Source organism: Homo sapiens, chromosome 10 (genome assembly GCF_000001405.40).
Source record: "Homo sapiens chromosome 10, GRCh38.p14 Primary Assembly".
NCBI lineage: Eukaryota > Metazoa > Chordata > Mammalia > Primates > Hominidae > Homo > Homo sapiens.
This window is the reverse complement of record NC_000010.11, coordinates 52,445,362-52,945,973: the sequence shown is the minus strand read 5'-3', so window position 1 is coordinate 52,945,973 and position 500,612 is coordinate 52,445,362. Positions and strand designations below refer to the sequence as shown.

Below are 500,612 nucleotides of genomic sequence, written 5' to 3'. Positions count from 1 at the left end.
CACTCGCAAGCAGTTTTGCCACAAAGGTACACCGAACAAAGGAGACAGGGTCATTTATAACCTGATGCGTCCACCCTACTGCTGTGTCTGGTTTCCATTGGCTGGAACGGGACCTCACATTCTGTATTTGTCCCGATTGGCTAGCCACTTAGAACTTTTTAAAAGAGGCAAAGGTAGAGGGAACAAAGGAAGGAGGAAGTAACTTGTAGAATGCTGAAGAAAGTAAAAACACTTTTAAATAAGGAAGAGGAACAAGCTATGACCTAATGCTTGCTTGGACCAGTTTAAACATGCAAGGGTAAATATTTAGGCTAAATTGTGGGAGCTAAGAACATAAAGTACATTGATTTTTTTATTACGGCTAGCAAATATTTAAGAATGTTAGCACAGGTCTTTGAATAAATTTTGCTTCTAAGAGAAGTTACTATTTATTCCTAATTAGATGGGGAGGAAAGTCTTTGAAGAGGAACCTCTACTTTACTTTTTACATTGAGTTATAAGATAATTAACTTGTCTTGTTATGAACTATTAAGTCTACAGTGATTTGTTTCAGCAGTCACAGGAAACTAAAACTTAAGTGCAAACCTGAAATTCATAATTATTGTGTGATATATTAATACTCTTTCATTGGTAACCAATAGAGCTAACCAACAAGTATACGTGGAATAATTTTTAAAACCAGCATATTCTAGGCAAGTCTCAAAAAGTTTTAATAGACTGATATCCTATGCTTTAAACTTGCTGATCACAGGGCAGATATGCTAGATATCCATAGATATTTGGAAACTTAACAACTACCAAAAAAACTAATAGGTCAAAAAAGAAATTAAATTAAAATTATGAACATTTTTAAACAAAATATTACATATAAAATGATTTAGAAAGTAGAAAAAGTTTTGTTTAGAAGGGAACTTAATAGCTTTAAATATATATGTTAGAAAATAAGATAAGCTGAATACCAATTATTTAAATATTTCAAAAAGTTAGAAAACAGTGTATTAAGTCTAAAAGTATTAGAAGAAATTAAAGAACATGAATTAAGGAAATATAAAATGAACATGGCGATTGTGTGGTTTCACTTGTTCAGAAACCAAATGCAATAAGAATGTGATAAAAAGTAACTGGGAAATTTCCTACTTATACCTCTCTATTTCTATTTCTATCAATCACGACGAGAATATTTGCTATTTTACTGCATAGAAGATAGATTTTTTTTCAGCTAACGTATTTCTGTTCTAACAAGTCAATTGTAAAAAATCCTTTTTTCTTTAAATTATGAGTCTGCATTAGGTAGAAGACAAGATATATGTGTTGGTATTGGGGAACTCCTGGGTTCAAAATGTTTCTGCTACATGATGGTGGTATGACCTTAGTCAAGTTATTTATTATCCTTAAGTATCATTTTTTCTTCACCTATACAATGAGGAGGATACTTAAAACTAACTCTTGGGTGTTTTATGAGGAATAAATGGAAAGCTGCATAGTGCCTGGAACATAATAAGTACTTAGCACATGATAACTATTATTTTTGTGACAGGACTGTTTTCTTTTGAACTTAAAAGTCCTGCAGCACAGAACAATGCAGCTAAAGGATGTTGTGTGGCCTTATTTATCTAAGCCACAAATCACAATATATTCCTTCAAATTTTTTTAAAAACCTTTTTATAAAATGTAATTTTATTAGAACTAGCTAAGATGTATTCTCATATTTTTGTGGAGAAGAATCAAGGAGAACTAAGCACTACATATTTTTTCTTTTTATGCAGAGTACAAAAATGCCGATTATCTCTCATATTAACATTAAATGTTTTCATGCAACAAAGAAGTACTTAAATCTCATCTATTTGTTTTCCTTCTTTCTTCACATATTTTGAAAGTTCTACCAAAGTAACAGATAAAATTTGAGTCCACAAATTAACACTTCACAGTCTCATCATTGGAAGAAACCAGAAATATACTTCCAGTGCTTTGGTGTCATCAAGAATATACTGAAGAGGAAATAGAACTCAGATATGGGAAGAAAGTACTTATGTGATCCAGCAGCGGTTATGCCTGGTGTAGAGACAAAATATATGTGCTGCTTTCCAATGAGCCAGTTTAAATTCACCGCTCATGATGGAGGTAAATGGGCTCTGAAAAATATTTTCTTATACTCTGTCTCCTTATATAGTTTGTTGCTACTTTCTTTTCTGACTGTACACTTTCCAAGTGCAAATTCAGGAGTGGGAGTTTCAAACATTCTATAAATATGATGTATAATCGTCAGACTTTAGGAGACGTTACTTAGGTTCCTTAGGTGAATGGGAAAATACGGTTTATCTCAAACCAAACAGCCAATGTATCAAGAGATAAACTAATCTCTTTAGAAACTAATCGGTTCAGCAACTAGGCCATTGGGTAAAATAACATGTTTGAGGAAACTGACATTTCTTTTAGATAAAAAGAATTTTTCCATAACATGCAATATTCTATCATGCTTAATGGTTATATAGGAAACAGGAATTTATTATTTCTATTTTTTAGATGATGAGTCCCAGAGATATGACGTCTTACATAAATGTTTATACTTTAGACTCTAGAATATAATGTATTTTTCTCAGTTTCGAGCCCTCTAACATTCACTAGCGAACCGTGCAATCTCCAAAGTCCAAGATTTTCATTTTCAAGGTATGGCCTAATGAATTTTAAGGAGAAATAAAACAGAAGTCACATATACATTAGTTGGATTTTGTTGAGTTCCAACACAATTGACTTTTGCTATGAAAATTAGATCATGATTAGGACCATTTTCTACAGCAACAAGGTTTGGTATTTGGATATAAACTCTTCTTCTTGTTTACACAATGGTCCTGGATTTTTTCTAGGAAGAAAGTTCGTAGAAATGGCACTTTTTAAAACACACACTGAAAAACGCAAAATTCGCAGTTGCTGTACACAGCTAGGCCTGTACTCAGGTCTGAGATGTGACCCTTGTTCCTCTATTCAGAAAGAATTATAAACAAGAAAGTGACTAACTCACAGCAAAAAAAAAAAAAAATTTTTTTTTTTTTTGAGATGGAGTCTTGCCGTGTAACCCAGGCTGGAGTGCAGTGGTGCAATTTCGGTTCACTACAACCTCCGCCTGCTGGTTCAAGCAATTCTCCTGCCTCAGCCTCCCGAGTAGCTGGGATTACAGGCACCTGCCACCACGTCCAGCCAAGCCCATTTTTTGTATTTTTAGTAGAGACGGGGTTTCACCATGTTGGCCGTGCTTGTCTCAAACTCCTGACCTCAGGTGATCCAACCACCTCGGCCTCCCAAAATGCTACAGGTGTAGCATTACAGGTGTGAGCCACCGTGCCTGGCCCAAAATTTTAAATATAATTTTGACTGATGATTTCACCTGTGAGTTACTCTTAACTTTTCCCACCCAGTATGTTACTCCCAAAGAACCCAATGTCTTCAAACTGACTCTTGCTGTTAGATTTCTCATTGACAGTCCCCTAAACTTGACCTATCTCAAAATATCATATGCTACAAAGTTACATCTTTTCTTAAAGCTACTCATTCCACAAACAAATCTAAATTAGATGAGAAAGAAAAACAGATTAAATGAAGTTACTCTTACTAATGATTTCTTATAAAACAACTCCTGTTTGTCTAAATTTCTTAATCTTTCCAAATACATATTTTTAAAATTGTAATGATTCTTAGATTATATCAAGCACAATAATAAAATATTTAAAAATAAATTCTATTTTTAAATCAGGGAGTCATGGCTCTTGCATAGGACTGGGAGATGCTCAAGTCACAAAATACAAGGTCAATAAAAATTGTCTTTTGACACACTGGCAACACAACTGTAAAATAAAAATTAAAACAATAGGTATACAGTAACAACAAAAACCTTAGTTAAAACTAAATTGGCTGAAATCTTTATAAGACCTTGATATTGGAAAAACTACAAAATATTGTTAGAAGAAAATCAAGAAGACTTTAATACGTGGAGAGATAAACCGCAATCATATTAGAGGACGCTTTTATAAGATGTAAATTTTCATCAAGTTTATCTATGAATTCGACATAATGCTGATCAAAAACTCAGACTTGTTTTTAAATTGACCAGCCAATTGGAAATGTAGTTGGAAATATCATGTATATGGAAATGTATATGAAAATTCAATGGATATAAAAGATCCTAAAGATACTGAAAACCAAATTGAAGCAAAACACTGTAGACTGACTTAGATTGACTTAGATTTCTTAATTAATCATGACAGTGTATTGTGAGCATAAATATACACAACTAGTTCAATTGAGCAGAATAGACTGTCCTGAAATTAACCCACAGTTACAACGGTGAATTGATTTTTGCCCAAGGTGCCAAAAAAATTTAATGGAGAAAGGATAGTCTCCTCAACAAATGGTGTGAAACAACTAGCCACTCTTAAGGAAAAAAAAAAAGGAAACTTAGATCATATTTATCAAACACAAAAATTAATCTCAATGAACCATAGAAATGGAGACTATCTTTGCAAACTGGTAGAACTGGTATGAAAAGACTTTGAACAGGAAAAAGAAAGCACCAATCTTGCATGAATAACAATAGACTTGTCTTCATCAAAATTACAATTTTGATTCATCAAAGAGCCCCCAGTTGAAACGGGGAAGGTTCCCTTTTCCCCCTTCGCAGGGCGTGCGATGGGGGTGTGTTTCGCTTCTTCAGTCCCCCTAGTTGCTGTTGGGCTCAGCCTTTGCCTGCTGCGGACACACCTAGGCGTCCAGACTGGGAGGGGAAAGGGTAACAGGAGGTGCCCTGAGCCGTGCATGCCTGCGGCTGTTGGGGTAGAGAAATAAATGGCATCTCTAGGAACAGCTGGTCTGATTTGCGCATTTGGCAGCTGAGCCTAATGCTCATTTTACTTAGTAACATTGCCATAGCCTGTAGCAAAACATTCTTAAGAGAAGAGCTATTTTAAACCCTGTGAGAGAGAAATCTGTGGGTTTCGACTTGCCTGGTTAGGGCAGTTTTTTTGTTGTTGTTTTTTGTTTTGAGACGGTCTCATTCTGTCGCCAGGCTGGTGTGCAGTGGTGTGATCTCGGCTCACTGCAACCTCTGCCTGCTGGGTTCAAGCGATTCTCCTGCCTCAGCCTCCCGAGTAGCGGAATTACAGGCGCCCGCCACCACGCCCAGCTAATTTTTGTATTTTTAGTAGAGACGGGGTTTTGCCATGTTGGCCAGCATGGTCTCCATCTCCTGACCTTGTGATCTGCCCACCTAGGCCTCCCAAAGTGCTGAGATTACAGGTGTGAGCCACCGCGCCCGGCCAGGGCAGTTTTTCAAACTCCGTGAAGGAAGACAGAGCCTCTCACCCGCAGGAAAGACAGATGAGGGTTTTGGGAGAGGGTCCGACCTGACAGTTTCGCATTGGTTCACACTTACCTTCCAAGATCCCAGGAGAGGTCCCCAGTTGAAATGGGAAAGGTTCCCTTGTACCCCTCGCTGGGCGTGCGATGGGGATGTGGCTCACTTCTTCAGTGCCCTGCTGCTCAGACCTCTAGGGGAGCATACAGAAGGGCAGGCTGTGGGGCTCCGACCCCAAGGCAGTGTCGAGGGTAAATGTTTACAGCTGAAGCCCTAGTGGGTGTTACAAGGTGCTCTTTTAGTTTACCGTCTATAAGTGTCTTGTGTTAACCAGCTCAATTAGACCCTCTACCTTGTTGTAAGGACAGAGGGCTTTCTGTATCCCGGGTTCTTGCCTTGGTGTACCGGAAGAATAGGAACACAAGTGGGCTTGCAGAATGAATGTAAAGTTTTACTGAGTGGAAGTAGCTCTCAGCCGATGGGGGAGCCGGAAGGGAGATGGTCTTCCCCTGGACTTGGGTCGCCTGGCGGCCCCAGCTCTCCTCGGACTGCTGCAGCCACACTCCGCGTCTTCCCTTCAGTCAGTCAGTCAATGGCTTGCAAGCCTGCTGGCCTCCTATGGCGTGCTCCCTCGACTTCCTCTCAATGTTCAGCCGCTTGTCTTCTTTGGCTGATGTGTTCCTCTCACTGTTCAGTAGCTTCTGTCTCTGCCTTGCTGGGTCTCAAGTTTTTACAGGCCCAGGATGGGGTCGTGGTGGGCCATGGTGGTCTTGGAACACGCAACATTTGGGGCGAAGCAGAAGTGCCTGTCATTATCTAAGTCCCTGGGGGTAGAGCCCTAGCCAGGGACCACACCCTCCTCTACCCAGCACTTCCCTGTTGCCTCTTCCTTATCATTTAAAGGGACCACGTTCTTCCCTTCCCAGCACTCCCCTATCAAAAAGACAATGTTAAGACAATGAATAGGCAAGTCAAGTCACTGATTGTGGGAGAATATTGTCATTACATGTATCTGACAAAGGCCTTGAATCCAGAATATATGTAAATATCTCCTACAATTCATTATAAATTAGACAAACAATAAAAATTTTAAGTTAACCTAATATCTTGAATTGGCCTCTCAGAAAACAAGATATAAAAGTGGCCTACATGCACAAGAAAACGTAGTTAACATCAGTAGCCATCAGAAAACTGCTAATACCACAATATTTACCAGAAGGTCTAATATAAAAACAAATGACAGGCCAGGCATGGTGGCTCACGCCCATAATCCCAGCACTTTGGGAGGCCAAGGTGGGTGGATCATTTGAGGTCAGGAGTTCGAGACCAGCCTGGCCAAAATGGTGAAACCCCGTCTCTACTAAAAATACAAAAATTAGCCAGGTGTGGTAGCAGGCGCCTGTAGTTCCAGCTACTCGGGAGGCTGAGGCAGGAGAATCACCTGAACCCAGGAGGCAGAGGTTGCCGTGAGCTGAGATCACGCCACTGCACTCCAGCCTGGGCGACAGAGCAAGACCCTGTCTCAGAAAAAAAAAAAAAAGACAACACCCCATCTTGGCAAGTGTGTGGAGCAATTGTAATTTTTGTACAGTGTTTGTGGAAGTATAAACCAATAAAGCCAGTTTGAAAGTCAGTTTAGTCATTTCTCATGAAGGTAAGTATACAACTACCCCATGATCTGTCAATGCCTCTCCTAGTTATTTATTTACATGAAATAAAAACACATGTAAATAAAGAGAATCGTACAAATATATTTGTAGCAGATTTATTTGTATTAACCCCAAACTGGAAAGCAACCAAAATGTCCATCAACAAGAAAACAGACAAAATTTTGTGTAGGCTTAAAACAAACAAATAAAACCTTTATAATAATGAGAAACTGATCCACCAAAAATATATGGATCAACTACAAAAATATTATGCAAAATTTAAGAAGCCAGACACAAAAGAATGAATATTGTATGATTCCACCTATATGCGTTCTTACACAGGCAAAATTAATATGTGATCAAGTAAATTAGAGCAGTGATTCCTGAGGATGGTGGTTATGGATTGCCTGAGATCAGCACGACAGATTTTTCTAAGGTGATGGAAGTATTTTAGATCTTGAAAGGCTGCAGACATATTAATGTATGCCTCTATCAAAATGCATGGACTGTACTTCTAAAAACTGCACATTTCAATGTAAGCAAATTATTTCTTAATTAAAAAATGTAAATAATTACATTTGCTCAGGATCTAACTATATTAGGTATCATCACAAAGACTGATGAATGGTAGAATACATTAATTTCATTGAAAAATAGTTGCAGGTGATAGATACCCCACTTTCCATGATGTGATTATTAAACATTGCATGCGTGAATCAAAACATCTCATCTACTTCATAAATATATACACCTACTATGTACCCATAAAAATTAAAATTAAAAATTATTTTTACAAAAGTTGTAACATACTAGAAACTCCCCCATGGAGTGGGGTGGATCAGTTTCTTTTTATTATAAAGGTTTTGTTTGTTTGTTTTAAGCCTACACCAAATTTTATCTGTTTTCTTGTTGATGGACATTTTGGTGCTTTCCAGTTTGGGGTTAATACAAATACATCTGCTACAAATATATTTCTACAATTCTCTTTGTTGAATTAAAAACCTGAATAGATCTTTCACTCCTCTTTCTTAATTCACATCCAATTTTCAGCAAATACTGTTGTTTATTTTTTTAAAATATATTCTGAATCTCTCTACATCTCTCCCTATATATGATATACCCCTGTTCCAAGCCATCATATTATGTTGCCCTGGCTTGTTTTAATATCTTTCCAAATCATCTTTCTACTTCTCCTCCCTGCTCTTTTATTCTGCATAAAGCCATCACAGTGATTATTTTAAAACATAAGTCAGATTATGTCACTATTCTACCCAAATCCTCAAAGATAACCCCCGCTCAGTCAAAGAAAAGGACAAAGTTCATACAATGTCACACAAGTCTGTGCATGATTCTAACGTCCCATTATTCCTCTAACTCCTACTTTTTCTCCTGTGCTCACTTCTTTCCAGCTCTGCTAGCCTCCTTGCTGTTTATGAAATTTTTCAGGCACATTCTGCCTCATGGTCTTTGGTTTGTGCCCCCTTTACTTGGAACTCTCATCTTGCAGATGTCAGAGCTCATTCTCTCTTCTCCTTCAGGTGTTTGCTCAAATATCACCTTCTTAGGGACCAACCTCTGTTTTAACACTTAAAAATTTTTTTTGTTACAGGTTCTTCCTCTATTGCTCAGGCTTCAGTGCAGTGGCAGGAACAAGGACATCTCAGGCTCAAGTCATCCACCTGCCTCAGCCTCCCAAGTAGCTGGGACTCTAGCCCCACACCACCATGCCCAGCTAATTAAAAAAATACATTTTATTTTATTTTTATTGTTCCATCCCTCATAGAACATTTTTAAAAATATATTAAGGGTCTGGCAGTGTTGCCCAGGCTGGTATTGAACTCCTGGGCTCAAGTGATCCTCCCTCCTCAGCCTCCCAAAGTGCTGAGATTACAGGTGTAAGCCACCACGCCCAGCCCAACCTCTTTAAGATCTTCTCTTTTTTTTTGGTAGAGACAAGGCCTTGCTGTGTTGCCCAGTCTGGTATTGCACTCCTGGTTCAAGCAATTCTCCCGTCTTGGCCTCCCAATGTGATGGGATTACAGCTGTGAGCCACTGTGCTCAACCCTCTTTCAAATCTTTACATCCACTCCTCACCAGGCTATCCCTTTCCCCCTTTCCTGCTTTTCCCTCATAGCACTTATGACAATTAGACTATTATTATTATTTCTTTATTTTGTTTCTTGTCTGCCTTTCCTCTGTATAACGTCAGCTCGATGAAGACAGTGATCTTTGTCTATTTTACTCACTACAGTGGATAATTCCAGAGCCCAAAACTCAATAGTAAGTGGTTGAATAAGTGAACAAATGAGCAAGTCAGTACATTATCTGGAAACAAGCACATCTTTCCTTGGATACCATGATCCTCTTAGAACACCAGATGATTAAAATCTATTGTTAGAGGACAAGAAAATCCAGCCTCCTGTGTTTCCATGGAACAACTCCCTGTTTTGTCCAGTTGCTTGTTCCTTCCACAGGGCCAAGAAATACTGTCCCTTTCTCCAGCCCATATTCCTCCGCTGCAGGACCAGATCTAGCTTCCTTATTATGAGATGATTTTCGATATTAATTTTACGATTACTGGTTGGTCATAGTTTTGAAGATTCTACTTCAAGTTATTCCAGTTCTGGAAAAGAATTCTCTAGCCTCAGCCCACTCTGAGGACCCCTTGAGAGGAGTTAGCCATTTTACCCTCTAGAAGCTAGGGTAAGATGAAATTATATGTGCTACTGACTGAAGTGTGGATTATTATTTTATTATTTTAATTCTAACCTTTCTCCTTGTGTATGTCTACTTGCTATGCAGCATATTAATGACTATTCGGGTCTTTATTTATTCATGGGTCAGTTGTAGGACATATCAGTAATCATCAGCTTCCATTTTCTTTAAATCAAAGAGAGGCTCTGACTCCAAGGAGTGGAAAGGGACAGCAAGTGTGTCCCTAGATTTCAATAAAAGTGGACATTAAGGACTAATGTAAATTTTTATGATTCCTGTGGGCAATAGAGAAAAAATGGAAAAGAAATTAAAAGCCCCTCAGAGCAACATTGGGGAACAAGGTACTCCAAGGGCAGGGCAGAAACGTTGTTAATGTAGGAAATATTATTTCTAAATATGAACTAAAGGCACACTGTCTCTTCAAATATTAATGCTTGTCCTTGGAAAAGAGGTATGTATTAAATAGGTCACCATTTATTGTGTAATAGTAGAGGGTCAGCAGGCCTGCAGCTCCCACTGAAAGTAATATTGAAAAGGAAATTTAAATGGAAAGAAAAGTGTTTCTCTGACCCGAAGGAGGCATACGAGCCTATCTACAGCACATCCCCTGCACTTACCCTCCTCCCAGATACTTGTGAAACATTAGTGCTGGGTGCAGCTTGAGATGGTGTCATCCAGGGTGGAGGTGGGCACAGGGGTAAGGTGGAGGAAGCCAGAGCAAGTTTGCTCATTGTGGAAAAAGATTTGAGTTTTGCATGTCAACCTGAAGTCAAGAAATTCAGATAAAGAGTGAAGGGAGATGTCCACTGGGGACTCTCTTTCTGAGTCCAAGAAAAGACCAAGTTTGCTGGAATTTTAACCTTTAACTTCTTACAATGTAATTTCCTTCATTGTCCTGAGCCTTCAGAAAAAAAAAAAAAAAAAGGTTTTATTGAAAATGGAATTGGCCGGGCACCGTGGCTCACGTGTGTAATCCCAGCACTTTGGGAGACCAAGGCAGGCAGATCACTTGAGTTCAGAAGTTTGAGATCTACCTAGGCAATATAATGAGACCTCATCACTACTAAAATAATAATAATAATAATAATAATAAAACTTAGTCAGATATGGTGGTGCCTGCCTGTAGTCCCAGCTTCTCAGGGGACTGAGGTGGGAGGATTGCTTGAGCCCCGGAGGTTGAGACTGCAGTGAGTCCTGACTGTGCCACTGCACTGCAGCCTGGGCGACAGAGCAAGATCCTGTGCCGCCCACCCCCAACCCCACCCCCAGCCACAAAAAAGTGGAACTTTTGGCTAACTACTAAATAGTTGAGTGTTGAAATCACAATTTATTCCTAACCAAGATGGAACTTAAATAATATCATAAAGATTTAAGATATACAAATGAAGTTAAAACACTTCATAAGGCTGTGATATAACTATTATTTTAAAATAATAGTATCAAGTTCCTTTTTGTTATTATTCTGACATTACAGAAAACTACTTCTCAGTATTATCACTTGTTAATTCCTTCTGAAGATACTGCATTAAATATTTGTAGTACTAAATGTATGCTCACTTTTAATTGTGATTAGTGGAGGGGTAAGATATGTTTTGGTCCAGATAAACCTGAATAGATTACAGTCAAGGATCTTGTCGCCACAAATTCTTGCTTTCTTTTATCTTTAATAATAACTATTTAAAGACAGCTCTTCTTTAACTCCTAGACTAACAGATTTCACCTATGGTGATGTTGTAATTTCACTGAAGCAATCTTAGAAACTGAAGCTTTGTGCACAGCTTAAGGAAGATGCTTTCTGAGTATTTGCAGAAGCAGACTTACTGCCCTCACTCTAACTTTTATTTCTAATTTTTCATTTACATTTAGGCTATATAACACAATCACTTGAGGAAACGCCCTTAAATCTCCAGTCTATAAAAGTTGCGTTGAATGTGTATGATTGACTTTTCTGATAATAAAATTGCCTCCAAATTCCCAATTGCATCTCAGTTTTATTGCACATGTACCAACTTGAGCAATTATTTCCAGGAACAGGACACAGTCATCATGTAAGAAACATCTGAATGCAGGAGATATCAGTTTGGTTGTGTGATTAATTTTTAGTGAATGATTTCTTCTTTCTAAAGCAATCATTGATTGTTAGTAAGTCCACTTTGGTATTAGTATGCCATTCGTTACATATTTACTTCAGTATTTGTATCAGCAAAGTATAATATTACAACTTTTTTCAGGAAATGTTTTTAAACATGCAGTCATTGTTCTTTCAGATAATTTAAATATATAATTGCATGAAAAAAATTCCACTCTTTTTTTGCTTATTATGCAGATTTCCAAACCTGAAGAAAAATGATGAAAGAGGCCCATTTTTATTTTGCTAACTGAGTAACTTTGTGACATAGCCTGTGAATTTTGAATTCTGCATACAAAATGTACTTTTTGGAATAAAACATTGTATGCTTCCAAAACTGTTGATAGCACTTCCATGTTTGTTCTGTTCTTAATGATATTTGGATAACATTAAAGTAGATATTGCTCATTCAGCTAACAAAGACCAAAAGCTAAATGATGACAAGTAACCAATTTTGGCCTTATATCATGGCTGAAGCCAAAATTTGATGCATCTCTACTGGAAACTTATGCAGACTTGGATGTTAGCCTTGTAGGGACTAAAGACTAAAGAAGCAAAAAAAAAAAAAAAAAGAAGCATACTCCACCCCATCTTTTTGACTACAGTAGAGAGTAGACATGTGCATAGTAAGTAAATAAATGATCAGAGTTTCAGGTGATCATCATTGTTACCAGAGAATGACCCATGACAAGCTAAAAGCAACACTGAACCAGAGGGGTGTTCCAGGCAGAATGTGTATAAACTTGAATGCATAAAACTTTCTGTTAGACTCAGTTTAGAGAAAGTGCTTCCTTTAAAGGGGAAAGAAAAAGGACAGCAAGTCATTGTATTAAAGATCAGATTATTTTGGTTATATTTTAACCGAATTCCTAATTGTTGAATATATTGCATATGGACAAAAACTCATGAATTGATATAAAAAAAGACAATTTGATGCTGATATTAAGCCTTTATGTTTATCTTCTTTATTTTGGTTTGGAAAGGAAAAAATAATGCTATTTAATAGAAATCTGAAATTCTCTTGAAAAAGGAATCAAGTTTTCTGATAGTAAAACATTGCTGCCTTGTATAACGTGGCTGGAGTACTGAATAAGCAAATCTTCAACATCAGGACACATACATAAACAGAATGAAAACGTTTAAGCAACTACATCATATAGATAATAAATAAAGACTCATTTTCAAATGTTTCACTCATTTTAGATATTCACTTTATGTTTTTATGCTTTCATGGGTTTTGTGATAAGACTTTTTATGTGAATTTGTTACAACATGCAACTATTCTAATAATAGCACCGTTTTTATATTACTTAGAGAGAACCACAAGTCACAACTAGTGGTTTTTTTCAAGTTAACATAAAATATTAAGTTGTTAAGTCAGACTCATGCAGAGTAGAGATTCTATCCAGTATCAAGTTTTATTAGTAATTTAAGAATATAAGAAAGAATGGCACAAAAATAGCAAGGAGATGTCTATTACATCTTGCATGGCTCCCAGCTTCTCCTTCCTTCATCAGGCATGTGCTTTCTAGACAGAATAAAAGTTAAGATCTCAAAGTTAGGGTTGTGGATTGTCTCACCATGCAGGGAGAGGTTTAAGTTATGAAACAGCTCCATTTTATATCCGTAACACTTGTACAGCTTATGTGATATTCACCAGGGAGCTATGCTTCATGAACCTATACATCTACATCGCAGGTTAGTTTACCAAAAGTAGATACAAAAAAGAGGCAACTCATTCAAAGTATTTTATAGATTTAAAACACTCCTCTTAGGAAATACCATTAGTCTGTTTACCTAGAGGTCTAGTTATATATACAAGAAAAGTAGACCAGTTATCTGTCTTTTTTTATTTTCTCTTGTAACATTTTCTTGTCACAGACTGAAAGTTTATGTCCTCTAAAACTCATATGTTAAAGCTATAACCCCCAAGGTGACAGTATTTGGAGATGGAGCAATTAGATCTTGAGGGTGGGGTACTGTTCTGATGGGATTAGTGCTCTTATAAGGAGGCACCAGGGTGTGTCATATGCTGTCACTCTTTTACCCTTTTTTCTCCATTCCCACCTCCCACACCCAATATGCCATATGGTGGCATAGGGAGAAGGACAAAGCAAGAATACTGTCTACAAGACAGGAAGAGAGCCCTTACCAGAACCCAACCATACAGGCACCCTGATCTCAGACTTCCAGCCTGAAGAATTCTGAGAAAATGCATTTCTATTTCAGCACCCAGTCAGCCTATGGTATTTTGTTATGACAGCCTGAACTGACCAAAAAATTATCATATTAATCATGGGAGAAACAGAGGATCACAGCCAGCTCTTTTAACACCTTCCTTCCCACATTCTTTCATCCAAGTTTTCTGCTTTGGGATTTGAAAAGCCTATCTGAAGCTTTTAGATAAAGAAATTAGTAATTCTAGCAGTACCATAGCTGAAGTAGAATAAACTTGAATTTAATTCCCCTGTGATCATTTCAAAATCCTCAAATTTTGTTTTTACATAAAATTTGAGTTACTTTTACTTATTTATAGGATAAATGCATGTTCATTGGTAAAATCAGAAAATATAACTAGCTAAGAAACTTCAGCAATGACTGCTACTAACATATTCATGTATATTATTCCAACATTTCCTATATATAGATACTAGATTTATTTACAAAAATTGGATTTGTTGTTTCATAACAGTATTTTAAATTAACAGTTTACTGTGAACTCATTTCCAATCTATTAAACATAATTTTAAGAAAATATTAATAGCTACACTGTATATTATATGTTTATACTGTATCATGATTATATTAAAGTATATATTTATGATATGATCATAGATGAATCAAAAGTATACAATACTTCATCAGATAACGCATATTGAATACACTGGCCATTTATCTTTTGATTAAAAAAAAGTCTTATAGTCACCTTCAGTGGTAGAGATTTCTTTTTTGTGTTTTGTTTTTTGGGGTTTTTTTTGGTAAAGAAAGTTTTCCTTGTTGCCCAGGCTGGTCTCAAACTCCTAGGCTCAACAGATCCATCTCCTTCGGCCTCTCAAAGTGCTAGGATTACAGGTGTGAGCCACTGTGCCTGGCAGAGACTTCTATATGTTCACTAAAATCTATTCTCTTTTTCTTCCTGGACATATAGCAAAAAATATATGCTTTGATTTAAAATGTGTTCATTTAACTAAGTTCTCATTAAAAAAAAAAAAACAACTAAAACAGTGAGAAGAAATGATGTCTGTTACCTTCATTACACACGTGCTCCTGTATAATCATTCTTCTTCTCTACCAGCTGGAAACCAGATGTTGTAGTAACCCAGTTTTGACCACACAGATGAATACGATGCCCTAAATACGATGGTAACTTACAAGAAACATAGGTTCTTGAATGGCTGAGTGGAGCAGAGCTGCCCCATGGACCTATGCCATTGACTTTCAGCAATTGTATTATTGGGTCAGTATTGCCTTGCCCTAACTAATACATCTTCTTGTTAGTGAAATGAGGATTATCTGTAGCAAAATTGTAACTCCCACACAGCTTCGGTTCTGTAATGCAAATTTGAACTTCTTTCTGTTATCATTAAATTCATGCTTCACGAACAAATCTATTTTATTTTTCATTTCTGCATCTCTAGGAATCATGTAGGCATATGAGCATTCCTCATTTTCCATAGGGTCAGGAGAGCTCTCAAATTTTTCCTGCTTCTGAGGTTACTGAAGCACGACAAAACAAGACAATACCCACTCGCTTCCCAATAGGAGTGTCCCTCATCCTGGCCAGCTAATTGCTCAGGCCGGTCATCAACGTCAAGGAAATTTTCATATCATCGTAACTTTGTTACTCAAAGGACCTTGGAAATAATGGAGTTAAGCATCTTTGTACAATTAGAAATGAATGTTTAAAATAGTTAGAAAACTTCTCTAATGTCACAAAGATAACTGTTTGCAAAACCAGGATCAGAACTTAGAAATTTTAATTCTTTGTAAAGCATGCTGTCATTTGCTCTAAAATACAAGCACAGAAAAGAAGAAAAAAAATCCATTCCAACAATTCTGACCTTGAATTTATGACCTTTCCCCACCATCTTTAATGCTAACCTACTATATTCCAATGTACATAGTTTATTCCATTCACTCAGGGTGAATTTTAATTATTCATTGATTTAAACATTTATTACCCACCAAAAAAGCCCCAGTTACTTTGCTGGGTGCTAGGGATGAATAGTTAGCCTTTTACATGTCACAGGCTGGGCTAAGTGCTTTCTAGGCACTATCTTCACAACCACTTTACAAGTAGATCTCTGTATCTTCATTTTATAGATCAGTTCTTGTCCTAAAAGAGGTGACCTCTAGTAAACATTCAATTACAATACAGTGTTCAAAGTGGAATGTACTTTGTATGATAGAAATAAGGACAGGATGTATAGGTTTATATAATTCCAGTGTTTTACACAGCCTTAATGAACAGAATAACTTCTTAAAAAATGAAACCAAAGGTAAGGTAGTCAGATAAAAGGAGATGAGGAGGATGGGGCAAATCATAACCATCCAATTTAATAAAACTTTGAGGAAATCCTAGTCTATCACCTGTACCTAACTTCTTTAGGTCTATTGTTTACTAGCACATTCCTCATATGTATCCCCCTAATCTAATACCTGTTTTCAGCAACATAATGCTTGTTATAGCAATTACAAACCTCAAAATTCCATCTAATCAAGGAAAGTAACTAGGAAATCTTTGTTTTACTCTTTATATCTCTGCCTTACCATAGAATTATTTTCTACAAAATGTTAATTGTCTGATGCTTGAAATATATAGGCTCCTCATGCGTGAAAGACCGTGGTTTGGAAATATTTCTGGGTAGATTTTTAACGATCGATGAAGCATTCAGTTGTTTGTATAAATGTAAGTGTGAGAAGGTTGAGAAAGTAAATAGGCCTACAGTGTGATCTCTAGGTTATGAATAATTTTTCTCTTCTAGTGTCGACTGTTAAATAAGATATGTCTCTGATTGACAGCATAAGAACAAATTATTTCACATACTGCTGGCCTTTGGGCGGAAAAACTCTTAAATATAGATATAAAGGTTTATTGCATTTTATTAAATGTTTAAATAATGACTTAAAAGATTTATGTTCCATAGTTTATGAATAATGAATAGCAAACTTACATTTTATGTGCCTTGAAAGATTTCCATAAATGTTAAAATTTTATATAAATTAGAAATTGATATGGAATATATATCTCAAATTAATATGTTGTGAACATAAAATGACCTTTAATTTTATCATATTTAGGATATTCATTGTTAAAATAAAAATTATGAAATGCCATTAAGAAATGCTTTGTGCTTAAAATCCAATATGTAATAAACACAATGAAATATATACTCATCTTTTAAATACAACTTATGTTTTATGCATAAAAATGAGTTTAAAGATTATTATTAATAAGACTTCTTAAATGATCAAAGACTTCTCTCATGAGCAGCAAAAGCTCTAATGATTTGTTTTGATTGTTATGAAACATGAAGTCATGTTACGGTACACAAGAGGCAGTTTAAGTTTTCCACTGGTCTCTGCTTTTCTCTCAGCTTAGTGTCCCCACCAAATTAATAGACATTTAGATTGATAACTTAGTAAATATATCTGTTAAGAATAGAAAGTTAACAGCAATAATACACTTAATATTCTTAGTGTGTTTCATACAATGCCATAGAATATCAGTTAAACTAAGTACTTAATTCATTTCAAAATACAACATTATAAAATAAAGAGTAAGAAAAAAATGAAAACATCTAATTATAAACTGTGGACTGTAAGCTGTTTTACATGGACTAAAATACCTACTGTTCTCCCATTAAAAAGTATTCCCATTATAGAATCCAATTTTAAGAGTTCTGATCTAATATTAATATGATACTTCTCTCAGATAAAAAATGTTCACTCAATGCCCAGTCTCGCCCAACTATATCTCTCAACTTTACCTAGTGATGTGCTTCATTGGATGCATGTGATCTTTATAACCTGACACTATTCTCAATTATTAAAGGAATCATCACATCTAGCATATATCAGCGTATGTTGAAGTGAATATATCAATTCTCAAAAAATGTTGGCACATATATTTTAACTTCTGACATGGATGATAGATGTAGCATTATCCAGCAATGACCTAGGGCCAATACTCAGCATGTATTATCGTAAATTACATTTACTAAATACTCAGGTTCCATGCCTTCTAGGCAAGTGTATAGTTGACACATCTAACAACAATAACCAGCATACCGTGAGAATGATGCATCTGACAGCAATAACTTATGACCGTTACCATGTGGAGGTTGCTAGCGGAAGGGCACTAAGTGAAGGCGCTTTGTAAACTGCATGCCTTTTATAAGTGATTGCAGTTCTCCTGTCCAGCCTCCTGCCACTGGACCATCCCTGTATGTAAGTTCCCACTAATAAACCATATGTCTTGTTTGCTGGTTCTGGGTCTTTGCTTTGGTCTCTTGAACCTGGTACCATCACTACTGAAGTTAATAGCAGTCTGGCATACCAATGCATGATGAGATTTCATGCTTCCAAATCTCCAAAATCAGGCAAAGACATGTGACCTTTATTTGGCCAGTAAAGTGTTAACAAAAATGTTAATTACAGGCAATAGCAGCCAGTGCTAGATTCAGCACTCTCTCTTCTTGTTTCCAAGTGACCATGAAACCAGGGCTTATGATTCCCTATTTTTTTTTTTTTTTTTGAGGTGGAGTCTCACTCTGTCCACCAGGCTGGAGTGCAATAGTGCAGTCTTGGCTCACTGCAACCTCCGCCTCCCAGGTTCAAGCAATTCTCCTGCCTCAGCCTCCTGAGTAGCTGGCATTACAGGTGTGCGCCACCATGCCCAGCTAATTTTTGTATTTTTAGTAGAGACAGGGTTTCACCATGTTGGTCAGACTGGTCTCGAACTCCTGACCTCGTGATCAGCCTGCCTCGGCCTCCCAAAGTGTTGGAATTCCAGGCGTGAGCCACTGTGCCTGGCCAAGATTCCCTCTTAATCTGAGTGGAAGGTAAAAGAAACTCCCTGCTGACCCACGTTAAATATATAGCCTGAGTCAGAAATAATTCTTCATTGAATTAAACCACTGGAATTTTCAGGGCTAACAGTAAAGCATTAACTGCCAATTTTGACTAATACAACCACTGAAGAGAGCCTGAATGTGTTAGTCACATGTGTATGTTTGATAGGCTTTATAACCTAATCAATACCTACCTATATATTACTTTTAGCATGAAGCAATGAGACAAAATTCAAAGTTGTCATCTATTTAAATTTTATGTAGAACTGAGCATTTTCTTCTACTTTTTTTCTGAAAGTATATAAACTTACTCTACACAACATTTTCTTCTCTCCTAAAATAATGATGGAGAAGATCAAAGCCAGCCTTTTCAATTCATGACGTTCATAAAATCTGCAACTAAGTTAGTTCAACAACTGTGAAAAGCAGTGTGGTGATTTGTGTGGTGATTCCTCAAAGAACTACAAATAGAATGACCATTCAACTCAGCAATCCAATACTGGGTATATACTCAAAGGCATATTAATTGTTCTACCATAAGGACACATGCACTGGTATGTTCACTATAATAGCAAAGAAATGGAATCAACCTAAAAGCCCATCAACGGTAGACTCATTCAAGAAAATGTGGTACACATACACCTTGGAATACTATGCAGCCATAAAAAAAACCACAGGACCATGTCCTTTGTAGGAACATGGATGGAGCTGATGGCCATTATACTTAGCACACTAATGCAGGAACAGAAAACCAAATACTGCATGTTTTCACTTATAAGTGGGAGCCAAAGAATGAGAACATATAGAAAAAGGGGAACAACAGATAATGGGGTCTACCTGAGGAAAGAGGATAGGAGGAGAGGTTCAGAAAAAAGAACTTTTGAGTACTATGCTTAGTACCCTGGTGATTTCCTGAGTCACAAGTTTACCTAAGGACAAACCTACACATGTACCCTTGAACCTAAAACGAAAGTTAAAATATTTTAAAAAGCTAGAACGCTCACTGGACAAAATTAACATTAAAAATATTACTCAAATTAGACCTCTCATCATCCAAGTCATAGCATTTATTCACTTTTGGTAAATTGATTCATTTGTAGATCAATTAACTATTGTTAATTTGAAGATTATATTTTACCATATTTATTAAATTAGAAGCATTTTGCTTCTACATATACTTACACTCAAGTAACTTGGCATTTAAATGCTCATAATAATTATTAATAAAATGCAAACACATTTCATTTATTTATATATTTCATGTTAAGCAATTAACAAGCAAACAAACTATGCAGTGTTCAAATTTCTTGTAATGACACACTGTCCATGGAAAATGGTCTTATGTAAATCCCTTCAAAATTAAATTTACATTAAATCTGAACTCATGATTTGTTAATGGTATAAAAAGTCTTAACATAGGAAACTATCACCTTCTGAATATAAAAATCATATTTTTCTAGCTGCAAAGAGAGGAATGCAAGTATAAGGAGTATATTCAAATGAATGGCTATCTTCCTAGTTATAACACATTATTTTCTGTTATATTTTTCTAATTTCTTTACTTGTATGTATTAATTTGCTTTACTTGTATGTATTAATCTGTTTTCACATTGCTATAAATAACTGAGAGACTGAGTAATTTATAAAGGAAAAAGGTTTAATTGACTCACAGTTCAGCATGGCTGGGGAGGCCTCAGGAAGCTTATAATCGTGACAGAAGGCAAAGGGGAAGCAAGACAACCTCTTCACAAGGTGGCAGGAAGGAGAAGTGCCAAGCCAAGGGGGAAGAGCACCTTATAAAACCATCAGATCTCATGAGAACTCAATCACCATCACAAGAACAGCCTGAGGAACCACCCCCATGATTCAATTACCTCCACCTGGTCTCTCCCTTGATACATGGGATTACAGGGATTATGGAGATTACAATTTAAGATTAGATTTGAATGTGGACATGAAGCCTAACCATATCATTATGTTTAAAGCTGTGAAGTCCATTAAGGGGATCTCGTCTACAATGTCAGCCCCTTTATAACATAAGCTGATCAATGATGTCATATTGTAACTGCAGGACAAATTTTAAGAAATAGAAAACATTTATTGAAGAAATACAAAGCTTAAAAACCCCTAATTACAGCAGGATGAAAAACTTTTTTCCATGCCTGTAACAGATCTTCTTCTTAATGACATACATTTTTATTAGACTCTTGGCTGAATTGTGGTGCATTTTGTCAGGCTGGCGCACAAAGCGATTGCGGTTTTTGCCATTAAAAGCAATGGCAAAAACCGCAATTAGTTTTGCACCACCCTAATGGAACAGGATTCACATACAAAACAAATTTTGAGAATCGCTTGTTGAAATATCTTTTATAATATATGTGCCCTAAAAATCTGTTGTAAAAAACTATTACTGAAAATTTGCTTCTTGTTCTTGAATATGTACAGAGGTCCCATTTTCTATTATAGTATTTTAATGAGATTTAAGTAAAGCTAATTCTAAATGACGGAAGATATTAACAGTAAAATTTATTACTTTGAGCAGAACATTGAATATTTTAAAGGCATAAGTAAAAATGCATACATAGAGAAAAAGTTTCTGGCATTTTACGTAATTAGGTGTATCTCAAAAATTGTGATTTTACTAAAAGAAAAATAGATGAGCTTTTTAGAATCACAATTAAAATTCTGAGTTTCTCACATCCCTTTATTTTACCAAAATTGATGACCTGGTTGTCAAAATTTATTATTTTCTAGTCACATTCTAATTCTCTTAAATAGAGTTTATACCTATATTCTGATTAAAGGCTATATTATCCAGACTTCTCTCTATTTATTCTGCTTATCTTGTGCTGCTTCATGGACATTTAGTTCATAGAACTTTTTTTGTAGAGATATTCCCTTATCTTCTTTGATTTTTTTTTTAAATGCATGAAAGTATGCTTGACCTTGTAATCTAGGTCTGAAACTTATAAACAGACATATATTCTTTTGTTTTTATTTGTGTTACTATTCATTTTTGTTGCTTCAGGAAACTCCTGATATTTGGTGTAGTCAAATAATTTGAGAAACACTGTGCTCGTAACACTCTATTGTATATCTTTCCCTTTGCTGCTGATATGGCAAGGAAAGGCTTACATTTCGAAATGTCTCAATGTCTTGAACTATATGAAGTTAAGCTTTAATGAAGCAAGTATACATCTAACTAAAGAGGCGAAGATACAAATATATGCGTGTCTAAACATTCCCTTTTATCACACCTATGGCCCATTAGACTATAAATGAAAAGGAATGAGAGTCATTAACTGTGAATCAGGTGAACTCTGTTGGTCTACAGCATGCTGTGCTTAATTGCATACATTCCTGGATCCTTCGCCACAGCTTTTACCATTATGTTCGGTGCTAGCTTACCTCTCTCCATTCTGTCTGCTACTGTCCCCTTCAGACAAGCATCCTCTCTCACCTTGATTAATACAGTAGCCTCCCGCTGGCCTCTGTGAAATGTAAACTTTTCTATGTTCATTTTTGCCTGATGATCTATCACTGCAGACATCTCCTTTAGCATTCCCTTAAAACATGACTCCGCTTTGCCAATACATTTCCAAAGGGAGTTCAGGGCCACATATTTGCCTGTCATTTATTTTTTACTCAACTAAATTTGTTCAAAAATTTAGTAAAATCTTCCTCCTAGTAATTCTGTGTATAAAATTTAGTTCTGCTCTGTGGAGCTATCCAGATTAAAGCTGTCTTCATCATTTTACATCTGTGGAAACATTGCTTCCTGGCATCTCTTCATCTATTACTTCCACTTATTACAAATATGGCCTGGTTTTCAGAAACATTCACACTGCTTTATCCTCTTCTAAGCACAGTTTCACTTGCCAATACCTCAATTAACAGATGACAACTAAATAGAAAACTCCCAGAATGGCTGTGTGAATTCTATCTCCAGTGAAATAACCATAACTGGGGAAAATTATTAAAACAACACTTACAACTATTTAAAGTCTCTGTTAATTGTCCTAAGGGCACACAGAAAATGAAGATACATTTATTCAAGAAAATCTACTAACTCTTAGAATACCAAGCAGCCTGTGTCATTTAATACGGGATCGATGCCCTCTCCATCTCTCTAGTTCAACACAAAAGAAACTCTACCACTAACAGAGCTACTGAGAACAGAGGGTTCCCTCTGTTCCCAGCTCCCAGTCAGGGCTGAAGTTTCTTCCTGGAAGTTGCAGGCCACCAAGATTTATCACATACACCCAGCTCTGTGTTGAAGGAGATCTATTCAAGGCAAGAGCAGCCAAAAGGCCTTGGACTATCTTTCTTCATCCAGTTCCCACTCCTGAGGCAGATCTATGCCAAATGTGATAGACCAAAAATACTAGGGTCCCCATTGCCCTGCGCAGCACCCTCGTTGTAAGGTCAAGGTGTTATCCTGAGAGAAGCAGGTCATTGTCCTTCTGGTATTTCCTTGAAAATTCATGGCTATTATTAGTACCCTGTGATATGATTCACCAGAATCTATTGATAAAAACTCATTTAACAAAGTAGTTAAAATAAAAAAAATATTATTGTGCTTTAAATGCCTCTTAAATATTTCTTTTGCCTTTTCTAGTTTAAACATTTTTTTCCACATAAACAAGTAACCATTGACTCTGCTGCTCCTATATCCTTTCATGACCATTATGAAAAATAGTATGGAGATTCTGCAAGAAACTAAAAATACAACTATCATATGATTCAGCAATCCCACTTCTGGGTATAGACCCAAAGGATGTGAAATCAGTATGTTGAAGAGGTGTCTGTACTTCCATTTTCATTTCAGCATTATTCACAATAGCCAAGGTATAAAATCAACCTAAGTGTCCATCAAAGAATGAATGGATAAAGTGTGGTACCTATACACAACAGAATACTACTCAGTCTTAAAAAGGAAGAAAATCCTGTCATTTGCAACAACATGGGTGAACCTTAAGGCAGTAAATGAAAGAAGCCAGGCACAGCAAGACAAACACTGCATGATCTCACTTAGGAAGAATCTTAAAAGGTTGACATCATAAAAAGAGAGAGTAAAATGATGTTACTAGAGGCTGGGGGGCTAGGAGAATTAGGGCAATGTTGGTTAAAGGACATAAAATTTTAATTAGGCAGGAGTAAGTTCAAGAAATCTATTGTTCATCATGATGATCATAGTTAATAATGATATATTATATCCTTGAAAAATGCTAAAACAGTAGATTTTTTAATGTTCTCACCACAAAATATGGTCAAGTATGTGAAGTCATGCAGATATTAGACAGCTTTTGTCTGAGCCACTTCACAATACGAACATAAATCAAAACATTATTGTACAACACAATTAATTTTTAAAAAGTGCTGAAGGGAAATTTTATTTTATTTGTTTTTGCTTAAAAGCATTTAGTAAATACTGAGGACATTTAACAACATATCCCTAAAAACATTTCCCATATAGCGATGTTTATTAAATCCCTTTTTTTACACTGCATTTTGTTACATATTGGAAACTATTTGAGAAACGAGAGGTAATTGCAAACATGACTTGACCTGGTTCAAACCCTAAGAGCTTTTAAAACTCCAATGTTTAAATGGAGAAAATTGTAGTTTTCTGGTACAATAAAAATATTCTCAGTCATAAAAGATCACTACCAAAAAATGGTTATTTTTATATTGAGGATAGTCCCTTAAAAGTGTAAAGAAACAATTACAGGTTAGCTCAACAGACCTGTCCCTAGACTGATACCCAGCATCCCATTAATTCAAAAATTATGTGAAAATTCGAGTCATAATCATACTGTTATTATAAACAAAAACCAAATAAGTTATAATAAGCTAATTTAGTTTAAAAAATGAAGGTGAAATTAAAATAAAACAAACTGAGCTCATTCAAAATAAATAACCTGTTGTAATTTCAGAGCCTTTGTTTCTTCTCTTTAGCATAAGTGTAGATCATAAAAATTGCAAAAGTCCCTTAAGTTATTCATCTTACAGAATAGTTGTCAGATCAAATGAAGTAATAAAAATAATAGCAACTGTAGCATTATTAACAGCTAACATGTATTGACTCCTAAAACATGCCAAGGGCTACTCCAAAGGCTGTATATGCAGTATCTCGTTTAATCCTCCCAACAAACATATAAGGTAGGTATTTTTATTTCCATTTCATCATATAAGGAGGAAAAAGGCACAGAAAGTTTATGTAGCTTATTCAAGTTCAAAGACCAAGGGCTAGTGCCAGGTCCCAAACAGTCCAGTGAAGGAACTCAGGCTCCTGAGCAACAGGCTTTGCTTCTTCCTGAAGGTGTCACGCTTGCAAAGTCCTTGTAAGTCTATGCAAGCAGTTACCCTTACATAGACTCTTACATGGGACATTGTGATGCTCCATGAAAGAGTAAAGGTCGTCTGTTCTGCTTAATAAGGCAACCATATGGTGACATGGAAAGTGCATGGACAGAAAAACAGGTTTGATTCCAAGTTCTGCCATTTATCAACCATGTGTGATCTTTGGCCAGTTAACTAACCTCTCTGAGTCACATTTTCTAAATCAAAAACTGAGAATAATAATGCTGTATCAGTTTTCTAGGGATGTCATAACAAAATACAATAGACAGGGTGATGGCTTAAATATGTATTTTCTCACAGTTCCGGAAGTTAGGAGTCCAAGATCCAGGTGTCAACAGATTCTTCTGAGTCCTCTCTTCTTGGCTTGCAGACAGACTCCTTTTCTCTGTATCCTCACATGAGCATGTTAGTCTGTGTTTTCTGTGTCCTAATCTCCTCTTCTTATAAGAACACCAGTCATACTAGATTAGGGTTCCCCCATGACCTCATTTTACTTTAACCACCTCTTTCACAGCCCTATCTCCAAATACCTACAGTCACATTTTGAGATACTAGGGGTTAGAACTTCAATATCTGAGCGGAGGGGCGTGCACAATTCAGCTCATTGTAGTTATCTTTCAGAGTTAAGGTAAGGTTATGAAAAGGTAAGCCAATTGCCTAGAAATTAGGAAGCCTCTAAACTTTAATATCTGTATCGTACACCAGTAAAGTCAGTATTATTTGGCGGTCTGTTACCTTTTCTTAGCTGTATACATTGACAGGAATATGCATACAGTGTAAAGGCTAATGTGACAATAAAGGGTTAACACATGGACAAGTTTTGATTTTTAGAAAGATGAATACTATTTTTATTCAACAATTTAAGGTCATCTTTCATTGTGTTAGAAGGCCATCTAAGGAAACAGGTATAAAATAAACATCCTTACTGATAGCAAATCATTAATTCTGCATACACTTCAAATCATGGTATATGTAGTTCAATGGGACATTAGAAACTGCTTGATCAAACACGCAACCACATTTACTTCTCAAACGCAGAACGTGAGCTTGACACTAGTTAAGTAACTTGTCCTAAGACACACATACAGTTAGTTACTGGCATAGCAGTTTCTCATTCCTAGTTCATTGTTCTTCCTTCTATGCTCTACTGTCTCCTAAGATTTTCCTGGGATCATGGTCTTTACAATTTCCTGGAGTGATTATTTGTTTTAGAAATAACACTTAATATCTAGAGAGCTTCACAAGTAGCTGCCTTCCAAATTGGCTTCTTCAACCTCAGTCAAATATAAGCTAAAACCTCCTTAAAAAAATCTGTGACTTCATCTTTCAATAGATTACCAAAAAACATCCTCACTAGTACCTGCTGACAAAAATATCACCCCTCAAATAAGGCACATTTTTCTAGTTGACACACATAATATGATTAATCTAATAATCAAGATTCATTATATCTCAAATGATGTAGAACATGCACACATTTTCCTAATAGTGTTTCTCAAATGTTGCTTGAACAAACAGCAGGACTCAAATAACCTTCCAAAATGCCTCAGTGTTATTTGCATACCTGGCTTAACAGTGATGAGTAAAAGGAAGAGCAACTCAATTACAACTCCTTTGGGGACTCCTTGGGGCTGCCTTCACTTAAGAAAAACACCTTCAAAGAGACAAGCACTGTAATAATTTTCTTCCATAGTTCCTTCAATAAGGAATTAGCCCAGAAGTAATGTCACCCTTCAGGAGAAGCTATTGATAGGATCTAGTCTCACTTCCTCTCTTACAGGCTCTCCTCCAACAAAGTCAGGTTTTGAAATGAGAAAGCAAGATTAAACTTTGATCTAATCTGATGGGGAAGAAGCAGGAACAACAGAAAGCACAGACCTTGGATTTAAAGAGAGCAGCACTCAAATAGAGACATCCTCTTCACAAGCCTTGTGACTTTACCAGTAAAAATAGAGATAATGGGACCTACCTGTTGGTTTGTTGTAAAGATATAATAAGATAATGTATTAAAAACATGAAACCCTGTGCCTGGCATGGAATAAGCATTTCTTCATGAAATAAATTATTGAAAAGATTATAAGAAGAATGAGGATGATGACGAGTCATTGTTTTTCAAACAGATCGAACTGACTGGTGGCCCAGAGGGAATTTTTATCTCTGAATTTAGAAAAACAATTACTGAAGCCCCACTTGCAGCCTTAACAATTTATTTACAAAGTTATCTTTAGACAGGTAATAGAACACAATGCCCAGTCCACATTTCACCTACCCACTCTCGGATCTGAAGCTGGTCAAAGAGGTTTCAGTAAGTTCAAGATGATTCTCCCATTAAAAATAGTGTTCTCAAAGTGTTCAGTAAGAGATAGAGAGCCAGCAGTGTGTGAAATAGGAGGATGGAAAGGAGATCTGCTGGCAGGGCATTCAGTAAAAGGGGCACTGTCTATAACCAAGGGAAGAAAATACTCTGAATCACTTGACATCCATAATGTGTAGTTTTCAGTATTTATCATTAATAAGATATTTGTAGTAAGATATTTTGTCAATCATGATGCTGTCTTACATAAATTCAAAGAAATTTTTAACTTGAAAATGTTGGGGGTTCTTGCAGCTAGAGAAAAACAAAATACAAACAAGTGTCTTAAATTTAACTCAAAGAGATAAGGGATTGGTGATCACCACACAATTCGTTAGCAGAAAAACAAGGACTAGAAGCCAAGGTTGCTGGTGTACAGTCTCCTACTATTTCCACCAGCATAGTCCTTCTCTAAGCTAGATAGACATCCTTACCTATATCAAGAGAATTCATTACAGTAGGAGTTAACAGTAACAATAAAAATAGTAACAAACACTTACTATATACTAAACAACCTGTTATATGTTTTGCATGTATTACTTTGTCATTTAATATGTACAAAAACAGTACAATTTAGATACAATTATCTCTGTTGTACTGAGGAGGAAACTTAGGCTGAGATAAGTTAAGATATTGAATCTGTAAGAATTATAAGAAGAAAAAAGAAAAAATATTCAAGAGTACACTTTGAGAAAATTAACTGTCTTTGGAGAACAATCTGTGCTTACAACCATTATATGATCATTGCCATTTCTTTCTTGAAAACATTGTCTCCTTATCTTTCATTTACAGTAGCTTATACATCTACTAATAGAATATGTTCTAATTACTTCTCAGGAATTGTGCTATCTCAATCAGCAAGTGATATTCTGATTCCCTTGGAATCACTTCCAGATATAAACAACATAAAATTTAGAGTCAAATAAACCAATTTTGCTAAGGGTTTTGTTTGTATTTTTTTCTTTTCTTTTTTCATTTTTTAAAACATGAGCACACTGCTTACAAGTAGCAGACAAAGGAATTCAATACTGTGTGGCACAAGGTGTTTGACATAACAGCAAACAGCTACAAATTGTTTCATAAATCAATAATGCATGCTCCTATCTAAACCTGAAACAACAACAACAAAAAATCCCCTAAAAGTCATAACAATGGTGATAGCCAACATTCAGTAATGCTAAATTCACTTCCTCAGGAATGCCATTCAGTAGTGCAAGATTCATTTTCTTGGGTATGTTGATTCATATTTATTTTAAAAGACAAATAAAACAAGCCATAAAATGGTCAGAGGATACTGACCGGGGGTCAAAATGGAGGGGATGCTGTGAAATCACTTCTTGTTGCTAAGATTAAGTCATGAAGAATTATTCTTTTGAATGTCAAGAGACTTGGTCTAGTATCCTGGATATAAAAATGTTAAAAGATGCTGGCTCTTGAATTGGTACTGACTCCCACCACTTAAAAAAGGCTACCTGGCATTTTCTTGAATTTTTCAATTCCACTTTGCCTTTGCATAGACCGGTTATATGCAAATTTGGTTATTTTGTTGAAAATTTAGACTTTTACCCTTACAGCCTTGTATTATTAAAAAGTAGTGTCTTATAAAACATTCTGGAATTTCTCATAAACATTCATTTATATGCATTAGATAAAAATCTGTGCTGTCAATAGCTTGTGATAAAAAGTGCCTATGAAAACAGAAGAGACGGGAGATATTTAGGCAAATACAACCACAGACTCTCAGCTTTTGATTGTAGTTTAGAGGTCATCGAGTCCAAGCCCTTACCTGGTGCCAGGTGCCTTCTATACAGTCACTATTTGAATATTTGAACCAGGAGAAACCTGGTGGATCTAATTGTTCATCAGCCCTAATTATTAGCAACTCTTTTCTTATTATGATGGGGAATCCTTGGGAATATCTTCTTTATGACTCACCTGATAACAAGGAATAGAGTTAGTTTTAATGGAAATTAGACCAAGATTATTATGTTTGGGTTTAAAAAAAGACACATAAAAAAGTATGCACCCCTTTCCAGAGCATAAATCAGATATATACAACTAGGGAGAGGTAGGCAGAATGTTTGAAAAATTCATGCTTCAAACCTCTTTGTTTAGAGATCATGTGTGCTTTATTTTTAGATTTCAGCATCCCCAGTGATGAATTGGAGTTGGGCTTAAATATGGCCACATGGGCACAATTTCTACCCAGAGAGAAGTAATTCAAGGCTTCAGTGCCTTCCACTCCCACCCCTCCAGGAGTGATTGGCTGACTAATACTGTCAAAGGACTAGCTGTAATTAGTGATCCCAAAGTAAGTCATCTGTCTATACCTTGAGCTATGGCATCTCTGGGACCCAAGAAAGGTTAGACAGTTGGAGAATGTCACCTTCATGCAGTAGGCATGACAAGATTGGGTGATAGCTATTTTTTGCTAGCCATAATATTTGATTTTAAAAAGTAAACAATAAAATATTTTGCCCAATCTCTATTCTTACTGTCTTGAAATTTCATTACAATCAAAATAATAAAAATATTGTCTTTCCTAGAAAGTGAAAAGTTATCTAAATATGATAAATGATGCTGCAGTCCCCTAATCCCAGTTGCTTAATTCAGTGAAGATATTTCACTGTACATATATATCATGAGTTAGCATAGTTACTGAGAAACCTAAAGTGATGGAAAACTTCCCATCTTTAACTGCATTATCATGAATATGCTGCCTGCTTGATATACATTGCAGGGGGAATGATCGCTGGTATATCTCACAGCAGCAAATAGATGTCATAGCCCAGGAATAATGCACATCCTTCTCCTCATGCCACTGGTCAGAGGTAATCTCATGGAAATGTGCCAGGAAAAGAGGCCAACTTCATATTGATAAATACTGTAAGGCCTATCACATTACAACTCAGGTCCCATCAGACTTTTTATTCTCCAGTCTAAACACTCCTAATTCACATATTCTTCAAATGGTATGGTTTTAATTTCTCTTCTCCTGGCTTACTTCTACTTGCTGTTCTACTTTAAAGATTTTCAGCATTGATATGTGAACTCTTTGAATTCATTGGCAGGATATGGTAACCATATTTATTTCAGGAAAAAAAAAAGATCGAGCTTTCAATAGTTTCTTAAAGGAGTTCAGGGGCCATTACTCAGGTCTCTTGATTTTCTTTCAATATGATACCCAGTAGACACAACATTCTGGTTAAGATTTGAATAGCATTATTCTATCACCTATTCTGGATATATTTTTAAGACTATTATAAAATAATAAAAATGCGTATTCAATCTTTTGATATATTGTTGCCTTACACTGAGCTTATTGATCAAGCAAAGTGTATACTCCTTGCACTGCTGACAAATTTTGCTCTTTTTCAGTCAAACGATTTATGGTAGCTTTACTTTTTATTATATTTTTAAACAGCATTCAAAGCTATTCACTATTGTATTCAGGGGCTCAAGGTTTCCATATTTCTAATTCTCAACTCTAACAAAAAGCATATTAGCCAGCTTTTCCATTCAACTTTGGGTCTTCTGCATACCGTCTGTATTGTTATATCAATCATCTACACAAACATTCGAACAGTTCTGTGCTAAGGGACAAGCCCTAGAATATACAAATGAAAGTTCTCTCCAAAAAGATGTAACTGCATTCATCAGCATGCTTTGAGTATTCTTTTTTTTTTTTTGGCTCCATATTTGTAGTTTTTCTTGTTTACCTTCCTAACATGGTGCTGTTTTCCTCTCCTTCTATCAGTGGCTCTTTCTTTCAAATAACTCTTTAAAATCCATCCCCTCAAGTCACAGTGTTACCTCCAAAATCACTGGCTTCTTCCATGAAAATACATTATTGAGGTACTCATGACTTTTTTTCTAAATTCCTACTTTTAAAATTGATTTTTAATATTACTACTTTTACTACAAATCTATCATCATAAAGAGAACCTCTCCCAGACTCAATTTCTTCACCATTCTCCTCACACTCTTCCCCCCAAAAATGGTGTGATTTGCCAAGGGATCTTAAGGTTCCTTACAACTCTACGATTATATGATTCTTTCACTTTTGGTAGGCTTTTGCTCCCAAAAAACTCAACAAATTTTACTGATGAAATTGTAGTGATTTGCTGAAAAAAAAAAATTGAACCTGAAGAAAATTATGGGATTTTCTAGATTGATATCCATAGTGGAATGTAGACTAGGAAGATAACATCACACAATTCATGTTTCCTCTAGAGGCCCTTTGCCAGGCTTTTAAATGGCCAGTGTGCTACATATAGTAATAACTCTTTAACCTTGGCTAATGCCTCCTATTAATCCATTACATTGGCTGTTGGCTTCAGAAAGGCAAGTACATCCAAAAATATAACAAGGTTAACTGTGCAATTATTCAATACAATTTATTCTAATAAATATTATGAGACTATAGAACAACAACAACAAAAAAAACAGATGGCATACACTTGAGTATATTACAGATGTTTAGGCAGATTAAAAATAGCTGTAGCCTATAAGCTACCCATGTGTGAAATATTTGTCCCAGACAACCACTACCCTTATACTAAGCCCCCAAAAATGTCCATTTACTATTATAGAACAAAGTTTGCAGAGTCAACTTTAATGGTCATATCTAATCACACAATATAACAGAATTGTCTCCTATTTTTAAAATAAAAAATCATTAATTTAACTTTGCCTTATTAAAAAGCATAGGGTATACCATAAAAGGAAAAGGATCATGTGACTTTTTATATATATATATGTATTTCAAAATATGTTTCCTATTAAGAAATCTTCAAACCTATAAACCCAGTCCAATCCAGTAATTAGTGCCTCCAAATAAATATGACTCATTTTCAGAAGAAACTTTGGTTATTATGTTTATTCCTTCTTACTTTACCTTACACAAACATTCCTTGTAAAAATTAAGCAAATCTAATCATGTCATTGGTTTTCTTTTCATCTCTATTTCGTGGTTTTGTTTGTTTGTTTGTTTGTTTGTTTTTGAGACAGAGTCTCACTCTGTCACCCAGGCTGGAGCACAGTGGTGTAATCATGGCTCATGGCTCACCCTAGCCTCAACTTCCTGGGCTCAAGTGATCCTTTCACATTAGCCTCCTGAATAGCTGGGACTACAAGCATGCACCACCATGCATAGCTAATTTTAATTTTGTTGTTGTTGTTGTTGTTGTTGTTGCTGTTTTTTGTAGAGGCAAGGTCTCATTATGGTGCCCAGGATGGTCTTGAACTCTTGGGCTCAAGAAGTCCTCCCACCTCTGCCTCCCTGTGAACAACCTTACCTGGCCTATTTCCATTTCCACCTCCCAGCCCCTGACAACCACAATTATATTCCTTGCTTATATGAGTTTGACTGTGGCATTGATCTAGTCTTAAAGGGGGTTCTTTCCAAGAAGCAAGTATGAGTTAAGTTTTGCTTTTTGTTGTTGTGTGTTACTGGAGTTTTTTGGTATTTTTCTTAAACAGGTTTATTGGAGGACTCTCTGGTTTGGAAACATAAAACAATGTAGAGCAAGTCAATTAATGAACTTTACCAACCAGCAAATAATGTTTTTTTTTTGGTACCTGCTACTTCCTTCTAAATAAATGGGTACCTCTTTTTTTTTTTTTCCCAACACTGAGTATTTCTCTGTTGCCCAGGCTGGAGTGCAATGGCGCGATCTCAGCTCACTGCAACCTCTGCCTCCTGGGTTCAAGTGATTCTCCTGCCTCAGCATGCCGAGTAGTTGGGATTACAGCTACCACCACCACACCCGGCTAATTTTTGTATTTTTAGTAGAGACGGAGTTTCACCATGTTGGCTAGGCTGGTCTTGAACTCCTGACCTCATGCTCTGCCTGCCTTGGCCTCCCAAAGTGCTGGGATTACTCATTAAGAAGAAATAAACTATTTCATTGTCATTTTCACCAGTCAAGCAGGAATCAACGGCTTTCAAACATTATGTATCTTCAGAAATGGTTTTAAATACATTAAGGATATTTGGATAACAACCCTATGTTGTTATCCTCCAGCAGTGGAGACAATTACTTAAAAGTATATATATGTATCATGGGATATTAGAAAAAAAAAGCCAAACTCTCAGAAAGAACTGTGTTGGAACTATGAAAAATAGCCCAAAGTGTACAGTAACCAAGCTAATGCTGAATCAAGGGAAAAGTGACTTAATCGTGGCAGAACTTGGCTACATTTTCTTTGGCCAAGTTCCAGCACCCTCCATGGATTTGTGGTGGTCTTAAAACAAAAGCTTACATTCTCATTGTGGGTTCAAGACTCCAGCAGGAGCAGAGCAGAACTTTGTCTAATGTAATTATGTTTTTCTGTTTTGACCTGTCAGGGAGCTCCCTGAGGGACTAAGGTAAAACACTCTCTTTTGTTTTGCCTATTTCAGAACTTTCTCAAGGTAGAAAACTGGCTGTGCTGAGGGCATTTCTCAATAACACTGAAAGGCGAATAAACAAGCCACTGCTAACTTTGTAAACAGATTAGAGTTGGGGCAAAAAAGAGTTCTGTTAAGAAATGGGCAAAGAGGCCAGACGTGGTGGCTCATGCCTGTAATCCCAGCACTTTGGGAGGCCAGGTGGGTGGATTCCTTGAGCTCACGGGTTTGAGACCAGGCTGGGCAGCATAGCAAGACCCTCCTGTCTCTATAAAAATAATAATAAACTAATTAGATATGGGCAAAGAACTGGAATAGATATTTTCCTAGACATAAAAATGGCACACAAGCACATAAAAAGATGTTTAACCTTGTTAATTGTTAGAAAAGTGCAAACCAAAACCACAATGAGATGCTATATCACACCCACTGGAAAGCCTAGAATTAAAAAATAAAAGGTGAACAGTGAGTATTGGCAAGGATGCGGGGAAACTGGAACCTTCATACACTGTTGGTAGAAATGTAAAGTGGTACAACCATTGTGGAAGACAGTTACATGGTTTCTCAAAAAGCCACAGAATTGCCACATGACTCAGCAATTATATTCCCAGTTTATAATCAATAGAATAGAAAACAGGTTCTCACACATTTGTACACAAATGTTCATAGCAGCACTATTCACAGGAGGTAAAAGGTGAAAACAACCCAAATAAACAAAATAAGGTGTATCTATAAAATGGAGTATTATTCAGCAATAAAAAGAAAGTTCTGATGCATGCTACAATGTAGATGTATCTCAAAAACGTGCTACCTGAAAGAGGCCACAAACAAATCAAATATTGTACAATTGTATTTATATGACATCTAAAGAAGATAAAACCATAGAGACAGAAAGCAGATTAGTGGTTTCTAGGTGAAAGGGGGTAAGGGGGATAGGGCATTATTACCTAACGGATATGAGGTTTCCATTGGGAATGATGAGAATTCCCAATGGAAACTGGGACTAGAATTGATGAGAATTCTTTGGAGCTAGACAGAGGTAGTAGTTTCACAATATGGTTAATGTACTAAATACCACTGAATTGTACAGGGTAAATTGGTTAATTTTTCATGTAAGTTTTACTCCAATTTTTAAAAATGTATATGATATGGCATGAAGCTGTTTAACATACATCTTGAGAGAGGACCATGTAATACAGTTGGCAAACAACATAAGAAAATACATACTTTCAAATATATTAGAAATTTCAAACATTTGTACAGTTTGGAAAGGAGGACAGCCAAGTTAACTAGAGTTTATTCTGAGTATAGAGATAGTGAATATTGGTTTTCCATTAGCTGATACCAGGTTTTGCTCTGGTTAAAAAAAACAACAGCAATATTTCAGGCTTACAATGACAATATTTCTTGCTTACATATATGTCAGCTGATATTTGACTTCAGGTTGAATCTATGTCATTTATATTCTAGGGTTGAGGCTGAAGAGGCAACTTCTTTTTCTATCTTGTGGCAGAGGAAAAAAAAATGGCAAAACCAATCTAGGCTTTCAAACTTCTGCTCAGTTATGGCATATATCATATCCACTCACTTTCCATGGCCAAAGCAAATCATGTAGACAGGAGTGATGTCAATGGAGTGAGAAGTTTATGCTCCCTCTGTGAGAGGCACTGGAAAACACATGTCAATGAGTGAGGATGTACAATCCTATTACAAGGACAGATAAAACCTGGATATTACACGTAATCCACCATTTTAAAGGATGAGTTGTGGAAAGAACAAAGGAGAACTTACTGACAATATATACAGCAGGCATCTCTAGGTCCAAAGATATGAACGTTTTTCCCCTTAGCCTGGGAGATATTCCCAAATCGTCCTGTAAAAATGTAATAATTTACTTTCCCACCAGAAATGCATGTAAGACCTTTCCAACAATGACATTATCAAACTTCATAAATGTTGACAATCTGATTAATAAAAAAATTCATCATTCTTATTTTTCTTTTTTGATTAGGAGAGAAGTTGGACATTTTATGTTTATTGAACATTTCTTTTTCATAATTTATGTACTGCCTGTTCAGGTAGCTGACAAAGACTCATATTTTAAAATGATCTGAGAAGTGAGCCAAGCTGTTAAAATTCTCTTCTGTCTGATAAAAGTCAGATCTGAGGTTTAGCTAGTGTAGCTAAGGCCATAAGCTACGTAAAGTAAAAGGATTCTGAACATAGGGATTATGCTTGTACCAGAATTTATTCTGTCTCCTTAATTAAAATATTTTAAGTACTACCCCAACAAAGATTTATCTACCAGAAATGGGAAGAATTTATTTTGAAGGGAAGACTAGGTTCCATAGATTTTGAAATATTAAGTCACGGGCCTGTAGTATTTTGTCCAACCCCAAAGAGGGGGCAAAGATTCCCTGGTCTTGGGCTAGCGTAACACACATCTCTTATGTCTGAGAAAATGCAACCACTCTGCAGCATTCTTCCCAACATTCTTTCATATTTCCTCTGCTACAACATTTCCTAAACCATATCCCATAGAATATGAATTTCAATAGATATCATGAAGGAAAAATGGATGGAAGAAAAAAATGTGTTTTAATAAATGTGTGAAATACTGCATACTGAATCCCGCCCTCAAAGAACAACTGCTTAGCTGTGCGATATAGTCTGAATGTTGCTCTGCCAAAATCTCATGTTGAAATTTAATTCCCAGTGTTGGAGGTGGGGCCTGGTGGGAGTTGTTTGAATTATGGGGGCAGATTTCTCACGAATAGCCTAGCACCATCCCCCTTGGTACTGTCCTCTTGACAGTGAGTTCTCATGTGATGTGGTCTTTAAAAAGGGCCTAGCACCTCCTCGTCCTTCTTGCACCTGCTTTTGCCATAATTGTAAGCTTCCTGAAGCCTCCCTAGAAGCCAAGATTATGCTATCACATGCTTCCTGTAAAGCATACAGAACTGTGAGCCAATTAAATCTTTTTTCTTTATAAATTACCCAGTCTCAGGTATTTCTTTACGGCAATGAAAGAATGGCCTAATACACTCTGTAAGCTTCACAAGTTATCTGGCCTCCGTTTCCTCCTGTGGACAATGAGCGTAATATTAGTACGCCCCTGGCAGAGTTCCTCATGAGTGTTAAACAAGGCAACACAAGCTAAGCCCTGTACCTGAGGCACGGTAGGCACTCAGTGAATTTTCATTCTTATTTTGATGGCTGTTACATTAGCATCTAAAGGCTCTAAAAAACTCTGTAGTAGATAAACCTGTTTGGCTTTGTCCAGCCAGCTTTCCTCAAATAATCTGACACCTGAGGAATTGTTTTTCTCACTCAGCATCTTGCACTTTGGGAAATGCGATCTGTTTCCTTTTATCTAATGCCTGAATCAGCAAACGGAGAGAAGTAGGAATGGAGAGACAGAATGGTCATGCTTCAGATTGGTAAGGAAGTTGACTTGTTCTCTTATTTCAAGTTCTCCCACGAGTGTCAACCTGAAGAATTGCCCCGATTCTGTGCTACAGATCACCACAAACAGTTGACACAACTTGTCCAAAAGCAATGCCAAACTTTGTAATTATCTGTGTCTGCTATAAAGCAGTAGAAGAAAAAAATACTCTATTCCTTATTTTCCATATTCCTCCTATTATGCTAAGAGATCATTTTTCTGTGAATACTTTTGAATAACAAATAAACCTGCTGGAAGATTTCAAGAAAAGGAAGTCAGTTCTTTCTCCTGTTATAAATAAGGCACAAATTTCTATTCTCCAAGGATATAGTCCAATTTCTCTTTATTTAGAATTGAGGATAGTATTAAACATAATATATATTTCCTGATATTAATAGCTACTTTGTGGAAATTCTTGTGTAAAATACAGAATTGCTCTCCTTAGGTGCTGTTGCTGATATGGTTTAAAAGCATTAGTTTCCCTTAACGAGAACAGCATCCCCGAAACTCTGCAGCTGGAGCAGCTGTCAAAATCATAGTTCTTTCCGTCTAACAAAGCTAACCTGATACCTAAGAGCTTTCCCACCCCTTACCATAATGGAGCTATTTAGATACTTGGCACTTTGGAACAACCATTTACCCATAAAAAAGCTGCATTTTATATTGTATCAGAAAGTACATAAGGCCTGGCATGGTGGCTTACACCTGTAATCCCAGCACTTTGGGAGGCCGAGGAAGGCAGATCACCTGAAGTCAGGAATTTGAGACCAACCTGGCCAACATAGCAAAACCCCGTCTCTACTAAAAATACAAAAATTAGCCAGGGTGGTGGTGCATGCCTGTAATCCCAGCTACTTGGGAGGCGGAGGCAGGAGAATCGTTTGAACCCAGCAGGCAGATGTTGCAGTGAGCCGAGATCACACCACTGCACCCTAGACTGGGCGACAAAGTGAGACTCCGTCTCAAAAAAAAAGAAAAAAGGACGTAACTAAAATGTAAATGTAAATTAATTTAATGAGGATTTTAATCTACCCACACTATAGAAAGTATCTAGCAAGTAACTTTTTCATTCTGCATATTTAATAGTAAGTGAAAATTCAAGTTATATTAAGCATTGCAGCCCAGAAAACTATGTTTAACAGCTTTCAACATTCCTAAAAGGTAAAGATGCCCTGCTTATAACATATGAGGAAAGAAAAATAGCTGAGAGCATTCTGAGGTCTGTGAGGTATTCAAAATTTATCAGGCCCATAGAGGCTGGTCACGCCTGTAATCCCAGCACTTTAATAGAGGCTGAGGTGGGTGGATCACTAGAGGTCAGGAGTTCAAGACCAGCCTGGCCAACATGGTGAAACCCTGTCTCCACTAAAAAATACAAAAATTAGCCCAGCTTGATGGCGGGTACCTGTAATCCCAGCTACTCAGGAGGCTGAGGCAGGAAGAATTGCTTGAACCGGGGAGGCTGAGGTTGCAGTGAGCTGAGATCATGTCTCTGCACTCTAGCCTGCGCGACAGAGCGAGACTCTGTCTCAAAAAAAAAAAAAAAAAGAAAGAAAGAAAGAAAGAAAGAAAGAAAGAAAAAGAAAAGAAAAGAAAAATTAGGTGACACCACTTTTCCAAGAAACCCTAGTCTAGCTGAGAGCATTCTGAGCTCTGTGAGGTATTCAAAATTTATACGGCCCATAGAGGTATGAGTACAGAACTTTTAATTGTGCTAAGAAATCACCTTTTTTCAGGAATCATGATTATTCCACCTCTTTGTTAAAGAAACTCATAAAAGTAACATCCCCAAACCCCCTTGTGTGCAACTCTCTTGAGTATACCAACACTCCCCTTTCTTGAGTGTGTACTTTTCATTTCGCAAGAAATCTCTATACTTTCACTATTTTCTGAATCACTCATGAATTCCTGCTTGAGATGATGTCAAAAGCCTGGACACCCATTGGAATCAAGGTCCCACTGGTGTTTGGGAACTTTCCAGAGCCCACTGGTGTCAGTACAACAAACTGTTTTAAAACTCTCAGTATTTCATCATTACTTAACCAAGTAAAATTCAAACTCCTTATTTGCCATACGAGTTTTTTTGTGACTATTTGCCTCCATTGTACCTCCCAGAATCATCTTTCAGCACTTTCCTCTAGCATTCTCCTTTCCCTGCCTTTTGCTATGCCTGGAATATTCTCTATCCTACTTCTTCTCATGACTAATTCCTACTTACTAGCTAGGAACCACCTACTACCTCAGATCACTTCCTCCAGAATTATCTCTCTCACAACCACTCTAGGCTGGGTATCTATCCTTCCTGACTTGGCACTGAGTCAGCACTCAAATTCTATTTAATGAGTAAATCATTGTATGAACAAATGAGAATATGATTGTATTGAGTAGCTAAAATGTGAACTGGATAATAAAAGAGTAATGGAGAGCCCATGTTTTTATAGGAGACATTAAGTTTTACTAAGAAAAAACAGCAGGACTCAGACTGAACCCTCTAATTTGCCTCCTTTTAAAATAGCCTCCTAAGCCTTCTTGTTTTCAGAATTATTTCACAGAGTTTTATTCATGAACATTGATGCTATTGCAGCCAAAGTTCCTTGACTTCTCTGAAAATGCTTTTTATCTGGAACCAAAAAGCATCCAGGTAAATCCAAATCTCCAGAAGCTTCACCCAAATGTGCTTCTAGAGTGGAGCTGAGATCTGAGGCAAAATCACGGTCATCTTTGTACTAAGAGCCAACTGGGGCCCAAAGGTTTCTTTCCCAACATCCAACCACCCTGATCAAGTGAGAAGGGAGTGGCCATGAGAACAGGGATGAGTGCCTCCTCCCCTCGACCCACACACTCTCAGAACATTGCACAGCCTTTGGACATAGGGGCAATAGCTCTTTTAAAGCACAAAGTTTCAGGCTACCTTAGATTTGTCTATTAATATATTCTAGGCCAACTGTGAAGCCTTCTGCAAGCCACAAAATCCTCCCACTGTCAATATTTCCATACATAAAATAAAGGAGGCTGCTACCATACCTACCTCATTATATTGTTGAATGGTTTATAAAGATGCTCAGTGGGATTTCTTTAGTACAGTACTCCTACCACAAAATAAGTGCCCATTAACCAACAGCTAATATTTTTATTTAAATAATTTCAAATTTCTTTTGGAAGGAAGAAAATAAAGCAATAAAAGATAAAACCACTCTAATCATTTTTTATTTTTGCATAAGAAAATTATTATTTGTGTGTGTTTCTAGACTCAAATTGCCACCTTTTATAGAGACACCAGTAATCAGATTAGGGGCTCACTCCTCATATCAATGAATTATATCTGCTATAACCCTATTTCCAAATAGGGTCACATTTCCCATTAATCAGAATTAGTGACATTTTGCCATCAAATTTATATTTCCTGTTCAGAGTGGTGGCTATACGGCAGCATACTGATACCACTAGAAAAATAAATGCAATAATACTGTAATAATAGCCACTACCATTTATTAAGTACTAGCTTTGTGTCAGGAACCGAACACAGTTCGGACTGAAATAGAAATTTTTATCTTCACGTGAACTTTATATATAAACAGACTCCTGAGCCCCAGAGCAAGAGATGGGCTATACTAGCCTCTTTACTTCCTGCTCACACTAGTGAAGGAGGTGGCTTCCCTTTTGGTCCCTCACCTTTCCTGCCCATTCCCCTGCCCCAGTACTGCCTCCTCAAACTTCTCCTTAGCTCCTATTTTATTTCTCCTTTGCTTCTGCAAGAAGGAGCCAAGCCCTGCTGCTTACTTTAGGACAGCCCCTCCATCTTCTCAACGATATAGAACATTGACCAGACCTGTAAGAGTATTTATTTATTGTATTCAACACAGAGTAGGCTCTTCATAAAAATTTGCTATTTTGAATTGCCTTAATCAAATTGTTCCCATAGATAATTGGTTCCAGCTTCAACTTAAAGAGTTAGCTATAATAATAAGACACAACAAGTCTTTAAAAATTAGAAACAATAAGATCCTTTGAAATCTTGATCTGAAAGTGCACAGGATCATTTAATCCAGTTCATTTATTGTATAGATTTTTAATAAAAGAATGCCATTGAAGTTACATAAATGGCTTAATATTTAACAAATAGTTATTACCAAACCCACCAAAGGAAAATCTATTCACAAATATCTGTGAACTAATGAATGATTACTCATTAGACAATGTGATAAATTCTGTTCTGCATGGTGAAGTAATAGGCCACTTCCCATCTCTATCCCTGACCTAATATAATAATTCTTCATTAAACTGTTTTTCTAATAGGAAGCACTTTAATTTAAAATGTTGTTAGATTTCAAGGCCTATGGATGGGGCTTGTGAAATGCCAACATCAGACCAATTTCAGAACTCTCCAAATAACACTGAGAGTACAAGTCAATCTTGAGCAACCAAGGATCTTAAAAAAGAAGGAGTTATGCTGTGTTGTTACAATGAGTTTTAAAATGGCCCTAAAATTTGAAGGCGTTGCTTATAATCCCCAATATGTTTGTTGTAGTTAATGAGCCAAAATCTAATGAAATGCCTATGAATTATATTGGTATCCAAATTCCCAGTGAAATCTGAAATTTTCTTCAATTTCCCGAAAATGTTTGTTCCTCTTTTGTCCATTCCTCCAGGACACAGTTCAGTCAGCAGTAAAGCCGTGAACACAGAAAATACATAAATATTTTGGAAAACAAATGTGAACTGAGTTTCAGCAACAAGTTGTCTAATGCTGTCTCCCACCCGCAGGAGTGAGTGGGACAAAGAAACCACTTAGCAAAGAACTAAGATGTTTCACATGCTAATTAAGGGCTCTGTTAGTGGCTTGACATTCAGTGATGAGATGCATATTTAAACCCCTTTGGTTTCTGCTTCTAACTGTGACAAGATTAGATAAACATCTTACTTAAATGTTAATAAGAAATTATTTTAGTTCAGAGCTTTAATGTTTCATGTGTACTGTGTATATGAAATTTGAACTTAATACATAATTGACAGGTTGCTCCTCCACTCCAAGAAGTAGATTAAAACTTAAGAAAAAATTACCTTAGTAAAATTTTTGATCTTGGCTTTAAGCAGATTTAGCTCATTTTATTATTACTAAGTAGACTTTCATTTTTGCAAAAATGTAGGTAAACAGAATTATTAGGGTCTAAGCTGGATGATCCAAATACTTTTTTAAAAAGTATGACTGTAACAAAAACTACAAATGATTTGACCTGATTTAATGAAAGCATAAAAAGTTATTAAAGCTAGCAAATAACAAAAGTAAACATTAGCAAATATACAATAACTACTATGAAGTAATTAAGTGTAGGCATAGTGTTCTTCTATTAGATGTCTGAAAATTACCTACATCAGAATCACCTGTTTTGATTTTCTCAACTATAAATACCTGACCCCCACCTTCCATGTCTTACATCTCTGACTTTGTAATCTGCATTTTTAATAAATTCTCCTCAAATTAAAAACCACTGTTTTTTTATAACCACTTTAACAAAGGGACATAAATCATCATTTCCCTATTTACCCACGTACATTCAATCTTTTCCTGTCCTTTCCTTTCCTTTCTTTCTCTCTCTCTTTTTTTTTTTTTTTGCCTTGCTCTGTTGCCCAGGCCAGAGTGCCATGGCACCCTCTTGGCTCACTGCAACCTCTGCCTCCTGGGTTCAAGTGATTCTCCTGCCTCGGCTTCCCGAGTAGCCGGGATTAAAGGCATGCACCACCACACTTGGCTAATTTTTGTATTTTTAGTAGAGACAGGATTTCACCATGTTGTCCAGGCTGGTCTCAAATTCCTGACCTCAAGTGATCCACCCACCTTGGCCTCCCAGCATGCTGGGATTACACGCATGAGCCACTGCACCCAGCCAGTACATTCAATCTTAATGTCCAGTAAAAGATTTTACTTTTAAAGGAGAAAATTTATTTTATCCTATTGCTCTACAATACCTTCCTGTACAAAGTAAAGGAAAAACTAGTTTAAATAAGAAGGACATTTTAATATGTATTGTTGTACTTTCTAATGCATCAACTTGTTCATTTATTTACAAATATAGAATGGGGAAAGCAGAGAGGAAAAGAATGGGAGGCAGAAATACTTTTATTCAGATCTTTACCTATACCAAAGTTATTTGGCTCATAGAAGAGAGTCTGTAGATGATATCTTTGGAAGGGTATGTTCTATCACATAGGAAGAATGAGATGGATGGAATAAATGTTCTAAATATTTTGGAGCAATTGCAAACTACTTATCCTAATACTTAATATGATCAATGTTTATTACAAAAGAATGTGAAGTCATTAGTGGAATAAGTGGAAAAGTGCAATGGGTAGAACCCTGTTTCCCCTCTGGAATCCTACAGAACTCAAATACAGTACAGCAGTTCCTCAAATAATGTTGTCTCATTCAAGGTTGTTTTGATATAATAATGATGAGGAAAAAAATTGATTCCTAGCAGGAGCCACTGTCTGTGTGGAGTTTGCACATTCTCCTTACGTCTTCATGGGTTTTCTCTGAATACACCAGTTTCCTTCCACATTCCAAAGATGTGCCTGTTAGGTTCACTGACATGTCTATGTGGTCCCAGTCTGACTGAGTGTGTATGTGTATGTGAGTGCACCCTGTGATGGGATGGCATTCTGTCCAGGGTTTGTTCCTGCTTTGGCCCTGAGCTACCAGAGCCTCACGACCCTGAGCTGGAGTAAGCAGGTTGGAAAATGAATGAAGGAAGAAATGAATACAAATTATTGTCAAATCAAAATTCATTAAGACTTGATAATCATGCAAATGTGCAACAATAAATGATAAGGTATGAAAGTGCTCAGCTCACCCACTGAAGTAGTGAAGGACTTGCCATCCCAAAATATGCTGAATTGGTATATTGATTATTCTGATTTGAAAACATTGGAGAAATTATAGTTTCAGAAAGGGGAGGTAACCTGTCTCTTCCTGCATGTAGCAAGCCATAAAGAATCCTCTGGGAGAGATGCCCTTCCCCACCAGGGTGTAAAAATAGCCCTTACCAGGGTGTGAAAATAGCCCTACTAGAAACTGGGAATTGGAAGATGCAGTAGACCTGAATAAATATACTTAATAAAGTAACACTTACCTTCCACTACACCCCTCCCTCATGTATCTCCTAGTGATTTCCCTAAAAATGTACTGCTTCTAGACAGATCTCTTTTTTCCCTGTCATTTCTTCTCAAATTTATTGTTCTTTGTCTAAAAAGGATAAAAGCATCATCCTTTGGCCATCTTTGGACTTCACTCGTGAAGATCCCCATATACATGTAAAACTGATAAAATTTGTATGTTTTCCTCTTGTTAATCTGCCTGGTGTCAATTTGGTTTCTTGATTCAGCCAAACAGCCCACATAAGAGATAAAGAGAGGTGATCTCTGGGTCTCCTACAGCAGTATTTGTTCTTGTTTGCTTTTGAACTGCATAGTGGGAGGAGAATTTCCCTGCAATTTTCATTTTGCAAACATTTATTCTTTGATTTAACCCACCACCACTACGACCACCATCACTCACTGATTCACCAAAAGCTGGCAGCAAGTTAAATAATGATTGTGTTTGTTTTTATTAACCTTTCTTAAATGCATAGTGAAATGTATACTGAAACAGGCCCAATTGTCTCATAGAACGAATATTTATGGGTTTCTAAAAATAAACATAGAAACTGACCCTCCCTGACCCTAAAACATGAAACTTACATTTGTCTCACCTGAGTTTCTTCCTCAAAACTCACTCTCAGGCAAGAAATTGAAACTTATCAGATTACATTCAGTGAGCCACCAGACCCCTCATACATCAGGACTGCTTTCTTATCCCTCCTTAATTCTTGTTTTCCCACTTCCCCACTATATAAACCCCCCAAGTTGAGCTGGTTTGGGAGATGAATTTGAGACGTTATCTCCCTTTCTCCTCAGCTACGGCACCTGATTAAAGCCTTCCCTGGCAGTACTTGTCTCCGTAACTGTCATTCTGTGTGGTGAGCCTGATATTCTGATAACAATAACTCACGTCTATTTCAATATTTAATATTAGACGTGCTTTGGATCTTTATTTAGATATTTGGTGGTGTTTTTGTGACCAGGAATATGCCATAAGAAGTTAAATGTTGTTTATATCAATGAACCTATGGTAACATTGCTTTCATCATACATTATTTCATTTAAAGTCACATTTTCCAGGAACCTATGGATGATGTTAAGTGAGAACTTACTGTATTACAAAGTTTGTGCCTCGTAGGCTTCAGTGCCAAGTGACAATCTATTTCTTATATCCATTAAATACACAAGTACATTAGGCAAAATTAGGTGATCTTATAACAAACTGTTTTATTAAGTTTCACCAATAAATTAAATATTGAAGGATAACTGTTCTTCAAACACAATCTTAATTTAATAATTTACTATTTACTAATTTGGAAAGTGATACATAGCAAGGAGTTGCTGGCCTAAATGGATGATTCTTAATTCTTCACATTACCATAACTACAAATTATTGTGATTGATCATCATGGGAAGGCTTTTATGATAGGAAAGTCTTTATGTAGAGAAATTTGCTTCTCACGGAGGCTCTTTTTGTTGGGGGCTGGGGATGGGAATACATTAAGAATTTTAAGAAATAGAAAGAAAAAAGTCTATTGTTATGACATTGCTTGCCAAGATATCCTAATGGTGAAAAAAATTAGTCCTGTGAAATATCTGGCAGGCAGGGCAAACAGCAAAAACTCAGAATTCAAAATCAGTAATGACTACCTCCGCATGAATAGAGCTTTCTAAAAGACTGTTATTTTTCTGTGCAACTAGGAAAAAAATTGAGTTTCAATGAGTTATGCTCTGGTGTTCTGGTGTCTCAGCACAATTTTGCTAATAGTGCAAAACCTGATTTTTTCACTTTAACACTTTCTACTGTGGCATAATCCACTGGGCATTTGGAATCATCTTAATTGATTTTAGTAATTTCAGAGTTAACCTCTCAATTGTGGAGAAACCAGACATTAATGTATGTACAAAATTTTGCACCCCACTCTGAGGCCAGTCAGCTCATGACAAATGGGCATAGAAATCATATTTCTATAGGAAATTCACTTTGCTTCCATGGGACTTTATTTCAGCATCCAAAGTTGAATTCCTATCATTTAAAAATAAATAAATAAAGCACACATCATTTAATGTAGAGCAAGACTAGAAATGAAATGGTTCCAAAGACATCCAAAAGCTCAGTAACTCTATTCCTATTCAATCATTTCAGGATCTACATAGTGATACATGAAAAACATGAAGTGGTTTAACACTGAAAAACGTATCATACAAATAGCATAATAGATTACTTTATTAAGCAACCCTACACATTTGGTGTTAGATCAAAGATTATTATATCACTGCATTATATCAATTGTTTTATAAAATTAAACAAAAAGTAAAAGTTTATCTTCTGGAAGTTGATTAAAATTTTAAATGAGATTTAAGCCTTTTTTCAGAAAACTGAAGAAAAACACAAACTGGATATCTGATTTATTATAAATTCAAACTGGTCTACATTAAATAACCATATGAATAAACACTGTCAAATATAATCACTCTCAACCTTTTATCTTCTACTTTTGTGCAATTATTTTTCTCATGGTAATCTTTTGTTGAATGAGACTCAAATTGGGTCTTAAGATGAAACTCAGCAAAAAAAGACAGCCCACCGAAGCAAAAATGTAATCAAGTCTAATGAGAACCTGCAATTCACTGGCCTTTCTCCTCTTCAATTCTACCACTCTATTAGTTTTAGAATTGCCACATCCAAAAGGAGAGTTTGGGCAAATCTGCAGTGTTCTCCTGTGTGTCCAGCAAAATGTGACTGGACTGACATAAAGTCCTTATCCTACTCAATATGAACATTCTAAAATTTCCCTGAAATATTGATAAGTTTGATTGTGGGTTATTGCTCTAGACCCAGATAATGATGCTACAGAATATATTGTATAAGTACCATGACATCCCTATAATCCATTCACAGAAAGAGCTGCAGTCTCCTGTAAATAGACTGATCAGAGAAGGGCTCTCTGAAATAACATTTAAGGTGCGAGCTGAAATGAGAAGAAATTAAAACCCTTCTTTGCATACAATCAACAGAGGCACAAGCATTCCAAATAGAGAGGACAATAATGTATAGGGACAAAGATGGGAAGAAATTTGAAATGTGGAAGGACACAAAGAAGACCATGGGACATAGTGAGCATGGTGGTGGGGGGCAGGTAAGAGAAGAGTTCAGGAAGAGAGGCAGGGACAGTCCTGCACCCCTGAAATCCAAGATGAAAACTGTAGATTTTTATGCTAAGTGCACTGAAAAGTATTTGGAGGTATTTAAGCGGTGGGAGAATATGAGTTGATTTACAATTTTAAGAGATAACTTTGGCGATTTGTAGTGAATAGGCTGTAAGGCGGCAGAAGTAGACAGAGGCAGGCAAGTTTAGAGGCTTTTTCTCTAGGAAAGAAAGGATGGTACAGTAATTGTATCAGGACTGTAGTAAGGATGCAAGTTAATGACTTAAAAGTGCAATCAACAAAACTTCATGGATTACACAGGAGAAGGCAGGTGGTGAGGGATAGAGATGAATGGACGAATGCTTGGGGAGGAATCATGAATTCTACTTTGGCTATTAAAAGTTTGATTTGTCTCTATCAAAATAGACATGTCAGGCTAGGAAGGGTGGCTCATGCCTGTAATCCCAGCACTTTGGGAGGCCGAGGTGGGAGGATCACTTGAACCTTGGAGTTTGGGACCAGGCTGGGCAACATAGCGAGACTTAGTCCCGACAAAAATTTTAAAAAATTAGCCCAGCGTGGTGGCACATGGCTATAGTCGCAGCTACTTGGGAGGCTGAGGCAGGAGTATCACTTGAGCCTGGAAGGTCAAGGCTGCAGTGAGCCGTGATGCCACACTCAAGAGCCTGGGTGACAAAGTGAGATCCTGTTTTAAAAAAAGAGAGAGAGAGCAATCAGTAGGCATTTTAATACACAAATATGGAGCCAAAGAGAGATCAGGAAGGAAAGACAGATTTGGCAGTCATAAGCTTATGGATGGTGGGTGAAGCTGTAGCAGTGTGTGGAATTCACAAGATGCCTCAGGGAAGGAATATAAACACAGAAATGAGGTTGTCTGGGATCAAGTCCTGACAGGCTTTAAAATTTATAAGTCAAACAAAAGTTAATGAGAAAGAGTAGCCAATAAGATATGAGGAAAAAAAAATAGAGAATAGTGTTGTGGAAACAAAGAGAAAAAGTATTGCAAAATGGTCAACTCTGGTGCTGCTTAAATTATCCAGTAATGAGGACAGTAAGGTGCTTAAAGGTTTTAACAACATTTACTATCATCTTAGACTTGGTGGAAGATTCATGAAAAGGAGAAAATACAGTTCATTTTCACAATTATAGGCTGCATCACTTTAATTGGTGAGTAGTATAAAATTCACAGCAAACTCCTAGGACACTTGCTCTGTCTGCTCCTAACTCTTCTCCGCCTAATGAATCCCCACACTCCTCCTGTCACCCTCAGCTTAAGCAGCCTCTAAGAAGCCCATCCTGACCAGCCAGAGGCCATTAGGTCCTCTGTTAAATGGAGATTGTACCAAAGAAAGGGCCATTAGGTCCCCTTCTTTGGAGATTGTACCTCTCCATCCTATCATTTAATTTGTCGTTTCAATTAGCTGTCTTTTCCTTTTAGGTTTAAATTTAGTGTGGAGGGGGTGCGGGGAGTGGGGACAGCTACATCTCTGCATCCACTATCTCCAATACTAGAAGGATGATAGGTGTTCAACAAATGTCTATAGAAAGAATAAATCTTTCTTTTAATACATAAACACTCTGCTGTGGCTGAAGGTGGGTAGAACTTGTAAAACTCAGACTGAAATAATTTTGGCATCATTGACTGGCTTTATGCTGAAACAACTTTATATTTAGATTTAACATAATCCCTGTATCTAAACTATATGCAATATAATTTGAAAGTTGCTAACATCTCCTACATAAAAATATTTACCAAAGTTATCTTGATATAGGGCTAAGCATTTCTCTAATATTAACTCCTTTCGCTTTAAAATTCTTCAACTTTTACAAATATTCCTTCAGAGAGGTCATATATTTAGTCACCCCAACCATGCTCACCTTAGTTGAAATTCATCAGAATGGTTCACAGGTATCTAGCAGTCATGTGACAACATGACATGGGATGATAAGTTTTAAAATAAGGAGTTAAGTATTCTGGCTACTAGGCCCTCCCCTTCCTGAATCCGTGGCTTTAGAGTCCTGGGATATAATAAAAGATAGCATTAACAAAGGCCATTTTTCATCCTACACATTGAATCAAACAATGTATCAGAGACAGAAAAAAACTGTCTTAAATAGTTGAAAGCTCCAAACTTTACAACTTCTCCCATCTACTATGGACATAGAGCTGCACTAGTAAGTGGCACAGTCAGGATTCAAAACAAAGAATGACTGACATGAAAGGACATGCTCACTCCACTATTACAGGCTCCTTCCAACTTCTAGGAATCTACTCAGATAACTGACTATTGAGAAAACATTTATCTCTCGCTTTAAATCTATACCCCAGCTCAGTATCTCAGTATTAGTAAATTTAAAGCCCATATACAATGTAGCCAAAGGTCAATATTCTTATGATCTTAAATATTCAAACCAAACTTTGCACTGCCAAATGCCTCACCATTAACACACCATTCTGGACCTGGTCAGAAATTCACATATATATAATGCCCACTATTTGTCAGACACTCAGTTCTTACAGATATATTATTGCATTTATCCAACATAGCAAGCCAGAGAAGGTATCTTATCACTCTCCTTCTCTTTAGTGAGAATACTAAGGTTCAAAGAGAAATTATTTAGGTAAGGTTGAACATCTGGAAGGTAACTAACAGATTTTTTCTTCATGTAAGTAAAGCAATTCATGCAATTATTCCTAGTCATAGGCATTCTGATTCTAAACCTAAATTCAACAATTTTTAAAATGGGTTGGACTTCAATAGTTATATTTTTCCAGAATGATCTATTTAAATTGTCAAAGAAGTCAATACCTGCTCCCTGTGTCCACTCTCAGCTTGCATTTAGAAGTTCCAAGATCAATATTTCTTTAAGCATCAAAATGGCCCAGAGCCAACTGGTGAGACAACAATCTTTCTTTTCCAGATTCAGCTCATCAGCATTAAGCTATGCCAACAGAGCACAAATGTACCCTGGATGCAAAGCAAAACATTCAATCCAAAACCACAGGGTTTTCATCAACATGATACCAAGTAACCAGTGCAATTGTCTCCACACCAGCCTGCTAGTCCCCCATGGAATTTTCTAGCTGCTATGACTTAAGTAAATGCAGCCTTGTGAGCTTGGACATTCAGGTGCAAACAAGCTCTGTAAATCATAAAACATGTTGCCAGCCCTCTGTAGAATAAATGGCATACTAACAAATACCAAGAGAAATTATGATGTTCCCTTCCCCTCGTGTCACTTGTCGAATGAGCCACATTACTCCTTCTAACCTCCATTCTTGTCTGCCTATCTTTCTATGTAAATCTTCTCTCTCCTGCAAGATATGAGTTTCCCAGAGTCAGCAGGGAAGATAGTTTTGTTCTAGATCACTGACCTTTTCATCAGCCTCGAGCCAGTGATAGCAGAGTCAGTATATTGCTGATCCATTTAAAGCCTGAACTTAGACAATTTTTAAAACTCAGGGAAGCAAACCAGCCCCTGGCTCTCTTTACTTTTAATCCTTTCCATCTTTTAAATTTTAAAGACTTTTATGAAATTTATACTCTTCTATTTGTATAATTTAACTAGCATAGGTATTTCTTTTATGACTATGTCTTATCATTTCTCATGAGAGTCACATTTCATATCCACAGAAACTCAACATGAAGTGGCTTCCCCAGGTTCTCTCAGCTTGTAGGTGGCAATGTCAGGGCCTGCGCTAAATCTTCCATCATCAAATCTTTTGCTTTTCCTTCTGAGGCGCAGAGGCTCAGAGACTCCCAGCCTCACTGTGTTCACACTTTGGGAGGAAAGGAAAAGACCTCTGGACTCAGGAGATCTCACTTAGCTATTCTCTGACTCCCCGTCTATTCCACCAAAAATGAGAATGGCCAGAGGATGTTCCCCTGGAGCATGTCAGTGTCCTTCAACTTTCCTCCCTGTTTCCTGTCTTGTCACTGCAGTTCACTCTTCAAGGAGTGGCCAGGACAATATTTTTAAAACATAAATACCCTTTGCTCTCCTACTCACACCTTCCAGTACTTTCACTTTGTACCTCCAATTAAACAATGAAAAGGTTTTTATTACAATTTGCAAGACCCCACATGATTTAGGCTATGTTGCCTCTTTGATTTTTATCTCAAACCACTACCTATCAGTCCCTGTATGACAGCCACACTGGCCTTTTTCACTTTCCTCAAACAAACCAAGTTCAGTTTTGCTTCATGGCATTTCCTCTTGCTGCTCCCTCTGCCTGGAATGTTCTCCCCAGTTCCTGGCTTGCCCTTGGCATTATCCAGGTCTCAGTTTGAAAGTTACTTCCACAGAGAGGCCTTCCCTCTTCCCTTTTTCCAAAAGAGCTCTACCTGCGCCCTTTACCACCACATTGACCCATCACCTGGCTTCTTTATCTTCATAGTACTTATCTGCACCCAAGATTATTCTGTTTGTTTTCTTGCTTTTCATTGATTTTTCCTCTGCTCAGTCTTCACTCCTTAACCATGCTCCATGAAAGCAGATGGTAGCTGTCTTATTGACTACTCCATCTCTACTCCCCAATATGTCCCTAAAACCTAATAACAGTATCTGGCATATAGTAGAGGCTCAAAAACTCTTCTTTAAATGATAAATAAATAAGTCACCTGTAAAAAGTCATATAAATAAAATATAGCATCATTATAAGTTCAGAGCTCCAATTTGTGACTGTTTTCCTTAATGTGGCCAATGCTTATTTTTTCATTCTTTAAAAAAGTATTATTGTCAAGCAAATTGAAAAGGAAAAGATGACATTGTGGAAAAAAAAACTCTTTTTGGATATTAAAGCACCATCCAAGTTCAAATAAACCATCTATGGAAAACCAAGCCTTGACACTGAAGCAAATGTATAAGGACGCATCTTGGTCCCAGTGCTTAGTAAACAGAATTTTGTATTGAGTTTAAGGCAATGAAACAGTGTTTTCTTTTTCTTCTTATTCCTATAAGTCAGACTTGATTAATTTAGAGCACCAATAGGTACACAGAAATTCCCTACCACAACATCTCCATCTTCTCCTTTGCTTTCTTTTTCCCAAACTTTCCATGATTCTGAATAACTTACTCCCTTGCCCCAGTCAACAGAAAAAGAGGACTTAGCTCTAGAAAGGGAAAGGTTTCCTTTCCTTCTGGAAGTGTAAAAGAAACCACTCACATTGATGTACTGAGCCACTCAAGATGATTCTGATTCAAAAGATGTTTTCTCTGTTTTAATATCCACATAGATTTGCAGTCAGGGACAGCCAACTAGTTTTCAATGATTCCCTATATTCATTGACACTTAATTTTATAATCACAATTAGGTTGTAAGCATTTTTGAGCAAGGACTATTATATGCCCCAAAGCACAGGACTTAGTGGGTATCTAATAAATACCTATTAATTAATTCCCATCAATTAATATAAATTAAGAATATTTTATTGTATTCATTTCCTTTGAAATCTCTCAGGTCTCTTATGACTATTTCATTAGGTCTACAAAGAGAAAATGAAGTACTTGCCATAAAATACTAAAGTTCAGGAAAGTTTTCTTAAATTGAATACCAACTGCTCCATATATAGCCTTTAAAATCGAATATTAATTGATGTAAGTGTGCTGACACACATTTTAATGTTTTTATTTTCAAGTTCGTTTAACACATGTTCATCTCACTTTATTTTTTGGAAAATATATTTTCTTCATGCCTGAGTTAATCTGTTCACAATTTTAATATTTAGACTCACTTAATATTTTTTGATAAGGAGTTTCTGCCTTCACACCAAATAAGCAGCTCAGAGAGTAACTCTGTCAGAAAGAAAAGGTGTAAGAATAAAGCAATGGGTTAAAGAAAAGGAAGAAACTTTCATTGACACTACTTAGAAAATATGATGATTTGTGTTATCATGCTTTAAAAAGTAATTCCTTGGGGCTCTCCTTAATCAAATCATAGAAGTTTAAGCGATGATAACAAGAGATTATTTCAGCCATCCTCTGACTTCCCAGTACTAGTCACTGAGAAATGTGATTTATTTATTCCTTTTCATCTCCACCTACCAACTTCCCTGAGGAATTTCCCCAGGTAAGGAATTTTTTCTCACTTTAAAAACATTCCCTCTCTCACCTTACTTTGCATACTTAGGACAATTTTTGAGGAGATCATTCCTTTTAGCTTGAAAAAATGCTTTTGACCCCAAATGCTTTGCTTTCCTAGCATTGCCTTTGAGCTAAGAAATAGCAAGAAGCTAAAAAAATAGATCCCTTTAACAGTAGAAGGCAGAAATTCTTCATCATGCTTCACTGTTTTCATATCTACTTGTATTTCTACTGACAGACTGAGCTTTGAAATTAACAATAACTATAGACAGAAACCTTCAAAGCTGGCTTGGGGAAATTAAATCAAATATTATTTCAATACCAGGTTGGTCTTTTAAAAATAAAATATTTTAATTAACTTGAATTCAAAACATGCTCTTCAATGATGTTTTCTTTTTGAACATTGGTAGAAAAAAATATTTTTTCTCAACTAGGTGGCATATCCAACTATATTCAGAGAATAATTACCCATTATCTTTCAATAGTATCTTTTTTTATTTTCAACATTAAATAAAGTATTCCTTTGATATTTATCCTGAAGGACAACACATAAAGTTGCCCATGTGAGAAGCATCTCAATTGCAAATCATAATCATAACTTAATTAGCAATTTATGCCCTTGTGACTCTTGATTTGGGGCTTCGTACAAAGCCCATGTTCATTTTCACTGCCCAGGGTGTCTTATTAGGATAGACAGAATGCATTTCTCTTGCAGACTTCTAGCTGTCTCAGTTTCAGCTACTCCAGAGGATATCTGTTTAACTCCTTGACATATGTCCAAGGTCCTCTCAAGAATTTGGAGTGCTCCCTAGAATACATGTCAGAAGGTCTTAAACCATATTTGTTTTGTCTGGAAGCACAGAAAAAGAGATACTTAAACTTTGTTTTATTAAAATACGTCTCATACCAGTGTGTTAAACTGCTACCATTTGTTCACAACTTTTTCATTAATTGATTTTCTCATACTTTCAGATGTACCACAGGTATGATAAGCAACCAATTCATACCCTATCTTTTAGGTCATGAGAAAGAGGAATCACTGTTTAATTTGAGATTGCTAGAATTTAGACTTAGCAATGATGAAAAAAAGTGAGCGTCCAGCACATAAGTAAAACATGGTGGGCTATTAGGAATACCAAGACTTCAATCCCATCTTGTAGAGAGGCACAAAAGAATTTGTGTTAGAACAGGTGCATATACAGGCATGAAATTTGTCTCTGGGAAGTGCAATGATGATACTCTATTCCATTCAATAAGTACTTTGCTTTCATTTTCAGCAGATGTTTTGATTACTTCTTTCAAACTATAAATCTGCTTTATGTAGAGGACATTAATAGCTAATTAATTCATTACCAATAAGTTACCATTCCCTTTTCTGGGTTCAGGCTTTGTGACTGGTAAGCTACCTAGTATCAGGTTCTTCATTATGTCATGGAATCTTTGGAGTGTTGCTTTGCCATCCAGAAACCTCTGTAGCTGGTGGTGCCTTCTTCCTGAGTATTGCTTGCGCCCGCTGGGCTCATTCCACGCACTCGGCCTGGCAGACTGTGCTTGGCTTGCAATACCAGCCCAGATCCCACACCTGCCAAGGACGAGCCAGGCGCAGAGTGGTGAGGGATGTGCGAGCAAGCAAGCGCGGGGTCCAGCCACCGCGCACAGCCAGGTATGCCGGCTGCTGCGGAGGGGTGGGCAGCTCCAGACGCCCGCACAGATGCTGGTTATATGCGAGGCTGTGGCTGGACCAGATGTACCACACACGGCTTCCCCTGTGGGCACCCATGTCTGAAGGAGGAGAATGTGGTGGCTCCTGGAAGCTTGGAGACACCAGGAACTGCTGAGCCCCAAAGAGGCTGTCACAGCCCTGGCTTGGGGAGCCTCTAGGTCTGGGCTTCCCAAAGGGCCACAGCTGTTCTCTCCTTCTCATGGACGCAGTGTGGCAATTGGAGGGTGTGTGAGTCTGTGGGGGCATGTTTCAGCCCTGTTTGTGTTACAGCTCTTTCAGTCCTGCCATTCAGCGGGTCCCAAGTTCTTGTCCTGCGTCCAGGGAGAATGAGGTGTGTGGACAACTGGAGGGTGAGCAAGGCAGAAAGGAGGTTCCCTGAGCAACAAAACAGCTCTCAGGAGACCTGAAGTGGGTGGCTCCTTTCCACAGGCAGATCATCCGGACCAGTGTCCAGCTCGGGCTCTGTCGGAACCCAGCACTACTGAGACTGCAGGGTCCTGGGGGTGCTTCCGAAATCCCGGAGAGTGCAGGGATACTTGGGTCCATAGCTGAGGCTGGGTGGCTGCAGCAGCACCAGGGAGGACGGGGCTCCCTCCCCTCTAACTTAGAAGAGGGCGGGGCTTCCACCTGTTCCCGTCTCCCATGGGCACTGTGGAGGTCGCAGCCCTGACCACGCTCCCCTGCTGCAGCTGGCATCTTTGCCGCAGCACTGCCGATGGGCTGCCACTGCCACCAATTATAATTACATAAAGAATTAGTTCAGAAGCTTCTAGTGAAGAAGACAGGTTGGTTCGATCCCCAGTTCCCTGGTTCCAAACATTTTATAAATTATATGTGCAATTTAAAAATAAACCTTTCAAATTCATGTCAAGCTCAGAAGCAAGAAAGAGAACTTTTTGTGTGGCAGAAAACTGAGAACCACAACACTGAGAATCAGGTGAAGTTGCAGAAGTCCTTGGAGATACCTGAAACTAGTACAGATGTGAGGGAGTATGATTTTAGCACTCAATCTTCAACTAGTTTTGTGGCCATTCTTGGGGGAGAGCTGGAGTTACCCTTTCTGCAAAAAACCAAAAGCCAAAAATAGGGGATGATCCTGTCTAAATCAGAAACTTCAAACAAACAAACAAACAAACAAACAAACAAACAGAAACCTCTCCCCACTTGCTCCAGGGCTTACCTTGGAAATTGACTCCCCTCGCCTGTAGTCCCAGCTACCCGAGAGGCTGAGGCAGGAGAATGGTGTGAACCTGGGAGGCGGAGCTTGCAGTGAGCCGAGATCGCGCCACTGCACTCCAGCCTGGGCGACACAGCGAGACTCCATCTCAAAAAAAAAAAAAAAAAAAAAAAAAGAAAAGAAAATTGACTCCCCTCTTGAGCTTCAGGTAAATAACAGTGATTATTATGCATGCAGAACCCCAAGCCTGCCCTGTTTTTAAGTGTGAGACCCACATTCTGTGTATTCAAGTGGTATGAAAATCCAAGAGGAGAAGCTGGTATAAAAAATGTCAGTATTGGCTGGGCGCAGTGGCTCAAGCCTGTACTCCCAGCACTTTGGGAGGCTGAGGCGAGCGGATCACGAGGTCAGGAGATCGAGACCATCCTGGCTAACACGGTGAAACCCCGTCTCTACTAAAAATACAGAACAAGTTAGCTGGGCGTAGTGGCGGTGCCTGTAGTCCCAGCTACTCCGGAGGCTGAGGCAGGAGAATGGCGTGAACCCAGGAGGCGGAACCTGCAATGAGCGGAGATCGCGCCACTGCCTGGGTGACACAGCGAGACTCCGTCTCAAAATAATAATGATAATAATAAGTCAGTATTGAAATCCTGTCCAAAGGGGGTGGTGAAAGAAGACAACTCCCACTGAAGGTGGGCATAAAACAGACAGCACTGGAAGAAACCTACCAGTGTGAGAACTGACTGGGCAATGCAACCTAGGAGAGACTTCACACCCAAAGAAATATCAATAATACTAAACATGCCGAACATGTCTGAAGAGAGAGGAAGGGACAAAAGATAGGCAGAATGTTATGAAAAAAGGACAAGTAAACTTCGAAAAGAACGAAGGGAACTTCTAGAGATGAAAAACTGTTCATAAAATCGTCAAACAGTAAGTGAGACAATTCAAAAGAGATAATCTGTTATTTGAAAGACAGATGAGAAAATTACCTCCAGTGCAGCACAGAGAAACGGAGAAGCAATAAACTGAAATAGACTGGGGGGATTTAAGATCAAATATAGTGTGAAGACAAAAAGCTAGATCAAAATCAATCACGTGGGAAAAAGACAATGAAGTTAACCTGTTAATACAAACAATCCGTTGAGGCTGCTCACTGAGGGCTCCACTTGTAGTTGAACTTGGTGGTCTCTAAAGCTGGTCACATTATTCAAACTCCAAGATCCCTCCCTGCATTGTCACTTAGCTCCTCCTGTCTACTTGCTCCCACCTTGCTCTCTCTATTTAACATTTTAGGTTCCAAATCCATGAGTTTAATTTCTTTCTTTTAAAACACAGGTGCAAATTCACCTCCCTTTAATTTGTCTTAAAACAGACTTCCCCTGACAGTTTTAAGTGCATCCTAGAAAGCAGAACTTCAGGGCTGAATTAAATTAAATGCTTGCCCTGCAATTATAATTCTCATAATACTATGATTTTTTGATTTAAAGTTGGCAAATATCTATCTTCTGTAAAGAGACTTTTAATGTTTTCATTGTAATCTGAATCAGTTTCCAAATTTCTAACTATCCGATGCGTATATTTTTCTCTAGCTGGGGAGAATCAAAATGTCTACATATGCACTGTGCTTATTTCTCTCCAAAAAGTTTCTGCGTCTGAGACACAAAACATGGAACCACATGACCACACGAGGAAGGACCCAGGCCACAGGTGTGGAGGACAAATTGAAGGAAGCCAAGAGTCAGCATTTGGAGTTTGTCAGCTGGCTTGCCAGCAGGAGGCAAGGGGCCTACAAGGGGGATGCTGATATGCCAGGAAAATCTGCATTTGAACAAAGAGAGGTTTTGGATGCTTTATAGCAACTTTATATGATACTAGACTAGTAACAGAGCAAACATTGGTATTGGTCTTAATAAACGTTTGGGAAGAAAGGTCACCATCAAAAGTTATAAGGTGTTATGCTCTTGAAAAGAAGTTATTATGACTAATATTTACTTATTATTCTCCAAGTTCATTGAAGTCTTTACCCAAATGTTATCGCAGTAGAAACACCCTCACTGAAATGGCACTCAACTCTCATCTGCCTGTGTGTTCTTACTGTCTCTTCTTTTTCTTCATTGTCCTCATTATAACTTTCTGATGTATACATTTAACAATGGTTTATCCTCTGTCTTCCTCACTAGAATGTAAGCTGCATGAGCCCAGTGACGTCTGTGTTGTTTACTGTCGTCTCTAACACTTTGGAGACATGATGTGAGGTGAGTTAATATTTGTCAATTGTGAAACATTGACGAAGGGACAGATGAACCGAAGGTCTCTTATATGTTAGATATTTTACAGATCATCTTACTTATTGAAGCTAGATCTCTGAAATACAAATAAATGATGCTGGACTTAAGCTTTCTGTATATTACTTAATGGATTTTGGCTGATGAAGGAAGGTGCAGTGAGCATGTTTTTGGATTATTCAAGGTGGGCTCCTGTGTAGGAAACTGTTCTAAAAATGAAGCCAAAACTATTCCTATCTTTTGGGAATTCACAGTCTGTTTTCAAGAGGAAAGCAATGCTGACTAAATTTTATTTTAATATACCATAAAACCATTTTTTGGCTACAAAAGTACAGACTCTAATTTGTAAGGATTAACAGTCGAACTTTGATATCCCTATACCAAGAAATTATTTCTGGAAATGGCACCATGGTATGGTGGAGCAGGCATGAATATGGAATAAGGGGGTCTGCATGGACCTGAGTAAGTCCCCCACCTTATCCTAGCTGTGTGATCTTGGAGTCATTCACTTGATGCTTTTGAACCGCCATTTTTCCTCTGGAAAATGGCAATGAGAAGGTCTATTTACATGGATGCTGTAAGGACTAGTGAAATCTCACATGTGAAGGTGGTGTAATTACTAAAAATTGATCACATCAATGAAATTCATGCTTATCCATTTGTAGTCAAAGAATAATTGAATTAACTTATGGCAGAAAGTTAAGTGAATGTTGTCCAAAAGGAAGAAGGAAAACTTTGGACCAAGAAAAACAAAAATTACTTTTGAAACTTAACATCTTTTCCTTGCATTAAAAAAGAGCCAAACACCCACCCACACATTGTCACCAAAACAAGATTGCTTTTAGGCAGATAAAAAGCCTCTCTCTTCTTGGGTCTGAGTTCAACCATGGCCTCACCTGGGCCCTTCCAAATCGAGGATTCTCCTCCTTAGAAGCCTGTTTCAGAACAAAACAGAAGGCGTCTGTTCCTAGGCTTCAGAAACACCCAATTTTGAGGAAGCTCCTTTGAACAATATCAAGGCAGACATTAAATTAACATGAATAAAAAGAGGGGTTAGGAGCATGGTTTCTACAAAGCGAGCAGCTCCTTTCACAGGTTGTTGAGAAAACCTCTCCTGTAGGTCCAAGATACCACAATCAATGCTCCCTAAAGCTTAAGAAAGTGAGATACAGACAAGGCTAAATACAAGCATATCGCACTGAATATGGGGGAAAGGTGGATGCCCGGTGGCAGAGCTTTACGGGCTTTATGGGTGTGAACAGAGCGGTGGTCACATAGGGTCCTGTCCTTGGGAGGACCAATCTGGTTTAATGCTCTGCAGTCCCAGTATTAAAATTCTTTTTTTTGTTGTTTTTTTTTTGTTTTGTTTTTGTTTTTTGTTTTTGTTTTGCTTAGCACTTTCATTTTTCTCTAGGACCTGCAAATTATGTAGCCTAATGCCCACGGGAAGCTCAATGGAGCCTCTTGCCTCCACAAAAACCACTGATTGAAAGAAACGACAGCAACTAGGAGCTCCTGTGACTCTGTTTCCATTCCCATTCCCTGGGAAATGATCAACAGCTCCGGTGTGTTCTGTTCTCTGAACCAGCCACCCCACCCTCACTGCCAGCGCAAACCTGCTCTCCTGTGACCACCTATTCTCTGAATGTTTCTACATTTAGAGAAGTTCACCCTCAGAAGAAAGAAGGAAGCCGGGCGCGGTGGCTCACGCCTGTAATCCCAGCACTTTGGGAGGCCGAGGCGGGCGGATTGCCTGAGCTCAGGAGTTCGCGACCAGCCTGGGCAACACGGTGAAACCCCGTCTCTACTAAAATACAAAAAGTTAGCCGAGCGTGGTGGCGGGCGCCTGTAGTCCCAGCTACTCGGGAGGCTGAGGCAGGAGAATCGCTTGAACCCGGGAGGCGGAGGTTGCAGTGAGCCCAGATCGCGCCACTGCACTCCAGCCCGGGCCACAGAGCGAGACTCCGTCTCAAAAAAAAAAAAAAAAAAAAAGGAAAAAGAAAGAAAACAGCAGCATTTTGTAACAGTGATGAATTTGGATGAAATTTGCAAGACCTTGGACTGTTTTCCCAAATGTCCGGGCGTCTGCCAGGCAGCCCTCAACTGCAGACACAAGCCACTAAAGGGAGTCGTGGCTCCAGGGAGCTCGAATGCTTTCCCTGGAAGATCCCCTCCCTAAGCCCCCATCTCCTGGACGTGAAACCCTGTTTAGTCTACATTCAGGAACAGCAGACGTGCTTTTCTGAGAGAATCTAGCACCTTGAGAATTTTGCCATTTGGGATGCGTGTGTATGTGCGCGCGCGCACGTTTTCGAAGCTACAATTAGCACTCTTGAAAAAGGAGAAAGGGAGCGGGAAAAGGAAAGAAAGAAAAAAAGTAGGAACTCCTGTCGATTTTAGTTCAGGCTGCCTGAAGATTCAACTTAAAATAACTGCACCATCAATGCCCCATAGAAATCACAACGGAGGTAGAAGTTTGCGCGGTTCCACACTACCATCTAGGGGATAACAGGTGAAATGACAACCTTCTACTCCCATTTGTACTGACCTTTGTTATCTTGGACATAGGCATGTAGGTCACAGAACACATCCTACGCGCTCTTCTTCCATCGGGTGGTCTCAATATCTACCGTCACTGACGTACTAAGAGGAATGGGAAATCTTCGGAGGGTTTAGCATAGAATTATGTAATTCGGCATATTAAAAAGATGACTCTGTGTACTCTGTGGAAAGTAGCCTTACGGATGGAAGGTGGAAGCCACAGAGAAAGCAGGTAAGAAACCACAGCTATGCCTCGCTTGATGACGCATCCCCAGGAATTCGTCCGTAGGCGATTTTATCCTTGTGCAAACATTACAGAGTGTACTTACACAAACAAAGATGAAGGACCCTACTACATAACCTACGCTATATGGTATCGCCTATTGCTCCTAGGCTACAAACCTGTGCAGACTGTTACCAAATACTGGAGGGCAGCTATTTCCTTCCAAGAAAAGTGCTCCTCACTCCCAAGAGACTGGTTAATGTGTAGAACTTCAGGTATTCCTGAATCATATATATATTTATATTTATATTTATATTTATTTACATATATTTTGAGATGGAGTCTCACTGTGTTGCCCAGGCTGGAGTGCAGTGGCACTATCTCAGCTCACTGCAACCTCTGCCTCTTGGGTTCAAGCGATTCTCCTGCCTTAGCCAGGCCCCCTTCACAATGCCCAGCTAATTTTTGTGTTTTTAGTAGAGATGGGGATTTGCCATGTTGGCCAGGCTGGTCTCGAACTCTTGGCTTCCCAAAGTGCTTGGATTACAGGCGTGAGCCACCACACCTGGCCCTGAATCATATGTTAAACTTATTTAAGTTTAGCTCAAAGCACCTTCCATATTTGGTTAATAAAATTTGGGCCAAAGTTTCTCTCTATGTAGTGAACTGCAGCACAGCTTGGCGTGAAAGCAAGTTCTAACCTAACCTAAGAGTATGCCTTTGTAACCAAGCAATGGAGTCTCAATCCATAGTAGCCAATCCCAGGTTGAACGTTGCCAAATTCCTCACAAATAAGGCAAATGCAGAATTGCAACAATCAGGTAATCTCTGTAATAAGTAATTTCCTGTCTCTTTCTTTTTATAAATACAGCTCACCATTCTGAACCATCTTCCATCTGAAGTGCTGCCTGTTTTAGAGCCTTTTCATTGCTCAAATAAACTCTGTTAAATTTAACTTGCTTTAAGTTTTTCTTTAACACATGTCTCTTCCCAGACTTCCTGATAAACCTCCCATTTTAGTTCACTGGTTCTTGGAAGTTTATAGCAATTCAGTGTTTTAATCTTAAAGGTTTGGCACCAGTTAAAATACAAATGTCTCTGAACCTAAAGTATATTATATTGGAAAATATAATTAAAAACAAAATCTCATCCCAACCCAAAAAACTTCTTCACAAACTTAGAAGAGGAAGAAAACAATTTTGTTATTGAATAAGCATTAAACCAGAATGTGATGCGTATCACAAATAGTCTGCTAAGAATTTGCAAAGACAGAATGAAATCTTACGCTTTGATATAGCCAAGCCGATAAACCCATTCTACACGTGCCCTCAAGGTAAAAAATAACTAGTCCTCAAGTAAGAGGACTTGACGGCACCATTTTTCACACATAGTTCATCTTAAAATCCCCTGGTAATTGTGGTATCTACCTGTGTTAATTAATTGATTTGTACAAAAGAAAAAATAAGCTTCTCATATCTTTATGGAAGAAGATAGTTTTGTAACTTGAATTAAGGTGCTCACCAAAGTTGGGTTCCTACCCTCCCACGGAAACTGGGAGATATGGTGCTACCTACCTTCATTGATTACATTTGAAAGACACGGTTCCTAGGTCCTTGAGAAAGACTATTTTGCCAAGTGGCTTATTTTGCTTTTAAAAAGATTTACATACATTTCAAAAAGAGAAAGAACTTATACATACAGTATAAGTTTTCTAAAGTAAGTGGTCTAGGAAAAGGGAGGGAAGTCTCTTTATTTTCAACAGGGAGAATTAAGAATCTTACTTATAATTTGTATTTGCCCTTGCAACACATAGTCAGTTACACTTTAGCATTATAGAAATTTACAAGCAGTTTTCTGAGGGCGAGATCTCACTGAGAAAAAGAAAGGACTGTGAGAGTACCAAGGGGCTTCCTTGAGTACAAAAGGGCTTCGCTAAAGCTGATAAGCAATTAGAGAGGAAATAGGGGTCAGTGGCTGAACATAACTTCTCTTCTGTTCCATTGTTTTGCCTTGTTTTGTTAATTTATTTCTGGACTCATTTAAACTCCTTCCAACTCTAACCATCTCTATCTTTCCTCTAGTTCTGAATACTTAAGCCTCTTCCTCAAAAACAAACAAATTGTATTAACACATCTAAAAAGCTGCTCTGACTCAGTTTGCCCAGTGAGATCAGTTTGTAAGTGGTCAAAGACAAAACAACCCAAGGACACTACAAATCAAAGTAAGCATGACAATTTTTAGCACCTTCTCCTCAGTCTTTCTGAGGACTGTCCCATGACACGTTAGAAGAAATTTTTGGCTCAAAAAAGATGCCCTCGCATGCACATGCCATTACCTCACCAGGATGCCTTGGAATTAATTATATCTAGACAATTAGGTCTCTGAGATTTGCTGAAGGCCAGAATTGTTCATTTTACATTTTAAGATTCTCTACCACCAGGGAATTTGAAGTTGCCTTCCAGGGCCCACATCCAATGAATCTAATTGATTTCCAAAGTCCCCTTTATAGTCAAACACTGCCTGTACCCATTTGTTCATTCATTCAACGCTTCCTCAGCGCAAAGTATGAGCCAGGAAATGTCTTCCACCCTAGCGACAAGGAAATGGAGACATAGCCCCTGCCTTCTAGGAACTCAGACTGTTCTCATACCCAAAAACCCAAAGATGAACAGGGCTAAATGTGATCAGTTATGGGAATAATGCCAACTACTACAGGCGTGGTACAGGCAGAATTTTACAAAGGCAGGATGAACTGAAGTGGGGGACATGTGAAGAGTCCAAATTGTGAATGCTTTCTCCCAGGCCAAGGCATTTAAAGGGGAATAAAAATCAAAGTGAGGATTCATGAAGCGTTTCCAAAAGAGAAACCCAAGATTGGGAGATGTCTTTCTTCTACTGAAAACTTTCTTGAGTCTCAAGTGCACAGGGTTCGAAATTCAGCACAGCCACCTGTTAGCTGAGTGACCTTCAGAGAGTGGCTTAGCCTCTCTTGACCACGGTATCTTCATGCGTCGAGTGGGGGAGATAATAATATTCATCTCAGAGGGCAGTTGTAGGCACTGAGTAAGGTTCTGTCAGTTTGGAATTTAGCAGAGTTCTTGCTACACAGCAAAGACAGCTGTCATTATTCACATTATGATTACTATTATTTTCACTGGTAATGATACTAATGAGACAAAATTTTTCCTTAAGGAAAATTATCTTCTATTTGTATTCAAAAGATAATTCAAAATTGTAAGTGGGGGATTTAAGTAAATATATTTCACCATATGGGATATCTCTGAAAGATATCTAAGAGATGGAACCATGGTTATCTCTGGGAAGCCAAATGGGAGGCAAGAGGTAGAGATGAAAAAAGATGTACTTCTCATTGTATATATTTTATTTTTATGTGAGTTTTTACCATATGACTATCTTACCTGTTCAAGAAAAAGACAGAAAGAGCAATTTGTTAGCAATATAGGAAAAAATTATAGATGATAGCCAGATCTCTTCATGAGAGTGAAGATAACAATTATAATGATAAGAGTTTATATTTATTGAGAACTTCTTGTATGCCTGGCATGTTAAAAAAAAAACTATTTACATGTATTAACTTGTTCATTCCTCACATACAATGAGAGATGGTCAGTTTCTGCAAATTAAAGATGAGACTCGAGGAGGCTTAAAAACATACCCAAGATTACTTACCCGGCTGGTAAGTAGCAGAGCTGGAATTTGGGCCAGACAGTCTGGCCCTGTGTGGCTACACACACACACACACACACACACACACACACACACACACACACGTCTCTGTATGATCACAGTTGGATGTGCCTGCAGCAATGTGCCAGACAGACACTAAGTTGATGCTCTGTTCCCATGCTTCACTGGCCCAGCTCCATGGCCACATTTAGCAACCTATTGATATCCATGGCTTTTATATGGATTCCACAGATAGAAGTCATTTTACAGAAGAAAGAAGAATACCATTTAAAGAATTAAAAAATACATCCCTGGTGGCTGAACATGCTGGAACTAAAAACAATATTAAATGTTGAGATCCAAAAGGAACTAAAGAATTGGTGAGTCTTTTTCCTGGCTCTTCCAAGAATCTGCACATTTTTTTGAGATCTGTCTGCTTTGCACCTGCCAAATGAATTATTAAATTTATGAGGGTGAAGCTAAGCCAGAGCTACTGATCAGTGAAATTGTTTGCAACTGGGTAGAAGAGCTGCACTGCTGAGAACTCCAGAAAATGGCAACATCACTCAAAGCCTGCAGGATCCTGCTGTGAAAATATTACAAAGTTGCATGCACTTGAATGCCTGGATGCCAGAGGCTCAGGGAAGAGGTTATTTTATGAGCCTTGTGAAACTTCTGTATGATGCTGGGCCAATTGCTCCCCAAACTAATAAGATCAGAGTTTAGAAGTAGTCTGGCTCAACTCTGAGACTGGCATTTATTTATCAAGATATTAAAGCAAAATCTACTTTTTAGAAAACACCATGTTAAAATAGGTTTTATTTACCATTTAAGAGGCAATCTTCCCGTCTTAAGTTTAACTTAAATTTAAATTTATGACTCTTGAGTAGTTCACAGCTTACATGAGTCATTTTCATATTTTTCTATTTGTTGTCAGTGAATTCCAAGGCTAATAGGATAGTGGAACCAAAATGTACTTATAACAGATATGTAAGTGCTTGCAGAAAAATGGGCTTTGCAGAAGCCTGGAGAGCTGAAGACAAACACATTATTCACAGATACCTAGACATTGACTCTGCTTTCTCTCCCTGAGCTATAAGAATGTGATCACATTGATGTCCTGTTCAAGCACCAGGAATGTTATAAATAGTCTTCTAAACTAAACCACATGGATTGTCAGGAGTAGCTCTTTGAAATAGAGATAAAAACTCTAAGGATAAATGAGCAATGGTGTGATAGTAATTGAGTGTGTCCATCTGGCTAGCTCTACCTGCAGGGTGTTATCATCAGTGTTCAAACATGCCAGTGGTTTACCAGTTCATTGGCCTGGGACAAGTATGTCCCAAGTGAGACCCCGTGATAGACCAGCATCTCTTTGCTTCTGCTTCACTGACCACTCTGGAATCCATGCCCAGCCCTCCCAAGGTACATAACCATGCAGATATGCACACATGTACACATCAAAAAAAAATTTTTTTTAAACAATCCCTAAACAATTCATTAATAAAATAATACCTCTGTTGAGTTAGCTAGTCATAATTTACAATTAAGGGCATAATTCCTAAATTTATGAGGAAGGGAGACTTTTCTTAATTTTAGTTAAGTCCATGCCATTCCATTTCCATTATGAATATATTATCAACCTTCCTAAAAAAGGAAAGGTGGTCTGTAATTTGCTTTCCCTTAAGAATTTCAATAAGGGCTAACATTTTTCTGTTATGCTTGGAAGTTTTCGACTCATTCCTTCCCAAATTCGGCTATTTGATGTGAAACCTCCACAGTGCCAAGTGAAGTCTGGGATGTGTTTTTAGAAACAGAAACTTCTATTACCAAGGTCATCTTTGAGATTAGTATTCTAGAGTCACCAGTGTGTATAAATGGTTGGAATCTGCTCTCATTGATAAAACAACAGTAACCTGATAAATCACATAATTCCACCAGATCAGTGAAAGTAGAGTCTGGTTTTCAGACCATAATATCTGAAAATTGGTTTTGATCTGTAGAGCCCTGGCTTAACTTAAATTTAATTTTTTCCATAAAAAATTCCATTTACTTCCTCCTAAAAGAATATAAAATTCATTAGGTTAAGAAGGCTTTATGCCATTTATAGGAGTACAAATGTGAATGTAACCATGAAACAATGAGCACAATGGAATTGCTAAAATCATAGCTGACAAACAAAATTCTAGAAAGGGCGCCATTGCCTTAATTAGTTGATATTAATTTACAACTTCCAGTGAAACAAGCAGAGTTGACAACTACCTGCAACCCCTCTCTGGATTGACCTCCACTGAACTTTGCTCCCTAAATAAAATTAGGCTCTTAAAAATTTTAAATATATAATTCAAAGGAGTACATTAAAATTTTGATAGTATGATGAAAACACTACTGACTGAATTCTCATAAATAAATAAACATGACAGCTTAAGCCTACTACTCTGACTTCTAAGTTGGGCTCCAGCTGTTTCATTGGCCAAAACTCACAAGGATTAATTGGGCAGTATTCACTCACAGAATGAGAATTGTAACACATAAAAATAAAGTAGCCTCCTTGAAGAACTGCTCTGCATCCATAAACCAATTAATATATCTGATTGTAATTAAAATAATAATAATAATAACTTGTTATATATAGCTGAATTGAATCAGGGCCCCATCACGGGTATTAAATAGAGCACAGATAGCCTTTGGTATAAAGGAGCAGTTCAATTCTTAAAATATTTACAGGCACAAAAAACGTCTTTGGAAGATGTGCCAACTCATGCATTGCTGTGGGGCACTACGCAGACACTGAATAAAGAACGTGCCAAATAAAGAAGGGGAAGGTGCTTGTTACCACAGAAGCTACTTAAAGATATGGCCTGTGGCCCAGCCAAATAATTAATCTGCTGTGTGCTTTTAGTGCACTGCAGAGTGTGGGAGCTCTATGGATAAACCTCTTCCTATTTACTCCAGTTCTTGCAGATTTCCCTTAGAATTTGTCCCCATTATTGTATAAAGTCTCTAAGGAAAAGGTGGAAAAACACATGCCACAAGACTATTCTGGTTTGTATACTTTTTTAAAAAGTTGTTTATTGTTTAACTAAACATTTGATTTTGAATATCTTTAGGTGGAGCCAAACTTTCCGCAGTCACCATAGAATTCTCCCCATGCTCCTCCATTCTCTACCGTTTATGCTCATATTGTCTATGTTGATGTTACCTGCCTGGCCCCAGAAGTTTACGACTTACTCTAAAGGCAGAGATTATGCCTTCATCTATTTTATCTTTAATCAACAAAATCACTAACTGCCAGGCACTGGGCTGTTTCTTGGGGCAAAATGAGTTTTTTGTAATGTCTGTGCCCTCACTGGAGGTCATAGTCAATTAGAAAGACAAACATTATAACTGGAATTATACTTTTTTGAGTCACAGTTAGAAGAGTACATAAAGCACCTAAGAAAGACAGAGAGGGCTAAAGACATCAGCAGGTAAGAAAGAGGTGGTCAGGGAAGGCTTCTAAGATGATCTCCTGAATTCATTTAGAAAATAAATGCCTAGGCAACCACAGGAGAAGCAGGTGTTCCTGCTGGAACATCATTTTTAAAACCACAGAGGCATGAAATGCAAAGTGAGTTAACACAGGTAGCAGGTCAAGTGTGAGAGAATGACAGGCACTAAATCCCACAGCTCTATCATAAAGTAGAATGGGTAACCTTGGACAATTTGCTCAACCTCATGTGTGAAATGCAGATAATAATTTTTTCATGGTGCTCTAGTGAGAACTTAATCTGATAATATTTGTTAAAGTTCTCAACATAGCACCTAGCACATGGGATGCATTCAAATGTTCATTTGACCTAATTCACATGACAGCACCTTGGCATTCAGGTCCCTTTTGATGGATTTTCTGTGGATCTCCATTAGAGCGTTGCTACAGTGACCAGGAGTCCAAGCAATGATAGTGAGGGTACTGTGGTTTTGCACTTGTGAAAAATAATATCTTCAACCTGCTTTCTAGATGATGCAGGCATATCACATTTTTGTTCATTAGAACACATGGTAGCTAATCTTCAAAAATAGCCCTAATGAGCCCTACCTCCTGGTATTCATGCTGTTGTGAAAGTCTCTCTCCCAAAAATTTGGCTCTGGGGTACTTTTCCAAGGGTATGCAGCAGAAGTGGCATTCTGCCAGTTTTGGAGCTAAGACTTAAGAAGTCCATGTAGCTTTTATGCTCTTATGAGCCTTGAACTAGCATGTAATAAGCCAGGCTACTCTGCTGGAGAGACCACATGGAGAAACAACAGACAGAGGCTATGTAGAGAGAGAGAGGCCCTGAAATTTCATGGAGAGAGTGCCTCAGCCATCCTAACACCCCAGCTGAGCCTAGACTTCCAGCCATCTCCACCAAGGCACTAGAAATGTAAGTGAGGCAATATTGCACTTTCCAACCAATGCAGCCTCATACGAACCTCAAAGAAATTAATAGAAACATTATTCAGCTGAACTCTTATAAACCCATTGATGTATAAGTAATAACAATATTGTTATTATGTCATTTTGCTTTGGAGTAATTTATTCCACAGTAATAGTTAACGGAGATAAATAGAGCAAGACACAGGTTTGGCCCTTGCCAGAAGACTGAGAACATAGAAGTACCTATGCCTTTAGGTAAATACGAGCTAATCTTTTTTTTCCCTTTCTCTATATTTAAGTAATCTATCCAGTGCTGACTTAAATATCATTTGTGACAAAGTACTTTAGTTTATCTTCAATGGTAAGAAAGACCCCAAATTTTAGTTAGTATATGGATTTCCTGAATAAAGAGTGCACTTCTGTTGCATTTAGGTGTGTCCAAATAACTAAGTTCTGCCCAGTGGGCTGTAATCAGAAATGTCACATGCGGCTTTTAGATAGAGTTCTTAACAGGAGGGAACACATTCTCTTCGTTCTTTTCTCTGCCTGCTGGCATGAATGGAGACAGAATAGCTGGAGGTCAGGCAGCCACATTTTACCATAAGATCAAAGTCACATACTGATAGCAGAGCAATAAGGTAGAAAAAGTCTAGTTCCCTGATGATTGTGGAGTTATACTTGTGAACTGCTCACCTTCAGACTTTTTACATGAAAGAGATATAAATTCCTAGTTCATTTAAAACAATGGGAAGCCGAGGTGGGAGTATCACTTGAGGCCAAGAATTTGAGACCAGCCTGGGCAACATGGCAAAACCCCATCTCTACTAAAAGTACAAAAATTAGCCAGGCATGGTGGTACATGCCTGTAATCCCAGATACTCAGGTGGCTGAGGCATGAGAATCGCTTGAACCCAGGAGGCCGAGGTTACAGTGAGCCTAGATGGTGCCACTGCACTCCAGCCTGAATGACAGAGTGAGAATCTGTCTCAAAAAAAAACAAATGTAGTTTTGGTATTCTGGCATTTGCAACCAAATCCAGTCCTGACAGATACATCATTTTAAAGCCGACAATCCCCAAATTTATAACTCCTGTCCCAACCTCTCCCTTGAACTCAACTTCTTGTACCCATCTGCCTGTTTTTATCACCATTTAGATATCTAACAGGCATCTCAAATTTAATGCGTCTAAAATCGCACCCTTAATTTCACTTACATCCAAAAAGCTTCTTGCACTTTCTTACCCATTGCAGTAAGTGAGAACTCCACTGTCAGTTATGCAAGCCAAAAACCTCAGAGTCACATTCACTCCTCTTTTTCTGTCATACCTCATCTAGTCCTCAGCAAATCCTGTTGGCTCTACCATCAAAAGCTGACAATGTTTTTACCACCTCCGCTACTACTAACCGTATCCTAGCCACCTTTCTCCTCAGTGAGATATTTGCAACAGCCCCCACTCTTATTTCCTCCCAGTGTTCAGTGTGATCTTTTAAAAATATGTCAGATTATGTCACTATTTCTTCCAATCTCTTTCAATAGCTTCTTAGCTCAGACGTAATCCCACATTTTTACTTTGCCTACAAGTCTCTACATGATCTTGCCTATCCCCTGCACTATCTCTCTGACCTTATCTCCTGCCTCTGTGACTTTCATTATTGTGCCCCAGCCACTCTGGCCTCTTCTTTATCCATATATGATCCAAAGGGTTTTTAATCTATTGTGGCCTCAGCCTGGAACATTCTTTTCCCCAGACATATTCATGGCTTGCTCCCCGCTGCCTTAGATTCTCTGATGAAAGAGAAGCCTTCTCTATCCTTCCTATATGAAATAGCCATCCGCTACTTCTCAAGAGAACTTTCTCTTTCCACTCTATGCAAAATAGACACTTCATAAGCAGCTTAATTGTTTCTTATGGCATGAATTAATACCTGACATATTACATAGTCACTGCTTTATTTTCAGTCCCCTCCCACTAGATTGTAAAATCTACTAGATTGCTGGATCTTTGTATGTTTTATTCGTTCTTGAATCCCCAGAACCTCTAACAGTACCAGGGACATAATGAGTGTTCCATCAGTATTTGTGGAGTGGATGAATAAAGTGTGCACAATAGACTTGTATACAGAATTTTAAATAAGAAAAGAAGGACTCCAAAGTGAAGAGAAAAATCTTAGGGGACTTCAACTAAATTGTATTATCTGGTCTCTGAGTTCTAAGATCCCCTTGTGGGCAAAGGCCAGAGTGTCGGCCTGTTTCAAAGAGGAAGAAATTGAGAAAAGCCAAAATCAAAACCAGAACTAACTTAATGGTAAACTAAAACGAAGCCAAAAGATGTGTTCTAAGTGTTTTCAAATTTAAAAGAATTTAAAAAATCATGCTTCCAATTGAAGCAAGGGTGGAGTCAAGTTCAAACTATATAATGATATTTGAAGATTGCTATTAGATGTTTGATTAAGTGGCACACAGAATAGCCAACCTTAAAAATTAGGCATGGAGTGATTAAGTAAAATTATGGGCCAGGCCTTGTTCAACAAGATTGAAGTTAAACCTTCAAGATGTGAAACACTTATTTTCAAACATGCATGGTAGCTCCCTGCTGGCTTGAGGCATTAAGGAATGTGAGCAAAGTCAGCAGTTGGGGAAAAAGATAACTACGTCTTGTTTGTATGCCCGCTTTTATTTTACAACAAAACCCAAAACATTTCATTTGATTTAAAAACTGTTTTTCAGTATTAAATCTATTACTTGGCAACTGTGACAAAATCACCGTGGAGTTTCTTTGCAATACTACGATCTAGCCACCACTAAAACAATCTGAGGCAGTAAGTTTGAGGTAGAGCACAGGCGTAGGCATTTTGTTTATGTACTTATTTTTCATTCTACAGATATCACAGATGCTCCATCAAGGTTGAAACTGTGGGAGCTCAGAAACCATTATCCCAAAATCTAGCACTTTGACATGAGAACTGAAGAAGAAGGTTTTAGGTCTCTGACCTTGCCCTGCTCCTCCTGTCTATCAATCCTTTGTCATTTCCAAAGCACAGAATATAAGTTGTTCTCTGAAGTTTCTTCATCTGCCCAAATTTCAGACATGCCAAAGAAGAAAACAGTTACCTTGGGCTCCTTTTCTAAGCTTTTATTAACTGAACTCATCTTGCAGAAAGAAAGACTGAAATCTGTCAACACACTTGGACAGACTTTTGTCACAAATCACTGTCTGCTCTAAGGGCCCAACAGACTTTGTCCCAGGCCATTGTATGTTATTGAAGCCCATTGAATTCTCCTAAAGATAATTTATTATGCTCCGTCAAATCATCCATACTTCTCCATCTCCTTTTCCCCTAAGGAAAAGGATATATAATTATCTGTAATCCATTGGGATATATACTCTGTGCTCCTCCCCTGTGCATGCTAATAATTTTGTATGCCATTTCTGTCTTTTGTGAGTCGATGTTTGAGCAAACCTTCAGAGGGCAAAGGGGAAGTTTTCCCTTGGCCTCTAAAAAACCAATGACTTCATCTATGTGACGGCTCTGAACACTGTGAAAATTCAGAAGTAAACAATGTATGGTTCCTGCCACCAAAGAACATACAAATTACATTTTGGTTATCTCAGAACAGTAGGGTTATAATGATGTTTATTTGTCTTCAGTTTGTCTTTCTGTGTTTTCTAAGTTTTCGGTAAAAGATATAAATTAGTTTGTGATAAAATGAAACAAAAGTTATTTTTTAAAGTTCAAGAACCTAAAATCGTTTTGTCTTTCCCTATGTGTTTTGTATATAAATCAGAAAATGTATCCTGCTATACCAGTGACTAAACTTCAGGTAGGTATTATTGTATATGGTTGCTGTCAGTAATGGTGTGCTTTAAGAATCCATGGAAATCTCGAAGAAGTAAAGCTTAGTTTACAAAACCCCTGGAAAGTGTTAGGGGACTAAATGGGGGCACTTCTCTTTGCAATCACTGAGAAAGGAGATCGTAACAAAAACAAAAATCCTTTTATGCTGGTTCACAGTTGTTTTCATATACAGAAGTTGTATTAACATGTAGGGCTGTTTTATGTAACATGAAAGTCCAGCTCCCCAATAACCGCCTTGTTTCCCCCTCCCACCATAGCTCCGCTTTGCTGGGCTCTTGCCAAGGTCTGCTGACAACTAGTCCCCTTCTCTCTGCCAGGGCAGCTGTCTACAAAATCTTCATATTGCCTGGTGAGTTCTCTGAACCTTAGTTTTCAAGCCCTGAAAGTAAAATTTCTTCAGACCTGGAGCCAGGAACTATATTTGCAAGTGACCTTCACTGCTATAATCCTCAGGGCTGCCTTTAGCCAAAGCACAACACAATCGTTTGCAGAATCTTTGCTGCTCCGTCAGTGCATCACCCAGCCCTACAGCCTTGCGACCTCCAGAGGACAGAGGAGAAATGGGCGCCTCCCAGCGTTGCGCAGCAGGAGTGGGCATGCTCACGCCAGCGCGTGGGTATACGGAGGGCTTTGCGCTGCTTTAGGAAACCCGGGTTCCGAGGCAGTTCCTGCAGCGGGACTGCTCCCTTGCCCGCTCACGAGGCCCTTGTCGGGCTGGGCTGATCCCTGGGTTCCCGAGATAGGATTTCCTCTACCTTTCCCTTTGATACCGATTCGTCGCTGTGGTTCATTTGGCTGGCTCCAATCTTGGCTCCATTTGAAGGCAGCTGCCCCGAGTGGGGTTGAGACACAGATTTCTTCACAGATACATTCACCACACCCAGTGCAGCTGCAGTAACCACTACTAATATGACCTTAGAGTTGTCAGCTCTCATTAAAGCCAAGCCGAGTGGGCTAAAGACAAAATGAAGGTTGTTGAAAAAAAGAAAACGTCTAATTATGATAAACTTTTGGATCCAGTGCCAACATTAACCCAAAATGGTGAAAAAACTTTAACAAAATATTTTTGACTTTGAGCAAAGTCTTAGCTAAATATTTTGAACTGTTTCATTATATTATGTAAAATACATTACATTCAGTTTATCATACAAAATAGAATGACATAATGACATAATAATGGCAGATCATTTTAATTTGTCCATTTGAAACGGCTTATTTTAAAAATTAAGTTTTGAAGCTCCAAGAGTATTTACAAATCCCCAAGGACTGCCTTTGGGGAGTATTTTCATAAAGTAGAAAGGTAATGCCCTCATTTTCGGACTTGAACTATAAAAATGGTGACAAATATATTCTTGTGAATAGAACTGTCCAGAGAGAGAGACTTGACTGACCTTATCTACAAGATACCTAAACAACCAGTTATTCCAGTCATCCTGGAAGTCGGGGGAGCAGAACGAAATATTTATGAAGGGTGGACTTTGGAACTGTTGTATAGCACTGGTTGATTATTTTTATTTCTCACCTAATGGCCTTAGTCTATGTACTTATCTGAAATGATCTTCAAACTCTCCAATCACACTTGCTCACCTTCTTTAATTCCCTTGCTTAAAAGCCTTCAAAACAAATTACAAAAGCAATAACTAACCCTAAGTGTGGGCCCACTGTAGATGAGGAACAATTTTTTTTTTCAGATAATGGCTCACTTACTTCTACAACTCAATGAAGCAGGTGGCATTCTCAGTTATATGTCAGAAAACCAAGGCAAAGAAAGAAGTTACTTACTCAAAGATCATATTGGGATTTAAACCCAAGTAATTCGCACCCATGTTCTTAACCATTCTATTATTATTGTCCATAATTCTTCATTATTACAGAATAAAAGCCAAACTTTTTAGCATAGTATGTAAGACCTATTGTAAACTGACCTCATTTTTTCCATCAACTCCTATTTATCCTCCAAGCATCAAATCATCCCTACATACCTACATTCATCATCTTTCTTTATATTTCTGCCAAGCCCCCATTTCCACCACTGGTGACTCCTATTTATCTTTTGAGACTCAACCAATGTCACCTCTTATGTAGATTTACATTACTTGCATAAACAAAGTTTTCCCCATGCTAGAATATTCATGTTATGCATTCTTCTCTTAGCATCCATAATATTATATGGTAAGTATTCCTCTGCATGCCTATCTCCCTTTCTAGAACAGAGTTTTTCCAGCTGGGGGTTGTATCTATTAGTGGGTGGCGAAATCAACTTAGAGGGGTCAAAACCAGTCTTTACCATAGTAAAAGGGAGTAGAAAAATCACGCAGTTAAAAATGAATGATGATTCATGGAACTATTATTTCACTGTGCATACATGTTTGTGTGTTATTATGGGTTGGACTGTGTTTCCCCCAAAATATATATTAAATCCCATATTAGTCCATTCTCACACTGCTATGAAGAAATATCCAAGACTGGGTAATTTATAAAGGGAAGAGGTTTAGTTGACTCACAGTTCTGCATTGCTGGGGAGGCTTCAGGAAACTTACAATCATGGCAGAAGGCAAAGAAGAGGAGGAACTTTCTTCACGGCGCAGCAGAACGAAGTCAGTACAAGCAAGGGAAACGTCAGACACTTATAAAACCATCAGATCTTGTGAGACTCACTTACTATCACGAGAACAGCATGGTGGAACTGGCCCCATTATCTGATTACCTCCACTTGGTCCTGCTCTTGACATGTGGGGATTATGGGGATTACAATTCAAGGTGAGATTTTGGGTGAGGACACTGCCAAACCATATCATTCCACCCATCACCCCTCCCAAATCTCGTGTACTCACATTTTAAAACACAACCATCCTTTTCAACAGTCCTCCAAAGTCTTAGCTCATTCCAGAATTAACCTGAAAGTCCACGTCCAAAATTTCATCTGAGACAAGGCAAGTCTTTCTGCCTATGAGCCTGTAAAATCGAAAACAAGATAGTTACTTCACATATAGAATGGGGGTACAGGCATTGGGTAAATACACCTGTTCCAAATGGGAGAAACTGGCCAAAATAAAGAAGCTACAGGACCCATGCAAGTCCTAAATCCAATAGGGCAGTCATTAAACATTAAAGTTCCATAATGATGTCCTTTGACTCTTCATGTCTCACATCCAGGTCTTGCTGATGCAAGAGGTGGGTCCCCACAGTATTGGGCAGCTCTGCCCCTGTGGCTTTTCAGGGTACAGCCCCACTCCTGACTGCTTTCACAGGCTGGTATTGAGTGCCTGCATCTTTTCCAGGTGCATGTTGCAAGCTGTCAGATCCACCATTCTGGGGTCTGGAGGATGGTGTCCCTCTTCTCATAGCTCCACTAGGAAGTGCCACAATGGGGACTCTGTGTGGGGCTCCAACCCCACATTTCCCTTCTACATTGCCGTAGCAGACATCCTCCATGAGGGCTCCATCCCTGCAGCAAACTTCTGCCTGGAAATCCGGGCACTTCCATATATCTTCTGAAATCTGAGTGGAGGTTCTCAAACCTGAATTTCTGACTTCTGTGTACCTGCAGGCCCAGTACCACATGCAAACCACCAAGGCTTGGGGCTTACACCCTCTGAAGCAATGGCCCAAGCTGTCCATTGGCCTCTTTTAGCCACAGCTGGAATGCAGGGCACCAAGTCCTGAGGCTACACAGAGCAGCAGTGGGGGTCTTGGGCCCAGCCCACAAAACCATTTTTCCCTCTTAAGCCTCCAGGCCGGTGATGGGAGGGGCTGCTCTGAAGGTCTCTAACATGCCCTGGAGACATTTTCCCCATTGTCTTGGTGATTAATATTCGGCTCCTTGTTACTTATGCAAATTTCTGCAGCTGGCTTGAATTTCTCCCCAGAAAATGGGTTTTTCTTTTCTATCACATCGTCAGGCTGCAAATTTTCCAAACTTTTATGCTCTGCTTCCTCTTGAAGCCAGATACCCTAAATCAACTCTCTCAAGTTCAAAGTTCCACAGATCTCTAGGGCAAGGGCAAAATGCTGCCAGTCTCTTTGCTAAAGCATAGCAAGAGTGACTTTTACTCCAGTATCCAACAAGTTCCTCATCTCCATCTGACACACCTCAACCTGGAATTAATTGTCCACATTACTATCAGCATTTTGGTCAAAGCCATTAAGTCTCCAGGAAGTTCCACACTTTCCCACATATTTCTATCTTCTTCTGATCCCTCCAAACTGTTCCCAACCTCTACCTGTTAATAAGTTCCAAAGTCACTTCCACATTTTCAGGTATCTTTACAGCAGTGCCCCACTACCTTGGTACCAATTACTGTATTAATTCATTCTCATACTGCTATGAAGGAATAACTAATACTGGGTAATCTATAAAGGAAAGAGCTTTAATTGACTCACAGTTCTGTAGAGCTTGGGAGGCCTCAGGAAACTTACAATCATGGCAGAAGGCAAAGGAGAAGCAGGAACCTTGTTCACAGGGTGGCAGGAAGGAGTGAGTGCAAGCAGGGGAAATGGCAGACACTTATACAACCATCAGATCTCGTGATACTCACTATCACAAGAACAGCAAGGAGGAAAGCGCCCCTATGATTCCATTACCTCCATCTGGTCCCACCCTTGACACATGGGGATTATGGGGATTACAGTTCAAGATTAGATTTTGGGTGGGGACAGAGCCCAACCACATCAAATCCTTTACTCAGAATGTGCTCTTATTTGAAAATAGGATCATGACTGATGTGACTAGTGAAGTTAAAATGTGGTTATACTGGAGTAAGGTAGGCCTTTAATTTAATATGCCTGGTGCCCTTATAAAAAGAGACAAGGCACAGACACAGAAAGACACAGGAGGGGAGAATGCCATGTGATGACCAAGGCAGAGACTGAAATGCTATAGATGGAAGCCAAAGAATGACAAGGATAGGCAGCAAACCACCAGAAGCTGGGAAGATCCAAGGAAGGACTCTTCCCTAAAGGTTTCAGAAGGAGCATGGCATTGCCTACCAACACCTTGACTTTGAACTTCAAGCCTCCCAAACTGTGAGGCAGCAAATTTGTTTTAAGCCATCCCATTTGTGGAACTTTGTGATGGCAACCCTAGGAAACTAATACATGTGTGCAGGTGTGTACTGAATTGCAAGGTAAAATGTGTTCCTTACGATGGGCCCAGTCAAAGTTTGAAAACATTTTTTTACATTATGTACAATTCAAAGTCAGTGATAACATCTTATTTGTTCTTGTGTCTCTATAACCTGTTCCGTGTTTGCCACACAAGAGCTTAATATATGTTTGAGATCAAAAAGTGGGAAGTGAGAGGTGGGAAAAAAAGAAAAGCGTGGGAGGGAGAGAAGAAGAAAATCAGGAGATGCAAAGGGCAAGGGGACAAGGGAAGGGGAGAAGAAGAGAGGGAAGAGAGAAGAAAGGTTGGTTTTGTGCTGGCTTTAGAATGGAAAACTGCCCAAGTTTCAGATCACTGTGGGGCTGAAATAATAAGAATAAAAGCCTTATTTAAAAGAGACGCTAATGACAAAAATACTTTAGTGACTTCCTACCTCCTTTTTTTTTTTTTTTTTTTTGGGATGGAGTCTCGCTCTGTTGCCCAGGCTGGAGTGCAGCGGTGCGATCTCTGCTCTGCCTCCCGGGTTCATGCCATTCCCCTGCCTCAGCCTTCCAAGTAGCTGGGACTACAGGCACCCGCCACCACGCCTGGCTAATTTTTTCTATTTTTAGTAGAGACGGGGTTTCACTGTGTTAGCCAGGGTGGTCTTGATCTCCTGACCTCATGATCCGCCCACCTCGGCCTCCCAAAGTGCTGGGATTACAGATGTGAGCCACCGTGCCTGGCCCCACCTCTTTTTCAACATTAGAAACATTACAGTTGAGAATAAGCATAGGTTTTTATGAAAATAACAGAAACAGTTACAAATTATGTCCCATACAGAAATGATTCACTTCCATCCTGCAACCAATTCCAGAAAATGTTTATAAAATGAAGTAGTACTATCTCAAAGTACTCTGAAGTAGCTTCCTCATATTGGGACAGGCCTTAGAGCACACACATTTTCTGCTCTCCTGGCACACAGAAGTCAGCGTTCACACTTCGCGTCTCCACTACGGTGTTTCTCTCCTGTGTGGTCTGGGTAGAAGGTACCAGGAACACAATGCCCCAGCAATGTTGCTTCTCCTGGGGAGATAACAGATTTCCAGCCTGAAATGGAACGATGGTACAATGGTACAAATGGTACAACGAATGGGGAATTGCATTAGTGTTCTAGTTACTTGGAGATGAAGTTTTGTGTATTTTACTTGAAATATGTTATTTCTTCTCTATCATGTTTGCCTTTATTATAATTCTATTAAATAACAATTATTCATTGATTCAGAAAGTACATAGGTAGAAACAGTAATTTTTTTTTTTTTTCTGGAAAGCAATTGTGTGTTTACAAAACAGTGGGTGCCTTTTACGGTGCAGAGGGGTGGGTAAGAGCAGGATGGCTAGGAAGCTACAGCACCTATGCTGTTACAAATGCAGCACTTTCAGGTGGCTGGAGGAATAGATACCACTTTCCACTTAAGACACGTATTTTCTCAGTGGGAAACCAGGTAATAAGACAGCATATACTGAGCTTTAGAACAGAATCCTTCTCATTCCTGCAACCACCCCATAGTTGAAATCACAGTTCTGGAGCCCGACTGTTGCGTCCAAATCCCAGCTCTACTCTTTAGTCAGGAGGCCTTGTGCAAGTGATCCCTTGAGATCTGTCTCCCTGTGGCAGAACAAGGACAGCCACACCACAAGGCAGTCGCTGGGCCGGGACCCCTGTCCGAGGTGGCGCTGGGCTTGAGCTCCATCTCCCTGGCTCATGCGTGTCTGCATCACTGCCAGTGGTGACTGCGTGCTGCTTGGGAGACAGCGCTCAAGCTGTCTCAAAATACCATGGTGAGAAGTGGACATTCACAGGCAGAAGCAGGGCCAAGGCACCAGTCTGGTCCCTGTGAGACTTTGGATGCACTGTGAACTTTGAGAAGGGCAGTGGCACAGAGCTAGGCCTTTCTGCTCTCCTGGCACACAGAAGTCAGCGTTCACACTTTTCTTCTCCACCACGGTGTTTCTCTCCTGTGTGGTCTGGGTAGAAGATACCAGGAACACAATGCCCCAGCAATGTTGCTTCTCCTGTGGAGATAGCAGATTTCCAGCCTGGCTGTTGCCAGCGGGGCTCCTGCCCTTGCCTCGTTGATCAGCAGATACTTGCTCCTCAAGGGGAAGGGGCAGTTGGTCCTTCTGAGCCATGCTTCCGACCCATGTGGAGGGCTGATCTCCTGCCCGGCTCTCACCACAGCCCTGGGCCTGCTTTTCCTCTGGCCCTGCACAGAAGGGCTTGATCCACTGGCCTTACAGACACACCACCACATAAGGCTAGAGTCAGAATGAAAAGCCAAGTCTTTCAACAGCAAAAATGGAACTAAGATATCAAAGGTCGCCCATGCTGCTGACTTGCTCTTGCAGCAGGTCTGACCTTGGGAGGCGATGCCGTGTGACTTCCTTTCAGTCCACCACAGCTGCAGCCCGGCCCCTGAGGAGGAGCATGTTGTTGCAGGCCTTGTCTAGCTATTCAGGAATGTGAGCACAACCGCATGTGGTGCTTTGCCCCTGGGATCCACGCTAGTTGTGATTCCTGAAGTGAGTAAGCCCTAAGTCACTTAGCAAAGAAACAGTAAGCATTTAAAGATATTAACAAGCTGCCTGCATAATTCTTAGGTTTAAATGGCCAAGGGTGCATTGGAGAGCTCCTTCTGTAAACAACTCCAGCTTCTCACATTTTGGTAGCTACAGAATCACAGCTTCTGAGCCATTGAATTCACTTCCAGATAGCACTAGGGTGCCAGTGCATAAAAATGGAAGAAGAAGAAAATGAATAAAAATGAAATGTTTCACCAGATTGCAGCAAGTGAAAATAAGGCTAACTCCAAGCTTCATAGGATCTTAACCATCTCTTTTCCTTAGGCTGCTGAAATGAGAGCTGTGCATGAGCTTACAAACTATTGACATTACTCTCTAGCATGAACTTACAAATGCACATTAGCTGCTGCAATGACACTGTTTTTAAAATAAAAGTCAGGATAGACTGGTAAAGGATTTTTTCCCTTGATTTCTGAGTTTACTCATAGGAAAAGTGTTATATAGGCAAAAAAAAATCACATTTAACTCTGTACATTTAATGAATTTATTATGAAAATAGTGGCTATCTGGACAACCAGGATATGTGATGTCTATCGCCATACAGTGCCCTGTGGTGACTTCTCAGTCACCATTGAAGTAACCACTGGCCAACAGAAGATGAGAAATGTCATTACTACAGGCATGTACTTCTGTATGCCTTCAGTTGCAAGGCAAACCCAACTCAAAGAAATTGAGTTTCAAAGATTTCATAAACCTTGAAATTATAATGCTGAAAGTTATACAATACTGTAACTATTCACAATGAGGAAGATAGGTAATGTTTAAGGGAAAAGACAACTTACTGCTTATTTACTACTTTGTGTTTTAAAGTTGTTTCTCATGTCTATTAGTCCAAATAAGCCAGTCTCCTGGGCAACTAAACTTCAAAATTCCCAATGTCCTAGTAAACTGGGAAGATAATGTGATGCAGTATCCTGTGTTAGGTTCTTATTAAGGGTTGGACTAGAAGAGCGTTCAGTGCTTTGATATTGCTGGTAAAAGGCTCAGATATATTATTAAATCGTCTTTAGATGGAAAGACCAATGGTGAAACTATCAAGAGCCAACAAGAAAGCTTTGAAGTGACTGCTTTTTTTCTAGAGTTTCATTCAGCTTCAAAGAATGTCAAAAATCAGAAAGTGTGAAATTTATAAGAATTAAACTGATGATTAGCCCCAGAAGAATATCCCTCCAGTTAAAATGTCCTTCCAACCAAAAGGTTTTGCTGTCTTAGATTTTTCACTGTAACTGCCCCATCTGTTACCTACCTAATAAATGCTGATATAGTTTTCATTCATGTGATTCAGAAAATAAATATGAAAGTAAAATTTCTCCTAGTTTTTAGGAAAGAGCCAACAAACTAATAGAAAACTATTGCCTCTATCATTCAGACATTTCATTAGCTCTTTTTAGAAAGAAACTGGAGAATTACGAAAAAAAATTTGAACATGTGTAGTCACATGAATATTCTAAACAAGGTTTGGAATCTTGAAAAGAGCCAAGATACTCACCAAGTGATCTAGTACTGAAGTATGGTTCTTAGAACCTAAGCTAAAACAAGGCATTCTACCAGAGGCATGAGAAGAAGGAAAAGCTAGATGAACAGAACCTTCAGCGAAGAAGACTGAGAGCCAATACGAGGCCAAATGGTATCTATGGGAGACAAATATTATAACCAAGTGCCAGGCAGAAGAGAAAAATATTATAAGACTAGAGTTAGCAGAAAAGTAAGTGTCCTAGGAAACTGTTTTTAATGACATTGAAAGGTCTTGAATATAAATGAGTCAAGGTGCCTTTAAGTTGTGATTAGAACAAGTGATACTTTGCTCTTAAAAAATCACATAGATTTTTGACAAAGATCTGACAAAGGTCTAATATCCAGAATCTACAAGGAACTTAAACAAATTTACAAGAAAAAAACAACCTCATCAAAAAGTGGGCAAAGGATATGAAGAGATACTTCTCAAAAGAAGACATTTATGTGGCCAACAAACATAGGAAAAAAAGCTCATCATCACTGGTCATTAGAGAAATGCAAATCAAAACCACAATGAGATAACATCTCACGCCAGTTAGAATGGCAATCATTGAAAAGTCAGGAAACAACAGATGCTGGAGAGGATGTGGAGAAATAGGAACATTTTTATACTGTTGGTTGGAATGTAAATTAATTCAACCATTGTGGAAGACAGTGTGGTGATTCCTCAAGGATCTAGAACCAAAAATATCATTTGACCCAGCAATCCCCTTACGGGGTATATACCCAAAGGATTATAAATCATTCTACTATAAAGACACATGCACATGTATGTTTATTGCAGCACTATTTACAATAGCAAAGACTTGGAACCAACACAAATGCCTATCAATGATAGACTGGATAAAGAAAATGTGGCACATATACAACATGGAATACCATGCATCCATAAAAAAGGATGAGTTCATGTCCTTCGCAGGGACATGGATGAAGCTGGAAACCATAATTTCAGCAAACTAATACAAGAACAGAAAACCAAACACAGCATGTTCTCACTCATAAGTGGGAGTTGAACAATGAGAACACATGGACACAGGGAGGGGAACATCACACACCGGGGCCTGTCAGGGGGTGGGGGGCAATGGGAGGAATAGCATTAGGACAAATCCCCAATGCATGTGGGGCTTGCAACCTAGATGATGGGTTGATAGGTGCAGTAAACCACCATGGCACATGCATAACTGTGTAACAAACCTGCACGTTCTGCACATGTATCCCAGAACCTAAAGTATAATCTTAAAAAAAGAAAAGAAATCAGTGAATAATTTTGTTCCTCAATTTTTATAGGATTACAAAGTTTAAAAGAAAAAATATCTTCTGACTGAAAGAAAAATGTTTTTAATGATCTTTGGATGCAAAGCACAAAAAAATCACAAAAGGAGGAGAAGATCTACTTCATCAGAGAGCCATCTCCAGGTTCCATATAGAGGCCCAGCAATAAGCATTCAAATAAAGCCACATGTAAATGATGTACTTGACATCTGACAATCATTTGGGACTTTTCTTTCTTTCCAACAAAACAAACAGTAAGAATTCATTTTTCTGACTCAGTGGGAGAGAAATTTTTGGAAGAAAATGATGACCAAAAACCTAGTGGCAGCATTCTATATAGAAGAACAGCAGGCTAGCTATGTCATAGCTGATGTGTCACTGACCATGCCATCACAGTGATTTTAATAAAACCAGTTTTTTCTTTTCAGAGAACCCAGAGCACAAAGGACTATTCATATCAGTTTGAAAGAACCAGCAAAAAGAAAAGGACTGAAGATGTTAAATGTATTTTGACCTTAAAAGTCTTTTGCATTGCTTCAACAGAACAGATTTCTCAGTGGCTGAGTTTATATGCTTGCACTAGGAGGATTTTTGTGTGACTGAAGAGAGACTTTAAATTATGATATTAAATATGACAGGAGAAGCCTACTCAGATAGAATGAACTGTTCTTAACAGAAGTTTTTGTGAAGGAATGGTTTGTACTAAGTCTAAATACCAACATTTTAACCAAAATAGACAGAATGACTCCATTCAGTATGGATGTCTATTCATAACTATACCTGGATAGATAATTTTTAACCCTGAATTTTATGAAGTTTATTTTAACTCAGAATACTTTGGGAAGAGCTGAATCTAATGTGACATCAGAATTGTGTGTAATTAAACATAAATGTATATAATTGCAGGGAAATAATGAGTAGATGAGGATTAGATGGGTAATGCCACGTAGTGAGGAGATTAAGATAAATGAATTCAAACAGAGGTTCATTGAGTAACACACATTAGCATGAGCTTGAGCAAAGCAGTTTGCCTTCCCAATTTTCTCATCTATAGAATGGACATAACAGAACCTACCTCATACTCTTATTGGAAAAGCTAAGTAAAATAAATCAATTAGCATAGAACTAACTCACACTAAGCACTTAATACTGTAAAATGATGATAATGTGTGGTAATGAATATGACAATGACATCAACCTTGAGCTCCTTTTCAATGAAGATTATCAGTGTAGATCTTCTCCAATCTGGTCTGAATATTTGCTCTTTCCTATCTCACTCTAATTATCATTGTGTTCTATCGTTTCTTTTTTTTAGTGCTATTTGATATGTGGAGAATATTTGTTTGTTCAGTCCCTACTACTCTGTCTGTACACTACAGATACGTGAAGCCCTCTTTCACTTTAGTTCCTACAGTGATTTTTATCCCCCTACTATGCCTTTAAAAGTAAAACACCTACTTACTTGCTAGTACTGGAATGACATATTTTCTCTTGTTTGAAATTGCAGCCCTTTTCTGCCTATGTTTTCTGGTATGAGAGCACCCACTTTCTTTTTGGAATCCAACTGATAATGAATTACCCAATTATGTGAAAACATGATTTTTTCTGTGTTACACTTACCTCTAACAGCTAAATTACATCATGGCTATTATTCTGGATTAGCCAGCATTAGGCTCAGCATTAGGCTCAAATACTCTGCCCTATCATTGTTTGTTGAGCTACATTAAATTAGATCAGAAGATAGCATCTTACAGTGGTATATCAGGAAACCTTTGGATAGTCTTTCTTCAGCCCAATAATATCTTGGCCATTAATTGTGTGAAGAGGCTTCCTTCATCTAGGAATTCATGAACTTGATTTAATATTAGTAGGAGATCATGGTGCCACAAAGTTCAGGTATTCAATTTTCACAAGCCAATTTACATAAATTAAAATAATGGAAGGAAACAGAAACACAGGAGTCACTTCAGTCTATTCAGCTCTATTTGACATCATAAGGATTTTGCCTGCTTGCCACACTGGAATATTTTTATTTGTAAATATAACAAAAATGTTTCCACTTGATGCCATTATTTTCAACTAGATTGACTTCTCAAGAGGAGGTCATCTGGACATTGGGGAGTCATCTATGGCCATGCTCACAGGGGTGGACTATGAAGACCCGCAGACTATCTGTTCTTCCTAATTCAGGTGCATAGTCTCCCCTGCTCTGATGCTTAAAATATTTCAGTGAAAAGGACTTCAACAGCCAAAAGCTGAAAAAGCAATGAAGGTTATGGCGGATTATTAATTAATGTTATTGTTAAGTACAGAATAAAACAGATGGCTTTCAAACCTTTTGAATTATTCCTGTCTCAGAGTTTTGCACACTTTAATAACTACCTGCTTTTAAAATAATACTCTTAATACATTTAGGATCTGCCAAGGAATACAAAGATTTTCTCTGGTCTTCAGTCCTAATTCTCTAAAACATAAATAAAAAAGCAATGGGCTATAAGTCAGGAGATTTAATTTCTTGGTGCTAAAATTAGGGATACATAATGGATTTCATAAAACCATATAAATTAAAATTGTTAAATGGGGGAAGACAGATGAATATGACATAAATGAGTAAACTTTGCCACCAGAAAATCTGCACTGATTCTCTTCAACTCCACTCTTTCTCAGGTCTTTGGAGAAAAGGAAATCAACAGCAAGCAAATGGACAATGCTACCATAATTTGAGGTTCTTGTTCTGTACATGACTTAAGCCACAGGACATAGTCTGAACAAGCACAATGAGCACCTATAATTAGCTCTTAGGCCCAATGTGGCAGAAGTAGCCTGGAGCATTAAGCTGGAAGGACGATTAACTGGAAGGACAATTGTTTTCACCATGTTCCTCTCTTTCCAGGTAACTGAGGGAAGCCCAGCGACAGTACCTCATTCCATAGATTTACTGAGTACAAGATAACTTCTTATCTGAGCTAATACATAGATACAACCTGCTTACAGAAAATAAGCTCTTGAGAAGCTGAGAAAGCAAATACTGGCAAAGTATGGGTGTCCAGGAAGTGGAGGGAGTTGGACAATAAAGTAGAAGAAAAAAAAAATAAACTTCACAATTCTTAGTTACAGCCATAGCCCCATTTAAACATTTCAGATATTATGTTTTCTCCACTGTCTTTATTTCCCAGTTTTCTTTTTTCTTGATTAGGCTACACTGTTTTATTGGCTCTTTTATAAAACCAATGATCAATTTTAGTTTTCTATTTTTCAAGTAATTAATTTTCATGTTTATTGCTATTATTTCCTGATTTTTCTTGTAGTTATATGGAGAGCAGCTTTCATGAACACTAAAGAGGTGGCTCCAGGCCTATTATTAGACATGTTAATCAGGGATACTTAGATATGTACAGCTTTCTTTACCGATCAAGACATGACTGAGTTATCCCGATACTTTTAAACATTCCTCCAAGCAGAAGCACTTATACTGGTTGTACAAGCACTTCCAGGATGGATATGAAGACCTGAGGATATAAAGAAGGTAACTCAGCAAAAATTTAGCTGTTTTTCTCAACCCTTTAAAGGTGTTGACTGCATAAAAAGTATCACCAGTGTAAAAACCTTGTACAAAAAGTAGGGACAAGAAAAAAATGCATCAAAAAGTGCTGCTTTTCTTCTTGATCTATGTGCCCACCTCAAGTATGTTGCATTAGGTATAATTGACTACTCACACCAAATAAGTTAAACTGTATGCTTAAATGTGTGGTTGCTTACCGTCAACCCATTGCCCAGCTGAAATCTGTTATTCTTCTTTTTCCAACCTTCCGTTAGAATGTTTATTTTTTCCTCATTATTTATTATTTATCTTTATTTATTATTGTTAATGTTTAAAACTGAGTTTTCCTCTGAGTACAACTTTATCTCAAAAATGTTGCTATGTACTGTTTCACTATTTTTATTTCTAAATATTTTATAATTTCATTTTTTCAATGTGTAATTTTGAAAATTTTAAAATGATGATATTTTACTTGTTTTTATTCTCAACTTATAGTTTTATTACAATATTATCAGGAAAGACAGTATTATGGGGTTTCAATGTTAACATTTAGGAGACTATTTCTTGAGTGTTTGCAAAGAAAGCAAATTCCCTGTTATTGGGATATATGTCTGTTAATTTCACTTTATGAAGTATTTATCTATTAATTTCCCCATACTCCCTGAGATGAGAACTTAAGAAAAAAATCTGAATTCAGATGTGTCTAAATAGTCATAAAGAGTACAAGAATACAAGAGTACAAGTCATAAAGAGAACAAGTTCTATTTGATGAACTCTATTGCCTTTACTTCTCTCATTTTGTTCTGTGTCCCCAAGAGTTATCCTGTTCTGGGGGAGAATAAAGTATCGTTCAAGGAAGAGTTGTATTTTTTAGAATAGCTGTGTTGAGAAACAGAAAAGGAAACGGGTTACTGACAAAGAGATACCTTGGTAGCAGGGACGTCCTAAATGAGGTTGGAAGCCATTAATTTATCAGAACAGAAATCAACACAATTATGCAATTTTTACAAGCAGGTTTCATCACACTTAGTTTAGCAGTGGTGCTGGATTGATTTAAGATTGAGCTTTTATGGGAGTGGCATGCTGAAAGGGAACTGGGGCTTAAAAACTTACATACAGTGTCTACTCTGAATAGAAATAAAGGGACTGGGTAATAAAATTTCACAAAATTCGTAGATAAGATTTGTAATACAAATAATAATTGATACAATTAGTGAATTTTTTGCCATCAGGAGTGAGGAAAAGGAAAGAGTTCAGCTTGACTTCAAAAGTCTACATGACTCATGAGAATTCAGAGGGAGTGTGTTGGAGGAGATGATAATAAGTTTCAGATATGATGAGTTAGAGATTTATACTTTCTTCCACTAGACTGCAGTTCCATAGATAGGGTCTTTGTTTGTCTTGTTCTCCATGATTTCTCCATCATTATCCACAATGCCTGGAACATAATACATGCTCAATAAATAATTGTTGACAGAAAAAAATAAAGGGATGATATATGGGAAAATAGCAGAAAATTGAATGGTCAATAAGTACAAATATCTCAATATGTTTTGGTAGTCCCCCACAATGGAATACCTTGTAGCCAGTAATAGATCCAGGCATACCTCAGAAACACTATGGGTTCAATTCTAAACTATCACCATAAACTGAGTCACATTAATGTTTTTTGTTTCCCAGTATATATAAAAGTTATTTTTACACTATACTGTAATCTATTAAGTATGCAGTAGCATTGTATCTTAAAAAACAATGTATATACATAATTTTCAAATATTTTATTGCTAGAAAGTGCTAACAATTATGTGAACCTTCAGCAAATCATGATTTTTCTGCTGGTGGAGGGTCTTTTCTTGTTGAGGTTGGAGGCTATGAATTTGTCAGAACAGAAATCAACACAATTATGCAATTTTCACAAGCAGGATTCATCACACTTAGTTTAGTAATGGTGCTGGATTTATTTAAGATTGAGCTTTTATGAGACTGGCATGTTGAAAGGGAACTGAGACTTGATGTTGACAACTGCTGATTAATCAGGATGGTGGTTGCTGAAGGTTGGGGCAGCTGTGGCAATTTCTTTAAATAAAACACATAAAGTACAGCACATCCATTGACTCTTCCTTTTATGAAAGATTTCTTTGTAGCATGTGATGTGATGCTGTGGTTTTTATATTTATTTGTTTTGGTTTTTTTTTTTTTTTTTTTTTCGAGACAGGGTCTGGCTCTGTTACCCAGGCTAGAGTGCAGTGGCACAATGCAACCTCTGCCTCCTGGGCTCAAGCCATCCTCCCAACTCAACCTCCCAAGTAGCTGGGACTACAGGAGCACACCACCACACCTGGCTAATTTTTGTATTTTTTGTAGAGACAGGGTTTCTCTATGTTGCCCAGCTGGTCTCAAACTGCTGAGCTCAAGTTACCTAGCTGCCTTGGCCTCCCAAAGTGCTGGGATTACAGAAGTGAGCCACTGCACCTGGACATGTGATGCTGTTTGTTAGCATTTTACCCACAGTAGAACTTCTTTCAAAATTGGAGTCTATCCTCTGAAACCTGACAACTTTTATCAACTAAGTTTATGTAATATTCTAAATCCTTTGTTGTCATTTCAACAATATTTGCAGCCTCCTGCAAGACTTCAGTGCAGATATGGTAAAACTTGCATAGATTTGCTTTCCAGAAATTACTTTCTTTGTTCTTCTGCAAGAAGTAACTCTTCATTCATGCAAGTTTTGTTGTGAGACTGCAGCAAATCAGTCACATTTTCAGGTTGCACTTCTAATTGCGGTTCTCTTGCTATTTTCACCATATCTGCACTGAAGTCTTCACCCCTCAAAGTTATCCATTAAGGTTGGAATTAACATCCTCCAAACTCTGGTTATTGTTGATATTTTGACCTCCTTCAGTGCACCACAAATGCTCTTAAATGGTGTCTAGAAAGGTAAATCCTTTCCAGAAGGTTTTCAATTAACTTTGCCCAAATCAGTCACAATCTATGGTAACTATAGCCTTAAAAAATGTATTTCTTAAATAATAAGACTTGAAAGAAAGTTTGGCAGGACTCAGTGGCTCATGCCTGTAATCCCAGCACTTTGGGAAGCCCGGGCAGGTGGATCACTTAAGGCCAGGAGTTCCAGATCAGCCTGGCCATCATGGTGAATCCCCATCTCTACTAAAAATACAAAAATTAGGTCGGCATGGTGGCATATGCCTGTAATCCCAACTACTTGGGTGGCTGAGGCAGGAGAGTTGCTTGAATCCGGGAGGCAGAGGTTGCAGTGAGCCAATATCGCACCACTGCACTGCACTCCAGCCTGGGCGGCAGAGCGAGACTCTGTCTAAAAAATAAAAAAAGGCTTGAAACTTTGATTTGTGGGCTACAGAATGGATGCTGTGTTAGCAGGCATGAAAACACATTAATCTCCTTTTACATCTCTATCAGAATTCTTGGGTGATGAGGTGCATTGTCAGTGAGTACAATAGTTTGAAAGAAATCTTTTTTCCAAGCAGTAGATCTCAATAGTGAGCTTAAAATACACAGTAACCATGCTGCAAACAGATGTGGTATCATCTAGGCTTTGATGTTGTCTTAATACAGCACAGGCAAAGTTGATTTAGCATAATTTTCAAGGGCTTTAAGATTTTTCTAATGGTAAATGAGCATTGGCTTCAACTAAAGTCACCAGCTGCATTAGCCCCTAAAAAGAGAGTCAGGGTGTCCTTGAAGATTTGAAGCCAGGTATTGACTTCTTTCTAGTTGTGAAAAGTCCTAGACAGCATTTTCTTCCAAGAGAAGGCTGTCTCTTCTACACTGAAAATACATTGTTTAGTGTAGCAACCTTCATCAATTACATTAGCTAGATCTTCTGAATATCAGCATTTGCTGCCACTTTTTTGTTATGGGGATGGCTTCTTAAAAACCAATCTATGCTAGCTTCAAACTTTTCTTCTGCAGCTTCCTTACTTTTTTAGTCTTCATAGAATTGAAGAGAGTTAGGGCCTTGTTCTGGATTGGGCTTTGGCTTAAGAGAATGTTGTGGCTACTTTGATCTTCTATGATGACTACTCAAACTTTTTCCATATATCCAATAAGGCAGTTTCACTTTCTTATAATTCTATCATTTATGTCTTCACAGGAGTAGCACTTAATTTCCTTCAAGAACTCTCCCTTTGAATTCACAACTGGCTAACCATTTGGCTTAAGAAGCCTAGCTTTTGGCCTATCTTGGTTTTCAACGTGCCTTCCTCACTAAGCTTAATCATTTCTAGCTTTCGATTTCAAATGAGGAGGGTATGACTCTTCCTTTTATTTGAACACTTAGAGGTCACTGTAGGTTAATAATTGGTCTAATTTTGATATTTTTGTGCCTCGGGGAACAGGGAGCCTGAAGAGAGGGAGAGAAACTGAGAAATAGCCAGTCAGTGGAAAAGGCAGAGCACATATTGATTAAGTTCGCCATCTTAACATGGACACAATTTGTGGCATCCCAAAACAATTAAAATAATAACATCAAAGATCACTAATCACAGGTCACCATATCAGATATAGTAATGAAAAAGTTTGAAATATTACAAGGATTACCAAGATGTGACACAGAAACACAAAGTGAGCACATGCTGTTAAATAGAAAAATGATGTCAAGATTTGCTGGATGCAAGATTGCCACAAACCTTCAATTTGTAAAAAACACAGTATCTGCAAAGAGTGATAAAGCATTATTCTACTGTATAGTAGAATGATATTTGATGATATAAAAACATTTATGCTATAAGAAGTAGAAAAAAGTTATAAAACTGTGTCTATTTAAGTACAATAAAATTTGTTTTGTAAATAACAATTTACTAAATAGATATCTACATATAACATTGCTTACATTAGGGTGGTGTCATAATAAATAATTTTTTATTTTCTTGTCCTTGATCATTTCTATTTCTAAATTATGTTTAACAGTTTTCTTGTTTGCTTCTCTTTTGATTAAAGATGAACAGAAGCCAAATTAGGATCAAACAGAAACACCTCTGTTCTAGTTATAACTTGATGATGTTCTAAGCAGCAAGCAAAATATTTATTTCATTATTGTTGTCCCCAAGAATTGAATAAATTTACTTTCTAAAGTCAAGCCCCTTGCTTAGGGGGGGAAAATTAAGGAATGTGAGGTTTTTCATTTCTGTTGTTGCTTTGTTTGGTCAAATTTTGTTTTATTTGGGCAACAAAAGTTGGTCTTTTGTGTGTGTGTTTTTTCTTTTGCAAATTTGTTAGTTACAATAATAATAACCATCTGTGCCACAGATAGGCTCTTATTTTTACTTCTTCATTTTCCTCAGCAGCAGTCTTTGTGATAAATCTTTGTTGCAAAGGATTTTAAAAAGCAATAATTTTTTTTCCTTCTCCTATATCCAACTCACCAATTTTTCTTCCCATTCTTCAGGAACTTATTATTTAGACGATTTTATCATCTCTAAGTAATATCGTTTTTTTTTAAGCCAGACAAATTTAGCAGTGAAAGGGCTGTATACCAACTTTAGTGACACTAATGTTAGTAAGTTCTGATAACCCATTACCAATGAACCAGCCTCTAGGTGATATCCTTTTATGTACTTTTTTGTCATTGTTTGTGGGGACTAAAAATTATAGGAGATAAAAATGAGGTTGTCAAATTCCAAAATATAGAATTATAGAATAATTCAATTTATAGGGACCTTAAGACTATGTCAACTATGCACCTATTTTATGAATGAGGATAAGAGATTGATAATAAATTGCTAATTAGTGCCTACCTTGCTAGATAGTGCCTGCATTGCCAGTCAGTGCCTATCTTGCTATTTAGTGCCTTTTCACTTTTTGTTGCTGTGACTACCACCTTCAGGAAGAGGAAGTTACTCATTATAAAATATACATGCTAAATGTCAAGATCTCTAAGTTTTGATAATGTCAAAACTTAATATTATTGCTAAACTCATTTTTTATTCTTCTAAGTAATGTTTTCTAATATTATCAAATAATTTTCAGCAGCTCTTGTCATTAAGTGGTTTTTCTACCTCCAGCTGTTGCAGAGTCAAATGATTGTCACAGAGGTGAAATCATTTCGTGAAGACTCAGCATGCCTTCCCTTAAAATGCACTTAGAAGCGGGGCCAATATGGCTGACTAGAAGCAGTGGCATTCTGAGGCTTCCATCGAAAAAAATTATAAGTGGGTGAATCCATCACCAGCAACTGAGGTATCCAGGTTCTCTCATCAAAATTGACTAGAAGGCTGGCATGACCCTCAGAGAGAAGGAAGAACAGTGTGGTGCAGTGGCCCACCTGAGAGCCACATAAGGCAGGGGAACCCCCCTTCCCCCAAGCCAAGGGAGGTGGCAAGTGAGCATGCTACCCAGCTGAGGGAACTGTGCTTTTTCTGCAGAACTGTGCAACCCATGGACTGGAAGATCCCACTTGCAAACCCATGCCACCGGGGCCTAGTGTCCCAGACCCAGAATGCACAAATGCTTAGTGCCTCTTGGCTGGAATGTGCTTAAGCCTACCAAACTCCTGAGGTGAGGGGTGACCAGCACTGGCTGTGGCTGCCTACTGTCTAAGCCCTTTGAGCTCCTTGTGAGAGGAGCAGCAGCCAACACTGGGACTCGCAACTGCCTAATGCACTAAGCTCACTGGGTTGGGAAATGGTGGCACCCATCTCCATAGCTCCAGGCTGTGCTTTTTCCCTGCTAGAGCTGGGGGGGCTGGACGGCTTGGTCCCAAGACTTGTCCCCACAGCCCAACACACCAGCTGTGGTAGTCTGTGGCCAGAGTGCCTCTTCAGGCCTAAATTTCACTCATCCTTCTTCAGTGGGTGGGGTTTCCCTGCAGGAACTCCAATAACTCCACTCAGAGGCTCCATGACAAAATCCAGATCTCCCTGGGCCTGAGCCCCTAGGGGGAGGGGTGACCACAGTCTCTGTGGACCAGCAGACTTAGCTTCACCTCCTGGTAGTTCTGAGGAATCTGGTTAGCCCCGATGAGTGGGTTTTCCCCAGCAAAGCACACCCCTTCAACCAAGGAACAAAGTGCTTCATTTAATGCGTTCTGTTCCCCATGCCACCCAACTGGGTGGGACCCTCCAACAGGGGTTGTCAGACACCCTATACAGAAACAATCCTAGTGTCATCAGGTTTGTTCCCTTTGAGGTCAGAGGTCCCAGAAGAAGGTGGAGGCACCCATCTTTGCTGTTCTCCAGCCTCCTTGAGTGACATCTCCAGGCGCGGGAGCAAATCAGATGAATAGGCCCTGAAGTGAACCCCCAGCAAACTGCAGTGGCCCTACAGAAGAAGGACCTATTGAAAGAAAAACAAACAAGCATAAAGCAACAACAGCAGCATCAACAACAACAAAAAAGGTTCCCAAAAAAACCCCATCCAAGGGTCAGCAGCCTCAAAGACCAAAACTAGACAAACTCACAAAGATGAGAAAGAATTAATGAAAAAAATGCTGAAAACACAAAAGACCAGAGTGCCTCTTCTCCAATGATCGCAACGTCTCTCCATCAGGGGTGCAGAAATGTATGGAAGATCAGATGGATGAATTGACAGAAGTAGGCTTCAGGATATGGGTAATAAAAAACTATGTTGAGCAAAAGGAGCATGTTCTAAACCAATGCAAAGAAGTTAAGAACCTTGATAAAAAGTTATAGGAATTGCTAACTAGAATAACCAAATTAGAGAAGAATATAAGCGACCTAATGGAGCTGAAAAACATAGCATGATAACTTTGTGAAGCATACACAAGTATCAATAGCAGACCCGACCAAGAAGAAGAAAGAATAACAGAGTTTGAAGACCACCTTGCTGAAATAAGACATGCAGACAAGAAGAGAGAAAAAAGAATGAAAAGGAATGAAGAAAATCTCCAAGAAATATGGGACCTCATAAAAAGACCAAACCTATGATTGATTGGAGTACCAGAAGGAGACGGGGAGAATGGAAACAAGCTGGAATATGCACTTCAGGATATGATCCAGGAGAACTTCCCCAAGCTAGCCAGACAGGCCAACATGCAAATTCAGGAAATACAGAGAATACCATTAAGATACTCCATGAGAAGATCACCTCCAAGACACATAATCATCAGATTCTTCAAGGTTGAAAGCAAGGAAAAACTGTTAAGGGAAGCCAGAGAGAAAGGCCAGGTCACCTACTAAGGGAAGCCCATCAGACTAACAGCAGACCTCTCAGCAGAAATACTACAAGCCAGAAGAGACTGGGAGCTAATATTCAACATTCTTAAAGAAAAGACTTTTCAACCCAGAATTTCACATCCAGCCAAACTAAGCTTCATAAGTGAAGGATTAATAAAATTTTTTCCAGACAAGCAAATGCTGACGGATTTCATTACCACCAGCCTTGCCCTGCAAGAGCTCCTGAAAGAAGCACTAAATATGGAAAGGCAAAACCAGTACCAGCCACTGCAAAAACACACCAAAATATAAGGACCAATGACACTATGAAGAAACCGCATCAACTAGTTTGCAAAATAACCAAATAGCATCTTGATGACAGGATCAAATTCACACATAACAATACTAACCTTGGCCGGTCGCAGTGGCTCATGCCTATAATCCCAGCACTTTGGGAGGCTGAGGCGGGTGGATCATGAGATCAGGAGATCGAGACCATCCTGGCTAACATGGTGAAACCCCATCTCTACTAAAAATACAAAAAATTAGCCGGGCGCGGTGGCGGGCACCTGTAGTCCCACCTACTCAGGAGGCAGAGGCAGGAGAATGGTGTGAACCTGGGAGGTGGAGCTTGCAGTGAGCCGAGATTGCGCCACTGCACTCTGGCCTGGGCGAAAGAGCGAGAGTCTGTCTCAAACACACACACACACACACACACACACACACACACACACAAACACAAACAAACAGAAAACAATATTAACCTTAAATGTAAATGGGCTAAATGCCCCAATTAAAAGACACAGACTGGCAAATTGGATAACGAGTCAAGACCCACTGATGTGCTGTATTCAGGAGACCCACCTTACATGCAAAGACACACATAGGCTCGAAATAAAGGAATGGAGGAAAATTTACCAAGAAAATGGAGAGAGAGAAAAAAAAAAGCAGAGGTTGCAATCCTAGTCTCTGACAAAACAGACTTTAAACCAATAAAGATCAAAAAAGACAAAGAAAGGCATTACCTAATTGTAAAGGGAACAATTCAACATAAGGGGCTAACTATTCTAAATATATATGCACCCAATACAGGAGCACCCAGATTCATAAAACAAGTTCTTAGAGACCTACAAAGAGACTTAGACTCCCACACAATAATAGTGGGAGACTTTAACAACCCACTGTCAGTATTAGATCAACAAGACAGAAAATTAACAAGGATATTCAGGGCTTGAACTCAGCTCTGGATCAAGTGGACCTAGTAGACATCTACAGAACTCCCTACCCCAAATCAATAGAAAATACATTCTTCTCAGTGCCACATGGCACCTATTCTAAAATTGACCACATAATTGGAAGTAAAACCCTCCTCAGCAAATGCAAAAGAATGGAAATCATAACAAAGAGTCTCTCAGACCACAGTGCAATCAAATTAGAACTCAGGATTAAGAAACTCACTCAAAACCACACAATTACATGGAAATTGGACAACCTGCTCCTTAATGACACCTGGGTAAATAATGAAATTAAGGCATAAATCAAGAAGTGGTTTGAAACCAATAAGAACAAAGAGACAACATACCAGAATCTCTGGGACACAGCAAAAGCAGTGTTAAGAAGGAAATTTATAGCACTAAATTCCCACATCAGAACGCTAGAAAGATATCAAATTAACACCCTAATGTCACAATTAAAAGAGCTAGAGAGGCAAGAGCAAACTAATCCAAAAGCTAGCAGAAGACAAGAAATAACTAAGATCAGAGAATTGAAGGAGGTAGAGACATGAAAAGCACTAAAAAAAAAAAAGAGAATTAGGAGCTGTTTTTTTGAAAAAATTAACAGAATAGACAGCTAGCTAGACTAATAAAGAAGAAAAGAGAGAAGAATCAAATAGATACAATAAAAAATAATAAATTGGATATCACCACTGACCTTAAAGTAATATACACTACCACTAGAGAACACTATAAACAACTCTACACAAATAAACTAGAAAATCTAGAAGAAATGGATAAATTCCTGGACACATACACCCTTCAAAGACTAAACCAGGAAGAAGTCAAATCCCTAAATAGACCAATAACAAGTTCTGAAATTGAGGCAGTAATTAATAGCCTACCAACCAAAAAAACACCCAGGACCAGATGGATTCACAGCTGAATTTTACCAGAAATGCAAACAGGAGCTGGTACCATTCCTTCTGAAACTATTCTAAACAATTGAAAAGGAAAGACTCCTCCCTAACTCATTTTATGAAGCCAGCATCATCCTGATACCAAAACCAGGAAGAGACTCAACAAAAAAAGAAAACTTCAGACCGACATCCCTGATGAACATTGATGCAAAAATCCTCAATAAAATACTGGAAACCAAACCCAGCAGCACATCAAGAAGCTTACACACCATGATCAAGTTGGCTACATCCCTGGGATGCAAGGCTTGTTCAACATATGCAAATCCATAAAAATAATCCATCATATAAACAGAAGCAAAGACAAAAACCACATGATTTTCTCAATAGATGAAGAAAAGGCCTTTGATAAAATTCAACATCCTTTTATGTTAAAAACTCTCAATAAACTAGGTACTGATGGAATGTATCTCAAAATAATAAGTACTATTTATGACAAACCCACAGCCAATATCATATTGAATGGGCAAAAGTTGAAGCATTCCCTTTGAAAACTGGTACAAGACAAGGCTGCCCTCTCTCACACTACTAGTCATCATAGTATTGGAAGTTCTGACCAGGGCAGTCAGGCAAGAGAAAGAAATAAAAGTATTCCAATAGGAAGAGAGGAAGTAAAATAGTCTGTTTACAGACAACATGATTTTATATTTAGAAAACCCCATCATCTCAGCCCCAAAACTCCTTGAACTGATAAGCAACTTCAGCAAAGTCTCAGGATGCAAAATCAATGTGCAAAATTACAAGCATCCGTTTATACCCAAAATAGGCAAGCAGAGAGCCAAATCATGAATGAGCTTCCATTCACAATTGCTACAAAGAGAATAAAATACCTAGGAATGCAGCTAACAAGGGATATGAAGGACCTCTTCAAGGAGAACTACAAACCACTGCTGAAGGAAATAAGAGAGAGCACAAACAAATGGAAAAACGTTCCATCCTCATGGATAAGAGAATCAATATTGTAAAAATGGCTATAACACCCAAAGTAACTTGATATTCAATAGTATTCCCATCAAACTACCATTGACATTCTTCACAGAATTAGAAAAAACTATTTTAGGAGGTGCGTTCCAATATGGCCGAATGGGAACAGCTCCAGTCTGCAGCTCCCAGTGTGATCAATGCAGAATACAGGTGATTTCTGCATTTCCAACTGAGGTACCTGGTTCATCTCATTGGAACTGGTTGGACAATGGTTGCAGCCCACGGAGGGCAAGCCGAAGCAGGGCAGGGCATCACCTTACCCGGGAAGCGAAAGGGGTCAGGGGATTTCCCTTTCCTAGCCAAGGGACTCTGTGACAGACTCTACCTGGAAAAACAGGACACTCCCGCCCAAATAATGCACTGTTCCCAAGATCTTAGCAACCAGCAGACAAGGAGATTCTCTCCCATGCCTGGCTTGGTGGGCCCCACACCCACAGAGCCTTGCTCACTACAGACTGCCTCCTCAAGTGTGTCCCTGATGCCTGTGTAGCCTAATTGGGAGGCATCTCCCAGTAGGGGCCGACAGACCCCTCCTATAGGCGGGTGCCCCCTGGGATGAAGCTTCCAGAAGAAGGATCAGGCAGCCATATTGCTGTTCTGCAGCCTCCGCTGGTGATACCCAGGCAAACAGGGTCTGGAGTGGACCTCCAGCAAACTCCAACAGACCTGCAGCTGAGGGACCTGACTGTTAGAAGGAAAACTAACAAACAGAAAGGAATAGCATCAACATCAACAAAAAGGACATCTACACCAAAACCCCATCTGTAGGTCATGAACATCAAAAACCAAAGGTAGATAAAACCACAAAGATGAGGAGAATCCAGAGAAGAAAAGCTGAAAATTTTAAAAACCAGAGTGTCTCTTCTCCTTCAAAGGATCACAGCTCCTTGCCAGCAATGGAACAAAGCTGGATGGAGAATGACTTTGACAAGTTGAGAGAAGAAGGCTTCAGAAGGTTGGTAATAACAAACTTCTCTGAGCTAAAGAAGCATGTTCGAATCCATCGCAAGAAAGCTAACAACCTTGAAAAAAGGTTAGATGAATGGCTAACTAGAATAAACAGTGAAGAAAAGACCTTAAATGACATGATGGAGGTGAAAACCACGGCACAAGAACTTTGTGATGCATGCACAAGCTTCAATAGCTGATTCGATCAAGTGGAAGAAAGGGTATCAGTGATTGAAGATCAAATTAATGAAATAAAGCGAGAAGACAAGGTTAGAGAAAAAAAGAGTAAAAAGAAATGAACAAAGCCTCCAAGAAATATGGCACTATGTGAAAAGACCAAATCTACATTTGATATGTGTACCTGAAAGTGATGGGGAGAATGGAACCAAGCTGGAAAACACTCTTCAGGATATTATCCAGGAGAATTCCCCCAACCTAGCAAGGCAGGCCAACATTCAAATTCAGGAAATACAGAGAATACCACAAAGATACTCCTCGAGAAGATCAACCCCAAGACACATAATTGTCAGATTCACCAAAGTTGAAATGAAGGAAAAAATGTAAAGGGCAGCCAGAGAGAAAGGTTGGGTTACCCACAAAGGGAAGCCCATCAGATTAACAGCAGATCTCTCAGCAGAAACCCTACAAGCCACAAAAGAATGGGGCCAATATTCAACTTTCTTAAGGAAAAGAATTTTCAACCCAGAATTTCATATCCAGCCAAACTAAGCTTCATAAGTGAAGGAGAAATAAAATCCTTTACAGACAAGCAAATGCAGAGAGATTTTGTCATGCCCAGGCCTGCCTTACAAGAGCTCCTGAAGGAAGCACTAAATATGGAAAGAAACAACTGGTACCAGCCACTGCAAAAACATGCCAAATTGTAAAGACCATCGATGCTATAAAGAAACTGCATCAATTAACGGGCAAAACAACCAGCTAACATCATAATGACAGGATCAAATTCACACATAACAATATTAACCTTAAGTGTAAATGAGCTAAATGCCCCAATTAAAAGACACAGACTGGCAAATTGGATAAACAGCAAAGACCCATCAGTGTCCTGTATTCAGGAGACCCATCTCACTTGCAGAGACACACATAAGCTCAAAATAAAGGGATGCAGGAAGACCTACCAAGCAAATGGAAAGCAAAGAAAAAAATCAGGGGTTGCAATCCTAGTCTCTGATAAAACAGACTTTAAACCAACAAAGATCAAAAGAGACAAAGAAGGCCATTACATAATGGTAAAGGGATCAATTCAACAAGAAGAGCTAACTATCCTAAATATATATGCACCCAATACAGGAGCACCCAGATTCATAATGCAAGTCCTTAGAGACCTACAAAGAGACTTAGGATCCCACACAATAATGATGGGAGACTTTAACACCCCACTGTCAGTATTAGACAGATCAATGAGACAGAAGGTTAATAAGGATATCCAGGACTTAAACTCAGCTCTGCACCAAGTAGACCTAATAGACATCTACAGAACTCTCCACCCCAAATCAATAGAATATACATCCTTCTCAGCACCACATCACACTTATTCTAAAATTGACCACATAATTGGAAGTAAAGCACTCCTCAGCAAATGGAAAAGAACAGAAATCACAACAAACTGTCTCTTAGACCACAGTGCAATCAAATTAGAACTCAGGATTAAGAAACTCAATCAAAACTTCTCAACTACATGGAAACTGAACAACCTGCTCCTGAATGACTACTGGCTAAATAACAAAATGAAAGCAGAAATAAAGATGTTCTTTGAAACCAATGAGAACAAAGACACAACATACCAGAATCTCTGGGACACATTTAAAGCAGTGTGTAGAGGGAAATTTATAGCACCAAATGCCCCCAAGAGAAAGCAGGAAAGATCTAAAACCGACATCCTAACATCACAGTTAAAGAACTGGAGAAGCAAGAGCAAACAAATTCAAAAGGTAGCAGAAGGCAAGAAATAACTAAGATCAGAGCAGAATTGAAAGAGATAGAGACACAAAAATCCCCTCAAAAAAATCAGTGAATCCAGAAGCTGGTTTTTTGAAAAGATCATCAAAATTGATAGACTGCTAGCAAGACTAATAAAGAAGAAAAGAGAGAAGAATCAAATAGACACAATAAAAAGTGATAAAGGGAATATCACCACCGATCCCACAGAAATACAAACTACTATCAGAGAATACTATAAACAACTCTATGCAAATAAACTAGAAAATCTAGAAGAAGTGGATAAATTCCTGAACACATACATTGTCCCAAGACTAAACCAGGAAGAACTTGAATCTCTGAATAGACCAATAATAGGCTCTGAAATTGAGGCAATAATTAATAGGCTACAAACCAAAAAAAGTCTGGGACCAGATGGATTCACAGCTGAATTCTACCAGAGGTTCAAAGAGGAGCTGGTACCATTCCTTCTGAAACTATTCCAATCAATAGAAAAAGAGGGAATCCTCCCTAACTCATTTTATGAGGCCAGCATCATCCTGATACCAAAGGCTGGCAGAGACACAACAGAAAAACAGAATTTTAGACCAATATCCGTGATGAACATTGATGCAAAAATCCTCAATAAAATACTGGCACACCGAATCCAGCAGCACATCAAAAAGCTTATCCACCATGGTCAAGTCAGCTTCATCCCTGGGATGCAAGGCTGGTTCAACGTATGCAAATCAATAAATGAAATCCATCACGTAAACAGAAGCAATGACAAAAACCACATGATTATCTCAATAGATGCAGAAAAGGCCTTCAACAAAATTCAACAGCACTTCATGCTAAAAGCTCTCAATAAACTACGTATTGATGGGATGTATCTCAAAATAATAAGATCTATTTATGACAAACCCACAGCCAATATCATAGTGAATGGGCAAAAACTGGAAGCATTCCCTTTGAAAACTGGCACAAGACAAGGATGCCCTCACTCAGCACTCCTATACAACATAGTGTTGGAAGTTCTGGCCAGGCCAATCAGGCAAGACAAAGAAATAAAGGGTATTCAATTAGGAAAAGAGGAAATCAAATTGTCCCTGTTTGCAGATGACATGACTGTACATTTAGAAAACCCCATCGTCTCAGCCCAAAATCTCTTTAAGCTGATAAGCAACGTCAGCAAAGTCTCAGGATACAAAATCAATGTGCAAAAATTACAAGCCTTCCTATACACCAATAACAGACAAACAGAGAGCCAAATCATGAGTGAACTCCCATTCACAATTGCTTCAAAGAGAATAAAATACCTATAAACCCAACTTACAATGGATGTGAAGGACCTCTTCAAGGAGAACTACAAACCACTGCTCAATGAAATAAAAGAGGACACAAACAAATGGAAGAACATTCCATGCTCATGGATAGGAAGAATCAATATTGTGAAAATGGCCATACTGCCCAAGGTAATTTATAGATTCAGTGCCATCCCCATTAAGCTACCAATGACTATCTTCACAGAATTGGAAAAAAACTACTTTAAAGTTCATATGGAACCAAAAAAGAGCCCGCATTGCCAAGACAATCCTAAGCAAAAAGAACAAAGCCAGAGGCATCACACTACCTGACTTCAAACTATACTACAAGGGCACAGTAACCAAAACGGAATGGTACTGGTACCAAAACAGATATACAGACCAATAGAACAGAACAGAGGACTCAGAAATAACACCACACATCTGCAACCATCTGATCTTTGATAAATCTGACAAAAACAAGAAATGGGGAAAGGATTCCCTGTTTAATAAATGGTGCTGGGAAAACTGGCTAGCCATATGGAGAAAGCTGAAACTGGATCCCTTCCTTACACCTTATACAAAAATTAATTCAAGATTGATTAAAGACATAAACGTTAGACCTAAAACCATAAAAATCCTAGAAGAAAACCTAGGCAATACCATTCAGGACATAGGTACGGGCAAGGACTTCATGACTAAAACACCAAAAGCAATGGTAACAAAAGCCAAAATAGACAAATGGGATCTAATTAAACTAAAGAGCTCCTTCACGGCAAAAGAAACTACCATCAGAGTGAACAGGCAACCTACAGAATGGGAGAAAATTTTTGCAATCTAAACATCTGACAAATGGCTAATATCCAGAATCTACAAAGAACTCAAACAAATTTACCAGAAAAAAACAAACAACCCCATCAGAAAGTGGGCAAAGGATATGAACAGATACTTCTCAAAAGAAGACATTTATGCAACCATCAGACACATGAAAAAATGCTCGTCATCACTGGTCATCAGAGAAACGCAAATCAAAACCACAGTGAGATACTGTCTCACGCCAGTTAGAATGGCGATCATTAAAAAGTCAGAAAACAACAGATGTTGGAGAGGATGTGGAGAAATAGGAACACTTTTACACTGTTGCTGGGAATGTAAATTACTTCAACCATTTGAAAGACAGTGTGGCAATTCCTCAAGGATCTAGTACTAGAAATACCATTTGACCCAGCAATTCCATTACTGAGTATATACCCAAAGGATTATAAAATCATGCTGCTATAAAGACACATGCACACGTATGTTTATTGTGGCACTATTCACAATAGCAAAGGCTTGGAACCAACCCAAATGTACAACAATGATAGACTGGATTAAGAAAATGTGGCACATATACACCATGGAATACTATGCAGCAATAAAAAAGAATTAGTTAATGTTCTTTGCAGGGACATGGATGAAGCTGGAAACCATCATTCTCAGCAAACTTTCACAAAGACAAAACCAAACACTGCATGTTCTCACTCATAGGTGGGAACTGAACAATAAGAACACCTGGACACAGGGTGGGGAACATCACACACCAAGGCCTGTTGTGGGGTGGGGGGCTTGGGGAGGGATAGCATTAGGAGAAATACCTAATGTTAATGACGAGTTGATGGGTGCACCAAACCAACATGGCACATGTATACCTATGTATCAAAACTGCATGTTGTGCACTTGTACCCTAGAACTTAAAGTATAATAATAATAAGAAGAATAATAAAGAATTCTAGTTCAAGTGTTGAGGTGAGGGACAATTGGCCTTCAACAGAATCACAGCAGGCCTTAGGGCCAGAAAGCCTAAGTATTATGTAGAAATGGCAGGGGGGACTTGTGGGAAGGGAAGGTGACTTTCCCAAAAGAATGCTCCTCCAAGAAAGGTGAAGGAGACCAGCTGCGTTTCTGCCCTATTCCATCCTCGCATCTGGGTGGAGTTCTAGAGGCTCAGATGGGCAGGACCTATGACTTTCTGAGCCACGCTCAGGATAACCTGGAGAAGAGGACCCTCCTACAGTCCTTTTCCATCTGGTGGTCTCCCTTTCTATTCTTCCCACGGTTGTCCTATCTTGAGCTAGTCCTGCTGAACCATTCATAGAAATGAACCTGTCTGTCTGCTTCCTGCTTGACCATGAGATCCTCAAGGACAGAGAACAGTCTTAGCCATGTTGGTATCTTCAGCATGTCGAACCTTACCTTTATTCAGGCATCTAAGCATCTGAAAATTTGGGAAATGAAATGAAGATGGTTAAGGATTAAGAGAGTCTCACCCTCATGATTTAGCAGCCCAGAATATCTCTGCAAGTGTCCAGGCTGCCCACTTTCTTTGGGGCAACTAGGTACATGGAAGAAACCAAGAGCAGTCAGCCTGCAGTAACTGAGTAAGTCCCAGTCTCCATCTCCCTGAGCCATGTTCAATTTGAACAAATAAACACTAAGGAACTTAAAAAAACACCTATTTTAAATTTCATGTGGAATCAAAGAAGACCGCATATAACCAAGACAACTTCAAACTACACTACAAGACCATGTAACCAAAACAGCATGGTACTGGTACCAAAACAAACACATAGACCAATGGAGCAGAACAGGGACCTCAAAGGTAACACATCATATCTACGACCATATGGTCTTCAACAAACCTGACAAAAAGAAACAATGGGGAAAGGATTTCCTATTTAATAAATGGTGCTGAGAAAACTGGATAGCCATATGCAGAAAACTGAAACTGGACCCCTTCCTTACACCTTATGCAAAAATTAACTCAAGATGGTTTAAAGACTTAAATGTAAAATCCAAAAACCATAAAAACCCTAGAAGAAAACCTAGGCCATACCATTCATGACATAGGCATGGGCAAAGTCTTCATGACAAAAATGCTAAAATCAATTGAAACAAAAGCCAAAATTTACAAATGGGATCTAATTACACCAAAGAGCTTCTGCACAGCAAAAGAAGCTATCATCAGCGTGAACAGGCAACCTATAGAATGGGAGAAAATTTTTGCAATCTACCCATCTGACAAAGGTCTAATATCCAGAATTTACAAGTAACTTAAATATATTTACAAGAAAATGACAACCCCATCAAAAAGTGGGCAAAGGATATGAACAGACACTTCTCAAAAGAAGACATTTATGTGGCCAACAAACATAGGAAAAAAGTTCAACATCACTGATCATCAGAGAAATGCAAATAAAAACCACAATGAGATACCATCTCACACCAGTCAGAATGGCAATTATTAAAGTCAGGAAATAATAGATGTTGGTGAGGCTGTGGAGAAATAGGAACACTTTTACGCTGTTGGTGGGAGTGTAAATTAGTTCAACCATTGTGGGAGATAGTGTTGCAGTTCCTCAAGGATCTAGAACCAGAAATACCATTTGACCCAGCAATTCCATTACTGGGTATATATCCAAAGGAATATAAATCATTCTACTATAAAGACACATGCACATGTATGTTTACTGCAGCACTATTTACCATAAAAAAGACTAGGAACCAACCCAAATGCCCATCAGTGATAGACTGGATACGGTAAATGTGGTATATATACACCATGGAATACTATGCAGCCATTAAAAGGAATGAGATCATGTCCTTTGCAAGGACATGGATGCAGCTGGAAGCCATCATCCTCAACAAACTAAAACAGGAAAAGAAAACCAAACACTGCATGCTCTCACTCATAAGTGGGAGCTGAACAATGAGAACACATGGACACAGAGAGGGGAACATCGCACACCGGGGCCTGTTGGGGGATGGGGGTTTAGGGGTGGGAACTTAGAGGACGGGTCAATAGGTGCAGCAAACCACCATGGCACACATACACTTATGAAACAAACCTGCACGTTCTGTATATGTATCCCGTTTTTTTTTAAGAAGAAATAAAGAAAAAAATAAGTAAATAAAAAAGAAAGAAAAAAATGTACTTAGCTTTTCCCAGGAGTTCTACCAGAACAAAAAATGTTTATAAGCATGGTCTTGAATATTAAAATTCAGAATATAAACTAGCTCTGACTTTCTTTTTTGTTTCCTGTGGGAAAAGTTTGCCAAATGACAGACAACACAGACATACACAGATACGCCATTTTATTAGGAAATCCAAAAGAATGATTTTAAATCCCTCAAGGCTCTGGCTCCTCTCCTGGAAAAAAAGTAAATGAACGGAGATATTTAAAAATTCATCAGTATTTCTTCTTTGGATATTACTATTTTGAACACTTTTAAAAGACCTTGATCTTTTTCCAGGTAATAATAGCTTTAACTGGCATTAAAGAAATGGTGCTTACAAGAATAATTTATAATTGCATTAACTCTCTTTGAAATAAACTAATAGAGCTCCATCATAAAGGAGAATCCTATTCATAATTGATCTTTTGCATTAAACAGCAATAAACTTCCAGCAAATAAAGTAGCTGATTTTACTTTGAAGCTCATAAAATTATAAAGCTGCTTACAGAAATCAACCTCCTAATTTATGGCATGTTCATCAGTGAATTTGTTTAATACCTGAAATATCTGCCTTACTGGATAAGGCCTAAACTCTACCAAATAGCCCATCTTTGGCCACATTCTTTGCTACCATAATTTGTTAAATGTGCTACAAATGATTTTTAGAGAATTACCTAGACAGGTTTTTGGTACCTTCACTTAAAATGTATTGTGGTACCATAGCCCTCATGACAAAAGCAAAATAAGTTATTACTTGTTTCTAAATGTTAGTAAATGAAATGGAATACAGTGAAAAGGAAAGAGATTGCTTCTCTAGCTCCAATGTTGAGATATTGGGATTGTTAACAAACAAAATTTTTTTAAGGCAAATCGTGATTCTCATATAGATAAAAAATGAACACATGCCAGTGATTTTATTTAATTCATTATTAAATGAGAAAGCCAGTTCAAAGGTATATCCAAAGATAGGGACATTTATAAGCCAGGAATATTGGCATGCATTTACAGACAGATGCAAAATGTTCTCTTTCACAGAGGGAGTGAGGTTGTCCCTCCATTGAACCAGGTTATTTGCTTTACTATAGATAACAATTATTTACATTTCCATCTAAAACTTGAAGAGTTGTAAAATAGCTCACAACAATGAAAAAAATGCAGCCTCCATATAATCAGAATCACGTAACTGGAAAATGTGTACTATAAAAAGTGCATAGAATTCTTAAAAGCACACATTTTTCCCCGGAATCAAAGGCGAAACATGGACATATATATATATATGTATATTTCACTCAGCCAACAGGACAAGACAGTGGAATTTCTGAAATGCTAAGTTGAATATTCCTTTGAGGTATATAGTTTATACCATTGCTTCTAACTACATTAGAAAGCACCAGCCACATTCAGTGATAAGATTGCAATTAAATAAATATCCTGCTCTATGATCTCAATTTAACTGATATTTCCTTCTGATTGAAAGAAATCTGAAGGATTGAGTGAGAGGAGGTAAAAATACATCTCCTCCTAATACAAGGATAACATCAGGAAATCTGCATGGAGAAGAAGGTATTACATTACTTTCATGGTATATGAACATTATCGTCACTTCAATTCTGTCATAATATCTAAGAGACTTTTTTATCCCCTTACTTTTGACTCTAGCTCTTGGCTGATAATAGCTTGCAAAACACCAGCATGGATTTTACATAGAAAGATCACATCATCCTGGATGCTATAAGATAAAATTGAAAGGGTTTCACTTCTTAGCTACACTTAAATTACAACGTGTTAGAAAATTCTTCTCAAAGAGGAAAAAAGTAACTATGTTGTGGAATAAAAAAAGGATGCCTGAAATACAGTTATATTAAACAAGAAAGAAAGGGAAATAAATAGTCAAACAATGTAAATTCTGCAACTGATTTTCTTGATTTTTAATAATAAATCAGTAAACACACACATTATATTATTTTTAAAAAAAGAATGAAAGAGCGAAGAAGATATTCCTATGCCCTGGCATCTCACAATCAATTTTGAGAGAGACACAAAAAATGTAGCAATAAGAGTGGAAGAAAACCAGGACTCTATAGGAGGTATGCTGGTCACTCTCTAGTATCATTTATAACAGTGTCCTCACTCGATGATTATCTGCAAGGGTCAGTCCAGGATCCAAGAGGGTCACATTTCACTGGTCACATTTTTTTGCACATACAAGAGCAGAAAGAAAAAATAAGTAGGAAACAATGTCATGTCACAAAGTCAGAAATTCAAAATATTCTGGAAATCTCCTGCCTATGGCTAATTTTTATAAACAGCTTATTTCTATGTGAGCATGAAAATTCAAACTTAGAAAGACAAGAAAACTGACAAATTCACAGCAAGGCACAGCTATCTATACTACCTGAAGTGCTTATAAAGTTTCCTTTACAAAGCAATATTCATTCCTTACCTGGCTAATTGCTTCTCCCTTCTCTTCTCTTAAATCTTGAATGAATTTCCCTAAGAACAAACAGCTAGCACTAGTTTTCCCATTACATATTTTTCCTTAGTAACACTTGCCAGATAGAAATTGAAGAAGTCTCCGACACCCACCACCTCATCACAGTTCCCAACTCACTTACATGTCTCACTCACTTACACCACCAACCTCCCCGCACCTAACCCAAGGCCTATAAATATTTTCCTGAATCTTGAAAATCCTACACACAATCTTTCTTTAGGATTAGGCTATGTGCCTCTATTCATGTTCAAATGTGTTACATGACAGTTAGAAGATTCAGCACTGCTATTATGCTTTCTCTCCATATTCTTGTTTACAATAGTTGTTCATATTGATGGGGGTACATGTAACATTTTGATACAAGCATTCAATATATAATGATCAAATCTGGATAACTGAAATATTAATTACCCCAACTTGTATCATTTATTTGTGTTGGGAAAATTCCAAATCTCTTCTAGCTATTTTGAAATATACAACAAATTATTTTTTACTACAGCCTCCCTATTATGCTATCGATGCTGGACCTTGTTCCTTCTATCTAACTGTATTTTTATATCTATTAATAAATCCTTCTTTCTTTGCCCTCATCATTATCCTTCCCAGCCTCTGGCAACCACCATTCTATTCACAACCTCCATGATGTCAGTTTTTATAGCCCCCACATATAAGTGAGAACATGCAATATTTGTCTTTCTATGACTAGCTTATTTCGCTTAACATAATGACCTTTAGTTCCATCCATGTGGCTGCAATTTACATGATTTTAATCTTTTTATGGTCAAATAGGATTCATATATATGATATATATTATACATGATATATATGAATATATATGATATATATTAAACATGATATATATGAATATATGATATATATTATACATGATATATATGAACATATATGATATATATTATACATGATATATATGAACATATATGATATAAATTATACATGATATATATGAACATATATGATATAAATTATACATGATATATATGAACATATATGATATATATTATACATGATATATATGAACATATATGATATATATTATACATGATATATATGAACATATATGATATATATTATACATGATATATATGAACATATATGATATATATTATACATGATATATATGAACATATTTGATATATATTATACATGATATATATGAACATATTTGATATATATTATACATGATATATATGAACATATATGATATATATTATACATGATATGAACATATATGATATATAATATACATGATATATATGAACATATATGATATATTATATATGATATATATGAATATGATATATATTATATATGATATATATGAATATACATGATATATAATATATATATTATATGATATATTATATATCATATATGATATATATTATATGATATATATTATATGATATATTATATATCATATATGATTATGATATATGATATATGATATATATGATATATATGATAAATGATATATATTATATGACATATATGATATTACATGACATATATGCTATATATTACATGACATATGTGCTATATATTACATGACATATGTGCTATATATTACATGACATATATGATATATATGATATGACATATGATATATGATATGATATATATGATATATATGATATGATATATGATATATATGATATGATACATATGATATATATATGATATGATATATATGATATATATGATATGATATATATTATATATATGATATATATGACATATATGATATATATTATATGATATATGATATATATTATATGATATATGATATATATGACTATATATGATTTATATGAATATATATGATATGATATATATATGAATACATATGAATATATATGATATATATGAATACATATGAATATATATGATATATATGAATACATATGAATATATATGATATATATGAATACATATGAATATATATGATATATATGAATACATATTAATATATATTATATATATGAATATATATGATATGTATGAATATATATGATATATATGATATATATGAATATATATGATATGTATGAATATATATGATAATATGAATATGTATGATATATATGAATATATGATATATATGAATATATATGAATATATATGATACATATGAATGTACGTATATATGAATATATATGATATACATATGAATATATATATGATATATGTAAACATTTTCTTTACCCAGCCATGTTTTGATGAACCCTTAGGTTGATTCCATGTCTTAGCTATTATGAATAGTGCTGTGATAAACATGGGAGTGCAGATATGTCTTTAATACACCGATTTTCTTTCCTTTGCATATATACCTAGCAGTGGGATTGGTGAACCATATGGTAGTTCTAATTTTAGTATTTCTGAGGACACTCCATGCTGTTTTTCATAGTGTCTGTACTACTTTACATTTCCACTGACGGTGTACGACTTTTCCACTTTCTCCGCATCCTTGTCAGCATTCATTATTGTATGTCCTTTGAATAAAATTTATTTTACCTGTAGTGAGAGAATAGTTTATTGTGTTTTTGATTTGCATTCCCGTGATAATTAGTTATGTTGATTATTTTTTCATATACCCATGCACCATTTGTCTTGTTTTTAAAAATGTCTATTCAAATACTTTGCCAATTTTTAATTGAATTATTTGTTTTTGCTATTGAATTGTTTGAGTTTATTATATGTTCTGGTTACTAATCCCTTGTCAGATGGATAGTTTGCAAATATTTTCTCCCATTCTATATGTTGTCCCTTCACTGTGTTAATTTTTTCCTGTGCTCTGCAAAAGTTTTTTACCTTGAGGTAATCCTATTTGTCAATTTTTGCTTTGGTTACCTATGCTTTTGAAGACTTACTTAAGATCGTTTACCCAAACCAATGTCCTGAGGTGTTTCCCTAGTGTTTTCTTGTAGTAATTTCATAGTTTCAGGTGTTATATTTAAGTCTTTAATCCATTTCAACTTGATTTTAATATATGATGAGAGATAGGGATCTACTTTTACTGTTCTACCTATGGTTATCCTATTTTCCCAAGAACATTTAGTGAAGAGACTATCTTTTTCTTAATGTATGTTCTTTGCACTTTTGTTGAAAATGAGTCAGCTGAAAATGTATGAATTTATTTCTAGGTTCTCTATTCTGTTTAATTGGTCCATGTGTCTGTTTTTATGTCAGTACCATGCTGTTTTGGTTACTATAGCTTTGTAATATATTTTGGAGTCAGGTAATGTGATGCCTCCAGCTTTATTCTTTTTGCTCGGGATTGCTTTGGCTATTTGGAATCTTCTGTGGTTTCATACAAATTTTAGAATGTTTTTTCCTATTTCTGTGAAGAACATCATTAGTTGATAGGGATTTTTTTGAATCTGTAAATTCCTTCAAGCAGTATGGTCATGTTAGCAAAATTAATTCTTCCAATCCAGGAATACAGAAGATGTTTCCATTTTTTAAATGTCATCTTCAATTTATTTCATCGAAGTATTACAGTTTTCATTGTAGAGGTCTTTCACTTCTTTGGTTAAGTTTATTCTTAGATACTTTATTTTACTTTTTGTAGCTATTACAAATGGCATTTTTTTCTTGATTTCTCTTTCAGATTATTTGCTTTGGTATATAAAAATGCTACTGAATTTGCATGTTGATTTTATATTCTGTGACTTCACACTGAACTCATTTATCAGTTCTAACAGTTTTTTGACAGAGTTTTTAGGTGTTTCTCAATATAAGATCATGTCATCTTCAAACAAGAACAATTTGATTTCTTCCTTTCCAATTTAGATACCTTTCTTTCTTTCTCTTGCCTAATTGCTCTGGTTAGGATTCCAGTACTACATTGCATAAAATTGGTGAACGTGAGCATCTTTGTCTTGTTCAAGATCTTAGAGGAAAAGCTTTCCATTTTTCCCCTTTCAGTATGATATTGGCTGTGATTTTGTTATATATGGACTTTATTGTTTGGCAGTATGTTCCTTCTATATCTACCTTGTTGAGATTATTTATCATGAAAACGTGAAATTTTATTGAATGCTGCTGCTTCTGCTTCTCTGTCTCCTCTTTTTTTTTATTTTTATTATTATTATTATTTTTTTAACAGAGACTCACTCTGCTGTCCAGGCTGCAGTGCAGTGGCACAATCTCGACTCACTGTTACCTCCACCTCCCAGGTTCAAGTGATTCTCCTGCCTCAGCCTCCCAAGTAGTTGGGATTACAGGCGTGTGCCACTATGCCTGATTAATTTTTGTATTTTTTTAGTAGAGATGGGTTTTCACCATGTCGGCCAAGCTGGTCTCAGACTCCTGACCTCAAGTGTACCACCCACCTCAGCCTCCCAAAGTGCTGGGATTACAGGCATGAGCCACCGTGCCCAGCCCTTGAATGCTTTTTAGCATTTATTGAAATGATCATATGGTTTTTGTCCTTTATTCCATTAATGTGATATATTGATTGATTTGTGTATGTTGAACCATACTTGCATCCCAGAGATAAATCTCATTTGATCATTATAAATGACCTTTTTAAGTGCAGTTGAATTTGGCTTGCCAGTATTTTGTTGAGAATTTTTACATCTACGGTCATCAGGGATATTGTTCCATGGTTTTCTTTTTTGTGCGTGTCTTTGTCTGGTTTTGGCATTAGATTAATTATGACCTCACAGAATGCATTTGGAAGTATGCTCTACTTTTTAATTTTTAAAAAGAGTTTGAGTAGAATTACTATTAGTACTTCTTTAAATATTTTATATAATTCATCAGTAAAGCAATCAGGTCCTGAGCTTTTCTTTGATGACAGACTTTTTATTATTGCTTCTATCCCATTTGTCATTATTGTTCTGTTCAGGTTTTTTATTTTTCATGGTTCAACCATGGTAGGTTGTATGTGTCTAGGAACTTATTTATTTCTTCAAGGTTTTCCAGTTTACTGGCATACAATTGTTCATAATAGTCTACAAAAACCCTTCTCTGATTTTATTTATATGGGCTTTCTCGCCTTTTTTAAGTCTAGCTAAAGGATTATCACTTTTGTTTCTGTTTTCGAAAAAACAACTTTTAATTTTGTTGTTAATTTTGTATAATTTTAGTCTTAATTTCATGTATTTCCACTCTAATCTTTACTATTTCTTTCTTTCTACTATTTTGGGTTTGCTGTGTTCTTGCTTTTCTAGTTCTTTAAGGCTCAGTGTTAGGTTGTTTATTTGAAGTCTTTTTGGTTTTTTGATGTAGATGTTTACTGTTATAAACTTCCCTCTTAGTACTGCTTTTATTGTATCCCATAGGTTTTGATACGTTGTATTTCCATTTTCATTTGCTTCAAACAAGTTTTGTTTTCTTAATATTGACCCATATTTTTTTAAGAGAATGTTGTTTAATTTCCACATATTAGCATACCTTCCAAAGTGTCTCTTGTTATTGATTTCTAGTTTTATTCTATCATGCTCAGAAAAAAGAGCTGATATGATTTCATTTTTTAAATTTGTTGAAACTTGCTCTGTGGACTAAATAGACCGTAACCAGGATATGTTCTATCCCGGATAATATTCTACGTGCTGACGAGAAGACTGTGTATTCTGCAGCAGTTGGATAAAATGCTCTGTAAATACCAGCTAAGTCTATTTGGTCACATTAATTCCAATGTTTCTTTGTTGATTTTCTGTCTGAATGATCTGTCAGTTTTTGATAGTGGGGTGTTTTAGTCCCCTATTATTATTGTAGTCTAGCTCTCCCTTTATATCTTTTAATATTTGCTTTATATATTTGGGTACTCTATTGTGGGTTGCATATATATTTACAATTATATGCTCTTGTTGAAGTGATCACTTCATCATTATATAGTGACCTTCTTTGTCTCTTTTTACAGTTTTTGACTTGAAGTCTATTTTATCTGATTTAATTATAGCTACTCCTGCTCTTTTTTGATTTCCACTTGCATAGAATATATTTTACCATGTCTTCACTTTCAGTCTATGTGTGCATTTATAGGTGAAGTGAGCTTCTTGTGGCAGCATATAGATTTTATCTCATTTACAGTCAATGTTATTGATAGGTAAGAATTTGCAACTACTATTTTGTTACTTGTTTTCTGGCTGTTTTGTAAGTCTTCTCTTATTTTCTTCCTTTGTTACACTCTTCCTTTGTGGATAAGTGATTTTCTCTGAGAGCATGTTTAATTCCTTTCTTTTTCTTTTTCACATAGGTTTCTATTATAGGTTTTTGCTTTGCATTTATCATGAGTCTTACAAGAAATATTTTATAGATATAACAAATTAAATTAATGACAACTCAACTTTGATTACAAAGAAAAGAAGCAAAGAAAAAATTGTTAAAAAAATCCTGCATACTTTAACCCATCTTCCTAGGAAGTTCTAGGGTACATGTATACAACGTGCAGGTTTGTTACATATGTATACATGTGCCTGCCATGCTGGTGTGCTGCACCCGTTAGCTTGTCATTTACTTTAGGTATATCCAGCATTAGAGTATTCTTAATCTGTCTGTGTACTTACTTTTATCAATGAGCTTTATTCTTTCAGATGATTTCCTGTTGCATGTCAGCATTCTTTTATTTCAGATCAAAGAGTCCCCTGTAGTATTGTTTGTAAGACAAGTCTGGTAATGATGAATTCCATTCACTTTTGTTTGTCTGGGAAAGTCTTTATTTCTCCTATGTGTTTGAAGGATAGCTTTTTGGAGTACAGTATTTTAGGTTCAAAGTTATTTTTTTCTTTACCACTTTTAATGTGTCATTCCACTCCCTCCTGGCCTGTAAACTTTTGCCAAGAAATTTACTGCCAGATGTATCATAGCTTCATTATACGTTATTTACTTATTTTCTCTTGCTGCTTTTAGGGTACTTTCTTTGCCCTTGCCCTTTGAGAGTTAGATTATTACATTCCTTGTAGTATCTGATTTGGGTTGAGTCTTCTTGGTGTTTGTTGACCTTTTCACCTGGTTATTCTTACTTTCCTCTAGGTTTGACAAGTTATCTGTTATTATTTTTTGAATAAATTTTCTGTCTTAATTTATTCCTTTACTTCCTCTTTAAGGTCAATAATTCTTAGATTTGCCCTTATGTGGTTACTTTCTAGATCTTGAAAGTGTACCTTTTCGTTTTTCTCCTTTCTGTATTTTCAGCCTGTCTTCAAGCTAATTATTTCTTCTGCTTGATCAATTCTGCTTTTGAGACAATCTGATGCATTTTTCAGTTCATCATTTGAATTTTACAGCTCCAGAATTTTTGTTTTTTTAAATTACCTCAATATTTTTGTTGAATTTCTCTGATGCATTCCTTAATTTCTTCTCCGTGCTTGCTGAACATTTGTTAAATTTCCCTAAAATAATTATTTTCAATTGTCTGTCTGAGCATTCATATTTCTCCATTATTCCAGGATTGGTCACTGGTACCCTATCTAGTTCATTTTGTGAGGTCATATTTTCCTGAATATTCTTTATGCTTGTGAATATTTGTGGATGTCTGGGCATTTAGGAGTTAGGTATTTATTTCAGTCTTCACAGTCTGGTTTTGTGTGTATTCATACTTCTACAGAGGGCCTTCTAAGAAGTCATAGGAAGTTGAGTATTGAGTTACCTAAGCCCATGGTAACTGCACCCATTTCAGTACTAGAGGGCTCTCTAAGCCTACACTGTGATACTGGTTATTTCTAGATATCAGCACTGATGGACTTGGGAAAGGTAAGGGAGAATTATCTGTGTTCTCAGGCAAAGTCCTTTACTTTCTTCTCTTTCTCTCAAGTGAAAGGAGTCTCTCTCTCTGTGTGTGTGTGTGTGTGTGTGTGTGTGTGTGTGTGTGTGTGTATGCTATGTTTCCTGCAGTTGGAGGAGGGATGATGTAGGCACTGTCACAGGCACCGCAGCTGGCACTATGCTGGGTTGTACTCAAAGCCTATAGTCTCTCAGACCAGCACAATGCCAGGGCTCACCCAAAGCCCATGATTGTTTCTGCCTGACACTGATGTTTATTCAAGGCCTGAAGCCATTTTTAGTCAGAGACGTTGAAGCTTGCGGGATGGGGGGGCCTTGTGTCTGCTCCACCAGGGCAGAAGATTTCCTTTTGGCCCAGGGTACAACTAGAAGTGTTATCCTGGAGTAACAACCTGAAATCAGGGGCTTTGGGATCCTGCCTGATGCTTTGTTTTACTGTAGCTGGGCTGGTACCCACTTGCAAGACAAAGTCTCTACTCTTTTCTCTCCTTCCCTCTCCTTCCCTTAAGTGGAAGGAGTTTTTCTGCACTGTACTGTCTGGAGTTGGGGGAGGAGTGATGCAGGCACTCCTGTGGCTGCCACAGCTGATGTCACACTGGATCACACCCTAGGACCACAGCCTCCAAGACCAGTGCAGCACCAGGGCTTTCCTAAGAACAGCAGTTGCTATGCCTGGCTGCCATTAAAATTTATTCAGGTCCCAAGGCCACTTTAGTGAGCCAGTAGTTAAGAAGGCTGGAAATTGGGTTTCTCCTCCAGGAGTGGCAGACTCCCCTCTAGCCCAGGGGTGATCTAAATGCTTTCTCTATGGGCAATGGCAGGATTCTTTTCAGTGTTGTGTTCCACTGTGACAAGGTGGGACTGAGTTCTAATACAAAATCCCACAGTCACTTTGCTCTCCCTCTCTTGAGTGCACAGATTGCCTCTCTGGGCTGCACTGCCTGTTGGGGGAGGGGTGGTGTAGGCAACTGAAACTCTTTCCTACCCTCTTCCATGCATGTTTCCATCCTATTACATTACAACCAGAAACTGATCTCTTACCTGATTTTTTAGTTCTTGTAAAGGTGCTTTCTTGCATGGATGGTTATTCAATTTGATGTTCCTGCAGGAGGGATGATCACTAGAGGGTTATCTTTGACCATCTTCCTCTACCTCCAGCCTCTCTTCTTCATTCTTCTCTTTTCCTATGAACTTTCCTTTCCCCACTCCTTTCCATTTGTTCTTTTATTCTTTTTATAGAGTCGGGGTATATAAACAGGATAAATATTGACACAGTGAGATTTGGCTTTATTTATCACTCAACATTTCGTAGATGTCCATCTGCGCTTATTTCTTCTGGGATTTAGTTATCCTCTTCGCAGTTAAAGGTAATATTATCTATCCTAAAAAGTTGTGAGAATCAAATACTAGTAATGCATATAAGGACCTCACCAGTAATTACAATCTAGTAAATACTCCAACAATGGTTAGAATTATTGATTATTAGCATGAACAATAAAATTTCCTACATTTTCTGAGTATTCTCCCCCCACCCCAAACACACACACACAATACATTTCTTTCTTTGAATCCTCTTGCTTCCCACTACTTTGCCTCATGCAGAAATCATAATGCTGCTAAAGATGAAGACAAGAAAATAAATGTATACATGTGACAACAAAGACAAATATTATGAAGTAAGAGGAAAAGGAGAAGGGAAAGGAGATACACAGCATTCATCTAATTCCCCACTTTGGGCAGATACTATGCTAGGAGCTTCAGTATCATATTTCATTCCCATGGAAATGCTATGAGCTGGGTACATTTATTAACAAATATCTCTACTCTTCCCAAAAGGAAATGGAGGCTTGAACAAATTCGCATGGCTATTAAGTTGCAGAGCCAGATTATGAACAGAAAGTGTGTGCCTTTAATCACTACACTACTTTGGTTCACAAGATTGCAAGATAATCTGAGGCAAAGATGTGGTAGGGGCTAATTTTCCTTACTTTTAGAGAGAAGGTATTATTCTCTAGAGGTGGAGATGAGAAAGGGTATGCTCAAGAAGTGAGACATTAGGGAAACGGTTTATTGAAAGGTAGTGTGGGTGCTTGATTGATGTATGATTTTAATAACTGTGCTATCTAGTGTGAAAATCAAGGAAAGCTGATGGCTCCTCTCTGTCCTCCCCCCTTGGCTTTTCTTTGATCTCATATAATGGATAGGGCAGGTCATTGAATCATAGTTCCAGGAAGTGAAGATTTAACAGGAGTTATGTTTAAGTGCAAATGGACACATTCTCTCTTCAGGTGCACTTTCCAGAGGTTAAAGAGTTCAGAACAGTTCTGAAGACTTGCTCTCTCCTGAAAAAAAGATCTGCTTATAAATTTTATTGATTTTAAAGAACAGTGTTCACATGATCCAGGTTTTAAATAATGAAGATGTTTGCAGATCAGACGAAATCAAAGAAGGAACCAAGAATAGTGTTCTAAGTAAAGAAAATAGGAAAACAACTGGATCAGTTAAATATGTGGTAAGGGGTACTCCGTTAGAAATAAACCAAAGTCTTAAGTAATTCTACAGCGGGACTCAACACCAACAAAGCTTCTGAACTCTTTTTGAAGATGTGCCTATTAGAGATATAGAATTAAAGTTCATTCCTAGATGGAGGTCCTCTTAATACAGCACTGGAATGCCAGGAGGGGCTAAGAGGAAATTGAAAGGACATAGGTTTTACATATATTAATGAACATCACAAGGAAGAAGGCAACATGACGGAAATTCTGAGGATTTGCAATTGCACTATGGCAGATTTTTAAATATTAAAATGTTTTACATGTCATTTTTAGAGATGAGTTAATATGCATTGGTTGTGGTCCCCCAACTCTGTCCCAAGAATAAGGGCTACTATGTCATCATTAACTTCCTGAGGGAGGACTTCTCTCAGTTGAGATTTCACTCACAGGTCCTAGACTTAAGAAAATTGACAGATTTGGAAAGATCTATCTCTCTTATCTCTCTCTCTATCTATACACACACACACACACACACACACACATATACACATATATACATAATTATACACACAATTAAATACAGTCATCCCTTCCCACATCCTTCCACATACTTTAAATAATCTCTAGATTATTTATAATACTGAGTGCAATGTAAATGCTATGTAAATAGTTGTTATACTATATTGTTTAGGGAATACAAACAAGAAAAAGTCTATACATTTTCAATACAGATGCAATTTTTTTCCTCAACTATTTTGCATCCATAATTGAATTCATGGATGCAGAATCCAAAAATACAAAGGGCCGCCTACATATGTAAATATATATATGTGTGTGGTTGTGTATATATGTATATATGTGTATTTACATATACATACACATATATAACCACACACATATATACATATGTACATCCACACACATAGAGAAATTATATAGGTACACACATATATATTATATAAACTTTGCTTTCTTCTGATTTTTCTATATATTATTTTTCTCCAAGATAAAAGTTTGGCATGATCTATAGCAACAAGATCTAGAACGAAATATTTGCTATGTCCTGAGATTAATACTTTGGCTTGGGTATACTGTAACAAAATGGTTTCTTAAGTTGCAAATTACTGCAGCTAAAAAATAACTGGTGCTTTAATTCTTATGTGTTTTTATCTCCTGAGATTTTGGAAAAATGAAATATATAAGAAAGTTGGAGCCGAATTTTTTTCCAATTTCAGAGGTAATTAATGGTGCCAAGGAGCAATATCACTTTTAAAGGGAAACACACTTGGCTAAAGCTGTGAAGGAGGAAGCCAGAGTCCAGAGAGACCACCAATGGCCTGTGACTGAGCCGACTAAGAAAAAACAGGGGCAAAGAGTGTCTTCTGTGCATATCCTGGTACTTTTTGTGTGTGTGTGTCAATAAAGGAATAGGAGATTTATTTTATTATTTTAATTTCAATATTGGAACATAAACTTATTTTAAAAATTCATATTTTACAAATTCTTCAATATTATTTTATGTCATATCTTTATAAAACAGTTTCTAAGATTGTGGGTTACAAAATCAGAGGAGAGTTATTCTTCCATATTTTGACCATATGAATTTTAGAAATTTACTTAATATCTCTGCCCTCAATTTACCCACTTGTAGATTGATATACTGATAGTGCCTACCTCATAGCATTACTGTAAATATTAAAATAAATTACACGTGAGAAGTGACTAGCCTATGATAAGTGTTTAGTAAATATTAATAACTACTATTTTTCCTAACAGCTATGGTTTGAATGTCCCCTCCAAAACTCATTTTGAAATGTAATTGCTATTGTAACAGTATTGAGAGGTGGGATCTTTAAGAGGTGGTTAGGTTATAAGGACTCCACCCTCATGAATAAAAGCCAGGTGAATATTTCTTTATACACATGATATTTAACAACTTTGAAAGATGTACATCCCAGGGCATCAGTCTAATCCATAGACAAACTCCTCCCCTCTAGGAGGAGGAGCCACCATCTAGGGAATGAGTTTCTGATGAAAACACAAGTTTGGACTGATTGCCTCTCTCTGTCTCACCTTCCTCTTTGTCTTCCACCATGGGATAACACAGCATGAAGACCCTCACAAGATGCAGTACTCTTGGCCTTCCCAGTCTCCAAAACTGGGAGAAATAAATTTTCCTCGTTGTTATGTTACCCAGTCTGTGATATTCTGGTATAGCAGCAGCAAATAGACTAAGACACTGGCATGCTGGCTTTGCTTTTTCCTGGTGCATGTTTCATGATGCTGTTTGGTGAGCTGGTTTTGAGGACATGGGGAAAGAAGAGGAGGAATACTACCATTGAATAAGTACTTAGTATCTGCTAGGCTGTGTGCTGAGCACTGTCACACAGACTGTCATTTATTCCTGACTAGAACTGTAGATGTAAAAGATGTTAATACTGCATATTGAAGTTAAAAAACTTGTTATGTATGCAGCTTTTACATTATAAATAGTACAAAACATTGAGGATGTAGTTGTACTGTATTCACAAATTATATTTTGATTCATTCAGCAAAGCCACTCACTTCCATGAAACATTAGTGAAGTATGGGTATACATCCTTGTTGTTTCCTTTTCATCTTACTCATTAAGGTAAATAAGAGTTACAACCAGCATTTATGTCAGAACTATACTCATCCATCAATTACAACCATAGTTTCACTACAGATACAAGAGTTGGGCAAAAATCAATGAAAATGTTCCATAAGAATCAACTGGCAATGTGGAATTTATAATGGAGACTATCATATATTTTGTTATTATTTAGAAATTGAGTGTTATACATCCTTTATATCAATATAATTTATAATCAGTGTGTGTACACACACACACATACAAACACATGTTTAACTTAGGGTTGTTGTTGTTTTTGCAGAGGTTGCACTTAATTCATCCTCAGAGGGGAGGAGTTTGTCTGTGGATTAGACTGATGCCCTGGGATGCATATCTTTCAAAGTTGTTAAATATCATGTGTATAAAGATATATTCACCTGATACTTGCTCCATGAAGCCTGAGAAGTAAAGCAGAGACAGGCTAAAAACCTGGTCATCTGTTTCACTTAGCTGCCTTCTTCCTCTTATACCTGCTTTATTCCATTTCATTGGTGATGAAAAATGGACCTGAGAGTTGCTGATGCTGCTTCTCTAGTTATCTCTGACCTTGCCGTTAAAGCAGGAAGATCTAGAGTCAGTTATGGGGTTGGGAAGAAGGAAGTAGATGAGACTACATATATAAATGCTACGTTGGTAAGAGAGCCCCAAGCCTGTCCTTGGTGTAGACAGATAATTTCTGTGTATATATAATCAAGTTCTACACCGTGTTTTCAGGCCAAGTTCACTGCATAATGGAAAATGCCCTTACATTTATTATTTTTACTCTGGCAGTATATATTCTCTTTGGGAACTTGGACTATATTAACCAGATTTTTTTTCCTTTTTAAATAACATCTTAATCTCACTCCTTGCACTATTACAATTCTCACAAATAACAGAAGCAGCATTTCTCTCTGATTATAATTTTGTCCATCTTCCTTCTCTGAACTCAGGTCTTCAGCAACATTTGAACTAGAAGTCTACGTCTGATTGCTTCCAGAATCTATATGATCATAATACAGTTTCTAGAGAGTGACCAGGAATGATAGGTAAAGAATCATGAAATACTGTACACACACACACACACACACACACACAAAAGGATTGCCTATTATGTCTATCCGCTCTGTAATTTGTAAAACAAAATCAGGGTGTAAATTGTTCTATGCCAGGGTGAAAAATCACAGATTTTCTTTGAAAATATACAAAACTAAGCAAAAGAAAAACTAAGCATACTGGGAGAGCTTTGGCAGTTGTCATCAGTACTTCTTATAGTTAGAAAGAGCAATCGTGTCCCTGAGAGTCTATGAGGTATCAGTGCCACAAAGCAAGGTATCGGTGGTCTCCATACTAAACATGGGTGGAGGAAGAAGGTTTGAAACATGGAGCAAAGCCGCCTGGAGCAGGTTTTGAATGTGGACATTTTTGCCTCATAGATTAGTAGATGGAAGAAATCTAGAAAAAACAGATTTCACAAGAAAATCCCATGACTGTTTCTGAAAACATATGATCTTCTCCCTCTGGCTTTCATTTTCCCACTTCTGATAAGCAATTTTTATGGGAAATGTTTTATTTCCCTTTTAGCTCTACTATCACAAATACAACAATGCAAGCATGATAAGAAATGGAGGCTAGCAATCTCAGAGCAAAAATTAAGAAAGACAGGAGAATGTGGCAGACCGAAGAACTTTTCTTCTTCTGTCTAAATGTGGCAGCTGCTATGTAACTCCAATCTATGTTTGTATAAACACAGAGCCAGTGTTGTCATATTGTTCATTATTTTAAAGAAACCAAAAACATGGACTTGAAACCAAAAACATGGACTTAATTAAAAATGTATGAATTGTAAGTGTTGGGAATGACCAATAAATTTTTTTTAAAAATTGCAGACCAGAAGTATGCAGGGTAAACGAAACTTCCCTAACAGTAAATATTAAGACATCAATTTACAACTACTACCTGAAATTCATAAGGTAATTAAAAGGACATTAAGCCTATCTGACTTTACTGCAAAAACTGAACACAAAGTTGTTCCAAGGACATATAATGCTATGATTTAAGGATGACTGAAATGAGTGAGAGAGGTCTTCCTTACATAGAATCACTTTTCCACTTCCAAGTGGAATGATGTCAAATGATGTTAGTGATTTTCTCCTGTTTCAAAGTGTCCCTCGATCCAATCACTATAGCTCAAATCTAGCAAAATAATGATTCTATTACCTGCTACTACATGATGAGCTGAATATTTACACAGAGTTCATCCACTCCATTGACGTTTCAATTACACATTTGACAAAATGACTTATTGGCACACCTGATAAGAAGCATTCACACCTACCTGAAGAAACCATAGAGTAATGTAAATTCATCATGTGTTATTTCAGGCAGCCAGTCTTTGAAAGCACCTTTCATTTAGAAATCAAAGGTGAAGGTCTAAAGAAAAGAACTCTCTTATCCAATCAATCATTAGCATATATGAAATGTTGACCTGATGCCCCTTATTCATAACTGATTATTTAACAAAAATAAAAAACAAGAGAGAAATTTATTTCCTTCCTGAGTAAAGTAAATCTTTGTTTTTAGTACAAGCAGGCAAATCAGTAACCAAATAATAAATGGAGAGTTAAATAAGGGTTTATCATCTGCCTCACTTACCAATGGTTGCTTACTGTCTGATGATTCCATACTTTCAGTGACCATACTAATAAAAACAGCTCACCCGGACAAATTTACAAGCCAGTTTTCAAAAGCAACACATTGCCACTTCCACACTAGCCAATGAGCCTTCTTGCATTGCAATGCTCTTATTCAACAAGATTAAGAAGCACAAATGCAGAACAATGTTCTCTGTGACTGTGAGGGAGCATTATTCAACACTAATGGCAAATATGTTTACATATTGCCAGCAATTGCAACTCCAAGCTAAAGCTATAAATGTTGGACTAACTTCCAATGTAGTATTTATGACAGGTTCTCCTTGAGAAATAATTGCAGTCTTTATACATGCCTGCAATAAAAAAAATATAGCTTGGGAAATGTATGTTTCTTCAGGTTTCAGCAAAAGTTTCAAATCAGAGTATCAGTGAATGAGGAGGATTACTCACTCCAATTCTATGCCCTGCATAGTAGTAATCTGCAAAACTTAAAAAGTCAGGCTGCTGTGAAAACATGAATATCTTTTTCAGTGAGGAAACTTTCCTGTACATCTTATGCTCCCTTTTAGTGTTTCTGAAATCTAGCCATTATGTATGAACTGCATCAAGATCACTGTAAATATTGGAAAGTCGATCAAGTCTGTTTTCTAAAGCAGGTATTTAAGACGTTGATTAAGCTAAGAATACAAAATGTATTCTGGCATAGACATTTATTGTGTTTCTTGAATTCAGTGTTTATTTTTCATGAAGTTATAATAATGAATATGTTACTGCAGCTGTTAAGAGAAAAAGATTCTGGTAAAATTTAATGAATAAATAGAGGAGTAGTTTGCTAATTCATAGTTAATAAATATGTTTTTTTCTCCAAAATAGAAAATGGTATTTCTCTGGATATTTTTTCATAACAGATTAGCTAGGACTTCCTTGCTAACACAGTACTTAAGAATCAAAAGCTAAGTAAATCAGGGAAGTTTTTGGTATTTCATGGCATCAAATAATAAGTTCAACTGATTTTTTTTCACCGAAGTGACTAGTGTTAGACACAATCTACTTAAATTGAGTGGCAATTTAAACTGTGCCTTCATAACACTAAAATAGCAGATCAACTCAACAAGAAAAGTATAATCAAGCAGACTGGGCTCACACACATTTGACTGATTGATAGAACTTTTCACTTTTTAACCTTTCATTTCAATGTCTTAGAGTCTCGCCAACAACTCCTAAAACCCCAAAACCTGTACACAAAGAAAAGTGAATGTTCAACATGAGAAGATTTGACTTTTGTTCTGTGATCACCTAGAGATTAAATGTACCATTGAAACCACTGGATGCAGCTTCTCCATTCCTGTCCTTAAAATTATATCTTTTCAATGGGCTCTTTCATACTCAGCAGAGAGCCTGGCCAGCCCATGGTAGAGTCAGAAAACAGACAAAGACTTTTTTTAAGTATCCTCCAAATTCCTGATCAAGAGCCCATCACCTTCCTGATAACAACCCCAGTCCCTTCACATGTTGCCTTCCAGGTGACTAGTGGTATCAGTGCCATACTCTACTCAGCCCCGTATTTCTCAAAATTTAAGGTCAAAATCCTTTCTCAACCCTGAGAAATTCAGTGCTTTAAGTCAGTGCTTTACTTATCACTTTTGAAAAATCTATCAAATCATTTGAATCTATAAAGCTAAAGTCTGCTAATGACTTACATTCTATATAACTGTTACACTTTATCCCAGGAGTCTTTGATACAAACCAGTGGCCAGTGAGAAGACATCCACATTACAGTTAGGCTGAGAGAAAATTTTTTGTTGTGGAGACTGGGTCCTTCGAGTGCACTTAGCATACGGAGGGTTGACTCTGATTCTGGAATTAAAAATATTACTAAAGGATAAAAATTCTGCACTTCAGAATCATCCACATACCTTTTCAATATAGATATTCCAGGGATTCTGACTCTGTGTGGCTAGAGTAATAACGAGACACTTACTTTTTTTTTTTCAAAAAAGTGTCAGAGATAATATTGAGGCATGGTAACATAGCTGAGTACCACTTGGACAAGATTCTGGTTATTAGATCATTACTAAGGTCCATTCTTTAATTAGGTTTCTCTGCTGTGAAGCAAATCATTCCTCTCAACCATGAGAGAGAAAAAATTGCAGTAAGCTATTTCTCTCAGTCTTTTCTTGGGCACCAAAACTCATATGCAGAGATTTTCAGGAGCAAACACAATGATCTGTCAGGGCTTTTTCTCCTAACACTCCCCATTAATGAATGGGCAGCAAAGCCCTAGATGACTCCACTCCATTACTGAAATGAATAGGCAGGCCTCATAAAAAGCATCCTCGGCCAAACCATTCGTATTGTAAAAACTAGTTCCCTATGGACTGCAAAGTACATCTCCCTTTCGATTAGAGCATCCTGTGTGGCTTTCATGTGTATGGGTGACTAATTAAGAGAGCTCATCATTGCTGTCAATAAAACTGCTCTCCTTGACAACTTGGCAAATCTTAACAAGAGCATTTCTGCCATCTAGTGTTCAAAGCCAGCAAACAATACTCTTAGCACCTGTAAGGGCATAGCTCTTCTCTGTCAGGCCTAAATGAGGTTTTAGTTTCCATTGCCAAGGTCAATTCAGAACTGCTTGGGGGAGGTAAGGAAAAATAATATTTCTTGGGAAAAAAAACCTTGTACAACATTACTCTCACTCGCTCAATGAACAACTTGGACTCTAATGCAGTAGATCATTAACGTCATGATCCATTTTTGTCACCCACATTCTGATTAAATTTGGCTCCATAAAATAAGCTTCTAGAATACCAAATGTCCTTAGAGTCTCACCCATGCTGTCGGCAGCAGAATGTAATTAGCACATGAAGCTTGTAAACCTGAGAATCTTGGCTCTGCTTTGTAATGTAATGGAGTTTTCCCAGTAACAATAATTTGATTTAATGTTCAACAAGAGGTTAACTGTGAGGACTACAGTATTTTGGTGCTGAAATTCATATTTCACAAAATACAATTCACATCAAAATGCTCTTTCCATATAAAAAGCCTCTGGCTCACAGTTCAGGAGGCTGAACATCCCTATCTCTCCAAGAAATAATGACAAAAGCACTTAATCTCTCACCTTGGGATCCCAGGCTGGAAAAATGATCGGCCTGAAGTTACTCTCAAATTCAAGGAGGTGGTGAGAAATAGCTCCTACATACAGGTTTTGTATTAAAGAAGATATGCCTGTATTGTGGGTTGTACCAATGCCCTTTCCCCCAGCCAGAATAAGAGCCATAGAACTGTTAATGGGAAGAGAGATCACTAGGTAATGAATTCAAAGCCAAAGGAGTCTAAGGGTGACAACCAGGGCTTTTCTTGACCCATACAACTTCGCTTTTCTTTATTAGAGATTTGAAAAATAATAACTACAGCTAATGATTGTCATCATAAGAATTTGTTCAACCATTATTATGCGAGTATTCTATACCTGACCTTTGCACTTGATATCATCATTTACCAAAAACAACAATAAAACTAAATAACATCAGTTGAGCCTCTAGTATTTGCCACGCATTGTGGCATACATGTATATCTCATTTAATACAATGATCTTGAGAAGGAGGCATAATTTCTTTTCATTTACTAATGAGGAAATCAACATTGATAGAAGTAGCTACACCAAGACAGCACAGCCAAAAAATGATAGAGTCAAAATTAAAGTTAAGTTATGTTTGATGCCAAAGATCCTTCCAAAGTCATGTAGTTTTCCAATATTCATGAGGGATGAAAAGAGCATCCAAAATCCTAGCTCCTTCCTCTCCTCTTAAATTCCATTCATTTTTTGCTCTATGAGCCAATTGTCTCTTTAGTTCTAGTTGCCAGAAAAAATGGTCATGAAGATTTCAAAGTTAACCAATAAGTCTCAAATATCAGACGCTATTAAGTTTATGTTGACAAGAAACAATACTTTCCTGATTTATACATGACAAGAAAACATACACAATATTTTCAATTAATGCTAAGATTTTATCAGAAGATTTTCATACATTATAACTTTCATACATTGTCATTTTCATAGATTATAACTTAGGCCAAATCAATTCTGCCCAAGACTAATTTTTTAAAATACGTATTTTATCTATCACTTAAAATGCTCCAAGACCTTCAAATCCAAACTGATTAAGCACTTGAGGTAATCCTCGAACCAATTCTTATTTTTATTTTTTTTTGAGACAGAGTCTCACTCTGTCACCAGACTGGAGTTCAGTGGTGTGATCTCAGCTCACTGCAACCTCCAACTCCCTGATTCAAGCGATCTCCTGCCTCAGCCTCCCAAGTAGTTGAGATTATAGGCACGCCACCACACCCAGCTAATTTTTGTATTTTTAGTAGAGACAGGGTTTCACCATATTGGCCAGGATGGTCTCGTTCTCCTGACCTTGTGATCCGCCTGCCTCAGCCTTCCAAAGTGCTGGGATTACAGGTGTGAGCCACCACTCCTGGCCAAACCAATTCTTATTTACCAGGCAGCCATTCTTACTCTATTCCATGAACCTTCCTTTCAAGTCGGCCTCATTTATTAATTTGTCGAAACATACCTTGCTTACTCTTCTCTGCTACTTTGCTTAGGAAATTCCCCAGGTCTGGAATAACCTTCCCTATATGGTATGTGTGTCCAGATGCTTCCAATATTTCTAGAACCAGCTTTAGCCTCATCTCTTTTGTGAGGGCTTCACCATCTTGTTAGCTCTTGATACTCACCCTGTACTAGAATATCCCACAGCTCTTACTTTCTTCCTACTCATATGTAGAGTATATTTTTATGTGCCTATATGTTTATTCCATTTTACTACAAGCAAAAATCCTATGCTTTGGGGCAAAGATTCAATTCTGTTCAATACAGCATTATAGTTATGCAGCATCTACTCAGACATAGGCACAATTTAGAAGACTTCATGTTCTAATTTGAAGTATATTCTCTGAAAAAGGGCCTAAAGTAGGTGATTAGAAAATTTTGTCAGAAGAAAGAAAACTTTTTTGAAGACATGCTATGATCTAGGCACTGCAGTAGACATTTTTATATAATTTATCTTATTTAATCCTAACTACAGACCTAGAGGTAAAGTTGGGTTCTTTAAATTTTTGTAGATGATATTGACATTATAAAACTGTAAACAATTTTCCAAAGATTGCATGTATGCAGCAGTTAGTATCAAACCTATAGTTTCTATTTCCGAAATCTATGCTTTTTTTCTTCACTGTGGTAGAGTTTTCTTGTATTTAGCCTCAGAAAAACAATCTTTTGAGATTGTCATATGCCTGAAAAGGCCAGAAGAGAAATAATGTAGATTAGTAAGAGCTACCAAGAAAATCTCTTGTTGAGCAAAAGTCAAGCCGCTAAACACTCCCCTAAATTATCAACAACATTATAGTACTTTAATACAGTAATTTAAATTTAATTGCAAATTTTTTCTTTAAATTTTAAGGATATATTAAGTGCTTAACCAACCATTTCCCATGGATTTATTTATATCAGTTTTTTACCCATATGGATTGGACTGTTTCTGTGTAACAGACACACCTCCAATGTAACATTAGATTAAATTCCAGTTTGGCTAAGGATTTAAAGTAGGATAAATACACAGGGCAGGAACGGCTATACCTCAGCATAACGTAGCTTCCCTTAAATCCAAAGTCTCTATCTGAGGCACAAACAGGGGTCAATGATACTGCTAGTAGAATCTCAGAAGGATGAGAAGTTTATTTTTTGTTCATCTACCTGACTTGGTGCCCTATTTGGGCTGCTTCCTAACTCTCTGGCTTCTTGTTGGGTCAGTAATGGGAGGTGTTGGCAGGGAGTGGGTAATAAAGTAGAAGGAAAAAGAAGAAGGCAGTTTGGGTATCATCACCACTCTGCCATCTCCTCCCACACAACAGCACTCACTTCCTGCACACCTGCAGCTGGCAGCAGCTGCTGGGGGGTCGGCTTCCGTAGCTTTTTCTCTGTCTCTTTCAGCTTCCACCGTCTCTTTGCCCCTTCCTCCCTGGCTCCAGCAGCTGAGTGTCTCACTGTGCCTTGTTCATTCCTTGAACCGCGCTCACAGATCTGTAAATAGCTCCTCTTTAATAAACCATTGTTAATTTAAATCTTCTGAGTGAACCCTCTTGCTTCCTACCAGGCCATTGATTTGATATATGTAATTAGAGCAAATTATGAACTACTACCACTCTTTTTCACTTTTGGTTATTTCTATAGCTTCAAATTTATACCCAGAATCCGAAATGTAAACATTTATAATTCATGTTTTTAAAACCCAAATTTATTTCTCAAATGCCACAGACTAACTAGATTCTCAGTCCTGGCTCAGAATTATTTCTCAGAGAATAATACTTCAGTTCTTCATCAAAAATAGTTTCTTTCTTTCTACCTGTACATAAAGATCAACAAAACCCATCAAAATAAATATGTCTTAGAATTATAGATGCTCATATTTAACTCAATCATAAGAGAGATTTCTTGCATTTCCACTTTGTAAGAGAGACTAAAAGTATTACATGTTTTTTTTAGGAACGGAATATTTTCCTTTTGCCAGGTTTGTTCATTTTTGGCCCTCATCTTTATGGCTTCTTTGGAATTAGTTTCAAGTACACCTTGTATTGTATAGACTGGTTAGATTAATTAGTTTTTTCCTCTGGACCAAAATAGTTTGGAGAGGGAGGAGGAGTAAGGGAGGTTGTGGTTAAGGATGGGAGAGGCTGCATCAATAATTATTACAAAGCTAACACTTACTGAAGTAGCTATTACTGTGTAATTACTAAATAATTACCATTGCTTTCAAAACACTATATATTTTTAAGTCATATATTCCTGAAACAAACATGAGATCTTGTTGTTTGCATCTTGCATCTGAGGTGAGAAAGACAGGAAGAGGATAAAGAACTTTGTCCTAGGTCCCACAGCAATAAGTAACAATGCTAGGACTTGAATTACACAGCCTGCAGGCAGGTCTAAAATCAAGGCTCTTAATCACAGCACTTAACTGCTATTCAGATATTAATGCTTAGGTTCTCCCTTCTCTGTTTGCTCATTTCAGCATAGCAGAAAATAAAAATAAATACAGTCAGCCCTCCACATCTGAGGGTTCCCTGCCTGTGGATTCAACCAACCATGGATCAAAAATATTCAGAAAAAAAATTGCATCTGTACTGAACATGTACAAACTTTTTCCTTGTCATTATTCCCAAAACAATACAGTATAACAATGATTTGCCTAGGATTTACATTTTGTTAGGTATTATAAGTAATCTAGAGATAAGTTAAATTGTATCAGAGGATAGTGGTAGGTTATATGCAAATACCAGGCCATTTTATATCAGGAGCTTGAGAATTCCTGAATTTTGGTATTCAGGTGGGATCCTGGAATCAATCCTTCATGGATACCAAGGGACAATTGTAAATAAAAGTATCTCATCATACTACCATTTAAACTGAAACAAAATGAAGCAGAAATGTACCTCTGAAAAATAAAGTCATTTTAGAAATGTTTGACCTATTGTCAGTGGTGGCACAAATGCTCCTGAAACCTGGTTCCTGAAAGCGGGCTCTTTGCCATGATGAGAAAAAAAAGTCCCAAAATTATTTCTGGGCCACCATTGATGTTACAAGCCTAGGATGGCTGCCATGGCTCTAAGTGTGTATACACCATTGTCTCTCAGACACAATACTTTTCCTGGTTATAAGATATGACCTATATCATTGTATAATAGTTACATTTCCTTTCTACTAGTTTGGACAATATTTGTAACAATTTTTACAGTATTCCTATTTAGAGGTTGATTGCAACATTTATGTACATTATGTCATGCCAAGCAATTTAATGTAAAAGTTTAAAAAACAGTATGCACTAAGTGCTTAACCCAGTATTTTCTTTGGTTTCAATTCATTTATACTGTACTTTTTAACCCATGTGGTTTCCCAGCAGACAAAACATGTTCCTGCTACACGACACCCTTAATGGAGCTTGAGGGTAACCGAGGAGCTCCAGGGTGTGGGTCAGTGGTTCACACAACTGGCTAATCATCAGGACAATCTAGGCAGAGTTCCACAAATACAAGTTCCCAGGCTCTACCCTGGACCTTCTGATTCTAGTTCTAATGAAGCTCCAAAATTTGCATTTTTTATCTACCTAAACAATTATGATGGTTTGTCAGTATGAAGATTTCACCAGTTTGAATATTGTGAGAGGATATGAACAGTCTGTGAACTTCCAATTAGTTAGCCTAAAAAATATTTATTTTTATGAAGTTCATTGATCAGATCATTGAAAGGACTTCTAAGATCCCACAGAGTATTCAAGCCAAAGGATAGAGTGCAAGAGATAGAGTGCAAGATAATGCCAGCAAGTGTCAGAGCCCTTAGATTCTCCCAGACATAGCTCTTCAGGGTCATCCTTAGGCCCACAAAGAAATAGTTTGCCTTCAAATTAGATGACAAGGTTTGTACAGGAAACCTTGGTTTAGGGGGGAGCTCCCTAACAGTTTGATTATATAGACAACAAAGGCTTTCTAGCTAATTATGCTGGTGAAAACCATCAATAATTAAGCTGGGCCTGAGTGCCACCATAGGAGTTTCAAAGTTTAAATTGCACTCTATAAATGATTATTTATTCCACTACCCTTATCTTGGCCAAGAGTCAGCACTAGATTTCCATGTTCCCCAGAGATAAGCACAGGGCTGCTCTAGTCCAACTGCAAATTAACTATATCTTGTACAATTCTATAGACCCAAGTCTTGCTACACATGCAGCCCCAAAGTGCAGGATTGAGTGGAGTTAAAGGAGATCTGTACATGAGCCAGGGTCAATTTAGGGCTTTAGCAACAGGTGGACCCTAATATTTAATCCTAACTTGGTTCTTGTGTCTATTTTTCAATGTCAAATTTCTGCTTACATTATCTCTGTTTTTACATAATGTCTACTTTTTTTCCATTAGGACCCTTAAAATATGAACCATAGTTATTTTACATTCCATCTCTAAGTCCAACATTTCTGTCAAATCTGAGTCTTGGTTTAATGCTTGCTTTGTATTTTCTGTGTTTTTCCTACTTTTTAGCATACCTTGAGTTTTTTTGTTGTTATTGAAAGCTATATGCATATATTTGGAAAAGAGAATGAGACACATAGGCCTTTAGTGTGAGGTTGTATCTTAACCTGGCTAGGATTTGGGCTGTGTCCAATGTTTTCTGTAGCTGTATGTGTCAGAGTCTTTCAATTCTTTTAATGTCCTTGTTTTTTTCTCTGGTGTTGTCTTTAGGTTTCCCTAAGAGCTCATTCTTAAATAGAGTCTAAGTTTGCAGATCTTTTGGCTACAAATCCACTGTTATTATACTAGATGCCCATTGATTTGGTAGCAAGGAATGGGAGAAAAGAGAATTCTGTAATCTTGTGATTAAATTTCAGTTTTTTAGCAGGTCTTTCCATGTGGGCTGTGACTTTCACAAGAGCTTTCACCTTTTTTTTCATCCCCACTTAGGTAAGACAGAAAGGCTATGGGTGGCTGGAACTGGGTAACTGCCCTTCTGTCAACATAAGATAAGGCTCTGATAAAATATTTTTCAGTGGAGCATAGGACTTTGTTACAAGAAAAAAACTGTCATATTTCAAAGTGGTTACTTTTCTCCTCCCCCTGCCAAAGACACGAGATGATTTTTCTTGGCTCTTCATGATGAGAACTTGGTGGGGTTCTTGGAGGTAAAAACCTCTGAATATGCAGAACCCCTTCTAAGACTGTGACTCCAAGGAGTTTTTATTCTTGAGCTATGTCACACTCAACTTACAGCAATTTATCTGAATTACCATTCAGGTGATCCATCCACTTTTTAGTTCCGTGGTTCCTGCTCCAGGTAAGCTGATGTCAGTTGTACTCTGTATTCCTCTGTCTCCATATTTAAAAATGGTAGTTTACCTTGTGACTGCAGTTGTCCGAAGGGTCCCAGAAAAGTTGTTGATTTTCAGTGTCTTCAGCTTTATTCCTGTTGTAAGGATAAGGTTGATGATTTCAAAACTCTTTACATGTTAGAGTTGGAACCTAGAGTACAAAGATGTTTTTATAAAAAACTTGTGACTCTATTTTGGAGTAGAAATTAGAGGAAATAACAGCAAAATATTATACCAGCCATAAGCTACAATTCCTTTTGTATTATAGATGATACATTCAGAACTTAGTTCATTGTTTTCCTGTGTATGTAAAAGAAGGTTTATAAAAAAAAAACTAATAGTATTGACAAGGTTATATGGTAATATTTTCTAATTTAAAAAGTTTTAAAAAGACCATTTTAGAACATTTTTGTTAAAAAAATAAGATGTAACAATACTAATTTATGACATACTAATATTAATGTCCCGTCATTTTCTAGAAGACAAGGACAAACTGATACATCATCAAAAGAATTTATTTAGCCAGAGTGAATACATTCTTCTTTATCCTCATTGTCTTTATGGAAACCTCCAAATGAGCAGCAGTGCACATCTATAAAGGATACATGGATGATTCAGAGAAAAAAAAGTGACCATGATTTGGTAAGAATAGAGTACTATCCTAAAGTAAAGCAAATTTCTAAAATCTTTCACCTCTAACATTTTCCAAGTATTTATTTATATGAATTAAATGTGGACTGGTGTTTCCATGAACTTACCTCTTTCTTCAGTGTAAACCATTTAGAGTCTTTGGATGCAAGTAAACACTATGAAGCATATTATTTTATTCACTTTTGCTATAAATTTACATTAGCTATTCCATTCAGTTCATCCACATTATCTGAATTAATGGCATGAGGCTCTAGTTGTTGAAGTCTGAATACTGCATCCAAAATGTATTTTATAAAAGTTTTTTTGGCTGGGTGCGGTGACTCATGCCTGTAATCCCAGCACTTTGGGAGGCTGAGGTGGGAAGATCATGAGGTCAGGAGTTCGAGATCAGCCTGGCCAACATAGTGAAACCCCGTCTCTACTAAAAATACAAAAAGTAGCTGGGTGTGTTGGCAGGTGCCTGTAGCCCCAGCTACTTGGGAGGCTGAGGCAGAAGAATTGCTTGAACCCAGGAGCAGAGGTTGCAGTGAGACAAGACTACACCACTGCACTCTTGCCTAGGCGACACAGTGAGACTCTGTCTCAAAAAAAAAAAAAAGTTTTTTTAAAATAGTGGTATGAATTGTAACCATGTTCTTTTATATTTGTCTTTGACTAAGAGTGGTGATAAAGTCTCTACCTTGCTCCTAACATTTGAAAATAAATTACTACGATGCATTTGGCAATACACATGTACACACAGACATATGGAAATAATATTTGTTTAAGATCACAAAGGATTTTATACTGCCATTTTTCATATGCTTCACAACAAAGATATTGATATTTCTAAGTTTTCTGGCAGGATGATATGCCAAGCAAGGAATGATTTAATTACACATTCAGAAATCATTCAGTTTTACATATGTGTGACAGGGGAATACAGATCAGTTGGAAAAGAAAATGCATTGTCACCAAAAATAACATTTATTTTATCATACGGATGTTATTGCTGTAGTTATCTATCAGGAATACCATGTTTGGCCCTTTAGGATTTCTTTTGTACTATAATTTCAAGAATTTGAAAGTCGTGTTCTTTCTGCATGTTACAAAGTTATTCTTTTTCATATCAAAAATTGATTCTTTTATGTGAGTTTCCCACTTCAGCATAAATTGTTTATTACTAAATGGCTTTGTAAGGTTGCAGGAATTATGCTTACCTCTTTAATATCCTTTTAAACCAAAGTGGAATGGAATCCACAGGGACCATTTAGTTACATTAGGAGACTGGAAAATTTGACTAACTTGCTATTTTTTTTACAAAAGTGTCGATAAAGGAAATTTTCTAAGGTAGCTTTGATCTTTATTAAATCTGTTTTTCTACAAAGAGCCAATTTCTAAAACAATTGCCAATGTTACTTGAAAGTAACAAGGCAAATGTGTCCTCTATTTATACTTTCTCTACACAAAAGTAGAAAAAAATGAAAAGGAAAAGTTGAACTTTTTTCTCTCATTATATAAAACTGATCATTCAGTAGTGTTGTGTGCAGTGATCTCTCTAGGAATTTGTTGAAATAAATAATCATCCTTATCTGCTACTATGGATATAATTTTGATAAAGTACCTTACCAAAACAATGTAAAAATAATTGTGACACATGTACTATCTTAAATTGCAAAGTATGCTAATAGTTGTTATAAGTCTGGAAATGCGTCTTGGAAATTCTCCTTCTAAATCATTCCCACTTCCTCAATTTCATAGCTCAGGAAGGATGGCTCTGGAAGGATACAAAAATAATAAAATAGTGCCTACAAGTCCATGTTTCCTGAATTTCAACCCCAATGCTCTTTTCAAGTCAAATATCCGTTAGCTTATCTAACTAGCCTGAGCATGGGATGGTATCCAGTTAATAGTTATCGAGTGTTTGACATGTTCAAGAAAGAGAGGAAACCTGTCACAGAGAGGGAGACATTGCCCAGACAAGCTAAGGAGCAAGTCACCAAGAACCAAAGGCAGCAAAGAACATCTTATGCAGAAGTAGAAGAATTAGCTAACTACCCACAAGGTGCAGGCTTTGTGAGTAATAGATGGGTACAATTTGAGGGGTTTCAGTTTCACTGAGTGGAGTACTCACATGATAAGTGAGAAAGGAATTGGTCGGGCCCATGGAGTGCATTCTGATAGTCTCTGAGAGGAAATAACAAGGAAAGTGAAAAATAATTGGCTGGAAAGGCAAAATGATAGCATTCTAATGATAAGTTTGACTTAGTGTTAGCAAATTTGTGAATCCTTGCCCGTAACTCTTCAGACAGTTATTCATTCCTCATTAATCTAGGGGGAATTTGGGTCTGTTTGGGCTCTGCATATCAAATATTGCTTTGGTATGTGGGCTACAGGAGCCCTGCCACTCCTGCCACACATAAACCAGAGGTTCCCATGGACAGAGTCATACTGTCTCATGCATGCACTGAAATATGGATCCCTGTATGCCTCAGAGAACCTGAGTGGAACCTGAAGCACTTGAAGCTGGATTAGCAAACAAGAAATATGCTATGAGGGATAGGGTAGAAAATAGGAGGTAAGATGATAAAATAAAGGGAATATAAGGCAAACATGCATTCAAATTCTATAGTCACTTTAAGAAGCTACACATGCAGTAAGGATGCACAGACCCTCTGTAAACCAGTCTTGTTAGCATTCTTCCTCCACTCTGACGTGGTTGCGCAAAACTGAGGTGGCTCAGCTGAAGGGCAGCAAGCTGATCAGTGAGCACCAGTGCTGATTTGCAAATGCTCTAAGTAAATGACATTTGAATACCAGTCACTGGCTTTTTCAAACAAGGTCATTTCTCATAATTAAAAATCTCCCAGGAGGGGCACGGTGGCTCACGCCTGTAATTCCAACACTTTGGGAGGCCAAGGCGGTTGGATCACTTGAGGTCAGGAGTTCCAGACCAGCCTGGCCAACATGGTGAAACCCTATCTTTACAAAAAATACAAAAAATTAGCCAAACGTGGTGGCACATGCCTGCAATCCCAGCTACTTGGGAGGCTGAGGCAGCAGAATCACTCGAACCCGGGAGGCGGAGGTTGCAGTGAGCCGAGATCACACCACTGCACTCCAGCCTGGGTGACAGAGCGAGACTCTATCTCAAAAAAAAAAAAAAAAAAAAAAAAAATAATTCATAACAGATACTACAGCTAGCAAAAGGTAAAGGAATATTAGGAACAATTTTATGCCACTAAATTTGACTACTTAGATGAAATGGACAAACTGCTCTTTAAATTTTTGAAAAACACAACTTACCAATTTGGACCCAGAGAAATAGAAAATCTGTACAGTTCAAAATTCATTAAAGGAATTGTCATTAAACGTCATGTTATAAAGACATCTTCTAGTACACAAGATTTTGCTGGTGAATTTTAACATTTGAGGGAGAAATAATACCAATCTCACATGAACTCTTTCAGTAAGTAAGTGAAAAAAAAAAAAAGTGGGAGGGGGGACATTCCCAACTTGCTTTAAGGTAAGCATATCATCGATATCAAAATCTTAGGGCTTAGAGGAAATGCAGACTAATACTCCTGATGAAATGCAAAATAACTTAAAACATCAGCAAATGCAATCCAGTAGCAATCTCAAACTTACCAATATCGCCTTAAGAGAAGAAACACACCAAAAAGAAAATCTTCACATTGAGCATCCTGAGAAGATTATTGTTTCAGGACCTCAGTGAACTTAAAGAATGGTCTGTTTCCATTTCTGTGTCAATAAACCCTGGCCATCACCCAAGTCCCTGGAAAAAAGAAACTTGGTCTGTGATTTGAAGGCATTAAAGATTCTGGTGTGAGACACACACGTTCCTGGAGGTCTTGACTTTTTCCGCTCCCTTGGAGGATTCTTTCTCCTGGCAAAAGGTCACCTGGGAGCACAGGACAGTGGTTCTTTCCTGTGTGCCTGCCTGTCCCATCCCCGTGCGCCAGGTGATCCTATCCAGGCTCAGCTTCGGCCCTGGCAAAGAGGTCACCGGGTAGAAGCACTGCTGAGAGGCACAATGAGATACTGTATTTTTTCCCAGGAGAGAAGAAAACTTTAATGTTGCAAGCGCACACGTAAGTCTGTGAGGAAACCAGAACTACCATTTCAGAAAGTGGGGGCTTTGATGGCGCTTTCACCAGCAGTGAGAAACAATCACCTGTCAGCACTACCACCACATTCTAGGAAGAGCCTCCCTCTCCTGCAGCGAGCCTGGAGCTCGCATCACAGCCCCTGGTCTCCGAGTTCACCCGGAAAACACAGGGCATGGGGAGTACTGTAGGTTCACACCACCGAAGGGCAAAACTCTTGCCTCTTTGGACAAAGGGACTGTTTAAAAGTGCGTTCCTTCGAGGACAGAGTCACTTAAGGACTTAGGCGCAGGTCAACACCCGGGAAGCTCGCAGGCTTGGCGCCAGGACTTCCAGCCCGGGGGATTTGTAGCACGCAGAGGGTGAGTTGCTGCTCCAAGGCTGAGGGTGACTGACTCTCTCGGGAGGTGGTGACTGCTGACTCTTGCGTGGTGCTGAGGATAGTAGAGTCTGCCATGGGCTACAGTGTAATGCTGGCATTTCTGCCAGAGCCAGAGCTGCATTGACAGGGGTCTACCACTCTGCAGTAAATACCACCCGAGAATTCACAGCACTGTCATAAACATAATTTCACAGAGCGAGAATTATTAAGCTTCTGATAGATAACATAAATATGAAAATCAACTGAAAAAAAAAGGGCAAAGGGGGTTTGAGTATGGAGAGTATTTCATTTCTTTGTGGATCTGACTTGGGATGTGGGCACTTGTGAGTAACACCACGGCTGCATTTTAAATTCACAGTTCTTTTGTGTAAAAGACATGTGGGCAGAATTCCATTAATTTAGTGAATATGATTAAGGTAGATGCTCAAGCCAGAGAGAAAATCAGAAAGATATTTCTCTTTGCGTTGAATGCTCTGTAATCCAGTATTATTTGATAAAGGGAATAATATCAAAGTTGAGACTCAGGTGCACACTCCTAGAGCAATTTGACATTGCCAGGACCTCCAGGTGTGATCACTGGACCCCTGTGGTTGATCAGGGTAGAGACCTGCTCTCTAACAATTGATCAGCGTTTCCTGAGTCTGACCCCAGCATTAGTCATGCACAGTAGGACCACCTTACAGTATGGCATATTTTAAGATTGGTTCTGCAATTGTAACCTCAAAGTCTAGAAAATCCTTAGTGCATTTCCTTTGAAAGATGATTTCAATATAACTATAACTTAAGAAGCTAACTTGTTGGAACTGTCATTGATGGAACGTTGAAATAAATATCCAGAGCTTAATAAAATTGCTTTCAAAATCTCTGAGAGGTTTCTCTGCTGTGAGTATTATTAAAATAAATCATATAGACATATTACACATGCCCTGTGAGCCATTTCGTCACCCCCACTCAGTCCAGATCAGAAAAGTCCATAGGAAAGATGCAATTTTTTTGACACACTAAAATATTTAAATATTGATAAATACGGCATTTGTTGAAAGTGCTCTTAGAGGTATTCTAATATAGGAGATTGCTATTTTTCATAACTTATAACATTATGATTGCAGAATGACATAAGTTTAACAGAATTATCTATATTAATTGCAACTATGCTTATTTCAATGAATAATGTGTTCAGTTTGTGTAATTCTTTTATTCCTGTTATGTTACTTTGATTATATTTATTGAAATGAAATTTTAGGGTGTTAAAATACAATATTTGGGGCTTGACTTTTTATTTCTTTATTTTTAAAATTTTTTCTAATAAGGCATTTTACAAAACTGTCAGTCTGGAAATTAAACAAATTAATAAAAGATTCTTCACACATAAGATACGAGAAGCACTGCTCTAGATCTTATTATTCCTCCATAATTTTCTCTGAGCTGTGAGATTCTGACCAAACTTGATGGTGAAAAAAAAATTGTAGTAAGGACACTGGAAACTTTCTGGCAATGCAAATTCAACAACATAAATCGTATTTTATTTTCTTCAAATAAGTAGTTTTCTCTGAAGTTTCATAATAATTCAGGTAATAGTTATTTTCTGTTTGGTTGTTTTTGTTTTTGTTTTCCTCCTTCCAAGCCCAGAAAATCCACCAATTGGAAGGGGAGGACTCTTTTCTTCCCATCCCACTCATGAGAACAGTGAAGGTAATGTCCACAGGACATGTTCCTTACAGTCCCACCTTGTTGGACCCCACTCGGTAATTTGGAGTCTTGTGATCGTGATCTGGGAAGAAAGGGCAACAGCTTTCCAGGTGAAGGTGCAGGGAAGAGTTGTCTCCTTGGAGTCCAGGATGGGAGCCTACTGCTTGCTGGGAATCTCAGCTGGTGAAAAGGATGCAGGGCAAGTAGTGGTTAAGCATGGTCATTTGAGCATCAAGGTGAAAAGCTGCTTCTAAATTGTAGGGACCAGATCCACACAGCGATCTCTCCAACATGGGTGGAAAAGGATGTTCTTGGCCACATTAATCACACCTCTCTCCAGAAATCCAGGCACCAGGAATTAAGCCAAACACCAGATGAGGGCTCCCCATGTGCTGTTAAGAACTGCAGCCTTCCTGCAGGAGCATCAGTAGACCCAAAAGGCCAGAAAACATCTTCCTGAAGCCCCAAAAAACAGAAGCCTCAACTGTCTGCCCTTTCTATATTCCTGAACTGTAGAATCTTTGAGCATAATAAAATGGCTGTTGTTTTAGCCAATTCAAGATGATTTATTATGTAGCAATAGTAACTAGGACATACCGATGTTTGTGTTAAAGTCAGAGGAGCTTTTAAAATTTTTCAGACCATTGCAGATGTTATATTTATCAATTTGCAGTAAATATCAATATATCCAGATCCGTACACATTTTACTAAATCATAATCTTTATACTAACTTTCATTTATTTGAAATGTACATATCACTAACGACACATTCCACAATATATGAATGTTGTTGAAGATTGGAGCTTTTCCTCATCCATGTTTATTATTTTAAAATTTACTGTACATTTCAAAACTCTGTATTGTTGCTTATTACCAACTTACTAAGGATAATAATTGCAGACATTTTACTTTGTGAAATTTTAATGTTTTTATATTAAAATAATACGTTTGAACAACTGTAATAAGAACTCTAGTGAAAGCATTGGTTTAAATTACTATAATATATCATAACTATAAGTAAAATAGTTCTATTTTAATTATGTCAACTGTAATAAAGGAACTGTCAAGCAGTGCAACTGTAAAAAGAGTAAGAGTTCATTTGCAAATGGAAAGCAAATAAAATAGTGCATTGCATTCCAGAACTAAATTCACATTAGAAGTATGTTGTATACATATTTAAGTGACATACTTAAAGCCTTAACATCTAAGTAGAATAAAAAAGTACTTGACTTGACATCTTTGCTTACCATCCAAAGTAATGATTTTAATATTTACTTTTTTTCTTCAAAATTGGTAGATATACATCCAGGAGTAAGTGAATGTGGTAAGGCTACAGTATTCTATTAAACTGAGTCATGTAATTAAATGTATTTTATAATACTAATGAACATATATTCCATCTTTATATAGACATATACATATGTGCATGTCTATATGTGAGAGATATATTTGTTAATTATGTCACTTCACAATAAATGCTGGACAGTTTATTTGTTTAACTATGTCCATTTAGAAGATCCAAGAAAATTTTGTTGCTGACATTAATCTGTAGATTTCTTATTTTTTAATTTTTAAGTGAGAATTGTATGTGTTAATATCAAGAGGATATTGTATTCATTCATTTAAGCCTAAAAACACTTTGCACATATCTTCCCCTTTTTAGTTAACATTCACTCTGACAGGGAAATCTTTGGATTATGATTAATCTGCTCTGAATTCTTTAGGAGAGTAGTTTTACAATAATATCTCTGAGTCATTGCTTGGTGGGGAAAGTTACTTGGTTTATGAGTATTTCTTAGGAATACACATGTTTTCTGTTTTTCTGACCAATGGGATACGTTTTTCTATTGGGACACCAATTAAAACATTGTGCTTGTCAACAAAACTCAGATTATTCTTAAAAGAGAGAAAAAATATAAGTCCAAACAACTGAGATAGAAGCTAGGGTTATCATTAGTAAAGAAACTGTAGCCACTCAATTAGCCAGAAACTAAGGATGCTTGGTAATTTTTGTGGTTGCATAGTGTCCTTTTCCCGATATTTAGACATGATTGCAGAGTGGTGTTGTTTATATCTTGTTTGGCCACAGTCACTTGTGGCCTCTGATTATTGATAATATTCTGAGGAGTATTTCTGGTCTGTAAGAAGCAGTATAACATGTTGTCAGCTGTCAAGACTTTTTTTTTTTTTTTTAACTTCTCGAGTTTTATAATTCCAAGAACATAGGACTTCACTAGTATTCAGGTGTTATACATTCTTTCCCCACCTCACCCCCAGGCCACTGTTTATTATGGATTATTAGTCAGAGAGAGTTTCATCAGATTTCATTATCTATAATTTCCCAAGTCAATCTCTGAAATAAAAGCAATTACAGTTAGAAAGTTGAAAGCTCAGAAGCATTCAGGATGTATTTGAGGAACTCAGAGTGTTGGTTGGGGGATTGAAGCAGGAATATAATGGGTAGGAGGCAGGACTAAATTGCAGCTCCCAATCAGATGGACAGAGCAGCATGTGGAGACTCACATCGTGAACTTTCACTCCAGTAACTACTGCACAAACATACCGGGAAAGCTAAGAGAATCTAAAGACCCTTTGAAGGAAGTGGATTGCTCTTGCAGGCCACTGGAGACAGCCGGAAAAACTCAGAAAGCAAAGGATGTAATCTCTTTGGAGTTCTAGGGCCCCATCCACCACCTGATCCTCCCTATGCTACTGCAGTTGATGCTGTCTTGAAAGCACCACCTCCTGGCAGGAGGCCAACCAACACAAAACTAGTGCAAGAAACAAAACTACAACTAAGGACTCTCACAGAGTCCATTTTACTTCCTTGCCACCTCCACTAGAGCAGGTGCTGCTATCCATGACTGAGAGACCTGAAGATGGTTCAAATCACAGAACTCTGTGAAGACACCCAACGGTACCAGTCCAGAGGCTGGTAGCTCAGCTGGGTGGCTGGATCCAGAAGAGACATAACAAACACTACAATTTGGCTTTCAGGAACCCACATCCCTAGGAGAAGGGGGAGAGCAACACATCAAGGAAGCACCCCATGGGACAAAAGAATCTGAACAGTAGCCCTTGAGCCCCAGATCCTCTCTCTGACATAATCTACCCAAATGAGAAAGAACCAGAAAAACAATTCTGGTAATATGACAAAACAAGGTTGTTTAACACCCAGAAAAGATCACACAAGCTCACCAGCAATGGATCCAAACCAAGAGGAAATCTCTGAATTGACAGAAAAAGAATTCAGAAGGTCAATTATTAAGCTAATCAAGGAGGCACTGGAGAAATGTGAAGTCCAACTTAATGAAATCAAAAAAATGGTACAAGATATGAAGGGGAAAATCTTTAGTGAAATAGATAGCATAAGTTAAAACAAAACCACAACTTCTGGAAATGAAGGCGACACTTAGAGAAATACAAACTGCACTAGAAAGTCTCAGCAATAGAATCAAACAAGTAGAAGGAAGAACTTCATGGCTCAAAGACAAGGTTTTTGAATTAACCCATTCCAACAAAGACAAAGAAAAAAGAATAAAATAATGAACAAACCCTCCAAGAAGTTTGGGATTATATTAAATGACCAAGCCTAAGAATAATGGGTATCCCTGAGGAAGAAGAGAAATCTACAAGTTTGGAAAACATATTTGAGGGAATAAGCAAGGAAAACTTCCCCAGCATTGCTACAGACCTAGACATCTAAATACAAGAAGCTCAAAGAACACCTGGGAAATTTATCACAAAAACATCATTGCCTAGGCAGTCATCAGGTTATCTAAAGTCAAAACAAAGGAAAGAATCTTAAGAGCTGTGAGGGAAAAGCACCAGGTAACTTGTAAAGGAAAACCTATTAGATTAACAGTAGATTTCTCAGCAGAAACCCTACAAGCTAGATGGGATGAGGGCCCTATCTTCAGCCTCCTTAAACAAAACAATTATCAGCCAAGAATTTTGTATCCAGTAAAACTAAACTTCATAAATGAAAGAAAGATAGTCTTTTATAGACAAACAAATGCTGAGAGAATTCACCACTACCAAGCCAGCACTACAAGAACTGCTAAAAGCAGCTGTAAATCCTGAAACAAATCTTCAAAATACACCAAAATAGAATCCCCTTAAAGCATAAATCTCACAGGACCTATAAAACAACAAAACAAACAAACAAATAAATAAATAAACAAGGTGTTCAGAAAAACAAATAGCATGATGAATAGAATAGTACCTCACATCTCAATACCAACATTGAATGTAAATGCTCCACTTAAAAGATACAGAATGGCAGAATGGATAAGAATTCACCAATCACGTATCTGCTGTCTTCAAGAGACTTATTTCACACATAAGGACTCACATAAACTGAAGGTGAAGGGGTGAAAAAAGATATTCCATGCAAATGGACACCAAAAGCAAGCAGGAGTAGCTATTCTTATATCAGAACAAACAAACTTTAAAGCAGCAGCAGTTTAAAAAGACAAAGAAGGACATTATATAATGATAAAGAACTTGTTCAACAGGAAAATATCACAATCCTAAATATATATGCACCTAATGCTGGAGCTCCCAAATTTATAAAACAATTATGATTAGACCTAAGAAATGAGATACACAGCAATACAATAATAGTGGGGGACATTTCAATACAATACTGACAGCACTAGACAGGTTATCAAGACAGAAAGTCAACAAAGAAACAATGGATTTAAACTATACCCTAGAACAAATAGACTTAACAGATATTTACAGAACATTAAACCCAACAATGACAGAATATACATTCTATTCATCAGCACATGGAGCATTCTCTAAGATAGACCATATGATAAGCCACAGAACAATCTCAACAAATTTAAGAAAATTGAAGTTATATCAAGTACTCTTTCAGACCATAATGCAATAAAATTGGAAATCAACTCCAAAAGGAACCCTGAAAACTATGCAAATACATGGAAATTAAATAACCTGCTCCTGAATAACCACTGGGTCAACAATGAAATCAAGATGAAAATGTAAAAATTATTTGAACTGAATTATCATATTGATACAACCTATCAAAACCTCTGGGATACAGCAAAGGTGGTGTTAAGAAGAAAGTTCACAGCCTTAAATGCCTACATCCAAAAATCTGAAAGAGCACAAATAACACAAATAGACAATCACACCTCAAGGAACTAGAGAAACAAGAATAAACCAAACCCAAATCCAGCAGAAGGAAAGAAATAACAAGGATCAGAGCGGAACTAAATAAAATTGAAACAAACAAAAAAATATAAAAGATAAATGAAACAAAAAGCTGGTTCTTTGAAAAGATAAACAAAATTGATAGACCTTTAGTGAGATTAACCAAGAAAAGAAGAAAAAGGACTGAAATAAGCTCAACTAGAAATGAAACAGGAAATATTACAACTGATACCACAGAAATACAAAGGATGCTTCAAGGCTGCTACGAACACCTTTATGCACATAAACTAGAAAACCTAGAGGAGATAGATAAATTCCTGGAAATATACGACCCTCCTAGATTAAACCAGGAAGAAATAGAGACTCTGAACTGACCAATAACAAGGAACAAGATTGAAATTAAAAAAAAATTGCTAACCAAAAATCCTCTAGGACCAGACAAATTCACAGCTGAATTCTATCAGACATTCAAAGAATTGGCACCAATCCTGTTGACATTATTCAACAAGATAGAGACAGGGAACCCTCCCTAAACCATTCTATGAAGCCAGTATCACCTTAATACCAAACCAGGAAAGGACATAATCAAAAAATAAAACACAAACCAATATCCCTGATGAATATAGATGCAAAAATCCTTAACAAAATACTAGCTAACCGAATCCAACAGCATATTTAAAAGATAATCCACCATGATCAAGTGGGCCTCATATCAGGGACGCAGGGATGGTTTAATGTTCACAAGTCAATAAATGTGATATATCGCATAAACAGGATTAAAAACAAAAATCACATGATCATCTCGATAGATGCAGAAAAACATTTGACCAAATCCAGCATCCCTTTATGACTAAAACCCTCAGCAAAATCAGCATAGAAGGAACATACCATAATGTGATAATCTATGACAAACACACAGTAAACATAATACGGAATGGGGAAAAGCTGAAAGCATTCCCCCTGAGAACTGAGACAAGGCAAGGATGGCCACTCTCACCACTTCTATTTGACATAGTACTGGAAGTCCTAGCCAGAGCAAGCAGACAAAAGAAAGAAATAAAGGGCATCCAAATCAGCAAAGAGAAGGTCAAACTTTCACTGTTTTCTGATTATATGATCGTATACCTAGAAAACCCTAAAGACTCATCCAAAAAGCTCCTAGAACTCATAAATGCATTCAACAAAGTTTCAGGATACAATATTAATGTACACAAATCAGTAGCTCTGCTATATACCAACAGTGACCAAAGTGTATTAGTCTGTTTACATACTGCTATAACAAACTGCCTGAGACTGGGCAATTTATAAATGAAAGAGGTTTAATTGACTCACAGTTCAGCATGGTTGGGAATGCCTTAGGAAACTTACTATCATGGCAGAAGGCAAAGTGGAAGCAAGGCACCTTTTTCACAAGGTGGCAAGAAGAAGTGCCCAGCGAAGGGGGAAAATACCCCTTATAAAATGATCAGATCTCATGAGAACTCACTCACTATCATGAGAACAGCATTGGGGAAACTACCCTCATGATTCAATTACTTCCCTTAGCACATGGGGATTATGGGGATTACAAATCAAGATGAGATTTGAGTGGGGACACAAAGCCTAACCATATAACAAGCTGAGAATCAAATCAAGAACTCAACCCTTTTTACACTAGCTGCAAAAAAATTTAAATAAAATATTAGGAATATACCTAACTAAGGAAGTGAAAGGCCTCTACAAGGAAAAGTACAAAACACTGCTGAAAGAAATCATAGATGACACAAACAAATGGAAACACACATGGATGTGCAGAATCATGAATTTCAGAATTTCATCTCATGGATGAGTAGAATCAATATGGTGAAAATGACCATACTGCCAAAAGCAATCTACAAAACCAATGCAATTCCCATCAAAATACCATCATCATTCTTCACAGAACTAGAAAAAACAATCCTAAACATTCATATGGAACCAAAAAAAAGAGCCCACATAGCCAAAGCAAGACTAAGCAAAAAGAACAAATCTGGAGCCATCACATTACCTATACTATAATATAATACAGTATAGTATATTCAAACTATCCTATAAGGCCATGGTCACCAAAACAGCATGGTACTAGTATAAAAATAGGCACAGAGACAAATGGAAAATAATAGAGAACCCAGAAATAAAGCCAAATTCATACAGCCAACTGATCTTTGACAAAGCAAACAAAAACATAAAGCGGGGAAAGGACACCCTATTGAACATATGGTACTGGGATGATTGGCAAGCCACATGTAGGGGAATGAAACTGGATCCTCATCTCTCACCTTATACAAAAATCAACTCAGGATGGATCAAGGACTTAAATCTAAGACGTGAAACCATAAAAATTCTAGACGATAACATCGGAAAAACCCTTCTAAACATTGGCTTAGGCAAAGACTTCATGACTGAGAACCCAAAAGCAATGCAACAAAAACAAAGATAAATAGATGGGATTTAATTAAACTAAAAAGCCTCTGCACAGAAAAAGAAACATTCAGCAGAGTAAACAAACAATGCACAGAATGGGAGGAAATCTTTGCAATCTATACACCTGACAAAGGACTGCTATGCAGAATCTACAAGAAACTCAAACAAATCAGCAAGAAAAATACAAACAATCCTATCAAAAAGTGGGCTAAGGATATAAATAGGCAATTCTCCAAAGAAGATATACAAATGATCAACAAACATATGAAAAAATGCTCAACATCACTAATGATCAGGGAAATGCAAATCAAAACCACAACGCAATACCATCTTAGTCCTGCAAGAATGGCCATAATCAAAATATCAAAAAATAATAGACGTTGGTGAGGATGCAGTGAAAAGGGAACACTTTTACATTGCTGATAGGAATGTAAACTAGTACAACCACAATGCAAAACTATAGAGATTCCATAAAGAACTAAAAGTAGAACTACCATTTGATCCAGCAGTCCCCACAACTGGGTGTCTACCCAAAGGAAAAGAAGTCATTATATGAATAAGATCCTTGCACACTCATGTTTATGGCAACACAATTCATAATTGCAAAAATATGGAACCAGCCCAAGTGCCCAGTAATGAACAACTGGATAAAGAAACTGTGGCATATGTATATATACATACCATGGAATACTACTCAGCCATAAATAGGAATGAAATAATGGCATTTGCAACAGCCAGGATGGAACTGGAGATCATTATTCTAAGTGAAGTAACTCAGGAATGGAAAACCAAACATTGTGTGTTGTCACTTATAAACGAGAGCTAAGATATGAGGATACAAAGGCATAAGAAGGATACAATGGGCTTTGGGGACTTGGGGAAAATGGTGGGAGGGGGGTGAGGGATAAAATACTACACACTGGGTACAGTGTACACTGCTTAGAGGATGGGTGCACCAAAATCTCAGGAATCACCGCTAAAGAACTTACTCATGTAAGCAAACACCACTCTTCCCCAAAAACCTATTAAAATTTTTTTAAAAAACAAAAAAAGTATTTGCATAATTCATTTGCAATAGAAAGTGATAAGCCATGTAAGATCTATTTGCTGCAAATTGAAATACATATTGCTTCAGCAAAGTTACTTAACTGGGTAAAATACTACCTGCAAATCTAAAGACACGGAAAAGTGTTCTAATATATACTAGATATATTATATCTAGTATATATTTATCAAGTGATATTTGATGGGCCAATAAGCTAAAAAGTTGGAATTAGTTCCTAGATGAGAAATATAAATTTAGAAGCTTTTTAAACACAGCGTCTACATGTATTTCTCAGAATCTAATATCGTTAATTTATACTTGTTTTCTGGAAACTACCTACATATTGTAAGTGGCATTTAGTTTGTGATTATAATTTTTAAGATAATTTCACCCTACACTTTTTTTTTTGCTTAATTTGCTTTTCTGAAAGTTAATAATAAGAGCTTATATGTGTCAAGCACTTAAATATTACAAAAGTCATTTCATTTGAAACTCACAAATAATATGCAGAAGATATATTTACTATAGTCATTTTGATAAGGAGGAACAGAAAAAAAAATTGGTCGAGGTAGTACAATAGAAGGAGCTAAAGACTGGAAACTACCATGGATTTGCCATGTGGTTTATAATTATGTTATACTCCCTGCTAGAAGGCAGGAAAGAATTTGCAGAAGACAATATATGTAAAAGGAATTGGCAAACTGTGATTATTGTATTATTTTGAAACATTAAGGAAAATGATAAGCAGCAAGATCGCAAGTTTCCACAGGTCTTTTCTGTTTCTTACTCAGATTGTGTGACATAAGCACAGTGCCATATCAAGGGCCATATATATCAATCATGGCTCAAAGAATGAAATGAAATTCAAATGTACAGTAGAAAATTTTTAAAATGACTGTTACTTGACTGACTAGCTTCTTAATAAGTACTTGCCATTCTTCTGTAAAACACTGTGGCTGTTGCTCGTAACAAGCTCAGTACTAAAACTAGGTATGCATGTCCCTATGAACATCCACCCCATTACACAACCATCTTCCAGTTCATCTTTTGTCTGAGACTAGGGTTTTACTTATTAATAATACAAAAATCCACATAGATTCAGGCTCAGTAAGACGTAATCCATTTTGATTACATTTCTTCTTTCCTTGCTAACACTTTAAACAATAGAATAACCTGCTTGGTGAAACAATTTAAAGCACCAAGAGAGATTCTGTAATGCCTTTTAAGATAGATTTTGAGATTACTGCCTTGTTGAAAAAGACTTTCAGTGAGAATCATGGTTTATTTTCCACTGTAGATATTTGAAAAGTTTTAGAAGTTGAATTTTTCACTAGAATATTTGTTCTATTAGAAAGGATCCTTGTCTATTCTGTTCACTGTTGGCTCCCTACTACATATCATAACACAGCCTTGTGATAAGAATTTGTTGAATAAATAAATACATTCTAAGTATCCTTCACTGTCATCATGCATTTCTTTTTAAGGGATAAGCCTTCAAATGAAATAATGCCTCTAAGGAAGTTCTATAACCACAGAAAGAAAGATTCAGATTCTCATTAAATTCACATTTTAAATTTTGAAAATATTTACAAACATATGTATCTGATAGCAGACGACAGAACATTATTCTGATAGTTTGATCTATTAAGTTCTTACAATTGTAATTAAATTTTCTTGGATAACTTCTAAGGTGCAGAAGGATTATTGAGTCTTGCTGACTGCTGATTTCTTTGTTTTGCATTTTCTCTAATCTTAGGAGAAAATAAGGATTTTTTCCTTTTTGCCATGTCAGAAGATTGATTTCCACATAAGTTTTAGGACTTCCCTTGAGTGAAGAGGCTATTAACTCTAAAATAGTATCGAAAGAAGATTCCTGGAAGCAGAAAGGTGATTTAATTTTCACTTAGGTAGGTATCTTAGTCTTTTAAGAAAAGCCTCTCATTAGAATTATATTAGTTTTAAAATCTTTATCCTGGACCTTTCTGTTAGTTAGGTCTTAAGCAGGTTTTGACCTTCCTTTTTATTTGAAACATTAAAGATAGCAAAATCACAGCTTTGATTAGAAAAATTTTAATTGGTAAGGTAATGCTAACTCTGGAAGCAAACACCAAAATAATTGTACTTGGGGAAAATATGGATAGAAGTTTATTTTTCAAAAAAACTTGAATACTGACAATATTCCTTCTCTTAAAATTGCTGTCTTCTAAGTAGGAATTCAAGGACTCAGTCACCTTCTGTCACGTAGCATGCAAAAAACTTACCTACCTATTCCTAGTTTGCCAAGAATTTTTTTAATCATGAAAGAGTGTTGGATTTTGTCAAATGCATTTTCGGTATGCGGTTTTTGTACTTTATTGTATTAATCCTTTGTATTTTATTGATAGATTTTCATATGTGGGACCAGCCTTGCATTCCTGGGATGTATCCCACTTCGTCATGGTGTATCCATTTCTATATGTTGCTGGATTTGTGTTGTTTATATTTTTGTGTCTATATTCATAAGACATATTGTTCTGAAATTTTATTTTTGTAATGTTTTTTATTTTGGTACTAGGGTAATACTGATCTTATAGAATCAATTGGGAAGCATTTCTTCCTCCTCCATATTTTGGAGGAGTTTGTGAATAATTGATAAATTCTTAACTATTTACATATTTGGTAGAAGTCACCATTGAAGACCTCAGTGCCTGATCTTTTTTATGTGGAAAGTTTTTTTAAATTAATCACTTTACTTGTTATATGTTAATTCAGATATTTCTATTTCTCTCTGAGTTTGTTTCAACAATTGGTGTTATTTTAAGTTTGCCAATTTGTTGATATAAACTTCTTGTTCATACTATGCCCTTAAAATCCTTTATTTCTATAAGTTCTGTACTACTGTCCCTTTATTCCTGATTTTAATATTTTGAGTATTCTCTTTTCTCCTTCTTTCTAGCTAAAGGGTTGTTACCTCTGTTGATCTTTTCACAGAAACAATTTTGATTTTGATGATTTTCTCTATTGTTTTTCTATTCTCTGTTTCATTTACTTTATTCTCTATTCTTTATTATCTATTTTTATTCTTTAATCTTTATTATTTCCTTCCTTCCGCTTGCTTTGGTTTTATATTTTCTTATTTATTTAGTTTCTTAAGGTGAATGCTTAATTTGTTTGAGATCTTCCTCTTTTAAAACATATGTAGTAATTTATAGCTATAAATGTCTCTCTAAGCACTACTTCAGCTATACCTTAGAAGATTTGGTATGTTGTATCTTTATCACTTCCATTAATAACAAAATATTCTAAACGTTTTCCTTGAGATGCCACTTCACGTCCACTGGGATGGCTATAATAAAGAAGATATATACAGTTGACCCTCAGACAACACAGGCTTGAGCTGTGTGGGTCCACTTATTTGCAGATTTTCTACCACATCTGCCATACCTGAGACAGTAAGACTAATCCTTCCTCCTTCTCCCCCTCCTCAGCCCATTCAACATGAAGACAATGAGGATGGAGATCTTTATGATGATCTACTTCCACTTAATGAGTAATAAATATATTTTCTCTTCCTTATGATTTTTTTAGATAACATTTTCGCTTCTCTAGCTTACTTTATTGTAAGAATATGGTTGCAATCCTAGTATCTGATAAAACAGACTTTAAACCAACAAAGATCAAAAGAGACAAAGAAGGCCGTTACATAACGGTAAAGGGATCAATTCAACAAGAAGAGCTAACTATCCTAAATATATATGCATCCAATACAGGAGCACCCAGATTCATAAAGCAAGTCCTGAGTGACCTACAAGGAGACTTAGACTCCCACACAATGATAATGGGAGACTTTAACACCCCACTGTCAACATTAGACAGATCAACGAGACAGAAAGTTAACAAGGATACCCAGGAATTGAACTCAGCTCTGCACCAAGCGGACCTAATAGACATCTATAGAACTCTTCACCCAAAATCAACAGAATATACACTTTTTTCAGCACCACACCACACCTATTCCAAAATTGACCACATACTTGGAAGTAAAGCTCTCCTCAGAAAATGTAAAAGAACAGAAATTATAACAAACTGTCTCTCAGACCACAGTGCAATCAAACTAGAACTCAGGATTAAGAAACTCACTCAAAACCACTCAACTACATGGAAACTGAACAACCTGCTCCTGAATGACTACTGGGTACTAACGAAATGAAGGCAGAAATAAACATGTTCTTTGAAACCAACGAGAACAAAGACACAACATACCAGAATCTCTGGGACACATTCAAAGCAGTGTGTAGAGGGAAATTTATAGCACCAAATGCCCACAAGAGAAAGCAGGAAAGATCCAAAATTGACACCCTCACATCACAATTAAAAGAACTAGAAAAGCAAGAGCAAACACATTCATAAGCTAGCAGAAGGCAAGAAATAACTAAAATCAGAGCAGAACTGAAGGAAATAGAGACACAAAAAACCCTTCAAGAATATATAATACATAAAAATATGTGTTAATTGACTGTGTTATTGGCAAGGCTTTTGGTCAACAGTAGGCTTTTAGTAGTTAAGTTCCAAGGGAGTCAAAAGTTATATGTGAATTTTCAACTGCACAGGGGGTGGCACCCCTAACCCCCACATTGTTCAAGTGTCAACTGTATTAACAAGTGTTGCTGAAGACATGGAGAAACTAGAATCCATATCTTGCTAGTGGGAATATACAATGCCATAGTCAATTTGGAAAACAGTTTGAAGAGTTCCTCAAAATGTTAAACATAGGCAGGTGCACTGGCTCATGCCTGTAATCCCAGCACTTTGGGAGGACAAGGCAGGAGGATTACTTGAGGCCAGAAGTTTGAGACCAGTCTGGGAAACATAGGAAGTCCTCATCTCTACAAAAATGTAAATAAATATTATCTGGGCATGGTGGTGCATACCTGCAGTCCAAGCTACTTGAGAGGCTGTGATAGGACAATAGCTTGAGCCCAGGAGTTGGAGGCTGCAGAGGGCCATGATTGCACCACTGCACTCTACCCTGGCGATAGAGTGGGACTGTCTCTGAAAATAAAAAAATAAAAAGATTAAACATAGAATTACCACCATATGATACAGCAATTCAATTCTAAGGTACAGATTCAAGAGTATTGAAAACACACATCCACACAAAAACTTGTACACAAGTTTTCATAGCACTATTAATCATAATAGCCCATAGTGAAAACAACCGAAAAATCTATTAAGTGGAAAATGGGAAAACAAATGTAGTATATCTTTAAAATGGAGTATTATTCAGCCATTAGAAGGAATGAAGTATTGATTCATTCTACAACATGGTTGAATCTTGAAAACATAATGCTATGTGAAAGAAGTCAGCCAGAAAAAGCCAGATACTATATTATTATATTTGTATGAAATATCAAGGATAGGTAAATCAATAGATAGAAAGTAGATCAGTGATTGCCAAGGGCTGAGGAGGAGGGCGAATGGGAATGACTGCTAATGGGTACAAGGTTTCTTTTGAGGTGATAAAAATATGCTGGAATTAGATAGTGGTGATGACTGCATAATTTTATCAATATACTAAAAACAACAAAATTATATGAGAAAAATAAAACATCTGCATTTTGACTTCGGAGGAAAAATGAACGTGGAGATTCACATGCAAGAGGTATTTAATGAGCCAAGTCTGTAGATGATGCAAGACTCCAGCTCACACTCCATTGACTAGAACAAAGTCACATGGCCATCTCTAATATCAAAGAGTGCTAGGAAATGCAGTTGGGTTCATGAACAGGAAAAAAGAATTAGGTTTTATAAAAGACCTGTCGGCTGGGCCCGGTGGCTCACACCAGTAATCCTAGCACTCTGGGAGGCCGGGGCAGGTAGATCACCTGAGGTCAGGAGTTCGAGACCAGCCTGGCAAACATGCTGAAACCCTATATCTACTAAAAATACAAAAATTAGCCGGGTATGGTGGTGTGAGCCTGTAATCCCAGCTTCTCGGGAGGCTGAGGCAGGAGAATCGCTTGAACCTGGGAGGCAGAGGTTGCAGTGAGCTGAAATTGTGCCATTGCACTCCAGCCTGAATGACAAGAGCTAAACTCAGTACCCCCTCTCCCACCGCAAAAAAAAAAAAAACCCTGTCATTTTAGTGAGTCTCTGTCATAAGAATCAAACATTTCCTAATATTCCTACCAATTTTCCCAGACTGTTAGCTCCACAGTATCAAAAGTAAAAGTGGTTTTTGTTCACAGAGAATAATATGACTGGGACTCTATCTCATTTTCTATCTCTCAGCTCTTATTCTACCTGTTGCCTTCATTCTCAAAAAGGTTTTTTCTAAGCAGCCAGAAAGATGATCCTCTTAGTCTCCAGCCTGTACTTTCCTTACAATCTCTTTCCCTGGGTCACAAAATATACCCACTCACAAAATATTCCCATCACTGAGATAATCATGGTGATCTATAGGCAATATACAGGCTGGACATGAATGTATATCCTTTTTTCATGTGGTAAAGGGGGAGCAAATCAGCTGAACCACATAGAAACAATTTACCACAGAAAAGAGGGATTCATTTACTAGAATCAGAAGGAAAGAGATTCTGGAGAATCAAAGACATCCAATGCCCAGTACATGGAAATCTGAATGGACTGTCCTGCCAGGATGAACACTGATTGAGTTTATTTCAGAGTCACAATAAAAAAATAAGCAATAAAGAAGAGCAGTTAATTTGGACTAGATTGTGGAAGAGCTTGGGAATAATCATGCTTATATTTTGCACTACTTTTTAAAGGAGTAATAACTGTGTGTGATCTAGTTTTGCTCTGTGTCCCCACCCAAATCTCATCTCGAATTATAATCTCTATATGTCAAGGGAGGAAGCTTGTGGGAGGTGATTGGATCATGGGGGCCATTTCCCCCATGCTGTTCCCATGATAGTGAGTTCGTTCTCATCAGATCTCATGGTTTAAGTGTTTGGCAGTTCCCCTCTCCCTCGCTGTCTTTCCTGCCACCATGTACGATGTATGTTCCTTCCCTTTTGCCTTCTGCCATTACTGTAAGTTTCCTGAGAAAACTTTCAATTGACTTACAATTCCATAGTCACATGGAACTGTGAGTCAATTAAACCTTTTTTCTTTAAAAATTTCCCAGTCTCAGGTAGTTCTTTATAGCAGTGTGAGAATGAACTAACACAGTGTGCAAAGCCTACAACGGGCAGATTCACACAGCAGTGGAAGCAGAATAGACAGCAACAAGGACCAGTGAGAGAGGATGAGCAGATGTGTCAGGGGGCTACTGCAGAAGTCTAGGGCTGAAGTAACAATGCCTGAGAAGAGCTCATGGATCTACAAATAAAGCTACAAAAACATATGTGAGATGTTGCAAAAGAAAAATCAACATGACTTTTTAATGTTTAGATAAAAGAATGAAATAAGAAAAAATATTGGTAGGGAGACTTTGAGAAAAGTAATCAGAACTAGGTTGAACTGGTTGAACTGAGTTATGGGGTGGGGAATTTTTAACTTTCCCCCTTTTTATTTGGCACCTGAATGTTACTGTGATGTTACAAAATGAAGGGCCATTGTAGATGCATGGGAAATTTTTATTTTTTATAATTTCAGTGAATAGCTCTAGGATATTCCTGTTACATCCAGCCATTCCACATATATACACCTTCTGAAACTCCTGGCTTGTTTTATATGTGAATTTTTTGTAACTTGGTAAATTCAAACTCTGAGATACAAGCAATCTGGAAAGTCAGGCAATATTAGCAATATCCAAAAATCACTTAAGACTCTGAGGGAAAAATATCAAAAGCCCTGGCATATTTTGGAATGTGGATTTATAGACTTACTAAAAAAAAGGAGTCTTGATAAGATTTATTATACATATATATGATTTATATGATATAAATATTAAACAATGTTAGATCATATGTAACTACAACAACAGCAAGACAAAAAGCATTAAAATAAAACAAAACTTCGTTTGGTAAGAGAAAGTACAGACCAAAAAGTATACCTAATTTAGGCCATGCTCTACCCTGGGATGGGTCCTTCCTACCTTCAGGCCAATGTTGCAAATGCTGAGCCAGTCATGGCATCCCGACAGGACAGAAACTCCTTCCACGTAGGTGCTATTCAGTTTCTCATGCAGCAGATGAGAAAACTGAGGCTAGATAAGTGAGGTCACTACTGAGGATGACCTATCTCAGGAAGGAGCAATGCTGGCCTGGGGCAGGTGAGGTTGAGAAAACTGAGGCTAGATAAGTGAGGTCACTACTGAGGATGACCTATCTCAGGAAGGAGCAATGCTGGCCTGGGGCAGGTGAGGTCACTTCTGGAGCTTGACCCAGCTCTGGAGGAAGCAGGCCCTGACATGACTCCCAAATCGGCCAAGCAAATGCTGATCCAGTGGTTTCCCTTCCTTTCTTCCCTCACTCTCCACCTGTTTGGGGCCTTAAATCATCACCTTTTCTCACACTTAGCTCCTCAGGATCTCCCTAGCATCAGAAAGAACCCTGAGCCCAGGGTCCATCTCTTCTTACTCCAAAGTCACAATCAAAGAATCACATGATAAGCCTTGAGATTACGATTCTGAAAGCACCTCCTGAGCTCAGAAGGCAGAGAGGGTCTGTTCATCAGTGAACAGAACAGAGCCCACAGGGGAAGAGCCCGTAACCTGCAGCCCACACTCCAGTAACCAGAGCTTGATCAAGGAAGCTACAAGGAGTGGATGAGATTGGGGGCCACAGCTAAACTCCCAGATCCAACCTTTGCATAGTACCAAGGACAAAGCCCAGAAAAATAAGCTGACACCCTAAAACCCAGGAGTCAGGAGTCAGTGTCAAGCCAGTGCCCACAGCCAGAAGGCTGAGCCTGAAGCAGAGTCAGTGACCAATACAAAGGATCCCACATGCAGAGCCTGACCTCTCCCTCCTGGGAACCAAGATCAGAGTCCAAGAATAATGCAGGGTCCATCCCAGAGGTGGCGAGCGGGATATCCTGTTACCACAGACATATGGGACAGAGAATCTCCTTGGGTCTGTACGAAGCAAAGTCACGTTCACAGTTTCCCCTCCCATGGTCAGTGGCTTTGGGCCGTGGGTTCTAGGAGCTGGGAGATGCCCTGAATTGTTAACAGTTGACTCCTTCTTGCTCTGTCATTCCTGGCCTTCTGCTAGTACCTGTTCTGTGCTAGGGCTGTACTGGGTGGGCTCGGTGATGAGCAGCATTCAGCCCTGTGCTGAGAAGTTCACAGTTTGGTAGAGTGAGACCTCATCACTAGATGAAAACATCCATAGGTTTTCCCAGCAGCCCTCTTGGTGGATACTCACAACCGAACCTAGCATAAGTCTCCACAGAACTCGCCTCTTCTGTTGTGTCCACACAGAAGCCCAGGGAGTGATCTGAGGAAAGCTGGTCGACTGATAGCTACTGGCTGGGCCCTGTAAAGGAAGTTTAATCCTCTGGACTCCATCCAGGAGTCACTTGATTGGCCAGGAGGGAACTTCCCTCCCTGGCCGATCTGATAGGAACAGGGTGAGGTCTCATGCTGCCTCCATCTCAGGCCACCCTGCTCCTCTATGCCCCCACTGTCAGACCCAGTCCTGCTTGTCCTCATAGGCCCAGCTCAGCCCTGCATCCATGAGGAATCCTTACTATGAATGATGACCAAGCTGAGCACATGCTGGGGCCCATCCTTAACACGTCACCTTTGTTGTAACATTCCAAGAACCCTGAGAGGCAATTCCTATGTTAAGGAAGCCATTTTACTGGAGAGAATCTTGGGGCCCAGTAAAGGAGTATCACCGACTCCAGGTGACCCAGCCTGAAAGTTCGACAGCCCAGTGCAAATGTCAGTAGGTCCCACCCACAGTGTACTCATTCAGAACAGCTTCCTTGACAACCCTAACCTTTTCCTCTAATCAGAAATACTTCAGCCACTGCCCAAGGTCCTGGGACTGCTCAAGCTGGTCCATCAAACTATAAGGCAGGAGTCAAGACCTGGGAGCCTAGCAACTTCTTCCTCTCCCAAAGGCAAAGTTTCTCTACTGTCTTCCCAGTTCCTGTATCATTTCTGAGGACGAGGTTGATCTGCCTCACATGAGCATGTAGGCACCACTAAATCACATCACACTCTGTCACCTGGCTTCCAGACACCCCGGTGTTCAAATGACAGGTCTCAGCACTTGCAGCCTGAGACAGCATTGTGAAGTGGGGGTGCCACTGGGGCAGTCCCACAAAGCCAGATGAAGAGCCTGGTGACCCTAAGGGTCTGGTCCCCCTTGTAAGGAAGGCAAAGCTGAGGAATCACAGCCAGAGCTACCTTCCTGTGGCTTTCACAGCTGAGCCTCATCCAGCCCCACTCAGGACCCTGCAAAGCCAGAGCATCCAGGGCACCAGACCTGCATGGGATCAGAGTTCTCTGGGCCCTGCTGGAGTCATCACTACACACACTTCTCCCTCTAGTGAATTCTGGGGGTTAAGCCATTGCTATGTACTGAATGTTTGTGTCTGCCTAAAATTCATATGTTGAAGCCTAAATTCCCAAGGTGATAGTATTAGGAGATGGGGCCTTTGGCAAGTAATTAGATCATAAGGGTGGAGCCCTGAACAAGGGGATTAGTGCCCTTATAAGAAGAGACAAGAAAGAGATAATCTCTTTCTGTCTCCACTATATGAGGATACAATGACAAAATGGCCTTCTGCAAACCAAGAGCAGTGCCCTTACCAAACATCAGACTGCCAGTGCCTTGTTTTTATACTTCCCAGCCCCAAGAACTGTGAGAAATAATTGTCTGTTGTTTAAGTCACCCAGTCCGTGTTTTTCTGTTATAGCAGCCCAGACTGACTAGGACAGCCATTCTCTAAATCAACTAAAATGTATTGAGACAAACACCTTTCTTCTTTCTGAAAGGTAAAGTGAAGGTACAGGACATCCTGGAAGCTGAGCAGAGGGGCATGGAGCCGTTCCATCCCAGACGAAGCGGCATCCCATGCCTATGGGCTGAGAAGCAAATGCTCCCAGCCAAATGTTCCATCACAATCAACAAATACAAGAGGATCCACTGCCAGAAGCTGGAGTTGAATTTATCTTTCCCTTATTCTTTACCTCAGATCTGCAACCTCCTGTCTGGTGAGGATGAGATTTTGTTCAGCCTCCCAAGCTCTCAACCAATTACCATTAACTTTTAGTTCTAAGGACAGAATCTGTCCCTGAGAAGAAGAAATGGTATTTCCAGCTTTTCTTTGATATCTTACAATCTATTCTGTAGATCTCTAGTTCATTTTTACGACTCACCAGGTCTTTGGCTTCAAAACTTCCCACCTCTTTCTGTTAGTCATAATCTACCCTGACAGGTAATAACTGAGACACAGACTCCATTTCTTTCTGCTGATAGAGTTCACTCATTTCATTTCCTCTCTCCTCTAAGATGCGGATCTGACCTTTTCATTCAGCTTCTTCAGTTTGAGCCCCTTTCAGAGGACTTGTCCGTTCAGCTTTTCTGTACTCTTCTTCAGCAACGTTGGCATAGATTGAATTTTCCTCTATTTTCAATGTTTAAACGTCCAACTTCCCTACAAAACCCTTCAGTTTCCTCTAGGATCCTTTTGCCTAGTTTCAACATGATCTCCATTCTCTGATTGGACATTATCACCAATGTTCTCCTCTCCCAGGGAGGCTGCCAGTTCTTCGGTTTTGCGCTAACAATCCTGCAGAAACTTGAACTTACTCTTCACACAAGTGCTGGATCTCTGTATGGAAATGATGAGAATTTTTTCAGTTTTCTGTGATAGGTTCAAGCATGTGTGTCTTGGCATCTTCCACTTGTGTTGTGATGAATTAGATTTCTTTTTCTAGAGCCTGTATCTTTCTTTTAGGATCAGACACTGATTGTCCTTGGTCTGAACATTGAGGCTTCTCTTATCCCATGGTTGACTAGGATGCGAATGCAATTCTATATTATTCACAGAGCTCAATTTGCCCAGAATACCAAGCACTTCTGGATTTTCATATTCTCTGATCATAGGTTGACATTTCATGTGTTACAGAGTGGTTGCCAGTCCTCAAGAGTTTACCTCTGGTGGAGGAACACGAAATACTCACAAATCATCCACCATTCTGAGATATGTGTGTCCTGTAGTAGGGGAAAGAAACCATGAGAAAGAAGAAGGTATAGCATCCCAGGCAGTGGGCCAGACTGCACTGAGGCAGAAGCAGGAACAGAGTTTGCCATGTTGAAGAAGTGAAAGAACAAAGGCAGAGCAGTAGGCCTGGGAAGGCGGAAGCGGAGGTTTTCTGCAAGAAAAGGATGTGAGGGGAGTTTAGGAACTCACAGTGGACCAGTCACACTCTAGTGATGACATAAAAAGGCAGATGTTGTCAGTTGGAGCCATGGTCACACAGAATATTGATTGGACTGAGGAGCAAATAATGGCTTTAAAGGCTAGCAGACTTTGGGTTGTATTTGCAGTTCTTCCCTCATCTGAGAAATGGGGACATTTACTCTGACACCCACAGGATGCCTGGAGAGATTAAATGCCATACAGTCTGTAAAGTGCTTGGGTCTGACCCTGCACCCCACATCACAGGGGGATATCCAGTGCTAAGATTCATACAGATTCTGCAGGTCTTAAGCACTTTTGGTTAGCCTTGGTGGGTTTTTTCAAACCTTTAAATATTAATCTTCCCCAAATTTATCTTCCTTCCAGGCCCCCACAGGGTCCAGCCCTCCTTCTGTGATTTCTTCAAACTGACACCCTGGAGGCTGTTGATGAGAGGACACCCTCTGGTGAGGAGACACTGGGTTCACAGTCCAAAGGCAGAGTACCAGTCATACTCAAGGTGAAGAAAAATTGCACACAGTAGGCCCGAGACTATTATTTTTAGAGGCCTACTTGCAAGGTTGGCCTTTGGCTGAAGTCTGGGAGCTTGTATTTCTCAAGAGTTCCCACCATTCCCAGAACTTACAAGAGTGGCTCACTGTACCTAAACTGTTATACAAACAATATGATTTATGCTAAACACCTCTTTTCCTTCTAGGAGTCCGGAATTTTGGTGCATGCTAGGCAGAAAGTGACCAACATCCAATAAAAACTTTGGACACTCAGTCTCTAATGAGCTTCACTCGTACATAATATTACACATATGTTGTCAGAGTCTGTTGCTGGAGGAATTAAGCATACCCTCTGTGGTTCCACTGAAAGAGGACTCTTGGAAGCTTGCAATTGGTTTCCTCCAGACTTCACCTCCTGCACCTTTTTCCCTTTGCTGATTTTGCTTTGCATCTTTTCACTATAATAAATTATAGCCATAGCTGGGTGCAGTGACTCATGCCTGTAATCCCAGCACTTTGGAAGGCCAAAGCGGGTGGATCACTGAGGTCAGGAGTCTGAGACCAGCTTGACCTACATGGTGAAACCCTGTCTCTACTAAAAATACAAAAAATAGCCAGGTGTGGTGGCACATGTCTGTAATCCCAGCTATTTGCGAGGCTGAGGCATGAGAACTGCTTGAACCCGGGAGGCAGAGGTTGCAGTGAGCCATGATTGTGCCACTGCACTCCAGCCTGGGCAATAGAGTAAGACTCCGTCTCATATAAATAAATAAGTAAATAAATTATAGCCATGGGTATGACTATAGGCTGAGTCCCAGGAGTCCTCCTAGTGAATCGTGGAACCTGGGAAGGGCCTTGTCACCTCAACACAGATGACATACTGTATACCAACTCAAGGCGTTGTGTGAATTAAGTGAGGTATTACCTATAAAGCAACTAGCACACAGAAGCACATATCAGTTAGTCAACAAATGCCTGTTCCTTCTCCCTCCCTTTGTCCTTCTACATCTTTCTAATTTTTCTCTCATAGCTCATTGCTTTTATTGATTAACAAATGTTTGCTGTGGTCCCATGTTTCAGGCAGTGTGAAAGATACAGGATAGGATGACCACAGTGAGCCCGACCCTCTCTCCTCATCTCACAGTCCAATGTCTGAAGTTGTCTGTCTCCATTTCTGTGTTTATATCTGGGCTGGCTTGAGACATCAGGGATGGGCAAGTTTCTGCATCTCTTCAGGATGTGCCTGTGGGCCCTCAATCCTCCCAGGACAAATCTTTGGCCAGGTCCATGTTTCCTAGGGCAGTTCCTGAGGAGGAAGTGTCCAGGCAGGCCCAGCTCCCTGTGTATCTGCAAGAGCCTCTTTTATCCTTTACAAGATGCAAGACCTGCTACCTGTGTTTCCAGCCTGGCATGAAGAATCTGGCTAAAATCCTAACCCCACAGCCCAGAGCAACAACCTCGAGGAGGAGTAGCCTCAAATGAAGCACCAGCCAGCAGACCCCAGAGCCACCTGACCTGGAGCAGATCCAGTGACTGGTTGTTCAGGGCTTACAACATAGACTCCTGCCTATCCAGAGGGTAGAGACCACAAAGTCAAATGGAGCCCAGAGTTCATCCACGTAGCATGAGCCATGACCAAGGGCTTGGTGTCCTGATTCCCGAGGTCTAAGTTCAGAGACCAGAGCAGAGACCAGGAGCTCTGATCTCCTAACCTTCAGCCATGATCTCAAACAACCAAGCCCAGAGATAGATGGACTGAGGCTAGACAGTCAGGACAGGGACCAGACCCCAAATTTAGAACTCAAGTTTCAAAGAAAAAAATTAGATCAAGGCCCTGGGGTCAGCCCAGAGAGCAGCTCCCAGAACGAGGAGACCAGAATCCAGGCCCAGAATCTGCAGCCCAGAGCTCACATCTTGGAAAGGGAGGAGAGGAGAGACAGCACTACTATTTGCGAGATGCCTGGCACCCTGGGAAGTTCCAGAGACCCGAGTCTGGATTTAGTCTTTCAAATGCCAAGATCTTTACTACACCTAACATTTGCAATGCTTTTCTTTCTCCTTGAAATGTACTCTGATCTCTCAGGGTATCCCTTGGCCCCCTGCAGTCCTAAGCATGGCCACAAGATGGCAGGGCTGACCCATACTTTCCCTGTGGGACACAGCAAAGTTTGTTCTTCCCTCAAGTGCCCTGGGCCTTCAGGGCCAGGATACCCCCATCCCTCACCATGGCCCCTGGAGGCCATACAGAGCCGCCTGAGAAGACAATCCTCCCTCTCCACCATTCTATCGCTCTTTAAACAGGGGAGTCAACTTGGGGCCAAGTATTCCTGGGTGAGTCTGACCTCGTTATTCTAGGTCTGCGTGTGTCTGTCCGCACCTATCTCAGAAAGCAATCCTTCTTGGTCCTCTTTCAGCGCCAAGAATTTTTTTTCTTGTTTTCTCAGTGGGTAGAGCTTCCCGATTAGCACTCTTACATATTTACCATTACTAAATGCTCTCCTTCCGCCCATTTACAGCTGAATAACTGAGGCTCAACAAGATGAGGGCGCTTGTCTAAGTCACAACCCTCAGGTCAGGATGGAGTGGAATGAAAATGAGATATGTGTACATCTGTCCGTGACACCTTCCTGACCCCCTCACTTGGGGGGTCTGGTGACTGGGTACCCAACTGTATGCAGAGGGGAGAGGCAGCTGGTCTGTAGCCCAGCCAGCCCTGTGGAACCAGCCTTTCCTTGGCCCTTCTGGAAGAGAAGGTCTCCCTTAACCCTCCCCGACCGTCCCCCACCTCCAATTCAATAGGCAGTTCACTCTCAATCAATTCAACGCACTCTCCTCCAGGGTCTCTACTTTTCTGTCCAGGACAGACTCACCTGTATCTCCATCTTCCTATTCTAGAGAGGTGTTTGTGGGGATTGATTGGGTTCCTCTGAGGTAAGTGGGTCTCTTAAAGCTGCGCTGGGCTGGGGGCCGATGTGGATGTGTTGTGCTTGAGGAGGGAGGGAAGGAGGGGAAGAGGGAGGGAAGGAGGGGAAGAGGGAGGGAAGGAGGGGAAGAGGGAGGGAAGGAGGGGAAGAGGGAGGGAAGGTGGGGAGGAGGGAAGCAGGGAGGGGAAGAGGGAGACAGAGATGGGAGGAGGGAGGCAGGGAGGGGAGGAGGGAGAAGCAAGGAAGAAAGGAAGGAGGGAAAGAGGAAAGGAGGAAGGGAAGAAAGAGGGAGCCCAGCCTCCAGCCTCTGGGCCCAAAGCCGGCAAGGCCCACCCCTCTGCCTTCCTTTGCTGCTCAGCTTTGCCGCGAGGCCGGGCTGGAGGGACCCTTGATGTCACAGCTGCAGACAAAGGGAGCACACAGGGCCTGTGGACTTACCGTGTGCACGACGATGCGGACACACCTACTGTGCCAGGCATCAAAGGACTCTCAGCTCCCAATTTACCCTTCAAAACATGCTCTGTGATTAAACCACAGAATTCCTTTCAGCGTTTTTCGAGTGAGCACGATGCAAAGCTTCTCAGTAGAGGGCGCTAGAGAGACATGGCAAGAAGAAGGGGGCTCCTGCAGTTTCGGGAGGCCCCCTCGGGAGTCGGCCTGGCGGGTGGGAACATCTGGGGGCACCGCGGTTGGAATGCGCAGTCTGGCCGCGAATCCGGGGGCTTGCAGTTGCGCCCTGGCCTCGCCACCAACCCCCTGCAGCCCTCGCGACAGGGACACCGAGGCACGAAGCCTCCTGCCTGCACCTCTGTTGTGCTGCCTCTGCTCGTCCCTCCCTCTTCCCCCAGGTGTGTCTCCCGCAATCTTAGGGAAGCGGTGCCCCTCCCAACAGGGACACCGCGCTCCGGGCCGCCTGTTGCACCTACGACCCACTCCCGCGGCGCGACCACTGCGGCCAGGACCTGCGGCTTGCCTGGCCCACCTGTGCTCCGGAGGGGGGCTGATGCCTGCTTGTCCCAGAACTGCAGAGAAGCTCTGGCCCAAAAAATTAGCACAGCCACCCAGTGGGTTCAACTACCCTTTCTCCAGTGAGGTCTGAACCATACAGAATGTCTTACATTCTATACTTTTTAATCAGGGTTTAATAATTCTTTATATTAAACTACCCCTGTTTAGATCACTGTGTGATGTCTGTTTCCTGATTGGCTCCAGAGTGCTAAACCTTTTCATCCTCGCAAAGCTACAGGTGAGCTCATTTAATCACAGGTGGGGAGACAGACTTTAAGAAATGGCACAGACTCCCATTCAGATACTCCCCCTCTCCCAAGCACATACACAAGTATATGTACACAAGTGCATGCACACGCACACACATGGATACATACAGGGTGAATTTTTGTCGAAGCGTACAGTGTGGGATCTTAGGTAAATTAATGATGCAATTAATCCGTTAATAATGCAATTAATCTATCATTAATCTACATCTGAGCTTTCTGTGTCTCTGGTCCCAGGAAGGTAGAAAAGAGCAGGAAGGGTACCAGGAAAGCTGCCTCATGATATTGGAAGCTCTTTGGGGTCACTTATGATTTTTTCCCTGTTGTACCCAGGCTTGGCTCTTACATGCAGCTAATCACAAGAATCAAGTGAGATGGTGTTGGGAAGAAGAGTGTTTCTGCCCAACTCCCTACATTTCTGATCCTACCCTAAATATCTAGATTTTTAACCATCACAGGGAAGGCGGTTTGGTGATCTAATTGGTTAGAGCCCAAGCACTCACTGTGCCATGGCTTTTGGTAAGCCTCGAAAGGTGAGCACCTCTCTGCGGTATCCTCCCTATGTTCCCAGTTTCAGGCCTGGGGAGCTGCCATCTCTGTCTCTTCCACTCCTCCTTGCTGGTATCTGTGGGACTGGTTGGTTTAGATGCAGGAGTACCATCTCTCCAACTCCGTTTTGTGTGTCAGAAAGCTTTGCTTGTTTGTCTTTAATACGCCAAATCTCCTGTTTCTAACCCCCTGACTTCCATCTCTCCAGTTTCCCAGTCCTGCAAGAGTCCTTTGCTCTGCTCTTGCAGTTTCTCCGTGTGTTCTTCAGCAATATGCACCCTGATGGTTTGCACTTTCTATCGTGTTTATTATTCTAATGGCTAATGTCCATGTTAATATTTCTACTTCATTGCTTTTCTACTGCCTCTTGCTTGTGTCATGTGGGCAGTATCTTCACTGATTTTTCTATGGATATTGATTATACTTATTTTAAATTACTGGTATTCCTTTCCAATAATTTTGCAGCCAGTAGTGTGTGCTTCTGGTCCTTATCTTTCCATTGTGCTGATCGTGCCCCTCTCAGCCTGCTCTTTATCTTAGCAGTGAGCAACCTCCTTTTGGGGGTGTAGCCTGTCTGGTCACCTCTGACACATGCTGCTCTAGGTCACCAGGTGAGCCAAAGCAGAGGCAGAGAATGGGCCTGGACAAGAAGTGTCCCTGGCCCCAGAAACCTATCAATGATGGTCACCCACTAGGAAATTCTTGTTTTTTTTTTTTAGAGAGGGAAGCTGCCCCAGAGGGAGGACGCTGGTGGAAGGAATATACCAGGCCTGGGAGTGAAGGGGCAGAAGGAAGAATGGCAGTAAGGAATGTCTGAGGAGAGTCTGAAAGCCACATGTGTTCTGATTTCTGTGGCAAAAGAGCAGGTCTTTGCTATCCTAACTACTGAGCTGCCTTTCACTGCAGCCACCCTGTGTTCAAGGCCATGTCACAGATAAGCATGTCTCTATCACATGGGCAGATATGACACCCTCTGACCACCCACCCCATGGCTATAGGGGCCTAAGGTAGTCCTTGCCAGATGCAGTGCGCCTGTGTATTTGTGTTGGTTAAAAAGAAGGCCTGTGACATTTACACATTCTCAGAGAGTTCATGAGCAAAAACAAGCAAAGAAAAAATAGCAGGACTGGAACACAGGACAGTACAGGATGAAAAGTATGGGAAGGTCAGGCCTTAGGGTTACAAAGGACACTGCTGACAACAAGAAAGCAGCCTACCGCTGTCAGCTGTCTCTCACAGCCTGTCTCTCATGGCCAGACCATGGTATTCCCTGCTGACCCTAAACACTTCCACAGAATACCGGTGTACAACAATATTACTCTGTTGTGAGATCCCAAATCATTCCAAAATCATGTCTTCATATAGACAGAAAAGGTTGCTCTGTGAACCACAAAAACGAAAAACATGCCCCTCTCCTGCTTAATATAAACATCTGCCACTCTTTTACAAAATACAGCTTCGCCTTGCTCTGTTCTACTTATCTCCTAAATAAAAGTTAAGATGCACAATCACAGAATTGCCCAGCTTACGGACAGCACCCTATCCAGAACAGACTCCTGCTTCTTAAACCCCTTCCCCCAAAACCAACTAAAACAAAACAAGTCTTATAGAAATCCCCTCCCGACACCCTGTTACTGAGAAATCCTAGGGTACACCATTGTGCTCAATATCCCTGTTGGAACAAACAGTTAAAAGAAACTAAAAATAATAAATCCATTTTATCTGACTATAAGCATATTCCTGATGGTCCTCACTTGGAGAGCAATAACATTCTCATTGCTATTGTCCTACTCACAGCAGCTCTGTGGAAAAGGGAATGAGGTTCAAAATCTGATTTGAAAGATGTAAAACTGAGGTTCGGCCAGAATATGGGGTCTATCTAAGCTCATATTCATGAGACAAAACCAAGCCTTCTGGTTTCCAATCTCAAACCATGCCTCTCACATGGAGCCACCCAAGAACACTGCTTCCCAAGCTGAGAAGACTCTTGAACAGTCACCCTGGAGGGAATGAAGGCCTTTCTTAAGCAGGCTGTCATGGTGAGCCACGTGCCATGCACTCTGAATGTGGACCAGTTAAGGACACACCACTCCACAGCCAAGGCAGCGGTGCCCTCTTTCCCAGACGAGGAAACTGAGGACATGAAGGCAGTGGAACTTGAATAAGGTCACACTGTTGGGAAGTGGGAGAGCTGGGATTTCACCCTAGTCTACAAAAAAGGGGATGTAGGGCACCAGGCAGTCCTCCTGCAGGTCAGAGAGGCAGTTTTCTCTGCAGCCTCTTGGGGTGAGGTGGATTTGTTGTGGCGCTGCCAGAATGGAAGCAGTGTTAGGAAAGTGGAAAGTTTTTTTTTTTTTTAGACGGAGAGGCTCTGTCGCCCAGGCTGGAGCGCAGTGGTGCAATCTCAGCTCACTGCAAGCTCCGCCTCCCGGGCTCACTCCATTCTCCTGCCTCAGCCTCCTGGGTAGCTGGGATTACAGGCACCCGCCACCACGCCCGGCTAGTTTGTTGTTTTTTTTTTTTTTGTATTTTTTAGTAGAGATGGGGTTTCACTGTGTTAGCCAGGATGGTCTCAATCTCCTGACCTCATGATCCGCCCGCCTCGGCCTCCCAAGGTGCTGGGATTACAGGAGTGAGCCACCACGCCTGGCTGGGAAGGGTTTTAAAGTCCAGAACAAATGCACACAGTGGCCTTATCTATGGGGTGGAGTGCAGAGTGGGCATTCGTGTGGAGAGAGACATTCAGGCTGCGGCATGTGGAGAGTGGCCTCTCCTTTTGGGAAAGGCCTTCTGGAGAGCAGGATGTAACTGGGTGACACTCCAATCTCCGGATCAATTGCTAGATTGACTTTCCCCCAGATACCCACACCCTCTGAACCCAGTTCTAGGAAATTTCAGGGTCTGGAGAGCAGTTTCCTGACCTCTGGACTAGGTAAACAATGAAAGCAAGCACTGTGATTAAAGCCAGCACCGCCAGTGACCTGGAGTCAACTACCTCACCTCACCTTCTGCCACTGGAGCAGGAGCAGGGGGAAGCTCTGGCTGCTAAAGAATAAGAAGGGAAACAAGTCTTCTCAGGCCCTGTCTTCTTTAGGCCCTGGATCTCCTGATATCCACTGATGGCTTTAGGCATGTGGCTCTGTACCATCCTGGACATTTTTCCAGGCACAGCAGACAGGTCAGCAGGAAGTAAGGAAGCCAGTCCCTCCACAAGCCAAGAAGACTTCAATTGGAAGGGACCTGGAAATGCATCTTACTCACATTTCTTTTGGTGTTTGGAGGCCTCCATAGTACCCCCACCACATGGCCCCGCAGCCTCTGAACTTCTCAGGATGGGCTCCCCAACACCCCAAGCTACATGGCATTTTTCTGAAAGCCATATCAGTAATGTAGTTGAGAATCAAATGAACTATGTTCGTAAAAGTATTCTTCCATCCCTTCTAGATTGTCCCCATTAACCACAGCAAGATGGTTCAAGCCATTAACACACACGATACCCATGATCTTATAGTGCCAAGTGCTGTTCTTTTGCTTCTTATCTCAGTTGAGTGGCTCCTAGATAGTCAAGTCATAAATGTGTGTGCCCATGAAAACTTCTTATTATCACTCACTATTCTAGCTAATTCTCAAGTGCAATCAATACCTCCTGTTTCTCAAGTGTGCCTACCTTCTTAATCTAGCTGCCATTACCCTGACCCAGGCCACTGTCTTCTGCTGCTTAGATCATGGCAAGCACTTCCTTTTAGATCTGCTTTTCTCCAGTCCTGTTCCCCTCAACATCATAGCCAGAACAAGCCTTGCAAAATTCAAATGTGATCACCTCTCCACTACTGCAGTCCCTCTAGTGCCCCCTGGAAGGAAACCCAAAGTCTTTAACACAGTTTACAATTCTTGTTATGAGGATGAAATTTGAAGACATTGTGCTAAGTGAAATAAGCCAGATACAAGGGGGCTATTGTATGATTTCACATATATGAGGTACCTAGGATAGATGAATTCAGAGAGACAGAAAGTAAAACAGAAGTTACCAGTGGCTGTGGGTAGGGGTAAATGGAGAATTCTAGTTTAATGAGTTGAGAGTTTCAGTTTGGGATGATGAAAATCATCCCATGATGTGGTGATGATAGCACAACCGTGTGAATGTACTTAATGCTACTGAGTTGTGTGCTTAATAATAATGGTCAAAATGGTAAATTTTATGTCTATTTTACCACAATGAAAAACTGGAAAAGTAAAGTCAATGACTATAATATCATAAAGTGTAAGTAACATGAGAGAAAATAATTCAGGCTAAGAGGATAGAGACTGCTAGGTAGGACTATTTTAGAATAAGTGATCAAGGTACTGATTTCTCTGAAATTGGAATATTTGAATAGAAGAGAAAGAGCTAGCTGGCGATGCCCGTAAGGGGTCCAGGCATGGAGACATCAAATGAAGAGTCTGAGGCAGGAATGGCCTTAATGCATTAATGGCAGCAAGAGGTCTATGTGGTTTCATGGATGGGTGTGTGCGTGCATGCACGTGTCTGTGTGTATAGTTGGTGTGCATGAGCATGTGTATGCATTTGTGAGTATCTTTGTTTTTCTGTTGGAAACAAGGATGTCAACAGGACTAACTAGGTGAACCTAGCTGTGGTAGTTCAGCAATGAGATTTGCCAAAATGGATGGCAATTGAAAGAGGAATTGTGCTGTATTAAAGCAGACAGCTGCCGAGCACTGTATTGGAGGCTCCTAAATTTCTCATAGTTCTGAGAAGAGCTGTTTATTAATCTGGAGTTGAAGGCCAGGCCCAGGATATCCTTGTTCACAAGGTTGATTGGGCCCTACATTGCTGAGCCCAGCCTCCTCCCTCACTCTGAGGCATCTGCCAGAGCCCCAGGCTAGAGGGCCAGCGTCCTTGTCACTGAGTCCCTGCTCTGCAGAAACACCAGTAAGTCATTTCTGGTGAATAAATCTGGGTTTCCGGATCAAGGGTTTGGGGAGCTGACATGACCCTGGAGGCATGGAGGAGGCTTTCTAGGGGTGGGGGGAGTGGGATGGAAAGCAGAAATCAGGTTGAGGATGTCTCTTTTTCTGCTTGTGCTGGAGCATCTGTGACTTTCCTCCATTATCTGTTCATCTGCAGTGGAGACTGTCTTTGTTTTCAAAGGGAAACTTGGAGGCTTAGACCTATGGGGCTAGGCTGCTGAGGTTTCTTAGGGGGCAATAGCTGGAAGAAAGCTCTGAAGAACAAATGAAAGGTTAATACTGAGAAATGGGAGGAGGATTCAAGGCAAGTTTTCTAATTGCCAGTGGTTTTTGACTCACAGAACATGGGGAATTCCTGCCAGAAAGTAGAGAGGTATTTAGCACTCTGCCAGGGCCAACGTAGTAAGAAATTTCCAGAGAAAATGCTTACCCAGGCAAGCCTGTCTAAAACACCAAGGGGAAGCAAACTCCAGTTAATTCTGGGCTGGGTTGGTGACTAAGGTTGAGGTTGATCTGAGGTTGAGACCTTCCTCTTTGGATCACCAGCTTTCAGCTCAGGGCCTGCCAATGAGTAAATGATAGTTAACAGGTCCTGGAGGGGAATCAGCTGCCCAGATACAAAGATGGGATTCAGGTGGCAGATGGACCCGAAGAGGACATGGAGAGAAAGAGGAAGCTCCTACAGACACCTGGGTTTCCACTCATTCTCATTCCCTAAGCTAACAGGCATAAGCCAGCTGGCAATGCACGGTCCCATTTGTTCTCACTGCCACCGAAAGCATGTTTATAGTCTTCCAGCAGCAACGCCAGGTGTCTAGGCACAGATGAACCCCTCCTTAGGATCCCCACTGCTCATCATAGTGCCTACCTTTGTTAAAGTACTAGTCACGCAGTGTCACAAGGAATGTTTACTTTTCCAAATCCCCAGCTAGAGGCCAGGGATGGGTCATCTATTTCTATATAGCCTGCACCCAGATTGTAGGACAGAGGGCATGCTCGGTAAATATGTGTTCATTAACTGAGATTAACCTTCCCTGAGTTTTCTCACACCAAGGTGAGGACCATGTCCCTGTTTCCATCACTCCCTCTCCTTCTCCTGAGTATGGTGGCAGCGTCTTACTCAGAAACTGTGACCTGTGAGGATGCCCAAAAGACCTGCCCTGCAGTGATTGCCTGTAGCTCTCCAGGCATCAACGGCTTCCCAGGCAAAGATGGGCGTGATGGCACCAAGGGAGAAAAGGGGGAACCAGGTACGTGTTGGGCTGTTCTGTCTCTGCAATTCTTTACCTTCCAGAGGAAACTGCCTGGGGATATGAGGAGACTGATGTCCTATTTGAGTATATTTTTCTCAACTATACTGTAACTCAAAACAGAGATTCAGCTCTCATTCTCTGGCATCTCAGAATTCCACACAGCAGTTTGTGACTAATAGTTGTCTTGCCAGCCCAGGAAAGTGGCCCACAGGTCAGGCCATCCCGTGGGACACAGGATGAATTTTTCTTCTCTGGGTCATTGTCATGTCAGACCCCTATTCACTTCAGTAGGGATGGCACCAGGTTCAAGAGGCCAAAGAAGAGATGGAGTCAGCAAACAAACATAGGTTTTACTGGGGGAATCTGTTTACAGGGAGATCCAGCAGCAGTGGGCTGGACAGGAGAACAACAACTACTGGTAAAAACAAATGCAGTTAATTTTCACTTTGCACCCTCCCTGCAGCAACCTCCACGTGGCAACTTTATTTCTTAAGTTATTGCTCTCAGGTGCCCACCATACAGTTATTGAGAGCAGTGCTCAGAAAGGTCAGTCCTGGGTCAAGGTCTCCTTTCTCCTGAGAAGGGATTGGGCATCAAACTCTTGAAGAGAGAGAGCAAGAACATAGATATTAAGTCACATTTCCTTTGTCTTCCAACAGGCCAAGGGCTCAGAGGCTTACAGGGCCCCCCTGGAAAGTTGGGGCCTCCAGGAAATCCAGGGCCTTCTGGGTCACCAGGACCAAAGGGCCAAAAAGGAGACCCTGGAAAAAGTCCGGGTAAGGACCCCAGCAAGGTCTGAGCTGACTTCACCCAGGGTTCTGAGACCTTGAGTATCTGGTAAGAGGTGCCCCTTCTCCTGTTCCTTCAAAGGAAGATACCCAAATTTGCTTTCTGACCCAGTGCCCTCAGCCCTCTCTTCATTCTTAGAGCCTTAGGGAATTCCTATAAGTGCCTGAGTACAGACTTACAAACTTTTCAAGACAACTCCCTCATCAGGCACTCCCTGTAAGAGCTGAGCCTGGATTCTCCATCAGCTGAAACAGTCTAATGTGAGGCCCTGGTCCTAGAGGGAGAAAACAGGCCATCTAAGTGTGGGCTTATTATACCTATTTTTACAAAAGCATGTAACCATGGTATGTCATATTTTACTTCATAAGAAACCAAGCCAAAGCTTAATAGCTTAAAAACATAGCCGTCAATTTAAATCACAAGTCTGTGGGTCGGCCATGTGATTTCTCTGCTGGTTTAAGCTGGGCTTACCCACATGTCTGTGGTCAACTGATGGCCAATAGTCTCACTCATGTGTCTGGCTGTTGTCTGAATGTTAGCTGGAGTGATGAGGGTAATTGAACCACATCTCTCATCATCCAACAGGGCTTGTTCACATAGCAGTGATTACAGGATTCCCAAGAGTAGAAATAAGATAGGCTTTAGGCTTCTTGAAGACTCAGAGCACATTATCATTTCTGTCAGACTGTATTGGTCAAAACAAGTCACAAGGCCAGCCCAGATTCAAGGAGTGGGGTAATAGACTCATGTCTTAATGCGAGGAGCTGTACCCTATTGAGGCCATTTTTGCCATCTACTACAACAAGTGATTTGCTCATGCCCTCCCCACTTGGATAATGGGCAACTCACAAAAATCTTGGTTTCCTGACTAACAGAACAAACCTGGAAAAAACAAAAACAAAACAAAAGACATCAAAAGCAAAACCTCTCCAAAGACAAAAACTCTGCAATCTTTTTCGTCACTCTTCACCAGGTCATAATAGAGTAACGCCTCAAGAGATTTCTTTTTAGTTTTGATAGAACAATTTATTTGAAAAAAAAATCTGTGAAGAACCTGGCATATGGATTGCTAGGTAATCAGGGAGTATATGTGTGCATGTGATATGTATGCGTACTTTGGGATACAGTAAACAGACAAAGAGGGACATTTGGGGTTGGATGGAAATAGCGATTTTTCATTCTTTGGGCTTTTCAGTATTTTTTATTTTCCTTCAAAGTGTAAACATCAATGTAAAATAAGCTTTTTTTTTCAGTTTGAAAAAGATACTCCACTCCCTTGTATATGCACAGTTCTGAGGCTCCTTCTCAACAATGCTTCTTTACTTTGTTCTAATTTTCTAGATGGTGATAGTAGCCTGGCTGCCTCAGAAAGAAAAGCTCTGCAAACAGAAATGGCACGTATCAAAAAGTGTAAGCTTTTTCTCTTACTCTCCAGGCAGCTTGAAGTTTGGGAAAAATAGAATGCAACAAATATTTGTTGAATGCATATAATTTTCTGTACCCTGCTAGGCATTTCTCATATTCTTACCTCATGAAATTCTCACAACATTTTGGTAGAAATGGAGGCAAAGGGAAGTTAAATTACTTGTTCAAATGCACAGAGCTAATAAATGGCAGGGGTGGTTTATAGATGGAAGTCAGTCTGACTCGAGAGACCCTAATCCTTTACCGTCTGATATTGCTCACTGAAAATGGGACTTATATCCCTTTGTTGCACTGGTATTGAGACCTGGCCGTGGGGTCTAACCTGCCTGGGGCAAATATTTTCAGACATTTTTTGTTTGGTCTCAAGTTAACAATTTAGAATTCAGAAGTCCAAATTATATGTCTTTTAGAATTCTGATCTGAAAGCACAGAGAGGCCTTTGTACCAGTCTGTCTGTTCACATTTGGGTTGCCATATTTAACAAATAAAAAGACAAAGCACCAGTTAAATTGGATTTCAGCTGAAAAACATTTTTAGTATAAGTGTGTCTGAAAAATTATATGGGAGATATACTAAAATATTCATTGTTTGTCTGAAATTCAAATTTAACTGGACATACTATATTTTATCCGGCAACTGTACTCTAGAAGACTTTTTCTTGAGAAATACCTTGAGTTGGGCTTAAGGATGAGTCAGTTTCACCCACTTTTTCACATTTTAGGGCTCACCTTCTCTCTGGGCAAACAAGTTGGGAACAAGTTCTTCCTGACCAATGGTGAAATAATGACCTTTGAAAAAGTGAAGGCCTTGTGTGTCAAGTTCCAGGCCTCTGTGGCCACCCCCAGGAATGCTGCAGAGAATGGAGCCATTCAGAATCTCATCAAGGAGGAAGCCTTCCTGGGCATCACTGATGAGAAGACAGAAGGGCAGTTTGTGGATCTGACAGGAAATAGACTGACCTACACAAACTGGAACGAGGGTGAACCCAACAATGCTGGTTCTGATGAAGATTGTGTATTGCTACTGAAAAATGGCCAGTGGAATGACGTCCCCTGCTCCACCTCCCATCTGGCCGTCTGTGAGTTCCCTATCTGAAGGGTCATATCACTCAGGCCCTCCTTGTCTTTTTACTGCAACCCACAGGCCCACAGTATGCTTGAAAAGATAAATTATATCAATTTCCTCATATCCAGTATTGTTCCTTTTGTGGGCAATCACTAAAAATGATCACTAACAGCACCAACAAAGCAATAATAGTAGTAGTAGTAGTTAGCAGCAGCAGTAGTAGTCATGCTAATTATATAATATTTTTAATATATACTATGAGGCCCTATCTTTTGCATCCTACATTAATTATCTAGTTTAATTAATCTGTAATGCTTTCGATAGTGTTAACTTGCTGCAGTATGAAAATAAGACGGATTTATTTTTCCATTTACAACAAACACCTGTGCTCTGTTGAGCCTTCCTTTCTGTTTGGGTAGAGGGCTCCCCTAATGACATCACCACAGTTTAATACCACAGCTTTTTACCAAGTTTCAGGTATTAAGAAAATCTATTTTGTAACTTTCTCTATGAACTCTGTTTTCTTTCTAATGAGATATTAAACCATGTAAAGAACATAAATAACAAATCTCAAGCAAACAGCTTCACAAATTCTCACACACATACATACCTATATACTCACTTTCTAGATTAAGATATGGGACATTTTTGACTCCCTAGAAGCCCCGTTATAACTCCTCCTAGTACTAACTCCTAGGAAAATACTATTCTGACCTCCATGACTGCACAGTAATTTCGTCTGTTTATAAACATTGTATAGTTGGAATCATATTGTGTGTAATGTTGTATGTCTTGTTTACTCAGAATTAAGTCTGTGAGATTCATTCATGTCATGTGTACAAAAGTTTCATCCTTTTCATTGCCATGTAGGGTTCCCTTATATTAATATTCCTCAGTTCATCCATTCTATTGTTAATAGGCACTTAAGTGGCTTCCAATTTTTGGCCATGAGGAAGAGAACCCACGAACATTCCTGGACTTGTCTTTTGGTGGACATGGTGCACTAATTTCACTACCTATCCAGGAGTGGAACTGGTAGAGGATGAGGAAAGCATGTATTCAGCTTTAGTAGATATTACCAGTTTTCCTAAGTGATTGTATGAATTTATGCTCCTACCGGCAATGTGTGGCAGTCCTAGATGCTCTATGTGCTTGTAAAAAGTCAATGTTTTCAGTTCTCTTGATTTTCATTATTCCTGTGGATGTAAAGTGATATTTCCCCATGGTTTTAATCTGTATTTCCCCAACATGTAATAAGGTTGAACACTTTTTTATATGCTTATTGGGCACTTGGGTATCTTCTTTTGTGAAGTACCCGTTCACATTTTTGTATTTTGTTTAAATTAGTTAGCCAATATTTTTCTTACTGATTTTTAAGTTATTTTTACATTCTGAATATGTCCTTTTTAATGTGTATTACAAATATTTTGCTAGTTTTTGACTTGCTCCTAATGTTGAATTTTGATGAACAAAATTTCCTAATTTTGAGAAAGTCTTATTTATTCATATTTTCTTTCAAAATTAGTGCTTTTTGTGTCATGTTTAAGAAATTTTTGCCCATCCCAAAATCATAAGATATTTTTCATGATTTTGAAACCATGAAGAGATTTTTCATGATTTTGAAATCATGAAGATATTTTTCCATTTTTTTCTAATAGTTTTATTAATAAACATTCTATCTATTCCTGGTAGAATAGATATCCACTTGAGACAGCACTATGTAGGAAAGACCATTTTTCCTCCACTGAACTAGGGTGGTGCATTTTTGTAAGTTAGGTAACTGTATGTGTGTGTGTCTGTTTCTGGGCTGTCTATTCTAGTCTATTTGTTGATGCTTGTGTCAAACAGTACACTATCTTAATTATTGTACATTTATAGTTGTAACTATAGTCCAGCTTTGTTCTTCTTAAAGTCAAGATTTCCATATAAATATTAGAAACAGCTTCTCAATTTCTACAAAATCCTGATGAGGTTTCTACTGGGACCACATTGAGTCTATCAATCAACTTATGCAGAACTGGCAACTTACTACTGAATCTCTAATCAATGTTCATCATGTATCGCTTCATGTAACTAGAATTTCTTTAACTTAATTGCTATGTTTTGACATTTTTAGTTTAAAAACCTTGTATATCTTGTTTTGGTGGTTTTAGTGATTTTAATAATATATTTTAAATATTTTTTCTTTTCTATTGTTGTACACAGAAATACAGTTAAGTTTTGTGTGTAGTCTTACGATGTTTAGTAAACTCAATAAGTTTATTTCTTAAATCTAGTAATTTGTAGATTCCTCTGGATTTTGTATATGCATAGTCATGTAAGCTGAAAATATGGCAATACTTGCTTCTTCCCAATTGCTTTACCTTTTTTCTTACCTTATTGCACTGGTTAGCAACCCCAATACAGAGACCACCAGATCAGGTATAGACTCCTGAAAGACAATATAATGAAGTGCTCCAGTCAGGCCTATCTAAACTGGATTCACAGCTCTGTCACTTAATTGCTACATGATCTAGAGCCAGTTACTTTGTGTTTCAGCCATGTATTTGCAGCTGAGAGAAAATAATCATTCTTATTTCATGAAAATTGTGGGGATGATGAAATAAGTTAACACCTTTAAAGTGTGTAGTAAAGTATCAGGATACTATATTTTAGGTCTTAATACACACAGTTATGCCGCTAGATACATGCTTTTTAATGAGATAATGTGATATTATACATAACACATATCGATTTTTAAAAATTAAATCAACCTTGCTTTGATGGAATAAACTCCATTTAGTCACATTTTATCTTGTGTATGTATTATTGGAGTGGACTTGTTAATAGTTTGTTTAGAACGTTTGCACCTATGTTCATGAGAGATACTAGCTTTTTTTCCCCTCCTTAATGCACTTGCTATGGTTTGGGGTCAATGTTATGTAAGCCTCATTAAAATGAGCTGTGATGTGCTCTCATGCTCCTTATTATCTAAAATAATTTGTGTAAAATTATACTTTAATGTTAGATAAATTCACCAGTGAAGCCATCTTGGAATGGTGTTTTCTGTTGGGAAATGATTTTAATTTCAGATTTAATTTCCTCATGATCTAAACCTATTCATGTTTTCTGTCTTTTGTTCGGTTTCAGTGAGTTATATTTTTCAATGAATGTGTCAATTTCCTCTGAATATATATGTATTGGCATAAAATTGTTACAATATCTTTGTATTTCTTTTCAATATAAGTAGGATCTATAGCAATGTCTATGTATCTGTTATGATTATTTGCATTTTATCTTTATTTTATTGTATTTTTTTTTGAGATGGAGTCTCACTCTGTCACCCAGGCTGGAGTGGCTGGAGTACAGTGGCACGATCTTGGCTCACTGCAATCTCTGCCTCCCAGGTTCAAGAGATTCTCCTGCCTCAGCCTCCCAGGTAGCTGGGATTACAGATGCCCACCACCATTCCTGGCTAATTTTTTTAATTTTTTGTGGAGACGAGGTTTCGCCATGCTGGCTAGGCTGGTCTCAAACCCCTGACCTGAGGTGATCTACCTGCCTCAGCCTCCCAAAGTGCTGGGATTACAGGCATGAGCCACTGTGCTTGGCCCATCTCTTTTTTTCTTAATCAATCTTGCAAAGGATTTGTCCATTTTATTAAATTTTTCCAAAAACTTCTTTTTGGTGTTTACTAACCTCTATGATTACATTTATTTATATCTGTTCCTGTCTTTATCATTTCTTGTATCGATCTTCTGTGGGTTTAATTGGCCATTCTTTTTCTAGCTTCTTTTAATTGACATTTAGAGAACTGATTTTCTTCCTTCCTTCTTTGCTAATATAATCATTTAAAGTTATAATTTTTATTTAAGAACTATTTCAGCTGCATACCACAGGTTTGGATATGTATCTTTTCCCACCAATTCAAAATAGGTTTTTCATATCCAATTCAAAATATTTTATAATTTTCATTGTGACTTCTTCGACTCATGGTTTATTTATAAGTGTGTGGTTTAATTCCTAAATATTTGAGTATTTTAAAAAGCTATACTCCTGTAAGTGATTTATAGTTTAATTCCACTGTATCCAGAAATATACTTTTATATGAGTTCAATCTTTTGAAATTTGTTAAGATTTTATTTTATGATCCAGTTTATGATTTAGAATGGTAAATGTATTATGTGCACTAGAAATAATGTGGTTTTTACAGTTGATTAGTGTATCATTAGGTCAGGATATGAATCTTCTTTGTATTTTCTGTATTCTCACTAATATTTTGCCCTTTTAGAAGGAAATAACAAAGATCAGAATAGAAATAAATGACATAGAGAGTAGAAAAGCAAATAGATCAATGAAACTCAAAAGTTAATTTTTGTGAAATGATACAATTTCCAAACTTTAGCTAAAATAACTAAGAAAAATACAGAGAAGACTCAAAATCAGAAATGAGAGGAGACACGACAACTGATAACATACAAGTACAAAGGATCATAAGAGCTACATTCCTTTGTGTTACATTGTTTTCTCTTTACATTCTGATTGTCTCTCGCTTGCTCGCTGTCTTCTTTTAAAGTTTTGTTTCAGAAGAACTAAAAAAATCTAGGTTTAAAATGTACAGATATCCTTTGTAACTTAGCATTAGGCAAAATTGTCTTAGAGAACTCAATTACTTTTCAAGTAAAAAATGATAAATTGAATTTCATCAAAATTAAAGATTAACTCAGTTTGTTAAACATTAGGAAAACAGGCAAACCATGACTAGGAGAAAAATATTTGCAAATATTGGCCTGCATCTGTCAAAGGATACATAGGATACAGAAACAACTGCTATAAGCCAGCAATAAAAAGACAGAACTGGGAAGGGATGGCCAGGGACCAAAGGAGAAGAAATGAAACACAGGATAGACCACCTTCAGTGTCCTTGGTCAGGAATTCCCATTCCTTAATGTTGTGGGCTAAATAGTGTCGCAAAAAAAAAAAAAAAAAAAAAAAATCTATGCAAGTCCTAACCACCAGGACTTATGAATGCACCCTTATGTGGAATTAGGGTCTTTACAGTTATGATAAAGACAAGGCGAGGCCACACTGGATTAGAGCAGGCCCTAATCCACTGACTGGTGTCCTTCTAAGAAGAGGGAAATTTGGACACGCAGTCACACAAGGAGAATGCTGTGTGATGAAGAAGGCAGAGAGTGGAGTGACACATCTTTAAGACAAAGACTGCCAAAGATTGTGGACAATACTGGTATCAGAAACTTCTGCCAACTTCTTCTGAAACGTCTGCCTACAAACTTGTTTTCTACTAAAATCGTCCATTCTATGAGAAAACACAGAATATGATGAACCATTCAGCCAGGAAACTGCTGCTAATTCCTCAGGGCTGTTTACCTATGATGGCCTATATCAGAAGCTAGGAGTGAGGCATAGAATAATATTCCTCAGAGCCTCCAGTAGGAACCAACCCTAGTGACACCTTGCTCTCAGACTTCTAGCCTCCAGCACTGTGTAAGAATAAATTTATGTTGTTTTAAGCCACCCAGTTTGTGGTAGTTTATTATGGAAGCCCTAGAAAACAAATACACTTGGCAGTGGAGACTCCTGTTGTGTATACTACAGTAGACTGAATTGTTCCCTGGAAAACATCCTTCTGAGCTTCAGTCTTATGATTGGGAAGACAGAAAAACAGAGAGAGAGAGAGAGAGAGAGAATGAATGAATGAATGAATTGAGATATTTTCATGTGCTTTCCAGGACCTCCATAAAAAGTCACTCTGCGGTCTGGGCTCACATCCCCACTGGGGGATTCATGAGGAGGGAGTGGGCTACTGTAGTGTGTGTGATTCAAAGGCTGGGTCCTGCTACATTTATGAGAATAATGATGGCTTCGACGTTGACCTCACAGGAAGGTGTCTCCACAGTACTGAAGGCCAATCTGGGCAAGGAGCTGCAGGCCACCCTCAGGCAGACACCAGGCTTTTAGCTAAGGGTGAGGGGGAACTTCGGAGCCCAATGAGCCCATGTAACCCACAGCAGGACTTTGTCACTGCAACCAAAGTGAGTAGCGGGGAGCTGGCTGGGAGAGGACCAGGAGTGAGCTAGGTGTGTGTACAGGTTGGGTGCCATGTGATTTAAATCTTTACAGGAGAATCAGAGTGGAACAAGAGGTGAAGAAAAACTTGTAGAAGGGGTTTCTGAGTACCTTTTATGTGCCATATTTTGTACTTAGAAACTTTGCACCATGACCTCATAAAACATCATTTTACAAAAGAGGAAAAGAGAATCTAAGAGGTTGGGACACTCGCAGCGAGCTCACAGTTCACGTGAGGTAGCTTTAGAAAGTTGAAAATTCACAACTGTCTCACTCAAAACTCATGTCATCAAGCATATTCTCCATGTGTTAATCCATACTCTAGGTCATAAATTGGTTCAAGCAATTCCTCTTGTTCTTCTCTCCCAGTTTCTGGCCAGTGTTACATAACCTAGCTCTTCCTTTCAGACTTGCCTCCCCTTATCATCCCACCTCAAGAGGCATCACTTAGAGATGCCAAAAGAAGAAACTGCTGAGGACAGGCAACCACTTTCACATGGAAGGACAGAATGATACATAAAACAAAGATGATGAGGCAGTACCATACCCTTCCTTACACACACACAAGCACACATACAAGAAACACCCAAGAGACACACAAAATAAACATGTATACAGCAAACATACAAACACTCATAGATGCATAGAAGCCAGACTCTAATCAAAGGCCTGACTGTGATCCCTCTCTTCTCCAGCTCTGATCTTGCAGGAATCCATGATCATGGAGGGAAATAGGACCTTTGCCAGCAACAGGCAGTCATTTGGCCGCCCACTGTGAACTCTGTGTCCATGAGTCCATCACCACCCTCATGGACCTGAAGAACACAGGCCTAGTATGTCTCATGAGGAAAGTAACACACCTACCTGGGCCTAAGGGAGGCCCCAGTCCCAGGAAATTGCGCTACCTGAATGAGACCCCTGTAACTGTACATTTGCTACCCAGAGGAGCCTGATGGACAAGACAGAGGAAAGTGCGTGGAGATGAACGGGATAGGAAATGGAATAACATAAACTTTGTGCAGTCCTATCTCACTATGTGAGTTCCACATGCATCACCAGGAAAGTCAGGAAGATTAATGCTTGTTCCAGAAACGGGATTGCTCCCTCAGAGCACCCTTCTGGGCACCAATATCTGAATAGTAATGGTTAGTTTGGGCCTACCAGTTTGCCAAATTTTGTATGAAAACTACTGTTGTTAGCTGAAAGGTAACCTCCAATGATATATTCATATTCTAATCTCTGGGACCCGTGAATGTTACTTTACAGGGCAAAATAGTGCATACTATCTTATATGTGATATGATTAAATTAAGGATCTTGCAAGGAGGAATTACCCTGGATTATTTGGTTGGGCTCTTTTTTAGCCATTTCAGATTGCTGTAACAAAGTATTGTAGACTGGGTGACTTATAAATAACAAATTTATTTCTCACAGTCCTGGAAGATGGAAGTCCAAGATCAGCATGCTACCATGGCCGGGTTCCGATGAGGTTGTGGACCTCTTCCAGGTTCTAGACAGCTGACTGCTCCTTGTGCTCTCACATGGTAGAAAGAGACTGGTAGAGCTCTCTAGAGTCACAGACTCCATAATGGCACAAACTCATTTAGCAGAGCTCCACCCTCATGACCTAATCACCTCCAAAGGCCACAACTTCTAATACCATCATATTGACAGTTAGGATTTCAAGATAGGAATTTCGAGAGGAAACAAACATTCAGTCCATTGCAGGCCCTAAATAAAATCACATGTATCAAGATGGGCAGGGGGAGTTTGGAGACAGATGTCCAGAAGAAGAAGAGGAAGGAATGAGGAAGCAGAGATTGGAGCAATGCAGCCACAAGCAAAGAAACATCTGCAAACACTGAAGGAAGGAAGAAGAAAGCTGAGGCTGAAAGAGGCAAGAAAGAGATCCTCCCCTACAGTGTCTAAAGGGAGTGTAGCCCTGCCAACACTTTGATTTCAGACTTCTGGACTCCAGAAATTGGAGCAAATGAATTTTTGTTGTTTTAATCCACCTAGCTTGTGTTAATTTACTACAGTCATCCTAGGAAACTAAAACAAGTATGCACAGGAGTTTTTGCTCAGGACTCATGAAAAACTACAGGCTCCTGAAGGAGGCATGAGCCTGTCCTTTGGACAATCTCTATGCAGTGGCCACCACAAATAGTAGCACCCCTCTCCTATAAAGTGTGTCTGCGGGTTATGAGGCAAACTCCAGTTGCTCCTCTTTCAGGATCCATGGGATCACCTTTTCCTGGAGAATGAAGAATGTCTTGAAATCATGAGCACCAGAATTCTCTCATTCCTGGAGGCCCTTGAAAGGCTGATCCTTCTCTGTGTCCTTTAGTATCTTTGTCCCACTCCTGTCTGCTCTAAGATGTGGTCATTTTGATGCTGGCCCCTTAAACTCTGCAGCTGTGGATGTCTATGCCCAATTCTGGGTCTTTCATAACAGCATCTTTATCAATTACATGCACTAAGGGTCTGTTTCCCACCCATGTCTGCAATCAGTTGATTTCAACCTCCCTCCTACCAAGAGTGGCTTCTCTTCCTACATTTGTTAACCCAGGATCTCAGTGGGTCTCTCTGTTCCTATCCATGATGTGGTCTGTGTCAGAGGTCTCAGCTGGAGAGTGCCAACGGGAAGAATGACAGGAAGTACTCATGAATGATGAGATAACTTGTGGAGTGGGGCTGGAAATGGATACACACACCCGCACATGCACACACACCCCTCCCATGCTACATTTGGCAGATAGATAGTCCAGTTAAAACTTCTTGCATAATACTAACCTCCCCTTCCTGCTTCTGACCCCTCCCATTAGAAGGAATATTTTATAATGCAACCACTAAATCTTCCAGTAGCAGCAGAGGCAAGGCACAATTTCAAGTACATTCCAGAGCTGACACCCAGGCAATGACGCTGTGGGGAGTGGAGTATCCTGCCTCTGGGTGCTGAGCTCCCTGACACTGTCAGCATGCAGGTAGGTTCAGGAGCATCTTCTATGTGACAGCTACAGAGCAGCGGATGTTTCTACTTGGCAAAAGTAAAGACAATTTTATTTCAATCAAAATCTTACAGGGAACACAAATACATAGAAGAGGTTAAAGAACAATTTCATCAAAAAGTAATTGTTTAATTCAAATTTATTCCTTTACACGAGACAGAGTGCTCTAATAAACATAAAAATTTTGGAAATCCAGTCATTGATGATAACTATAGTCTCATGTAAACCCTCGAATTCAGTTTACCTTTTCATATTGGGTTTGGGTTGCACAATGTCAGAATACTGAGTGACGTGCATATATACTTACAAATGACAGCCAGGGGCAATGTGCAGTCTGCCATCTTATTAGTACAACTATGCATTTAGACTCATCATAGGCCACACTTAGCCCTGGACTCATTTAGAAGGATAGAAAGATAGGAGAGGGAACACAGCCTGCCATTAGGACAGCACCAAACATTGTTCTGCAGTGAGAGGAGGCCTGACAGGAGTCACACAGCAGTCTAGGGGCTGCTCTCTGCCCCTCCAGGGAAACTTCAGGTGTGACCGAGTTAGACCTACACAAGTAGGTACAGTAATGGCTTAGAACTGACCCTGGCTTAAAATTCCCTCATTCCTGATAGGAACCAATATATGTTATGACAATAGCTCCATAGGCAAAGTTTCCAGGTCTCCACAAGGGACATATGAGACACAAGAATCACCGCACTTCAGAAAGTCCAAAACTATGGTTCCAAAACTGATATTTTACTTGATTCTGTCCTCCCAGTTTGAAGCAGTTCATGATTCAATCACAGGTCATTTTTATAAGCAATATTGCTCATGAACACTGCTGGATTTCCACCCTGATCAGGGTTCCAGGCAAACAGAACTAGAAAGTTAACCCAAGGTCAAATTTCATGAATAGGAGAAAGGGTTTTGCTAACGCTTTATTCACACAGTATCATTTCCAAAACTCTTCTGGTATCAAGCTGTTCTAAAAAAGAAAAAAAAGAATCCAAGCTTAAAATAAATTGAAAATGACATATGACACGATATAAACATGCTTCTAATGTTATGGTTTCACTTGACTGTTCGGATCACGACAAACACAGGAACTGGCAGGCATGGAGTGGACTTGCCGTAGCCTTGTGTGGTATTTAAGTGAGCTCAGCCTGAGTTCATAGCACTGAACTGACTTGAACCACAGATAGGGAATGGAATTTACAATGCTGAATTTATAAAGTCACCAGTGTAATGATGAACTTTCTGGTACACTTTTTTGGAAATTCAAATGCACAGATAAATCTGTGGGGGTAATTTTGTTCTCTTCACCTCGTTTCCTTCTGGAACCAGACAACAACACTTCTTGAACTTCCTAGGACCGTGTAACCCTTGAGCCAATTATTGTGTCACTGCCTCTCACTGTCCTCATGTCTTCACTTTTTTCCTGCATACTTAGATGGTGAGGCTAATTATTATAATCACTCTTTTGCAATTTCCACTTCCTTTAATAATTCCCTCCCTCTTTTAAGTGTCCTGGGGGTCAAAAATTTCAACCGTGTCAAAATTCTACTCTCAATTTACTCTTTACCCGCACCTCAAAAACTGGCCTTGCTTATAGAAAAATACACAATCATGATGCCTCTCTCACTGTAAATTAATGACTTCTAACATCAAGTAACCCCAAGTGCTACCCAGTAATCCTGCTGCGTTTTCTCTCCCTTACTCTGCCATGCCTCCAGATAATAACTAACTTTAAACCTTATCCTCTTTCCTTAAGCCTTCCACACTTTCCAGTCTTCACTCTTGCCTAAAGATCTTGCTTTTTACTTCGCTGCAAAATTGAAAACGATCAGAAAATAACTTCCTTTCTCACAACCAAATGTCCCAATTTGCCTCCATCAGTGACCACAAACTCTGGCCTTCCTCCTCTTTTCGTGGATGAACTGTCTGTGTTCTCTTCTAAGGCCAAACAAGTTACTCATGTTCTCAATCTTACCCTCCTCTCAGTGACTCAAGGATATCTCTTCAGCAAGTAACTCAGTTTGCTTTACCAGTTTTCTTTCTCTATTTCATCCTTCTCAACTGGACGCAGACATGGTATAAGATATCTCATCTGAAAAATAATGTACCCTCCACCCAGTAACTCTTCAGCTATCCCCCATTTCTATGATCACTGTCCCCAAAGAGCAAAATCCCCTGAGTGGTATCTTCTCATACACTATGGCAGAAATCGGGCTTCATTTCCAGCACCATTTCTTTTCCTTGGGAGCACAGGAAGCAGTATTTCTCAGAATCCTTTGCAGTTTTGTTGGGTTGGGACTAAGTGATCTGGCTCTAGGAATGCAAATGTGAGCAAAAGTGATGTAACACATTCCATCCATGGCCATTAGGTATCTCTAGTGCCTAATCCATCCTTTTTTATCTCCCACCTGAGTGTAAGAACCACATGTGTGAAAGCGGAACTATCAGATAGGTTTGCCTTAGCAGGAGCTGTGGAGAAGAAGGAGTCATAGAGAAAGGCTTTTCATCAGTCATGGACCTAAAAGCGTGCTCTGTAATGGTGGACTTCAGACAGAGATAGAGAGATCCTAGATGAGTCATCCTGGGATGCAGGATGCAGTTGCTTCTTTTGTTTTGAGAATGCTTGGCTGCTTGCTCCATTCCTACTCATCAGTAGAAGCTTGTCTTAGTGTTTCATTTTCAAGGACCTCTTGATATAAACTACGGTTTGAAGGACATTCCGTTCCTAAGTGGGACAGGAGCAGAGCCTGGGCTGCCATGACCAGTTCTGACATATCTCAGGTTGCTGCATTACCAGAGCATTCCAAAGTTATTCCTGAGAACTACAAGTGAGAAAGGTTGGAAAACTGGGTCAGTTCAAGGCCTCCCAAAGAACCATCCTGCAGCTATCACGAGATATGTCTGTCTGTCTGTCTCTTAAGTAGAGAAGGCAGAGATTAAAAATAAAAAAGATTGGAACAACAAAGATATAGGGAAAAATAATTTTGGAAGCTACCTTTGTGAAATCTGTAGAAAGATGTAGAGAAGAGGAGCTGGTAACAGCCATGTCTGGACTCCCGGTCACCCTATTACCACAACCTGTTACCCCAACCCCATCACTTCACATAAGAAGCAAAGTTCATGCTAGCCTAGTAGCCCATTTCCTCCAAGACAATTCCCATCAAGCCTGGCCAGGTGGCTCAGCCCAGACCGAAGCATGGAGGATGTGCAGTGTGAAAAAGCACAGACTGAGATGACCATGCAGAAAAGATTTGTATAAGAAAGCTGGGGCCACCCCTGTAGCCTTGTTTTTATAATACTTTCCTGTGTCAAAAAAATTAATGAAGTTAATTTAGAATGAGAAATGATACATAATGCCTATAGGTATCTCTGAGAAGATTGCTACAGAGACTAAGAGGATCATAGACCTTCCTTCTGGAATGTTCCTGTTCCTATCTGTAGGATGAATGAGTGGAATCAGTGACTCAGACAAAGCCACTGTTGCACAACTGTATGCATGCACAGTGAACTCTGCAGACTCTGCAGATGGTTCCTGTAAATAGCGCTTAAAACCACAGTGGAAAAGCCACATGCTCCTGATACACTTGGGGGGACATAAAGGGAAACCCACACACCCAAGGAGGAGGGCTCTGGCCATGCAAGGCTGAAGGCCCAGTGTACTGATATGAAAACTGAAGCTCAGACAGAAGAGGCGACGTTGCTTTCTTAACCACTGGATTTGCAGTGCTGTGGTTCTCAGAAGAGGCCAGGACAGGTTAATCCACTCACTTGGGAGGCAGGTACCCACATTTCTCTCCAGCTGTTACCTCCAACCTTTAGTTCCACCGGTCAAAGAAGATATTTTGTTTTGCCTTGTCCTTTGCTAAAGTGATGGTACTTGTTTGCTTTCTCTCTGACAGAAAATGGCAGCTTTGGTTGTTCCCTCTTCCTGCCAATTCCTGTTGTTTTCAGTCATTTTAATTTTAGCCTTCTTCTGGAAGGTGCGAGTGGTATCTCAGCATGATTTCCTATTTCCCTCATGAAAAATGATATCAAATACTTTAGAGTTTCTTCATCAAACTTTTGTGTTTCTTCTCTTGTGCATTTTCTATTCAAGTCCTATGCCTACTTTTAAAAATTTCTTTACATTTTTATTGATAAATAAAATGTAAGCATTTTAATGCTTAATGAAATGCTTAATGTTGTGAGCATTTCTATATAAACTAGAGGCAAGTTTTTTTCAGTTGAATGTTATTAATAATTTTGAACAGTCTCCTCATTTTATCACTGGTGTCTTTTGATGAGCAGAGTTTTCATGTTTAATGAAAAGTAATCTACACTTTTTTTCTTTTTTCATTAGCATTTTAATTTGCTACCCAAAACATTCTTGACTACTCCTATTTCATGAAGCTATTCTTCTGTTTTCTCTTAAATGACTCAGCTTTTCACATTTTGACTTAGCTTTTACATTTCTTGACTTAACTTTTACATTATGCTCTTATATTAATACTGAGTTAATTTGCATTGATGGTGTGTGGGAGTATTCAAGGCAGATTATCTCTTTTAATAAATCTACAGTGATCTAAGCAATATTTGTACAAAAGTATTTCCAGTCTCCATTAAAGATCATTTATATCTATATGGAAGTTTAAAAGACCACTTATATGTACAAATGTATGCATGAATTATCTATTCTATTCCACTGGTTTATTGATGCATCCCATGCCAATTCAACACTGTTTTAATTGCTATGTCTTATAGTTTAAGTCTGAAAATATGAGTATAATTCCTCAGATAATACATGCTATATCAATTGTAGAATAAGCTGGTTAATTTCTCTGGAATTTTGATTAAAATGGAGTTGACTCTTGAGATCACGGTGTTGAGAACTGACATTGTACAATACTGATTCATCTATGTTCCAATGAACTGTTGCTAAAAATATAGAAATAAAAATGAATGTGTACATTACCCTTAAATGTAAAACCATGCTAATCACATTCATTAGTTCCATGGGTCTAAAAATACATTCATTTAAATGTTTTCGTATCAATTCATGTCTTTGGTAAATAAGGAAGTCCTACTGTTTTCTTTGCAACATTCTGCCTGTTTTCTCTTTTGTTTGCCGCATTTGCTAAATATTCTATCTAAAATTGAAGAGAATGATGAGAGCTGATATCTTTGCCTTGTTCGCAATCACAGGGAGAAATGATTTCCACGTCTCACACATTATATTAGGTTAATTTTCTTCATTGATGTAACTTATCACATGGAGAAAATTCCCCTCTATTTCAAATTTGCTGGGATTTTTAAATAAAATAAATAGGTGATGAAATTTGTGAATTAATGTTTCAAATGTATTGAACTGACTCAACTATGTCTTCCTGATTTAATTATTCCATTGTGCATTTCAAAGTTACACACTGAAGTATGAACTTGTAATTCTGCATAAATGTCACTTGGCCATGATGTCCTATATTTGTCATAGGTTACTGGTTTGACATGTTTATATTTTATAATCAATTTTGTGAACAAGATCATGGGCTATATTAGTCTGTCATTTTATTTGGGATACTGTTTTCTATTATGGGTAGCAGGGTATTGCTGGTATCTCACAATTTCACATCAAGTGTTCCTTCTTCCTGTATGTTCTGATGGAGTTTCCATAAGTTTGTTTCTTCTTTGGAGTTGATAAAATTCACCAAGAAAGCCATTTGAACTTGAGATTGACTCTATGTGAATAAGTTCATTTTGTCATACAAATGTGGGACTTTTCAGATTTTCTGTTTGAGCCTGTGTCATTGTGGTGAAGTTCAATATTTACTGAGCATCCGGGCTTTCCCTTGTCTGAAAAGCTGCACACTTAGAGACCACATCTCCAGCAGTTCCTCTTCCTTCATAGATTTGTCCTCCAGAATCTGCCTGATTTGGGTGATTCTTCAGCACCTTCTGTGAGGTGCTTTCTCAGAAATCATTTGCCCATGCTGAATCATTGGTGTCTGTAGGAAGGTGGCACTGATCAGCCTCCTCCACAATGACCAGAAGGTGGAACTCCCCAGCACCCCATGGAAGAGAAAGGAAAAGGCTACCCTTCTCCTGTCCAAGCCCACAGCTTCTGCCCCAGAGTGAGGAGCAGTGAGCAGGGCTAGACTGCTGGTGCATCATGATTTCAATCCCACGCCATTATCCTGATCTCAGTTAGCAAAACTTGCAGACCATGAAAAGGTGAGGCGTGCAGCAGGACTGCACCAGGAGGTGAAAGAGGTGAAGTGTCTCACAAGTCCTTTATTCCTCACCACCTGCCCTTGATCACCTGGCCAGTTCTCAGATTTCTTCTACTAGGAACAAAGTTTCAGATACATGTCCAGAAGAGAGGAAGGCCCTACCTTTCTTGGATGTCTATGAGTTGCCACATCCACACACAGACATGGAAGCCAGTGTTTGACACAGTGTGCACTGAGCCATCCTGGCCCACTATGCCCATCCCCTGCAGACATCCTGCACAAGGCCAGGCCCTCACAGGGCCTGGAGACCACCTTTATCAAATGTATTCAAATAGCAATGAAGAAAGAAAAATGGCAAGACACTTGTTAAGGTAAAAGAGAGAGGAAGAAAGGCGAGAAGGGCAAAGAAGCCAGGGGCAGTGAGCTGTCCAATGTCCTAATGACTTCTGCCAGGCAGAGGAAAGTTCCATGAGGGGCATTCAGGACAGGCCTTTTTTGGGCACCTGGTGAATGTTTCCCCTGGCAGACCATATTCAGAGCAAATGGTCATGATTGCCCATAACAGAGTGGTCTTCTCAAAATGAGGGAATAGAGGATCAGGAGGCAAGGCACACCTAGGCAATGGCTAAGTCAAGGATAGAGCCCAGCCCATGTCCTTCCCTATACTTTGGTTTCTCCAGCAGCTCTGTTGACTCTTGACCTTCACCTAGACCTTCCAAGAAGCTGAAGGACAGTGAAAAAGAAGTGGACACCTGTAAGCCACACTGCTCATACGTTGGCTTACTGACAGGACATATGGAGGCTGGTCAGCCCAGTGCCAACCCCCACATGGCCACAGGGCATGTGGCACAGTTTCACCATCATCCTCACAGCTCTCATGACCATGTTCCATGGCCCAGAGCCATGGGCTAAATCTGTACCCACAGCTCACTAGGTACCTATATCAGAAGGTTGGAACACAAGGCCTGTGACCTGCCCAGGGATGATTTGAAACTAGAGATGAGTGTCTCTGCCACACAGATAGAAACAGCCAAATCAGAGAAGAACAAGGACATGAGAATGACAGGAACTAAAACAAAGCCTAGAGTCCCTGTCTGGGGATGGAGAGGAGAGCAGAACAGTTCCCCTCCTCCAGTCAATGCTTTTGCCCAGAGTTGACTCTGAAGGGTGCTCCCTAAGGGTGGGCTTTCAGGCAGAAATACATCTATAGAGTGTGCAGGTACAAGACCCACTTCAATCCTGGGCTTCCAAGTCTGAGTCCCCTGAATCCCTGCGCCTATCTAAATTCTCTGTTTCCCTCACTGGATGATCTGATCAATACAGAATGAGTCAGCACTCATGATGGTTCCTGGCTTCTGGGAATGCCTTGGTACTTGTCCCATGCCTTTTTGCCACTGAGGCCTGGCTCACAATTGCATCCTTGGGGAAGTCTTAGTAATAACTCCTGTCTATTCCTGGGCATGTGCTGGGGGTGAGGGATCAGGGAGACCCTTTACTCCTATTGGAATCTTTCAAGGACTCTTGGTAGGCAGTCGTGAATGTTGGACCTATGTAGAGCAAGAAAGCCTGAGACTTGGTGGTAGTCAGAGAGCCTGCAGGAACCGGAATTCTGTTACATACCTTGGTCATGCTGACACCACAGAACTAGGACATGACTCCGTTGAAGACTCTGACAGATGCTTTACCAAGTAGAGTTGTGACTTTGAACCAGGATCTAGGTGAGCAAAGCCTTTTCTATTTTTCTGTGTGGTAGGACTTGCCTGGGCTGAGACCCAAAACTCTTGGCCTAAGAACCTCACAGCCACATTCTTATACCCACACTGACATTCCTCACTGCCAAACCTGAAGATATTCTTGACCTCTGTCAAATCAGCTGCTCGTCAGATCTGTTCCATAGGCCATATTTTCAGACACCCAAGGATTTGGCACATGATGCCATCCAGGACATTAACATAGGAACATCTAAATGGTATTGTCAAGAGGGGTTGACATGGGCATAGGTTCATCCATCTACATGAAGAGTTTGAAGGCTGCAGTAGCCCAGGTCTCCTAGGGGTGTGGGATAAAGGTGAGGAGTTATAGGCTGGCCCACCTCCCTCTTCACTGAATCTCTAGCCCTGAGTCCAGCCCCTTTCAGAGACCTATAGTACCAGAAGGCAATAGTTATGAACAGGTCCAGCCCTACTGGACTCCCCACTTTACAGACTGCCCTCTCCACTCAATGAACAGATGGGAGCCAATCTTAAATTGAAGTCTAATGTATTGAAACTCAGAAGTAAAGTTCACCCTTCTCTTTTACCCTGCTAGATAGAAACATTAAAATAGAGAAATGGTTTTCTCTTTCAAATGTCTCTTAAAGCTAAAGTGCTCAAAAATCATATCGTGTTTTTCAAAGAAAAGCAGGCTGACTCATCCAATAAAAGCCTCCTGGAGGGCCAGACGTGGTGGCTCATGCCTGTAATCCCAGCACTTTGGGATGCTGAGGCAGGCAGATCACCTGAGGTCAGGAGTTCGAGACCAGCCTGACCAACATGGCGAAACCCCATCTCTACTAAAAATACAAAAATTAGCCAGGTGTGGTGGTAGGTGCCTGTAATCCCAACTACTTTGGAGGCTGAGGCAGGAGAATCGCTTGAACCTGGGAGGCGGAGGTTGCAGTCAGCTGAGATCATGCCACTGCACTCCAGCCTGGGCGACAGAGCAAGACTCTGTCTCAAAAAAAAAAAAAAAAAAAACCTACAGGAAACATATTTTTCTAGTTTTCTAGAGTATACTATCATAAGAATAACTTCCAATAATCTCTATTTTCTAAATTTATCCTGAAATCTATATGACTATCAAGATTCTACAAAAAACAAACCACTTGTGTAAAAGACTCTACCATAAATATAAACATAGAGGGAGAACTGAAAGACATTTTAAGGATCAAATATGAAAACTCATGACTGAAGACCACTGTGTGGTTTCGGAATTTGGAGGACAAAGGTCCCATGGAGGTTGAATGAAACCGAGAGATAACACAACCATTTTCTAAATTCAAATATCCAGGGGAAAAAACAGGCTATGGTAGATGCAAAAGAGGAGAACCCTACTTTGAGGATGAAGAAGCCTGGCATGGGTGCAACAAGCCTTCTTGAAGGAGGTAGTGGAAGAAGATAGCTTCTTGCCAGGAACTCCCTATTAAGACTCAGTAAACATCTTATTGAGGAAAAGGAAAGAGGAAAGAAAAAGTGAAGGTACTGGAGACAGAGGAGGGGGAGTGAGGAGAGGGTCATCAAGGGAAGGGTCAGAGTGGATGGGCCAGAGACTCTGCGATCTCTGAGAAAGCAGCACTTCATGGCCAGGGATCAGGGCACAAATCCTAATCTCAACCACATGCTCCACTGGGATGATCAAATCCATGAAGATCCACATGCAGAAGCTGGAGCTGAATGGCTCTTTCCCTTCTTCTTTGTCCCAGGTCCGCAACTTCCTGTCTGGTGATGATGAGGTTTCCTTCAACCTCCTGAGCTCTCAGCCAATCATTGGGGGCTTGACACCTGATTGACAGAATCTGGCACTGCCTAGAAAAAAATGGTTCCTTCCAGCTGTCATGTGAGATCAGGAAATAGCTCTTGGGAGTTCTCCAACTCTTTATTTCATGGCTCATCAGGTCATTGGCTTCAGAACTTTCTACCTATTGCTCGAAGTCAAGATCTGCCTTGACAAGTAGCATCCCCACACACTCCACTTCTTTTAGGCTGCTGTCATTTAATCATTTCATTTTCTCTCTCCTCAATATGTCAATCTGATCATTCCATGGAGGCTTCTAGATGATCTTGTGTTGACCTCTCAGTGAGCTTTCTTCTTTTCTTTGGCAATACTGATGTGAAATTGGTTCTTTCTCTTTCTCTTGAATGTTGAAATGGGCATGTGACCTGACAGCATCCTTTGATCTTTTCCTGGATCCTTTTGCCTCCTTAAGAATATGATCTCCATTTCTTGGTTCTCCTAATCCCAATTTCTCACTCAAGTCCTTCTTTCAGGAAAAAGCTGCTGCTTCATTGATCTTGAGTCTGTCTTCCTGCCAAGACATAGCCTGACTCTTCATAGAAGACATAAACGTGGCTCTGGTGAGCTTGAATCTTTTTTCAGTTTCTCCTGTTAGTTTGAAGTGTGCTTTAGCTTCTTGCACATATGGCTCAATGGCTTTTTGGTGTAGAGACTGGATCTTTCTTGCTGTCTCAGACATCAGCTGTTTTAGTTCTGAACAATGAGGGTTTACTCTTCCCCTGTGTCTTGCCACAATGCATATGAAGTTCCTCCTCATAGGCTTGAACCCATCCAAGTCATCAGCCACTTCTGACTCTTCCTTTTCCTCCACCCTAGGATGAAACTTGCCAAGAGCATTACATTTGACTACTGCTAGTGCTAAATTGCTACTGGCAGGTCCCTTGTCTCTTGATCAAGAAAGACTTTCTTTGAATGACTAAACAATTTTGCCTATAAACAAGAGAACTAGGAATACCTGGACTGTCAAAATACACTCTTCCCTCTCCCACTGATATACGGGGACAGTGAGATTTGCTCTCACATCATCAGGGGCTTCTGCCATGAAATCCTCCAGTGTCTCATGGGTTGGACAAGAGTACACATCCCTAGCAGAACGAAGCTTCTCCATAAAGGCCCAGTCTGATGCAGAGCTACCTAGGGCCACCCTGGCCAGTAGGCCCACACCACACCATGAAAATGATGCTTCTGGTTTTCACTCAGAACCAAACCTGCACTGGGAAACCAGGGCAAATCATGTCTGCTGAGGGTGGGTGGGCAGGCTCAAAGCAATCAAGAACTCTCATATCCTCCCTCATATCCTTGGCTCTTTTACTTCACCTTCTTTATCTGGAGCCTAACAAGGACTCTAATATATTATTCACACTGTTTACTCAGTCTGGAAAGCTGCTCATTCCATTTGTCCTATGTGGGGCACACCCCTGTCTTGTGACCACAGTTCTCTCACTCTAGCAGCTCCAGTGGCCTCGGTTGGGCCCGGCCATGATGAGGTTCACAGTGCTCCATGCATACTTGTGGACAGAATCAATGAACAAGCAATGGAATCAACGGACGAAGGCCAAAGTTATCCTTTGTCTTCTCTGGAAAGTTACACCTAATGCTCTGCAGACCCAGCAAACAGCTTACTAGAAAAACTTCATTCCAGTGGAAGCAAACAAACAGAGTAATGTATTTGAAAAGCATGAACTAATGGTGAACATCAGAAAACCATGAGCAACATCTGCTTCTCTACTAATTATAGCTTTAGTCCTCTGTTTTCCTCCCCGGTTCTAGAAAAAGGAAATGACATTCAATCCTATTACCCCTGCTTCCTGACAGCACCCAGACCAGATCAGACTCACACTTTCTTGAGTGCCCCCCCAATGAAAATCACAGAGCAAAAGCCAAAATTCCATACAAATTCCCTCCTAACTAACTATGACTGTGTGGTCCTGTGGTTCCTCCTGTGGTACAGTCTGCCTTGATGCAAGTACCAGGAAAATAAACTTTGCTTCATGACAGGTGTGTTCCTGGTGGTTTTCAACTGAAGGTGTTTGATTGATGGTCCCAATTTCACTGTCTTTATCTTCCTCACAACATTTCTGGGGAAGAAGCATGGAGCTAGAAAACCTATTTTATGCCAGTACAAGTGGTTTGTTCAAATTCACATAGATACCAAATTCACAGTTATGAATCAAAATCTCTCAATCTCCAGCTGTTTCTTCAGGATGGGCCAGTCCACAAAGGCTGCATCCCAGAGTAAAAGGAAGTAGAGATAATTGCAACTGAGACCAGCAGACTCAGAATGGAGTGGGGACCATGAAAATCCTGCAAGAAAGCGTTGTGGGAGGGGAGCAGAAACAGGCCAGGCTGTGAAAAATGGGCCATGGGAGGAGCAGGTAGTCATCTTATAGGTTGGAGAGGCAAATGATTCTGCAGGGAGGTGGATGAGTTATATGGGGTGGATTTCTGGGAGGAAGAAGCAGTGGGCAAGGCTCAAGGTCCTAGAAGCCTTGACAATGACTATAGGGGTGGCGTGAAGGTGCTCAGAGATGCTAAATGACAACCATTTCACAGAGTTTGTTTGTTGTACCTGCTAGGAGCTTAGCATTGTGACTATGAGCATTTAGATGACCATTGCTCAGCATTTTAATAATTACAGTACCAGAAGTCAACACTTTCTGGAAAGAAATTGGTACTTTCTTCTTGAAATGCAAAGTTCACAATTGCCTGGTGGGGGCTCTTGGGTCAGAGGTACTAACAAGATGGAACAGAGTTTTGTGCTCTTAGGCCTGTCAGGTGGGGTGGGTTGCCCCGGCCTGAGGATAGCAGGAGGGCCAGGTCAGTATGTGCTGAATGGGTCAAGGTGGGAGGGAAGAATGGGGTTGAGAAAGTTTATTTCTACCCTTGGCCATCTGAGAGCAGGGCTCCTCTCTTTGCCCCTGGTTGGTGCGGAGCATTCTCCAGATTGTTTTCAGGAGTCCTCACTAGATGGCTCCAGGACTCAGAAGCCCGGGAGGAGTCTCCATCTTCCATACAGAGTTGCAAATGCTGAACCAGTCATAGCTTCTCAATTAGACCGGAATTCCTTGTGTGTGTGTTATTCAGATCCCCATGTCATCAATAAGGAAACTGAGGCTACGACAAATAAAGTTAGGGTTAGGGCTAGGGTCAGCTCTAAAAAGAAACAAGATCATGTCCTTTGCAGGGGCATGAATGGAGCTGAAAGCCATTATCCACAGCAAACTAACACAGGAACAGAAAACCAAACACCACATGTTCTCACTTATAAGTGGGAGCTGAACAACAAGAACACATGGACACAGGAAGGGGAACAACACACACTGGGGTCTGTCAAGGGGGTGGGAAGAGGGAGAGCATCAGGATAAATAGCTAATGCACGTGGTGCGTAATATCTAGGTGAAGGGTTGATAGGTGCAGCAAACCACCATGGCACACGTTTACCTACGCAACAAACCTGCACATCCTGCCTATGTATCCCGGAACTTAAAATAAAATTAAATAATAGTAAAAAAAAAAGTAGACTTTCAAACAAGGGTTATTCTAAGAGGAAAAAAAAAAAAGAAAGTGGGAGTCTGATCTGGTGTGGGTGCTGTCAGGAAGTAGGGGTAATACTACTGGATGTGGTAAAGAAAAATTTCAGCTGAATTAAATTCAAAGGAGTTTAATTGAGCAATGAACGATTCAAGAATGGAGCAGCCCCCAGAATCACAGCAGATTCAGGGATTCTGGGAATGCCTTATGGTCAGAACAAATTTAAGGACAAAAAAAGGAAGCGTTGTACAGAAATCAGAATTAAGGTACAGAAACAGCTGGACTGGTTACAGGTTGGCGTTTGCCTTATATGAACAGAGTTTGAACACTCAGCAGTGTATGAGTGGTTGAAGTATGGCTGCTGGGATTGGCCAAGACTCAGCTATTGTTACAGGTGCATACTCCTAAGTTTGGTTTTCAATCTCATCTACCTCTCAAGTTAGGTTACAGTTTGTCCACAAGGACTCAAATATAGAAGTACAGAGTCCTTCTCAGGCCATTTTTAGTTTGCTTTAACAGATGTAAACTTTTTTCCAGAACTGGGGAGGAACAGAGAGGGCTAAATCGATATTTACTAGAGAAGCAGTAGTTGCTCACGCCAGCCAAAAGAGGGGCCTATTGGCCATTTTTGTCATGTGCATAGTGACTTTTTTTGGATTCTCTAACTAATGTTGAATAGAACAGTGGCAGCTACAGCTGATATCTTTGTCTTGTTTTCAATCACAGGGAGCAGTTTTTTTTTCTTTCACCATTAAAGATCATGTGAGCGCGAGGTTGTTCTTAGACATACTTTATCACGTGGAGGGAAATTTGCTGATTTTTTTTTAAATAATGAATGTGTGATGAGTTCTAAATTGATTTTTCAGAATCCATCAAATTCACTCTTAGCTATGTCTCTTTGATTTGTAAATATGATGGATTTCAAAGTCTAATATTTCAATATTAATTGCATTCTTAAGATAATTTTTTTCCGTTGATGTCTGTGGGAAGGTGGGACTGACCAAGTTTCTCCACCATGACCAGAGGGTGGGACTCCACAGCACACCATGGAACATGAAGGAAATGGTCCTTCCACCTCTCCAGGCCCACACTCCTGCCCCAGGGTGAGGAGCAGAGAGCAGGACACAGAGTTTTTCTCCTATGTGCTCAGATATGTTCAGCCGACATCACTCACTGATGGCTTCATCCTGTCCTATGAGTCACATGCGACAGTTATGATTGATATCCACATCCACATACTGGATGTAGTCTAAGTACCTGTTCTGAAAAGTTTTCTATATTCTTAAGCTTTCAGTCACTTTTAGTTTCCTGTTTTATTACTGACATTCTGAACACCTCTCATATTTCTAGAATCCCTAGGCCCACAGGAACCCATACACAGAACACAGCCTTTTCTCTTGAATTCACCACAATCCCTTCAGGAGAGTCACTGTGGTGTGGGCTAGGTTCCTACTGGCATGACCAAGGCAGTGGCAGGGAGTTCTCAGCTGAGGACCAAATACCAGACACGCAGTTTCTTGACAGATGCTGAGGACCCACCTGTAACTGAGAAATATTCACCAGGACATTTTTCTTCTTATAACCATCCCAAGGATCCCTTTACCCTCAGAGATGCTTTGAGCAAGAGGCCGATACACACAACCCTCCGGTGTCAGCCCGGTCTGTCCTCCTGCCCAGCCTCCCCTGGAGCTCAGTCCCTGAACGTCTCCGAGTCAGCCACATGAAGCTCCATGAAGTTCTCTAGATGGGCTGCCCCATCCTAGTCCCAGAGCACAGACATACTCTATTCCCCCTTAGTGGAATGCCTTTCTATGCATTTTCCTGTATTTAATTAGTTGCTAATACTGTATTCATAGATGAACACACTCTGAGGACTTTTGAAAACATTTCAGGAGCCCAAGGCCTCCCTGATAAAGGCCCATAAACCTTGTCTTCAGTGTTCTGTGAAGTCGAAGCAACATCTCCTGAGGCCCGGTTTTTCAGTTTGATAGGGGCCATGACACTGGGTTCAGATTCTAAAAGTTCTGAATATCCAACAACTTATGAGTCTGTTGAAATTTCGGCTTAAAGTGAGGACACCTGGAAAACTCTCCCAAAAAATGGGATAAGGAAGGAGGTCACAACACAGCCCACCTTGCTCTCTCAGGGCATCCTGTGGTGTAGGGTGAGCCTCGGGCGCTGGAGTCATGGACCTCAGTGAGGAGGCTTGCTCTCATCCTCATCACTAGGTTGTGGAACTGTAGCCCTCAAGAGGCCGAATGACCTGGGCATTGAGTCTACCAGTGATGCCCAGGGACAATGTGTTTTAGAGCATTGCTGTCCAATAGAAATATGGAGTTAGAAACACATCTAATTTTAAATTTTCTAGCAGCCACATTAAAAGGGTAAAAATATGTAAAATTAATTTAAATAAAATTTAACCCAGCATATTCAAAACATTATCATTTCAACATGTAATCATGTAAACGCATTATTCACCTGATTCAGTACAGCCATTTGTTCCTCATGAAATCTTTAAAATCCAATGTACATTTGCATGCAGAGCACGTCTCGATTTGGAATAAGCCTATTTCAAGTGTTCACATGTGGCTAGTAGTTTTCTATTTGGGCAGCGAACACCTAGAGGGTCAATCTTTGTGTATCCCACAATCAGGGAATGTGATGATTAATTTTTCACATCAACATGGTCTAGCTACACTATCCAGCTATTGAATCCAACACTGACCTAGGTGCTGCTGTGAAGGTACTTTGTACATATGGTTAGCATCCACAATCAGTTGATCTTAGGTAAAGGAGATGAGCCTCCATCACGTGGTTAGACCTCATCTAACAGTTGAGGCTTGAAGAGGGAAAATAGGTTTCCTGTAGAAGGAGAAACTCTGCCTCAAGGCTGCAGTAGCAACCGTGACCTGAATTTCCAGCCCACCAGCCATGCAGACTGCAGACTTGCCAGCCCTCACTGGCAGTTGAGTCACTTCATACATACACACAATTATTTGTCTGTTTCTCTTTAGGACCTTAATCGACACAGGCAGCATCCACAACAGTGACTGAGACTATACTTGATGGCTTTTCTGAGAACTTGTAAATCATACACATATTTCTGAATCCCGAGGGAAAGCTGTGTCTAGCTACTAAATAGCCAATAAGGAGACTAGAATTCATAGAAGTTAGTTTTCTTTCAGCAACTATTTATCTATGAAAATAAACAGCCAGGCACGGTGGCTCACATCTGTAATCCTAGCACTTTGGGAGGCTGAGAGTGGATCATTTAGGTTAGGAGTTCGAGACCAGCCTGGCCAACATGACGAAACCCTATCTCTACTAAAAATACAAAAAAATTAGCTGGACATGGTGGTGGGTGTCTGTAGTCCCAGTTACTAGGGAGGCTGAGGCAGGAGAATCGCTTAAAACCCCGGGAGGCAGAAGTGGCAATAAGCAAACATCGCCCACTGCATTCCAGCCTGGGCGACAGAGCGAGACTTTGTCTCCAGAAAAAAAAAAAAAAAAAAAAAAAAAAAGCATGCATAAATTGCTGAGACTGACCTCTACCCAGCCCCAACTTAGTAGAAGTTAATTCCAATGGGAGTAGTGAAAATACAGATATGCTTTGCCCTCACCAAGTGTCACAGAGTGGTGCATACTTGTGCTTCTTTATACATCAGGGGTAGGTCTATTTATGTCTCTATGATTCTTGCATGTCTGTGCTTGCCCTGTGTATTCCTGTCTGTGTGAAGCATGTCCAAGTGTTTGCAGGTGGTTGTGTATGTATGTGTGTCTATTCACTGGTATTGGGGAAATATGCGGATGTGCATAGATGTATAAGATGAGGATGATCTATGACTTATGAGGTTCAGGCCTATAAAGCCCCTGTCTGGCCCGAGGGCAGCTTTGGGGTTTTTCCTTGCCAAGAGGCAATAGGAAGAGAACTGGCATCCCTGAACCCTCCTCATCCTCTCATAAGAAACAGGATGAAGGAACAGCACTGGGCACTATATTAGGGTGCTGCTGAACAAGAATATAAAGATGGGGAGGTTGGATGAAACTATGGCAGGGCATGATCGAGGATCCTCAGCAGCTGTGTCCTGGGAGGTTCCATCCAGGGGATGGTTTGCAATCCTCCTCAAGCAAGAAATGCATTTGAGACCCCAGAGAACTAGCTCCTAGTCCAGATGAGGCTGATGCAGTCACTAATTTCCCCCATACCTCCCACATATTTTTCCAGAATACCAGGCACTGGTCTGATAGCAGGAAGAGGGGAAGACAGCAGATGTGCATAGACCAGATGCCACTGCATGCCACATGCGTGCTCTGCCCTTAACAGAGCAGTTACTTCCCACTGACCACAACTTGCTGGGCCTCAGCTCTCAACCCTATGAAACTGGCATGTGGACAGCACTGGCCAGTAGAATGTTTGCTGTGAGCATCTTTGAGATAGCATTCGAGTGTTTGTTCCCTTAGCCTGAAAAAACAGGTCTTCCCTAAGATCTGAGCAGGAAAAAGCATTGCCCTGCAATATAGGAAGCTGCAGATACTCAGAAGCCCTGAGAAAGGTGGTTAGACTAACCAGAAATACCTCTCCAACAAGACTTTCCTCTTCACAGAGATGGAATGATGAAAAAAGCTTCTCCGAATGGCCTCTTGGAGCCAACGTGAGGCATGGGAAATGCTGAACCCTCAGGGACCCTGTAGGATAAGCAGAAGCCCCTGAGAGGCAGCCCCTTCAACAACCAGTAGGAAAAGCATGTAACAGTTCTGCCCTCTGCTGGCAGTGTTAAGAACTGCATTGGGCCAAGGGGATGGGCACAAAGATCTAGGAGGCCTTTTTGAGGACCGCACATGACATCTAACATGAGACCTGGGGAACACCATGTAGACATGCTCAGGGAAGGGAAAGAGCCTGGCTTTTGTGATGATCTGCAAGTAGATCAAAGGTCTGCATCCTCTCTAGCATTGAGAATCAACATGAGAATTACGTGCAGCTCCCAGCTGTCCCTTCTTTAGGGCACTCTCCTCCCAGGTACAGGGTTCTGGTCTCTGGATCTCAGGGTTCTGGTCTCTGGATCTCAGGGTCCTGGGGTCTCAGCTGCAGGCTCTGGGCAGTGGTCACACCCTTAGTGATTGGGTATTTGAGCTCAGAAAAGAGAATTAGGATTCTAAATCTGCTCCCTCTGCTCTGGTCACTGAACTTCTGACCCTGGACTCTGCAGTCTAGGCCCTGGGTCTTGGTTCCAGTGGGTGGGATTGACCCTGTACTGTGCTTGGGCAGTGATCTCAGTTTTCTGAAGAAGAGGAAGCTCCAGGCTCTGTGTGTTGGATCCTGAACTAGGGGTCATGGGCTCTGCTTGAGGCCTGGGCCTCTGGCTCTGGGCCCTCGCTTGGCATCTGGCATTTGGGTTCCAAGAACTGACCTTATATTTCTGGGCCTTACTTTGGTGATCTGCAGGGCTGTAGTGCTACAAGCTTAACTGAGCCCCTAAATCTTGTCTTCTCCTTGCAGTTTCCTCATTCAGGCTTTGGGCACTGGGCTGTGGGCTCCAGGCTCCAGCTCTGCCCATGTTGCTGAGTCTTTGGGCTATTTACTGGTCATTGATGAAAAACATGATTCCATTCCTGTCCTCTGGGCAAAGAGGTGTCTTGGATCCCATGCTGTAAGTTCGGGATGTGAGTACTCTAGTCTGACTTTGGGGTTCCATGCTGGCCCCAGAGATCTTAGTTTTGCTTAATGCTGAAGGAATCCTGCTGAGGGAAGGAAAACGGGGTGATTAAATTTGAGACAAAGGTGGTGATTCAAGGCTCCAAACCAGAGAGGCAATGGGAAACACAAGATCAGCATCTGCTTGGCAGACATAGGAGCCAGGCAAGGGTCTACTCTCTCCTGAGCTCAGTGACTTTCACAAGTGACCTCACCTGCCTAACGAGAGGCTCTGCTTCTGCTCTTTACTAAGTGCTCACTTCACAAGTGACCTCATTTGGCTGACCCTCAGTTTCCTTATTCATGACATGGGGATGTGAATAACATACACATGGAAGGAATTCTGGTCCAATTGAGAAGCCATGACTGGCTCAGCATTTGCAACTCTGTCTGGAAGATGGGGATGCCTCCCAGGCTTCTGAGCCCCAGAGCCATTCTGTGGGGACTCTTGAAAATCTGGAGAATGCTCCCCACCAGCCAGGGGTAAGGAGAGGAGCCCTGCTCTCTGATGGCCAAGGGTAAAATGAACTTTCTCAAGACCACCCCATCCTTCCATCCTGCCTAGACCCATTCAGCATATACTGACCTGGACCTCCTGCTGTCCTCAGGCCAGGGCAGCCCACAACCCCCCCACAAGCCTGAGACCACAAAACTCTTCTCCATCCTGTTAACACCTCTGACCCAAGAGCCTCCACCAGGGAAATGTGAACTTTGCATTTCAAGAGGCAAGTACCAATTTCTCTCCAGAAAATATTGACTTCTGGTTCTGTAATTATTAAAATGCTGAGCAATGGTCATCTAAATGCTCGTAGTCACAATGCTAGGCTCCTAACAGGTACAACAAACTCTGCTAAATGGTTGTCATTTAGCATCTCTGAGCACCTTCACACCACCCCTATAGTCATTGTCAGAGTTTCTAGGACCTTGAGCCTTGTCCACTGCTTCTTCCTCCCAGACATCCACCTCATTCAACTCATCCACCTCCCTGCAGAATCAGTTGCCTCTCTGACCTATAAGATGAGTGCCTGCCCCACTTGTGGCCCGTTTTTCACCGCCTGGCCTGTTTCTGCCCCCTCGCACAACTCTTTCCTGCAGGATTTTCATGGTCTCCACTCCATTCTGAGTCCGCTGGCCTCAGTTGCAATTATCTCTATTTCTTCTTACTCTGGGATGCAGCCTTTGTGGACTGCTCCATCTTGAAGAAACAGCTGGAGATTGAGAGACTTTGACTCTTAACTGTGAATTTGGTATCTATGTGAATTTGAACAAACCACTTATACTGGCATCAAATAAGTTTTGTAGTCCCACGCTACTTCCCCAGAAATGTTGTGAGGAAGATAAAGACAGAGAACATGAAACCATCAATCAAAGATCTTTAGTCAAAAACCACCAGGAACACAACTGTCATGAGGCAAAGTTTATTTTCCTGGTACTTGTATCAAGGAAGATTGTACTACTGGAGGAACCATAGGATCGCTCAGTCAGTTTGTCAGGAGGAAATGTGCATGGAATTTGTACTTGTGCTTTGTGATTTTCAGGTTGGGGAGACTCACGAATATATGAGTCTGATCTGGTCCAGGTGCTGTCAGGAAGCAGGGGTAATAGGATTGGATGTCATTACCTTTTTCTAGAACTGGGGAGGAACAGAGAGGGCTAGATCTGTATTTAGTAGAGAAGCAGCACTTGCTCATGCCAGCTAGGAGCGGGGCCTGTTGTCCGTTTTTGTTGTGTGCAGAGAGCCTGAGTAGTCTAGATTTTGTCTAGACTTGTTAAGAATTTTTACCAACATGTTTATTACGGTATTTTCTTGGAGTATCATTTTCAGATTTTAATGTCAGGATTATACTGCCTTCATTAATGAATTAGAAAGTGTTCCTTATTCCTTCTTCCTGAAAGAGTTTACATAGGATTTACTTTCTTTCTTTCTACATATTTAATAGAATTCACCAGTGAAACCCCATCTGAGCCTAGAATTTTCTTTGTGGGGCAAGTTTTGATAACAAATTAATTTTCTTTGGTAGGTAGAGGGTTATTCGATTGTCTATTCGATCTTGTCTATTCGAGAATTGTCTACTCAATCTTGTATCATATTCATTATATTTTAATTTTTAAGGAATTTAACTTCACAAATTTGTTGAGAAAGTTGTTCACAATCTTTTTTTATGTTTTTGATATCTATTAGGATCAGTTGTGATAGTCCCTTTTAATTCTTGATATTGCTAATTTGCATTTTTTCATGTTTTCTTGATGTGTCTTGCTAGATATTTAAAAATTGTATTAATGTTCATAAAAACAACTTTTGGCTTTATTTTCTCATTTTTTTCAGCTTTGTATACCATTAATTTTGCTCTGATCTTTATTTCCTTTCTTCTACTTATTTTAATTGAAGCATATTTTTCTAGTTTTATAAAAGGAATAATTAGATAATTTATTTCATGTCTTTATTCCACTCTAATATAAACATTTAAAGCTATAAATTTTCTTATAAGAACTGCTTTAGCTATGCCTATCACCAAAATTTAAACATTTAGTTTTCATTATGACTCAGATAAAAATAATTTCTAATTTCTCCCATGACCTCTTTGTGGGTTTTCTACAAGTGACTTGCTTAAATGTGAAAAATATCATCCTGGCACCCAGTTAAGTTACTTGGAAGTAGTTGGTTTTTTCTCAGGTCTTGCTTTTATGTGGAGATCCAGAGCACTGCTCTGTCTAGAGCTCATGCTTCCCCTCTATTGAGCAGTTTCCCCAAAGCTCCATGAATTAAGAGTTTTTCTAGCTGGTTCGTTGGTAAAGGCACGGTTCTCAGCCTTGTGTGATTGCTGGACACTATTCACTCTAATCTTTTCAGACTTTTTTTGTTCTTACTTTGGACAAAATCTTCACAAACCTGCTCGAAGAGTTTTGAATACTCAAAGATCTCTCGGATCCTCTCTCTGTGTAGTGCTCTCTGATTTGGCACTCTTTCCTATAAACTCTAAATGTCCATGTCTCCAGGATCTCTCAGCTCTATTCCCTCAACTCAGGGCATCCAATGCACTTCACCTCATTTTCTGCCCCTAAACTTTAACCTGAAAACTCTCTCAGGGAAGTGAGCTGGGGGTGTCTTAGGGCTCCTTTAGTTTGTTTCTAGTCTCTCCATTCTCTTTTGCCTAATGTTCAATGTCTTAAAAACCATCATTTCATTTATCTTATAGTTTCAGTTGTCAATGAACCGTAGTGGTTGTGTACAAATAAACTTTTTCTTTTTACCAAAACTGGTGGTGGACTGGATTTGCTGTGTGGACTGTGGTTTTCCACCTCATGAACTAGAGCAACCTTAATCTAGTTTATATATTGGATTCTCCAAAATGATCATTTTAGAAAAATAGTTTTTATCACTACTAAATTGTTGGAAAATATCTAAGTCCTGTCCCTTCAGATTATGTCTATTCTTTAGAGGCTCAAGTAGACAGCAGACATTAATAAATATTTATTAAAATTGTAGGGGTGAATTAGAAAAAACTAGAAAAAAGAAATAGGACTAAAATTCAGGGGTCTATCATGTAATCTTTTTTAAAATTATGCTTGCCATTAGAGGGCAGCCAAGATGGCCGAATAGGAACAGCTCCAGTCTACAGCTCCCAGCGTAAGCAATGCAGAAGACGGGTGATTTCTGCATTTCCATCTGAGGTACCGGGTTCATCTCACTAGGGAGTGCCAGACAGTGGGCGCAGGACAGTGGGTGCAGCGCACCGTGTGCGAGCCGAAGCAGAGTGAGGCATTGCCTCACTCGGGAAGTGCAAGGGGTCAGGGAGTTCCTCTTCCTAGTCAAAGAAAGGGGTGACAGACGGCACCTGGAAAATCGGGTCACTCCCACCCTAATACCGCACTTTTCCGACAGGCTTAAAAAACGGCACACCAGGAGATTATATCCCGCACATGCCTCAGAGGGTCCTACGCCCACAGAGTCTCGCTGCTTGCTAGCACAGCAGTCTGAGATCAAACTGCAAGGCGGCAGTGAGGCTGGGGGAGGGGCGCCCACCATTGCCCAGTCTTGCTTAGGTAAACAAAGCAGCCAGGAAGCTGAAACTGGGTGGAGCCCACCACAGCTCAAGGAGGCCTGCCTGCCTCTGTAGGCTCCACCTCTGGGGGCAGGGCACAGACAAACAAAAAGACAGCAGTAACCTCTGCAGACTTAAATGACCCTGTCTGACAGTTTGAAGAGAGCAGTGGTTCTCTCAGCACGCAGCTGGAGATCTGAGAACAGGCAGACTGCCTCCTCAAGTGGGTCCCTGACCCCTGACCCCCGAGCAGCCTAACTGGGAGGCACCCCCAGTAGGGGCATACTGATACCTCACACGGCCAGGTACTCCTCTGAGACAAAACTTCCAGAGGAACGATCAGACAGCAGCATTCACAGTTTATGAAAATCCACTGTTCTGCAGCCACCACTGCTGTTACCCAGGCAAACAGTGTCTGGAGTGGACCGCTAGCAAACTCCAACAGACCTGCAGCTGAGGGTCCTGTAAGTTAGAAGGAAAACTAACAAACAGAAAGGACATCCACACCAAAAACCCATCTGTACATCACCATGATCAAAGACCAAAAGTAGATAAAACCACAAAGATGGGGAAAAAACAGAGCAGAAAAACTGGAAACTCTATAAAGCAGAGCGCCTCTCCTCCTCCAAAGGAACGCAGTTCCTCACCAGCAACGGAACAAAGCTGGATGGAGAATGACTTTGACGAGTTGAGAGAAGTCTTCAGATGATCAAACTACTCCAAGCTACAGGAGGAAATTCAAACCAAAGGTAAAGAAGTTAAAAACTTTGAAAAAAATTTAGACGAATGTATAACTAGAATAACCAATACAGAGAAGTGCTTAAAGGAGCTGATGGAGCTGAAAGCCAAGGCTCGAGAGCTATATGAAGAATGCAGAAGCCTCAGGAGCAGATGCGATCAACTGGAAGAAAAGGTATCAGTGATGGAAGATGAAATGAATGAAATGAAGCGAGAAGGGAAGTTTAGAGAAAAAAGAATAAAAAGAAATGAACAAAGCCTCCAAGAAATATGGGACTATGTGAAAAGACCAAATCTATGTTTGATTGGTGTACCTGAAAGTGATGGGGAGAATGGAACCAAGTTGGAAAACACTCTGCAGGATATTATCCAGGAGAACTTCCCCAAACTAGCAAGGCAGGCCAACATTCAGATTCAGGAAATACAGAGAATGCCACAAAGATACTCCTCGAGAGGAGCAACTCCAAGACACATAATTGTCAGATTCACCAAAGTTGAAATGAAGGAAAAAATGTTAAGGGCAGTCAGAGAGAAAGGTCGGGTTACCCACAAAGGGAAGCCCATCAGACTAACAGTGGATATCTCGGCAGAAACTCTACAAGCCAGAAGAGAGTGGGGGCCAATATTCAATATTCTTAAAGAAAAGAATTTTCAACCCAGAATTTCATATCCAGCCAAACTAAGCTTCATAAGTGAAGGAGAAATAAAATACTTTACAGACAAGCAAATTCTGAGAGATTTTGTCACCACCAGGCCTGCCCTAAAAGAGCTCCTGAAGGAAGCACTAAACATGGAAAGGAACAACCAGTACCAGCGAGTGCAAAATCATGCCAAATTGTAAAGACCATTGAGGCTAGGAAGAAACTGCATCAACTAACGAGCAAAATAACCAGCTAACATCATAATGACAGGATCAAATTCACACATAACAATATTAACTTTAAATATAAATGGACTAAATGCTCCAATTAAAAGACACAGACTGTCAAATTGGATAGAGTCAAGACCCATCAGTGTGCTGTATTCAGGAAACCCATCTCACGTGCAGAGACACACATAGGCTCAAAATAAAAGGATGGAGGAAGATCTACCAAGCAAATGGAAAACAAAAAAAGGCAGGGGTTGCAATCCTAGTCTCTGATAAAACAGACTTTAAACCAACAAAGATCAAAAGAGACAAAGAAGGCCATTACATAATGGTAAAGGGATCAATTCAACAAGAAGAGCTAACTATCCTAAATATATATGCACCCAATACAGGAGCACCCAGATTCATAAAGCAAGTCCTGAGTGACCTACAAAGAGACTTAGACTCCCACACAATAATAATGGGAGATTTAACACCCCACTGTCCACATTTGACAGATCAATGAGACAGAAAGCTAACAAGGATACCCAGGAATTGAACTCAGCTCTGCACCAAGCAGACCTAATAGACATCTACAGAACTCTCCACCCCAAATCAACAGAATATACATTTTTTTCAGCACCACACCACGCCTATTCCAAAATTGACCACATAGTTGGAAGTAAAGCTCTCCTCAGCAAATGTAAAAGAACAGAAATTATAACAAACTGTCTCTCAGACCACAGTGCAATCAAACTAGAACTCAGGATTAAGAAACTCACTCAAAACCACTCAACTACATGGAAACTGAACAACCTGCTCCTGAATGATTACTGGGTACATAATGAAATGAAGGCAGAAATAAAGATGTTCTTTGAAACCGATGAGAACAAAGACACAACATACCAGAATCTCTGGGATACATTCAAAGCAGTGTGTAGAGGGAAATTTATAGCACTAAATGCCCACAAGAGAAAGCAGGAAAGATCCAAAATTGACACCCTAACATCACAATTAAAAGAACTAGAAAAGCAAGAGCAAACACATTCAAAAGCTAGCAGAAGGCAAGAAATAACTAAACTCAGAGCAGAACTGAAGGAAATAGAGACACAAAAAACCCTTCAAAAAATTAATGAATCCAGGAGCTGGTTTTTTGAAAGGATCAACAAAATTGATAGACCGCTAGCAAGACTAATAAAGAAGAAAAGAGAGAAGAATCAAATAGATGCAATAAAAAATGATAAAGGGGATATCACCACCGATCCCACAGAAATACAAACTATCATCAGAGAATACTACAAACACCTCTACGCAAATAAACTAGAAAATCTAGAAGAAATGGATAAATTCCTTGACACATACACCCTCCCAAGACTAAACCAGGAAGAAGTTGAATATCTGAATAGACCAATAACAGGCTCTGAAATTGTGGCAATAATCAATAGCTTACCAACCAAAAAGAGTCCAGGACCAGATGGATTCACAGCCGAATTCTACCAGAGGTACAAGGAGGAACTGGTACCATTCCTTCTGAAACTATTCCAATCAACAGAAAAAGAGGGAATCCTCCCTAACTCATTTGATGAGGCCAGCATCATCCTGATACCAAAGCCGGGCAGAGACACAACAAAAAGAGAATTTTAGACCAATATCCTCGATGAACATTGATGCAAAAATCCTCAATAAAATACTGGCAAACCGAATCCAGCAGCACATCAAAAAGCTTATCCACCATGATCAAGTGGGCTTCATCCCTGGGATGCAAGGCTGGTTCAATATACACAAATCAATAAATGTAATCCAGCATATAAACAGAACCAAAGACAAAAACCACATGATTATCTCAATAGATGCAGAAAAGGCCGTTGACAAAATTCAACAACCCTTCATGCTAAAAACTCTCAATAAATTAGGTATTGATGGGATGTATCTCAAAATAATAAGAGCTATCTATGACAAACCCACAGCCAATATCATACTGAATGGGCAGAGACTGGAAGTATTCCCTTTGAAAACTGGGATGTTTTCCAAAACTGGAAGCATTCCCTTTGAAAACACAGGACAGGGATGCCCTCTCTCACCACTCCTATTCAACATAGTGTTGGAAGTTCTGGCCAGGGCAATTAGGCAGGAGAAGGAAATAAAGGGTATTCAATTAGGAAAAGAGGAAGTCAAATTGTCCCTGTTTGCAGATAACATGATTGTATATCTAGAAAACCCCATTGTCTCAGCCCAAAATCTTCTTAAGCTGATAAACAACTTCAGCAAAGTCTCAGGATACAAAATCAATGTACAAAAATCACAAGCTTTCTTATACACCAATAACAGACAAACAGAGAGCCAAATCATGAGTGAACTCCCATTCACAATTGCTTCAAAGAGAATAAAATACCTAGGAATCCAACTTACAAGGGACGTGAAGGACCTCTTCAAGGAGAACTACAAACCACTGCTCAAGGAAATAAAAGAGGATACAAACAAATGGAAGAACATTCCATGCTCATGGGTAGGAAGAATCAATATCATGAAAATGGCCCAAGGTAATTTATAGATTCAATGCCATCCGCATCAAGCTACCAAGGACTTTCTTCACAGAATTGGAAAAAACTACTTTAAAGTTCATATGGAACCAAAAAAGAGCCCGCATCGCCAAGTTAATCCTAAGCCAAAAGAACAAAGCTGGAGGCATCACGCTACCTGACTTCAAACTATACTACAAGGCTACAGTAACCAAAACAGCATGGTACTGGTACCAAAACAGAGATATAGATCAATGGAACAGAACAGAGCCCTCAGAAATAATGCCGCATATCTACAACTATCTGATCTTTGACAAACCTGAGAAAAACAAGCAATGGGGAAAGGATTCCCTATTTAATAAATGGTGCTGGGAAAACTGGCTAGCCATAGGTAGAAAGCTGAAACTGGATCCCTTCATTACACCTTATACAAAAATTAATTCAAGATGGATTAAAGACTTAAATGTTAGACCTAAAACCATAAAAACCCTAGAAGAAAACCTAGGCATTACCGTTCAGGACATAGGCATGGGCAAGGACTTCATGTCTAAAACACCAAAAGCAATGGCAACAAAAGCCAAAATTGACAAACGGGATCTCATCAAACTAAAGAGCTTCTGCACAGCAAAAGAAACTACCAACAGAGTGAACAGGCAAACTACAAAATGGGAGAAAATTTTCGCAACCTACTCATCTGACAAAGGGCTAATATCCAGAATCTACAATGAACTCAAACAAATTTACAAGAAAAAACAAACAACCCCATCAAAAAGTGGGCAAAGGACATGAACAGACACTTCTCAAAAGAAGACATTTATGCAGCCAAAAAACACACGAAAAAATGCTCACCATCACTGGCCATCAGAGAAATGCAAATCAAAACCACAATGAGATACCATCTCACACCAGTTAGAATGGCAATCATTAAAGAGTCAGGAAACAATAGGTGCTGGAGAGGATGTGGAGAAACAGGAACACTTTCACACTGTTGGTAGGACTGTAAACTAGTTCAACCATTGTGGAAGTCAGTGTGGTGATTCCTCAGGGATCTAGAACTAGAAATACCATTTGACCTAGCCATCCCATTACTGGGTGTATACCCAAAGTATTATAAATCATGCTTCTAAAAAGACACATGCACACGCATGTTTATAGCGGCACTATTCACAGTAGCAAAGACTTGGAACCAACCCAAATGTCCAACAATGATAGACTGGATTAAGAAAATGTGGCAAATATACACCATGGAATACTATGCTGCCATAAAAAATGATGAGTTCATGTACTTTGTAGGGACATGGATGAAATTGGAAATCATCATTCTCAGTAAACTATCGCAAGGACAAAAAACCAAACACCGCATGTTCTCACTCATAGGTGGGAATTGAACAATGAGAACACATGGACACAGGAAGGGGAACATCACACTCTGGGGCCTGTTGTGGGGTGGGGGGAGGGGGGAGGGATAGCATTAGGAGATATACCTAATGCTAAATGACGAGTTAATGGGTGCAGCACACCAGCATGGCACATGTATACATATGTAACTAACCTGCACATTGTGCACATGTACCCTAAAACTTAAAGTATAATAAAAAAAATACTCATTGAATGAATGTCTACATTTTAAATGCACTATTTCTTTCAAAATATCCCAAGCTCTCAACACCTACAATAAAATAAAATGACTCTCAAAAATAAAAATAAAATAAAATAAAATTATGCTTGCCATATAAAATTTTTTTTGAGGGAAGTAATTTGTTTTTTAATACAGAGCCTCGTTCTGTTGCCCAGGCTGAAGTGTCGTGTCATGATCATGGCTCCCTGCAGCCTCGACCTCCCAACCTCAAGTGATCCTCCCACCTCAGAGTAGCTGGGACCACAGATGCAAGCCACCACGCCTGGCTAACTTTTTAATTATTTGCAGAGACAGGGTCTCCTTATGTTGCCCAGGTTGAGTAATTATTTTTGAGAGTCTCAGAGAGTGTTTTTAATCAGGTTATAGAATCATAGGAACTGTATTGATTCCACACAAAGGCCTCAGGGGAGAGAAAAATCGGAAGAGAAAAATAAGATGTAAGCACAAAGACCATGTATATTTTATCTCCATAATCCCCATGATACTGGGTTTAAATGAAAAGTTGACTATGCTGTCATACCTTGATTTTAATTTGCCATAACTGATTACTGGAAAAATCGAAAATGCAATTGTCTCCCCATTTGTGGTGATATTTCTTGTCAAGACAGCAGAGGGTGCTCTTCTATTAAGATATTACACTCTAAGCGATCTATGTAAGATGTTCACTGGGCAGCAAGAAACGTGTTTTAATAAAATTACCATATTTACGATTTTATTCAATTTGTTGGTTTTCCAAGGAGGTCATTTCCTGAATGTAAGTATTATTAGTTGTATTCCTGTTTATTCAATCATCTTTGAAAACATAATGAAAGCTACAGACCTTCCAAGAAAATCTCTTCGCATACACATAGCAAATTGGTAAAGACTGTAAGGAGAAACGTAAAAAGTCAACTGAAATCTTACTAAAATATGCCAAATGATTTTGCGGAGCCAGTTGAAACAGTTTTTCTTTTGGAAAGTTTGAAACATAAAAAGTAGAGAAAAATAACATGATGAGCTCAATAATCCCTGTCACTTCTCCAATATTTTCTCTCCCCTGTCCCCCAATATACACTGGATGATTTTGAACCCAGTTCTAACCATCATATTCAATCCTGCCATAAATTGTGTGTGTATCTCAAAACGATAAGAATACTTTCAAATATCAAGTTATCACTTTCTCATAATTTTTCACGCTTAGTTCAATGAATCTAGGAAAAAAATGTACACACATTACACTTGATTATTATGTCTCTAGAGTCACTTTTACTTTATAGAACACTTCTCTTTGTTTTCCTTGCCTTAATTTTACTTCGTTGAGGCTTGCTACTCAAAAGTGTGGTTCATGGACCAGCAGTATCGACAACTACTGAGAGATTGTTACAAATATATAGAATTTCAAGCACCACCCTACATTACTAAATCAGAATCTCTATTTTTACAAGATCCTTGGGCAATTTATGTTCATGTTAAAGTTTGATAAGCATTCCTGTAGTTTCTTACAGTCTGGATTTTTGCAGATTGCAACTCTGTAAAGTCATTTTGCATTTTCCTCTCTTTATTTTCAGTTAACTGTTATCAAGCCTAGAGGATTGATACGGTTCAAGTTTAATTTCCTGGCAGAATTACATCCTAAGTTTTTGTGTACTTTTACTGGGAGGAGAACAGTGTCTAGTTTTATATCTTTTTATGATTGTTATCAGCCATTGATGACTACTGCCTTTGCCTAGTAATTTATTAAGGGTTTTCAAAATAGTGATATGCTAATTCTATCATCCTTTCTTCTTTTATTAACTTAGATAATTGTATGAAGAGAAAAATTTTTCTTACCTACAATTTTATTGTATTTGAGCTAAAATTCATACAGAAAATATAGGATACAATTTTAACTTCCATACCTTTTTTTAACCAGTTTGATTGGGTTCTCAAAGTATGTTACAAAGTTTCCTTAAAGACTTCATTTGTTTGCTTTTGAGGTGTAATTATGAACTCATGGGATTTTAAAAATACTTGATAGTTTTAATTTATCACAGTTGTTATTCTTGCCAATTCTCAGTTTGTCTCATCTTTCACTATTGGGATGCATTTCATGCTGTCTCCTGATTTCTTTACACATGACCATGACCCCAGTAATCTTTAGTAGCTTTCTGTTATCACAAAATATTCCCAGTTTATCTTGTACATTTCCTCTTCCAGTACTGGATTCAATCATTTTCCAATAACCTTTGTCTTGATTTAGTGGGAAATGGTATGGAAAGACCAGAATCATCTGTGCATTAATGTTATTCATTGCTACTGAATAATCATTGGTCATTGTGTCCAGGATGTCTTAGTGAATAGAGCTAAGAAATGCATATTTTTAACATATATATCATGAGTTTACACCAATAATTTCAAGTTCAAATTTACAAATACAAAATTTCAGGTTAACTTCCCTGATTTTATGGTTATATCCCTTTTTATTATGAAAATCTTAATTCCTAATGTAATGATAATAGCATTACTTATAGTTTTGTCTTGCTACACTGAAAACCAGTTTCAAAATAACAATACAAAATTATTACTAATGATATAACCAGTGAAAACATTTCTTAGGTTTTTGGGGGAGTGTTGGTTTGCAGTTATTTGATCTTAAGATATATTTCAGGCCAGGCCCGGTGGCTCATGCCTGTAATCCCAGCACTTTGGGAGGCTGAGGCCGGCGGATCACGAGGTCAGGAGATCGAGACCATCCTGGCTAATGAGGTGAAACCCCACCTCTACTAAAAATACAAAAAATTAGCCAGGTGGAGCTTGCAGTGAGCAGAGATCGTGCCACTGCACTCCAGCCTGGGCAACAGAGCAAGACTCCGTCTCAAAAAAAAAAAAAAAAAAAAAAGATATATTTCACTAAAGTATACAACTTGTCAAATTACCCTGCTTTAAAGTAACCTGAAAGAATTCCTGTTTACGTGTATGTGGTTAATCGAACAACTCAATACGGAGCTATATTTTTTTGTTTCATTTTGCTATTTTTAGGAAATTTTTAATATTCATTTTGATGTAATCTTATTTTGTAATTACATATATTCATTGTTTCATAGTCAAATTTACAAAACAACTGTGGGAAACTATTTTTTTTATTTCAATAGGTTTTTGGGGAACAGGTGGTGTTTGGTTACCCGAATAAGTTCGTTAGTGGTGATTTCTGAGATTTTGGTGCACACATCACCCGAGAAGTGTACACTATATTCAATGTGTAGTCTTTTATCTCTCACCCCCATCCTACCCTTCTCCCCTAGTCCCCAAAGTCCACTGTATCATTCTTATGCCTTTGGGTTCTCATAGCTTAGCTCCCATTTATGAGTGAGAACATATGATGTTTGATTTTCCGTTCCTGAGTTACTTCACTTAGAATAATGGTCTGCCATTCCATCCAGGTTCCTGCAAATGCCATTATTTTATTCTTTTTTATGGTTAAGTAGTATTCCATGGTGTGTGTGTGTATTTATATATATATGATTTATACATATAAAATATAATTATATATAATTTATGTATGATTTAGACATATAAAATATAAATATAATTATGTATAATTTATATATATATAATTTTCTTTATCCACTTGTTGATTGATGGCTATTTCAGATGGTTCCATATTTTTGCAATTACAAATAGTGCTGCTACGAACATGCATGTGCAAGTATCCTTTTTGTATAATGACTTCTTCTCCTCTGGGTAGATACCCCATAGTGAGATTGCTGGATCAAATCGTAGATTTACTTATAGTTCTTTAAGAAATCTCTCACTGTCTTCCATAGTGGTTGGACTAGTTTACATTCCAACCAACAGCGTAAAAATATTCTCTTTTTACCACATCCACTCCAACATCTATTACTATTATTTTTTTTTATCATGGCCATTCTTGCAGGAGTAAGGTAGTATCAGATGTGGTTTTGATTTGCATTTCCCTGATAATTAGTGATGCTGGGCATTTTTTTCATATGTTCATTAACCATTTGTATATCTTCTTTTGAGAACTGTCTATTCATGTCTAAGCCCACTTTTTTGAGGGGACTGTTGTTGTTTCTTGTTGATTTGTTTGAGTTTGTTGTAGATTCTGGATATTAGTGCTTTGTCAGATGTATAGATTGTGCAGATTTTCTTCCATTCTGTGTGCTGTCTGTTTATTCTGCTGATTATTTCTATTACTGTGCAGAAACTTTTTAGTTTAGTTAAGTCCCATCTATTTATTTTTGTTTTTGTTGCATTTGTTTTTGGGTTCTTGGTCACGAAGTCTTTGCCTAAGCCAATGTCTAGTAAGGTTTTTCCGATGTTATCTTCCAGAATTTTTATGGTTTCAGGTCTTAGATTTAAGTCCTTGATCCATCTTGAGTTGATTTTTGTATAAGGTGAGAGATGAGGATCCAGTTTCATTCTCCTACATGAGGCTAGCCAATTATCCCAGCACCATTTGTTGAAAAGTATCCTTTTCCCACTTTATGTTTTTGTTTGCCTTGTCAAAGATCAGTTGGCTGTAAGTATTTGGGTTTATTTCTGGGTTCACTATTCTGTTCCATTGGTCTATGTGCTTATTTTTATACCAGTGCCATGCTGTTTTGCTGACTATGACCTTATAGTATAATTTGAAGTAGGGTAATGTAGTGTCTCCAGATTTTTTCTTTGTGCTTAGTCTTGCTTTGGCTATGCTGGCTCTTTTTTGGTTCCATATGAATTTTAGGATTGTTTTTACAAGTTCTGTGAGGAATGACGGTGGTATTTTGATGAGAATTGCATTGAATTTGTAGATTGCTTTTGGCAGTATGGTCATTTTCACCATAATGATTCTACCCATCCATGAGCATGGGATGTGTTTCCATTTGTTTGTGTCATCTATGATTTCTTTCAGCAGTGTTTTGTAGTTTTGTAGAGGTCTTTGACCTCCTTGGTTAAGTATATTCCTAAATATTTTTTTTCAGCTCCTGTAAAAGGGGTAGAGTCCTTGATTTTATTCTCATCTTGGTCAACTATTCCTTCAAATATGTTTTCCAAACTTTTAGATTTCTCTTTTTCTTTGGGAACACCAATTACTGTTTAAGTTTGATCATTTAACGTAATCCCAAACTTCTTGGATGCTTTTTTCATTTTTTTAAATTCTTTTCTCTTTGTCTTTGTCAGATTGGGTTAAGTTCTTCCTTCTATTTGTTCAATTCTATTGCAGAGTCTTTCCAGTGCATTTTGTGATTCTCTAAGTGTGTCCTTCATTTCCAGAAGTTGTGAATAGAAGTAAATGCTATTTACTTCACTGGAGATTTTTCCTTTTATATCCTTTATCTTTTTTTTTTTTTTCTTTAATTTGGACTTTACCTTTCTCTGGTGCCTCCTCAAATGGCTCAATAGTCGACCTTCTGAATTCTTTTTCTGGCAATTCAGAGATTTCATCTTGGTTTGGATCTATTGCTGGTGAGCTAGTGTGATTTTTTAGGGGTTTTAAACAATCTTGTTTTGTCATGTTACCAGAATTGTTTTTCTGGTTCCTTCTCATTTGGGTAGACTATGTCAGAGGGAAGATCTGGAACTCAAGGGCTGCTGTTCAGTTTTTTATGTCCCGTGGGGGGCTCCCTTGATGCAGTGCTCTCCCCTTCCCATAAAGATGGGACTTCCTGACGGCTGAACTGCAGTGGTTGTCATTTCTCTTCTGGAACTAGCCACCCAGCGGAGCTACCCGGCTCTGGGCTGGTACTGGTGAGTGTCTGCAAAGAGTCTTGTGATGTGAACCATCTTCAGTTCTCTCAACTGTGGATACCAGCACCTACTCCGGTGGTAGTAGGGGAGTGAAGTGGACTCTGCGAGAGTTCTCAGTTTTATATTTGTTAAGTGCACCGGTTTAGTGTTGGTTAGCCTCCAGTCAGAAGGCGGTGCTTTCAAGAGTGCATCAGTTGCAGTAGTAGAGGGAAGATCAGGTGGTGGGGGGTGGGGGTGGGGGTAAGGGGTTGCAGGGGATAGTGCTTCCAAGAAATTATGTCTTTTGTCTTTGGCTACCAGAGTGGGTAGAGAAAGACCATCAAATGGGGGCAGGCTTAGGCGTGTCTGAGCTCAGACTCTCCTTGGGCAGGGCTTGCTGCAGCTTCTGTGGAGGATGGGAGTGTAGTTCCCAGGCCAATGGAGTTATGTTCCCAGGGGCATTATGGCTACCTCTGGTACCTCACACACAGGTTGCCAGGGAAGTGGGAGAAAGCTGGTAGCCATAGGCCTTACCCAGCTCCCATGTAGCCCACAGCCTGAAAGATGGGTCTCACTCCCACTGTGCCCCCTAACGGCACTGAATTTATTTCCAGGCAGCCGGTGCAGAGCTGAGAATTTACCCCAGGCTACCAGCCTTCCGGCTGAGAGAGCAAGCTGACGCACGGTTCCTCAGCTGTCCCATGGAGCCTGTTGCGGCCATCCACCTCCTTCAAAGGGTATGTGGATTCTCTCAGCTTTCCTGGTATGTTCCTGTGGTAGTTCTTGGAACAAAAATTCTCGATGTGATCTCCACGCTGCTCTGTTGGTCTGAGTGGGAGCTGCAAATTTGTCCTGTCTCCTATTCTGCCATTTTCCCTGACACTCTGGGAATCTATTTTTTAAAATTATACCTAAGTTGATTTCACAACACAGAACAATAGTTTAATCAAGTCAAAACTATATACATGTTATAAGATGTACAGCCAAAATAGAAAACCTCACCTTTTTTCTTACTCCCTAAAATGAGATACAGGACAGCTAAATTTATTTTCTGTAATATACTTTATTGATTTTAGGAAATGCTTGTTTGTGTAATTTATACATGGTCCTTTGCTAAGTTGTATACAAACTATTGCACTTATTGAGAACAATCCTACCACATTGTCAAGCATGTAGTTCATGAAGGGAAGAGAGATAAATGTATATATTTTATTTGGGGCAAATGATTTTATCTTGCCTTTTTATGCTTAAATAAATTTTTACTTAAATATTTTATTATTATTATTATTATTATTGAGGCTGGGTCTCATTTGTCATCCAGGCTGGAGTGCAGTGGCATGATCACAGCTCACTGCAGCCTTCACCTCTCAGGCTCCAGCAATCCTCTCGCCTCAGCTTCCCAAGTAGCTGGGACGGACCACAGACATGTGCCACCATGCCCAGCTAACTTTGTTTATTTTATTTTATTTTACTTTTTGTAGAGATGAAATATCACTATGTTGCCCAGGCTGGCCTCAAAATCCTAGGCTCAAGTGATCCATCTGCCTCAGCCTCCCAAAGTACTGGGATTACAGGTTTGAGCCATCACATCTAGCCTATTTTTTTAATTATTATTTTTAAAGTTGTTATTCTTTCATTTTTCCTGTTATGTATTGATATGGTTTGGATCTGTGTTCCCACCCCCAGATCTCGTATCCAATTGTAATCCCCAATGTTGGAAGTGGGGCCTAATGGAAGGTAATTTGATCATGGGGGTGGCTTCTCATGGTTTCTCAACACCATCCCCCTTGGTACTGTCATTGTAATAGAGAGAGAGTTCTCACAAGATCTGGTTGTTTAAAAGCGTGTAGAACCTCCCTGTTCCCTCTGTTCCTCCTGATCCTGCCATGTAAGATGCTGGCTCCCCCTTTGCCTTCCACCATGAGCAAAAACTTCTCAAGGCATCCCCACAGGCATCCCCAGAAGCAGACTTCCTGTACAGCCTGTGTAGAACCAAGGGCTACTTAAACCTCTTTTCTTTATAAATTACCCAGTCTCATATATTTCTTTATAGCAGTGTGAGAATGAACTAATACACGTTATATGTAGAAATGTTTGCTCTTATTTTATTTTATTATTTTTTTATTGTGGTAAGAACACTTAACATGAGACCTACCGTCTGAACAGATTTTTAAGTGCACAATACAGTATTATTAACTATTGGCACATTACTGTACAACATATCGCTAGAATTTATCTTGCAAACTAAAACCTTATACCTGTTAAACAGCAATTCCTCATTTCCCTCCTTCCCCTACCCTCTGGCAACCACCATTCTACTCTCTATTTCTATGTGTCTAATTATTTTAGATACTTCATATAAGTGGAATTACTCTGCATTTGTGTGACTGGCTTGTTTCACTTAGCATAACGTCTTCCAGGTTCATCCATATTGTCGCATATGGCAGTACTTCCTTCTTTTTGTAAGTCTGAATAATATTCCATCATATGTACATATCACATTTTCTTTCACCATTCATCTCTCAATGAACATTTAGGTTGTTTCCGGAACTTGGCTATTGTGAATAGTGTTGCATGGGAGTACATATATATCTTCCAGATCTGGATTTCAATTCTATTGAATATATACCTAAAGATGGGATGGGCAAATCATATGGTAGTTCTATTTTTACTTTTTTGAGGAAACTCTATACTATTTTTTATTGCAGTTGCATGATTTTACATTCCTACCAACAGTGTATGTGTTCCAATTTTTCCACATCCTTGCTAACACTTGTTTTAAATATATATTTAAATTAATATATGTGTATTTTTTATGTTAGCTATCCTAATAGATGTGAAGTGATATCTCCTTGCAGTTTTAATTTGCATTTCTCTGATAATTAGTGATATTGATAATATTTATATATACCTGTTGCCATTTGTATCTCTTCTTTGAACAAATGTAAATTCAAGCCCTTTTCCCAGTTTTTAATTGTTTTTGTTTGTTTCATTTGGTTTTGCTATTGAGTTGCAATGATTTCATGGATATAACATAAAAACACAAGTAGCAAAAGTGAAAATAGGTAAGTGGGACTATACCAAACTAAAATATTTCTGCACAGCCAAGGAAATAATCAACAGAGCAGAAACCAACTTATGGAGTGGGAAAAAATATTTGCAAAACATTATCTCATAAGGAGTTAGTACTCTAAATACACAAAGAGTTCCTACAACTCAATTGCAAAACAACACCAAATAATACAATTTTAAAACAGGCGAAGAACATGCATATACTGGAGAGATGATTATTTCCCATACTAGAAATATGAATACTATTCATACTTGAATAGCATTTATGAAATAGCATTCATACTTTTAGTAATTGGATTTTTCTCCATTAAAATGAGAAAACGTATAAGATGATCTTTCAGGTTCCTTTCAGCATTGAAATCCTCTTCTGTTTCACATGTGATAGGTAATTTCCAAAAATGGCCACCATCAGTTCCTTCCCTCTCTGCACATGCATGCTGCTCCTCACACTGAGATGGAGTGTATGCTCCTCTGCCTGAATCTGGGCTAGCTTGACTTGCTTGGCCAGCAGAATACGGCAAAAGTAATTCCCAGAATTCTTAAGTCTAGGTCATGAAAAGCCTCACCACTTTCATCTATATTTCTTGGAACACTAGATCTGGAGGAAGCCAGACTCCATATAAAAAGCCCAGTTACCCTGAGGAAGCCCAAGCAGGCTACATGGAGCAAACACATGGGAAAAAAAAGGACCCAGCCAGACCTAATCTGTTCCTGCTCTCTCAGCCAAAGTACCCCAGATTTTAGTGAAAAAGTCTTCCTATCAATTCAATCAAGACTTCAGGTGACTCTATAACCAGCTACTATTTGATTGCAAACACATGAAAGAATTGTTCACCTGATTCTGATCAACCACAGAAACAGAAGAAATAATAATAAATTGGTGCTTTAAGCACTAACATTTCGGGTGAAATCTGTACAACAGTACACAGCCAAAATAGTACGTAATAATTGCAATCAGAAAAGTAACCTAAACACACAGAAGGAGGCAAGACTAATTTTGACTGCAGAGAATGGTGACATTTTATTGGCAAAGTTTTTGACTTAGGTCTTAAAGGATAAGAAAACACATGGAAGAAAAATATGGGGCCAGGAATATATACAGAATATCTGAGGAGAGCTTATTATCAAGAGTATTTTAGTTTATAATTTAAATATGAAGTGATAAATATTTCCTATAGTTTCATTTAAAAGAAGGTATCATTAAAATAAAAAATAAAACTCAATAAAAGGAAATATAGTCTAATTAGATATGCATATCCTTATGGTGGATGTGACATTAACGAAGAATGGCATTTGGAGTACTGACTGGAGAGGATTCTCTACATAACTTTCAAATAGTTTATTCATTCATAGTTTCCTCTAGCTCCTCCCCTTTATGTGAGTCAGAAACAGAAACTCTTTTTTACAAATTTTAATTTGGCTGGGTGCGGTGGCTCATACCTGTAATCCCAGCACTTTGGGAGGCCTAGGCGCGTGGATCATCTGAGGTTGGGAGTTTGAGACCAGCCTGACCAACATGGAAAAACCCCATCTCTATGAAAAATACAAAATTAGCCGGGTGTGGTGGCACATGCCTGTAATCCCAGCTACTGGGGAGGCTGAAGCAGTAGATTCGCTTGAACCTGGGAGGCGGAGGTTGCGGTGAGCTGAGATTCAGTGATTGCACTCTAGCCTGGGCAACAAGAGCGAAACTCCATTTCCAAAAAAAAAAAAAAATTAAGTTCTGGGATACATGTGCAGGATTTGCAGGTTTGTTACATAGGTAAATGTGTGCCATGGTGGTTTGCTGCATTTATCAACACGTCACCCAGGTATTAAGCCCAGCATGCATTAGCTATTTTTCCTGATGCTCTCTGTCTTCCCACCTCACCCTCCCGGTAGGCCCCAGTGTCCATGTGTTCTCATTGTTCAGCTCCCACTTATAAGTGAGAACATGTGGTGTTTGGTTTTCTGTTCCTTTGTTACTTTGGTGAGGATAATGGCTTCCAGCTCCATCCATGCCCCTGGAAAGGACATAATCTTGCTCCTTTTTATGACTGCATAGTATTCCATGGTGTATATGTACCACATTTTCTTTATCCAGTCTATCATTGATGGACATTTGGGTTGATTCCATGTCTTTGCTATTGTGAATAGTGCTGCAATGAACATACACTTGCATCTTTATAATAGAATGATTTATATTTCTTTGAGTATATACCCAGTAATGGGATTGCTGGGTCAAAGGGTATTTCTGGTTCTAGATCTTTGAGGAATTGCCACACTGTCTTCCATAATGGTTGAACTAATTTACATTCCCACCCACAGTGTAAAAGTGTTCCTATTTCTCCACAGCCTCACCAGCATCTGTTGCTTTTTGACTTATTAATAATCACTATTCTGACTGACGTGAGATGGTATCTCATGTATCTCATTGTGGTTTTGATTTGCATTTCTCTAATGATCAGTGACGTCAAGCTTTTTTTCATATGTTTGTTGGCCACATAAATGTCTTCTTTTGACAAGTGTCTGTTCATGTCCTTTGTCCCCTTTTTAATGGGGTAATTTTTTTATTTGTAAATTTGTTTAAGTTCCTTGTAAATTCTGGATATTAGGCCTTTGTGAAATGTATAGATTGCAATAAATTTTATCCCATTCAGTAGGTTGTATGTTCACTCTGATGATGGTTTCTTTTGCTGTGCAGAATCTCTTTAGTTTAAATAATCCCATTTGTCAATTTTTGCTTTTTTTGCAGTTTCTTTTGATGTTTTTGTCATAAAATCTTTGCCCATGCCTATGTCCTGAATGGTTTTGCTTCAGTTATCTTCCAGGGCTTTTACGGTTTGGGGTTTTACATTTCAGTCTTTAATCCAGGTTGAGTTAAATTTTGTATAAGGTATAAGGAAGGGGTCAAGTTTCAATTTTCTGCATATGGCTAGCCAGCTTTCCCAGCACCATTTATGAAATAGGGAATCTTTTTCCCATTGCTTGTTTTTGTCAGGTTCGTTGACTATCATATGGTTGTAGATGTGCAGTCTTATTTCTGACGTCTTTATTCTGTTCCATTGGTCTATGTGTCTGTTTTTGTACCAATGCCATGCTGTTTTGGTTACTATAGCCTTGTAGTATAGTTTGAAGTCAGGTAGCATGATGCCTCCAGCTTTGTTCTTTTTGCTTCTGCTTGAACAGACTCCTCACACAGGTCTGAAGTGCAGGGACTATAGTTTTGCATGCTTTATAAACCAGATATGTAGATAATAAGTTGCTTATATTTGGAAAAAAAATTGATGAGTCTGATTAGGTTCCAAAAAAGACCATCCTATCTCTGCCTGTACTAAGATATAAGAGAAAACTCTAACCATTTTCGTTTTCTTTTATTTTAGCTTATCAGTATATAATGAACATTAAATTCTGTTATGTAACATGATTTATATTGGCTAAATATTATCCCATACCTGTGCCTTTATCATATTTGACCATTCTTCCATAGATGTACATTTAAGTTATTAATTTTTCTTTCTTTTAAATAATTTTTGGTGACCATCCTTATAGTAAATTTGTTGTTCATATTCAAGACTTTTTTGCTCAAGAAATGAATAAGTAATCTTTATTGTACTTTTGAATCCTGAGTATGATAAGAAATAGAAGAAATACAATGATGAAATTGGCCATAGCTGAGGATAGACAATTTAAGACATGTAACACCCTGATTTTCCCCTAATTATTATTTCTCTTCAACCTGGCTTCCAGTACAAGTACTGCAAATCTTAGGATAAGGAACAACTTTCAAAGAGCTAAATGTAAAAATTTCTGGATTAGAGATGTCTATAATCTGGATTCAAATATAATAGTGACCCTGGGTTACTTTTACATAGCTTAGGCAAGTTATTCTAAAACTTTATTTTAGAAAACCATCTACTGGATGCTTGTTTAAAGCCCAGATTCTTGAATTCAGATGTGCTAGTCAGCACATCCTTTGAGAACTACTGACATAGGAGCTAACTGTAATGGAGACCTCTTATATGTCAGTATGAACTAAAATGTTTAAGTAAACTGTCTTCAATTATTATAGGCCATACACGCTTCTTGGTATCCTCAAAATTGATGCTGATGATTATAGATTTACCAACTTGTGTTTTATCTCCAGCTCCCTAACACAGATTTCTTATACGTTTTCTTCTTCTCTTTTTATTTCTTTTATGTAGTAATTTGTTAAGAGAAATTTGCATTATCTCTATCATTCATCACCATGTGCAATATATTCAAGCTTCATTATAGTACTAAATGTATTTTACGTAGGTTTCTTTAAACTTTTATTTTAGGTTCAGGGGTACAATTGCAGGTTTGCTATACAGGAAATTACATGTCATGGGAGTTTGGTGTGCAAATTATTTCATCACCCAGGTAATAAGCATAGTACCCGAAAGGTATCTTTTTGATCCTCACATTCCTCCTAGCCTCCACCCTCAAGTAGGGCCAGATGTCTGTTGTTCCTTCTTTATGTCTGTATGTACTTAATGTTTACTTCCCATTATAAGTGAGAACATAAGTATTTGGTTTTCTGTTCCTGTGTTAGTTCGCTTAGGATAATAACCTCTAGCTCCATCCATGTTGCTGCAGAGAACATGACCTTGTTCGTTGTTAGGTTTTTGTTTTAAAATAAAGCTACTTATTAAGACATTTTTCAGACATTAAGTTAAAGGTACATCCAATGACTTTATGCTCTAGACAGGCTAGTTGGAACAGACGATTTGAAGCAATTTGGTATTCAGATCACATCATGAAGGAAGGGCAGGTTTTATAGAAGCAAAAATACTAGAAGTCCATAGGGCTAGAAAGAAAAAAAATCATACTTAGGAGTTATTTTGATAAAATATGTATGAAAAACCTTATGGTCAGAAGCAGCTAGAAAACTGTTAGAGCTTTTAAAATTCTGATTTATTGCCAGGAAATCTTATTGAGGTACTACCCAATTCAAGTAAAAGAATTTGAAGCCAGAGATTTGAATGTTGAAAACAATTATGAGGATATTAAGATTGAGAAAGAGAGTGAAGAAGAAAGAGCAAAAAGGAAAGAAGCAGACGGAGTAGCTGATTAAATTAGGACTCAGATGATGAACCCCTTGCAAAGTAGGACCATGTCTATGTACCTCTTACATAACCTACCAATATTCAATAGATCATGTTTTTGCAAAATGCTTATCAAACTGCCTTACTGTTTTCTGCTATTACAGTGTTTTGGGGGTTCACCTCTTCAGGGTAACCATAGTTTTGCCTTTTTCACTCTCTCAACGTATTTATTTCTCCCATCCTTATAAATTGACCACTTTTCAATCTTAGGTTTTAAAATGGCTGACTAGAGAAATATTGTCACTAATATAATTAATCAGTATAAATCAGACAGCCTTATATGACTAAAAAACCATACAACTTGACTTGCTGAAGCCAAAATGGCAAATTCGTCTATCTCTGAAGTCTGAAGAAAGACTGGACCACTGAACACCAGGAAGAATGTGCATCATCTGGGGCTGGGATCACCTGAAACCAGGCACTTCAGTGCTCCAGGATTCATTCTCCATTTTTCCCCTCAGGAGATATTTGGAAATAGTGATATCCATTTGTATCAATTATGTATGATTATTCCAATTTACTAATGAAGAATTTAAGGCAAGAGGTTTAAGTAAATTGCCAAGGTCATACAACTAGTGAGTAACAGACACAGACTAGAAGCAAGACTATCCTGACTCTAGAAACTGAACATTACCCCTCTACCTCTCTGATCGTGGCTACTCAGCTATTTCCTATTTTGCCAGTACATAAGTTATTAACGCTAGTCATAACTGAATACATTGATATAAATTTGTTAGTTATTATTGTTGTGTTTAAATAGAAATTGGTAAAAATTAGTTGACAGCTTAATGAACTTCCATGCCTTAGATATTTTTTATCTTTTTTTTTTTTTTTTTGAGATGGCGTCTCACTCTGTCACCCAGGCTAGTGTGCAGTGGTGCGATCTTGGCTCACTGCAAGCTCTGCCTCCTGGGTTCACGCCATTCTCCTGCCCCAGCCTCCCGAGTAGCTGGGACTACAGGGGCACGCCACCACGCCCGGCTAAAATCTTTTTAAAAAATAGATAAATTGCATTGAAACCCAACATCTGAAATGGAAAATAAAAATCAGTCATTGTCAATACTATATACTAAATGCTATTTATCTTTATTTACTTGCTAGAAAAAGTAATCTTGCATTACCAATATGGACTTGCAGCTAAAAATTCAGAAAATAAAATATTTAGGGGACTTTTTACAACAACAGTGACACCAATGACAACAACAAATTTCTGCTGATCTTACCCAATGTTCCATAATATTATTCTGGTAACTTCACTGTTATAGTAGAATTGGCAACACCCTAACAGTATTAACCTCCATTATTATAGCAACATAAAATATAACTTTTAAATGTTTTGAAATTAATTTTTTAAAACCTTGTCTTATTATTTATCACTAATTTGGCATACTGTAAGAGTCATTAATCTAAAAGGAAATTTTGGGTTGTCTTTTACCATTATCATTGTGTACTTTCATCAATAATACTCATTAAGTGTATAAGCTGACCTTCATTTACATTTAAATGTATTTTTATTTATAGGATTTTCCAATCTTACTGAGAACTAAGTTAACATAATGTCCTTCCTTCATGATATACAAATATATCCCAGAAAAGCATTTGTAATATACTTTGTATTTGTATTACTGAAAAGTTAGTAACATTTTCTTCTCTAGTTTTTTGTGACTCTTTAAAAATATACGCTTGTTATAGTATGTGACAGATGTTAATAGAATTTTCCAAAGGTATTTTCTATAAACTTTACACCTATTATTATGATGTAACAACTGAAAGTCATGATATCATTTAAGAAATCAAGTTTGAAGAACTAAAAAATAAATTTTAAGAGACTCTTGCGTCAAGAAAGATAGAGTTGAAGTATTTTTCCTCTATTCTTCCTGGTAAATACAAGTAAGAATCCTGGACATTATATATAAAACAAACATAAGAAGACTCTGCAAGATGGAGAAAAAAGGATCAACTAGCTAAATGTTTTAGAATCTAAGCAAGAATACAACAATAAGTTTTTAAAGTTTTCTTGTCATCTCACATATTCCAGACTGGGCACTGGAGAAGATGGCCACCTGGAAAACAAACTGGTACAAAGAAAAAGTGCCCCAGGAGAAGCTGGATGCCTTGATCCAAAGGTCTAGGAGAGGAGATGTCTAGCAAGACAGAAACTTTTAGTAACTGCTCTTCTCCAACCAAACATCACAAAAAAAAAAAACAGGGGCCCTACTCCCAACTCCAAACAACCAAGACTGAGTGTAAATGTAGCTTTTACCCTCTCTAGGCACAATGAGATACTCCAACCTCCCCGCCAGAGTGGTGTCAGAGAAGATTCAGTAGATATCCAGGACTTTTACATCCACAGGGAAAGAACAAGCCCACACATGCAAGGATGTTAAATGAGAAAACTGGACTTCCATTCTTACATTGCAGTAGAAACACCCTGTCCCACTACCAGAGTGGTGTCAAAGGAGAGCTAATAGAGAGTCAGAACTTTCACTATACTCAGCAGTAATAAAGACCATACTACCTCATGGTGTCAGTGGAAGACCCTTGAGAAGTAGTAACAAGGCATCCCTGACCCTCCTAGCCAGGCTGGTATCAGCAGAGGTTAACTGGGATGCCAGAAGTTCCACCTCCATCCAGCAGTAACCAAGAGGCCCTCCTGCAAATGAAGGCTGAGTGAGAAATTTGGATTTCCATCCCACCTGGCAGTGAAAGGCGATGTCTACCTTTCTCTTGCCAGAATGATATCAGAGGAAACCTGCTGAAACAGAACATTGAAAAAAGACACTGAGTCTTATAATAACTTAATTGTCTAGATTTCAATAGAAAAATCACTCCGTATACCAAGAAACAAGACAATTTCAACATGAATGAGAAAGGACAATCAATAGATGCAACATCAAGGTGGCATAGATATTAGAATTATCTAAGAGGGATTTTAAAGCAACCATAATAAAACATTTCAATGAGCAATACAAACATTACTGAAACAAATTTTTTAAAAGAGAAAATGTTGACGAAGAAATAGAAAGTTTCAGCAATCAAAATAAAGAAAAATAGAAGGTATTTAAAAACACAAATAAAAACTTTAAAATGGAAGAATATAATAAAGAAGACTTTAAAAATAAATTCAATGGATGGCCTCAACAATAGAATACAAAGGACAGAAGAAAGACTCATCAGGGAACTTAAGAGTGAAGCAATAGAAATTACCAAATCTGAAGATCAGAGACAAAATAAAAAAACGACAAGAAAGGCCGGGTGCGGTGGCTCACATCTGTAATCCCAGCACTTTGAGAGGCTGAGGCAGGCGGACTACGAGATTCGGAGATTGAGACCATCCTGGCTGACACGGTGAAACCTCGTCTCTACTAAAAATACAAAAAATTAGCCAGGCATGCTGGCAAGCACATGTAGTCCCAGCTACTCAGGAGGCTGAGGCAGGAGAATCGCTTGAACCTGGGAGGCGGAGGTTACAGTGAGCCAAGATTGCGCCACTGCACTCCAGCCTGGGTGACAGAGCGAGACTCCATCTCAAAAACAAAAACAAAATGACAAGAAGAATACCACCTCAGGGACCTGTGAGACTACAACAAAAGGTCTAATAGTACTGTCATCAAAGTCCAAGAAGGAGAGAGAAAGAAAAAAGAGCTGAAAATATATTCAAAGAAATAATGGCTAATAATTCTCAAATTTGGCAAAAGCCATAAACCAACAAATTCAAGAAGCAGAGTGAAAAACTAACAGGGTAAACTCAAAGAAATCACACCAAAGCCACCATCATAGTCAAACTTCTGAACAATAACAACAAAGTAAATATTTTGAAAGCAGGGAGAGAAGAGTGAGATCTTTTCTTTAGGAGGAAAGATAATTAGGATGATAACAGATTTGTCATCACAAACCATGGAGGCCAGAAGAAAGTAGCATAGAATTTTTTAAGTGCTGGAAAAAATAACTATTAATCCAAAAATCTATATCCAGTTAGAACACCCTTACAAATTAAGAGGAAATCAAGACATTTTCATTGAAGCAAAGCTAAGACAATTTGTCACTAGCAAACATATTCTAGAAGAATGGTTAAAGGAAGTTCTCCAAACAGAAGAAAAATAGATATTAGAACATCATGAAGAAAAAAAAAAACAGAAAAAGTAAAAATACATTTCCTTTTCTGTTAAGGTTTCTAAATTTTGTTTAATAGTTGAAGCAATAATTATAATGCTGTTTAATGTGATTCACAATGTATGTAGAGGAAATATGTTAGACAATTATGAGTGGGAGAGGGTAAAGAAAAGTAAGATTTTCATATTTCACTTGAGTTGGTAAAATGTTGATACCAATAGGCTGTGATAAAATATGTATATACAATATCATACCTAAGACATTATAGATAAATCAAAATAAAATTCTAAAAAATGTTCAATTTAATTAACTTACAGAAAGCCATCAAAAACAAAACAGAAAAATGAAAAATAAAACAGAAGAAAAAAATAAAATGCAGATTTAAGGCCTAATATATCTATCCTTCCATTAAGTGTAAATGGTCTAAGTACACCAATTAAAAGATGGAGATTTCCGGGTGTGGTGGCTCACACCTGTAATCCCAGCACTTTGGGAGGCCAAGATGGGCAGATTACAAGGTCAGGAGTTCAAGACCAGCCTGACCAACATGGTGAAACCTGGTCTCTCCTAAAAATACAAAAAAATTATCTGGGCGTGGTGGTGTGTGCCTGTAATCCCAGCTATTCAGGAGGCTGAGGCAGGAGAATTGCTTGAACCCGGGAGGCAGAGGTTGCAGTGAGCCAAGATCACACCACTGCCATCCAATCTAGGCGACAGAGCGAGACTCCATCTAAAAACAAACAAACAAAAAAAGACAGAAGTTAACAGAATGGATTTAAAAACATGATCCAACTATGTGTGGTCTACAGGAAATTCACATCAAATATAAGGATATAAGCAAGTTGAAAGAGAGAGGATGGAAAAGATACACAATGCAAATATTAATCAAAAGATATCGGGAGGGACTAGATTAATAATGTAGACTTCAAAGTAAAGAAATTACCAGAAAGACAGGGACCTTACATAATGATAGAAAGGTCAATCTACCAAGAAGATGTATAGACCTAAATGCACCAAACATCAGAGCTATAATATACATGAAGCAAAACTGATACAACTTGAAGAGGAAATAGACAACTCCACGATTATATTTGTAGACTTCAACATTCATCAATAAACAATTGATAGAACAACTAGACAGAAATCCACAAGAATACAGAAGAACTGGACAATACCATCAACCAATAGGATTTAATTGACATTTACAGAACACCAGAATTGACATGATTTTCAAGCACCCATGAAACATATACCAAGATAGACCACATCTTGGGTCATAAAACCAACATTAACATTTTTAAAAGAATTGAAATTGTACAGAGTGAGTTATATAATTACAATGGAATAAACTAGAAATCAATAACAAGAAGAACAGGAAAATTTTTAAACTCTTGGAAAAAACAAATATTAAGAACTGAGTAAATATATTTATGTCTATTAATATTTGCTATTGCTATATTTTAAAAGATCAAATGTTATACTGTCTCTGGCTAGAATACCAGTTAATTTTTTTAAAAAAGATACTGCATTTATTCCCATATGATAAATGTATTTGTTCAAATTATTACATTAATGAGTAAATTAGATATTTTATATCCAACACCATTTTATATACATATATATATATAATATATATATATATATTGTCTGGGCATGGTGGCTCACATCTGTAATCCCAACACTTTGGGAGGCCGAGGCAGGCAGATCACTTGAGGTCAGGAGTTCGAGACCATTCTGGCCAGCATGATGAAACCCTGTCTCTACTAAAAATACAAAAATTAGCGAGGCATGGTGGCATGTGCCTGTAATCCCAGCTACTTGGAGGCTAAGACAGGAAAAATCACTTGAACCCAGCAGGCGGAGATTACAGTGAGCGGAGATGGCACCACTACGCTCCAGTCTGGGCGACATAGCAAGACTCTGTCTCAAAAAAAATTTTTTAATAATATATATAATTCTATATTTTATCTTAGTCATCTAAGTAATATACAAGGTACCTTCTATGTGTCAAGTACTACTTTAGATGTTTGGCATACATCAGTGGGAAATATAGAAAAGGGGTATCTCTGCTGTTGAGAGGCTTCCATTCCAGTGGAGACAACATGACTACTAAATAAATAAATAAATAAACAAACAAAATAATGATAGAATAGAAGGTGACAGTGATATGAAAAAAATTAAAAGAGAAGTGTAAGAGGATTTGAGAGTGCAGGGCAGTAGGGGACAGAAGTTGAGAGACAGATTACAATATTAAATAAAAGTGTTTATGGTAGACTTCACTGAAGTGGTAAAAATCTGAGCAAAAACTTGAATGATATATAAGTTAGCAAGCAGTTTATGGGAGTTCAGTGTTTCAATTAGAGGGCACAGCAACAGCCGAGTCTTTATACCAGACAAGAACATCCAGACACATAGGCGTCACAGGAAACGGGCAGCATAGATTATCTGAAACGGGCTAGAGGAAGAGAAGAAGATGAGACCAGAGGCCAGCATGGTGGTCTGTAATCCCTACACTTTGGGAAGCCAAGGCAGGTGGGTCACCTGAGGCCAGGAGTTCAAGACCAGCCTGGCCAATGTGGTGAAACTCCATCTCTACTAAAAATGTAAAAATTAGCTGGGTGTGGCAGCAGGCACCTGTAATCCCAGTTACTGGGGAGGCTGAGGCAGGAGAATTGCTTCAATCTGGGAGGTGGAGACTGCAGTGAGCCAAGATCGCACCATTTCACTCCAGCCTGGGCAACAAGAGCAAAACTTTATCTAAAAAAATAGAAGGAAGAAGAAGAAGGAGAAGGAGAAGGAGAAGGAGAAGAAGAAGAAGAAGAAACCAGGGAGGAATGGGCACTGGGACATGTAGGGCCCCACAGACCATTGAAAGGACATTGGCTCCTACTCTGAGACAAAAGAGAATCATTACAGGGTTCAGAGGCAGAGAACCAACATAATCGCAATTACAGTTTAAAAGACTCACTCTGGCAAGACCAGAAGCAGGGAGATCTGTCAGGATCTCCTGCAGTAATCCTAGCTAGAGACAATGGTGGCCTGGACCAGCATGAGGACTTGGAGGTAGTATACAATTGCTTTGTAGATTTTTGAAGAAATACTAAAACATATACGTATGAAAATATAATAAAATTACGAATTCTATGAAAAAATAAATAGTTTTATTTTGCTGTGGACAAGATGCCTAGCAATGAGCCTCCAAAACTGATTTCTAATTCTAGGTCTAATTAGCTGTGCAAAATTAAAGTCTCTACATTTCATTTAAATACCAGTTAAATGAGGATATTTTTTTCTTTTAGGGGGTCCCTAAATTTCCTTTTTAGCTTTGAGAGTTGCAGAACAGGTTATTATTCTGAGTGAGCCAAAATTAACTTTAGTCAGATTAAATGCCATTAGGCAACTCTAATTTTTTATTCTTTCATTTATTCCTTCAATATTCACTTATAGCATGTTAAATAACAATGTATGAATTATTTAGAAGTAAGGTGAGGAAAATACACAGAAAATATCTTCCTTCTTTTCACAGAACTATTAGTCTTTAAAGGTGCCCTGTTTTGAATAGAGAATTGTCTTTCTTCTTTTTTGTTGATATGTCATAAAATTATCATTTCTTTCTGGTTTGCTACTTCCATTTACAGTATTAAATATTTCTCAAAACACTGTGGTCAGTGTGAACCAGTAATGAAAGATTTAGCTGCTAAATAAAAAGGTTTTATGGTAACTAGAAGAATGTATAAAGCAATAATTTTATAATATATGACTTAGTCATGCACTCATTTCTCATGCGTCAGCTTCTAAACGTTCTGACAGTTTTCTCCATTATGTGAGATCTGTTCAATTGAAAAAGTTAATGACTGACTCAAACATAAGTAAAACTGGTCATCATTCCACAGCTATCTATTGAATGCTTATTATGGACCAGACACAGTTTTAAGCAATAAGGAAACTATACAGGTTTGTGGTCCCTGCTCTTAAGAATCTCACTGTGTGACCAGGAAGACAACACAAAATACATATCAACATAATGCATTCGATTAAGAGCTACTATGAGAGACAATGTAATTAATGAAAGTGAGCTCCATTACCTAGGTGTAACAGCATGCCATCTATGTAACCTTTCTAAGCCCCAAGATCTTCACCTGAAGATAAAAATATAGGAATTATTTTAAAGATTAAGAGTATTATGTACATGACCCATAATAAATGTTCAATAGGCACCACTTACTGTTATTATTGTTATGAAAATTATATTATTAGTGTAATAGAAGTTTAAGACTCAAAATTACCAAAAGCACAGAGGCAAGAACTCTGCCCTCTTAAATGTCTTAGACATTATGTTATCATCAGCAACAAAGCCTCAAGGAAGCAGCGTGGAATGGGAGTAAGAGCATAGGGTTGAGAATGAAGTAAAGCAGAGTTCAAATCTCAGACTTGTCATAGGTTGTGTGACTTTGGCCACTTACTAAAGTTGTCTGAACCTTAGTTTTTTTCTGTACAAATGGAGACAACCTACCTTGCAGTGCTTGGGAGAATATCTAGGAAGATAACAAATATCTACAGTGCTTAGCACAGGGCTTAGTATATGAAGGGTTTTCCATAAAAGGTGGTGTAAAGGATTATTATTAGTATAGTCATGAGTTGCATAATGCATTTTAATCAGTGACAGACTACACATACAGCAGTGGTCCCAGAAGATCGTAATACCATATTTTACTGTACCTTTTCTGATTTATATTTAAATACACAAATACAAGGCATTGTATTACAATTGCCTGCAGCATTCAGTATAGTAACATGCTATACAGTTTTTAGCCTAGAAGCAATAGGCTATACCATATCGCCTACCTGTGTAGTAGGCTATACCATCTAGGTTTGTGTAAGTATACTCTATGTCATTTGCACAACATCACCTAACAACACATTTCTCAGAATGTATCCTCATCCTTAAGCGGCAACCCATGATTGTATTATGAAAAGCAAAGCATGAATAAGGACATCAACGTTCTAATTTAAGTGATAATTCTTTCACTTGTAGGTATTACACCTTGAATCAGTTATTAAGTCTCTTTACAGGCTCGTTTGTTTTTAAAGTCTCCATTCTTATTCAACTTCAGTAGCACTGAGAGTCTTACTATAGGCCTTGCTTAACTTAGGAAGGAAAGGACACTTTTAAGAAGAAAATGGGCAGAACAAACTCCCTGCATCTTCTCCATTATCGGCATAGACGACTTCTTTTGAAAATATCATATAGAGTTTTACCTTTTTCATTTTAAAGCTGGAAGTCATAAATCTTATCATCTGCCTCCATGTTAAAATACCAGCATTGTCACAGTGCCACCATCCTGGGAGGGAGGGTCCCTTGGGTTATTGCAAAACTAGAGGGTTATGATGTACAGTTTAAGCTAATGAAGGTAGGCTTCCAGTCAGGATGTGGAGTCACTCCCTGCGGTGAGGCCGTTAAATAGCCAGGAATGAGACATGTCTATAATTAGAGAAGCATTAGGCGTTAGTGATCCCAGTGACCAGGGAGCCTGTGCCCAATGGCCTAGTCAGACTGGCTGGCTACCCACCCAAAGCTATTTCCTCCATCATTCAAAGTCAGAAGCAATGTAATGAGGGGTGGACTAACAAATTCCATGAGCTGAAACTATCCATTCAAAAAAATAAATAAGGTTTCTGAAAAATAGGCTTGAGCATTTCATATGCTTAGAGAAAAACAAAAGCAAAAACAAAAGCATGGTATCCACTAAAGCAGCAGATTGAGAAAAATGTACCTCAGAACTATGAGTAGCAAACCACAGACTATTATCACATCATTGTTCTGAATCATTTCTATGGTCTGAAAATAAAAGCCAAGAAAACTGCAACAAGTCATTACGTTTCTCTGGAATATATATTTATTTAAAATGCAGTAAGTGTTCCTTGTCAGGGATCCCAGTATAATCAGCAAGGCTTATAGGCCTAGAATATTTTGAAAATGTGGGCTGTGAGAAAGGTGGCAGAAATGCTAGTCTACCTTCATTGTTTCACAGATGAGGGAATCAAAGCTGAGGAGAAATAGAAGGAAAATTAATGTAACCATATCTATTAATTAAAATGCATTGCGTGGTGGCTGACGCCTGTAATCCCTACTCTTTGGGAGGCTGATGCAGGTGGATCACTTGAGGCCAGGAGTTCGTGACCAGCCTGGCCAACGTGGTGAAACCCTATCTCTACTAAAAATACAAAAATTAGCCAGGAGTGGTGGCCTGCACCTGTACTCTCGGCTACTCAGGAGGCTGAGGTGGGAGAATCGTTTGAACTTGGGAGGAGGAGGTTGCAGTGAGCCAAGATCATGCCACTGCACTCCAGCCTGGGCAATAGAGTGAGACCCTGTATCAAAAAAAAAAAAAAAAAAAAAGCATTACGTGCTTTTTAAAACTTCACTCAATTTTCATTTTTGGCCTTATTTAATCTTCAGTCCAATCTAATGAAACAGTGATTATTACTTAACATTGTATTCCCAAGAAAACTAAGTAACAGAGGGGATGAGTAAATTTGAAGTGCCGTGTTTGAAACCATTTGCCTCCAGGTGCTGTTTTCCTTATAACGACATATTCCATGCCTTGTCTAATATCTCATCACTACCAATATCGTTAGAAACAATAATAGGATCTAGATTCTATTTTATCAGGCCTTGTATTCCTTTTAGCAGGTGATGCCGCAGACCTACAAGTTCTGAATACATTTATGTGCATTCATTTGCTTGTAGTTGTGAAAATTCAGACATTAAAAAAGAAAATTCCCTGAAAGAATTGAGTTTATCTCAAACCTGTCCACTGAATACTCTAGTAATATACCTATTGATTCATTCATACATTTTATCTGTTTTGTTTATTGCTTTATCTCTATTGCCTAGAACAGTACCTGGAACATAGCAGGTCTTTACTAAATTTTTGTTAAAATGAATGAGTTTATGATGTTTCTGCAACGTCCTGCTACACACTGCTCCAGGGGCTAGGGCAATGGTGAAGAAATACAAGGTTCTTGCAATATTAACCATTTTTTTTTTTCTTTTTTCTTTGAGATGGAGTCTCGCTCTGTCACCCAGGCTGGAGTGCAGTGGCGTGATCTCAGCTCACTGCAAGCTCCACCTCCCGGGTTCATGCCATTCTCCTGCCTCAGCCTCCTGAGTAGCTGGGACTACAGGTGCCCACCACCACGCCCGGCTAATTTTTTTGTATTTTTTTAGTAGAGACGGGGTTTCACCGTGTTAGCCAGGATGGTCTTGATCTCCTGACCTCGTGATCTGCCCGCCTCGGCCTCCCAAAGTTCTGGGATTACAGGCGTGAGCCACCACACCCTGCCTTTGTATTAGCTGTTTTAAGGCCCTGGACTAAAGTATTTTTAATGACTTCAGTTTAAATTTACATGTACCAGTGCTGAAAACTATAGAGGAGAGTGCATATAGTCCATAGCAGAAAGTACTTAGAGTTTGATAAAGAGATGAAAGAGAAAGAAGGAGAGCAAAGACTTCAACTAGTCTACCAAATATTTCTCAGATGTCCACTCATTTATTCTTAATATGTTCACTGAGTCCAATGAGACACACAATATGTGTTCTCTGATTTCTTGCAAATCACTTCTTAATTACTAAAGACTAGTGGTTTCTATATTTATCAATATTGTCCTCTATGTCCTTGATGTATTATCACTATTGTTCATAATTTTAAAATTAATTTAGATTTATAACTAACCAGAGTTTACCTAGATGAGCTGCACACACAAAAAAATTATTTTCAAGATCTATTATAATGTGGGGGCTATCCACACAAATAAAGTAAATTGGAGAATTGTTCAACTTATGACTTTGGCAACTATAGCCAGACAAGCCAGGTAACTCAGGCTAATTATTTGTACAGCTTTTTGCTAAATCTAAGTGTGCATTTAACAGAATAATCCACATCAAATTCCTCTTTTCTCCAGAGGAGCATAGCCTTTTCCCATTTATTTTTATGTTTTCAGTTGTTGCTTGTAACTATGACCTCATGTTCCTGTTGATTCAATTCCAAAAGTCCTGCTTCATTAGATTACAAAAAAAAAAAAAAAAGCACCTTCAAATATTTAGACTAACGCATCCTGTGTATTACCAGTCTGGTTGTCAATTATGGTGAATTTCATATGAGGAAACAGTGATCAGCCGTAAAACCACAGAAAATGGAGTCCCCCACCCCCAGTCTCTCTTTAAATGGGTGGAGTTTCCTTGGGGCAGTCTTAATGGCCTTGTCAGCCCGTCTTCCTAATCACTGATGCTTGCTGATACAGCGCACCAAATCACAATTTATTTCACAGTCTTGTTCTATCAGAAAGAAAGAACTTTTGATTTACTGCTAATTAGAATAGGCATGTTTCCCCAGAAACAGGCAAGTTTGAGGGATGATGTAACCAAAACCAGGTTTTTGTGATAAGTCAGAAAGATTTAATGTGATAGAAAAGGCATTATTTTCTCTGTGAAATACACAATATCGTTTCTGTATCAGACGGGAAAGACTGAAAATACTGAAGTCAGTTTTCTTACATTTGAAAGACAGACAGGAAATTTTTTCAGAATGCTAAATCAATCCAGAAGGTATGTATAAAAAATTGTCGGTTTCTGACTCATTGACAAACAGATAGTAAATAAACAGGTATAGAATTTCTATCACTATTCAGAAAGTGTGTTTGCCTGTTTGGCTGGGAATTGAATCAGAAATTACAAGTTAGTTACAAATAGTGATTCATTTGAGAAAAAGGAAAAAAAAAAGTCATAAAATGTGAATTGTGTAGTTCCCAAACATAAGCATTTTGGTATGGACCACAAAGAGAGCAACTCAACAACCTTGCAACTGTCTAAGTATAAAAGGCAAAAATTCTGTGGTTAAAAAATGCTTTCAGTCATTGTATTTATATCACTCAAAATTCCCAAGGTTACAGGTTGCTGTTTTTAGATATCCTCAATTTCAGTGCTACCAATTTTATCTGAAGATTTGGTTTATTTGGGGGCCAGGGGGTAGTTTGGGGAGAGGATATTATATTCCAATAGTTTTACTCAGAAAACAAATGCAAGTATGTCTGAAGCTCACTCTAATATACATTAGAGGAATGGTGCAGTAGTGTTTCAAAAATCTGTATCTATTGGTATTATAGGCTCAAGGAAAAAATCCCCTGTGTATTTTGAGAAATGACAGTGAAATGTATATTTCTCACAAACACATCAATAAATTCCCCAGTAAATAAAGTGAACTTGGACTGGTCCAACTAATAGACCAGCCTTGAGACCCAGGGCAATTATGAAAATTGTACCTGAAGCCCTCAAAATTCTGCTTTACTTTTTAAAAACTGAATCTATTCCAGAGTATACCACTCAGGGGCCTTTAATTAATTCAGTCTGTAAGATTTAATAGTCAGGTCTCAAGCCTGTATTCCACAATGTATCCATTTGCAAAAGGCTACTGAGCATTTACTTTGTTCAGAATCCTTTTATATAAGTATATGACATAGCCTCTGGAAGTTAAAAAAAAAAAAAAAAACTATGTGACTATAAGCTTTGTTTGCTTGTTTTGGTTTCCTGCTTTAAAAATACTGAACTAAACAGCCACACAGTATAGCTAGTCATTAAGCTATATACACATATATAATTATATATATATTTTTTTATTTACTGAAAAAGCCTATTTTAATATAAAATACATATATTTTATTTACTAAAAACTATTTTATTATAAAATACGTCTTTTTTAATTACTGAAAGAGGCTATTTTTAATAGATTAGAAGACAGTTGAGATTTGTTTCAATACAGACAGAAAACAATTTTTATTTAGGGCTACCTTTTCTCTGAGAGAATACATGTAACATGCAGAAGTATATAACTTGCTAAATAAGATGGAAAAAATCTCTGACATTGAGATTTTCTAGTCTCAAACTTTTCCACCAAAATACCCATAATTGGTACCTAGAATAGAAGAAGCTTCTGCTCCTGAAGTGTCTGATTGTTTAGCCTAAAACCAGACACTCAAAATTTAATGTTTTTGAAGGCTCATATTTTTAAAACTGTGTATGGATTTTACATACTATTCAAATATTATTTTTGTTTTTTCTTATTTTCCACCAACTAATGGAGTAAAATTGATAGTCAATGAAGATGCACCAACATGATGGGCCTTCTGGCCTAGAATAAAATAAAATAGCTCTTAAAAGTATGTACATCCCAATTGTAAAGCAACTCATTAAAGGGAGTACCCTTAGACTAGTATAACTTTTTTTTCATAAAAAGTATGTACTTTATTAAACTAAGACTATTTTTACAGCATTTATGAAGGAAAAAATAGTAGTTTGGACTGGCTTTTTTAAGATCAACCCCAGGCTAGAAACTGAAGGGCTCCAAGTTGTAACTAAACCCACACTTGTTATATGACCTTGAACAAGCCAAGCAGGCTGTGGCCATGATTATGTATACAAACCGCCTACATGGGGTGTCAAGAGAAGGTCAGTGTGTTTACTCCAGCTGTTTTTGTTATACATGCGGAATGCCACACAGTTGTTCTGGGTATGGCAGTCAGAGTGGATGCCAGCACAACTGTAATGAATAGACTGCCAGAAACAGGCTGATTATATAGACTAAATGCAGAGTCAAAACAATTAAGAGAATGAATCAAGTAAACCAACATCTTTGTACAAAGATTGTGTAGTCTGAATGAACTATACTATTGATCAGATAATCAAAGTAATTGTTAAAAATCTCAATATAGATTATCTTACATATACGACATTCCTGGCAACTAACACGTATTTTTAAAATTAAAACAATACATGATAGCAAAGTCTAGAACACAGGACTCCATTAATAAACTTCAAGTTTTCAACAAATTCATATTCAAAAGGAAATGAAATTTTAAAAAGCCAGAAGACCTTAAAAATTATTGTAAAGAAATAGCCATGTGTTGGCAAAATCTGGTTTGTAGTAATGTATAATTTTCATGTAAGATCTGAATTTTTAAAGGAAAAGTATACAAACTTATTCATGTATTTACTTAGGATGATAAATTAATTTATCTTATTTACTTTGTTTCATCCTATATTTCAATACATTTTAGTTTGGCCCAAAAACATGATGCAAGTCAAAAATTCCTGTGGAAAACCAGTTTATTAAATCCAGAAATTTTAATCACACCTAATGATAATTACTGCACACAGCTATTGACCCTTTTTAAAGTCCTGAGGTCTGAGATTAAATCTTCATAATGTCAAATAAATAGTAGGATTGGTAGGATTACCTGGCTCAATGAAGGAAAATAATTCAGTCAAAATAATTTATTTGTAATTTCATTTTTCTGTTGTAGTAATATCATAAAATCCTGATTGAGATATATGGGAACTATGAAAATTTATACTGACATACATTATTCAAACTGGAAGATACTTTAATGAAATCTAATATAAACAAAATATAAAATTAGTAAGTGAAAATTCTTAGGAAAATACATAAGGTCATATAGTATTCATCTTTATTAACATAATCTTAAAATTTTTTCTTTCTCACTATAGTATTAAAAGGATGTATATCTGGATTTTTTGAATAACTTTTTTCAAAGTTAATATTTCTAGTGAATATTAGAGATAATTAGAACCTTGGTTTTTCATATTCTTTTTTCACCCTTTATCATTATTGTAAATTTTATAGGAATGATTTTTATTGTATATACTTAAGGCATACAATATGTTTTGATATACATATAGCTAGTGAAATGATTACTATAGTTAAGCATATTAACATATCCATTACCTAACACAGTCACGTATTATGGTTTATATGTGTGAGCATGTGTTAATAGCACCTAAAATCTATTCTTTTAGCAAATTTTTAATATACAATATTATTTAATATTCTTTATACATTATTTAAAAATGTAGACTAAGGGTAGTATATATATTAATACATAATATTATTATTATATATATGTGTATATGTAACTATATTGTGTATTACATATACATAGGATGGTCATACAATTTATCATAAAACCAGGACCCTTTCAATGATGATGGATGCTATTTTACATTGCAACATCAAGCATAAACTGGGTTTGTCTTGAGCTAACAGATACTTGTTTATCTTAGAAACAATCATAGTAACTTCATTCATAGACACTAAGGGAGGGAGTTATTAGCTTGCTTCATAATCACAAAATACGTCATATTTCACAACCTAAAATAGAATCAGTGTTCTGTATCTGCATGGGTTCTGCATCTGCAGACTCAACCAATTTTTTGAAATAATACAACAATAAAATAATACAAATAAAAAAGCAATACAGTACAACAACTATTTACATAATATTTATATGGTATTATGTATTTTAAGTAACCTAAAGATTATTTAAAGTGTACAGTAGAATATGAGTAAGTTATATGCAAATATTATGCCTTATTTTATGAGACTTGAGCATTTCACGATTTTGGTATTTGCAAGGGGTTCTGAAATTGATCCCCTGTGGATTCAAAGGGAAGACTATACACTATCAGCCTTATCTCATTAACAGGACAGAGTGTATCCCAGGCATCAAATGTGAGGTAGATGTATACATGTGATGTGATTGGATTTAGAGGACATAGAGCAATTTGAGTTAATGAAATTAAAGTTGAGAGTCTAAGAATAGGGAAAGACCAAGAGAAGTAAACTGATTCATAACAGCTTTGTTAAATTTTTAAATCATAGGACAGAGTTCTTGGAACAATTTTTAACAGAAGTTTCCACTAAAATAGAATTAAAACCATAAATTAATTCTATAGAATCAATTATGGTTATCTAAATCTACTACTTTTCAATAGATTTGGATTCATGTCTTAGCATAATGTATATTTTTCATTTTCTAAATGACAAACTGGAACTTTTTTATTAGATTATGAATCTTATCAGAAAAATTCTACAAAGTAATTTTACTTATTATTTATATGACACCTTAACCCCAACATTGTCATGATTACTATATTTGTCAAAAGGGTAACAAGAATAAAAATTTTCTCACTTCTTCTCTCATTTAACAAATATTCATCACAGTGATTCTCAGACAGCAGAAATAAGAATCACCTGGAGAGCTTGTCAAAACAGACTGTGGGTGCCCATCCCCAGAGTTTCAAATTTAGTAGGACTGTGGCAGAGCCCAAGAATTGACATTTCTAACACATTTCTTAAAAGCTTCCAGGTTATTCTGAAGTTTCTGGGTACCACACTTTGTGAACCAGCAATATATCGAACATGCATTATTTGCCAAGTGCTATATGCTGGAAGTACAGCAGCAAACAGCAAAACAGACACAAATTCCTCCTCTCATGGACTTTATGTAGTGAAGGGAGATAGATAATAAATATATAGTTAAAATATACACCATGTAAGACAATGATAAGTACTGTGAAGAAAAGCAAAACAGGAAAAGGGACATATGATGAAGCAGTGAGAGTTATATGATGAAGAAGATGAAGCCTTACTCAGAAGAGAAAATTTAAAGACCTTAAATAGCTGGAGTTTGAGTCAAAGATATCTGGAGGAACAGTAAGTTCAAATGCCCTAAGCCTGGAGAACACCTGCCAAGTTTAAAGAACATAAGGAAGATCAGGATGGCTGAATGGATAGGAAGAGTGGAAGAAAACAAGACAGAGGCAATGGGAGAACCAGCTTAGATGAGGCTTTAGAGGCCATTGAGAGGTGTTTGGCTTTTATTGTGAGAGACGGGGAATCCATGGGTGAATTTTTAGCAGAGAAAGGGCATTAGCTGATCTGCATTTTTAAAGAAACTTCAGGGTTACTAGGCTGATAGTAAGAGACTTGAGTTCAAGAAATACGTGTAGACTGAATATATAAATTTGTGTACCATCAACATATTGATGTTATGTAAAGCTGTGAAATTTACGAGCTCCCCAGAGGAATGAGTGTGACTTGAGAAGAGAAATTGTCCAAGAACTGGCCCTGGGGAAACTGAACTTTAAAGGTCATGATAAAATAAGATATCAGCAAAAAGCTGTGAAGGAGCAGCCATAAAGTAAGATGAAAATCAGCAGAGAGTGGCAATCTGGAAGCCAAATGAAGAAAGTGGGTCACTGGGAAGGTGTTCATCAGCTGCTGATAGATGGAGTATGATGAGTAATGAAAATTAAGTTTTCACATAAACAACATGGATGACAATGGTGGTGTTGACAAGAGCTGTTTCAGCGAAGTAGTGGAGATGAAAAGCTCAGCTGGGGTGCTTCCATGTGAGGATGGGAGAAGAGCTGTTAGAGAGAGAGTGAGCACACGCAACTCATTTGAGGGGTTTTACTTTTGAAGAAAGAAAACATGTGGGTGACAGCTGGAGTAGAATGTGAGACCAGAAGAGGGTTTTTGCTTTTCTAAGATGAGAGAAAGTATTGAAACTGTTGAGACTGATGGTTAATATTAACGTAGAAAAATTGAAGATGCAGAGAAACAATGGATAATACTAGAGTAATATACTTCAGGAAGAGGGAAGGGCTGTGACCTGCCCAGGCAGGCTTGAGGTTATATTGAAAAATGGACTGTTCATCCATGGTACTATGAAGGATGGCAGAGTATATGGGTACAGATTCAGACGAATGTGTAAATGAGGTGGTGAGTGTAAGGTCATCAACCTAGAAAGAGAATAACAAAGAGGTGTCTGAGATCTAAGGGGAGATGGGGATGTTTAAATATTTCCCAATTAAGAAAGAGAAAGGGAAAGAGAGAGTGGGTGACCTGAGAAATGTAGTAGGATTGCTAGTAGTACTAATGCAATCAATCTGATATTTTAAAATCATTATTTTACTTAAAATCCTCTGGGGTTTTTTCCAAGTATTTGTAGAGCTACTAACCAGAGCAATATGAAGATCCTAAGGTCTCCCTTATTCAAAATTTGCACAAAAAATTAAATTCATTTGTTGGACCTGTCAATGAATCTACTCAAACATAAATGTACTAAGCTGGATTTCAGGATAATTTGGGCTAAAATATGCTAGTGCATTCTTGCCTTTTGAAATGTAACATAATGAAGTGCTAAATATACTATTATTACAGTGTTCCAGCTGACAGAGAGACAATGACCACAACAAGAAATCCAGAAGTTCCAGGACATAAAATAGAATTATGCTCTTCTATCTCATGGAAGAATTCTATATTTCACATTCAATGTTGTGTTATATAAATCAATTACAGTTATAGAATACATTTCTATTCATTAGAAACTAGCAAAATCTCATTTATTTAAAAAAATTCTTCTCAAATGTCACCTCCCCTATGAAGCCTTCCCTGGCCACAGCCTAAAAAGAATTACTGTTTCCCCCTCTGAGAGAGTACTGTATATGTACATACCACCTATATTACCATCATTACTCAATATTGTGATTAGTTATTTATTTGTATAATTTCTTATTAAGGATGAGCTCCTTAAGGACAGGGACAGTGTCTTATATATTATCGTGTAGTGCGGCATGCTGTGCTTAGGAAATGTCTAGTAAATATTTCTTGAACTTAATGTTTTCTGGAGGCAACAAATTTTGTTACAAATTTAAAATCATATTGTGTATTTTGATCATATATGTTATAAATTAAGATAATTTATCAAAAGCTAAAAATATGTTTAATTTAGAACTGATATGAAAAATAAGAAAAGGTATAAAAATATTTTAAAATCTCTTACAATCCCACCCTTGGTATAACCCCTTTCACTACTTTAATTTACTTCTTTCCAGTTCTATTTTTAAATATAAACTTTCTTTTTTGATTTGAAATTATTTTATATAGCTTTATGTCATGCTTTTTCTTTAAAGAATATAAATATATTTATAAATAACTATTTCCTGCATTGTTACATAATCTTTAAGAATATACTATTTATTTATTTATTTATTTATTTATTTATTTAGAGATCTAGTCTCACTCTGTCACCCAGGCTGGAATGCAGTGCTACGATCTGGGCTCACTGTAACCTCCACCTCCTGGGTTCAAGCGATTCCGGTGCCTCTGCCTTCCAAGTAGTTGGGACTATAAGTGTGCACCACCACGCCCGGCTAATTTTTTTATGTTTAGTACAGACGGGGTTTCACCATTGTTGTCCAGGCTGGTCTTGAACTGCTGACCTCAAGTGATCCGCCCGCCTCGGCTTCCCAAAGTGCTGGGATTACAGGTGTGAACCACTGCGCTCGGCCAAGAATATACTTTCTAATGGCTGCATAATATTGTTATTCCTCTTTTGGAATTTAACTATCCCTTATTTATACATTTATATTATTCTGACTTGGGAGATAATGTAACAATGAACACCTTTGTATAAAAATATTTACTCTTATCCCTATTATTTCAACAGGATAAATGCACTTAGGATTTGACACATTCATAACCAGTGACTCAAATATTCAAGGCTTATTCTAGGAGGGTCAGAGTCATAGAATGTTACCCAAAGTTTCTAAAATTTTTTGTCCACAGAACATACTGAATCTGGGCTGGGTATGGTGGCTCACAACTGTAATCCCAGCACTTTGGGAGGCCGAGGTAGGCAGATCACTTGAGGTCAGGAGTTCAAGACCATCCCGGCCAACATGGTGGAACTCCGTCTCAACTAAAAATACAAAAATTAGCCAGGCGTGGTGGCGTGTACCTATAATCCCAGCTACTCGGGAGGCTGAAGCAGGAGAATCAATTGAACCCAGGAGGTGGAGGTTGCAGTGAGCCAAGATGTCACCATCGCACTCCAGCCTAGGTAACCGAGTGAGACGCCATCTCAAAAAAAAAAAAAAAAACAAAACCCATATGTCGATCCTTGGAGAACTATGTCTAACTACTTCCCAGTAGAGATGAGAAAAACATCCCATAATATTAAAAAATAAAAACAAAAAAATACTCTCATTATGTCCACACAAAATCTATATTAGAATTAGTTATTTCACAATAAAGAATGTTATGGGTAAGTTTACCATTTATGATGGTCCTGGGTAAGAGGAAAATGGAGGTCCCTCTACCAAGTCAACTCTGCTTTTGAGGAGGCCCAAGATCATCTCAGTGCCAAAGCATGGCTTTCTTTTTTTTTGAGACAGAGTCTCTCTCTGTCACCCAGGCTGGAGTGTAGTGGTGCGATCTCGGCGCACTGCAACCTCCGACTCCCTGGTTCAAGCGATTCTCCTGCCTCAGCCTTCTGAGTAGCTGGGACTACAGGTGCCCGCCACCACACCTAGCTAATTTTTGTATTTTTAGTAGAGACAGGGTTTCACCATGTTGGCCAGGATGGTCTTGATCTCCTGACCACATGATCCACCTTCCTTGGCATCCCAAAGTGCTGGGATTACAGGCGTGAGTCACCGGGCCGGGCCAAAGTGGGGCTTTTTAATGAACAAGACCAAAACAGGAGCCACTCTTGTCAGTGTATAAGCATGGTACTGTTTATAAAACTTCAGAGGAAAGAGAAACCACTGTGGTTAACTGCTATCTGAGAAAGCTTCATAGAAGAGGTGAACTGGGCATTGAAAAATAACCAAAAAATTATAGTTTATAAAGGAAGAGAAAATGGTCATATTATCTGTGCTAGGCAGAATAATTCCCCACTCCACCTCCCAGTGATCATGCCTTAACCTTCAGAATCTGTGAATATGTTACCTTTCAAGGCAAAGGTAAATTAGGGAGCAGATGGAATAAATTGATGCTAAATAGCTAATGTGAAAATAGAGAGATTATTTTGGATAGTCTGTGTGAACCCAGTGTAATCAAAAGGTCCTTGAATGTGGAAGGGTGAGGCAGAATAGTCAGAGTGCTGCAACGTGAGGAAGACTCAATCAGCCATTTCTGGATTTGAAGCTAGAAGGGGCCACGAGCTTAAAAATGCAGGCAGGCTCTGGAAGCTGGATTCAGATTATCCTGTTGGGCCTCCAGGAGGAGAGCAGTCCTGCCAACACCTTGATGTTAACACAGTGAGGCATAAGTCAACTTGTAGCCTCCAGGACTGTAAGATAATACATTTGTGATGTTTTAAGCTACAGAATTTTTGGAAATTTATTACAGCAACAATAAAAAATAATACAACATTCATGAAGAACAGAGCTGTACTACAAAGACACAAAATGAGAATGCACTGAGACAGGAGAGAAACATAAAGATTGGAGATTCATGCTAATGAATAGTGGGAGACAAGTTAAGGAAGGCAGATTATGGCTAGAGGGGAGGAAATTATGAATGTCTTTCAAAATAATTTGAATTTCATCCTGTACATGATAGAGAGCATTTGAGCAGGATAGTGACATAATAAAAAGAATACATTTTAGCAAAATTAATCTGGTGATATTATGCAAAGCAGATTGAATGGAGAGAAAGCAGTTTAGGTTTCATAATAATCCAAGAATGAAGTGATGTGAGTCTGGACTATGCTGTCAGCTTAAATGGAAATGGAAGCTCAGGCACGAGGAAGGTTTAAAGGAAAATCCATTTTCATATTTTTTCCTGTATCTAGATCATTTTATGGAATTACTCGAATTCCAAATTGTCAATTGAGTGCTGATGACATAGATAAATTATGAGAACTCAAGTAGTCCAGTTAAAGCTTTCACAAGGAAACACATACCCTCTTTTAAATTCCGTACAGTTCAACACTGAAGGATTTAAAAGAGATTGATGTTCTCTTTTGTTTTACCCTGTAAATCCAAATGATTGAAATTTGTTATTCTCTGTAGAGAATAAATGTGAAACAAACTGACTACCAAGAATGTCATTCCATCTAGCAAGAATGTCATTCCGTGTACTTAAACATATAATTTACTCCAGGCAATAGGAAACATTTTTTTTCCAGTAACTAGTTTAGATTCTGCCTTCACACACAAAATATTTTTCAAAAGAAAGAAAAATAATACAACATTTAATTCTGTTTTCAAAAGAGCCCTTGATAAAGTGAAACTGAACATCCATTTATTTTCCTAGTATTTCTTTATGGTTGATATTGCTTAAGTCAGTAAAATAAATAACTACAAAAATGTATCTATTCCCCCTTGAGAGAGAGAGAGAGAGAGAGAGAGAGAGAGGGAGAGAGAGTGTTTGTAAGTTATTCACATACATATATTAGGTCTACTTTATTTATAATGTAAATATTGCATGAGATCCCTTGGGTGTCAACTTGTAAAAAATAATGTATTTTTCTTTTTTTTTTTTTGTTTTGAGATGGAGTCTCACTCTGTCGCCCAGGCTTTTTCTTAAGTGCCCTTTCTTATATTCAAATTCCACCCATTATTCCATTTATTTCTTTAATGGAGATTTTTTTCCTTATTGTCTGGATATAGTGGTTGCCCAGTTAGATTTTAATGAATGGTTGGAAAGATGGGTCAATTGATAAATAAAATAGAATATCAGGGTGAAGTGTTTACATTATGTAAGGACTTTGCTATATACTGCCAAAATGCTTTCGAAAAGGAGGTTTTATCTCCCTAGTACAGTACTCATTCTAGCTCTCCTTCACCTGTCCTGATTAATATTTCCTTTACTAATTTTTTGTGAATTTGATACATCCATCCACTAAATAAAAGTAAGATTAAGGCCGGGCATGGTGGCTCATGCCTATAATCCCAGCACTTTGGGAGGCCGAGGCGGGCGGATCACCTGAGGTTGGGAGTTTTAGGCCAGCTTGACCAACATGGAGAAACTCCGTCTCTACTAAAAATACAAAATTAGCCAGGCATGGTGGCACATGCCTGTAATCCCAACTTCTCGGGAGGCTGAGGCAGGAGAATCACTTGAACCTGGGAGGCAGAGGTTATGGTGAGCTGAGATCGCGCCATTGCACTCCAGCCTGATGAAACTCATTTTTTTTTTAAAAGTAAGATTAAATATCTCCTATATGTATTAAATCTGTGTATTTTATCTTTGATGAGTGGTCTGTTTATTTCTTTGGTCCATTTATCTGGAGAGTTGGATAGTTATTGAATAATTTGTACACTGTTTGTAACTAAAACTATTGCAAAAAATATTTTCTTCAGCTTGTTACTTGTACTTTAGAGTAATTGATTTTAACATGCAAACATTTTACATTTTTAGGTATTCAACATCTTATATTTATATATACTCAGAAATTTTACCCAGACACATTTTACCTCACTCTTCTCTTCATGTGACACAGCCTGTTAACCATTATTGATAGCTCTCAATAGACCCAGCTCCGGTCCATACATGGCCTTTGCATATATGATATACCCTTTTCAGAAGTTTTCTCCTATCACATCTTCCTGCCTGCCCATCCAAACTGTTTGCCCCCTGTACTGCCCTCATAGCTTCATGTCTCAGCTCCAATGTGTTGGATACAGTGAGTTCTAGATTTTTCTTCAAAGAATCACTATGTCAGTATTTTCAGTTCTTTGTCCTCCATTTTAAAGTTTAACTTCCTCGTAGTTTTAAACAACATTTTCCATCAGTTTTAATAAGTAGTTCACATCTGTTCCCCTGGTCACCTGCTCCATCCTGACTCATTCCTGTCACCTGCTTTGACCTGAATCACCCCTGGTCACCTGCTCTGACCTAAGTCACTTTTAGTTACCTGTTCCATAACCGTCTTTCCCACCAAACTGCTCACCCTGCCACTGTGGCTCATACCCATGCTCTCTTTAATATAGCCAATCGGAATTAGCTTAGACTGTGCAGTCCAACCTTAGCCAATAGGAGAACAACACAGCAGTAGGGGCTACCTGCGTCAGGGATAAGAACCCCTTCCCCTCCCTTGTTCAGGTGTGCTCTTGCCATTGCTCCATTTATAAGTCACACTCTTCTATAGAAGTAAAAATTGCCTTGCTGAGAAAATTAATGTTTGAGTGCTATTTCTTCGTGGCATCAAGGAATAAGCATTTTGTTTCTAACAAATGTCACTTCCTCAAGGATGTCTTCCATGATCCTAATGTCAAAAGTCAGGTATCCTGGTCAAACCTCTTCAGAGTACCAAGTAGTAATTAGATAGCCATTAAAGTAGATATGGCTTAATGTCTGTTTGGGCTAATGGCTGTGTCTTTACAGCAAAAACTGGTCCTCTGTCACTCACCATCATACCTATAATGCCTTAATATGATGCCTGGCAAATAAGAGACTCAGTGTAAATATTTGTTATATTATTTTTTTGCATTCAGAATTAGAGAGCCTTATTTAAACAAGAGGTGACATCAATTCTATTGTATGTTTTATTGTTGTATTTCTTTCCATTTAATTATCATTTCATCTGGGTTTGAGATACGTGATATGTAATATAAACCTATTTATTGATATGTAAACCAAAAATAAAATTTTAAGCTCTCCAACCAATTGAACAGATCCCTCCACTTGACCAACCACATTCCCAAGTTAGCCTGAAAAGTTAGTTCAGGCCATGATGGGAAGTGGGGGTTGGACATGCCTCATCATACTGTCTTCCCTTTGGAATTCAAGCACAGCTGACCAAGATTTAACATTAAAACAGAAACCTTAAGGCTGACAAAGCTGATGCTTTGTAGCAGTAAGATACCAACATGACAGATAGAAGTCCCTAAAAGAAACCCAAGAATTTTTCCCCAAAATATATTTCTTTCACATATTTTGAAATGGTCCTGCAAAGCTCTCTCTTGTGGGGAAAAACTACATTCTGTAGATAATTCTTTTGCCTTTCCAGGTCTTTATTCTGATCCAGGAGAGAACTAACTGAGTCTAGTAACTTTTTTAAGTCTGATAAGAATCATTTACAATTTATTGTAAATTGCTACTTAGAGTCTTCAACTACATAATAAAAACCCTGATTTCCCCAATCCCTTATCTTAACCCAGACACTCCCTTTTCTCCCTTCTATTGATTCCAGGTCTTTTGATAAACTCTTACAACCAATTGCCAATTGGGAAATCTTTGAACCCACCTAGGACCTGGAGCTCCCCCTCACCCCCTTTTTTTAAGTCATCCTGCCTTCCCAGACTGAACCAATGTACATCTTACAAGTACTGATTGATGTCTATGTTTCCTTAAAATGTATAAAACCAAGCTGTACCCTGACCACCTTGGGTACATGTTCTCAGGACCTCCTGAGGCTGTGTCACAGACATGTCCTCAACCTTGGCGAAATAAACTTCTAAATTGATTGAGACCTGTCTCAGATACTTTTTGGTTTACAAATGCCTTCTAATACATTTATATATCTAAATATCTGAATGATAAAGCAATTCTTTCCTTATTTAAGACTCATTTAGGTCTGAGCACAGTGGTTCATGCCTGTAATCCCAGCACTTTGGGATGCCAAGGCAGGCGGATCACCTGAGGTCAGGAGTTCGAGACCAGCCTGGCCAACATGGGGAAACCCCATCTCTACTAAAAATACAAAAATAAGCCAGGCATGGTGACACATGTCTGTAATCCCAGCTACTCAGGAGGCTGAGGCAGGAGAATTGCTCGAACCTGGGAGGCGGACGTTGCAGTGAGCTAAGATTGTGCCACTGCACTCCAGCCTGGGCGACAGAGTGAGACTTCGTCTCAAAAAAAAAAAAAAAAAAAAAAAAAAGACTCATTTAGGAATAGTGTAGCTCTTTTTTTCAGTTTGTCACTGGAAGTGAAACAAAATTCACTCTAAGTGAAGTCAGGCTAGTTGGACTTAAGCCCTGGCGGCTCCACTGATTAATTATGTGCAATCTGGAAGAAGATGCATTATTTCTATGCCTCAGCTTTCTTATCTTTATGCTTTTTTGTTTGTTTTTTTTTTTTTTTTTTTGAGATGGAGTCTCACTCTGTCGCCCAGGCTGGAGTGCAGTGGCAGGATCTCCACTCACTGCAACCTCTGCCTCCCAGGTTCAAGCGATTCTCCTGTCTCAGCCTCCTGAGTAGCTGGGATTACAGGCACATGCCACCAGGCCTGGCTAATTTTTATTTTTTTGTACTTTTAGTAGAGATGTGGTTTTACCATGTTGACCAGGCTGGTCTTGAACTCCTGACTTCATGATCCGCCCTCCTTGGCCTCCCAAAGTGCTGGGATTACAGGCGTGAGCCACCCTGTCCGGCCAGCTTTCTTATCTTTAAGAAGGACATAATAATAGCACTTCCTACAGAGGTTATTGTTAGTGTAACCACCCAAGAGGTTTACCACGCCCATTGGCTAGACAGAGCTGATTCCTCAAGACAGGGGAATTGCAATAGAGAACAAGTAATTCACGCAGAGCCGGCCGTGGGGGAGACCGGGGTTTTATTATTACTCAAATCAGTCTACCCAAGCATTCGAGGAGCAGAGATTTTAAAGGTAACTTAGTGGGTGGGGATAAGCCAGTGAGCCAGGAGTGCTGACTGGTAAGGGATGAAATCATAGGGAGTTAAAGCTCTCTTCTTGTGCTGAGTCAGTTCCTGGGTGGAGGCCACAAGATCAGATGAGCCAGTTTATTGATCTGGGTGGGGCCAGCTGATCCATCAAGTGCAGGATCTGCAAAATAACTCAAGCACTGATTTTAAGAGCAGTTTAGAGAGGGTCAGAATCTTGTAGCCTCCAGCTGCATGACTCCTAAACCATAATTTCTAATCCTGTGGCTACCGTTAATTTCACAAAGGCAATCTAGTCCTCAGGCAAGAAGGAGGTCCGCTTTGGGAAAGGGCTGTTACTGTCTTTGTTTCAACTATAAACTACAAAATTTCTCCCAAAGTAAGTTCAGCCTATACCCAAGCATGAACAAGGACAGCTTGGAGGTTAGAAGCAAGATGGAGTCGGTTAAGTTAGATCTCTTTCACTGACTCAGTCATAATTTTGCAAAGGCAATTTCATTAGGGTTACATGTGCTAATACATGTAAAATGCTTAAACTTAGATGTCTGGCACATAGAGATGATATAGTAAATTGTAATAATAAAACATTTTTATCAAATATTTTCCTTAAAAAACATTCAAAATCTTATGGAATGGTATTAAGTTTAAAAATTTGCAATGACTTCATGTGTTTATAATATGAATCTTTCCATCAGGATCTCATTTATTCACTATTTAATCATGTCTTTCACAGTGCCTCTCAGCACATGCTCCTCAGATAGAATCTGTCACTGCCCCTGCAATACACACTTTTTTTCTAACGCTTATTTGCAAGTATTTTATATTTGTGATGCTATTGGAAATGGTATATGTCTTATTTACTTATTTATTTTGAGACAGGGTCTCACTCTGTCACCTAGGCTAGAGTGCAGTGGCGTGATCAAAGCTCACTGCAGCCTTAACCTCTTAGGCTCAAGCAGTCTTCCTGCCTCAGCCTCCCAAGCAGCTGGGACCACAGGCATGCACCACCATACCTGGCTAATTTTTAAAATTTTTGTAGAGATGGTGTCTTGCTGTGTTGCCTAGGCTCAACTCAAATTCCTGCCTCGGCCTTCCAAACTCCTGGGATTACTGGTGTAAGCCGTGGTACCCAGATGGAAATTGCACATATTTCTAATACTTTCTAAATAGTTAAAAGCAAATGTTAAGTTATTGAGGTTTTTAGATTTATCTTTCAGGTAATGACTTTATTTAATTTGATTAAGACTTTCTATTTGTTCCCTGGATAATTTAGGGGTACAAATATACATATTTTCTGAAAACAAGGGTCATCACATATGTCACTCCATTTGTTTTACTTCTTACTTTTGCTTCATGTGACATAATCTATTGGTTTGAAGTATTAGTACACTTTTTGGTAAAATTCATCTCTAGAGAAGCTAGTTCTGTGGAATGTTAATATGAGCTTTGAAGATAATAGGCAGCACAAGTCTGAAAATGGACATGAGACATGTTTTTTTTTTGCACAAAATTACACCACTAGAACTGGGACCAGAAATTGAATCTTGATTCTTAAATAATTGTGTCATGACAATATGCTACAAATGATCAATTAAAATGAAACAACAATGATGAAAGAGGTAAACTGTGTAAAACATTACAAAGAATATAAGTAGCCTACTTAGAGAAGTCTTCCTTCCCAAGGCTAGTTTCACTTACACCCAGGAATGAACAAAGACAGTTTAGGGGTTAGAAGGAAGGTGGGGTCGGTTAGGTCTGATCTCCTTCACTGACATAATTTCCTCAGTTATAATTTTGCAAAGGGGGTTTCAACAAGGTCTCTCCCTTGACAGGTGGGGATTACAATTTGAGATGGGATTTGAGTGGGGACACAAAGCCAAACCACATCAGGCAGGAAATTACAAAAGAACCCAAGGATTCAGGCACAAAAGGATAGCCATCATTTATAGAGCATGTATTATCTTCTAAGCATTTCAAGTACATTGTTTTTGCTAATCTTATAACAAACAGTCTATGAAGAAGTCTCTGTTATCTTCATTTTATATATAAGAAGACTGAAACCTTCAGGGGTTGAATAAGTTGCCCAAGGTCCCAAGTGATAATTTGCATAGTCAAATCAGATCCAATTCTTTTTTTGTTTGTTTTTTTGAGACAGAGTCTCGCTCTGTTGTCCAGGCTGGAGAGCAGTAGCATGATCTCAGTTCACTGCAACCTTTGCCTCCCAGGTTCAAGCAATTCTTGTGCCTCTGACTTCCATGTAGCTGGGACTGCAAGCATGCACCATGACCCCTGGCTAATTTTTTTTTAATACTTTAAATTCTGGGATACACGTGCAGAATGTGCAGGTTTGTTACATATGTATACTCATGCCATGGTGATTTGCTGTACCCATCAGCCCATCATCTACATTAGGTATTTCTCCTAATGCTATCCCTCCCCTAGCCTCCCACCCCACTACAGGCCCTGGTGTGTGATGTTCCCCTCCCTGTGTCCATCTGTCCTCATTGTACTCCCACTTATGAGTGAGAACATGAGGTGTTTGGTTTTCTGTTCCTGTGTTAGTTTGCTGAGAATGATGGTTTCTAGCTTCATCCATGTCCCTGCAAAGGACATAAACTAATTCTTTTTTATGGCTGCAAAGTATTCCATGGTGTACCTGTGCCACATTTTCTTTAGCCAGTCTATCATTGATGGATGTTTGGGTTGGTTCCAAGTCTTTGCTATTGTGAACAGTGCCACAGTAAACATACGTGTGCATGTGTCTTTATAGCAGAATGATTTATAATCCTTTGGGTGTATACCCAATAATGGGATTGCTGGGTCAAATAGTATTTCTGCTTCTAGATCCTTGAGGAATCACCGCATTGTCTTCCACAATGGTTGAACTAATATGCACTCCCACCAACAGTGTAAAAGCATTCTTATTTCTCCACATCCTCTCCAGCATCTGTTGTTTCCTGACTTTTTAATGATTGACATTCTAACTGGCATGAGATGGTATCTCATTGTGGTTTTGGTTTGCATTTCTCTAATGACGAGTGATGATGAGCTTTTTTCCATATGTTTGTTGGCCACATAAATATCTTCTTTTGAGAAGTGTCTGTTCATATCCTTACCCACTCTTTGATGGGGTTTTTTTTTCTTGTAAATTTGTTTAAGTTCTCTTATAGATTCTGGATATTAGTCCTTTGTCAGATGGATATATTGCAAAAATTTTCTCTCATTCTGTAGGTTGCCTGTTCACTCTGATGATAGTTTCTTTTGCTGTGCAGAAGCTCTTTATACTACAAGGCTACAGTAACCAAAACAGCATGGTACTTGTGCCAAAACAGATATATAGATCAATGGAACAGAAGAGGCCTCAGAAATAATACTACACATCTACAACCATCTGATCTTTGACAAACCTGACAGAAACAAGAAATGGGGAAAGGGTTCCCTATTTAATAAATGGTGCTGGGAAAACAGGCTAGCCATATGCAGAAAACTGAAACTGGGCCCCTTCCTTTTACCTTATACAAAAATCAACTCAAGATGGAGTAAAGTCTTAAATGTAAGACTTAAAGTCATAAAAACGCTAGAAGAAAACCTAGGCAATACCATTCACGACATAGGCATGGGCAAAGACTTCATGACTAAAACACCAGAAGCAATGGTAATTTTTGTATTTTCAGTAGAGACGGGGTTTCACCATGTTGGCCAGGCTGGTCTCTAACTCCTGACCTTGTGATCTGCCCACTTCGGTCTCCCAAAGTGCTGGGATTACAGGTGTGAGCCACCACGCCCAGCTGAGATTCAATTCTGTCTGACCACAAACTGCATGCTCTTAACCCTTATGCCTATGTTAATAGCTACCCCAGTGAGTATGAACCACAAGGGACATGATTGGTTAAAAAAAAAAAAAAATCCCGGAAGGTGAGTTTGAAAAGGAAATCTCAGAAGAAATTGTAAATGGTCATGTGTGCAAGGTTAAAAAATGTAAACTTTTTATTCTCTGGGAAGTAACAAAAAGAGTAACAGTAGTACAGTTCAGATTATGAGCGTTTATGGAGTGCTTATTAAATACCACATACTCTACCGAACAGAGGTGGGACCAGGGTGAAGCAATAGATGCTCTTAGGACACAGAACTGAAGGCTGTATTCACCTTCAGGGCTACATGGTCCTGTACTGAGTGCTTTACACATAAGTAATATTAAATGCAAGTCTCATTGTCTAGAAGTTTTACCAGAAGCACTACAGGATAAGAACAATGCAGTAGGTAGTGAAACCGCCTTTGCAAAAATTATAACTGAGGAAATTATGACAGTGAAAGAGATTAGATCTAACTGACTCCATTTGGCTTCTAACATTTAAGCTATCCTTGTTCATTTCTGGTGTAGGCCGAACTAACCTTGGGAAGGAATTTAGTTTATGGTTTGACTCTGAAACAAAATTAAAAATAACCTTTTCCTGAAAAGACTTCTTTCTTGCCTGGGGACAAGTCGGCCTTTGGAGGACTAACAAATTAGCTACAAGTTTAGAAATTACAGTTTAGGGGTCATGCAACCTCTGACTGCAAAAGTCTGAACGTCCCCAAATTGCTCCTGGGGATAACATCACTATTGTAAAATCTAGGCTCAGTGCTTGAGATATTTGCAGACCCTACATTGGATGGATCAGCTGACACCACCCGGACTAGTAATCTGGCTCAATCAGTTCTGCCATCCCACTCAGGAACAGAAGACAGCAAGAAAACCTCACTTTGATTCCATCTCCAACCTGACCAATCAGCACTCCCCACGTCCGGAGCACTTACCTGCCAAATCTTTAAAACCTCCAGTCCTCAAATGCTTGGGGAGACTGATTTGAGTAATAACAAAACTCCAGTCTCCCACACAGCAGGCTCTGCATGAATTACTCTTTCTCCATTGTAATTGGCCTGTCTTGATAAATCAGCTCTGTCTAGGCAGCCAGCAAGGTGAACCCATTGGGCAGTTACAGTAGCAAGTATTCCTACACCTTCAAGCAAGATGCTATCTGGACAAAGTAAGATATGGTGAAAGCTGTCCTGCCCCCAGTTATGACTGCTCACCTCAAGCCTATTCAACAAGCTGAAGAGGCTATGGGGAGATTCTTTTGAAGCCCGTGCTGCAGTAGTCTCTTCTGGCATTCCATTCTCCACTGGGAGATGAAGAAGCACTTTTTCCTACCTTAGACTATTTGAGAAGGGATTAAGACATTTAGGATAATATGTGCCTCTAGAGGTTAGTGCGCAGTGATTGGCTAGATTTCCTAAGGCAGCAGAACAGAGAGAAATACAAGTTGCACTTCCACTGATGACAAGCTAGATAAACAGACTTTTTGGAAAATTTTTACAGAACATGGAAATAATGCAAAAGGAAGACTGGACATCATTTCAATGTTATATACTAGAATATTATTTAATTATCTTAAGAGAGTGTTTGCCATTAGGATCCAGAGCCTATGAAATTACGTATTTACCTGCAGATTCTTATCCAGTAGAGATGCAAATCATTTCTGTCTACTAGAAAAGACAGTCCCCAAAGTTATAGTTTTATTGATCTTTAGGACTTTTATCAGTTTTATATGTAACCTATCAAATATTTTCTAACATTTTTCTTCAGTACCTATACATACTTTGTTTCCCAAATACCTTTTGAACTGGGTTTACTATCCTGCTGGTTCCCTTATAAATGAGTCAAATAAATCTTTCACATATGCTCACTGTATACTGGTGTAAGAGTCATGTTTATAACTTTCTTAAAATTCTATTTCTACAGGCTACTCTTCCCAAAGATTAAAAAAAAAAAAAAGTGGGTTGGGGGGTGGGGGCGCAAATAAGAAACAGGCCCCCTGGACCTTCTTGAAAGGGATCCTACTCAGGAAGGCCGTTGGAGGGGCCAAGTGATTTTTCAGAAGGATGACTTGGAAAACTGAATAAGAGAGAACTTGAAGTTACTAGCCTTAGAAGACATTCCCTAAATCAATGGAAGTGCAACTGGAAGGTTCTTGGAGAGAAATGTCTGAGAAATGTGCAATAAAATCTTATGGAAAAACCAGTTTGACATCTTACAAGCTTGTAAGATTCGATTGCACATTCCTCAGTGATATGACCAGCCATGTGACAACAGTACTTGTCACTATGCCAGTTTTACCTTGTTTCTCTCTCCCCTCTAGGAAAAATTCAGAGATTAGAAACCATGGTTAGCTAGTGGGTGTGAAGAATAAATTTAAGGAATAGAAAAGCAAACCATCCATACATCTTGGGGGAATGCTAAATAGAATCTTTAAATTTGCATTAAGTTTGAAGTTAAATACTTCATTACACTGGAGTACATCTTAATTACAAAATGAGATTTGTATTTTCTTGTGATTAAAATAAAGCAGAGAAATAGTCCAGTCTACCCAAATGTATTCCAAGTATAGAGAAAACAGTAGTACTATTCCAAAGGAGTTTTAAGCACAATGGGAAAAGGAATAGAGTTGCTTTATGATTAGTGTCTATTGAGTTCTGAGGTTTTGTTGTTGTCATTGTTTTCATATACTGACTGATTTTTTATAACAATTTGTTTCTTAAGGAAACTGTATGAACTAGGTAGTGACCATTGCCTTTGTTTGGCTAGCAAGACCCTGTAACTGACAACCACATTCTGGCCACAAGAATGGGTATATAATTTAGACATCATGCCCCATACTCTTGACCACAGTGATTGAGTTGGGAATGGGCAAGTAGCCCAAGTTAGGCCAAAATCTGCGATCACTCCTAGATTTTTTCCTTGCTGCATCTGATAGATAGATCAATTTCTCTCCAGTGTTGATGCTAACGGGTTGCAAATCCAAAGATGTCTATGCCCTATTGCCTTTCACATGGAGAAAGCCCTGCTGCAGTAGGAGAGAATGAAACCAACACACAAAAAGTAACAGAAACAAGATAAAGTCCTGAGGAGGATCCAGGTGTAGGATCCCATCTTTGCTGACACTAACTTTGCTTTCCCATGTTCAAGTTCTATAATTCAATAAATTTTTGAGTAATCCAGTTAGATCTGGATTTTTGGTAAATGTATCAAAAATGTTTACTATTACAATATAATAATGTATATTTAGAAGATAATGAGGTTGAAAGATTAACTATTTTCCTCAAGGACATACATGTAGTAAGTGGCAAAGAGTGAACTAGAATCCAGATCTTTCTGACTGTGTTGTCTTTGATCTTAACAAATAACTGTATTGTGAAAGCTCAAGGACAGCACTGAAGTTTTATAAATGGGAGAGACATTTCAGTGGGATGGGAGTTTAAAAGTAGTTGAGGCCGGGCGCGGTGGCTCACGCCTGTAATCCCAGCACTTTGGGAGGCCGAGGCGGGCAGATCACGAGGTCAGGAGATCGAGACCATCCTGGCTAACACGGTGAAACCCCGTCTCTACTAAAAATACAAAAAATTAGCCGGGCGTAGTGGCGGGCGCCTGTAGTCCCAGCTACTCGGGAGGCTGAGGCAGGAGAATGGCGTGAACCCGGGAGGCGGAGCTTGCAGTGAGCCGAGATCGCGCCACTGCACTCCAGCCTGGGCGACAGAGCGAGACTCCGTCTCAAAAAAAAAAAAAAAAAAAAAAAAAAAAGTAGTTGAGTGTGCTCTTCCCCTCCTCTTTTGTTTTGTTTTGTTTGTTTCTGAGACGGAGTCTCGCTCTGTCGCCCAGGCTGGAGTGCAGTGGCGCGATCTCGGCTCACTGCAAGCTCCGCCTCCCGGGTTCACGCCATTCTCCTGCCTCAGCCTCCGGAGTAGCTGGGACTACAGGCGCCCGCCACCAAACCTGGTTAATTTTTTGTATTTTTTAGTAGAGACGGGGTTTCACCGTGTTAGCCAGGATGGTCTCGATCTCCTGACCTCGTAATTCGCGCGCCTCGGCCTCCCAAAGTGCTGGGATTACAGGCGTGAGCCAACGCGCCCGGCCTGTTTTCTTTTATTTATTTAGTTTTTCAGCCCCCTGTCCTCTCTTACCTTTCAGAACAACTTCATCCTAATGCCTATGTCTAACTTGGTCAGAGCAAGTTAGGGAATTGACTCAGGGTTGTTGAAACACAATCAGGAGAAAGAGAACATGTACATTGAAGCTCCCCTGCATGAGGAGTTAGAGCTGACGGGGTGAAGAGTGTATAGTAAAAGGATTTAAACAGACCTCAGTTTCTCTTGTTTCAAACCTTGCCTTCCTTATTTGCTGTTTTTCTCCTCTTTCCCTCCACCCTCCATCTTTTTTTTCTTTCCCTCCACCCCCGCCTGCGAACCTTAAAAAACTGCAAATATTGTAAAAACAGCTCTTGAAAGAACTGTTCTGACAGTTGCCAGGAGGGAAATGAAACAATGATCCAGAACAAGAGGCATGAAAACCAGAACAATCTCAGACCTTTAAACTGAAAGTTTTACAACAGTTAAAGATGAATGTAACTTCAATCTGGGCCAGACCAAAAGTACACATATACCTCTCCTCTCCTCACCCCATAGAACTCCAATCCTGCTTCAGTTAGGGAAGTTACCTGATTTTCAAGTCATTCCTGATGTGCACGAGCTGGATAAATACTTTAATCTCAATTCGATTCACTTAAACTACTTTTTTCCTTTGACAGTATCCATATGGAAAATGGAGTCATGACCCAGTTTAGCATGTCAGAACCTGGAAAGGGTGAGAGAGGGCAGCATGGTGTGAGGCATCTGAGTTTGAGTGGTATATGGAGGGCATCTTTGCAGAGCTAGGGATCTAATTTGTGATTAAGGCTCCTGAAGGCTGCAAAGAAAAGGGACTTTTACTAATTTTGTGTTGCTGTAGCCCCTAGCATCTAAACAGTGCCTGGTACATAGTAGACAGACACAAAGTAAGTGTTGTTTAATGAATTAATTAATAAGTAAAGCATCTGAGAGATAGTTTCAGAAGATAAATGAAAAATAACATTCATTCTAGCACAGCTGATACTCTGTTTTTAAACAAGGGGAACACATTTTTGTTTTATTAAGTTGCTGGAGATTGGTTTTACTTGATTAGAGGGCTCTGCTGATTCATGAATGCTAATCCTAGGTATCCAAAATCCCACTTTAAAGAAATACTTAGCACCACAACAATAAGACAAAAGCCTATGTAAAGTAAACATTCCAGAGGCCTTCAGAGGTTAAAGAGGAATCTGGAAATAATTATCCTATTGCTAAAAAATAAATAACATATGGAAAATGTAAGCAGTGGGAGAGGACTTCCTCTTCATAAGCAGAACTTCATTCTTTGTTTTAAATTGGCAAAATAATATTTAATTGAAATATTCTACAAAGTATAAGAGTAATAAAATTATTGCTCAGTATTTAATATTATTTTTATATTCCTTTTTATTATTTCAATTGTTCACTAAGATATTCAATGATAGTATTTAATATTATTTTATATTTCATTTCTTATAATTGAAAATTGTTCACATTGTATATTAAATGATTGAATTTCATCTATAGAAAAATAAATTAGAATATATATTTTTGGATGAGGGGTAATAGGTGATATATGTGTTTATAACATATATATGGCCATTGATATTATATGGTAGATATAGACACACAGATACATATGTATATATCCTATCACACCAGTCAAGAAGAAAACTGGATTTATTCTACAGTCTCATTTTGTTCTCTGTCTCTATTTTGTATTACTTTCTATGCTTTTTGAAGGTGTCTAGACTATCGCCACTTCCTCCCTTCGTCTTCCTCCCACAGCAGTCTGGTTTCTGTCTGTACCACCCCACTGAAACCACTTTCACCCAGAAACTGTCCTCTTGGTCGTTAAATCAGAAGAGAATTTTTGGTTCTTAACTGACCTGGCTGCTAAAAGCATTTAGCACTACTGTCCACTTCCTGAAACTCTCTACGCTCGTGATACACTCTTGAAGTACACGCCACACTACTTTCTTTCTATATTTCTTCCTAATTATTTGACCATACCTTCTCAGTCCTTTTTCCCTCCTTCATTATCTTTCACAGTTGTTGATGTTAAGATTTATTCATCTACTCACCCAAATGAGAACACTAGGCATCATCCTTGACCCCTCACTTTCCTTCTGCCCTTATAGCCAACCAATTCTAAATATATCTTCACTCTTTGTCCTCACATCCTTTCCCACTGTTGCTATCTTAGTAAACGCCTCATTATCTCTCACCAAGTGATTGCAAGAACTTCTAATTAGTTTCCCTCTTTCCTGCCAGACTCCCCATATTCCATCCATCATGATTGTCAGCAGTCTGATGGTATCGAGTCACTCCCCATTAAAAACCTTTCAATGGTTTCCCATTAATTGCAAGATAAAGCCCAAGCTCTTTAGAATAACTGTCATACCAGATTTCCCTTTATAAAATCTGGACGTGGCCTGCCTCTTTAGTCTCACGTGCCACGCTTTGGTATCAAACTCCCTCTAGTTTCCCACATTCATCCTGCTATTCCATGTGCCTATGGATGTGCACAGGTCAGTCCTTCTGCCACCTCTGCCAGACAATCCCTTTTCCCCGCAAACTTGCAGCTCTTAGTCATGCTTCACTAAATTGGTTTTCTATATTCTTTTCAACTTACTCTAATAATCTGTTCCCATAGCTTTTATATCTTCAGCTCAAAACACTCTTCTGAATTTTAGAATACTGTGTATTCAGCTTCTTACTGGACATCACTGGATCCTTCATATGCCTAAAACTTACTCATTATTCTTCTCCCCAAACTTACTCCTGTCTTCATTACTCAGGTTAGTGATGCCATCTAATTGCTTTCTGCAGATAGCCAAAACCCTTCTTTGTCTCTTCCTCTTTCCTACTTCTACATGTCCAATTTCTTTTCAGTACTGTTGATTCTACCATTAAAACAAAAGTTAAACTGATTCACTCACAAGCATCTACACTGCTGGTACCCTGAGACAAAACTGCATGATTCTTGACCAGTTCAATATTCTACTTGGTTACTTCTGTTTCTCTTATCACGACTACCTCAATCCATTATCTTACCTCCTGAAGGCAGAATTATATTTCTAGCCTGAAAATTTGAACACATTATATCCCTCCTCAAAAGCCTTTCAGTGGTTCCTTATGGTCAACAAATGGTATCTAAATTCATGTGCATGATCTTCAAGAGTTTCCTCATAAATTCCTCGACTTACTTTATTGCTCTACTGAAAAGATAGAAATGCTTAGATATTTGCTCCTTAGCTTCAGAAATGTATACATATTAACCAGGCTTTAGAAAGTTAAATCTTCAAAATTGCTTAGTGACTATCACATTTGTTTCTGTGAGATGAATTTGTAATGGCATGAAACTTTTTAAAAAGTGAGACTATAATATAATAGGGCTTAAAATTTAGCCTTAGACAAAGAAAAGCTAGCAAATGGTCATCAGCCTTCCACAAAATAGAAACAAAAATTAAGACCTCATAAAAATAGCTTGATAACTAAATAGCTATTGATAAATTTCTTTAGAAAAAACATTCACCTCTTTGGAATGTAATTCACAATGTAAAAAAGACTAGAATTGGGTGTTATTTTTCAGATGGTTGTAAATTATTCCCCCAAAGTGAAAAAAAATTAAAATAGTACAGAGGTTTTGTTTTTTGTTTTTAAACTAACTCAAAGCTCTTGAATTTTAAGAGTTAAATTCTGTCTTCTTCTGCATTATCCTGCCTTCACAGAACATCATTTGAAACAAATTGATATTTTTGAATGTTGGCAATACTCCAGGGACAACATTACCAGCAATGAGTTTTCTTCCAAAAATCCAGAGAATGCAATGTGAGCTTAATCTAGGATCTGTTAATTATATGTTTGTAAAGCACTCTGTTGGTGTTTTTTTTCCTCATGTATTTTTAACGCAAATGTATACACTCTACTGACTGTGGTACAACCACAGTCCTACCCTGTAAACTTCATGAGAATTTACCTCATGCATTTATTGGTTCAGCATTCAACAAATATTTACTGAATGCTTGCATGAGGCAGACTTGATTCCTACTTTCGTGAAGCTTACATTCTAATAGATAGTATTTATTGAGTACTTACCATAAGTCAGTCACTGTGCTAAATGTTCTGATCGCATCATCTCATTTTAAACTTTGATTTCACCATAATGAAGTCACCATTTATCATTATTATTGTTATTATTTTACAGGAAATACAACAAGCTTAGAAAGATGAATACCTGACCATAATTTTTATGAAGGCAGCAATGAGTCTAGGTCAACACCCAGAAATAGTCTTTCTTGCTATAGTGTTGGCCACATACACAGTATTGATCCATACATGGTAAGCAAACATTTTTAGGTGAGATTTCTGAATAAACTGCTTTAAAAGGACATGGTTTAGCTGGCAGAGAAGGCTTCTGTCCTTTGGGCACCCTTTTTCTGTCTGTTACCCAGGACTAATATTGAACATGAGGAAAAACACCAAAGAAATCGCAAACATAGCTATGGCAGTTCAGACTGCCTACCTCTGGATGTTGTGTCATGTGAGAAAAATAAAAAGAATAATAAAAAATTCTATCTTATTTAAGTTATTGCACTGGTTTTTCTATTACATGCAGCCAAACCCATCTTCGACTAACACCTTCAATGATCCATTCTCCGCATAGTAGCTTGAGTGATCTTTCAAAATGGGCATCATTTTAAAATGCAGCTCCTACTGCAGTATGGTTTCCCATCACACTGGAAAGAAATCCAAATTTTCCTAGGCTAATAAAGCCCAACGTGAACTAGATCCACCTGCCTTTCTGAGCTTATCACTCTCTTCTCTTCTTTGCCTCCTACCATCCAGCAGGTTCAGCTTTTTTTTCTGTTCCTAGAACATGACAAGCCAACTCTTCCAGTCCTCAAAACTACCTATTGCTCAGAAAGCTCTAGGTTGTGTGCTTCTCTGTTTGGTTGGATCCTCCTGGTCACTCTGATATTAGCTTCTTGTCACCACTTCAGAGAGGTCTCTCCTAACCACCTATTCTAAGGTAGCTACCAGTAATTCACTATCACAATATCCTAGCTTAGCTATTTTCATAACGCTCAATACCATATATCTTCCATTTATTTTTTCATTAAATTGTGTATTGTCATCTATATTACCTATCTCATTTCTACCCACATAAAAACTCCATTACAGCAGGTATCTTGTCTGTTTTGTTCTCCATGACATCAGCACCTAAATAATGCCTAGCACATAACAGAAACTCAATAAATATTTGTTACATGAATGGATGGTTATATTAGTCTGTTCTCACACTGCTGTAAAGAACTGCCTGAGTCTGGGTAATTCATAAAGAAAAGAGGTTTAGTTGACTCACAGTTCTGTAGGCTGTACAGGAAGCACAACTGGGGAGACTCAAGGAAATTTACAATCATGGAGGAAAGCAATGGGGAAGCGACATGTTGGAGCAGGAGAGAGAGTGAAGGGGGATGTGCTACACACTTTTAAACAACCAGATCTCATGAGAACCCTCTCACTATCACAAGAACAGCAAAGGAGAAATCTTGCTGATCCAGTCACCTCCCACCAGGTCCCTCCCCCACCATTGGGAAATACAATTCAACATGAGATTTGGGTAAGAACACAAAGCCAAACCATATCAGACGGCATTTTAAAACCTCCCCCAAATATAAAACATTATCTAATGAATTCACTATATTTATCTCATGCAGGTTATATTATTTGAGCTATTAAAATAACATATTTAAGTGTATAAAAAGTGATATCCATCTTTTCCTTTCTTTGATTGTCTTTACTTCTGGCCATGTTGCCGTCAGAATAATTAGGATAAGATCAATTAGATCTAGGCCAATAGTAACTCAGAAATGAAAGACAAATTGGTGTTGGACACATTAGAAAACACTTTTAAAGGACCTTTAACATATTGTTATAGTAAGAATTTTCACATTCTTATCTAACTTAAATGTACTTTCCAATTAATACTGTAATGTTTAGGTGACTAATGAGAAAAATATAATTAAAATTTTTGCTTTTAAGATTTCCTGCAAAGTGACTTGGGTTGAATGGGGATATGCACTACATTATGTTTACCATGAGGAGCTTGCTGAGAAGACAGGCACAGGTCCAGAGTCTGAATTATTCCACCCTTTGTGTTGCTTCTCCTTGATTACTTCTTGATGTAGTTAGGTGGCATAACCTGGCAGGTAACAGCTCAGGCTCTAGGTCCAAACTACCTGAGTTTGGATTCAGGTTCTAAAATTTACCAGTTATATGGTCTCAAGTATATTATGCAACTTCTCTGTGCTTCTTCAATTTCCCTATCTGCAATATATACAAATAATATTTACCTCATAGGTTGTTTGATGATCTAAGGAGTCAATACAGGAAAAGCTCTTGGAACAATGCCCAGCATTAGTAAGCACTATATAACTATAATAAGTTAGTCCATTCTCACACTGCAATAAAGAACCACCTGAGACTGGGTAATTTATGAAAAAAAAAAAAAAAGAAAGAAAACAGGTTTAATTGACTCACAGTTCCACAGGCTTAACAGGAAGCAAGACTGGTAGGACTCAGGAAACTTACAATCATGGCAGAAGGTGAAGAAGAAGTAAGCACATCTTACCATGGTGAAGCAGGAGAGAGACAGAACAAGGAGGCAACTGCCACACACTTTTAAACCACCACATCCCATGAGAACTCGCTCACTATCACGAGAACAGCATGGGGCAAACTGCCCCCATGATCCAATCACCAGCCACTGGGTCCCTCCCCTGACACATGGGGATTACAATATGAAACGAGTTTTGGGTGGGGACACAGAGCCAAACCATATCAGCACTCAATACATATTGTCATTTATAATCTTAGGTAACCATAACTATGAATGAAACATACTGAGATAAAATATTGTAAAGCAAGTGCTTTCTCAGTTTAAATTGGGGAGAAAAGAACTAATGCAGTGGGTCTGTGACCTAGTCCCTTCCTGATTACCATGATAATATCCCTGACATAAGAAAGAAGTTGGGTGACCAGTTTTATCTTCTTGGAACATGATAATTGGATCTCTGGGAAAATAGCCTGAGGATATATGCTAGAAGGAGTATTCTTATATATCGGATGCTCTTAACAGTATGTCCCTGGTTTAGGATTGCTTATGGTGTGAGACATGGCTCCCAAGAGAAAACCATGTAATCTGCACAGCTTTCTTGCATGTATAATAGAAATGTTTTATAATCTAAATGCTCTCCAATATATAAGCAACCCGTGTATACTTAGAGACTTCCTATATTATTCTGGGCCAAGGAATATGTGCTGATCTGAGAGGGAAGACCAAGTAACCACACAGGGTGTCCCAGACTTTTCCTTGCTTTTTATATGACTCACAATTACACATTTCCATGAAATTCTTAGGAAAGCTCAATACTGATAAGATCTTTAATTGATCTGAGTATGATTCAAATTTCCAATCCTTTCACTCAAAATTGAAAGAAAATTTCAAACTTTGTCTATTAAGACAAGAAAGCATTCTAGAATACTTTCAGTTGTGTCAGATTCACATTGGAACGCACTCACTATCACAAGGACTACTTACATTGTATTCTATGTGGATGCCACCCTCTGCAACGTAATTCCAGACATGGTTCTATGCACAGGCTCAATTTCTTACCAATATTTCCAAGCCAAAATTCAGGACATACAGAAGTGTCTCTGGAGGTAGGTAAACATCAAAAAGCCAGTTACATTCTTCCAAAACTTCCTATTCTTGCATTTAATATAACCTAGTTCAAATTATCTGGTCATTGTCAAGTTTTTGTCCACTCAAAAATATCACTGTAAATTATAGCATCTAATTATTTTACTATTGGTTGCTAACCACAAGTAACTCACATTTTGTTGTTGTAATGTACTACATCAATAACAGCCTCATTTTGTTACCAGGCAAAAAGAGCTGTGGGGGCCCATGTGTTTAGAGGTTCAATTATGTGTTTAGAGGTTCAATTATGCCTGCTTCAATATGCTCGTCATCTGATTCATCCATTTGTCAGTCACAGAGGCATTTTTACCAGTTCAGAGCAAGGTGAAGTTGTAGGTTATTGGACTTTTCATAAAATAGCAGAGTTTTGTTGATTTTAAGTAACTATCTGGTAACTGCCTGGTTCAATAGCTTTTACATATGAAATATCCCCAAATAAAACTTCCTATGAAACAAAACAAAAATACTGAAAATGCTTCCATATAACTTACAGTTTTTACAAACAATACTACTTTCAGTAATGGAAAAAATACTTCCATGTTTTATATTTTCAATAATTTATTTTTTTCTTTTTTTGAGACGGAGTCTCACTGTCGCCCAGGCTGGGGTGCAGGGGCGCCTTCTCGGCTCATTGCAACCTCCGCCTCCCAGCTTCAAGTGATTACCCTGATTTAGCTTCCTGAGTAGCTGGGATTACAGGCGTATGCCACCACGCCTGGCTAATTTTTGTATTTTTAGTAAAGATGGGGTTTCACCACATTGGCCAGGCTGGTCTCAAATTCCTGACCTCAGGTAATCGGCCCGCCTCGGCCTCACAAAGTGCTGGGATTACAGGCGTGAGCCACCATGCCCGGCCTCAAGAATTTGTATGTATGTTCAGAGAGGCATGTTTTGCAGTGCCAAATATTCACTATTGATCTTACTTACCTTGAGGGAAGGAGCAATTGCTCTGACTCTGACAGAAGGAGAGGAACATAGTTCGCAGATTTGTTGATATAAAAATATTACATTTTAATCTTTATGTTAAATCACACTATATGAATTCCTAATGAATCCTCTCTATAGAAAATAATTAGAGAGTGCCCCATATAATCCAACACAGACCAGTGCCTGAACAAGTATTAGTACCTTCCTTGTATTATAGGCAACATCAGATCTTGAAAACTCAACACAGTTGAAGGTTCATATTGTTTAATCTTCCTGATGTCCAACAGAATTTCTCTAGTGCCCTATGGAAGCCCCCATTTTCAAAACTCTAAATGGCTTAGCCTATTTTTACTTCTATAAAGGAAGATTTGAGGCAGTTTATAAACAAAACAGGGTTTTGTTTTTGTTTTTGTTTTTGTTTTTGTTTTGGCTCACAGTTTTGCAGACTGTACTCAAAGCATTGCACCAGCATATGCTTCTGGTAAGGGCCTTAGAAAGCTTCCAATCATGGCAGAAGGCAAAGAGGGAGCAGGCATGTCACAGTGATAGGTGGTAGAATCTTTTTAACAACAAGATTTCACAGGAACTGTTAGAATTCATTAAATCCCAGGAGAATGGTACGAAGCTCTTCATGAGGGATCTGTCCCCGTGATCCAAACACCTCCCATCAGGTCTCACCTCCCACACTGGGGATCAAATTTCATCATGAGATCTGGAGGGGATAAATATTCAAATTATATCACTTAGTGTCTTCCATTAATGCTAGTGGTAGCTATGAATAGATGTTTATTAAAATAATTCTTTAATCTACCCATGCACTGTCTTGCTATTTTTGCTACGCTCCCCTGCACAGGAAAATAGAAAAAGACCAGATAGAAATATCCTATATGATGGGGTTAAGGTAAAAAGAAAGCAGGAAAGTGTTTAACCAGGAAATACAACCAAAATATTGAAAGATGCAATACCCTTGGGTTTTACATGCATGCTAAATTTCCTCTATAACTATGGCTTTTGCTTGTATAGGCATGTAGGTGTCCTGAAATTTAAAATGATAGTGTAAAATGGAGCAGAATCAGATTGTTTTAAAAGAGAAAACTGGAAAGTCCATTACTTAGCTCATCGACTTACTCTAGGCACTAGAATCTTTATTCAAGTTGATTGAACCCACCTAATCTGTGTAGAGGTTCCTTAATTCAGCTACTATATAGACCCTTAAGGATTTGTTGAGAATGATGGAACGAGAACTCTGGGATGAGAGATGGATGGATGTTTGTCTGGATCTCCTTCCCTTAAAGCCAAAGCCTTCCTCATACTTTCTGTAAAGTCCTGTGATTTTCTTCATTATAATTTCCCACTTCTGCCTCTGCATCTGCTGCCTTAGTTTCACTGTTCTGATTTCCACAAAACATATCTATTAGAGAGAAGAATCTTGTGAATTCACTCTTCTTGATGTGTGACTGCTTTTCTTGGAAGGAATCTCATTATATAAATCAAAGTATGTCCACCATATTTGTGACTTCATTGTTATACTTCACAGTATACTCCATAACCTCTCCAAGACCCTTCCAACATGTGACCCTGGGAGCAAAGGCAAGACCTCTGGAAAGGGCAATCCTTTTATCCCCTGCATTCTATTGAATAAAACGTAGATGTGTGTGTATTTACCCTAGAGTTTGGAGACAACTTTTGTTTTCTCCAAATTAAAGACATCGTGGAAAATATGACTAAGGAGTCTGTGCTTAGTTTGTAATATTTTTGTATCAAGGCCTTTGATACCATGTGTAGATTATTGTATTAGTTTGTTTTCACACTGCTATAAAGAACTTCCCTGAGACTGGGAAATTTATAAAGGAAAGGGGTTCGGCTGACTCACAGTTCCACATGGCTGGGGAGGCCTCAGAAAACTTATAATCATAGTGGAAGGCAAAGGGAAAATAAGCACCTTCTTCACAAAGTGGCAGGAGAGAGAGAGAGGTAGGGAGGAATTGCCAAATACTTTTAAAGCATCAGATCTAGTGAGAACTCACTCACTATCGTGAGAACACCATGGGGAAGACAACCCACATGATCCTATCACCTCCCTCCATGTCACTCGCTTGACACATGGGGATTACAATTCGAGGTGAGATTTGGGTGGGGACACAGAGCCAAACCATATCAATTTTTCTGCCTCTGTGTAAAATTTCTCAAAATTCACTTCAGGTACATTTAGCAAATGATTATGTAAGGTTTTGATTCTTTATAATATGTTGATCAAAATGCTGACAGCTATATTATGAAGGAAAAGGTTTCCTTTTGCTTGCTCTGCCTATAGCTCTCTTTCTAAATCCTAGCTTTTTTTGTGTGTGACTGTAATCTCTGCCATGATCTGGGGTCTGTCCTATGGCAAAGGAGAAGGTTGCATTTGTTCTCCTTTGTAGGTAGGGGTAAGAGCTGAAAATAGATTGTCTCCATTGTGGCACTAACAGTCTTCACTACATTGTTGAGCATCTCTGGATAGCAGGTGTTCAGATACACTGCAATCTAACCACTCAAGCCTCTAATCATATAGGCTCCCCTAATTTGTAACAGTTTGTGTGTTTAGTTTCAGCTCAATATAGGGGTTAAAATTTAAAGGGTATAAGATATACCTCCTTATTAGAGATGTACTATAACCTCATTGCAACTAGGTGAATCCTTGATAGAAATTAAATGTAATTTTGAAGTAAAAAAGAATATTCTGCTGCAATTGTGGCTAAATTCCACTATGAATCTGTGGCTAAATTCAGTGACCTGAAATTGAGAATTTATGGAAACCCCAACATGATAAACCAAAGTTTTAACTTATTCTACAACAAGATAGTAAACCTTTGAAAGGATAGGTCAAATAATTATTCCCAAAACATAAGAAAAACAGTCTTTTAAAGTCTCACTTGGACACATTCAAAGAATAAAATCACCATTTAAAATATTTGTGTGTATATATATATATATATATATATATATATATATATATATATATATCTTTCTTTTTGACTTTACTATAAACCCCTTGAGTCACAGACATTTTTCGTTTGTCTTTTGAACCTCCATAACAGTGCAATACTGAGCAACCAGTAATAAAGTACTGAAGGAATCAATCTAATACTTTTATTTATTTATTTATTTATTTATTTATTTATTTATTTTTGAGACAGAGTCTTGCACTGTGGCCCAGGCTAGAGTGCAATGGTGCGATCTTGGCTCACTGAAACCTCCACTTCCCAGGTTCACACGATTCTCCTGCCTCAGCCTCCAGAGTAGCTAGGATTACAGGTGCACACCACCACACCCGGCTAATTTTTTTATATACTTTTAGTAGAGAAGGGGTTTCACCATGTTGGCCAGGCTGGTCTCAAACTCCTGATCTCGTGACCTGCCCACCTCGGCCCCCCAAAGTGCTGGATTACAGGCATGAGCCACCACGCCTGGCCAAATCTAACACTTTTTAAATCTTGAGATCAAGAAGAAAGGAAGGGAAAGATTTGTCTCCATTAATGAGCTTGATATTGTGAAACAGACCAATATGCAAAATCACATCATGGCAAGGCAAGTATCTATTCCCTTACTGAACCCAGCTTTCAGCAAATATTGACTCCACTAGTGGGAATGAGTCCCAGAGAAGTACCAACGTTACCTTCCAATTCTAATTTTGTGGTTTTAGTGGTAAGAAAAAAGCAGAAAATAATAGGCTGTCTATAGCAGAAGAATATATGTTGGTAGAGAATTAGTTAATGGTACTATAATTAGAGAAAGGCAGCATGATTTGTCATAGGCTGGTATGCTTAACTTCAACCGTGAGTCCATTAAGACAAAAACTTCATACAATGATGTTGATAATAATACTGATAATAGCTTTGTGTACATTCAGAAATCCTCAAATAAAAACTAATACATTCCTCATTTTTTTGTTCTTCCAGAACCATAATGTACCTTTTTTTTGTAAAGTTATTTGATTAAACAAAAGGTTCACAAACATTTTAAGTTTTATTTTGTTTCTTTTTTTTTTTAATTATCTGTCATTGATTCCACAGCTTACTACAATTAGAATTACCATAATGGTAGGATGTGGTTGGTAGAAATATATGACTTCATCCTTTATAATCACCAGCATGGCATTTCCCGAAACAAAACACTACAGGATATCAATGATGCTGAGCCTCTCTTCTCGGATCTAATGTTTTCATGCATGCCAGTCTAAAAATGCTGACTGCATCATAGCCCTGGCAGCCAACATTAAGCTTGTAAAACAACAGAAAAGCAACAGTAAAACTGCTATTTGTGTTTTATGGAACTATGCAAAACTAAGAAAATAGCAGAGTACCCAAAAGTTGGATTTTTAAATATTCCCAGTGGTCTAATTTTTTTACCCACTCATTATTTTGTGCCAATTCATTTTGGCACACTTCCAAAGTCTTTTTTTAAAACTATTATGTATGTCTAAATAGAAATGAGTTGAAACACTGACTGACATCTGCCTATGCATATATATTATTTTAATGATATATCTAAGTGAATACCATTCTTTTGATTATTCTCATATTGTATTACTTGTTTATATTATATTGGGATATACAGTAATACAAGATGTTTCAGAGACATTAATCAAGTGGCTCAACTAAGTTCTATCAATTCAAAATTCACAAAGTTTTGAGCTGTGAGTAATGTCTACCAGTACACAGGTTTAGCTTTATTTAGCCATCATCAGTGTATGACACTTAGCTATAGCTAAGCACTTGATTAGCCTTTAAATGTTTACTTGCTTGGGCATAGGGGTAAATAAAGTTAGAAATTTAAAGCATCTCTGAAAATATATGGAGGAAATTTAATAACTTGATTCAACATTAACTTCCATGCTGTGGTAGATTAAAGATCCCTCGAATTCAGGGGAGGGGAATTAGATTCCATCTCTTGGTGGGAGGAATAGCAAAGAATAGCAATTCAAGTTACTAGCCTTAGTAACTTGCTTGACCAAATAGCATGTTACATCCTGGGCTTCTGAGTACAGATAACAGGAAGGCTTGCAACTTCCTCAGGCCTCTTGAAACTCTCTCCCTGACATCCATGAGCTTCCATGTAAGAAATTAACTACTCTGAGGCTACCTTGCTACAGAAGCCATTGATACGTGCCCTAGTTAACAGTCCCAGTTCATTTTAGCTTTTCAGTCATCCCTCCCAAGTGAACAGAAATGATGAAGCCATCTGGGATGCTCCAGATCAACCTAATCACCAACTAGATATCACTGATAACCTTAGCTGATACCATATAGAGCAGAAGAATCACCCAGCTGAGCCCTGTCCAAATTCCTAACTCAAAATTGTGAGATATAATACAATGGTGGTTGTCTTTAACTGCTAAGATTTGCAGATATTTTGTTAGCAGCAGTAAATAACTGGAGCCTGCATATCCTGTTATACTAACAGTCTTGTAAAGTTGGTTGCTTGGATTTCATTAGAATTAGTATGAAACTCTATTTTAACCAGTTTCTGTTAAAGAATGTCATTACTGTTTTATTTTTTGTTTTGCTTTGTTTGTTTGCTTGCTTTTGTTTAGCATCCAACCTCTCTTTCCAAATGCAGCTCACTCTTTCTTTTGCAGAAATCTCCCACAAATGCAACCTTGATGAAAGGTAGTTCCCTTCAACTGCCAAAGGGGTAGATTCTTCTACCTACTTATTCTGAGTAGCTAGGAAATAGCAATTAAGCCTTCAATTCCTCTGGAGCTTTGAATCTTCAGCTAGCAATAAAAGATGTGAATCAACAGATAAATTTTCTAAAACCTAAATATGATCATATCATTCCTCTCCTAAATATCTTCCAGTCCTTTCAAATTAGATCAAGTCTAAACTCCTAGCTTCAGAAAAAGTGCCTTTGTGATCTGCTCCTAGTTTACTACCCCAACCTCATTTCTCAAAATCTCAGGATCCTCATAAACTAATCATTCTAGACTACTATTATGGATGGAATTTTTTCGTTCAAAAAAGATATGTTGAAATCCTAACTCCCAGTACCTTAGGATGTGACCTTATTTGGAAATCCGGTCTTTAAAGGGGTAATCAAGTTAAAATGAGGTCATGAGGGTGTGCTCTAATCTAACATAACTAGTATCCTTATAAAAAGGAGAAATTTGGACACAGGGAGACATACACAAAGGGAAGATGATATGAAGACATGATCTGGTGACATTATCATTAGAATAGTGCATCTATAACTTAACTTTTTGGTAAGGTTACCAGAATGTAGGAGAAAGGCATGAAGTAGTTCCTTTCCTAGTGCCTCCAGAGGAAGCATAGCCTTGCTGACATCTTAATTTCACAGTTCTAGCCTAAGACATGTGACACAATAAGTTTTGGTTGTGTTGCTTCTCCTGGTTTTTGGTGCTTTGTTATGGCAACCACGGGAAATGACTACTACTACTGACTGCTTCCTAAGAGTATCATGCTTGTCCTTATCTCCTTAAAAAGCACCAAATATTACATTATGTTTGTTATAGTATGTTAAACATCTCAAGGTTTTGGAAGATGGAGGAGAAAACAATTAAGGACTTTTTCTTGAAAACAAGGCATTTGAATTACACATTATAGGACATGGGGCTTCAGCAGGCAATGATAGAGGATGGTATTTCTAATGCAGTGAGTACTTGAAACCAAGGTGTAAAAATAAGGACATGTAGATCATATTTAGAAGAAAAAGAGATTGTGTCCTTTCTCTGTGTGTTGGCTGTATACAGTGAACTCTAAGAATGTTACTTAAGCTGTCATCCAAGCACTTCGGGAGGCCAAGCTCATGCCTGTCATCCAAGCACTTTGGGAGGTCAAGGTGGGTGGGTCACCTAATGTCAGGAGTTTGAGACCAGCCTGACCAACATGGTGAAACCCCGTCTCTACTAACAATACAAAAAATTAGCTGGGTGTGGTGGTAGACGCCTGTAATCCCAGCTACTTGGGAGCCTGAGGCAGGAAAAACACTTGAACCCGGGAAGCCGAGGTTGCAGTGAGCCGAGATGGCACCACTGCACTCCAGCCTGGGCAACAAGAGCGAAACTCTGTCTCAAAAAAAGAAAAAGAAATGTTACTTAAAATGGATCAGTTTAATTAGGCTTCTTCTAGAAGCAAGCACATATTTTTTAAAAGCCTAGTAGTTTGCCTTAGAATGCTCTATTAGGCTTTCCTCCAAGAAATATCATAAAAAGTTTAGGACTATTTGGTTCTCCAGAATAGAAATGCCCAGACTTTTGTAATTTGCCAAGTCATAAACATTTTAAAGAGCAGGAGGCATCATAAGGACAGCAACATCTTATTTTGAGACAATTTTAATTATTATTTTTATCACCATAAATTCATAAAAGAAATGAGATTACAACAACAAAAATTGAAGGATCCTAACTTCAGAGTAAATTGTAATCTTTTAAATAGAAAAAAGTTAGTTTTGTGAACAATTCCCTACGTTATCACTTTTCCTCATCTCCCCAAACACCAAAGAAAATAATCTCTTCTGGGAAAGTCAGGAATCACTGATTACTCAGGCAAGTAGACTCATTTATTTTTTGGAAAGTTAGCAAGTGCCCTGTGTGAGTAAAACTTTTACAGTGGTGGACTCATAGGTTAAGGCTCGATCTATGAGTTTTCTGCCTTTCCATTACAGCCAGAGTCTCAGTCCACCAGAGCCTCAGGCCGAAGACCTGAAGCATGTATTCCAACTCCCTTGATTTTCTGTAACTCTTCAAACCTTCTGTGTTTTAAATTTCTGAACCCTGCAAAAGGTTCAGAGCCTCTTCACTGCCCTTCCCCTTCCTCTGCTCCAGGTAAACATCTATTTACTCTGATCAGAAAGAGTCACCAATCTTCCTTACTGTACTCCAGACATCATTTTAAACACTCCGCATACACCAACTCTCCTAATTCTTACTACAGTCCTCTGAGGTAGTTGTTATTATTATCAAAACCCACCTTTACAGATAAGGAAATTAAGGAACAGATCTTTAGCTTGCCCAAGGACACTAAGCTAGGAAAGAGAAAGCTAGATTCAAACCTAGGAAAACTATTTACAGAGTCCAAGTTCTTAACCACTATGTCGTGCTCTCCCTTTGTGAAGATTTTATAATTTGCTCAGATTTAATCAATCTTATAACTTATAACATTTATCAATGTATTCCTAGAGGTTATATTTTTATACCCCTAGATACACTAAATCTTAAGCTTCTTAAAGAAAGGAGTTGAATCTTATCTCATTTTATATTTCTTCCCACTTCGAATCCTACCACAAATAATGTATAAAGGTCATTCAGAAAAAAACATAGTAAATGAATTAAATGTAGATTATTTTGCAAAGTTCAGAATACATAAATCTTTTTTTTCTTGACTGTGAAATACCATGCCTTTTCTCTGCTCCCATCTATTACAACAAGAGCTTCAAAAGATTTCTAAGACATTTCCCAGTTTTTGTTTGAAAATTTGACAGGAGAATTTCCGTGTTTGAAAAATTTGACTATTTTTCTCTCAAATTAAGTACTTTAACTTCTTCCTAAAGAATAATTCATCAACTTATTAAGTGACTTTTAATGCTTAGCTATATAAGTAAGTGTTATAATGATGAAGTAAACAGTATTGTTCCTATTCATTTATATTTATGTGCTCATTCATTTCCTTTAACAAATATCTACATTTGCTATGTATTGCATTAGATAAAAGACAGGATTATTTTAACTGAGAACTGAGACTGGTAAACAAACTGGGAAACCAACAATATTAGACAAGTTTGACAGTTGACCTGCAAGAAGAATCTGCATGATATAATTGCAGAAAATAACATGGAGGATGATAGCAAATTTGTCAAGACCTCATGAACAAGAGGTGATTGTGCATCCTTTATTATGGAAACCTCATGGCAGGCCACAGTTTCATTAAAAGCTGGTTACTTGCCAGGGGGCTGTTAGTAGGTTGTTCTTATGCCGAAAGAATGATACACGCCCACCTTCTGTGCTCCCCAGTTTCTTCCTCTCTGTACATGAGAAATGTTTCAGTTGGATTAGCTTTGCACTTGGCTGTCTGATTTAGAAAGGTTGTGAGGAGATCACACGGAGCCAATTCAAAGGCTGCTGTACTTCCTGAAATATATGGTTCTCATAAGCAACACACTTTGAGTCTAAGAGATGTTTGAAGTGAGTCAAGATAAGCCTTTGTGGATCCAAGTTTCAGTGGTGACCTATAATTACCAATATTGAGCCTCTCAGTTTTCTTCATTTCTAAAACTCATTGCTCAGTGTTTCCTTGCCACTCTGCTGGCACAGTCTGCAAATGAGTGCTTTTGGGAGACTGCATCATAAGTGACCAAAAAATTTATCCCACATTTGGAAATACTGAGAGACCACATGTGAAATGGAGATACCAAATAATTAGCAAGATGTGAATCCTTGTTTAAGATAACATGGAGTTCATCTTCTGGCTCTCTAATGCATTGAAATGGGAGTAGTAACTAGAAGGCATTCATTCAGAATATTATAGAAATGTTTAAAGGTGGGGGAGAACAATTTTTTATAATGCTGTTTGATTCTGTTAGAACCTATATTCCTGAATTGATTCTGCAAATACGGCATTTGAATAAATCATCTAAGAATTGAAAATCAACCAAACAATGAATGGACACCCCCCAGAGAATGCTATGCTGTTTTCATAAAGCACAGGGAAAAGAAAATGAGAACAATGAAAGAAGTTAGACTTATAGATGCTTGGGGTATTCCAATCACTTTATATTTCTGTAAAAGTAAATCTTACTGATGGATAGTTCCTGCCTCATGCTGACAGTTTACAAATAGGAATAGCAAGGTCCCATTTTAGAGCAGACAGTGTGGAGCCCTCTTCAAAAGCATCTTTAAATTAGAGTGACAGAGCTTCACAAGCATTTTCAGTAGTAAAGGATGAATATTAATACTTCAAAGACAACAATAAACTAGATCTATAGTCTTTCACCCTTCCCCCTTACTGTAACGGCAAAGATTGGCCCCCTGCAGTTGGATGCTTTGTTTCCTTGATTTTTGCACTCTTCAATAGAAAAAGCACAACAGCATATCCCTCATTAGCAAAACTTGTGATCTACTGAAACAGTGTTTCAATTTGAGAAGATCTGCCTCTAGATTCCTCCTAATCTGGCTGAATAAGCACAGATACATTAATGTATATTCATTAGGACTATTTATTTTTTCAATCTGTGTGGAACAGAGGAACCCAGGTGAGACAGCTTGGCATAAAAACTTGAAAACAGACAGGATCTGTGTAACAAATTCTGCCTCTGTTCACTTACTAGATGTACAATCTAGGGGTCATAACTTAATCTAACTACTTTACCCATAAAATAGAAATGAAATAAACAGCAAATAAAAACACTGACAGGCTTACATGAAATCCAGTACCTGATAATAATACGTCAGTCAAGAGTGGATGGTTTTATTGTTGCTTTGTTAATATTGCTATCATCATCAAAGGGAAGCTACATCTTACTGGAGATGACTACTATAGAGGTAAACTAAAGTTTTTCATCTGCCTAGGCATTGAACCAAATAAAATAGGGGAAGCTGACAGCAAATACTCAAAAAATCCAGTTCTTAGCCTGGCTCTGCCACTACTTGTATGACTTTGGAAAAGTGGCTTAATCTCTTAAGTCTCTTATTTAATGTCGGGATAATCACCATGTTTATTTTATAGGGTTTTTGTGCGGATTAAAGAAGGTTTTTTTTTGTTTGTTTTTTGTTTTGTTTTTTTTTTTTTTTTTTTTTTGAGACGGATTCTCGCTCTGTCGTCCAGGCTGGAGTTCAGTGGCCTGATCTCGGCTCACTGCAGGCTCCAGCTCCAAGGTTCACGCCATTCTCCTGCCTCAGCCTCCCAAGTAGCTGGGACTACAGGCGCCCGCCACCGCACCCGGCTAATTTTTTGTATTTTTAGTAGAGACGGGGTTTCACCATGTTAGCCAGGATGGTCTCGATCTCCTGACCTCGTGATCCTCCCACCTCGGCCTCCCAAAGTGTTGGGATTACAGGCGTGAGTTAAAAAAGATTTTAAGCAAAGTTCTTAGTGTTATTTCTGGTTCATAATTAAGTGTTCAAATAGTGTTACCAATTATTAACATTATGATTTATTTTATTATTCAGTCTCAATGATAGTTTTGGTAAGAGAATACTAAATGTTTGATCAAAGATAAGAGAGTAGAAGTTATAGATTTCAAAAAGTCATTCGAAATATATTGCAAAGAAACAAAAGCAATAACAATCTGAATGGTAGGCAGAAAAGACACAAAAATGCTCTGAAAACATTGACAGATGAAAATAAAGACTTAAGGAGAGATTTCCCATTTAAATATCCATACTACCTAAAACCATATATAAATTCAATGTAATCCCTATCAAAGCCCAATGGCGTTATTCACAGAAATAGAAAAAAAAATCGTAAATGTGCATAGAATCACAAAAGGTCCTGAATAGTCAAAGCAATTCTGAGGAAAACAAACAAAGTTGGAGGCATCATGCTTTCTGACTTAAAATCATTTTACAAAGCTGTAGTCATCAAAACAATATGGAACTGGCATAAAGACAGTTACATAGACCAGTGGAACAAAAAGGAGTCCAGAAATTCAAACATATAGCCAGCTAATTTTTGACAAGGGCATCAAAAATACACCAAGGGAAAAGGATCATTTCTTCAACAAGTGGCACTGGGAAAACTGAATTTCTACATGCAAAAGAATGAAATTGGACCCTTATCAAACCATATTCAAAAATCAACTCAAAACAAATAAAAGACCTAAATGTAAGACCTGAAATCACAAAACTTCTACAAGAAGATATAGGGGAAAATCTCCTTTACATTGGCCTTGGCAATGATTGCTTGCACATCACACCAAAAGTTCAGGCTATAAAAGCAAAAATAAATGAGACTCCATCAAACTAAAAATCTTCTGCACAGCAAAGAAAACAATTAACAAAATGAAAAGGTAGCCTATAGATTAGAAAGCAATATTTGCAAAACCATATATCAGATAAGGGGTTAATATCAAAGATTTTTAAAGAACTCATACATCTAAATAGCAACAAAGCAAATAATCAAGTTTAAAAATGAGCAAAGGACTTGAGTAAACATTTCTCCAAAAGTGACATAAAACTGGCCAACAAGTACATGAATATTTGGCCAATATTATGAATCATCAGGGAAATGCAAATCAAAGCCACTATGAGATACCCCCTTATACCTGTTAGGATAGTTATTATCAAAATGGCAAGAGATAACAAGTGTTGGTGAGGGTGTGGAGAAAAGGCAACTCTTGTACATTATTGGTGAAAATGTAGATTGGTGCAGCTGTGGTGAAAAACGGTATAGAGATTCCCAAGCCGGGCATGGTGGCTCACGCCTGTAATCCCAGCACTTTGGGAGGCTGAAGTGGGTGGATCACCTGAGGTCAGGAGTTCGAGACCAGCCTGACTAACACAGCAAAACTCCATCTCTACTAAAAATACAAAAATTAGCTAGGCGTGTTGGCACACTACTGAGGAGGCTGAGGCAGGAGAATCGCTTGAACCTGAGAGATAGAGGTTGCAGTGAGCCAAGATCGCACCATTGCACTCAAGCCTGGGTGACAGAGCAAAACTCCATCTCAAATAAATAAATAAATAAAATAAACAGAGTTTCCCAAAGAAGCTAAAAGTAGACAATCATGCCGGGTGCAGTGGCTCATACCTCTAATCCCAGCACTTTGGGTGGCCGAGGCGGGCAAATCACCTGAGGTCAGGAGTTCGAGACTAGCCTGGCCAACATGGTGAAACCCCATCTCTATTACAAATACAAAAATTACCTAGGCATCATGGCACATTCCTGTAATCTCAGCTACTCAGGAGGCTGAGGCAGGAGAATTGCTTGAACCCAGGAGGCAAAGATTGCAGTGAGCTGAGACAGCACCATTGCATTTCAGCCTGGGTGACACAGTGAGGCTGTTCTGTCTCAAAAAAAAAAAAAAAAAAGAGTAGAATAATCGCATTTCTTTTCTGGGTATATATCCAAAGGAAATGAAATCACTTCCTTGTAAAGATATCTGCACTTCCATGTTCATTGCAGCCTTATTCACAGTAGCCAAGATATGGAAACAACTTAGAAACAACCTAGATGTCCATCAGTGGACAAATGGATAAGGAAACTAAGGGGGGTGTGTGTGTGTGTGTGTGTGTGTGTGTGTTTGTGTAGATAACTTCTTTATTCATGCTATTTGTCCACTAATGGACACACACACACACAATGGAATATTATTCAGACTTTAAAAAGAAAGAGATCTTGTCATTTGCCACAACATGGATGGACCTGGAAGACATTATGCTAAGCGAAATTTGCCAGACACAGAAAGAAAACTATTGCATAATCTCACTTATATGCAAAATCTTTTATTTAAAAAAAAGTCATATAGATAGAGATAGAAAGAGAATAAAAACATTGTTTGCCAGGGTAGTGTTGGTGGGGAATGGGGAGATGTAAGTTAAAGGATGCAAAGTAGCAAATATGTAGGCTGTCCAAAGATCTAATGTACAACATGAAACTATAGTTAATAATAGTGTTTTGTATTCAGTATTTTTGTTAAGTGAGTAGATTACAGCTGTTCTTGCCACAAGGTGAAAAATGGGTAACTATGTGAGATGATGGATGTGTTAATTTGTTCCGCTATGATAACTATTTTAATATAAATTTGTATTTTACAACATTATGTTCTATACCTTAAATATACACAATACATGAAATAAAATTTATTTCAGAATAAGTAAAAAAGAAGAGAGACCCTTATTTATCTAACAAATACTTTAAAATACAAAGGGGCAAGCACTACTGTTAGCACTTTATAAATATTAATTTATACAATCTTAGAAATCCTACAAGGTAATTATGTACACACACACACACAATGGAATATTATTCAGACTTTAAAAAGAAAGAGATCTTGTCATTTGCCACAATATGGATGGCCTTGGATGACGTTATGCTAAGTGAAATATGCCAGACACATATTCAGTTTTACAGATAAGGACTGTGAAGCCAGAGAAGTTAAGTAATATACCCGAAGTCATGCAATTAGTAAGTACAGAGTCAAAATTTGAAACTAGATAAATGCTTCAGAATCTTTGCATTTACCCACTTAATTTACCAAAGAATTTCTCTTCCATGCCTGTTTAAAGTGTGTGCCAGAAAAAAATGGCCAGAGTGAAAATATCGCTAGATTAGGGACTTAGCATAAAGGGAACACTGAATCATTCTATTAATTATTGTCTTTGAGGAAAATACTTAAACTAGAGTTAAGGGCCCACAAGGGACCCAAGAAACAAGGCTTGAATAAGTCCACTATGAGAATAATAAAACGATGTCATCTTAGTAGTAAAACATTAAAGTAAACCTAGAAAATTAACTGGAGATGTAAATTATTTGAAAAGAGCTTTGAAAATAAGAGATGGCAACATTGTATTTTCTCCCTGTGTCTAATCTGCATGGCATTTTGCCCACGGGATTGAAAAGTATCAAAGAAAGTCAGCAGACACTCAAAGATGCTAACTAATATATTATTCTGGAGAAAAAGGGTAATGGTGGAAAAGAGTTTTTCAATTGTTGATACCAAGAAACTTCTATTTGCAAAAGGCCCTTTCACTTACTGACCCCCAATACATCAACATTAAATGATAAATGTTTTCCATTTTGAATGCCCCATCTCTACCAATAATCACATTTTGATTCTGTCTATATGTTAAAACAAACAGTAACAATAACAATCCAAAAATATAACCATGTTACCATTTTTTCCTCTAAACTTTTGGAAAAATTTCTATAATTTCATGCAGATGTTGATTAAAGATGCATGACTTGAGTCTTCAACATGATAGATAAGATACCTAAGGTATAATTATTTATTCATTATCTAAGATTTTAACATTTAACCACTGAAATTAACTTTTGTCACTTCCCACAAGTTGAACCCCAAGAGTAACAGTCAAGTACAAATCCTATACGTATGGTTTTGTTAGCAGAGCACGCATCTAGTAAAAATCCAATGGACAAACTCATGCTTAAGCATGAATGTAGAGGGCAAATTTGGCAATGCGTGTGAGAAAGGCTTGAAATTTTGCTTGCAATTTGATCCAGAATTCCCAGCTTTCAAAATAATTTTAAGGAAGTATGCAAACTTTGTGTGCAAGAACATTTGATGTATAGATTGTCATGAGACGAAAAACAATTAATTAAATGTTTAATAACAAGATATGGTTAAGTAATTTGTAATACATCTACCTAATGTAATAAAATACCATTATGGAAAACATGTTGCTAAGAATGTACAAGAACAATAACATGGTAAATGGTTCATGATGTATTATGTCTATAAATAAAAGTCCATAGAAAAAAGGCAGAATAAATACATTCTAGAACATGATTATTTCAGGAGATAATTGGCTATTTTAATTTTTACACTTTTATTTATTTTTTATTTTCTAAATTTCAACTTTTGTTATGAAAGAAAAGTTTATTTTTTATTTTTTAATGTAAAAATTTGTTCTCAATCCTCAGAGTCCCAAAAGGAATAATTAAGAATCCCTAGAATCTATGCCAATAACTAGAAACTGGACTGAACAGGGAAGGTATTGAAGATTTCTTTCTACCCTACAGCTTTTCCCCCAACACAGGTTTTGTTTTAGGTATTACTGTCATGAAATACAATACATGATGCTCTTCAGCCAAAAGCATATTATTTATTCCAGAAGTTCCTTAAAACCCTAGGAACCCGAATATATTTTTACTTGTGAGCTGGGATGGATACTATAAAAAACAAACAAACAACAACAACCAAAAAAACCTTTTAAGATATGCTTGGCTTTTGTTCTTTCAACCTTGTACCCTAGAGTAACATTATCCAGTAGAACTTTCGGTATTGATGGAAATGTTCTATATTTGCACTGTACTTTATGGTAGTCACTAATACATCTGGCTAGCGAGACTGAGAAACAAAATTTCTCATTTTATTTAATTAAATGTCAATAGCCACATGTGACTGGTGGCTACTCATTGGGCAGTGTTTGGGAACAGTTATCTGGATGTTTCCTGTTCTGAACTCCACCCTGGACCTGTCCAGTATTTCCAAGCAATTCTCTACAAAACACTTATCCTCTCATTTATTCATTCACGTATTAACTACTATAACAATTTTACTAAGTATTGCATGCTAGTCTTGGTATTAAGATCTGTGTTACTGGACTCAGTCGTCAACAAGACAGCCACACTCCCTGTCCTCAGAGTTCACATAGTTTAGCAGAAATAAAGATGGTTTTCTTGCCTCAAATTGTATCTTCTGTGTTTTGTCTCACATACTACTGAGAAAGAAAAAGATAGATTCTGGTCCATGAAGTCATTTTTTGCTATGCTGAAACTGTATATTCACAAATATATTCAGTTCTGCCTCGGATCCCATCAAAGGTCCTTCTTTCTCCATTGGGTGCTTTGAGTCCTTCCAGGATCCCTCCCTAAGACTGAAGTGTAGGTGTTTTCCTACTGGGTTTCTCTTCCTGGGAAAACAGACACTAGTTAATTCTTCAGAGCTCAAAGCCTAATTCATCTGAGAAAATGGGAACTGGAAGCACTGTATAAATCAAGACTTTTCTCTCTGCCTCTGGGAAATGAAAGTGCTTTCTCTACTAGCTAAAGTTCACGGAATAAAACCTAATATGTCATCAAATTCAACTTTTATTGATCCTCTAGGATGTCTAAATTATTGAACTAGGTATTACGGGTCATCAAAGACCCAAAAGACTTGGTCCCTGTCTTCTACAAAACCCAAAATTGAATAGAACCCAAATAAAAGTTACCACATGACTTCACTTTCTTAAAAAACGTAATTCCACCAGTCTTCCTAAAGCATTTGAATGGAAAAAAAAAGCGATCAAAACTTGTGTACAGGCCCATGTTTGGTTCATCTTTCCATCTCAAACAAATGTAAAGGGAGGATCTCAACACAGTATTCAAAATTATATTCAGCCTGGTAACAAAGATAAAACTACAGTTGTTGTGTAAAGGAGATTAAAATTCAGTTGGAAACATGTAGTTCGTGTGCTACATACATGCAAAAGTATTAATGAAAAATCTCAGTGAACTAGAGTTCTTACCAACAGAGAGGCCCACCTATTAGTCTCTAAGGGTCCTTGAAATGTTACCCAAGTGGCTCAGGATTCTGCACTCCATTTTGAACAAAGGTCACAGTGGTGTTAGAAAGTCTGAGGGCAAACCTGCAATTCCCACTTACCAGTTTTGTAAGTGTGAGCAAATTATTGAGAGCCTCTAAGTTGCACTTTTCTTACCTATAAAATGAAGGCAGAATCCACCTTAGTTGAATAATGTAAAAATTAAAGATAATATATGAGCAGGGCCTAGCACTATGCTTGCTTGTAATAGTTATTCAATAAATGCTAGATGGATTAGAGGATCGTTTATTGAGGAGATATTTATTGCCAAAGTCAAACAAATAGGCAAATAGACAAACAATTTATATTATAGCTCAGAAGGTGGGTCTTCCCCAACACAAGGCAATGTAAGAAGCACCTACACTGTGTGAAGAACTAGATAGACCACAGGTGGCCTTCTCAATCATGATAGAGAACAAAGAAATGACTCTCTCCAGAAAGAAGACAATCTGCAATAAAATCTTAAATAGTCCCAATAACATTACAAGCAATTTGGACTTCTCTGTATGTCCAAATGCTCCTCTATATGTCCATGCTTTCATGATGTCTCTGAATATTTATCTTCCCTCTGGAGAAAAGACAACTCCAAATGACTTTATGCTGAGCTTGAAGCATCTGTGGTCAAATGGTGAACTGGCATCATTATTTCCATTTTACAGATAAACTTAAGAGAGTACTGAGAGATAAACCGAGAGTGTTGAAAGTTCAAGGGCCCTGCCACTATCTTACAGGAGCAAAACTAAAGAGAGAGTACCAAGAGATAAACTGAGAGGGTGCTGAGGGTCCAAGTGCCCTGCCAGTATTTCCCAGAAGTGAGGCTGGAAATGAAACGAAGTCTACACTGCTTTCTGCTAGGATGTGCTAGGTAAATGCTCTCCCTAACCTTAAATAGCATTTGTCTCTGTTATTAGCAGCTATTAGTGAAGACACTAACCTTAACCACATTTCCCTTGTCATTGTATTTGTTCATTTACCAAGAAATGATGTGATGGTATTATTATTATTATTATTATTATTATTATTATTATTATATTTTTTCTTTGCAACAAAGTTTTGCTCTTGTTGCCCAGGATGGAGTGCAATGGCGTGATCTCGGCTCACTGCAACTTCTGCCTCCTAGGTTCAAGTGATTCTCCTGCCTCAGCTTCCCAAGTAGCTGGGATTACAGGCACCTGCCACCACACCTGGCTAATTTTTGTATTTTTTTAGTAGAGACGGGATTTCACCATGTTGACCAGGCTGGTCTTGAACTCCAGACCTCAGGTGATCTACCCAAATTGGCCTCCCAAAGTGCTGGGATTACAGGCATAAGCCACCACACCAGCCGATGTGATGTTATTATTTCAGGCTCACATCAACGGTATTAGCACTGGATGTCACTGTTGTTCCATGCAAACAGAACACAAGTGTGCCTCTTCCCTCGTGAATTTCAGAAATGACCCAGTTACTTAGGGAACAGCTCATCATGTACTTTGGCAGAACCACACAGTACTCCCCACCCAGCCTGGCATTGGCATTGCTATTTTCAGATTCTAAATCTAATCTATTCCAAGAGCAAGAGTCCAGGGAAAAGGCCATTAAATGTCTGAGGCACAGAGTCTATACAACATCTGACACTGAAATTACTAGAAAGGTCTATTTGCGAGCAAAAATTTCTGCCCTTGCTATATATTTTATTTTTGAAAAAACCTTAATACTTTAAATGCAAATATGAATCGAATGAATTTCATCATTATCCCATGAAGAGTTCCAGAAGGATTTCTTTGGTGAATGAAACACAAATATTAACTATTGCTTCTTCTCCCACTCACTTCATAATCATGTAACAGCCAGTTATCAAGGCTACAAAAGGTCTGAGTCTGACCTTCTAACCTGCTCTTGGACATAAGCAAGCACAGCAGGCAATGTATTTCAAGGCAATTACAGGCATAACTCGAGTATTTATAGGATACAACATTGTAATAGAACTATCTTTTTGGTATTTCCGAGGTAACACTTAAATCCTGCAACAGTGGTGGCCCATCAGTGGTGGGAAAAGACCAGTTCCTCCTGAGGGTGGAAAATAATCTTGTAGTTCAAGTTAGTGAAGGATGGGCATTTCTTCTTCCATTATATTCAAAGTGGAATGAGTGTGCTGCAGCTTTTTTTTTTTTTTTTTTCATGATTTCCTCATGATAATGTTGCGGTTACTTTAGCAGGGGGTGGAAAACTGATAAGTGTAATTGCTGTAATCACAGGATGTATAGGATGTAAATATTTGCAGGGCAATTAAAAACTATTTGCCTCTTTAGCTTCTTAAAATAAGAGGTACATCTGAGCAGCAAACAAGTGGAGAGTTTAAGAAAACAAGCAGAAAAGATTTTTAAGTGGCAAGAATATGAGATGATTTATCGAGCATTCATTTTGTGGTTTGGTCAGATACGAACGTTGGGGGAAAAGAGCAAAATATTGTGGATCAGGAAAATTGTGTCATCAAATAACTAAAAATAAATCTCAGAAGAACACCCCAGGGTTATAAATGATCACAGTGTGTGGCATTGTCAATTATCCTCTCAAGCTGGCACATTGTTTAGGAGGATGTCTAACTGCCAAGTTGTTATTGTAACAAGCCAACGGGCTTGCCTCATTCATTAAATACATGGAGGATGGTAGTCAAAATAAACCATGCCAGTTGACCACCATCCAAAGTGGCAGTTTTTCTTTGAGAATAAGGTTTTCTTTTTCACTCTTGCCTGATTCATATGTAAATACTTCCTATTTCTCCTAATGTTTCAAGAAACATTTTGATTGTATTTGACTCATATCTGCTAAATTTCTGTACATATTATTATCTTTACTACCAGTAGGGATAGTGAAAAAAGTAAATTCTACATTGTGTTGATGAGAGAGTTTGTATAAGGTAGGAAAGAAGGGGGTTGAACAGCATACAGATACTTCTACAGCCAGGTTAACATTTACACACGCCAATTAAGTTGTACAAAAATAGTAATTTGTTATGTTCTATAATTGACCTTATTTTGCCCTCCATCATGCTGATTAAAAAAAAAAAAATCCCAAACAAACAACCCTAAAACCTGATGAACAGTAACTCTGTCTCTTGTGGTTTTAAAGGCTCTCAGGTTAAAACACTCTTTTTTTTTTTTTGAGACAGAGTCTCAACTGTGTCACCCAGGCTGGAGTGCAGTGGCACGATCTCAGCTCACTGCAACCTCCACTTCCCAGGTTCAAGCAATTCTCCTGCCTCAGCCTTCTGAGTAGCTGGGACTACAGGCATGCACCACCATGCCTGGGTAGTATTTTTTTTTTTTTGTATTTTTAGGAGAGATGGGGTTTCACCATGTTGGCCAGGCTGGTCTTGAATTCCTGACCTCGTGATTCGCCCACCTCGGCCTCCCAAAGTGCTGGGATTACAGGCGTGAGCCACCGTGCCCGGACAAAACACTCTTAAGGGTAAACAATCATTTTGGATTTCTTACCTCTTCAATGCTTTTAGGATGGTATCTAGGGACATGCAATCTCGTGAGAAGAAGTAAAAGACAGCTATGATCCACAATTTGTCCTCTGCCAGCCCTGCTGACTCTGACTGATGAATAAAAGGGAGGTCGTGGCATTGTTCTCTCTCCTTGCTGCATGTGTTTGCTGTAGTATCTGTGGATTCTAAAGCTAAGGTCTGTGCTGTCTGGGTAGACAGAGCTGAGTGACTGCTTCTATGAAAGTCAGCAAACTCCTCATGCTAGTGAGGCTCTGAACTTTGATTCTTTCTGGCAGCCTTGATTCTCTGAGACTTATTGCCATTTTCTTGGGGCTGTTGACCTTGCAGTGGTCTCCACACCTCGAGCACATGATAACCCCTTGGCAGTTATGCCTAATTTTATTTAGTTATTCTGTCTTTTCATTCTCGACTCACATAATTCTTCCCTCACATGGTCATGCTGGAATATCTGGGCCTTTTCCATATCAGGTGCAGACTGTAGACCAGGGGTTTTCTGTCCCAAGGCTACACATCTGGACCCTTTCTCTGCCTGTTACTGATCCAGCACTATGCGCCATGTTGCACGATGCAGGAAGCAGAGCAGAAGCTTCGCTGTTCTCTGATTTCCCCTTGCACAATACAGAATCCAGTTCAGAGGCTATCATATGCCTCTTCTCTCTAAACCTCACCCAAAGGACCTTGGGCAGCTTGCTCATCCTCACCTAAATCACCTGGTTTTTACAGCCCCTCATTTTCTAATCTCAGAAGTTGAAGAGTTTTCTATTTCTATTTTCTATCCCAAGGAAACACCATCTCTTTTATCTTTCCTCACAGAGTACCATAGCAAAGCTCTAAGCCTTAAATTCTAAGTTCGATCCTTGATGTAAAAAGGAAGCTTTAGGATTTAAAAAATCTATTTTTCTTAAAAAAAAAGTAAAATCATGACTTGGTAGATATTATCTTGCTCTGGATAAAAAAAAAATTGAATCAAATTTTTCAGACCGAAAATTGACTTCATTCTCTATCTTCTTACAAGTAATTACAGGCATTTGAGTCTCTGGATTAAGGATTACGAGGTAACAAAAAATGGAGAAAATCAGTTTGGTGTCTTAAAAATATATCATCTCACCTAAACTGCTTATTCAAAAACCCTCAACAGTCATCCAGTGCTTTTTGAATCTGTACAAAGCTACGTGATGCTAAAGGCCTCCACCCCTCCCAGGCCTAGGATTTCAGGTGTCCCTCTCACTTCTGTGTAAGAGAAAAAGAGATTTAATGACTCTAAGCTAAAAAACTCACAGCTAATGAAGAGAAATAGTCAAGAGGCAGATTTTGACTAATCTAGCAGAGTCTCATTTCAGTCAAAGTTAGATTCTGAAATTAGTACTTAAGGCAAACGCTGCATTTATAAAAGTTATTCTTGAAAATTCTTTAAGTTGCTCATAAAATAATTTATTTTTTACTCTATGAAAAGCTCCAAATATAGTATCTTTCAGTTAGTCTGATAACCAATTTTTACTCCAGAAATAGGGGAAATGCTGTATGAAAAAGATGTATCTTCAAACTCTGCAATCATATCCAGTGATGCTCACATTATAAGGGGCACATAAACAAGGGAATAGAAAGAGAGAAAGTAATTATAGGATAAATTTGCTGTTACTAAAGAGTTATAATATTCTCTTTCTTGGAATTCTAACATAAAATGATTCATAAAATGCCTGGGCACATTCAGGATTGGATGGATATATTTTCTAGTTGGTGGATTTCTATTGTTTCCACATGTATACTAATTAAAACAATTTCAAACTTAATTTCTTAAATAACATTTCAGTCTTGCAGAGCATGCTTTTTAACATTAAACTTTGTCTCCCTCTGCATGCTAATCTTCAAAAACACTTTCTAAATCAGTCCTTGTCTGATAAATATGTCTATTTTGTTTAGCTTTTGGACTCATGTTCTACAATAATTTTGATTTTTTTCTGAGCCACAAATTGGAAGCAAAGAAAGCATGAACCCACTGGGTTTTCTTTCCTTTTTGTAAGTTTATACAAAGATGAGGCAACATGTCTTTCAGTAAGTAGATAGTAACTTCTTAATGTTTGCAGAACCAGATGAACGAAATGATAACCTCTCTGTGGGTTAGAATGTCTGATTCCCTCTAGGAGATCTTAAAGAAAGCCAATTAGCATTAGCAGATGTGTGTGCAATGGAGAAGGTAAAAGAAAATGAGGGCAGTAGTAGCTTTTTGGGACTTGGATGGAAAAAAGATAAGATTTCTGGGGAAGGCAGATGTTGGGTTTAAGGCTTTCTGTAGAAGGTCATTAGAAAACTGTGAGATGAAGGGACAGTTACAAATTTAAGAAAGATGTGTCTTATAGGACTAATACAGATACCATATACCAGATATTAGGTAAACAATACTTAAGGACTGTAAGAAACAAGAAAAGCATCCTGCAAGGGGGGAAATATATATCACATTTTCTTTCATTTTGAGGTTGTACTCTGGAGCCAAACATTGTAAGAGCTTTAGGGCAAAATTTGATTCTGAAATCCTTCAGAGTTCAGTAAAACTCTCCAAGTAATTCTGAACATGGTCTACCTTAATGTTGTTCAATAGGACAATGTGAGCCATGTAGGTAATTTTGAATTTTATAGTAAGTACAAAAATAGAAGAAGCAGGTGAAATTAATTTTAGTGCTATACGTTATTCAATTCAATGCATCAAAAACATCATTTGAACAAATTATCAACATTAAAAAATATTAATGGGATATTTTACATTATTTGGGACTACATTTTTGAAATCTCGTGTGTCTACAACACCTATAGGCTATAATACATATTGTATGGGAGCTAAATTTTCACTGGAAATATGTGATCAGGAATTACATTTCATAAGATTTACAGTTGAAAAAGTAGATTCAACTACCTATGCTTTTCCAAATATACTTAAACGTTTTCCACTAACTGAAATGAGCAACAAAAAATCATTTTCTTTAACAGTCACATCTAATTTGCAAAATAGGTTTATCATTCTTTAGAATAATTGATTTTCCTTTGAAGCAAAACTGCATCAGTTTCAAACTATGTATATCCAAGTTAAGTAAATTCATTAACTCTTGTGTCAACTCAGTATTATCAAATTCAAAGTAGGCATTTCATAAATTGAAAAGAAACTCTAAAATTTTGTCTGTATCAACAAAGTGTTTCTTACATTTTTTGTACTTTTTGCAGCCAAACCCAGTATGATGATTACAATTAAAATCTTCTGTATATTGTTTCATATCAGAAAAATGTATAAAATAATTACTATTGATTTGTATTTTGCAACACTTCCATTTTAACATAAATTCTCAAACCTGCTTAGTTAGGTCACAAAAGAGTTTTCCTTTTCTTGGAGCTTCAAGTTTATTTTTATGAAGTGTAATATTAAGTGAGAAAACACAATTTGCCCTGCTATTTTCATCTTTTGTTTCTTTTGGTTTCAAAAAAATCTTGATTTGAAGTATACAGTAAATCTTTGTAAAGTTCTTCCATGACTCATTTAATGGACATTAACAAAGAACACAAGATTATTGAATCTGTATTGTTTTTTTTTAGAGACAGGATGTCACTCTGTTGCCCAGGCTGGAGTGCAGTGGCACGATCACAACTCACTGCAACCTTGAACTCCTGGGCTCAAGCAATCTTCCCACCTCAGCTTCCCAAGAAGCTAGGACTACAGGTGCATGCTACCATGCTTGGCTAAGTTTAAATTTTGTGTGTGTAGAGACAGGGTCTTGTCATGTTGCCCAGGCTGGTCTTGAACTCCTGACCTCAAATGATCCTCCCACCTGGGCCTCCCAAAGTGCTGGGATTATAGGCATGAGCCACTATGCTTGGTCCCATTGTCTTTTCTAATTAGCAATAATTCATGGCCTTTGAATTTAAATTTGAATGATTTTAACGATTGCATTTATGACAATTTTCAATCTCTTAGAAAGTAGAGCACAAATATTTCCAATGTGCATTTTACAGTGGGATGAAAAAATAAGGAAAACATCCATCTCTTGTTTTAAAATTCCTGTATATTCACATTTTTATTTAATGTGGCTGGAGTCTATTGAGATAAAAACTGATTTTTCCAGATCTATTTAAAATTTTTCCTTATGGTGAAAGTCCAAAGTATGTGTCTATACCACAAATTAATTTAATAGGTCATGGGTTGACAGCATTTCTTTATAAATTTGAAGGTTGAAACAATTGTACCAATGGTATTGATTGCGCAGTCTCTCTTATATTTTATGACTCATCTAAAGCTAAAAAATAAAAGACTTTCAATTTTTAAAATTTTTAAATTAATTTATTTTTAATATTTCTAGAAAGAGTACATTCTACTAGTAATTGCTATTTTAATTGAAGATCTTTCACTTTTTATAAAATATCTTTTTTAGATTTTTTTCTTATAATTATCTAAGAAAATTATCATAATTGAAACAATGTGTATTTTTTTTTTTTTTTTTTAGACAGGCTCTGGCTCCGTCACCCACCCAGGCTGGAGTGCAGTGGCATGATCATAGCTCACTGCAGCCTGGAAGTCCTGTCCTCAAGCAATCCTCCCACCTATTCCTTCCAAAGTGCAGAGATTACAGGTGTGAGCAACTGTGCCTGGCCCATGAAACAACACAATTTATTTTACCTTGTATCTAAAAATGATTTTCTCTTTTTGTTCAGGAATTCAAACCGTTTTATGACTTGTCCAACTCAGATTCTGTTAAAAAATTATTTAAACATTTTTCTTTAAAGATTGAATTATAATTTTTTTATGTGACTAAGTTTGCAAATTTTTATGACTGTTGAGAAAAAAATTATCAAACTTACTACACATCTCCTAAACACTGTCCACTTTATTATCTTAATTTTTTTACACGAGCAAGCAGCTTTTTGTTTTGATATGACAACAAAGCATAATTGCCCCTCATCATTACTATTTGACCTATGTTTTTCTTTTTCTTTTTACTGTGTCTATCAAAATACTAGCATCTTCATTTTCAACTGATTCTGCATCTGATGCATTCCTTTATTTTATATTTGAAATTTGCTTTTACTAATTTTAACTAAAAAAAATTTAATTACAATATCCTTAAAATATTTCAGCTTAATTAACAATTATAATTTATATAAGTATCACTGTGACTCCTGCTGCCTGCATAAAAAATTCACATAAACACATTACAAAAATCATCTCAACTGCATCAAATCCATTGATGCAGACAAAATGCACTATAGTTAAAGTGAAACATAGTTCTACCAAAACAATAAAGCTATATTGAACAGAAAAAATATTTTACACTGCTTAAGTTTTTAAATTTAAGTTACTTAAAATCAAATCAAATAAAAAATTCAGTTTCTCAGTCTCTACAATTCCTCAGTCATATTTTTAAGTGCTCAATAGTTGCTTATGGCTAATGGCTCAAACCCAGAAGAAGATAAAAAATGCATATTGTTATCTGTATTTTATGTGTGATGGGGGAGGGGCATAATTCTCACTCCCCTCTCTCCACTTCCTGCTGCCTGCCTACCAAATTGTTGAGGTGTTTTTTGTTTTTGTTTTTTTTGAGACGGAGTTTCTCTCTTGTCGCCCGGGCTGGAGTGCAGTGGCATGATCTCGGCTCACTGCACCTCCACCTCCCGGGTTCAAGCCAGTCTCCTGCATCAGCCTCCCAAGTAGCTGGGATTACAGGCATGCGCCACCACGCCCGGCTAATTTTTTTATTTTCAGTAGAGACAGGGTTTCGCCATGTTGGCCAGGCTGGTCTTGAACTCCCGACCTCAGGTGATCTGCCCGCCTCAGCCTCTCAAAGTGCTGGGATTATAGGAGTGAGCCACTGCGCCTGGCCCTGGAGTTGTTACTTTGATGGAAGCAGCTTCCAGAACTGATTAGACCACAATTTACTAGTCTCAAGATCATTCTGTGCTGAATGTTCCTGTACATTGGTGTGGCTCTCTTTCTTAGCTCTTGCCCCTACATTTTCTGCTGTTTTCCTATCTCCATAGGGAAAAGTGACCCAGAGCACAGCCCCTGAAAGCAGGCCAGCCATCCTGAGCTCTCATCTGCTCACAGAGGGTCAGAGGAATTTAGACTTTTAGACAAGCTCATGCAGCTCATCTTGGCAACCAATTCGTGGAAAAAATAGGGGCTTAAATGAAGGCAGAGCTCCACTTAGTCCTTGAGACCAAATAATTGGCAAATGTTCAGTTTTCCAGCAAGCTCGAAATTGGGGGTGATTAGCAGCTAGTTAACCTTCAAAGAAGGGAGGAGGGACTTGTTTATCATTTGCATTCGCCTCTTGTGACTTTTTGTCTCAGGAACTTCACCGGGTCAGAGTTGTTAGGCAGAAACAGGACTCAGTAATCCTAGATTTCCTTGCTAAATATCATCTAATTATAGACCAGTGACACAATTATTTGTGCAAATTACCATTTTACTTTAATCTTGAGTTGCATTGCCATCTTTTTTGTAATGACCCTGGAGAAAAAGGAAAATGTTTTAATAAACTGGTATATGTATACTTGGCAGAGGACTGCATCCTTATCAAGATAATGGTATTAATCACAATGACAAATTTTGAGGTCATATAGAATTAATGAGAATATTAATTCTTAACTCTTGTCTTAAGCCAGAATCAGGAAGGTTCCTTGAAGAGTTACATTTGACTTGCAAACATCTCATACATTTGAACAGAGGTGGTACAGTTTCAGTATTCCATATCCACGCTGAGGCCTATTGTTGAACCCTCTTGCTCCAGACAATAATTAATCTGTCCTGAGCTGCCACTGCCACCTGGTGGTAGTGTAAGGAACCATCTAATACAAAATTGATTGCCTACTTAACTTTCTACATTCCACTTGCCTCTCTCTTGTCTTTTTCTACCTGGCCTCGGTTAATTCCTTCTCTGCCAATTGTCATCACATACACTGAAAGAATCATAGTGTGGTGGCTAAAAGTATAACTCTAGAGCTCACTTCTCCTCTCCACCCCTCACCAGCTCTGTGGCCTTGGACAAGCTGCTTAACATTTTGTCCTTCAAATGCCTAATTTGTAAAACGATAGTAATAACTCCTACCTCCTAAAGTTGTTTTAGAGAATGAGTCATGTAATTCATGTATGTACTGTGCTAAAAAATCTAGTGGCTAGCATACAAAAAATGCTCAATTCATGCTAACAAATGGCAGCTATCATTATACACATGCACACATCCTTTGTAGCTACCTTCATACTTCCCCTCTTCTCTTCCAATTTTGGTTATTTTTCCACCTCCCTCAAATCAATCCAAATCATATCTGACAAATGTCTTATTATTGCAAGTGATAAGAAATATGACTATTTCAGTGAAAAGGAAATTGATTTGCTTTTTTTTAAAAAAAAAAAAATTTGTGTTTTGAGAGTCTTGTTCTGCCGCTCGGGCTGGAGTTCAGTAGCGCGATTATGGCTCACTGTAGCCTTGAACTCCCTGCCTCAAGCAATCTCCCCACCTCAAAAAGGACTTGAAAGTCCCAGCCTTTCAAGTATCTGGGACTATTGGTGTGCACCATCACATCAAGCTCAGCTTTTGCTTTTTTTTTTTTTTTTTTTTTTGGAGAGATGGGGTTTCCCTATGTTGTCCAGGCTCTTGTTTGGAACTTGTGAGCTCAAGCCATCCTCTTGCCTTGGCCTCCCAAAGTGTTGGTGTTACAGGCGTGAGGCACCATGCCTAGCCTGATTTGTTTTGACATGAAGTTAAATGTTATGAACACAACGTATAAAGCTCCTGGAAATGACCAGAAGAGCCATTTAGAATCTTAGCAAAAATCCTGATTTGCTCCCTAACTTCTAGCAAAAATCACTTTTAAAAAAAATCATTAGCTGTCAAAAAATTAAAAACATCTTATTCCAATTTGTCTTCCTCTTTTGAAAAATCAATGATTTAAAAATATTTGAATTACACAAATACTAAACAAACAATTTCTTGTTGTAAAACTTTTAAACCAGAGATAATGCAACAATTCTCTTTGACTCCCTTCTCCTACAAATCCACTAGCTGCCCCAGAGATTAAGACTATCCCTTTGGTATATATTTTTTTCTAAGTCTTTTCCTATGCGTTTTTCCATTGTGTTTAAAAAATTCCTAACTTATTCTGGACACTTCTTTCTTGGTCATTCTCACACATGGTGTCCAATTCTCTGACCCTGTAATAGCCACTTACAAATGTCCCCAAGAGATGGATGGCAGGGATCTGCCATCAGCATAGAAGTGCAGTCCAGGCTGGGCACGGTGGCTCATGCCTGTAATCCCAGCACTTTGGGAGGCTGAGGCAGGCAGATCACTAGATCAGGAGTTTGAGACTAGCCTGACCAACATGGTGAAACCGTGTCTCTACTAAAAATACAAAATTAGTCCAGCGTGGTGGCATGCACCTGTAATCCCAGCTACTCAGGAGACTGAGGCAGGAGAATCGCTTGAACCCGGGAGGCGGAGGTTGCCGTGAGCCAATATCGCACCACTGTACTCCAGCCTGGGCAACAGAGTGAGACTCTGCCTAAAAAAAAAAAAAGCGTAGTCCAAGGCCCTTCCACTCCACTCGTTGGTCCCATTGACAGCCTTCCTCCTTTAAATTTGAGGACTCTCATCTTCTTGATCCTTTCTGTCTAGACCCAGTTTAACTAGACTTTATGAGCAGACATTGGTCTCTTCAAGCATGAATCCAAACCTTTCTGACCTGGATATAGGTCAGCAGTTTCTTTGAATTTCTGCTTCTGTTTCCCTATGGGCTGAGAATGCCTTGGGGATTAAGAGAGACAAATATAAATAATCCAAAGGATTATTATTTTGAGATGTTATTCTGTCACATATTTATTTATGCTTATGTGGAAAGACTTAAAAGAGTTTGTGGAAAATGGAATTAAAAGATAAAAATAAAAACATAAACTTTGTTTCTCAACATAAGCTCCATAAAGTTCCAGACACCCTTGAAAGGAAAAAAAATCAGCCACTTAGTCCATTCCTGTCAGAAGAAGCCAAATCACAACTGTAGGGTGAACGCCTCATGATTTCCCATTGAAATGCTCACAAAATTGCCCTTGTTTGATGAGAGGATTCTCTGGTGAAGCTTTCCTGGGCATTTTTCTGCTCTTTGGCTTTCTCAAAACTCTCGCAGAATAAGCAGATATTCATTGTTCTTTGACCCTTTAGAAAGTCAACAAGCAAAATGCCTTGAGCATCCGCAGAAATTGTTGCCATGACCTTTGCTCTTGATCAGTCTGCTTTTGCTGTGACTGGACCACTTCCACCTCTTGGTAGCCATTGCTTTGTTTGTGCTTTGTCTTCAGGATCATACTGGTAAAGCCACATTCCATCTTCTGTTGCAAATCTTCGAAGAAACGCTTTAGGGTCTTGATCCTGTTTGTTTAAAATTTCTGCTGAAAGCTCTGCTCTTGTCTGCATCTGTTTTGGGTGCATTGGTTTTAGTACCGATTGAGTGGAAAGTGTGCTCAATTAGTTTTTCAGTCAGAATTGCATAAACTGAACAATTGAGATGTTTATGTTGTTGGCTAATGTTTCTGCTGTTGTCAGTCTTTGTTAGTTAGGACCCAAACAAGGTGATTGTTTTTTTTTTCCTCAAAAATTGATGTGGATGGTCTGCTGCTGTGGGCTTCATCTTCAACATCATCTAGTTCCTTCTTAAAGCAGGTTATCCACTTATAAACTGATTATTTATTTGGGGCATTATCCCCATAAACTTTTGGTAAAATAGCAATGATTTCATCATTCTTCCACCCGAGCTTCAACATAAATTTGTTTGTTCTTGTTTATATTTTAGCATAAGTTATGTTGCTCTGATAGGGGCTTTTTTCACACTGATATCTTATCCTTCTTAGTGCTTCAAACTAGATCCTCTTCAGATATGTTATAACTAGTTAATATGAGTTTATTTTGGTGCAAAAAATCTTAAAACTCCATGCCTTATTTTTAAAATAATATGCATTTTTTTATGAATTTTTTGAAGACTCTTCCTACAGTAAATAAGTATATAGTTTTGTTTTAATTTACCTTTTTTCCACACAAATGTCATCACCATGTAGGCAATATTTGTAAGATTTTAAAAAATTTATCAATAATCTTGAAATAAATTTTAAAATATTTATTACGTGAAATAACTAAAGAGTTTCCAAATTAACTAAGAAGTTCACAAATTAGAAAATAAATGTTAAACAGTACTTAAAAATGTCCCTTTTTTACTATTAGTTCTAATGTGTCAAATTTAGCATTTTTAGTCAACTTTGCCATGTACCAACTTTCACACTGTTAACTTATAAATGAAGTTTATCAACATACTTTTAAAGTGGTTACCTTCTGTATTTACATTGAAAATGTTTTTTGAACTTATTTTTACTTATTTCCTCAAAAAATTACTTGCCCTTGAAATTTCTCATATGGTATGATTCCAAAATAACAAAAAGCAAGCAAACAGACAAATCTCAGAATGCAAAATTGTATTTTACATCTTTCATAAGTGGCTTAAAATAAAATTTAATCTTTCAACATACAAATTTATGCATAATTTTTAAAATCACATGGTTGGTCACTTTCTCTTGTAGTAAATTATATCTAAAGACTTTCCCCATGCAGAATTATTTGTAAATCAAATGACTAAGTTGTCTAAGTCCAATTGAAATTAAAAATAAAAATATATTATAGTTTAGATGGAATATATATTTAATTTCTACTTCTTGTAATCCTTGTTATATATACAGCCAGTAACTGAAGAAAATCATTATCACAGATGAATACTAAAAGGCAAATTTTCTTGAGTACTAATCAACATATAAAACCTACTATAGTATTGTATGTATTTGGGGTAATCCATAAACCTATATTCCATTTGCATACAATTATAATTCCATCATTAAAAAAAATTCACATTGTGTAGCTAAATAACTAGAATGAATGCTTTCCAACACTTTGGAGTTTCCTTTTGGAACAATATTTGCAAATGTCATATAATCTCCTATTGCAAGTGTGAACTTTTGCCAAGCCAAAAAATAAAATGCTATAAAAAATGAGATCCAACTGTGTTTTAAAATATTTTCAAAGAAAAGGGAAATATTAATCCAATCATTCCTTAAATGGTATTGGATTTGTAAAAATAGGGTCGGGGGGGGGTAGATTTTATGTCAGCGGTTGCTATGTTGATAATAATAGTAAGTTGTGTTCATTTTCTCATTAAGGTATCAGTACTTCACTTCATTAGTTTTCTAATAAACTCAATACTGCATATGAAATATTTAAAAAGTCAAAGATTTGGATCCCTGGCATCATATAAAGTCTTTGAACATCTACCTGAAAAATGTTTATATAGAACAGATTCACAGAATTCCTTCTTATACAAACAGCCCACATCCATGTTACATACCCATTCTCCCCTAGAATTCATTGGTGAGGCTTGCACAAGTCAGGAGGAGGAAAGAAAAAGGATGAATGAAAGGAAGAAATATTGTTTTGTTTTGCTTTGTTTTTTATACTATCATAATACTGAAAATACCTCTGGACTTAATTTGGGCAAGGAAATTATTTTGGGGCTAGTCGGTAAGTCGAATATTTATCTGGAGTATGTAATCGCCCATATTTTTATTTTTATATTTTATTCTTGGCACAGTTAGCACCTTGCCAGCATCTCTTGATACAGTCACAGAGTAAGCACTTTCATAATCTCATTTTTGCAATTACTATCTCTCCTTCCTAGGTAAGTGGTTTAAAAAAAATGCATGCTGTGCATTTGTGGACTCTGTGTCTCTCTCATGGGCTAATTGGTTTACATGCAGTTTTTGTGGTTAGCCACTTAACTCTGAAGCTGTTTTTTACCTCATGATTCATGACATCCTTTTCACTATATCAGGTTTTGGAGCAATTGTTCTAGTGTGGTTGAGCATGCAATTATCTTCTCATCATTTCTGTTTTTGTCCCTCATCCTCACCCTTTTGAATTCTTGCTAAAGATAAAAGAAGGAGTTCAAAATTAATGTAAAAATGGTATCTGCAATATAGGCTAAAAGTAGAAATGCCTGGAAATTCAAATATCAACCATTTTGGCTATTCTGGGAACTCTAAGATATCATGTAAATGTGATGATGTGGAGAATTGCAGTATAATTTTGATGGTTACTTTTTAAAAAAATTTCTTTTCAGATGTCAGGGTCATTGTGAAAGAACATAAAAATCTGCATATCCAAATGCAATGTTGATATCAAGTCAGCCACTATTTTTTATTAATACACACACACAGTTTTCAATTTTCTGCTGGGTGCTATGGATGATATAATATCAACAGAGGATGAGGATTGTGACAAGAGAGTATGAGGGCCAAGCACGTGAGTCTGTCCCTAACTGCTCTGGAGGATTCCAGTTTCTGCCCCTTATTTTCTCAAAAATGTCTGCTTCGTATGATTGCAGGGAGGATGAAATAGTTTTGTGTAGCACATAGACAGCACCTTCAACAAAGAAAGCTCACAACTAGGTAGCTGTTATCTTATTACAAAGCAATCCATTGGCAAAGGCTGACCTGCGTGGGCTGGATTATAAAAGCATAGATATTTGGAAATAGAAAGGCTTTTGAGAGCCGTGATCATCAAGAAAGCTTTTATGGCCTTTGGGATAGACTTTAACTGAAGAAAGTAGAAACTGGTACGAAGGGGAATGAGAACAAATCTAGAAGGTAATTTATCTAGAGAAACTAAAGAAACTTATTTGATAAGGAAGGATGGTTAGTGCGGTGAGTAATGGGATATGGGATGGCAAAAAATGAAGATGGAAAATGGAGGGAGTTAAATTTTGTGTATTTGCCAATGTAGTTATAAAATATAAATTTAGGGACTCTTTAGAAAGGGGAAATCTGTCCCTTTCCTTCCTAAGGCAGTCCCAATGTATTTGAACTAGAGACTCAAGATCATTGATCTAAAATCATTCCTAATGATTTTGCTTGTTTATATCTGGATAACTGTGAGGTTACCTTAACAATCAGCTTGCTAAGATGAAGAATATTTCAAGAGAATAATATTTAGCTATTTTAGAACACTGGCCTTAAAAATAAAAGGAAAAGATGTTCTGAGGTGTAAGGAAGAGAGATATAGAAAAAATGGGATGCTGAGGGTTTTTTTTTTGTTTGTTTTTCTTTTTTTTTTTCTTTTGAAATGGAGTCTCGCTCTTGTCGTCCAGGCTGGAGTGCAATGGTGCAATCTCAGCTCACTGCAACCTCCACCTCCCAGGTTCAAGTGATTCTCCTGCCTCAGCCTACTGAGTGGCTGGGATTACAGGCATCTGCCACCATGCTCAGCTAATATTTATATTTTTAGTACAGATGGGGTTTCACCATGTTGGTCAGGCTAGTCTCGAACTCCTGACCTCAGGTGATCCACCCACCTCAGCATCCCAAAGTGTTGGGATTACAGGCATGAGCCCATAGTGCCCGGCTGATGCTGAGTATTTATAGGGACATATGGATCGTCATGGCGGTGGAACCTAAAACAGAATGTGAGATCTAAAATAACGAAGTCTGTTTGTGCTATCTTTGCAGGGCTTTCTTTGTTCCTAATGTCTCACTCTCTTTTCAAGTTCAATTTTTCTTAAAAATATATACATACCCTTATTCTCTCAAAATCTTAAAAAGATTGAAATAACCTCTGCATATATCTTTTAATTTTGTGTACAAATCAGAGTCTGTGAAAGAGATAGCACCCAGTACCTTCTGGCCGTTTTGGCACTGCCTGGCCAAAAGTTGATTCACTGCTTACAGAAGGTTAGACCAGTAGCTGCCTGGAAGTCTCCCCACTGCTTCAACAGCATACTTCACTAAATGACTGGCTAGACAGGCTGGTTTTTCATTGAAGTACCAGCTATGTATACATCATTCTTTTCCTTCCTGAAACAGAGAAACTCTTGTGTAAACATGGGCCAAGTCCAAAGTCCATGTGAGGGGTGTCTCCTGTTATTCAGACATCCATTACCTGGATAGTGTAGCCAAGTAGTTCTGGAAAACCATCCTACCCTCAGTACTGTATTTATGTCTGTTCTTTCCAGAGTAGATCAATGCACAACAAATGGCAAGTGGTTTAATAACAGAATGCAATTCTAAAAATAATAAACAGCTTACCTGCTCAAAACTCTCTTACCAACTGACATGAAAAGGATCTGAAACTTATGTCCACTTCTAAATGAAGGCATTGACTTTAGAAATCTGAAAAGATGCATGTGTTATTTATGAGTGTAACACAATCACCCATAAGTACTTTGGCAGGATGAAACCCTAAAATAATGGGATCTCGGACAGGTTAGTTTTGTTCAGAGAGATTGAAGCAGGGGATGTCTAGGGTGTGATGAACTATTCAGGGACTCTGGGATGGAATCACAGTGCACTACAATCTCTCAGAAAGAAGAAGTCCTATGAAACCATTTGGATGGGAAAACAATGTTCATTGTAGCAGTATTCACAATAATTAAGACATGGATTCAACCTAAATGCCCATTAATGACAAATTGAATAAAGAAAATGTGGTACACATACACCATGGAATACTATACAGCCATGAAAAAGAACAAGATCATGTCTTTTGCAGGAATAGAGGATGTTATCCTCAGCAGACTAATACATGAACAGAAAACTAAATACCACATGTTCTCACTCCTAAGTGGGAGCTAAATGATGAGAACTTATGAACACAAAGAAGGAAACAAGAGACACTGAGGTCTAGTTGAAGGTGGAGGGTGTTGTAGAGGTTATTACATCACCCAGGTATTAAGCCCAGTACCTAATAGTTATCAACAAACCCCTGTGACATGAGTTTACCTATGTAACAAACCTTCACGTGCACCTCCAAACCTAAAATAAAAGTTAAAAAAGGAGAGTTGTGTGTAGAATATATTTATAAAATATTTTGTCCATTTCCAAGCTAGTACTTTTGTATAAATTAAACTAATTTTGTACTGCTCTATTAAGATGGATAAACACCAAATTTTATAAAATTTTAGTCAAGAATATACTTGAATAAAATGCTATGAAGACTATTGGCAATATATCCAAAGTATTTTTAGGTTTTAAAATAACAACGCACAGATCTGGGAAAATTAGTCTGATAATGCCTATCCTCAGAAATACTTTTAGCCTTTAGAAAAAGATATGTGTTTAGCTGGATAAGGTAACATGATTGAGGTCATTATATGATTCTACAAAAAGTTATAATAGACTATTTCATCAATAACAAATACAGGTTTTCTTCATTTCTTTAAATATTTAATTATTGTTCTAAAAAATGGGTAGTATAGGAAACAGGAGGATATTGAATTTTGTGTATTTGCCAATGTAGTTATAAAATCTTTAATATAAATTTAGAAATTATTTAGAAAGGAAAAAATCCATCTCAACATGAAATATCCAGTTTTTCTTTGTGTCTATCTAAACATAAATGAGTGTAGTTTTACTTTATATTCAGAAGAAAACACTTTTTTTGATGGATTTCTCCAAAAGAGAATATACAAAAGAATTTTATAAGTTTTAAAAGTTTACCAACAAACTATTTAGTGTTCAAACCTTGGCAGTCTCAAATAAAATAAAAAGATTTATGTTTATTTAAGCCATTGCAGGACAGAAAGACATAACGTGAATATAAAAAATTAACCAAAAAGCAAGTTAAACAACATTAAACATTTCAGAATAACAATGTTGCCAAATCATATTTCACTGAGAGTTCTAAACCACAGTCATTGACTTTGCCTACTTCAGGGTATGAAATATTTTTATGGATGCCAATCCACCCTCATGGCTAACCACATCACTTAGTACTTTTAGATGTTGGATCAAATGAGGCAGAGGAAGAAGACATTGAGATCACTCATCATAAATCCCTAGTTTTCAGAAGGACATTTGTTTGAAAAACAAAGGGAGGTGTGAAAGTGTAGCTCCAACCCTTCAGAATCCATTGGTGGAACTTGTCAGAATTTCAAAAGAACTGTTTGATTTCCAAAGCTGATGTTCCAAAACCAGACCAAGTTGGATATACTTTTAAAAAATCCAAAGAAAGCACATGCAAATTAGAGGTTACCCAATGTTACAAACTTAGCCAAAAACTTGCTGTAGGTTACATAATTTGTGTCTTGTGTTTTTGTCTACCAAGTGCTGAAAAACGCTCTGGAACACCTCTTTTTTTCTCTTTATGGTAACTTTAAAAGAAGTTTTTCTGGGGGAACATGGTATAGTTTATAATCAGCATTACATCTTGTATTTTAAGACTGATTGGTAACATTCGAAGTACTGGCCGTGGCACCCAATTGCTAGAGTATATACTGTGGAAGTTTGTAGAAAACAAGTATTCTTGGAATCTCGTGGGTAGTCTGTGAAATCTATTAAATTATATTGCTCACTTTTTAATAGATATTAAATCCTCTTGTAACATGTCCTTTGCAGAGACATGGATGAAGCTGGAAACCATCATTCTCAGCAAACAGTTACAAGGACAGAAAACCAAACACTGCACGTTCTCACTCATAAGTGGGAGTTGAACAATGAGAACACATGGACAGAGGGAGGGCAACATCACACACCAGGGCCTGTTGGGGAGTGGTGGTTGGGGGAGGGAGAGCATTAGGAGAAATACCTAATGTAAATGACGAGTTGATGGGTGCAGCAAACCAACATGGCACATGTATACCTATATAACAAACCTGCACGTTGTGCACATGTACTCTAGAACTTAAAGTATAAAAAAATAGATATTAAGTGATAGATTGGCCTTTACTTCTTATAATGCACTTGTAATAGAGAATTATAGGTCATATATATGTAACTTGACAAAATGACAAAATAGCTATTGTAGGGATCAAAACTAAAAGCTGAGTGCATCCCTCCCCAAATTCTCTGGTGCACTTTCAACTATTGTAGAACATTCCTATAAAGGTTTATTTTTAATAGTGGGGGGAGGGGGAATACTGTACAGATATCTGAATAGAATTTATGTAATAAATCCTTCAGGTCATGAGTAACTTTCTTTAGAGTCATATAACTATTAACTTTTAGAGTTAGAAAGGATATTAATGATAACTTAACCCAATCACTATATTTTAATACATGATATAGCTGAAGTCCAAAGATATGATGAACTTATCCAAAATCAAAATATTATTAAATAAAAATAATATTCATAACCATTATTGCAATAAACCTTTAATTGCTTTAAAAAAGTCTATTATTGCTCCAAATGTGTCCAATGAATTAACTTATATAATCTTTTCAACATTTTTATAAGGATGAGTACAAATATTGTCCCCACTTTTTTTTTTGAGACAGGGCCTCACTCTGTCACCAGACTAGAGTGCAGTGGCATGATTGTGGCTCATTGTAGCCTCAACCTCCCAGGCTCAAGTGATTCTCCCACTTGAGCCTCCCAAGTAGCTGGGACTACAGGTGTGTGCCACCACGCATGGCTAATTTTTGCATTTTTTTGTAGAGATGGGGTTTCACCATGTTCCCCAGGCTGGTCTCAAACTCCTGATCTCAAGTGATCCACCTGCTTCCACCTCGGCCTCCCAAAGTGCTGGGATTACAGGCATGCAACACCATGCCCAACCTGTCCTGTTTTATAGATGGGAAAACTGAAATGCAGAGAAGTCAAGTAATATGCTAATTAGTGGCAAAGATAAGGTTCATTTTTAGGTCAATGATTCAAAAGAACACTTCTGATATTTATATTATATTGAAGATTAGTTCATTACATTCATGAAGATTTAATTGAATCTGAGTTACTTACATAACACAGAGGGGAGAGTGCCCTAAATAATGACAAACAACTGACCTTAAATCAATAATTTTATTTAAGAAGGCATTGTAAATATCACTTTTGCAGATTCAGTTTTCTAAAGATTTTCAATTAAGAAATATATTTGAGTAAATATGCTGTAAGCGTGGTACAATTCTTGGCAATGGAGATACAAAGATGATAATTTTTCTCAAAGTCAAAGTCAGTTTGAATTCCTATCTAGTGATCATGTGGAAGGAAGAGATAACATTGAGAAGTTGAGAGAAAAAAATGACAAACATAGAGATGACACTGTATTTATTTATATACTGATAGGACAAATATTAAGAAATACTTATATTTTCTATTTCATATTGTCGCAAGTAAGGTGATCCGACTTTTGAGATAACAGCTTAATTTATGTTTTTTCCAAGCTGTATTAGCTTATTCAGAAAAAATACTTCCTCTTTTTAAAAGTTTGAGAAAACATATTCAATTCAATGCAAAATACTGCTGCTTGACATATATAATTTTTGTGTATCTTGAATCAGTATGCCTCATAGAGTATATATTTAGATGTAATACTTTAATCAATTTTATTGATGGAAAGATACTGATTTTAACTTCAGTGATATTTACTACCCTTTGGCTTGGCTTCATTTTACAGGAGATTCCAGTCAACTTTAATTTGTGCTATTTTAACATTTTACTACAGCTCTCACCCCTCCTGAGAAAGAATTTATTCCTCCTTCAAAATTTATGGGATTCCTTTATAACTTCTTTCTAAAAGAAAAATAAGTCAGGTTGTAATTAATTCCCTTACAGATAGTTTATGAAATTAGTGCTGACTCTGTCCCTTCCTTTGCTATGGTTTGTGAGGCCTTAAAATGTAATTTAAGAGGTGAGATTATAAGTACTTCCTTGTTCAGGAAAAAGCAAGAGGAAGAAAACTCGTCTCAGGAAATATAAAAGCCTTAAAAGAATGATTATTTTGTAGGCATTGTGAGGAGAGGGTGAATCATGTGTGAATTGTGTTCTTTCAAAACAGACTGTGGCAGTTTGTTAGGTTATAAATTCAAATGTGGCCTCACAAACGCAAGTCAATTTAAATCATGAGGAATCTTCACAGAGCACCATTTAGTCCATACTGGCTGTTACCAGGAGACCATTAAGCCACAAGGCACCTTCTCAGCAGGATCCCACAGATCAGCATTACTGGGATTGGAATTCTTCATTAGTAAAAAGAAGACACGAAGTAGTATAATGGAAAAAACTGAGCTTTCTGGCAGAGAGCCTTCTGTTATGTGACCTTGTGGCCGTGTTATATCATCTCATCCAACCTGCAGTTTTCTCACTGAAAAACACCTACCTTCCAGAACTTCTGTATCATAATGTGTTTGCTTTCTTCTATATCTCAGATCTGTCCCTGGTCTTCCAAAACCTATGTGGGTCTTTGAGAAAGCCTCAGTCTGGGCTTCACCTCTGTCATTTGTAAAAATTGAGAATATAGATTAAATAATTTAAGGATACCTTCCAAGTCACAATTCTCTAGGAAACTTGTGAAAGTGCATGGCAAAAATGGATGGTGAAATTAATATACGACCAAAAATAGGTAAGATATTAAAGATAATGAAAAGAATCTTACTTGATTTTTTTTACTCATATTTCAGCTTTGAAACCAAATAAGCTACCTAAGTTGTCACAATTTTCTTTTACTGATTTCAAAGATCTCCATGCAATGAAAGTCTGGGGGTGGGAGTGGGGGCGGATGGGCAGGACATAATTTGACCTGAGGATAATAAAAACAGAGTATTTGAATCTGGTCATCATATGGCATTTAAGACAGCCACCACTTCCATCCTTCCCAAAGCAGACCTGGTTAACCAATTTTAACACTCTCAGTCCAGACTTGGGTTTAGCATTAAAACATATTGATCACTATGCTAACTATTTAACCCATTTAACCTCATTATCCTTTAAGATAATTACATTCAATTTCATTGAGTAGCCTGAGGCTCAGATGGGAAAAACTTTTGGCCAACAACAACCACTGGCAGGCAGTGTAGCCAGCATTCTTGCCTAATTCTTTCCACCTCCAAGGCCTGTGCTCTTGAAGACTGCACTGTATTGCCTTTCCTCATAGTAAGAATAAGAGGATTTGAAAGATGAATTCAAATTGAGCCTCAATGTTATTTCATTCATTTCATTCCAAATGTTTATTGTGCTTCTGCAATTTGCCAGGCACTGTTCTCAATGTAGGTGATATATCAGTCAATAAAGCAGAACAAAATCTAGTATGTATACTTATGGGAACACAAATAACAAACAAGATCAGTAAATGCAATTTAAGGTATATTAGTCTTTGTCTATGCTACAGAGAAAAAAAAAAGTAAGGAAAGTCAGGGTGGCAGACTATGAATTAGTGGGCAGGGAAGTTCTCATGAAAAGGTCATATTTGAGTGGACAAGACTTGAGGGAAGGAAAGAAATTGGGAGAAAAGTATTGCAGGCAGAGGGAGAACAAGTGCATAAACACTTAGGAGGGAAATCTGGCACAGTGTCTCAGGGTACTGAAGTGGAGAGATCAAGTGATAGATAGAATAACAGGAAATAAATCTAGAGACAAGACGGGCTAAGAGACCAGACTGAGAACCCTGTGGGGCATAAAAAGGACTTTGCTTGTATTTTTTGAGCAAGATCGGAAAGAATTGGAAGGCTTTGACAAAGGAGGGCATGATTTGGTACTGCGTATTGACTAGCATTATGAAAATGTTGACTATTTCTTTGATGAAACAGAATTATAAATATATATTACAACTTAAGTCCACTTAATGTACATAATGTGATACATAATGTACATAATGTGTGCTGTTATGGCCTGAATTGTGTCTCCCTAGATTCATATGTTGAAGTACTAAGCCCCAGAACCTCAGAATGTGACTATTTGAAATTAAGGTCCTTAATGAGGTTTTTGAATTAAAATGGGGCCCTTAGGGTGGGCCGTAATCCAATCTGACTGGTGTCTTTATAAGAAAAGATTAGAAAATTCAAAGAGACACCAGGATTGCACACACAGAGGAAAGATCATGTGAGGGCACAGTGGGAAGGCGGCTGGTTGCAAGCCAAGGAGAGAGGCATCAGAAGAAGAAACCAACCTTGCCCAACACCTTGATCTTGGACTTGCCTCCAGTACTCTGAGCAAATAAATTTATATTGTTTAAGTCACCCAGTCTGCGATATTTGGTTATATCAGTCCTAGCAAACTATTACGTATGCCTCAGTAAACCATGTAGTCAAATGCATGTTTCCTTCTTATGGGGAATGAACACACTCAAACTACAACAATGATGATAAAAGTGCTTTTGCTTCCTATTCTTCCCACTATAAACATAAATATTCTTAACATTTACAACATTTGCGATTTATAAAACTATTTTACATGCATTACTTCACTGAATCATTACAACAACATTGTATTTTTTCTTAGTGAATGAATAGAACAAAAAGGAAGCTTTAGGAAGAAGAAATATCTTCCTCAAGATAAGTAACTGGTTAGAAACCAAAGCAGTAGAAGAAGAAGGAATGGAGTTAGATGGTGTCTAAAATAATCTCATAGATGACTTACTCATTGTAAAGCTGAAAATGTGTCTGTAAAGTGGAGAGATCCCCACTTGGTAACTACCTTAACCAAAGGATAAAATGGTGGTAAAACCTGAAGTTGTGTCAGTCCTGATGCAATGCAATATGAAACACTTAAAATACAAGGAATAAAATACCACCTATGATGTGTTCTTGTCACAAATGTTAATTCCGAATCTAAGCAAGCCTTTATATCTACAGCTTCATTTATGGGAAATACAAGAGATTGGGCAACATGTTAAACTATGCAATGAGGAAGCAATAAAACAAATTCAGAATATGAAACATTTTATGAGAAAATTGGTCTGGACTTTTCAAAAAGTGAGTATCATGATAGAGATGTGTGTGTAGAGAAAACTATTCTCTAAAAGATCCCAAAGAGATGCAACATCTCACACAATGTATGAACCTAAATTGAATTATTTGGGGATAAAAAGGATCTAGAAAACACATCCTTGGCATAAGTGGCAAAATTTGAATATGGATTCAATATTAGATAATAGCAAGGGATTTTTAATTTGTTATCTTGTTAATAGTATTATAGTTATATAACAGAATGTCCTTATTTTCAAGAATTTAAGTGTGAAAGCATCATGACTGCAATTAATTCTCAAATATTTCAGAAAAAATATGTGTACTTATACAGAGAAATATATAAAATAAATATAGCAGTATGTTAATTTTTCAATCTACATGACATGTATACCATGTTCTTTGTACTTGTGTTTGAATTTTTCTGTTTATTTGGAAATTTTAATAGTAAAAACTTGAGATTACGAAAGGAAAAAACAACATTGTACATCGAATGTGCTCAAAGAAAGTAGACACTGGTACAAAGGATGAAATGGTGATTCAAAGAGATAGACAAAGAGAGGCTGCTAAATATCTTGCTAGGATTGGCCCTTATTAAATTAGAGACTAACTGAACTGATTTTGAAATCTCTTTTTCTTACTTATAAATGTTCACAAAATAAACTAAATAAAAGCTTCCCCAAATCTTTCAGAATTTTAAACTGCCTCATGTTCCTCTCTACTTCTTTGATAAGGTAGAAGATATGAGCTTATGAAATTAAATTAAACTATAACCTTTTTTTATATTTCTCAAACAACCTAATTTGTGTTTCAGAGTTTCCCTTCCTTCATTTTCTCCCCTAGTTGCATGTATATTTCAGGAGCTCTTGAAATAACAATCAGCTCTTAGAGTCTGTGCTAGTTAGTTTCAGGCAGTTATAACAAAATACCATAAACTGGGTAGCTCATAAGCAACAGAAGTTTATTTCTCATAGTTCTGGAGGCTGTGACGTCCCAGATCAAGGCGTCAACAGATTTAGTGTCTGATGAGGGCCACTTTCTCATAGTTGGGACCTTTTTGCTGGGTCCTCACATGATGAAAGGGGCTATCTCTTGTGAGCTTCTTTTATAAGGGCACTCATCCCATTCATGAGGGCTCCACCTTCATGACCTCATCACTTCTTTAAGGCCCCACCTCTTAATATTGTTGCATTGGGGATTAAGATTCAACATGTGAATTTTAACACAAGCATTCAGATCATAGCAGTCAGAAGGGTAGGATCTGGCCTTTTTTACTCCATGCTCCACTGAAATGTACATAACCCCAACTTGTTCTTGGCTCCCTGTTCACACTAGTTGCTATTTTGACATCACTCACCCTTGTTCCTAGGCCTTCCCTTGGTCAGATCTCTTTCAATTATTTCTTTGTTCTTCTTCAGGGCATGGAAAACATGCAGATGCTCTACGCCATGTTCTAGGGCCTCTGGAAATACACTGGGGCTAAATAAAGCCATGTTCCCACAGAAATCACCTCTTAATGTGTAACCTACAGCATGAGCACAATTTGGGTTGAAGTCAGAACTCTGAGATGTTGCTACCTTGCTTGCATAAGACTCAGATCCTCAATGTATGAATTTGTTTATTTCTCCCTTCCCACTTCCAGGTTGCTGATCTATGTGAAATGCAGCACATAGATCCCTTTCTTTCAGTGACAGGCTGCTATCTAAACTCTCTTACTCTTCTTCTCTCTTCTTTTCAACTATCCCTCGGTTGATAAAGCTTTATTTAGCTTTATCTATCTAGTTTTAAAGGTAAAACATATTCACTCTTAATGCATAGGGTATCCTCCCAAATCTTTTGTCATGTCCCAAGAAATAAATATTTAGTCTTTGTTCTGTTGATTCTCTGGGTAATCACTTCTCTGAGGTTAAGTGTATGTCTCAGCTGCTGTTTAAATTACATGAAGAGAAACAAGGTAAGAATATAGGAATACTAAACTGTTTGTTTTACATATGAATATGTTATCCGCTACATTTATAAAAACACTGACATGTAGTTATTCATAATTCCACCAGAAGACCATCTTCCCATGTCTTATAATTTGGTATACATTAGTTCCCTCCAATCATTTTTGACAATAAAGTGTCTTAAATTAACTCAGACTTTTGTGTGCCAAAAAAATGAATACTCTAAAAGAGGGCAAGCCAACATAAATAAAATGTGAACCATAAATGTAATTTTTAATTTTCCAGTAGCCACATTAAAAAAAAGATGTAATTTATCTTATCTAGCCCTATATGTCTGAAATATTATCATTTCAATATGTAATCAATATTTTAAAAATATGTTTTATATTTCTTTTTCCATAATAAATCTTTGAAACTTGGTGTGCATTTTATACTTACCATCAATTTGAGCTAGCCACATTCCATATGCTAAATTTGGGCTAGCCACATTCCATATGCTAAATACAGTAGCAACTGTATTGGACAGTGTTGCTGTAACAAAACATCAGAACCTTTAAAACTGAGAACACATTGAGAAGTTGCTGTCTACAATCCAGAAAGAAAGCCTTCATCAGAACCATACTATTCTGGCACCTTCAGTCTGACTTCCAGCCTTCAGAGCTGTGAGAAAGAAAGTTCTGTTGTTTATGAGCCACCTAGTCTATAGCATTTTGTTATAGTAGCCCAAACTAAGACATTCTGCATGTCTCCAAAAATGACACCCACCCCTTCTTCTCCCAGTTCCATCTTGTACCTCTGGCTGATAAAGAGCATCAACATAATCTGTCTTGAATCTGGGGGAAAACTGAGGGTCTTACCTGAAAAAAATGGATGGATTTGCTGTAATGCCTTGCTTTATTGATAGCTTCAAGGCACAAAAGAAGAACTTCAATCACTATGAGAAGAACATCCAATCACTAAAACAATCATTATTGTTTTGTTATATAACTTTTGCAGACATTGAAAGTGGATGGTAAAGAGCCATTTAGGACAGCTCCAAAAGTCCTTGCCCTGGGTTACTAAGGAGCAGCATCATCTATAAGAATAAATAAAACAAAATCTGAGTAGGGTTACAGATGGCAATACCTTCTGTTTTAGAGATCTTTAGTTTGAGGTTTTTTTGGGACTCCCAAGTAGAGATGTTCAGTGGCTCGTCTGATCCATGTATCTGTTTCTCCAAAGACAGAAACTTGGGCTTTAGATATGGATTTCAGAGTCATGGTTCACAGGTGAAGCTATGGCTATCAATTTCAAAAAATACAAGATTTTTCTAAGCTAAAACAAAAACATAATTTCTTCCCCAGGTTTAAAATTTTCATAGAATTGTGGAACTTCCTGAAGGAGATAGCTGAGAGATCATCTGTTTCGTCCTGCTGATTTTTTTTAAAGCAGAGAGTACTTATCAATATTACTATAGTTACATATTAACATGGGCTTTTAATTTTCTGAAGAAACTCAAAACAATGCAATTGTGCATTATGTGAATAAATGTCCTCATATAGATGTATTTGTGTGGTAGCAAAGATTCTATAATGTTTGTACTCTGTGATCAAAGGAGTGGCTTTTACCCTCTGATCCCAGTATCATTCTTTATGGTTTGGGAACTTGGCAATTAAGACCATAGATTATTTTCTTGGTATCCATCAGTTTGATAAATCTTAGACAGCTACATGAGTTCTTTAAAGGAAATAATAAATCTAATAAATATACCTTGGTAACCATTTCAGTCTATATTTATGCCTTGAAATCTAAAGCTTTCATTAAGCTTTCTCAAGTGTTCTTGTAGAGAGTTAGAACGTAGCTTCAAATGATATTTTCTAAGTTTTATGTGATTCCTTACTGAGAAAGAGTCAAACTTTCTTTTTTCTTTTACTGAATGAGATTAGATAACACCCACTTTAGGAAACAGAATGTTTCATTCTTACGGGTTTTAATTTTTTTTTAATCCTATTATTTCTTTATAACTCCCTGGGCAATTTAACCAGGTTTGTTAGGGTAAGTATGCTCAAGTAAAATGAAATTAAAACTTCTCCAATTGGTTATTACCTCAATTCACAGGAAAATACTTCTCACCTACTTAAAGCAATTTTTCCACTAATAAAAATTAATTTTCTATACCACTTTAAGCCATGAAGCTTTTGGTGCAAATTTATAATTTTTATATTTGACATAACAGGTATAGGAAATTTATGAAGTGCTGGGTTTTAAAAACTGTGAATGATTGTACAATATATTTTATAACACTGATCAGATAAGATGGTTATATACAAATTACTGAAGAATCTGCAGGTTTTAGAAAGGACCAAATTAAACTGATTGTTCCTCGTGTAATTGTCAGTTCCGTAGCTGTTTGATGGCTAAGCAAGCACTTTAGTTACAACATGATTGAGTTTGTGGTACTATGTAGACATGCTCTATTTATGGAGGTAACCTGATAATCAAATATCAGGGACAAAAGAAGAGATCACTATAGCTATTCAGGAATATACAAATCGATAGATGCTGTAGGACAAGGGATATTTGTAAAGCACAAATCCCAGAACTTTATGGAAGTCATTATGTTGAGAAGAACTTTAAGGTAGATGAAATTTGGGATAAATTATTCAGGGTTGTAGAGGACCATGCTTTTGGATTTTTGTCACAAGTTATTAAGAATTCACCCTGATTACCAGTGTCCTAGTTACTTGGTATCTTACTTAGTGCCTATAATTCTGCTGTGTTCATTCATTCAAAAGTATTTATTATGTACCTCAGACATGAAAGAAACATACTATTGGAGTATCAGGAAAGCATATATAGATAGCCTTTAATGTGTATTTCTATACGTAGGGTCTCTACTACATTAAAATTAGCTAGATCATGTTTTCTTAGGTACTTTGCTTTCTTTTTGAATGCCACAACTTTCATTTGAACTTTTCTGTTTGCTAGGCTTTCCTTCAGTTTTCATAAATTAACCCTGATTCTGCCCTCCAAAACCAGTGCAGTTGCGTGTCTTCAGGAACCATAAGTCGAAATAAAGAAATCTAATTTTCAAAATATCTTCAGCCTCTTCTTTTTTTTCCCTACCTACTGCTTTCTTCCAGGAAGTGTTTCTCATCATCTGATCAACAATGACCCTATATATTTACAAAGTATAACTATAATTATTTATTATTGATAAGTCATATTATGAATAAACAATTTTAAAATGCATAAACCTAAAAACATAATTTTTCAAGGTAGAGACTGTAACACACATTTCTGTATTTGTGAGTGTGTGATATACAGATATTTTTACTGTCATTAGCTAGTCCCTATGAATCAAATGGTGAAAATATCATAAGTATTAGTACACCTTTAATTCAGTAAGAAAAATAAACTATATTCAGTTTTGAAGGTTCTGTTTTATTAGAATCAAACTGTCCAAACACCTCATATTTTAGCATTTTTGTTTTTTATTACACATATCACCTTCTATGTTTATTTTTTCTTTTAAAAATCTTTCAATAGAATATATATACGTGCCTCATTTTCCTTCTGAGAGCAAAAAGTGTAATCATAGGTAGTAACTGCCCATCATTACTTAATGAAGAAGATTGATATAATACAAAACCACCATAATATGGCAAAGTTTAGTAAGAGATCATTGAATTTAGCTTGCTTGTGGACATTGCTGTGGTAGAAAACAATAAAGTTTACTAACTCTACTTGTAGCTCAATTTTCACTGTTGTATAAGATATAGTCTAATTTACAGATACTGCTTCTTAAAAAACTGTGACTGATTTCATCAGATTTTCAGTAAAATATGTTCGGTGACAGACATGAAATTGCCGGAAAGGTTATATCATTCTAGTTTTATTAATACTACACCAGATAGGTTTTTCCATAAGCTGAGCCATGATGAAGATCTGAAATTTCAACAAGTTTCCCATTCTGAAGGTTCCCAGTCACAATGGAAATGATCCTAAACACAGGAACTGGTCAAGACTTCCTTAAGTGTGCTTCTTGTTACATAACCTCTCCATACCTCAGCTCTTAGACAGGAAATTGTTTGCTGATACCACAGGCAGAGAAAGTTTGTGCTCTGAGAGAAGAACTAAAAGACAGATATAAAGCCATGATCTTTCAGGCTGGTTTTATATTTGGCTATTTGATTTGAAGATGTTTCCTTTCACAAGCACTACTGAAGTTCTTTGGTAGAGATGCATAACCTCCTATTAAGAACATAATTCAGTCAAAAGTCAATTTCAACTTTTTCTTTTTATAAAATCTACCTAAGTCATAGGCTACAGAAGAGAGAAAGTCAAGGACCTTAATTCGACAAGCATTCTCTGAATAATGAAAAGATCTGGAGTTGAATGGAAAGCTAACATAAGAAATAATTGGTTTTGGATTTTTAAAAAATGTAACCTTGCTATTTCTCTGCATGTTCCTACTAGGTTTGGGTGTATTTTAAAAAAGGCACTAGTCTGACCAACATGGTGAAACCCATCTCTACTAAAAATACAAAAATTAGCTGGGCGTGTTGGCACGCACCTGTAATTCCAGTTACTTGGGAGGCAGAGGCAGGAGAATCGCTTGAACCAGGAGGCAGAGGTTGCAGTGAGCCAAGATCGCGCCACTGCACTCCAGCATGGGTGACAGAGCGAGACTCCGTCTCAAACAAAACAAAACAAAACAAAACGAAACAAAACAAAACAAAACGGCACTGGGTAAATGCGGAACATTGGTTTAAAAATAACTAAAAATTAGACTATACATTATTTAAATCCTGACGAAGAAAATAATTAAGCTACTACACTCTGTCAGTGGACTGAAACCCCTAATAAAAAAAGAAACACACTTTGACTTCATTCAACCAAAATATACTTGTGTTTTAATCAGTGTTCTAAGAAAGTTTATATTTTACCTCATTTAACTTCACAACAAGCCTATGTGGTACATATGATGATAATTATGCAAATGAGGAGATGAAGCCTAAGAGAAGTTGGGAACTTTGGTGAGGGCTCCCTATTAATGGGTGGCCAAAGCAAAGGGATAGCAGCCATAGGTTGAGAGGTAGCCAGAAAAAAAGGACAATTTTGAGCTAGGCATGGACTTGAAACTATTTCTAACACCCACTAGCTGCACAGCCATGACAAATTATTTAGCCTCTTAGAGGATCTGGGTAAGTTGATGATTATACCCATCTCTTAGTGCTGTGAGAACGAAAAAGGATTGAGTATCTGAAGTATAGTAGGTGTTACATAAATGTTTATTCAATATATTATTGAATAATTGATTAGTGACAAGTTGCAGCATGGTTTTAATGAGGATAAATAGATCAATATGTATGACTGCTTGGCACATATAAGTACTAATAAGTGTCACGTAATACTAAATAATAATAATGATTATTAAAGTCTCCAAATAAGCATAACTATTATTATTCTTAACTTACCAAACTTGAGTTGCAGTTCTTCGCTCCTGTTTGCAAGTTATCTCAGTTAGAAATTATGCATATTCAGCCTACCTAAAGCAAAACATCTCTCATCATAAAGTTGAAAGCCATGTATTTGTGCTCTTATCTCTGAAGTTGCCCATCAACCTGTAAGTTCACATTTTCCCTGTTTTTCCTAGTTTATTTTTCCAATAGTCCGTACAGAACTACATTAGAAAAAAAAATGTCAGTGAATGTGGCTACCTTTTACAAAACTTGCCTCTCTAATTGGGGCCAGCAATATTCCATGTTCCTTTTCTGCTGGCCAGGGGCTATTTCCTTGTTTAGGAGAGATTTGACACTGCCATTTCCAATTCACGAACTCACATGTCACTGTCACAGGCCTGGTTTTGATCTTTGAAGCACCTCTTCCTAAACTGGTATTCAGACCCCTTGCTTTTAAGGAAAGGAGACCTGGTGCCTCCATCAGATATTATTAACCTGAGGAGAAACACAAATCCTGCCATGACAGAAGTGGCTTGTGACATAAGCATGCTGTTGTCTCCAAGAGTCTAGCATGAACAAGTAGACTGAAGGGGACAGCCCAGTCTGCTGACTGGTGTTGCATGTACAGGAAGCCAGCTGAACAAAGGGTCGAATCTGTTTCAAATTAAGGGAGTAGAAATACAGTAAGATGATTGCACTGTGATTAAATAACTGAAAACAATTTATCAGCTCAATAAGTTGTCACACCATCTGTCACATAAATGAGACAGTAAAACAGATTTGGTCTATAGCACAGTCTGATGAAATACAAACCAGATCTGATTATTCAGTTTTTAAATTCATTGTTTTTATTACCTTCGTGGAATGAATTTCTTAGTTTTAGTAGTCATTCATCAAGAATTTAGTTCTCTCCTTGAGGTCCCTGTGTTTTTGCTCTTTCATTTTCTGAAATCGTATTTTAGGAGAGCACAGCTTTGAGGCTGTACCCAAGAATCTGTCATCTTTTCATTCATTTTAAGAATCAATGCAACTTGAAATTCCCTCTACTAATAATAGCTTCCATTTGTCAAGGACTTATTATGTGCCAAGCTACAGTTTTTATAGGTAGCCACATTTAATACTCACAGCAACCATAGGGGAAAGGTTTTATAATCCTCATTTTATGGATGGAAAAACTGTGGCTAAAAAAGTTAGATATTAGTAATGTACTCAGGGTCACACAAAACCTAAGTGAAAGATCTAGAAATTGAATGGGTCTGTCTGACTCCAAAGCTTGTGGTTTTCATCACTTACTCTTCATTTGGATCTGATTCAATTTTTAAAAAATTTCCTAAGTACCATTTGCCAGATACTATGGGGAATTCAGGGTAAGTATATAGCAGATTCAAGTGGAAGGAGCAATATATAAGGGATAGTACAGGCAAACAGGTATAATTACTGAAACTGAAGTTTTGTTCAATTCCCACTTCATTACCCCAAGCCAATAAATACAGCCATCTAAGCCCCATGGAGAAAACCTAGAAGTGTGCTACTGAGTTGAGAAAAGGAGCTATAGATATAAATAACACGTGCCTTAATGCAATAATTGGAAAACAGGTTTTCAACTCACCGCAGATAACTTTTATTCTGATACTTTATAGCCTGAAGATAAGAGGAAAATGGGCAACTCTTCATAATCTTGAGATACATACACATACATTGCCACTGTGTGAATTATATTGATATATTGCCTCTTAGCTCCAAATCCACTGTTTTTGCCCTGGTGTAGGATCCTGTAAGTGTTCCTCTTTGTGAGTCAGCCATTGTCAGTAGAATATGTGGGAGAATAGAGGACACTGCAAGAGAAGAGAGTTTCTCCTCCTTGTTCAGTTGCCGTATATCTTGCTCCAACAACTCACTGCAGCTCTCCTACCACTGGCTTGAGGAGACCCAGTGGTGCACCCGCTTCCAAAGACTTTTGCCAGAGCAACTGTGAAAGTTTTCCAGTGAGTCTTGCCAGCACCCCAGTGGGCAGCTTCTCAGCAAGTCCCCAGTGAGTGGCTTCCAGCTTTATAGTTACTGCCTGCAGCACTCAGTAAACTTCACCATCCATTGGGCACAGCCACACTCCTCAAAGAAGTCTGGATCTCAGCCTTGGTGAGAGAAGCTCTTCCAAGTTTGCTCCTTCCTTAGGTATTCTCTCAGCCCTAGAATTAGACATTGTTCTTTACATCTGTTATCCCTGAACTTCCATTACACTTAAAGCCAAAATGCAAAGTCTTCCATAAATCTTTTCAGATTCCTAATGTAATTGCGTCTGTTTTCTGAATTTCTATTAATAATTTATTTAAACTTCTCATACACTTCTTGGCACTTTCTCCCTTATGTTTTAACTATAATGAATATGAATTGTTTTGTACCACTCAGGGGGTGAATAAAATCACACTGTTTATTTATCATATTCTATCAGAACGAGGTTCTAGAAATATAAAACAGTTTAAGGTTAGCAGGAAGTCCAGGACCATATTCTTAAGGCCACCTGTTTACCATCTTAGATAATACAAAAAAATCAGCCCAGGAAATAGGTCCCCCAGCTTCCCTTGTCCAGAGCGAAAGGGCCAGTGCTTACCCTTTATGCAGAGTAAGAAAGCAGAGGTTTAGACTGCCAGCAAAATAGGGCATCAATAAGGTGAGGAAAGTTTACTTTACTATTATTTTTTATAGTTTTTTCATCTACAAATATAGAAAGTGTTTTTATTTTAGCATGCACACAAGTTTAGCATTTTATAGTTTAGTATTATTTTGACTTTGATTCACACGTGGATAAGTGAGTGAGAGTTTCTTAAACTTTTCAGTGCTCTGGGCCTCTGAACGTCTTGCCTTGGAAGAATCTTGACATTGCTGGGTTTGCCACCACCAACCCTTGCTTGCACACAGAACAACAACTGAGTTGCTGGGTCTTCCTTCCTCTGCCTATTGCTGCTTTCATCCTATGTCCCTGCAGAGGCCAGCCTGGTTTTTTGAAGGACAGTGGCTCTGAGTGTGATTTCATTCCTTCATAACCAGCTTGGTTATGGCTTGCCCTGGCTCAAGGCCTCAGTGCTAATGTCCAGTCCATCTGGGTACCACACCTGGAAAGCCACATTGGACCCTCTGGATCTCAGAGGGCTCAAACACCCACCCACATGGAACCTGCAGTCTTTATGTCCTCCATGTCCTGAGAGATCTATCCAGCATGAAGGGTTCATTTCACATGCTGGTGATTGATCTGAAAAGCTTAGGTGGTCAATTAGAAAAGACTGAAAGGGGGACCTAACCACTCTCAATGAGTCACTCTCCCATTCCTTCTAATAGTCACTCTTCCTGAGGATGAATACAGAATTTCTTGCACACACACACACACACTAATGCATTCACATACATAATAAGTTCCTGAATGGTCATCTACGTATTTTGTTATAAGCTTGTCTTATCTTTTCCACTCAAGTCAAAATCCTAAATGTAAGCTCAGGGCCTGATTTCTGTCCTTTGTGCCACACATAAAGTAATATGTGGTAAGTGGACAAAATACTTGTTGAATTAGAGAGCGAATGATGGCATTATTTTTAATTCCAAAAACTTCATTTGATTAGTATAATCACATAACTAACAGTTTCACTTTACCAATAATAAATCATTGAGAGTAACAGAATCAGGAGTCAAAAACTGCTTATTTAGAGACTAGTTATAATCAATGAGTATTTCAGGAAAAAAAAAAAAAAACATTTATTAGGCACCCACTTACTATGTGCCTGGAACTATGTTAGGTGCTAGGGTCACAAACATTAATCAGATAAGATGCCTGCTATTAAGAAGTTTATAGTTTATAAAGGACAACCAGCACATAGGTGAAAATTCATTTTTCAGTGTAACAAGGCCAATGAAGATGAGTATAAAATACTGGGGGTGCAGAGGACACACAGTTATATAGCACTCTGTGATTCCACCAACATAACACTCAATATACTCTAGTGGAATTACCAATTGAATAAATAATTGCCTTCTCTAAAAGATTATAAGCTCCAAGAGATCAGTGCCTCTATTATGTTCCCTGTAATCTCCCAAGTAACTAGCAGAGATCTTGGAGCATAATAGGTACTAAATAACCTCATAAGCAAATGAATGAATGAATGAATGATACTACTACTGTTACTGCTACTAGTAGCTGAAGGAGAAACTCAAGGAAACACAGAATTTTACTTTAGGAGACAGGACTCCAGTGTCAGATGTACCTGATTTTGAATCCTAGCTCCCCTATTTACTAACTGGGTGGACTAATTTTTTGCCTTTCGAGACCTGGGTTTTTATATCTTTGAGAAGGAAATAATACTGTTACCTAACTCTAGCTTTATGCAAGGTTTAAGATAATAAATATAGATGCTCAGTGCACTGCCTAAAGCTTAGTAGGCACTTATTAAGTACTTACCATTTTATAAATATTACTATTTCCTATAGTTTCTCTTTTGTCATTTATAGTAGAAGCAGACGAAAAAAGTGGCAATATGTCTTCTCAATGTAAATTTAATAATAGTGGTTTACATTTGTTGACAAAAGAATAAAAGGGCTCCCCAAACCTTCTTTTGAAATGTTAATTAGTCCTGACATATTAATAATTTTCACAATTTGAAATTCAAAGGCTTTTATATCCTTATCTGAAGTTTCTATATGAGAAGCTGATGATAAATCAAGTGTATTCTCTTAAAATAAGATTCAGTTAAATTGATTGAGGTATTTGTTTCAGAGACTATAATGGTTCTCATTTTATACTGAAAGCTTTAGAAAATATAAATAAACTTTGTCACAATAATGTTTCCTTCAGGGATTTATCCCAAGAATCAGTCACTAGATATAAGCAATGATTTCAATACAAGTTTGTTCATGTTAGTTATATTTAGAGTAAAATTGAAAATCCAAGTATCCGATAATGGTAATTGGTTAAGTAAATTATGACTCAATGGAATATTATGATACCATTAAATGTGATGGTATGCAGAATATTAGCAACATGAAGCAGTGCTTCCAATATGAGTAAGCAGATTTAAAACTGTAAATACATTAAACATAGATAAATATAAATGTCTGTGTATATAAATATTCATGTATTTATAATTATATGCATATGACAAAGTACATAATCAAAATATTAGCAAGGATATTTTACTTAATAAGAATAAAACCCTTCTTATTTTATCTTCTGGTGGACTTTTCATGATTAATTTATATATGCTGGATTATAAATAGCACTTTTAAAATATAACATAGCACTACATACTTTCAATTTTATGACTTAAGCATTAAAGGCTTTATTTAGGGGCTTTTAAGCAACTTTTTTTTTTCAAAAGCACCATTTTGAAGGGCTTAACTGGGTTAACAACACTCGGCACAAAATCTGATGACCAATACATTTGTACCTATTAGAATTACCACAGCTATATAATTTTGTAAAATAAAATTTTATTTTAAGTGCTTTAGAATTAAAATTTGCCTTAAAAGCTGGTTTGGTAATTCTGCATTTTTATAGAGCAACAAAACTTATTTTACCCTCTATCCTGCTTCTTTATATATTTCTTTTTTAAGAAAGTAAAAGATATGCTATTTTATTATAAGTCCATTGGATGTCAAATAGACATCTGTGTTAAGCAGAATAATCTTCCCTGCAAAACGTTCACATTCTAATTCCCAGAACTAGTGAATAGGTTGCCTTATATGGCAAACAAAAATTAAGATTGCAGATAGAATTAAGGTTGCTGATTAGCTGACTTTAATATAGGGAGATTCTCTCTTGATGGGCCCAGTATAATCACAAAGGTCCTTAAAAGTGGAAGAATAAGGTAGAAGAGTCGGAGTGATTCAATGTGAGAAGGACTCAATCCTTCCTGACTGGCTTTGAAGATGGAAGAGGGCTCCTGAGCTAGAGAAAGCAAGAAGCTTCTAAATACTGGGAAATGCCAGAAAACAGATTCTCCCTTACAGCCTCCAAAAGGAAGGCAGACTCTGAGACTACCTTGATTTTAGCCCAGTGAGACACATGCCAACATTTTAACCTATAAAACTACAAGAAAATTAGGTTGTGTTGCTTTAAGCTATTAAGTTCATGGTAATTTGTTATAACAGCAGTAATAACCAATACATTGCCTCAAAATTAACATGGGCAAAATCAAATTTTTAATCATTTTCCTTAAATTTGCTCCTTCTCTGGGCTTTCACACTCAAGAAACAGCCTGGCATCCTTACAGCTGCTGAAATCATACATTTTTGAGTCATCCTTGACTTCTTCCTTTTATAGCTAATTCTGCAAAGATTCTGGTCAGCTCTACCTTCTAATTATATACAGAACTGAAGTACTTCTCATCATTTCCACTGCTATCAAGTTAGTGATAGCCACTATTTCCTCAAAGGTTGCAATACCAATCCAATTCTGTCTTCTTGTTTTCAGCCTGGCTCCATCATAGATTCTTCCTCAATTAGGAGTCAGAAGAATGTCTTTGAGTATGTAATTCCATTTATGCCATTCTGCTGAAAGTCATCTTATGGCTTTTCATCTTAATGAAAGTAAATTAGTTTTTACTGTGGCCTACAAAATCCTACATAAGTTGGCCCCCAGAAACCTCTTAATTACATCCTTTACCACGTTTTCCTCTGTCATACTGTGCCAGCCATATAGTCCTCTTCACTGCTTCTAGAACACTACATGCACATTGCTGCTGACGTATTTTCCGTTGCTGGTGGAATACTCTCCCCAGATACCTATCCACATGGCTGGCTCCATCACTTCATTCTGATATTCCCTGACACACTGTCTAAAACAGTCTGTTCTCTCTCCCATTACTCTGTGTCTCCTTGTCCTATTTTATTTTTCTCTTGGCACTTACCACTACTCATTTATTTGTTTTCTGTGTCTTGTCTCATTTGAACATAATTGCTATGAGGACAGAGATGTGATCTATTTTGTGAGTGTTCACTACTATACTTCCCTTATCCAAATCAGTGTCTGAGTCATATGAAGTGTTCAGTAGATGTTTTTAAACAGAGGAATAGTGATGCTTAAATTTTCATCTTAAGCAGATGCTTTAAACTGTTCATCTGTTCAGAAGCCTTCAGTCAACTCTTTTGCAAAACTCAAAGCAAAATTTGCCACATTGGATGAATAACTTTTATCCATAATGGAAATCATAGAGATCCTAGAAAAAACTAAAAAATGTAAAAAGAAAAAAAAGTCAACCACGAAAAGAAGCTCAAGGTTCAAATTGTGTCAGAGCATGAACTCTCAGGCCATTTGGAGTCAAATTTTACCTAATTTTGCCATTTATAAGCTGTGTTATCTTGGCCAAGTTACTTATCTTCTCTGTGCCTCCATTTCTTACCTATAAAATAGAAATAATAATAATACCTACTACATAGTGTTGTTATAAGGATTAAATAAACTAGTATTCGATAATACTTTGAATAATGCCTGTCATACTAAGTATATATCATAGTTTTATAAATAAATGTCTTCCTTTTCCATTTATAGGTTTTCTTCAGAACATAAAAAACCTTTTTACTTGTTTTTTTAAAGTATAACATTGAAGTTAAACCTGGCAAACATAGATACTAAAGATCAAACCATAGAGTAATTGCATGTTTGAATACAGGTGTAAAGATCATATAAATAAATATTAACAAATTTTAGCAGTATATTTCAGGTATGTTACAAAATAATGAAGTGTGATTCAAACCTGAAATGTAAGGATGATTCAGAAGTATAAAATCTATTAACATGGGAGGGGAAAATATGATCTTAATTAATGGTGGAGGCATTTGACAAAATTAAATTTCCATCATTAGTAATGGAGAAAAATATTCAATAGTTCCTAATTATTTTTCTTTCAAAATTTTCTGACACACATATTAATTTTTATTCTAAAAAGCAGGTTAGGAATAGAGACAGTGCTAGTTCAAAAATTGATTTAATGTAATAAAAATATTTTAACAAATTTAACAAACAATATTTAACTAGCACTATTACAAAAGTCTAGAAATAAACTGTTTATCTTCATAGAAGAACCTAAATTTTCTAGATATCTTAAATTCAGAGACAAAATTCACTTTAAACATTAGTAAATATTATGATCGGTATGTAGAAATTAGGTTATAGTAAATTTTACTCAAATTATATTAAAACGTCTAGGATTAAAATGCCAAGCCCCAGGTGAGTTCACATGACTGGTCTAAGGTAGAATTGCCAAACTTTTTGTTCCCAGGACCCCTTTACCCTCTTGGAATTACTGAGGATTCCAACTATTTTTTGTTTATCTGGGTCATATCTATTAATATTTACTATGTTAGCAGTTAAAATAACTATTTTTAAAATAGTAAGAATAAACATCATTTTCTTTTAGAAGGAAATCTTTCCATATCACCCAGGCTGATCTTCAACGAACTGGACTCAAGTATTCCTCCCACCTCGGCCTCCAGGGTAGGTGGTCTACAGATGTGTGTGCTACTGTGCCTGACTAATTTTCTTTATGCTTATTTTTTAAAGAAGGGCTTTCACTATGTTGCTCACATTGGTCTCTAACTCCTGGCTTCAAGCGATCCTCCTGGCTCAGCCTCTCAAGTAGCTAGGATTATAGGCATGAGCCACCATGCCTGACAATAAACCCATTTTACATTAAAAATGACTTATTTTATGAAGAATGGGTCCCAGGGATCCCCAGAGGTCCCCTGGCCACGCTCTGAAAATTACTGGTTCAGAATTACTCATCCTTCTATCCAATGAATGAGGGGCTAGTCTAAAACACAGTCAGTGCTAGGCAATCCCCCAGCCATAGGGCTTGGATCATGAATAGCGAAATTACTCAATTCAGGCCAGTGAATCTTAAAGAAAACATGGGGCTTCTGAGAAATTAGTTTCTCTCTTAAGGTAAAACCTGTGGAAGAGGCCATCTCTCTTTTCCCTTGGGTGTTGTGACATGTGAAAGACAGCCACAGATTTTCGTTTGCCTAGGACAGTTCCAGTTTATGCCCACTGTCCTACAGTAAGTATTAATTACATTACCTTTCACTCTCCAGAATTTTCCAGGTAAGTGATAAATTAGACAGTTGCCTTAGAAATATAGATATAAAACAAAGGATTGCATTGGATATTTTTCCAGTATGAAAAAAGAAGAAAAAAAGCAATGCTAAGGAAACAGCCAAGGGAGAACACAGCCAGGGAGGCACTTAGCCTGAAATCATTCTCTAGCTGGATTACTGCAGTAGATTTCTATTCCAATTTATTTCCTTACTTTTGAAATCAGTTTGAATTTGGATCTCTAGTATCTGCAGCTAAAGGCAACCTAACTGATATACTCCGTCACCTCAAGTGATACGTGATAAGAGCTTGATGTGTATTCTTCCACATTTCTCCTTGGTCATACAACAAGTACATTCTCTTACATACATATTTCACACAATAGGTTTTTGGGTTTTTGGTTGAAGTTTGTTTTTATGAGAGTGAAGTTATTACACATGTATTTAATAACATATATCTCACTGCTTTTTAATAGTTCCATAATATTTTATCATATAAATATATCATCACTTTTCTCCTGTTCTTGGGCATACAGGTTGTTTTCAGGGTTTGTCGTTATCAATAGTGTAGAAATGATTATTTTTATAGCTCATATCCTTTATCTGTTGCTTTTATTATGATAGGATAGATTGTTAAATCTGGGACTGCTTGATCAAAGGGTATGTGAGGATTATTGTTCTTAAAAGTAATTAGGAAACACTGTAGCTGGAAAAGCACTCATATAAATAAAAACCTCAAGACATACTTAGAAGAAGCAATGATCTGAATTTGTGTACTTCTTCCTCCTCATGGTAAAGTTAGGGAAAGAGAGAGGTTTGGAATTTAATTGATCTATTTTGGTCATTACCTAACTACTCAATTTGCCCAAATGTTTCTGGAACAGAAAGTGGATGAGAATTAAATGAAGATACAGTCTTTCCATTGGGGAAATCTTTCCCCACCTTGTCATGATGAAAATACAGATTTTACACATTACACACAATCAGTAGCTATATAAAATATGAAGTAATCAATCAGATACATATATTTTATTTAAATGACAATAGATATTTTTATCAGTAACTTGAAAAGTGATTTCACAAATTAAGATAGGATGTAGAAGATTAAACTCTTGAAAACCATTTTTCTTTATTACCTTATGGGGCATGTAAGAAGACATAAGCCTAATAGTGTCTCATTTAGGGAATGAAATGAATAATTTATTTTAAGGCTCTGGTGTTAAAGATTTATATAACTATTCATAAATGAGTAAAAGGAGGTTATGAATCAATCATCAGATTATTTTTCTATTATTACCCATGTAAAAAATTACTGTGTCCTCGTTTTATACCAATGTTCAATTTATAAAGACAGTTTTAAGTTTTTGTCTAGCTTTCTCTTTTTTGCAACTTGAATATGGAATAAAGGATGGAGAAGGCAGACAGAAGAAGGTGAAGATGGAAGTTGTGATTAAAATAAATAATTAATCAATTTCTTTTAATATTTGTCTTCTAACCAGAGGATATAAGCATTTCATCCAGTCAGAAAATTCATTTATTGCACATAGAATTCGAGGACTACTCTGAGTTTCATACCTATAAATTTTGGAGCTATCAAATTATAATTCAATTCATTAAAGCAGACCCAAGACTTTGGAAAAGAACATTATATTAAAATGTTCCCTTGGGCATTTCAATTAATGTGTTTATGTGAATATAAAATACATACACTTGGTATAATATGAAAAATGTAGTCTAAAGTTTCTCTCCTACCCGTCTCTTTTTCCCAAGACTTTTACTAGATACTTTTCCAGAGATGGACGACAGTATATGTGTATTACTGCTTTTATTACAAATGATAGTCTCCTATGCTACTGAAAGCATCATGCTTTTTCTTAATTTCATATAATTTTTCTTAATTTCATATAATTACAATTCAGTACATATAGAGTATATCATTCTTTTTGACCAGCTTCATGTACTCGACTAGTCATTTTTTATTAGACATCTATATTGTTTTTCTTTTGCTATTATAAATAAGCTGCAATGAATACCTTTGTACATGTCCTTTGTATATGTAGGAAGATGCTAGAAGTCAAATGGTTTATAAATTTTACATTTTGATAGTATTGCAAAATTGCCTTGTATAGAGGTTGAACCCATTTCACTAATTGTGTATGAGTTGTCTGCATCCCTAGACTCTCAGGCACAAAATGTTTTGAACTTTGAAATTTGCAAATCTCATAAATCAAAAATGGTATATTACTTTTGGCATTGACTGATTGTAGGTGAGGTTGAGATTCATCTCATGTTTAAGGCTTTTTTGTTGTTGTTGTTCCTGCTGTTTCTAACCTTTGCTCATTTTATTTTCTATTGATATTTTTTATATTTTCTATTGGGTATTTGTTACTAAATTCGTTGTAAATGTGTTGCTGGTCTTTATGCATTAAAGACACTAGCCCTCTGTGTGTAGTACTTATGGTAAATACATGTTGTTTGTTATTTATTTTTATTATTATTTTTCTTATAGATAATTTTAAATTTTAATATAGATAATTTCAATATTACAATAAATAAAAATTATCTACGTTTTGTGGTCAGGATTTGGTATAATTCTTAGATTGGTTAATTCTTAGATTTTTCTTTACACATTTATTAAGTCCTAGTTTTATTTTTCTTATTTAAATCTCTGATCCATCTGAAATATATTTTGGTATAATAAGTGATTACAAATTTAACCATTTGCCTCAACCCACTTATTGACTAACCATCTTTATTTCACAGAGAGACAATGTCACCTTTTTTGTGTAGTAAATTATATATATATAAATACATATACTTAAAAAACATAAATTATGTTTTAATTATCAGCAAAGGTAGCTTCCCCTATATTTCTTCATTTTTCAGAATTTGTCTGGCCATATTTGAGTTCAGGATTATTCTTCCAAGAAGCAAACTTATCAGTGTACTATGCAAAAAGATACTGATGGGACCAGTAGTGGGATTTAGGAAATATCTAATATAATTCTATTTAACTTTACTTTTTAACATCAAACAAGAAACATTGATTTTCGTTAAAAGGAGAAGACATGTCACTGGGGGGGCAGATATGGCATCAACTTCAATGTTTTCCCCAGAAAACACTTCCAACAACGTCATTCCCTTGGGTTTTTCCTCAGAACATTCCTGTGTTGAGGTATTCAGTTGTTGTTATTTGGGAAATGGAGCATATTATCTGAATTCCTTCAACAAAAGAAAATTGTGGGTATGTGTTCTTTTTTTCTCTTTTGCCATGTTTTCTGATCTAGTTTCCACTAATTAAGCAGTAATTTAGTCTCTTACACTTTGAAGTTTCACTCATTACCTGGCTTCTGTAAGTCAACCAAAGGCAACATCTAAAGCTCTTAGTATTGGACCATCACTTTGGGGACTGCTAATTGAATGTAATTACTTTATTTTGGGCCAGGGCTCATACTTGCAACATTGCCTTGTAATAATTTAAATTGTCTGCATACTGCAGGGGGACTGTTTGACGCCAGAGTGGAGACGGTCAGGCAGCCACTCGGGCCTTGGAAGCAAAGTCAAAAGTAAGGAGACATTGTCATTTGGCTACCTACTCATTAGCTGCCCTCTACGGCTGTCTGTTGTTATGAGTGAACAGGATGTGTCGTGACTGAATCTTGCCCCTAAAAATAGCTGTGAAAACATGCATTTGGGATGTACAGTAATTGGTTGCTTAGTTGATTGCAGATATTTTTAAAGACTTTGGGAAAAGGCAAGATATTTTTAAACTATGACCTTGCCATGCAATACCACATTACTTTTCTCTCTCTCTCCTCCCTCTCTCAATCTCTGTTTGTGTGCATATATAATGTATATATGTATGTGTATATATACATGTATATACACACACACACACACACAGAGAGAGAAGAGTTGTAATGGCAAAAACTGAAAATGATGAGACTGAAATTTAGAGATGTCTTTTTAAATCCTGCTTGAGGTATTTGAAGCATGGTGTGTAGCTAAATAATAAAATCAAGTCCTCTTGTCATTTCCCTGGTCTGATATTTTGGCAACCACTTTGCTTCCAGGAGGATTCATCACTCAAACTTTTTTTTTTTTTTTTTACAGCATGGTAGAAGAGAGTTTATTGTAGAAGGAGGAAATTACAAGCCTGAAACCCTTAACAGGCTCAGGAAAAGCTCTCTGACCCACACACTAGGTGCAATCCAACCTGAATTTTTGCCTCTACTTGGGTGATTAATCATATGGTGAATCTGGCCTCACTGGCTCTAATAATAGGGCTTGCCTTTGGCTCTTTGTGGACCAGGGAAATAAGAGCATCTTTCCCGAGTGTCAGAATACTCCCCTTTTGTTAATGGTGCCAGCAGGTCTACCCCACTGGCAGTTAAAGCTAATATGAGCCTTTCATTCTCAAATTGCACACAAGAATTTTTTTTTAAGTACTACAGTTTTGAAAGAAAGAGTAACATATACGGCAACAGGAAAAAAATTACTAAAAAAGATTTTAAATTGGATAAAATTAAGTGCAAGTCTTTGATTTACCTGAATCTGTTTTAATTATTTCTTCATGATGCTTGGAAGAATACAATGACCACCAAAGCAATAGATGCCTATTCTTTTCTGATATTCTTTCCTGATACGATATGTGCTTACTGTATGCTTTTAAAAAAAGTAATTCAAATATCATAATACTTTTCACAACACCATTCAGTTGTTTTCAGTATATTCACAAAACTGTATAGCCATTACCACTCTCTAATTCCAAGCCATTTTCATCTCCTCGATGTCACACTCCATACCCATTAGCAGTCACTCCCCATTCAATCCTCATCAACCTGTGGTAATATTTTCTCCACTTTCTGTCTCAGAATTTGCCTATTCTAAACATTTTGTATAAATGGACTCCAGTGATATGAGGCCTTTTGTGACTGATGTCTTTCACTTGGCATAAGGTTTTCAAGGTTTATTCATGTTGTAACTTGTATCAGTACTTCATTCTTTTTAAAGTTTCAGTAGTATTTCATTGTTTGGATACACTGCATTTTGTGTATCCACTCTTCACTGGTAGACGGTTGTTTTCACTTTTTAGCTATTATGAATAATGCTGCTATGAACATTTATGTATAAGTTTTTGGTGGACATATATTTTCAGTTCTCTTTTGTATATGCCTAGGGGTAGAATTGCTGGGTCATATGGTGACTCTATATTTAACTTTTTGAGGAAAGTGTTCGCACCATTTTACATTCTCATCAGTAATTTATGAGGGCTTCAAATTCTCTGCATCTTCAACAACATTTTTAATGTCTATCTTTTATATTGTAACCAACCCACTAGTTATGAATAATTATCTCAAGGTTTTTTTTATACTTTAAGTTCTGGGGTACATGTGCAAAACGTGCAGTTTTGTTACTTAGGTATATACATGCCATGGTGGTTTGTTGCACCCATCAACCCGTCATCTACATTAGGTACTTCTCCTAATGCTATCCGTCCCCTAGCTCCCCAACCCCCAGCAGGTCCCAGTGTGTGATGTTCCCCTCCCTGTGTCCATGTGTTCTCAATGTTAAACTTCTACTTATGAGTGAGAACATGTGGTGTTTGGTTTTTATCTGCATTTCCCTAATGACTAATGATGTTGAGCATATTTTTGTGTATTCGTTGGTCATTTACACATCTTCTTTGGAAAAAATGCCTACTGAAGTCCTTTCCCTATTTAAAGTTAGGTTATTGTCTTTTCGTTATTAAGTTGTAACAGTTCTTTGTGTATTCTGAATGGCAGACTATTATCAGATAAATGACTTGCAAATATCCTCTCCCATTCTTTGGGTTGTCTTTTTCCTTTTTTGTTAGTGTTATTGTCCAGTTTATCTATTTTTTTTTTCTTTTGTATCCTGTGCTTTTGCTATGGCATTTAGGAAACCACTGCATAATCCTAGGTATCAAAATTTACCCGTATGTTTTCTTCTAAGAGTTTTGTAGTTTTAACTCTTAGATTTCAGTCTTTATTCCATTTTGAGTTAATTTTTTATGATGTGAGGTAAGAGTCCTACTTAATTCTTTTGCATAAGAATATCTAGTTGTCGGCGACAGAGCGAGACTCCGTCTCAAAAAAAAAAAAAAAAAAAAAAAAAAGAATATCTAGTTGTCCTACAGCTATCTGTTGAAAAGACTATTCTTTCTTTTATATACGTATATTTTTTATTATACTTTAAGTTCTATGGTACATGTGCACAATGTGCAGGTTTGTTACATATGTATACATGTGCCATGTTGGTGTGCTGCACCCATTAACTCATCATTTACATTAGGTATATCTCCTAATGCTATCCCTCCCGCCTCCCCCCACCACACAACAGGCCCCAGAGTGTGATGTTACCCTTCCTGTGTCCAAGTGTTCTCATTGTTCAATTCCCACCTATGAGTGAGAACATGCAGTGTTTGTTTTTTTTTGTCCTTGCGATAGTTTGCTGAAAATGATGGTTTCAGGCTTCATCCATGTCCCTACAAAGGACATGAACTCATCATTTTTTATGGCTGCATAGTATTCCATGGTGTATATGTGCCACATTTTCTTAATCCAGTCTATCATTGTTGGACATTTGGGTTGGTTCCAAGTCTTTGCTATTGTGAGTAGTGCCACAATAAACATACATGTGCATGTGTCTTTATAGCAGCATGATTTATATTCCTTTGGCTATATACCCAGTAATGGGACGGCTGGGTCAAATGGTATTTCTAGTTCTAGATCCCTGAGCAATCACCACACTGTCTTCCACAATGGTTGAACTAGTTTACAGTCCTACCAACAGTGTAAAAGTGTTCCTATTTTTCCACATCCTCTCCAGCACCTGTTGTTTCCTGACTTTTTAATGACCGCCATTCTAACTGGTGTGACATGATATCTCGTTTTCATTTTGACTTGCATTTCTCTGATGACCAGTGATGATGAGCATTTTTTCTTGTGTCTGTTGGCTGCATAAATGTCTTCTTTTGAGAAGTGTCTGTTCATATCCTTCACCCACTTTTTGATGGGGTTGTTTTTTTCTTGTAAATTTGTTTGAGTTCTTTGTAGATTCTGGATATTAGCCCTTTGTCAGATGAGTAGATTGCAAAAATTTTCTCCCATTCTGTAGGTTGCCTGTTCAGTCTGATGGTAGTTTCTTTTGCTGTACAGAAGCTCTTCAGTTTAATTAGATCCCATTTGTCAATTTTGGCTTTTGTTGCCATTGCTTTTGGTGTTTTAGACATGAAGTCCTTGCCCATGCCTATGTCCTGAATGGTATTGCCTTTGACAAAATTCAACAGCCCTTCATGCTAAAAACTCTCAATAAATTAGGTATTGATGGGATGTATCTCAAATTAATAAGAGCTATTTATGACAGACCCACAGCCAATATCATAGTGAATGGGCAAAAACTGGAAGCATTCCCTTTGAAAACTGGCACAAGACAGGGATGCCCTCTCTCACCACTCCTATTCAACATAGTGTTGGAAGTTCTGGCCAGGGCAATCAGGCAGGAGAAAGAAATAAAGGGTATTCAATTAGGAAAAGAGGAAGTCAAATTGTCCCTGTTTTGCAGATGACATGATTGTATATTTAGAAAACCCCATTGTCTCAGCCCAAAATCTCCTTAAGCTGATAAGCAACTTCAGCAAAGTCTCAGGATACAAAATCAATGTGCAAAAATCACAAGCATTCTTATACACCAATAACAGACAAACAGAGAGCCAAATCATGAGTGAACTCACATTCACAACTGCTTCAAAGAGAATAAAATACCTAGGAATCCAACTTACAAGGGACGTGAAGGATCTCTTCAAGGAGAACTACAAACCACTGCTCAATGAAATAAAAGAGGATACAAAGAAATGGAAGAACATTCCATGCTCTTGGATAGGAAGAATCAGTATCGTGAAAATGGCCATACTGCCCAAGGTAATTTATAGATTCAATGCCATCCCCATCAAGCTACCAATGACTTTCTTCACAGAATTGGAAAAAACTACTTTAAAGTTCATATGGAACCAAAAAAGAGCCCACATTGCCAAGTTAATCCTAAGCCAAAAGAACAAAGCTGGAGGCATCATGCTACCTGACTTCAAACTATACTACGAGGCCGAGGTTACAGTAACCAAAACAGCATGGTACTGGTACCAAAACAGAGATATAGACCAATGGAACAGAACAGAGCCCTCAGAAATAATACCACACATCTACCACTATCTGATCTTTGACAAACCTGACAAAAACAAGAAATGGGGAAAGGATTCCCTATTTAACAAATGGTGCTGGGAAAACTGGCTAGCCATACGTAGAAAGCTGAAACTGGATCCCTTCCTTACACCTTATACAAAAATTAATTCAAGATGGATTAAAGACTTAAATGTTAGTCCTAAAACCATAAAATCCCTAGAAGAAAAGACTATTCTTTTCCCATTTAATGGTCTTGGCACCCGGCTGAAAATTAACTTATCATGTATGGATTTATCTCTGGGCTTTCAATTACATTCCATTGGATTATATGTTTATCCTTTTGCCAGTATCATATGGTCTTGAATTCTATAATTTTGTAGTAACTTTTATAATGAGGGAGTATGACTCTTCCAACTGTGTCTGTCTTTCAAGATTGTCTTGGATGTGTGTTTAATTCTAACACAATTGTAATAAAATTACAATACAAATTTTGACCTGGAAAATCTGAAAGCATAATTTGATTTTCAAAAAGTATTTTTAAAGATCATCTCATAAAATTAATAATTTCAAATTATCTGAGTGTTTCAGTCTACTAACCACTCTTCAGTAATAAAGGAACCTTTTAGTAAATGCCCTAACTCATCCAAAAGCCAATTTCTCTTCAGCAAATTAATGTTTTAGAATGCTAAATTATTGTGGGAGTAAAGAATTCAATCGAATATTTTGAATTATATGCTTAGTGGATAATTTGTGTCAAAATACCTATGTTTAAGTTCTATTATTCATTGCTGATGAACTAGAGCAAGGAAGTTTGTCTAATCTTGATTTTTCCTAATTTAAATTCATTATAAGTTTATGTTCCAGGCAGCTAGAAGGGAGGAAACAGGAAGTGAAGAGCACATGCTTCCCTCCACAGGCTCAATCAGAATACTGCACACACCACTCCCACTCAACATATCATTACCCAGAACTTAGTTACATGACCATTGCCAGCTGTTAAGAGAGACTGAGAAATAGCCTTAATTCTGGACAACCATGCTTTCAGCTAAATGCAGAGGTACATGACCATTGCCAGCTGTTAAGAGAGACTGAGAAATAGCCTTAATTCTGGACAACCATGCTTTCAGCTAAATGCAGAGAAACTATCTGCTACAGATAACCCAGCCATTCCTCTGCCAAACTCCTCGGTTAAGTTCCATTCACATTTTATTGGCATGGCCAGTTTGTATCTTTCATCCAGAAAAGTTTTAGCATGTGTGATGACATACTTATTGTGATTACAATTTTCTTAGGCATTTTTTTCATTTCTTATTTTTAGGTTTGAGTTTTATCAAAGCACTGCAGATACTTGATAACAAGTCAAATACTACAGAAAAGTTAGTGAAAAGCAACAGTTATGCCCTTTGCCCATAGCATGCATTCTATAATTTTTATGATGCTTTCATAACTATATGTATTTGAACTTCTATTTACTGTTTTATCTAATTTAGACAATACCTATTAGTTCTCCAACACGGAAAATAAGGATTTCACTCACCTACTGTATCCCATTCCCCATCTATTTACACATATCAGAATTTACAAATTATTTGTTAGTTCTTATACTGGTTACCTTTATAAGCTTTAATATACATACTTATAGCTCTGATTGTTACGCTATCAATTTTTCACAGTACTTTTTCATTCCTACTTTGTAAAATGGGGCCCCAGTATTTCTCTACCTTTTCTCTATTTCCCATTTTTCTGTCAACTACATTTTTAGTTGTACATTATCAAAATTGTGAATAATTTCATTCTGTCTGACAACTACGTAAAGTCTTGATACATATTCTTATCAGTAGGCTGTAAAAGTTGGAGATCAATTGCAGGATTTATATTATTATGACTATGAAAATAAGATGATATGGTTAGGTCAAGTGATATGCTAGAATTATATTTTCATGTTTAGAGTTTTATTGCCTCAACTCTTGGGCAAATCAATGGAGACTGTTCCTAGCATGAGTGTCAAATGAACTTTTCCCTTTCTATGCCTCATCAGTTGCTCAAAATTATGCTTCATTTGAGTTCCTTTCTTGTTTGAAAGAACTAGTTATTGCTCTTAAAGTTTCTAATGTCCTTCATTTAGTTTCTTGAAGTTTTCCTTTATCATTCACTACTTATTATTCTCCAATTCTCTATCCTATTATTGATGCTATAAATCCTTTCGCACACCTTTTTTTTTTTTTTCTTATAGATCTCTCCCAAATCCTCTCTCCCTGCTCCTGTTGATTGGGTGCCCTCACCTTGCTGCACAGCGGTTATGATGGACTGTCCCATGACTGCTTTCCTGGTTTGAAAACTTGGACTCTTGAATCAAATGAATTCCACTTCATATGCTTTTATTTTGCAGAAACATTTCAAGTTAACTTCTCAAGGAAAATCCTTCTGAAATGTAAAATTACTGAATTCCTCCTTGTAAGTAAAAAAGTTCTCATTCTGTACTCACACTTGAATGCTGGATGAAGGGTCTAGGTTACATTACTTTATTTCAGAACCTAAAATGCTTTCTTCCTTATGTCTTCCAAAATACCATATTAATCAAAGAATGTGATTTCATTTGCTATTTTTTTGCACACAGCTTGGTTTTTCCTTTCTGAACTCATTTATGATTTTATTTTTATCCTAGGTATTCTGAATAGCAGTCTTTGAGTTAAGCACTTTTGAGATCCCCAGAGCAGTTTCAATGTCACTTTAGGTAGCCTGTGTGCCTCGGGTGCCAATCTTTTTTTTTTTTTTTTTTTTTTTTGAGACGGAGTCTTGCTCTGTTGCCCAGGCTGGAGTGCAGTGGCGCGATCTCCGCTCACTGTAAGCTCCGCCTCCCGGGTTCATGCCATTCTCCTGCCTCAGCCTCCCGAGTAGCTGGGACTACAGGCGCCAGCCACCACGCCCGGCTAATTTTTTGTATTTTAGTAGAGACAGGGTTTCACCGTGTTAGCCAGGACGGTCTCGATCTTCTACCTCGTGATCCGCCCGCCTAGGCCTCCCAAAGTGCTGGGATTACAGGCGTAAGCCACCGCGCCCGGCCCGGGTGCCAATCTTAATGTATCAAATCACCAACTTTTGAAGACCCAGGATAGGATAATCACAACTAATAAAGTCAAATGCCCTAATATTTTATTTTATTAAGATAAACTATAAATTTATTTTATTGGTGATGAATTTTTCTTCCAAAAGGATTAAAGATCTAAATTTTAAAATAATAATAAAATGTGCTGGCACTTAAAAAACACATGGGTATACACATAGCTTATTCTGGAAATGAAAGACTTTATAGGCAATGATTAAAAGGAAGAAACAATAGAGAAAAAGATTGTAAGTTTAATTACATAAATTTGAGAAGCTTCTAAACTAAAAAAAAATTAAAATATAATAAGGCAACTGAAAAACTGAGAAAATTATTGCAAGATCGCCATAGACAGAGGTTTTATATTCTTACTATGAAAATGAACTCTTAGAAATTGAAAAGAACATGAAGGTAAAATTATTTTTTAAAACATGAAAAACTATCCCAAAAGATAAAAAATTCAAATATCCAAATAGGTGACTCATAAAAGAGAAACTATAAAAAACAAATGGAAAATAAATTATGAAAATATATTCATTTTACATAAAATGCAAAGAGCAAGAAATTTGCCTTTTTTACATATCAAATTGCTGAACCAAAAATATTTTTAAATTTTAAAATAAGATGTTAATTGATTTTAAATTAAGATGTTATTTAGTGATGACATGCTGTGAGGAACCAGGTACAAGCTCTTGTACCCAGCTTGTGACACTTAAAAGTTGTAAAATGTGCTGGGTGCGGCGGATCATGCCTGTAATCTCAGCACTTTGGGAGGCCGAGGCGGGCGGATCACGAGGTCAGGAAATTGAGACCATCCTGGCTAACACGGTGAAACCCCGTCTCTACTGAAAAATACAAAAAATTAGCCGGGCGTGGTGGCGAGTGCCTGTAGTCCCAGCTATTCAGGAGGCTGAGGCAGGAAAATGGCGTGAACCCGGGAGGCGGAGCTTTCGGTGAACCGAGATCCCGCCACTGCACTCCAGCCTGGGTGACAGAGCGAGACTCCATCTCAAAAAAAAAAAAAAAAAAAAAAAAAAAAGTTATAAAAAATGTATAGCATTCAGTTGACCAATATATATACTAAAGACCATAAAAGGTTCATTTTCTTTGACTTAGTAATACCATTTCTAGAAATCTAAGCTAGGAAAAAATTAAATCAGGTGAGTATGTAAACATGCATGTGTGAGAATATCCAACACTTAGCTGTTTATAATAAAATTAGAAATAACCTAAATGCCCAAAAGTAGGGCTTATGTCTGTGTCATATTCAGATAAGTGTATTAAAAACGATGCCATGTCTACATATTTACTGATATAAGAAGACACTGAGATATTGCCCAATGGAAACTGCATCTTCAAAACAGCATATATATTACAATTCCATTTTCAAAACTGATGGACATAATTGAAAAATTATTCCTGATTTGATCCAGAAGCTCAAATACCATCATATAAAATTATTTAAAAGTCCAGAAAAACAGATGCAATTAACATTAAGAGTGGTGTTCTCTGGACTGTGATTTTGGTTTTCTTTATAATTTTCTGTATTTTCTAAAATGTCTAAAACAACGAAGTATTAAAAGTGAGAAGAAAATGAGTTAACTGAATCTTCTATTGAAAGATTTTATTTTGGTGCCTCTTGACAATCAGAGAGCTTCAGCATGTAAATTTTCTAGTGATGTGGTATGGAATAAACTTCCATTTACCATGATAATTTCAACTTTTCTTACCTCACTTTTCATACAGGACTTTGCATTAATCTCACCACAGTAAATTTGTTTTTCCCACATTTTTTTTTTCTTTCTGTGGTCTCATGTTTTCTAATTATTTAAAGAGAAGCACTCATTCTTTACTTGGACAAAATATTATTAATATCCCCACCATTTGGGATGATATTTTTATAGGGTATTATAATAGGTTTTTATGTATGAATTTGACTATTAAATTGAAATAATTTACACTAAATACAGATAGAAAGAATAACTTATTTAATCAGACCAGATGATATGATTAAAGCCATTGTTCCTGTAGACAGACAGTAGGTTATGTACTTATCCAGATAATTTGATTACTGTAAACAGTCAACTTTGCCTGAATTATCTGGATAATTGCCTCACTTCTCCATTTTACATAGCCTAAGGTTCTAGGTTTATTTTTGCTTCCCACGGACCACTTTCTGCAGTGATCAGCAATCAGAGAAAATCAGATTATCACTCTGTTTAACCTTCCTGTGCCTTGGGTAATTAAGTCAACAAATTAGCTAAAGGCTCCAATGCGGAAGGGGATTGGTAGACTGTGGTTAAGACACATATTTACGAATTTTCCCTTAAGCTGCTTTTTTTTTTTTTTTAAGGAAGCTTTGATAAGAAGCATATGATCTCAATTATCATTAACTCTTTGTGGTTTCGTGTTTGGGAGCTTGAACTAGACTTTAGAAGGCCTAGGACCCCCTTCCATGTGTGCCTGAGCAGTATATTGGCAGACCATTCACATTTTCCATCTCATTATCTCACATCGAGAAAGCAGACTTAAATCACTCTTCACACACTCATTACAGACTGAGGGACTATACTTACTTGAGCAGGCTGCTTTGGGATTTTCTTTAGTGACTTTTGGTTATATGCTTTTGTAATCAACTGAGCGTCTTTCTTTAAGGCTATTTTTCAATACGAAATTCTTTAAAATGAAATCTCTTAAAATCTGAGGGAAAGGTATAGACATAAAAACAATTCCTATCATATACAGATAAATAAGAACTTAATAAAAATTTATTGCTATTGTTTCAAAATCTAACCTTTATTTTTTAATGTTGTTTTGTTATTTGTTTTTCAGTATTTTAAATTTAGTTTTTCTGTAGAAAAGTTTTGAAGGATACCAGAATGTGTAATAGCTGATGTGTCATAATATCATTATTGATTATACATATTGATAAGCTACTCCAAATATTAACCTTTGATTCAGAACCAGGAATGGGCTTAGCGTGAGGACTCGCAGGACTTGGCCAGTTGGAATGCACAGGCTGATGAGCCCAGCTATGTCTGAGTGCACAATTTCAAAGGAGCATGTCTGTCTCACTAATCCTGTGTAAATGTGTAAATCATTCAAGGTCTAATCAAATAAAGTGTTCTGTCTGATGGAACCCTTCAAACATAGGGCATATAACTTCAAGAAAAGTGGAGTTTTGTTCTGCAAATCATCATATAAAACATTATATTTGTGATGAGGCAGATTTTCTGGTTATCTATGTATATATTATACTGCCATAGAAGTAAGAAAAATATTTCAAATACTATCACTTTGGTATATCACTCCCAAATCTAATAGAAAAGTGGCATCCGCTAAAAATAAGGACTTGGAGAATATATAATTGTACTTTTCCACTCATTGCTTTGATGAGAGAACAATTCTATAGTGCCTACCAATACTGAAATTAATGTAACAGCCAAAGCCACAGAAACACTTGGATAAATAGTGGGTGTTTATGGCAGTGGGATTTTGACATTGTGGCAACACTCTTTATTACAATTTTATTTTGAAGAATTGTTACTGTTGCTCACTTTTAAAATAATATTTGAGTTTGATAACCATGCATTAATCAGAAATCAGCCTATTGCATTTTACTGTACAAAGGAACCATTACTGAATCTAAAAACAGTTGATGATAGTGACATTATCACTATTATTAATTTATAATAGTGGCTATTTTCCTGTTATTAAAACCATGTGAAAATTTCAATTAAAATTAACTTTTTAAAGCTGAGTAACCCCAGGAAAGAGACAATGCCCATCTTTTCCAGGGGCAGGGAACAAGTTTCTGTCTTAGCTGCATGTAATCCTCCATAAAGATGTAGAAATTGAAGAGTACCTTATTATACCACAGATAATTTATCAATTTCATTCTGCAACTGAACAACTTCCCTATTCCTGGTTTGCATGGAAGACAGGCTAGATTAACTCACTGAGATAAATATTCCCCAAGATTTTTATGAATTACAAAAGGTTTTTTTTTTTTTTTTGCTATTTCAAGAGGAGCATTTTATTGCCTTGGTAGCTGAAAACAAATCTTCATGTATTATTCCAAATGACTTGCCCAGTTTGCCTCCTAAGATATGGATCGAAAAAATAAATATTATATTTTAGATAATGAAAGTAATGGGTACCCAATGTGAAACTTGAAAAATGGGTAAAAAAATAAAAAATAAATAATGGTCATTAAGTAGGAATATTTTTATACATTTTTAGAGTTTTCTGTGAATAAGTATTTTCCACAATTGAGAACACATTGCATATTATCATTTCAAGTCACATTTCTTCCTGACTTAGTATTATAGCATGTGTATATCATTTAGAATTTATTATATTTCAAGGGTCAGTAAACCCAATTCAAACTGGCTGAAAAAAATCCAGGATATTATTGGCCATAGAACTGAAAAATCCAGCAGGAGAAGTAGATTCAAGCACACACCAAAAGTTCGTCTGGGCTCTGGTTTTATTTACTTTCACTTCTCTCAGATTTACTTTCTTTACTTGGCTTTTCCTCATATTAGCTTCCCTTATGGTATGGAACTCAAACCACTAGAATCAGTTCCAGACTTTACACCCTCTTACCACTGTATTCAAAGAGAGATATTGTTTTCCAAAGCTCTTATAAAAGAAAATATTTTTTCCAATATTTCTAGAAAAATATCAATGGTACACTCTAATGAGAGATGTTTAGATCTGGTGCACGCCCCTAAAACAATCTTTAAGACAAGGGAACATTTTTTTCTGATAGGCTTAGACTTGGGATACATGTTCCAACCCATCTGGTCCACACAGACCAAGTACTATTTAATGCACTTATAACTACCACCTTAAAAGTATCTATGCACTTATAACTACCACATTAAAAGTATCTTCACAAATATCATTGTAATGTCGGTGTACTATCTCATTTTACTGTTATATCAACATTTTATTTAACATGCTTCTCTTATTAGATATTTAGGCTGTGTCCAACATTTCTTTTTTTTTTGTTGTTGTTGTTGTTGAGACGAAGTCTCACTCTGTCACCCAGGCTGGAGTGCAGTGGCGGGCTCTCGGCTCACTGAAAGCTCTGCCTTCTGGGTTCACACCATTCTCCTGCCTCAGCCTCCTGAGTAGCTGGGACTACAGGTGCCCGCCACCACACCCAGCTAATTTTTTGCATTTTCAGTAGAGATGGGGGTTTCACCATGTTAGCCAGGATGGTCTCGATCTCCTGACCTCGTGATCTACCCACCTCGGCCTCCCAAAGTGCTGGGATTATAGGTGTGAGCCACCGCACCTGGCCAACATTTCTGTAATGTAAATCATTTTGCAAATATCCTCTTTTATAAATATTTGGCTGCCTCGGGTTTTAATCTTTTAAAGATTACTACAAGTATAGTAGTTAGACCAAAGAAAAAGATATTTTTCTTTCTTATGTTGCTTTTTAGAAGAACCATATACCTCATATGTAGGGATACCTATCTATTACACCCTTGCCAGCATCATTTTTTAAAAATCAAAACTTTGTAATTTGTGAAATCATATACATCATGGTTATTTTTATTCAACTTTATTTACTTTACTAATGAAATTTATATTTCTCTTTAGTAATAATTGAGAATAGTAATTGGGCACTACTGTCCACCAATTACTAGTCTGGACTTAGATATATCAGATTATTTCAACATCTTAAAACCTATATAATTAATTAACTTGCCAAAAGTAAAATAAATAGTTAATGGATGGCCATCCAGGATTCAAATCATGTTTACCTGACTCAAATCTAAGCTTTTAATAATCTTGCAAAACTACTTCCTGAATTATCCATAGCAACTATTTGTATTTCCTACTTTGTTATTTGGTTATAACATTTACTATGATTCACTGGGAAGAATTCTAATCTCTGCTTGTTTCCAAAATCTAAAATAGCCAAAAGGCATCACAATTGAATTCACTATAGAATTGAAACTTTTCTAAGGAAAAATGAAAAATCTGGTGAAAGTCAAAGTCACAGTTTCTACACAGATTACTACCATTCTGTCATTCAGCACATGGGTGCTAAACTGAAATGCTCTACATAACTTTACATTATTAATGTTTGCAAAAGGCAAAAAAAAAAAAAGAATTTATTGCTTTAGCCCTCTTCTCTACGTCCTTGTCTGTCTGTCATGGCTGAAAGCAAAGTCTACAAGTGTTAATAAGATCTCTCTACAATTTGTATTTAAAATGCTTACAAAATTGGAAATGGAAAGAGTATCTTGCCAACTTACACTAATATTCCCAGTTCATAGGTTGAAATATGAAAGAGAAGATTATAAAACTTGTATCTATGTGTTTGTATTAGCATGAAACAGAATTACATTCACAAAAGGCCTTTATGATTTTGCTAAAGAATATTCAGCACAGATCAAAGAAACACATTATTCTTATATTGTGAACATAGTAAGCCACAGGAAAACTTTTACCTTTTGTAAAAGTTTCTGGGGCATCAAGTTACCCACTGGAAGATGAATTTTTACATCCTAATTCATTTCACCAGAAATATTTATAAGTCATATGTATTTCTCTGTCTCTCTCTCTCTCTCTCTCCGTCTCTCTCTCTCTCTCTCTCTCTCTCACACACACACACACACACACACACACACACATACACACGTGCGCAGAAAGATACTTATGGGAGGTCACATTCTACGTATCTATTGCACTTATATCACTTCAAAAAGTCACCAGTAGAGGGAGTAAATAATTTGAAAATCAAATTAATTTTGATTTATTTTTTAAGTTGTATAAATATTAACCTATTTCTGTAAAAGATCTGACTAACAAGTCCCATTATTACTTATGCAAGATTTATAGCTGTGTAAGACACTCTTAAAAATATAAAATATAATTACAAATATAAGATTTATAACTGTATAACTCTCAAAAAATAAAATATAATTATAATTACAAATATAATTTATAAATCTCTTAGTAATCTAAATCATAATCACACATGTTAAAAAAAGAATATGGACTTGAATCAAATGGACCTGGGTTTTTCTCTCCTTGCTCAGATTTTTTTCTAATTGTGGAACTTGAGACAAGCCATTCAATTTACCTGTTTCATTTTTCATGTCTTCCAGATGCAACCACATAATAAATCGAGATATGATGTCACAGAGTATAGGATTAAATATAATGATGTATGTAAAGTTATTAGCATTAAGAAATATTAGGGTTTTTTTTTTTACTTCATTAGTTTTCTCCATCTATGCGTAATTCACCTTGCTCTCTTCCCACCTCCCTTTTGAGTATCAACAACCTCTAGATTGGAAAGGAGTGAAAAGGCGTTGAAATATCTCTCTCGCAAGTTGTATTGTCCACCACTACTTGCTCTACCACATGATACACCACTCTGACTTCTCTCAGCTCTGCCATCTCCTTAATCTGTTTTTGGTATTACCTGAAATTCCAAGACACAATCCCTTCAAAAATAATGTATCTCCTCCCCGAAGACATCCTCCCCTTTTCTATTCCATTTCTTCAGTCACCATAGCAATATCGCACAACGCCGTTGAAGTATATCAGAGTTTCCTAATGGGTTTGGTCATCTGAAGGGATTTAGAGTGTCCATGACAGAAAATTAAAGAAAAATCTCTAAATATTCCCAAAGTCTAATATAAAAAAAACCATGAAATTAGGGATTCTTCAGTCAGGATATTCTCTTCAGGAGCATCCATTGCTCTTGAGCTTCTTTTCTGAACTCAGGTTTGAACTTTCTAGAAAGCCCTCCTTCCTCTAACCTCTTCTCTGAGAGTTACCACCCTTAGGGAATACAAACACAAGCTCACAGATGCTGGTCTTACTTCAGGCTCACTATCCTCATAGAATACTTCCCCAAGACTAAGTTGTCTGCTTGACATAGTACCCTAGACCTCCAGCAGGACACCCAAGGTGTTGCTTGGCACCTCATATCCCACAGAACACTCTGATTGTGAAAAGGCTATTCCAGTTTGCTCCTCTTGAAGTCATCTGTTTAATTGTATTATGGTCAGTGGATAGCTGTTGGAGTGTACCTGGGAACACACACACACACATTTCAATTTCCAAAGGACAAAATTTTTATTCTCAGAGTTCATTTAATCCTACAGGAAGGAGAAGCACATTTTCCTAATTGCATCAGTATTTGCAAGGTCACCCATTTTACTGGGTGTTAGTAATTCACATTTTAGGCAGGGCGACATGATAGTTCATTTGTTTCACCTGAACAGACTCTCAATTGTGCACTCAGACCTGCCCTAAATAATACATGAGCCAACTGATGACTTACTTATCTGCTAATTGTGACTGCCATAACCACACAAATACTTGAGTTTACTCCTTATAAGGGTCCAGTTAAATGGAGCAGCGTTTTCCTAGTGTATGCCCCACAGCCGACCTTTGAGAAGGCACAACGAAGTGTGTGCCAGAGGCTCATAGAAGGTAGGAACAGATGCTGCTTAGCATAGGAAAAGTGAGAGATGTTTCAGTGTTAGGAAATGGCATACTGGTAGAAAAATAGGCAGAAAAAAGGTTAGACTCACTGATATGAAAAGAGAAAGAAAGAGTTGCTTACTAAAAAAGACTTGCCTCCAAGTCAACAAGTGTAAGATAAACAGGACTCATGATTGCACAAGTAAAAGTGTCTTGTGATTACACTTCCTATATCCATTCTTAATAAGCTAATCTTGCTGATTTATTTTCCTTTATGTATTTTTTTCCTTTTTTAACCAGAATATTATTAGTACAGAACATGCATCTTCCTCTCTACCTAAAATCAACACATCTATGTTGAATTCCTTGTACATACCAGGCAAAATGCCAATCACTGGAAAAATACAAATAAAATACAAACCGATTGATATAGGCCAGGATCATGTGCTCCACCTCCAAATTCTTGACTGGTGTCAGTCTCACTCAAACCACCTGTCCTCAGAGAAGAAGGGTGGTTCATCAAAGAGATTGGGATACGTGATCACCAAAAGAAAAGTGAATGGATTATGGGGGGCCAGAAAATGAGGTCTCCACCGTATCAGGTGTGACTTCTTATTTCTAAGACTCTAGCCAAAGGGCTCAAAGGGCAAGATTTTATATTTCATATAAAACAAAAAATTATGTTGCTGACTTTTTTTAAAAGATTATTCCTATTTATGACCTAAACTTTAGAAATCTTTTTGCATACCCGAACCTTATCACAGCAATGCTACACAGTACCTGGTCCACGTTTAAGTACTGGACCCAGCACAGGGGTGGCAAAAGTAATCAGCAAAAGACTCTAAGAGGGAAAAATACATGAGAAAAAGAATCAGGGCAGTATAATGATAGTAAGCTTGACTACACTGGATATACAGGCATATCTTGGAGATATTGTGGGTTTGGTTCCAGACCACCCCTATAATAAAAATATCTCAATAAAGTGAGTCACACAAAATTCTTAGTTTACTAATGCATATAGAAGTCATGGTGGAAAGGGGCAGAGTAAAATGGTGGAATAGAAGTCATCGCTGATAGTCGCCCCTACAGGAACACTAAATTTGACAACTATCTACATCAAAAACACCTTCATAAGAATTACAAATCAGGTGAGTACTCACAGTACCTGGCTTTAATTTCATATTGCTGAAAGAGGCAATGAATAGAGTAGGAGGCCATCTTGAAATGCTGAAGCCACCTGTCCCGCCTCTTTCCTCACACACTCTTTTCCACAGTGGCCCCATGGTGCAGAGAAATCTGTGCCCTTTGGCAGAGGGTTAGCTCAGCGATTGTGAGACTTTGCATTGAACTTCGTGCTGCCCTGTCAGAGCAGAAAGCAAAACCCGGCTGAACTTCGCTGATGCCCGCCCACCAAGGGAGCATTCAGACCAGCCTGAGCCATAGTGGAATTGCCCAACCCAGAAGTTGAAACTTGAGTTCCGGCTTCTCACAAGCCTCACCACCATGGGCTGAAGTGTTCTCAGGCCCCAGATTGAAAGGCAATCTAGGCCACAAAGACTACAAGCCCTAGTTCTGAGCTGGGCTCTGAACCAGTGGAATTTGGGGGCACTCGACTTACTAAGGCACTGGCCAGGCCAGCTAAGGCAGTGCTTGCACCTCCCCTCCCCCAACCCCAGGAAACACAGCATGAGTCTCCAAAAGAAACCCCTTCATTCTGCTTGAGGAGAGGAGAGGGAAGAGTACAGAGGACTTTTGTCTTTCATCTTGTATAGTAGCTCAGTCACAGTAGGATAGGGCACCGGTCAGAGTTGTGAGGCCCCCATTCCAGGCCCTAGCTCCTGAACAACATTCCTAGATACACCCTGAGCCAGAAGGGAAACCACCTCCTTGAAGGAAAGGACCCAGTCTTGGCAGTATCCATCACCTGCTGACTAAAGAGCCATTTGGCCCTGAATAACCAGCAGTGATACACAGGTAGCACGCCATGGGTCTTGGTGAGATTCCGAGACATTTGGGCATCAGGTGAGACCCAGCACATTCACAACTATGGTGGCTATGGTAATGAAGTGGCATCATTGTCTGGAGTAAGTACCTAGGGTTTGTCATCTTGTGCTGAGAAGATTAACGACACGGACACACACACACAGTGTGTTAGGGAGCAGAAAGCTTAATAGGGAGAAGAAAGGAGAGAGGAGAGCAGGTCTCTCTCTTTTGGGAGAGAGGCATCTGAAAAGAGAAGAGCTGTGACTGCAGCAGATTTTATAGGCAGGCTTGGGGAGGTGGCGTCTGATTTATGTAGGGCTCACAGATTGGTTCAACCAGGTGTGATGTTTACATAGCACAAGGGAAAGGCTAGTCATCCCATCCTAATCTTATTATGCAAATGGACTATTTGGCTGGCACCATCTGGTCTGTTCCTACAAGTGACTGGCAAAGGGAAGGGAAGATGGAGTCACCATTTTGAACATGTCAAGTCCTAGGTAGCTTTTTCCTGCTGGCATTCGCCCGTGCAAGCTTCCAGCTTGCTTGTCTATGTCTGCAGCTTGGTTTTACAGGCTACTCTTTATTAGAAAATGATTTGGGGGCTGCTCTTCATTAAAAAGGATAACCTTACTGAGGACTCCCATACCTTCACTATCTGCCTAAGTAGTTTCCTCTTAACTCCTATATCAGTAAGACTCCTGCTTGAGAAAAGCAGAGGGAAAACTAAAGGGGACTTTGCCTTGCACCTTAGGAATCAGCTTGACCACAGTTGGGTAGAGTGCCAAGCACAATCTTGGAGTCTCTGATTCCAGGCCTTGGCTCTTGGACATTATTTCTAGACCTGCCCTGAGCCAGAGGGGAGCCCACTGCCCTGAAGGGTGAGTCCCAGGCCTGGCAGCATTCACCACAAGCTGATTGAAGAGCCCCTGGGCCTTAAGTGACTATCAGTGGTAGCCTGGCAGTACTTGCTATGGGCCTGTGGTGGTGGTGGCCAAGGGGTGAGGCTCTTCTGCTTGAAGAAAGGGAAGGGAAGAGTGAGAAGGACTGTGTTTTTTGGTTTGAGGGCCAACTCTGCCAAAGCAGAATAGAACACCAAGTAGACTTCTAAGGTTTTTGACTCCAGTTAGATCCCAGACAGCATCTCTGGACCTACTTGGGACCTGGGGAAATCTTGCTGCCCTGAAGGGATGAACAGAAGACTGACTGACTTGGCCATCTGCTGATTATAGAGCTCTAGGGTTTTGAGCGAACAGAAGTGGTAGCCAGGCAGTAATTACACTGGGACTTGGGTAAGGCCCAGTGTTGTGCTGGCTTTAGGTCTAACCCAAAGCATTTCCAGCGGTGGTGGCCACAGAAGTGCCTGTGCCACCCCACCCCCAGCCCCAGAGGCTCCCTTTGATTGGAAGAAAGTAAGGCAAGAGAATCAGAGTCTCTACTTGTTAATCCAGAGAATTCTTCCAGATCTTATCCAAGACTACCAAGGCAGTACCTCTATGAGTCTGTAAGAACCACAACATTACTGGACTTGGGGTGTCCCCTAATGCAGATATGGCTTAGATCACAACACTCAAGTCCTTTTGAATATTTGGGAAGCCTTCCTAAGAAGGGCAGGTACAAACAAGCCCAGACTATAAAGTCTACAATAAATACCTAACTCTTCAATCCCCAGACACTGACAAACATCAACAAGCATCAAGACCATTTGGGAAAACATGACTTCACCAAACAAACTAAATAAGGCACCAGGGACCAATCCCGGAGACACAGAGATATATGACCTTTCAGACAGAGAATTCAAAATAGGTGTTTTGAGGAAACTCAAAGACGTTCAAGGTAACATAGATAAGAAATTCAGAATCCTATCAGATAAATTTAACAATGATAATAAAATAATTAAAAACAATCCAGTAGAAATTCTGGTGTTGAAAAATGCAATTTACATACAGAAAATGTGGCAGAATGATCAAGCAGAAGAAAGAATTTGTGAGCTTGAAGACAGGCTATTTAAAAATACACAGAGGAGACAAAACAAAAAGAATTGAAATCAATGTAATATACCTACAGGATCTAGAAAATCACTTCAAAAGGGCAAATCTAAGGGTTGTTGGCCTTAAATCAGAAGTAGAGAAAGAGATAGAGTAGGAAGCATACCCAATGGGATAATAAAAGAGAATTTCCCAAATCTAAAGAAAGATATCAATAGCCAAGTACAAGAAGATTATAGAACACAACGCAGATTTAACCCAAAGAAACATGTCTCAAGGCATTTAATAAACTCCCAAAGGTTGAGGATAAAGAAAGGATCCTAAAAACAACAAGAGAAAACAAACAAATAACATATACTGGAGCTCTAATAAGTCTGGCAGCAGACTTTTAAGGGGAAACTTCACAGGCCATGAGAGAGTAGAATGCCATAAAGTGCTGAAAGAAAAACATTTTTACCCTAGCATAGTATATCCAGTGAAAATATCCTTCAAACATGAAGGAGAAATAGAGACTTTCCCAGACACAAAAAAGCTGAGGGATTTCATCAACACCAGACCTGTCCTACAAGAAATGCTAAAGGGAGTACTTCAATCAGAAATAAAAAGACACTAAGGAAAAACAAGACATCATCTGAAGGTACAAAACTCACTGTCAATAGTAAGTACACAGAAAAACACAGAATATTATAACACTGTAACTGTAGTGTGCAAACTACTGTTATCTTAAGTAGAAAGACTCAAAGATGAACCAAACAAAAATAATAGCTACAACAACTTTTCAAGACATAGACAGTACAATAAGATAAAGTAGAAACAATAAAAAGTTAAAAAGTGGGGAAACAAAGTTAGAGTGTAGATTTTTTAAATTAATTTTCTTTTTCCTTGTTTGCTTATATAAGCAGCATTAAGTTGTATCAGCTTAAAAATCATGGGTTATGAGATAGTATTTGTAAGCCTCATGGTAACCTGAAATCATAAAACATACAATAGATACACAAAAAGTAAAAAGCAAGAAATTAAATCATACCACCAGAGAAAATCACCTTCACTAAAACTAAGGCAGGAAGAAAAGAAAATAGAAAGAGAAGAACACAAAACAACCAGAAAGCAAATAACAAAATAGCAGGAATAAGTCCTTACTTATCAATAATAATATTGAATGTAAATGAACAAAACTCTCCAATCAAAAGACATAGAGTGGCAGAATGGATAGGAAACAAGACCCAATGATCTGTTGTCTATAAGAAACACACTTCACCTATAAAGATCCGTGGATAGACTGAAAATAAAGGGATGGAAAAAGATATGCTATGCCAATGAAAACCAAAAAAAGAGCAAGGATAATTATACTTATATCAGACAAAATAGATTTAAATACAAACCTGAAAGAAGAGACAAGGAAGGTCATTATGTAATGATAAAGAAGTCAATTCAGCAAGACGATATAATTGTAAATACATATGCACCTAATACTGGAGCACCCAGATATATAAAACAAATATTACTAGAGCTAAAGAGAAAGATAGTCCTGAATACAATCATAGCTGGAGAATTTAACACTCCACTTTTGGCATTGGACAGATGTTCCAGACAGAAAATCAAAAAAGAAACATCAGACTTAAACTGCAGTATAGACGAAATGTACCTAATAGATATTTACAGAACATTTCATTCAACAGCTGTAGAATACACATTCTTTTCCTCAGCACATGCATCATTCTTAAGGATAGACCACATGTTGGGTCACAAAACAAATCTTAAAATATTCAAAAATACTGAAATAATATCAAACATCTTCTCTGACCACAATGAAATAAAACTAGAAAGCAATAACAAGAGGAATTTTGGAAACTATACAAACACATGAAAATTAAACAATATGCTCCTGAATGACCAGTAGGCCAATGAAAAAATTAAGGAGAAAATTGAAACACTTCTTGAAACCAATAATAATGGAAACAAAACATACCAAAACCTATGGTATACAGAAAAAGCAGTACTAAGAGGGAAGTTTATAGCTATAAGTTTATAATGACATCAAAAAAGAAGAAAATAAATAACCTAACAATGCATCTTAAAGAACTAGAAATGCAAGAACAAACTAAACCCGAAATTAGTAGGAAAAAAAAGAAATAATAAAGATTAGAGAAGAAATTAATGGAATTGAAACAGAAGAAAATACAAAAGATCAACAACATGAAAAGTTGGTTTTTTGGAAAAGATAAACAAAACTGACAAATTTTTAGCCAGACTAAGAAAAAAAGAGAGAATACCTAAATAAATAAAATTAAAGGTGAAAAGGAGATATTACAACTGATACTGCAGAAATGTAAAGCAATATTAGTGGCTAGTATGAGGAACAATATGCCAATAAAATGGAAAACCTAGAAGAAATGAATAAATTCCTAGATGCACACAACCTCTCAACATTGAACCATAAAGAAACCCAAGACCTGACTAGACCAATAGCAAGTAATGAGATTGAAGCCATAGTAAAAAGTCTCTCAGCAAAGAAAAACCCAGGACAGATGGCTCCACTGCTGAAGCCAAATGTTTAAAGAAGAATCAATACTAATTCTGTTCAAACTATTCAAAAACAAAGAGGAGGGAATACTTCCAAATTCTATGCGGTCAGTATAACCGTGATACTAAAACCAGACAAAGACACATACAAAAAGAAAACTACAAGCTAATACCACCAATTAATAATTATGAAAAAATCTTCACCAAAATACTAGCAAACTGAATTCAATACTACATTTAAAAGATCATTCATCATGACCAAGTGGGATTTATTCCAGGAATGCAAGGATGGTTTGACATACACAAATCAATCAATGTGATACATCCTATCAACATAATGAAGGATGAAAACCATATGATAATCTCAACTGATGCTGCAAAGCATTTGGTAAGATTCAACATCTCTTCATGATAAAAACCCTTAAAAAACTGGTACAGAAGGAACATACTTCAACATAATAAAAGCCATATGTGACAGACCCATAGCTAATATCATACTGAATGGGGAAAAGCTGAAAGTTTTGTCTCTAAGATCTGTAACACAACAAGGATGGTTACTTCTACCACTGTTATTCAATATAGCACTGGAAGTCCTAGCTTGAGCAATCAGACAAGAAATAAAGGACATGCAAATTAGAACAGAAGAAGACAAATTATCCTTGTTTATAGATTATGTTATCTTATATTTGGAAAAACCTGAAGACTCCACACAAATAAAGACAGTATAACTGGTTAACAAATTCTGTAAAGTTGCAGGATACAAAGTCAACATACAAAAATCAGTAGCATTTTTACATGCCAAACAAGCAACCTGAAAAATGAATTAAGAATGTAATCCCATTTATAATAGCTAAAAATTAAATAAAATACCTAGAAATTAACCAAAAAAGTGAAAGATCTCTCCAATAAAAATTATAAAACATTGATGCAAGAAATTAAAGAGGACACACACACACACAAAATGGAGAGATACTCCATAATCGCGGATTAGAAGAATCAATATTGTTTAAATGTCTGTACTACCCAAAGCAATATATGGATTCAATGCAATCCCTATCAAAATACCATGATGTTATTCACAGAATTGTTTTTAAAAAACCTAAAATTTCCATGAAAGCACAAAAGACCCAGAATAGCCAAAGCTATGTAGAACAAAACTAGAGGAATCACATTACCTGACTTCAAATTATACTACAGAGTTATAGTAACCAAAACAGCATGGTGCTGGTATAAAAACAGATACATAGAACAGTGAAACAGAATACAGAACCCAGAAACAAATCCATACATCTGCAGTAAATTCAGTTGTGACAAAGATGCCAAGATCATACATTTGAGAAAGGATAATCTCTTTAATAAATGATGCTGGCCAAACTGGATATCCATATGCAGAAGAATGAAACTAGATCCCTATCTCTTGCCATATACAAAAATCAAGTCAAAATGGATTAATGACTTAAATCTAAGCCTAAACTCTGAAATTACTGAAAGGAAACATTGGGGAAACTCTCCAAGACATTGGACTGGGCAAAGATTTCTTGAGTAATACCCAACAAGCACAGGAAACCAAAGCAAAAATGAACAAATGGCATAACATCAAGTTAAAAAGCTTCTGCACAGCAAAGTAAAGAAACAAGTAAGTGAAAAGCCAACCCACAGAATGGGAGAAAATATTTGCAGACTATCCATCTGACAAGGGATTAATAACAATAATACATAAGGAGCTCAAACAACTCTGTAGAAAATAATCTAATAATGAAATTTTAAAATGGGCAAAAGATATAAATAGACATTTCTCAAAAGAAGACATACAAATAGCACACATGTATATGAAAAGGTGCTCAACATCATTGATCATCAGAGAAATGCAAATCAAAACTATAATGAGATATCATCTCACCCCAGTTAAATTGGCTTTTATCCAAAAGACAGGCAATAACAAATGCTGGCAAGGATGTGGAGAAAAAGGAACCCTTGTATGCTGTTGGCAATGTAAATTAGTACCATTACAGAGAAAAGTTTGGAGGTTTCTCAAAAAAGTCGAAAATATAGCTGCCATAATATCCAGCAATTTCACTCTTATGTGTATACCCAAAATAATGTATATTAGTATATTGAAGAGATATCTGCAGTCCCATGTTTATTGCATCATTGCTCACAATACTCAAGACTTGGAAGTAACCTAAGTGTCCATCAACAGATAAATGCATAAAGAAAATGTGGTATATGTACACAATGGGGTACTTTACATCAAAAAAAAGAATGAGATCGTGTCATCTGCAATAATCAGGATGAAACTGGAGGTCATGATGTTAAGTGAAATAAGCCAGACACAGAAAGACAAACTTTGCATGCTTTCATTTATTCGTGGGAGCTAAAAACAAAAACAACTGAACTCATGGAGATAGAGAGTGAAAGGATGGTTATCAGAGGCTGAGAAGCATAGTAGGGGGGTGGTTGGGGGAAGTGGAGATGGTTAATGGGCACAAAAAATAATTGGAAATAATGAATAAAGTCTAGTATTCACCAGCACAATGTGATATATACATATATGCACATATATATGCACCATGCACTCACAAAAATTTAAAAATTGATTACAATCTCAAAAAGTTATGTTTATACTATAAAATATACATACCTTAATTTTAAAAAACTTTATTGCTAAAAAAATGTTAGCAGCCCTCTGAGCCTTCAATGAGTCTTCAATTTTTTTTGCTGGTGGAGAATCTTGTCTCAATATTGATGGCTATTGACTAGTCAGGGTGATAGTTGCTGGTTATGTTAGCTGTGGCAATTTCTTAAACAAGGCAACAATGAAACATACTTCATTGATAGACTCTTCCTTTCCCAAAGATTTCTCTGTAGTATGCAATGCTATTTAGTAGCATTTTAACAACAGTAGGACTTATTTCAAAATTGAAATCAATCCTCTCAAGCCATGCCACTGCTTTATCTACTAAGTTTATGTAATATTCTAAATCCTTTGTTGTCATTTCAACAATGTTCATAGCACCTTCACCAGCAGTAGATTCTGTCCTGAAAATCTACTTTCTTTGCTTATCCATAAGAACTGCCACCTCCTCATCTTTTCATTTGAACATGAGGTTGTAGCAATTCAGTCACATCAGGTTTCACTTCTGATTCTATTTCTTTCACTATTTCTACCACATCTATGGTTACTTCCTCCAATGAAGTATTGAACCCTCAAAGTTATCCAAAAAGGTTGGAATCAACTTTTTCCTAATTCCTGTTATAGTGTTGTATTTTGATCTCCTCCCAAGAATCATGAATGTTCTTAATGCCATCTAGAATGGTGAATCCTTTCCAGAAGGTTTTCAATTTACATTGTCCATATTCACCAGAGGAATCATTATCTATGGCAGCTATAAACTTATAAAACATATTTCTTAAATAATATGACATGAAAATTAAAATTACTCCTTGATCTATGGGTTGCAGAATAGATATTGTGTTAGCTATAATGGAAACAACATTAATCTTGTACATCTCCATCAGAATTCTTTGGTGACCAGGTGCATTGTCAATGAGCAGTAATAGCTTAAAAAAAATTTTTTTTTGGAGCAGTATGTCTCAACAGTGGGCTTAAAATATTCAGCAAACAGATGTCTCATCATCCAGGCTTTGTTCCATTTCTAGAGAACAAAAAAAGTCAATTCAGCATAATTTTAAAGGGCCCTATAATTTTCAGAATGATAAATTATCATTGGCTTCAAGTTAAAGTCACCAGCAGCATTAGCCACTAACAAGAGAGTCAGCTTGTTCTTTGAAGCTCTGAAGTCAGGCATTGATTTCTTCTCTCTGGCTGTGAAAGTCCTAGATAACATCTTCTTCCAATAGAAGGCTGTTTCATCTACATTGAAAATCTATTTTTTCATGTAGCCACCTTTGTCAGTTATCTTAGCTAGATCTTCTGGATAACTTGCTGCAGCTTTTACATCAGCACTTGCTGTTTCACCCTGTACTTTTATGCAATGGAGATGGCTTTTCTCCTTAAACCTCATGGACCCACCTCTACTCAATTCGCATTTTTCTTCTGTGGCTTCCTCATCCTCTCACAGCCTTCATAGAATTGAAGTGAGTTGGGGCCTTGCTCTGAATTTGGCTTTGGTTTGAGAGAATATTGTGGGTGATTTGGTCTCCTATCCAGAATACCCAGACTTTCTGCACATCAGCAATAAGGCCATTTTACTTTCTTATTATTCTTGTGTTCACTGGAGTAGTACTTTTAATTTCCTGCAAGAAGTTTTCCTCTGTATTCACAAGTTGTCTAACAGTTTGGTACAAGAAGCCTAGCTTTTGACCTCTCTCAGCTTTCAACATGCTTTCCTCACTGATATAGTTTATCTGTGTCCCCACCCAAATCTCATCTTAAATTATAATTTCCATAATTACCACACACTGTGAGAGGGAACCAGTGGGAAGTAATTGAATCATGGGGGCGGGTCTTTCCCATGCTGTTCTTGTGATAGTGAATAAGGCTCACAAGATCTGGTGGTTTTATAAAGGGGAGTTCCCCTACACAAGGCCCCTGCCCTGTCTCCATGTAAGACGTGCCTTTCATCCTCCACCACGATTGTAACGCCTCCCTGGCTACATGGAACTATGAGTCCATTAAACCTCCTTTTCTTTATAAATTACCAAGTCTCAAGTATGTTTTTATCAGCATCATGAAAACAGATTAATACACTAAATTAGTAGGAGTAGAGTGGCGGGCTGCTGTAAAGATACCTAAAAATGTGGAAGCAACTTTGGAACTGGATAACAAGCAGAGGTTGGAACAGTTTGGAAGGCTCAGAAGAAGACAGGAAAACGTGGGAAAGTTTGGAAATTCCTAGAGACTTGTTGAATGGCTTTGACCAAAACGCTAATAATGATATGGACAATGAAATCCAGGCTGAGTTGGTCTCAGATGGAGACAAAAAATTTGTTGGGAACTGGAGCAAAGGTGACTCCTGCTATGTATGCTTTAGCAAAGAGACTGGCAGCATTTTGACCCTGCCTTAGAGATTTTTGGAACTTTGAACTTGAGGGAGATTATTAAGGGTATCTTGTGGAAGAAATTTCTAAGCAGCAAATAGTTCAAGAGTTGACTTGGGCGCTTTTAAAAGCATTCAGTTTTAAAAGGGAAACAAAGCATAAAAGTTTGAAAAATGTGTAGCCTGATAATGCAATAGAAAAGAAAAACCAATTTTCTGAGGAGATATTTAAGCTGGCTGCAAAAATTTGCATAAGTAATGAGGAGTCAAATGTTAATCAGCAAGACAATGGGGAAAATGTCTCCAGAGCATGTCAGAGACTTTCACGGAAGCCCCTCCCTTCACAGGCCCAGAGTCCTAGGAGGAAAAAATGGTTTCATGGGCCAGGCCCAGGGTCCCCCTTCTGTGTGAAGCCTAGGAGCTTGGTTCCCTGCATCCCACCCGCTCTAGCCATGGCAAAAAGGGGCCAAGGTGCAGCTCAGGCCATGGCTTCAGAGGGTGCAAGCCCCAAGCCTTGGCAGTTTCCATGTGGTGTTGAGCCTGTGGGTGCACAGAAGTCAAAAATTGAGATTTAGGAACCTCTGCCTAGATTTCAGAGGATATATAAATTGCTTGGATGTCCAAGCAGAAATTTGCTGCAGGGGCAGGACCCTCATGGAGATCCTCTGCTAGGGCAGTATGGAAGGGAAATGTGGGGTTGAAGCCTCCACACAGAGTCCACTGGGCACTGCCTAGTGGAGCTGTGAGAAGAGGGCCACCATCCACCAGACCCCAGAATGGTGGATCCACCAACAGCTTGCATCATGTGTCTGGAACAGCCACAGACACTCAATGCCACCCTGTGAGAGCAGCCAGGAGGGAGGCTGTACCCTACAAAGCCACAGGGGACCTAAGATCATGGGAACCCACCTCTTGCATCAGTGTGACCTGGATGAGAGACATTAAGTTGAAGGAGAACATTTTGGAGCTTTAAGATTTGACTGCCCTGCTGGATTTTAGACTTGCATGGGGTCTTTAGCCCCCTCATTTTAGCCAATTTCTCCCATTTGAAATGGCTGTATTTACCCAATGCCTGTACCCCCATTCTATGTATGAAGTGATTAACTTGCTTTTGATTTTACTGGCTTATAGGCAGAAGGGACTTAGCTTGTCTCCGATGAGACTTTGGACTGTGGACTTTTGAATTAATGCTGAAATGACTTAAGACTTTGGGGGACTGTTGGAAAGGCATGACGGATTTTGAAATGTGAGGACATGAAATTTGGGAGGGGCCATGGGCAGAATGATATGGTCTGTCTGTGTCTGCACCCAAACCTCATCTTGAATTGTAGCTCCCATAATTCCCTCGTGCTATGGAAGGGATCCAGTGGGAGGCAGTTGAATCATGGGGATGGGTCTTCCCCCTGCTGTTCTCTTGATAGTGAATAAATCTCATGATATCTGATCGTTTTATAAAAGGGAGTTCCCCTACACAAGCTCTCTCTGCCTGACACCATGTAAGATGTCTCTTTGCTCTTCCTTCGTCTTTCACCATCACTGTGAGGTCTCCCCAATCATGTGGAGTGGTGAGTCCATTAAACCTCTTTTCTTTATAAATTACCCAGTCTCAGGTATGTCTCTATTAGCAACATGAGAACAGACTAATACACTCACTAAGCTTAATCATATCTAGCTTTTTATTTAAAGTGAGAAACATGAAACTCTTTCTTTCACTTCAACACTTAGAGGCCATTGTAGGGATATTAATTGGTCTAATTTCAACACTGTTGTGTCTGAGGGAATTGAGAGTCCAAGGAGCAGGAGAAAGATGAGGCAACACCTGATTGGTGGAGCAGTTAGAATACACACAGTATTTACCAATTAAGTGCACCGTCCTATATGAATGCAGTTGGTGGTGCCCTAAAACAATTACAATAGGAACATCAAAGATCACTGATCACAGACCACCATCACAGATATAATCATAGTGAAAATTTTTAAATATTGTAAGAATTACCAAAATGTAACATAGAGACGCAAGGTGAGCACATGCTCTTGGATAAATGGCACCAATGGACTTGCTGAATGAAGGGTTACCACACAAACCTTCCATTTGTAAAAAAAAAAAAAAAAAAAAAAAAAAGCAATATCTGTGAAGCACAAAAAAAGTGAAGTGCAGTAAAATGAGGTATGCCTGTTTTTTATTAAGAAGTCTTTTTTTTTTTTCAGACGGACTCTTGCTCTGTCACCAGGCTGGAGTGCAGTGGCACGATCTCGGTTTACTGCAACCTCCACCTCCCAGGTTCAAGCAATTCTCCTGCCTCAGCTTCCCAAGTAGCTGGGACTACAGGCATGCACCACCATGCCCAGCTGATTTTTCTATTTTTGTTAGAGACGGGGTTTCACCATGTTGGCCAGTCTGGTCTCGATCTCCTGACCTCGTGATCCATCCGCCTCGGCTTCCCAAAGTGCTGGGACTACAGGCGTGAGCCACCGGCCTGGCCCAAGAAGTCTTCTTTTTATAGTTAAGGAAGGGTGAAATCCCTGGAAAAGGAGAGATTGACATCCTAAGCATTCCCAAAGATATAAAGACCTTACAAATGTTTCTGTGTTCACTTTGATAAAATCTCATCACCCTTTCAAGCATAAAACTTAAACTCTTTTGGTTTGAAATGTAGTGCTGTTTTATCTTTTGTGTGCTTAGAACTGCTCTTCTTTATAAACCAGCCCTCTTCTGCAGATCTGTATTTTTCATTTAAGATCTACAGGAAAATAAATAATACTGATTCCAAATATCTTTTGTAAGAGAATGTTCAAAAGTTTGATCATATGCAGGCCTCTTTGTTATGATATAGTAAACCTTTGATTGCATCACTCCTATCTAAACACGTTTCTTTCTCCTGACCGTCTCTCAGTTTGTATGCGGGAGTCAGGATTGGTTTTCTTGGTTTGCTTCCTGTTTTGTTTCTCTTTAAGCACAATGGCAGCCAGTTGTTCCTGCGGCACTGTGGTCTGCTGAATTTTTCTCTTATCAATCTTCTAGAGAAAAAAATGTTAAGGATGTTTGTTATTACAATAATTAGAAAGGAATTCTACCTTCTAAATTCTCACAGATATCAGGAAATATACCCATTGGCCACAATCCTAATCACTAAACTTCAGATTCCTTAAAAGCTCTATTATTTTAACTACCATTTCCCTTAAAAAATGTCTAGTTGTGGAAACCTCAGGAAATGCACAGGAAATAACTGCCTGAGAAAATGTTAGCCAGGGAACGGGGTCATATAACAAAGTGGTAAGGCATGACTGAAACTACACCCAAACATTGTTATTTTACTTCTCAAACTGTCTTTGTTGGTGGCATTAAATATTTATAAAGAAATAACTCTGTCACAATATGGATATCATGTCTTAGAAATATCATTGCCCAATTAGGCAAAGAACCAAAACAGCCAGCTAGTTATTGACTTTTCAAGGCAAGGGGAAGTGGAGAGTTGAGTCAATTATCCAGGCAATATTCTTGCTACTGAGAGAATTTGTGTTCAACGATTCCAAGTGATTGGGTACAGACACTGCTTGCAGTCAACTTTTCACTTCTATTTTGGATATCCATTTGATTTACAAGTTCACAGATATTTAGAATTGTGAAGATACGACATCTGACTTAAAAAAAAAATAGGCAGACACTTTGCAGTAGAAAAGGCTGATGTAAATAAGAGATATTCTCTCTTATCGCTCAAAATCTATTCAGATCTATGCTGATTCCATACCAGACAGACTTGAATATACATCTCAGCTTTGCTACTAGTGCTTATGAATTTGGGCATTTTTTTTTTTTTGGTATCCACTAAGCCTCAGTTTCTCTCTTTGTAAAATGACAATAACAGTACCTTCCTTTGGCTTAAAGATACACATTTAATTTCACATTTGAGTATTTCTGATGTGAAATTGATGAGTTATATAATTGATGAGTAAATTCGACATAGTGTTTTGTCTTTCTCCTAAATGAAAATTACTAAATAATGCAGTTTATAATCTACAGCATACAGAAAGAGATGAAATGGTCACATGTAATTCATAGTATTTTTTCAAGATTACAGGAGATAATACTTGAATTGCTCTTGCCACATAAAGAATACTAAAGTTTAGCTACCACACTTACTATTATCATTGTAACTGCAACTCCATGACTAAAACTACCAATGCCTCTGACTCAGTTTCCTCACGTGTAAAATAAAGGGAATAAGGTACACTCTATCTCATAGAGTTTAAACTTACCTAAAGCTCTTTGCATGGTGCTTGGTACATAATAAGTGCTCATTAAAAGGTAGCTACTACTATTATTTACAATTAATAACTGTGACCACTATCATGGCCTCTACTACTACAACCACTCTTATTAGGAGGAATTATAGCCTCATTAATCTCAAATAATTTGCAGTCTAATTATAAAAACATTAAAGCAAAATATTTCAAGATAGAATTTGCTTTCAATGTTGTTCCATTAAGCTTAGCAAGAGATTGGAGAAGAACAAAATCACAGGGTTTAAAATCACCGAGGATCATGGGACAAATCTCTGCTTCCCCCAAGCCTGATATCTTAAGAGAATGTGAAAGTTAACAGGCATTGGTAAACTTTGTAGAGCACTGTTGACTCAAAACAACTGCAGAGCATTTTTGTTGGCTTTTACAATGGTACAGTGGTAGCTCAGTTTTTTAGGACATCATTTCACCCTTCTCACTAACTCCACTGGATATACCCTGATACACTTAGGCAAATATATACACATACAAATTGGCCAGAACTGGGAAAGGTAGCAAAGGAAACCTCAAATGAGCAGCATAAGACTGAATCTACCTTGCAGCAATTCTGAAGAAAAAATCATTCACAGGAAATATGTCTACTACCTACCTTCTCTCATCACTTATTTTCTACCTTTTCCTTCTTTCTTAATTTTGCTTTTTAAACGCTGGTCTATTCTGCTTTCTCAGCACTTTTGTAAAAAAGCAGTCTTTAGATCACAGTAACTAGAGTGCTTATGCTTGCCTTGGTGTGAAAGGGATTGGAAAAATTTGTAGTTACGAAAGAGGAAAAAAGTTCTATGGAAAGAAAAGAAGAATATAAAAATATGCTCTCCAAAAGTTTTATTATATGTGAAAAAAATATTTATTTTCCTCTCACAACTCATAGTTCCTGTTACTTGTTTCCTATTAGTGAGACCATATACCAGGGGTACCCAGAACCTTAATTTAGAATTAACATGTGCCATAAGAATAATATATATTAATAATATATATTTCTGTTTACGTGGTCCACTAAAATATACATTAATAGGTGTTTTATTAGAACCCTTTTCTCGGAAGTAACAGATCCATATCAAACCAGAATAGATAAAGGGGAGATATGTTGATATATGTAATAAAACCACAAGACAATCAGTTGTGGGAGTAGAAGGCAGTTAGCTAGGCACAAGAGACAATCCATAGAGGGTCTCCATATCTTTCTGACTCTCGCTTCTACTAAGCAACTGGAAGATCTGGTATCCTATGTCACAGACTTATCACCAGAGAGACTGAAAGATACTTTCTATTGTTTATGTTCAGACAATTTTGACTGGGCCTAACCTAACCTGGGACTATTCATTCACTTTTATTGTGTAATTTATCAAATGAATATTTGGAGAATTGATTGCAGTGCAAATGAACACAGCACTATGTTCACCTGATTTTTTAGTTTTCTCTTGAGTTATAATTATTAAATCAATACTTTTCACCCTTAATAATGCAAGCCCATTATTACACAGACTATCTACACTGGGGAAAATGAAGTATTTCAGAAATATAACTCTCTGCTTGAATCAGTATTTCTGTATCTCTTTTATCTGGACTAGGACTACCTCTTGTATTGCTTTAATTTTCACATCTATTTTTAAAAATCAAGAAGTATAGGAAGATTTACACAAAACCCAACCATATAGTAGTAATAAATTTGTTTTCATAGAATTGTTTTTAACTTAAATGACAGTGGCTAACTATGTAATTTGGTTTGCACAATTTCGGAAGAAATTAAGAGAAAACAATACTCAAAATTTTTATGAAAATCAAATCAGAAACCTATTGACTAAAAACCAACAAAATTTGACTTAAAAGAAGATCCTGTTTCCAAGTTAACAGAATGTAACTGCAATTCTCTCCATTTTTGTACTAGCATGGCAAATTAAAAGGTTTTGTTTAAGTGTAAAGGGTGTATTCTTTTCATTTGATATCTGCATGCTACTTTCTGTTAGCCAATTCTAAAGATGAGATAAATAATAAATGTGAGGGACCTCTAAAAATGCTAGGTGAGAAGACAGTATTAGCATATACTACCTTTTCCTTTTTCTTAATTTTGCTTTTAAACGCTGCTCTATTCTGCTAGGAAAAAAAAATTTTTTTTTTAACTGTTGTAGGGAGTGGGGCACAGGAGTTCCTGGCTTCAGACAGAGCACCACAGCTATAGATTTTGATTAATCATAATAACTACATAGTTTCAAGAACCGATTTAAATTTCCTACCGGAGCAGGAAGCAAATTATAAAACTATGCTCATGGACTCTAGCTGTTGAGAAACATTTTTTATTTGTGTTTTGTTGTTGTTGTTTTGCTTTATTTTCCCACAATGTACACTTTGTGTTTGCCCTGGAGCTACATTACAGACAACTTACCAAGTAACTTCTTGGTTGAAGGCTGATCATTTAAGGAAAATGGGGAGAAACCTGAAATATGATGGAAACTACTTCCCTAGTCTCCCAGAAGGGAGGAAACAGATTTGCAAAGGGTGTTTATTTTAATTACTAAATTACCTTTATAGTGACTTGAGGCCAGGGAGGTACTTACTTGCAAAGCTGTAATAGAATGTTTTCAGCAGGAAATCTTAAATAAGGGTAAAACCACTTCAGGACCTTGGCTGGAATTTTGAACTGTGAACATTAAGCAATCAGCAAGAAAATAATATAGCATTATTTCATTGATATAGACTGTGCTATAAATAAGCAGAAATAAAGGAAGGAAACTGTATGTCTGATTGCCTTGGTACTAAATTTCCCCGGCAAAAAAGAAAATAGAATGGGAAAACATAATAATTTGCTTCAAAAGCAGAGCAATAAAGATATTTTGAAATGTCTTATAAAAAAACCTAATCATTAACACTAAAGATCTATTCACACTGGGAAGGGGTAGACTAAGAATAAAAAGAGGAAAAACACATTTTTTCCCTCTTGAGCTTTTTTTAGTCTCCCAGTGCTGTGGAATTAGAGCAGCAAGCTGAAATGATTTATGAAATGAAAAATTCCTGCCCACCCACTTCACAGACAATCATGTGCAATAACTACTGTGTTCTGCTATGTGCCATAATATTTAGCTCAGATGTAACCAGAAAATCCCACTACACATAGAAGAGTCAACCATAAAAAGAAACAGATTTCCTTGTATTTCTCTCATGTGTTTGCACACGGACACACCGGAAAATAATATATGCATATTTTTGCACACATCAGTAATTTCCCTTTTATCTTATCCTTCCTTTTGCTTTTCTTTTCCTTTTTTCAGAGAATTTAATTTACTTTTACTTTTAAAGTAATTCCTATATAAACTTCTCACCTCCTTTCTCTATCTTGACCCCGTAACCCTCTTTCCTCTCTAGAAGAAACTCAGAACCAGGTTGTTACCTGAGTAATTTAGCAAATAACTATTTATCTAAGTGGAATGATTGTGCTACAAAAGTTATTTAGTTAAATACTGGTTTTCTTTATATTACTAATTAGGTTTATTAGGTATGTGAATACTCAGGAGAGTATACTTTGGTCTGAAACTGTAAATAGTACATTTGTTTGTGCTATTTTGCAAAGCTTAATAAAAACATGCAAAAGAAACTATGAGTATTAAATTGAGAAATCACCATTAACTGACATATACAAGACAACTGACCAGTTCTTCCACACAAATATACTTAACCAGAACGATATGAAGTATCATGGAAAAATAAATTATGTAGAAGGAAGTCATGTACTTTCCTCTGAGAATACTGTATTTATATTGGAAAATCCTATACACAATAAAACATTGACTATCATAAGACCATTTGTAATCAACCTCTCTAGTAGTTCTGGGAAATGAAGAGATTGTTAAAAACTTGGAGAACTGAGGAAAGTCTGTGGAAACGGTGGAACTTAATATAGGTTTAAAAGACTGTTTTGTATAAGACCTTGTATACCCTGCATGGCTCTTGCCACAATGGATTGCCCAAATTGATAATTATAGCCAAACTTCAGTCTTCCCAGTTAATTATATTTTCCCATGTCCTCTGGATATCTGAGCACACAAGGAAGTTTGAGAAACAACAAAGTGTGGAAAGCAAGAGCAAACCAAGTCTTGTAGAGGAAGTAGTATCTTAGGGAAAAAGAGGTCTCAATTTCCTCTCTGCCATAATCTCACTGTGTTTTGGGGAGGTATTTACAGCAATCTATGTCTCCATATCTTAACAATAGAGATTGTGTTAAGGCCAACGATTTTTAGAAGATGAATGGGTGGAGAGCAAAATGTTTCATAGTGTGGGGGCAGATACTAAATCCTCTGGCAGAGGGAAGTTTCTAACTATTCCAAGAGACAATCTTACAAGATACTCTAAAAAGCTTTTAGTCACCAGCCCCACCCGCCTGTCCCTTCCTTGTCCAACACATACAGCTGGAATTAGGATTACTTATTGTGAAGGGGAGGGGCATAGGCCTGGGGATAGAGTGGAAATTAGAGAATTACTCTTTTATTTCTCATTCCACTTTCTCAGTTCAAAATTTATTTGTAATTCCCTGTATTTCATCTTCAAGAATATTTTTGGGCACAGAGATAAACTCCAGTGTACTTTTGAATGAAATATCAGAAAACTTTTCCACTTGATCTAAAAACTAACTTTGATAATGTTTTATGATCACAGTGCAGAGCAGGTAATTCATGTCTACATGATCTCCTGCTGAATGAATTTGTAAATTGTCATTCTACAGCACACCTTTTAAAGATATCTTCAATCTTTGACTATAGTAAACGTAAAATTGATATTAATTTGTTAAGGATTTTCTCCATTAAAGTCTCTTTCTTTTTTTTTTTTTCTTGTTCCCTAGGTAAAGTGCAATGGTGCTATCTCGGCTCACTGCAACCTCTACCTCCTGGGTTCAAGCGATTCCCCTGCCTCAGCCTCCCGAGTAGCTGGGATTACAGGTGTCTGCCGCCACACCTGGCTGATTTTTTGTATTTTTAGTGGAGATGAGGTTTCACCACGTTGGTAAAGCTGGTCTTGAACTCCTGACCTTAGGTTATCCACCCACCTCGGCCTCCCAAAGTGCTGGAATTACAGGCGTGAGCTACTGCCCCAGCCTAAAATCTATTTCCTGATATTTTTTATTCTTTTCTAGTCAACTAATATTCCAAACTATAACTCTAACTGGACTGGGTAAAAAATAATACCTGAATGCATACTTGCTTTTTTTCCATTGAAAAGAAGAAACAATCAAAATGGATCCCATTCTTATGGAAGCAGGGTATAGAGTCTACCCTTCAGCTTCTGAAAGGTAACACAGAAATAGCAGTAATCGTTGGAAACTTTTCAGTTGCAAGTGATTAACTTCCTACTTAAAACAGCATAACTTTTTTTAAACAAAAATATTTGACAGCCTTTGAGGGCATATCACTGAAAGTCCAGGGATACATTTCTTTAGTATGTCTGGGATCCAAGGTGTCACATAATTCCATTAGGATATTATATCTTTCTATTCAATGACTCTTTTTATGTTGCTGGGTGATGGCTGACAACCAAATTTTGACATCGGATTACAGGGAGTGTCTTCCCTAAGAGCTCTGGATCAGATATTCTTACTGTCTCATGTGCCCACCCTGTGGCTTAGAAGAAGATTCAGCTTCACTCCCAACTAGATCATGTAGAATGTTTTCCACAAGAAATAAGGGTTCCATTACCGAAAGAAAGAAAGAGAGAGAAGAGAGGAAAACAGTACGGTATAAGTCTACTACATAAGGGCGCATTCCCAAATATGCTGGAATTTCACCACTTAGTCATTGTTAGACTTTGTGGCAGCCCCTTCTCTTCCTAAAAATTACATTCAGTTTGCTTTATTTTCTTTCATTTAAAAATTTATTTTATTTTCATTTGTAAATATCTTGATAGAGACAAGGATAAATGGAGTATTGCGAAAGACCCATTTGTATAAGTGCTAATCGTAGTCCAAATTAACTTTCCACCAAGGATAACAAAAGCTCTATATGAAAACCCCATTTTCTAGTATTTCTTTGAGAAAATAGTAGCTAACATAAACTGAACTTTTACTGTGTGTACATTAAGTGCAAAGCACTATGATATGTGACTTACATATATTAACTCATTTACAACTCACAACTATCCTATCTTCATTTTATAGAGAAGACAACTGAGTCACTGAGAGATTAAGTAATTTACCCCAGTCACACAGCTGAGATTTCAACTATTTTAACTACCTTGTTTAAGTTATGTCAGTCAGCAGTTTACATAGATTTATGGTTTTCTTTTCTTTTTTTTTTTTTTGGGCAAGCTGGAATTTGTGTTTCTGGAGAAAAGGAGTTAATTAAACAGAATAAGCCATAAGTGTAGACAAAGACTTGCTTTCTTCTTTTTAGAGCCTAAACTGTCTATTCCAGAAAACCTATTTTAAATAGCACAGACATATTCATTCTCCAGCCTTCAGCAGAATTTTCCCAGCTACGGTGACAAAAATTCTGATATTTTAAACTATTGACTGGTCAAACTCTAAATTCAGTAAAGATAGGCTTGTCTCATTGTTAGTATTTCTCTTATTATTTAAAAGTCTCTAAGAATAAATTTTCCTTTTGGAGTTTTGAAGTTATAAACACGTGGTTTTCTTCTTGTGCTTCAATTTCTAAATGAAACCACATGGATAGAGAAATGACTTCACATGACTGGTGAGAAATACCCCAAGTCATTTGCTCCTTCTGCAGTATGGTAATATAGTCCATCTGAATTAGTCTGACATAAAAGGCACTGGAGAGTATTGGTTAGGACTTGATTGGTTGCAAGTAACATAAACTCAAACTTAAGTCCAAAGAGGACTTCATAATGAAGGTACTAGTGTTTTTCATAAACGTGCAATCCAGATTTAAACTGAGCCTCAGGAACAACTGAAACCAAGAGTTCCAGCACCCTTAGGATTTCTGTTCTGTTTCTGCTTTTTCTGTTTTGCTTGTTTATTCATGAGTAATGGTGGTTTTTTTTGGTTTTTGTTTTTGTCATCTGTGTTATATAGTAGAACAAAAATACGACCAATACCCAATTTTTATCTTCTTCTCAGACTTACCTGGAATCCTATTTCTGATTCTAAATTTTCAAAGAGAGGTTAACAAGTCCAACTTGGGTAAGTTGTTTATTCCTGGTCCAATTAGTTGTCACCAGGGAAATGACTAGAGTTGGCTCAGATTTGCTCAGCTACCAACTTTTGGAACAAGTACAAAATAACCCATGTGGGTAGGGGAAGTGGCAGCTCTCAGAATAGGAGGATTCTAGGCAGTCAAAACAATGTATCTATAGCACTGAGCCTGAGCTTGCAATTTAAAATCATTTATCTGATTTCTCATTTAGCTGAAAGAGATCTTGAGACTTAATTTTTTTCCAGTAGTGTTTATAAAAAGTTAGTACATTTTCTGCAGATTTCAAAATGTAAAAGCTAAACGCTTAACTCCAATAGCTCATATAATGTCAGTGTAAATTATCCTGGTGAAATTTGCAGAAAAATACAAAGAAAATAATTAAATGAAAAAGCACAAAAAATTACAGTCAATAATCTGACCCTTGTTGGTTCTCATCCAAAGTACATCAGTTGATGTAATTTTCACCTTTCATTTCTCTTTCTAACCAAAAACAATAATAAAGAACAATGAACAAGCTATTAGAAAAACAGCTGGAGGAAAAAGAAGAAGAGAAAGAAAAAAGGGAGGGAAGAGAGGAAGGGGAAAAGGAGAAAGATTCCAATACAATTTATGGATAATTGTATGATCTGTTGAGATGCTTTTTTTTTTTTTTTTTTAACAAATACTGCATTTTCCTCAACCTGGATAGCTATAACATTTCATCTTTAGTACCTAAGGGAAGAAAGACGACATTGAAGAGAAAGAGAGATGGGAGATGTTTGTCAATATTTGGGTTTTGAATTTCAATTTTCTTGTTCTGAGAAATAAAATATTGTCTAGAAAAGACATGGGGCATAAAACTTATACCTTAAATAATAAAGGACATTTTTCCTTATGTTCTCCCAGCTGAAACCCTGCCACAAGGTTAAGAACCTAAACCAAGCTGGTTAAGAACAAAGGGAAAACAATATTTAGATGTCGGCTTTTCATTTTCTCTATAAAGGCTTTCCTGCCCTTCCCCACACCTTCAGGCTAAGTAGGAAGGAGAACGTTAGAGCCACCAGATTTATTTGTGGGTTTTGAAGTCAGGTGGTCCTATATATCACTTTTGGAATAGAGGCTGGGAAGAGACAAGCCCCATAGGGTTCCTCTGAACTCTGTTTACCTTGGAGAGGTCGCATGTCCACATGCACCCAAGAAGGATATGGAAATGGATGAGAGAACCCAGGGCTGGAGAGCCCACGCTGTGGAATGAGAAGCACATGGCTGACTTTTTCTGGAATAAGGAAGACAAGGCAGAGATCTTCTTGGATTGACAAACAGAGGTGGGATAAGAATTTCTCAGCTGATGCTGGTGTATACAAATGACTTGAGGGAGATTTATGTTCCCCCTTCCACTCCTGCTCTCAATGCCTTTGCTGTCTATCAACATCCTAGAACTTAGACACTAGACCTAGGGAAAAGTTTGGGTGAAGGAGGGGTGGCTTCAGTTGCCTGAGGAAACTCCGATTACAACGAGATTATTTTAAACTGATTGTGATTAAGAGTCTGCCACTAATGGAACAACATAGGCTTGAAATAGAAGTAAAGTTATAACAAATACAGAAAATTTGATTTTTTGAACACATATGTTTTATACTAAAATTTGTAGCCATTACTTATTGAATAGCAGAATTGAGAAAATGATACCTATCAACAATTTTTCACCTATTTTTCCCCAGTGAAGTGTGTTCTCTTAACCAGAGGTAAAAATAGTCATTTAAAAATAATCCTAATGCCCACCAATGGGATATTTGAGTATTTCCCCTTTGTTTTAAAACCCTGGGAACCAAATTCCCTGACATTTTAATTGTTGGCTGTATATTCAAATGGAGTTATGTCATTTGCTAGAAATTTTTATTTGCTCCTTTGAGATTTAGTCCTACTTGCTGTTCAATATATGCATCTTTCTTCTTTTGTCTATTTATTTTCTTCACTTCCTCTGACCTTCTAGTACTTAAACAGCATCACTAGAACGAGACCTCCTTGTATGCTATTCCTTAGTCTGCCAGTGATAAAAAAGAATCATTTAAGTATACTTCCATAGAGGCCACATGTGTACCATGTATAGTGCTTAATATAAATCATGAGGAGAGGGCCTCCAGCATCCTATGAATAGTCTTGAACTTGGTATGCTGTAATAGGTAGTCTTTGATCCAAGGAAACCCACAATTGAATTAGCAGAGATGATTTCTTTTTTGCTTTCTTCTCTTTCTCATGCCCTTGCTAGATCTGTATCTCAGAAAACTGTATCCCTAGTGACATATGAGGAATCATTCTATTTGCAATGTCTGCAGCATCTCTGACTCAGTAAGTGACTATTAGCAAGGGAAAGTAACAAAGCTAGACAGTTCAAGAGAATAAAACTTGTCATGGCTCTATGGTAATAGTCTTTCATTAGTCCAGGGTGGAGAATAGAACAAAATGATCGTAATAACCAAGCGATAAATCAGATTATGGTAAGGATCCCTCTCTACCACACTGACATTTAGATTTAAATTTTGCTTAATTGAACTCTAGCCTTAAATGGCCTAGGAGGCTAGTGTTATATGGAAGACATTTATAACAAACCTCCCAGCTTAGAACTTTTGGTCTAAGTTATCTGTTGGCTCTGACTTTCTGCTGCTATCAAGCTTCCAGAGAAAAAAAAGGGACCAGGAAGCCATCCAAGAAGCCATAAGCAAATGTGACTTAAAATGATGGGTTATAAATGGCAGCTTTCTAGGTGTTCTGCAAGCTCCATATGAATACAAATTATACCTAAACTTTTCTTGGGTAGCCGTCCCCCAACATTTTAATTTAATTTTTATGCTTTGGCTTCATCTTATTTTCAAAAGGATTTAAAGTGACTTCTAAGATAAATAAAACATTTTAAATTGATATAAACTAGGAATAGGTAAAAATGAACAGAAAGAAGTATTTGTACATTAAGTGAGTTAGGAATGAGTCTAACTCAAAACTGAACATCAGATGGTCTTATGAATAGACACAACATACGTTCTAAGTTTATAACAAGGGAAGGAAAAAGGGATACCTGATGGGTTAGTTATATCTGATCAGTCAGTGTGTCCATATGCTCATGACAATTATTTAGAAGAAACAAAAGGAAAAGCATCTGCAGGATCCTCATGTTGGAAAAATCCCTCAGCCTTTGGCACAGAGTTAGATAAATAGTAGGCACTTGAAATAGGCTTACTAGTTAATAGGACAATGACTACTATCTGAAATTATAATTATAAAAAAGAAATGTTTCAAAATGGAAAGAAATTAAAATCAAGGAAGTTAATGCTCTTGTAGTATATTTAAGTACTAAAATGTTTCAGAGCACTGTACCAAATTTCCGGGGAGGGAGAAAGTACGAGCTCCATCAACCTAATGGGAGAAATAACATAAATCTCTTACCACGAGATGTAAGATAAATGTTAATTTCTATAATGACAAATACAGTACTGTTATATGAAAAGCTCATTGACCTGAGGGCACTACTAAGAAAATGTTTCTCTATTTTTTTTTTAAATGTTTTTACAGTATTTTAATAGTTTGAATTCCTAGTCGGGGGGAAATTATCATCTACCCATTTCCAGCAGGGGGCAGAATTACCATAGAGGAGGTAGATGGTATAAAAATATCAGGAAACAAGAAACAAAATCAAGCAGAAAAGTAAAAAAAATAGTTTGTATTTCTTGGACTCTTTCCAAGTTGACAAATATTTATCAATTTTTAAAAGTAACAAAAAGTTCTTCATGAAATATTTAGCTATTGCTACACTATTGTTTACTACCAAAGGCAATTTCTTTCAGCTACACAGTAGGAAGGTTGATTTTTGTGCAATGCTTTACAGCGTCAAGTTCTTACTGTTCCTATATGTCAAGGAGAGCAGTTGAAGCTTTACAATGATTTCTACAAGAAAATGATCCCATGTATGCTTGCTTTCTCATACTGAAGACATCTTAAGCTTTGTTGAAAAGTTCTTATCTTTCTAATTATACCTTCAATCAATGAAATAGAAAATGAAATAGAAAGTTGCAGCCAGTGGAGTGCTGGTAAATGTTTAACAACTGGGTCTCAAAACAAAACAAAATAAAACAAACAAAACAAAACAAAACAAAAGAGGGTGCGTGTGTGTATGTGTGTACATCATCTTGTAATAACTTTTGAGTATATAAGAATGTGTAAGCTTTTGTTGATTTTTCCTAACTCTTGTAATCATAGCCAACCCATAGCTGCAATTGACAAATACATGTGGTTCTGATGTGAATATTGGCTGCGATTTTTCTTTCCTTTTTTATTTTTTTTAACCCATTAAGATAAAAGTGGCCCTAACACGGTGGTTCACGCCTGTAATCCCAGCACTTTGGGAGGTGAAGGCAGGCAGATTGCTTGAGGCCAGGAATTTGACACGAGTGCGGCAACATAGCGAGACTCCATCTCTCCAAAAAAAAAAAAAAAATACAAAGAAAATTAGTTAGGTGTAGTGAAGGGTGCCTCTAGTCCCAGCTACTTGGGAGGCTGAGGTGAGAGGATTACTTGAACCCAGGAGGCGGCGGTTGCAGTAAACCGTGATCACACCACTGCACTCTACCCTGGGCAACAGAGTGAGACTGTCTCAAAACAACAAGTAAAAATTTTAAAAAGATAAACGTGAAACAGCAAGACCAATGTCAGAACTTTCCTCCTTCATCTATTATGTGAGTGATGTATATGCTGAATCAGGTAACAGTTTTTAAGTGTTAGAAAACTATTTTCTCAATTTTTTGTGCTGCACAGTATAATGTCTCCAGACATGACTCACTTTTAAGTTTAATCTGCATTATTAATGTTTCCTGTATCACTTTCTTAAATAAAGACAATAAACAAAACAATTAATCAAGCCCTGATTTATAGCATTTGCCTGCTCTGTGGGTTAAGTGATATGAATACTCTCACCATGACCCATTTCAAACTACTAATGCAGTATCACTGAACAGAGTTGAGAAGAGATGCTCAATAGCTCATGATTATGTATTATTGCTACCATATAGATTCAGTAAGGAAAATTACCTAGACAACATAGGTGATACTAAAATGTATACAATATTTAGGAAGTGCTGGGTTTTGAGTATTTATTACCTTTGATTTTTAATGTGATAGGTTATATGTGCCAGCTCCAGAACACCACTGATCATGAGAAACTTTGTGAACTCTTAAGACAAAAGTGTAACACGAAAGGAAATAAAATTAACACTAAAGACTTGGAAATAAAAATGGAGTTAATACATTTCTCCATTTAGTTCTATTAACACTAAGATTTACAGAAGCGTTAAAAGAAATGCAATTCCTTAGGTCAATATATTTCATTTCTTGAACATGTGGAATCATACCTAGTACATTTGTGTTTTCCCAAGATAAGACATAATATATAATAATCCTTTTGTGTTCCCTCCAAGTAAAGTGATTTATAGGTGAATGAATAGTATTATACCAAAAATGTTTATTAGTATTTTTCAAAAATTATCTTTTTTGAAAATTTTTTTTAATACTTCAAAATTTTCAGAAATATTTTCTAGCTGGGAGATAAAGATCATCCTAGCCTTCTCTCAGCTTTTTCTGGCTGTCTTCTAGCATATTTATGTCACGGCTATAGCACAAATTGGGGACAGTTCTACACACAAGAAAATGATTCTGAACAGAATTTCTCAGGTTCATTCTGGCTGGAGAAATTTAGGCCACATGCTGACCCCTGAAGTTAAAGGTGAAGTTACTTTCTATTTAAACATACGGACTCCATTCAGAAGAATGAAATTCTAAAAACTGTTAGAAAGAGTGGAGCAAAGAATGAAGGCCAGATAAGAAACCAACAAATGCCCATTATATCTTCTACTCCAAAGTCATTAAGGAATACCATTTTGTTTTAAACATCAAGTTTAAACTTCTCTGCTTTCAAATTCTGCCACATTTTGCCCCACTCTTAACTACCCAACTTTACTTCCCACCAATTTCTTTCTATCCTTGACAGGCCAGTCTCACTCTTCTAGGACTTTATAATGTTTATACCTGGTTTTGTACCTCATTGTCTTCTCTACATTTGGAAGATTCTTTCCTCTTTCCTCTTTTCCAGTAATTAGCCATTAAGGCCCAATTCAAAAACTTACATTCCATTTTTCTTTCCACTGTGAATGATCACAGTTCAATTCAATTAAGCATTTGTGTACTAAGCAACTAACGTGTATGGTAGAAGATTTCTTAAGAGCGTGGTGAGTTGAAGATACTTGTGAGAAATCTACAAACAGCTATTTATGAAGAAGCTGGAAAATTGGAGATCTAGAGTTACTGAGAGTTTAGGACCAAAGATAGAGACTTATCCACATAAGTACTGAAATAGAAAGTTTGCCTAAGCTAAGGCAAAACTATAGAGAAAGAAAAGAAGAGAACTAAAGACAAAATAGACACATAAGAAGTGAGGATATGGAGCAAACCACAGCGACTGAGTAGTGTCAGAGAAGAAGAAGGAAAAATCTGTTCACATAAATCAAAAAAGGAAAATATCGATTAAAAAGGAAAATATTCAAAGGCATCTAACACAGTTGAATTAAGTATGTGAACTTTGGTTTTCTGGATCTCACCATTGTCTGACTGTAGTTTCTACTTCATTTCAATGTGATAAAATATAATTTGATTTGTGACTGATCAAACATTGGATTAGATCTACCCCAATCCCATTAGACCTGCTCAGAGGAAAATGGACCTTGTGCTATAAACATAGTAATCTCTTCCCTTTTACAGGGTATATGGCAGACAGTTCCCAAAGATAAGCATATGAAAGAGACATGCCATCCCAAAGTATGTCTTTTTTGGCAATTAATTTCACTATCCAAAACTTCCATTTAACACCCTTCCCCACCAATATGCCGGTCATTAAAAGGACAAAACATATCCTTAGTTGAATATTTAAGTTCAATTTAAAAATGTCTCTTTCTTCCAATCTTTGGTATAATTTGACATGTTCTGTGATTTTCAGTTGTCAGGCATATTAACTTATGAATCACTACTGTATCACTTTAGGACAAGTGAAAACTTTTTGCTTAGACAAAAAAAAAAGAAAAAAGAAAAAAGAAAAAAATTACTGAAGCTGAAATCAACTCATTGCCCCTAGCCCTGCCCAAAAGAAGAAGAGAAAAACATCGAGGCATGAAAAAGTGTTTTTCAACCCCTGCTACTCTGTGAGTCACAGAGCTTGATGCCATAAATTAGGCAATTTCTCAACCATAGACTGAATGTTATATCACATAATCACAGAAGTAACAGTATTTTGTATTACTTGTTTAAATTTTGTTTTCTGAAGTATCTTTCTTACAGCATAATGCTAGCAGGTACATTTTAAGGATGTTAAAACTGTATCTATTCAATTCTTGACTTAACAGGGATACTTACATCTTAAGTAAAATTTCCCCAAATGTGCTTTAGAAACAAAAAGGCATTTATATTTTTACATCAGGGTTGTCAAGGGCTGCAAGGTAGAGGGGAGATATTGACTATAAGTGAGACATAACAGAACTTTTTGGAATGATAGAAATATTCTCTATTTTGATTGTGGTGGTGGTGATATGATTGCATACATTTGTTAATATACATAAAGTACACACACAAAGGGTCAATTTGATGGTGAGTAAATTACATCTCAAGAAAAGAGAGTAAGAGAGAAAGAGAGAATGTGCAGATAAATATAAAATTAAAGTTAAAAGGGTATTCATATTTAAAATTAACTTCTTTCCTGAGCTTCTTAATATAGAAAAAAAAGAGGGAGATTGAAACTTCACCAAAATTACTTTCTCTGAAGAATCTCTGAATTGTATAACTCCCATAATACTGAAAAGTTAAGAAACTTACATTTTTACAGAATTAAAAATACAATGAATTTATGATGTATAAAATATGTAGGCATGATTTAAAAAGAAAACATGGAATATCCTTTTAATCTTAAAAGAATCCAGTTCTGGCTATATTTTTTTCTCAGTCTTTTTATGTAATTCAAATAGGTTTGATTTTTATACCTGTTCTAATTTTAAGTTACTTTGAAATCACACACAGCAAGATACTTTGAAATGCCTTATAATAATTAAGACAAAAATCCTAAACATATAAAAATAACACAATTTATTTATTAAATAGTAAGTGTATTGAGCACTTACTATATGTGTAAGACAATGTTAGTCACAATTGCAAGGACTTATGAAGATAAGCAAGCTGATCACTGAATTAAGGGAAGAAATAATTGCTCATAAGACAGGTGTTTTAAGCAAGGCTGAGCTCACGGACAACATACGAAAATGCTGGGGTTGGTTGAAAGTCTGGCTGCAAAGGAATAAATACTACTAAGGCAGAAGAAGCACAAAATATAAATGACAGGAAGTTTGTAAAGAAGAATAGTAGATTGAGGAGGAAGTGGGATCAAGAAAATTTTTGTTTAGGATAGGAGCTAATGAAGATGGAACATCAAAAAGTCACTAAGAAAACATCAGCTACTGCATTGAGAATAATATTCTGATGGGGAGGTTCACCTTGCCAAGGCACTGGGGTACTTCTTTCTCAGAGACAAAAGCAAAAAATAAGATATAATAATATTAAGAATGAGAGGAAGCAGGTGTTGACATATGATATAAGAAGAAGAAGCTGTGCCCCTAGGAAATTCAGGGCTGGATAGCTTTAGAAGCACTAAACACTAAATTGATATGGTGTCCCACCCATACGTCCCTACCTAAATCAAAATTTTAGAAAAATATTAAAACACAAATTATTTCTAGTGAAGTTCAACAAAGTTCTGATATTTCACATGATGAATATTTCTGGTACTTTATGTTTGAAATATCAAATTATTTCAAAAGAAATGATGTTTAGTGGTTAGTGCCTGTGCTTTGCTGGTACCTCAATTCATGCCTAGACTCTCTGTTGAGTTTCCAGCAATAGAATTTGGGTGGTTGTTTAGACCATGTGCCAAGGATGGCATCACCTGAGAGAGTGAGTGAGTGGACAAAGTGATGAGTCTAGTGTTCAATTTATTTAGTCATTTGATTGGTCACTCAGAGATAGATCAAACTAACCAAACTCACAAGGTTCCGTTACACAAATGAAAAAGCAAATACAATAATAAAGAGAAATGTCACAAGCAACCAAGATATGCTCATTTTAAACACACCTTCTCCCTGTGCTATTTGATTTGTAACAGGGATATCCTTTTCCAGTGCTTAATATGTTTGTGTCGGCATTTTTGCCTTCACCAGAGAATCTGATAAACCAGGCAAATGACTGGAAATGTACAAAGTAAACATAGAATCCAGGCATTCATTTCTTCACTAACCATTCACATAACGGGAACTATACTAGGCACCAAGAATGCACTGAAAAATGAAAGCAAATGATCAACCTCATGCATCTTACCACCTAGAAGAGGAAATAAGCACTAAAATCATAATTATAAAATTGGGTTCTATGAAAGAATATTAATAGAGGAATTTACTTAGTTGGTGGGACCAGTGGAGGCCTCTCTGAGAAAAGCACATTTTAACTGACATTTTGCTATATAGTCTTTAAGTATATTCTACCCAGCTCATATGCTACTTATAAGAAACAGATATGTTTAATAACTGTAAGTTTGTATCCTACAGGTTGAATGTACAGCTGGTATAAAAATGGTGCTTTGTCGTCATGAAGAAGGTGTATTCTGGGATCAAACCACCTGGCTGGAGATGCTTACTAACCTCAGTTTCTTCATCTGGTAAGATGAACATATTACATACCTTGCAAGTTATTGTCAAGATGAATTGTGAGAAGAAATTAGTATAGTGCCTGGCTAAATGGTAAATGTTTGATATGGATGATTGCTATTGTTATTATTATGGTTAACATCGAGTTTCTCCTCTGAAAGTGCTGAATAAATCTTGCCAATTTTTGTTCTCAGGAAGGTGCCCTTTTTGTAATGAAAACTGGGACAATTCCTTGTTGTTGACACATTTTCTTTCTTGAATAATGTTACTATCAGATCAAATTATAGACTTTGGCTTCGGAGCATTTTATATTTTATATTTATTCTGACTTCTTCAGAAATCTGACCTGTACATTATAATTTTGCTAGTTTAATTGCATTGAGAAGAATAGGCATTATATTAGAGCTTAACAGCATTGATTCTGGACCCAGCCACTTGGGTGGGAATTCCAGCTCTACCACTTGTTACGTGAGTGGCCTTGAATAAAAAACTATCTGTGGCTCAATTTCATTATATATATATAATATATACAAAATTTTGTATATATATATATATATTATATACAAAAATAATAGTACTTACCTCATGGTTTTGTTATAAGAAATAAATTAGGTAATTATATAGAGCACCTGAAACCTTATCTGGCTCTTAAATACTGTTATGTATGGTAGCTATTATTATGTTTTTATGTTTTCATTCAATCCTTCTAACAACTGTCTGCATTAAGTAGGAATCTTTAATGAAATATAAAGTCCATGTAGACAGTTACACTTAGTTCTTGTTAATTAATCTATCACCAGTACTTACAACAGTATGTATTTAAAATATATATCTTTGTTCATTGGATGAATGAATGAATAATGAATGAGTCTGCATGTTGCAGATAAGGAAATTACAGCTGAAAGGGATTTGATGATTTGTGCAAAATATAACTAGCATGTAACAGGGTCAAGATTTGGACCTAAGTCTGTTTGACTATAAAATACGTATGTTTAATGACACAAATTTGTGGTGGAAACACTTGGTTAAGTCTTGATCTTTTTGTAGTACTGCTAAGTTCTGGAAGAGGAAAAGGCAGATAATGGAAATTACCATTGCTAGGAACTAATATGGTAAGGCAGATGAATGAAAGGGGTCCAAATGTGGTTTGTGGAGCACCTGCATCCTACTCCAAAGGATATTCCAAATCAGCATCTATTAGGATAGGGTTCTGGAATCTGTGTTCCTAGTAAATACCCTTGCAATTCTATGTTCACTAATGTTTGAGAAGTCCTGGGGGACATGTTCTGAGTACACTGAAATAGTGGGCATTCAAAAGCAATTGCAACAGAAGCAAAAATTGACAAATGGTGTCTAGTTAACCTAAAAAGCTTCTGCACAGCAAAAGAAACTATCAACAGAGTAAACAGACAACCCACAGAATGGGAGAAAATTCTGGCAAACTATGCATCTGACAGAGGTCAAATATTCAGCATCTATAAGGAACTTAAACATATTTACAAGAAAAAAACAAGTAACTCCATTAAAAAGTGGGCAAAGGACATGAACAGACACCTCTCAATAGAAGACATATATGCAGCCAAAAATCATATTAAAAAAAAATCTCACTATCACTAATCACTAGAGAAATGTAAATGGAAACCACAATAAAGAGGGCTGGGTCCTGTGGCTCACGCCTGTAATCCCAGCACTTCGGGAGGCCAAGGTGGGCAGATCACTTGAGGCCAGGGGTTTGAGACCAGCCTGGCCAACATGGTGAAACCCCGCCTCTACTAAAAATATAAAAATTAGCTGGTCATAGTGGCACACACCTGTAATCCCAACTACTCGGGAGGCTGAGGCAGGAGAATGGTGTGAATCCGGGAGGCAGAGCTTGCAGTGAGCCAAGATTGCACCACTGCACTCCAGCCTGAGCAACAGAGTGAGACTCCGTCTCAAAAAAAAAAAAAAAAAAAAAGGGTCAAAAAATAACAGATTCTGGCAAGGTACTAGAGAAAAGGAATGCTTATACAGTGTTGGTGGGGGTGAAAATTAGTTCAACCACTGTGGAAGACAGCGTGGCATTTCCTCAAAGACCTAAAGACAGAAATACTGTTGGACCCAGCCATCTTGTTACTGGGTGTATACCCAAAGGAATGTAAATTGTTCTATTATAAAGACACATGCACATGTATGGTCATTGCAGCACTATATACAATAGCCAAGACATGGAATCAATCGAATACCCAGCAGTGATAGACTGGATAAAGAAAATGTGGTACATTTATACCATGGAATACTATGAAGCCATAAAAAGGAATGAGATCATGTCCTTTGCGGGGACATGGGTGGAGCTGGAGGCCATTATCCTCAGCAGACTAGTGCAGGAACAGAAAACCAAATACCACATGTTCTCACTTATAAGTGGGAGCTAAATGATAAGAACACATGGACACATACAGGGGGAAAACACACACTGAGGCCTATTGGAGGGTGGAGAGTGGGAGGAGGGAGAAGATCAGGAAAAATAACCAATGGTTACTAGGCTTAATACCTGGGTGATAAAATAATCTGCATAAGAAACCCCTATGATACATGTTCACTTATGTGACAAACCTGCACATGTACCCTTGAACTTAAAAGTTTTTTAAAAAACATAAAAAAAGAAATGGTGGGCAATGATGTCAGCAAGTGAAAGGCAAGAAAAGTCAGAATGGAACTGAAAGTGCGGTGTCTAATTCTAAGTTTGCAATGGCAGTTACAGGTATCATAATTGCCACCAAACAGCTCTAACATACTCAGTCTTATCTAAACACAAATAGCAGTGTCAAAACTCTAGTCTATACCTCACAATGTCATAAGTATAGGTCACATATATATAACTAGCAAGTAAATCATTTTAATACTTAGTTCACAATTATCATTGATTATAAATAATAAGAAATTTAACCTGTCTTTAAAGTCATCTTTCATTATAGTACTATTTTTAAGCAAGAAGTTTAAGTTTAATATACTTATTATTTCACAAACACATTTATTTTAGATTTGTATAATTTTTTAAATACTCCCATTTTTTAAATGTTGCCAAGAAATAAGCATTGAATTTAGCATTAGGGTACCCACAATCTTTTACACATGACATTAATTTAGTCCTACTCTTAAGGCTAAAGGGGAAATGTATTTTCAGTTAAGAATTCAATTCACTTGTGCATGATTAGATGGATATTTTGGATGTCATCTTTAGAAACTAAACATTCTTTAACACTGCTTCATAAACACTCAACTGGTCTATTAGCTGCTAAATCTGTTTGCATAAAATCAATCTTCAGATATGTCACTGATGTTAAAGAATTCTTTAAGATAATTGTCACTCTCTTACAAATGGAATGATTCTAAAATTGGTTTTAAAATGCATAATCGGCCCATTTTATGTAACCTAGGTATTTGCCTACCCTTTCTACTATTTAGTGTCATGTTGGTAAATATTCAATTGTATTCTGTTTTTAAACTTCTCTTCTTGGCCTTTTGATGTTTTATTCTATACAATCTATCTTTTACTTCTTCTCCTTTCCAGGGAGCTTCTGACTATTTTGCTTCTCACTCAAAAATTTAATGAAGCTGCTGTCTTGTAAATTATTATCAATTCCATTTTCCTTGGGTCCCTATTTTTTAATATAGTTGCCCATTCTGGTAACTCTGTCCTAATTTTATTTCCAGAAACATGCAACTGGTAGAGTTTTCAAAAACATTTTCTTTGTCTACTTTCGTTTTAAAATTTTTTAATTTATGCAGCACACTTTAAAAGATAGAAAATAATATAATGTGTATCTATATGTATGTGTGTGTATATATATATATACACTAAAATGGATGTTAACATTTTGTCTTTACTTTAGACCTTACCTTTCTAAAAGAATAAGAAGAAGATGATACATATTCCTCTAAAGTCCCAACAGGAACCTTTTCCCCTCACTCCCTCCCCAGAGATGTGTATCATTTCCATGAGTGTCTGTACTTTTACAACATGTGCATATTAATAAACAAAATATGACAAATTATTTTGTCTTAATATTTGCATAAATCTAGCCATACTCTACACCACTTTTGCAACTTTCACTATTATATATTTTGAAGATTATCCGTGTTTATGCACATAAGTTTATCATTTTAACTGTTGAATAGTGTTTCATTATATGAATTAACCATAATTCATCTATTTCCCTGAGTGACAATTAGGTTTCTTTTTGTTTTTATGCTCTGATGAACAATCTTGCAATTATTATCTTTGTATATGTCTTCATGTATAAGAAATTCTCCAGGGTAGACACTTAGAAGTAAAGGGTCTGACTCAGAGAGTCTGTGTATTTTAAAATGTATTGGTTATTGTCAAATTGTTCCTCAAAGTAGATGTACCAATTTACATTCCTACAGTGGTATATAACAGTTTTTTTTTCTCCACATCCTCTTCAACACTCGTCATTACCAGCTGGACTGATGTTTGCCTGTGTGATAGGTAGGTGGCAACACCTCCTTCTTTTGATTTGTATTTTTCTAATTAACAGTAAGATTGAGCATCTTGGCCGGGCACGGCGGCTCACACCTGTAATTCCAGCACTTTGGGAGGCTGAGGCAGGAGGATTGCTTGAGCTCAGGGGTTTGAGGCTGCAGTGAGTTCTGATTGTGCCACTGCACTCCAGCCTGATTGACAAAACAAGACCCTGCCAAAAGAAAGAAAGAGGCAGGGAGGGAGGGAGAGAGAGAGAGAAAAGATTGAGCATCTTTTCTTATGTTTATTAGCCATTGGTTTTTATCTCTTCTCACTGGCACATTCATGGTCTTTGCCCATTTTCTTTCTAATGGATTGTCTTTTTCTTATTAATGTGGAAAAACTCTAAACCCACATTAATCCTTTGTCACTTATGTAGATGGAAAATATATTCTCATACTTTGTAACTTGTTTTTCCTATTTGTCAAGCAAAAATTTATTTTAAATGTCATTTTTAAGTGTTCTGTATGTGTTAGAAAAGAATGTCTATCACCCAATTATTGGAAAAAAGTGTTATTTTGGTATCAGTAAATTAATCTTGTTAATTTTGTTATACAAATTTCCAGAATTATTGATTTTCTTAATCTGATTGATCTATTAATTACTGACTGAGGTGCTTAAAAATTTCCCAGAATGAAGATGGGCTTCTAAATTTCTTCTTGTACTTATCATAATATATTTTATCTATGCTCAATTCATGTTTAGTTTCATTACACCTTTCTGGTGAATTGAACCTTTTATCAGTTTGTATTAATCTCCTACATCTTTGGTAATGCTTTTTAACTTTCATATCTATTTTGTCTCATTTTACATATTTATACTAGCTTTGTTTATCTCTTCAATTTCTTGCTATCTTTGTTGTCTCTATGTATTCCTTCTGAACTTCTCATTAAACTGGAATTAGGTTTTCTCGTTCTACCTCCTACATGTTTTAAGAGCTCTTTCATATTTTTTTTTACTTTCTCTGTCTGTGGTTCATAAGGAAATTTTCAAATGAATCTTTATGTTTACTATTTTTCTCTTTACTTGTATTCTAACTGAACTCCAACTCCAATTATAACATTTCCTTTTTCTAGAAATTTTACTTGGCACATTTACAAATCTGTCTGTTACACTTTGATGTACATCCTATGTAATCATAGTTTTTATTCCCACTTTTATTTCTTTTTACTCATTAAATATTTTCACTCTTGTTAACATACTGCTTTGGGAGTTTGATTATTTCAGATGTGAGTTTATATTCCTTATAACTTTATATGCACAAATCTTGTGTCAGTCAAAATGAAATGCATTTCTTTAGAGAAAATTTGCACCTGCTTCTGCTAAAAACAATACATCCCAGGGTCACTTGAAAACAAATGGGATGATAGGTGTTTTTTCACCGACATCAATGGCATGTATTCCAGCCTCAAATTCACCCAAGGGACAACTTCCAGTGGTAATTCTCAGAGACCATTTTTTCCTCTGCTTCACCCAGAGTGAAAGCCAAGACATAAGTTTTCTTACACTCTTCCTTTGTGAACTGGTTTTTACTTGTTGAATTTGTGTTTTTTTACTTACTTATATGTTTGATTTCTAGGCCACACATGAAGGATGTTTCTTCTGGGCATCCTGATTTCATGCAGATATCTTTGTCCATTCTTTTCACATTGACTGGACTCCAGGGTTTGTCTCCTTGCTCTTGTGAGGAACTGAGTGCACTAAAGTTGCACTTAATAGAATAACAATTTGGGGGGAAAGATCTTGAGTTCAAACTTAGACATATTACATGTCAGTGTTTATAAGACAACCAAAGAGGAACAAGTAGGTGCTTCAATGTGCAGCTGAGCAAGAGGTAAGCATGAAAATAGTATGTGAAGCCTTGGCTGTGCATGATACTCATTATAAGTGTTTAAAGTTAAAAAAGAAGACTTAGGAGAGAGGCCAAGTCTCCTACACCAAAAGCCAAGTGAAAAGACTTCTACAAACATAAAATCCTTTGTATATTCCACACAGGATTTTATAACCACTTGAACCAATACTTAAAAGTAAAGGGCTTTCATATAAAAAATATGAAACTTCTGCTTCTATTGAAAAAGCAAAGTTTAGGCATCAAAGGGTTCACATTCAAAGCAGACATGAGCTAGAATTGAGTGAGCCCATCTGCTTTGGACAAGCCATGTGTTCTCTCACCTAGACTGGATCCCTCATCTACATTACCTGTCTTGCATCTGTATATTTCAGCTTGACCAAAGGTAATTATGGCTATTTCATGTTATTTTTGAAGAGGACATAGACTTTAATGACAGTGGAATAGGAAAAATAACAGACAAACAAAAACCACCTTAATGGGATATTGATGGATTGTCCCAAGACTAGAAGCAGAGATGGGGTTTTATTTCTGATAGGGGTGAGAATTTTAGAAGGTGGGGTTTCCACCCATTTACATACAAGGACCCTCATGGCGGAATGACTTCAGAGTGATTTTCCACAGCTTGTGTGAACTCTGAAAAAGATGCCTGATATTGGTCCAGAGGAAATAAAGCATTCAGACTTATAAACAGAAAATACAGACCAGGCCAAGTAACACTAAGGATATAAATCTTTAAGGTGCCTGTTTGTGCCAAGGGAGAAGAGAGTTCCACCCATGAGTTAGGAATTGCATTGGGCCCACTCATATCACATATTCCCCAAAGAGAGATTTAAACAAATTTATGGTTCAAGGGTTTTGAGGGGAAAAAACAAGACAAAACAAAAGACTATCACTTGCGAAACCTTCAGAGGGCGAAAGAACATCAAAAGAAAATTAGGTTATGGGAGAACATCAGCATGAAGCAAACGTTCAGGGAAGAGTATAAGTACTTAGAACATTTTGCTGATGAAGAACTATGGATTTGAAATAAGCACAATGGAAATATTTCAGGAGATGGGAACAGGTGAAACGGGGCAAGAAATGGGTTCACATAGAACCTTCTAGGAATCAAAATGAGAAAGCTATGGAATGATCTGGGAGTTTATTAATGCTTGTGGCACTATAGATGGGAATAAAAGGCGTAATGAGATTTGTCATAGCAAACTCAAGACCATGATTGTTGGAGAGGAATGGTGATGGGAAACTGGGTTGTCCTCTTATCCATATAATGGAGTTGAGGATGCCTGGGGAGCAAATCATTTCTCTGAATGGGATCCTGTCAGACAATAGTGAATGTAAGAAGCACAGTTTAATTTCAATGCCTTGAGCTTGCTCATTGATCTGTTAGGAGCGGGACAGTCTTACCAAGCAAGCAAGAGGGCAGAGGTGATTAGGACTATTGAAATATAAAAATTCAATAAACAAAACAAAAAAAGGTATTTATTAATATGATTTAGAATTTTTTTCCTTAAATTTTGAATCTTTACATGGTTAGATAATACCATATATCAGAATATTTTATGAAGATCAATTAACATCAAGACATTTCCTGGTTTTTTAAACCAAGATTATAAACAAATTTTTCAGGCATTGAGGCAGCAAAAAGACACATTCCTACAACAGAGAAAAATTTAGACTGACCTCAGCCTTCTCGAAAGCAAATTTAATGGCAGAATAAAATTAAGCTATTGCCACAGAATTCCTGAAGTAAAAAATTGGTGACTCAAAGATTATATCCAGGTAGATTGTCGTTAATTATAAAGGCAACAGGCAGGTATTCTTAAGCTTTGAAAAACTTAGGAAATGCAGCATCCATGATTTTTTCTTTGAAAATGCTATTCAACAGTAAATTTCAACAACTTAAGAAATAATGTAAATAATGGAACTTAATTAAATGAAAAAGCTTCTGCACAGCAAAAGAAATAATCAACAGAGTAACAGACAACTGACAGAATGGCAGAAAATATTTGCAAACTATGCTTCTGACAAAGAACTAATATCCAGAATCTCCAAGGAATTCATACAACTCAACAAGAAGAAAACAAACAACTCCATTAAAAAGTGGGCAAAAGGCATGAACAGGCATTTCTCAAAAGAAGACATACATGCAGCCAACAATCATATGAAAATGTACTCAACACCACTAATCATCAGAGAAATGCAAATCAAAACCACAATGAGATACCATCTCACAGCAGTCAGAATGGCTACTATTAAAAGTAAAAAAAAAAAAAAAATTGTTGGAGACGATGCAGGGAAAAGAGAATATTTATATGCTCCTGGTGGGAATGCAAATAAATACAACCTCTATGAAAAAACAGTAAGGAGATTTCTTAAAGAGCTAAAAAAAAAAAACTACAATTCAATCCAACAATCCTACTACTAAGTATCTACTCAAAGGAAAAGAAATTGTCATATCAAACAGATACCTGCACTCATATTTATTGCATAACTATTCACAATAGTAAAGTTATAGAATCAACCTAAGTGTCCATTAATGGATGATTGGATAAAGGAAATGTTATATATATATATATATATTACATAGCCATAAAAAGGTGAAATCATGTCTTTTACCACAACATGGATAGAGCTTGAGGCCATTATCGTAGGTGAAATAACTCAGAAACAAAAAAATCAAATACCACATATTCTCATTAATAAGTGGGAACTAAACAATGGGTACCCACAGACATAGAGGGATAATAGACATTGGACACTCCATAAGGGAGGAGGGTAGGAGACTCCATAAGGGAGGAGGGCGGGAGACTGGTGATGGTTGAAAAATTCCTATTGGTACAATGTTCACAATTCAGGTGAGGGGTACACTATCAGCCCAGACTTTACCACTATGCAATATATCAATGTACAAAAATTGCACTGTACCCCCTAAATCTATACAAATAACAAAAATTTTAAAAAGAAAAAAAGTTTAAAATGCCATAAGAAAGAAATAATCTAAATAAAAACTTCAGGAATGGAGGAGCTGACTTTGAAACCTGCTTAAACAGACTATAAAGACTATTTTTTTTATATTTAGTTTTTGGAACTGCTTTGAGAGAATAGATATATACTATTTTAATTTTTTTATATAAAATCCTTCTTACCAAGAGAAAAAAGAACAAGACTTGATCAGGCTGAAATATTTGATGAAGAACATTTTAAAATAAGTATAAATTTAAGAAACATCATGGAAAAAAACTTGCAAGTGTACTCTTTTTTTTCTTTAAAAGAACACAAAATCAGCAACAGTGAAATTCTGGGAAGACCCTGGAACCAGATAAAACAATCTTATTAAACATTGAATCATGGTTAAAAAGCAGTTACCCAGCAACCAAAGACCTCATCATTTCCTCCTAATCTTTCACAGTGAATTTTTTAACAACCTCATAAAACTAGGACAGACTGAAACATCATGGAAAGAGGTGGGAAATAAAGAAGGCTCCAGGAAGGGAAAACTGAGTATTATTTCACTGAAAATTTCATCCAGATCCTTGCACAAGGTCAATCAATTCAGGCTACAAACACATGACATATTCTTATACTTCAATCATCTTAATAGCAGGCAATAGGAGACAAACAAATGACACACAAGCTTTAAAGTCTACAATTAACAACAGAGGATCACGAAATGCTGGGACAGGATTTCTGAGACTCCATTCTCTTCATTTAACAGATGAGCAAACCGATCCAGGAAGGAGAAGTGGCAGGCCTACAGCCCGCTATCTATGAAGTAGGCACCTGGGTCTCACTCCTGGGTCACTGTTCTTTCTAGCAACCATTCTGTCTCATATGGGATACCGGTGTTTTCAAATAGCAACAAATGTCATTAAGTAGTTACTAACTATTCAAATTTGGCTATTGATATCAGTAACTCTGCTTTTCCTAAGAGATACAAAAATTTAATAACATTCCAGCGAAAGGCAGCTTCCGCTTTAAAGTAGTTCTAGACTATGTTTATTACTGAAGCTTTATAAGTCACTTTTTATTGATGACCACAAACATGTTGTCCACTGCTTTCAGGTCAATTTGACAATAATTCCTCAGTGTAAATACCCTGGCAATCAAAATTGGAAGCACATGTGACTTGTCTTCAGTGTGAATACCTGTATAGGAAATCAAACATAGTTAAGTAAGGGGATGTAGAGCTCCACCAATTTCTAGGATTGCCATGCCCATCAAAATATTGTCCCACCAACAAAATCACTGTGTGTATAAAATACCACCAAGTAACTATCTTGGTTAGTTTGGGCTGCCATAATGAAATGCCATAGACTAGGTGAGTTAAACAACAAATATTTATTTCTCACAGCTCTGAAGTCTAGAAGTCTGAGATCAGGGTACCATCATGGTCAGTTTCTTGGTGAGGGGCATCTTCCTGGTTATGCCCTTACATGGCCTTCCTTGGTGCATGCACTAAGAGAGAGATCTCAAGTCTCTTCTTTTGTTCATAGAGGTATTAATCCCATTGTGGAGACCCCATCCTCATGAACTCATCTAAACCTAATTACTTCCCAAAGGCCCCACCTCCTAAAACCATCAGACTTCCCAAAGGCCCCACCTCCTAATACCATCAGATTGAGGATTAATACCATGTGGATTTGGGGGAAGGGGGACACAAATATTTAGTCCATAGAAGTAACCTACTTATCTTATAATTTATTTTAAAAATCCTTAGGATTAAATTGACATGAATAATTTTTATGAACACTAGAATAATCTCTCCATTTTCAATTAATTAAACTTGCTAGGAGATCCTCCTGAGTAAAAAGTGGTTTGGTATATAGAAAAGAAGAAAAAAATGTTCTAAGCATGGGATATGATTTAAGAGAAATCTTGAAGTTGGAAGAGGGCAGGACAAAATATCATTACTCTATACCTGGGATTGTGCTAAATGCTTTTTATGGATTATTTAATTGTAATTAAAACCCCTATAAAATAGATTCTTTTATTACCACTATTTTACAGTGAGGAAATTTAAGATTGGAAAATTTGAATCACACGCCTAAGGTAAATCTAACAATTAGCAGAGCAAGGACTTATAGCCAAACCTTTGGATTCCAGAATAAGGCTTTTAAACACCACACTCTACAGCGTCTCTCAGATTACCATGATGAAAAAAATTTCATCTTGAGACTTTGTAATAAGGTTTTTGAAAAGATTAGCTTCATATATGTTTTAACTCAGTATTCAACATGCTGGGTTTACATTTCAAAAAATTTTAATGAACAATAAATACATTTATAAAGTTAATAATTCAATTCATCATGATTTCCTGAAGACTTTTTTTTTTTATTTCCTGAAGACTTTTAAAGATGCTATTGAATCTTTAACAATTAAGTGAGTACCAAGGGAAGAGAACATATGTTTCTTTTAGCTCTCATTTATTAATATGGCCCATTTAGGACCTGACATAGTATAAAGTTCAGCTTACATATACCTATCAGTTAATAAAAATCTGCAATGGGAAAACTATTTAACTATTTAACTAAATCAAGAGCATAGAATTATCTTAGACAGATAACAGAATTTAATGTAAATCCCGAATTTCTGTGTGTTATCTTGAATTTCATTTTGAATTGAAGAAAGCTTAAATGTGAAAAAATAAGAATGCCGTTTTTTAAATCTTTTATGAAAATATTCAATCTGCAAATACAATTTTGCCATATTCTACCTATGTACATAAATAACAATCAGGAGCACTGAAAAACAAAAAAGTATACACCAATCATTTTGAGAAGTACAGAGCAAAAGAGAAATCAGCTACCAAGTCATGAAAAGACATGGAGGAACCTTAAATGCTTATTACTGAGTGAAATAAACCAGTCTGAAAAGGCTACGATTACTGTATGGTTTTAAATATATGACATTATGGATAAAGCAAAACTATGGATCCAGTAAAAAGATCAGTGGTTGCCAGTGGATGGGAGAGAGATGGATGAATAGACAGGAATAAGGATTTTTAGGATAATAAAACTATTTATATAATATTATAATGATGTACACATGATATATGTATCCAAACTCATGGAATGAACCCGCGAGTGAACCCCAGTGTAAACTATGGACTTTGGAAGATAATGATATGCTAATGTAAGTTTATGAATTGTAAAAAATACAACATCTGGTGAGAGATGTTAATGGGAGAAACTATGTATGTGTGGAGGCAGGGAGTATATGAAAAAGTCTCTGTGCCTTCTGCTCAATATTGCTGTAAACCTAAAACTGCGCTAAAAATAAAGTTTATTTTAATGCGTTGGAAACTTTATTTTTTTAGAAATAAATTAAAGGTGAGAATCGTATAACACAATTTTTAGTATATATGAGCCAATTATGTTCAGTTTCTCAGAAAGAAAGCCTCGACAAGTAGTCATTCAAAAACATAATATTGTACACATCTTTCTTTTTTCTGCCTATATTGTAGCACCTCATAACAATCCCCCTGACAAACTAAAAAATTAAAAAATCTCAATTGTCTTGTCTTAGAGCAGCCACAACCTTAAAAAGGTGGCAAATTGAGCTTATTTTCTATTCACACCTAAAATGTTTTCACTGATATCTGGAATACACTCCTCATTCGCTGAAAATCTTAGCTCCTAGCTTACTGCACCTCTCCCGGGTATTACTTCCATTTAATTTTTGGTAACTGCTATGGTTTGGATATCTGAACCTTCCAAATCTCATGTTGAAATTTGATGCACTGTGTTGGAGATGGGGCCTAGTGGGAGGTGTTCGAATCATGGGAGCAGATCCCTCATGAATGTTTTGGTGCTGTTCTCACAATAGTGAGTTCTTGCTCTGTTAGTTTCCAGGAGATGTGACTGGTAAAAGGAGTGGGGCACTTCCCTCCTCTATCTCTTCCTTCCTCTTTTGCCACATGATGTCTGTTCTCCTAGAACTTCCACCATGAGTGGAAGCAGCTTGAAACCTTCACCAGAAGCAGATGCTGGCACTAGGTTTCCTGTACAGCCAACAGAAGTGTGAGCCAAATAAACCTCTTTTCTTTATAAATTACTCTGGCTCAGATACTCCTTTGCAGTAACACAAATAGACTAGGACAATGGCTTTCACATAGAGCTGTTCCTCAATATGCAAGAAGGATTGGTTCCAGGATCTTCCTGGAATACCAAAATCTGCAGATACTCAAGTCCCTTATATAAAATGACATGGTATTTGCAGATAGCCTATGAACATCCTTCAATATAATTTAAATCATCTTTAGATTACTGCAAGATAAAGCCTGTATAAATAGTTGTTATACCACACTGTCTAGAAAATAATTACAAGAAAAATTCTCTACATGTTTAGCACTGATGCATTCTTTTCTGAATATTTCCTATCTGTGGTTGGTTGAATCCACAGGTGCAAGACCCATGGGTATGGAGGGCTGACGGTGAACCTAGATGATTCAACTGAAAGCCTAGTCTCTCAGTTCCCTGACTGCCTCACTTCCAGTGATCCTTCATGGTTGTATACCTGCCCTTGTCTTTACCAATTACTGAAAATTCTCCAGAATCTCATTTTCAAGTGTCTTACTGTCCAACTCCAACTTTCTACCCGTCCAGGGTACTCCATCTAGTACTGTAACTTCACTGATCCTTCTGCACCATTGGTGCCTAAAATCTGATACTATCACTTGTCCATTAAATTTTATGATTAATAATTATCATCTCTTCTTTGCATTTGTCTCAACTTCCTTCTCTATCTTTGGAAGATTTTTACATATTGGGCAAAATCCCACCTAGGGATACATTATTCAGTTGTTGTTCCCAGTGCTCATGCAATGGAATATGGCTGGAGAAAAACACAAACCTCGGTGGCTGACGCCTGTAATCCCAGCACTTTGGGAGGCCGAGGCGGGTGGATCACGAGGTCAGGAGATTGAGACCATCGTGACTAACACGGTGAAACCCCACCTCTACTAAAAATACAAAAAAATAGCCGGGCGTGGTGGTGGGAGCCTGTAGTCCCAGCTACTAGGGAGGCTGAGGCAGGAGAAGGGCGTGAACCCGGGAGGCGGCGCTTGTAGTGAGCGGAGATCGCGCCACTGCACTCCAGTCTGGGCGACAGAGCGAGACTCTGTCTCAAAAAAAAAAAAAAAAAAGAAAAAAAAAGAAAAACACAAACTTGCTGAATACTGAAACATTAATGACTACAAATCCCAAGATGCCTCTTAAGCCAAGATGCCTGGTAACCATAATTTATTTCCCTACTCTATTCACATTTCTAGTTTCTAGATAACTATTTCAAACCTTCTCATATCAGTAATACTTTGTTTTCCATTCTTGCCCTCAACTCACAACTTATTTTCCTAATAAAACAGACGCATTCAGAAAGACAACTTCCACATGTTTCCACATCTAAAACTACCCATTTTCCAGCATCAGTACTCATATATCCTGCCTTCTTGCCTACTGTCCCTGGATAGAATAACAGATCACACTCCTATCTAAAGCTGGTTCTTCTGCTTGTGCTCTAGACCCCATCTGCTTTCTCAAATACGTCACATCACTCTATCTTTCCTCCTCTCTCCTCTCCTTTTCCCTTTCTCTCACTCCCACTCCTCTATCCTTTCCTGGGCCATTTCACTAACATGCAAGCATTCCCCATTTCTTTTCATTTTGTTATGATACCTTGTTCATAAATCTCATTAACAACATTTTTTCCATAGTTAGGTGTTTAGATAGCCACATATTTTGGAAGAAAGTATCTCTATTTCACTTATGTGGAGGTTTAAATGAACTGTTTGAAACTATAATGGAACAGGAGTTTTTGATATTTGAAAGTCTCTATCCCAAAAGGAGAAATTAATGAGGAACTGTATTTTATACAATTATGTCCTGGCCCTACCTTTTTATTACTACATCATGGCTGGAATGTAAGTTAAACAGTTGACTATTGCAAAAGCAAGGCAGTAGGAGAAATTGGGCAGTCTGCTGAAGTGTTCCCATATGTTTCCAAGAAGCAATGTTAACAGGGACAGCTCTTTTCTTCAAGTTAATAGGTACATCTCCTTTAATCTGAAGAGTATCATCAAGGAATGATTAGGATTCCAGCAACAAGGCAAGCAAGTTCCCTAAGATAACATCATAAGTTCATGCAGGCTAAGGGCAAACAATCAAAAATTGGTCAAGGATTTTCTTCTAATCATGCTTCCTTCAGTTAAGTTGTGATATTTGGAGGCAATTGGTCAAACAGATCATTTCCTGAAAAGTTATATCTATTTTTTGACAGAGCATTGATTGCTTTGCAACTCATATTAATTATGATGCCTTATGAACTCATTAACACCAATAGAGTTAATCTTTTATGGAAATGTTGAGAGAATCACCAAACAGCTCTGCTGAAACTCCAGAAATGCCTGAATTTCTTATGAGTTTCTTAATTATTTTGTGCTTTTTTATTATTTTTCCACATTTCTTTAAACGCAGGTTAAGTTTATCAGAAATGTGTGATCAACACGGAAATAAGAAGAGAACCATCTAAAGATGTGAACTGTTAGTAACATTAAGACATTGCCCCAAAACTATCTCTAAATATTTGCAGATTAACCTAGATCGAGTTGCTGTCTGAATACTATCACTTAAATAATTAATGAAAGCCCAATAATAACTCTCACATTTATAAAATGGCTTATGCCATTTCCTATTCAAAACTTTTGAAATAAATTTTATGTTGACTCGCTATTGCCATCAGGTTAAAGTCCAAACTCCTATATATAGTTTAAAATCATCTGGCCTTCATTTACTCCTCTCATTCTGTATCTTTCATTCTCCGACCCCAATTCCCCAAACCTAATGCTCCAAATAAATTGAACTCTTTTTTTATTCCCTAAAAATGCCATGTTCTCTCTCCTTTCTGAATCTTTGCATATTCTCCACTTGAAAAATGTTGCCAATTCATTTATCTAGCTATCTTTCAACTCACACGGGAGGTGTCCCCACCTCCCAGGAGTCTTCTCTGCTCCTCGAAGACTGTTGTATATATCCTTCCCACATTTATTCTAACATACTGCAGTTGCTAGATACCCTTCCCGCATTTTTCCTAATATACTATAATTCTCACCCGTAAAGTCCATATGCTCAGGGGTCTGTCATTCATCATTGTGGCCTTAATATCCAACACAACATTTTGTAGCAGATCTCAAAATATACAAACTATCACAAATGTCATTTGATTATGACAAATTTTTAAATTTTTATGCATCATATTTGTACATAAGGTACACGTGAAATTTTGTTATATGCACAGACTGTGTAATGATCAACTCAGAGTACTAGGGTGTCTATCAGCCAGGTAGTTATCATTTTGATGTGTTGGACACATTTCAGGTATGACAACATTTTTGTGAGTGAATGGAATAAATATTGTTTTCACCTCAGTTTACAAATGAAGAACCTGGGATTTGAGGAGGTGAAATAATTAGTCCAAGATAAGAAGATTAAAAAATGGTAACAGGAGTGGATTCTAGATCTTAGTATTATAAACCATACAATATTTTCATGTAAATGAAACTCAAATTTTAAGTTAACCATACTGTCCAGACATGAACTTTGAAAATATGAGTGGCAGATGTAAAAGTATGTATCAATTTCTGAAAGTTTATTGGTGATCCTCAAACATAAACTCTTATTCAGTGACATATATGTTTTAGCAAAGAAATTTGAATGAGATTGAAGCAACCCCAAACTGAAAAACCTCTTCATTCTAGAAAAGCTAATCCAATTGCTTCTCCTGAGTAGGTAAAACTTAGTATTGTGTCTATGAATCTGGTCTCTAAAGAGATTGAAAGTTCGAATATGAGAACTCTTAGACTGTGCCTTTCCTGGGCTATTAAAACCTCCTCTACTTTTGACATCAGATTTGAAGGAAAAGTATGTTGTTCTCTCTCAACCTTCCCTACCAAATATGCCTTCTGCCAAATTCTCCCATTTAATCAGCTAACCTCATTCTATTAAGAGAGGAGAAAGGGAAGTAAATGGTAAACAAATTAAAATATTACAAGCAACTTGCTTTCAAAGTCACAGAACTAGGTAAAACAAACAGGTTGAAAAGAGTTGACCACAACACTCTGTTCACACACTATTTCTTGATTTAAAATACAGTGATATTCATTAGCCAAAGACAGTGAAACGACTGGTTTCTGCTGAAAGTTGTGGGAGGATAGTAGATTTTTATCTCTTTTAAGCACTCTTTCTCCAACCTCGACCACTTTGCTGTGTAGATGAAATGTTCTGAATCAATATCGAAGATTCCAGGCGGCTCTGACATGAGCTGGAATGATAGCGAATCAGGTATGCAGAAGGAATGGAGCCTTCAGCTTCCATGTCAAATAATATGTTTTATGGATAACTCACCTGTTCCTGAGAAGCTGTGTAGGTATTCTAGGCATTGGATTTTGAATCCTGAAATTGAATGACTTATTAGGTCTTTATTACATAGCAGATGCTACAATGCTTCTCATGGCATTGTTTTCTTTTTATTTCATCAGTTTGGGTACATCAAATTGGGATGACTCAGGTGGCATGATTCCAATGACCCTTCTTGTAGGATCTGTTGGTGATCACAGGGAAGGAAGATCAGCAGGTACAGAAAGTTTTTTGAATTTGTGGCTGGGCTTTCTGGCCCCATAGACACCCACCATATAATAAAAGCCCTGATTTGGAATCCCAGCCTTTATTGCTTTCTTACATTAAAAAAAAACTGGTAGAATAGCAGGATAATCAATGTATAAAAATTACGTAATTTTTCACTTTCTTTAATAAATAAAAAAGTTCTCTACCTAAACGTGTTTTCAAAATTCTGCATGCCATATTGTCTTCTGAAATTCTCAAAAGTATTCGGTATGTTAAAAGTTCTATAAAAACTTTCAAAAAGGAAAGCTTTCTAATGTTGTGTAACCTAATCTTCTTCCTTTTACTCACTTAACACTACCTCTTATCATCCTGCGAGGACTTACTCAGGGGAGTGCTGACCCAGTCTAACCCTATTTTGGTATTTGCCTTTTACAGAACATTCTCATTCTCTCTTGCTGCTATTTCATTCTCCCCCAAAATGCAGAAGAGATGTCTATTTCCTCTTTCCTTGTGGTGGGACATGACGGCCTGTCTTACGATGGTGTTTTAGCTCTGGGTAGACAGAACAAAGAAAATGTCCCCAGACTGAAATGTATGCCTTTCTCAGACCCATTCCCCAAATCTTTATCCAGAATTGGTTTACAGATGGTAGTACCTATTGCTTGTATTTGTTTAATTGGTTTGGGGTTTTTTTGTTTGTTTCTTTTGCCCAGTAAGCTTTCTCATCTCCCTCCTCCTGGAAACAGAACCCGCTCTCCTCACCACAAAAACAGTTCTTGGCCCATCACGAGCCCTTCCTTTCTGGCAGCGTGATTGATTCAAGGGTGAGAACAGCACAAAACAAAGCCAATCAGGGTCCTTCTGTGAGATCAATATATGGACCCTGGGGAAGGGGACTGTCTTTCTTCAGGAGTGGTTAAAACTGGGAGGATGTGATCTCTGTGGTCAGCTGCTTCCCTAGCACAGGGAGAGCATCCAAGAAGCACAGCAGAAACAAGCAGTGAAGACAAGGAGAGTCTGGTCACGTTGGGTTCCGGGTTCTGATTCCTGAGATAAATGAGATCAAAACACTTTGATACTTTGAGAAACAGAAGTCTGTTTTCCAGCTCTGTGATCCATAAATAATTGCACTTATTGTCATTTAAATACAACGTATGATGAAGAGCACCCTTCTTTACCAGGATTAGATTAGCAGTGCACAACTTTGATTCAGAAACCTTGTGTACAGAATAAAACTTAAATATCAGTTACATCTTTGGTAAATTATTCCTATGCTATCCGTACTTTTATAATTAAAGAAGAATTTACTTTTCTAGGCTTCAAATCAGGCAAAAGTTTCTCATGATTTAAATAATTGTACAGTCTACTATTTGTATCTGGTAGTTTAAGGTAGTTGTTAAAATTTGTGGCTGTAATCAACCCACAAATAGCAAGGAATAAATATATTTCCTTGTAGAGACTTCAGCACTTTGGGTTTGGTGCATGTTGGCAAGGAGGGGACATGAGGAATAGAGTTCTTTACTCTGACTTTTTTACAATCTCTTTCATTAAACACCCTGTGCATGACATTAAAAAAAAAAGTGTCCCTTGCTCTCTGTGCCTTTCCTGTTTAGCAAAAGTCGTCCCCAAAGATGTTATCAACTGAACAGAATGTTTTGTGTCTGGAGCTTAAGTCAGTGAGTCAAACGTTGTTGCAATGAAAATCATGATGCCATGCTGACCCAAACTCCCTGAGCTCCACTCTGATAACATGTAAGAAGATAAGTGGCAGAATGCCACAATATGTGTGCTCATGGTCCTGAAGGATGTGCCCAGAGATGTGTTTAGTTCTTGGGTTCCTTCCCACATGGCACCTCCTGCTGCAATTTATTGACACCAGATGTTCTTTGTATCAGTAAGACTTGTAGCAATGTCTATTTAAAGTTAAATGGAGTAATTGAAGCCAGAGCATCATACTTTGAATGAAGTAAATCAAAGCACATCACAGTCATAAAAATGCAGACTAGGGAAAGCATGAATGAGAGAAATCCATTATTTTTTTTAAAAAGCCAGACTAATAGAGACCAAAAAATTCTGATTAAAATTTATCATCTCCCACAACACTGATAGAAATCAATTGGTAACTGGTCAGAGCTCTGACGCCACAATTAGTGAGCATGCCTCACTATATAAATTAGGCAGAAGTCTTTTGTCATAATGACCTCCTTCTCCACGACAGCTCATGGAAAACAATTCTGCATTTGGATCACTGTGGGGATCAGATGCAAAAACTCTGGCTAATGATAAGAGACATGGACCTGCAGTCTAATCATTTTACTAACATAATGCTTTAGACAGAAGTTTTAACAAGTCAAGGCTTAACTAATGATTGATGGTAGGAAATGGAGACATGTTTTAAAGTCTGATGTAAAAGAAAACTAAGACAGGAAGGACAGTGTGATTAGAATGGCTAAAAGCAGACCATGAGCATTAATAAATGTGAATTTTAATAGGTACAGGTCTGGCAGCCAGCAGACAGCAAGACCTTAGACTGACTGAAAAGAAACGAGAACTTTTAGTATTGCTCCTACTAAATTGAATAATCAGAGGCAATATAAATATACCAAATTATAACAGTAATTCAAAAGTACAGAAATCAAAGCTATGAAGATTAAAATTATAACATGTGAGCATGGCAGGATAATATTTTAAAGAAGTTGGCTGTTTTCCTTTTTAAATTTTTTGTTCCAGTAATTTCCCACTATCTCTTGCCTCATGCAGGCACAAACTTGGCTCTGTATTCATCACTTCAGTGAAAGGATATGTCAGAAAACAAAGCAGAAGCAGCCTAAAAGTCTCTGCCTTTTATGCTCCAAAAAACTTAAATTCCTTTGGAGAGATTTTAAGGATTTAGAATAAAATGTGTAGAAAAAAAAAAAAGAAAAAAAATGGTGTCTCATGCCCATTCCCATCCTGACTAGAAAAAGAACCCCCTGGGTGGAAAGGAAAATAGAAGAGATAGTAAGGAAGCAATGAAAAAGAGAAATTGTAGGGTCTTTGAGAGAGGGGCCCTGTGCTGTGATTCCAGAACAGGATTCTCGGAGTGTGGCTTAGGGAAGGCAGCAAATCATCAGTGACAGTAAAGAACATTTGTGTAATGGGTCCAGGCAGACGGAGTCCTGCACGGGCATGGAGAGTTTCTACTACCCAATTATGGTGTCAAAGATGTAGAATGATGTCCACGCCTGAAGCCTGGCTCTGCCATAGACCATAGATGCCAACAGCCTTGAAGAAGCCTTGAGGACAAGAACATGAGTGGTCTCAAGAAAGATCTGTATGGCTGAATAGCTAAGTACTGAGTAAGAAAGGTGGGTCTCTAGGATTCCCACTTGGATAGATGACTCATTGGCCAGATATGCCACAATGTCTCAGCACCACATAAGTCCTGGAATGTGGAAACAATCCCCTCACCAACATTTCTGCAGAAAGGTCTTGAAATGAAAATTACCTTGTGATATTGAAAAATAATTTGTTTGTACACTCAGGCTTGAGAACTCATTTATAAGTGTTTTAAAAGTATTTCAAATGAACTTGAAGGGAAACCTACCATACACAGAATGGAGAGAGGCATAAAAAATATTGGAGAAAAGGAAGAAATAGTTATTGTATGAAAAGAATATAACTACAGAAGTTAAGAGAAACATAGAAAATAAGTTGTTCCCTTCAGATAAAAAAAGAATTTCTGAAACAACATGCAAAAATTACAAACCATTAAGAAAGAGATGGCCAAATTTTTGTTCATTTAAACTCAAATTTAAAAAAACATATTTAAAGATAAGATGTAAGCTATTAATCAGGAGGCAATATTTATAAAATATATAGAATACAAAGATTAATTCCCAAAATATGCTAAAACACTCACACATACACATGCACAGTGAGGTATTATTTCACACACCCATGAGACTAGTTAAAATTATTAAGTCTGATAACATAAAGTTTAAAGGAGGACATGGGGAAAAGGAAACTCATGCTAGTGGAAGTTCAATTACATAGAACAATGTAGAGGACAATCTGCCAAAATCTAGTATAATTGAAAATTTTATATATATATTTCTTTTATGCAAGAAGTCCTGCTTTTCTTATTATAGTATTGTTTTTAATAGCAAAATATTGGAAATAAGCTAAATATCATCAATAGAGAAATGGGGTAAGGAAAATGTGGTAATTCTATGCAATAGTTATAGAGAAGAACTAGATTTCTATATCTCACAGTGGTTAGACTTATAAAACATGATTTTTCATTAAAAAAGCAAGTTGCAGAAAAATTGGTACAGTATAATACATTTATATGTATTTTAAAACACTGTGTTGGTCTTCACAATAAGGAACTAAAGGAACATTATCTGTGAGATTTTTACCTTAAAGAAACTTGACATTCAAATAGGCAGGGAGGAAGTCAAATTATCTTTGTTTGCAGATGACATGATCCTATATCTAGAAAACCCCATCGTCTCAGCCCAAAAGCTTCTTAAGCTGATAAGGAACTTCAGCAAAGTCTCAGGATACAAAATCAATGTAACAATGCAAAAATCACAAGCATTACTATACACCAATAATAGAGAAGCAGACAGCCAAATCAAGAATGAACTCCCATTCACAATTGCTACAAAGAGAAATACCTAGGAACACAGCTAAAAGAGAAGTGAAGGACCTCTTCAAGGAGAACTACAAACCACTGCTCAAGGAAATCAGGGAACACACAAACAAATGGAAAAACATTCCCTGTTCATGGATAGAAATAATCAATATTGTGAAAATGGCCATAATGCCTAAAGTAATTTATAGATTCAATGCTATTTCCATTAAACTACCATTGACATTTTAAAAACTATTTTAAAATTTATATGGAACTGAAAAGGAGCCCCTATAGCCAAGACAATCCTAAGCAAAAAGAACAAACCTGGAGGCATCATGCTACCTGACTTCAAACTATCCTACAAGGCTACAGTAACCAAAACAGCATGGTACTGGTACAAAAACAGACACATAGACCAAGGGAACAGAATAGAGAACTCAGAAATAAGATCACACATCTACAACCATCTGATCTTCGACAAACCTGACAAAAACAAGCAACAGGGAAAGGATTCCCTATTTAATAAATGGTGCTGGGAGAACTGGCTAGCCATATGCAGAAAATTGAAACTGGACCCCTTCATTACACTTTATACAAAAATTAACTCAAGGTAGATTAAAGACTTAAATGTAAAAACCAAAACTATAAAAACTCTAGAAGAAAATCTATGCAATTCCCTTCAGGACATAGGCATGGGCAAAGATTTCATGACAAAAACATCAAAAGCAATTGCAACAAAAGCAAAAATTGGCATGGGATCTAATTAAACTAAAGAACTTCTGCACAGCAAAAGAAACTATCATCAGAGTGAACACACATCCTACAGAACAGGAGAAAATTTTTGCAATCTATCCATCTGACATTTGTCTAATATCCAGAATCTACAAGAAATTTAAACAAATTTACATGAAAACAACAAACAATCCCATTAAAAAGTGGGTAAAGGACATGAACAGACACTTCTCAAAAGAAGACGTACATGCGACCAACAATCATATCAGAGAAAGTTCAACATCAGTAATCATTAGAGCAATGCACATCAAAACCATAATGAGATACCATCTCATGCCAGTCAAAATGGTGATTATTAAAACGTCAAGAAACAACAGATGTTAGTGAGGCTGCGGAGAAAAAGGAACACTTTTACACTGTTGGTGGGAATGTAAATTAGTTCAACTATTGTGGAAGACAGTGTGGGAATTCCTCAAAGATCTAGAACCAGAAATACCATTTGACCCAGCAATCCTATTACTGGGTATATGCCCAAAGGAGTGTAAATCATTCTATTATTAAAAAAAATAAAAATTACAAGAAGATACATGCAGGTATGTGTTCATTGCAGCACTATACACAATAGCAGAGACATGGAGTCAACCCAAATGCCCATCAATGATAGACTGGATAAAGAAAATGTGGTACATAAGCACCATGGAATACTATGCACCCATAAAAAGGAATGAGATCATGTCCTTTGCAAGGGACATGAATGGAGCTGGAAATCATTATTCTCAGCAAACTAATGCAGGAACAGAAAACCAAACACCACATGCTCTCACTTACAAGGGGGAGCTGAATAATGATAATACATGGACACAGGGAGAACAACACACATGAAGCAGCAAACTACTATGGCACATATTTACCTATGTAACAAACCTGCACATCCTGCACATGTAACCTTGAATGTAAAATTTCAAAAAAAGAAACTTGAAGAAAATATAATAAAACATTAATAAGGGTTAATTTTGGATAACAATTATTTTGTCTTTGTATTTTTTTTTTACATTTCATAGCAAAAGGAAATACAGGAAATAATAGAAATATGCTCTTTTCCATTCTGGAAAATGTTTAAGAGATAATGTTAAAATACAAGACCAAGTAATAACAGATATCAACTATCACCATTATTCACACAATTGTTACACTGGACCAACTTTTATACATTAAAATAAGACCTCTACTCTTAGGAGAGTAGAGGTAATTACAATTTATTAACTTCCTAGATCATTTTATTATCTTATTCTTTAAATACCTCAAAGCCCTGCTGGACTCCAAAATAAATACCACTTCAATTACCCTATTTAAATAAAAATATCTTTCTAGGTTTGAAGAAAAGTAACTCAAAGTAAGGACTTTTTTTCAACTTAGGAAAATATAAACTGCATTCCTTATATTCAGCATCAGATGTTGACTACTTACATCAAAAAAGACACTGAATGGATAAAGATAAAGCCATATGAACTAAAAAGAGTTAGCTTGCTTTGCAAGAGATAATAGTAGTAAGGTTTTCAAGGGTTGATGGTAGGTGGTGGAGAGGATTTGGGAGAACCTGGGAGAAAAGCAAATAAAAATGGTGGCTTAACAAGATGGTGGCAGTCGTGGACAGAAAAAAAATTTTACTCATATACATTCCTTGTTATAATTTTGGAAAATAAATATTTCAAAACTTCAGAACAATGATGGTGAACATAATAAAATCAATAATATACAATATGGTATCCCTCATCAGTTATTATAAACCTTTATTACAAACAGTTCTTACAAGCACATTATCAATAGGAAGAGCACCAGCTTAATGAAAACAGTTTCTGAAGAAAAAAGTGACATCAGAAAAGATGTCACTGAACATGAGAGAAATTTTCTTTCACAGAAATATATATTGCTAAGAGATAATCCAGGAAAGGAGAAGGGGATTACACATTCTTCAAATGCTCTAATACTGGATTTATAAGTTGCCCTGTAAACACAGGAGAGAACCTTTTTATCTTAACTTCACAAATTAATGCACCAGTAATTTGAGAAGCTGCCTAGTGGTATTAGTACAAAAAACTTTGATGTCCATTTCATGAAAGTTATCAAACGAATAGGCATAAAGTTGTTTATAATACTTCCTTTCTATCCTTTTAATGTTTATGGGATCTGAAGATATATCCCCTCTTTCATTTTTGATGTTGTTTATCTTCTCTCTCTCTCTTTTTTGACCTGCTAGCTAGATGTTTATAAATTTTATTTATCTTTTCAAATAATCAGTTTATAGATTCATTAATTTCCTTTATTGTTGTTCAAATTACTTTCACTTACCTCACACTGATTTCCTGAGTAATGGGATCCTAACCCAATAAGATCAATGAAATATAATGATAATTTTCTGAGATGCCACTGTGCTTAAACATGCTTAAATGTAGGCTGAGAATACTACTACCATTTGTCACGATATGCAAGAAGTGTGTGTTGACAAAAAAATCAATTCACAGAAACAGACTTTAAAGATTAAGAAAATCTGAATTGTGGTATATTTTGAGTCCAAATATAGCTGAGTTAATAATCTCCCTTTTGACTTTGTTACATGAACTAATAAATTCCCTATTTGATTAAGGCATTTTGGTTTGGGGTGTGTGTGTGTGTGTGTGTGTGACTTATGATGTAAAGAATCCTAACTCATACAACATACTTTGCAGTGTTAGAGATGAGGCGAGTCCAGTAATAATAACAAAAAGAACATCTGTAATAAGAACAAGTATCAGAAGCTATGACTTTGGGTCAAGATAGTAGACTAAGTTGATATAGGAATTCTTCCCATCTACTTGACCTACCTTTAACACACACTTACACTCTCCAAACATAAATAAATACTTGGTAAAGGTGTTTTAAATTTTAAAATAGATATATACACTCAAGAGCAAAAACGTTAAAACAGAAATTCAATTTATAAAAAGGCAAGTAGAAAATATAGTCATAAAGATGAATCTAATACATCCAAGATAATATACATTCTCAATATGATAGGGGCTGAGGTTTATTGTCTACATAAGAATAACAGTAGTAAGTAACAATTAAATAACATTTAATATATTACAGACACCACTCTAAGCACCTTATGTATATCAAATTATTTAATCCTCACAAAAACCTATGAGATATATACTATTATTATACCTCACCTTGAAGGAACTGGAGTAGGAAAGGGTAAATTAACTTACCCAAGATTACATAGCTGGTAACTGGCATAAAAAAGAAGAAAATCTCTGCCCAATCTGGAAGAAGAATTAAAAATTCTCTACCCCACTAGTCCTGGGGGAAAACAAGAGGCAATTGGCCTACATGAAACTGTGATCAATCAAAAACAGATTTATCTCTCCCCTCACCCCCAACCCCACCAAAAAAAATAAATAAAACCAGAATCCTTAGACTGCCATGAATAAGGGTGAGTAATGAGCTGTAGAAAGTCCCTGAGGTGAAAGACTAACATAGAGGCCAGGCTGTAGCAGCTATAAAAACCCATCTGTTAGGAAAGCTTCCACAGCTGAAGGTATGCTTAGTCTCCAAGAAAGACAACTTTCACAGAAGATGTGCTTAAGGCAAAAGTTACAAAACACAAAAAGCAGTCTATCATCAAGGAATATAATCCATAGGCCACTAAGGCGAGGAATTCACACCTGAGGAACTAGAGATAATAGGGCAATCTTAAAATGATTTTAAATATGTATATGTAAATTGTTCAACGAAACAAAATAATCTACTTTTTCAGCATCTCCAGTGTGCCCCTCATCATGTTCTACACGATAGGCTCAATTAAACTTACCAACTGTATGCGGTAAATAGGCAACATTATCATTAATTTAGTGTGAGGAATATGAGAGCTTAAGTAAGTGGTCCAGGGTCATACACCTTGTAGATGAAGAAGCCAGGATTCAATTTAGTCAGTCTAGCTCCAGAAGCAATTTTTGACTAAAGGGGCATATTAAAATCCTAATGGGACTCAAAGTCTATCACTGCTATGGTGTCTCAAATTGTCTAAAACCACCTAGTCTAATTTAATTCATAATTTAATTAATGTTCATCTGATTCATGTTAGAACTCTGAGGACATACTTATAAGAGAATGTAGTTACACTTAAAAAGGTTGCAGTATAAAACAGAGAAAAAGATAAGATGATAAATTTTAAAGTGCCATATATTGTGATAAATAATTCAGAAATGGATGCTTCTGAATTAATTTTATAACAAGTTATTCTTACCACAGGTTCTAGAAGAAGCTGGTAGTCCAAAATAAGAGGGAGGAACATGCTTGTGGAAGAAGAAAAGTGTGGCAATCTTTGCTATGAGCCACTATATGGAACCAAGAAAGGAAGAACAAAAATTACACTCTGATTGGTCAGAGTACTGAAGATAAAACCAAATATGTCAACTATAAGAAATGGCCCAATACTAGATAAGCCATTCCCAGAAACAAATTTTAGTTTGACATAAAGGCTATCTGCACATACAAAAAACAGGTACCATGGAGGAGGAAGGGAGGGAGAGAAAGAAAGAGGGAGGTGGGGGAGAGGGAAGAAGAAGGGAAGGGGGGGGAAGGGGGGAGGGAAGGGGATGGAAGGGGAGGGAAGGGGAGGGAAAGAAGGAAAGAAAGGAAATGAGGAAAGGAGGAAAGGAGGGGAGGGGAAGGGAGAGGAGGGAAGGGAAGGGAAGGTAAGGTAAGGTAAGGTAAGGTAAGGGAAGGGAAGGGAAAGGAAGGAAAGGGAAGGTCTTATAGAGAGAGAGATAGAATATAGAGGGCCTTTGGATTTAATGAAAGATGTTGGGTGCCATGTTAATGGCTTTTCTCATTGTCACACACAGAATAGTTTCATGATCAACCAATCTTTTTAAACTTTTTTTTCAAAGTGGAATAAAGCCCAGGATGAAGTAGCTTAGAAGCAGATAACAATTATCCAGAAGTGCTGGCTACCTCATCCACCACTTTAAGAGCTTAAAAGAATCATTATCTCAAGACACACTGCTAGGGAAGATCTTATCCTAGAGCCCAAAAGAACTTACAATTTATCATACAGGATGAAAGTCTGGGGTACTATTTTATCTTCTATTTAAGGGAGGGGAGAAACTTACGAAAGTGTATGGGATCGTATAGTTTGAAGTCGGGTAACGTGATGCCTCCAGATTTGTTCTTTTTGCTTAGTCTTGCTTTGGCTATGAGGGCTCTTTTTTAGTTCCATATCAATTTTGGGATTGTTTTTTCTAGTTCTGTGAAGAACAATGGTGGTATTTTGATGGAAATTGCATCTCAAGACACACTGCTAGGGAAGATTTCATCCTAGAGTCCCAAAGAACTTACAATTTATCCTAGATAATGAAAGTCTGGGGGTATTGTTTTATCTTCTCTTTAAGGGACATCATTTCTACAAGTCTGTTTTCTTCCACAGGAAAGGAGATTGGTGATTGTGATGTTCTGGTTCTGTTACTTTGCTCATTCTGCTCCAAAAGAGCTGAGTGAACAGTCTGATTGATGTTATTAGGGTAAAACAAATTAGTTGACTTTTCTTCCTTGTTGGATCACCTTCCACAAGTCTCAGACATTTTTCCATGGTAGGCTCTATCTCTCTACCAATAAGGAAAGCTGTCCCAGTTCATCTTTACCCTGTCTGTATGGGTAAATCTGGATAGATAAGCATATTTGCCCACAGACAAAAACCATATCCTCTAATATCAAGTTTATCCATAATAATAGTAATGGTATTTTGATATTCCATTTTCTGACTATGTTGTAATAGTCCTTAAATTAATTGAAATACAGGTGGGAAATAAGGCTGATGTTTATTATGTTCTGTCTCAGGGCTGCTTGATAGAGTATTTCACAAAAATGAAACGATCTATAATCTATGCTATATCTTACTTGGTAGCTACTTGCCATAGGTGTCTATCGAACACATGAAATGTGGCTAGTGCTACTGAAGAACTAAATGTTTAATTATATTTGGTTTTAATTAATTTAAATTTGGCTAGTGGCTACCATATTATATGGTAAATTTTAGATCCTAATACCTCTCTTTTATTCTCCTGCTTTTTCTTTCCCACCTTGAACCAGAGGGAATACGTGTAGCAGCCAATAGGGCTAACTAAATAATTCAATCTTTACATTAACTCAGTAAATGTATCAGGAAGGAGTGTGGGAGGTAAGGAGGGGAGAAATTGTTGAGAAAGTGTATGGGATTGCATAGTTTGAAGTCGGGTAACGTGATGCCTACAGATTCGTTCTTTGTGCTTAGCCTTGCTTTGGGTATGTGGGCTCTTTTTTAGTTCCATATGAATTTTAGGATTGTTTTTCTCTAGTCCTGTGAAGAATGATGGTGGTATTTTGATGGAAATTGCACCAAATTTGTAGGTTGCTTTTGGCAGTCTGGTCATTTTCACAATATTAATTCTACCCATCCATGAGCATGAGATGTGTTTCCATTTCTTTGCGTGATCTATAATTTCTTTCAGCAGTGCTTTGTAGATTTCCTTGTAGAGGGCTTTCACCTCCTTGGTTGGGTGTATTCCTAAAGATTTTTATTTATTTATTTATTTATTTATTTATTTGAGAAGGAGTCTCGCTCTGTGGCCCAGGCTGGAGTGCAGTGGCATGATCTCAACTCACTGCAACCTCTGCCTCCCGAGTTCAAGTGATTCTCCTACCTCAGCCTCCCGAATAGCTGGGATTACAGGCATGTGCCATCACGCTTGGCTAATTTTTGTATTTTTAGTAGAGACGGGGTTTCATCATGTTGGTCTCTTGAACTCCTGACCTCAAGTGATCCTTCCGTCTTGGCCTCTTAAAGTGCTGGGATTACAGGCGTGAGTCACCGTGCCTGGCCAGATTTTAATTTTGTTTTGCAGCTATTGTAAAACGGGTTGCGTTCTTGATTTGATTCTCAGAGTGGTTGCTGTTGATGTATAGCAGCACTGCTGATTTGTGCACATTGATTTTGTATCCTGACACTTAATTTATTTATCATATCTAGGAGATTTTTGGATGGGTCTTTAGGGTTCTCTAGGTATATGATCATATCATTGGCAAACAGTGACAGTTTGACTTCCTGCTTACCTATTTGGATGCCCTTTATTTCTTTCCCTTATCTGATTGCTCTGGCTAGGACTTCCACTACTATGTTGAATAGAAATGGTGAAAGTGGATATCCTTGTCTTGTTCCAGTTATCAGGAGAAATGCTTTCAACATTTTCCCATCCAGTATAATGTTGGCAGTCAGTTTGTCATTGGTGGCTTTTATTACCCTAAGGTATGTTCCTTCTATGTCAATTTTGCTGAGGGTTTTAATCATAAAGGGATGTTGGATTTTGTCAAATGATTTTTTTTCTGCGTCTATTAAGATGATCATGTGATTTTTGTTTTTAATTGTTTCTGTGGTGTATCACATTTATTGACTTGCATATATTAAACTATCCCTGTATCCCTGGTAGGAAACCCACTTGATCATGGTGGATTATCTTTTTGATATGCTGTTGGATTCAGTTAGCTAATATTTCGTTGAGGATTTTTGCATCTATGTTCATCAGGGATATTGGTCTGTAGTTTTTTTTTGTTGTTGTTGTTGATGTTATGTCCTCTCCTGTTTTTAGTATTAGGGAGATACCGGCTTCAAAGAATGATTTAGGGAGGATTCTCTCTTCCTCTATCTTTTAGAATAATTTCCATAGAATTGGTATCAATTCTTTATTTAATGTCTGATAGAATTCAGCTGTGAATCCATCTGGTCCTGGACATCTTTTGTTGCCAATTTTTTATTACCATTTTAGTATCACTGCTTATTATCGGGCAGTTCAGATTCTATTTCTTCCTGGTTTAATCTAGGAAGGTTGTATTTTTCCAGGAATTTATCCGTCTCCTCTAGGTTTTCTAGTTTGTGCGTGTAAAGGTGTTCATAGTAGCCTTGAATGATCTTTTGTATTTCTGTAGTATCAGTTGTAATATTTCTTGTTTCATTTCTAATTGAGCTTATTTGTATCTTCTCTATTCTTTTCTTGGTTAATCTCACTAATGGTCTATGAATTTTATCTTTTCAAAGAAACAGCTTTTTGTTCCATTTATGTTTTCTGTTTTTGTTTTTTGTTTTTTTTTTCAATTTCATTTAGTTCTGCTCTGATCTTTGTTATTTCTTTTCTTCTGCTGGCTGTGAGTTTTGTTTGTTCTTGTTTCTATAGTTCCTTGAGGTATGACCTTAGATTGTCTATTTGTGCTCTTTCAGACTTTTTGATATAGGCATTAATGCTATGAACTTTTCTCTTAGCACCACTCTTGTTGTATCCCAGAGGTTTTGATAGGTAATACCACTCTCATTATTCAGTTCAAAGAGTTTCTTAATATCCATCTTGATTTCATTGTTGATCCTTCAATCACTCAGGAGCAGATTATTTAATTTCCATGTATTTGCATGGTTTTGAGGGTTCCCTGAGGCAGCTGGGACTACAGGCACACACCACCATGTCTGGCTAATTGTTGTATTTTTAGTAGAGATGGGGTTTCACTATGTTAGCCAGGATGGTCTCAATCTCCTGACCTTGTGATCTGCCCACCTCGGCCTCCCAAATTGCTGGGATTACAGCCGTGAGCCACTGTGCCTGGCCTGCTTTCCAATTTTATTCCACTGTGGTCTGAGTGGGTACTATAAGGCTACAGTCACCAAAACAACATGGTACTGGTATAAAAATAGGCACATCTTTATACCAATGGAACCCAAGAGAATCCAGAAATAAAACCAAATACTTATAGCCAACTGACCTTTGACAAAGCAAACAAAAACATAAAGTGGGATAAGGACACCCTATTCAACTAATAGTGCTGGGATAACTGGCAAGTCACATGTAGAATAATAAAACTGGACAGTCATCTCTCACCTTATATAAAAATCAACCTAATATGGATCAAAGACTTAAATCTAAGACCTGAAACCATAAAAATTCTAGAAGATAATATCGGAAAAAAACCCTCCTAGAAATTGGCTTAGGTGAAGCCTTCAGAACCAAGAACTCAAAAGCAAATGCAACAAGAACAAATATAAATAGATAGGACCGAATTAAAGTAAAAAGATGCCACACAGCAAGAGAAATAATCAGCAAAGTAAACAGACAACCCACAGAGTGGAAGAAAATCTTCACAAATTAGGCATCCAACAATGGACCAATATGCAGAATCTAAAAGGAACTCATACAAATCAGCAAGAAAAAAACAAATAATCCCACCAAAAAGTAGGCAAAGGACATGAATAGACAATTCTCAAAAGAAGATATTAATACAAATGGCCAACAAACATATAAAAAATGCTCAACATTACTAATGGGCAGGGAAATGCAAATCAAAACCACAATGCATTATCACTTTATTCAAGCAAGAATGGCCATAATTTAAAAAATCAAAAAATAATGGATGTTGGCATGAATGTGGTGAAAAGGGAACACTTTTACACTACTGGTGGGAATATAAACTAGTACAACCACTATGGGAAACAGTACGGAGATTCCTTAAAGAACTAAAAGTAGATCTGCCATTTGATCCAGCAATCCCTCTACTGGGTATCTACCCAGAGGAAAAGAAATCATTATATGAAAAAGACACTTGCAAATGTATGTTTATAGCAACACAATTTGCAATTGCAAAAATATGGAACCAGCCCAAGTGCCCATCAATCAATGAGTGGATAAAATTATATATATATATAGTTATATATATATATATAATTATATATATAGTTTTATATATATAGTTATATATATAGTTATATATATAGTTATATATATATAGTTATATATATAGTTATATATATAGTTATATATATATAGTTATATATATAGTTATATATATATAGTTGTATATATATATATAGTTATATATACACACACACACATACACACACACACACACACATCTCATAGAATACTACTCAGCCATAAAAAGGAAGGAAATAATGGCATTCGCAGCAACCTGGATGGAGCTGGAGACCATTATTGTAAGTGAAGTCACCGAGGAATGGAAAAACCAAACATCATATGTTCTCACTTACAAGTTGGAGCTAAGCTATGAGGACACAAAGGCATAAAAATGACATGTTGAACTTTGGGGACTTAGGGGAAGGTTGGGAGTGGGGGTGAGGGATAAAAGACTAACCCTGCTTGGGTTACGGGTGTACCAAAATCCCAAAAATTGCTACTAAAGAACTTATCCATGTAACCAAACACCACCTGTTCCCCTAAAAACCTATTGAAAAAAAATGTATGAAATTACCGCAAACAGAGGGAATGAAAGTAGAGAGATCTGGAAAGACTTGCTGTGTCATTGAAGGGGAAGATGGAGTAGCCCACGTTTGGACATTAAATAATACGGACTTCAGTGTGATTCTCTATAAGAACATGGTATCATCTGCTTTCTAACTTTGCCCAGGGTTTTAATCAGTTCCGTTGCGAGAAGCCAAACACACACAGGATGTTATCAGTAGGAAAGAGATATCATTGAAATAAAACACAGATATGTATGTAGGCTCTATAAGGACTGTATCTATCTGGTCATTATTTCACTTTGTTGGGTGCTGATGGATACAGTAATAAATGAATAAAAACATCAGTGATACCATGCAAAAAGAGGAAGTTTAAAAAGGTTTCACTGGTAGCTAGAACATGAAATAGAAGTTGAGGAACTTCTTCACTTTCTTGGTCTGTCAAGTGCTTCATGTTTTTCTCATCTCAGCTTCTATCTGGACAACTGCCTCTTTCTTTTTCTTCCATAGGCCAATTTATTTTACTTAAACATGATCTAACTCCTCTCTACATGCTCTCTGATCTCCCAGTTCAAGGGCCTCAGACACTTAGAGTATCTGTGTTCCAAATACACATTTATCTTCTTGGCTCAGCATAAGCCAAATTCCTCAAAAGAGGCAAAACAGGCAAGTATCTGCTATAAATTCTACCCCAGGATTAGCTCTGATAATGTGATTATATAGAAATGAGTAAAAATGTAGTATATTAAGGAACTACTTGAGAGATTCCATACATATTACTCATTTAAGCTTCAAAAATACCCAAAGCTCACTTACATTATTTATTTTCTCAAGATAAGAAAAAATGCAGCTCAGAGATGCTAAGAAATATCCAAGATATTAGAAGAAGCAATAGCAAGTGCTTTTTGCACAAAAACGTTCTGCTTCTACTTTAAACTGTCAATATTCCTTAGCAGGATTTTGTATTAGGTAGGAAGTAGGAGTATCTGACACATACCATCACTCCTGCCTTGGACTTCCCCCAAACACAAAATTCTCAGAGATTCTTCATGCAACAATTAGACTTAGGGGTTGTATGTTTGTGTGATGGTGTGTGTGTGTGTGTGTGTGTGTTACTTTCATCAGATTGAGAATGCTTTTAACATAAAAGGACTAAGACCCTTTTAAGACCCTCTGCATATTCATTTAATCTTTATGGCACTAACCCTAGAAAAGTAAATGTACATTTTTATTAAAGTTCAGATATTTCTTAAGATAGATTTCTGGTTAAGAGCATTGATATTGACCAAATCTCTCTTAATTTGTTTGTTCTTGAAAGAACTAGAAGATTGCAGCCAAGTACTATGTGTTTGTTTTCAATAAATGCTTGTGGAGGGTGGAGTGGGCGCTGCCTAGAAATTCATAGTCTCTGAGTGTGCAGACAAGAAACAAGAGCAGGGATGACTCTCATAGCCCTCGGAGGAAGGAACTTATAACTCATGGAGAAAACAAATCCATAATCTTAAGTGTTAGGATATACAAAAGTCATCTTCTTTTTGAAAGTTTATAGAGACTCATGTTTAGTACCATTTTAGGATTTGCATTTCAGAATTTTTGTTTTATATGTTTTCAAAGTGTCTCAAAATAATAACAATAGATAACATTTGGTACACATTTAGTGTATCCTAAGCACCATGATTATCATTTACATGCATCATCTCAATCTTTATGACAACTTTGTTAGCTAGGCATAGTTATTCTCATTTTTCATCTGAGGAAACTGAGGCTCAGAGGAATGAAATGACTTGCTCCGTATCACCAGATAGTAAGTGGGAAAGCTAGGAATTTTATCCATAGAGTCTGAATCTATAGTTATCATTCTTAATTACTTTATTCCTATATTGCCTTCCTTAACTTTAGACTTTTGTTAGCACAAAATATTTAGCCTGCACTTAATCCAATCTGAGCAATTTGCATGGCTTTGCTCTGCCATAGGGAAGCTCATGTACTTTTAAAGTTTCCCAAGATAGAGTCATCTGTGTTTCTCAGCTCAGCCTATATAACATCTTGAGTATTCCTGTCTATATCCCCTGACATGTCCCCCTAAATTTTTAACCATTTAGCTAATCACATTTATTGTTTATAATAGCAAAACAGGTGCCCATCATTACATGACTATTTAAAGAAATCATGGTTTATCCACAAAAGAGATAAATATATAGCCATAAAAGAGTATGTTATGGAAGAATATTTATTGGCATGGAAATTAATCCATACTATCAATTTATAAGACAGAATATTCTGTACTACCCTTTTGGGTAAAGAAATATATAAAAATGTTAATATTGATTACTTTTATCCAGTAGACTTGCATGTGTGTTTATTTTTGCCTGAAATTTTCTAAATTTCTACAAAAAGTTTATACTGATTCTCTAACAAAAACATTATATCTTTTAAAAAATAATGGGAAATCTTCAAGATTAAAATGTTTCACTGCTTTTATTAAATTGTTGGCAGGTAATTGTGATTCCTCTTTTAAATTTAAACTCCTATAAGCACCTAGTTACTCTGCCAGGAATTAGGTATGTATACTGTCTTGCTTCATAAATGCTTTGTATGTATGTTTAACTCTACACAATAGTAAGAAAAATGAATAAGAATGTTTTATACATACTCTCCCTATGCCTAACTCTAAACAGAGTGTACAATTTCAGCTAAAAAATAACACAACAAGATTCCCTGGTTCCTGGTTAACCTCACACATTTACCAACACCTGTTTATCACCAATTCATTCTCATAATTATATGTCATATCATTATATACACTACAAATTCACACATATTTATACTAAATATAATTTATCTTTATGTAATAAGTATATCTGATATAATATATATTTTAATATGATATATTTATATCTAAATATAAAACTTAACTGTAAATATATTTACATATATTTCATATATGTATAAATAGTTCACATATCATATTGGAGTGCAAAAAGCCTTATGAAGATAGCCTTTTAGATGAGAAAGAATTATAATTTCCACACTATGGAGGAGTAAAAATTAAATGATGAGGATCTAAGGAAAATGTTGTTTAGAGCAATTATTGTGTATCAGGACCATTTGAAGCCTGGAGAGTCTCCTGTAACTGTAAGTTTACATGGAGAATATCATGGACTTCCTCTAAGATTCAGTGTGAAAAATTATTTGCCACCTATAACCTCCAAAAAATTTTTCTAATACTAGACTATAGGATTAATTCGAAAAATAGAAATTTTTAAAATTTCAAATTGGAGGATGGGGACTGCATATGGATTGTCCTGAGTCATCTCCTAAGAGACATCATAAAAATATCATTAAAAATGTATCAGCATAAGTTCAAGCCACTTAATATTGAATTTCTAGAACACTGGCATAATCAGTACTTTCCTTTGCTGCCAAAATGTCTTGCATAAGTCACAGTAGTAAGTTATTTTATATGTTCTACAAAGTGTCAAGTATGTACTAGCTGCTGAGGACAATTGGTGAACAAAACATTCATAACCCTTGACCTCATGGAACTTATGATTTAGTAAGAAGAAACATAAGTAATCATGTAAATAAACATACAACTGCAAGTTGTACATTTCTACATATACACCAAAAAATTACATACCTACAAAAAAACTACAAAAGAGAAATACATGGTATAATAAAAAGAGATTTGATCTAATTCAGGGCAGGAGAAAGGCTCCCTTAAGGAAGTCAAATTTGAGCTAATATATGGGAAATTAAGAGGAAAGGATCCAGATAAAAGAGAGATTGCATCAGGCAAAGAAATAAGAAAAAGGAACTCCAGGTGATGAAAATAATGTAGACAAAGGCCCAATGACAAAGAAAAGCAAGAGTTTATAAGGGACAAAACAAGCCAATGCATTTGGAGCGGAAAGAAAGAGGGGAAATGGAATGAGCAAATGGCGGCGAGGCAAACTTGTAGACCAAAAGAGACTTTAGTTCTACTCTTATCTTAAAAACAGTGGATGCAGTTGATGGTTTTTAATAAGAACATGATATGATCAGCTTTTCCTTTCAAAAGAACGTTCTTGCTGCAGAGTGAGCACAGATTGGAGAGAGATAAGATACTGCTGTTTATTTAGGAGGTTATTATAAATTTTAGGTGAGAAATTGTACCTTGACCAGGATGGTGGTGAAAATGGAGCGAAGTAGATGGATTGTAGAAATTTATTTCAGAGGCCAAATAACGGGACATGGTAGTGCATTATATGTGGGAGGTGAGGGAGAGAGAAGTGTAGACGGGTTACTAGGATTCTGATTTTCAGAAGATAGAGAACACTGGAAGGAAAACAAGACTAAGGAATTCTCAAGAGTCATGAATTTGAATCTAAATATGTTCATTTTGAGATGCTTTTGAGGCATGCAAGATGGGATATCTACTAGCCAAATATCTATCTTTGTATCCACCTTCTATCTTTGGAACTCAGAGAAAGTTAGAGATACAAATTTGTGAATCACTAGCATGTAAGTGGTATTTGAAACCAAGAACCTTAATGAAGTTCTCCAGAAAAGTCATACAGTGAAAGGAGATAGAAGAGAGCCTATATTGAACGATGAAGAATTTTAATATAATGACTGGTAGAAGTGGATGAGCCAGGAAGAGAGAAAGGAAGTTCCTGGATAAGAAACCAAGGAAGAATGGTATCATAGAAATCAATGGGGAATGAGTGTTGCAGGAAGTACCTGTCAGAATCAAATGTACTGAAAAGTAAGGAGGATGAAGACTGAAAAGTGCATACTGAAATCCAGCAACACTGGAACTCATTGTCTGAAATAAGAGCTATCTAAGTGAAATAATAGAGGCAGAAGTAATATTGTAAATAAGGAATAATAGAGGATGAGTAAATAGAATAGCAGATATGGGCAACTAGGCAATTCTTTGAAAAAGTAAACACTTTTTTTTTGAGACAGAGTTTTACTCAGTCACCCAGTCTGGAGTGCAATGGTGTGATCCAGGCTCACTGCAACCTCTGCCTCCCAGGTTCAAGTTATTCTCCTGTCTCAGCCTCCCAAGTAGCTAGGATCACAGGCACCTGCCATCACGTCTGGCTAATTTTTGTGTTTTCAGTAGGGACAGGGTTTCACCATGTTGGCCAAGCAGGTCTTGAACTCCTGACCTCAGGTGATCCACCCACCTTGGCCTCCCAAAGTGCTGGGATTACAGGAGTGAGCCACCGTGCCTGGCCAAGAAAGTAAACTCTTAAGAAGTATGGCTGTGGCATGAAGCAATAATATAGGGCCATAGCTGGAGAGAGAGATATTTATAGTATTTGATTTTGCTTTTTTTTTTTTCTTTTGAGACAAGGTCTGGTTCTATCACCCAGGCTGTAGTGCAGTGGTACAATCTCGACTCACTGCAAACTCTGCCTCCTAGGCTTAAGTGATTCTCATGCTCAGCCTCCAGAGAAGGTGGGATTACAGGCTCCCACTACCACATACCCAGCTAATTTTTGTATTTTTTGTAGAGACAGGTTTCACCATGTTGCCTAGGCTGGTCTTGAACTTGTGAGCTCAAGCCATCTGCCCGCATTGGCCTCCCAAAGTGCTGAGATTACAGGAGTGAGCCACCACACCCAGACAGTTTTGCTTTTCTTAAATGTGAAAAACCAATGGAAATGATCCAGATAAAGAGAGAGATTGCATGTACAAATGAAGAAGGCATTACACATAATGTAAAGAATAATATTTTACTAGAATACAACTTTTTAAAAGGCAGGCATCTTTAATCTGTCCACAGGTATATCCTTAGAATTTAGAATATTGTCTGGTTCATAATACATAATAAATATTCAGTAGGAGAAAGGTATGAATCTGTGATTCCTTAGGAGCTGTGACGGGAAGGAAGCCAGAGTACCTGTGGAAGGATTAGCCTTACAGAGGAAGAGGAAAGGCTCTTAAATTATAATAAAAAGGAAAAATGACAGTAGAGGGGCAGATCTGTGAAGATTCTATGCTTCATGATATTTCCAACTCATATCTTCTAGTTTCTCATGAAGTAGATCATAAGGTTGAGGTTCATCTTGGGGTGAGGGAAAAAGAGAGTTAGACAAAATGTGAAAATGTAGTTGTCATTGATGAGTATGAGAGATGTACAGTAGTGTCAATGGAAAGGGGTCCCAATCCAGACTCCAAGAGAAGTTTGGTTCTTGGATCTCACACAAGGAAAAATTCAAGGTGAGTCCATAAAATGAAAGCAAGTTTATTAAGAAAGTAAAGGAATAGGCATGGTATGGTGGCCCATGTCTGTAATCCCAGCACTTTGGGAAACCGAGGTGGGCAGATCACCTGAGGTCAGGACTTTGAGACTAGCCTGCCCAACATGGCCAAACCCCATCTCTATCAAAAATACAGAAAAAAATTAGCTGGGCGTGGTGGTGCGTGCCTGTAATCCCAGTTACTTGGGAGGCTGAGGCACAAGAATAGCTTGATCCCAGGAGGCAGAGGTTGCAGTGAACCGAGATCATGCCACTGCACACGTGGTGCACACATGCACAAAAGTAAAGGAATAAAAGAATGGCTACTCCATAAGCAGAACAGCACTGAGGGCTGCTGGTTGCCCATTGTTATGGTTATTTCCTGATTATATGCTAAACAAGGGGTGGATTATTCATGCCTCTCCTTTTTAGACCATATAGAGTAACTTCCTGACATTTCCACGGCATTTGTAAACTGTCAATGCGCTGCTGGGAGTGTAGCAGTGAGGCTGACCAGAGATCACTCTCATGGCCATCTTGGTTTTGGTGGGTTTTCGCTGGCTTCTTTACTGCAACCTGTTTTATTAGCAAGGTCTTTAAGACCTGTATCGTGCCGACCTCCCATCTCATCTTGTGACTAAGAATGCCTTACCCTCCTGGGAACACAGCTCAATAGGTCTCAGCCTATTTTACCCAGCCCCTATTCAAAATGAAGTCACTCTAGTTCAGACACCTCTGACAGTAGTCCTCTCTTATCCAGGATTTCACTTTCCATGATTTTAGTTACCCACGGTTAACTGCTGTCTGAAAAGAGGTAGGTATTATACATAGTATTAAGATATTTTGAGAAGAAAGAGAAAAAGAGGGAGATGCAACATTCATATAATTTGTATTACAATATATTGTTATAGTTGTTCTATTGTTGATCATCTTTTGCTGTGTCTACTTTATAAATTAAACTTTATCACAGGTATGTATGTATAGGAAAAAATATAGTATATGTAGGATTCAGTACTATCTGTGGTTTCAGGCATCCCCTGGGAATCTTGGAATGTATCCCCATGAATAATGGGGAACCACTATATAGTAGAATTAACTGGTAGGGTGAAGGCTTCTTTGAGTTTAGTGATCATGAATTCATAATAGAACTTATGTCTATTTCTGTGGCTTTCTCTGGCAGAACTCGGATGTTTGTAAGCAGCCATGGAGACAGAGATGGCTTGATCATTCTAGGATTGGAGTTAGATCATATAGCATAATAAAAGACAGATTTCAAATTATTTTGGAATCATTCAGAAAATCCTGTGTTTTCTATGAAGAGTTTTGTTTTGTTTTCTACAAAGAGAAGAGAAAACCCTATCCACTGTCATTTTGTCACTGTCCAAAAATGATAACTAAATGATGTGACTCAATATATAAATAGGCATGAAATAGTTAAATTGGAAAACTCAATACAGCTTGCTATAGCTAAAAGTACTTCCAATCATGGAGGGGAAAAAATAAGAAATTATAAATAGAGCTTCCTAGTTACAGAGAAGAATCTTTCAAACAATACTCAGCCAGAACAACAGCAGAGTGTCCCTGTATAAAGCCCCCAAAGGCCTGAACATCTTCATTCACAGGTAAAGAGATTTAATAGTAGGCTTTTGGGGCATTTGATAATAGAGGTGCTTGTATATCAGCTCAAAAGGTCAAAACTTCTCTATTACTCTATTGTTTTCCTAAGTGGTTTTTCTGAGGATAGGATCATGGGATACAAATAGGAATTCTGGTTAAATAAAAATACATTCCATGATTAAGTAAATATAGAAAATCACTTAAACAGAGTTAGAGTTTTGTACTGCAACACCTTTTTGCATGTTAGAATAATCTACGAATTTCTAAATATTGATTAGAGCATAGAAATTTTCCAGGATTATCTGGGCAGAAACTTTTTTTTTTTTTTTTGAGACAGAGTTTCACTCTGTTGCCCAGGCTGGAGTGCAGTAGTGCAATCTCGGCTCACTACAACCTCCACCTCTCAGGTTCAAGTGATTCTCCTGCCTCAGCCTCCCAAGTAGCTGGGATTACAGGCGCCTGTCACCACGCCTGCCTAATTTTTGTATTTTTAGTAGAGATGGGGTTTCACTATGTTGGCCAGTCTGTTTTCGAACTCCTGACCTCAGGTGATCTGCCCACCTCAGCCTCCCAAAGTGCTGGGATTAAAGGCATGAGTCACTGTGCCTGGTCTGAGCAGAAACTTTTTATGAGAAGTAGCTGGTGACTGTTGCAAAATATTGTTCTAGAAAAGAATGTCCACTTTTTCACACAGGAATTTATTGTGGTGTTAATTGGACAGTCCTTTGTTTTTTTCTTTTACATAACCTACATTCCCTGTGCTATAATTTAAATTAGGATTTCTCAAGCATGGCCCCAAATCACTTGCATCTGTACATTAGCACTTCTTGTTAAAACTGCAGATTTCTGTGCCTTAACTCAGAGCTAAAGAATCTCTGAAGTGGCACCTAGGAATCTGAGTTAAAGCAAGTACCCCAGTTACCATGTTAAAGTTTGAGAACTGAGGATTTCAGTCTACTTCCTCTCTCCAGTTGTCATCAACCTGTCATCTTCCTTCCATCAAAACTTGATTTTTACAGGCTATTTGTGACCCTGCACCCCTCTGCTGGCATGCTGCAAGAGACTCCTTCTTTACATTCTTCATCTCTGGTTTGTTTTTAATTCTTTTCTGGTGATATACAATCTTTTAAGAGTAGAATTTGCTAAAAACTTTACATGAAAACTTTCCTTCAAATAAAAAACAATACCATTTATGTCTATACCAGTAAAAGGGGGAGATTAGAAATTACCTAAATAATTTTATTCATTCAAAAATCTTGCCTATTTGTTTGATAATAAAAAAATGTATTTCTTCTCCAATAGATGAGGAGAAAAATGGCTAAATTATTCAGAATATCACAGGATTGCCCACTTTGGGATTAAATTTCAGAGTTCTCTATTAGCCAAGGCATTCAGTGAGTGAGGTGATCTGATTGGTTAAAATGTTATCAATCAAGAAAAATATTTAAAACATGAAATTTCACATACCACAAAATACATTTTACCTTCATATTGTATTAAAATGCAATAAATGTTAATAATTCAGTGTGTAATTCAAGTACTTTTATAGGTATTAATAAGTTATTTAATTATTTCTATTTAATTTTTTTTCATAAATTTTTTGGTAATTTGGGATCTAGACCAATATACCAGAATATAAAATTTTAAAGAATTTGAATATTTGTTATTCTGCAACTAATGGACAGATTCCTAATCTCCTATAGATCTCAATTTCTAAGAGTGTGAACTGTAATATGGAAAATTGAACTGTAAGACAGAAGAGCTGAAATAGGGTACATTTACATTTCCCTCTAGTTCTAAAACTCTAATTTCATTAGCTTTTTGTTTTATTCATGTGCAAATATACACACATAGAACTTAAACATGTTAGATTGAAAGGCACTGCATATGTAAACTATATTCCTCCAAAGATAAGAAAGATGGTCCTCATTAAATTTATCTGTGGATATTAAAATTCTTGCCTCCCATCAGTAATAAAATAGATGTTGCTTTTCCTTCCATTGACTCTGGTCACATGCTAAACTAACTTAAAAATAAAGCAATTTATTCCATATAAAGGAGAACTTGCTTTCAAATGTATATTTACATTTTGCTTAATTAGACTGAGGAGTGCATATTGGAAAAGTTTGTATGGTACTGATTACTATTTGGAATGCAGTGTCCCGATTGAAGCTGTAATAACTACAAGTCAACACAACTTGTATCAATAGTTGCAGCCATGCAGGAGCCACAGCTCCGATGTTATGTCTCTTGTCACTAGCATGTGCCATTGTGAGCCAGGCTGCAGCACAAGGCCTGTCTGCTTCCTCACAATAGCTTTTGCTCCCTGGGGAATACAAAGGCAGACAGTCTCTTTTCTCTTCTTTTCAACAGACACTCAGAGGGTCTGTTACTTATTATCTTTGGAAGAAAAGACACAGGTTTCCACAAGCAACTTGAGCTTGTCTCAGTTTTGAGATCAGAAAAGATGAGTTAGGTCCTTGGGACCCTTCTGCAAGACAAACTTTATTGTTGTTTTTGCTGATGAAAGTAGGACTCACAAGCATTCAGCAACTTTAGCTAGATTCATTTTTACTAACGTCTTTATGACCACCTCTTCTGTGGAGAAAGGAGGCTTGATTGGAGAGGAAGGTGGGAGCCCACGGGTAGGAGGGGTAATATAATGTAAAACAGTGAGGAGGGAGGAGAGAGAGATTTCCTGGACCCCACAAAGAGTTACCATCTGAGAAGCATCTCTGTATCTCCAGCAACACAAAGTGGGTTGACATTTCCCATAATAGACTTTCTTATATGCATCAGCCAGTTGACATTCGTAAAGCAAACCCATTATTTTATTTTTAAAAGAAAGGAGTCACATGGCATTAAGTGAAAAAGAGTCTTGTATTGGACTCTGGGAGCTGGGTTTTAATCCTGGTACGACTATGGAATAGAATATTATATTAGGAATGTGGCTTAACATCTCTGCCCCCCAGTCTCCTTGTCTGTAGGATTAAGACATTCAATTTAATTGCCACCATAGTCTTTAAAAGTAAGAAAGTTTAGCTCTAAAATACAATGAGCCAATTTTTTGAATTATCTTTCTTTGGTCTTATGGAGTTATAAATTTCTAATTGTTTAAATTAATACAGATTTATTCAGGCAAACTAGAAGTCCCTCAATTTACTTACACTTTCAACCAAGTATCTATGCATCTAAAGAGCAAAATTTTATTTCGGCAAGGCCACCTAGGAGCAAGAATAAAAAACAGCTGTAGCACAATACCCTCAAGGACCAGCCTTGGTAAAAGTTCTGAATGTGTCTGTTCGTGATGAAAACCAAAGGGAAAAAAGAAATGTTGTATTTCCCTTTTATTGAATGGAAACTAATAGTACATAGAGTGAAATAAAGGCACCAAACCAAAGGCTTTCTTCTTTTTTAACTAGAGCATCTGTGTGGACATTGTGGAGCCATCGAGACTGAATTCCCCAAATCTCTTAGGAAAATAATCATTCTCTTATTCTACCCTGAGTGATAGAGCATCAGGTAGAAAAAAGAGACAGAAAGCCAAAACATACGATCATTGATAGCCCTTGGACAAAATCCCATGGCCGATTATACTTCCGAAGTACCAATCGAGAATCCATCCTAGTTTAGCCTCTGCTAACAGCATGTTTATTTTATGGAATAAACCCAAGACTGAATTTATCTCCTAAATTTTTAAAACCAAAATAAACATTTACCAGCGTTATTATAAAACAAGATTCAGATTTACTGTGGAGCCAAGAGGGCTGATAAGTATGTGGCTGAGGCTATACCTAGAGATGTCAGGGTGCTCAAAATCCTCTTTTCTTATTGAATTATAGAGTTTCTCCTAAAGTGCCACCCAGCAGTCCACTGTCCCCTAAAAGAGACTCATCAATATCCTGAATTCAACCCTCCCAAGTATACTCAAAGCCTGATTCTGGCTTTTTCCTCACTGGAACAGAAATGCCTTTATTGTCCTATACATGTCTCAAACATTATTCTTTGGGTTGGTATAAACACTCATCACACCTCTACAGATTAACTTCCATATCATTGGGAAGCACTTTGGCTCACTTAGTCACTCAACCAGTCATCATTCCATTTATCAGATAATTGTTCATTGAGTATTGCTGGGATTTGGGGACACAAATTATCCCTTTTCCTCTTCAAGTTCCAAGTCGGTTGCGAAACATATACAAGAGTTAAAGGGGAACAAAATGTGATATTATTGTTATTGGAGGCAAGGTTGGCTGAAAAAATGTGACGTGACCCCAACAAACTTAGGTATCTTAATCTTTGTCCTCTAAATTGAATTCACTTAACTAAACCAGTCACAGGCAGAGATGCAGAATTCCAGCCCCCCACTGCATAGCAAAGGATGTAAATTATGCCTAGACTGCTTACCTATATATCACAAGCATACACAACTTGTAGAATTATAACTCTCCAAAATTACCTAAGTAAAGCTGAATTTAATTTTTCTTCTTTTATTTTTCTCTAGGTTAGATAGTCTTGTGTCTTTAATTGGTTTAAATAATAATAGCAAGTATTAAAGTATTATCCTGCAAAAATATAAAAGATATTTAGGAAATAATATTAGCATTTGCACAAGTAGGTGTGAATAAGATTTACTAGCCACAGAGCTGTTACCAGGTTCACAGTTCTAAGAAAAGATCCAGAAAAAATATGGGGGACAAAAGTGAACAAAACTATGTTTGAAGCTAAAGCTGTTTTAACTTTGTATTATGGCTTCCTGGAAACATGCCAGATGTTCAAGTGTCTTTTTAAAAAACCCACTAGATTTCCTGGTAGACAAAAAAATAATTAAGAAAGTCTTTGAGGAATAGTAGAAATTGGCATTTATCCACCATTTACAACATTATCCCAATGATATGTCGAGAAACCACCAAAATGATACATCAAAACCATGGAAGAATGTGATGTTTCAAAAAAAAAAATACCCTAAGTCCCTTCTTGTTATTAAACATAGAATTATGTAGAGCTTTTGACTCTTTTAAGTTGTTTTCATGTTTATTACTTCTCTTTGACAACTACCCAATAAGATAGAAGGGCAGTGGGGCAAAGACTACAATTTTTCTCAGTATCTGTTATCTTCTTCTATAGTCACAAGACCATAAATTTTTAGCTAGATTTACAGCAGTCTGAAACAAAGATATTTCCTATACTCTATTGCATCAGATATGTCCATGTGACTAAATTCAGACTAAAGTAGTATTTATAATTTCTGGGAAGGGTCCTTAAAAGATGTGACCTAGCCTTTCTCCTCCTTTTCTACCTTCATGCTGGTGGAAAAGTAAGTGAAATGGCTGGCACTTCAGCAGCCATTTTACCTATGACATGCTCTTAGGATCAAATATCATATAAGACGGAGTTACAAGATAGAAGAAGCCTTGAGCCCTGACATTTTGTGGCCATAATAAAGCCTTGGAACTGCTTATCTCTGAACTTTTTTATAAGAGTGAAATAAACTTCTTATTTGAGCCATTTTTTATGTGTTTTCTGTCAACCATAACCAAATCAGCATGGTACTTGTATAGGCACATAGACAAATGGAACAGAATAGAGAATCCAGAAATAAACTCAAATACTTTCAGCCAAAAGATCTTTGACAAAGCAAACAAAAACAAAGTGGGAAAAGGACACCCAATTCAACAAATGGTGCTGGGATAATTGGCAAGCCACATGTAGGAGAATGAAACTGGATCCTCATCTTTCACCTTATATAAAAATCAACTCAAGATGGATCAAGAACATAAATCTAAGACCTAAAACTATAAAAACTCTAGAAGACAACATTGGAAAAATCCTTCTAGACATTGGCTTAGGCAAGGATTTCATGATAAAGAACCCAAAATCAAATGCAATAAAAACAAAGATGAATAGATGGTACTTAATTAAATTAAAGAGCTTTTGCATGACAAAAGGAACAGTCAGTTGGGTAAACAGATGACCCACAGAGTGGGAGAAAATCTTCAATCTATACATCTGACAAAGGACTAATATCCAGAATCTACAACGAACTCAAACAAATTAGGAAGAAAAAAACAAACAACCCCATCAAAAAGTGGGCAAACGACATGAATAGACAATTCTCAAAAGAAAATATATAAATGACCAACAAACATATGAAAAAATGCTCAACATCACTAATGATCAGAAAAATGAAAATCAAAACCACAATGAGATACCACCTCACTCCTGCAAGAATGGCCATAATCAAAAAATCAAAAATAATAGATGTTGGCATGCATGCAGTGAACAGGGAACATTTCTACATTGCTGGTAGGAGTGTAAACTAGTACTGCCACTATGGAAAACAATGTGGAGATTCCTTAAAAAACTAAAAGTAGAACTACCATTTAATCCAGCAATCCCACTACTGAGTAGCTACCCAAAGGAAAAGAAATCATTATACAAAAATAGATACTTGCACACACATGTTTAAAGGAGCACAATTCAAAATTGCAAAAATGTGGAACCAGCCCAAATGCCCATCAATCAGCAAGTGGATAAAGAAACTATTTTATATACACACACACACATATATATTATACACACACACACACATACAATATAATATATACATATATGTGATGGAATACTACTCAGCCAAAAAAAGAAATAAACTAATGACATTCACGGCAACCTCGATGAGATTGGAGACTATTATTCTAAATGAAGTAACTCAGAAATGGAAAACCAAACATAGTATGTTCTCACTCATAAGTGGGAGCTAAGCTATGATGATGCAAAGGAATGAGAATGAAAAATAGGCTTTGGGGACTCAAGGGGAAAGGGTGGGAATGGGGTGAGGGATAAAAACCACAAATTGGGTGCAGTGTATACTGCTTAGGTGATGGTTACGCCAACATCTCACAAATTACCACTAAAAAACTTACTCATGTAACCAAACACCACAGGTTCCCCAATAACCTATGGAAAAAAAAAAAACCCTAACCAAATCTAATTCTAATATAGGTAGCTAGAGAAATATGTAGAGCCCACAATTTTTATCAAGGCAACATATGTTTTAGAATGAAAAATCTGGCAATTTTAGAAGTATAATACAATGTATAAAATGCACATTAGGTAACACCAATGGGATATAGAGCAGCAACCCATAATCAAATTTATTAATATTTTTGCAGCAACACATCAGAATGGTTGTACAAAGTGTGATAAATAAAACTATTGCAACTGACCCAATTGCCCCATAGAGCTGATGTTTATGGTTTCTTTGAATAAACATAGAAATGGATCCTCCCAGTCTTAAAACTGAAGACAATCACAATTGTCGTATCTGAGTTCCTTTCTCAGGAAATCAACCATCAGGACGCCCAGATAGTATCAAGAAGCTGAAACTCACTATATGGTGCTTTTGGACAATGGGGTGTCAGACCCCTCACTTATAATGATTGCTTAACCAACCATCTGCTTCCTGTCGACCAACTCCTCTTCCTTACCCCTCCCTAATTCCTGTCTTCCCACACAGGGTTACATTTCTTTCCTGCTATATAAACCCATAATTTTAGTCCATCAGGGAGATGGATTTGAGGCTAATCTTTCATCTCCTTGGAAGCAGCACCTGATTAAAGCCTTCTCCTCTGGCAATACTCATTGTCTCAGTGAATGGCTTTCTGTGCAGTGAGCAGCAAGACCTACACTGAATCTTTGGTGTTTCAGTAACAAATTCCGGTTCCCTGACCAGGAACATATTGCTGGTGGCTTGGTTGCTGTGGGTCAGGAATTTCAAAAGACCTTCTAAGTAGCCGCTTGACCCTTTTTTTTTTTTTTTTTTTTTTTGGCTGGACATGGGTCTGTTTCCCTCTCTGGTCCTGCTGCTGCTGGCCCCAGCTGCTTTCCTGAATGCCTAGAAAGAACAATCTTTAAATTTGATATCTGCATTGGGACAGGTGAAATTTCCTTTGTAGGCCCAGATAGCATGATCTGCTCTTTTCAATTTGGGAAATTTTTAGAGGAAGTTCCATTGGCAAGTGGACAAGGCCAACTGACTGAGAGATGGCAGCACACTGACTGTTTCAATATGGACACTCTGGGGGCTTATTTCTAATTGTGTGTTGTGTGTGTGTCTGGGCAACTGAGTGTCTTTTGTGGGTACCAGAGAGTGGGTCAGTTCCTCTCAATTTTGGTTGGAATTTCCATTTGCAAGTGGATAAAGCCCAACTGATTGAGAGAGGAAGCACATTGACTGTTCCAATTTAGACACATTTGGTGCTTGTTTATTGCTGAAGCACTTGGATTGTGTTTTGGTGATTGTTTGTGTGTGTGTCAACATAGTCATGGGAAATTGGAATTCAGTAAACTGATTTTCTTTTTTTTGGCCCCAACATTGTTTGGAATCTGGAGTTTGCTGTTGATAATGGGAAAGTGAAATGGAGTTCCAGATATACAGGCTTTAATGCTGCTATTCTAAGCAGGGTTGGGCCTGGTTAGTAGGTTCCAGGTAAGGTTCTGTGATGCTGTTTTGCCCCATTGTTCTTTGGAGTCTGGGAAGGTTTGGCCTTTACAAATCAAACTGCCATGGAAACTGCTTTACCTGAAATTTTGGTTCACAGCCTTCAGTGGATTACCTACTGGGGCAAACAAAGTTGAACCATGTGAACATGTTTGTAGGCTGGTAAGTATGTATTTATATCACATGACTAGAGTTCCAAGATAAAAGTTGTTGGATCTTTGTGTGTGTGTATACATGTCTAGATGTGTTTATGTGTATGTACATTTATTACACATTGTGTCTACCAAATTGGCTTATAAATAAAAGATCACTAATAAGTAAATAAGTCCAAGTAATTTACATGTGACTTAACTAAAACTTTAATAAACAAGCCTGGCTTTAAAATTATTGGTAATATAAAAAAAGAAATGTCTTCAGTGTTGTCAGCATACATTTTTGTTGGGGTTTTATATTTGTCTCTGCTAGATATTTTTAGGTATCAGGGTTTGACATAGAGGTTACACAACTATAAACCCAGCCAAAACAAAATGATCTTTGTGTGAATTTTTTTGATAAGTAAGACCTATTTAATGTTGGTTTAACAAAAATAGCTGAATCTTCTGAGTTATTGGTGAACATGCACATGTAGTTAACTCTAAGATTCTTACTTAGGTGATTACCTGATATTCACAGGTTATAAAATGGTTAACAAGGAAATGATTCACAAATCTAGATAAATTGCTAAAAATAAGGAAAATGTAAATGGGTAAGTGTTGTAGGTGAATTTTCTGTGTAACTTAAAATCTTTTTTTTTCTTTTTTCTTTTTGAGATGGAGTCTTGCTCTGTTACCCTGGCTGGAGTGCAGTGGTGCGATTTCGGCTCACTGCAAACTCCACCTCCCAGGTTCATGCCATTGTCCTGCCTCAGCCTCCTGAGTAGCTGGGACTACAGGCACCCACCACCATGCCCAGCTAATTCTTTGTATTTTTAGTAGAGACGGGGTTTCACTGTGTTAGCCAGGATGGTCTTGATCTCCTGACCTCGTGATCCACCCGCCTCGGCCTCCCAAAGTGCTGGGATTACAGGCATGAGCCACCATGCCCAGCCTGTAACTTAAAATCTTAAAATTATTTTTTATGCTATTTGGATGTCTGAGTCATTTCTAATTAAGAAAAAGTTATGATATGGGGAAACATATTTCTAAAGGTTGTGAAATGGTTCTCATCTACCAAATGTTAATATCTGAAAGGCAGCTCAGAATTTCTTGCTTCCTAGGTTTTCATTAAAATTTAAAGTTACTAAGGATAAGAATTATAGTTAATATATAATTCAGTGTATAACATGTGCCAAAGAAGATGTGTTCTTTGTGAGAAAAAGAATAGTTTTGCCTAATTCAGAGGGTATCTAAAGGTTAATTAGAATTACGGACTTGAAAAGGTTATTTATGAAACAAGATAGAAAGGAACAAGTAAGTAGGGGAGAGGGATATAAAGAAAGTTAAGGACATGAAGATATATTTTTGGTAGGGAAGGTTATAAAGAAAAAAAAGATCATGCCTGTAATCCCAGCCCTTCGGAAGGCGAAGGCGGGCAAATCACGAGGTCAGGAGATTGAGACCATCCTGGCTAATATGGTGAAACCCCATCTCTACTAAAAACAAAAAATTAGCCAGGCGTGGTTGCAGATGCCTGTAGTCCCAGCTACTCAGGAGGCTGAGGCAGTAGAATGGCCTGAACCTGGGAGGCAGAGCTTGCAGTGAGCCAAGATCATGCCACGGCACTCCAGCCTGGGTGACAGAGTGAGACTCTGTCTCAAAAAAAAGAAAAAAGAAAATAAAGAATTTTGTATGACAAAGGATCGTGTATGGTGAATTTTTGTCCCAAAATAAAATGACTGCTTATTTTAAAAAGAAAAGAAAAGTTAGTACAAAACAGAAAGCCCAAGCATGTCATAGATGGTCCATGTAAGTCATATGTAGCTTTTTCCTGTTTCTCTATATGACTACCCTTCATGCACACACAGAGAAAATAAAGATGAAACAGTTTAGATAGTAAAATATTCTTTAAAACCTGAGAGAAAATTAGAGAAATTTGGCTAGTTAACATTGCTCATAATTAAAGCTCTTGGTCTTGATGAAGGTAAATTAATACATTTTGTAATGAAATACAATGGCAGTTAAGCATGAAGCCAAACTGTATCTAGAAACTAATCTTGGAATTATGTGATGATACTCTTTTAAATAGCTAACAATAAATTAGTTGTTTGTTTGTTCTTACTTTGTTCCTGTTTTGTTATAAAATATTTAAGTGAAAGAAGATTAACATGGAGCCAAATTTAACATAAATGCTTCCATTGCTTTATTTCACACTGTATTTGGCCTTCTGCATAGATGCTACCAGCACTAAGTACTTACTGATCATACACCTAAAGTGAATTTCTTAATTGTACAGAAAGTATAGTGTTTTTGGTGGACTTAAAAACATCAATTTGTGTACCAGGAACAAAATATACATCATGTGAATTTTTTAGATTCTGAGTAACACTGTGGCCTCCAAGGTAAACTGAGCAGAAGAGAAATTTGGACTTGGTTTCCTGTTCTTTGTTTTTGCTTTTAATTTTCAATTATTTGCTGTTTGTTCTCCTTTGGGTTTTACTTTCATATACATGTATATAAAATGATTGATATTTTTTCATTTCTAATGGAAGGCTTTTATTTGGTTCCATGAATAGTCATTTTGTTTCCTACACATTTCCAGCAATTAATCATCTATTTTATTTATCTAAAATTTCTAACCTATATTTGTCAAGCAAGCAAAAATTGATAGAGGACACCAGCCATTTAAAACTTGTTGCTATTGCTTACCTCTGATGATCTAGAGAGACACAAGAGCTTTAAGGTTCCTGGTTTTAAAAAAAATGAACTATTTTTACAAGTTTTAAGCAGAAACAGTACATTATTTATTTTGTTATTTGAAAAGATTGGTGATAATTAAAATGTTTAAATGGTGTTTATTTCCAAGGTAATTCAATCAATCAATAATTTGAGTTGGTTTCAGATATAATCCTTTAAGTAATGAGGAAAAACTATAAAATGGGTACAAAGTTTTAATGTTCAGGAAAGATTGGCCTTGTCCTTAAGGAAGTTATATTGATTGAAATTTCTCTGAAATTAACTTAGGTGTGTTAGTCATTATTAAAATTAAGTGACATTCACTTGGATTAAGTAGTAATAAAAAGTATGTGATTCTGTCTAGTGATTTTTGATCCCAAGCAGTTTATCACTGATGAGCCTTCATGTGCATACTTGAAAACCAAAGAAATACAAGTGTTGCACTAGTTTGAAGATTTCAGCAGAGAGTTCTCTAATAAGTTGTCAGTGCTGTATCTAGAAACTAATCTTGGAATTATGTAATGCTATTTTAAATAGCTGAAAATAAATTAATTCTTTGCTTGTTCTTACTTTATCTCAGTTTCATTATAAAATATTTAAGTGAAAGGAAATTATTTGTCTTCATATTGCATTTCCAAAACTAATATTTGCATTTACTATGTTTTTAATGATGGAGAAACAAGTTAGTTGTCTTGCTTTGATAAGTTTAACATAGGACCTGTCACACTTTTGATGCTTTTAGTCACAGCTCTGTCACTAGAGTATCAGCAATTAGACATGTGTAGTGAGTAACTTAACTACTTTAATACAGTGGTTTGAAGTGCTGCAAGCAATAACTCCTGAGCACCAAATCACAGTGTTTTTATTTCTGACATGTTAGAGAGAATGATAGGACTTTCTGTAATATAAATATCCTATTAACTAATCCCTGTACTGTTAAGTTGCAGGGCTTTGACCACTGGGTCTGAAAAAAGGCACTGATCCCTGCTAAATCTTGAGTATTGACACAAAAGCAGAAATGAAATAAAATAACAACTATTCAATCCCTCTAGGCCCAGGGACTATCACAGAAGAGGTGGGCACATGAGACCGCAAGAGCTGAATTTGAGGGATAAGATTAGCTCAGAGTGTTTCTATAAACTAAACATTAATATCAAAAGCACACTAATGCAAGGCCAGCAACTGGACCTCTATGTCTAAATAACATGGTTTTCTTGGAGCATTAATCTGCTCTTTAGTAGAAAACTGTAAAAAGTTACAAAAAGTTCATGGAAATCTTACCTTGTGATCAAACTGATTAAAGTTAGATAGATTTGTTTATAAAGTTTTATTAAAATTAGTTTTGACATTAATAATACAACATACAAAGGTAAAATTTGGTTTTCTCTTTTGAACAAAATTTTCATGTAAGAGATAATAAGAGATTTCTATTTACCTTTTGAGTAAAACTGTAGAAGAAAAAAAGAAGGAGTGGGGAAGACAGATTTAGCTGGTGCTGTGCAGTTTTTATCAGGTTTTATTGTTAAGGAAATTGAGTCTCCTCTCTATCAAAAAGTAAACATTTTTGTATTATGATTTTGGCTAAATGAATGACTATTTTTTAGTAACTTGTGAACTTATTTTGTGATCTCAAGTGTCTTAAATCTTTGATTTTTGACAGACTTTCCAGCAGAAAAATTTCAAGTTCTAGATCAGTATTTTAACCTCGAGATAACCTTTTTAAAATATTGGGTATCCTGAATTCCAAAAGAGACATATTAGATTTATTTGGTATGTTAGAATTATACAGGAAGCATTGTCAAATGTGAGGTGGTATTTAACTTTTTGGGGGTTATATTTCTATAGATGTGTTGTTAATATGTGTTCTAGGAATGTAGGAGAGTCCTAAAATTCTGATATGTCCTAATACATATTGTAATAATTATGATTATTATGTTAAATTGTTGTATGACACAGAAATAAGCAAATTTCCTTGTCAATTGTGTGGTTATGACTGTCTTAAGACAGTTGTTGTTTTGCTTTGATTCTTGTTGTGAGAAGACAGGGACCCCGAACGGAGGGACTGGCTGAAGCCGTGGCAGAAGAACATAAATTGTGAAGATTTCATGGACATTTATCAGTTCCCAAAATTAATACTTTTATAATTTCTTATGCCTGTCTTTACTGCAATCTCTGAACATAAATTGTGAAGATTTCATGGACATTTATCACTTCCCCAATTAATACTCTTATAATTTCTTATGCCTGTCTTACTTTAATCTCTTAATCCTGTCATCTTTGTAAGCTGAGGATGTATGTCACCTCAAGACCCTGTGATGATTGCATTAACTGCACAAATTGTTTGTAAAACATGTATTTGAACAATATGAAATCAGTGCACCCTGAAAAAGAACAGAATAACAGCAATTTTCAGGGAACAAGGAAAGATAACCATAAGGTCTGACTGCCTGCGGGGTCGGGCAGAATACAGCCATATTTTTCTTCTCTCAGAAAACCTATAGATGGATGTGTGAGTAGGAGAAATATCGCTGAATTCTTTTCCCAGCAAGGAACAGCCCTGGGGAAGGAATGCACTCCCGGGGGTAGGTCTATACACGGCCGCTCTGGGAGTGGTCTGTCTTGCGCAGTTGAGATAAGGACTGAAATATGCCCTGGTCTCCTGCAGTGCCCTCAGGCTTACTAGGATTGGGAAATTCCATCCTGGTAAATTCTAGTCAGACTGGCTGTCTTCTCTTGAACCCTGTTTCCTGTTAAGATATTTATCAAGATAATGTGTGCACAGTGGGACACAGACCCTCATCAGTAACTCTAATTTTGCCTTGCCTTGTGATCTTTATTGCCCTTTGAAGCATGTGATCCTTGTGACCTACTCCCTGTTCATACAACCCCTCCCCTTTTAAAATCCCAAATAAAAACCTGCTGGTTTTGTGGCTTGAGGTCGCCATCATGGTCCTACCAATATGTGATGACACCCCTGGATGCTCAGCTGTAAAATTTCTCTCTTTGTACTCTTTCTCTTTATTTCTCAGACTGGCCAACACTTAGGGAAAATAGAAAGAACCTATGTTGAAATATTGGGGGATGGTTCCCCCAATAATTCTTCTCAAGGTGACTTATAATCAGCTACAGCCCAGGGCTTACTTCTTTTAAGGAGTTCATGAAAAGGACTTTTGAACACTGGTTTCTTATAACTTTATAGATTATGCCATTGGATTAGAGAGAAAACTTCCGGGACTCTAATTAAAAGGCTAATGTGTTCATAAGGATTGCTAACCCAACATGAAGCAGAGCAGCAGTTGATTTTATGGATTAAACTGATGGAGAACTAAAATCATTTTAATGGCTTTGTTGTTATTGTTGTTGTTTGAACCACTGCTGACTCTTCAGACTCTGGAGAACTGTTTTCCTGCTGAGCTATTTACAACCTTTAATGCTTGAGTAGAGTATACTCTTGTAAACAGAATTTGGGACATATTTCTCTCTCTCTGCCTAATTTATCCAGAATTTGTAAACTGTTTGTGAATATTCTTAATTCATGGCAATGTTTTTGGCTGTAAGAGTTCAGTAAGAATCCGTTTTTGTTTTGTTTTGTTTTGTTAAACAATGGGACACAATTGGAGGAACGTATTTTCCCAGGGCTTTGACTGAAATGGCCTTGTGAGAGGCTACAGAAAAGCCAATTTAAGAGAGCCTATATAGACAATGATTCTTGCTGCACATTGTGTGGGTAATCAGGCCAAGTATATGAGATGGAAGCTTACTTTGCAGGAGGATTGGTCCTGCTGTAATTTGACTTTAATGGAAGTAGGAGACTGGAAAGAGAAAGATTGTGTTTCAGGAGAAAACTGGGATGAGATTAACTTTTGATTCCTGAGTGGCCGCATGGTTACTCGTGGTATGGAGCTGCTCACAACACCCCTCCTCAGCATGAAGCAGCCAAAAAGATCAACAGCCAGATTCTCCATGATTGAGAAATTAATAGAAATGGGGGACTCAAACCTCTATGAATCCCATAGAGCTGGTGTTTATGGTTTCTTTGAATAAACATAGAAACTGATCCTCCCAGTCTTAAAACTGAAGAAAATTACAGTTGTCTTATCTGAGTTCCTCGCTCAGAAAATCAACCATCAGTCCTCCCAGATAGTATCAGACCACTGCATTTGGACAATGAGAGGGCAGATCCCTTACCCATCATGATTGTCTAACCAACCACCTACTTCCTATTAACCAACTCCTCTTCCTTACCCATTCCTAGTTCCTGTTTTCCCACACATGGTTACAATTCTTCCTTGCTATACGAACCACTAATTTTAGTCCATCAAGGAGACAGATTTGAGACTGAGCTCCCTTCTTGGCTGCAGCACCCTATTAAAGCCTCCTTCTCCAACAATACTCATCATCTCAGTGATTGGCTTTCTGTTCAGCAAGCAGCGTAGGACCTAGGCCAAACCCTTGGTATTTCAGTAACACTATAACTAGCTTCTCATCAGTTCAGGTCAGACTTTTCCAATAAATAAGTATAGGTCTGGTCAAGTTTTTCTACCAAATGAGTATCAAAAATCTTTTGATTTTCAAAGATTTGGGTACTAATTGTGGTAAAAAGATCACATACCTGTATTATCTCCTTTCTACAGGTAGGGAGCTAAGGTGTATGAAATTAAGTAACTTGCTTAATACTATATGGTGAGATAGAAGTTAGAGTCAAGATTTTCCAATTCAATAGAGGTTCCTTTTCATTATGTGATACACCTTTCTATTTTTTCTCCAACATCATCATTCATTCGGTTCTTCATTAAAAATTATTAACTGAACATAAGCAATATGGAAGGCTTTATGCTCCATGGCATATACTCTAGGGAGTGTCTTAAGGCCATGATTATAATCAAGGGTATGTATATTATGGTTGCTACAAAGCCACAGTAAAAATATGAAACATACGTCCATAGAAAGACATGTGTGTGAGTGTTTAAGGAAGCTTTACTTATAATATCCCCAAATTACAACCTAAATGTGTACCAACAGATGAATGGATACACAAAATGTGATATATTTATATAATGAAATAATACTAAACAATAAAAAGGAATGAATATACCAGCTATAACATTAATGAATCTCAAAATTATTATGCTGAGTGGAAAAAAGACAGAAAAGAGCAATACTGCCTGATTCCATTTATATAAAACTCTATAAATAGAAACTAATACATACTGATAGAAAGCAGATCAGTGGTTGCTTGCAGGGAGGGGTACAGAGAAGGGTAAAAGGGAAAACTTTCGAAGGGGTACAAATAAACTTTTGAGGGTGATGAGTATGTTCATTATCTTGATTGTGATGATTTCATGGATGCCTACATATGTAAAATTTATAAAATGATACACTATTAATAAATGCAGCTAATTGTTTATAAACTGTATGCCAACAAAGCTGTTTTTAAAATATGGACCATCTTCCTGGAGTTAAGAGTTTTACCAGGAAGCTTGAAAGGAAAAAATAAAAATTTAACTAGACTTTAAATATATTAAAACAATAGGAATACTATATGTATAAAGTAAAATTAAATCACTTCGTAATAGGAAAGCTCTAGATACCAAAATTTATGCTTATAGTAGGCGAGGTCTAGCTAACTCTTTAAGATACCTCAGGACCTGTTTATTTTCACTCTTCTCTCAAGTTAGCAGACTTTAGTGGTAAGGTTTGAATTTCTGCCAAGGGGTTTACAAGGTCACATAAAAGATGTAAAAAGTACCTCAATACTTATAACATATCACTGACTTTAAGTTTCCTGTGCTTTTATTTCAGTCATTCCATCTTTAACAACATTGGCTTCTTGCATTTCTCTATTTCTAATTCTAGGAGCACTCATTATTTATAATCAAAGGAAAAAAGAGGAATACTCCTTATGCTACCATAATTGTAGTGTCCTGTGATATGAGGAGAGTGAGCCCTGCTACATAAATGCCCATATTTTATCTCTGGTACTTTTTCCTAAAGAGTCACAGAATAAATGAAAGGCAAATCTTAAAACATCCAACAATTCTGATGCTTTGGAGTCTGTAATAGTCCACTGACCCATCTGAATAATCAGAAACATGGTAATTTATCACAGCTATTTCTGGTTTTTTCAGATATTGTATATCAAGAATGTATAACCTTCTCAAAGAAAAGACTACCATGATTCTACGCAGTCCTATATTTTCTAAAAGCAAAATTTAAAAATTCAGATGAAACCTATAATAGTTGGAGTGAAAAAGAACACCACTGCAGAACATGGTGTATATTAGTACACAAACAATAAAAAAGAAAATTCTGAAGGGATTCGCAAACATCTTTCAGTTGTCAAGTGAAGTAGAAGAGCAGCTGAGTGGAGAAGACAGCAAGAGGCTACAGGTCATTTCAAAATGTTTCAGGTTGAGGTCCAGGTTAGTCCATCTCGGACTAGGGTCTAGATCCAGGTTAGCATATTTCAAGTACTAAATAGACTTTTTATTGCTTAATATTATTTCATTATATGGATATATCACATTTTGTGTATCCATTCACCTGTCAACAGACATTTGGCTAGTAATATTGTGATATTGTAGATAAGGCTTCTATGAGCGCTCTGCACAAGTCTTTCTGTGGGTTTATGTTCCATGTTTACAATGCAGCTTTGCAGCAACCATAGTACATATATACTTGATTAGAAAGATGGCCTTAAGATGCTCCCCAGAGTATACTCCATAGAACATACAGCCTTCCATGTCTATGTTCTGTTAATAATTTTTTAATGATCATAAAGCCGTACGAGGTGATCTTGAACAAATATTTGAGAAATGGCGAAGAAAATTGGAAGAGAAAGTTCTGATATTCTAAACAAGAGAACAAATACATTGCAGAAACTATGAAAAAGTAAGAATAATGTTAATTCCCAGGAAAAATACTAGATCCAAGTGTAAAAGGTTGCAGAACATTATGTCAAGTTGAATCTCATTTTATGATTTATAAATCTTATTTTATACAAAGATTTAAAAACCTTTATTAATATTTATGCAATGAGATTCAATTTGACATTATGTATAAGATAATGTAAAAGATATATGTGTGTATTTTACATGCATAATATATGTACTTATAAATGCATAGAAAAACTTCTAGTCTACATAAAAACTCTGTAGTGTCTTCTCTACACAAACTGGGGAATCTAGAGGAATTACATTTGTGACCCATAAGAAAAAAAAACTTACTAAAATATAGCATGTGCTCATTAAAATTTCTGTCTAAAATAATCTGTTTCCTATCATACTAAGTAGGACAAGGCAATGTATCTTTAATTCATTCCAATTCAAAAAAAAATTCAACAAATGAAATGGTGTCTTGTCACACCCTGGTAGATGAAGTAAGAATTTGTGAGGGCTCTTCCTTGGACCACATCAATTGCAAACGAGATCTCTGCAAGTTTTTCACAAGGCTTTGCACTGGGAGAAAGCAGCACACTTAAAGACACAGATAAAGTCAGAGAATTATAAACAGTCAGATAAAGGTTCTGAAACTGTTCCGAAGATGAATAGTTGCAAAACTGAGAATGTTCTACATGAAGAGAAAAATATTTAGATGAGCCTTTTTAAAAGTATTTCAATGTAAGTTATACTACAAAGGCAAATACTTATTTTTGCGGTGGTGGTTCTTCCAGAGGGCAGAAACAGAAACAGTGGTTAAAATTTAGAATAAGGCTGATTTGGTTAGATATATTAAAAATTTATAACAAGTATAAATGTTCCAGCAATGAATTTTCTTGCTTCAAAAAGTATCATATTACTTACCTGACAATATCTTTTGAAATTCAAATTAGCATGCCTTTTGACAAAGAATTTTTACTTCAAGGACTTTATCTTCAAGCTATCGCACACATATTTTCAAATACATGTGTACCAACATGTTGGTTGCAGCATTGTTTATAAAAGCCATCTAGAAATCAGCAATCCAGAGAAGACCTACAGACCCTCTGAAGGAAGTGGACTACTCCTGAAGGACCCAGGAGACCCCCCAAAACTCTAAGTGCCCCAACTGCAGAAGTGGGAAAGGGAGACCCTCCTCTCCCAAACACACACCCCCACTGGAGACGCTGAAGGTCTGTTTGCAGGAGAAGTTTATGACCTTACCTGGAGCTGAGTCCATTTGGAGAGCCGAGTGAAATACAGGGGTACAGAAAGCAGCAGAAAGGCCCTGGGAGCTCGCGGGGTCCTGTAGCAGGCCATTCCTGCCTGGCAATACAGGGATCCAACGGGAGAGGAGCAGGGGGTAAAACTACACAGGGAGAAGCAAATCTCTAACTGAACTTCGTAACAATTTGAACAGGTGAGAAGCCTTCTGGCCAGCACTCGGGGGAGGATGTAAATCCGGTGTGCAGACTCCTTAGGCAGGGAAAGAACCAAGCCCTTTTCTTTCACAGCTGGGAGGCAGATAGCCTGGGGTATGTTTTCAAGCCTGTATCGCTCTCCAGCTGGAAATGGTCTGGGGGCTATTGATGGGGCACAATGGGAGTGAGACCGGCCCTTCAGATTGCGTGGGAACTGGGTGAGGCCTGTGACTGCCGACTTTCCTCAACTTTCCTGACAACCTGCATGACTCAGCAGAGGCAGCAATCATCCTCCTAGATACACAACTCCAATGACCTGGGAATCTCACCCCCATCCCTCCCAGCAGCCGCGGCAAGACCTGCCCAAGGAGAGGCTGAACTCAGACACACCTAGCCCCGCCCTCACCTGATAGTCCTTCCCTACCCACCCTGGTAGTGGAAGACAAAGGGCATATAATCTGGGAGTTCTAGGGCCCTGGCCACTGCCAGTTCCTCCCCATAATATCACAGCTGATACTCTCTGGAAAGTGCCACCTTCTGGCAGGAGGCCAACCAACACAAAAATAGAATATTAAACCACCAAAGCTAAGAACCCTCATGGAGTCCATTGCACACCCCCCACCATCTACACCAGAATGGGCACCGGTATCCATGGCTGAGAGACCCATAGAGGTTAACATCCCAGGACTCTGTGCAGACAACCCCAATATCACCCCAGAGCTGGGTAGACTCGCTGGGTAGCTAGACCCAGAAGAGAGACAACAATCACTGCAGTTCGGCTCACAGGAAGCCACATCCACAGGAAAAGAGGGAAAGTATTACATCAAGGGAACACTCTGAGGGACAAAAGATTCCAAACAACAGCCTTCAACCCTAGACCTTCCCTCTGACAGAGCCTACCCAAATGAGAAGGAACCAGAAACCAACCCTGGTAATATAACAAAACAAAGCTCTTCAACACGCCCCCGCAAAATCATACTAGTTCACCAGCAAAGAATCCACACTAAGAGGATATCCCTGATTTATCCAAAGATAAGACGAAGGACAGAATCTTAAGAGCTGTGAGGCAGAAGCACCAAGTAACCTGTAAAGGAACACCTATCAGATTAACGGCAGATTGCTCAGCAGAAACCCTACGATCTAGAAGGGATTGGGGCCCTATTTTCAGCCTCCTCAAACAAAACAATTATCAGCCAAGAATTTTGTATGCAGCAAAACTAAGCATCATATATCAAGGAAAGATACAACTGTTTTCAGACAAACAAATGCTGAGAGAATTTGCCCTTACCAAGCCACCACTGTAAGTACTGCTAAAAGGAGCTCTAAATCTTGAAACAAGTCCTGGAAACACATCAAAACAGAACCTCTTTAAAGCATAAATCACACAGGACCTATTAAACAAAAATACAAGTTAAAAAGCAAAAACAAAAAACAAAAACCCAAAGTACACGGGCAACAAAGAGCACGATGAATGCAACGGTACCTCACATTTCAATACTAACATTGAATGCAAATGGCCTAAATGCTCTGCTTAAGAGATACAGAACCTCAGAATGGATAAGAACTCACTAGCAAAAGATCCACACCAAGAAGCATGATAATAAGTCAATAAATGTGATACACCACAGAAAGAGAATTAAAAACAAAGATCACATGATCATCTCAATAGATTCAAAAATGTATTCAACAAAATCCAGCATCCTTTATGATTAAAACTCTCAACAAAATCGGCATACAAGGGACATATCTTAATGTAATAAAATCCATCTATGGCAAACCAACATCCAACATAATGCTGAATGGGGAAGGGTTGAAAGCATTCCCTCTAAGAACTGGAACAAGGTAAGGATGCCCACTCTCACCACTCCTCTTCAATGCAGTACTGGAAGTCCTAGCCAGAGCAATCAGACAAGGGAAAGAAATAAAGGACATCCAAATCAGTAAAGAGGAAGTCAAACTGTCACTGTTTGCTGATGATATAACCGTTTTCCTTGAAAACCCTAAGGACTCTTCCAGGAAGCTCCTAGAGCTGATAGAAGAATTCAGCAAAGTTTTGAGGTACAAAATTAATGTACACGAATCTGTAGCTCTTCTATACACCAACAGTGACCAAGCAGAGAATCAAATCAAGAACTCAACCCCTTTTACAATAGCTGCAAAAAGTAAAATAAAATAAAATAAAATAAAATAAAATAAAATAAAATACTTAGAAATATACCTTTGGATGCAGTCCAAAGACCTCTACAAGAAAAACTATGAAACACTGCTAAAAGAAATAATAGACAACGTAAACTAATGGAAACACATCCCATGCTCATGAATGGATAGAATTAATATTGTGAAAATGAACATACTGCCAAAAGAAATGTACAAATTCCATGCAATCCCCATCAAAATACCACCATCATTCTTCACAGAATTATAAAAAAAAATTCTAAAATTCATATAGAACCAATAAAAAGCCTGCATAGCCAAAGCAAGACTAAGCAAAAAGAGAAAATCTGGAGGCATCACACTACCTGATTTCAAACTATGCTATAAGGCCATAGTCACCAAAACAGCATGGTATTGGTATAAAAATAGGCACATAGACCAATGGAACAGAATAGAAAACCCAGAAATACACCCAAGTACTTACAGCCACCTGATCTTTGACAAGGCAAACAAAAACATAAAGTGGGAAAAGGACACTCTTTTCAACAAATGGTGATGGGATAATTGGCTAGCCACATGTAGGAGAATGAAACTGAATCCTCATTTCTCGCCTTATACAAAAATGAACTCAAGGTGGATTAAGGACTTAAACCTAATACCTGAAACTATAAAAATTCTAGAAGATAACATTGAAAAAACCCTTCTAGACATTGGCTTAGGCAAGGATTTCATGACCAAGAACACTTGCAAAAGCAAATGTAGTAAAAACAAAGATAAATATCTGGGACCTGACTAAACTAAAGAGCTTTTGCATGGCAAAAGGAACAGTCAGCAGAGTATATAGACAATCCACAGAGTGGGAGAAAATCTTCACAATCTATACATCTGACAAAAGACTAATATCCAGAATCTACAATGAACTCAAACAAATTAACGAGAAAAAAACAAATAATCTCATCAAAAATTGGGCTAAGGACATGAATAGACAATTCTCAGAAAGAAGATATACAAATGACCAACAAACATTTGAAATAATGCTCAGCATCACTAATGATCAGGGAAATGTAAATCAAAACCACAATGCGACACCACCTGCAAGAATGGCCATAGTCAAAAAATCAAAAAATAGTAGATTTTGGAATGGATGTGGTGAACAGGGAACACTTCTACTCTGCTGGTGGGAATGTAAACTAGTACAGCCACTGAGGAAAATAGTGTGGCGATTCCTTAAAGAACTAAAAGTAGAACTACCATTTGATCCAGGAACCCCACTACTGAGTACCTACTCAGAGGAAAAGAAGTCATTATTTGAAAAAGATACTTGCACATGCATGTATATAACAGCACAATTCACAATTGCAAAATCATGGAACCAACCCAAATGCTGGTCAATCAATGAGTGGATAAAGAAACAGTGGCGTGTATATATATGTGTGTGTGTGTGTGTGTGTGTGTGTGTGTGTGTGTGTGTGTGTAATGGAATACTATGCAGCCACAAAAAGGAATGAATTAATAGCATTTGCAGCGACCTGGTTGAGTTGGAGACTATTATTCTAAGTGAAGTAACTCAGGAATGGAAAAGCAAAGGTCATATATTCTTACTGATGTGTGAGAGCTAAGCTATGAGGACACAAAGGCATAAGAATGATACAATGGACTTTGGGGACTTGGGGAGAAGAGTGGGAGTGGGACAAGGGATAAAAGACTGCAAATATGGTGCAGTGTATACCGCTCGGGTGATGGGTGCACCAAAATCTCACAAATCACCACTAAAGAACTTACTAATGTAACCAAATACACCGGTACCTCAATAACTTATGGAAAAAAAGAGCCATCTAACTAAATTATAGAAAACATCCCCAAAAAGTTATGGTAAGTAGCAGCTACAAAGAATAAGGAAGATCTACATGACAAGCTATTCATCAAGTGGAAAAGGTTGCAGAACATTATGTCAAGTTGAATCTCATTTGTATAAGATGTAAAAGATATATGTGTGTATTATATATAATATACATATAAAAGATATATGTGTGTATTATATGTATAATACACACATGTGTATGTACATATGTACGTATGTACCTGTAAATGCGTAGAAAAATTATCTGCATAAAAATTCCCCGTAGTGATTTTTCCACATGAACTGAGGAATCTAGAGGAATTACTTTATCTTTGTATTGGTATTATTCTGTTTTTAAACATGAATTATAGCCTTTTTAATCTATAAACTAATTTAAAAGTTGTTGCATTTGTTATTAGAAGGATTTTCTAATTATCTAATAATTACATGCAATTATATCTATATTATCTATTATACTAAAGCTATAGTATCTGTAATTATGATATCTAATCTAATTATTAACTGCTATCAGTGACATAGTATTTCAGAGAATCTGTTTTGCCATCAGAACTAGAATCTTAGTTCTACAGCTTTCTAAATGTGAACTGTTGCTGGAAACTTATCTCTAAGCTATGAATTCCTTATCTGTAATGTGAGGATAAGTTATGAATTAAAATGAGGCTCAAATGAGATACAACTGAGAAGAGATTTCTCTATCATATGTAATTCTTGGAACAAGAATTTGTTAATTATATTAAGCTTAAACAAGATTACTATAACACAGTAGAGGCAAGGAGGAATATATATATATTTTTTTAATTCTCCAAGCTTCCCCCTTCAAGGCTTGAAATTTACCTTTATTGTCTTAAAGTCATAATAAATTATTTAAATTTTCTAAATTGAACAAAGACTTTTCTTGCTATGTTTTGTTCAGTTTGACCAAGCAGTTTCAAATTTTAATGTGAATAAAAATTATTTTATACAGTTGACTCTTACACAACACGGGTTTGAACTGAATGGGCAGTTCAAATCCCGCTTATGGCGGATTTTTTTTCAATAAGTGCAGTCAGGCCTCCACATTGTCAGGTTCCACATTGGCAACAAAATGCAGGTGGGAAGTGCAGTATTCTCGAGATGTGAAACTCACGTATAAGGAATGATGACTTTTTGTATCCATGGGCTCTGCAGCGCCAGCTACAGCATTTGATTATGCTAAGACTTTGGTTATTAGTGAGGGTCCTGGAAGCAATCCCTCACAGATATGGAGATATTTTTCAAAGGCAATTTTAACAAGGCATATTTTTAATATGCCAGTTTAAAAACTTACTACATGTATCTATAGGTCATTGGTTGAATTATAGCCCCCAAAAGATATGTCTACCTAAAACCTCAGAAAGTGACCTAATTTAGAATGAAGGTCTTTACAGATAAGGTAAGTTAAGGTAAGGTGAGGATGGATGTTGAGATAAGATTATGTGGATTAGAAAGATTATCTGTCATTGTCATCCAAGAGAAAGTGTCCTTATAAGAAACAGAAGAGAAAAGGACACAGAGACATGGAGAAGGCCATGTGAAGATGGAGGCAGAGACTGGAGTTATTCTGTCACAAATCAAGAGAGTCAGGCACCAGCAGAAACTGGAAGAGGGATAGAAGGACTTTCCCCTACAGCCTTGGGAGGGAGCCCTGCTGACACCTTGATTTCAGACGTGTTGCCTCCAGAACTGTGAAAGAATAAATTTTTATTGTTTTAAGCCACTAAGTGTTTTGTAATTTGTTATAACAGCCCTGGGAAGCTAATAAAATATGTAATGATCATATCGGTTATTGTCCTAACCAGGTCACTTCTGAGAATGAAAGGGAGCACTATGATTAAGTATACCAGTACAATCAAGATAAATAGAATTGTTCTTGAAAAACAGAACACATGGTCACTCAATCCATAAAACATGAGACTGCATCGTAATGCATGCAAAATGGTTAGCAGAGTGGCTCTAATAGAGTATGCCCTCAATTTAAAAAGTAACTTTTATTATAATTATATATAATTATATTATAAAAGGAACTGGGGCTCTGGAATTGTGGACGATCTGATTAGGGTTACAGGATGGAGGTAGTGCAAAGGAGAGGCAAGAAAATGAAGATGAGAGAAAAGAGAAATCATTGGCCAAAGGAAGATCTCTGTCAGACTAGTAGTAGTCAGGCAATTGCTAAGAATTCTGATTGCCACAGCTGCTCTCTGCCTAGACTGTCTTAGCCAAAAATCATGAATAATGTTCAAATTCTATCTCAGTTGAATAACTTGGAAACTCTGTCCTAATCTACTATTGAGTTGTAAAAGGAATCATCAGAATTTGAAAGAGTAGATGAGAAAATACCCATAAGTGTATTTAGAGACTAGATTCCTAGAAGAAATTTTCTTTTTCCTTTTTTTCTTTTTTAATGGAGACAGGGTCTTGCTCAGTGTTCTGTCACCCAGCCTGGAGTGCAGTGTCACCTTCACAGCTCACTGCAGCCTTGACTTTCGGGACTCAATCTATCCTCCTACCTCAGCCTCCTGAGTAGCTGGGACTACAGGCATGTGCCACCATGCCTGGCTAATTTTTGTAATTTTTGTAGATATGAGGTTTCACCGTTGTCCAGGCTGGCTTGTCTAGAACTCTGGGGCTCAACCAGTCTGCCCCCATTGGCCCCTCAAAGTGCTGGGATGGAAGGCGTGAGCCACCATGCCTAACCTAAATTCCTAGGATAACTTCTTCTAATTCAACTACCCAACAAGAAAAACTTAGTGTGAGAACTCAAAGAGACATTGGCCTAGCCAGTCGAATTCTCTATTTTAAAATTGGAAGTGACTGGGCACGGTGGCTCACGCCTGTCATCCCAGCACTTTGGGAGGCGGAGGCAGGCGGATCACGAGGTTAAGAGATCAAAACCATCCTGACTAACATGGTGAAACCCTGTCTCTACTAAAAATACAAAAATGAGCAGGCGTGGTGGTGTGTGCCTGTAGTCCCAGCTACTTGGGAAACTGAGAGGGGAGAAACACTTGAACCTGGGAGGCGGAGGTTGCAGTGAGCTGAGATCGCGCCACTGCACTGCAGCCTGGCAACAGAGCAAGACACCATCTCAAAACAAACAAACAAACAAACAAACAAACAAACAAAAAAACTGGAAGCCAGCAGCATTCTGGATATCATGTAAAACCATATCATGTAAGAATGATTTCTCCTATTTTACTATACATTTCTGCTTTCAGGAAGAATTAGAGTCTTTTAAAAGATACAAGTAGAGTAAAATTTTTAAAATAGATATTAAAAATTAAAATGTTATTAAGTAAACCAGAAAGAAATCTAGGATAATATAGGTACTGTAAGCATTACATTTATCTCTGAATAGCTAGTCATCAGGATGAAATAAAAGCATATCTGACACACACAAAAAAATTGCAATTAATCAAGTGATTATAAGTAAGCAATTTATCCCAAGATTATTTTTTGACATTTGTACAACATAACAACCACAATGTGTAAAATATCTTTAACAATCAATTTACAGTTAATACATTCTTTATATTAATATTTCTTACCACACAACTGTAATCGTCACATTGTTCTTTGAATGCTTTATAGAGAAAAAGTATATAGGTTGGGTCCAAATATGTCTCTGCTAACATATGTCTGTAAAGATAAAATTGTAGAGGTATGAACATACTTTGAGAATAATAGTAGTTATTACCATTGGAATATAATTCCCAATTTCCTTCCTTCTAGCACAGTTATGTCAAAATACTGTTTGTGGTTTTAGCTCAGGATGGGAGTATATAGTTTTATAAATCTTAATGTCTCACTGCCTAAGATAAGAGAAGCTTTTTTTTTTCATTCATGAATAGCTATATATCTTTTTTTCTTGAATTGTCCAAGAGAAGAAAGGAGTAATTATTTTAGATCAAGAAGCGTTAATGAACTCTTTGGGCCAGGCGCAGTGACTCATACCTGTAATCCCAGCACTTTTGAGGCAAGTAGATTGCTTGAGTCCAGGAGTTTGAGACCAGCCTGCACAACATTGTGAAATCCCATCCATACAAAAAATACAAAAATTAGCTGGGTGTGGCTGCGTGTGTTTGTAGTCCCAACTACTCAGCTACTCTACTTGGGAGGCTGAGGTGGGAGGATCACTTGAGCCCAGGAGGCAGAGGTTGCAGGGAGCTAAAATCGCCCCTCTTCAATCTACCCTGGGCTACAGGGCAAGACCTTGTCTAAAAAAAAAAAAAAAGAAGAAGAACTCTGTGGAATGGCAAGTGAATCCTCCAGCTCCTAAACGTGGCAAACTGCTGGGATGATTCATAAAAAATCTCACTAGAAAAAAAAAAATGAGCTCATTCTGGAAACTGGAAGTGATGTTTTATCTTTATTTTTTTGAATAAATACTTAATTACCCACATCATAAGGAAGGAATGTTTTAATCAAAGATAATAGAATGCATTAAACAAATGCATTTCCTCTTCAGTTACTGTTTCTTTGGTTATGTTTTTTCTGTGTTTTAGAACATGCGGAGATTATTACAAAATGTACAAACAATTTCACATAAAATTGCTGCCCTTACTCACTCTGTCCACATTATAAAATTGGAATCTGTAGACATATAATTATATGCATGCTTTGTTTCAATTAGGTAAATATACAAATTTAAAGGACATATATTTGAAATAGATCTCATAAGGCAAAGAAATGTGAGTATATCAACAACAAATTGCAACTACTGCCATTGATCTTGATAAAAATTTAGATATCCAATAAGAAATTCAATATAAAGTGATTTCCTCAATTCTTAGCCAGTATGGATTAAATGTCAACCTTGTGAAGGAGAAAGAGACTAGTGAGATAAGGTTATGGTTTCTCATGGCCTACACATCCCTGTTTCATCCAGAATGCTATCAGTCTTACCCTGCCACTATGCTTAAAACCATTTATCGGCAGGTAATTGGAAGCAAGGAGGGAGCAGGAGGAGAGGGAAAACAAAAAGGTGTCAGATACAGATTCCAAAACTGATTTTAGTTTAAGATCCATGTATTGTACCTAAAGACAGGGACAGTAAACTATTGAAAGACTATCTAAAGTTCTAAACTATCTGTCAGAATAAAAGTTATATTAGAATGCAGTTTAAAATTTGGCTTCTTTTTGTTTACACACTCAGATATAACAATATTTTCAGCATGTTTCCTTTTCACTACATTACTAAGCTATGTAACAATTTCAAACAATGTTACTGTCTTGGAACCTATCACTACTTGGTAAAGAATACAACACAATGCATAGAACAACAATAACAAAGGCAATTATAATAACTAACATTTACTAAAAATGTTCTGTGTGTTAGGTCCTGTTCTAAGCAATTTTACATATAATAGCACATTTAATGCTCGTAATTACACAAAGAGGTAAGCATAATTAGTATCTCCATTTTATAGATGAAAAAAAATTGAAGTACAAAGAATTTAAATGATCAAGATCGCATGGCTAATTAGCAGAATAACCAAGGTTTGCACATAGAAATTTACCTTCGGGGCCCATGCTCTTAGGTAATCAATATATAATACATCAAAGTAAAATATAAAAATTTTAGAAGCCTATGTTTCTTGTTGTACTCACATTTCAAATATGGGCAACTGCCATAGCTTGAATTTGTAGTAATTAATTTACTGGCTATTTACCATGGGATAGGAATTGGCCTATGTAATTCACATGAGTATTCTCCCCACTTTACACACAGGGAAACTGAGATTCAGAAAGTTTAAATTCTTCAATTAAAGTCATACAGTGGTTAATTGAATATTTAAGCATTCAAAGATAGCCATTTCTGCCTTTCTGATATTGTCTCCCCTCTCATATTACAGTTTAAGCAATAAACTCTATAAAGGAATCATTACAGTTTACGTTGGTTACTGGTAATGGGTAACTGATAATTGGAGACTGGTAATTTTGAAATTAACCACAGGTAATGCATGTTTTATAATATGTTTATTGTTCTTTTTAGTAACTGAAAAGGATAGTTATTCTTTTTTTTTTTTTTTTTTTTGGAGACAGAATTTTGCTATTATTGCCCAGGCTGGAGTGCAGTGGCGTGATCTTGGTTCACTGCAACCTCCGCCTCCCGGATTCAAGTGATTCTCCTGCCTCAGCTTCTCGAGTAGCTGGGATTACAGGTGCCCGCCACCATGCCCGGCTAATTTTTGTACTTTTAATAGAGACAGGGTTTCACCATGTTGGCCAGGCTGGTCTTGAACTCCTGACCTCAGGTGATCCTCCCACCTTGGCCTCCCAAAGTGCTGGGATTACAGGAGTGAGCCACTACTGCCAGCCAGTTATTCTTAACCATTCTGTATCCCTCTTCCCCGCAGATCACTGCCACCTGACATTAGCCAAATCAGCAATCCTTCATGCAGAAAGGAAAGTACTGTGGGGAAGAAAAGAGCATTTCTTGTTGTACTCCGTTGATAGCTTTAAATTCAAAAGTAGCATAAAACTTAGGGTCTTGGAAGAATATCAGAAATTGATGGATCAGTACTCTGGCTGGCTTGTAGAAATTTGTTAACCTCTGCCAGAGAAGGCACCTGAAATCAGTAGTCAGTCCTGTGACCAACACTGCTACTTTGTTGGGTTTTTGAGATTTACAATAATTTCTCCCTATTATTCTATTTTCTGTAGATTATAACACTATCTGCCACCAGGTGGAGAAAGAGAGTCACAATTTCTTGTCTGTTTTTCAGGGCCCTAGGGTTAGAATTTTAAAAACTGAGAAAAAAAAAAATTGTTCATAAAACTATTGGGTTTCTTTATCATGAAAAATAAGCATTTATCAAGCCATCTGTTTTAGAAAGAAAAAAGCAAATATAAAGTTGCTTATATCTTCTCTCTTCAAAATTTGACCAGCCCCAACACTAAGCATAACTACCATTTTCAGACAAAGCAAAAATGATCTCAATCCTAGTTGCACATTACAATTGCCTGGGGAGCTTTATCAATGTCCGGGCCCCATTCCAGTCAAACAGGGTGAGAATTTCTTGGAAGGAGGCCCAGGCATCCATATTTTTAAAAAACTTCTCATGAAATTCTCATGTATAACCAGAGTTGAGGCTCACTACTCTACAGAGTTAGATGTTTTTCTAATGGAGCTGTAGATTGTTGAAAGGGGTTATTACCAGCAGCAGAGTCTGAATCTCGACACAGCAGATTTATAATAACTTAAATCAGGCTCCAGGAAACCGATTTATGCCAACAAAATCATAAAATTATAATTTATAAATTAGGGTGTCAATGTATTAATTTACTCTGAAGAAATGACTAACTATGCCACATTAATTATGTTGGGGAATTAAATTTTCCCCAAAGTAGACAGTCATTCATTTATTCACAATTTAGGAGTAACAAATATGCTGGAAGCTGGGCAAAAGAATTTAAGATCTAAATTCAGATCATTTGATGTATCTACAAACCTAACAGTGGTTAGTAAATAATCTTCAGTGACAGTGGTATCAACCTAGGCATGATAATATGTTGGGTTATTCTGTGGTAGTAAGATTTTATAGACAGAGATAGTGCCATCAGTCAGCCAAGCACCCTCCCCTCTGGGTAAAGCTAAAGAAACACTCATATTTTTAAAACTCACTCTTTCTTTTTCCCTGCTTCCTGAGCATCAAATGCACCTGTGATGGGTTAAAGGGTATAAAGGAGTTTATGTCATTTTTCAAAGAAAAAACACAGAAGGTGACACAGATCATTATGCCATGCGTGACTTTGACTCAGGATAGCTTGAGGTCTCAACAAATAACCAGCCAATAGGAAAAATTATAGGGCCAGAAAACAACAACAACAACAACAAAACCATGGGTGACAAAGGAAAGTAACCAGGCTACTTAGCAGCTTTGGTGACAGCAGCAAAGAAGTCCTAAGCAAGAGTTCCAACATGACAGCAGAATCAACTATGGCTCAGGTACCGGCATTTTAAAACGAGGATTTATGATACAAGTTGAAAAGACAGGTTAACAAGAGCAAAGCAAGATCCAAGGATGCTGGCTGCCAGTTGTTTCCAGACACCGCCTCGTTCTAGAGGAGTAGCTAGAACACAAGCAAAGCTACCAGGTAAGCTGGATGCTCTGTTAGGACCATTGGCTCTGGAGTCTGATTACCTTCTGTTCTACCCCATCTAACCTATGTATTTTGGAATAAATTTTCTTTAACATCTATTTTCTCTTCTGTGAAATGGGGAGATAATTATTCCTATTTCACAGGGATCCTCTGAGAATTAACAAAGACAGTCTAGGCAAATCACAGTGGTTCTTCTAAAAGTGTGATTCCCTAGACCAGCAGCATCAGCTTCAACTGGGAACTGCAAATTTCCCAACCTTACTCCAGACCTATTGAATCAGCAGCTCTGAAGGTAGGGCCCAGTAACCAGCCCTCCAGATTTAACAAGCCCTCCAGATTTAACAAGCCCTCCAGATTTTACTGATGTACATTCAAGTTTAAAGACAACTAATTGAAAAGGCAGTTAATCCTGAATAAATGGAAGCAAGCAGAATCCCTGTCCCATATACTGGACTAATAACAGGAAGAAAGTAGGGAATACTAAAGCTAAAGTGCTATACAGGAACATAGGGTACATCTGAGGCATACCAGCTCCTAGGTCTGCTTATCAGCGAAGCCAACCCAAGACACATGAAACAGCAAACTTGACCAGAGCAATTGGAAATGAGTTAGTAGCACTTAAATCTGGGGAGCATATTTGATTTCTAACCTGATGAGATTTCAGCTGCTGATTCATTACTCAATCAGCTGTGGTTTGGAGTGAAAGGCACATGATAGAAACATACCCATGTAATTCTGTCATTCTAAAAATATTCAGCATAATAATTTCCCAGATAGTGCTGCCTGGTGAGACAGCATCTTACATATCTCCAGTCATTCTAAGTCCTCATTTTTCTCTGGGTTAAACAGAGTTGGTTTCTTCTCACACTGTTCACTATCTGGTTAGAATGCCCCCAAATAATACATATTTTTCTCCTGGTCAATGTCTCTCTTAAAATATGATATGATTCCCCCAAAACACTTAGTTCTTAGCTCACATCAATCATATCTCCATTCTTGATTAGATTACAAGCCACCTGAAGTCCCAGGACCTGAGTCAATTCTTTATCCCTCATATCTATTATAAAATCCTAACCAGGAGTCACAGTTTGAAAAATGTTGTTCAAGAAAGCTATATATATGATGATCCACATACATTTTAACTTTGTACAGACAAGAATATACATTTTCCAACCATTAAATCTCCATAATTAGCCACTGTTTTAGCTGGGCCACCTACCATTTTGTATTTGTCTTTCTGCTTGTTGGCTCTAAAATAATCTCTAAACAAAATAACCAGCATATTTTACCATACATCTACACAGTATCTAGACATATCTCAGGTTTAGCTTTTATGTATAAATCTATACCACTCCCTTATTTTAAACAAGTGCTATAGCTGATAAAGAGGTTTAAAATTGCTATATGTGGCCAGGCATGGTGGCTTACTCCTGTAATCCCAGCACTTTGGGAGGCCAAGGCGGGCGGATCACCTGACGTCGGGGGTTTGAGACCACCCTGGCCAAAATGGCAAAACCCGGTCTCTACTAAAAAAATACAAAATTTAGCTGGGTGTGGTAGCAGGCGCCTTTAATCCCAGCTACTCGGGAGGCTGAGGCAGGAGATTCGCTTGAACCCAGGAGGCGGAGGTTGCAGTGAGCCAAGATCATGCCACTGCACCCCAGCCTGGCGACAGAGCCAGACTCCGTCTCAAAAAAAAAAAAAAAAATTGCTGTATGTTCTGTCATCATAGGTTATGTGGACAACGCACAAAATTCTCTTGCAGGACAATGGATTAAGCATTTTAAGGGTTACATATCCCCTCCTTTGAGCTTAGGTATAAAGTGTAACATTTGAAAGTGAATGTTTTCATTAAAGGACTCTAGAAAATATATGTATTTTCTAGTCTAATTATTAACACATTCTATTCCTGCCCTCTTTACATTGCATCAGACAGATCTGCTGAGGGCTAAAATACTGTGTTATATTTAATAGTCATGTGTTAAAGTGAAAACAGTTGGAGAGCATTCAGAGGAAAAACTTCTGTAAATTCCCTTGAAACTTTACTGGAAGCACTAAGCCAAGGAACTTTTGGATCACACCTCGAAAAAGGAATTGTAAGCTTATCAACCTTCCAAATTGGATTGAAATAGCAAGATGTGGTGACAGGAATCCAAGCTAACTCAGGTATATGGCCTTCCTATAGATACAAAAAGACAGATGTAGGTAATCAAAATAGGACCAGATTGCCAGTAGTGGGGATTCCAAAATGTACACTTAAAACAAATGTTCAGATCTTTCTGTATTGTTTAGGCTGGTAAAACTCATTTTAATGATCTTTTTAATATTTAGTCCTCAGTGTCAAAAAACAAAAGCAAACAAAGAACGTTTATCATAAGATTTTTTCTAAGTAATCTGTATGACCCATCTGAATAATCAACTATTGTTCTCTTGTTATTTCACATTATACATGTACATGGGATTCTTGTTTAAAATCTTTTTTTCATTTACATGGCTTATGAATGGATGTATTATTTTACATTTATACTTTTTGAGATCTTGAAAAATTTCTACAATCATCAATATGGATATGGAAAATATTTTTAAATATTCAAAATTGGTCTTTCCCAATTCTTACCATTGGTCTTATTTTCCAACCTTACTCATCTTGACTACTCTTCTCTGAACTCTCTCCAAATTTAAAACACACCTATCTAAACCAGCTTAATATGATTTTCAAATATAATCCAGTATCAGCTGGCATCTCTGTAATGATTTGACTGTTTTAAATCAAAGAACTCCAATAGCCAACGTTGCTGCCAATTGTAATACAGTCATCAAGAGAAGAATTGCACCAGATTTACCAACATGTTGCTTCTCTGTAGAAACAAGAGTTTGAGGAAGCTACATAGTTTGTTTTTTTTTTTACATTTTATTACTTTCTTCTAATAAAAAAGCTCAGTGATTTTAATTTAAACAATTAAATTGCTTTAGAAGAAATTTAGGAGGCTAAGGCTAGGGTCAAGGGGCTGAGACTCCACCCTGGACAGACCAGACTGCTGAATTCAATCTCAATGACGCATTGGGGACCTGTGAAACCCCTAACATAATGAGTTACTCAGCCATTCTTTTAAGGTTAATACACATTTTTCTGAAAGCCTATATTAAAATTTAAAATTGGAATAATGCAGAAGAGCCCATGCGTGCACTCAAGCAGCCCCAATTTGGATAAGAGTTGAGACCTGGAAAGAGCATTAGTGTTTGGAAAGAATCTGTTAGGTTATTAACACATCTAAATGGTAAAATTGGACTTTTGGCAGACTTGATAATTGGGAGCTGTAGGAAGACTCTTCATCTAATCAAAGGCATATGTGTTCTGAAGTCCTTTCAGTTTTATAACATTGCTACAAGGGAAAAGAAGAGATTTCCTTTCAAGAGGAAAATCATAGTTTGAAAGAGTTGCTTTTGGTCACAGGGTAAATACTTTCCAGGTAGCGTCTTAGCTACCTGCTCCTCTGAGACCAGTGGTGAATGCTAACAAGTGGCCAGTGATGATGAAAGTATTTGTTACCAGAATCTTTTTAGCCTCATCCTGGGATTTTTCAGAACTTCACACTATTCCCATTCTATCTCCAGAAAGTGGTCTGAAAAAACTTGCTCTTGAACATTTCTCCCTTATTTTAGCACCTGCTTGCTTGTCTGAACACCATCTTAGTTGCCTTTATGGCAAATTAGTGGGTGCATGGACTTTTTGAAGCTCCTTTTTAAATTTTATTTTATTTTATTTTTTTAGAGACTGAGTCTTATTATGTTGCCCAGGCTAGTCTCAAACTCCTGGGCTCAAGCAATCCTTTGGAACTATAGGTGCACCCTCCGACAACAGCTTAGTCACACAAGTACGACTCTAAGCACTTTCAGTTTCTCTTGCTCTCACCAAATAATTGCCCTCTTTCAGATGGTTTCCACCTTGCTTTAGACCTCTTTTGATCCTAATGGTGTATTTCTTTTGGCTGTTTCCCGGTAATCATCTAAAACCCTTCATTGCAGTAGTAAGATGATTTTTATATTTTTCTTCATTTTCTTTTTATTTCCCTCCTATTCTTATCAGATCAAGTTCATGTTATAATTCTACAATAGAATAAATCATTCACTCATTTAATTTCCCCCATGATCTTGCTATTCAGAGAGTGGTCTGTGGTTTGAGAGTATATGCATCACTTGGCAGAATCTAGGTCCCACCCAAACCTACAGAGCCAGAATCTGCATTTTAACAAAACCCTAGGTGATATATATTCCCATTAAATTTTGAGAAATGGTGATCTATGATGTCACTGATATGTGGTAATATCTTCTTGAACCTATTTCATGATGCAGATTCTCTACCTTATGAGACAGATCAATTCATCTTTAGGCAGCTTTCACCATAAGAAAGACCTTCCTTACATTGAAATGTTATTTTTTAACATCTTCATGAATTTCATCCATGTTCTATGGATCTATGTTCTAATCCGTAGGTCTATGTTCTAATGCTTGGGCCACCCCCAAATTTAATCTTTTTCTTATATGACATTCTTTCAAACATGTTAAAATAAATATCATGTTTCTCTTATTTTTTTCTGTTTTAGAGTAGAAACATTCATTTCATTGCTTCAAAACTTCTTCATACCATATGATTTCAAAATTTTTCCACCCTAAAGACATTTCAGTTAGATTCTACCCCCAAAAGAAAACCTTCCCAAAGTTTAAGAATCTGATGATCTAAAACCCATTTAGGGACCGGATGATTGGTGACATGGAAAATTAGTAAAACTCAGGGATGGAACCCACTTTCTGGTATTATTGCTGCCACACCATTTTCATCAAAATCCTAACCACTGCTACAAATAATTGGCATGCCATCAGTTGGAAACATTGTATCTGTCTGATATACACCTATGTGTTTACTTTCTTTAAGGGCTTTTTAAATACATGGAAGACCTAGAAATATCCAAATACATTTACCTAGCATTTTTCAAACTTTAAAAAATGTTTTTTAGGCCTATTACCTTGTATGAAAGTGATGGGATTTTTTTTCCCTTTGTTCTCAATAAATACAGCACTACTAATGAGAGTATGATTTGAATTCTCTGAAGTTACACCAAATAAAAGAAAATCGTTATGTAGACTCAAGGAGAAATATCAGCATTGAATTGTACGGGACAAATCTTAAAAATAGAAGGCTATGTTCTCACAGGGGAAAGTGCAATCACAAACTCTATGATGACATTTAGTCCTGTGGAAATTTGAGTGTTCTTTAGCATTCCAGCACTTAGACATCAATTCATGGTGGTCTCAAGCTATGTTTTTGTTCTGGCACATTAAACAGAATGAAGACATATGTCTAAATTTAAGACATCCTTTTAGTGCTCTGTGCACGAGAGCCAGCTGAGAAATTTGAACTATTTCAAAGCACTAGAAAAGGAATTGTAGACACATCCTTTGTTTGGGCATATATTTTTAATTATCCTGCCTTTTAATATTCTTCTCCATTTGAGGATAATCAGACAAAATGGATCCTGCTGGGCATTGTCATGCTTAATAAAAGTAAGACTGAACATCTGCAAATATGGCGACAGTGTGGCGCATACGATGCGCCAGTGACTGAGCTGCATTCTGATGTAATTATAACACCACATGGAGCTGTAATAATGTGACTCCCTGTTTACATTAGTTCTAGCACTTGGAGTAAACTCTCCTTGAGTTAGGTGCTAACCAATTTCAACCAGGGTAGGCATATAAACTAATGAAGGATTGTATTAAATGCAGAGTGTAGATAATGCTGAGAATAGGCAGATAAAAGGCTGTAGACTATCATTTTGAATCTGCAGCCAGGTGTCAATTCTCTGGGTTTAATCCCATCGATTGCTATCTGTGTGACCTTGAGTGAGTCCTCAAATTCAGTGAAATGGAGATAATCACTGTGCATTTCTCATAAGACTATAGTAAGGCTTTAATATAATAATATACATAAAGGTTTTCTCTACCTCCTCTTCCACTGCTTTTTTTTCCTTTCTCTTTACTTTTTAAAATAAATATCTATTGCCATTTTTTTCCTTCCTTTATCAAAAAGCTACTAGAAAAGACCAAGTGAAATAAGTGGCCCAGGGTTGTCAGACTTCATTGATGGTTGGGGCTAGTGTACAAAGGGGGTGGCAACTAGTTGGTGTCAGGAAATTGGCTACATTTCGGGGTTGGAGATGAGAGCCGGCTTCCTCAGTGTCAGAGAAGGGAAGGGGAAGCTAGAATGAACTCTGCGGTGTTGAATTGGAATCAAAGGTATCAGCAGAAAAGCAGCATTTTGTAGATAGGATACAGAGATAAATACAGATATAAATGTATGTATGCATGTATACATATATACACAAGTACATATGTTTCCTAGCTCTGTGTCCTGAAAGAGCCTGAGAGCAGTGATAACACAATAGCAATGAACACACTTAGTGTCCAGATCTTGGTTTCCAAATACCAGTGAACATTCAGTTTCTAAACACCACTTACTAAAAGGAGTCCAAGCTCTTTAGAGAAATGGCTAATTTTAGGGATAGGTTGGGAAAAGAACAGGAAGATCCTGGAAATTTGTGTTACACCATAAAGTAAGGAAATACTGAAAGAGTGGTGGGAACTTGTCTAAAGAATAGGGAAGCTAGCTTGAAAGAGCTCCAATTAGTCAAATCTGCAATAATTTTTGAGCATCTAAATATGTCGTGAGAGTAGCAGATTATAACACATTGAAAAAACAGGAACCCATGAATCCGCATGGATATTCATAGATAAATAAATGAGAAAGCTCTTTCTTATCATAGAAAGCCAACTCATAATAATTATGAAAGAAATGATGGTAGTGAAGAATCACCTTTTGGCAACCATTAGAATAAGTATTCAGAAAAGAAACACCAATGATGCTAATGGATGAACATAGAATGAAAAATCGTTTTTCACATGATCTCTCAGTATCCTCCCTCAAAACATGCATTGATTACAGTGGAGAAACCTGGCAGACACTGTCTTAATCAAGGGATTACAGTTAACACCACCAGTAATATCGTGTGCCCCTCAAAAGGATCCAGTGAAAACATCTTAGCACTTGAGTCTAACCATGAAGAAACATTACACAAACCTAATTTGAAGGATGTTGTACTCAACAACTGGCTTGTAATCTTCAAGAACATCAAGGTCATGAAAAATAAGGGGAGCGTGAGGAACTGTTCCACGTTGAAAAAGACTAGAGAGACAACACAACTGGGCACAATTCCTGGATTAAATTTTTTGCTAGGATATTACTGGGACAATTGGTAAAACTGGAATAAGGTCTCTGAGTGAAGGGCATGTGAGAATTTTTTGTACTCTTCTTGCAATTTTTCTGTAAGGTTGAAACTAATGCAAAATAAAGTATTTAATTTAAAACATGTAAGAAAATCAAACTATGTCAAGTGCCTTGTAGTAAGGATCTATTAAAATTTTAGTTATTATTGTTTTAATGGCTATATCATGAAAAAATTTAAGTTATAGGTGTTTGCATCTTTATTCATGGTAGCTAAAAAATTCCCCAAATGATAGCAATCCTAAAATTTTAAGCCTGCAATTTTTTTTTTTTTTTTTTGCCATTAACATTTGTCAATGCCATTCAGATTTCTAAGCTGTGGTCCCAGAGTTAAATAATCTTGAGCATTTAGTTAAGCAGATATTCAAAAATTCTCCCAGATAACCAGATTTCTGTATATAAAAACTAAAAGTAAAGGGAAAAAAAGAAAAAAAATAGCGGAAATTCAAAGGATCATACTGGTTTCCCCTGATGAAAAGTAGCCTCAAAACGGTCAAGTCACATTTCCTACATTTCCTTTCTGGAACAAATGACTAATTTTTGCTTACTGACTCGGAGACTTTCACCTGTAAGTCCCAACATTTTCCCTCCTTTGTTGCAACACAACTGGGGTTGCAGGCACCAGGCACTATCTCTGTCCAGCAAAGGGAGGTGTTTCCTCATATAAAGGTCTTTAAATAGGAAGAAACACTTATCCAAAAGGTAGAAGGGAGATTTCCCTCAGGTCCCACTGGCTAGAATTAGGTCATATAACTGTTTTAAACCAATCACAAGTAAAGGGATTGAGACCATAATTGAATTAAATGTATACTTACCTTTCTGGAGACTAGAAAGTAGAATTTGTTGCCTTCCCTGGGCACACTGTAAATAACAAAACATAGGATTTGTTCTAGAAAGAAGGAGTAGTGGGTGGAAAAAATCATTATTACATAAGCAACTCAGAGTGTCTGATACACTACAGATAGAGATAAATCTCTATTTTTTAAGTATAATTTGCCCATTCATAAATCCCTAATTTTATTTTTAAAAAGTATTTTTATGAATTTCTGACTTTCTAATACATAAATGTCATCAATTGTAAAAAAGCACATTTTTGACATTTTAACAACTCTGAAATTGAGTCCACCTTAAATGTGTTATGTAATTGTTTTATTGGTAACTATCTTCTTTCTATGTAGAAGAGAGTAAACTACAAAATAATAGTGCACCTTGTGTTTTACTTTTATGAAGCATTAGATTGAATAATATGTGGTAAACAAATAATAGTTACTATGGCCACCATTATGTTTGCAAACATTATCTCATTTAATCATTGGAACAGCCTCATGAGGTAAGCACAGTAATTGTTCCTTTTTTTTTTTCAGACAGATTCCTGCTCTATGGCCCAGGCTGGACTGTAGTGTTGTAATCTTGGCTCACTGCAACCTTCACCTCCTGGGTTCAAGTGATTCTTCTGCCTCAGCCTCCCAGGTAACTGGGACTACAGGTGTGTGCCACCACACCTGGCTAATTTTTGCATTTTTTAGTAGAGACAGGGTTTTGCCATGTTGGCCATAGTGGTCTTGAACTCCTGGCCTGCCTGCCTTGGCCACCCAAAGTGCTGGGATTACTGGTGTGAGCCACCGAGCCTGGCCTATTTTTCCTATTTTAAAAATGAAAAAAACTGAAGCTTATTAAGGCTAATTTGCCAGATTCCACAGTAACTAAGGACAGAATTAAGACTGGAGCCCAGAATTTACCTGATACTAAAGTTTGTCCTTTTACCATGCCCATCCCTGGCTGTCAACAAATATGTGCATTCATTTATCTCTTCAATATAATTGCGATGTGCCTATTGGATGCCAAATACTGTATGAGGCATTGAATAGAAAGTGTTGAATATTGAAGACAGGGGCTTAAAGTTGAACAAGGAAAACAAATAATAATAATAATAAATATATTGTTACAATTATAATAAGTAATTGAGACTGTGGAAGATTGTTCAAAAATGTTTGATACTCTTCATTTGGGGAGGATTTTACTGCCCAGTCCCATTAATGGAAGGCTTTGTCATGTGACTTTTTTTGCCAAATATAGGAGCAAGCAGCATAAATTATTTCCCAGATTTTTAAGCACCAACATTTGGTATGTCTCTGCCTTCTGCCACGATAACAGCAATGTTCCAGATAGAAGCTGCTCTGCCAGCCTAGGTCCCTACATGGAAAAAACATAGAAGCACAGTTGCAGCCACTCTGCAATGTACCAGTAGCAGGAGTATGAAATATACTTTTGAAGTTGCTAGCCACTGAGATTTTTGAGGTCATTAGCTAGCACATCATATCCTAGACTACTGATGAGTCCAGTAACTTCACTGGCAACTGAAAAAAATAAAGGTGTAATAGTGTGAAAAGCCAATAATACAGCACCTAAAAGCATGGACTCTGTACCCAAATTGCATAGATTCAAATTCTATCTTCCATTTACTTAAAAACTTTCCTTAGAAAACTTAATTAACATTTCTGCCTCAGTTTCCTATAGGATAATATAACTTTTCTCCTCCTATGGTTATCATAAGGATTAAACACTTTAATATTTATATAGTGTAACTATCACTGTGTGTCATTCCGCATCCTAAAAAAAATTGCTAGTAGTGGGATTTATGGACCTCGTGGTAGTTTATTTTTAATTTTTTTGTGGAACCTCCATACTGTTTCATCATGGCTGTACTAATCTACATTCCCACCAACAATGTGCAAGGATTCCCCTTTCTCCCCATTCTCACCAATACTTGCTATCTTTCATGTTTTTGAAAATAGCATTCTAACAGGTGTGAGGCAGTATCTCATTGTGGTTTTAATTTGCATTTCTCTGATGATTAATTATAGTGAGTACCTTTTTATACATCTGTTGTCTATTTCCACGTCGTCGTTTGAGAAATATCCATTCAGGTCCTTTGCCCATTTTTAAATCAGCTTATTTGTTTTCTTGCTATTGAGCTGTTTGAGTTCCTTATATATTTTAGATATTAACCCCTTATCAGATATATGGTTTGCAAATATTTTCTTCTATTTCATAAGTTGTTGCTTTATTCTGCTAATTGTTTCCTTGGCTTGGCAGAAGCTTTTTAGTTGACGTAATCCTATTTGTTTATTTTTGCTTTCATTGTCAGTGCTTTTGGGGTCATATCCAAAAAATCATTGTCCAGACCAATGTCATGGAGTTTTCCTGTATGTTTTCTCCTAGTAGATTTCCAGTGTCAGGTTATATTTTTAAGTCTTTAATCCATTTTGAGTTGGCTTTTGTATATGGTGTGAGATTAGGGTCCTATTTCGTTCTTCTGCATGTGAATATTCCGTTTCCTCGGCAACAGTTATTGAAGAGACTGTCCTTGCTCTACTGTGTGTTCTTAGCACCTTTGTGGAAAATTAATTGACTGTAAATGTATGGGTTTATTTTTTTGCTTTCTATTTTGTTCTATTACTATATGTGTCTGGTTTTATGCCAGTACCATGCTGTTCGATATAGCTTTGTGGTATATTTTAAAGTCACTTAGTGTGATACCTCCATCCTTGTTCTTTTTGCTTAAGATTGCTTTGGCTATTTGGTCTTGTGTAGTTCCATACAAATTTTTGGATTCTTTTTTCTACTTCTGTGAAGAAAAAATGTCACTGGGATTTTGATAGGAACTGCATTGAATATCTAGATCGCTTTGGGTAGTTTGGACATTTTAACAATATTAATTCTAATCCAGGAACACAAGATATCTTTCAATTCATTTGAGTCTTCTTCAATTTCTTTCATCAATGTTTTATACTTTTCAGTGTGCAAGTCTTTCACTTCCTTGATTCAATTTATTCCTAAGTAATTTTTGTATCCATTATAAATGAAAATTTTTAAGATTTCTTTCTCAGATTGCTACACTACTGGTTGTTACACTACGGATTTTGTGTGTTTATTTTGTATTCTGCAACTTCACTGAGTTCATTTATTAGTTTTAAGAGTTTTTTAACGTAGTCCTTAGGATTTTCTAGATGTAAGATCATGCCGTCTGCAAATAGGAACAGTTGAACTTTTTCCTTTCCAATTTGGGTGGCTTTTATTTCTTGCTCTCACCTAATTGCTCTGGCTAGGACTTTGGGTACTATATTAAATAGAAGTGGTGAGAATGGTCATCCTTGTCTCATCCCTGATATTAGAGGGGGAAAAATGCTTCCAATCTTTTATTGTTGAGTGTAATGCTAGCAGTGGGTTTGTCATATGGGGTCCTTTGTGTTGAGGTGCATTCTTTCCATACCTAATATGTTGAGGTATTTTGTTTTTTTTTGTACCATGAAGCGACGTTGGATTTTGTCAAATGCTTTATCTGCATCTATTGAGATTATCATATTATCTTTGTCCTTCATTCTGTTAATGCAGTGTGTCACATTTATTGATTTGTGTATGTTGAAGCTGCATCTTTTCAAATAATTTATACTTCACGTAGTTCTTTGGTCAATACAGAAATTCCAGTGTGATTAGATCAATGTTTGTTTTGCATAAATTATTTCCCTAAACTGAATTTATTGGTTGTTCAGTGTTCATCTGTAGACCAGGCTCTACTTGCAGAGGCTCTGATTCAGTCTATCTAGGAACCTGTATTTCTAACAAGTTCTAATTCTGAGTTACAGCCAATTGGCATGAGCTTTCTGAAGGTATGGAATGAATCTCTTTGGTTATTTTCCCAGGGTATCTAGTACATGACCAGGTGGCTATTCAGTAATTGATACTCATTTATCTTTGTGAGATTTACTAGTCTACCATGTTACATGCAGAATAGAATAAGCTATGTTAAGGAAATATGTAATGGCAGATATCATTCCACTGGTCTGCCCATCCTAAAAAACTAGAATTTTTATATTTTAATTTTTAGTCTTTTATCTTTTAATTACACAATAATATAGGTTTATCATAGTTTAAAAATCACCATAGGCAATAAATTATCTCACATAAATCTTATGCTCAAAGGTAACGATACCATGACTATGTTCTAGGCTATTAAATAATTTTTATTAAGAATTCCGTTTATGGAATGTACAAATTACATTGAACAAATTTAATGGATCAGAGGAGACACTTAGAGTTTTTTCCTCCAACTTTTCTATATTATTTTCAACAGCATCATAAGCATACTTAAAGTTAATTCTTGAGCATACCCATGAAGATAAGTTCCTAGTTCCAATAAGATGAAAATTTTTAAAGTTTAGAGACTATTGCCAAATTGCCATATGGGGCAATAAAATCTGGTCTTTAAATCAAATTTTATAAAAACGATGCAGTGATTTTTGAGAAGTGACCTCATACTGTCATGTGAAAATGATGAGCAGTAATTACCGTTTTGGAATTGAACATTGTGATATTCTACTACTCAAGGGTAGCATGAAGCTTTGTGACATGGTCATTTAATTTTGCTGGGGGATGATTTTCAACAGCGTACCCTGCAAAGCAGGTACATAAGACTCAGGCATGTCCAGCACTTTCTCCTCAAGATGGTTTTGTAATTTATAATTCATTCTCCTGTTCACAAGAACTCCATGGTATAACTTAAAAAATAAAAAAACTACAATGAAGGTTGTTCATATATAATATGATATGTGGCACCTTAACTAACATAATTCAGGAAAGAGCCAGATGTGTATATATATATTCTACTTGAAAATGTGGAAATTCTTGAAGGTACAGATTCCACATGAGCATCAGTAAAGTCTGTTGTTTACATAACTTACTATATAATAGCCTAATGTCTATATATAGCAAAATATAATATGTACTGGGTTTAGGTAGGATTTCTTATTCTGTCCTTTTAAGGAAGTGGAAAAACTATTCACATGTGACTACACAGAAGGTGTTTGTTCAGATCTCGCTTTCCCTTCCCCTTCTGTTGTCCTCTCCGGGGCTCCCTTCTTGCTTCTCCTCTGTGGATCCTATGCTTCTCTTCTTCCACCCTGCCTATGATGCTGTTCAATTCATTTTATTATGACCCTTACATTTACATATTTTCACAGTCTATTTGTGATAGCTCTAAGTTCTTCTTGAGTACCAAAGCTTTGACCACAGTGTTTTTAAGGAATGCCTGCTGTTTACTGTTTGGTGCTCCAAGAATGACTTTCTTTTGGTTTGCTAGGTCCTGCATCTTTGTTGTCTAACACAAGGGTTCTTGTGTTGTTCAATTAGTTTTGTTTCTTTGATACTATTTGTTCAGGATCTGAGCTGAAAACAGTACACCATTAGGCAAAAACATGGGCACCATGATATTTCCCATTAACAGCAACCTTTTTCAAATAAATTATTTTATGCCCTAAAATAAGCAAAAATAAAAAGATTATTATTACCTACAGCTATCTCTACTCATTGTGGACCTCTTGTTCCTTCAGTATGATATCTGTAATAATGCCACATTTTTATTAATTTTGTACAGTTGAGAAGTACACTGAAATGGAAAAAAATATCTATATCCATATTTTTTTAAATTTTTCTATATTTTCATAAATACTCCAAAGTTCAATACTTTTTCATAGGTTCAGAGTTTTAATACCAGCCTATCTAATTGGTAAAGCAGATGCTCACAGAATTTTTTACTGATATACAAGGATTCCTTTAGAATTATTTATAATTACTAGTGATGTTGTCCTGTTATGGAGATTGTCAATTTAAAAGTGACTGGGTCCTCAGTAATTTAGAAGATAGAATACTTAAGCTAAAGTTCATATTTTTTATTTACTTATTTTCAACTTTTTCATAAAGAAACAGACTCAATATAGACAAAATAGTTTCAGATTGAAAGAAATTCCACTGCACAGACTCTATCCCTTACCATCCCTTAATGTACATGGTCAACCACACTGGGAACCAGAGAGTGCAGATGATTCAACAAAAGCCATCAATGTGCACATTATAATGCCTCATCAACATTATGTAGAGTTGTTCCCTTTCTGAAAGATAACATAAAACTTATTTTAGCCTCACTACTTGTCGATTACTGTTTATTTTCATGGCATAGTTATTTTTAAATTATTTTATTAAATTTAAATGAAAATCCCACGAATATCCTTTTTTCTCTAATCCCTTTTTCTTTTTCCTTTGTCCTTCTTCTCCTACCCCTATCGCCACATATGTTTTTTTAAGGTTAATTGAATTGAACATTTACATTTGGTCCTAAGGTACGGAAAACCAAGGATGCCCCACTGCTCAACCATGTGAGGAGAATTGGTTTACACCAGCACTGTATTTAACCAGCTCTTAAAGGGATTTTATTTGTTTGATAGGGACCAAAGCTGGTGAATGAATCATGAGGGTCAATTTGGGTCACCAACTACTAAAAAATATAGACACGTTCCTTCCTGCTTTTTAACTACCCAAACTGGAAAGAAGAAAATCAGTTTTAGGCTGCAAATATTGAGTCAGGAAATATTTCTATTTGATTGCCTTAAGAGATGAGGCCCAAATAATGTTGCCTTTTCCCATAACGTGTCTCACACACATTTCACATTCTTAACCTGAGAAAAGCCTGCTCATGCCATTTATTCACACTGTAAATTATTCGTAGACTTCAAAGTTGGTTGGGAAAAAGGTACAAGCAAAGAGGTTACTGTGCTTATTCCAACCATACAATGGTAAATCAGAAAAGACATTCTGCCGGATTCTTATGGGACTTATTAACTAAATAGTGTTTATCTTCCCTTCCTGGCTAACCTACTCAGAGCAAGTAATGAGCTCAGAAGAAATAAAGCAAATACTGAGCCCTTTCCAATCCTTCCAACTGTTCTGCCACCCACCATTTCTTTGAATGTTGTTTTCTTAATTTTCTGTTTGTTTGACCTAAGGGCACTAACCGAACTGAGCAAAGGCTTCCAGGAGATGGCTTGGGACAAGAAAAGCAGGTTTCTTTGTTTCTCATGTACAGAGACACATGTCAATCAACCATTGCCTCAGTTAAACATTTAACATCCATGTTAAAAAGAATATCCATTTCACATCCGTCGGTCTGTTACTGGTCTGAAAAGGTGCAGGTTTTGGAAAAATATTTACCATGAGGTCCATCTATGATCTTCAATATGTTCCCCACAGCGAATGATCTCTACTTTCTCTTCAGCTACAATTCCGTGAAAGAATATAATATAGCAGACAATTATAGCAGGGCAAGAGGATTGTTTCATTTACCACCACCAGTAAAGCCAGATTGCAGGGAGGATCAAAGACATTACCTCTTACCAAATCATAATTTTCAGTTATCGGAAATGTTTTTAATTCTGGTAAAAATAATACCAATGACTAATGATTATTTCATGAAAATGCCTAATACTTTTGTTTATTGTGGAGAATTATGATGCTTAATATAAAACTTCTGTGACTTCCAAAGAATAGAGAGAGGGGATTAGGGAAGGGAAGGATGAATGGATGGCTGGAGGTTGAGGCACAACAAATGGGGAAGAGTATGAGTGCCAGTTTTTCCAAGAAGTAATATGTGACTATTAAAAGGCAGGAAGTCACCTAGATTCTTCCAAGTCTTCTGCCAGCTTTTCCCAAGGCTTTCTCACCCCAATAGCAATTTAAATAAGCAATGGAGAAATTGAACCACACTACTGTCATGACCCAGCCTTGGTAAATTCATTTCTAACACAGACCGACAACTCATTTCTCCAGAAATGAGTTTATTTGGATTGATTGCTTCCAAGTAGAGAAATAGCCTCACTTTAAGAAAGCCCTTATTTTTGTTTACAGTTGTTAAGGTCATACATGCAAACACTGTAGGACTTTGTTTTTATTTTTGTTTGATTTGGAGACAAGGTCTCTCTCTGTTACCCAGGCTGGAGTGCAATGGAATATGCATAGCTTACTACAGCCTCTATTCTTGGGCTCAAGCAATCCACCTACCTCAGCTTCCCAAGTAGATAGGACTACACGTGCACCACCATGCTCTGCTAATTAAAAAAACAAAATCTGTAGAGATGGAGCTTTGCTGTGTTACCCAATCTGGTCTCAAATTCCTGGCCTCAAGTAGTCCTCCTGCCTCAGCCTCACAAAGCACTAGGATTACAGGCGTGAGCCATTGTGCCTGGCCTTACTGTAGAACTTTATAATTCATTATCTTCTTTACCCAGGTGTACATAGTATTAGTGAAATAAAATACATTAAATTAAAGCCATTTTTAATTTTTTGGTATACTATGGAATTAGGCATATTTGAAATTACTTCTCATATGACATTGTAAACATAGCCAAATTATTATCATTTTCTTCCTGTAGCAATAAGTCTGAACATAAAATCTTCCATTTTCTTATACAAAATGAAGCTTTAAAAAATCAAGAGCATTTAATTTGTTTCATATATAGGCCTTCTCAACTGCGATCTTGCCCCAGAGAAGAGAAAAAACTACACAGAAACCTTAAGCATTAAGACACATTATTGTAACTAAGAAAGAGCATAACGTTAATAGTGGCTTTTTCTAAGGTGTAAAATAATGAATTTTTAAGATACTTTTCCTTATTTTTCATATTTTGTATATTAAATATATACCACTTCTATCATTTAAAATATCTATTATGTTTTTAAAATAAAGGCTTTCTTTCCGCTTTCTTTCAGGCCAGAGGTAAAAGAAACAGAGAAGAAGAGATAATAATTCTAACAGAAATATTACAGCCTTTACAACTTGCATGCATACAGTTATACATTAAGAGACTGAAAAAGGCAGTTTCTTTTACTGCTAATTCTAGTAGTGATGAAACTCAGGCTCAAGTATTCAGGTGACTTGTTTGAGGTCACACAGTGCATAAATGGTTGCACCTGAGCTGAAATATGAGTTGTCCAACTCTTGTAAGTGCATGCTCCATCACATCATCCTGAGTCAGTAATGAGGATGCCATTGTACCCTTCAAGCAGCCCTGGAGAGTTTATCTCTGCATGCTGGAGCTAATAATAATAGTGAGTATTTATATAGTCCACACTAGGTACCACATTCTGCTTTAAGTGCTTTACAAATAATAACTCATTTCATCCATACAGCAACTTCATGGGGTCGATACCATTACTATCATCCTGTTTTACATATAAGGAAACTGAGGTTACATAACTAGGCCCTAGATCACTCAGCTAGAGGTAAGACTGGGATACAAGCAGACTGACTTCAGAGCCCATGCTTCACCATCACATTAAGTAGCCTGCTGATTTGTCTTTATTTGTTATGTTAACAGGAAAGGATTGCTTTCCTTTAGTGCAAGGTAAGCCACAAGGCAGATTATAGGAAATAGTCTACAAAAACTGAAGGGAGCAGCATCAATTTTCCCAAGGAATTTTTTTTCCTTTATACTTCTTTATCATTAGAGCCCAATTTGGACAAATTCTTTTCCACTCTGAGCCTCAGTCAATGTTTGGCTCATTTCATGAAGGAAACTGATGGTAGAGGCAAGAGTACACTGCTCAGCAGACCCTTTGTCCAAGGGTAATTTCATTGGCCTCCACCATTGTTTGCCTGTTAAACTGTGGCTTACAACATTTCAAGGAGCAAAGACAAAATGTTACACTTGTACTGTGGTGAAACTTTCCATTTCAAAGAAATAGATTCCAGCAGGCGTAAAGCTACCTGGAAGCAAAGGGTTTGTTATGGGGTTATTATAAAATAGAAAAACAAAAACTCAATCTGGAACATGACCCCTTTGTCGTACACATGCATTGCATCTGGCCTGCTGTACAATGTGGACCACTGGCAGAGACTGTGTTCACACATGGAACACAGGAGAGAGCTACTCTAAGAAGAAAAAGTTAGGAAAACTAGATTCTTTTCTTTTATTCTTATTTAAATTGTGATAAAATATACATAACAACACTTACCATTTTAACCATTTTTTTTCTTTGTGAGATAGAGTCTCACTCTGTCGCCCAGGCTGGAGTATAGTAGCACGATCTCAACTGCTCTCCCTCTCAGGTTCAAGTGATTTTCCTGCCTCAGCCTCCCGCGTAGCTGGGACTAGAAGTGTGCACCACCACGCCTGGCTAATTTTTGTGTTTTTAGTATAGACGGGGTTTCGCCATGTTGGCCAGGCTGGTCTCAAACTCCTGACCTCAGGTATTCCACCTGACTCAGCCTCCCAAAGTGCTGGGATTACAGGTGTGAGCCACCGCACCTGCCCATTTTAACCATTTTTAAGCGTACAGTTCAGCGGCATTAAGTACCTTCACATTGTTGTGCAACCATCACCACCATCTATCTCCAGAACTTTTTAACTTCCCAAATACAAACTCTATACCCCTTAAACAATAACCCCCCATTCTTTCCTCCCCCAACCCCTGGCAACCACTATTCCACTTTCTGTCTCTGTGAATTTGACTGCTCTTGGTACCTCACATAAGTAGTATCACACAGTATTTTTCCTTTTGCAACTGACTTATTTCACTCCGCATAATGTCTTTAAGTTTATCCATGTGTAACATGTGTCATAGTTACCTTCCTTCGTAAGGCTGAATAATATTGCATGGTATGTATGTATATACTGCATTTTGTCCATTTATCAGTCAATGGGCACTTGGGTTGCTTCCATATTGTGAATAATGGTGCCATGAACATGATGTAAAAATATCTGTCCAAGTCCCTGCTTTCATTTCTTTTGGATGCATGCCTAGAAGTGAAATTGTTGGATCATATTTTAATTTTTTTGAGGAACTGCCATTGTGCTTTCCATAGTGGCTGCACCATTTTACAAGTAATAGATTTTAAAGCCAACTAATGAGTTCAGTTTCTCTACCCTCCTTCTACTCCCTCAAAAAGACCAAGTGCCTCAGAGGTGCTGGTAGTCGCTAACAATGTGATTGCCAATTATACTATCTGTCTGTTCAGCGCAACCCAATTTACACTACAGTCTATCTCCCCTTATCTCAGTAAGCCACAATTTCACAAATGCTGCAGAACTTGTAAAACCATGGAACCTGCACCACTGCCATTCCCTGCCAAAATTACACTACCAAAATTTCATGACCAAGCCACCCAAGTGCCACATTTGAGCTGTGTTAATTAGGAAAGAAGACTAGCCTCAAAGACCTTTCAAGCTACTCTACAGCACATTGATTATTATTGAACATCTAGCTTCTATTTCACTGTTTCATAGTAGAGGTGAAAATATTTGCCTCAGAAAGCATGGTGTGCAGCTGTTTTACAACATCATAGTGAGAAATCTCTTGAATGCTTTAAGTAGGCGAACCCATGTCTTACTCACCCGTGACTCTACTTCAGTGCCTTGCATGGTGCCTTGTACAGTGTATAAGTCAGTGATAAATTCAGACAGCGTGTCCCAAACTTGAACAATTCACCTTATCATTCTCGATGGCTTTTGCTGTGTCCGCATGTCAAGTGACTTTTTTTACTTAAGTTAACATATGTAGTAAGAAAAGTATGTATTATCAGTACAGATGAAGAATCAGTATTCCTTGCTATAAATAAAACAAATACACTCATAAGAAAACAAATTAATTTATGTCACACCTATAGTTATTTTCTATCTGTCAATAGAATTTCTGGACTGGCTTATTTGATATATAACTCTGAATCTATTGATCTCCTCAAAAAATAGTACATTAGTAAATATTTTGAGAAGATAATTAAAAATAAAGGCTGAAGCAGAATAAAGAATTTGGTGTTAAAATGTTAGCAGTGATCATTTTTGTGATATAATTATGGATTATTATATTTTATGGTCTTAAAGGAAATAGGTGATTGAAATAAATAGAATATGTGTGTAGATATATGTATTATATTTAGTTGATAGAGACAATGGCTAAAGAAAAAAAGGCAAATAGTGGCAAATCCTAATAGCCAGTTCCATCAAATTGGCACTAGAGATTAGTGGGGTAATGATTGTTGCAGCCAGATCATCCTCACATCTTGTGACAAAAAGTGCACCAGTGGAATGGTATGAAGAGAATGCAGACATCAGCAACTATTAGAGAAAAGGTAAATGTGTGAACAATGACAGCCTGCCCAGCATAGGCATCTTCAGAAAAGCTCCCCTACACATTTCATTAACGAAATGGACTAACGGATGATCCACTATGTGCAGAACAATATACGAGGGATAATTCGTGATACAAAGAATATAAATCACTGTTCTTGTCCCAAGGTCTCTAATAATCTAGAAGAGATGGCCAAGAAAACCAAAATTATATTACAAATCACAGTGCTGCAAAAGCTGAATGCATATATAGACATATGTAACATTCTGTAGGTATGGAGAAAAGGAAGTGAGAATAAGAGCAGAGAAGCAACTGGGAAAGATTTCTGCGATGAAATTTTGAAAGCAAATGGATATTGACAATCGGAGTCAAAGGTATGAAAAGAGTCTTTTTTTTTGTTTTCAAAGGATAAATATTCATTTCTCCAGGACCAAGAAGAGGAAGTATCCTCTAGAACCTGGCACACTCCGTTTCTCTAGTTAGAACTGGGTAATGCTGGGGGAGTAGAGGGTTGAATGGATTGCCAAGGAAGGGAAAGGGAGTCAGTGGCAGTCACGGAGGCCTGGAGTCTCACATCATGCTAGCAAGTTAAAAGAGGGTACCAGTGCCAGCTGCTCACACTCCTCTGAGGCCTGATCTGTCCCTAAGCTGTCTCACTTCCTGACATCCCTTTCCAGCTGGGTGGCTATTTCCTGGGCCGTTGCAGACATCCCCCTTCACACTCCTTTCACAGCTGTGGTTTGGCGCTCTCTGCAAGAGTCCCAGTGCCAAAAGTGCCCTCTGGGCTTGTGTTCTGAAAGCAAAGGCCTGCTCATTTCCACTACAGAATTTACCCACAGAGACAGACGGAGGCAGCTTTTTTTAGATGGCCAAAGCAAATTGGCCTGCATGAATGACATTGGAGTCGTGTGGTAATAATCAGATCTGGTGTCTGGGACACCCAGGGGCACCAGCATAGGCTGTAAGTAGCTGAGAACTTTTCCTGCTGCATCATAGAAGCTGTTGGAAGCTAAGAAATGGAAGCATTTGAAGGATGAATGAAAACTCCTCCTCATCCATGATGTTTGGCTGTGGCTGGAGGGAATAGTCAAGTTGAAGTTATACAACAAACAGTTGTTTTTATGCTGAGCCAAGGAAGTGACTATGATTCTCCATACCTAGGTAGTGCTGAAGCAGGGGTCTCCAAACTGTGACCTGAGAGCCAAACCCATCCCTCTTGCTGTTTTCCTATACCCTGTAAGTTCAGAATGGCTTCTACATTACTAAGAAGATGAAAAAAATCAAAAATATTTTATCACGTTAAAATTATATGAAATTCAAATTTCAGTACCCACAAATAAAGTTTTATTGGAATACTGCTATGCCTATTGACTTACACGTCATCTCTGGTTTCTAGCTTCAAATGCAGAGTTGAGTAGTTACAGCTGAGACCTCATAAGGCTTTACTTACAAACCTTTTCAATCCCTGTGCTAAAGCAGTGGCCAGTGTAACCAAAGACAGGGGGAAGTGAAATAATAGTGGATGGGAAACTTTTTAAAATGAAGACATAGTTTTTTTTTTTCCTGACCTTCATTTTTAAATGTTCAGCATTCTTGGTTGCAGAATACACCACCCCGAGAAAGAGGTATATCTGGAGCTTAGCATTAATGCTTAAAACAACACTTAGATTTCTTTTTTTAAAACTTTGATTCTCCCATCTCCCACTCTCTCCCTTCCCCGCCACCCCTACCCAACACAAGCATGAGAAAAAAACCATGGGCAGACCACTCATGTAGCTAAGAAGATCTCAGTGACGTGCTGGTGCTCACAGGGACTCATTGGCAGTAGAAGAAGTACAAGGGCAGTGAATTGCAGGCTCCCCACGATGGAACCCAAAGAAAAATTAACTGAAACAATTTTATGGAAATGTATTCAGTATGCACAGATGACAACATGCCAGCAAGTCATTTCGGTATAGCATTCTAATTATAGACACCACTCTCAAAGTTTACTCAAGCTATATAGTATGGTCCCTTTTATAGAGTGTGGTTTAAATTGGCCACTTAAAAACCAGAGAGGTCACTTTAGGTTAACTAGTACAATTTGGTAGCTCAAAGGAACACTGTACTTCACTCAACTTATAGGACTGAGACTTCATTTTTCCTTAGGTTCTGAGGATTCCTCCAAGCCAAACAGCTGGAATGAAAAGTTAAAAAATGAATATTGTGTTAATCAAAAAAAAAAAAAAAACAGATGTTTTGTCACAAAGAAGTTATATAAGGAAACCCAGTTTCTGAAGGAAGCAAGCTGAAGTAGAGGTGTGTTGAACGGGAGTGTGGCAGTAATACGCACTTGGGTTATAGGTGGAGGAAAAAGGAAGAGGAGGCAAGAAATTTCTCAACATATCCTTTAAAGACATTCTGGTATGTTGAGTGTGACTACTCATGTTTAGGCACAAACTCAGCCAATCAAGGTAGAGAAAGGGCGTGACTCGGAGGGTAGTAACTACAAACTATTTAAAATACTCATATGATGACAAGTCTCCATCAACGTGTCTGATTCTTCCGCTTGCTGAAGGTAATATGGTACTTTGAAAAAGGCATAAGCTATTAAAGTATATTAAGAGTTTTACTCGAGTAGATATGATCAAATAAAGTTATCATAAAAACTACCATGAAGACAGGAGTCTAACCCATTGCTTGAATTAGACAGGCTTCTGGGTAACGATAAAGAGAAAGTGATTTGGCAGTGAGCTACAGAGAACTCAAACCCAAGGAATGAAGAACTGGGAAGGAAGCTAGAGGAGTGTTTCCAGAAAGGCCCAGGGCTTACATATTCCCTAGTTTATTATGAGAAATGTAATTTGTCGTATGTAAATTTCAAATAAGGAGCAAATATGCAAAGTCTCTTTTTTCTCTTTGTGAACTTTGCAAGCTCTCATAATGCCAGATGATAGAAACTTGATCTCAGGCAATTTCTAACCTCACCCATCAGACCTAGTATTTAGTACCTGGAGCTGTAGTACCTAGAGCTAGATTTCCATAGCACCAAAGTATTTTGAGGAGAGCACGGAGGATTGTATTATATTTCCAATAGAAAGGGCTATTCACATCTACCAGCTATCTTGTTGAACTTAGTGCTACTTTCATTGATAGCAGGATTTTCTGCTACTTCTCTTCCATACTGAGGCTACAGGTACTTTGCCAGGGCTGCCTCTAAAAGACCTCATCAACTCCTAGCTGCTCTTGAATGCAATGGAACCATTCTACTACTTCCACTCCAAGCCTAGATGCAGGGGACTCTGTGGGACAGCTCAAGCCCTTTGTCCTAGATGCAGGGGACTCTGTGGGACAGCTCAAGCCCTTTGTCCTAGATGCAGCACAGTCATTTCCAGGCTCACTTAGGAAAGAGGAAACAGTTTTCTTCTGCTTTCAGGTCTCCCAAACATGTCTGCTATTCCCTCCCATAGTTATTTAACTCTGAGACAGAGGCAAAGTACTGTAGCTCTTTGGAAGGTTCTGTTTCCCTCTGACTCTTTTCTTTCCCAACTCACGTTGTTCTCTATAGAGAAATCAAGGGGACAGAGAACACGAGCTTCCACTTACTCCTCTGATTTTCTTCTTACTAATCTTTTGTCTTATGGTCATGGCTAGACTTTTGAATTCAAAAGTTAGAAATTTGATTATGTTGCAATCTACATTCTTGTGTGAATTTCTAAAGTCTAGCTGCTGCCTCAATTAAAGGATGGCAGGATTTAAAATATTATCTCACTATTAATTTATTATCCCTGGGCAAACTTCACTATATCATAATCAAATATCCAATATTTTGTTTACTTACTTGATATTAAAGAGGAGAGTCTTTTAAACTTACAGATACAGTAAGAAGTGATTTCTTCAACCAAAATGTTTTAGTGCCACTCTTTTATAATTCTAATATATGTACAGCTAAGTCCCTGAGCACCTTCTTGTAATCATTGTTAAAACTGCATCAACAGAATGGCTGATGTGGACCCTGTTAAAATCAGTGCACTTTCTTTGTTTTGAGCCCATTTTCTTTTCTTTAGGAATCTCAAGAGCCTTCAAACATCCATATTATGCTGATGTCTTTTAAGGTGATTCAACTCAGCATGTAAGTGAGAAACAATGAATATTTTTGACTGAAATGCTGTACTTTGCCTTGATCTAAAAATTAATTGAGCTTCTAAACTTGACAGCACATAATCTAGCTATTTGCCTTTCGCTGAAAAATGAACAAATAAAAATATGAAAAATGTAATTACTCCCTGCTTTGATTTTAAGTTGCTTTGTTCTGAGTCTCTTACTTGGCATTGAACCTGTTTCTGTTGGGAACCAGCAGGATAGAGAACTTTAAAGGGCAGGTCATAGGAACAAATTTGCCTCCATTATTAAATGTTTGAATATTCTTCAGAATCAACAAAGCACTACAGTTTGAAACATCATGTCTTTAACAAGTTCAGGGATGAAAGTCTGAGTCCTAGCCTTCCATTTAAAGAAAAAAATGATACCTTTACACTTTCAAGGTAGGAATATGCTGAAAGAATATACAATTAAACACCCCTTGTTATAGATATAGCCTAGTCATATATCCTCAACTTGCTAAAGTGTAGTTTTTCCAGATTTAAGTCTTCTATTTGAGTCAAAAGAAAATCAATCCAGCACTTCAGTTTTTTCCCACAGAGTGAAGGCCAAAACAGATGGGATTTCTTCATTATTACTATGTTAATAAAATTAAATAAAAGGTAATGAGAGATTATATATTTTCTTTCCAAGCCTTTAGTTTTGGTATCTGTTACCATATCTGTCTTTACAACCTGTCTACAAGGTAGAAAAGATAGGGTATTATCAACTACATTTCAAGATAAGAACAAACATCTTACCTATGTATAATATGTTATCAACTACATTTCAAGATAATAACATCTTACCTATGTATAATATGTCACAGTTTATAAAACATACCTTATTTTGATTCTGACCCACACAGTACCCCATGATATATGTGAGTCAATCAGGTATAATTTTCTTTAATTTACATGTGGAAAGACTGGAATTCAGCAAGGTAGAATGTCTATCTGTGTCCTGCACTTAGAAAATGGAAGAGATGACTTTGTCAGGCCCATGACTTTACTGAGACACAGACGACTGGGTGAGAATAAGTCTATATCTCATAAGAATACACTCCAATAGTCTTTATTTTTTCCCTTAGAGCTTTACTTTATTTTTCTGGGGTTACATTGTTTCAAGCCATTCTTTTGTGAAATATGCTGGGAAGTACTTCCTAGACTTGATGTACTTGGAACAGCCCCATTTGACCCATTCTCCACAGAATTCTAGGGAGTTGTTGGATTTGAGGATTATTTTCTTCTACGGTTTTACATATTGAAAGTCTTGCTTCAACTCTCAAAGGATGTTGTTAAACACAGGATAAATATTGAATTGTCTCTCTATCCTCACAGTCTTCATGGTGGCAAATAAAAGTTTCTGTGAAAGGGTTTGCTCCCTGAAGACCCACAAGTGGTGGTTAGAAAGTGTCCACAAATTAAAGGCAATGAAAGATCACTAACCACAAGTAATAGATGTTATTTTAAAAATGTAAAATACATAAAATAGCCTTTATACGCTTGTATATTCTGTAGCCACTCTAACCAGGTGGCTAATGTATAAGTATTTTCCCAATTTTGAGCACTTTTACACACACAAAGATGCTTTCATAAAAGCAATCTGTGTAGGATAAATATTAGCCATAGTTACATGATTTCTTTTAACTTCTAACAGTAGAACAGTGTTAATCTGTAAGAAAAAAACTTTTAATTCCTTAAAATATCTGAATCAGTAATCATTCTGAAAGACTTTTCTGATTTTAATAAAAGGAAAAAAAAGAGAAATTAAAAAAAAAACCCAACATTGATTCAGCATTAAAAATCATTTCATTATGTAGGAGACATGAATATATAACTTCCAATAACCCACAGTTATTCTCTCCATTTGAAAATCGTCAGGTCTATAATGAGTACCCACTGGATATCTCATAATCATTTTAGGGGAGGTCAAGACTGATAAGACAGAAATCCTAGTCAGTGCCAGGGTAGGATTCTGAAGGCTGGGTATTCTCAAAATAGTTGAAGAAAGACAGAAACTAATATTTGCTTATTTTCTCCACTAAGAATGTTTGCCTACCTCCTTTCTACCTAATAAAAACCAAGTACATCTTTCGAGGCTCCTTTCAGGAACTGTTCTGCTGAAATCTGCTACTGTGTTCAGTTCTGTTGATACTGTATCTCATCTGTATTTTCTGATATCCATCTCTTTCTCAGTCTGCATTAACAATGTTCTAGCTTAAACCTTTATTATTCTTTGCATAGTTAGGATTTTAACTTTTAAGTAAGCAATAGCATCCTGACTTTTCCCTGCCTTCAGTCTGTCTCTCCACTAATTCCATCTGCAAACATATAGCTTAATCTTCCTAAAGAACCACTTCAAAATATGTCCATTTTCTGTTGAGGATTTTTTCACTGGCTGCCCTTTACCTACCAAATAAAGTAATAATCATTAAATCTTGCATTTCACAGTCTTCTATGGGCTGGAGCAACTTGCCTCTTCACAACCAACAATCTCTCATGCATGCTATGCTCCATAGCAATTTCTATATCTTTACAGACCTTGAGCTTTTACCAACCTTTCCAGTTCCTCACTTTCCTCCTCACATCCAGGTCTTATCTAATATTCAAAGCCCCATTTGAAGGTCAGCCTTCTGGATACCTTTTCTGAAACCCAATTTCAATATATCTTCCCATGTTCTGATATCCATCACTTTTTGCCACAGTGCTTTTGTGTGTGTGCAAGAGAATCACTATGTTTTGAAGGGTCAGATTTCCTGAGATTTAATTCCTGGCTATTTATGTGACCCTGAGCAAGGACTAATCCTTGCTGCCTCAATATTATGGGGAGGGGGAAGACTAATAGTACCAACTTCAAAGCTTGTTGTGCAGATTACAAATTAATATACGTAAATGTCCTTAGTAAGTGCCCAATAAGTATTAGCTATAATTATGTATATCTTCTCTCTCATAATACTAAGAAACTTTGGGATGGGACTTCAGGCTACACATCACTGTGTCTCACCATGGTGATGGAACATATGCCGGTGTTCAACACACATATGTTGGATAAACATATTTATTTATGAAGTCCCATTCTGCCCCTTTCAGTTTCTTAGACAATACCTGAATACCCATAAAGGAATATAGTTCATTGATGATCAAGGCAGCCTTCCCTCTTACGATGTAGATGGGTGATTAACTGGACTTGAAGTGTATGAGAATCAACATTCCCCATAAAAATACTTCCCCTTCTTGACGAACATGGAACAGGTAATCTGTATCCATTCTGTTCCTCCAAAGGGTTGAAACATTGGTTGTAAGGTGACACAGGAGCAGAGACATGAACAGCAGGTCCAGAGAAATTTACATTTTCAAGGGTCATTTCCCTGCATTTTCCTACACTCATGTTTACCGTTCTCTTAAAAATACTCTGAGGCCAGGTGCCGTGGCTCACGCCTGTAACCCCAGAACTTTGGGAGGCCAAGGCGGGTGGATCACCTGAAGTCAGAAGTTCAAGACTAGCCTGGCCAACATGGTGAAACCCCGTCTCTATTAAAAATACAAAAACTAGCCAGGCGTGGTGGCATATGCCTATAATCCCAACTACTTGGGAGGCTGGGGCAGGAGAATTGCTTGAACCCGGGTGGCGCGGGTACAGTGAACCGAGATTGTGCCACTGCACTCCAGCCTGGGGGACAGAGTGAGACGCTGTCTCAAAAAAACAAAACAAAAGAAAACAAAAAAAACCTGAGTAATATTCATTCCTGAATAGGAGCAATTAGCAACTAATAAGCTGTATGTGCCTTACTAGGACCCTCAACACATTAAGGAAACTGTCCACAATTTGACTATGGGCTTTTAGGAAATAGGATGCTGACTTTGAATTGTGCATTGAAATTCATTAAAAGGATTGGCTGCAGAATCAGAAAGTCAACATTCAGAAATATATGGTATTTATTTAGGGGATTCTTAGACTCTGATGCATAACATTAATCCAAGCACAGACAGAATGAAAAGTACCATTTCTCCAAATGGCATTAATGTCTAAATACCAGCTTTATAAATACTGAATTACTCACAAACCTGGAATATGTGTATTTTTTCAAAAGTACCTATGTTTAGCATCTAAAGTTTCAGAAGAAAAGACATTTATAATGGATACATTTTGTCACATTTGTGATTCCATGTATGTGTATGTTAAGTTAGGACTTCAATTTTTACTAATACTAAAATTTTTCTTTTGCATTGATAATTTGTGTGTTCCCATGAGAAAAGAAGAGTTTCCTTAGCCTGACCTTCAGCCTCTATCATTAACAATTGTAGATATCAAAGTAGAAAAAAGAGCTACCATTTACTGAATGTTATCTGTATTGCAGTACTCAAAATAAGCCCACAAGGCAGGCATTATAATTTCTGTATAAGAGGTGAGGAATAGGAGGCTCAGTGTAGCTCAGTGGTTTGTCAAAAGTCATAGCTAGCAGGAGGGCCAAGACTCAAATTCACATCTTTCTAATCACAGAGAGGCTTCATCTATGGCTAGTTCATAATAAATTCAGATTTACAAAGTTTTATAAGTTTTGCTTATAATGAATGCTGTACTTATAAAAATGTACAGTTTTGTTACTTTCTAAGCACATTGGTCTAACTTTTGGTTCCCTAGCCAGGTGCTCAAGACTGTGCCCTGCCTGCAGCCAACTACTAAACATGGGCAATTTATTAAAAGTGTCTTCCTGCAATAGCTTCCTGGGGACTCAGGTATAAATCTACCCAATCTACCAATTAGCCTATACACGTTTCTACCACGTGCTAATAAATCTACCCAATTAGCCTATACACGTGTTTCTTGATGCTGGGCCCCTTTCTCTTTCCATACTTTCTTCAATAATATTGTGTTTTTAGAATGGTCCAGGGATGGGCACCCCAATCTTAGTCAAGGTAGCAAAAAAAGACATTTACAGGGAGGGTTTCCTACACTTGCTTAACACTCCTAATGGAGAGGTGCCTTCTCTTCATTTCTTTAAAGATCATTCTCATGAGTCAAAAATATCATGAAAAATAGTTTAAATGCTCTGAGGAGAAAAGCAGTGAGAGTTGAGGACATGTAATCCAGGTTATAAAAGAAATGGTTGTGCACCGATGTTCATGGCCGCATTATTCACAATCGCCAGGAGGCGGAAGCAACCTACATGTCTGTCAAGAGATGAATGGATAAACAATATATGATGTATATTTAATACATGCAACGGAATATTATTCAGCCTTAAAAAAGAAAGAAATTCTGACCTGTGATACAATATGGATAAACCTTGTGGACATTACATTCATGAAATAAGTCAGTCACAAAAAGATAAATACTGTTTGATTCCACTTATATTAGGTAACTAGAGCCATCAAATTCATAGAAACAGAAAACAGAATGGTGGTTGCCAGAGACTAGTGGGAAGAAAAAGTGAGGAGTCATTGCTTAATGTGTATAGAGTTTCAGTTTTCAAAATTAAGTTTCTGGTGATTGGCTTTACAACAACGTGAATATACTTACCATTATTGAATTCTACACTTAAAAATTATTAAGATGGCACAGTTTATGCTGTGTGCATTTAACAACAATACAGAAAAATTAATGGTAAATATTTGAGAAATGTGGTTATGGGAAATTTGTAAGTTTTGAGTGTGTGAGGAATGAAGACATTTGGAGAATGTAGAACGACAGAAAAGAATGGTACCAACTACTAATTCCCAAGCCCAAAATGATTTCCCACCTTACCCTGGTACCTATTATTAATTCTCTAGTTTGAGGTACAAGCAAGAAAAGATACCTATCTAAACACTTAGGATTGCACACCATTCATTGACATTAATTACTTGGGTAATTTTCATAATCCTTTACACTATTTAAAAAAATTTAACAGTTCAGTCAGACAGATAGATTTCTCTCAATTGAATTTAAATTAAATAAGTCAAATGGCTGTCTTTTAATTAACACTAAATTACATCCTATTAATCAAGTATATTCTGCTATTGGAATGTTGTTGCATTTATTAAGTATTTTATTGAAAAAACATTTCAATAATATAATTAAGTTTCTGTCATATTTTATGAGATAAATATTTGCTAGCCTATTGTGTACACAACAGAGATACAGAATGGCATATTGGAATAGAAATGCAACCAGACATTCAGGCCTGGCTTTGAGTCATAGATCTCCTTCTGGGTAACCCTGAAAAGCAAGCTAAAATTTCCAGGTCTCAGTTTATCTTTCAGCAATGTGAAAGAATTAGTCTAGGCTGGGTGCAGTGGCTCACACTTGTAATCCCAGCACTTTGGGAGGCTGAGGCAGAAGGATCACTTGAGGCCAGGAGTTCAAGAACAGCCTGAGCAACATAGGGAGACCCTGTCTCTACAAGTTTTCTTTAATTAGGCAGGCATGGTGGTGTGCACCTGCAGTCCCAGCTACTTGGGAGGCTGGGATGGGAGAATTGCTTGAGCCTGGGAAGTCAAGGTTACAGTGAGCTGTGATCATACCACGGCACTCCAGCCTGAGTGACAGAGACCTTGTGTTAAAAAAAATAGTCTAAAGTAGGGTCAGCAAACTTTTTCTATGAGGACAAAATAGCAAATATTTTAGTCCTTTTAGGCTTTGTGGGAAGAAGCAAAATGAAAGATAATGAGAAAAAACAAATCTTCTAAATACATTTCTAAATACATTTCTAAATACAAAATTTTCTAAATACAAAATTCAAAATACAATAATTACTATTTTTTGTAATTCATGTTTACTAATGAGGGGAATAAAATTTCCTCTCAATAAATGCCATGCTTCCAGAATGTTCCTTCTCAGCCTCTTTGGCTGGACTCCTCTGTTCAATTTCTAGATGCTGGTATGTTCCAGAACCCTCATTTCTCTTCCATCTTGATTTTCTTCTTGCATTAGCTTATCTAGTTCCACAGTTTTAAAAACCATTTACACATTATGACTTTCAAATTTGTATCACTATAGTTGACCTCTCTACTGTAGGGTATGTTTATATAACCGATTGCCTTTTTCTCATTTATTCCATGTCTAAGAGGTACCTCAAATGAAATAATTCCTAAAATTGTTTCCTACCCTTATCTCTCTCTCAGTAAATGATACCTTCACCTACCAGGTAATTCAAGCTGAAAATCTAGGAATCATCTTAGATCATTGCCTAAACTCTCTCCAACAAGAACCAGTTTATTAGCATTCATTTGAGTATTCTTTGTATAAGGAGAAAAAGCAATCAGAGTTGAGAAGCTGTATATCTGTGTTCAACATAGAAATAACCAGATATATTCTGGCTGTAAAGTAATTATAAATGTTATTAAGTCAGCCCCCTAAACAAATTTTGGACACATCCACTTCTCCTCATCTCTACTAATATCACTTAGTCCCAGCTACCATTACCTCTTACTTGGACTACTGCTCTTGCTTCCTAAATGGTGTTTCTATTTACATTTTCAACTCCAACCCCTGCTGCACCCAATCCATTCTCTACAGAGTGGTCAGAATGATCATCTCAAAGCACAGTCAGACTTTGTCACCTCCTGCTTTTAAGTTTTTGCACAGATTCCCACTTTTTAATTTGACATATATTAGTATCTGATTAGTATGTTCCTAGCACTATTCTCATTGCTGGGGAGATGGCAGTGAATAGACAGACAAAAATCCCTGCCAAATGTAACTTACACTCTAATGAGGGGAAATAGATAATAAACCAAAAAAAAGTGAATCAGATAGCATGTTAAATAGTGATAAATGCTTTGGAGAAAAATAAAGCAGGGAGCTAGGCAAGGAGATGGGGTTTGGAGGCATTACAACTTTCAATAGGGTTGTCAGCAAAGGCCTTATTGTGAAGATGCCTTTTCAGTAAAGACCTGAAGAAGGTGAGTCAGAAAGGAGGTGGAGTTTGAGGGTAATAGCATTCCACGGAGCAGAAAAAGCAAGTGCAGGAACAGCAAGAAGCAGAGTGAGAGAGGTGGGGAGAATTCAAGATGATGTTAGAGAGATGACAGAGTCTAGGTTAGGGAGGGCCTGAGTCCTTGTAGACTCTGAGTACGGTGCTGAGCAGGGAAGAGACAGGCTCTGGCTTAGGGTTTAGAAGGAACACAGGCTACTGCGATGAGGATTGTCTGAAGGGGAACAAAGGCCAAGGTGGGGAGACCACTTAGAACTCTACTGCTCTACTTTAGGTGAAATGTTAGAACTGGGTGAGCCGAAAACATGCTCAGCATCTGTGAGGAGGGGGCACAGAGGGAGCAAGGATGGATCCAGGGTTTTTAGTCTGATCAACTGAAAGTCTGGAACAGCCATTACTTAAAATAAGGAAGTCTAAGGGAAGAAGAGATTTAGGGGAGAATATCACGAAACTTGGTTTTAGGATGGGTGCATTCGAGATGCAGATTGCACATCCAAGCCAAGATGCCAAGTAAGCAGTTGGATGTTTAAATGTGGATTTGAAAGGAGAGGTAGAGGCTGGAAATATAATTTTGGTAGTCATTCTGTTACAGATGTTGTTTGAAGCCGTGAGACTGAGTGAGATCATGGAGGAAGTGAATGTAAATAGAAAAGGGAAGAAGTCTGAAGACGGAGCCCTGAGACACTCCATTGTAAACTGGAAGATGAGGAAGAGCCAGCAAAGGAGACTGAGAAGGGGCAGCCAGTGAAGATGGAGGTAACCAGGAGAGTGTGGTGTCTGAAAGCCAAGCAGCAAAGGGTTTCCATGAGGAAGGAGAAATTAACAAGGTCAAATGCTGCATATGGGTTAAGCAAAACTAGAATACCTTCTAAATAGAGTATGTTCTAAAATTATTACCAGTACTTGAAATCACCTACAAATTGATCTCCTTTATGTCTATGCCTTCATCTCCTAATATCCCCTCCCTTCCTCAGTATAGCCTCTCCCCCATTTTCCTCTCCAGCTTTCATCTGCTACCTCACTCTCTCCCTCGTTCACTATCCCTTCTCTAGACCAGCCCTTTGTTTTTCCAGCATGTCAATATATTGTCCAGCCCTTTGTTTTTCCAGCATGTCAATATATTGTCCTATCTGTTCTTCCCGCTGCCTAAATGTTCCTTTTACTTCATGATTACTTCCTATCATTACAGTTTTTTTTCATGACCACTCAGTCTACAGTACCAATTTTATTAATGTTACTTCCACCTCCTTCCACTCACTCTTTATCCCACCACTTTGTTCTTTCCCTTTATGTAATTTTCAGCATCACAACATTTTCAGTTCATTGTTTTCCATCCCACATAAAAACAAGGATCTAGACTGTCTTGTTCTGTGCACTGTGTCGGGCTAGAACAAGGAGTGCTATAACATTCATTCAATGAATATTTACTGAATAAGCTAATTAATCTATATTTCAAAATTTTAACAAAGTTGTATGTAAAGCATACCCAAACACTGGTAAATCATTCCAAATTGAGATGTACAGAGGAAGAAATCTGAGAGGAATTTTTATTTGATGATGCAGGAAAGTATTTCTTTCAAGTGTTTTTCAATTTACATGTTAATTGAAAAACATTTCCCAATCCATTTGAGCATTTGGCAATCCCTCTGAGACACAGTTCATCTACCTTATTTCCACAGCGCCTCAAATACAACCTTGCATTTGCCTAAGATGGTGCTGTATTATAACTTCATGTTACCTTTCATAGTTCCAGGAATCTGTAAAAGTAATAGTATCATCTTTATTCAGGTCTAGTTTATAGTGGACACACCTTGACTGTTTATTGAAAAGATGTTTAAATAAATGAATATTGAAATATTTAATTAAGAGTAGCTGCTGAGGAACAGAAAACCAAACACCGCATGTTCTCACTTACAAGTGGGAACTTAACGATGAGAACACATGGACACATCGGGGGCAACAACACACACGGGGGCCTGTGGCGGGTGGGAGGGAGAACACCAGGAAGAACAGCCAATGGGTGCCGGGCTTAATACCTGGTGATGGGTTGATCTGTGCAGCAAACTACCATGGCACACGTTTCCCTATGTAACAAACTTGCACATCCTGCACAGGTACCCTGGAACTTAAAAGAAAAGTTGGTCAAAAAAAAAAAAAGTAGCTACTGAACAGTCAAGTAAAATTTTCTTATTCATTCATTTCCTACCGTCCTTCTCAAGAGAGTTGTCTTCTAAGAGGTCCAAATGAACACAACTTATCACTGGAAGCTCTTTTTAAAAAATCGCTCTAATGAAATTCAGGGGATGAGTAGAAATGGGGTAGGGGCAGGCTTTGTGTTTGATAATTTGGTGTGCTCTTTCATCTTCCCTCTGCAGTCTTACGCTCATTGTTTGTTGCTGCTAAAGCAGTAAATGTTGTTTGTCTTCATTGCAAAACCAAGGATAGAAAACTTTGAAGTGTTTTCTGTTGCTTAATGTCACCTACTGTTCCTGTCAGCAAACTGAAATAAACCTGATGGACTGAGGTGTCTGGTCTAATTCCTTTATTGACACATAGTCCTGTCTTCAAACACCAGTGTAAATGAATAAGTACTGAGATAGTAATGTGTCAGTAATAGGCTGCCAGATAAATGCCATTGTTTACGTACTGATCCCTGCTTCCTAAGGCCCAAACAGCTCAAAAATCTTACAAATTAGCACCTCGCTGAGATCAAAGAATTGTCTTTTCTTTCTGCAATTACCTACTTGGAGAGCGGTGCAAGCAGATGAGACGAGTTTAAGCTGTCTCTCTCTAGCCCAAATCTTTCTTTTAAAGAGAACAAATGGTGGAATTATACACTGTTTCAGGAAAAGGCAGTTAAGAATAAGAGATTTTACCTTATTTTGCCATGTAAGAACAAGGGGATTTTGTATTTTAATTTTTATGTTAATCCACCAATCAATCCCCATTATAATTATTTTACTGAAAATTCAGTGGAAAGAGCCATGTTCATCCTTAACAACCATCTTTTGGGATCAGATTTAGCTGCAAATTACAAAAATAAAAATAGCTTTGAATTCAGTGACACCATAGTACTCACACTTCAAGCAGAAAGTATGAGAAAAATAAATGCTTTCTGAAGGAGTAAAAATTTAGACAACACATCTTCTAATTTCATTTTTGGCATATCTTAAACAGAAAAGTGCACCATTAGTCTCTCTTAATTTAAAAAAAAAAAGGCATAATTTTATGACTTTCCTTGCTTACCAAGTTCTTTGCCCTGAAGCACATTCCAGTTCCATTAGCCTGTGTCCAAAATGGCATTGTTTTATTTGAAGATATTGAGAAATGAGAGGATAGAAGGATGTAACTTGAGTTTATACTATTTAGTAATTGTCTTTCATATTAGTCATACAATCTACAAACAAGAAACCTAGTGTTCAAAACTTATTATGGCTTAGGGTAATGTTGGCTTCTTTATAAGAAAGACAAAATCCTTTCTTGGTGGCAGGCTTTATCTTTTATGCAAATGAATAAAGTCTGCTTTCAAATTCTAGTGTTAGACTTTGTGTTAGTCAAAGCCTTGACTCCTATGGATAAGTGAGTGGTTTAAAGAAATAAAAATTGACCTGAAAAGTAATTATCTGCAATAACTTGGAATCCTTTTTCCCTGTATATGTTTTACTTCACTTATTCACATCCATGTTTTTTAAAGAGAGTATTAAATGCCTTATGCCAAAGAGTTCACGTAAATAAATGTGAACTTAAGGCAAATTTTAATATAATTTGTCTCATTTTTCTAAAACTGTTTCTTACATTAAACATTCTTGTATCTTTGGAATCAGCCAGGGCTAGAGTAAGAGCCCCTTCTGGGATGCTGTGACCCCCAAGTTTGAAGACTGCTGATAACCCCAATCTACGAAGACTAGCTATGGAACTTCCTACACTGAGACAACTCCAGTGGAACTCTGATAATTATCCTAAAATAAGGAGGCTTCTTCAGTAGCCCTCGAAATATGTTCAAATACATGATTACATTTATGTCCTTAATATTGCTATTAGTTTCTGATGTTAATGTAAAAGTTGGGGAAAAAGTGGAAAAGTTAAAGCAGTGCAGGTTAATTCAATGCCAGAGTAACTTCTCAGAGGGTGTATATTCAGTGTGAACAATTTTCAACAGAGAAATGTCAACTTCTGGCCACAACGGCAACCAGTAAAATGACTATTTTTACTGTCTTATCTATTAATGAAGAGGAGATTGCATAATATAGATGAAGGAGCATAGTATTTGCAGGTGGAACGCCTAGCAGGGCTTGAGTCTCAACTCTGCTGCTTTTACTCTAATTGACCGAGACAAGTCATTTAAACTAATAGAGCTTCAATTTTCTCATATCTAATGTAACATAACAATTCACAGCCTTTTACTTTGTAGTTATCGTGAAGATCTAATCGCAGTGAAATATATTTATATATCTGTCTGCTGATAGAACTTTTGTCATAGAGGCTAGTCCATTTTATGTCAACGGGGCTTAAATAAGATCTGTGCCAGCAACTGAATTACACTAATGAGTGAGTAATTACAAAAGAAGCCTGCTTTATCAATCTATATAAAGAAGAAAGTTACTGAGTATGGAGGGGAGATTCTCCTTTCATATTGGCACTCATTCTTACTTTCCCTGAAATAGAGATTATAGTAGTCTACCAGCAATTTTCAAACTTCAATTCTGGCCTGGAAATTGGACAGAAGGGGTCCAAGGACAATGAACCGAAAGTGCCAGTGAATGTCTCAGTGCAGACTTGGAGTCATAGTGGTTAATTTGCAAAATTAACTCCCTATTCAGACTTCAGGCAGTTACATGTCAACCAACATCAACTTCGACCCTTAATCTTCAGCCTCAACCTAGTAATAATATCTCTGAGGTGAATAAGCTATGAAGTGGACATTTCCACCTTCCTTTATTTTATTTTATTTATTTTTTTGAGATGGAGTCTTGCTGTGTTCCCCAGGATGGAGTGCAGTGGCACAATCTGGGCTCACTGTAACCTCTGCCTCCTGGGTACAAGAGATTCTCCTGCCTCAGCCTCCCGAGTAGCTGGGACTAGAGGTGTGTGCCACCACGCCTGGCTAATTTTTTGTATTTTTAGTAGAGACAGTGTTTCACAGTGTTAGCCAGGCTTGTCTCTATCTCCTGACCTCTTGATCTGCCCGCCTCGGCCTCCCAAAGTGCTGGGATTACAGGCATGAGCCACCACACCTGGCCCCACCTTGCTTTTTTATTAAGACTGCTAATAATAAGTTACTGTGCTTTCTTATTATATCCCCTTTTGGTCTCTGTTAACAAAAAATACAGTTGTATGTAAATTTTAGTATATGACAATGTTCATCTCACAATACGTACAGTGATAATAGTGGAAGAGGAAGGAAGGTAAAACTTTTGCTGTGATTCCATAAATGAGCAACGTGGGACACCCTTGTATGAGTCCAGTGCTTACACAAGCGCCTGAACACAGAGCTGCCAGGCTGGGTGCATGTGTCAAACTCTGCCAAAGCCCTGAAAGCACCAGTTGTGAAAAGCTGGAAAAAGGTCTTGGCAACCAAAATTCATGTTGATTTTTGTCACCTTTTTGAGCAAATATTCTTTGCAGATCAATAGTCCATTGGTTTAATTTTACAAATGTTTTCTTTTGAATTTTCTTTCCTCCCAATGTAGTTTCAAAAAACTAGTCCATTTAAAAAATGATCCTTTTTATGGAGTGAAAGAATACAATACTCAGAGTGGTTCCATGCTCAAGTTCCAAGATGCAAATTTTTTTATGCAAGTCTCATATTCAATTAATAGCCCCGAGATTATGAAAGATCCATTACCTTCTCAATTGCAGATTCAGGTATTGCCAACACAACACAAAGCAGCATTAAAATTCATGTCATTCTATAATGGTATTTTCCAAAATGTACTTTTTCCAAACACTTTCCAAAATGTACTTTTTCAGGTTGCTTTAAAAATTTTAATATAAAATTTAACAATTAAAAATGTATTTTATAGTCAGAATAGCAGGAACTCTTTGTAAGTACTGAGGGATTATCACTAAATAAAATGTATAGCAAGTGTGCTATAGCAGTATTCTTCTGTAAGAGATATCCAGAGTTATTGACCTGAGAGAAGGAGGAGAAATGCATGTATGAATGCAAAGAATCCTGTTTTTCTTCAGCAGGGTACTGAAAACTAATTCTTCTTCATGAGGGAAGGCAAACAACCCTCTCTCTGGTCTCTTTTCTACTATGATTCATTTTTTGGTCTAAGTTTTTTCCCAAACCAAGAGTAGACTCCCTCCTGAGTCTCTATTGACTTACCTGGCTGCCAACAAAGGAAGGCTACTAGTTTCTTGGAATTCATATAATTATATTTCTGTGGGCACTCATAAAGAGCCATCAGCTCTGTCCTTGCACACCCCACTTCTAGACTTGCCTCCAGCCGGGGGTGGTAATAACTGAAAAGAAAACATTTCTTGACCTACTCCAGTACCTCATAAATCGAAATGTATCCCTTCAACTAACACTCAAATTCCATCTTATTAATATAACTGCCAAACTAAATTAAGTCCAATTTTACTTTTTTGTTTACCTCCTATACAATGGAATCATATTTTTTCATATTAAAATTTTAGCAAATAATATGTCACCTACCATTTGCACCTCCACACGATGCTAGAGAATTAAGTTGGGAAAGTCAGACCTCCAATGCTCTTGATACAAATAAGTCCTGACCAAAGATTTAACCAGAATGTTCCCTCAGTGCTGCTAAATAAATATTTATTTATGTATGTATTTATGTAATACTTCTCCTTTGAAAAGAGAACTTGAGGTAGTCTCCAGAAATATACACATACCAGTGGAAGAAAAACAGACCAATCTGTGGAAATTAAAGCAAGAAGAAAGATAAGCTGGAAGAAAATATATATTGAAGCAGTAATGTTGGTGCCTGCCATACTGGTCTTAGCGTTCTGATAGGTTCCTGCATGTTGGTGGTAATTTTGAAACAGACTATCCTAATAATCCAGGCAAATATAGTTTGAAAGCACAATTAGTCATGAGACTACCCATGTTGCTGGCCAAAATCACACTGCTGTGAGAGACAGCACAGTTGTTCCTGTTCCTGAGATGCATGAGGAATTTTTCTCATGGTTCCTTATGAAGTAGACACTGAGTGATTGGTAGCTATTAGTGGGAAGCAGGATATCTGGGAAGAAGAGGGAAAAATGACAGCATTGCACAAATTTGAGGGAATGGATTCTTTGCCTTTATCATATTTAATGTAAGCTCCTAGTGATTAATGAGTTTGAAATGCCTGGTCATCTACATATGTGTGCCTGATTCCAGGAGAGATGGAGTCTGACAGTTTGTATAGCAGCTAAGTTCATGGGAATGGAGTCTGCTGCCTAAGGCCCTGAGCAGCCTTTATTGCAAATTCTGTAGAGTAACCCGCTGTGTAGCAAACAGTCAGGATCACTTATTATTATTTACAGACTTTCCAAAGCTCTCATCAAATAGGAGCCCCACACTGTCAATTTCTGGAAATATCAATGCTTAATGCTTCCCCATTCACAAAGTATGGGGAAGGTGTTGTCAATCTGGGGATAGAGGGGAGACTTGTGCCACGTTTTAGAGGATGGCACTTTGGAACTTAGGGATACAGAAGTCTAATGTGAGGACAGCCATTTGGCGGTCACCTGTCTTATTCACAAGAGAGGAATTAACTTCATAGCATCCCTATTGTTTGAAAAGGGGACTTACTGAGTGCCATCTATGTGCAAGCTAATAGGTAAACAGTAATATGTTTTCCAAAAGCAGATGGAAATTTTGAGAGTCCCAAAGCTTATATAATTAAGGGCAAAGAGAAGGTTTAAGAAATTTATAAATATAAAACTATGTATAAGACTGCGCATGTAGGCCATGCAGAGGAGGTAAAGTGCAAGCTTTGGTAACTTCACAGAAAATCTATCTATGATGGTGTTCTCCTATAATCCTCAGAGTAACCAATGATCTGAGTGAAACTCTCTCCATGTGACACAGGACAAAACTGAGATCCAATTTTTGTAGTTGCCAAATTTTGCAAATAAAAACAATGGACTTTAAGTTAAATTTGAATTTCTAATATACAACAAAAAAATTTTAATATAAATATGTTCTCAATTTTTTTATATTAAAAAATCATCTATTGGGATCTGGAATTCAAATTTAATCTGGTGTCCTGTATTTTATCTGGTAGTCTTACCAATATTATATAGCCTAGTTTTTAACCCAGATTTGTTGTATAAAAATACAAAGTTCAAATATATTTTATTCCTTCCCTATTATAAGTACCACATGTTTAATAATTACTAAGCACAGTCATTTTCCCCTTAAATAAAAGTAATCTTTGCATTAAATTGTTTATTATTTAAATAATGGAAATTATATATACTCTAGTTCTTAAAAACTTAACTTTAAATTATCCAGGTAATAATAGTTATTGCAGAAAAAATTTAAATGCAAACAGAAAAGGCAAGCAACCTTTATAATCCTCTCTTTCACAGATGACTTCTTTTGTCATTTAGTTTTTTATATCTTCTGACTTTCTTATGCAAATAGCTATATATTGCTTTAAAAAAGAATCAGTGTTATACATTCTTTTAAATACAAAGTGACTTAAAAAAACACAACTTTATTTTCTTTGTGCTGGGCCTTGTATGTGATGATAGAGATTTGGCAATCAATTATCAGGATTTGGATGAAAAAAATCAGCAAGTAGAATACCAGATGTGAAAACTTCCCACAGAAATTCTTCTTCCTTTGAAGTGTGAGATTAATGATCTATATCAGACGGTCGGTTGACCGTATTGCAGTTAGACCTAATGTGAAACATTTCAGATGGCTACCGGATGATACAGGTATGGCTGATAAAAAGCCCCTCAGAATTGAGATAAATCGGCTTGGTCTCATCATTATCTCATAGAGCAATGCAGGCAAAGGAAAAAAAAATATGTCTCTTGACTGATTATTTGAGTTCTTATTGCAGATTTAAAATAAAATAAATCAGTGGGATTACATGTCAAATTTATCTACCAGAATTGTCACCTAATATATATAGATATTGGTTTTCTTTCAGAGGAGAGGGAAAATAGAGAAAAATGGATAACTTGTCATAAATGTAAAACTTCAGAGAGAACTAACAGAAGCGTGCAAGCTATGTTTTTACAGGCAAAACTTTTTTCTTCTATAGAACAAGCCTATATTAAGCAACATCGGCGACTCAACTGTTTGTCCCAGTGCAGAATTTAGGGCTGCCTTCACATGAAGCAAAAGGAAGTGTCAAATAAATTATTGGAAAACTGCGTTTCAATACCTGCATTACCTTGTCTGGCTATACAGAGTTAACTTGGGTTTCCTAAGAATTTTCTGGGAATTTTTACTGAGTATGCCTGGTCAAAGTAGAATAATCTACATAATCACCTGTGATTGTCCCTAAGGATAACCTGCCCTTGACTCTATGTCTGACTTCCATCTTTGAAACCAACACCTATTGTTACAAGGAGGAGGGACCATATGGTAATATCTACAATTAACAGATATTCCACAGTCAATTCCTTAGTAGAATAGAGAAAAGAAAAAGTGCTGGTCTGGGACCCTGGAGACTTGAAATCCGGTCATGAATCTAACAATGTCAACACACAAGTTGGCAAGTTGACGCAACGCCAACTTACACAACTTGTACAATTTACCCATTCTTGTCTGGGTGCAGTGGCTCACGCCTGTAATCCCAGCATTTTGGGAGGCTAAGGAGGGCAAATCATCTGAGGTCAGGAGTTCAAGACCAGTCTGGCCAACATGGGAAAACCCTGTCTCTACTAAAAAATGCAAAAATTAGCTGGGCATGGTGGTGCACGCTTGTAATCCTAGCTCCTAGGGAGGCTAAGGCACGAGAATCCCTTGAACCTGGGAGGTGGAGGTTGCAGCAAGCCAA

The 500,612-nt window shown here is 37.4% G+C and overlaps 1 protein-coding gene and 5 long non-coding RNA genes across 11 annotated transcripts, besides 12 other annotated features; 4 read left to right on the top strand and 2 right to left on the bottom strand.

The window, feature by feature from the left end:
* Positions 21,817-22,543: an enhancer, noted in NCBI's record as "OCT4-NANOG hESC enhancer chr10:54683191-54683917 (GRCh37/hg19 assembly coordinates)". NCBI's record gives its function as "activates a minimal SCP1, AML or CMV promoter by ChIP-STARR-seq in naive H9 embryonic stem cells {active_cell/tissue: H9 hESC(naive)}" and the evidence as "EXISTENCE:reporter gene assay evidence [ECO:0000049][PMID:30033119]".
* Positions 22,071-22,365: a silencer, noted in NCBI's record as "tiled region #495; HepG2 Repressive non-DNase unmatched - State 24:Quies, and K562 Repressive non-DNase unmatched - State 24:Quies". NCBI's record gives its function as "represses a minimal TATA promoter and a strong SV40 promoter by Sharpr-MPRA in HepG2 and K562 cells {active_cell/tissue: HepG2 | K562}" and the evidence as "EXISTENCE:reporter gene assay evidence [ECO:0000049][PMID:27701403]".
* Positions 41,819-42,585: an enhancer, noted in NCBI's record as "OCT4-NANOG hESC enhancer chr10:54663149-54663915 (GRCh37/hg19 assembly coordinates)". NCBI's record gives its function as "activates a minimal SCP1, AML or CMV promoter by ChIP-STARR-seq in naive H9 embryonic stem cells {active_cell/tissue: H9 hESC(naive)}" and the evidence as "EXISTENCE:reporter gene assay evidence [ECO:0000049][PMID:30033119]".
* Positions 45,072-45,231: an enhancer, noted in NCBI's record as "active region_3378". NCBI's record gives its function as "activates an Ori minimal core promoter by ATAC-STARR-seq in GM12878 lymphoblastoid cells {active_cell/tissue: GM12878}" and the evidence as "EXISTENCE:reporter gene assay evidence [ECO:0000049][PMID:35858748]".
* Positions 45,272-45,321: an enhancer, noted in NCBI's record as "active region_3377". NCBI's record gives its function as "activates an Ori minimal core promoter by ATAC-STARR-seq in GM12878 lymphoblastoid cells {active_cell/tissue: GM12878}" and the evidence as "EXISTENCE:reporter gene assay evidence [ECO:0000049][PMID:35858748]".
* Positions 61,035-61,749: an enhancer, noted in NCBI's record as "NANOG-H3K27ac-H3K4me1 hESC enhancer chr10:54643985-54644699 (GRCh37/hg19 assembly coordinates)". NCBI's record gives its function as "activates a minimal SCP1, AML or CMV promoter by ChIP-STARR-seq in naive H9 embryonic stem cells {active_cell/tissue: H9 hESC(naive)}" and the evidence as "EXISTENCE:reporter gene assay evidence [ECO:0000049][PMID:30033119]".
* Positions 80,868-81,629: an enhancer, noted in NCBI's record as "H3K27ac-H3K4me1 hESC enhancer chr10:54624105-54624866 (GRCh37/hg19 assembly coordinates)". NCBI's record gives its function as "activates a minimal SCP1, AML or CMV promoter by ChIP-STARR-seq in primed H9 embryonic stem cells {active_cell/tissue: H9 hESC(primed)}" and the evidence as "EXISTENCE:reporter gene assay evidence [ECO:0000049][PMID:30033119]".
* LOC105378306 (uncharacterized) lies at positions 133,500-166,816 on the bottom strand. The gene is made up of 4 exons (XR_945963.2): positions 166,431-166,816; positions 155,656-155,776; positions 135,168-135,343; positions 133,500-133,593 (listed from the first exon to the last, which is right to left on the bottom strand). It is a non-coding gene; the product is annotated as an uncharacterized LOC105378306 (long non-coding RNA).
* On the top strand, positions 135,009-163,833 carry LOC105378307 (uncharacterized). 3 transcript variants are annotated; one of them, XR_945965.3, is made up of 4 exons: positions 135,009-135,214; positions 135,728-135,890; positions 161,640-161,858; positions 163,436-163,833. It is a non-coding gene; the product is annotated as an uncharacterized LOC105378307 (long non-coding RNA). The 3 variants fall into 3 exon arrangements; XR_945966.3 differs by lacking the exons at positions 161,640-161,858; positions 163,436-163,833 and adding an exon at positions 152,502-152,642; XR_001747451.2 differs by lacking the exons at positions 161,640-161,858; positions 163,436-163,833 and adding an exon at positions 142,012-142,910.
* On the top strand, positions 173,190-180,594 carry MBL2 (mannose binding lectin 2). 3 transcript variants are annotated; one of them, NM_001378373.1, is made up of 5 exons: positions 173,190-173,237; positions 174,330-174,525; positions 175,188-175,304; positions 176,659-176,727; positions 177,464-180,594. In NM_001378373.1, the coding sequence occupies exons 2-5, from the start codon at positions 174,339-174,341 to the stop codon at positions 177,835-177,837; spliced, it is 747 nt and encodes a 248-aa protein (NP_001365302.1). In that variant the 5' UTR covers positions 173,190-173,237; positions 174,330-174,338; the 3' UTR covers positions 177,838-180,594. The 3 variants fall into 3 exon arrangements, with proteins under 3 accessions (NP_001365302.1, NP_001365303.1, NP_000233.1); NM_001378374.1 differs by having other exon boundaries at positions 174,315-174,525; NM_000242.3 differs by lacking the exon at positions 173,190-173,237 and having other exon boundaries at positions 174,322-174,525.
* LOC105378305 (uncharacterized) lies at positions 190,570-388,994 on the top strand. Its single transcript, NR_155748.1, has 3 exons — positions 190,570-190,664; positions 384,859-384,968; positions 388,833-388,994. It is a non-coding gene; the product is annotated as an uncharacterized LOC105378305 (long non-coding RNA).
* Positions 283,309-283,866: an enhancer, noted in NCBI's record as "OCT4-NANOG hESC enhancer chr10:54421868-54422425 (GRCh37/hg19 assembly coordinates)". NCBI's record gives its function as "activates a minimal SCP1, AML or CMV promoter by ChIP-STARR-seq in naive H9 embryonic stem cells {active_cell/tissue: H9 hESC(naive)}" and the evidence as "EXISTENCE:reporter gene assay evidence [ECO:0000049][PMID:30033119]".
* On the bottom strand, positions 365,925-412,651 carry LOC124902426 (uncharacterized). Its single transcript, XR_007062146.1, has 2 exons — positions 412,585-412,651; positions 365,925-366,284 (listed from the first exon to the last, which is right to left on the bottom strand). It is a non-coding gene; the product is annotated as an uncharacterized LOC124902426 (long non-coding RNA).
* Positions 389,965-390,125: a silencer, noted in NCBI's record as "fragment chr10:54315609-54315769 (GRCh37/hg19 assembly coordinates)". NCBI's record gives its function as "represses an EF-1alpha promoter that drives an FKBP-Casp9 reporter gene in an ReSE screen in phorbol 12-myristate 13-acetate-treated (for megakaryocytic differentiation) K562 erythroleukemia cells {active_cell/tissue: K562(+PMA)}" and the evidence as "EXISTENCE:reporter gene assay evidence [ECO:0000049][PMID:32094911]".
* Positions 445,599-446,798: an enhancer, noted in NCBI's record as "CDK7 strongly-dependent group 2 enhancer chr10:54258936-54260135 (GRCh37/hg19 assembly coordinates)". NCBI's record gives its function as "activates an origin of replication core promoter dependent on BRD2, BRD4, P300/CBP, MED14 and CDK7 cofactors, with strong dependence on CDK7, by STARR-seq in HCT116 cells {active_cell/tissue: HCT116}" and the evidence as "EXISTENCE:reporter gene assay evidence [ECO:0000049][PMID:35650434]".
* On the top strand, positions 475,441-495,097 carry LNCAROD (lncRNA activating regulator of DKK1). Of its 2 annotated transcripts, NR_120641.1 has the most exons (4): positions 475,441-475,577; positions 482,642-482,706; positions 491,225-491,388; positions 494,457-495,097. It is a non-coding gene; the product is annotated as a lncRNA activating regulator of DKK1 (long non-coding RNA). The 2 variants fall into 2 exon arrangements; NR_120642.1 differs by lacking the exons at positions 475,441-475,577; positions 482,642-482,706 and adding an exon at positions 490,702-490,868.
* Positions 475,599-476,191: an enhancer, noted in NCBI's record as "OCT4-NANOG hESC enhancer chr10:54229543-54230135 (GRCh37/hg19 assembly coordinates)". NCBI's record gives its function as "activates a minimal SCP1, AML or CMV promoter by ChIP-STARR-seq in primed H9 embryonic stem cells {active_cell/tissue: H9 hESC(primed)}" and the evidence as "EXISTENCE:reporter gene assay evidence [ECO:0000049][PMID:30033119]".
* Positions 492,781-493,649: an enhancer, noted in NCBI's record as "NANOG hESC enhancer chr10:54212085-54212953 (GRCh37/hg19 assembly coordinates)". NCBI's record gives its function as "activates a minimal SCP1, AML or CMV promoter by ChIP-STARR-seq in naive H9 embryonic stem cells {active_cell/tissue: H9 hESC(naive)}" and the evidence as "EXISTENCE:reporter gene assay evidence [ECO:0000049][PMID:30033119]".
* Positions 495,098-500,612: the final 5,515 nt, after the last annotated feature.

What these genes read in the sequence shown, in the direction of transcription:
- MBL2 (NM_001378373.1), top strand. Translation starts at nt 174,339, where the DNA reads ATGTCCCTGTTTCCATCACTCCCTCTCCTTCTCCTGAGTATGGTGGCA. An exon ending in AGACCCTGGAAAAAGTCCGG is followed by an intron (nt 175,305 to 176,658) that starts GTAAGGACCCCA and finishes CTAATTTTCTAG; the next exon opens with ATGGTGATAGTAGCCTGGCT. An exon ending in AATGGCACGTATCAAAAAGT is followed by an intron (nt 176,728 to 177,463) that starts GTAAGCTTTTTC and finishes TTCACATTTTAG; the next exon opens with GGCTCACCTTCTCTCTGGGC.